Here is a 470,238-nt window from a genome sequence, read left to right on the forward strand (position 1 = left end):
TTCAAACTAGAGGACATGATTTGAGAGTTAGGGGGCAGAAGTTTAAGGGAAACACGAGGGGGTATTTCTTTACTCAGAGAGTGATAGCTGTGTGGAATGAGCTTCCTGTAGAAGTAGTAGAGGCCAGTTCAGTTGTGTCATTTAAGGTAAAATTGGATAGGTATATGGACAGGAAAGGAGTGGAGGGTTATGGGCTGAGTGCGGGTAGGCGGGACTAGGTGAGATTAAGAGTTCGGCACGGACTAGGAGGGCCGAGATGGCCTGTTTCCGTGCTGTGATTGTTATTTGGTTAACATGGACAATCTCGACCTGAAAAGCCAGACATGTCCTCACTCACATGCTCTCCACTTGGAGACCTACTCAACCCTAATGCCAGCCACACACTCGGTTACGTGCCTCCTTGTCCCCGGCAACAGAAGCGACACTCCGCCGCGCACGTTGCAGGGGTGGTTTCTGAGTACGCTGACACAGCTCAGGGCGCTATGCAACCGGAGGATGTACGGGTGTATCATCACCACACATTCTGGTGCCAATTTAGCATGCCCCCCTTGTCAGTGGAGCAACACAAGCAATTAAAAACAACAGCAACAGCATAACAAGCCCATGTCCTCCCTCCTTCCTATCCATCCACCCAGTCACACATATAGACAGTCCTCCAAGCTCAGGACAGGCTGCTTCAGGCCTCTGATTATCCCAGAAGACTCACAGACTGAAGACTTTGGCCATTGGGCTACAACTTCCAGAACTACCCGACTTTGGGTTTTAATCTTCGGCATCAACCCAGAGACACACGAGTGATGGGACGCTGAACTCCAGGCCTCATATTCCAGACTCACTAATTCACCACCCTAGGGGTTCGCCAGCCCTGATAGCTCCGATCCGTGAACCCGCCAACCTGGGGCGACTGGCCGATCTGACAGGCCACCAGTCTCCATCCTCTCAGGTCTTCGTCCGGCCCAACATCCATCCACTGATGTCCGATACTGCTGGCCTTCAAATGCAGAACACAGAACATGAAGCGGAGGCCTGGTCTCCAGCCAAGCCTCTAAATCCTCCATACCCCTGCCCCTAAATCTTAACCCTTAACTCCCCTCTCTGTCCATAAAACCACCCCTATGAACCTAAAGCACAACTAAGTCCGAGCCACAACCTCAACTTAGGAGACCATAGCTTGGTGCCATCTTGATTGGAGAACATCCCTAAAATTCCACATGCAGTAGCAAGCTTCGAACTGAATATTATACATATCCAGACAATAACAACTTGAGCAACACACACAAAGTGCTGGTGGAACACAGCAGGCCAGGCAGCATCCTGATGAAGGGTCTCAGCCCGAAAAGTTGGCAGTGCTTCTCTCGATAGATGTGGCCTGGCCTGCTGTGTTCCACCAGCATTTTGTGTGTGTTGCTTGAATTACCAGCATCTGCAGTTTTCCTCATGTTGGCTTTTTAAAATAACAACTTGAGTCTGACAGTAACTCTACTCTTGAGGTCCTTTAGCCACCTGGGCATAGTACAGGAGCTCTGGCTGATAAAAGGATTTAACTCTACTCAGAAATGCTAGACAAATCCTTAAGCTTTGAATCTATTGTTTTATGGACACTTGCACGTAAGGACGTGACTTGCAGAAGACTTAAGGGGTTAGAGTTTCCTAGCCAGAGACTTTCTGCCCTTCTCCTTTAGCCTCCTCAAGAAGTCAGCATTATCTTTGGTTGCCTGCTTGTTGTTCCTGGAAATATTGCTTGAAGCTTAATGGGGAGAACTTCCTTGTGAATTTGATACCATGGCAAACTCATTGGAAAGATGAATCACAGTCACAGAAAACAGCAGCAGATTGCTGGATGATGAGTGCCTATATCGATTCAGTACCTTGAAGAACAGAGTCTCCCCCGTAGTTGGAGCAGAAGCCGGAACCCCAGCTGCTTGCGAGGAGCCTGCAGACCCAGCGAGTATGTTGGGGTAGAGGTCATCCACCCTGTTGCACGATCTGATTTAAATATCAGATTGGGACCAGGATCCAGACGTGATCTGGTAACAGTACCAAAAGAAAAAGGACCTGTGTGGCAGAGGATGGGTCATTTCTGGGTTTTGCTCATGATGAGCACCTTCATGGGCTTTAAACGTGAATTGTTTGAAGATGAGCACCTTCATGGGCTTTAAACGGGAATTGTTTGAAGCACTCTCTATCCCAGTCAGAAAGGCTGAGCGCAATGTCAAGGAGCTTAAAGGCGTCCAACTCCAACTCTTGTCCCGGTGATTGGAGCCCATCTACTCAAACATGGTGGAGGTAACCAATACCACCCCAATGCCAACAGGCCCAGCCATTGTGCTCTTGTAACTCTCCACTCCCCACAATGGTAACTTGGTCCTGAAGGAAAGGTACAAGTAAGAGACCATTCTTTAGTGGTGGGGTAGTGAGAGGGTGTCTCACCCATGACTCAATAATAGGTTTTACCTATTTGCTTAATGGCATGGAGAATGGTATGACAGGACCTAATTTAACATTACGAGTGTTACACAAAGATCGGCAGGAATGTCACATGCCCATATATGCATGTGCTACCTAGCAATCTAGTTTGCTGCTCTCAGTAATTAGCCTGACCATTTAGCCCTCAAACTGAACCATTTGCTGCCACGACTGCCAAAAACAAAAATTAAGAGTTCAATTTCTAACCAGCTGCCCACCTCCAACCCCCACCCACAGTAAAAGAAAAATACAATGTATATCTGGGAGATTGGTAGTAAAATGAAATGTGTGATTATGCATTAAGAACATATTTGTTCATAAACCGGGGCATCACATTGCTCAGTGCTGAATCATTTCAAACTTACTTGTGAAACCGCAGTACGGTACTGAAATAGGTGAACGGCTCTGCACATAGCAACCACTAGATGGAGCCAATGTTCTATGTGAACTGAATATTTTTTTAAACTCGCTGAGGCTTTTAAAAATGACTATAATTTATAGTTTATGTTTAGAATATGTGCTTCTCTTTATGAACTCATGATTGTGCATTATTTCATATAGTATTACTTCATTATTTATTGTTTATAGGTATAATTTCTTTACAACTCCGTTACTACCGTTAAATCTGCAGATTATCACTACCGTGTTCTGGAGCAAAACAAAAGCCTTCCGGTATTCTCACGCAGAGAGAAATAAAATGGAAAGAAAATTAAATCTCTGCTGTTTGTTTATTAACAGGAGGATAAATAACATCATTCAATCACTGTAGGGCTTCATTATTTAATATCTTGGTTTACTATGCATTGATTGATAGTCTACTGACATAATTACGATCTCTGCAACTCTGCAGACACATTGCTGACCGTTTCCTAACTACAAAACAATACTGAATTCAACAATGCCCTGAAGTGGATTAACCCTTGAGAGTGCAATGGAATTAACATGATCTACTACAGACTTGTATACTACAAGACTACAGTGTGGTTTTGCCAGCTGCTCTGTTGTTTGAGCAATAATTACACTATTAACTCAATCACACAATCCTGGATACCAGTGGCAAGGGATAATGGAGTTTCAAAATCCTGTGTTAAAAGAGGAAAATAACTGATATTGGATGTAATTCACCTCAGGTTGGTTCTGTTCCATTTCATTGGCAGTCAAGAATTTGTCTTTATGGGGGAAAGGATTGAGACATGACAATACAGGTGCTTAATTGTCATGTGTGTGTCCTTTTAAACTGTGAATTTCTAAGACAGAGCATATTAAGCTGGTCTGGGCATCAACATCACTGAGGGTCTATCCTGGGCCCAACATATTGGTGTTGTTCCAAAGAAGGTACGAGAGTGCCTACATTTCATTAAGAGTTTGAGGAGATTTGGTAAGTCGCCAAAGGACTTGCGAGTTTCTACAGATGTACCGTGGAGAGCATTCCGACTGGCTGCATCACTGTCTGGATCAAAGTAAGCTGCAGAGGGCTGTGAACTCAGTCATCTCATCATGGGCACCAGCCTCCCCAGCATCCAAGACATCTTCAAGGAGAGGTGCCCCAAATAGGGGGCATCCATCATTAAGGACCCCATCGCCCATGACATGCCCTCTTCTCATTGCTATAATCAGGGAGGAGGTACAGGAGGAGGCACACACTCAACGACTCAGGAACAGCTTCTTCCCCTCTGCCCTCGGATTTCTGAATGGACATCGAACTATCTTGCGACTTTTTTTCTCTTTTTGCGCTACGTATTTAACTTTTTGTAATATATATACATAAACTGCCATTTACAATTTTTATCATTTTGTGTCTCAATGTGCTGCCACCTCATAACAACAAAATTTCACGACATATGCCAGTGATGTTAAATCTGTTTCTGGCATCGGTGTAATTGGAAGCTACAGATACAATCTAACATTGGAGAATATCCACCTTTACCATGCTGCTGTCTATGTGGAAATCTCACAAGTAAAATAATGAGTAATGAGTTAATCAATACCCACTTTACATCTGGTTATGAATCCAGATGAAGTTGATAAGACAGCATCATCCATGATCCTGCCAGCTTGTCATGGTATATTTGAGATTAAAAAGACATATTCAGCATGGAAAATAGACCTGCTTATCCTCAAACAACTGCCTTGGGATATAGATTTTCAGCAGAGAAACTGGGCTCTATGGCATCTATTCAGAAGTTGCTAATTTGCCTTCCCCCGCCAAAAAAGAACGGTTTAAAAAACACCTCATCTTAGTAAAGGAGAATGCATACTGGCGCTTAATGACTGCCAGCAGAATGCAGAGCAGGAAGATTGTGACATTAATCAATGCAACACATAGAAAATATTGGTAGAACTCAGCAGGTCAGGTAGCATCCATAGAAATGAATAAACAGTCAATGTTTCCGGCCAAAACCTTTCATCAGGATTGTGACGAAGAGTCTTGGCCAGAAACATCGACTCTTTCTGCATTTCCATAGGTGCTGCCTCACCTGCTGGACTTCCTCCAGCATTTTGTATGTCTCGCTCTGGATTTCTAGCATCTGCCGGATACCTCAATAAATGTGCGATATTGATTTGAGCCCAGTACTACAACCTTAAAATTACCACATAAATCAGAATAAAGAATTGCCCACCAGTACTACGTAGATAATTCACAAACTGATAACCCTATTTTTATCTTCATTTGAGGGATGTGGACTTTGCTGGCCGAGCCAGCATTTAGTTGCCTTAAAGAAGATGTCTTCTTCAACCGCCTTGGTCCTTGAGGTGTGTCTGTTCCCACAATATTCTCAGCTTATTTTTTTCCCGGCAGTTAGTAAAATTCCAAATGTTACTGTTTAACATTTCAATATTCTACAGGGATTCTGCTGCCTAACGCCAGAGTAAATTTTTTTTTTACACATCAATTAGAGTTCTTGCTGAAACAAATCGCTGTTAGACATGGTCACAAATATAAGAGATTCTACCAATGCCGTAAGTGTTTAGCATCACACATAAGACACTCAAGGAACTCAAGTTCAAAGTAAATTTTATTGTAAAAGTACATATATGTTCACCATATACAACCCTGAGATTCATTTTCCTGTGGGCATACTCAGCAAATCTGTAGAATTGTAATTATAACAGGATCAACAAAAGATCAGCCAGAGTGCGGAAGACAATGAACTGTGCAAATGCAAATATAAATAAATAGCAATAAATAACATGAAATAACAAGATAAAGAGTCCTTAAGGTGCGATCGTTGGTTGTGGGAAGATCTCAATGGATGGGCAAAGCAGGCAGCATGGGAGCTGGCTTTCTGAGTTCTTCCATTTTCTGTGTGTTGCTGTTAGTTGTGGTATGTCATTCTCTTTGCAAGGCACACACGGAGCAGAACAAGTTGTTTGTAGACACAGCATGCAGCAGGAGGTTGTATTGGCATAGGGAGCTATGTTTTCAGCTTAATTGTCAAACTTAAGCAGTAAGTAAGAACTGAAAGTGGATTCAGGGCATGTTTTCCATCCAAAAAAATGCTTGTATGCAAATTGGAAATTATCGGGAAATTAACCTGACTTCTGGGTTGAGGAGACGTTGGAGTCCATTATTAAGGATAAAGTTTTGGGTTACGTGAAGGCGCTTGATTAAATGGGCCAAAGTCAGCATGGTTTCCTTAAGGAGAAATCTTGCCTGAAAAATCTCGTGGAATTCTTTGAGGAAGTAACAAGCAGGATAGACAAGGGAGAATCAGTGGATGTCGTTTACTTGGATTTTCAGGCCTTTGACAAGGTGCCACATATACAGCTATTTAACAGGATAAGAGCCCATTGTATTACAGGAAAGATACTAGTATGGATAGAAAATTGGCTGACTGGCAGGAGGCAATGAGTAGAAATAAGGGGGGCCTTTTCTGATTGCCTCCCAGTGATGAGTGGTCTTCCAGAAAAGTTAGAGTTTGGATAGCTTCTTTTCATGTCAATGACTTGGATGATGGAATTGATAGCTTTGTGGCCAAGTTTGTAGATGATATGAAGATAAGTGGAGGGGCTGGAAGTGTCAGGGAAACAGGAAGGCTGCAGAAGGGAGGATGGGCAAAGAAGTGGCAGATGGAACGTAGGCTAGGGAAGTGTACGGTCACTTCGGTTGAAGGAATAAAGGCATAGACTTTTCTAAATGGGGAGAAAAACTCAAACGTCAGAGGTGAAGGATTCTTTTGTGCAGGATCCTTAAAGGTAAGCTTGCAGGTTGAGTTGGTGGTGAAGAAGGCAAATGCAATGCTAGCATTCATTTTGAGAGGACTAGAGCATAAAAGCAAGGATGTAATGCTGCTTTTGGCTCTGCCACTTCTTTCTCAGTTCATGTCGTCTGGCCTGCTGGAATCAAGAGGCTATCAACCTCCGCTTTATTCCACAAATCCACCACCCTTTGACTAAAGAAATCCCTCCACATCTCTGTTTTAGAGGAATGTCATTCTATTCTGAGGCTGAGCCCTTTGATGCTAAACTCCTCCACCACAGGAAACATCCTCTCCATCTACATCCACTCTCGGCCTTTCAATATCGCCAGCAGGTGGTAAGAGTGGGCTCCCTCACCTCTGGCCCTCCGACCCTCAACACAGCAGCCCCCCCAGGGTTGTGTCCTAAGCCCCCTCTTCACTCTCTGTACACCCGACTGTGTCACCACCCACAGCTTCAATCTGCTAATTAAATTTGCTGCTGATGCTACACTGATTGGCCTAATCTCAAATAATAATGAGGCAGCCTACAAAGGAGGAAATATTCCCAGAACTATCAAACATGCCTCATATGTTAACCCTTTTGTTCCCGGAATCGTTCTTGTGAATATTTGAGGCATGTATGCTTGATTGTGGTGAAAATCTGCAAACAGGTGTAGCCCCAGTTCCAGTCTCATAGCAGGGCAAGTTCTGTAATGCCAGTCTTTCAAAGTCATTGCGGTAGTCAACGTTTATATGCATGGCTTGTTCCAGGATGTTGCTGAAAATAAAAGGAACAGCTGATATTCAGTCATAGACTGGAGCAAAACGTACTGACTATGTATGTCTCTGAAACATGTTCCTTATCTTTCCCTCTTGTTGCTGATGTGGCAATAGCCAACACAAGAGTTTACACAGACTGAAGTTTCTGCACGGTGCTGAACACCACTGATTGTACTCCTAGTGGCATCACATGAACTGAAACTGCTTTCCCATTGTGTCCACCCAGAAGCACCGAAATAGAGAGAAGGGGCAAATTCACTGCCAGCCATCTATTTCTGCCCTGGCTCAACACCAACTTCCACGCGAAGCTATCAGGGCTCGCGGCATTGGAGTTCAGAGTTTAATTCCAGCATCGTCTCCACGTCCTCCCTGTGGAATGCGAAGGTTTTCACCAAGTGCTCCAATTTCTTCCCGCAGTCTAAAGACATACTGGTTACTAGATTAATTGGTCATTGTAAATTGACACTTGATTAGGCTAGGATTAATTCGGGGGTTGCTGGGCAGTCAGCTTGAAGGGACAGAAGAGCCTATTCTGTGCTGTATCCCAATAAATAAATAATCAGATTCTTTGTGAATGATGCAGAGATCTCAATCACAATCAGCAACGTTCCCACACCCTTTCCTGTTATGCAATCTCCAGCTACAGTTCCACAGTTCTTTCCTACCACACACACATTAAAAATCTGTAGATAGCACACATTAAAATCCAAATGTATAAAGTTCAATCCTGACAGTGCAGACAAAAATTATCACCACTGGTTAATCCCATTGTGACCGACTACCTTGTGATGTGCATCTCCCGCGTGGAAGGCAGGCACTGGGTTCTCCTTCAGCTCTTACTGGCTGTCTACCACTGTACACTTTGTTCTCCTTCAAAAGAAGTTGGAAGAGTACCAATTGGTATCACGTAATGCATTAAATAATATGCAGCTAAGGATGGGTTGCTGCCAGTGTGGACATGGGTGAGCTGGGTGTGTGAGCCTTTCAACATACTAAAGGAATAGAGATAGGTGAAGAACATGGATGGGGAATTTTGCCACCCCAGTGGGTAGAGATTATCAATAGAAGATGAATGGAGTTGTATTTGAGCAGTGGAAGGGCTCAGTGGTAGCCTGTGTAATTTGAGGATGAATTCACCCACCTTGTGTGAGAGTGAGAATGTATTTCTGCACTACATCCATGCTCAAGGAACAATAATCCTGACATCAGCATCCACTGTGATTTCTTCCTGCTGCCTCCTCCAAGCATGGGTCTAGAAGGGCCCCTGTCGTCCCACAGGCAGAGCACTTTCCTCTTTGTTCTGCTTCTTCCTCTGATCCTGAACTTGACAGAACTTCCCTCACAAGAAGAGCCATTTTCCTTCTTTCACATGACAGGAACCTTTCTGAAATTATTTCCAACACCTATCCCAACTACACAGAAGAGGTTGACTGCCAACATTTAACACCCTTCAGCTTCTTGTTGATGTGTTCAAACAAAGAATGGCTGCCTGCAACCTCAAATAAAATAGCACAACTCTGACCTGCGTTCCAGTGAGTAAACCCAGACTAGTCGTGGACTACAATATTTCTGCCTGCTTTCAAGGCTTAATTGTTGACACAACTCACCTTTCTGACAGTTGTGCCTGGTCAAAGTGAGGCCTTGTCTTTAAACAGAATCAAAGTCTGTTTTTTCATCTCCGGTATAAGTTGTGGTATATGGGGTTTTGTGGCAGTAGTATAGTGTAAGCCATAGAAGAAATCACTAGAAGTTACAATATTAAAAATAAATGCATAGCACTAAAGAGGAATAGAGGGGTGAAATTCATGGGTTTGTGCACTATTCAGAAACCTGACAGCAGAGGAGAAGGGGAATGCCAAGGTTCAAAGTAAATTTATTACAAATTACATATGCGTCACCATGTACAAACCTGAGATTCCTTTCCTTGCGGGCATACACAGTAAACAGAAGAAATACAATGGAATCGTTGAAAAACCTCACCCAGCAGGACAGACAACAATAAACCGTACAAGTAGCGTGATATTAATACGCAGCAGCCTCTCCGGACTCTGGATTGGGGATTGCCAAACGTTATGTGGATTTTCTGGTGTAGTCTGTTTTGTCATGTGCTTTTGTGATATCATTCTGGAGGAACATTGTCTCATTTTTTAACTGCATTGCATTTGTGGTTTCTAAATGACAATAAACTGAATCTGAATCTGAATCTGAAATACAAAAGAATGAATTAATCAATTAATAAATTTAAAAAGATAATAATAAACAAATAAATAATTAAAATAATAAATATACAAATAATTAGTGATAGTGATAATAAATTGTAATCAATATATAAATAAATCAATTGATAAATTAATAGGTAAATAAATAGATAGATAGATAGATAAACAAACAAACAAATAAGCAATAAATATTAAGAACAGGAGATGAAGAATCCTTGAAAGTGAGTCCATAGGTTTAGGAACAGTTCAGAGATGGGCTGAGTGAAGTTATAGTTAAACACAGTTCTAGAACCTGATGGCTGAGGAATGATAACTGTTCCTGAACCTGGTGGTGTGGGATCTGAGGCTCCTCTACCTTCTTCCTGCCAGCAGCAGTGAGCAGAGAGCACGGCCTGGACGGTGGGAACTCTCGATGATGGATGCTGCCTTCCTGTGCTGGCTCTCCATATAGATGTACTCAATAAGGACATTCTGTGTGCTTTATATTTTCATAAGTATTATATCTCAAGATACAAGAAATGAAACTGAGTTTCATCCTGGAGGAAGTTTATTTTATTTCAGGTTTGCTGACTGCATGTGTCTGTTAACACAGACCATACTGGCATCAATCGAAAGGGTGTGCACAAATGATCAAACATTTATACAAGATAAGCACCGTGAATCTTTGTCTTGAAGGGAACACGTTAAATATGTACATTCAACCATGTATGTTCAAAATAAATCATATTCTGTACCTTACCATAGTGAATTTTAATAGCAGCTCTTTCGAAGTTTTTAGGCTTTCTCTGCCTTGGTCTTTTTGAAAGTCAGTCATCAGAGTGAGTCAACCATGAGAAAGCAGAAGAAAAGATCATGTAAGATGGGAGAGAGTCAATGAGCTCAACAACTCAAAGGTCAATATTATGCAAAGTCGGGGTGAGGTTTTCATGGAGATTGGAGATAAAAGATTAGTCATGGAGCAATGCAGCATAGAACAGGCCCTTTGGCTCAACTGGTGCACGCCCGCCACATCTTCCCTGCTAGTCCCAGTTGCACATGTTTAGCTTATAAACCTCCAATGCCCTCTCGTCCCATCCAGGTATCTAACCAAATGGCTCTTAAATGTTTCATTTGTACCCACCTCTGCAAGCTCATTCTAGGTACTCGCTAGCCTCTGTGAAAAGAATTTACCTCTTGAGTCTCATTTAAATCTCTCCCCTCTTACATCTATGCCCTCTAGGTTTGGGCTCCTCAGCCCTGGGGAAATGTCTGTCACTATTCACCTTGTCCATAACCCCTATGACTTAATAAATTTCTGTGAGGACACCCCTCATTCTGCTATGCTTCAGGGAATATAGCTCCAGCGTAGCCAATCCCTCCCTATAGCTCAGGTCCTGGCAGCATCGTCAGAAATCTCTTTGGCCCCTCCCTGGCTTGACAATGTCTTTTTGTGACAGGGTGACCAAAACTGTACATAGTACTCCAAATGCAACATCACCAGCGACTTATATAACTGCAAAATAATGTCCCTACTCCTAAACTTGATGCCCTGACCGGTAAAGGCCAGCATGCCAAACACCGCCACCATTACCCTGTCTACTTGTGTGGCTGCTTTCATTGAACTGTGCACCTGTACCCCCAGATCCCTCTGTTCCACAACACTTGCCCATGCTTTTCCATTCACTATCTAAGTTCTTCTCTGGTTTGACTGTCCAAAGTTATTCAGTTATCCAATATTCAGTCCTAATGAAGGGTTCCAGTCTGAAACATTGACTATCAATTTCCCTCCGTGGATGCTGTCCGACTGCTCAATTCCTCCAGCTTTCTGTGCATTGCATTATGCAGCCTCCCGGACTTTCTTGTGGATAGGTGCCAATGAATCATAGGCTACAAAATTAAATTCGTGTAACATATATAGGGTGGCGAGGTGGAGATACATCTCTACCTAAGGAGGTGTAAGGCAGTTCTTGCCTCCACAAGCCTGCAGGTCACCCCTGGGCAAGGTGCAGCACCTACTTAGCCCCCCCACCCCAATCAGGGTCATGTGAAGTCATGGGAGCAGGTGGTAGATGGGCATTTGAGCAGCTGGTGCATATCACAAGTCCACTGACACCAGGCAGACAATCTCTGAAGAGTATCGATAATGGCTGGGGTCACCCGTCTTGTAAAGACACTGCCCAGAAGAAAGCAATGGCAAGCCTGTAGACAAATTTGCCAAGAACAATCATGGTCATGGAAAGACCTACGTCATACAACATGGAACAAAATGAGTCAACGTACTGTATATAAATCTGCATTGAGAACAGCACAGTAAAGTGTAGGCCCTTTGACCAAAGATGTTTGCACCAACCCGCCTGTTCATATACCTCTTAAAATCATCATACATCATTATTTCTATTTACCTTCCTCTTTACTATTTGAAAATATGCCTGGTTGAAAATCATCAACATCACTGTCTATTAAATTATTTGTTGAACTTGACGTAGATCATTAAAGACAAGGTTAACTATATCAGGAATTTATGAAATACTAAAGCAGCACAGTGACACTTGAGTTGTTAGAAATATGGAAATACCAAGCTGGTAAGGAGAATTGCTGTATCGTGTTGAATGTAATGAATCTTGAAGTTTTTTTTTACTGCAGCAGGTCATGGAAATTAATCTGAGAACTCCTCTGTTTTCATGAATGTATATTGCATACATCTCTCTGACATTAAATGTACCTATTGAACCTTCCAAAGTACAGAACCACACACTTACCCAGATTAAACTCCATCTGTCACTTCTCTGCCCATATCTGCAACTGATGTACATCCTACTCTATTCTTTGATAGTTCTTTTCATTGCTCTTGATCTCAGTGTTGTTGACAAACTTGCCGATCTACATTGTCAACTGAACTATTGATTTATTGAACATCACGAACAGTAGAGGTCCCAGCGCCGATCCTTGCAGAACGCCACAGACCAGACAAAATATCAGCCCTCCAACCCTACCCTCGATCTTCTAAGGGCAAGCCACCTCTGAATTCAAACTTGCAGTTTACCCTGGATCCTATGCATCATTATCTTCTCAATCAGCCTGTCATGAGGGACCTATGCTTTACTCTACCTTCATCTTGTCAAGCACTTTTGTCACCTCCTCAAAAAAAATCAACGAGGAGTGTTTACATTTCGGTCTCTGCAGGTTTTTATATAGATATATATTTCCCAGTGTTTGTGCCACTGATCACAATGACAACATCAGAGCACATTCAAGGACTCATCATCAAACTGTTGCCAGCACATTCTGGATTTCCACATTTGAGCTCACGTGTAGAGAATGCAAATTTCTTCACATTTATAACCATATAACCATATAACAATTACAGCATAGAAACAGGCCAACTCGGCCCTTCTAGTCCGTGCCGAACGCTTACTCTCACCTAGTCCCACTGACCTGCACTCGGCAGATAACCCTCCATTCCTTTCCTGTCCATATACCTATCCAATTTTACTTTTAATGACAATATCGAACCTGCCTCTACCACTTCTACTGGAAGCTCGTTCCATGCAGCTGTCACACTGAGTAAATAAGTTCCCCCTCGTGTTACCCCCTAAACGTTTGCCCCCTAACTCTCAATTCATGTCCTCTTGTTTGAATCTCCCCTATTCTCAATGGAAAAAGCCTATCCACATCAACTCTATCTATCCCCCTCATAATTTTAAATACCTCTATCAAGTCCCTCCTCAACCTTCTACGCTCCAAAGAATAAAGACCTAACTTGTTCAACCTTTGTCTGTAACTTAGGTGTTGAAACCCAGGTAACATTTTAGTAAATCTCCTCTGTACTCTCTCTATTTTGTTGACATCTTTCCTATAATTCAGTGACCAGAACTGTACACAATACTCCAAATTTGACCTTACCAATGCCTTGTACAATTTTAACATTACATCCTGTTACGTCCGTGGCCCCCTCCTTTTTGAGAATAGCAAGATCACTATTAAGTCAGTTCAGGAGACCCAGGAAATGAGAGAATGACATGCAGAATCCACAAAGTGTTTGGAATGTGTCCTGGCCTCTGAAAGGCGGAACCATTGATAACGGCTATTGTCTCTTGGAGACGGAATCGTGTATTGATTACTGTACGATGCATCGAAGCCCCCAGGCAATGAACCGGGGGGGGGGGGGGGGGGGGGTTGGTGGAGGGATTGCATCATCCCAACCTGATTGACATCTGAGACCCTGTGAGTCAGGATAAAAGAGGGTCTGGGGAACAGCCCCTCAGACGCACCAGAAGAAACGCTAGAACTCCTGTAACAGCGCAATAGCGAAAGCCGGTGGAAAAGCCCACGAGCTTCCTTTTCCATTTGCCTCAGAATCGGTGGGTCTTGGCACGGAAGCACGGCTTTAGCTAACAACAAAGGGGAAATCAGCCCCCAACGACTCTCGAAGGATTGACATCATAAAAGGAATGGGCAAGTTAAACCTCCGTCTTTCTCTCCAACCAGAAGCTGCAGCTTGAATGAACTTGAGTGACTTTTATATTTCCATCGGACAATACATTATCCCCTAGACAACGATAGAGCTAATTCTTATTGATTATTATTATACCCGCGCTTTTAGATTTAGTATTGATGACGTATATTATCTGTATGTTTGCATTGATATTATTTTTGTGTATTTTTATCAATAAATACTGTTAAAAATAGTACCATCAGACTTCAACGGTCCTCTCTATATTTGCTGGTAAGTGACCCAGTTACGGGGTACGTAACAGTCCCAACTCCTATACTCATTGCTCTGATTTATAAAGGCCAGCATGCCAAAAGCTTTCTTCACCACCCAATCCACATGAGATTCCACCTTCAGGATGTAGAGAAATTTATGAAGAGTAATTCAGGCATTTTTGCACAAATCTGCCAGCAAAGTCAGGACACTAGAAAAAGTTATCAGACCACACATGAAATGTGGCCATTGCAAATCTGTATCCTGTGCTTTAGTTTCTTCAAAGAAAAGGTACAGCTGAGAGTAAATAATGTTGCCTGCAGTGCAATCTACTGCAGTTGTCAATATGGCAAAAGAGAAACTGCCTTTATCGAGGATCAATTTCTGAAAATTTCTCCCACCTGAAAAGGCTTCATTATGTAATAAAAAGACTAAAAAAAAATCCAAGTAAAGCTATTTGGTATTTGGGAGGTTATTTCAGCGCTGAGTTGGATGTACTGAAATAAAGACGATAAAAATTTAAACATTGCATGAAACAATCTCAAAGTGCTGCAATACCACAGCATTTTTGTACTGTGGATTCCAAATTATAACATTGTTCAAAACAAAGTTAGTTTGACACTTAATAGAAAGAATGTCCAATGTCAAGTCTACTGACTTACTGCTCGTTACATCGTTGGAGTTTAGGGCAGCAATGAAGGTCCTCCATCTTTGGAGGCATTCAGGACCTTCTTCACCATTTCAGCAGCTTCCTCTCAGTTTTCACTACTGTCAGCCAGGAATACCATTGCACTCAGCTGTAGAACGTTTCTTCATTGCTCTTTCCATAACGCTTTTGTTTTACCAGTTAAGGTTGTTAGCCCTAAGCTGGACCCCTGAACATGGAGGACACATGGACCACTCTTAGTCCGACCTCTACCCTTTGACCTGTGTAGCATGGGTGATGCAACCAAGAGCCAAAGCATAAAGCCCTGACTCCAGCCAACGTAGCTCTCTGGGTCTTTGAGGCATACAAGCCTCCAAACCCTACGACAAGTTTGGGATCCTCTTGGAGGAACGTCATGTTTAGCTGCAATGAAATAAGCAGGAATAAACCGATAATAATCATGGTTATCATCAACATTATCATTTTGTGCTGTGTCATAAAGTAATCGATGAATTTCACATTGCTGTTTTCAAGACTGTGATTGTATCTGCTCGACATCCACTCACATTAAATAAACTATCAAGGCATTGCCAAACATGTGAACAAAATATTAAAATATTACTTGCTATATTGTCTCAACTAATTGTATAAGAAAAAATTATAAAAAAACATGTATTATTTAATTATTATCCATGCCCAATTTAATTTTACATTTTCTTATCATCTTATGTTAATGACATGCTGCAAACCATTCTGAGAATGAGACTGTAACATACTTTCCTGCCTTTCTAAAGGCAAATTCATGGTGCACAGGACTGGCTTATTCCGGTGTGAATGCTCCTACTTGTCATTTCCTGTCAGGAGGGGTAATTACGCAGAAATTCAGTAATTACGAATATTTTGATTAGCACGTTGTTAGTTATTCAACAGTGCACCTTTAATTTTGATGTCTGTTTAAGAAATTTATGAAATTGTCCACCCAGTTTTTATTTTGATAATGGAGGTCAGATCATAGCAGGGATATCCTTCTGTCAAAGTTACTCAGTTAAAGATGTGTAGACTTTGTATCTGACACTGAAATCAGACACACTGGTACACTGTAAGAGATGGTGTAAATCGATCATTTTATTCCAGAATAACAGTATGATTAGTAAACACAGATTCAAAAAAAAGCAGCCAAAATTCGAAGGGCTAAGTAGGAGGGAAGGATTAGATTGATCTCAGAGTAGGTTAAATTGTCAGGACAACATAATGGGCCGAAGGGCCTGCACCATTCTGAGTTGTTCTATGTTCTGTGTTCTATTCAAAAACATGCTGGTCCTGACGAAGGGTCTCAGCCTGAAATGTCGACTGTACTATTTCCTATAGATGCTGCCTGGCCTGCTGTGATCCACCAGCATTTTGTGTGTGTTGCTTGAATTTCCATCATCTGCAGATTTCCTCGTGTTTGGTTAGCACTACGCTTCACAGTGCAGGTGACCCAGGATCAATTCCCGCCACTGTCTGTAAGGAGTCTGTGCGTTTCCCCGTAATTGCTTGGGTTTCCTCTGGCTGGTAGGCTAATTGGCCATTATAAATTGTCCCATGATTAGGCAAGGATTAGAGCTGGGGGATTACTGGGCTAGAAGGGCCTTTTCTGCACTGTAGGTCAATAAATAAACAAATTATGCCGAATCTTGGCAACACTTCAGACCTCATGGTTAAAGTGGCCACTACACCCAAATGCCACTCATATGCAATCTGTTGGGCAAGATTTTCTGTCAATTTCGATCTTAAGGACATGGTTATCCTCCCAATTAGAACTTAATTCAATATTATCATTCACAGTTTGCAAAAAGTACCTATGGTTAACTTCATGGCTGTCAACATTCAAATTTTAGTCCTCATTCTCAATACTGGGAGTATGAGGTCACTGAAGGCATTGCTTACGGCTAGTTTAGACTTAGGGATCCTGGAGACAAACTGGTCTCTGGTTAGCTAAAATGAAAACAGAAATTGCAGGAAATACTGAGCAGGTCAGGTCGTACCTGAGGTAACAAAACAGATTTAATGTTACAAGTCAGGTATTTTTTATCTTAAACATTAATTTTGTTTCTCTTCCCACAGATGCTGCCTGACCTTCTGAGTATTTACAGCATTTTCTGTTTTTATTTTAGATTTCCAGTATCTGTAGTTTTTTGTTTGGTCTTATTTCAATCGATGATGTTTGCTGAGGATTGGAGATAAACATCAGCGGAGATATCTAAAAGAAATGAGAAAGTACAGTTTTGGGTGGGCGCTGCTCTTGAAAAGAAAAGGCTAAATTGTAAATGATTAAGCAATATTTCAAAAAATAATACAAAAAAAGGAATAGAAACAAAAGATAAGGTTTTTTGCAGTTAGAGTGCAGCTTTCTAGGGAGTTTTCTGCATTAGTGCATTTGGGAGAACTAAATCGCTCCAATTAGTGTGATGGGACAAAGGCCAAATACTGACTACATACCATCTTATGGGATTCGCTCATTCCCATGGTCAATTATCTCATCAATTTGCATTAGAAATGAATCAACATATGGAGAATGACTTCTGGAAAATGAAGGAGGAAGAAAATTAGAGGGCAATATAATGATGAAGGCTACGTTTGAACTACTGCAAAGCAACTTATAAAATAAACTATGCAGCAGCAGTGAATGTGTTGCCAAAGATCATCTAAGTCAGAAATTTCTAACCTTTTTTATGCCATGGACCCCTACCATTAAATGAGACGCCCATGGACCCCAGGGCAGGAACCCCTAATCTAAGTGGTTGTCTTGAGTTTGCAGTTTGGTTCTGGCAAAATCATTGCAAAAAATCATTTATTTACACTGCAATACTTACAGTATACTGATAAATCAATGTTGGGGGTATATTTTCCCCACTGTAGCCTCAAAAGTTTAAAGCACCCTGAGGTGACTACAGAGGAGGTTGAATGACAGAAGGTTGTTCAGGAAAATGTAGATAGAAGCTGGGACATTGTGGCTATAAAACAGGAGATAAGTAACAGAAATAGGAGATTTTCAACTTCCCATGCTTGTTTCACCATTCAAATAAAATCTGATCTGATTTCTTAATAATGCTTTACTGCACTAGACATATATCATATATTATCCAGTCCATATGACCTCTGTATTCAATGAGGAATTCAGAAGTTCCAATTTCCTGTTGGTGAAAAAATTGTTTATATCTCAGTCCAGAAAGGCAAAGCTTTATTTTAACAGTGCGGCCTTGATTTTGACAGTGTGGCGCTGTTGTAGGAAAGCAGCATCCCCAACAGCCAGGCCATGCTCTCTTCTCAGTGCTGTCATCAGGTAGAAGGCACAAGAGCCTCAGGACTCACACTTCCAGGTTCAAGAACAGTTACTACCCCTTAACCATCAGGCTTTTGAACAAAAGGGGATAACTACACTCACTTGCCCTATCATTGAAATGTTCCTACAACCAATTATCTCACTTTAAGGACTTTTTATCTTACTATTTTGTGTTTTACCTATTTGTGACAAGCTATGGGCACAAGAGATTCTGCGGATGCTAGAAATTCAAAGTAACATGCACAAAATGCTGGAGGAACTCAGTAGGTCAAGTAGAGGAATAAAGAGTCAACGTTTCAGGTCAAGGCCCTTCGTCAGAAGGAAAGAACATGGTTTTGTTTTTAAGCCCTCTTAAATGAGTGTGACATACAAAGATATTGGAGCAACCAAGTGAAAAATTCATCTCGCATTCAATAGGAATAGCAGGGTCGGCCATCCACCTTTTTGCTTCTTTCCAGCCAGGTTTCAGCATGATCAGCTAGACCAAGGCAAAGCGATTTAAATTGCAAGCTATGGTAGAGTTTCATGGAACAAATCATGCTAAACGATTGCCAAAGCCACCAGGCGCAGTTGCACCCAGCCATCTACTCCTCCACTGGGCTACCATTGAGCTCAGTAATGGGGCAGTGATTTCCTCAAGAGGTGCTCCGTTTGCACTTCCCACCCAGAGCATAGCCTTGTGCCAGGGAAGGCCGTGGGGCAGATACAAGGAAGACTACTCATCAATAAAAAAAATCTATGATTGTGTTTCTAGGAAACAATCTATGATTTTGTTTTGAAGGACTGAAAGAAGCTACAGAAGGGCGTAAATCCAGTCAGCTCCATCTTGGGTACTAGCCTACAAAGTACCCAGGACATCTTCAGGGAGTGGTGTCCCAGAAAGACAGCGTCCATTCTTAAGGACTTCTGGCACCCTGGGCATGCCCTTTTTTCACTGTTACCATCAGGTAGGAGATACAGAAGCCTGAAGGCACAGCGATTCAGGAACAGCTTCTTCCCCTCTTCCATCCGATTCCTAAATGGACATTGAATCTTTGGACACTACCTCACTTTTTTTTAATATACAGTATTTCCATTTTTGAACATTTTTTAATCTATTCAACATATGTAATTGATTAACTCGTTTGTTTATTTTTATTATACTTTTTCACTCTCTGCTAGACTATGTATTGCATTGAACTGCTGCTGCTAAATTAACAAATTTCATGTCACACGCCGGTGATAATAGACCTGATTCTGATTATCTCCTCTATAAGTGACATGCAATATGCCTTCCAAAAGACACCGAAATAATCTAGTGAAAAATATCTGGCCATTCATTAGAAACAGCATGGAAGGCTGTCCACTTACTTGCTTTACATTATCTGAGCACTGTTAAGCAGTGTTTTATTGAGTTTTACAATTTTTTGAGTGGGTAAGAGCCAGAAGATGACTGCAACTCGTTTAGTGGTTACCTACCAGGCATGAGGTGTCAATACTTTCATGTTCGACTATTGAAGTGAATCTGTAGCAGGGTGTAGACTCCAGCAGCAATTTAATGGTCATTTTCTCCAGATCTGGCCCCATCCCAGGTTAAAATTCTACTGTAGAGAATTCCTCAGGTTCATCACTCACTGAGTTATTTTTCCATATCTCTGTCCTCACCATATATCTTCATAACCAGATATGATTACATAATTCAAAGATTCAGAGTACATTTATTATCAAAATATGGAAGCAGTATGGAAGATGAGATTCATCTTCCCCACAGACAGCCACAAAACAAAGAAACACCTTGGAACCTGTTCAAAGAAAAACATCAAACACCCAACACACAGAAAGAAGGAACGTATCAGGCAAGTGGCAAAAAGTGAGAATATAAAGCAGCAAACCATTGAAATGGTCTGGCAATGTTCATAAAGTTTGGCTCAGTTCAGGTTAGCGCCGTGTTGCTCATTGACTGCAGGTTGCAGAGCCGTCCGGCCCAAACAAAATCGCACAAAACAGCGAAATGAAAATGAGTCACCGCGTCATAACATGAACTACAGAGTCCAATCCACAAACCATGTCGATTATACCAAGTCTCTGGTTCCTTCCTCTGTGCAGTGAGTGAGAGAGAGACTGCTCAAAAGCAGGCAGATGGCGCTGAACATCCATTTGCCTTTTGCTCTTGCCCTCATTGATTTCAGTCTCGCTCTCCACTTTAATCCGCGAGATCAACGAGAAATGGAGTCGATCATGGGCTCGCACTCCATCTCCAGGCCACAGACTTCACTCCAAACCTTATCGACAGCAAAGCACCAGATCGCTCAATCGGCCCGAAAACACACCATCAAAATGCAAGTCATAGGTTCCACTAGCAGCAGAATTATACTTGAAAGAAGTTTTGTGAGCTGTCTGAAGGGCATTGGCTTTGGGTGTGTTGCTCGCTGGCATCATCTTCTTCTTAATGTAAATATCATATAATTCTTTATGTCAAAATCATATAATGTGATGTAGCCATAGCTCAGGAAAAGATTTTCTCTACATCCTTTCAGAATCATGTAGTGTGCGTTTCACTACTCTGGAACACAGGATGTGTTGACTCAATCTTTCCTCATATAACAGTTCCAGAATGGCAATGAATCAGTCTGCAGAACCTCTGTTATATCCCCTTGATGCTATGTATATCCATTCTCAGGAGGTGAACCCAAACTGCAGACAGTTCTCCAGGGATAGGCTCTCTAACACTCTGCATAGACTCAGTCCTTGATATCATAGAAGGATGGGGGCACAGAATTCTCACAGGTAACAAAAACCAGAGGCACCACTAAGGCCAATTCCAATATCCTCCTGTTTTATATCAGTTTTGGAAGATTTAAGCTTACTTTGTGGAAATGGTGTTCAGAGGGAAGTGGCTTGCTGAGTATCCCATTCATCTCCCTGGCAACCATCATCCTAACTCAGAGGCTTCCTGAATCCCACAGGCTCAAATAGTACCTGTGACAAATTCCCACTCTTTTTTGACTCTTGGAGCTGGTGTTTCTTAGTCTGAAGCCATGGGACCACATGGATTTCTAGGCAAGGCACCTGTCACTCAGAGCTGAACCCTGCTCCCACTCCGTACTTAGGTCTTCCCCTCATTAGGAAAAGGTTTTATTTTCCAGATGCCTAAGTTTTCATAACACACAGGGACCAAGTAACACTTAGAAATATCCTCAGTAATGGAAGTTCAAACTCACAAGTATGCAGATCACAAAAAAACGAGATTAGTTCTCTTTTGACATCCTTGCTATTGTTCTCAGAACTTCTCGCAATGAAGGCTAATGTGTCATTTGCCTCCTCATCTGCTAGTTACACTTGTACGTTTGCTTTCAGTGACTTGCTGTTCAAGGACACTGGCTCTTTCATATATATGAGCAATGATTTAAGCTGATGTTTCATTTGACAGTTAATGATGACACCCTGACTTGCCCTCTTTGTGAGTGACACACTCCAATAGTTCAAAATCATTCATAGGCGGGGGATGAGATTCACCCACAATGCATTTCTAAAGCTAAGCTCATTTTCAACTGCATTCATGAAACTGTAACCGGCTACCACTATTCTATGTAAAAGAAAATAAAAGCAAGTCTTTACATATATTTAAGGCAGAGGTTGATAGATTGTTGATTTGTCAGGGCATGAAGGAAAGGCAGGAGAATGAGGCTGAGAGGAAAAATGGATCAGCCATGAAGAAATGATGGAGCAGACTCGATGGGCCAAATGGCCTAATTCTGCTCCTATATCTTACGTCTTTTATCAACTTACATTATCTGATTGCACAGGAAAATTTGAACTGTGATTGGTTTATTAATGGCGTATGTTTCAAGGTACAGTGAAAAGTTTTGTCTTACATACCGTTTATACAGAATCAGATTTTATCTCACCAGCAAATGTCATGAAAGTTATTAACAGCGGCAATGCATGATAATAGAGAAAAAAATCATACACAGTGTTGAGCTAAAACAGTAACAGAATGCAGAAATGTAACACGTTACCGAGCTCTCTGTTTCCTTCCAGAATTCCAATTCGTCGTATTTGAGATATAGCCCACTTCTGTGGCAACTTGTGCAAAGTTGCAGATGGAGTTAAGAGCAAGATCTGACACAGAGTGTACTCGAAGTAGAGTAGTATAGGGAATGAATAATTACTAATTAGAGTTAGATATAACGATTGTGACCATGCAAAAGTACACATAATTTTTTTTTCGCCTGCATTCCTGCACCCATTGTGCTCCTGGGGCAGTGGCATCGAAAGTCTGTAGAGGGCGCGCGTGCGCCTCGGCGCGCTCCCCCGCTCCCCCCCTCCCAAGCCTGGGCGCGCCCCCGCACCTCCAAGCGCGCCCCCACGCCGGTCTTTCGCCTTACCCATAATGCGCCGCGAGAAGCGCTCAGTTATTTACAGCCCGGCCCAAGATGGCGGATCATGAGGAGCAGGTCTCGGAGGAGGAGAAGGTGAGGGGTAATTCGCGACATCCGGCTGCTCTAAGGCACTGGCTACGGGTGTAGGCACTGCGCTAGCTTTGTCGGCGTCTACCCTGCCGGTTGACGACAGGAACGCCGTGTGCGCCGGCTGTGCCCGGGGCGTCTCGGCCCTGCCCTGCCCGGTGCTAGTGCAGGGCCGCTTTATTTTTAGCTCGGTGCAAACCGCCCGCAGTCCTTGTAGGGTCGTTGAATGGCGGGTGCCTGGGGCAGCCCAAAAAAAGCCGACTGTGCCGCCCGCACCTTCGGGCGGGGGGTGGGTGCCAGAGCTCGGGCGGGGCCAGGGCTGAGACTGGGGCGGGGTCCCGGACTCCCCTCGCCTCTCGTTCCCCTTTGGCTCCGGCTGCTTTCGCCGTTTCAGCTTCGGCCGACGACCTGACACTACTGCTGGAGCCGGGGAGGGCAGAGCGCAGAACGGTACAGCTCCCAACCGATGGCCGGTGTCCTCCTTCCCGGTCGCCGCTGCCCTTTCCCAATGCCGCAGCACTCACTTTGTAGGAATTGTGTGTCCAAACACCTCCCCGAGGCTGCTATACCAGCTTCTATATGTTAGTTTAAGCGTTGGCGAGAGAGAGAATATCCAGGCTGTATTTCTCATTATCTTTCTCTTATATGTTTTAAAGCATTTCCTGTTGGTAAAGATGGCAAAGTTATGATCTGTAGGTTTCTGTAGGTATTGCGTCTTTTGTTCATTGTTGCTAGAAATAAACTGCTTAAAATCATCTCCTTCAGTAAACAGTCTACATTTGAATCATGTTAACTTTCCAAGGAGTGCCGTGCCAATCAGCCTGTAATCACACATTTCATTCTGTGAAAACAGAACTTTTGTAATTTTGTTTGAACTTGATATGAATTAGTGTTTTACTCAAAACACGTCCTTGAAAGTTTCAAAACAACTAGGCGCACAAATAATTTTCGAAGGTTCTTTCTATTGGGTCCAATGCATCAGTTATTTTGGTTTTAAATACTTTGTGATTTCTTTGAGTTTTAACATTACCGTATACTTCACTTGGCTTTCTATCGGAAGTCATGTCAGTTTCATCTTCACTTTTCAACATTGATCACTACAGTAATATTTTCTTGGAATTCGATGTAAATTATTTCAGGCCTACACAAGTATTGTCAGGGCAGCTAATACATTTTTTCCTTACGCTGTTCTCATAATTTAGAATTTTAATCAGTCTGTACCTGTATTCTTATTCCTGTTACATGATGTAAAAGGGATTGATGAATTTCACACAACGGCAGACCTGTGAGCCTCCATTTTGTTCAAAGTAGATTGAGTGTACGAAAGCTAATTTTTTTCCATCTGCTGAAGAAGGTACAGTTTCATGACTTCTGATCTGCAAATGTCTAATCTAATGGGCAGTTTCTCTTGATGGTTTGGGAGGGAACTAGACAACAGTAGATGGACCAAGGTGTTTAAAAGGACTACTTGATTAACAGGTTGGCAAAGATAAATATTTGGCTGCTTTCAGTATGTTTTTGTAAATCATGAATGTTCAGGTGTTAATTGATTTGCTACTTTGTTAGACAAATCGAGGCAGGTATAGTAATTGATTTGGATGTTTATTAATCAACGGTGTTGATTGAGTGTTGGAGTGCAAGAGTAAGGAGGCTGTGTTGCAATTCTACATGGCTTTGCTGAAAATGCGCCTGAAGTATCTATCTTAAGGAGGTTTGGAGATATTGTAACAAACATTCATTTAATTGGTTGCTGCAGTTGTGCAGTTTTATAGCAAAGTACAGATATTACACAGGATGGCGACGCACAGAATACTAGAGAAACTCAGCAGGTCAGACAGCATCTGTGGAAAGGAATAAACAGTCGACATTTGGGATTGAGACCCTTCATTCGGACTGGGGGAAAGATAAGTCAGAGTAAGAAGGTGGGGGGGGGGAGGGGAGGAAGTAGTACAAGGTAGAAGGTGATGGGTGAACTGAGGAGGTGGAGGGTGAAGTAAAGAGCTGGGAAATAGAATGGTGATGGCGATAAAGGGGTAGAAGAGAGGGAATCTGATAGAGGGTAGAACACTATGGAAGAAAGGGAAGGAGGAAGAGCACCAGAGGGGAGGTGATGAGCCTGTAAGGAAATGAGTGAGATGGGGAAATGGAAATAGTGAAGGGGGGACAATTACCAGTAGTTCAAGAAATTGATGCTCATGCCATCTTGGCCTGAAACGTCAACTGATTATTCATTTCTTTAGATGCTGCCTGACCTGAATTCTTCCAGCATTTTGTGTGTGTTGCCTTGGATTTCCAGCATCTGCAGATTTTCTCATGTTTGTGATTAAATTGCCTATTTCATGCAAATTGAGTCTTTGCGATCTCATTGAGATATACAGTTGAGGGCTTGAATGGCTGTTATCCCTGTCTGCAAAGAACCTGGAAACTGATACAGGGTCAGCTATTTAGAGCAGATGTTTTGAACTCTGATTTTCCCATGACTATATTCAAAGTTGAGGTGGATAGATTTCTAGATTTTCAAGGAATTCAGTGGGATATGGTGGAATTAAACTGAGTACTCTGAAAATACATCTTTGATTGAAGAAATGTTTGTGGTTTCAGATTAGTGTATTTGTTATCAGTCATGGCAGTTGCGCAGGATTGGGGATCTCACTAAATGGTTGAACAACCTTAAGAGACTGTGGCTTGTTATTTCTTTTATTCTTCTGAAATGCCACTATACAACTTCATTGAGGTTTGTTACTTGTACCTCTAAATTTGTGACTCAGTACAATGTCATCTACAGTGGAATTCTGGTTAACTAGGACACATTCAAACAGTACATTTTCGTCCAATTAGGCAGCTGTCCCAATTAGCCGAAGTTTCATGGAAATAGTTAACAAGGTATAAAAAAGCCAAACTGCCAAGTATCTAACAATTTGTGTATTTAAATGAATATAGAACATATCAGAACACTGATACCTCTACAGTACTATGTAACTCTATTAGTTCCTAATAGTTATTGACAGAAGAATTCATCTGTCAAGTTCTTTTGATTGTAAATGAACAAATCAGCGCAGGCACATAGTGCAGATAATAGATTAAATCCTCCAAATCTTTATTTTCATTGTAACATTCAAAATGGTTATTAATACCTTCAAATTCTTTGTAATTCCTAATTTGTTGAAGTAGTTCACTCCCAGCTGTTTCTGGAATCTCCAAACTGAATGCTGAAACTTTAGAGAGCAAAATGGTTCCAAATTGTCTTCCTGCTTATTTTTTCAACTACCAGTGACAATAATCATTGCTTTTTGAACACAAGCCACGTACAACTGATTCTATTTAAAACTGATCGCTCTAGGCATGGTGTCTTGTCTACTGGCCATGCATGTGCATGCAACTGTTCAACAATGGTCTCTTGCCTTAATTAAGTGGCATAGTATCCCAAATGAACGAAGGGAATCCCAGTTATTTTTTCGATTTTTAGTTTTCCTTGAGTTGTGCAAATAAATGGCTGCCCTGGTTAAACAATTAACTGAAATCCACTGCATATGCCAAAAAGCTGTAAAGGATATTTGTTTTAATTAACAAGTACATACGTATTCACAGGTTTGTTTTGTGATAGGAATGTAGTTATTTAGAAATTTTCAAATTAAATTAGTCTATAGGTATTAACATTTGTGTGAATATTTAGAATAGGTTTTGGATGGAGGACGTTGTCCTGGGAATTTGGTAAACTGTGTGCATACACTGTTTATCAATTTAGAATGTTTTATAGGTGCCACTCATCCTCTTCAGTCTGAAATACACTTCTGTGCAAATGAAGTGAGTTTACTTACATTCTCTAGCTATACTACATTTTAATCGTTACTTACCAGTTTGTTTGAATGACATTGTAATTTCTGCCTCAGCCAACTGTCACTACAGCTAGAAAGATGCATTAATCTACAATGGTTATTTTTAAGTCTGTCTGAGCATTTGTACTTTGTACCAAAGTTGAGTTTAATGCACAGATTAATCTGTGTAATAATGAAGAATTCAGTAAGGTGATAAAATGTTTAGCTGAATTGAAAGTTTATGGATACTTCGCTTGTGTTTCAAGATCCAGATATTGTGGGTTTAAATGTAATCTGAATGAAAATGCTGGTATAGACGTTGGAACGGAATGCTACAAGATTATTTATAGACTTTATGAATTGTTTTAGTTTCTTGAGGATAAAATAGCTTTTAAGTTACATCTTTGTTTTCTTCGGCCCAGTTAGATCCTTCCATGTCATTTGTTACTCCAGTGAGCCTGGATTCCAATACACAGCCTCTCCTAATATCCTTTGCCCATATTTTCCTCAAGGAAGCAAAAAGTTTTTGTTCTTGGTGATAATTTTATGGGAAGGGGAGGGGTGTATGGAATCTCGCTCTGCCTGACACTGAGTTTTCCGTAGATTGATTTAGTGTTTCAAGAGATAACAAATTAAATAAATCTTGTCTGCACTGAAGTTGATTTCCTACACAGTGACCAAAATTAGGGTGGTTTGTGATTGCTCACAGGTAACTGTTTGGAATTCAATACATACATTCATTCATTATTTTAAAGATCATTTGTTTTTAAACTGAAATAGTAACAGAATAATTGTTTTTTTACCTCCATCCTACTATGTACTTTTCATAAAGACTGATTAAAAAATACTACTGTAATTAATTTGATAATTGCTATTGGGTTTGTAGTAGAAGTATTCTATGTCTAGTCTGGTATATATCATGTGACATTTAGTCCTTCTGAGCATAGTTGACCCAATTGCTGAAAAATATAGACATTCTTTGTGAATTTGAATTTCTAGATCTTTCTTCTATTATAGATATCAAAACTAACAATATAATAATTGAATGGGCAGTATTACTTTATAACATGTCCTTTTTCAGTTAACAGTTACACCAGTGAATGAGCATAAGGATTAAATATTAGCGATGCATCTAGAAATGCAGTAGTTAAGGAGGACTAGCTGTTTTTCAGGTACAGTCTGACCTGGATGCTTTGTTGTCTTTGTGCTCAGGAATAGACAAGTGTTGATGGGGGGGGGGGTGGAAATGTGTGGGTACAAGAGCATGTTGCTCATTATTACAGTAAAGTGTTCAGAAAAGCAAATGGTTCCTGTAAGATAAAAATTAAGATGCAACCAGAGGCAAAACGTAACTATTTGTTTTCAGCAAAGCAGGACAGTTTAGAAATTGATCTATGGCTGTGGGTAGTGGCACCTGTTTTTTTGACAGGAAATTGCGCATGTGCTTTAAGAAAGGAATTGACAGAGAATCTAAACTAAGTGGGATAGGGTTGCTAAACAAATACAACTATCCTATAGGTAACAGATTTAAGGATAATCATCCAGAATAATTTATCTGAGAGGAAAAGCTGTCATAAATAAAGGCAATGAGATTGCATATGGGGGAAAAGTCACTTGTAAAACACAGGGAAAGGAATACTTATAAATCAGGAGGCTAAGATTTAACTCCAATGGCTCGGCACATGGGCAGCTCTGGTCTTTAAGGGGACCTTCTCTTTCCCTAGTCACCCTCTTACATTCATATAACTGAAGAATCTCTTAGGATTATTTTTAATCAAGCTTGCCAAGTTCATTCTTGACCTCTTGTTTTCCCTCTTAAGCTTGGTCTTAAACTTTTTATATTCATCAAGGAATTAATTCATATCTAGTTTCCTACTTTTTGCCTGCCAAGGTCTCAATATCTCTAGTCATTCAGGAGTCCCTGAATTTGGTGTGTCTACTCAGTGACACTGTTAGTGGAGCTGTATCCTGAGGGCTTCAGCATTCTTCATTCAATGTACATTCCATGCAACATCCTCCTAAGGAGTTTACTTTGGATTCTCCAGTTTCCTCCCAAAGATATGGCCCTTGTGTTATTGGGAATGAGGGATGAATAGGATTAATTTTAAAGGGTGCTTTATGGTCAGCCTGGACTAGTTGACCATGTTTGTTTCTTTGCTGTATAAGTTGGCAGCTCTAAATCAGGTTAAGTACCCCTTATCTGAAATGTGAAAATCCAAACATCTCCATAACATCATGAAAGGGAAATTGTGCAAGGTGCTGGGATGATCAGAATTGGGTTTATATCACCGGAAGCAGTTCAGTGCTATATATTATATAGAAGAAGCTGACTAAATTTACAACTCTCTGCAGCATCTTTCGATCCTATGCAGTAGTCTGTCTTACCTTCCCCCCGCCCCCCCCACCCTCCTCGGTACCAGACAGTGATGCAGTCTGTTAGAATGCTCTCTGTGGTACACCAGTAGAAGTTTTTGAGTGTTTTTGTTGACATACCAAATCTCTTCAAACTCCTAAGTTCAAACTTCATTATAGACACTGTCTTGCCTACTTTGTAGCTGCATCAATGTTGGGACCAGGTTAAGTCCTCAGATCTTGAAACTGCTCACTCTCCACTTCTGATCCCTCTGTGTTCCTTCATCTTGCCCTTCCTGAAGTCCACAATCAGCTCTTTTTGTCTTACTGACATTGAGTGCAAGGTTGTTGCTGCAACGCTACTCCGCAAGTTGGCATATCTTGCTCCTGTACGCCCTTTCGTCTCCATCTGCAAATCTACCAACAGTGGTTGTATCATCAGCAGTTTTATAGATAGTATTTGAGCTATGCCTAGCCACACAGTCATTGGTACAGAGAGATTAGAGCAGTGGGCTAAGCACACACACTGAGGTGCACTAGTGTTGATCTACACTAGGTGTTACTAGTGTAGGAGGATATGTTATCACAAATCCGCACAGATTCCAGGCAATATGCAGATCCTTGCACATCACACTGTTCTGAGAAGTGACCTTGCATGTGTGTTGAATAGAAGTTAATGAACAATACAAAACTGCTGCATAAAGTGAAAAATGAAGATCTCGATTGTGTTTTGAAGGAATACATTTGTTTGTGTCAGAATGAACATATGCCACTTTATTGGTATGCTGATCATGAAACAAGGAAAGGTTTATCCTGACAAACTGCAAATTTAATGTAATTGTGAATATTCAGCAGGCTGGTTGCAGAAATTTAAGAAAAGGCACTGCATTGCTTTTTTTAAAAGATCTTAAATATTTTAAAGATAGTGTCTGTTGATCATGAAGTACTGATAAGTTTGCAAAACTCTTCACTGAACTCAAACACCAGAGCAAGTGTACAATGCTAATTGTTTTTACACCTTACATAAACCTTTTTTAAAGTAAAATACAAATGGTGCTCTGTAACCTTTTAATCATAACATGACATTGTAGATGATACTGAAATCTGGTTATTTTTTATTGCTGTTCAGCATATGATTCGGGTATTCTGATGCTGCTGTGTTGTTTTTGTAACTCTGCACACATATTTTCATTATATTAATGGCAAGTAATTTTTACTGTTAAGTGCATACATGTGATGAACAAGTGTAAGACTAATACTGCTTACTGGTATTAGAGTTGGGAATTATAGTGATCCCATGCTATCTCATTGCATATTCCAGAATCCAGTCCCAAGCATTTAGGATAAGGGGTACTCAACCTGTAGCAAGAAAATTGCAACTATGAAATGATAGAAGTAGACTTTGTGACTATACTTTTGTAATATTGGGTAAGGTAGGATTTGAAGCACAGGACCAGTTGAAAGTTGTTGTCTATACACATTTTTGTATGGTGAATCACCAAAACCCATTGATGTAATACCCACTTTATATATTTCTGGTAATTCGCTAGTCTTCCAGAGAATTAAATATTAATTCTTCACTATGGCTGTCAAATTGCATTATTCCCAGAATCATTATTGGTGTTCCTTAAGATTATTTGTGTTACTGATTCTGGATAGCACTTGCTATAGTAATCAAAATACAATGGCACATCTTCATTCAATTCCCTGCCTACCACCCTGTTTATTATTTTTGGTTACAGTCGAATTAGTAATTGAACTGCACGCTTGGATTACAGTTGAACTTTTAATACAAATTCTTTAAAAACCTGGGATGCATGGCAATAAAAATGAACTGATTTGATCATTGGAGCTCATGTCATGGGTAACTTCATGATTTGCCTCCTTGGACATTGTTTCCCTCTTCCTTAAAACTGTAGATTGTTTTCCCCATTTAATTTATTAAGCAGTATGAATCCTAGGGTGGATTTCATGTTGCGGTGAATATTTGGCAGAACTGTTACTGCACACACAACTTTTGGGAATGGTGCCCAAGAAATGATAAATGACTAATGTGAATGTACATGTCCAAGGACCAGCAGCAAAAGACATGGAATGCTGTCTCAGATCATTTTATGAGGAAGGTACTTCGAAGGCTCAAATTCCAAGAGGACAACCCAAACAACTTCATTAGTCTTTGATGGAGTAATAGAGAATAAATCAAGGTAATATAATGTTATATTTAGATTTTCTTCAAAAAATGTCCAATGAAGACTCCATAGTGTTGCAGTTGTAGCCAAAACCTGTGTAGTCAGAAGACCAATAGCAGAACGAATATCAAACTAATAGTTTGATATAACAGGTAAGATTAGCTGCAGATGACCCAGTGATGCTAAGTGTCAGTACTGCAACCATGCTTGTTCCCCACTTACACTTAACCTTTCACTCATTTATGTAAGATTTACCTCACATGCTGGATGTGGCCAATAAGACGAACTTATGGAATACAAATGTAATTGATAATCTTCAGTTTCTCATTTGAGGTGCATTTTGCTAAGAGGAAATCCATGCTATTCTTTACAGTAATATGGGCTAGAAAGCAAAGGGACCTTGAATATTGGTACTCAAGGTGAAGTGAAAACAGTTTAATAAAGCCATTCTTAAAAGAGCAACAAAGTAATGCTGAAGCTGAAATTATGCTTATTAAAGCTGGGATACAGGACTCTAAAATTACAAGAGAGTTAGATACTGTAAACATAAGGTTCTGTCAATAGGATATGGGATCTGTTGATAAATTTAATAGGGAATTGAGTAATTTCTTTATCCAAAGTAATTGGAATGTGGAACTCTGTGCCACAGGAAATAACTGAGGCAAATAAGATGTATACAAGGTTAACTTAGGAAGGCATATGGAGAAAGGTGGGTTGATAGTTAAATGAATAAGTGTAGGTGCATAAACACTCAGAACTGGTGTTTAGAATTTTATGTAACTTCAGATCAGTTGTTGACATCAGATTGTCTCAACAGAAATTTCACATAGCTGACTGATTAAATAGGAATTGCCTTCAAATATTAATCTTTTCTTTGGTTCATATGCTTGGTAAAGGTTTTAATATATTATAACAGACTGTGGGGGTGGGGAAGAGTATCATTAAGCAGATCATTTATTTCTGAAGATCTTGGCCAGAGTTAATGCTCCATGTCAACTTCTGTCTTTCATCAGCACAACAAACTGCGATCCAGCTTCTCAAATACTTCCATGTCATTCACCTCAACAAATACCTGTGACAGCAGTTTGGAATGGAAGGGTTTACTTATGCTTGTTTTTATATAGAAATTGTCTTTGTATGAAACATGGGAAGAGAGAAAATAATCTTGGAAGATCTCTTAGTAAAGGGTACTAAATAGAGGTTAATGGAATGCTACAAGACTGAGCCTCATGGGGATCTAATGGATTGATAAGTAGATAAGTGTTGTCCTTCAAGCTGAAGAGATGGATTTTGTTCATTATAGAGATGTGGACTTAAAAATTAATTATCTTTGCCTGAACAAAATAACAAATTAAGCAGGAGCAATTTCGTTATTTACCATCATTAATTAAAATGTTAATCCTAAATTGGTTGATTTGTTAGATATGTTGTATTGATTGAACAGGTATCGTAGAGTCAACTCCCAGTATACAGTAAGAATTCTCTATTTAATATTTGGGTATAGCAATTATTCACCTCGGTAATAAATAGAAAAAGTATTTTTGAGATCATGGTCAAGCTCAATATTGGAAGATTTCTTTGATTCAAGCTTTGGCTGAAGAGTTGGTGCAGTTTTGGCAAAAGTAGAATGTAGTTCATAAGTTAATTTTGATGAATTACAGATATAAAAATTAGAGGGCAAGAGCTCGAGTGACAAAGATTTTTGGGAGTTGGAACCAGTGAAAGGGGCAAGAATGTGTTGGGAAATATAAAGTGTTTTATAGTTCAATCAGTGGAAGTATTGGATAACCAGTAGATTAAAAGAATTTCCACTTGAGTGATCAGGACATCTTCAAATTTGTATGAGCAATATGGCCAGCAATGTTCCTGGACTATGCATTGTAGGTTGCTAATTAAATACTTTGCTTGATTAAATTGACATAGTTAAATGAACTGAAATTGGAAGTATCTGCGTTTGGATTTTGCATGAAATACCAAATAGATCCTTTGTGCAACATCTAATGGGAAAAGGCTCTCACACTATTTAGTGAAGAGTGGGGGGACACTTGCCCATGTTCAGAGCAATTATTGTGTCTCAGGCATACCATTAATCATTTTCTCATTGCTGATTAAGGTCTTGTTGGGTGCAACATTCCATTTCCCTACATCAAAATTGTGACTGTAATTCATAATGATGGAAACACTTGAGGATTTTGAACATATTCTATAATTTTAGATTCATTTTAACATTTGGCTATGAGATATTTTAGGATTGGGTATATTCAAGTAGTAAAAATACTGGGTTTAGAAATGTTAAGTTTAACCTGAAGTTATTTATAGCTGTTCCCTTTTTAAGTTCTTAACCCCTTCCAAATAAGCCACGAGTAGACACATCCTGCTACATGTTTGGTGAACTAGTTTCAGTTGTAATTTCTTCAGTATCCTCAATTTTTTTAATGGTAATAGCATAGGAGGTATTCTCCCAGGTTTTTCCTTCCTTGTTGACCTTTTGAATTCTTTGCACTTGCAAAGCAAACTGATCTGGATTGATATTGTTGGTTTTTTCTAAAATTAATTTTATTTTTATTTCTATACTTTTAAAGTGATAAGACAACAAATACAAATAATTTAAAGATGGTTGTAATGAAGGAGGTATAGGATTGTATACAAATTCCAAGTATTGAGTCTTAATTGAAAACAATCCCCTTTGACTAGCATTTATAGATTAATACAAAAATTACTCCAAAATGCTGTTTATCAGACATTCTTTGATCAAGAATTGTTGAATGAAATAAAATCAACTTTGGTATTTTGAGATACTAACAACCAGAAATAGACTGGGGTAATAAGTTTTGCCAAGACAGGAAAGGGAATTCTTGAATTAATGGAAAATTCCTTTGTATTCTTTTATCAAAGAGGCAATAATGGACAGAAAGATACAGAATTTGATTAGACACACAAAGGTGGCAGTGTTTTCACTGCTGGAAAAGGTCATAGTTACAATATAACTATTTTGAACAGGTAACTTGCTTAAAATGGGTGTGCCAGTGTTCCCGCTTTTTTTTACATCTGCACAGTCCAGCCATTACTCTTAAGCATGAAATTTTACACGGCCTGAAAACTGCCTCGCATTTTAAATGTTCATGTGATAATCACATAAACCACGACTCAACACATATGATGTCAGGCAGTCAAAACAACTGAAAGGCACAATGGGGAAAGTAAAATGTTTTGACTAGATGGCATTAGTGTTCCGCTGGTCAGTGGTTTATTACCGTTCTGTATTTATTCTGTATTACCATTCTGTATTTATTGTTACAATTTGTAACAGTGTTGTAACTTGAAACGCTAACACTGTAAATAGGTTGAAGCTCCAGGATCTTTCAAAGTAAAGACTATGGCATGTTTATTTAGAACATTTATGGATCATATTCATTTAACACAGTTGTAGGGAATTCCAGAACTAGATTTCAGAATTGACAGAATTCCAACTACACGACAGCAAATGCTATGTGCACGGGAACATCTCGGTTTCTGTGTAGCTATGCACTTACGCAGCTTAGAGGGATCAGTGGTGGGCATAGGAATTCTCTTTTTGGAGCAGCTGGTGAATCTCTGGAATTCTGTACTCTGGTGGGTTGTGGAGGTTAAGTTATCAGCTGTAATTAAGTGACTGCAGGTACATTTTTGAAAGATCAGAGAATTGAGGACTGTAAGCAACTTGCGCACAAGGAGTAGAGAGCAATAAGTCCTTGAAGCCTGCCTCTGTTCATTTTAATGATCATACTGAATGGCAAGGCACACATTAGAGGCTACATAGCCTACTTCTGTTCTTATTTTATGACCTCACACATCATGACCTCAGAGAGCCTGGTCCTGGAACTCAGTGGGCCAGGCAGCATCTATGGAAAAGAGTACTATCGACATTTTGAGCTGCCTGGCTGCTGAGTTCCTCCAGCATTTTGTATGTGTTGCTTGGGTTTCCAGCGTCTGCAGATTTTCTCTTATTTGAGGCTGGTCCTGGTTGGCCTCCGATCCCTGCTCCAATCAGCTCTTGATCCCCTCCCAGGAGCACATTGATCAGCTACCTGCTGAACAGAGCATGCTCCCACTTGGGTAAACAGGGCAGCACTGTGAGGATCATGTGTTTTTATTTTGAGTGCCTTCAGTACCATACCACCCTCATAGCTGTGTGGAAAAGCTCCGTTCATTGCAGCTTGGCCCTTCCATTGTATCCTGGATAATGAACTACCTGACTGGCAGACCACAGTTTGTGTGGCCTCAGAGCTGTGTGTCAGACATGGCTATAGGTGGCACTAGGGTCCCATGAGACTGTATTGGCTCCCTTCCTGTATACCTCAGACATTAGATACAAGACTGAGTCGTGTCATCTGCAGAAATTCTCTGACTCAGCAATATTTGAGTGTATAAAGGGAGGACAGGAGAAGAACACAGGGCCCTGGTGGAGGACCTGGTCGAATGGTGCAAACTATCATCTGCAGCTCAACATCAGTGAGACAAAGGAGATGGTGATGGACTTTAAGAAGACCAATCCTGTTACTATTGGTGGTGAGGACCTAAAAGTACCTGGATGACAGATTTAAGTGGCACACTAACACAAGCGTTATGTACAAGAATGGCCAGAGTCATCTTTGCTTTCTGATGAGTCTGGGGTCCTTTGAAGTATGCAGTCCTCTCCTTCACATGTTCTACCAGTGTGTTGTCTTCTATGTGGTGGTGTGCTGGAGCAATGACATCAATATGCCTAATGTCTCCAGGCTCAATAAACTGATTAGAAAGGTTGGCTCTGTTATAGGGGTCAAACTGAACAATCCAGAGGTCGTAGTAGAACAAAGGACCCTCCAGAAGATCCTGGCAATTCTGGACAATGTTTCTTGCCCTCTGCATGCTACCTTATCTGAACAGAGGAGCACTTTCAATAATAGACAAAGACAACTGTGCTGCTCCAAAGTATGCTATATGAGGTCCTTGCCCTCAGCCATTAGGCTCTATAATGAGTCAAACTACAGCTGAAGAAATGATGACTCCTCCTATTAGACTGTTATTAACCTCTGTTTACCAGAGCTTATTTACCATGCATTGCTATACAGCAAGTCCCCGGGTTAAGAACATCCGACTTACGGACATCTCGTACTTACGAACGGTCTGGCATAAAGCCTATTAAAAATTTGAGTTGAGAACATTGCGCAGCTTCAGCAATTCATTGGCTCAGGGAAGGAGAACAACGTCTGCCATTTTAAGTCGGATCACTTTGCCGTTAACACTGTGAGTGTGTAACTTTGTATTTGGCTTAAATTTTTGTCTTATTTACCCTTGTAACCATGCCTCCAAAGCGTAAATCCAATGCAAGTGCTGGTGATGCATCAAAGAAAAGGAAAACAATCATGATTGAAAATAAAGTGGAAATAATAAAGTGATCGGAAAGAGGTGAAACGTCATTGGTCATTGGAAAAGCGTTAAGCCACCCTCGGTCAACGATCGGAACTATTTTAAAGGATGAAGTGACAATAATGGAGCATGTGAAAACCCCTGCCCCGATGAAAGCTACAATAATTACTAAGCAATACAGTGGTTTAATTATTGAAACTGAAAGGCTATTGATAATTTGGTTAGACAATCAAAATCAGTGTAATATGCCTATTAGCCTTTAGTGCACAAAAAGGCTCAAAGCCTTTTCAATGATTTAAAAGCTGCATGTGCAGCAAGTGAAGGTGATTGTGATGAAGAATTTGTTGCGAGTAGGGCTTGGTTCAATTGTTCCAAAGTGAAGGCAAATTTACATAATATTAAAGTACAAGGTGAAGCAGTGAGTGCCGATGTAAGTGCTGCGAGTTATTTTTCTGAAATGTTGAAAAAAATTGAGGGAGGTTATTTGCCAGACCAAATACTTCATGTAGACAAGACTGGCTTATTTTGGAAAAAATTGCCTGAAAGGACCTACATTTCGAAAGAGGAGAAAAGTGCACCAGGGCATAAGGCATCGAAGGATAGGCTAATGTTATATGCCATCCTCTCCAACACCAGGCCCTTCATCTTCAACAGTAGCCATCTTCATCTTCTCCTGCATCATCCAATTATTATAATGTTACCTCATGAATGCCCTTCCGGTAAGCAAGATGTCGATGGAATGAAAGTAAGTGTTAACCTTTAATCAGATCTTTTTTCTTTTTCTCTATCTAAATTGTTTAAGAACTGTTTCTTTAATACTTTTTACAATGCTGTATATGTACACACATACACACAGATTCACACACTTCAGTACAGTACTGTATGTAGTAAATTTTATAACTATTATTATGTTTAAGATGTTTTAGTGTATTTGGAAGTGTTTCTTAAGTATTATATGCATAGAAAGGTAAAATATATACTATTTACTAAGACAAACATTTGACTGATGGTAATTTAGAGCCGTATGTACCTGTTCTGACTTGCCTACAAATTCAACTTAAAGACAAACTTAGGGACAGATCTCGTTTGTAACCCGGGGACTGCCTGTAGTGGGCACCCTGTACTATCAACTCTTGCCTGGACAGTGTGAATGTGCCAATTGTAATGCTACTGTGACACTAATTTCCTTGGGATCAATAATCTCTCTTTGTTTTATGTGAAGCTCCACTGATGTGCCTTTTCCCCATAACCCTTAATTCCCCTACTACGCAAATTTCCTTGCAATTGAAGATTGATTTCATTAAACTTTGCAAATAATTCTGACAAATAAGCAATGCCATGACTAATATTTGAGAAGAGTTTGTCATTTCTCTATATAGATGTATACCACCAAATGAGTGTTTCCCTAGACCGGCGTGTAAAGCAGATAGTATACATAATACACAATAACTTGGAAAATTAAGAATTAAGTCTACAAATGAATTGAGTGTAGATAATTTTTGCATTTTACTTTAAGTATTGTAGGATACGTACAAATTATTGGTGATGTTTCAAATGCAATGTGGCAGGGAGTTTGGAAGCTTAATGGCCTTGTTTGTGGGGGGGGGAACTGTTGCCCATATTGACCATTCTTGTATTTGAGTTTCCTGTCTGATGGAATGTCAGAGGATACAGGATGGATGGATGGGTGGTATTCATTAATAATACTACGGCCCCTATGTACACAGTGCTCCTGGTCAAAGTCCCCAGTGGATGATAGGGAGACCCCTATGATCCTTTGGACATTCTCAGTCCTCTGTAGGGACTTCTGCTCCAATGCTCTGCTTCCAAACCCAATGGAGATGCAGCTTGGAAGGTTGCTCGCAAGGTGCTTCTGTCAAATTAGGTTAAGTTTGGGGGGGGTGGTTATGTGGTGGAGACAACTGCTGTGCCACCTTATTCAGGGAAGTGACATTGAGAACTAAATGAGGACATCTGTGATGTGAACTCCCAGGAATTTGGTGCACTTAACTCCTTACAGAGGAGCCATATATGTGCTGCAGAGGGGGATGGTTCATTTACACCTTCCTAAAGTCTACAATTGTTTCCATGATCTTCACCATGTTCGGACTTGAGTTGTTTTTCTCACACCAGTCTACCATCAGCTCTGTTTCCTCTCTGTACTCCGACTCCTTATCGTTGTTGATGAAGCCAACCACAGTTGTGTCATCTGTAGACGTGATATGTTTTGAGCTGAATCCTGAGACACGATCATGTGTGACCAATGTGAACAGTAGCGAGCTGTGCACAGCCCTGGGGAGCACCCGTGCTCAGCGTAATGGGACTGGAAACATTGCTACCCACGTGGCCTGACTGAGGCCTTAAGTCCAGGATCCAGTTACAGAGGGGGGAGTTGAGACTCAGCGAGGACAGCTTCAGTTGATTACTGAATGAAGCATTCAACTCTTCAAAGAATTTTATCACAGTTTCAAAATGCACGTAAAAGCTCCTCGGTTAGTTTCTGTTTGAGAGCCCTATAGCCGCAAATGTTCATCACTGTTAATCATTTTCAATACAAAGCTCTTGAAAAAATTAAGACTTAAGAGCATGGGTCTTGTTTTTTTTTTACTGCTGTGATAACAGTATTTAATTATTTGTGTCAGCAATCATTTTTTGCAACAAGATGTCTCTGAATTACACAATGAAGGGTAAATATGTTAGGTACAGCCTTGTTCAAGAATGGTGGCATCCTAGCATTGACGGTGCCCTATTAGTGAGCAAAATGTATTTCTCTTTGAAAAGTTGCTTGACAATCTGAAATATTGGCACCCATTCATATCTGTTTCTAGTCCCTGTGGGAAATAACAACTCTTGAATCATGTTTTCATCTTTTATTAAGTAAACATAACCAAAAAAAAAAGCAAGATTTGTTATCTGGCAAAGTTGACTCATCCAGCTGCATTGCAAGTTATGTCCTAGGTACAATGGTCTTCAACATTCTCATACCATTCATCTATTCACTGAACAGAGTTATTGCTGAACAGAATCACTTTAGTTATTTGGTCTGATGCAACTTGTTCTCAAAACCTCCCTTTCTGCAGACAGAATCGGTACTTCAATTGTATGGGGCTTTCCAGATTTAGTGGTGAGCAATAAAATGTTGCATGAAGTACACAAACCATCACTGTTTCGGCAAGTGCTGGCAAACATGTTTGTGTTTTGTTTCTAAGTTTTCATGTAGTGACTGTAAGTATGGTTCCTGTTTGCTTTATCAGTGTATTCTCTTCAAATGTTCAAGGAGTCTGGATGGTTTCATTGCCTCATTTTTCACACACATGGTTGCTTGGTGCTGGTATAGATCTATATTTCAGATGCTCCACACTGTACTGATTACATTTTTTGGTCTGCTTCTGCCATTTTCATTATGGATTAATGACCACAGTCAATCGCCTATTCTTTATGTCCAACCTTGAGCACTCTGATCAGTAAAGAGGAATGTTATGACTGTCATGGCTCAGGCAAAACCGTACTTTGCCTGAAGGTACATAAAGTGGGGCAGCAATATTTCAGTTGGGCTGGGGATTAGAGAGATGTGGTCAAGACCATCAGAAAGGGCATAACTTTACCCCATTGAACACCATATCCTAATTCACAGGAATTGTATCCCATTGTGGTTAGAGTATGGGAATCGTACTAGCTGACACTACTACAGTATTGAATGGCAAAATGAGGGCTAGGTCCGGAAATTAGTTTTTTTCAGTCCAGATTTCCCATGAAGTGCCAAATACAGAAGTGTTACATTGCTTTTCAGCAGCTATAACATGCTTCAGTGCTAATAATTGATTACAAAGGTGATTATGTGATCTTTGTAATCAATTATTAGCATTTGATCCTCAATGCCTCGTAATTAGTAATTCATTTCTTAATTTAAGGCTATAATCCCTCAGCTGCCCCCCTTGCTGCTGAGCGTTTTCCTCAGAGATTCACACTGCCTCGGGGACAGTGTCACCCACTTTGGGAACCATTAAGCTAGATGGTATGCTTATTACATAGTTTCCATCAATGTCAGCACAATACATCCAAGATTTTTGTGGGTATATGCCATGAACCACCAAAGGGAACTGTAGAAGCAGATGCATTTACAGTATTTAAGACACTTAAGCATGTACTTGCATAAGCAAGCATTTAAAGGGATATGGCCTCCATGGGCATCTTGGTTGGCATAGTTGAGTTGGGCCAAAGTGTCTGTTCTGTGCTGTGCTCTATGCCAAAGCAACATCAGAGACATTGTCAAAACTTTAAAGCTTTTGGAGTGTTTTTGAATCCTCCTGATATTTGGAAGCAATCAAAAACAAATAAAGTTGGTCACATGTAGTGTAGCATAGTAATGGATGAATCACTTGGAAACCTGTCAGAATAGTTAAGATTCCAACACTTGGCGCATGTATCAGTCCTGAGCAACAAGATTAAGCCCAAGATGAATATTAGCAACATCTGTTCTGTTCAAGTTACACTGTAATTGTAAATCAAACATCTGGAATTCTTTTGAAGATTTAACTGAACAAATCACTTTTGATCTGAGAATTGCTTAAATATACTTCTACTAATCTGTGCAATTGGAACCTGTCATATTCTGATGTGTCATTGGATTGACCGATCTGGTGCTTTTGCTATCTCTGAGGGAATTCTGCATGTTTGAGAACGGAATTGTAGCCTAATGGAGTGTGAATCCATGATCGATGATCGGCTCCATTTCTTGCGGATCTTTAACTGCTATTTGGTGCGATTCTGATAGGCAGACTGGCTATGTGGCTTGTAGACAACAGAAGACGGAGCTAAATTGAACTGAAGATTCCTTGACTGTTTCAATGACACTGCAGTTTGATGTTTAATATTCTGTGTTTGCTCGTTTTATCATTTGCACAATTTTTTTTGAGTTGGATATTTGATGTTTTCTTGGGTTCTATGTTTCTTTGCTCAGTGCCTGTGTGGGAAAATGAATGTCAGGGTTGTATACTGCATACATACTTTAATACATACATAATGTACTTTGAATCATTGAATTCTTCACAAATGATGTGTGTACTATGTATGTTTCAAATAAGAAATCAGAAATTTGATTTACTTGGATACTTATGGAGCATTGAGTTTTGGACATAGTTTGTTGAATTTTAAGAAAATTAGTATAAGTCCTACACCAAGGACGTGAGCGCCAGTGTAGGTAATCTGGAGCATTTATAAGCACATGCAATGTTTACAGCATGAGATATTGAACAAAATTTCACTCTTATCTCCAATGGAGGCAAGCAATTTGAACTAGAACGGAGACTTTGTTTTGGCCAGTAGTTATCTCTCTTAACTAACATCTTTAGCAGATTTCCACTTTGTAGAAATTAGTTGTTGAATTTCCAGGAAAACTGTGTAATTTATTAGCTGCAAGATGCTGCAGGTTTTCTTATTTGTGTAAGCAATGTTGCCACCATCTAACCAGGAGTAGCACTGTAGTAGTGCTTTTCTATGAACTGGAAATGCCAAATAGTTGCTTTATTCCTCTCTGCTAAATATCTAACTGGCAATTTCTCTTACTAATTTTAACTCCAACTCTGATTTCAAAAATGGAATAGAACAACACATAGAAATGCATTGCTTAGAATTAAACACTACTGCAAAACTTTGAACTTCGGTCAAAGGCAAATTTTGTGGATAATTTGCAATGTTAACTCCATACCAAAGCAATTAACTATTGTCTTCAGCCTGCTTTGGACACTTGAGAAAGTACATGTCCTTTTGGGGTGTTGTAATGCCTTGTACTTTTTATCCTGCATGAAGATGAACAATATTTTCAGCATTGAAATCTCTAATTTACACCTCTAAATTAAACCTGATTCATTTACCTCTTTATTTTGGTAAGCTGCATATAATTTGCTGAAGTTTGTGAAATGATAAATAGCCACTTATTCAAAGTAGTTGTTTTAATGGAATTTTCTTTTCCAATTAAAGCAAAATTCCACATTTAAATTTGTCGAAGGCTAAAGAGCTATTTTTGACCTTACTGCAAGTTGAGAATGAAAATTAATTAGAAACGCTCTTTTAATTACAGGTGCGCATAGCAGCAAACTTCATTATTCATGCTCCACCAGGAGAATTCAATGAAGTTTTTAATGGTAAGTTCTGTTAAATTGTTAATAACGTAACTTTTTTTCTCTAAGTCCTAATTTAAAAATTTGATCATTGTCGTTTAATTATGATCAAGTGGTAAGGAATTACAGCCTGGTTATTCAACATTTACAGCAAGGAAAGCTTGTAGGATGGGGAGAAGAGGACATAATGTTTAGTTTGCAGACAGAAGACACTGCAGATGCTGGAGCAAAAATAAGTTGAAAGAACTCTGCATGATTGGTAGCATTGATAGAGAGAAATAGACAACATTTTTGCATCAAGGCTTTTGATCTCGATTTAGTTTTTGGACTGCAGTGTGTAATTACACATTTGAGGGCAAAATCCAGTACTCCCTGAAAGAGAACAAGGATTGTGTTCTCATCAGAATAGAAATATTGCACATTTTAAGATGGGTGTTCTTTTACTTTGATCGGACTGTGTTCTTTCCTTCAATCTTTAGTTTGAATTTGGCTGCCCAAGCAAATTGGAAAAATTGATATATTAGTTTCTGCAAAGTTGAAAGAGTTGATTACTAGTATCTGGCTTTTGTTTTGGTCTTTTGCATGGGAAAGTAAATATTTGTTCATGTATGTCAACAACTCTGACTGTCAAGCTTATCAAGATCACCATAAATGTCATTCACTTTAGTTTCTTGTATGTTATTAATTTCCCTTAAGAGTATCCATTTTATCTTCATATAACCCTTTTAATATAGAGGCACTCACTGCAAAAATCTGATGGGGATGTTTATTTTAAGATACTTTGAAAGTGCAGTTCTACCAGGCCCAGGGCAGGTTCAAATGCAAACTTGTCAGGAAGAGGTGAGAGCAGCTGTCAAGTAAGTGCGTGTCGTCAGGATGGTAGGAATGGGTCGGCAAGGAGTTTGAACAAAGTGGGAGTGTGCACTGAAGCAGATCTCCTGGTCCAGCAACTAGCAGGTAGAACCCAAATGTATCAAGTTCATGATCCAGGCTGTATATGACATTCTACCCAGTCCAGTGAACCATTTTGCTTGGGGGAGAAAGTGAAGTACCATCATGTCCTCTGCCCTGGAAGAGAGACTCTGGAACACAACTACCCAGAAGTCTTGGGGATGCTACTGCTGGTTGCATGACCAGGCGCTGAAGGCAGTGGCCGAAAGTATTCCCTCAGCCATTAACAAAGATAGGCACCTCTGCCAATCCAAAAAGCCCATAGCCTTTATCAAAGCTGGAGACCAACCACAGCTTCAGCCCAGATCAGTAGCAGGCCTCATCGACAAGGCATCTGACTGGCAACTAAAAGTCTACCTTGGCAAGCAATTAGTTTCCTGACTTTCATTACATCATTACCAGTTCCTGAGGCTTGACATGGTCATTCTGTGAGAAACCTCAAAGCAGGTAGTAATGGTAGAATTGACAGTTCCTTGGGAAGACCGCATTGAGATGGTGTTTGAGCATAAGGAAGCCAAATACCAGGGGTTGGTGCCCGAGACAGGTGGAGAGTACAATGCGAGCCTATAGAGGTGGGATGTAGAGGTTTTGCTGGCTGTGCAGAACCTGCTCTCTCCTTGGCATTATGGAGACTGCCAAGAAAAGAGCCATGAAGACCATCACAGAGGCTGTTGAGTGAGCCTCCTGATAACTATGGATCAGAGGTGTGATCTGTGGACCAACGTTACAAGCCATGCCCTGATCAACCCTGGCTGGGTCGCCGAGGCGAGAGTGCCTGATGTTGAAAGACCCAAACACCTGATGACCTTGGGTTACTTCACTAATGATGTGACCCATTGCATCCTTGGATGCATCTCAGCAAAATGAAAGTGCAGCTCTAGGCAATACATGAAATAGTGAAAACAAAAATTAGTCTGTTTAATTGCACAGTACAAATTTGAAAGCTTATTACAGTCAGTTAGCTTAACTTGCGTGTTATATTTGAATGTCTTTTTCTGCTCACTAATGAACGTATCACATCCATAAAATTTTCCTGCAGATGTGCGGTTGCTGCTCAATGAGGACAATCTTCTTAGGGAGGGTACAGCACAGTAAGTACAATTATGGTTTAGTCATTTAAATAAGTCTACATTAATTACAGCAATTTTGTTTTTTGGCAAAGTGTAATCATCTACACTAAAGACCCACAATTTGCATTAAATGACCTTCAATTTTGCTTTATATATTTCCTGGTAACACTGAAATCAGTGCATGTAGTGTTGTGGTTGTAAACATTTGTTTTTTTTTTGGTTATTTGTTTAGAGACATGTAAACATCAACAAGTTTAGTTCAACAAGTTCTTTGCAGCAAGTCAGAATAATGCAAAGTTTTTAGTAATTTTAATGCATTTGATAGAAATTGCCTGTGGATTAAAGTTTTTTTCCTACTTCATTATCCTAATGACCATTGTAATCTTATGGAAATTTAGTTTTTTAATTAGATTCTTTCCCATCAACAGAATTTATAAACGTATGGGATCTTAGCTGTACTTGGGAATTTTGGACTTTCTGTAATCTTCGTTTTCTTCTGATTTCAGTGCCTTTGCACAGTATAATGTGGACCAGTTTACTCCAGCAAAAATTGATGGTTATGATGATCAGGTATGAAATAACTTCTGGTCTTGCAATTGCTATTAAGTTGACATGAGCATGATAGAATATATGAACTATTATGTAAATACAACACTATTATGTAAAAAGCAGGCTCTTTAGACCACAATGTCCATACTGAATAACTACCATGCATCTCAGCTGATACCAACTAATCTCACTTGTTCTAAAGCTATCTACACCTTAGCAATTTAAATGCTGACCTAAAAAATATTATGAAACTACCAACTAAGTAATATTTCCAATCCCAGCCACCCTCTGAATGAAAGAGTTGTTCCTCAGAGCCCTGCCCTAACCTTTGCCCTCCAGTTCAGTCTCTGCTGCGATAGAAGGTTTTTCCAATATGTGCCCTATGAACCTCATAATTTTGTATATATCTTTATCAAGGGACTCCTTAAACCTCTTTTGTTTCAAGGAAAACCAACTCCCCATATTCAATTTTGATGTATGCATGTGCTGTAATTTCCTAAATACACTCTAATAGCAATTAACTTGGTTAGAGTCATTGTGACTCATTTTTAGGTTGTATTTGGGCAAGGGTTAGGTACTTGGATAATGTTTACAGTTCTTTTAATTAAAAAAAAAATTCCCTAACAATATTCATGCTTGGTAATTTAGACGCTGCATTATTTTGTAAATGTGAACCATATGTTATATTAAAAATTTACTTACTATTTTTGTTTTTAAAAGATGTAAGTCAACAATTTGCTGTTAAGAGTAAATAACATGAAATTGTTTGTTTCAGATTCTCCACTTAATTTTTGTTTAATAATATATTGAATTATAAATCTAATTTTTGAATTTAGAATATTGATAATTACTCCATGTAGTTGCTTATGTAGTTTAAAATAAATTAGAAAATTGGGACCTTTTATTACCTGTAAAAGTGCTAAAACTTTGGAAGAAAGTGACATCATCAGTAGTAAATTTATGTACTAGGTTTGATATTTTTAATCACTTTTGAAAAGGTGTTGTTGATAAGGCTGCAATTAACATGCTTCCATTAGGTACCAGAAAGCTACCATCGCAAACTGTTGCAGGCTCAGTGGTACAAATGCTCAGATGCAGCAACTATCTAGGGAGCTTCCAATTCAATGGAAGGATAATATTCCAAGTCAGAACAATGTATGAGTGCAAGTGCAATTTTCAAAGATCTGTAGCCCTTTTACAACTCATCACGATCGCAGGCTTTGTTTGACAATGACCTAACAAATTTCTGCAGTGTATCCTAATGATGATACATAGCTACCGTATACTTGTGGAGGAGAAGGGAATGTACTGGGCACTCAATGCAGTGATTGGCAAAGCATTTTGCATTTACAGTGGCATGCAATAGTTTGGGCACCCCGGTCAAAATTTCTGTTACTGTGAATAGTTGTGAGTAGAAGATGAACTGATCTCCAAATGTCATAAAGTTAAAGATGAAACATTCTTTTCAACGTTTTAAGCTAAATTGGTGTTACTTTTATTTTGTACAATTTCAGAGTGGGGGAAAAAGGAAAGCAGCACCATGCAAAAGTTTAGGCACCCCAAGAGACTTGAGCTCTCATAACTTTTACCAAGGTCTCAGGCCTTAATTAGCTTGTTAGGGCTATGGCTTGTTCACTGTCATAAGGCCAGGTGATGCAAATTTCAAAGCTTTATAAATACCCTGACTGCTCAAACCTTGTCCCAACAATCAGCAGCCATGGGCTCCTCTAAGTAGCTGTCTAGCACTCTGAAAATTAAAATAAATGATGCCCACAAAGCAGGAGAAGGCTATAAGAAGATAGCAAGATGTTTTCAGATGGCCATTTCCTCAGTTCGTAATGTAATAAGGAAATGGCAGTTAACAGGAATGGTGGAGGTCAAGTTGGGGTCTGGCAGACCAAGAAAACTTTCTGAGAGAACTGCTCGTAGGATTGCTAGAAAGGCAAATCAAAATCCCTGTTTGACTGCAAAAGACTTTTAGGAAGATTTAGCAGACTCTGGAGTGGGGTGCACTGTTCAACTGTGCAATGACACCTGCACAAATATGATCTTCATGGAAGAGTCATCAGAAGAAAACCTTTCCTGCGTCCTCACCACAAAATTCAGCATCAGAAGTTTGCAAAAGAAAATCTAAACAAGCTTAATGCATTTTGGAAACAAATCCTGTGGACTGATGAAGTTAAAATAGAGCTTTTTGGCTGCAATGAGCAAAGGTATGTTTGGAGAAAAAAGGGTGCAGACTTTCATGAAAAGAACACCTCTCCAACTGTTAAGCACGGGGGTGGATTGATCATGTGTTGCAGCCAGTGGCATGGGGAACATTTCACTAGTAGAGAAAAGAATTCAATTAAATACAAGCAAATTCTGGAAGCAAACATCAGTCTTTTTTTTAAAAAAGATGAAAAGAAGACAGCTTCTACAACAGGATAATAATTCTAAACACCTCGAAATCCACAGTGGACTACCTCAAGAAGTGCAAGCTGAAGGTTTTGCATGGCCCTCACAGTCCCCTGACTTAAACATCATCAAAAATCTGTGGATACACGTCAAAAGAGCAGTGCATGCAAGTCAGCCCAAGAATCTCACAGAACTAGAAGCCTTTTGCAAGGAAGAATGTGCGAAAATCCCCCAAACAAGAATTGAAAGACTCTTAGCTGGCTACAGGAAGTGTTTTCAAGCTGTGATACTTGCCAAAGGGGGTGTTACTAAGTACTGACTATGCAGGGTGCCCAAACTTTTGCTTCCGAATCTTTTCCTTTTTTTGTTATTTTGAAACTCTAAAAGATGGAAATAAAAAAAGTAATCTTGCTTAAAATATTAAAGAAATATGTCATCTTTAACTTTATGCCTTTTGGAAATCAGATCATCTTTTACTCACTTAGCTATTCACAGTAACAAATTTTGACCAGGGGTGCCCAAACTTTTGCATGCCTCTGTACATGAATGTTTTCAATTTTCTTTGATGTTGTGAACTTGGGTATTTCTGCTTTATGTTATACATTGATGTGTTTCATCTGGATAACCTGCAAAATGCCTTGTTATAGGTCAACATTGAGATGTATGCTCAATTGGGGCATGATATTATTTAAAAGGTCTAAATCTTAATAAGTGGAATGAAATTTTAACAAAGTAGCCAATTTATTTTATAGCAAGAATCTCCTTCATTTTTAAAAACTCAATTCTTTTAAGTTTCCTAAATGCATTGATGAAATCTGACATCAATCCAGTGCTGATACTCCAAATATTCAATATACTTTGTTAATGCAAGATCAATAATTTCATGATGAAAATGCATTCATGCATAATTAAAGAAAGGAATTACTAGTTTCCTCAGATGGTCTTAACATGCCAATAATATCACACTACAGGTCTTAATAACAGAACATGGTGATCTTGGCAATGGTAGATTTTTGGATCCCAGGAACAAGATCTCATTTAAATTTGACCATTTACGAAAAGAAGCAAGTGATCCCAAGCCCCATGATGTTGAAAATGCATTGGAATCTTGGCGAAGTGCTGTGGATACTGCTATGAGAGCATATGTAAAAGAACATTATGCAAATGGTGTCTGCACTGTAAGTATTTCATTCAGTACTTGCTCTGAGTTAGTAGTAATGAATTTATATTACAGCCATTTCCCTCTGTCTTCAACTCACTTCTCAACTTGTCCATCTGTCACTTTGAGTCTTTTTTTTAAAGCTGAAGATATGAGATCTATTCAATGTAATCTTGTAATACATCTCAAAAAATGTGTCCTGGATCATTTCCTTTCAATATTTTATCCAAGAGCTGATTTCTTTCCAAGATTTTGTGTATCATGTAACAAAGACTTTCTTCCCTGGGCTGACCATTTTTCAATACCTCTTATCCTAGTTACTCCCTGTTTGTGCTGTTAACTTTTCAGAATTATTGTTTTTGTCCAACTTATATTATAGATGTTTTACACCACTTTAGCTCACCCCTAAACGTGTAGCATTCCATTCACAAAACACAATCCAACATTGCCAATGGGGACAGTGGTGGTGTATGGAGAAACTAACCTCTACCTTGAAATCTGAAAGTCCCCTTTCTTGACACCATATCTGTGTGAACTACTAAGCACAGATTTTTAAACAGTCACTGACCCTGACTCAACTTGAGATATTTCTGCCTTAGTATGTATACTAAGGAAGTTCTACTGCAGTTGTACAAGGCCTTGGTGAGACCGCACTTAGAATATTGTGTGTAGTTTTGGTCCCCTAATCTGACAAAAGACATTCTTGCAATAAAGGGAGTACAGAGAAGGTTCACCAGATTGATTCCTGGGATGGCAGGACTTTCATATGAAGAAAGACTGGATCGACTAGGCTTATACTCACTGGAATTTAGAAGATTGAGGGGGGGATAAAATTCTAAAGGGACTGGATAGGCTGGATATAGGAAGATTGTTTCCAATGTTGGGGAAGTCCAGAACAAGGGGTCATAGTTTAAGGATAAAGGGGAAGCCTTTTAGGACGGAGATGAGGAGAAACTTCTTCACACAGAGTGGTGAATCTGTGGAATTCTCTGTCACAGGAAACAGTTGAGGCCGGTTCATTGGCTATATTTAAGAGGAAGTTAGATATGGCCCTTGTGGCTAAAGGGATCGGGGGTATGGAGAGAAAGCAGGTACAGGGTTCTGAGTTGGATGATCAGCCATGATCATACTGAATGGCGGTGCAGGCTCGAAGGGCCGAATGGCCTACTGCATCTATTTTCTATGTTTCTAATGAATTTCCCAACTACAAGCAGCCTACTTTCTCCTTTTCTGCTGGATCAGCGAGTAATCCTGCAGCTATGTTAAGCAGGCACTCAAGATAGAAAATGCTGCCATTAGCAAGCAAGGAACAGCCTACCCTATAGTCTTTGAAATCATTGTTGGGGACTTCATTTGGGCTTGTTTGAAGAAATCTGCTCAGTTATCATCGTAACTTAAAGCACCAGAGGTCCTAACACATTCAACCACTGGTATATTACAATTAGGAATGCCTAGCATTCCATGCCTAGACCACCTTTTGGGAAATAGGTTCACTTGGCTTTCCTCCTACCTTCATACAAGCAGAGACTAAAAGTGCAAGGCTCCAGAGTTCAGGATAACAGAGGACGTCGTGGGAGGCAAGAAGTGGCTATAGGATTGCGTCAGTCACAAAATGCTGGAGAAACTCAGCGGGTGAGGCAGTATCTATGGAAGAGTACAATCAACATTTTGGCCCGAAACACCAACTGTACTCTTTTTCATAGATGCTGCCTGGCCTACTGAGTTCCTCCAGCATTTTGTGTGTTGCTTGGATTTCCAGTATCTGTAGGTTTTCTCGTTTGTGGTAGGATTGCTTCAAGACGGTCGACTGGGCCATGTTCAAGGACTCAGAGGATCTGTATGAATACACCACAGTTGTCATAGACTTCATAAAAATAGTCATAGATGAGTGTATCCCTACAAAATCATTCAGATTCTTTCCCAAACAGAATCGCCGAATAAACAATGAGAATCTTTATCTGCTGGGGGCCAGTTCTGGTGACCAAGTAAGAGATAAGAGGTCCACATACTTATCTACTGAAAACCAACTTGCATGGAAACTCTGGACCACCAAACCTTAAATCATCGAAGGATGCTCACCAGCTGTAGCAGGGATCAAATGCTGTTATCTCTTACAAAATGAAACTAAGTGACATTGGTGTGTTACGAATGTGCCACAACTCTGAGGGGCCAAAGGGTACAAAGTAGCCCCCTCCTTTTTGAGAATCGCAAGTTCGCTATTAATTCGGGTCTGGGACCCAGGAAATGAGAGAGAATCCTCAGGGTTTTGGAATGTGTCCTGGCCTCAGCGAGACAAAGCCACAGATAACAGCCATTGTCTCTTGGAGACGGAATTGTGTATTGAGTACTGTACTATTCATTGAAGCCCTCGGGATGACCAGAGTGGGCTGGTTGAGGGATTGCATCATCCCAACCTGATTGACATCTGAGACCCCGTGATTAAGGATAAAAGAGGGTCTGGGGAACAACGCCTTAAGATGCACCAGGAGAAACGCTAGAAATCCAGTGACAGCATTTAATAGCGACAGCCGGTGGGGGGCTCGCGTGCGTCCTTTCCCTTTGCCTGGGATTGGGGCCTTACCACGGAAGAACGGCTTAGCTAAAGGAGAGGCCACAAGTGATCGGCCACACCAACGGAACTCTGGAAGGATCAAAATCATAAAAAGGAAAAGCTGGCAGGTTTCTAAAAATCTCTCTCTTGACTCCAACCAAAGGCTGCAGCCTGAATGAACTGAGTGACTTTTATATTTCCATTGGACAATACATTATCCCCTAGACAATGATAGAGCTATTTCTTATTGATTATTATTATTCCCGCACTTTTAGATTTAGTATTGATGACGTATGTTATCTGTATGTTTGCATTGATACTATTTTTGTGTATTTTTACTAAGAAATACTGTTAAAAATAGTACCATCGGACTTCAACAGACCTCTCTATCTTTGCTGGTAAGTGACCCAGTTACGGGGTTCGTAACAACATGGGGCCTCGTCTCGAGATTTGATACCAAATTGGAGGGCCAGTGAATCAGGCTTGTAAGTCCAAACTTGGATCTAGTTGCGTGGGTAGCCAGACAGGAAACCAGCAAAGATGGATGTGGATGAATTTTTAGAAAACCCGACTCTGGAGGTGCTAGAAGCGGCCACAAAGTCGGAATTGAGAAATATTGTAAAAGGACCAAACCTTGCAGAGGTGAGGTTGTCAATGAAAAAGCAGGAGGTGCGGAGGGCCGTAACTCAGTATTATATTGTGAAGAATGTGTTTTCTGCTGAGGTATTGGAAAATATCCCTGAAAAGGCAACAGCCAGTGGGACGCTTCAGTTAGAGTTGGAGAAATTAAGGTTGGAACATGAAATTAAATTAAAGCAGCTGAAAAGGAAAACGAAAGAGCCGAAAGGGAGAAGGAAAGGGCTGAGAAAGAGAGGGAGGTGGAGAAACAGAGGCAGCATGACTTGGACATGGAGAAGTTAAGGCAAGAGCGAAGACCTCAAGGGTCAGACCGAGAGGAGCGGTTTAATGTTAGTCAGGAGTTTAGGTTAGTATCTCCGTTCGAGGAGACAGATGTTGATAGTTATTTCTTGCATTTTGAAAAGGTGGCAGTGAGTCAGAAGTGGCCCAAAGAGCAATGGGTGACGTTGTTACAAAGTGTGTTAAAAGGGAAGGCACAATGGGCATATGCGGCATTGTCCATGGAGGAGAAAGAGTCTGAGAATTATGAGAAAGTAAAGGAGGCCATTCTTCGGACCTGCGAATTGGTACCTGAAGCCTCTCGACAGAAGTTCAGAAATTTAAAGGGTGGAATCAGACGTATACCAAGTTTGCCTATGAGAAGGGTGTGCTCTTGGATCGTTGGTGTGCAGCAGAAATAGTGGAAGAAGATTTTTGGCGTCTCAGGGAGTTAATTCTGATTGAGGAATTTAAAGGTCGTGTTTTGGACGATATCCGGATGTATTTGAATGAGAACCTGAATAAGTCCATCTCCGAATTTGCTAGGTTCGCAGATGAATATGCCCTAACCCACAAGACAAAGTTTTCCTTGAATAAAAGTTTTATTCCTCGAATAAAAGTTACGTGGGAATGGTAGAGAAAGCCCGCCGGCTGAGGCAGAGATCCCGCCGGGAGCTAGTGGTAAAATTGAGGAGGAGAGGTCCTGGCTTGACCTGTTTTAATTGTGGAAAGGTGGGTCATATTGCATCCAATTGCCTTGCTCTGAGGAAGGAGACAGGAAAATGGAAAGCAGCAGTCCCTATAGGATGTGCTGTGGTGATCAGTAAATCGACGAGAGAGCCCCAGGTAGACAGAGTACAAGAAGGGTCTGAGAAATGTATTTCAAAAGGAACCGTGTCTGTGAGAGAGGGAGACACACCAGTTCCAGTGCGGATCTGGAGAGACACGAGAGCTGAACTATCATTGATTAGCAGTAAGGAACTGGATTTTGGTTGCAAGACAGGAATGGTAGCTTTGAGAGGAATAGGAAAAGGGACAGAAGCGGTGCCCTTACATAGGATCATTATAAATTGTGAGCTGGTTCTGTCCTAGCTTGGAGAAATTCTGGAAAGATGTCCTCACTACGTTATCGTATATTCTGAATCGGCACCTAAAACCAAACCCCTTAATTGCTTTGTTCAGTTTCTGGGGCGAGATAGATTTACGTCTGAGTCCGACCAAATGCTGAATATTATCCTTTGCCTCTCTCCTGGCTAGACACTTGATCCTTCTCAGATGGAGAGATGTTGCCCCGCCCACTCATGCTCAATGGCTTAACGACATTATGGCCTGCTTGGACCTCGAAAAAATCCATTATTCAGTTCTTAATTTGGACCTAAAGTTCCATAAGGTCTGGGGACCTTTTATCGAGTACTTTCATAACCTTCCTCTTGACTAGGGTTTTTTTTGCCTATGAGCTCCTTTTTTTTTCTCTGGTAGTAGGCATTACTATCCTCTGTTGCTAAGTGTATTCACAGTCTGAGAGTTTGATTGTCCTGATTTATATTCTCTATATTGTGTTGTGATTGGTCTGGAGTTTTTTTTTGTGTTGTGGGGCTTGGGGAGGACATTAAGTTGTCTTCAATTTAGGTGCTTTTTTTTAAATTCTCTTTCTCTATCATATTGTCATTGTATGCTTAATTTTGCACTGTATTAATGTTCCTCATTGTGATTTGGGGTTTTTTAATCTGTAAAATGTATATAAAAAATAATTAAAAAAAAAATAAATTGTGGGCTGGTATCTGGACCAGTTGAAATAGGGGTGCGATCAGAATTCCTGAGAACTGACGTGGATGTCCTTCTTGGTAACGATTTAGCCGGTGGTAAAGTTTGGTCAGCAATGAAGCTGACGAGCAAGCCTGTGAGTGTTGAGGGTCCCGCCCCTAGGTTCCAAGATCTATCCCGCATGCGCGACCACTCACAGCATGTCGAGAAAGGCAGCTGAGAACGAGACCAGTTTAAATCAGGCCAGTATCGATTTGGCCAAGACGTTTTTACCGACCTTGTACCAAGAGGGTTTAGAGGGTGGTAAAACGGAGAATAGGAAAGTGAAAAAGAGTAAGGGAGAGGAGGTAGACCTGCCCTTAGCCAGCAGGAAATTTATAGAAGCACGAAGTAAAGATGAGAAACAGATAAGGCTGTTAAAAGGTCCAGGGTTGGACATGGATGCTCTGTCTGGTTTGGCAGAACTGGTTGAAGAAGTTGAAAATTCTAAAGGTATTCCCGATAATGAAATGAGGGCAGTCCTAGATGAAAACGATGCCATTACCTTGAAGAAGTCTGCTGGGTTGGCAGATGAGGTTGTTTCAGCCCGCGGGGTTGAGTTTACTCCGGAAGGGAGTTGCCCAGAGAGTAGCTGGGAGGATCGGGGGAATTTAGAATTTGAAAAGGGTACGGGTATTGAAAGCCTGGAAGAGGCAAATGTCCCGTTTGAGTGTGTTCAAGATGTGGATGCACGTGGTACTGAACCTAGTAATGGAGCTCAGAAAAAGTCTGAGGTATTTGATTCAGTTGAAAAGGAATGCAGTCCTTGTGGGTCAGATGGACTTGGTTCAGTGGGAAAAGGGTTAACCTTGGTAATAGTGGGAAGTGAGAATTCCCAGTTGTTTGTGTTCGGCGGTGTGTTAAAAGTTAGTGAGGAGATAAATGGTGGTGAGGTGAATATTATTATTGAAGAAAAAGGGAAAAGTGTAGTTCCTAGATTGAATGAAGAAAATTTAAAGTCTGGATTGATGTCAGAAGCAGTAACCAGGCTACAGAGACAATGGCTTGGTAACGCGGTGCCTGTGAATCAATTACAGGTTGAGTTGGAATGTAGAGGTGCCCCACATGCTATTGTTATTCAAGAACGTGGTGTGAAAAAGCAGAATTCGAAATGCTGTTTGAACAAAGAGGGATCGCTTACAGTTCTTAAATTGAGAACTAATAGCATGAAGGGTCCTGAAGAGAAAACTAGCAACTTGCTTAAAATTAAAGAATTGTGTGGAAATTCGGAAAAAGGTCTAAGTTTGGAACACATTGTTGATGAAATAACTCCTATGAAAGGAGCAGGTAACAGCCTAGTCCACACTGGTGCACAAGCTCACCATGTGAGAGTTAACTGGAAAAGGGGCGAGGGTTGGCGGAATGCCATTTTAAATAACCGGATCCGGTTTTAAGGGATTTCGACAAAGCATGTGAATAATAAAGACAACCCCCATGGAAGATTGACTGTTAAGTTTGAAAGTAACAATAAAGATTAGTATTTGCATGAACTTTTGTAGTATACACATAAGCTAAGTCACAACTCTTTATTTTTTGTTTGCTGAAGAAAAGGAATAAAAATAGGTAGTTATTAAATTGGAGTCTGATGCTACAAAACTTTATTAAGGTACAAGATGTTAAGATATTAAAGGAAGTGACAATGTAATCGTTAACTGTTTAGATGCTGAATTGAATGTATAACTGCATTACTCTGTAGTGAAAGAAAAACTCTTGTATTGTGTTAGATTCTGAACTCCTGTAAGACTCTGTAGTAATTCATTTTTACTGATGGTAAAAAACCTTTGAAGGAAGGGGGTGTTACGAATGTGCCACAACTCTGAGGGGCCAAAGGGTACAAAGTAGCCCCGTCCTTTCTGAGAATCGCAAGATCGCTATTAATTCAGGTCTGGGACCCAAGAAAGGAGAGAGAATCCTCAAGGTTTTGGAATGTGTCCTCGCCTCAGCAAGACAAAGCCACGGATAACGGCCATTGTCTCTTGGAGACGGAATTGCGTATTGAGTACTGTACTATTCATTGAAGCCCTCGGGACGACCAGAGTGGGCTGGTTGAGAGATTGCATCATCCCAACCTGATCGACATCTGAGACCCCATGAGTAAGGATAAAAGAGGGTCTGGGGAACAACCCCTTAAGACACACCAGGAGAAACGCTAGAAATCCCGTGACAGCGCTTAATAGCGACAGCCGGTGGGGGGCTCACGTGCGTCCTTTCCCTTTGCCCGGGATTGGGGCCTCACCACGGAAGAACGGCTCAGCTAAAAGAGAGGCCACAAGTGACTGGCCACACCAACGGAACTCTCGAAGGATCGAAATCATAAAAAGGAAAAGCTGGCAAGTTTCTAAAAAATCTCTCTCTTGACTCCAACCAAAGGCTGCAGCCTGAATGAACTGAGTGACTTTTATATTTCCATTGGACAATACATTATCCCCTAGACCAGGGGTCAGCAACCTTTACCACTGAAAGAGCCACTTGGACCCGTTTCCCACAGAAAAGAAAACACTGGGAGCCGCAAAACCCGTTTGACATTTAAAATGAAATAACACTGCATACAACGTTTTTTTTGCCTTTATGCTATGTATAAACAAACTATAATGTGTTGCATTTATGAAATTGATGAACTCCTGCAGAGAAAACGAAATTACATTTCTGCATGCAACAAAAACATTTTGAACTCCGAAAAAAAGACGTTGGGTTGAAGGTTACTTTTAAGTAAAATACTCAACGTCTATTTGAGTCCTTCTTGTATTTATGAAAAACGCCAAACTTAAATTTGCCGCCAGCAGCAAACCAAAAATAACATCAGCCAGCTGTCAGCCTGAAAAATAAAAGGACTATTTCACTGAACAATGAAAAAATATGAATATACATAAAATAATAGGCAATTAAAATATTTATCATACTTGGTTAATGGGATTTCTGCTCCTGGACCTCAGCGCACAGCGTCTGCACATCAGGGCTGTATGACGTCACCTTCATCTTTACATAGGATCGCAAGCTGTCATCTGTGAGGCGTGCGCGATGTTTGTTTTTAATAAAGTTCATGTTGGAGAACACCTGCTCACATACATATGTGGATCCAAAGATCGACAGGACTCCAAGCGCATACTTTTTCATGTTTACATAAATGTCGGGCATAGCATTCCATGTTTCGAACACAAGTTTGTCCGGTTTTGGAAGGTTTTCAATATCACTCCATTTGTGATTCTGAGCAAGAACGGCCTTCTGACGGGCAACATCTTCAAGGTCTGCTGTCAAGCGTCTAAACTTGGACACCCATATGTCTTTGTCGGCTATGTCGGCCAGTTCCATCTCAAGATCAGGTTGACTCACACCTGCCAATGCAGTCGTATTCAGTAGGGAAGGATCGATGCTTAAGGGAGTGACCGGGAAGGATAATGTGTTTTTTTCCTCTCTGAACTCACAGAAGCGTTTCCCAAACGATGTTTGCATTGCGATGATTGCAGAATGTAAATACTCCGAAATTATCATGTCGTGACCTTGTTTGAACTCTCTCAAATTGGGGAAGTGAGACAAAGTGCCTTTCTGTAAATCTCTGGCAAGCACTGTCAACTTGCGCTCGAATGCCAAAACATCCTCCAACATGTGCAGGGCTGTGCGTCCTTTCCCCTGAAGAGCTGTGTTCAGCGTGTTCAGGTGCGCTGTCATGTCTACCATGAAGTGTAGCTTTTCCAGCCACTCTGGCTGTTCCAGCTCAGGAAAGGTGAGCCCTTTGCTGCCCAGGAAAGTTTTCACTTCTTCCAGACATGCGACAAAGCGTTTCAGCACCTCCCCTTTGGACAGCCACCGGACTTTGTTGTGCAGCAGGAGATCAGAATATGCGCTTTCCATCTCGTCCAGTAACAAACGGAATTGACGGTGATTTAAACTTTTTGCCATTATTTTATTGACAATCTGAATGACAACATCCATTACTTCTGTGCATTCCGGAGGAAATGTTTGAGCGCACAGTGCCTCTTGGTGCAAGATGCAGTGAAAAGTCAGCAGCTTTCTGTCCAGCGACTTCTGCAGTAAAGCCACAAATCCCTTGTGCGTTCCCGTCATATTCGGAGCCCCATCAGTAGCTACTGACACCAGATGGGTGGTCTTTATTCCTTTGGCTCTTAAACAATTCAAGACAGCCTCACAGATGTCCTCCCCCCGTGTTTGGTCTTTTAGAGGTATCAACTCAATCAGTTCTTCCTGTGGCCCGGCAGAGTTTACATACCGGCAGAACAACGCTATTTGTTCAATATCACCTTTGTCTTTAGACTCGTCACAGGCAATCGAGTAGGCCACAGCTGAATTGATGTCTTTAATTTGCTGTCTTGTGATGTCTTCTGCCATTTTTATGGTTCTGTCTTTGACAGTCTTTGCAGAGAGGGGCATATCCCTGATTTTCTGCACAATTTCACTCTTGTTTTTAAAGTCCGTGAATAGATGTTCTGAAATCTTAATGAAAGATTCTTTTATATATTCACCATCTGTAAACTGTTTCCCGTGCCTGACTATTTCCTGAGCGGCAATATAACTGGCGTATGTCGTTGATTTTCCAGACTTCATCCATTTCTGGAAATGATTTTTGCTCAGATCAACCTTCTGCATCAGTTCCGAAACGGCTTTTTTTCTCTCATCTCCATCCGGATATTTTTGAGCAAAGGCTGCGTGTTTACTCTGGAAATGCCTTGCGACATTTGACTTTTTGTTGTTTGCTAGTTTCTCATTGCATATTAAGCATACCGGTAAACCAGTCTCGTCAACAGTGAAAGCAAATGAATCTGTCCACGTATCATTAAACGTTCTGTTTTCTTCAGTCACTTTTCTTTTTTTAGAATTCTCCATAGTTGGCTTACCTTGGATCGAAAAATTAAAGAAATCGCGCACTGGCGGGTGTCAGGTATTGGCAGTGGTGACGTATATTAATAGCGATAAAAACACGTTGTAGCGGTGTGCTCACGCAGTCAGTAAACTGCAGTCGAATAACTTTATTCGAACTAAACAGCCTTGCTTTTAAGCCTCCCTCAACCCAGCCCCCATGGACGCAGATGCTGCAAAAGACGCGTACTCACAAACCCCCGTAGGCTATCTCCCTTAGCCGGAATGCTGGCTAATTGTGAGCCGTTTCGGATGTGCCAGGAAATGTGTCGCCACACTTAGATTGTACAAGATCACCATAATCTTCAAATTTAGAATTACATTTCAAAAGCTAACAAACTAACATAAAATACATTTTAATTAAATACTGACCAATTATTTCCCAAAGCCACAGGGAGCCGCAGCACAGAGGTGAAAGAGCCACAAATGGCTCGGGAGCCGCAGGTTGCCGACCCCCGCCCTAGACAACGATAGAGCTATTTCTTATTGATTATTATTGTACCCGCACTTTTAGATTTAGTATTGACGACATATCTGTATGTTTGCATTGATATTATTTTTGTGTAATTTTACTAATAAATACTGTTAAAAATAGTACCATCAGACTTCAACGGACCTCTCTATCTTTGCTGGTAAGTGACCCAGTTATGGGGTTCGTAACAGGTGACATCAAGGCTTCACTCTCAGATGAGCTCAATTTAACCATCAAAACATGGAGGACCCTTCACAATCTCCCATGGCCCCAATGACTCTGTGATTTCATCTCTGAGGCTGCAGTGAGAGCATCCTTCAGGAGGGTGAACCCAGAGAAAGCATCCAACCCAGATGGGTTACTTAGCTGAGAACTAAAGACTTGTGCTAATCAACTGGTTGGAATGTTCATTGATATCTTTAATCTCTCGTTTTGGCAGTCTGCTTCAGGCAGGCTTCAATTATACTGGTGCTTAAGAACATGGTAATGTACCTCAGTAACGATTGTCCAAGAGCACTTTCATCTACTGTGAAGTGCTTTGAGAGGTTGGTGATGAAACATAGTGACTTGGATCTGCTCCAATTTTCCGACTGTCATAGCAGATGCCATTTATTTGGCTCTTCATTCTGGAATATCTGTGTAGCAAAGATGAATACATCAGGATGCTTTTTTCAACTACAGTTCAGTATTAAGTACCATCATCCCCTCAAAATTAATCAATAAGCTTCAAGACTTTGGCCTTAATACCTCGGACAATTGGATCCTCAATTTCCTCACTTGCAGATGCCAGTCAGTTCAGATTGGCTAAAAATATCTCCTTCACAATCTCAGTCAGCACAAGTGTACCACAAAGCTGTGTGATTGTAGCACCCTGCTCTACTTGCTTTATACTTATGACTGAGGCTCCAATGCTATGTTTGCTGATGACATCACTATCATTGGCCAAATCAAAGGTAGTGAAAAATCACCATATAGGAGAGAGATTGAAAATCTGACTAAGTGGTACCACGACAGTGACCTCTCACTCAACGTCAGCAAGACAAAGGATCTGAAAGTTGACTTCAGGAGGAGAAAACCAGGGGTCCATGAGCCAGTCCTCATCAGTGGATCAGAGGTGGAGGGGTCAGTAACTTTAAATTCCTTGGTGTTATCTTTTCAGAGGATCTGTCCTGGGTGCAGAACGTAATTGTCATTAAGAATAAAGCATGGCAGTCCCTGTACTTATGAGTTGACAAACTTCTATAAATGTGATGGAGAGTATATTGTCTGATTACATGCAGCCCAGTCCGTCACAAGTAAAGCCCTCCCCACCATTGAGCACGTCTGTATGGACCCTTGTTGGAGGAAAGCATTTCTATCATCAAGGAACCACACCATCCAGAACATGCTCCCTCCTCACTGCTGCCATCATGAAGGAAGTACAGGTGCCTCAGGACCCACACCACCAGGTTCAGGAGCAGTTATTAACCCTCAACCATCACGCTCTTGCACCAGAAGATATAACTTCATTTAACCCTTCACTGATTTCTTCCCACAAACTATGAACCCACTTTCAAGAACTCCTTCATCTCATATCCTCTATTGCTTATTATTATAACTTTTTTATAACTTTCGTACAGTGGTCTTTGTACATTGGTGGTTTGTCCTGTTGGATGTGGGCTTTCATTGATTTTTTTTGATTCTTGGATTGACTGTATGCCCACAAGAAAATGAATCTTAGGTTTGTATATGGTGACATATGTACTTTGATAATAAATTTACTTTGAAGCCTGCTTTCATAGTCCCAACACTGTCCTTTTACCCCATTTCCTATCTTGATACTCTTTACTGCTCTTACCCAGTTGGTTCCCACTCATATCTGATACCTTTTGCCTTTGATTTTCTTCTGCAAGTCTTATTTTGACTACATGTGGCCAGTCACTGTAGATATTTACCTTCCCTTCACAAGCTTCCAGGAGGACTTTTATGTCTTGGTCAAAGGCCCATTATATTTTCCCTATGCCCCTATTGTTACCCTTCTGAACTTGTTCTTGCACTGCATAAATTCTTTCTTGAAAAGTCATTTCCTCTGATTTGTGAGTAATGATTTCCTACTGTAACTGCTAGACATTTGATCAACTTGAGACCCAGCCCTTTTTGGTGCATTGATGTTTTTCCCTTATCTAAATATTTGTTGCCGATCTCCATCCTGTACCTTTGCGTGGGTCATGTCCAGCTATTTCTTCCTTATTACTTTACCTCCATTTTTGGAGTAAATGAGTGATTGTGCCCTGCTGAAGGGTTTCAGGCTGAAACATCAACTGTACTCTTTTCCTAGATACTGCCTGGCCTGCAGATCCTCCAGCATTTTGTGTGTTGATTGGTCCAATGCTAGTTGATTTTCCTCTCTTTCCCCCCCCCCCCCCCCCCCACCAACACCTTGACTGCACTTTTATAATGATTCCTTCCATTCTCCTATTTTCTGTCTCTGATCATTCCATTTCGTACCTGTGCTTCTGGCCTTATCTTCAGCTGACATCAGGTCTTCACTGTTGACATGGCTCACAACCATCTGTTATTGCAATTCTCTTATTCATCTGAGAACCAGGATAAAATTGTGTTTCATCTCACTAGATAGTAAATGCAATATTGCTTCCTCTCTATGAAGCTTACAAATTGCCATCCCCTAAGATGATATCCTCTTCCCTCTTTTCCCAAGTAACTGCTTATTCTGAATACTGCTTCCTTCTGCTTTAATGCTATGTCTGTTATCCACTTGGCTCTCTGTTCAGCTCCAAATGTACTGTGCTATTGTACCTTTGTCCTTCCCACTGTCTGAGACCTCAACACTTTCTCGTTGAAATAGTGATTTATTTTGATGATTCAGCTTTCATTTCTAACTTCTAGCCTCTACTTATTCATGTATTTCAAATAAAGATACTGCTTCTCCCACTTTCACATCAGAAGTTCTTTTCTTTTCTCCTTTTGCTGCAGTTCCTTTGTCACTTAATCTCCTTGCCCTGGTCTAGAAATTTTAACCTGTATCTGCAATACTGATGGCAGTCATTGACCCCAAATATTAACTTTTTCTCCATGGGGAGACCCAAACTTCAAAGTATTGTCACCATTTTCTGGCATATATCTGGTGTAATTTGTATTTAAAATCAACAGCATTCATGATGTTTGGTTTAAGTCTCTAGGTTATCGCTCGGTTCATTCAAAAAGTAGAGATTACTTGTACTGAAATTCATGCCTCCAAGGCAAAAAAGTTTATCCAATTTGAAGTCCTTGAATTAAAATTATCAAACACTTTGTGAAGGAAATCTCATTTCTGAATTTGGATGTGTTGCCACTCGTTTTCCTGATCACCAAAGGATATTTTTCCTGGAATGTATCAAAATGTATCTGTCAGCAGAACATTTATTTCAGGCATCCCAGCAGCTTTGGATTTAATACTTGATCATCATGCTCACTTAACCATCATGAAAGCCTAGGATTTCAGTAAAACACTTAGTTTGTGTAATATTCACATTTTATTCAAGCCATTCCAAATGCCATTTTGCTCTTTTTCCAGGTATATGGGAAAACGATTGGTGGGCATCAAACTATCATAGTATGCATTGAGAGCCATCAGTTTCAACCCAAAAATTTCTGGTATGTTGAACTTAATCCCAGAATGTTTTGTCTAATTCTGACAGAATAGATAGAGGCTATTTTTTGGCAGTCTTACCATAAATGACATCTTGGAAAGCATTGACATTACAGTGATTTAAAGCATATTCAAGCAGCCCTGCTTGATTCTTGTGTGATCTAGAAATTCTGTGGGGCAAAATGTTCATGTTGTCAATTACCATAACATAACAATGCCAAAGTAAAAATGACTAGAAAAAAATATTTGTATAAATCCTTTCAGTATCTCGGGGTGTCCAGATTTTGAGGGGATGCGGAGTGGAACTGCTTTATTTAGTTTTAGTGTTACTACTTTTTACATAAGGTAATATCACATAGTGACCACTATTAGGTGCACCTGTGCAAATATCTAATCAGCATCTCAGTGCATAAAATCATGCAGTCATAGTCAGGAAGTTCCATTGTTCAGACTAAACATCAGAATGGGGAAGAAATGTGATCTAAGTAACCTTGACTATGGAATGATTTGTTAGTGAGTATCTCAAGTCTGATGCCCTAGGATTTTCACACAACAGTGTCTAGAGTTTACAGAGAATGGTGTGGTTGGGGGGGGGGGGGGGGGGGGGTGTAGAAACATCCAGTGAGCAGCAGTTCTGAGGGGGAAATGCCTTATTAATGAGAGGTTAGAGGAGTATGTCCAAGCAGCAGTAACTCACATAATGATGTGCAGAAGAGCATCTTCGAACATGCAACATATTGAACCATGAAGTGGATGGGCTACAGCAGCAGAAGACCACAAATATGCACTCAGAGCTCACTTTACAGGAGGTATCTAATAAATTAACCACTGAGTGCAAGCCTTCTTGAGGAAGAATGATGGGGAGATTCTTCTCGATAAAATGCCTTGCTGTTTAAGACAAAATCTGGAGGAATGGTAGAGCATATACTGGGAACTACATGGGGGAATTTATCTGATCATACAACCACCTGTGAATGCTGTTTTGATTATGCTATATATTGCATTTTATTTTTTGTTTATTAATTGTGCATAAAGCATTTGTAGGCTTTCTAGGGAAAAAACAATTATTAAGAGCCTTATGGTATGTTTATGCAGAATACTATTTTCATCCCTCTTCAGGTGAGTAAGTAGGTCATGCAATGAAGGACATTATTCTCATGCAAGATTGCAAATGAAGCATAATTCTTACAACTGTACAAATAGTGCTCATTTTATATATTGTCATTTTTATTGCCTTATTAATTTTTATTAATATTTGAATACTATCCAAGTAGTCAATTTTTTTTTGCAGTAAGTCTGACTTCCAGAATCTCCAAATTGTATATTGATTTCATAACAGATTGCATGTTTGTGACACTGATGGCATGTTATCTTCATTTCCGTTAATGAAGGAACGGACGTTGGAGATCAGAGTGGAAGTTTACTATCACTTCCTCATCAACTCAGGTGGAAGGCATTTTGAAGATTCAGGTTAGTGATAGCTTTTAAAAGGGTCTGGGGCATACTTAATCCAACTAAACTTGAGGTATGTTACTTTAAAGTAAATGTGTTTGTTGCAGTAAAGAGGGAAAAAGAAATTGCATGTATTCCTGCCATTTCCCCAGATCAAGGGATCTATCCCAAAACAATATTTTTTAAAGCTGAAGATGTAAAAATCAGTGTTAAATACCTCCTCATGTTTGTTAGAGCTGTTTTCCCATGTTATGTAATAGATTAAACATCTCTGACCACTTTGTCTTTTGTAATACTTTCATGACCCTGAAGATCCAGTTCCGCCATGAGGGTATTCTTTACTTCACATTTAATATTTATTATGTTACAAGTAGGCACTTTCATTTGTTTGAAAATGTGTATTGTTGCAGCATTGATGGTTTTAGTTATGGTGTTTTCAATACTTCCACAATTTTTGTTCATTCTCTATAAGATTCTACTGCCCTTGCAGTGGAGACTTGCCTTATTTTGATGTTTTAGCTTTTATTTATGTTTCAGTATTGTATAAAGTTCCAGGATGGTTGAAGTGAAGAGATGGGGGAATCAAGTTACTTATTTTCCAATCTCAGTTTTCCCCTTTAAAAGACCAGGTCATCATTGGTGAGATAGGAATAGATTGAGAGGGCTGGAGTCACTCAGGTCATGATACTGGGCAATATGACTCGTGTTCTAATAACTCAAACACTGAAATATTTTTTGCTGAAGACTTCTAAAGGAACTATTTTAATGCTTTTGAGTTAATCTGATTGATACACCAATTGCATTAGGGCTCTATATATATGACTTTCAAAAATTAATAAAACTGCATATTTTGAATGTCCTTACTCCCATGTTCCAAATTGATTTGCTACATGGATATGCAGCATTGTAATTTTGCTTTCTGATCTGTATTTCTCGGGTTGTCTTTATATCAAAGTTTATTTTTTATACTTGGTCTTCTCAAAATTCTGTATTGATATTTTGTCACTGGGATTACCAAAAATGGAAAAATGATAGGAATAGATTCTAGCTTTTAGATGAGATATCAGAGTTGAATCAGAATAAGCACTTGTGCTTGCTCTGTTTATGATTTCTTGTGGTAATAACTGACCAAGAGGGTTATTGATACTGTTTGAAATTTTGGTTTCTTAATTTGTGCTTTCATCTATAAGACAGACTCACTAGTGTTGCCTATTTCACTTTTTAAAATCAAAGCTTTAATCACAATATACAGCTTTTAAAGTCCAATGAAGGATCCATTTATTCAATTTAGTTTTAAGGCCAAATTGTACTGTGGTCAGGATGTAATTGCAGATAAATCTATACTGAGATTATTTGGCAATGCAAATTAGTGCTTGAGGTTATTTGAAAGGCAATTTAATTCTTCATAGAAAACAGCAATACAAAAGCAAAATACAGTAAGCAGCAGAAATCTGAAAGTACATGATTCAAACAGTGTTTGTGGATTACAGCCCTTCAAGTTGATGCCCTTTCAACATGACTTAGATTAGAATAGACTCAACTTTATTGTAATTGTGCTGAGTACAGATACAAAGCCAAATGAAATGCAGTTAGCATCTAACCAAAAATGCAAAGAATAATGTTATTTACAAAATAACTGCGAATTTAAAAAGTGCTACAGCACACAAATATAAAAGTACTGAGACTGTCCGATATGGGTGCAATACTGCTTAGCGCTGTGGTGTGAGATTCAGCGGGGTCAAAGCCTCAGGGAGGAAGCTCTTCCTGTGCCTGTCGGTGGGGGAGCAGAGGCTCCTGTAGTGCCTACCAGGTGGGAGGAGAGTCAAAAGTCCATGGTTAGCGTGAGATGCATCCTTGATAATGCTTTTCGCCCTGCCCAGGCAGCGTTTATGGTAGACGCTCTCAATGGTGGGCAATTAGGTGCCAATAATCCGCTGGGCAGTTTTCACCACCTGCTGGAGTGCTTTGCGGTCCGATACGGGACAATTGCCATACCACACTGAGATGCAGATGGTGAGTATGGTACAGCGGTAAAAGTCTGTCAGTATCCTGGGACATAGGTGAGCTTTTTTGATGCTCTGCAGGAAATAAAGGCGCTGTTGCACCTTTTTGATCAGGATGGACGAGTGCAGGGACCAGGTGAGATGTGGACACCAAGCAGTTTGAAGCTTGATTCATGCTCCACTACAGCTCCGTTGATGTAGATGGGGACATGAGTGTGGCTCGTAACATGCCTGAAGTCCGCAATGATCTCCTTGGTCTTCTGGGTGTTAAGGGCCAGGTTGTTGTTGGCATACCACACGGTCAGGTGCTGGACCTTGTCCCTGTAGGCCGTCTTGTCATCCCCTCTGATCAGGCCAACCACCACGATGCCGTCTGCAAACTTGATTATGGAGTTAAAACCATGTACAGGAATGCAGTTATAGGTGAGAAGGGAGTACAGAAGAGGGCTCAGCATACAGCCTTGAGACATGCCGGTGTTCAGGGTGAGAGTGGAGGAGGAGAGGTTGTCTAACTTAACATATTGGGGTCTCTGAGTCAAAGTCCCAAGTTCCAATTGCAGAGGGATGAGCTGATACCAAGCTGGTGAAGTTTGGCAATCAGCTTGGAGGGAGTCACAGTATTGAATGCTGAACTAAAGTCAATGAACAGCATTCTGACTTAAGAGTTGGGGCTGTCCAGGTGGATCGGGGCAGAGTGAAGTACAGTGGAGATGACGTCCTCTGTTGACCTGTTGGTGTGATAGGCAGATTGGTGGGGGTCCAGGGTAGTGGGCAGACAGGATTTCAGATGTGATAGAACCAGTCTCTCAAAGCACTTTGCAATGATGGGCGTGAGTGCAACTGGGTGGAAGTCATTCAGGCCCGCAGCAGTGGAATGCTTCGGCACTGGCACGATGGTGGCGATCTTGAAGCTTGTGGGCACAACTGCACTGCACAGACTCTGAGCACATGACCAGATATTCCATCCGGACAAGCTGCCTTCTGTACATTCACCCTGCTCAGGGTGGCGTGAACATCAGAGGTGGAAAGTAAGAGAGGCAGTTCACCAAGTGAGAGATCCACTTTGAGGGTGACCTCCTTGTTCTCTCTGTCAAAGTGAGCGTAGAAGTAATTGAGTTCATCAGGGAGGGAAGCAGAGATGGAAGGGGGCACAGTACTAGGTGGTTTGAAGTCTGTAATGACCTGTATGCCGTGCCACATGCACCAGGGTCTGAGGAGTCAAAATGCTTCTTGATTCTCTGTGTTTAGCCTGAGAGGTTCCCCTCCTCAGGTTGGTCCTTGCTGAGCTGTAAGCCTCCACCCAGTCTCCAGACCTGAAGCCTGAATCTCAGGCTTTGAGCAGGAGACAAACCTTTCTGTTCATCCATGGTTTCTGGTATTGGCTTGAATTTTTTTTCCCTACAGAAAGTGACTTGACTTGAATGTTTGCTTTATCTTGTTACTTGGTTTTAACTTCAGGTCCTAGGTTATCCTGCTGCTAAGTTTATTTATTGAAAAGTTGTATATCTTTATATGGATTAAAATAGTGGTGTGGGCAGGGTGGGAGAAAGTTGATTTTCAATGTTAAATTTTGATAGAATTGAAAATGCAGACTTTTCATAACTTTTAGGTTCATTATTATGAAGATGGCAATGTTCAACTGGTCAGCCATAAAGATGTACAGGAAACTTTGTCTGTCACTGTAAGTAAGACCTTCGTTTAGCATTCTGATGGGGGAAAATAAGTTGCTTTTTTATCTTGGTTTGTCGGTCTGCTCTTGAGTGTATGTACTGCATGTATTGATTATACATAACGATGCATCCTGGCAATTTACCCACCACCAAACCACACATTTCCTTGCTGCTTTATCCCTATCACCATGCTGTTTTACTGAATGCATAATCTTACAATCAGCCATTAAGAGATGCTAACAGATCTCAGAAATCCTGCCCAATAGACTTAATGATATGTAAACCTATACACTGTATTGGCTGAAAATTTCTACAGGGAAAAAAATTGAGGCTCACCCATTTCTATCATCATGTGAACATTCCAGTAAGGATTCTTGAATAGCAGATGGAAATTGAAGCTGTAGCCATATATTTTCACTACTTTGTTAGATCAAGAGTAGAGCCCGTGTTTAGACCAGTTAACTCAGTACATCTTACCAAATGGTCTCTATAAAACTTGGGTTATCAGGAATACCTTTTAATCTTATCAAACCTTATTGGTTTACCAGATCCACGTACACTGTATTAAAGATAAAGTTAATTCTCCAAAGGGTATGTTTTTTTTTAACAGTGGGGTAGAAATAGATGTTTGTCTATGGAGCCCACTAACATTTAGTGAGATCATGAACAGTCCATGCCCCATTTTGTTAATGTTTTTCCATTTTACTTAATATATTTGGTTGTCATGAATAAATTAGTCTGCTTTAAAATTTTAAAAAACTAATATTTACTCCTTTGTTCCAGATTTCATCCAGCATGTAGAAACATTTTATCTTTGTACTTAACTGGTAACTTGAAACACTGGAACTTCAGTTACTTTCCACTAGTTTAAGTGAGACCTCACGAAGGAGTCTGTGAAATACTTGGTTAAATAAATGCAGTTCTAGTCAGACTACTTCACCCCTTGCACCTTTCTTCCATTACCAGCAGCACACTGAGGATACATTGTGTACCATCTGCAGGATATGCCATTATTTAACAAGAACATCTCTTGAACTTGTATCCTCTTGTCTAGAAGGAAAAAGAAAGGTGTGCATTATAATGACTATTTCCCTCCCTCCCCCCCCCCCCCCCCCCCCCACATTGCAGCTTGGCATTACCCAACAACATTATGAATACTTCATTACCTCAGGAGTAATTAAGAATGAGTAATTATGGTATGTCAGTTGTATCAGCATTGCACAAGTGATTTTTTTTTTGGTAAATCACACTCCAAGCAATGTGTCCCAGTTTCTATAATCTTTATTTGTAATTTAAACCTTATTTAATTATGGTAAATTTGTTACTGCATTCATTGTAAGAACAACATCTACTTAAAACATGGTGCGAAGCACCTTGCAAAATCCATGGTATAATCTAACTTGGCCTTTGTTTCTGACAAGCCATGAGTACAAGGGATAGAACTTGTAATAAAGGCTAGCATTCTGTTGACTTTTGTTATTTAATATGATGCTGCAATTCATACAGATATGTAAAGAGTGGAGGTCCACAGAAATTTGAGCATTTCTTTGTGATTCAAAGGAAATTACATTATTTTGAGCAATAGCTGAAGTCCATTAGTTACTGTTTTGCCCATTTTGATTTGCTTACATTTCCTTGAAATATAATTCCATCAGTGCTGTTTGCAGGGCCTCTTGGTTTTGTCTTGCTTGGATATGACTTTTTCATATCATTTAAATTATTTATAAAATGTTGACAAGTTTGAGTTCAATATATTCTTGCAGGACCCTGCTAGTGATGTGTTATAAATTTGAGAGCTACTTATTCCAGTTGTTACTTAGTTGATTTCTTAACTGGGTCATTCATTTGTCTTCATTTCCCTGACGTTCAATTTTAGCTAAGTCTTGCCTCCTTTTCTTTTCCCACACTTCTATTCCAATAATTCTTACAAGTTAGAACCATAGACATTGTTCTGGCTCCTATTTCAAATAATTCAAAATAAAAGTTAAATAAGCTTTGCCATTTGATGGAAGAAATGCTGAAATGTCATTAACTGAAAACATTCAATGTATTCAATAATTGAATTTACTGTATTAGACGTATAATATCCTGATAACAGATATTAAGTTTATTAGTATACAATTCCTTGTTTTTCCCCTCATCTTCAATAGAAAACGTAAGCTAGCTGCCTTATTCCAGTCTATGTATAATTTCTTCTCTCCAGAGTATCCTCTTCTCCACTCCCAAAGAAATAAAAATGCCTTGACTCAACCTTTTTTACAAGTTTGGATTCTGCCTCCTCATAATTGCTACTACATGACTTGTACATGCTTCTCTTTTTCCCTCCCAAGATTCCCATCTGTTTTGTTTTAATCATTCCGTTCCTCTTGTCTTTCTATCAAATCCCTTCAAAGTTGTAATTTTATCCACTGGCTTATTGAAAACATCTAGATTGTTCTGCTGTCTTTTACAGAATGAAGCTCAGATGGCTAAAGAATTTACAAAACTTGTAGAGGTAGTAGAAAATGAATATCAGGTATGAACTCTTTATTGAATACTTGTTTTTTTTTTCTCCCCCCCACCCCCAAGTAGATTTTTGAACTAAATACTTGTATTCCCAGATCTGTATTTGTATTGTCCTTTGGAAATCTGTTTGACACCAAAATGTAAATATCAGCAGGAAAATAATATTCTGTCAATTCAATCAATCAAACCAGAATAGACACTACAGCTGTCAGGCGCACACGTTTGGTATCTCTCTCTGGATTTTTAAAACCAGAACTTTGATAAGTATGTCCTAAATAATCTCATTTGTGACTCTAACTGGTTTTCAATTTTTTTCTGGTAAAAGAAGCAATTTACCAGATAACTAAGTAGTCAGTTATTTTGACTGACCGGTTTCTCACCAGTCAGGTCACAACTTCAAATTTGAGCCTGCATTATCTTCATAAACCTGATATCAATTAGCCAATTATTGTAAATCTATGGAATAGTACACAAGACAGGCTGTTCACTGTATTTGGTACATGTGAAGGGAATAAATCAATTCTAATTGTTTTCAATATTACTATATAGCTTCTAATTAACTTCAGGATTCAGATTTAAAGTATGGACAGCTTTTAAATTTGACCTCAACTGGTGATTTGGTAAATTGCTTGATTTGTTGATAATTGGATCTTGTCCCAAGAAATTCTGAATTTTCAAAAGTTTACAATTTAATGTGAACAAGTCATAAAATCTAGTGTATTAAAATATATATTTAAATATCACCCATGCCAACCTCCTGTATTGCTGTACTTTATATTTGCATTGAAATCAAACTGGGTAGCATGTTAAAGCTCTAATTGCAGCTCAGAGCTGTTTAAGACTGAAACCAAAAGGAGAATTCTGGAAAAGTCCAGCAGATTAGTTAATGTCTCTTGGTGACCTAAAAGCACCACTATTCAGTCTGCAGACAATCCTGAGCTTCCGTTTGCCTGTCACATTAATTCTGCATGACACACCCTTACTTAAATTCTTTAGCTGCAGCACCCTAGACTATTCCAGTGAATAGCAATTCATGTTCCATTTGGGCACGTTGCAGCCTTGGAATTGGATATTGAATTCAGCAATTTCATACAACTTGTTTTATTCTATTTGCATTAGAATTAGGCAGTTCTGCTGTAAAGTTATCCATCAAGAATACAGTGGACTCCAGTTAATTGGGACACATGGGAACCAGTACCCTTTAGCTCATTAGGCAGTTGTCCCAATTAGCTGAAGTTTCATTGAAATGGTTAAAAAGGGTATAACAAGTTGTGTATTTATGTGAAATACAGAACAAATTAGAACACTGCCAGTAATAGTTATCTGACGTTAACAGGAAACCTGTGCGGGAGAGTTTGTTCTGTTCTTCATTTAAATACATAAATGGTTGTTGAGTTAAATAGTTTGCCTTTTTTTGTAACTTTTAACTATTTCCATGAAATTTCAGCTAATTGGGCCAGAATGTTCTGGTGCTGGTGTGTCCCAGCTAACTATGTCACACGACTTTCAGATGAATAAGTTGAGCATTGTGTCAGCCATCCTTCAGATCATTGTTTTTGTGAGTCACATTTGGATTCAGTGCTGAGTTGAGTGAGCAAAGTTCAGATATATCAATATCTGACCTTTAGCTCATTCCTGATTTCTACACCTGTATGTTGCAATAAAGAAGGCAGACTTGCATAACTTGCAAACTGGTTAACTGGTAGTACTGATCAGAATTTCAGGTTTTGATGCATTCTGATGTTCATTTGTACTTAATTTGTAAATGCCCTGGCCTAATATTTTTATTCAGAGAACCTTAAATCTGTTTATTTTTTATAGACTGCTATCAATGAAAACTATCAGACCATGTCAGATACTACATTTAAAGCCTTGCGTCGACAACTGCCAGTCACCCGCACCAAAATCGACTGGAATAAAATACTGAGCTACAAGATTGGCAAAGAAATGCAAAATCTTTAAGAGGAAGTTTCGCATGACTGGATAATTTTCGTGTCTGTTTTAAAAAGGTCTGGTCTCACAAGTGTGAAATTGTTGAACTGCATTTATAAATAATTTGGGAAATTGCCTCATAATCTTTTTCTTTAATACACTTTCAGTTGAACACCATTAGCACTCATGATAGTTTTACTGTGCACAAAGCACATGGCTTTCAATGCAGCATTTCCCTTTCTAACATTCATGTGACTGTTTTCATTTTTAATGTATGTTCCCTTTCTAAAACATCCAGTACAGCCATCATGTTTAGTTGCCATATTTGTTTACAGTACCAGGGTGAGACCATGCCTTTTTTAGATTTTTTTTTTGATTTCTGCTTCATATTATGTTGTTGAGGATTGAAGCAAATTTTAACAGATTGGGCCTATTCCTTCCCATTACCTTTATTTAGGTGAACGGTTATTGATCATTTATATCTACGATGTATCCCTTCATAGATTGCAGTTATTTCCACATTAATTTCCAATCTTGCCTTTATTCTCCATAGAGATATACTGTTCAAGGGGTAAATGACATGGGACAGAAAATACTGAATTAATGGGTAAATAATTCAATATGGTTAGTAATGTTTATGCTTTACTGACATGCACTGTCTCAGATGTAGTTAATATTTCTTGCAAAAATATACATAAAATGCAGATACTGCTTTGTGCCCACATAAACTCCTCCTTCAATGAGCTGTGTAATAAAAGTTACCCATGAGTTATTTTTTATGAAGCAGACACAACTGTACCAGAACAAGACACATTGTAATATAAACCTGTATTCATTAATTTGTGTGCCAGCCTGTTTTATTTCCTCCTTCCAATGACATAACATTTAATTCTTAAATGTACTTTGTATATAATTCATTTGTAAATGACAATTAACTTGTCATTTGATAAATCTAGGATACATTTCTGAAAGAAATGCATGGACATGGTAGCAATTGCAGTGTGAAGTACCCTTTCCTAAGTTTGCTATAGTTTGATGTAAATATATCTCTGTTTAGAGAAGAGTTTAGGGTGCACCTTTACATCTTTTAATAAAATGGGCAAGTTGTCCCAATATTACTTGAGTAATTTTCAGCTAAGTGGCAAAAGAAAACTTCCTACAGAAATTTGCAACAGAGCTTGGTTTGCACACTACCAGTTTATTCTAGAATGAAGTGTTAGATCTAAAGAGCTAGTCTCAAGTCTGTCAAAAGATTCAAGTGGTGTTGAAGTTGTAAATAAGTTTATGCCTGTTACTTGCCAACATATGAAAATGCTCTAGCATTGTAACCTTACATGTAATACCCATGTACAGAATGCATTCATGGCAGGGATAAATGGTTCATGGTTAAGGGTATAAATGTGGCTTTCTGTCTAGCGGTCCAAACCAATGGTACAAAAGCAGCTTGGGTATTGCATTAACACAGCAGTAAACTGCACAGTAGCAAAATAAGAGAGTAACAAAAATTAAATGCTATTTTGGGTAAGTATTAGGTCACTCTTTAATCTTTCACTTTGCATTTTTACCAGATTTTCGGTTTTAATGTAATGGACACAAGGGACAGCACGGATCTCATTCTATACTTTACTATTTTAATTCTACAGAACTTGTTCAAAAGAAATTTACAAAACAAATTTGAGAATCTGGGTAAAGAATATTGGAAACAAAAAACAATTCAAATTACAAACCGATTTTTAATTAATCAAACCCATTAACTACTTAAAGTGATGCAATACAATTAAATGTGTAATATTTTTGGGTGAAAGAAATGGCTGTGTGGAACTGACCTATTTATCTTATCTCTATCCAAGGTTTAGTATTACCTCCATTCTACAAACAGTAGAGTAATGTGTATGTAACCTTGTGCAATAGCTTCTCAGAATTGGGTTTCACACTAAAGAGCTGTCTCCTGCAGGGTTGGATAAAATAAGTTTCCCACAATAATATGGCCACAAAGGGAGGAGGAATATTGCAATTTAAGTAGAGAAATGATGCTGAGGTAGAGAAGAGGTCTTCGGGGGTAGGGGGGTTGAAAGGGGAGGAGAACAAAATACTGCATCAGGACATATTCATCAAACTCAGTATTCAAAAATATATCTTGAGTTCTACGTGTTTTAGAAAGTAATGACATTAAAATTACAAGTTTAAAATTTTGAAAAATGCTTTTCCAAACCAATACTTGATCTATTTGATAATGGTAGAATTGACACAATCGATTTGACCCTGTTACAGAATTCGCTTTCTGGTGAATAGACCTGAGATTGAATGGGGGTGGGAAAATCCTTTGTATAATAGTCATTTTCAAAAGCTGGGATTTGACATGGTTATAAAGGTCTCTGTTTTTTTTTATTTTTTAAAAAACTGACATGCTTATTTAAATCGCAAACAAGAAAAAATCTGCAGGTGCTGAAAATCCAATCAACGCACACAAAATGCTGGAGGAACTCGGCAACCCTTCAGCAGGAGTCTTCAGCCCAAAATGTAGACTGTATTTTTTTTCTATAGATGTTGCCTGGATGGCTGAGTTCCTCCATTTTGTGTGATGCTTATTAAAGTGGCCACCCATTGTTGAAAAAATGTCATTTTGTCCTCCTTTCCCTTCAAATGCACAATTCATTAAAGTCATTATAAATCAAAAGGTCTTATAAAACGTGACCAGCCAAATTATGGTTTCTTTAGTCTATGAAGATCCTATTTTCACATAACCTTGTTAGTTTTCAAAATAGCAATATTTTCCTTTTTGTGTGCCTTCACTTGTCAATTCTAATGTAGAGTTCAGTCATCTCTAAGAATTGAAGTTTTGAATTTATTGGATTTGAGAAGTACAATTCCCTGCCATTTATTTCTTAGCTTGGTAAAATTGTGTTTATTGTAGAGTGAGCAACTTGCTACTAGTAAGGATATCTTCCAGAAATGGGCAGATGCTGGCAAAAGCTTTTTTGCAAAAGAAAAAAGCTTTGACATGATGTACAATGTTCCAGAGTGCAAAGGTGGTGTTGTTGTCCCATGGAACTAACTTTGCTGTACAAGATTGTTTACTTGGCAAAGATTTCTTTCAATAAATGTGGGTTGTTTTTTTTTTGCTGCTGCCTCTTGTGTCTCCAACACGAATGGCAGTGGTTGAAAAATAAATATTTTGAATGTGTTTGTGACTATTTGCACATAACATTTGCAAACAACTCAGTAATTTAATGAGGAAACCCTCTGCCCATGGGAGATCGTAGATCCTTCATTCACATGGACAACAGCCTGGCTAATGCAGCATTCTGAGGACCTTTCTCATATTACTTGCCTTTTACAGATGTTAACCCCTCCCGCGGACCTGATAATCAAATGTCTAATTGTAATGAGTGCTATTTTCTTTTTATTTCTTGGAAGCTGTGATGCACTGAGAGACATTGGTATAGTATATTTAGAAACCTAGAAGCTGCTGAACTGAAAGGTATGAAGGCCCATCTGGTTTGTATTCTGCCATCTGGCATGATGCAATAAAGCTTGACTATTCATGACCATCAATCTCTAGTAATATAGGCAGAAGTCCAAAGTCACCTGATACCTCAGCATGCAAGATACAATTGCCATATGCTGTCTAAATTTACTGTATCCCAAAATTCTACATAAGTCTTAATTTACATATTGGTCACATTTGCCATATCTATATTTGGTTTCTGTTTACAAATATCACATTGAATTATTTTTGATATTTTCATCATGAAGTTTTAAAACTTGCTCTAAAAACTCAAGTATGTTTATTATATTTTGAAATCAATGTTAGTGTTTTATATATACTTGGAGATCTGAAAAGATATAAAACAATGCTGATTCTAGATCTGTGGCCTTTTCATTGGTATATCCCCATCAAGTCTTGGATCATCATTGGCAGTACAAAGTGGTTAAATAATTGCCCAGAAAGGACCACCCCAATTAAAAAAAAGTTTAAGTCCTAAGAGTTATAGAAACCTCTGCACAAATGACAACATTTTGGTTGGTTATGTATATTCAGTATTTTGATTTTATATGTGATAGGCTGTATATCCTGCTGCTCAGCTTCAAATTGGGCATGCTTATTTTAAACTTATAATTTTGGTAGAAATTGATTTAAATAAATATGCTTTATTCCTAACAGGTGTTGAGATGGAAAAAATTAACAGAAAAATGGGTATGTATTTGTAAGGGAACAATATTTTTTAAAAATGAGAAAATTGAATAAGAATAAATTAGTTCCAGGTTTAAAGTTATTTAGCCTGTGCTATTTTTTGGTGACTTTTTTTTTAATCTGAATAAATTACAATGGTCCCAATATTTAAAGCATCAAGCTTGTTCTAATAAGTTATGGATCTGCTTTCTCTCAGAATTGATCCAAAGCAGAACAGGTGTAGTTGGACTTCTCTCCCTTTTGCTAACTGTTCCAGTATTCTCAGGTTGAAGGTCAGGAATTGAATTCCAATGAGGCGTAAGGGAGGGGGGGGGGGGGGGGTGGAAGAAAAAGCAAGATTCTTAATATGAAAGCAAGGACGTATTATAAGGTTTATAAATTTGAGTTACATTTCTACTAAAAGCTTTGGCTGTTATATTAATGGAAAATTCAAGATAAGGGAAAATTATCAACATGGAATGGTAAAAATGGTACAATGCGACAAATGAGCTATGTATCGGCCAGCAAATGGTGTATTTGGCTAAAGTACTGAAGCTGTAGCTCCACCATGTGGTATAAATTGATAATTTTGTTCAAATTAAATGAACCTTTTTAAATCACCCTTCATGGGATCTGTCCTCATACCGGGGTATTTAGCCCCTACTGAATCTTAACAAAGCAATGTTTACATGATGAAATGTAACTACCAAATGATGGGAAAGTCCTGATGGACAGTTTCAATATAAATGTCCTTCTTCCACAGGTGCTGCTTGACTCACTGAATTCCTCCAACAGTGATGATTTTATTTTTCTGGAAAAAAATTGATTTTCTTTGCCTTTTTCTTGTCTCACATACCAGACTTGAAACAGAAGAGCTTTGCATTATCAAAACTTGTTAACATTTTGACGATGATTGTTATGAGAAACTGCTTGTGCAAGAATGTAATATTTAAATTAATGTCTAGAAAGAAGCAATTGCACAAATAGTATTATCAAATCCCTTTTGCTTTTTGATCCATCCTGCCTTTAATTGTGACCAAATCCTTGATTTTAGTTTTAATGACTGAAGACATTATAATCTCAGCAAAAGGTGTACTTCAGATCACAAATGGGCATTACTTGAGTTTTTAGTTGCTCTTGTGAGAAGGAATATCTTCCATATAAAGCCCATCTTCTTGTGAATTTAACCAATCTTGCATGGACGATTATTGTGGTAAGTAATATGCCTGATTGACTGCTAGATCGATATACTGGAAACTTTATCTCATTCTACCACAGAAAAAATACATCTCTGGTGGCAACAGTGGGGTTTAAATTTAATTATCATTCAACCGTATGCGAATGCAGCTGAGCAAAACTGCGATACAAAAAAAATAGTCCGAGTCCATGAATGTCGCAGCTGTCTTCAGTCAAACACAGTACAGCTTGTCTTCAGCCGAGCAAACACTGAAGAGCGGTCCTGTGGTACTGTGACATACACTGATTCCACTGCCTCTCTCCTGGACAACAGCTTCACCCTGCCATTCGCCAAAAAAACAATGATTGGATGTACAGCATTCCACAGTACCAATGTCCAACAGGGTCTTGTGATCACAAGAAAAGTCCATCACTCACTGCTAGACTGAATACCACGTTCACACACCAACTTCGACCCAGGTAGCTGCATGGTCCACACCAAGTCCAGGAATTGAATGAAGTCAAAGAATTCGATGTACTAACTTAAGAAAGAAATACCTGTTTATTGTTCGAATTAGATTTTCCTAATTTGCAAAATCTGTTACTGATAAAAAAAGGCAAATATTTAATATTTTTAATTCATTTGGTAAATGTGATTAAAAGCTTTATGTGGAAGTGATTTTCTCTGATTTCATTTTATGTATCTTATACAACAGATGCAGTTAAGTAGCCCTTGATAAAGTGAATAAATACATGTATAAATTATTGAAAGTTTCCTATTTAAATATGGCAATCTCAAAGTAAATTTAGTAAAATATGAATGAAAAGATTGAAAGCTGCTAACTTTGGAAAATTCACATGAGAATAGAAATCTCCAGAGCAATGAGTAAAAAGGTATATATGTGATCATTTGGATAAATGAAGGACATAGTACTTGTTTCTGACTGGAAGTTGAACTGAATCTGCCCCATCTCATAACTTTAAAATGGCTGCTGTGGCTTCTCACCAGAAATGCAGTAGCATTATTTTTCCTGAATTTACAACAAGGAGGAGCATCAATCCTACCTATTCCCCACCTATCTGTCAGAACCTTGATTGGCACGGTTCCTTCATTCTGAGTTTACTGATACTTCCGCCATTAGCAATTGCGGTGTGTGACATGTGGCTCTTGGTGGAAGGGAAAATGATGAGGATGTAGTGACTCTACAATGAAATATAGATAGATTGAATGAGGTGGTGAGAACTAGCAAATAGAGTTTAGTAGGTAAAAACTTGAGGTCATGTGGTAAACGGAATCAGAAGATAAATTAATTGAAAAAGTACTTCCAAGTGAGTGAAGTACAGACAGGTGTTCTTGTTCTAGTGCATAAGTGATAAAAAAAACATTGGCAGGCACATAGAGCAAGTTGTGACAGCAAACAATAGTTCAACCTTTTTACTACAAAGGGGTTGGAAGTTAGAAATCCGGTTAGTTTTGGTACAATTGTACTAGGTGCTGCTGAAGTCACACATGACTCCTGGGCAGAGATTGGGCCCTTTACCCAAAAATTGGCATAATAGCATTAGAGACAGACTAAAGGAGATCTGCCAGGCTAACTCCTAGTATGACCAGATTATATTATCAGTAGAGGCTAAACAGGTTGTACCTGTATCATTTGAAGGATAAGAAATCTCATTGAAACATGTAAGATTCTTAGGGGGCAATAGAGTTGTTTTCACTAGTAGGAGAATCTCAAATGAGTAGACAGCTTCAAGATAACAGGCCCCAAGCACAAGAAAAATTCTTTTCCATAGATGCTGCCTGGCCTGCTGAGTTCTTCCAACATTTTGTGTGTTTTGCAGGGTAAGGGGCCAGTTATTTAAAACGGAGGTGCAAAAGATCTTCATGGAGAGTGGTGAATCTGGAATTCCTTGCCCTCATGTTGTGGAGGTGAGGTCATTAGAAGTAGTTAATAGGGAGATTGATACATTTTTGAAAGATCTGAGAGGATTGAGAGCTATGGGGATCTTGCCCAGAGAAGGAGTTGAGGCTTGCAGTAGATAGTGAATGGTGAGGTATGTTTGAGGATCTAGAAGCCTATAGCTCTTTCTATTTTCCTGTGAAGCGAAAGGACCAATTTGACATTGTTCAACAGCTTTGCAAGTCACTTGTATTTTTGCCCAAATTTGATGATATAACAATTTCTAGGCTAAATACCACAGTCTGTGGTTTATGCTTTTTATCTGATTTCCTAAGTTTTCTTGCATCAAATCAAAGAACACCATTCAGAACAGCCTTGTAAATAAATAAACATTGTTCAAGAAACTTAACTGTGGTACTTATGATTGTATAAATAAATGGCTAGGAATGTATGGTAGTCATGAAGTCAAAACGACCTGTGCTGCCTATCTACAAATTTAACAGAAAATCCTGGTGTTAACATGCAAGGCTAAAGAGAAAAGCTGGATGTTGTGTGTTCCTCGCACCACCATGTTCAAGAATGGTGCTACCCCTCAACCATCAAGCTCTTGAACAAAAGGAGATAACTGCAATTATTCTATTTCTGGTATTCCCACAACCAATGGTCTCACTTAAAGGATTCTTTATCTTAATATTTCAAATTTGTTATTTATTGCTATTTATTTCTACTTGCATCTGCACAGTTTGTTGTTCCTTAATTCTTTTTTCAGTTACTGTTCTATAGATTTGCTAAGTATGCCAACAGGAAAATGAATCGCAGGGTTGTATGTGGTGACATGTATATACTCATAATAAAGTTTACTTTGATTTTGAAAATACACTATTGTAGTTTTCCCACATGCAATTCGGATGGAGTCAATCATTGGACACAAACATGAAATTTTATATATATGTTTCATATCAGGATGGTTTATGATTTTGAGGGTTGGTGTTCCTCTGTGCTTCGTTGTGCTTCTTGCAGAAGAGGTTACAGATTTGAGAGGTGCATGCAGACAGGCCTGGGTGGATAATGACAGTGCATTTTGTAGATGGTACACTGCAGGCTGGTGATAGAGGGAATTCATGTGTAGAGAGTTTGATGGGGTGCCAATCAACCAGGCTGGTTGGCCTAGATGGTACTGAAGCTGCACCTTTCTAGGCAAATAAATGATGCTGCTGACTTACTAAGGTATGACTACTGATAAACAACTTTTCTTGTCTCAAAGCTATGGATAGCCATTTCCTCAAGACAGCATTTAACAATCTGATCACTTCCATATTTTTTAGTTTTAACATGATATAAGAAATAGGAGCAGGAGTAGGCATCTGGTCAAGCCTGCTCCACCACTCAATAAGATCATGGCTGACCTGGCCGTGGACTCATCTCCACCTACCTGCCTTTTCCCCATAACCCTGAATTCCCCTACTATGCAAAAAGCTATCCAACCTTGTCTTAGTTATATTTACAGAGGTAGCCTCCACTGCTTCATTGGGCAGAGAATTCCATGATGTTTGATATTCCATGTGTTTGTTCACACTTTATTTCATTTCAGTAATATTATTTAAACAGCTAATCTGTGTTTTTTATTTCTTGGTTTGTTGTAAATGAGAATTCTTAGATCTGACCACTGTTGCTGGTGCCATATTCAAAGCCATGCTGAAGTAGGGAAAACTCAATTGATAAAGTACTAATTCTTGAGATCAATGCTGACAGCAAAATTGAGACTGGCATATCTTATGGATTCCCAGAACTAACACCTAAAGAGTTCAGCTATAATGTATGCTTGCATGATACAAATTGGTTATAATATGATTGATGGATTAGTGAACATATTGGTGTTCGATAAGTCATATTGGTCATAACACAATATGAGCTTACAAGGTAACTACAGCTTGTTCTGGTATAATGAGTCTTTCTAAAACCCACTGTTTCTGAAGAATGTAACTTATGCATTGTAGCAGAACTATCTGTTCTATAACATCAGAATCAGGTTTAATATCACCAGCATATGTTGTGAAATTTGTTTCTGCTGTTGCACCATAACAGATTTCATTCATTTCACTCGAGCAGACACAATCAGCAAGCAACATTTTATAGTCGATTTTCAAATTCTACTGCAAACCTTAATCTAGAAATATCTTTTCCACCTGCAACTGTGCAGAGACATCCTAGCCAGTTCCAAAGAATAGTCTCTCACTGTCCATTTTATCCATGCCCCTCATAATTTTGTATACCTCTGTCAGGTTTCCCACTCTTTCTTCTGCTCCAAGGAGAACAACCTTCCCTCCGCATAACATTCCATCCCAGACAGCGTCTGGCAATATCCAAAGCCACTCTCTCCATTGCATCATCCTTCGTGCGTTTAGTGACCGGAACTGCATACAGTGCTCCAGCTGTGGTTTAACAAAAGTTTTATAAAGTGCTGTGCCCTTGCTAATGAAGGTTGACATCCTGTCTTCCTCCTTAAGCAGCTTTTCCACCTGCACTGCCACCTTTAGAGATCAGTGCAAGTGATAATAAATCAACTCCAATTCCAGTCTATGGACTTCCCAAACCAGAAGCCCTGAATGAACTGTGAGATCTGCAATTTGCTAAGGGCCAGATCAGTGGCATTCAGGTCTGCTGACCAAGTAAACTACCTAAGATCTAGGTACAAATTCTGGAAAGCCACCTAATGTGCAAAGGGTCTCCGTCTGAAATGTTGACTGTACTTTTTTCCATAGGTGCTGCCTGGCCAGCTGAGTTCCCCCAGCATTTTGTGTGTGTTGCTTGGCAATTCCAGACCCAACTTGAATAATTGAAAGATGCTCAACAGCTGAAGCAGGGCTTGAATGCTATTATCTCTGTCAAAATAAAACCAAGCGACATAGACTTTGCTCCCAGATAAGCTCAATGCCTTCTATGCTCACTTTGACTGTCAAAACATGAAGAAAGCTTTCCAAACTCCCACAGCCCCCAGTGATCCTGTGATTTCAGTCTTTGAGGATGACGTATCCTTGAGGAGGGTGAATCCACAGGATGCATCTGGCCTAGATGGGGTACCTGAATGAGTACTAAGGACCTGTGCCGATCAACTGGCTGGATTATTCACCGATATCTTTAACCCCTCGATTCAGCAGTCTGAGCTACCTGGGATCTGCTCCAATTTACCTAATTCATCACAGGTCACAGAGATGCCATATCATTAGCTTTTCATTAAACACTGGAACAACTGGACAGTGAGAATGCATACATCAGGAAGCTCTTCATTGACTACAGCTCAACACTAACATCCCCTCAAAACTAATCAATAAGCTCCAAGACCTTGGCCTCAGTACCTCATGGAATTAGATCATCAATTTCTGCACTTGCATACCCCAATCTGTTCGGATTGGCAACAACATCTCCTCTAAAATCACCGTCAGCACAGGTGCACCTCAAGGCTGTGTGCTTAGTCCCCTGCCCTGTTCAATTTATGACTGTGAGGCTAAGCACAGCTCCAGTGCCATATTTAAATTTGCTGATGACTCCACTGTCATTGGCTGAATCAAAGGCAGTAACCAATCAGCATAAAGGAGGGAGAGTGAAAGTCTGGCTGGGTGGGGCCACAAGTGATTATGGACATCAGCAGGAGGATACCAGAGGCCCATGAGTCAGTCCTTATCAGGGGATCAGACGTGGAGTGGATCAGCAACTTTAGATTCCCTAATGTTATCATCTCACACCCTCAGCATCAAGGACACCCACCATCTCTTCTCACTGGTGCCATCAGGAAGGAGGTACAGAGGCCTGAGGACCCACATCAGCAAGTTCAGACACAGTTATTACCCCTCAACTATCAGGCTCTTGAACCAGAGAGGGTAACTTGACTCGCCCCACATCACTTAAATGTTCGCACAACTTATGACTCAGTTTCAAGGACTCTTCATCTTATGTTTGCAATAGTTGTTGCTTATTTATTATTATAATTTTCTTTCTGTATTTGCAGTTTGTTGTCTTTTGCACATTGGCTATTTGTTTTTCATTGATCCTATTGTGTTTCCTGTATTTACTGTCAAAGTCCATGAGAAAATTAGTCTCAGGGTTGTATAAGGTGATATATGTGTACTTTGATAATAAGTTTACTTTGAACGTGTATACCAAGATCCTTCTGTTCCTCAGTACATCCGAGGGCCCTACCATTCATGGTGTCATTGATGGCGATCACCATACTACCTGCAGTGAAAATTGGTTTAAGGCAGGGGTTCCCAAACTATTTCGTGCATAGACCAATGCCATTTAGCAAGTAGTCTGGGAGCCCTAGATTGGAACCCTTGGTTTAAAGCAATGGGACAATTACATTATCTCTTTTATTGGCCTCATCCAATATTCCATTCTATTGACTTTGATGACTAGAACTTCAGTAAAGACTCTTTATTACAGAGCAAGCAAGTTATATGATATACCACCCATTTTGTGATATTATTCAGGCTGATGTATTTTCCAGCATCTTTATTCAGTTTTTCAAATAAAAATATATATTACGATACATCAAAAGAATAATTGCAATGACACTTCCCAGTGAAATGAAAATTATTTCACACAGTCCCACAACTATGTTGTTGTTTTGTTCTGCTGTTTTATTCTCCCCAGATTTATTTTGAGCTCATGTTAGAAATTTTCTTTTGAATAGGTGGGAACAATTTGGTCATTTTATGGGCACTGGCCTGGTCAATGGGTTTGTAATGATTGTAGTGGAAAAGTTGCTGAAGCAAAACTGGTGGGCAGAGAATGTGAATATTAAAAACATTTTCCTCTGTTCTTGAAAGCAAAGTTTATGGCCCATCCTGCTGACACTCAAGTAATGCTGGTCGTTGTGCAAAAGGTCAAACACAATGGCAAACATTTGTTTGTATATTTCATATAAAAAATTATCCCATGATGTTTCAAGCAGAAAGAAACAGATGCAGAAAGAGTTTTGAAATACATGAAATACAGAAAAATAAGGAATTGGGAACTGGAGTAGTTAACTTGCTCCTTGATCCTGCTCTGAAATGTTATCAGATCATGGGTCAATTCCATATGCCTGCCTATCTCTGGTAACCTTTCACCACTTATCAAATATTTATCTATCTTCACTTTTAAAATATTCAAAATTTTTACTTCTACTGCCTGTTGAGGAAATAAATTCTAAAGACTCACCACCCTCTGTGGTTTAAAATCATCTCCATCTCCATCTTAATCTCCATCTCATTTCCATCTTAAATTGGACACTTCTGGAAAAAAAAACCTAGTTCTAGATTATCCAACAAGAAGAAACATTCTCTCCACAGAGAAGGTCTCTCCCAGCCGAGACTCTTCTGGATCTTACTGGTGTATGCTGAAGGGTGTAATGCAAAAGGAAGATATGATAGAAGGTTGGGAAACAGAGTGAGCTAAAAGCTTTCCATAGTAATAGAATAATGAATGATCAGTGATTAATATTGGATAAACGGGATCAATGAGGGCACTGAAGTATGGTAAATAAGTCTTTGAACATATTTTAAATGCTCATTTGGATATTTGAAGTCAATAGTTTGGGGGCAGAAAGTAAATCTGCAAGGATTAACAGGCAGGAAGTTGTGTGAGAGAAGTACAGTGGTAGAATTTTGGAGCTTGGAGTCTGAGGAGAAGATTTAAGTTAGGATGTGGCAAAGCATGAATCAGAGTTTTAGGTGTGGGGGAAGTGAAAAAGAAATCAAGGAGGTTGAACTTGCATAAGAGTGAAGTTCTCTTAAAGGTGCTTAGATTATGAAATTCTTTATTTTGTTCTTGGGTCGAATACCAGTGCCATGTTGCACATGGGGCCCAGTAAACAAAGGAGGAGGGATGGGAGAGAGATGAAATCAGGGTTAAAAGTTGGGTGTATTTATATCAATATATGCTCTCTTCATTTGAAAGAAATTCTGCTTTATCCATGACGTGATGTTGGAAGAGGTCAGCAATGACTTTGGACCTGGGGGAATAATGCTGAACGTCGGAGTCATGAAATCACAGTCGTACACAATAGAAAGGGACCCTTCAGCCCAACACATTCATGCCAACTGTTCTGCTTCTTTACACCAATCCCACTTACATGCAAATTAAATGTTCTCAGTGTGCAACTGGCCCTGTCCTTACAGCTATTCTCTCAACAAATGGTGCAGGAGAGCTAAGAAAGACAATTGAGTATTTAATATAATTAAAATTGCCATTGAATATGAGGAAGAGCAAAGCCAAGGGACATTAAATGCAGTGATCAACAAGAAGTGAAATGGGAGATTCATGAGAAACTACTTTACCAAGTGAGGGAGGAAAGTGTGCAATGTACAATCAAAGGAGTCAAACTGTTGCATTCAAGGGAATCACAAACGAGAAAATCTGCAGATGCTGGAAATACGAGCAACACACACGAAATGCTGGAGGAACTCAGCAGGCCAGGCAGCATCTATGGAAAATGGTGCAGTTGACGTTTCAGGTTGAGACCTTTCAACATGACTCATAGAGAGTTAGCTAAGATATGAGAGAAAGAAAAATTAACTGAGAGAGTCATATGAAAATAAACGGGTAGAGATTTGAATGAAGTATAAATACTCTTCAGAAACATCCAGGAAATGACCCTACAGTAAATGTGTTGTTCTTGTTTATGCAGGTTTAGACAAATTCATGAAAGAAATTGGCCAACTAGTTGTCAGGCAGTGATTTCTGACAAATTTACCTGTTAATGCCCAGGTATGCAAGAGTTTGATGAGGTCATTTGAGCATGTTGAAACAGTGAGACAGTTCATACAACAGAACAAAGAACAGTTTAATTATCTTCTAAAATGAAATTCCTTCTGTATTTATCATCCATATGTTCGCAATCTTTTGTAATAAATTAATTTAAGTTTTTAAATCACACTGTTCCAATCTCATTCATGATAGATGCAGAGTGCTTCTAATTTATCAAATTCTCAAATACTCCTATTACTGGCGAGAGCATACTCCATAAACTATGACAATAGATATAATAAATTTGTGAAGATCATTCCATGTGAGTCAGGTGAGGTCCTCCGCTGGTCAGGGTTGACCTGGATCTTGCATCATAGCTGTCCACGTGATATTTAAGCCTGGGCGGTATGATATGAGAGCAAGCTGCTGCCCATGCAGCAAGCTCCCCCTCTCACGCAGCTGATGAATCCAAAGGAACGGCAGAGGTCGATACAGTTTGGAACCAGTGGTGTCCCAGGAGCATAGAGCATTGAACTCAGCATTGCCTCAGGAACTCCAGCTCCAGTTTTTTCCTCGGGGTCCACTGCCGAAGTCTGCCCCATGAGCTGCAAGGCAGCAGAGGTTTGAGATCGAATCTCCTTCCCCTGGATGAGGCGCCAACCACAGATAACATCTGCCCGAGGTGACTGGTTTTAAGGCACCCAGTAACCTGCTTTAATGTTGACAGACTCCTATAGATGTGTAATGGATAGTATATTAACTGGTTGGCTCATTGAATGGAAAAGTCTACTTAGTGAACACGTCCCAGTAAGCTGTCAATAGAAATGGTTCCGCTGGGTTTAGTAACTGAGCTACATGTGAAGGCCAAGAGCTAGCGTTGGTTGTCAGAAGCTATTTGAAACACACAACTACTGGAAACATTTAATGGGTAGCAGGAACTTATCCCCACTCCCACCCCCAGCTATAACAACCTTAAGGAACCTTGAAGTTCAGGTAAAACTTTACATAAAGAAAGAGGAGTATTTTAAGCAAACATTAAACTACTGCAGCTTCACTATGAAGCCATTGAAAATGTTGATTAATTTAACATTACATAGTTTAAAAAGATGAACTTTACATCAACAACGTATTCTAGAAGCTAAATGAGACAAACAAGTTCAGGTTTACAGATGAATAATGAACATGGAGGTCTGGAGAGAACATCTGGGCAGTTGTTAAATGCGTATCTATCATCTCTGACATGCGACAATGCTGTACAATATAAAGAAGAAATGAAAATTGTAAAATATAGTTTCAAAAATTTTAAAACTGCTACTACAGTTCATCAAGATTCAATATTGGTTCCAGGATTTAGTGGGACCATCAATCTTCCTTGCAAGAGTTTTACTAACATGACAGATTGCAATCCGATGGAGCTATCAAACTGGCTAAATACTAGGAACAATTTGTTCTTTAAACTGATTGAAGTTTGTTACATTGGATGACAAAGGTAACTTTGTGTTGCATTTGATGCTACAATCAACCAATGTGTCAACTTTATCAAAAGTTGTTTTTGGAGTATTTGAGTAAAAAGGATAAAGGAATCACAGTTTGCCTTGTCCATGTTCAGTCTGTTGGAAATCCTGTCAAAATCCTTTCCTACACAGTCATAGTTCTCATGTGACTCTGACAGTGATCCTTTATCTTTTCAGTTTGTCATATTTCACCAGGACTGGGTATTGCATTACACAACAGTGCCATTGGATAAAAATTATTCACATTTTAATTACTTACTTGGCATTTCCAGAAAGCAATGAACTTGTTCCAATACCTCCAAAGCTATGGTATGTTCAAAAGTTCAAAGTAAATGTTATTATCAAAGTACATATACATCACCATGTACAACCCCGGGATTCAACTTCCTGTGGGCAAACTCAGCAAATCTATAGAATAGTAACTATATCAACATCAACGAAAGATCAGCCAGAGTGCAGAAGACAGTATTCACTACGGAAAAGGATCTTGACAATTGTAGGGATGAACTACAGTGGATTGAAAAACTTGAGCATATAGACATTAAGAAAGAGGATGTGATATAGGTTTTGGAAAGCATCAAGTTGGATAAGTCTTTGGGACTGGATGAGATGTACCCCAGGCTACTGTGGGAGGCAAGGGAGGAGAATGCTGAGCCTCTGGCAATGATCTTTGCATCATCATTGAGGATGGGAGAGGTTCTGGAGGATTAGAGAGTTGCAGATGTTGTTCCCTTATTCAAGAAAGGAAGTAGAGATAGCCCAGGAAATTATAGACCAGTGAGTCTTACCTCAGTGTTTGGTAAGTTGATGGAAAAGATCCTGAGAGGCAGGATTTACGAACATTTGGAGAGGCGTATTATGATTAGGGATAGTCAGCATGGCTTTGTCAAAGGCAGGTCGTGCCTTACGAGCCCGATTGAATTTTTTGAGGATGTGACTAAACACATTGATGAAGGAAGAACAGTAGATGTAGTGTATATGGATTTCAGCAAGGCATTTGACAAGGTATCCCATGCAAGGCTTATTGAGAAAGGAAGGAGGCATAGGATCTAAGGGGACTTTGCTTTGTTAATCCAGAATTGGCTTGTTCATAGAAGGCAACAAGTGATTGATGGGTCATATTCTGCATGGAGGTCAGTGACCAGAGGTGTGCCTCAGTGATCAGTTCTAGGACCCCTGCTCTTTGTGATTTTTATAAATGACCTGGATGAAGAAGTGGAGGGATAAATTTGCTGATGACACAAACATTGAGGGTGTTGTGGATATTGTGCAGGGCTGTCAGAGATTACAGCGGATATTGATAGGATGCAAAACTGGGCTGAGAAGTGGCAGATGGAGTTCAGCCCAGATAAGTGTGAGATGGTTCATTTTGGTATGTTAAATATGATGGTGTAGCGGTGTGCTACACGCAGCGCTAAAATTACGACACGGAGTCGGTAACTGCAGTCGAAGGAAAAAACTTTATTCGAAAACTTCAGCCTCACTTTTAAGCCTCTGTCAACCGGCCCCCCATGGCGCAGAGGCTCCAAAGCTCTGTGCTCGCAAACCCCTGTAGGCTATCTAATTGTGAGTCGGTTCGGATACGCCAGGAAATGGGTCACCACAATGGCAGAATATAGTATTAATGGCAAGACTCTTGGCAGTGTGGAGGATCAGAAGGATCTTGGGGTCTGAGTCCATTGGACACTCAAAGCTGCTATGCAGGTTGACTGTGTGGTTAAGAAGGCATTGGCGTTCATCAACTGTGGAATTGAGTTCAAGAGCTAAGAGGTAATGTTACAGCTATACAGGACCCTGATGAGACCCCACTTGGAGCACTGTGCTCAGTTCTGGTCACCTCACTACAGGAAGGATGTGGAAACTATAGAAAGGGTGCAGAGGAGATTTACAAAGATGTTACCTGTATTGTCTTAGGTTAGGTGAACTCGGCCTTTTCTCCTTGGAGCATCGGAGGATGAGAGATGACCTGATAGAGGTGTACAAGATGATGACAGGCATTGATCTTGTGAATAGTCAGAGGCTTTTTCCCAGGACTGAAATGGCTAACACAAGAGGGCACAGTTTTAAGGTGCTTGGAAGTAGGTACATAGAAGATGTCAGGGGTAAGTTTTTTATGCAGAGAGTGGTGAGTGCATGGAATGGGCTGCTGGCAATGGTGGTGGAGGCAGATAGAGATAGGGTCTTTTAAGAGATTCCTGGATAGGTACATGGAGCTTAGAAAAATAGAGGGCTATGGGTAGCCTTAGGTAATTTCTAAAGTAAGTACATCTTTGGCACAGCATTGTGGGCTGAAGGGCCTGTATTGTGCTGTAGATTTTCTATGTTACAACAAACTGTCCAAATGCAAATATAAATAAATAGCAATAAGTAATGAAAAGATGAGATAATGAGATAAAGAGTCCTTGGGAACATTTCAATGGATGGGCAAGTGAGTGTCGTTATCAAGTCAATGAGAAACATCATTGATTAAAGTACAATCATGGATTAGATGATGCATTGCGATAAGGCATGCATTATTTTGGCTTAATTTTCTTAGCTAGAAGTTTCAAATAAACCTAACAAAAGTTAAGAAACACAATTTTCACATGTTAAATGTTGGTGAAGCCTTATGAAGCATTAAAGACTGCACTCTCAAGGCTTTCATCTTTAACATTTAGTTTAGGTGCAGCCCAGCCATTGAAATAGAAGTCCAAAGTTCAGTGAGGAATCTTCTACGCATGCTTTTTCAAACAGACCGTGGTCAACTGGGCAAGCACTTGGCATACCTCCTTTAGAATCATACAGTCATAATGCTGAGAAGCTGTCTTTTCAGCCCTCTGAATCCCCACTGATTAACGACCGTTCGTTCGTTATGTGCCCTGTTGTATGACATGGGTGATCATGGTCTTTCCATGACCATGAATGTTCTTGGCAAATTTTTCTACAGAAATGGTTTGCCATGGCAGCCTTCTGGGCAGTGTCTTTACATGTCAGGTGACCCCAGCCATTATCAATACTCTTTAGAGATTGTCAGCGGTCACATAACCAGGACCTGCGATATGCTCGTACAAGCATCCACCACCTGCTCCCATGGTTTCATGTGACCCTGATCAGGGGGAGGTGGGCTAAGCAGGCGCTGCACCTTATCCAAGGGTGACCTGCAGGCTCATGGAGGGAAGGGGCAACTTACACCTCCTTGGTAGAGATGCATCTCCACCCCGCTTCCCAGATAAAACCACCAGTTTACACTAAACCTACTTTTTATTCTCATTATTCAAATTAATATTTTATTATGTCCTTACTTCACTTCACCTCCAGGTTCTGCCACTCACCTATATACAAGGGACAATTTACTGTGGCCAGTTACCATAGTAACCCACACATGCTTGGGATGGGGGAGGAAACCAGGACACCCAGGGGAAATGCTGGCCATTGTTTTGAAAACATGCAGACCTCACAGACTGGACCTGAGGTCAGGGTTGAACCTGGGTCTCTGGTGTGTGAGGCCACCACTTTTGTTTGCAGTCACTTGTGCCAAATCTTGTTGTACAGTTTAGCTGGCAGGCAGAGTCCAGTCTGGCCATCAGTTAAAAGGCCCAGGCTCACTGGACTACTCCTACATAGGTTCTTGTGTATTTAATGTTTCAATAATATTTCAGTAATCTTGTACATATATTAATTGACTGTGTGTTTAAATAATTAGTTATGGGTTATATGTAAAAATATGTTAAATGTATACAGCATCACAGAACCATCTGACAAGTGTGTGCCTCATTGAAAGTAAAGACAAAGTTATACCAGCCTTCCCAGACTCCTGATCTTCCTTTGAATTAATTTAATGTTTATAAGTTACAAAACATAACATTGGTGTCTTCTGAAACTTACCAAAGAGATCAGACTTGGGGCAGATCAGTCATGATCATATTGAATTGGTTGAATGACCCACACATTTTCTTGCTTTCTTATGTGCCATCTTTCCATTGTTAGGTTGTTCTGCCTGACCATAATCAGATCATCTGCTTGATGCCACACCTTCAAACGTCTCTCTGAACTCAATCCTGAACAAGCTAGCCAGCCACCGGTGATTCTCTCCTTCCTCAGATTTCTGCTGTGGTACTGAGCTCCCACAGAATCCCTGTATCTTGACATTGAACAGTTGTCGTCTGGAATTGGGATGAAGAGACGTCAATCAACTGCACACAACACCTTGGGCCTTTTGCATGGCAGAATATCCAAGCCTCAGTTCAGGAGCCCCGACGTTCAGCAGGGGAAGTCATGTGAGTCATCGTTTGGTCATTCCTTATTTGGACCTTTTATGCTTCAATTGTTTTTTGTTTACACACTCCTCCCAACTTTTAAGCACTGCTCCGCCCACATCTGTGCTACGTTTTTAGGGGAAATTGTAAACACTTTAGAGAATACCAAGTAAAGATTTTATAAAATGATTTTGGGGAAGAGGGACTTTTATGATGTGGATAGACTAGAGAAGTTGGAATAGTTCTACAAGGGAAGGTCTAAAGGGTGTCTAATGCAAGGTATTTAAAGTTATGGAGCTTTAGACAGGGAAGGTAGAGATAAGCTGTTCCCATTGGTGGAGTGATCAAGAATGGTGAGAGGGGAACATAAGATGTAGGTGATTGGCAAAAAAAAAACAGAATTTTAAATAGTGAAAAGTTACCCTCTAGAATGTACAGCCAAAGAATATCAGTAAAGGTGGATTTAATTGTGGCACTCTAAAAGGAACTAGATATATATCTAAAGACATGGAGAACAAAGAAAAGAACGAGCAGGGCAATGGGACTACTGCTTTTACATACAGCTGATATAGATTTCAGATTCCGATTCATTTATTTATCACATGTACATCAAAACTGACAGTGGCCTGCAACGTTTGCATTGACAACCAACACAACCTAAGGATATGCTAGGGGTGCTCAGTAAGTATCGCCATACATTCTGGTGCTCACATAGCACGCCTACCATTTTCACGGAACACACAAGCGACAGCAACAACAGTAACCAAATGTGACAGGGGCAAAACGGGGCCCAGGTCTTAGAGGACCTGCAAAGGACCTCATCACAGAAGTAACTGGCCAGGGTGGATGCATTCGCAGAAGAACTACAACGGCCACGTGTTTCAGACCAGGCCGAGCTACTGAGTTGACCCGATGTTTGGACGATTTAAACACTGGGCCAAGTGGATCAAAAAGGCAGGGTTAAGGGACCGGAGGCAAGGGTCGGGCCAGTTCTGTTCGCTGCTCTGTGACGTATGCTCTGCTCTTCGCTGCACAAAGGCTGAGGCCGTGGGCCTGCTCCAGCTGCTCCAGGCTTCGTGTCTGGGAGCTCGCGACATTTTGCTCCGCTGTGTATTGACCTGAGGCTGAGGCCGTGGGCCTGCTCTGGTTACTCTAGATTCAACTCTGTTCTGAGTGCTGCTGCTCGCTTTCATTGCTTGCACAAGTTGTCTTCCTCTTTCTCTGTGCATTGGCTGTTTGCTGGTCTTTTTTTTAATGGGGTCCTTTACATTTCTTATTTTGAGGTTGCCTGTAAGGAGCTGTATCTCAAAGTTGTATAATGTATACACATTTTGATAATAAATGTACTTTAAACTTTGAACAATAGCAAAGCAAGTCCCTCATCTCCCTCCCACCCATCCACTCCTACACACACATACACAGAGAGTGCCCTAACCCCAGGACAGGTTGCATGGGTGCCTCTAGTCTCTAGCGGACTTGTGGACTTGCAAATATTTGGCCTTCAACTTTCCCACTTGGCTCTGAAATTCACAGAGCTTTGGCCATCAGGTCTCAATTATCTGACTTCTGATTGGGCCCTGGGCTTCAATCTTCCGTGTCAACCACAGGACTCACCAATAGCATGAATGAGGACCCTGAACTCCAGGACTTGAGCTCCAGATTTGAGAGGCTTAGTGGCCTCTTACTGTGCTAAATCACTTAGTGGTTCTGAATAAATACAACTTAAGTGTCTTTCTTTTGCATTTTCTGAAGGCGTTTGCTTACAGTAAAATCCATCATGGAGAAAATTCTTTCAGGATAATCTGTCTGTTGATGGCCACTTGATCACGAATTACTTTAGGAAACATTGTTGTACACACTTCTTTGAAATGAGTTTAAATGAACATTAATATTTAGATTTTAATAAGTCAAAACATTAACACTTAGTACTTTTCAGATTTTTGTACCAATATTTCTTGCGGGCCTCAACCTCAGACCAGTCGTAATGTGATGCTGGACAATATTGCTGGCTTCCATTAATTTTCCATTTGAAATGTCATGACTGACTTGTCCTCAACCACAGTCCATATGAAATAGTGGAGAAAGCTCTGAGATGGAGCACATGATGAAGCAATCTCCAGAGGCATTCAGGTATCAGATCTGCCATGTGAACTTCAATAAAATGGTCTCGGTAGTCATTGTATGCAGTTCTGGTTACCACCCTATAGGAAGAATGTGGCTGAGCTGGGGAGAAGGCAGAGAAGATTCATCAGGAAACTGGACTTTACTTATGGGGTGAGATTGGATAGGTTGGACATATTCTCTGTAGAGAATGAGGCTGAGGGGTGATCTAATAAAAGTACACTGTATATAGAGAGACATGGATAAGGCCAACATCTTTTTTTTTCGCCATGTTAGAGGTTTTATAACAAGAGGGCATAGGTTGGAGGTGAGAAAAAGCAGTTTAAAAAGGATTTGAGAGAACCATTTTTTATACAGAGAGTGGTGATATTGGGAATTTGCTGCCAGAGGAGTTGTTGATACCAATGCAATCACCATTTAAGAGGCATTTAGAAAGGCACTCCAATAGGCAAAACATAGAAGGCTATAGCCCTACTGCAGGCAAATGTGATTTCTAAAGATGGACAAAAAGGGTTGACGTGAACATTGTGGGCCTAGGAGCCAGTTCTGTGCTATATATCTCTGTGACTCCAGGAATTTGCAATGCAAACAGTTTTCATTATAAATTATCAAATAAATTTGCTATCAAACCACTGAAAAGAAATGGTATCCATCATTTATTGTTATCTAGTATTGCTGGGAAAGAGCTGATAAAGTGGAAGAGAATTCTTTTTTCCAGAAATTTGAAATATTACCTTTAAACTGTGCCTAGTCTATCTGCTCTAGATATAATTTATGATCAGAAAATGTATATTGCAAGATAGGCTGTACAGCATACAATTTCTAGCTTGCTTTTAGCTGTAAGCAAGTAACAGTTATTTATGTGTGTTTTTGTTAATCTCAAAGGTTCTCGCTGTTGGGTGAATAATGAGGTGACTGGAAATCTACAGCATAAACAGAAAATGGTGGATTTATCCAGCACATCAGAGTGGAGATAGGAACAGACTTAACATTTCAGGCCGATGACCTTGTGTCACAACTGGATAATGTTACAGGGCCAAATTTAACAGTTCTTTAAGCAAGCACAGAGACACTAAGAGGAGGGTCAGAATGAAAAAAAAGGGCAGAAGTGTAGAGAACCTACTTTTAAAGTCGAATGAGCTGTGCAGGGACTGCTACTATCATGGTATACACTAGCAATGATGGAACCCAAGAGCAGACTCCCATGTAGAGAAGGCAATCAGAGTTTAATAATAAGAATCCCAACAGAACATTGGTGGTTTGACTGAATGACAGTGTGAACGACACCATTCTCCAAACTAGGACACCATGATAAGGGTGAAGGAGCTTCCACTTAAATAGCACCGATGATCCGGAATCCCTGAGCCTATCAAAATAACTTAACAAAGTTAAATAATTATCGGTACTAGTTAAACCACAATTAATCAATTAAGGTGCACTAGAAATGTTCTCCAGCTCACTGCAGTTACATTAGTCTTCCTGGTCCAAACTGACCAGGCAGGAAAAAATGGGGTGGAGGGAGCTCTGGATAGAGGTAGTACTTTTGCTGTCTGGGAGCTGCACTCTACCTTGTAGCATTAATGGATATCACTGGTCCTCATCCGTCTGTTAAATCTCTCATGTCTGCCACCAAGTGACATACCCAAGTACACTGCTTCAGCTGGTGAGAGGATGGTGTCAATACAGCAACACTGGGTAAAGGACCTCATCAACGAAGTAACTGGCCAGGGTGGATGCGTTCGCAGATGAACTACAACGGCCACGTGTTTCAGACCAGGCCGAGCCACTGGGTTGGAGGGCATCAGCTATGGTCGCCTGGAGAGGGATGGGCGCCGCCAGATCTCACTGGACCAAGACATGTAAAAGCGCCCCCATGACCCATAAAGGAGTTGTGGGATCTGAACCAATCCGAACACTTCAAGCACAAGTGACCAAACACAGATTACATCTTTAAATACTCCAGAGCTCTCAGAAAGCAGAGACAAATTGGTGGGGTAGCTCTGATAATGGAGATACCTTGAGGGGGTGAATAAATACCTCCGTCCAGTAAATCAGGGATCGAGCTTGAAATAAGAAAGGACTAAAAACAGAGGTGGAGGACGTTTGGGGTTGGGTGGTTGTAGTTTACTTGGCTGCTAATAGTATTAGAAAATTTTCAATCAGAAGATTACAACAAAATAATGCAAAGTATTGGGGATGTTTTATTCTTTATATTGGCCCTTGTCAGAGGGGAATGTTTGATGGCTTTGGGTTTGTGCTCTCTGGAATTCAGAAGGATGAGGGGGGATCTCACTGAAACTGTTTAAATGTTGAAAGACCTAGACAGAGTAGATGTGTGAAGGATGTTTCCCATTCTGGGAGAGTCTAGGACAAGAGGGCACAGCCTCAGGATGAAGGGGTGCACTTTCAAAACAGCGATGCAGAGAAGTTTCTTTAGCCAAAGGGTGGTGAATGTGTGGAATGTGTTGCCACAGGCAGCTGTGGAGGCCAGGTCGTTGGGTGTACTTAAGGCAGAGATTGATAGGTTCTTGATTGGACATGGTATCAAAGGTTATGGGGTGAAGGCTGGGAACTGGGGTTGAAGAGGAGATTAAAAAAAAGGCAGAGCAGACCCGATGGGCCAGATGGCCTAATTCTGCTCCTATGTCTTATGGTCTTTTATTGCAGAGGGGGTCTCCAGACGTTTGGCATAGCCAGAAGCTGTGGAGAAGGGGATGGAGGAGTGGGTGCATTGGAAGGAGATAATTACCAATTCACCCATTCACTACAGTGGCCATTTTACATTCCTTCTCTTGCTGATGATCTTATCTTCTGCTTGACAACAGGTACAGAACACAGGATTATATCAAATTAACATCCTAGTACAATATAAAATATTATCTTATTGCCTTTGTGTTGGCCTTCTGCCTGCTTTTGCCTGATATAATGTTCCTTTGCAATTTTCTTCAGAGGCTGTAAAGTGCCTTGTGAATTGCAGATGGACAGGTGGGTCAGCCTTGAGCCTATATTGTATTTCTTTGAACAACAGTCAATGAACTGTCTGATTGACAGTCAGGAGTAGGCGTGCAGGCAAAGCAACAGGACATAAATGTGGTTACCTTAAGAGTGGACAGCAAATTCATGTCCCACTTCCATTCTCCTTAAGCAATAACTCAGCAATTCCAGTAATTCTGTCTGAAAGCAGATTATTGGAGTCATTTGGTAATCTCAAAGCATTATTAACGTTGGCATCCAAAACCATAGCAGCAATAATCTGAGTCGCGTTGCTAAGCAAACCTTTGGTGTTGGTTGCCCTCTGTGACAGCTGAGACATTGGCCAATAAAGACTGCATGCCGGTTGGCTCTACAAGGGTTAAAATTGAGCAGAGCACTCTTCCAGGGGAATGGACTGAAGATCAAATAGTGCAAAGCTTTGAAAAAGTCTATTTCAAGCAGTCTGCCCCTCTGCAGGTTTCAAAATTATTTCCAGCCCACCAAATGGCCTACCAAAGAAATGTATTTAATTATATGGAACAAGTTATTTAAAAAATTCAAATTAATTAAAACCAAGTTTCATTAATCGGGAATTTAATGACAAGCATTTAAAAGTAGCAATCACAGAGGATGCTGATATTCAGAATCTCTCTCTCTCACTCTTTCTCTCCCCTCTCCACTTCCTATCTGTCTCTCCCTCCCCATCAGTTCCAAGAGTTGCGTAATTTTAGTGGGGCAAACAAATATTCTGGTTCAGCACGAACTCTCGACTTTGCGCAGTCTTGATTTTGATCTTGCCTTTATTGAAGCTAAGAGGCCAGCCCTGGCATGGGGAATGACATGTGAGGTTCAGATAGCCATTAAAGACTTCAGCACTGGAGCGGTGAATCCTGAAGTCGTCTTCAGGAAGACATGTTATGGATGGAAGTGGAGGGGGAGAGGGGAGGTTAAAGAAGAGTTTCGGAGGTGTGGAGGTGGAGGAAGAGGATGGGGGATGGGAGAGGAGGTTTAGAAAGACGGGCATGTGGAGGGGTGTGCAGAGGACACCTATTGAAATATATACAAGTTTGAAGCATAATTGCCCCATGATTGCAAACATTTCAGGTAGGCCTGTCTCTCTACCCTGCACTTATGTATCCATGTCCACCGGCATGCCCCATTGAGGACCTCTGCAGCACCATCTGGTGGATTTTGAATCAGGCCTAGTCTTTCCCTCTGCTTTTTTTGCTGGTCACAAGCCTTGTGATTCAGCATATGCAGATCCCATCTGATCATGCTGCCTCTCGATCAGAAATGTTACTTCCTTGTGCTGCAGATGGTGTTACTCTCTCCCTTCAGTATTTTCCCACTGATTGTGCAGCCCATGTGGTCGTGTGGAGGCAAGGTGAAGGAATTGATAGGTATATACCTACCCTAATTATCTTGACATTCTTGATCCTGTCTTTGGTTACCTCTCACCTCTATATGGCCTGACCCACTGGGGTTGTGCTTTTTCTCTTACTTGTGATGCTAGTTAAGGGTCATCGTCTCCTCCAGAGGGTCTTGTGAGGCATTTGAATATTAGATGACAGCTACAATTGTAACTGGTCATGATAGGTGTAATGTGGATCTACACTGCATGAAGCTGAGGCTGGTGGTGCTGTTGTTAGGAAGATGATTTATATTATTGACATTCTTATCCTCTTATTGTGACCATTTGTGTGCGGCCATTAAACTACTTGAACAATAGATATACAGTATGTCTTTGGATCTTGACTCCTTAGGTTTACATCACTGCTACTGCCCATAACCATGGCAAGACACATGAAGAGCTCTCTGGCCCCTTGGGGGTTGTAGTCTATCTCACTTGATCTATTAAAGCTAAGGTTGAACATAAGGCTGCTCAATCACACTCTGTCCCGTCATTGCTACCAGATTGGCTCACTGCACCATTCACAAAAATAAGAGCTATGCAATTACATGAATCTACTCCTTCAGTAGCATAGGGAGGACATGGCCACAATCATCGTGTGCAGGTGTTGGAGATGACTGGGCACGTGTTGAGAGGAGAGGCCAACTCCATCATCAAGACAGCATTTCACTGGACTCCTGAAGGGTGGAGAAAATGCTGGAGACAAAAGGCGCTGTACAGTAGGGGCAGAAATAAGGACCCTGGACCTCACCTGGGGTAAAATAGAGAAGATAGCCAAGGACAGACAAGAGACAGAGGATCTTTATCGCTGTCCTAACTGCCAGCTGTTAAACAGGCAGATGATTACATTAATGCAATACTTTTAAAATAAATGCATGCAAGTCCATCACTTATTACCCATCTCTAGTTGCCCTTTAAGAAAGAGTGGTCAGTCTGTTTTATAAATGGATGGTTATTTTCTGATGAAGGGAGCCCCACGATGTTATTGGTAGGTATTACCAGGCTTCAGACTGCACTGATGAAGGAACAATAATATATTTCCAGTCAGAATGGCTTGCGGCTTGGAGAGAAATTTGTTAAAGGTAGTGTTCCCATGTATTTGCATTTTTGATCTTCATGCTGGTGCTGTCAGACTAACAAAGGTCAGTAACTGCTGTGCATTTTGTAGATGCTGTACACTGTAGCCACAGCAGCAGAGAATAAACGTTTGAAGTGGTGGATCCCGTGTTGATCAAGCAGTGTGCTTTTACCTGGGTATTGTTGATTGGTGTTGACGCTGCACTCATTGAGGCAAATGGAGAGTGTTTCTCTTTGCTCCCAATGTGTCTTACAGATGGCGAAAAGATTTTGGGGCGTCCTGCAAAAATCATCTGGGTGCCACAGAGTTGCAGCTGGTAACGCTGCCGCCTTTCAGCACCAGAGATCCGACCTCGGATGCTGTCCGTGTGGAGTGTGCCCGTTCTCCCTCTGGCCACCCGTCTTCTCTCATCTCCACGTGAGGCTGGTAGGTTACTGGGCACTGTAAGTTGCCCCCCGAATGTGCAGGTGAGGGGTAGAATCTGCAGGGAACGGATGGAAATGTGGGGAGAGCAAAAACAATGCGTTAATGTAGGATTAGTGTAAATGGGCTAATGATGTTTAACGTGGATCAGATGAGCTAAAGAGTCTTTCTTTGCTCTATCTCTGTGATTCTATCATTTTTGGTTTGGTAATCCGCCGTCTCTCCTTGCATGCCCTGCATCCGTGTCCTGGATCTCCGCACAAGCCTTTTTGCCCCATCTATGTGCGTCCACCTATTCTCCCTCTTCCTCTCCGGTCAGGTCCTCTTGTTCTTTCACTTTTCCGCTGTATATTCCCTTCTGCCTCCTGCATTCTCTTTCCTTACGTGCTCTCCTGCTTTATATTTCACTGTACTGGTTTTCTTCCCCCCCCCCCCCCCTTCTCTGTGCACATTGCTTCTGCAGTCTCTCTCTCTCTCTCTTTCTCTCCAATAAATGCCCCCTCTGCTCCACGCCTGAACGCTTGTTGCCCTGCTGTCGAGCTCCGTGTCGCTCTGGGGCATTGGTCTGGAGGAAGCGCTGATCCCACAATACACTGGAGTCTCCGATGTGACAGCCCTTGAAACATGGCTGAAGTCGGCAGCAGCAGCCTGGCCGAGCAACTCAAATCGTGCATCGTCTGGTCCTGGACCTACCTGTGGACGTTGTGGTTTTTCCTGATGCTTTTCCTTGTTTACATCTTGCGGGTTCCCCTGAAGATCAGCGACAATCTGAGCACAGGTGAGGTGAGGTGGCGGCGAGGGGGGAACGGGCGCCAGCAGTGGAAAGTTCAACTTCTGCGGTTCGGGAGGGAGGAAAGTGAAGCCACGTCCCCGGGAGTGGAACCGGGTCTCGGACAGGCAACGGGATCCGGCCCGCCTTCGCTCCACCGCACCCCCTCCCTGGTCAGTCCCGCACCGCTTAACATTTTGTAAAACAAAACTGTAGTGGAAACCCCGGCTGTGCATAACAACGCCCTTCCAGCTCTTCGACAAGGTTCCGGAGCCCACCCAGGCCAACTCGCCCCCCTCTCCTGCAGTATGCCTTTTAGCCCTCTTCACGTTAGATGCCTTCCCTCACTAGTCCCGAGACCTTCCCCATCCCGCAGCCAGAAACTCAGACCCTCCCTTTGTACAAATAGGGATCGCAATCCACCTCCCTCCTCGGGTCCCTAATCCCACCCCACCTTCAGGCAGGGACCCCAGTGTATTCCCCACTCATCAAGCTCTGGGTCGATATAAACTGAAGGGTAGACCCCATATATATCCCATCCCAGCAAAGTCCCAACACAGTCCCGGGTAGGATACCCACTTACCCTACCCCCACAAGGTCCCATACCTGCCCATCACACCTAACCATTACCCACATCACTGCCCTAGTACCATGTCCACCTCTCCCTTCCCCCATACCACTGTCTGTCAGCTTCAAGGTGTCTCCCTCTTGAAAAATGTAACTCAATTCACTACCAAAGCAAGGTTCCCATGTTCCTGATACTCTCCCAAACAATCTGTAATCAGGGTGCACTTACTCTGTCAGGCTGAAAACGTTCAGTGGTTCCGAGATCCACTCCAGTATTCCCAATATCTCATCTTCCATCTTCTGATCCTGATCCATTGCTTCCACTGGCTCTTCACTCCCCTGTCCCATCATTCTTACCCCCCTGCATCCTCCCCATCCTCTTCACATTGCCACACATGCCCTCCTCCCCCATATCCTTTTCTACTTCATCTTCACACCTCTCTTCTTTAACCTCCTCTCTCCCCATGACAGTCCCACATGCCTTCCTGAAGACCGCTTCAGGATTCACTGGTACAGTGCTGGAGACTTTAATGACTTTCTGAACGTCCAACGTAATCCCCATGCCGGAGCTGGCCTTTCAAGATTAAAATCAAGACTGTGCAGAAAGTTCATGTGGAATCGGAATCTTTGCTCCACAAAAACTTACATTTTATTCACATCTAGAACTGGTGGGGAGTGAGAGAGAGAGAGACTCTGAATGTCAGTGTCCTTTGTGATTGCTAATTTTAAATGCCTTTAAGTTCAGGATTGATTGAAACTTGGCTTTAAATAACTTGAATTTTTAAAATAACTTGTTCCATATCATTAAATACGTATTTCTTTGGTAGCCTATGCGGTGAGCCGGAAATGATTTTTGAAACCTGTAGTGGGGGCAGCTGTTTGGAATAGAAAATTTTAAAGCTGTGCACTATTTGATCTTTGGCCTTATTTACCTGCATAAAGCAGTAACTTTTGTCATTTTTTTTTAACCAATTCTACAATTCTCCTCTTTGTTTTTGCAATTCCGTCATCTCCATGTTTAAGATTTTTACTCCCAAATGTCCTTCTCACTATATTTTCTTGCTTTGTCAGTCATATTATTTTTTGCATCTAATGGAGGTTATTGCCTTCTAGCGCCATCTCCTTTACTCACAGACACTGGGCTGGAGTTCGTGTGTGTCTGAGCAAACCTGGCTGTTACTGAGGTTGTGGGCAAGCCTGGTTAGCTGGTGGTGTGGGCTGCAGAGATTTCACATAGCTAGATTGCAAAATATCAGGGCCAAAATCCCCGTACTAAACAGCTCTGGGAATACAGGAAAATGTAAGTAACTGAAAGTTTTGATTGGCTTAAGTTCACTATTTACAAAAAAGCAAACAATTGGTAAATGGCAGGTTCCAATTGCATGTTAGCAGAGGGAAACGCAGCTGTAAGAAAAATGTTTAATTATACACATTAGTGGGTTTCTTGTGCAATTTATGTGGAATGAAAAAAATTCATGATTCTTTTTAGCAGAAGCATTTTAAGGTAATAGTTTATTACTCTGCCTCAACTGCTTGCTCAGATGAAATCTGGTCCAAAACCTCAACGTATTTATTGTTCAATCACAAAATAAGCTTCAAAAATTATATTCACTCCTGTTCTGTTCATAACTGCGGCACTGCCTGTGTCTGCTTTATTCCCAGAATCACTGCACATCTCGCCATTTTATTTGTAGATTTAATTACTCTCTGCTCTGAAGTTTGCCATGCACAGGAGCTAACTCATTTGAAACTTTGCTGCTTATCTGTTGGCTTCACTTCTTCTCATCACTTATTGCCTCCTGTTCTTTGTGTATTCCCTTCAGAATAAAAACTCATTTATGGATTCCTAGTGGTCCTACTTTCCTTATGACTCCCTTTTTATCTTGCGGTTTGGGGGTCTTCGATCCCTTTGAATTCATCATTCTGTACGTCTAAAATACCACTCCTTACTTAATGTTATCATGTGCTCCCACTCTGCTATTCATTGAAATAACTTCCATCATTTCAGCTTTGCCTTTTGCAGTTTACCCCCGATGTTTTTTTGCTTTTATAAAGCACGTGTTTTCAGACATGCTTTCAAGTATCTCTTCTTTTATCTTTTTCCATGTGCGTTCCTGGTCATTTGAGATGTTCAAGATTGAGCTTTACGGATTATTTTCACATTAGAATCCCAAGGAATGGAGTCATTGAGCCATATATCACCGACATGGGCCCTTTCGCCGAACCGGTCCATGACGTCCAAAATTTAAATAAATAAATAAACTTGGACGTTGTGGATCAGTTGGGCCAAAGGGCCCATTTCCATACTGTATGGCTCCATTTCTTGGTATTCTGACTTGAAAAAAATCCATTAAAATGCCCCATCCAATCTAGTTCCATTTGGCAGTGTTTGCCTACTACTACTACTACTACGTCGACTCAGGCCTAGGGGGCCGGCATCGGGCACGATGATGGACTCTCCACTCTTCCCTCTCCCTCATCAGTGTGTTTAGTTCATCAACATTAGCTGCGTCGCTATCTTCTAGGAGCATGTTGACCATAGTCTTGGGAGGGCGCCCAGGGTTCATCCTCCCATGCTTGGGCTCCCATGTGATGACTAGGCTGGCAGGTAGCTCAGGGTGGCATAGACAGTGCCCCGCTAGTTGCAGTCTTCTTGCCTCGATCTTAGTAGTGAGCATCGGTAGGTCATCATAGAGCCCAACGTTCATTGTGTGCTGTTGCCAACTCACGTCAAGAGCCATCCGGAGATTTTGTGTATAGCAACCATCTAGTTGCTTTCACATGGCCTTGGTGAGTGTCCACGTCTTGCATCTGTATGTGAGAATGGACTCTATGAAGATCCTCTTTTTGAACTCTCTGGTCAAGTTCAACCTCCAGATTTCCTTCATGTTGTTCATAGCCCTCCACACCAGCACCTTCCGTATCTTTATGTCCTTCTCCGAACCCATCATTCTTGACCCGAGGTACTTGAAGTCAAATACTTTCTTAATGGTATCATTCTTTACGGTCTTGATGCACCATCAATAACTCACACTGAGACGGAACCGGCGAGATATCGGCTTTTATTGACTGGAAGAAGGAACCAGGAGTGAGTGTCTATCATACTATGTCCTGGAGACTGAGGCCGAGCGTCAGGCCTCAGATCGCCTTTATACAGGGGCCTGTGGGAGGAGCCACAGGAGCAGTCAGCAGGGGGTGTGTCCAGACAGGCACATAGTTCACCACAGGTCTTGAGAGTACCTTCGTCGCAATTGAATGCCATGTATTCTGACTTTTTAGCGTTTAGGTGAAGTCCAACTTTGTTGCACTCAATTTCCACTTTTGTCAGTAGCTGCTGTGCTTCCTCCATCTGGTCAGAGAGCTGGACTATGTCATCTGTAAAATAGAGATCTGTGAGCGTAACTGGTCTGACCCTTTTGGTTCGTCCTGGTTTTACGGTAAAACCAAGCATGTCATGATCTTTGGTAGCTTGACGTAGAGCTTAATCAAGGACGATTATAAAGATTTAGAAGGTGTTTGCCCCTAGCATTCGAAACCTTTCCTATACATGTACATGTCCAACTGTCTTTTAAAAGTTGTTATTGTACCTGCCTTAACCACTTCCTCTGGCAGTTCATTCCACAAAAATATCACCCTTTGTGTTAAAAAGAAAGTTGCTGCTCAAGTTCCTATTAAATTTTTCACTTCTCACTTCAGACCTGTGCTGTCTAGCTCTTGATAATGCAACTTAGGGAAAAAGACTGAGTGCACTTACTCGATCTATGTCCTTCATGATTTCATATATCTCTATAATCTCACCAATTATTGTCCTACATTCTAAGGAATAAATTCTTAGTTGGTTCACCCTCTCCCTATAACACAGTCCCTCAAGTTCAGACTGTATCCTTTTAAACCTTGGACACTGTTTTCAGTAAATAACATCTATCCTACAGCAGAGTGACCAAAACTGAACACAATACTCAAAGTGAGGTCTCATCCCCATCCTGTACAACTGCACTATGAGCTCCCAACTTTTATACTCATTGCCCCGCCAGAAGCCTTCTGCCTGTGACTCCACTTTTCAGTGAATTATGTACTTGTACCCCAAGGCCCCGCTATTCTACAACGCTTCTTCGGCCTTGCTGTGAAAGCCCTACTTGGATTTAACTTCCCAAAATACAACCGCTTGAAGTTGTCTAAACTCACTTTGCCATTTCCTTGCCCGCTTTCTCAGCTGATCAAGATCACCCTCTACTTTTTGACAACCTTCTTCAATGCCCACTCTACCATCTATTTTGGTGCCATCTGCAAACTTACTAACCAACTTGCTGATGTAGATGACAAATAGCAATGTGCTCAGCACTAACCCCTGAGGCTACAGCACAGATATGCAGGAAATTAGACTGTTTCTGTTTCTCGGATCGTATGTACTTGTTTTCTGGAATCTGCCAGGTCCAGTAAGAAAAACAGAGAACAGGTCAAATTACAGCAAGTGATGTGGCAGAGACTTGGCACATGGTGATGATGATGATGAAAAAGTCAAAATAAAGTTTATTATCAGAGTACATCCACGTCACTGCATACAGCCCTGAGATTCTCTTTCCTGTGTGCATACTTAGCAAATCTATAGAACAGTAACTGTAAACAGGATCAATGGACTACAAACAAATCCAGATATAAATAATTAGCAATAAATACTGAGGATGAAACAACAAAAGAATCCTTAAAAAGTGTAGCTATCCCCTTTTATTAAAGAGCCTGATGGTTGAGGGATAGTAACTGTCCTTGAACCTGGTGGTGCAAGTCCTGAGGCACATACACCTTCTACCTGATGGCAACAGAGAGAAAAGAGCACAGCTTCAATCTAGAGCATAACTTCACTTTCCACAGATGAATATGATTTGCTAAGTATTTTCCAATATTTTCCATTTTTATGAAAAAAATCTCAAGGGTTTTGTTAAATTGAAGGTCTTCTGGAGTTTGAGAGACAAAAGATAGAGCTTGTTTACAGTTTGTAAACTGAACAGTGTTATTGGTAGTAAACAAAAAGCAAACTGCTGAAAATGCTAGGAATCTGAAGTAAAATGCAAAATGGTGGAAATACATGGCTGAATAAGCAGCATCTGTGGAGAAAAAATGATGTTAATGGTCTCGTCAGTGATGTTATCAGAACAATATATATTAGGGTGCTTTGGGGTGGGGAGATGGAAAGGACAGCAGGAAAGTCGCATTAGTCACAAACAAATGCAGATATAAATAAATAGCAATAAATAACAAGCATGAAATAACAAGAAAAAATAATCCTTAAAGAGTGTTGCTATCCCCTTTTGTTCAGGAGCCTGATGATTGAGGGATAGTAACTGTTCTTGAACCTGGTGGCATTGATCGACATTAGCAGCGAGAGTTTTATGAAGTCTTATTAATGGCAGCTGGTCTGTTTGTAGGTGTATATTTGGGGAAAATGGAGAATGCAGGAACAATGAGGTACCAAAAAGTGTAGTTGCTGAAGATCCAAAATAAAGGACAATGCTAGTAAAGTCTAGCAAATCAGGTAGCAACTGTGAGGGAATAAAACTGAGTTAACATTATTGGCTGTCTATCTGAAAATATCAAATTCAGTCCAAGCTCTGATGATGTACCAAAACAGTAGAGGAGGTGCTTACATTGAGAATTGTTAGGATGATGTAATGGTCAGAGAAAAGAGCTTGAAGTTGGATTAAAGTGATAGATTTAGGGCACCATATCAGATTGAAAGTTGCTCAGTGTTTTAGGCAAGCCCCAGCTTCTTAATCTGTGTTTTGCTTCTCTCTTGCCGAGAAGGCCCATTTATGGGTGCAGGGTAGAGAATCGGATTACATACCTGTTCCCCTTTTTTAAAAAAAGCTGCATACACACTTTGAAATAAAACCAGGAAATAACTTAAACATTGTTATGATTAAGCTTTATAAACTTATGTATAAACAGTAGCTACTAAACATTTTTGACATAATTTCTGTTTAAACGGTTCTCTTTATTAAGCTGCCTTTGAGCTAACTCACATATATGTAGGAAACATATTTCTTAATGTAAGGAGCAACATGTTATATTCTGATGGGGTAGTCTCCATCATAATAGCATGAATATCAATTTCTCCTTTTTGTAACAAATTACTCGCACCCCCCCATTCCCCATTCTGAAATTTTACTTCTTCTCACCTGCCTATTACTTCCCCCTGGGTCCCCTCCCCCCCCCCTTAGAGTCTATAAGACTGTATGACATAGGAGCAGAATTAGGCCATTCAGCCCATCAAGTCTGCTCTGCCATTCCATCATGGCTGATCCTGAACCCCATATACCTGCCTTCTCATCATATCTTTGACTGATCAGGAAACGATCAACCCGCACCTTAAATATACCCACAGACTTGGCCCCCATTGCAGTCTGTGGCAGAACGTTCCACAGATTCACTACTCTAGCTAAAAAAAAAAATCCTACTTACCTCTGTTCTAAAAGGTCACCCTCAATTTTGAGGTTGTGTCCTCTAGTTCTGGATACCCCCACCAGAGGGAACATCCTCTCTCCATCCACTCTATCTAGTCCTTTCAGCATTTGGTAGGTTTCAGTAAGATCCCCACACCTTCTTCTAAATTCCAGTGAGTACAGGCCCAAAGCTGCCAAACGCTCCTCATACATTCATTCCCAGAATCATCCTTGTGAATCTCCTCTGGACTCTCCCCAATGATGACACATCCTTTCTGAGATATGTAGCTCAGAACTGTTGACAATACTAGTGTCTTATAAAGCCTCAGCATTTTCTCCTTGCTTTTATATTCTATTCCTCTTGAAATAAATGCCAGCATCGCAGTTGCCTTCTTTACCAAAGACACAACCTGTAAATTAACTTTCTGGGAGTCTTGCAGGAGAACTCCCAAGTCCCTCAGCACCTCTGATGTTTGAAACTTCTCCCCATTTAGATAATATCTGGAATATTGTTCCTTTTACCAAAATGCATTACCATACATTTCCTAACACTGACAAAGGGTCTCGGCCCAAAACATCGACTGTACTTCTTCCTATAGATGCTGTCTGGCCTGCTGCGTTCCGCCAGCATTTTGTGTGTGTTGTCTGAACTTTTTTTTGCCCATTCTTCCAACTTGTCTAAGTCCTGCTGCAATTGCATTGCTTCCTACCCCTCCACCTATCTTCTTATCAGCTGCAAACTTTGCCACAAAGCCATCGATTCCATTATCCAAATCATTGACAATGTGAAAAGTAGCGGTCCCAATACTGAAGTACTGACCCCTGAGGAACATCACTAGACACTGGCAGCCAATCAGAAAAGGCCCCCATTATTCTCACTTGCTGCCTCATGCTTGTCAGCCATTCCTCTATCTATGCCAGTATCTTTCCTGTAATGCCATAGGGTTTTATCTTATTAAACATCCTCGTGTGTGGCACCTTATTAAATGCCTTCTGAAAATCCAATTAAATGAAATCCACTGCCTCTCTTTTGTTCACCCTGCTTGTTACTTCCTCGAAGAACTCTAATAGATTTGTCAGGTAAGATTTCCTTTTACAGGAACCATGATGACTTTGATTTATTTTATCATTAGTCTCCCAAGAACCCTGAAACCTCGTCCTTAATAATAGACTCTTAACACCTTTCCAGCCACTGAGGTTAGGCTAACTGGCCTATAATTTCCTTTCTTTTACTTTTCTCCCTTTTTAAAGAGTGGAGTAATATTTTTGCAATCTTCCAGTTGTCCAGGACCATGCCAGACTCAAGTGATTCTTGAAGGATCATAACCAATGCATCTGTTATCTCTTCAGCAACCTCTCTCTAGTACACTTGACCAGAAAAGTATTGGTCCACCCCCTCAGATTCAAGTGCAACCCCTCCCTTTTGTACAGGTCACACCTGCCCCATAAGAGGCCCCAATTATCCAGAAATCTGAATCCCTGCCCCCGCCTCAATTCTTCAGCTACGCGTTTATCTGCCACCTAATTCTATTCCTATCCTCACTGTTGAGTGGCACAGGCAGTAATCCCAAGATTACTACCCTTTAATTGCTGCTTCTCAGCTTCCTTCTATGGTCCACTCTCCTCTTCTATCAGAATCTCTCTTTTCAGTCCTTGACCTTTCCCACCAACCCGGCTTCACAAATCACCTCCCAGCTAGCCTTTTTCATCTTCCCCACCTTTTTTTATTCTGGCATCTTCCCCCTTCCTTCTCAGTCCTGAAGAAGGGTCTTGGCCAGAAATGTCAACTGTTTTTTCTTTTCCATGGATGCTGCCTGACCTGTTGAGTTGCTCCAGCATTTGGTGTGTGTCACCCAGTTAATAGTCAAGTTTTCCAGTGAACTAACCAAATGAATTCCTCCAGCACTTTCTGTGAGTCATTTTGGATTTCTAGCATCTGCAGACTCTCTGGTGTTAGTAATATTTCCCATTTGTCCCTTTTCTTGTCTCACCCAGAATCTTGTACTTTCAAATAGATGCAGGCATCCTTTTGAAACTTTACCCAGCCACTCTGTGGCTGTTGAGTTATAGTGCTTGAAAGTGAAATATTTTCTGCTGATCCTGTCTTTCTTCCCACTTTAATCAAACTGAGATAACAAATAAACCTCCATAATAGGCTGTTTATCAGTTGGTGTCTGCAGTGAATTAAAGGAAATCCTATCTAGATTGAAGGTGATGACCTTAACTTATCATTTGCAAGTCCTCTGGCAAGGCTTCAGGCATGAGGTGTTTCAGAGGATGATTCATCCATAATGCATTTTCATTATCATCAGTTTTTAACTTTCCCCCTTCATGATACAAATCATGCCCAAGAATGAAATTAAATTTGCATTATGAAGGAAGGAGAAAACAAAGTAGGAGAAGTTACAAATGTATATACCCTGTTTTAAGACCATGCTTTATTTTACTAATACAGTTATGCTGTTGGGTATTTTATTTTCTGCAGACTTTCTCAAAATGCCATAAATGTTCCTTTAATTACATTATACAATCGAGTATTTCATTTTTGCTGTTTAAAATGAAAATTCAGTTGATTGATAAGTTAGACTTGTTGAATTAGCCGATTGGATTTGTCTTGGGAACATACTAGAGAGCGCAGGGAAAAGAATGGGGGAGCCACTTTTCTATGGAGAGTGGGGGACTGATGAAGGAGAAAGGAAGTGGACAGCGAATGTAGCAGATGAACATGGTGAAGTGCCCATATGGAAGGACAGACACCGCTGTCGGAAAATCCTCATGCAGTCAGTGGTCTCACGAAGAATGTGCAGATAACCTTTAGTTAGCTAGTTAGCACACAACATTGGAGAAAGTTCAACATCTTGTTCCTTGACTGTGGCAAGGATATTTATTTATATTTCAATTGGACTGGCTTTTCAGGCAAAGCCGTTTCGGTACCATTACCATCGAGTAAATGAAGTGAAGTAAACTGGATTGATGGTGCACCAATGAACTCTAATGTTTATGTGTACATTGTAGACTATATATATATATAGTCTATAATGGTCCTTTTCTTTTGTATTATATACTATTATTGTGTTTGTTGTAGTTTAAAATATTTTGTCAATACAATTTTGAGCTGGTGTGAGTTAAATTATTGATTCCTGGTGAATGGTATATTTGCATGTGCGTGTAAGTGTTCATACAAGTAATTGCCTTCATTTTCCCTTGGAAGGTTAATTAAAACTTTTATGATTGATTTACCCAAATCATATATACCCTAGACATTTTTATTTAATGGAAATGACCTCTTTCATTGCTATTCCTGTGCATTATCGAGTTATGTTACTGTTAGCTCATATTCACAGTAACAGCTACTTCATTATAAGCCTACAGTGAGAAGGTTACACAAAGAACACCGACAGTATTTAAAAAATGAAGCAAGAGTCCTGATTGCATGCTGACTTTAGTGGGTCATTTCTTTCAATCTTTGAATCTTTATTTCCTTTAGGTATACTGAACTGTACTGATTTTATATATATTAGATAGTTAGAACTTCCAATTCTTACAGTTCTGGAAGAAAGAAGCCTTGACTCTAAAACAACCTGAGGTATTGGGTTAAAGTGAGAATCTCAACCAGACTGTTGAAAAAAGAATATAGATTCACTTGTCGGGAGATATTAAGATTCAAACACTCAAAGTATATTTATTATCAAAGTATGTATGCAGTATACCACCCTGAGATTCGTCTTTCTACAGTCAGCCGTGAAACAAAGAAACACCATGGAACAGGTTCAAAGAAAACATCAAACACCCATGTCCTTACCTTAGAAATTACCCAGGGTTACTCATAGCCCTCTATTTTTCTAAGCTCCATGTACCTATCCAGGAGTCTCTTAAAAGACCCTATCATATCTGCCTCTATCACCATCGTCGGCAGCCCATTTCATGCAGTCGCCACTCTCTGTTTAAAAAACTTACCCCTAACATCCCCTCTGTACCTACTTCCAAGCACCTTAAAACTGTGCCCTCTCATGCTAGCCATTTCAGCCCTGGGAAGAAGCCTCTGACTAGCCACACGATCAATGCCTCTCATCATCTTGTACACCTCTATCAGGTCACCTCTCATCCTCCGTTGCTCCAAGGAGAAAAGGCCAAGTTCACTCAACCTATTTTCATAAGGCATGCTCCTCAATCCAGGCAACATCCTTGTAAATCTCCTCTGCACCCTTTCTATGATTTCCACGCCCTTCCTGTAGTGAGGTGACCAGAACTGAGCACAGCACTCCAAGTGGGGTCTGACCAGGGTCCTATAGAGTTGCAACATTATCTATTGGCTATTAAACTCAAATCCACGATTGATGAAGGCCAATGCACTGCAGCTTTGCGTGTCCTATGGACTCGGACCCCCAGATCCCTCTGATCATCCACACTGCCAAGTCTTACCATCAATGCTATATTCTGCCATCATATTTGACCTACCCAAAATGAACCACCTCACACTTAACTGGGTTGAACTCCATCTGCCACTTCTCAGCCCAGTTTTGCATCCTATCAGTGTTCCACTGTAACCTCTGACAGCCCTCTACACTACCCACAACACCTCCAACCTTTGTGTCATGAAAGGAATGGAGGGATTATAGATCACCTGTAGGTAGATGGGCTTGGTTTAGTTTGGAATTGTTGCCAGCACGGGTACTGTGGGTCCCAGGACCAGTTCCTGTACTGTCACAAGAAATCTGGAGCAATAGACAAAATGCTGGAACTCAGAAGAACTCTGCTGAGTTCCTGTGTCATACTGTTCTACGTTCTAAATACTGTACAGGATTTGAACAAATGGAATAGGTGGTAGTACCTGAGATGGTAAAAAAGTACCTCAAAATATGTGTTGCTTTGGATTTCCAGCATCTGCATATGTTCTCATTCTCAGCATATTAATTTCCATTTTGGGAGAACCCTATCACTCAGAAATCCAGTAAGAAAATCAGGAGAAATGTTTTGTTAGCCATAAGGACTAATGGGACTGTGGAATGTCTGGTGCAGATAGCATTGCCGTACAGGCAGTCCCCAGGCTATGTAAAGGGTTCTGTTCCTGAGAGTTGTTTGTAAACTGAATTTGCAAAATGAACAAAAACAATTTGTGGCGGAGGTCCACAGAAACATCTGTGATGGGAGAGAGAGCAGTCTTGGGGAGAGCAGCTGCCAGTAGCCTCACTGACTCAGTGAGTGAGTCTGTTCAATGCTCCCTGCTCTGCTTTGCTTCACCCAGCCTCTGATGGTGTGGTCAGGCTGTCGGGGAAGTGAAGACCCCATTTCCACCTGACAGAAGATGCCTGCCAACTTGTAGCAGCTGGCAAATCCATCCCTATCCATCCTATTGGCCTCCCAAATGTCAGTTCTCACATATGAAGTGTCCCTAAGTCAGACTTTTTTTGGTAATAATTTGGAAGAAGTGTAGCTTGGGTGGTTGACGGTTGGATTGAGTTGTTCTGCAATCTTGCCAGTTTACTTGCAGATAATGTCACCATGTGAGGAGACATTGTCAGTGCACTGTTGATTGTGGTGTGTCCTCTGAATATTGGGCCTACATATGCTTTTCATTCCACTGATTGGCTGTGTGGCGAACTTTGTACGTTGTAACCTGGAATTTTGCCCACATCAGCTCATAAGTAGGATCGAGGTCTACATGCTTGTTTACAGAATTATTTGCGGAAAACCATGCTTCTAGGAATGCTCTGGCATGCCACGTGTTCACTTGTGCCACGACTTTTACGGATGGCCTGTCGAGTTTGTGCCCTTCTCGATCTTCATGGGTTGAGACTAGGGAGAGTTGGTCAAGCCACTTTACAGCCATTGATCCTTGTGTATAGTTTTGTCAACAGTGGGTCCTTGTGAATAGTTTTGTCAGTGGTGATCAACCCGATGTAATGAAACAAGTACCACAGTTGATTCTTTTCTACCTTTATTAGTAGCAAGCTACGAGAGAGAACCCTGCTTCTGTACTCTCACAGAGTCAGCCACGGAGGTCTCTCTGCCAAAGCACAGAGTTACAGTTTTTTTACCATCTTTGTCACATATGCAGAACACAATTCTTTAGCTACCCCCCACAGTCACATGCCCAGCAATGGTGATAGACAATAGACAATAGGTGCAGAAGTAGACCATTCGACCCCTCGAGTCTGCACCGCCATTCTGAGATCATGGCTGATCATTCACTATCAATAACCAGTCCCTGCCTTGTCCCCATATCCCTTGATTCCCCTATCCATCAGATATCTATCTAGCTCCTTCTTGAAAGCATCCAGAGAATTGGCCTCCACCGTCTTCCGAGGCAGTGCATTACAGACCCCCACAACTCAAACAAAGACCATTTGATCACCTCAAACAAAAATAAAGTTCAGACATCCAGAACAATGTGCGTGATTAGATGATTGAGAGCAAAATATAATTAGGTTACCACCTCCTGCAAGTGAGACAAGGAGACCAGCGGCGTAATTTAACGGATAATTTCTTACATGTCAGCAGGACAAAATTAACTCGTTACCATCTTAGTTTTCTCCCAGTTTGGCCAACATAATGTCTACTGCAGTCCCCACATTGGATTTTGAATTCCATATTAGTTGTGGTTAATACTTTGGTTTGTTCTTTTGGTCTGGAAATTACTCTTCTCAATGTTGCTGTTGACTTATGCATAATTGAAATTCTATGTTCTTGGAGCAGTCAGGACGTCATTTCCAAGATATCTTGAATATATGAGAACTTATATTTTAGAAGAAGCTAGTTAAATGCATGAGTAAGAGAGGAATAGAATGATTGTATGAGATAAAAGTATGATGGGAAGAGGTACATATGGAGTGTAAAAATAAAAGCACCAACCTGTTCAGCTGAAAAGCTGGCACTTGGACTTGGGCACAGGGAGTACTAAAGATTTGAAAATGTGATACTAAAATAGAGAGAGTGTCAAATATTGAGGACTTCATCCAGTAAGATAGGTTAGCAACAGTCATTTTAAGTGGCTAGACATGAGTAAGTGTTTTGGTTAATGGATATTGGTTGAAACTATGCATTTCGTGAAAATACACAACGAATGGGTGAACAGGGTTGTCTCTGAATTCAAGTTGTGGTTTTATTATAGTGCAAATTCAGATAAAACTCCAAATAGACAAACAGTATTTTTCCCCTAGTGTCTTGATGAAAGGTCTCAGCCCAGAACGTCGACTATACTCTTTTCCATAGATGCTGCCTGGCCTGCTGAGTTCCTCCAGCATTTTTTGCTTGTTGCAAACAGTATTTTGTTTTATTTGTTATGCTTTCGAAAGCTATTTGGTCATCCATATCTGTGTTAAAAGGATAGTAACCAAACATTATTTTTTTTAAATTGCATGAAGTTTAGAGCTTATTTTAAATGTCGATATGTCTAACATGCTTTGGTCAGGCTGTGATGAGACTACTGTGTGCATTATGAGAACTCAGTCTAAATCTTGTGGGACTGACAAAATAATATAACAAAAGAACAAAGTTCATTCAATCAGTAGGCACTTCTTGTGTGCAGTAATTGTAATTTACTAAAACAGTGGTCTGTATTTGAAGCCGATTTCTTTGCACACTGTACTATCATCATCCGTCCGTTTCTGTGTAGTTTGTTACTCTGCACAGCCTTAAATTATGTGGCAGAAGTTTCTCTTCTACTGGTTAGAGGAGTTTCCATGGTGGTGAGAAGTTGGCTTCAGGCCCTGTCATGTTATCAAATATGACTGAGAGTTGCTATAAAAATCTCAGTCAGCTTTCATTGCCTCAGCGTTGCACCAGGTAATTATTGATTGTGACTGGGTTGAGTGAAACAGGATTTTGATGACTTATTTATTTATATCAGCATTTTTACTTACTTCCTTGTTCTGGAGCTGCTAAAACAGGAATGGCTCTCCTCTGCTCTTCCCTCTTGTCCTATACCCTGCTACTTCTTCCATTTCCTCGCCGGCAATCTGTTGATTTGTTTATCTGTAACTATCAAAAGTGGTGCAGCATGCAGGGTGAGGTTATACCACAAAGAAATTGATTCTTTCTCAGCCATTTTCGAGGTAATAGTATTCCTGAGAGATGGTGCAGCACTTGGAGATCACAATAATTTATTGGTGGTGGTGGTCTGTTGTGACGTGGAGCTAGATGGAGAACTAGCATGAATGCAAAAATAAAGCCACGACTGGACCCTGAAACCCCAGGATCAGGGTCATCATCTGAGATAGCATGCCCTAATCTGTGGGTTTAGCCTAGATAAGTTCTGTCCCACTAAGGTGTGAATGAAAACGCAGTTTTTCCTTCAAGAGACATAGAATCCAACAGCTTTGAGGTAGGTCCTTCAGCCCAATTGGTCTGAGCAGACCAAGGTGCCTATCTGAGCCTGGCCCCTTTGCCCACATTTGGTCCATCTCCCTCTAAACCAGGGGTTCCCAACCTGGGCTCCATGGACCCCTCGGCAAATGGCAGGTGTCCATGGCATAAAGAAAGGTTGAGAGCCCCTGCTGTAAACCTTTCCTTTCCAGGTACCTGTCCAAATGTCTTTTTAAATGTTGTGATTGTATCCTACTCTACCACTTCCTCTGGCAGCTCATTTCATACTCCCACCATCATCTGTGTGAACGAGTTGCCCCTCAGGCCTGCTTTGAATTTTTGTCTGTCACCGTAAGTCTGTGCCCTACCTGACACTGGGAAAAAGACTGCAACTATCCATTCGACCCATAGCTTTCATAATTACATAAACCTCTATATGGTGTTCCTCAGTCTCCTTACTACAGAGAAAACAGTCCCAGGTCTTCATTCTTCTCTGCACTTTCCCTACATTAATCACTTCCTTCCTGTAGCATTGTGAGCAGGACTGCACACTGAGATTCAAGTGCAATCTTTCTAACGATTGGTGACATAACAATTCTTGTAGTTAGTGCCAACCAAGCATAACTATAAATTGTCTTCACCATCCAGTCTACCTACGTTACCACTTTCAGGGGAGTGCATCCTTACATCTGACATCTCCCTGTTAGACAAAACTGTCCATTCACTGTGTATGCCCTGCCCTGGTTCACCTACCATTCCTTTGCCCACTTTCAATTCCATCTATGGAATTCTCTGCCACAGGAAACAGTTGAGGCCAGTGCATTGGCTTTATTTAAGAGTAAGTTAGATAGGGCCCTTGTGGCTAAAGGGATCAGGGGTATGGAGAGAAAGCAGGTACAGGGTTCTGAGTTGGATGAACAGCCATGATAATACTGAATGGTGGTGCAGGTTCGAAGGGCCAAATGGCCTACCTATTTTCTATGTTTCCCAGTTCAGTATAGATCTTGTTGTAACCTTAGGCAATCTTCACCTTTCATCCACAGATTTACTAGTCTTGCTAACTACGTTTGGCAATGTAAGTATAGATACACTTAAAAATCTACTTCCATAGTTGGCAGAGCAAATTGGGATATCCTTGAAGGGAGATTTAATGGAAATCTTTATCTTGTTGCATAATATTTGGAAGCAACCGATTGGGACAACTGTTACCAGTGTTTCTGCAAATAGAAGACAGATGTGGATCTTTGTGATTTGGGATTTATCCACCAAATAATTCAAACATGGAGGTCGGGCTGTGAGTTGTTGCGTAACAAACAAATTGAAATATTCCGAGGACCTTATTTTGGAAATTCTGATGTTAAATTTTAATTAACTTCCTGTGAAAATTTGTAAGTTTAGATCTGAAAAAGTGTTCAAACAATTATCCAGGAAATTGTTATTTCTTCAAATCTGGTGTAGTGCTTACTCTGCAGGTATCAAAAGTGGCAGAATCTTTCTTGCTGAAGTAGTTTCAGAAGATAGCCTGCAATTCTTCCCCCAACCTCCAAACCACTGCCCATCCCACTATCCCCACCCAGGTAATGGTAGCATGAGGTCTATTGATAGTAGGTGGTAATTAGAGCAAGAATGATCGCAGAGTTAGAGGATTGGTAAGCTTTTTAAAAACAGCAGAAGCAACTAAAAAAATCATTAAGAAGATAAAGATGGAATATAAAAGTAAGCTAGCCAATAATATTAAAGAGGATACCAAAAGATACATGAAGTGTAAAAGAAAGGTGAGAGTGGATATCAGTCCACTGGAAAATGGTGCTGGAGAGGTAGTAATGGGAGACAATGAAATGGCAGATGAACTGAATAAGTATTTTGCAATCAGTCTTTACTATGGAAGACACCAGAGGTTCCAGGTATCTGGTCATGAAGTGTGTGAAGTTACCATAACTAGAGAGAAGTTTCTTAGGAAATTGAAATGTCTGAAGGTAGATAAGTCACCTCGACCAGATGATGTACACCCCAGGGTTCTGAAAGATGTCGCTGAAGAGATTGTGGAGTCATTAGCAATGATTGTTCAAGAATCACTAGATTCTGGAAAGGTTCTGGACAACTGGAAAATTGCAAATATTACCTCACACTTCAAGAAGAGAGAGAGAGGCAGAAGTAAGGAAACTACAGGCCAGTTAGTCTGACGTCAGTGGATGTTAAGACGTTGGAGTTAGTTATTAAGGATGAGGTCTCAGGGTACTTGGAGGCACATGATAAAATAGGCATGGTCAGCATGGTTTCCTCAGGGGAAAATCTTGCCTGACAAACCTGTTGGAATTCTTTAGAGAAATAACAATTAGGATAGGCAAAGTTGATGTTGTGTACTTGGATTTTCAAAAGACCTTTGACAAGGTGCCACGCATGAGGCTACTTAACAAGCTACAAACCCCTCGTTTTACAGGAAAGATTCTAGCTCGATAAAGCAGTGGTTGATTGGCAGGAGGCAAAGTGCTGGAATAAATGGAGCCTTTTCTGGCTGGCTGCCAATGGCTTGTGGTGTTCCACAGGGTCTGTGTTGGGACCAATTCTTTTTACGTTTTATGTCAAAGATTTGGATGATGGAGTTGATGGCTGTTTTGCAAAGTTTGCAGACAATATGAAGAAAGATGAAGGGGCAGGTAGTTTTGAGGAAGTAGAGAGACTACAAAAGGATTTAAACAGATAATGAGAATGAGCAAAAAAATGGAAGATGGAATACAGTGTCAGGAAGTGTATGGTCATGCACTTTGGTAGAAGAAATGAGAGGTTGATTATTTTCTAAACAGAGAGAAAATAAAATAAATGGAGGCGCAAAGGGATTTGGGAGTCCTTGTGCAGGATTCCCTGAAGGTTAATTTGCAGTTAAATCTGTGGTGAGGTGGCAAATGTAATGTTAGCATTCATTTCCAGAGGACTAGGATATAAAAGTAAGGATGTAATGTTGAGACTTCACTCTGAGCAGTTTTGGGCCCCATGTCTTAGAAAGGATATGCTGAAATGGGAGAGGGTTCAATGAAGGTTCACAAAGTTGATTCCAGGATTGAATGGCTTGTCGAGTGAAGAGTGTTTAATGGCTCTGGGCCTGTATTCACGAGAATTCAGAAGAATGAGGGGTGACCTTGTTGAAACCTATCGAATGGTGAAAGACCTTGATAGAGTGGATGTGGAGAGGAAGTTTCCAATGGTGGGAGAAGCTAAAACCAGAGGACACAGCCTCAGAATAGAGGGGTGTCCTTTTAGAATGGAGGTGAGGAGGAATTTCTTTAGTCAGAGAGTGGTGAATCTGTAGAATTCTTTGCCACAGGCAGCTGGGGAGGCCAAGTGTTTATGTATATTTAAGGCAGGGGTTGATAGATGCTTTATTGATCAGGGCATGAAGGGATACAGGGAGAAGGCAGGAGATTGGGGCTGAGAGAAAAATTGGATCAGTCGTGATGAAATGGTGGAGCAGACTCGATGGGCTGAGTGGCCAAATTCTGCTCCTATACCATATGGTATAATTAGTGTGGCTCAGAATTGACAACAGGTGAAATTGGGCTATAGGTCTGTTATCAGCAAAATGCAATACATTGCCAACTCCTCGGACATCTTGTGTATTTCTAATTTTTATAATGCACCCCTCATTGTCGTTGACTGGTGATTTCTGTGGCATACATGGACTCAGGGCGTGGACTATATTTTGTGGCTGTATTTTACTGATATCTTACATGTGCTTGTTACCTTGTATGTGCTAAGTGTGCTTTGAGCTATGTGTGACAGTTGGTACTGAGTTTTGCACCTTGCCCCCTGAGTAACGTCGTCTCATTTGGCTGTAGTCATGGGTATTCATTTATGGCTGAATGACAATTAAACTTGAATTGAATTAATTGGCAGCTATGCTGTCAGTTGTCCAGACTGTAAGCTCTGGAATTTCCTCACCAATATCCTTTCATCGCCCTACCTCTTCTCCTTTACCCTTAACTGAGAATCTGCCCCTTCAACCAAGTTTTTGCCCTGATGCCCTGCATTCGAGCAGCACAATGTCACAACTAGTAGAACTACTGGCCCACTGTGCCAGGGACTGCAGGTTCAATCCTGACCTGGGATGTTGTCACTGTGGAGTTTGGACCATGCGGGTTTCCAACAGGTGCTCTGGTTTGCTGCAACATCCCAAAGTCATGCCAGGTGGTGGGTTAACAGGCCACTGTATTGTGAATTGTGTAATGGAGTGGAAGAAGCTGGAGAGAGTTGACAAGAATGTAGTGCAAATTTTTTAAAAAAGGGATTAATGTATCATTAATATAAATGGTGTTTTGTGGTCAGTGTTGACCTGATGGACCGAATGGCCTGTTGCTAGACCATTATTTTCTCTGACTCTGATGACTGCTTTCATCAGGAACTGGCATGTGGAACTCTGCCCCAGCGTGAGAGAGAACTTTTAGGATTTGGATGGAAATCCGGGTTTGCTTTGTTTTGCGAGATGGTATGTTTTTTCTCGAAGTTGCGTTAATGTGGAATGTGCTTTGTTGAGATTCGAGCAGCAGCAGCATAAGGCCTTTTGTCTGAATTGCAGTGAAATATCACAAACACACTCTCTCTCCCCCTTTCTCATCGATGAGACATTAGGAGAAAGTTTTGCACAGCTGCCTTAACTGGCACTTCTCCTCACGGCAAGACAATCTTTATACAAGTGCTTGCTAGTCCATGTTGGTTGCTTCGCAATTAACACTGACTTAGCCCTCGGGAAATTTGCCATGACATTTGAAAATACCACTGCCTAAATAGCTGGGAAGTTTGTGGGTATTTTGGCTTGCATGTTCTTGTTTCTCTTTTTTGAAAAAAAAGCGTGCAGATCTGCATGTGGATCTTCAGGCTAATGGATATCTTGGCTGGGTTTGAACAAGATGGAACTATTAATGAACATCTGCCATATCAGCAACTGCAGAATGAGAAAAATTAAACTGTGGCATGATTAAGTCACATCCAGTCCTCTGTAAAATGCTTTATAAAAGCTCTGGGTACTACTATTCTAAAAACCCCAAACATAAAATATTATATGTTTATGTTCTCACTGTTTTCATTTTTTGTTTTATAATGGATCTGTCATATACATAATCATGTATTCTCAGTACTTATGGAATCGAGCCTGTTTTCTTAACCTAGTAGTAGCCCATTCAACATGTCACATCTAACACTGTTTTCCTTATCCCTTGATCCTTCCATTATTTATAAACATATTGATAGCAGTTTTGAATGATTAGTGAAGAATTTCAAACAGTCATCATCCTCTGAGTTCCAAATCATCCACCCCTTATTGTGAGCTTCACACTTGTTAGCTTAGAGGACCATTCTTCCCAGATCACTCTGTCAAGATGCCGACTGGCTACTTCTGGGTTATAAATGCCTGACTTATGGTCGTATCTACATATGAACCAGCTTCCATCATATTGTCAAGTTCAACAGTCTGATATATGTACATTCTGTCTTTCTCTCCCTCTCCCACTTCCCATTCTCCCTCTCTCTCTCTCCCCTTGCCCTCCCCTTTCCCTTCCCCCTCCCTATCCCCTTCACCATCTCTCCCCCCTTTCCACTCTCCCTCTTTCATCCCCCTCTCCCCCTGTCTCTCTCTACTCCTCCTCCTCCCCTGTCTCCCTCTTCCTCGCCCTCTTCCCCTCTCCGTTTTCCTCTCTCTCCACCCTCCCCCCTCTCACTCTCCACCCCACCTCTCTCTCAACCCTCCCTTTTCCATTTTAAATAACTGGAGAGTATTTCACAATACTGGAGAGGTATGATTGCTATATCGAGTGATTTTTGTCTATTTTCTGACTTGAGAACAAAATCAGTTTATCCTAGTAACTGATTTATAAATTAGGGATAGCATGTTTTCCTGTCGCAGTGAATGAAGATTAGCCTACTCACATGCTCTCAGGGATCCACTTGGAAGAACGTGTTGATCCAGCGGGTGATTGTAGTCTGGAACACATGCCAGAATGAGTTGGAGGCTGGTACTCTATCAGAACTTTTCAGAATCATTTGGACGAGTATTGAATTGCCAAGGCATACAAGGCTACTTACCGAGTGCTGGTAAATGGGGTTAGTATGGATTGAAAGGCAAGACGGGCTGAAGACCTGCTTCGGTTGTGTGACTATGACTCTCTTTCTGATGGACCCAGTTCTGTGAATAGTTGCTGCTTTCTCTGTGTTGTTTTTTTCCCTTCCTTGGCATGTGGTCTCACCAAGGCCCCTGTGTAATCATAATGCAATATCTTTTGTAGTCAAATCCTCTTGCAATAAAAGGCAACAGATCATTTGCCTTTCAGCACTTGCATTTTATTTATCTGTGACTCGTGCAGCATGACACACAGGCTTTTTGTTTTTTTTTCTCTATTTCTAGCCATTTAACCTTTTTTGAGAGGGTGCCTATCATTACAAAGCATCCGCCTGTTTTGTGGTATAAAACATTATGGCACAGTACAGGCCCTTTGGCCTATGGTGTTGTGTTGACTTTTTAAACTACTCTAAGAGCGATCTAACCCTTCCCTTCCACATTGCCCTATATTTTTCTATTATCCATATACCTATCTATGAGTCTCCTAAATGTCCCTGATGTATCTGTCTCCACCACTGTCCCTGGTAACGCATTGCACAAACTTAGGACTGGTAACCCCCCCATACTAGTGCCAACATTTCTGTACTGGGAAAGCTGTCTGACTTAGTGCCTAATTAACTATTCTTGGCGCCGAGGGTTACTTTGGTTGTTTTCTGTGACCTCAAATTGAGAAGTGGAAATAATGAAGGCCTGAAGTTCTGAAATCTCTTTAGCAGCTCCTCTAGCAATGACATGCACATGGACGTAAAAAAAAAATATATAACAACTTAGTGCTTGAGTAGTCTGTTCCTGTTTGCTATCCAGGCTGTATCCAGCTTTAGGGAGAAATGTAATCTTTTCCTTTATTTGACTGCATCATCTACATGGAAATAAAACCTTGTCCATGCTCTGTGTATCTTCCTCTCTAATTTCAGATTATGCCTTTAATGCTTATTTAAGTGAATAATTAATGTCAAAATCTGCCCTTGAAATCATTGAGAATATAAATTGCATATTTAAGTTGCTGATACTGTTGTAGTTGCAGACTCCAAGCAGCAGGTGGTGGTCTGGAGAGTTTCTGAAACCATGCATTTGTCATCTGTGTAGAGAATCTGTACTCTTCAAGTGACCATGGGAAATACTAATTGTGATAAAATCTGCAGTAGATTGCACCACTATTGTATATTAATACAGAAAATCCTACAAAAGATAGTGGATTCAGCTCAGTACATCACAAGTAAATCCCCCCCAACCATTGAGAACATCTACATGAAACTGTCATAGGAAAGCTGCATTCACCATCAGAGATCTTCACCACCCAGGCCATGCTTTTTTCTTGCTGCTGCCATCAGGTAGCAGGTACAAGAGCCTCAGGAGCCACACCACCAGGTTCAATAACAGTTACTACTGCTCAACCACCAGGCTCGTGAACAAAAGAGGATAAATACACTCATCTATTGAGACGTTCCCACAATCAATAATCTCACTTTAAAGACTCTTTATCTTGTTATTTCATGTTCTTGTCATTTATTGCTGTTTATTTGTATTTGCATTTGCACTGTTTTGTTGTCTTCTGTACTCCGGTTGATCTTTCACTGTTAGAGTTACTATTCTATAGATTTGCTGAGTATGCTCACAGGAAAATGAATCTCGGGGTTGTATGTGGTGAAATATATGTATTCTGATAATAAAACTTACTTCCAACTTTTGAACGTTTTTTATGTTGATGGGCATTTGAAAGTATTTTAGGATTCCTGTTAGCGAATTCTATAGTAGGAAATCATACTTCCTTTTAGATAGGGCAGCACGATACTATTACAGTTAGCACAACACTTCCTAGTGCCATTGGCGTGGGTTCAATTCTGCCACTGTCTGTAAGGAGCTTATACGTTCTCCCCGTTACCACATGCGTTTCCTTTGGATGCTCCCGTTTCTGCACACATTCCAAAGATGTGGGAGGAATACGAGTTATTTGGTCACATGTGCATAGCTGGGCAGCTTGGGAATCCTTGGGCTGAAAGGGCCTGTTTCCTTAATGTGTCTCTAAACTTAAACAGATATTATTCCTGCTAACACTTCTGAAATCTATCAGTGGGATGTTTTCTTGTTCACATGCGCAACCTTTCAAGTCAAGTCAAGTCACTTTTATTGTCATTTTGACCATAACTGCCGGTACAGTACATAGTAAAAACGAGACAATGTTTTTCAGGACCATGGTGTTACATGACACAGTACAAAAACTAGACTGAACTACATAAAAAGCAACACAGAGAAAAAAAATACAACAACTACACTAGACTACAAACCTACCCAGGACTGCATAAAGTGCACAAAACAATGCAAGCATTACAATAAATAATAAACAGGACAATAGGGCAATAAGGTGTCAGTCCAGGCTCTGGGTATTGAGGAGTCTGATAGCTTGGGGGAAGAAACTGTTACATAGTCTGGTCGTGAGAGCCCGAATGTTTCGGAGTCTTTTCCCAGACGGCAGGAGGGCGAAGAGTTTATATGAGGGGTGTGTGGGGTCCTTCATAATGCTGTTTACTTTGCGGATGCAGTGTGTAGTGTAAATGTCCATGGTGGTGGGAAGAGAGACCCCGACGATATTCTCAGCTGACCTCACTATCTGCTTTCACACTCATCCACTGGTGCAGCTGGTGGAACTGATCCCTCACAACTCCAGTGACCTGGGGTTGGTCCTGACCTTATGTGCTGCCTAGGGGCCTCCAGTGATTGAGTGGGTGTTGAAGTTCCCAAAAGACCTTCAGGTTGGTGAATTATTTGGCCACCCTAAATCTCCCCCTTTGTAGTTAAAACTGGTAGAAGCTGGAGAGAATTGATGGGAATGCAGGAGAGACTAGGTTATTGTGAAAAATAGTGGGAGATCTGGATTGCACTGTGAGCTGGCATAGAGTAGATGGGTTGAATGCCACCTTCTATGATGTACAGAAATCTCAATGGGAAAAGAATGATTTGAAAAGGGACTTCAAAGCACCAGTATTCTCAGTAGAAGAGTTAAAATTGGTGGTGGGTTATGTAACATTCATGGCAACACACGCAAAATGCTGGAGGAACTCAGCAGGCCAGGCAGTGTCAATGGAAAAGATGAATCATTCAACATTTTGGTCCAAGGACATTCATCAGGTCCTGAAGAAGGGTCTTGGCTTGAAGCGTTGACTGTACTGTTTGATGCTGCCTGGCCTGCTGAGCTCCTTCAGCATTTTGTATGTGTTGCTCTTTGATTTCCAGCATCTGCAGATTTTGTTTGTAAAATTCAACGTTTCAGAGACAGAACTCTGCAGGTGGTTTGGTGTTTGGATTAATATTATTGTGCAATAATGAAGTCATGAATGGTAACTGAATGTCACATTATACTTATATTGTTGGAAGATTACCTGGAATTCAATGGTTTAAAAGTTCATTTAATATCAGGGAATGTATACTGTATACAACCTGAAATTCTTGCTCTCCACAGACATGTACGAAACGGAAGAAAAACCCCAAAGAATGAATAATAGTAAAATGTTAGAACCCCAAAGCCACCCACCTCACACGCAAACAGCGGCAAAGCATCAACTGCCCCCCTCTCCCCCACCTACCTCAGCAAAAGCACTGACCCCTCACCGCCCACCATGCAAGCAATAGAACGGCCCCCGAAGAGACCATGATCTAAGACTGTAAAAAATCACTGTTCATCCCAGCAGTTCGACATGCCACAGGCTGTTTTCGATGCCACCGTCTGCGGTGCCACTTATTTCGATGGTAGCGTACACTGCTGTCGTGTTGTTCTGATCTCCCATGACACTTCAGTCGTTGACACCAGCGAGGAGTTTTACCTGTTATTTGGATTGAGTCATTTTGCAAATACTCAGTGTACTTAAGAAGAGGACTAAGTCCATTCAGTCTGGCTGTAATTTTAAACTTTGTGCTGTTTCTGTGCTTAGTGACATTGACACCAGCACATGTGGTTCCCCAGGTTCTTGGAGGCAGCTACACCGAGAGTGGAACTCTTCTGCTGTGAGGCTTAGAGTGCAAATAGGAAATTAGATCCTACACTACCCACTCAAGCTGAAGAACTTTCCTCTTGAAATTCACTAGTCATGTGAAAATGCTGCTGGTGAGGTGAAATGCAAACAACAGTTTCAAGCTTTATCAGTAGGAAAAGGAGTATAGTGTTATCAGCGTTATTACACAATCTGGAACACCCATGTTGTCAATTCACCAGCAGTGTTACAAGACATGAATAGCTTTATTCCTTTACTAAGCAGTAGCGAGAAGCAACATCATAGTCTCTGTATAATTAGCATGTAGCGCACACAGCGCTTCTCCAGTGCTTATTCCGCATATACCAGTGTAGGCTGATACAGGGTGACATAATACATGTGAGCCACGGTAGCACAGTGGCTAGCACGACACAATTACAGCTTGGGCCATCAGAGTTCAATTCTGGCGTTGTCTGTAAGGAGTTTGTACTCCACGTCACCGTGTGGGCTTCCTCCCACAGTCCAATGATGTACCGGTTAATAGATTCATTAATCATTGTAAACTGCCTTTTCATTAAGCTAATGTTAAGCAGGTAGGTTGCTGGGCAGTGTGGCTCTTTGGGCCAAAAAGGCCTGTTCCTCACCATATCACTAAATAAATAAATGCCCAGTGTTACCATTGCCAGTAGTGGAGCATTAATGTGGACTTCCAGCAGCAGGTGACATCAAAGAATGCCTTCATCAAAGTTCAAAGTAAATTTTATAATCATAGTACATGCGTGTCACCATATACAACATTGGTGTTTCCAATGTGATGCAGCCAGTCAATATACTCCCCACTACACATCTATAGACGTGTGTCAGAATTTTAGATGACAAGCCAGATCTCCACAAACTCTTCAGTAGGACTGGAGAAACAAAGTTGAGATGTAGATTTAAAAGGTGAGGTGAGCTCTTTTTTCTACAGTCCTGCTGAAGGGTTTCAGCCCAAAACATTGACTGTGTTTTTTTTTCCATAGGTGCTGCCTAGCCTGCTGAGTTCCTCATGCATTTTATGTGTGTGTGTTGCTTGGATTTCTAGTATCTGCAGATTTTCTCTTGTTTGTGATGGCATTGGAGCTGTGCTTAGCATGTAGTCATAAATGTAAAGTGAGCAGAGCAGGATACAGTGCTGATGATGATTACGAAGGAGGTGTTGTTGCCAATCCGCCCTGACTGGGGTCTGCAAGTGAGGAAATCGGGGATCTAATTGCACAAGGAGGTATTGAGGCCAAGATGGAACACCCTCAAAATAGGCTGCCCACAGAAATTTGTCTCCATCTTGTCCCTCAATGGCAAGCAAACCATTATGTTATTTAACAGGCCTATCACAGAACCATTCTTAGTGAAGACCAATGGCTGTGTTATTGACGCCGTATTTTACTCAATCCATTGTGCTGCAGTGCTCTGTGTCACCTTTAAAAGGCTTCCAGCAGGAGTAGAGCTGTTCCTTAGAACTAATGAGGAACTGTTCAGCCAAAGGCAAAATTGCTCCAAATTTGAAGACAACTGAACTTGAGGATGATGATAATCTTTGTACACGCTCGGAAGGTGAGCTCTAAGACTTTCAGCTTCACGGGACCACGATACTCTCCTAATGTGCTGCTGCAGCACTGACAGTCAACAATAAAGGTTCCTGGTTAATCCAAGCAGAACAGAGGTCAGGGGTGTATCTTTTATGTGTATGTCCGAATTAGCCCGTACTAATGGCGTATTATCAGTAGAATTAATTGGTTCTCTCTTGACTCTTTTCAAGCAGTCTGTGAAACAACACCACCTATCAATTCAGTGACGTTCCAGATGACTGGGTAGTAGCTCAGACAGTTGTGAAGCAACATATAGAGAATTCGGCCATCACTATGAAGTGAAGGTGACATACTCAAACTGTACCTACCCCTTTAACCCTGGGGTGTGTATGAAAGGTTACCCTGGTATAAGACACTGATCCATCTTGCAACAACCCAAGTAGTACTCCTTATGCACAACAGGAAGAAACAGAGGATATGCCAACTTGATAAAGAATGTAGTACAGTATTATATACTGTGCAGCTGTTTGGAGTATCTGGCTTTATAGAATTGAAACTGTGCTCTTCCAGCTCTCAGGTCAGAGAAGTGAGGACACTGAGTAACAACCAGAAGACATGAGGTGTGGGAACACAAACAAGAGGAAGTCTGCAGATGCTGGAAATCCAAACAACACACACAAAATGTTGGAGGAACTCAGCAGGCCAGGCAGCTTCTATGGAAAGGAGTAAACAGTTGACATTTCATGCCAAGGCCCATCATCAGGACTGAGAAAAAGGGATTAGAAGTCAGAGTAAGAAGGTAGGGTGAGGAGAGAAAGAAGAACAAGGTGGTAGGTGATAGGTGAAACCAGCAGAGGGGGAGGGTGAAGTGAAGAGCTGGGAAGTCAATTCGAGAAAGAGATATGGGGCTGGAGAAGGGGAATCTGATAGAAGAGGACAGAAAGCCAAGGAAGAAAGGGAAGGGGAGGAGCACCAGAGGGAGGTGATAGGTAGGTGAGGAGATAAAGGTGTGAGAATGGGGAATAGTGAAGGAGAAGGAGGACAGTTACTGGAAGTTCAAGAAACCAGTGTTCATGCTATCAGGTTGGAGGCTACCCAGACAGAATATAAGGTGTTCCTCCTCCAACCTGAGTGTGGTCTCATTGTGGCAGTAGAGGAGGGCATGGATTGGGAAGTGAAATTAAAATGGGTGGCCACTGGGCAATCCCGCTTTTCTGACAGACAGAGTGTAGGTGCTCGGCGAAGCGGTCTCCCAATCTACATCCGGTCTCACCGATATACAAGAGGCCACACCATGTGATACAAGAGGCCACACCATGTGCACCGGATGCAGTAGATGACCTCAATAAACTCATAGGTGAAGTGTCGCCTCACCTGGAAGGGTTTTTTGGGGTCCTGAATGGCAATGAGGGAGGAGGTGTAGGGACAAGTATGACACTTGTTCTGCTTGCAACTTGAGGAGTAGGAGCTGACTTCTTGTTATAGAGCCAAGAGTCAGTCAGTCTCTCTCTCTCTCTCTCTCTCTCTCTCTCTCTCTCTCTCTCTCTCTCCCCCCCCCTCTCCTCCCCCCCCCTATATATTTGAGACTTCCAGATACAAACTGATAAGCAGCTACTGCCCAATCATCCAGACATTGTAATACTGGACAAGGAACAGAAGAAAGCAATAGTCATAGATGTGGCAATCCTGATTGAAAGAATATGACAAGCTGGAGAAATACCAGGGCTTGAAAGACCTGCTAGAAAGGATGTGGAAGGATAAAGCCTGTGAAATCCCGTTGGTCATAGGAGCATTTGGAGCTGTGACACCTGGACTGGGAGAGTGCCTCCAATAAATCTTAGGAACAACATTTGAGATCTCGGTCCAGAAGAACGCACTACTAGGAACAGCAAGGAAACTGCGCTGAACCCTCAAGCTCCCAGGCCTCTGGTAGAGGACCCAAGATTGAGTGGAAACTACAAATACACACCATCCATAAGGGGTGTGAAAAATACATAAATTCACAGATAAATATACAGGAGAAGATGGAAAATTAGGCAATGTAAACGTAGCCTAAAAAGAAAAAAAACTGCATTAAACTAAGATCCTCTATCAGAAATAGAATTTTGGAAAGATTCACCTGTATTGTCCGTTATATGAACAGTTCTACCTAACAGCATTTCTATATTAATTTAATTAATTTAATTTTATTTGTTATCTCCTCTCCTCTTCTTTTTGGTCTGGAGGAGATTAGATGTTAAAGTCTCCATTTCTTAATCTATGTTTTCAGCTTATTTATAAGTGCCAAACAGTATTTATACTTCTGTTATTTATTCCGTGGCTGAGTTTGGTGGCAAATTAAAACTGTATCTTTGTCAGATATGCTTGAGGAAGTGGATGATTCTCATTTGATGAAGATGATGTCTGATTCCTATGTGACAGAAGTTTGTTCGGACTGTAAAATGCATGTAAATGAGGAAAGGAATTTCTATTTCCAGTTTTAAGTTACTTCATATAAAAATTGACATCATGGTTATTCAACATTGGCTACAGAAAGATAATCAAGTTCACAAATTAGTTTGAGAATTAAGTGCCATGGAATTAGTAACCCAAAACATTTATGGTGAGTTGTTTTGCACAAACTATATACATTCCCAGCTCTGACCATAGTAAAGAAGCTCTAAGCACACTTTGAAAACTTAGAAAGGAGTTTCTGGAAGTTACTTATCTGTGCAGCTAATTAGACTGCCCACAGATGCTGATACATGGATCCTGTGTTTCCAGTGTTTCTGTCTTTCTTTGATTTTCTGCTTTTTGTTTACATCCCCTCATTATTATGCGATAGAACATATGCGGCTGATTAGCATGGAGTGCTTTCAAAAGAAGATAAGGCGCAGGATCAAGAGCAAGTTGTAAGGCACTTCCAGACTCTTCTGCCTTTCAATACGATGGTGGCTGAACTTCCCCACCATGTTCACTTCTTGCTCTCTTGTCAGTGGTGCAGCATAGAAAGAGACCTGTTGGTCCAGCTCTTCCAGACAGACCATACTTACCATCAAGCTAGTCCCACTTGCTCATGTTTGCTCTCTAAATCCTTCTTATCCACTTACTTAACAAAATGTCTTTATTGTACCTGCCTCAGCCATTTACTCTGTCAGCTCATTCCATTTATGTGAAGAAGTTGCCCCCTCAGGTGTCTTTTAAATCTTTCACCTCTCACCTTTACCCTATGCCCTCTTAATATTTAATTTTCATTCTCTTGGGACATTGACTATGCATTCACGCTATCTATACCCTTACATTTTTAAATCCTCTGAAGGATGTTTTAACATCTCAGTCTCCTATGTTCCAAGTAACAAAGTCTAAGTTTGCCCAACCTTACCCTGTAACTCAGGCCCCCGAGTCCTGCCAGCATCCTGGGAATTCTTCTCTGTACTCTTTCCTGTAACAGGGAGACCAAAGTTGTACATGGTATGTAAAGCTGTGTGCTTAGCCCCCTGCTGTACTTGCTTTATACTTATGACTGTGAGGCTACGCACAGCTCCAATGCCGTATTTAAGCTTGCTGACAACACCACTGTCATTGGCTGAATCAAGGATGGTGATGGATCAGCATATGAGAGGGAGACTGAAGGCTGAGCGGAACCACAACAACTACCTCTCACTCAGTGTTAGCAAGACCAAAGGAGATGATTATTGACTTCAGAAGGAGGAAACCTGAGGTCCCTGAGCCAGTCCTCCACAGGGGATCAGAGGTAGAAACAGAAAACCTACAGCAACCTAGAGACCTACACTGAGTGCATAAAGTGCACAAAAACAGTGCAGGCGTTACAATAAATAATAAACAGGACTGTAGGACAAGGTGTCAGAACAGGCTTTGGGTATTGAGGAGTCTGATAGCTTGGGGGAAGAAACTGTTACATAGTCTGGTTGTGAGAGCCCGAATGCTTCAGAGCCTTTTCCCAGACGGCAGGAGGGAGGAGATTGTATGAGGGGTCCATGGGGTCCTTCATAATGCTGTTTCCTTTGCGGATGCAGCGTGTAGTGTAAATGTCCGTGATGGCAGGAAGAGAGACCCTGATGATCTTCTCAGCTGACCTCACTATCTGCTGCAGGGTCTCAAACCACGAGTCTCTTAAAAAACCCTATCGTATCCGGTATGGTCCATATGATAGGGTGGAGAAGATCAGCAAATTTAAATTCCTCGGTGTTATCACTTCAGAAGATCTGCCCTGGGTCCATCACATAAGTGCTATTATGAAGAAAGCCTCTAATTTCTTTAGAAGTTTGTGAAGATTCAGCATGTGGTCTAAGATTTTGACAGACTTATATAGATGTGTGGTAGAGAGTATATTGACTGGTTGGAGCACACCCTGGTATGGGAATGTCAATGCCCTTGTAGAGAAAAGCCTACAAAAAGTAGTGGATTCTCCTTCAGTTAAATTTGAAGAAACTTGGAGACCTTTTATTCAACATTTTCACATGAGTTGAATTATCTTTTCCTAAACCTTACTTATATTATCCTTAATTAATTGGATGGAGGTTCAGAGTTATTGGCACTACAGTATATGTACTTAATATTATTCAGTGGCCCATGTTGGTTAGTGTTTTTTTTTGCTTTTCTTTTTTCTTTCTTTTTTTTGGGTTTTTTTCTTTTTTTTTCTCTTTTTACTTCTTTGTTCATTAATGTTCTGAATTTGAGAGGTTATATATTTTTATTATTACGTATCTGAATGTCTATTTAAACTATTAATTATGTACTCTCAAACATTTTGTATTCATGTTTCATTTATGTTTGTTTAAAACTAATAAAAAGATTTAAAAAGAAAAGAAAAAGTAGTGGGTTCAGCCCAGTCCATCACAGATAAAGCCCTCACCTGCATTGAACACATCTACAAGGAGCACTGTCACAGGAAAGCAGCATCCATCATCAGGGTCCCCACTATCCAGGCCATGCTCTCTTCTCACTGCTACCTTCAGCAAGGAGATACAGGAGCCTCAGGATTCACACCACCAGTTTCAGGAGCAGTTATTACCCCTTCACCATCAGACTCGACTGAACTAGACTCAATATCAAGGGCTGTTATGTTCTCAGTGTGAATTGCTTATTTATTTATTATTATTATTTCTTCTTGTACTTTTATTTCTTTCTCAGCTCAGTCTGGTAAAACCTGAGGTAGTGGTGTGGCCAAGCATAATCATGTGTTTAGGAACTTTCAGACTATTCTAGTGGTGCTTAATATTGTGGCTGTATGCAGATTCACATAAATATTGGTGTATAGCCCTCATTGTTTAATACTATTGTGTCATGACTTGAGGATGATACCAGTTGCAGATATTACTATTGGGACAATGTATACCCTGTCCATGTTCCAAAGTCTTTCAATTTCCTCTTTTGGTTCAGAATATTTCTAATGTTTTTCACTTACTGATTTCTGTGTGTTGTGTGTGTTTGGAATGACTGTATCTATTAAGTTGTTTTTGCTTTCTTATCCTGTATTACTATATCTGGATGGTTATTATGTAATAACAGATCAGTAATAATATAATTTGTGGGACTCTGACTCTAAAACAGGATTAGGCTTATATTTACAGTAAGGCATGGTGTCTTTTATGAGATTTTATTTTAAAGCAAGATTTTGGTGAATAATGTTTACCACTTGATTGTGCTTGTGTAAGTGATCAGATTGTTTAATCTGCTGCTGGATCCTGAATGTGTTGGATTGTTTCTGGTGTTTCTTGGCATTTTCTACATTTATCGTCTTGAATTCGTTGGTCTTTTATTATGTATTTGTGATAATATTTCTGTGTTAACCACCGGGCCCTGTATTGCCATAAGGAACGCTTCTGTTTCTGGGAAGAGTTAGGTGTTTCTAACTCAGAGTTCCACCTCCGAGTTAGGCGTTTGATGCTTCCTTGTTGACATCTAGTCTGCTCAGATCATGAGAACGTCTTCCATGGAGGGTCATGGTCTTCAGTTGGTTGACTTTTTCTTTGGTGATTGCTTCTATAGTATGGTCATTCCAAACACACATAACACACAGAAATCAATGTGAAGAACACCAGAAATACACTGAATGAAAAGAGGAAATCGAAAGACTTTGGAACATGAACAGGGTATACATTGTCCCAGTAGTAATATCCGCAACTGGTATCATCCCAAAGTCACTACACAATAGCATCAAACTACACAGCAATATTGATGTGAAAGCCACGTTGCTAAACACCAAGAGAGTAGTCCAAAAGTTCTTAGCAATTGAGAAAAGCATAATCTTCATTTTTCTGGGTTGTGCTTTCATTTAACTTTAGCGGTGTGTACTTCTTATCAGAATTTTGTATGCTTGCTTGGAGTGCTGTATCCTGTTTTTGTCAATGAAAATATATCCTTAGAAGTTTTATGTGACTATTGTGAATTTTTTAATGTCTGTTATTCCCCTTCCTCCGTCTGTCCCGGGTCGTGTTAATCTAAGCGCATTTGAGAATACATAATGTTTTCTAAAATTTGTCATTTTAGTTCTTATTTTCTTTGTAATTTTTTCCAGGTCGGTTTCAGACCTTGATATGTGCCAAAAGAATAAGTTAATATGGGTATATCAGAAGTGTTTATTGCCTTTCTTAAATTTTTACTATTGAGTTCTGTTTGACAGATTTTTTAAAGTCCTGAAGAAAATTCTGATGAAAGTTTTCCCTTTATCACAGTATGATGTATTTTCTTTTCTTGTTGATATTCCAAATACTTATATGTTGCATATTCATCCATTGGTTGTTTTGTACCCAGCTGCTATGCTTTATATTCTACTACCTCTATTGCACCTTTCTTTACATTTAATGTTCTGCACTTATCTAATCCAAAGTTCATGTTTATATCTTAAGAAAATATTATTATTATTGTTTTTTTCTTCTCTTTGTTTTTGTTCTTGCACAGTTTGTTGCTTTGTTTTGCATATTGGTTGTTGTTTGTCCTGTTGGGTACGATCTTTCATTGATTCTATTGTGTTTCCTTTACTTATTGTGAGTTTACATCATTTTGCTGATATTTGATATGTACACAAGCAGGGAGACATCCAGGTGACCCTGTGGGTGGGCAAAATGAATTTAGTGGGTGCAGCCCGAAGTGGCCCACTCAGGGTAAAACAACTAGCCCTCCTACACTTAAAGAGTTTTTCTTTGGAAACTGCCAAGGCAATCCCTTAAATGGTTCCCCACTGTGAACCAGCAGCTGTGGTACTCATCATCATCCTGTAGGAATGGGTTTCCAATCATAACATGGGAGTCAGTGGGAAGTGGGGTATCTCTGTACTGAAAACTATACTATAGATGACTTTCCAGGAGTGAAACCCCACTGTGAAGTGGAGTTTGCCTGTACAATATTGTATCACTTAAGTAAGGATATCCAGTAAATGTATCAAAAGCTGTTTAGAGACTTGTTATTTGACTAATCTCTAGAATGGTTAGGTTGTTTTATGAGGAAAGAATAAACAAGCAAGGCTCGTATCTTTTGGGAGTTTGGAAGGGTTGGAGAGAAGTTGGTTGAAACATATAAGATCTGAGGGTTCTTAACAGGGTGGAGAGGATGTTTGTTCTTGTGGTGGACTCTAGAATTAGAGATCACTGTTAGACTATAAGTCCTTGATCATTTAAAGCAGAAGCATGATTTTTTTTCTGTCATGGACCTTTGGAATGCCCTTCATTGGAGGGGGGCTGAATCAGGTTCTTCAGACATTTTTAAGGCAGAAGTAGTGAGGTTCTTGATAAGTAAAGGTGGCTGTAGGTGGACTCTAATTTAGAGCTGAGTTGCAGTTAGTCCAGCCACGGTAATACAGAGATGTCACAGTCTCTGGTCTGAGCGGCCTCCCGATTCAATTACTCGTATGTAAGTGGTGAGTGCTTGGTTTCAAATCTTTGATCTCCAATTGTAAATATCCTTCAACATCTACCCTTAAGCATTTCATAGGATTCACTTTTGTGCTCCAGAGAAAATGACCTACTGTAATCAATTTCAGCTCTTTTATCCCCCCAAATTTTACAAATCCTTGTTACTTCCCACTGTAAAGCAAGTGTATCTTTCCCTGGATTAGGAGACTGTAACTGTGCACTGAACTCCAAGCCCTGTAGAGTTATAGACTGACCTTCTCACTCATACTGTAAAAGCCCTGCCTGCAGTAAAGGCTAACAGAATTTTCCTGTTATTCTTTTGCTCTACTAACACGTTCGCTTTAAAGCTTCCTAACAGGATGTGTCTTTTTAACAATGTGAATGAAGGAAATGTGACTGGCACTTATAAACATTCCAGTTTACCCATAAACAGATCCATGAACTTGTCGATATGCTGTGTTTCTGGGGTTAGTTGTACTGACAGGCATCTTTCTGGTTTCTTAATGTTGTTGACATAAATAATTCTAGAAGCTCTCATGTTAAAATTGTTTTATTAAATATTAATATTAATAAGAATTAGCCCGTAATCTTAGGCTGCAGGATCTTCAGTTTCAAAAATAGCTGAACATATCTTTAAGTGTGAGAATCGACTTACCTTCATTTTGTAAGTCCCATGGAAAACTGGACTATTGACTGGGTGACGCACACAAAAATGGTGAAGGAACTCAGCAGGTCAGGTGGCATCTATGGAAATGAATAAACAGTCGACGTTTTGGGCTGAGAACCTTCTTCAGGGCTAAGAAGGAAGGGGGAAGACCCCAGGATTAGAAAGGTGGGTGGAGGAGAAAGAGACTCGCTGGAAGGTGATGGGTGAAGCCAGGTGGGTGGGAAAGGTCAAGGGCTGGAGAAGAAAGAAATTGATAGGAGAGGAGAGAGGACAATAGGGGAAAGGGAAGAAGGAGGAGACCCAGGGGAAGTAATAGGCAGGTGAGAAGGTGGGGAATGGAGGGGGCCGTTCGATTGACACATTGGAATGGGGATTGGGGATTAAAATGTTTGACCGCTGGAAGGTTACACTTGTGGCAGATGGGTGAGTCAGCAGTTTAACAGCCATAGCATTGATGTTAAACCTCGGTCGAGGGACACAGCTCTATCCGAAGACAAGCAAATATGCCAGTATTTCTCATTCTCTTGGTTGCCCCATAATAAAATTCACAACCATCTGAGACTTGGATAAGGTAGAACAATGGCACAAGAAGTGTGAGTTTGATCCTGACCTGGAGGTGCAATCTGTGTAGAGTTCTTCTTATTATTCATTTGTCAATCTAGCTATCTATCTATTTATTAATTTATCTATCTATTTATTTATTCATTTATCTATCTATTTATTTATCCGTCCCTCTCTTTAGTTATTTAGAGATACGGCGCGGAATTCGGCCTTCCAGCCATGTGAACGGCACTGCTTAGTGACCCCCAGTAACCCTGGTTTAATATCATTTTGGTGATGCCCAGCGACCACTTATCAGTGACCAAATACAAAACAAAGAAAGCTACTGAGCACCTGATTAATAACACTATTATTAATGAACACTGCTAACAATAGAAGGGTGTGCAGAGGCGAGGCTAAGCGAGTGGAGGCAGGATGAGGGGTAACCCCGGTGTCTGTGCGATTTAAGTGCCAGACCCAACTGGAACGGTCGGCTACGGGCTGAATTGTGGTGGTGGGGTCCAGGTCCCAGAGCTGTCCGAGAGCGAGGAACGACCCAAGATTTGGATGATTTAAGCGCTGGACTAGATTGTTAAGGTCAAGGTGTCGGGACCTGAGGCTAAGGATGGGCCAGTTCTGCTCGCTGCTCTGTGACGTTTGCTCAGCTCTGCGCTGAACTGAGGCCGTGGCCTGCTCTGACTGCAGTGATGCCTGGCTTCGCATCTGTGGTCCCGCGACATTTAACAGGCTCTGCGATGAACTAAGGCTGTGACTACAGTGATGCCTGGCTTCCTGTACTTCATTCAGTTTGTGGACTTTTCTGAGAGTTATTTGCTTGCTTTTATTGTTTGCACAGCTTTTTTTCTCCCTGCACACTGGGTGTTTGACAGTCTTTTTTAATGGGTCCTTTTGGGGTTTCTTTGTTTTGTGGCTGCCTGTAAGGAGACTAATCTCAGGGCTGTGTAATGTATACATACTTTGATAATAAATGTACTTTGAACCCTGACCTAATTACGGAACAGTTTACAATGACCAATCAACTTACTCGGTATGTCCTTAGAAGATGAGAGTTAATGGGAGGATACAAAGAAAACCCATGCATTCCACGGGAAGGACCGTCACAACTACGGATTCGGCAGTGCAGTAGATACGGCAATTGCGCTTGTGAATATGCGCGTGTCAGCTAATTATTATTTCATTGTGATATTATTTAACTCCATGTTTGTTGTTGTAGTGCTTGTCGAGACTTGGACAGAGCACAGCATCACTTCGCTGCCTGTTTGCATTCAGCCTTGCCTGAGAAATTAGACCTTCAAGTAAACTGACTCTGAAGACTAGCGGTATTCATTTCATATTTAGTTGTTCTTTTCAGCCACACTGTAGGCTTCGGTTCCGATTTGAGAGTTCTAGTTAATGGCCCTGTGTGGGCTAGTATTTATTGTTTTCTTTTCCCTTTAACACTGTTCACGTTAAACTCTGTGAACTATTGAACTGCTTCAGTGTCTCTCGCTCCGCACTTGGGTCATATCTGAAGCTGGTGACAAGGACGTTCAGAGACGCCTTATAGAGGATGCTGGGATTGAACTCCGAACCCCGATGCTCTGAGCTATGTTAGCGTTGCGCTAATTGCTATGCTACCATGGCATTGCCCTATGACCTGGGTTTATCCCTGGATACTCTGGTTTCCTCACATATCTCAGAGGTGTACTGTTTGGTGGGTCAGTTAGTTCCTGTAAATGTCCCCAGTGTCGGTGGATGGCAGGGGAATCAGGGTAGAACTGAAGGGCATGAGAAGGAAAATCAGTTACAGGGAAATTACTGGGAAATTTAGATGGTGAGATTGGTCTGGGGCTAGTATAGAGTCAATGGGCCAAATGGCATCATCCCCCACCAATTAAAAAATACGAATTAATGATTGATATTTGGTATGTCACCAAAAGCACTCGCAAATCTCTACCATGTACCATTGAGAGCATTCTAACTGGCTACATCACCATCTGGTTTGGGATGTCTACTGCACAGGATCAAAGTAAACTGCAGAGAGTTGTAAACTTTGTCACCTCCATCACGGGCACTAGTCTTCATAGTATCCAGGACATCTTCAGGGAGCAATGGCTCTAAGAGGTGGCATCCATCAATAAGGATATCACCCAGATCATGCCTTGTTTTCATTGCCACCAGTATTTTTCCTATTATTATGCATTGCATTATAATGCTGCTGTAAAATCAACAAATTTCACAACATATGCCAGTGATATCGAGCCTGATTCTGATTAAGATATGGTCAGTAAGTCAACTTTTCTAATCCTAACTTGCCTTAGTTTCTCATTCTCCCCTTCCTCAGGCAAATCAGTATTTTACAACTGTTCTAACTTCCAACTAGTTTGCCAGAGGAAGTAAACCTGAAAAGTCATGAAGTGGGTGTGGAGGCCAATGTCGGTTTATTCTGTTTGCAAGAGTGAGCTTGGGAAATGGATAGGTGAAGACCAAGGGGTAACGATGCAGGCCTGTATGTGGAATATCTTTAAGCAGTTGGTGGTAAATCTGCAGAATTCATTACCTCAGACAGCTGTGGAGGCCAAGTCATTGGGTAAACTTGCAATCAACAGGATGAGTTACAACGTAAAGGGCGGACAAAATCAAAAAGGGTGAGTACAGGGCTGAGGGTGTTGTATTGGAATGTGCGCAGTATATGGAATAAGGTAGATGAACTTGCGGCAGCACAGTTGCAGATTGGCAGGTATGATGTTGTAGGCGGCGCACAATCGTGGCTGAAAGAAGATTATAGCTGGGAGCTGAATGCTCAGGACGCACATGGTATCACAAGGACAGGCAGGAAGGCAGAGGGTTAGCCTTGCTCTGTTGGTAAAAAAATGAAATCAAATCCACCGAAAGAAGAGACATAGGGTCAGAAAGTTTTGAAACATTGTGAGTAGAGCTTGGAACTGCAAGGGTAAAAAGACCCTGATGGGAGTTGTATATAAACCCCCAGACTGTAGTAAGGATGTGGTCTACAAATTACATTGGTAAGTAGAAAATGCATGCCAAAAGGGCAATGTTACAATAGTCACGGGGAGTTTCAATATGCAGGTAGATTGTGAAAATCAGGATTCCAAAAGGGAGAATTCTGGTCAAAAACAAGAGAAAATCTGCAGATACTGGAAATCCAAACAACACACACAAAATGCTGGAAGAACTCCGCAGGCCAGGCAGCATCTATGGAAAAGAGTACAGATGACTTTTCGGGCCGAAATCCTTCAGCAGGATGGCCTACAAAATGGCTTTTCAGAGTAGCTCATGGTTGAGTCCACTAGGCGATCAGCTATTCTAGTTTGGGTATTGTGCAATGAACCAGAACTGATTAGAGAATTTAAGGTAAAAGAACCCTTAGGATCAAGAGATCATATGATCGTATTTATCCTGAAATTTGAGCAGGAGAGCTAATGTCAGATGTAAAGTGTAGTAAAGGGAATTACGGAGGCATAAGTTGGCCAGGATTGATTGGAAAAGAATACTGGTAGGGATGATGGCAGAGAAGCAATGGCTGGAACTTCTGGAAGCAATTCGGATCACAGGATATATACATCCCAAAGAGGAAAATGCGTTCTAAAGGAAAGATGACCGTGGCTAACAGAAGAAGTCAAAGTCAACGTAAAATCCAAAGAGAGGGCATATAATAGAGCAAAAATTAGTACGAAGAGGATTGGTGTGGTAAACTATGTATACCTGTCTGGACACGCCCCTCTTCTGACCGTTCCTGTGGCTGCTCCCACAGACCCCTGTATAAAGGCGATTGGGGCACTGCTCCTCCCTCAGTCTTCGAGATGTCGTGCTCCCTTTTTGCTGTTAATAAAAGCCTGTCGTTTTCTTCCAGTCTCCGAGAGTTATTGATGGTGCATCAATTGGGAAGCGTTTAAAAACCAAAAGAAAGCAACTAACAAAGTAATTAAGAAGGTAAAGGAAGAATATAAAAGTAAACTAGCCAATATTGTTAAAGAGGGTACTAAAAGTTTCTTCAGATACATAAAGTGTAAAAGAGAGGTGAGTGTGGGTATCGAATTGCTGGAAAATAATGCTGGAGAGATAGTAAAAGGGAGCAATGAAATGGCAGAGAAACTGAATAAGTATTTTGCATCAGTCTTCACTGTGGAAGACACTAACAGTATGGTGGAAGTTCCAGGTGTCAGGGATCATGAAGTGTGTGAAGTTACCATAACTAGAAAGAAGGTTCTTGTGAAACTGGAAGGTCAGAAGGTAATTAAGTCACTTGGACTAGATGGTGTACATTCCAGAGTTCTGAAAGAAGCGGCTGAAGAGATTGTGGAGGCATTAGTAATGATCTTTCAAGATTCACTAGATTCTGGAATGGTTCTGGAAGACTGGAAAAATGCATATATCAGTCCACTTTTCAAGAAGGAGTGAGGCAGAAGAAAGGAAACTATAGGCCATTAATCTGACAGTGGGAAGATGTTGGAGTCAATAATTAAGGTTGAGGTCTCAGGATACCTGGAGGCAGATGATATGCAGCATCGTTGCGGGCAGTGGAGTGAGCCGGGAGTAGAGTGGAGACGTAAGGGCTCAACGGGCTTCGGCGGAACCGGGTGAGCCGGGGAAGACCGGAGCTGCAGAGCTCTCACAGCTAGTTGCTTGGTAAGTATTGGTAAGTAGTCCTGCTTCCTTTTACACTTATAACTTTAAAAGTATTGTTAAGTAGTGTGATAGTTAGCTGTATTGGGGCAAAGGGTTCTTGCATAACTAATACTAGTACATTAAATTAACTATGTAGCATGGAGCAGGTGATGTGTTACTGCTGCGAGATGTGGGAACCAGTAGACCCCATTGAGGGACACAGCGACTACATTTGCAGCAAGTGTTTGTTGCTCGAGAAACTCCAGCTTCATATTGATGAGCTGCAGTCCGAGCTGCTTCAGACACTGCGACACATCAGGGAGGGAGAGAGTTGCCTGGACTCTGTGTACCAGGAGATAGCCACACCTAATAGATTAACTAATGTAGATTGCAGTCAAGCACAGGATGGTGTGGCTATGAGTGAGGAAAGTAGGGGAATCCAGGAGGTAGGGCTGGAGGAGATGCAGGCCTTGCTCTTGTCCAACAGATTCGAGGCTTTAACTCCCTGTGAGTGCAGGAGCGGGGACTGTGGGGAGGATTAGCAACCTGCCCATAGCACCATGGAGTGGGGAGCCATTCCAGAGGGGGGAGTCAATGGAAATGTTGTAGTAATAGGGGCAGTATCGTCAGGGGGATAGATAGGGTTCTCTGCAACCGAGAGCGAGAGTCCCGAAGGCTATGTTGCCTGCCTGGTGCCAGGGTTAAGGACATCTCTTCTGGGCTGGAGAGAAACTTGCAGTGGGAGGGCGAGGATCCAGTTGTCTTAGTACATGTCAGTACTAATGACATAGATAGGACAAGGAAGAAGGTTCTGTTACAGGAATATGAGCAGCTAGGGGTCAAATTAAAAAACAGAACCTCAAGGGTAATAATCTCTGGATTATTACCTGAGCCACGAGCAAATTTGGCTAGGTTAAATAAAATTAGGGAGTTAAACGCGTGGCTCAAAGTCTGGTGTGGGAGAAGTGGGTTTTGCTTCTTGGGACACTGGCACCGGTACTGGGACAGGAGAGAACTGTTCCGGAGGGATGGGCTTCACCTGAACCGGGCTGGGGTTAGTGTCCTGGTGAATCATATAACTAGGGCTGCAGAGAGGTCTTTAAACTAACTACTGGGGGGGGGGAGGATTCTAGAGAGCAAATAATTAAAAAGACAATGGAGAAGGTAATGGATGTAGGTAAAAGTGGAGGAATAAAAAGACAGAGTGTGTCAGGAGGGGAAAGAATGTACGGAGATAAGTGTAAAGTTGTACAAAAGGAAAAGGTAGGAAATAAGTGTCAAACATATTTGAAAGTCCTTTATTTGAATGCACATAGTATTAGGAATAAAATTGATGAGTTGATGGTACAAATAATTACGTATGGTTATGATATTGTGGCAATTACGGAAACATGGCTGCAGGGTGACCAGGACTGGGAATTAAACATACAAGGGTATTCGACAATTAGGAGAGACAGGCAAGAAGGAAAAGGAGGTGGGGTGGCTATGTTAATAAAGCAAGAAATCACTGCAATAAAGCGAAATGATATTGGCTCAAAGGATCAGGATAACAAAACAATTTGGGTAGAAATAAGAAATAGTAAAGGGAAAAAAGCAGTGGTGGGAGTAGTCTATAGGCCTCCAAACAGCTGTAACTCAGTTGGTCGGAGCATAAATCAGGAAATAGTTGGGGCTTGTAATAAGGGAACAGCTATAATTATGGGGGATTTTAACTTTCATATTGACTGGACTAATCAAGTCGGACACGGCAGCCTTGAAGAAGAGTTTATTGAGTGTATTCGGGATGGGTTCCTTGAACAATACGTTACTGAGCCGACAAGGGGGCAAGCAGTCTTAGATCTGGTCCTGTGTAATGAGACAGGACTAATAAAAAATGTCCTAGTGAAGGATCCCCTTGGAATGAGTGACCATAATATGGTCGAATTCCATATTCAATTAGAGGATGAGAGGGTTGGATCTCAAACAAGTGTACTGAGCCTAAATAAAGGAGACTATGATGGTATGAGAGCGGAATTGCTTAAGATGGATTGGGAAAATAGATTAAAGGGTAGATCGGTACTTGATCAGTGGTGTATATTTAAGGAGTTATTTTACAACTATCAAGAAGAATATATTCCACTGAAGAAAAAAGGGTGTAAAAGAAAAAATAGTTATCCGTGGATAAGTAAAGAAATAAAGCAAAGTATATGACTAAAAAGAAAGTTATATAAGGTAGCTAAATCTAGTGGGAAGATTGAAGATCGAGAAGCTTTTAAAGATCAGCAAATAACAAAAAGATTGATTAAGAAGGGGAAGATAGATTATGAAAGTAAATTGGCGAAAAATATAAAAGCAGATAGTAAGAGTTTTTATAGTTACATAAAAAGAAAAAGGGTGGCTAAAGTAAATGTTGGTCCCCTAGAAGATGAGACTGGGAAATTAATGGTAGGGGACATGGAGATGGCGAAAACGCTGAACAATTATTTTGTATCAGTTTTTACAGTAGAGGACACTCAAAATATCCCAACACTGGATAAACAGGGGGCTCTAGGGGGAGAGAAGCTAACTACGATTCAAATCACCAAGGAAATGGTACTTGATAAATTAATGGGACTGAAGGTGGATAAATCCCCTGGACCGGATGGCTTGCATCCTAGGGTCTTAAGGGAAGTGGCGGTCGGGATTGTGGATGCATTAGTGATAATTTTTCAAAACTCGCTGGACTCGGCAATGGTCCCAGCAGATTGAAAAAATGCTAATGTAACTCCTTTATTTAAAAAGGGCAATAGACAGAAGGCTGGGAATTATAGGCCAGTTAGCCTAACATCTGTGGTTGGCAAAATGTTGGAATCGATAATTAAGGAAACAGTAACAGGGCATTTGGATAAACATAGCTTAATAGGACAAAGTCAGCATGGCTTTACAAAAGGGAAGTCATGTTTGACAAATTTGTTGGAGTTCTTTGAGGACATAACATATAGGGTAGATAAAGGGGAACCAGTGGATGTGGTGTATTTGGACTTCCAAAAGGCATTTGACAAGGTGCCACACCAAAGATTATTACTTAAAGTAAAAATCATGGGATTGGGGATAATATTCTGGCATGGGTGGAGGATTGGCTTTCTAACAGATAAATGGGATAAATGGTTTATTCTCAGACTGGCAGTTGGTGACTAGTGGTGTTCTGCAGGGGTCGGTGTTGGGACCCCAACTCTTTACAATCTATATTAATGATTTGGAGAAAGGGACTAAGTGCAACGTATTGAAGTTTGCTGATGACACAAAGATGGGAGGGAGTGTAATGAGTGCAGAGGACATTGAAACCCTGCAGGGGGACATAGATAGGCTGAGGGATTGGGCAGACATTTGGCCGATGAAATATAATACTGACAAGTGTGAGGTCTTGCACTTTGGCAGGAAAAATAATAGAGCAAGTTATTATCTAAATGGAGAGAAACTGGAAAGTGCTTCTGTGCAAAGGGATCTGGGGGTCCTGGTGCAGGAAACACAAAAAGTTAGTATGCAAGTGCAGCAGGTGGTCAAGATGGCCAATGGAATGCTGGCTTTTATTGCTAGGGGGATGGAGTATAAGAACAGGGAGGTCTTACTGCAGTTGTACCGGGGATTGGTGAGACCACACCTGGAGTATTGCGTGCAGTTCTGGTGTCCATATTTAAAAAAGGACATACTGTCTCTCGAGGCAGTGCAGAGACGGTTCACTAGGTTAATTCCGGGGATGGGTTGGTTGATGTATGATGAGAGGTTGAGTAGATTGGGACTCTGCTCATTGGAGTTCCGAAGAATGAGAGGCGATCTTATTGAAACATATAAGATTGTGAAGGGGCTTGATCGGGTGGATACGGGGAGAATGTTCCCAATGATGGGTGAAACTAGGACTAGGGGGCATAATCTTAAAATAAGGGGATGCCGTTCCGGGACTGAGATGAGGAGAAATTTCTTCACTCAGAGGGTAGTGGGGCTGTGGAATTTACTGCCCCAGAGAGCTGTGGAAGATACTACGCTCAATAAATTCAGAACGGAGATAGACATTTTCCTGGATAAAAATGGCATTAGGGGATACGGTGAGTGAGCAGGTAAGTGGACATGAGGCTAGGTTTAGATCAGCTATGTGATCTCCTGGGCCAGTTTTCAATAGCCTGGATGGGTCGGAGAGGAATTTTCCAGATTTTTTCTCCTCAATTGGTAAATCGTTTTTTTTTCTCCGGGTGATCACATGAGTTTGGGCGGGATGAATAATAAAATAATTTTGCGCCCTGTTGGTTGGCAATGTTGCCTTGTGGGATTTGGTGATAACTAGAGTTAAGATTGGATCAGCCATGATCTTGTTGAGGGGCCGATTGGCCTACTCCTGCTCCTATCTCTTATCTTATGTATCATATGTTATGATAAAATAGGCTGTATTCAGCAAGGTTTCCTAGAGTGAAAATCTAGCCTGACAAATCTGTTGGAATTCTTTGACTGAGGGCCTTTGACAGGGTGCCACAGATGAGGCTGCTTAACAAGCTATGAGCCCATGGTATTACAGGAAAGATTCTAGCATGGATAAAGCAGTGGCTTATTGGCAGGAGGCAAAGAGCTGGAATAAAGGGAGCCTTTTCTGGTTGGCTTGCTGCCAGTGATTAGTTGTGTTCAACAGGGATCCGTGTTGGAACCTATTCTTTTTACGTTATATATCAGTGATTTGGATGATAGAATTGATGGCTTTAATGCAAAGTTTGCAGACGATACAAAGATAGGTAGAGGGGCAGCTAGTTTTGAGGAAGTAGAGAGGGTACAGAAGATCTTAGGCAGATTAGCAGAATGGGCAAAAAATGGCAGATGGAATACAGTGTCAGGAACTGTTTGATCATGCACTTTGGTAGAAGAAATGAAAGGGTTGAATGATTTCTAAATGGAGTGAAAATCCAAAAAATGGAGGCACAAAAGGGCTTGTGCAGGATTCCCTGAAAGTTAATGAGTCTGTGGTGAGATGGCAAATGCAGTGCGACCATTCATTTCAAGGGGACTAGAATACTTATTTATTGAGATATAGTCCTTCAAGGCACACCGTCCAATAACCTCCAATTTAATCCTAGCGTAATCACATGACAATTTACAATGACCAATTAATGTACCAACTGTACATCTTTGGATTGTGGGAGGAATCCTGAGCACCTGGAGGAAACCCACGCAGGTGCGGAGAGAATGTACAAGCTCCTTACAGGAGGCTGTGGGAATAAAAGGAAGCATGTAATGTTGAGACTTTACAAATCATTGGTGAGGCTTTACAGAGTATTGTGAGCAGTTTTGGGCCCCCTATCTCAGAAAGGATGCGGTGAAACTGGAGAAGGTTCAAAGGAGTGTCACAAAATGACTCTAGGATTGAATGGCTTGTCATATGAAGAACGTTTGATGGCTCTGGGCCTGTATTCATTAGAATTTAGAAGAGTGAGAGGTGACCTAGCTGAAACCTACCGAATGGCGAAAGGCAAATGAGAAAATCTGCAGATGCTGGAAATCCAAGCAACACACATAAAATGCTCGAGGAACTCAGCAGGCCAGGCAGCATCTATGGAAAAGGGTGCTGTCGACTGTTTGGGCCGAAATCCTTCAGCAGGACTGGAGAAAAAAAGATGCAAAGCCTTCATAGAGTGGATATAGGGAGGATGTTTCTTATGGTGGGAGAATCTAAGAATGTGGGGACAACTTCAGAATAGAGGGACGTCCTTTTAGAATGGAGATGTAGAAGGAATTTCTTTAGCCAGAGAGTGGTGAACCTGTGGAATTCTTCACCACAGGCAGCTGTGGAGGCCAAGTGTTCATGTATATTTAAGGCAGAAGTTGATGGATGCTTGATTGGTCAGGGCATGAAGGGATAGCTGGAGAAAACAGGAGATTGGGGCTGAGAGGAAAACTGGATCAGCTATGATGAAGTAAAGGAACAGACTCAATGGGCCAAATGGCCTAATTCTGCTCCTATATCTTATGGCCTTCTGGGCTTGTATTGAAAGCAAAAATTGATAGGCTCTTGATTAGTAAGGGTGGCAGGATGTTGAGGCTTTTAGAGGGTCCAGAAGAGTTTTAGAACATAGAACATAGAATAGTACAGCACATTACAGGCCCTTCGGCCCACAATGTTGTGCTGACCCTCAAACCCTGCCTCACATATAACCCCCCCCACACCTTAAATTCCTCCATATACTTGTCTAGTTGTCTCTTAAACTTCACTAATGTGTCTGCCTCCACCACTGACAGGCAGTGCATTCCACGCACCAACCACTCTTTGAGTGAAAAACCTTCCTCTAATATCCCCCTTGAACTCTCTCCCCTTAACTTAAAGCCATGTCCTCTTGTACTGAGCAGTGGTGCCCTGGGGAAGAAGCGCTGGCTGTCCACTCTGTTTATTCCTCTTACCAGGATGCTGCCGGATAAACCTGAGTTTAAACCTGATAAACCGGATAAAGCTGAGGCGAGATCTGATAGAGGCTTACAAGATTATGAGAGGCATAGGTAGTGTGGACAGAGAGTATCTGTTTCCCAGGTTTGAAGTGTGTAATACCAGAGGGCATGCATTGAAGCTGAGAGGGGGTAGATTCAATAAGGATGTGAGGGGTAGTGTTTTACTCAGAGAGTCATGGATGCCTGGAATGCACTGCTGGCAAATACAATCATGGCTTTTAAGAGCCATTTAGATTGGCAGATGAATGTGAGGAAGATGAAGGGATAAGGACATAGTGTAGGTAGGAGTGTTGAGTGTTGGGGTGTTTTTGATTTTCTCTTTAGATAGTTTGACACAACATTGTGGGTCGAATGGCCTGTTCATGAGCTATTCTCTATGTTCTATGTCCTGTGTTCTAACTTAGCCATGATGAAATAACGGAGGAGACTCAGTGGGCTGATTAACCTAATACTGATCTTGTAGTCCGACTGAGTCAAATTACACAGTACTTGATTTGGTTTGTGACCTATGTGTATCTGGGTGAATTTTAGTTTAAGGGTTCTTTCTGGCCTCACAGCCCATTATCCAGCTGGCTCGTTTGGCGAGCCATGGAAGAATGTATATAGAAACCATTTGTTCCCAGACTTTTGCTGTGAAACAAGCTATGAGCTTAGAAATCAAAATGTGTCCATTGGTGAACATAGGTCCTATTCAGACATTTCATTTCAACTTATTACTTCTCACGTTCCTGCACCAGAAGTTTATTTTATGCAGTGCGTTTCCACTGAAGCAAGAAGTATTCTCATGTATGGCATGAAGAGATCCTTAAAGTGGCATGCAGCTGGAAATAATGTCAGTCTTAATAGGTCATCAGCTTTTAGTCTGAGCGCTTGAAGGGGTGTTATTGTTCTTCTACGCTGTTGCAGGATAGATCAATTTGAGCAACAGCTGCTTTGATAAACAAGGCTGCCATTGACCACGCCGGAAAAGTCTCCGTGAAAGCCAGCTTCTTAATCAATCTTTAAATCAATGGCAAATTTACTGATGCAATGGTCGTCTCTGAGCCAAGAATCACATCTGTTCTGAAGCGTTTAGTACATGTGTTGCTCGGAACACCCTGCTTTTAAGAGTGTACGGTGGCAGTTACTTAGTGTATGAATTGGCACTTACTGTGCTGGAAATTATCCCATTTCTGGCACTTTTTAAAATATATTCACAGAATCTGGCTCAGGTGGGAATTGAACACCCCTACTTTTAAAAGTCAGATGTGTTAAACTTACTTAATCCAGTTGCTGTCAAAGAAAATTGATTAGAAATATGCTAACCACTGCATTACATAATTTACAGATAATTTGCAGGGGGAAAAACACACTAAAAAAGTCTTAACTTGCAAAAATGTGGATAAGTAGCAATATTAGCGATGCTAACATTCTTCTTTTGTGTTCAATAAATATCTTCACAGCCATACTGCTGAAAGTGAACGAAGTCTTTTATCCAGGTAATATTTTGAAGCTGTTAGATCCTCTCTACTAGGACATCGATGTGGAGCATATTAACAAAGAACAACTAACTAACACTTGCAGGTGATCCTACCTTTATCTAAGGATGTGAGATCAGTTATGATTGAAAATGAATTGTTATAGAGTCACAAAGAAATACAGCACAAAAATGGGCCCTTTGGCCCATCTAGTCTGTACTGAGCCATCTAAAGTGCATACCCCCTTCAACCCACACCGGGACCATAGCACTCCATACCCCTACCATCCATGTACCTAACCAGACCTCTTAAACACTTAAATTGAGCTTGCATGTACCATTTGCACTGGCAACTTGTTCCACACTATCATGACCCTCACGAAGTCCGCAGTTGTATTCTGGGACAAAGACAGACAGATATACTTTATTGATCCCGAGGGAAACTGGGTTTCGTTACAGTTGCACCAACCAAGAATAATGTGTAGCAATATAAAACCATAAATAATTAAATAATAATAATTATTAAATTATTCCAAGTGGAAATAAGTCCAGGACCAGCCTATTGGCTCAGGGTGTCTGACACTCCGAGGGAGGAGTTGTAAAGTTTGATGGCCACAAGTCATTTGAATGACTTCCTATGAGGCTCTGTGTTACATCTCGGTGGAATGAGTCTCTGGCTGAACGTACTCCTGTGCTTAATCAGTACGTTATGGAGTGGATGGGAGACATTGTCCAAGATGGCACGCAGCTTGGACAGCATCTTTTCAGACACCACTGTCAGAGAGTCCAGTTCCACCCCCACAACATCACTGGCCTTACGAATGGTAAATGATAAATAGTAAATCGTAATGGAAAAGTATGGTGAAATTATCAATGGCCCGTTGGCTTTTTGCTTTACTTTCCTTGTCTTGGGTTGAGTACGGAAGATATTCCGCTGTATTGACCCACGATGGCAACGTGTCTTCCTTGTTTCTGGGAACAGTATTGTGGTTTCATATCCCTCAGTGCTTTTACACTGAAGCCACGTTTATTCAGTCTTTACAAGCCCGGACTGAGTATCTCCAGCATTTTCTGACCATCTTCATGCTGTCCATCCAGAGGATGTACGTTACTAGGCAGAGTTGCAAGGCTTCTACGGGCCCCAGTGATGGCTGTTTTTGGCTGATTTTTTTCTCTCCCGGAGGTGTGTGCTCCTTTGTCATATTAGAATCAGAGTCAGGTTTATTATCACCAGCATGTGTTGTGAAATTTGTTAACTTAGCAGTGGCAGTACAATGCAATACACGGTAATATGGTAATAAAAATCAATAAATTAATCCACCTTTATTATTTATTTATAAATCTATTATTTATATGTGTGTGTGTGTGTGTGTATATATACATGCAAAAATTCCAATTAATTCAGCAGCTGGGTAGATAAGTTAGAAGATAATTTCAAAGCTAAAAATCTTATTGATTTTTTCATAGGTGCAAGCTGTGGGCAAAATTTAAAATGTATGGGTTTTGGGCTATGGCCAGTATTGTGTGCTAGAAATTAAATTTTGTTTCTTTTATTAATGCTTTGGAGATTTTTGGAACAGTGGAGTCTAGGTGATTTTCTTTCAGAACCCACTATCACTTGGACATTTAAACTAACTTATGAAAACAAGCCTAGAAGCAAACATAGCTGAGCAGTTAATGTCAGAGTGTTAAAAAAAAAGTTAGAGGCCATAGGAACCACAGAAAATCTGCTGGAAGCCACAGAAACTCAGCTGTGCATTAGTAATTGTCGGGTATAATATGTCCCTTGTTTGCTCCATTACAGGGCCCAGTGCTCCAGTGCGAATTTGTATCATACTATCAGTGGCCATTTTATTAGGTGCCTCCTATGCCTGATAAGATGGCCGCTGAGTATATGCTTGTAGGCCATCCATTTCAAGGTTTGTTGTGTTGTAAATTCAGAGACGCTTTTCTGCACACCGCTGTTAGCTACCTGGACCATACCTCGTCCCACATTGCTATTTGTAAAAGCGCCATGCCCTTTTCTCAATCCTTCTGTCTCCACCGCATCTGCTTTCAGAATGAGGCTTTTCATTCTAGAACGGAGATGTTCTCCTTTTTCAAAGAAAGGGGCTTCCCTTCCTCCACCATCAATGCGGCCCTCAATTGTATATCTTCTATTTCACACAAGTCTGCTCTTACCTCATCCTCCTGACACCCTACCGGGGTAAGGTTCCTCTGGTCCTCACCTACCATCGCACCAGCCTCCACGTCCAGCAGATATATCTCTGAAACTACTGCTACCTCCAACTGGATCACATCACCAAAGACATCTTTCCCTTCCACCCCCCCCCCCGACTTTCTGCTTTCCGCAGGGATCGCTCCCTACGCGACTCCCTTGTCCATTTGTCCCTCCCCACTGATCTCCCTCCTGGCCCTTATCCTTGCAAGCAGAACAAATGATACACCTGTCTCTACACCACCTCCCCCACTACCATTCAGGGGCCCAAAACAATTCTTCCAGGTGAGGTGACACTTTTCCTGTGAGCCTGTTGGGATCACATACTGTGTTCAGTGCTCCTGGTGTGGCCTCCTGTGTATCGGTGAGACCTGACGTAGATTGGGAGACCGCTTTGCTGAGCATCTACGCTCCGTCCGCCAGAGAAAATGGGATTCCACTTCCCATTCCTATTCTGATATGTCCATCCATGGCCTCCTCCACTGTTGTGATAAGGCCACACTTATGTTGGTTGAATAACACCTTATATTCCGTTTGGGTAGCCTCCAACCTGATGGCATGAACATCGATTTCTCAAGCCTCACCACCTCCTTCTCCCTCTCTCATGTTATCTCCTTGCCTGCCCATTGCCTCCCTCTGGTGCTCCTCCCTCACCCCCTTTTTTCACTTTCTTTCATGGCCTTCTGTTTCTTTCAGCAATCAACTTCCCAGCTCTTTGCTCCATCCCTCCCGCTCCAAGTTTCACCTATCACCTGGTGTTTCTCTTTCCCCCCACCACCTTTCAAATCTACTCCTCAGCTTTTTTTTTTCTAGTCCTGCTGCAGGGTTTCGGCCCCAAACGTCGACTGTACTTTTTTTTCCATGGATGCTGCCTGGTCTGCTGAGTTCCTCCATCATGTCGTGTGTGTTGCTGGGATTTTCTCATTTGCCACCTTCCTGTCAGCTCGATCCAGTCTGGCAATTTTCCTCTGACCTCTCTCATTACAAAGGTTTTTTTGTCCACAGACCTGCTGCTCACTGGATAGTTTTTGTGTTTCTCACACCCTTCTCTGTAAACTCTAGAGACTGTTGTGCGTGAAAATCCCAGACCAGCAGTTTCTGAGATACTCAAGCCATCCTGTCTGGCACCAACATGGTCAAAGTCACTTAGATCACATTTTTTCCCCATCCTGGTATTTGGTCTGAACAAGCACTGAACGGCTTGACCATGCCTGCATTCTTTTATGCATTATGCTGCGGCCACATAATTGACTGTTCAGATACTTGCATTAGCAAGCCGATGTACAGGAATACCTAATAAAGTGGCCAGCGAGAGTAGGTTGTTGTGTTAGTTGTATTGGGAAGGAGGTTAGCGAATTGTCTACTGAAAGTATGCAAAGCACTTAGATGATAATGTCAGAACTATTGCAAGTTTGTTTTGATGTCACATGCCATATGAAATTCAGCAACACAGTTAAAACAATATGTTAACCTTATGTACCTAAATGCACTTCCAGCACTGGGAAGGGCCTCCACAGCTTGTTTAGACTGATTATTATGAAGTCTTAACAGCCTAACAAGTAAGAACATAAGTGTGTATTCACTGCCTCAGACATGCTCAGCTAATAGTCCTCACTCCACTTCCTCACCTTTCCCTTTTCTTCTGTCTTCTTTCCCCATAACCCTTCCAGATTAAGATGTTATCTCAGACTTCAATGCACTCAGTGACTCCAATCACTAAGTTCACTGTGGTAAGAAATTCCTTGGACTTCTACCACACTGAGAGAAAAAATTCTTTCCCAACTTGATCCTAACTGGAGCTCTTTTCTGATATCGTGCCTTCTGGTTCTGGATTCTCCCAGGAGAAGAAACATCCTCTCAGCATTGAGCCTGCCATATCCCTTAAGAATTTTATGTATTTCAAGATGATTTTAGCTCTGGTGAACAGAAAACTAATCAGTCAAGCATTTCCTGTAATACTGTCACTCTGCCCCCCCCCCCCCACTCATATCAAGGATAATTCCAGTGAACCTCTATTTTAGTGTAATATTCTAAACTGGGGGACCAAAGCAGTACACAGTAGTCTAGTTGTGGCTTGACAGAGCCTCCCATCACCCAGATCATGCTCTCTTCTTGCTGCTGCCATTAGGAAGAAGTTACCAAAGCCTCAGGATAACCACCACCAAGTTCAGGAACAGTTCTAGAACATAGAACAGTACAGCACAGGAACTGGCCTTTTGGCTCACGGTGTTGTGCTGAACGTTAAACCAAATTAAATTAGTAATCAAATGACTAACTGATCTCTTCTGCCTCCACAATGTCCTCATCCTTCCACTTTTCTCACATTCGTGTGCCTGTCTAAACATCTCTTAAAAGTCCCCAACACTTCTGTCTCTAACATCACCCCAGGCAGCTCATTCCAGGGACCCACCACTCTGTAAAAAAACGTGTGTCTCACATCTCCTTTGAAATTAACCCCCCCCCCCACCATACCTTAAATGCATGCCTTCTCTTCCTGAGGCCCACTTTGGCACATTACCCCTCAGCCATCAGGCTCGTGAATCAGAGGGGATAACTTCTCTCAATTTCACTTATCCCATCAATGAACTGAATATTTATTTATTGTTATTATTTTTTTTAAATTTCTCAGCTCAAGCTGGTTAAACCTGAGGATGGGCATAGCCAAGCACACTCATTTTTCAATTGCTAGGATCTTTTGGACTATCCTAGTGGTATTTAGTTTGTGACTTTTGGAGATTTGTATAAATATTGCTGTGTAGGCCTAGTTGTTTAATGCTATTGGGTAGTGATTTGGGACGACACTAGTTGTAGATAATACTATTGGAACAATGTATACCCTGTTCATGTTCCATAGTCTGTCAATTTCCTCTTTTAATTCAGCATATTTCTGGTGTTTTTCACTTACTGATTTCTGTATGTTGTGTGTCTTTGGAATGGCTGTATCACAAAAAGAAAAAAAAATGAATAAACAAACAAACAAACAAACAATAAATAAATAAATAAATGAAGAATCCTTGAAAGTTCATTGGTTGTAGGAACATCTCAATGATGGGGCAAGTGAAGTTATCCCCTTTGGTTCAAGAGTCTGATTGTTGATGTTCCTGAAACTGGTGGTGCGAGTCCTGAGACTCTTTGTAACTTCTTCCTGATGGCAGAAGTGAGAAGAAATCATGTCCTGGGTGGTGGGGGTCTCTGGTGATGGATGCTGCTTTCCTGCGACAACGCTCCATGTAGCTGAGCTCAATGGTTGGGGGAGGGGGGGGGGGCTTTACCAGCGATGGTCTGGGCTGTATTCACTACTTTTTGTAGCATTTTCCATTCAAGGTACTTCGAACAAATAAGGAAAAATGAGGACAATTCTTGCCTGGTGTGTTTGCCTTGTTTTGGTGAGCTGTCATTATGTCTTACAACACAACAGATGGGATATGTGACATGTACATCCCAAGAGATTGGTTCTTCTTTACATTAAAGAGGTTCTGGTATCACTTTCAATTTCTGATCTAAGGAAGATAGAGTGATATCTTGTCGTTCCGAGAGTTTGTTCAACACAATGTTAGTACGTGAGTTTTCACTGACAAAAGTATTTAAGAGCTAGTGAGGTATTTTGAAAATGTGGTGCAGTTGCTCAAAGTTTACTGCAATGCTGATGTTGCAGTTTGGACCTTTCCACAAAAATACTTTCTGGATGCTTGACTGATAAATATAAACAATGTGTAATACCAAATGATTTATAGTTCTGGCTCAATTTCAGGTTCAAGTTTAATTGTCATTGAACCATACACATGAATAGAGCCAAACAAAACAGTGTACCTCTGGGACCAAGGTGCAAAACACTTTGTCAACAGTAACACATAGCACAGGGCACAACTGGCACATTTAATTACGAGGGCTGTAAAACATGTCACAAAAAATTAGAGCCCAAGTCACTGAGTTGTCATGGCCTGTAGATAGATGGTATGTGGGATGTTGTCTTGAGCCATGTTTTGTTAAGAAAAAGGCCGCAGCAGCGCCTACCTCATGCTAGTGCAGCTGCAGATGAATGTAATCCAGCTTGTCCTCCACCGAGGGAATTCTGGTGGGCCGCACTGATGGGAGGGGCCAGCCCCAAACCCAGCACAGATGCCCACCACACCACACCACCTCTGGTGTCTCCTGTCCTGGGCACTGCAGCAGGCAACCCCACGGCATGAGGGGCCAGCCCAGGCAACAACCGAGCTCACGCAGCTCCTCTGCTGTCAGTTTTGCCAATAAACCAGTGAACTGGGCTTGCACTATTCTACTTTTTCAATGTCCAACAGGGTCTTGTGATCACAAGGAAAATGTCCAGGACAATCAGTTGCATATTTGTTGGACTGCTCACCATCTCCGCCTCTACGCCTTCCTCCTTTGGTGACTTTAGCAGACTATCATGTGGTGTGCAGCAAGTCCAGCTCCATCTCTATCCAGCAACTCACAAGGGGGAATAGACCTGTAGCACATAAAGTTCTTAATATCCAGCTGTGAATTGTGATTGTAAAATAGATGTAATGGTTGAACAATTACCTCTTTGCTTTGACCCAGAGGGGCAGCTGCAACCAAGTGCATTGCCATCTTACTAGAAGTTGCACCTGGAAGGATGTAGCTCCACAAACGCTATATGATTTTAAAACTAACTTGTAATTGAGTAATAAACCTCTTAAGAAATTTACTATGAGTTTTAATTCTTCAAACAGCCAATCCTAATGAGGTGTCTCAACCAAAGCATCAATTATCCATTTGGCTCCATGGATGTTGCCTGAACTACTGAGCAGCTGTACTTTATTAGGAGTTTGAAGAGATTTGGCATGTCAACAAATACACTCATAAACTTCTTTAGTTGTACCGTGGAGAGCATTCTGATAGGCTGCATTGCTGTCTGATTTGGAGGGGCTACTGCATAAGACCGAAAGAAGCTGCAGAATGTTGTAAATCTAGTCAGCTCCTTGGGCACTAGCCTACAAAGTACCCAGGACATCTTCAGGGAGCGGTGTCTCAGAAAGGCAGCGTCCATTATTAAGGACCCCCAGCACCCAGGGCATGCCCTTTTCTCATGGTTACCATAAGGTAGGAGGTACAGAAGCTTGAAGGCACACACTCAGCGATTCAGGAACAGCTCCTTCCCCTCTGCCGTCCGATTCTTAAATGGACATTGAAGTTTTGGACACTACCTCACTTTTTTAATATACAGTATTTCTGTTTTTGCACATTAAAAAAAATCTTTTTAATATATGTAATTGATTTACTTGTTTGTTTATTATAATGTCTATTTATTTATTTATTTATTTTCAACTCTCTGCTAGATTATGTATTGCATTGAACTGCTGCTGCTAAGTTAATAAATTTCATGTGACATGCCGGAGATAATAAACCTGATTCTGATTTTCTAGATCTTCTGTGTGTTGATTCAGATTTCCAGCATTTGCAGTCTCTTCTGTCTCTTCAATGTTCTCTTTTCAGAATTATGGTATTTAATACCCAACCTTTAGAGACAAAACAAGGCAATAAGTAGGTACAATAAGCAAACAATTTTTAATACATAAATCAAGGCCGTGCGTACAAAGAGTAAAGTTTACGCTTTGGTGTTTGGTTGATTCTTCGTTGAAGAACAACATCAACAGGCAGAAAAAGGTCTTCAGCAGCTAAATAATGAACACGGTAAGTAATATTTACAGCCCAAGGGTTACTGTGCCCCACCAATTCCTCACACAGCTGGGAGTGTGGGCTCTTCTCAGCTGCCCATAATGATGCCACCTCATCGGCCAAGTTGTACAGAGCATTTTAAACCACCAGCAACTGAATAGTGTGATGTATGCATGTGTGTCTGAGCAGACATATTATAGGTAGCAATATTCGGTAGCGTGGTTGGTAGTACAGTGCTATTACAGTGCCAGCAACCTTGGTTCAATTCCTGCTGCTGTATATAAGGAGTTTGTGCGTTTTCCCCATGACGGCATGGGTTTCCTCACACATTCCAAAAACGTACAGACGGATTAAAAAGTAAATTTGTCACACGGGAGTAATTGGGCAGCGTGACCTCCCTGGACCAGAGGGCCTATTACAGTGCTGTGGCTCTAAAACACTATTTTGGCTGTATTATAATTAATATACATGTTTGACACATGCATGTTGCACATTAAACAGTGATTATATTTATTGAAGGACTCTGCCTTATTTTTCCAAATCATATTCCTCCATACAAAACACTTTATGAAGCATTATAAACCCCATTTTGAGTGCATTGTGAAAAAGTGAAGGTTGAGACATTAATGATTATTGGGGTAGTAAAATGGGAATCCTTGGCCATGGTATTGTTCAGTAGCTAAGATGTTCTGTATAATGTTGGCTTACGAGATGGTAGCTTTATGGCCTTACATTTAAGAGTACAAAATTGTGGAAAATGCTTTTAAAGCAATTCCCTGACATGTCAAGCTGACCACCGATATGCAACGTAGCCCAAGCATTGCAGCTTTCAGGGTACATTGGAGGGGACAAGCCTGGCTCGTGGCCAGCGTCTGAAATGGTGCAATTAGAATAGCAATACTATGAACTTGTATACTGGCGTGAGTGTTGACTTCGACAGTTAGGACCCAATATCCTGACCATTGGAGGGCTATTATCATCATGATTCTTTTTACATTTTACAATTTTGATATTAATTTCTAAAGTACTATATTAAATAAGCACACTAATTTGTTCAATATATCTAGGAATATCTGATAAATAATTTTGATGTAAAACTGCAAACATTAATATTGTCAAATAAAACTGCCTTGGGTTTATTCTTTACTGTCAAGCTAATGATGATGCGAAATGTGAATATTGAGGTTTTACAAGCCATATTCAAATTGAAAGCATTGTAACTGTACCACAGCACTGCCATGTAACAAATGGAAGAGCTGAGGGATTTTCATTTGAAATTTTTGACCCCATTCCCTAGACAGCATGTGGAAGTGCACAAGATAAAGGCAATTGTTGACTCCAACTAACCCAGAGGGCTCAGAAATCGTCTGCACAGGGAACTGATGAATTACATATGATTGATTTTAAATATGCACTTGGAATGAGGGCAAATCAAATTTACAATTGTAATTTAAGAGGGATCTTTGTCAGTTTTATCATTTCACCTTCAGATGATGGCAAGCTTGCTGTTAATTTGCAATCCACTATCAAATAATGATGTTTAGAATTTAAGTTTGTATTCAAGTTAGTGAAATGGAAAATCTGAATTTAAATAATTATTATTGAAAATCAGAAGCAACTTCAGAGAATAAGAAAAAAATGATTATTTATTTGCAACCAAGAGAAAATCTGCAGATGCTGGAAATCCAAGCATCTCACACAAAATGCTGGAGGAACTCAGCAGGCCAGGTAGCATCTATGTGAAGAAGTATAGTCGATCTTTTGGGCCAAGACCCTATTTATTTGTAATAACATTTGTACTAAAATTACTAATACTATTAATAGGAGCGGCACGGTAGCGTTGTGGTTAGCACAACGCTTTACAGTATCAGCGACCTGCGTTCAATTCCCACTGCTGTAAGGAGCTTGTATGTTCTCCCTGTGAATGTGTGGGTTTCCTGCCACAGTCCAGTTGGTGGGTTAATTAGTCATTGTAAATTGTCTTGTGATTTAAAAAAAATCGGAGGATTGTTGGGCGGTGTGGCTAAAAGGGCAGGAAGACTATTCTGCATTGTAGCTCAATAAGTAAATAAAAATTCAAGACATTACATGCAAATCCAGATCGTTCACTGAGTTTATGTTGTGAAGTATAAAATGTAATCACTGTACATACAAGACAGTGGATAATTTTGTGTGCTTTTTGCATATTTTTATGCTTAATATAATATTCAGAACCTTACTTTGGCCATATCAAATTTTAGCTATTGAGCAAAATAAAATGATGCATCAAAATCTCTTCAGAGAGTATTTTGAAAAATTGTGGGCAAAGGATAACCCTGCACTTCCATAATGATTCCTTCAATCATTTTGGTACAGAAGAAATTAATTTGGTCCATCTACTCCACACCATTACCTTATAGAGCAATCTATTTGGTCTTCGGCTTCTACTCTTTCTGTGTAGCGATACATATATTTTCCCTAGGGCGTCTGTCCAATTTCTTTTGAGAGCTCTGGTTGACTCATTTTCCACCACTGGTATAACTATTGCTTTCTAGAGCATAACAAATCCCAGCTGCTAGAGTTCTTTTGCCATCACTTTGAATCTTTGAACCATGGTTTATTCACACCTTCAACTAATAGAAACAGCTCTCTGCTTACTCTTTATACGCTTCAACTCTGCCAAATAATTTGATAGGTGCAGTTAAGTGGTTGTGTTTGAATTCTTGTTGGAAAATTTGTACCAGTAGATTACAATAGAGGGAAGCCCCATATCCCTTCAGTAGATGTGATGTGTATTATATGTACCTTTTAGTTTGTATAGATAGTGATATGAGAATATTCTTAAAACATACTATTTTTTCCTGCCAATTGGATTTTTAAAGGGCAATTTTTGTCTTTATTTCACTTTTGATTTAGTTAATGATCTACTTAAGGTCTTGTTTGTTTATTCTGAACTGTTTGATTTGAACTATTTACTTATCCAGAAGGCTCATCATTCCTGACTGTTCTCAAAACCTCACACCAGCCTAATTTCACCTAGCGTTACAGTTGAGTTTTCTGATTTATAGCAACATGCACAAAATGGTGGAGGAATTCAGCAGACCGGGCAGCATCTGTAGAGAAGAGTATACAATCAACATTTTGGGCTGAGACCTTTCTTCAGGACAGAAGAAAGGTCTCGGCCTGAGATGTGGACCACTGACCCTTTTCCATAGATGCTGCCTGGCCTGCTGAGTTCCTCCAGCATTTTGTGTGTTGCTTCGGAATTCCAGCATCTGTTGGTTTTCATGTGTTTGTGTTTCAGATTTATACTTTGTTTTGCATTAAATACGAGAGGTGATTGATATGTTTGTGGCCTAAGGTAGAAGGAGTCAATTTTAGAAAACATAGCACATTTATTTTTCAACATAGTGACTATGTTATCAATCACCCTCGTAAAATTTTATTATTTGGACGTAATTATTCTTGCTGAAGTTACTACAGCATGCCTAAGAAATTATTATAGTGTGAATTTGTGTCCTTATTTTGCTCATCTGAAAAGAGGAGAGACTGTTGAAGTGTTGGGACAGACAGTTGATGGACTGGAGATTATTGTCTCTGGAAGCTTTGCTATTGCTTGCTTGGGGGGGGGGAGAGTTGATGTTTTTGCTGCTGTTTGTGCAAGGGGGAAGGGAAAGGCTTTAGGGTTCATTTATTCCTTGGGGTTTTTCTTCTGTTTTGTAGGTGTCTGTGAAGAGTAAGAGTTTCAGGTTGTATACTGTATATGTTTTCTGATACCACCATTGAACCTAATTATGACTCTTTTCAAGAAAGGCGAGAGGAGAGATTATGATATTTTTAGTGCTTTCCTTTCTGCACAGCACAAGCAAAGGAACAGGGATGGAAGAACAATGAAAGTGATTTGGCTATATCCACTGCTATCATAAATTTTTGGCAACTAAAGTTCCAATCAACTAAACTTATAATATGGGCTGGAGCCTCAGTGAAACATCAAGGAAGTGCTAAACTGCTACTTTTCCTTCTGCTGGATGAGGTAGTTTGATTCTGACATTTGCTTCTTTCAGACAGATGTAAAAGATCCCATGGCACTATTTGAAGAAGTTGTGGCGACCCATTTCCTGGCACATGCGAACCGACTCACAATTAGATAGCCTACGGGGGTTTGCGAGCACAGAGCTTTGGAGCCTCTGCGCCATGGGGGGCAGGTTGAGGGAGGCTTAAAAGTGAGGCTGAAGATTTCGAATAAAGTTTTTTCCTTCAACTGCAGTTACCGACTCCGTGTCGTAATTTTAGCGCTGCGTGTAGCACACCGCTACAAAGTGTAGGAGAGTTCTCCTGGTATCTGTCCAATATTTTCACTTCAGACAGCATCACTGACAGTTTTTGTGAGGATTTATCTATTGCTATTTCTGGGACCTTGTGCACATGTTACAACAATGGCAGTACATAATTTATTTCATCCCTGCTTTTTTTTGTCCTTTAATTAGTGGTGTCTTCATCTGGTTAGGAACTGGAGTGCAGGCATGGAGCCAGGTATTAAAAATGCTGCTGCCTTAGGGAAAGGAGTAGACAAATAGGCAGGTGTAACGAATATTGAAACTTTTTCTTTTCTTAATCGTAATTGAAGAGAAAGTGGGAGTCATTGATAGGTGGATAAATATTTCCATTGATGCTGTTTAGTCACATCTATCTTTAAATGCCAGAGGACAAAAGAGTGTTAACAGTCACATTCACAAGTTCATTCATATTTTAGCTAGAATCTTTAAAGCCTAGCACAGGCAAAAGACCAATGCTGGTAACTAGGATTAACATAGGAAGATGGTTGGCATTGACATGGTGAACTGAAAGGCTTGCTTTGGTGCAAAAATGCTACACTTTTACATGGTTGATTCATAAATTCATGAGCTGCTCAGCTATTTTTGATGCAACGCACACAAAGTGCTGGAGGAACTCAGCTGGCCAGGCAGCATCTATAGAAAAGAGTAAACAGTTGAAGTTTTGATGTTCAGGACTGAGAAGGAAGATAAAGATGCCTAAATAAAATAGTTGGGGAGGGGAAAGAGGTTAGCTGGAAAGTGATAGGTGACACCTGGTGGGTAGGAAAGGTCAAGGGCCTGAGAGAAAGAGTCTGATAGGAGAGGACAGTGGACCACAGGAGAAAGGGGAGGAGGAGCAGACCCGGGCGAAATAATAAGCAGGTGAGAAGAGAAAGGTAAGAGTGGGAAATTGTTTACTGGTAGGAGAAATCGATATTCGTGCCATTAGTTGGAGGGTACCCAGACAATATAAGATGGAATAATATATGGTGCAGTGTTCTGTGGTTACCAGACTGTAAGTGTATGCCAGGACCTTGGAGGTCCAGCAGAGAGGATTTACCAGAACCATGTTAGGCTTAGGGACCTAATGTGAAGGAATAGAAAAATGGGGACATGCTGCACAGACCAGAGAAAAAATAAGGAGAGATTTAATAGAATAGCTCTGAATTATGTAGGATTTTTCTAGAGTGGATAAGAACTGTTTTCACTGGCTACTGCTTCCAGAGAGATCAGAATCAGGGTGGTTGTCACTGGCATATGTTGTTAAATTTGTTGTTTTTGTGGCAGCTAAACAGAAATACTACGTTACAATAAATAGTGCAAAAGAGGAATGTAGTAGGTGTGTAGGCCTCTGTTAGTCTCGATAGACCATGGATTTGCGCCTTGGAAAGTGTCCAGGGCGCAAGCCTGGGCAAGGTGTTTTTTTTAATGGAAGACCGGCAGTTGCCCAAGCTGCAACTCTCCCTTCTTCATGCCACCCATGTTGTCCAAGGGAGGGGCATTAGAAAAAGAGGAATACTGAGGTAGTAAAAAATACACATGAGAAAATCTATAGAAGTTGGAAATCCAAAGCAACACATACAAAATGCTGGAGGAACTCAGCAGGTCAGGCGGCACCTATGGAAAAGAATAGACAGTCGACATTTTGGGCCGAGACCCTTCTTCAGGACTGAGAATGATGTGGGAAGATGTCAGAATAAAAATGTAGGGGAATGGGAAGGAAGTGAGCTGGAAGGCAATATGCGAAGCCGGGTGGGTGGGAAAGGTCAAGGGTTGGAGAAGAAGGAATAGTGAGGTTGTGTTCATGGGTCATGGACTGTTTGGAAATCTGATAGCAGAGGGTATGAAACTATTCTTCAGGTTCCTGTACCTCCTCACAAATGGTAGTAATGAGAAGAGGACATGTGATAGTGAGGGTCCTTAATAATGTGTGCTACCTTCTTGAGATTCAAGACAACTTGCAACAGAACCAGAGGGAAGGGAAGAATTCTTTGAGGAAAATAGTTTTGAAGGAAATGGAATATGTGCTCATACAGAAATAATGGAGCTATAGAGAATATGCAAAAAAGTGGAATTAATTGGATGGGCCACAATAAACCTAGCTGAGAGGCTTGGGATGAAATGTCTTTTTTTTAAAGGGAACAGATTCATGAACTCATTTTCATCAACAAAGTGCACTATTGACATTAATCTCAGTGCTCACTGTCAAATGATTGAAAATATACTGTATGCCTGAGGAATGGATTAGTAAGTTCAGGACTTTTACTTAAGAAAAAAATTCATTGTCTTCAGAAAATGTTCACTTGACAGTGAGATACATCTGCAGGTGCATGAATTCTGCTCAAGGACCTCAAAGCTGCATAGAATATGAATGTGATTGGGCACTTAATCACAGCTAGTTACAGTTAAATTCTATATCTTTCTGATTTGCAGAAGAACATGCTTCTGGTCTCTGGTTTAAGTAGCAGGGTAGAGAGTTAGTTTAAAAAAAGGCTTCCCCTTGTGAAACACAAAAGCTTCCGTAGATATTGGAAATCCAGAAAAATGTACGCAAAATGTTGGAGGAACTCAGCCGGTCAATGAGCATTAATGGAAATGAATAAACAGTTGTTTCGGGCCAAAACCCCTCACCTGCTGAGTTCTTCCATCATTTTGTGTGTACCTCACATTAAAGGTCATCTCTTACCCTCCAACATCTTATATTTTTACAAAACTTGTAACATTTCACACCAAGCATTTGAAGGAAATATTAAGACTGGTGAGCAAAGCCATGGTCAAGGGGGAGATTTTAAATCGACCGGCATGTACTGTAGTTGATTTGTCTGTAATCACTAATCTAGTGTTTGAAATGAAAAAAAGCAGCCATTTCCTCAAGAAAGTTCATGTTTTGTCAATTATATTGTTATCATAAAATTACCCAGACATTAGGGCTGATATTTGTGGTTAGTACAATGCTTAACAGTACCAGTGAGCCAGGTTCAATTCCTGCCCCTGTGACCGCGTGGGGTTCCTCTAAGTGCTCTGGTTTTCTCTCACAGTCCAGTGACATACTGGTTGGTAGATTAATTGGTCATTGTAAATTGTCGCATGATTAGGCTAGGATTAAATTGAGGGATTGCTGGGTGGCGTAGCTCGAAGGGCTGGAAGTGCCTATTCCACGCTGTATATCAAGAAAATAAAAAAACAAATAAATTAGAGCCTGTTGCTTGTGGTATTGTCTGTTCTTGATGGAAAGCCAGTGCACTTTGTTTATCTCCAGCTCTAAACTTCTTACTGTTTTGTGCTAAGTGTTGGAATTGCATTGTGTAATAGTGGTTATCTTTCCTTTATGTTTTGTTGTGTAAACAGTTTGATATTTAGCGATGATACTCAGATAGATATTCATATCTAACAGTCCAAATGTCAACACAATGGAATGTTACTCGAAGCAACAGTATTTTCTACCAAGCATTCTGCTGGGTCTAGAACAATTTGCCTATAGATAAGAACTATTCCAACTTTTTCAGTGTGACCACAGAGGGCAGATTCTTAACATAAGGTGAATGGTTGGATGTGGTCAATGATTTGCCTCTTCAAGGCTGCATGATTCCATTACCTAGCAACAAACAACTGAATGCTAAGTATAGCTGGAAGTACACATACATATATCTTTGAAGGTGCAAGGTAGGCTGAGAGAGAAGTTGAAATTTAACCAAAGCTAAAGGTCATTTGATCAGTATTGCGCTCCCATAAGATTTTACTGATCTAAAGGGCCACTTGAAGACAAAGGGACTGGCACTGAAAGTAATGCCTTATCATAAACTTCTAGAACATTCAGCAGGGAAGTGTTTCTCAACTACTTTTCCATGTATAGAGATGAAATGAAAAGATTCAGAATCAGGTTGAATATCATCAACATATGCTGTGAAAGTTACTAACTTTGCTGTAGCAGTACAATACATAATAGTAATACATAATAATTGCAAAAAAATCATGAAGTACAGTAAGCATATATATCAGTAATGCAAAACTGGAAATAAAAATAGTTATTTTTATAAAAACTATTTTATAAAAATAGTTATAAAAAAAGGTAGTGTTCATGGTTTCAATGACCAATCAGAAATCGGGCGGCAGAGGGAAAGAAGCTGATCCTGAATCGTTGAGCTTGAGCCTTCAGGCTCCTGTACTTTCTTTATGGTAGCAAAAAGAGCAATACATGATCTGGGTGATGAGGGTCCTTAATGATGGACATTGCCTTTCTGAGGCATCGTTCTTTGAAAATGCCCTGGATACTACGGAGGCTAGTGCCCATGATGGAGTTAAGTTGACTCTCTACACTTCGATCCTGTGTAGTTCCCCCCCACCCCCCACACCACATGGTGATGCAACCAGTTAGAATATTCTCCTCGGTACAACTATAGAAATTTAAGAGTGTTTTAGTTGCCTTAACAAATTTAAGTATAAAAAAAATTAAGGATAAAAAGCTGTCACAGATTTCTTAGATTTACGAGTGAGGCAGAATTTGACAAAACCCCAAATCCAAAAAAAGGATTGGATTATAATCCTTTGCAGCTCCATTTAAGGGTTTCCCTTTAATAACACCACTGAAGTTAATAAGAGAACAAGCCAGCAAGTTGAATTAGGTTTTTCATTTGCTCATACAGCGTGTTCTGTTGGATCATTTTTCTTTCAAATCAGCAAAAAAAAATTGAAGAAACATAAGAGAATTTAAGTAACAAGCTACCTGGTTGAAAAACTGATCAGGTCGAGCAGCATCTGTGGGGATAAAGGAATTGTTGAAGTTTTGGGTCAAAAGCCTGCATCAGTGGCCCTATGAGAAATGAAGTACCGTATGCAAAAAGCAATGCAGGAGAAGATAATACTACCATGATCCATTGCAATGACACCAAACACCTGAAGTTGAATAGAAAGCCAATGGAAACTCTGCAATGGAAACTGTGAAATGGCACTCTCCCCCCCCCCAAAAAATTAGCACATTCTGCAATAATGAAAACAGGAGGTATGTTACAAGAATCTTATCTTCTTGCCTATCACATCGCCAAACGCAGTGGATGAAGATTAGCAATGCCTTTTATAATAGATGCCTGTTGTTCAGTCTTGGGTGAAACAGCTGCCAAGAAAGTTAGCAGCATTCCTTTGTCAAATGGTAGAACATTACCAATATTGCAAAAGACATTTATTTCCAATTGACTGAGAGAGAGCAAACTAAAGGTTAGTTTGCAAAATATGCCTATGTTTATTAATATTGAATGGGTTAAAAATTCTGCAAAAACAGAAATTATATATATATTAAAAAAGTAAGATAGCATTTATGGGTTCAATGTCCATTTAGGAATTGGATGGCAGAGGGGAAGAAGCTGTTCCTGCATCGCTGAGTGTGTGTCTTCAGTCTTCTGTACCTCCTACCTGATGGTAACAATGAGAAAAGGGCATGACCTGGGGGATGGAGGTCCTTAATAATGGACATTGCCTTTCCGAGACACCACTCCTTGAAAATGTCCTGGGTACTTTGTAGGCTAGTGCACAAAATGGAGCTGACTAAATTTACGACCCTCTGCAGCTTCTTTTGGTTCTGTGCAATAGCAACCCCCACCCCCCCACCCGCCACCATACCAGACAGTGGTGCAGCCTGTCAGAATACTCTCCACGGTACATCTGTAGAAGTTTTTGAGTATTTTTGTTGACATACCAAATCCCTTCAAAGTCCTGATGAAGTGTAGTCGCTGTCTTGCATTCTTTACAGCTGCATCGATATGTTGGGACCAGGTTATGTCCTCAGAGATCTTGACACTTAGTAACTTAAAACTGCTCACTCTCTCCACTTCTGAACCCTCTATGAGGATTGGTATGTGTGCCTTCGTCTTACCCTCCCTGAAGTCCACAATCAGCACTTTCGTCTTACTGACGTTGAGTGCCAGGTTGTTGCTGCGACACCACTCCACTAGTTGGTATATCTCATTCCTGTACACTCAGAAGAACTGCCACAAAATGCAATTGGAGGTTAATTGTCTTTTACATGAATATATGACAGAACAGGGTGGTAAATCTGTGGAATCCATTGCCACAGATGGATGTGGAGGCCAAGTCATTGGGTGTATTTAAAGCAGAGGGTGATAGGTTCTTCATTAATAAGGGAGTCAAAGACTACTGGAGTTGAGAGGGATAATAAATCAGTCATGATGGAATGGAGGAGCAGACTTGATGGGCTGAATAGCCTAATTTTGCTCCTTTGTTTCATGGTCTCCAGTGGAAATGCTGCATTTGGATCTACTGATGGAATAGTCACAATGACCTTTCAGAGAGGGTTAGATGTAGCCAAGAAATTGTCTCCGGTGTTTAACGGTGTCTTCAATTCAGAACTTAAAATTATGAATTTTGTGAAAGCAAATGCCCTCAGTTCTCACGTCATAGCTGCTATGAGTTATGAAATGGAGGCTGATCACCATCATTTATCTTAATGTGCTCAGATGCAGTGACTGTTCCCTGCTGAAGTACTAAACTAAGTAAACCTGAAGCTTTACTATCTCAGAAGAATTCTCCTTTTGGAATTTGCCAAGCTTGCACTTCCAGCATATATATTTGATCACTTAAATCACCAAAATGCGTCTATGTAGAAACATGTTTTCAGTGTGTTTGGAATTTGCAAGGAAAAATCATAGTTTTTAAAAAGTACATTTAATGTCCTACAAGGAAGACTTTGACACAATTAGTTTGACATGTTCCTATTTTTAGTATCCTTGACATTAGTTGACGACAAAGACATCAGTCTCACACTTCAAAGTGAAATGTCATTATCCCATCTAAATCAAGTCTCAAAAATTTCATGAGTGTTTCTCTCTGACTGTAATTCACAGAATGAAAGACAATGGACACAGAAGACAAGTTGTTAAATGATCAGGGCCTGAAGTACAGTTTCCAAAACCATCTTAACGTACATAATATCCAGAACTCAATGAATTTATAGTCAGACCTTACTGCTGGTACATTCCAATTCCTTTGTGAAAGTGGATTTTCAGCAGCAACTAAACCTGATACCTGAACAGATTGAGCATTGGTAAGATGCTCTGACTATTACTAGTATGAAAATGTCTGCAGGTGCAACACACAAAATGCTGGAGGAACTCAGCAGGCCAGGCAGCATCTATAGAAATGAATAAACAGTCGACGTTTCGGGCCAAGACCCTTCTTCAGGGGGAAGATGCCAGAATAAAAAGGTGGTTGGGGGGAAGGGGAAGGGAACTAGCTGGAAGGTGATAGGTGGAGCCAGGTGGGTGAGAAAGGTCAAGAGCTGGAGAAGAAGGAATATGATAGAAGAGGAGAGTGGACCACAAGAAAGGGAAGGAGGAAGGGACACAGGGGAAAGTAATAGGCCAGTGAGAAGAGGTAAAAGGCCAAAGTGGGGAATCGAGGAAGAAGGGAGTTGCTTCTTGTGTTGCTTTGCCCATTCACCACACATCTGAAGGTTTAGGGTAATATGGAAGGGACAAAAATCTCATCAGGATGTGGTGGCTAAATTATTATTTTAAATTAAATTACATGCAAGTGTAGAATAATAGCATGAGAGCTGGATGGTGATATTGTGCCTTTAATTATCTATGTTAAAATGATGCTCTGATGCTTACAGATTGCTTTAGTAATGGAATATGTGTAAACAGAAAACACTCTCCCCAAATTATACCAGCGAGTGAAAACCTACATTTTAAAAATATGACAATGCTTTTTTTTTGTCAAATATTTCTTCTGAAGTGTTATATAACAACTGAAAATAACTTTCTATTAATCATGTTGCTTTTGAGGTGCTGTTAACTCATGACAACCCAAGGGATAGTGATTGTCCATAGGGTTTTCATGGCAAGCTATGGAAGCAAATTGCCAATCCTTTTCTTCTGTACAGATACTGCTGCAGCCCATGTTGGGACCCGGTTGGATTCGAACTCAGGACCATCTGCCTCAAAGTCCATTGCTAATGCCACTACACCACCAGCTGGCCTCAGTTAACCATAATCTCTACTAATTGGCATGGATTTCAAATATTTCAACTTAAAAAAACTCCATTGTGTACGTTTTCATTTAGTTCCAAACACATAAATCAGGTGGTAAAGGACAAACACAAATAGTCAGGACCTTATGAAATCCACTTCAGTTTGGGAAGAAAGCCAGTCTGAGGACCTGCTATTGCCATTCTCCACTGCCCCCCTTCCCCCCAGCCTTAGTTTCTTCATCCCTCTCAAGCAACTGATATTGGGAACTTGTGTGTGGAATCATTAGGAAATCTTCATTCCATTGTTCTGTAATGTCTGATCTTAATCAGCTGGCCGAGTTTATTTTTATTAATTGCTTTTAAGGCTGGCCTGTGAGATACGGAAACAGAGGAGCCTGGAATTTTGTTGTTAGCACGGTAAAATTATCATATGACATTGAAATATTCTGAAAAAATGAGTGCTCAGTATAAATCTAATCAATTCAAAGCTTTGTGACTTAGATTGTCAGGCTCCAGGTGGTGTTAGACTATGAATTTGGTGTCACTTCAAAGCAGAAACTTCTGCTGCAGCAAGCTCTTAAAGCAACCAATAAAAACTGTTGAATGGATCATGGAAAATGCGGAATATAAATCCACTGTTAAACCTATGGCTGTATGGGAGTGCTATTTGTATTCCTGGCCACAGTTAAATCTTGGAGACTAGAACTGAAAGCAGGGTCACGGGTGATGGTGAGATGATATGCAAAGGTTGATCTTGACACCAGTTGGAAAAATGAGAGTGTATGAAAAATATTCAATAGCTTAAAATAGTCTATCCACAATTAAAACTGAACAAGGATAGATTAGTGATGTGAATGATCATAAATGTAAACTATCAGAGCAAATTTTGATTATGAATTATGATTATCTTTTCCCCATGCTGAGAACTGGGTACCAGGCAGGATTGTACTGAGATAGATTTCAGAAGGATTCGGAAACTAGTGATATAATGGACTGGTATACAAAGAAGATGAATTCAGATTCAAAAGTCCTATCATTCCAGACTTCCTGTGGACACATTGCACATAATTAAATAATTTCCCATTCAGGATCAATAAAGTGCTTATTATAATAACCTGTTTTGGCATTAGTATTCTGTCGATTTCTCGGATCCTGAAGACATTTGACTATACTTCTGATGTTGGTTTCTCTATATCAAAATTGTAAAATAATTTCAGCATTCTTGAAACAACCATTTTCCATTAGCTGGGAAATTGCAAATGTTTGCAGGGATAATACTTTTTGAATATAAAATCCTTGATGGAACTGCTTCCACTAGTAGTAGAGACATCAGAGAATAGTTTTGATATCCTAGTTAAGGAGCAGTGGGGATGTGGTTAGATGGCAAACATGAGGGAAGTAGATCATTATCTTAAAATTGTTATTAAGAGTACGTACGAGAAGAGAATGGGAGATGTTTTTCTTATATGGACAGAGTATGAGACAGTGTAACAAATGGTGCTCCCTTATTGGGGACTCCCATTATTTCTCTGTCCTTATGAATGACTGAAGCCCCATAACTACTACATCCAATTCCAACCTGAACGTACCCTGACTTGGTCAATATTTGTTCTGAGGGTCTATATTGAAAGAAAAAAAGAAAATATTTTAGAATGCAGAAATGGGGGCCTACATTTCAAACGTTTATCCAAGTTTCATTAAAAGAAGCAATGTCCCCTACATTAACCACTTCCCGCTTCAAAGTGTTGGATACTCTAAGTACGTTATGGGCAAATCAATGCTGACTGCATTCAAATGGTTATAATGTCCTTTCTATATTGAAATTCCCAAAAATCTGCATATTGCCTTCTAAATAATGATTCATATAAATGATACACACGCTTCTTCATCATCATCATTCTTTAATTCCTGATAATAAAACCTTAAATATTATTGGACTTTTTAATGACTTTGACTATTTACATTTGTGCTTTCAGAGGATTATGCTTTGAACTCATATCCAAATCTAGTTTATCCAAGCCTTTTATATCTTTTTGTTGTATGTTTACTTGCAATTTTTGTTTAAATTTTCCAAGATGAATGAAAGCACCTATCCACAGTAAAAGAGCATCTTCTGACGGTGTACACTGTGATCTGCAAGATGCAGCGTTTTAAAGCTGAGCACCAACATAATATCTGTTCCCTCTGTTCATCAATCTCATGCTTTGATGCTTCAGTTTTCAAAACATTGTTCTTTTACCTGGAAGAAATGTAAACCTTGTATTGCCTCCTGGTGTATCCCTGTCATCAGGCAAAAGACTGGTTCTGGTTTTTGGCACCCAATGTCTTCTGCTGGACGTGATAATCATAAAAGTTGTGACAATGTGATTAATCGGAGGGTTGAGGCAAACCTATTGGGAAGAAACCTGTGAGCCCAGAGCCATCATGTGTGCCTCATATGTTCATCCTTTCATTCTCATGAACCTCCTCTGGACCCTCTCCAATGTCAGCATGAAGGAGCCCAAAACTGCTTACAATACTCCAACACACACAAAATGCTGGTGGAACACTGCAGGCCAAGCAACATCAATAGGGAGAAGCGCTGTCGATGTTTCGGGCCGAGACCCTTCGTCAGGACTGAAGGGTCTCGGCCCGAAACGTCGACAGCGCTTCTCCCTATAGATGCTGCCTGGCCTGCTGTGTTCCACCAGCATTTTGTGTGTGTTGTTGTTTGAATTTCCCACATCTGCAGATTTCCTCGTGTTTACAATACTCCAAATGTGGTCTGACCAATCGCTTATAAAGCCTCAGCATTGCATCCTTGCTTTTATATTCTAGTCATCTTGAAACAACACTAACATTGCATTTGCCTTTCCTTATTACCAGCTCAACTTACAGGTTAACTTTTAGGAAATTGTGTACTAGAACTACCAAATCCATTTGCCCCTCCAATTTCTGAATACACTCCCTATTTAGAAAATAACCTAGACCTTTATTTCTTTTACCAAACTGCATGACTATACACTTCCCTAAACTGAAGTTCATCTATCATGTCTTTATGGCATGCTGCTGGTCTCTTCCACACTGAAGACTGACACAAAATACTTATTGAGTTGGTCTGCCATTTCTTTGTTTCCCATTATGACCTCTCCAACATCATTTTCCACCAGTCCGATATCCATTCTTCCTTCTTTTTTACTCTTTCAGTATCTGATAAAAACTTCTGATATCCTCTTTTATATTATTGGCCATTTTACCTTCATATTTCATTATTTCTCTCATTTTTTTTTTGTTTCCTTCTGTTGGTTTTTTGCCAGCTTCCCAATCCTATTGCCTCCCAATAGTTGTTGCTATTCTGTATACCCTCTCTTACTGTCTCTGACTTCTCTTGTCACCTGCAGTTGCCGTATCCTCCCTTTAGAATGTTTCTTCTTCTTTGGATCAATTTCAACCTGTTTCTCACTCATGCCCCTGAGGTTACCTTTATTCAACTGAAATACTGATATACCTGATTTTAACTTCTTCCTCTCAAACTGCCGAGTGAATTCGATCATTATATGATCACTATCTCCTAAGGGTTCCTTTACCTTAAGTACCCTGGTCAAATCTGGTTTGTTACATAGCACCCACTCCAGAATCGGTCATTTATCTGGAATGCTTGACCACAAGCTGCTCTAAAAACCCATCTCGTGAACATTCTACAAGTTTTTCTTGTCATTCAGCACCGACCTGATCTTCCCAGTCTACCTGCACACTGAAATCTCCTATGGCCCATTCTGACACGCCAGTCCTCCACTGTTGTGATGAGGCCACACTCAGGTTGGACAAGTAACACCCTATATTCTGTCAGGGTAGTCTCCAGCCTGATGGCATGAACATTGATTTACTGAAATTCCAGTAATGCACCCTCTACCATTGCCAATTCCCTTTATTCTCTCTCACCGTGCCTCCTCACCTGCCCATCATCTCCCTCCAATGCCCCTTCCCCTTTTCTTTGTTCCACGACATTCTGTCCTCTCCTATCAGAATTCCCCTTCTCCAGACTGGTATCTCTTTCACCAATCGATTTCCCAGCTCATTGCTTCACCCCTCCCCCGGTTTCACCTATCAACTTGTGCTTCTTCTGCCCCCCCCCCCTCCACCTCCTCCTCACAGCTTCTAACTGACTCCTTAGCCTTTTCTCTCCAGTTTCAATACATGCAGGGTCTCAGCCTGAAGCGTCAACTGTACTCTTTTCCAAAGATGCTGTCTGGCCTGCAGAGTAACTCCAGCATTTTGTGTGTATTCTCCTGTGATCATTGTAACTTTACCCTTCTTACATGCATTTTCTATCTCCTGCTGTAATTTGTACTATTCAGAGTCCTGTATATAATTCCCATCAGGGTCCTTTTACCCTTGTAGTTTTTTATAACTCTACCCACAAAGATTCTACATCTTCTGATCCTAAGTCACCTCTTTCTAAGGATTTGACCTCACTTTTTTGTTATCAACACACCTGCCTGTCCTTTTGATACAATGTGTATCCTTGGAAGTTAAGCTCCCAGCTGTGACCTTCTTTCAGCCAGGACTCTGTGATGCCCACATTATAACAGCCAATTTCTAACTGCGCTACAAGATCATCTGCTTTATTTTGTATATTTTCAATCCTGTACTCACCACCCTCCTTTTCCATTTTGTCTTCATGTTGCCCGAAGTTACATTCTTATCCCTTTCTAAACTTTGTGCCTTATTCTTCATTCTGGAAGCTTCAGTAACCTTTCCTGCACTCTCCTCTTTTTCTTTATTCATATTTTTCCAAGCTGTTGAACCCAACCCTCTACCATTTAGTTGTAAGCCCTATCCATGGCCCTAGTTATATGATTCGCTAAGACACTGGTCCCAGCATGGCTCAGGTGGAACCTGTCCCATTGGAACAACTCCCTCCTTCGCCATTACTGGTGTCAACTTCCCATGAGTTCAAACCCACTTCCCCCACACCAATTAGAGTGCATCTAATTTTCTGATCTTGTTAACCCTGTGTCAATTTGCACCTGGCTCAAGTAACAAAACAGAGATTATTACCATTTTGTTTGTGCCTTCTATTTTAGTCCCAAGCTGCTCAAGTTCCCTCAGCAGAACTTCTTTCCTTGTTCTTCCTATGTCATTAGTACGTGCATGGACCAAAACAGCTGGATAAATCCCTCACCACTCTGCAGGTCAGATGAGATGTCCCAAACCTGGGCACCAGGGATACAGTACAGTCTTTGGGACTCCCAATCCTTACAACAGAGAATTATCTTTATTCCCTTGACTATACTATCCCCCTCTTTGAACCACATTTGTCCTTCCTACAGGTCCCACTCCCATCTTCACAAACAATAACAACCTTAAACCTGCTGGGCAAGCTCAAGAGTTGAGGCTCCTTCAGCCCTACCCCTTTAATCCCTCCGCTGTAGCCACACCTTCTTGTCCAAATTTGAAGCAGTTAATTGAATGGGTGACTGCCTCCAGAATCAGTGTCCAGGTAATGTTCCCCCTCCCTGATGCATTGCAGTGTTTGAAATTCAGATGCCAGGTCATCAACTTTGAGCTGAGTTCCTCAAGGAACCAACACTTATGGCAGATGTGGTCCACCATATCATGCAGCTACAACAGCTTAAGGTAGAAACAAATAGTTTTGCAAAGACAAGTGGACAGAATATAAAATAAGCCTGAATGAGTAAAATATTAATAAGAAAGTAAAAAATAGAAAATAAAAATGATGTGGCTTCTTCATAATTGCGTCAATGTGTTGGGCCCAGGAGAGACCCTGTGAGATGTTGATGCTCAGGAACTTGAAGCAGCTCATCCGTTCACTGCTAATCTCTCAATGAGGACAGGCGTGTGTACTCCCAAGTTCCCGTTCCTGAAGTCCACAATCCATTCCTTGATCTTGCTGGTGTTGTGTGTGAAGCAGTTGTTGCAACGCCTGCTCGACCAGCCGGTCTACCTCACTCCTCTTCGTCACCATCTGAGATTCTGCCTAAGACAGTGGTGTCGTCCGCAAATTTATACGTGGTGTTTGAGCTGTGCCCTGCCGCACAGAGACGGTTGGTAGATAACTCCACATATAAGATCATAAGACAAATGATCAAAATTAGGCCATTTGACCCATTGAGTCTGTTCCGCCATTCATGGCTGATTATTTTTATTTTTCCTCAACCTCACTCCCCGACCTACCCCCATAACCTTTGACCAATCAAGAACCTATCAATGTCCACCTTAAGTACACCCAATGACCTGACCTGTGGTAACAAATTCCACAAATTCACCAATGTCTGGCTAAAGAATTACTCCACATCTGTTTTAAATGGATGCCCCTCTATCCTGAGGCATTGTCCTAGACTCCCCCACCATAGGAAACATCCTTTCCTCATCTATTCTGTCTCAGCCTTTCAACATTAGAAAGGTTTCAAAGAGATCCCCCCTCACCCTTCTTAATTCCAGTGAGTACAAGCCCAGAGCCATCAAATGTTCCTCAAATGATAACCCTTTTCTTCCCAGAATCACCCTCTAAACCCTCTCCAATGCCAGTGCATCTTTTCTTAGATAAGAAGCCCAAAACTGTTCACAATACTCAAGGTGAGGCCTCACCAGTGTCTTATAAAACCTCTGCATCACATCCCTGCTCTTAATTTCTAAACCTTTTGAAATGAATGCTAACATTGCATTTGCCTTCCTCACCACTGACTCAACCTGCAAGTTAACCTTTAGCGTGTTATGCACGAGGACTCCTAGGTCCTTTTGCATCTCAGATTTTTGGATTTTCTTCTCATTTAGAAAACAGTCTGCACATTTATTTCTTCTACCAAAATACACAACCATGAATTTTCAAACATTGTATTTCATTTGCCACTTTCTTGCCTATTTTCTTAATCTGTCTAAGTCCTTCTGCAGCCCTCCTGTTTTCTCAACATTACCTGCCCCTTCACCAATCTTCATATCATCTGCAGACTTGGCAAAAAAAGCCATTTATTCCATCGTCTCAATCATTGATATACAGCATAAAAAGAAGCAGTCCCAACACCGACCCCTGCAGAATACCACAGTCACTGGCAGCTAACCAGAAAAGGATCCTTTTATTTCCACTTGCTTCCTCCTACCAATCAGCCAATGCTCTAAACATGCTAGTAACTTTCCTGTAATACCATGGGCTCTTAACTTAATAAGCAGACTCATGTGTGGTACCTTGTCAAAGTCCTTCTGAAAATCAAAATATACAATGTCTACTGCATCCCCTAAATCTATCCTACTTGGAATTCCTCAAAGGATTCCAACAGGCTCGTCAGGCAAGATTTTCCATGAAGGAAACCATGCTGACTGACTTTGTCTTATCTTGTCATGTGTCACCAAATATTCCATAACCTCATCCTTAACAATTGACTCCAACATCTTCCCAACCACTGAGGTCAGGCAAAGTGGTCTATCATTTCCTTTCTGCCGCCTCCCTCTTAAAGAGTGGAGTGACGTTTGCAATTTTCCAGTCCTCTGGAACCATGCCAGAGTGCAATGATTTTTGAAAGATTGTTACTAATGCCTCCACAATCTCTACTGCTACATCTTTCAGAACTCAACGGTACAGTTCATCTGGTCCAAGTGACTTATGTACCTTTGGGACTCTCTGCGTTTTGAGAACTGCACTTACTTCTCTTCCCTCACACCCAACATCTGGCACACTGCTAGTGCCTATCACAGTGAAGACTGATGCAAAATTCTCATTTAGCTCTTCTGCCATCTCCTCATCCCCTGTTATTATTTATCCGGCTTCATTTTCTTGTGGTCTTATATCCACTCTCATCTCTCTTTTTTATATACTTGAAAAAGCTTTTTCTATCCACCTTGATGTTGTTTGCTATCATGCTTTCATATTTCATCTTTTCCCTCTTAATGATTCTTTTAGCTGCTTTCTATAGGTTTTTAAAAGTTTCCCAATCCTTTATTTTCCCGCTAATTTTTGCTTTGTTGTATGCCATTTCTTTTGTTTTCATATTAGCTTTGATTTCCCTTGTCAGCCACGATTGTACTCTTTTGCAATTTGAGTATTTCTTTGTTTTTGGAATACGTCTACTGTGCACCTTCCTCATTTTTTCCAGAAACTCAAGCCATTGTTGCTTTGCTGTCATCTCTGCCAGCAGCTCCTTCCAATCTACTTTGGCCAACCCCTCTCTCATACCAGTGTAATTTCCCTCACTCCACTGAAATACTGCTACATCAGATTTGACTTTCTCCCTATCAAATTTCAAGTTGAACTCAATCATATTGTGATCATTGGCACCTGAGGTTTCCTTCACTGTAAGCTCCCTAATCACCTCCGGTTCATCACATTACACCCAATCCGGTATAGCTGACCCCAAATAGGTTCAACAACAAACTGCTCTAAAAAGCCATCTAGTAGGCATTCAATAAATACACTCTCTTGAGATCCATTACCAATATGATTTCCCCTTGATTCTGCTTGTTAAACTCTCCCATGACTATCATAACATTGACCTTTTGACACACCTTTTCTATTTCCCTTTGTAATCTGTAGCCCACATCCCAGCGACTGTTTGGAGGCCTGTAAATAACTGCTATCAGGGTCTTTTTACCCTTGCAGTTTCTTAACTCAACCCACAAGGATTCAACATCTTCCGATCCTGTCACATCTTTCCAATGATCTGATGTCATTCTTTAGCAGCAGAGCCACACCACTCCCTCTGCCTGCCTTCCTATCCCTCCAATACAATGTGTAACTTTGGACGTTCAGCTCCTAACTACAAACATCCTTCAGCCAGAATTCAGGATCTAAAAATTTTGTACAGATCCATTCAAATGCTCTATCAAATATGCTCTAAAATCTGTGTATGCTGAGTGCACTAAGTTTAAATTGGAGGTGTCTTTTAAAAAACATATGTTGGATTTGTCACAAGTGATATGCCCTTCACTGCTGTGTGCCAAATATCCACGACTGAACATTTAATTTGCCTGTCAATTTTGTCTATTTTTTTAATCTTTGGCCACAGTATGAAGAATTATTTTAGTGCCATCCTGCACAGAGGTAGTCTGGCTCACCTTACAGTATGAAATTTACAAATTTCACAAAACGAATAGGCAGGAAGGTCAATGACATAAGGGAGTTCTTGAGATGTGTCATTAGCTGCACAGCCCTCAAATGTTCTTGCAAGTTTCCCTCATATTATAAACTCAATTGCCTGCACCCACTTGCAGATCTATATTTTATAGTTTCAATACAAAACAGTCTTGGCTGCTGTATCCCAGAGGGGAAACTACGGTCTTTGCATTTTGCACCAAAAGGCTCCGTCCCAAATCTGTTACCATTCACTCTTTTTTCTGCTGCTGGCCATGGTTCGGAGGGAATCGGTCTTTGCAGTAAGTGCCTTTGACGTCACTCAATATATGCAGCCTGTGCTATTGTCTTACTGTGTCTGGTCTCAGCTCTTCATTCAGACTCACTGCAGCAGGACAGGGGAGCGAGTGCTCGCTTGCTCCTTCCTTTCTGTGGAATTTCCACCAGAAGCTTTTGGCACTCACTTGCAAGAGAAATATAAGCGGTATTTTGTTCAGGACTGCTGTGGGTTGTATCAGCTTTCACGCTTGAACAGGGCAGCTGCCAGCCGCAGCGCCGGGCTGCATTGTCTAGTTTCATGACCCCCGCTGTGTAGCTCCTCATCGCTTTGCAGCATCTGAACCAGCCATGTTCGGCACGGAGTCTTCATGTAAGTACAGTACAGGAAGAGTTCAGTAATAATTCGCTTATAAGCGTTGTGCCATGGCATTGTTTTATTGCATGGAGTCAGGGCCACTTCACACAATGAATTCGCAGCTCCCCTTAGAATAGACATCAGTGCGAAACGAATCTGAACGATTCATGTCACTGTAACTGTTCTGGAGGGTTTAAGGGAATGATTTTTTTCTGTTCCTGTGGTCATTCTGTACGGCGTGTGTCAACAACACATATGTGATCAAGCTGCCCGAGATAACAAACATTAATTCCGTTACGGCAGCGGCAATAAACCAGGCGGCAAGGAGCGGCGGGGCTGAATTTGTTACAGAGTGCACTACAGAGAATCTCTGCTCGTGGCTCATAAATTATTTCAGCGACTTTACCACAGTACATTTTGCTGAATATTTTAAGGCCTAGCCAGAGAATTGAGAGCGACAGTTTGTGGAAGTTCTAAGATTCTAGAAGCTCCTGGTATTTCAGTGGGATTTGTAACCAGCTCCCATAAATGAAGGCGATGTAAATATTATCGGCAGATAATAGACGACCAGCAAATAGTCTTTCCACTTTGTGCCCCACCCCTCCCCCTGTCCCTCCCCATCAGTTTTTACTGGAGACACAATTTATTGACAGGAGGTCCAGACATTGCATGGGGACCCTTTGGCTCTCTGGTCTGGTTGTCTGTTCTTTGAGATGCCACGGCAGCTGGGCAAATGGATGTGTGTGCTTGTTGTGAGCTAGCTGATCTTGGAGGAGCACCGTAATTTGCGTGAGGCGGGAGTGGGTCTGTTATCATGAAGTGAGCTGTTTATCAAACAGGGCTCCCTGGTTTGATAAAGCCGTCCACGCGTTCCCTGCAGTTCACTCTTGTGTTTGCTGATGTCTCTTGCTGCCGTGGTTACCAGATTGCGATGGCTGAAAATTGATATCTCTTGCAAGCTGGCGTAGTAAGTACGGGGTTTTCGATGGTGTCTGTAGGTGCTACACATTGCCCCCGTTATCCCTGCAAGAGGATGGAGTCGCTAATGTGGCTTTCTCATCCAAACCTAGGACGGATTTAACTGCTGCTCAAAGTAACATCTTGTTGAACACAAAATATATTCTGTTCTTACCTTAAGGTGTGATGTGATATGACAGTGAATCATTTCTCTTTTTTTTTATTGGAAGAACCAAAATTAACTTGGAGAGCCTGTGTTGCAGGGAATGTTTGTATTTTAACCTGTGGATTTAATGTTGATTCATATCCTGGGGGCTTTGTAGTTTTGGCGGTGCAAAGGAGTCTGGAAGCAAAATGACAAAATGGCAGTTATCAGTGGGTTACTTTCATTTTATTTTCATAAATAAGCTCCAATAAAATGTTTAGCTTGGCATAATACTTTTTGATGAATCTGCTCTCGAGAGTTCAGCATATTTATTTTCCCCCTGTTATTCTGAGAAGCAGAGAGCTGTCTTAAAATCCTGCAACAAAAAACACTGGGCTGAGAGGATTAAAAATGGGGTCTTTTTTCTGGACTGAAAATATATGCCTGGATTAATGTCGCTGTACTTATCTTTTGCCTGCTAAGGGGACTGTCGTATTTATTTTCAAACAGTGAAAAAGCCAGTTAAATATACAGTAACATCAGCAATTTCTGCCCTGTATCTTGCTGGCGAGGCACTTAAAGGATGGAAGAAAATAGTACGGGGTTTATTGACTGTTCATGGCGTTGTATTCAGTCTGGTCTTTAAAAGGATAGAATGCAAATCAAAATCAATCCATTATTTGCTTTAATTCATCATTAGTAACTTTTTTTCCCCAAGACAAAATTATTTATTTTCATGTTAAAAAAGGTTATGTTTACTTGTGCTTGAAATAATTCTGAAAGACTGTACAAGAAGCATAATGTAAGTTCAAAAATTTTTAAGAATAGCTTCAGCTCTCTGTTAGTAAGGGTGACTGCTTTCTGGTGGAGTTTGTAGTGTTTACCCATGAGGATTATTATCTACTGTAACTATGGCTAAAAGACCAGAGTGATTAGTAAAATATGTAGAAATTAATATGACTGCCAAACCCCTACAGAATGAGTGCTTTTAAACTTAGGATCTGAATGAATTGTTTCTCAACACGTTCCGTGGTACTGACCTCAGACTGACCAAGTGGGCCGAGATACACGAGGTACTGGTTCTGATGTTGCAGGCTTAATGGTCTCCAGCTTGTTTTCATTAAAATGTTCCCCCCCCCCATTAATACTGAGGACAAATGTGAAGGTCTACCTTGTGGCTGATATGAATGTGGACTAGCATAAAGGGACAATACTAGTAAATTTGGATAAATACCGGAATTTCCATAATACATGGTTTATAGGACAGATATACATGAATATTTAATGAAATAGCCAGTATATTGCCTGTCTTTAGGGATAACTTGGAGAAATGGATACAATAATGAGTTAAATGATCAAAGATGAGGAAACCTGCAGATGCTGGAAATTCAAGCAACACACACAAAATGCTGTTGGAACTTAGCTGGCCAGGCAGCATCTATAGGGAGAAGTACTGTCAACACTTCGGGCCGAGACCCTTCGTCAGGACTAACTGAAAGGAAAGATAGTAAGAAATTTGAAAGTAGGAAGGGGAGGGGAAAATGCGAAATGATAGGAGAAGACCGGAGGGAGTGGATTGGAGCTGAGAGCCGGAAAGGTGATTGGCAAAAGGGACACAGAGCTGGAGAAGGGAAAGGCCTCCTCTACTGTCAAGATGAAGCCACACTCACGTTGGAGGAACAACACCTTATATACCGGCTGGGTAGCCTCCAACCTGATGGCATGAACATTGACTTCTCTAACTTCCGTTAATTCCCCTCCTTACCCCATCCCTGACATATTTAGTTTTCCCCCCCTCCTTTTTTTTCCTCTCTCTCTGCCCATCACTCTGCCTGTTCTCCATCTCCCTCTGGTGCTCCCCTCCCCCTTTCTTTCTCCCTAGACCTCCCATCCCATGATCCTTTCTCTTCTCCAGCTCTGTATCCCTTTTGCCAATCACCTTTCCAGCTCTTAGCTTCATCCCACCCCCTCCGGACTTCTCCTATCATTTCGCATTTCCCCCTCCCCCCACTACTTTCAAATCTCTGACTATCTTTCCTTTCAGTTAGTCCTGACAAAGGGTCTCGGCCGGAAACATCGACAGTGCTTCTCCCTATAGATGCTGCCTGGCCTGCTGCATTCCACCAGCATTTTGTGTGTGTTGCTTGAGTTAAATTATGTTCATTAACTTAAAATATGGTTATGGTTATTAAAATCATTAAAGAGGCATTTCCTCTGGTGGTTTATAAACACAAGAGATTCTGCAGATGCGGGAAATCCAGAGCAACATATGTAACATACAGGAGGAATTGAGCAGATCAGGCAGCATTAATGGAGGGGAATAAACAATCGACATTTCATGCCAAGACGTTTCATCAGTACCTGTAAGGTTCTGATGAAGGGTCTCAGCCCCGAAAGGTTGACTTGATTGTGGTATTCCTTTCATCCAGTATCGTGCTGATAATCACTGGCAGGGCCCGAGGCCAGGATGCCGGAGAACAGAGGAGCCAATGGAACTGGACACTAGCAAAGAATCAGGAGATGAAACAAGTGGAGAAAGTTGCTTGGAAAATTGATCCCAGTGGCTGCAGGATGCAGCATCCAACAAATGTGTGTTAACTTCTTCCTACTTGATGAGATGCCTGTCTGGAGCTTTTGAAAATGCTGCTCTGGTGACTGTTGTGACTTGAAGAACAAACTCAGCGCGGTGGGGGGATTACATAATGGACTCTCCCAGACTGGTGATGTTTGTGAGCAGCTCAGTAAACAATGGCTGATGAATGTTAGGTCCATCCACTGATGGATGTCCTTAAAGAAACAAATCAATCCACCCCAGCCTTTGCCCCTCCGATCCCCCCTGTAGCCCAGTCCAAAGCTGATTGCGCACTTGGTGACGGATAGCAAACATCACCACCTACAAGACAGTAGTTAACCTGAGCAATGAGGTCCAACGAGGTCACACTTTGAACCACACCAAACCACTAGTTTAGGTGGTCAGGGAAGCTGTGGCCACCTGCTCCACAAGTTGAACATGGACTACAAGGTAAATTGCGACTGACGATCCAAGTCAGACCCATCACCTATGTAATAGACACCTGCCTAGTGCCTTGCGCGCTGCCGTACCTGAAGCCATTGAATGGATTGCTAAACCTGACATGGAATTATGACTGCGTACTGTGTATTGCAAAGTTAATCATGAGTACAGGACAGGTGACGTGAGTAAAAGAGTGTGGGGATTTGAAGGGAGTCACGTGGGAGCAGAGGGGGCATTGCAAAAACCAAGGTAAGGATAAGCATGAAATAACTGCGGATTATGGAATTGCACCGACCGGTCTTATTGTATAAAAGCACATATTGATGGGGAAATCTCAAGAAACTTCTTTGCAAAGCTATAAAGAGGTAATGTGGGCCTCTGGGGAAATTAACCAAGATGTTACTAAGGATATGGACCCACTTCTGTATTCCTCCCTGGTGAAATGTGAGGTTTGGTATATTACAGTCTTAACGTTTCAACAGTTAAATACAAATCTGCTGAACTGTCTGCTAGTCTCAGATCTGAATTCCCAGCCATGAAGTGGGCCTGCCAGAGAATTACGCGGATCACTTTTTTACTGCTGCTGAAGTGTTACTTACATTTGAAGTGTAGGTTTAGAAGCGCAACTGAGCATAAAGAAGGTATGTTTCTCTTAGTATTACAAGAATATCCTCCTAGGTTAAGAAACATGCTGGGATTTATGTCTGCTTGCTCTTCTGCTGTTGAGTTTGCTGTACTTAATGTGTGTACTGTTGCTATTCAGGGAGTCTGTGTTCACTCATGCTGTTAATTGTAATATTTCTGCACTGTCACCTGCTCAGAGCAAACTGGTAACAATATACAAAGGCGCAGAACTCTCTTCCACTGCAGCTTTATAACATCTTACCTTTTCTCCCCAAGAGCCAAAGTCCTGACATCTAACAGGATAAAATGATGACCATAAAGGCTTGAATGTTTATTTAAATCTAATGCTGTGCTTCTGTTGCTAGGCCACTGGTTTGATCAATAAATCCAAAAAGGACTTCAGGAGCAGCTTCTCCATCCAACATAGCTGTTTCCACAAGTATCTGTAAAGTATAGCGAACTGGATCTTAAAGTTCAAATTTCAAAGTAAATTTATTATCAATTTACATATATGTCACCATATTCAACCCTGAGATTCATTTTCTTGTGGGCATACTCAATAAATCCAGAATAGAATGATAACAGTAGTTTAATCAATGAAAGACTGTACCAGCATGGACGTTTGACTAGTGTGCAACAGACAAAAAACTGTGTATATGCAAAAAGAAAGAATAATAATAATAATAATAATAAATAAGCAATAAATATTGAGAACATGAGATGAAGAGTTCTTGAACGTGAGTCCATAGGTTGTGGGAACACTTTAATAATGGGGCAATTGACACTGAGTGAAGTTATCCCCTTTGGTTCAAGAGCCTGATGGTTGAGGGTTAACTGTTCTTGAACCTGGTGGTCCGAGTTCGATGGAGACAGATGCTGATAGGGTTGGATAAAATATGGTGGGGAAAGTTAATATGGACCATAATTATTTTCACTCTCATTGTGAACGGCCTATTGTTATATTGTATATAATTCTAGTTTACGTTAAATGCCAATTCTTGTGGAATGAGTTGGGTCATTGAGCATAACATAGCTGTGCACTCTCCTCTGCCGTATGCATATAAATGTGGTAATGACCGTCAGTGACATTCTTAAAGATTAGCACCTTACTGCCAATCCAGAAGTGAAGATAACAGTTACAGTTTTAGGTGTTGAAATAGAGGGTGCCACTTGGACTACATTTCAAGAGGCAGTGGGCCATCTTAGCTTTTGCATTTAAAAGAATATCTTTCTATAATTACCACTGAAATTATTTTAAAAAGCATTGGAAAGTATTTATTTGATAATGCATCACAATAATTGTATAAAAATGAGATTCTGCAGATGCTGGAAATCCAGATTAACACACACAAAATGCAGGAGGAATTCAGCAGATCAGGTAGCATTTATGGAAACGAACAAACAGTCAACGTTTCAGGCTGAGACCCTTCCTCAAAAACTAGAGAGGAAGGGGGAAGATGCCTGAATAAAAAGATGAGAGGTGAAGAAGGAGGACTAGCTAGAAAGTGATTGGTGAAGCCAGGTGGGTGGGAAAAGGGCTGGAGAAGAAAGAGTCTGATAGTGGCCTATGGGAGAAAGGAAAGGAGGAAGGCACCGGGGTAGGTGACAGGCAGGCAAGGAGAAGAAGTAAGAGGTTAGAGTAAGGAATAGAAGGAAAGGGAAGGTGGAGGGGAAAAAGAGTACCAGAAGGAGAAATGGATGTTCATACCATCAGGTTGGAGGCTACCCAGATGGAATATAAGGTGATGCTCCTCCAGCATGAGGATTACCTCATTGTAGCATAAGAGGAGCCCATGGACTGGCATGTCAGAATGGGAATTGGAATTAAAATGATTGGCCATCAGAAAATTCCCTTTTTAGTGGATGGAACAGTTCCCCAATTTACATTGGGTTTCATCAATGTAGAGCAGGTCACATCGAGAGCATTGGAGATGATATACAACAGATTTGCTTCACCTGGAAGGACTATTTGGGGCCCTAAATGGTGTAAAGGAGGAGGGGAATGGGCAGATGTAGCATTTCTGTTGCTTGCAGGGACATGCGCAGGAGGGAGATTAGTAGTGAGGGACGAACGGACAGGGCAGTCACAGAGGGTGTGATCCCTGCGGAAAGCGGGGAGTGGAGTGGGGTTAAGTAAAGATGTGCTTGAAGATGATGGAAGTTGGGGAGAATGATGTGTGTCCTGTGGCGTATGGAGTGGTAGGTGAAGACAAGAAGAACTCTATCCCTGTTAGGGTGGCAGGAAGATGGGGTGAGCACAGAGGTCCGAGTAATGGAGGAGATGCAGGTGAGGGTGGCATCAATAGTGGAAGAAGGGAACCCCTGTTCTTTGAAGGAGGAGGACATCACTGACGTCCTGGAAAGGAAAGCCTCATTTGGGGAACAGATGTAGTGGAGATGAAGGAACTGAGAAAAGGGAATAATATTTTCACATAGAGCGGGGTGAGAAGAGGAAGTCAAAGTAGTTGTGGGAATTGGTAGGTTTGTTCAAGATGTTGGTAGGCAGTTTGTATCTAGAGATGGAGATAGAGAAAGGGAGGGAGGTGTCAGAAATGGACCAAGTGAATTTAAGGGCAGGGTGGAAGCTGGAAGCAAAGTTGATGAAATTGATGAGCTCAGCGTGGATGTATGAAGCAGCACCAGTGCAATCATCTATATAGTGCAGCAAGAGTTCAGGAGCATTCCCAGCGATGGCTTGGAACATGGATTGTTCTACATGGACAACAAGGGGTCCTGTGGCTACCCTTTGAATTTGGTGAAATTGTTGAGGGTGAGGATCAGTTCTGTTAGATGGAGGAGGGTGGTGGTGGAGGGGAACTGGCTGGGTCTTCTGTTGAGAAAGGAACAAAGAGCTTTAAGGCTTTCTTGAGGGGGGATAGAAATGTATAGGGACTGGCCATCTATGATTAAAGTGATGTGATCAGGACCAGAGAATTGAAAGTTGTTGAGATTAATACATACAGTAAGTGTATGTAGTAGGTTAATGGGTTGTATAAATCAGGTGATTCCTCAAGTCAGATTCCTACTGTTTGGTGGCTTCCATCAGGTGTCACTGAATATTGGGATCAGAGAGGAATATAAGTGCCTCTCTTTTTTATTAACTAATTACCATGGCAACGGCAGTTTCATTGTTTGGTTAGCTTTGATGGAAAATCAAGTGTCCAAATATTGGATATTTCAAATCTTATTACTATGCAGATAAAGAAAGAAATAGGCAATTGTAGGATAAATTCCAGGTTAAGTAGTGGAAGTGTATTTGGGTTCTTGTACTGTACTGCGGTATATTGTACATGCTGTCTTAGATGAGGCAGATTGAGGAACACATTTATTGTGGCAGAGGACTCTCTACTAAATCTAAATATTGCAGAAGTCTGTGGACATACTTTCCTAAAGTGGTAACTTAAAGCATTATTTGCACTGCAAGTACAGGGGGAGTCACATCTAAAAATTAACATTAACCAGAAGTTCCCTAACATCATCAAGGGGAAATCCTTGGAAAAACCAAAGGTTAACAATCAAATTATGTTATCTGAAATATCCTACATATAATATCTCCAAAGTTGTGGAAATCTGATTGTATTGGAAAGGATATTAATAAGCATCTAAATCGACAAATATATTAAAAGCAGAATTTTTCCTTTATATCTATTTAAAATCTTTATCATCTTATGTTTTTAGAGTCTGACAAGCAATATTCCTTGGAAATGCGAGTAGATCTGTGCCAATGTACCCTGGCTTATTTATTTTTTATTTTGCTTTCTGCTGGAATTTGGTCAGCACTTACAGTCCTTTCTGTTCTTTTTACTTGTCTGATCTGTAAGTATTCATTTACCTCAGAAACTGTTATTGCAAATAGTAAAGTGGCTGCTTGGCCTACATATTTGTTTTGACTGTGTGAAAAATAAACCTGCAACCTTTTACAATAAATGCTACTTTTCCAATATCCATTTGGAAGTCAGGAAAACATTCTCACTGAATGCTCCTCGCCGGTGTCATCTGTTGACCTTTGCAGATGACTTTTAGGCTACAGTGATGTGTAACTGACAGGAACCCTGGGGCGAGGAGCAGAGGTCATCTGCAAATTAATATCCAGTGAAAAAATATCTTTATGGTAGATGGTCCCAGAAATGTCTTCTAATAAGTCAACTGTCTTAACTTGTTCCTTTGTTCTGGGAATAAGGGTAAGTGCAGTTAGCAATAGTGGCAATTTTGCATTTAAAACACAGCATAATCAATGTCTGGAAAACCTTTTAAAACCTTGCTTTCTGTTCATGGTTTAAAGAATTCAATGATAGTAACAAATGGTAACTACTGAAAATATGGAGATTTTTTTTCATCCTGCAGTCTTGCTGCAGAATTCAAAGTGCTTTGAAAAGTTAAGAAAATGCTTATAATATTCTATCATGAAGCTTGAGACAACCACATAGAAAAGAACTTGTACTTGGGAAGTGTCTTTCATGACCTTAGGTCATCCAGATGCACTTCAAAGCTAACAACACACTTTTGAAGTGTACATCTTGTGGTAACATAGGGAATGCACAGTAAGGTCCTTGAAAAAACTGATGTAATACAAGGCAAAATAATCTGGTTTTAGATATCAGCCATGTGTATTTGATGGTCTTTATCAAATAGCTCTGAGTGTTACATGCTTGTAGCCTAAGTCTTGGTTTAATATCTTGCCCAAAAGGCAGCAGCTCTGAAACTGAACCAGTTGCTTAATCCTGATGAAAGGTCTTGATCCAACATGTCAACCATCCATAGATACTGCCTGACCTGCTGAGTTCCTCCGGCAGTTTGCTTTGCATTCCCTCAGTGTTGTGCTGATAATCTCTCAGCCCCGAGAGAGTGTTGCATTGTGGCAATTATAGTCTTTTGAAGAAAAACTAGACTTTGTACCCAAGTATCAGAGATGGGATTGCATCCACAAGTTTCTGAAGCACTAGTGATTGAAATCCTTGAGTAGAGGTTGATTGTTACTTGGGTATAGTTGGACTGCTTCTCCCAGCCTCTATTTCTCACCTACATGGCTACTTACCTGAACAATAGAAGAAAAAGTTCTTAATAATATACATTTTGGTGAATTTCTTTACTTAGAAACTTTTTGCTTCCCAATTGATCATGCAGTTATAAATTTTTTTGTTGTCTTCATCGCTGTAACTGTTAACGACTTAAACCTGTGGCCTTTATGGTCCAGCTCATTACCCAATGTTTTCAGCCAATTAAGAGAACTCTTAAGCAAGGAGAGTGAATAGAAACAGAACAAAAACATGTGAGTAGATATCTTTGTGGTGAAATACATATACCTGTCTGGACACGCCCCCTGCTGACTGCTCCTGTGGCTTCTCCCACAGACCCCGGTATAAAGGCCAGCCTCTCAGTCTCCAGGATGTAGTATGGTGGTCACTCACTGCTTGTTCCTTCTTCCAGTCAATAAAAGCCGATATCTCGCCTTACGTCTCAGAGTGAGTTATTGATGGTGCATCAATCTTCCTTCTGAATAACCAACATCAATGCATGGCTGGGTTGTATGTCATTGGATGCAGTTATTTTAGATATGAAGCATTGATGAAGATTATCACATTGGTCCATAGTTACACTTACTCTTTCTTGTTTATTCAGCATTTTCTTCATTAGTACATGCTTGTGGTCTATAGTTAGGTGAACAACTGTCTCAAGACACCAGGGCTTTCCCTTTTAAAGAAGGGTTAATGATATTAGGTTTCTACAAGCAGTAACCATAATTTCCTTTTGAGTGGTCAAACAAAGACAGATGTTCTTCAGAACTGCATTTATTTTTTCCCTCTCGCTCACCATGGTCACCAGCATCTCATTTCATAATGGGAAGAATTCCTAAAGCTGCTCGGGTCAACCTTGAGGCCTGCTGCAGATTTCCAAGGTGGAAGTTCAAGGCTGATATTCATTACACCTCAGTGACTTGACAGATACAGTGCTGTGCTGTAGGGCATGGAGAAGAGTTGAGAACAATAAAGAGGTCTTGGAAGGGCAGGGCCTGTTGATGGATAGTGGAGAAATAGACTAATGGAAGACAGTCTTGTTTGGTTTTGAATAGTGAGTAGTTGTTTAACCAGTAATAGATTGGGTATATTTGATATTTTGATAAGCTGTAGCAATTAATTGTCAATTACTCAGTGCCACATGCTGAGCACATGTAATGGTGATATGCCTTTGTACCTTTATTTATCTTTGTTTGTCCATCTGGTACTGGAGTTATTAAAACTCAACAAAGATGATCCTAGTTCTTCAGGTAAAACCTGAGTGATTATAGTGGTAACTGGTTCAACATTTTAATTTATTATGAGTGCATAAGAATCTGTGCCATCTTTTTTTAAATGAATACAGGAGCCTCTGTCACTGTTTACTGTATAATGTTGAGGTTGTTCACTGATGAAAACTTGAGGTATAAAGAATATCTTGCAGTAGTTGATTTTGCACCCAGGGTCTGGGCATAAGCAGATATTTCGACTTCTTGTAAGGTTATCACTTCATAAATAGTGTTTTCAAATAATACAAACCAGATCCTTATGGGATACTTTGAATTGCGAATGAACAAGAGCCCCTTTTGTCTTTACTTAATACTTTTGAGCCTCATTTACTGCTTGTTCATATCTACAGGTTGTTTGAATAAGCTTTGCTTATCTCCCCAGAGTTTCATAAGCAAATGCTGAAAAAAGGCAACCGAAAGTACTGTTCACATTTAAAATGACTGTTTTCATTTATACTACCTTGTAGAAGCCCAGACTACCACCTCCCAGTGACCTGCATGTGTCCCATCCAGTTCTCAGGACTATGTACACATTAACATGCCTAATGTTTGGTGTTATGTATTAATTACTGTGCCAGAACAGCTTGTTTATTTGTTACCTAAAAGTACCCCACAGCCATTGAGTAGTTTTCTAGATTTTACATAACCCTGCAAATAGCCTCCATTTCATTCCCCACTACCCCTTTCACATATTAAATTTCACAAGCTTTTACCCCTAAACCAATTATTCTGTACCAACTCATTTGACCTTTTTTAGAAGGTCTTTGACAACTGATTGATGACATCGGCTACCTCGCTCCAGAGACTAAATACAGCTCAGACTGAGGTAGAAATCTTTACACCTTGCTGATCTTCCTCCTCTTGCAATATAGCCTGTTTGAAATCAAATCCGAGCACTTCATGAGTAAAGAACTACATTGAGAATGGACCAATTCCACTGTGCAGATAGAGGAATAACAATGCATTAAAGTGATAAATCACCAGATGAGAATTCTAAATACAGTCCATTGGGAATTTTCAACTCTCATTGTCATACATAATATATGTATATTATATACATGTGTACAAGTTTTGGTACTTTAACTATTCCCACTGAAAGTAGTTTCAGTGCGAAGTTGTATTTGATGTGGGGAAATTCAGGGTTCTGTTATTTCAGCCTTCCGGTGAATGTGTGATACTGTAGGAGATTAATATTTTTATCTGTATTCAAGACAACTTCGGTATTGTAGGTCACAACAAGTATTGCAGATGGTAGCATGGAATTATAAGTTGGTTCTCTTAGACTAAACGCACTACCCCAACAAAAAAAAACCAAAATGGTAATGATGTTATGGAGGCTATTTTTAAAAAAAAGTCTCAGTTGAGAGGTTGGGAAAACTGTTCCAGAAACAGCCTAGTTCGACATAAATTCACAGACGTCACGCATCAGTGCCAAAAACAATTTGACAGCTGTTCCAGACAGACATCCAGCCCAGCCAGTTTTGTGAGATTAACCCTTTCAATCTGGTGTAGTTGGTACATTTTTATTGCCCTAATATAAAATTACAAATAAATGTGTATACATAATTTTGTTAAATTGGAAACAGCAAAGAAATTAAATGGAGACCAATTGCTCTTTCTCCTTTGCACAAAATGCATTGCACACAAATTAGTAAAATTAATCACATTTCCTTTTAAAATTGTAATGATGAGTACATGCAAAAATATAAATGCTGAAACTTCAGCAATTCATTGGCCAATATTAACAACAGTTTTGTCACTTTTGTTCCTAAGTTTTTGCAATATCATGTTCTGTATGTAGGCAAATCTGCAGCTAAAAAATGCAAAAACAAAATGCTAAGAAGCTGAAACAGACTGCCCTCTGATGTGGCTGAATCCAGTGTGACTTGAAACCACCATTGATGTCAAAGCATCATTAGACTGGCTCAGCTGATGATTTTTCCTGGGTTGTGACTTTAAAATGACTAGATAATTGAATTATACGAATACTTCATTTTGCTCCTTCATAAAATCTCTTTCTTCTTAAAACTATTTGAAAGTTTTTCTTTTTTCCATTGGGATTTGTTGATGAAGGTGTATTTAATTGTATTTTATCTCTGAGCAAGTTTGCAAAAATATTGAAAATCAATAAATTGAAAAATTAAGGAAATCTGAAATAAATACAGAATATGTTAGAAACCCTCAAAAGGTTGAACATCTATGGAAAGAGAAACAGACTTAATATTTCAAATAAAGGACCAACCAACTACTGCATCTATAGATGCTGTCTGACATACAGAGAGTTCCAGTATCTTCTATTTGTATTTGAGAAATTTACCCCTTTTGTCTAAATAACTGATAAACTTACAGACCAAGTTTAGTTTTACTATAGAAGCAGAAATTTACCTCAGTTAGTAATTTCAATTGTTCTGTATACAATTGTTTTAGATAAGAGTACAAGTTGCCAGATATATATATATATATATATATATATTTAATTAGTAATAATCACCATTGAATCCAAATTAAAAAAAGAATCCCAAGCTCATATTCATTATTTTAAAATTTATTTTAGATGGGTCAGCCAAAAATCTTGTGGGCTGCTGAGGGAATCTTGAGGGAGTTGGAAATGCCTTGGATTTCTTAATGTAAACTAGAGCTGATTTAAATGGAGTAAATGAAGGGGTTAGACAAGATGAAAATCTTGCTGGCTTTCTTGTGTTCTCATTTATAATGGGAACAGTTAGTGCATATTACTTTATGTGTGTACAAATTGTTCACCAGATTGCACATTATTCTTTCTTAATGATTTTTTTATTTGTTCGGTCCAAACTTAAAAGAATAGGTGGAATTAAAAGGATGACAATTCTGCAACAACAATTACAGTTAACTTTGCATTGTGTTATGTATTCTTTATAGTGTCTTTATTTAAAGTTTTACTTCAAGACTACAACCTCTTCCCAAGAGACTGAGCTTGAAGTCATCATTGTTGCCTGGAGCTGAATTTGAAGTTTTGTCTAAAATTCAAGGATACAAGCCTATTATTCACTCCCCTGTATTTAAGAATTTTGCATTAACCACTTATGCTTATGACTATTGTTCTGGGCTGTCATAGCTCAAAATCTTCTAAGCAATTTAAAGAGAAACCGTTCGCAGATTTTATACAAAACAAAATTTTGGTTGAAATGTTCCTTTTTAAAAAAAAGCAAATGTGTGTTATGGGGGGGGGGATGAAGGAGAGAGAGTATCTGATTTGCATACATTTCTTTCATTGCACCAGCGATACAATATTGAACAGTTAATGGAAAGGGAAATTAACGAGACTTGCCTTCAGAAATTCTGGGGGCATTCGTGTCAGGTAGCATCTGTGACGATAGAAAAAGTGTTCCTTCCATCACGGCTCTATTTCACCTCTCTCCATAAGCCCTCACGGGTCACAGCAGGGCTCCGTTTCTGGGAATTGTTTGTAATCTGAACAGCTTGCAAGTTGGAAAAGTAGCTGCTGAGTTCCCACACAGCATAAGATGCCTGAAGAGGTGCGTTGTCCTGTAGGAATAGATAGTCTGGAGTAAATCAATCTTGTTTTACCATTCTTAATAATGAACTCATGTTAATGTACAATGCCTGAGCCTGTCTTGGGTTAACAATGATATTAAAAGATTATATTGCAGACAGGGTTTAAGAAGGTCAGTGCTGTTGGCCTGACTGGCATGTCTCAAGATAGGACTCGCAGAATGGGCATCAACTTGTTAACTAGAATGTATTCTTCTTGGATTTGATGTGTCACATTTCCAGCTAGTGACAAACACAGATACATGTAGCCCTGCAGCAGTTGGCAGATCCATCCCACTAGTATCCTGAATGCTGGTGGGATGGATCTGCCGTTTGTGTGTAAGTTCATAAACTGGGAAGGAACTGTATTTACATTCCTCCAAAAATAAAATCAACTGAGATAACAAGAATTGATGTCTTCCTTAGACAGCAGCAAAAACAATTGTGTTGCTTGGGATGTCCTCTCTCTCCGCTGGTTCACAGATACTCCTTCTGTTCTCCCTTCCCCCTCGCTACAACTTAAAACACGCTTGTCTATTAATCTGAAATGTTCCTCTATTTCCCTCTTTTGCTAAGATGGCAGCATATTCGGATGCAGCAGGTTCTCAGGGGCCAGCCAAAGGTGTTTTGTCTTTTTTAAATGTATTTTTTTACAATTGCAGGACAATGCTGGACAATAAGAACTTAAAGCTGCTCGTTGGTGGAGTAGCTAAACTTGGTTAGGACCATGTTACTGCCTGCTACAGAAAGGCATGAGAGTTAGGGCAGGGTGCGCAGTCTAACGGTGAGTGATCATATTTGACATTTCTCTTGAGATTGCAAGACCCTGCAAGATGCTGCAAGCCTGTTTTCCTTGTTTATTGGCGAGATAGATGGCGAGGGAGCTGCATGGCCTCGGTGTGGCAAGGACTAGGTCTCGAGCCGCGGGCTTGCCTGATGCAGCAGTACAGGCAAGGAGATGCTGGAGGAAGTGTAACTGGGTTGGCAGCTGCCACCCCATCCCAGTCAGTGCTGTCCTCCAGTGTTTGCTATGTGCAAGACAAGCTGAATTGTTTGTGTTTGCGGACTGCTGAGAACTGCTTGCTCTTGTGCATTTAAGGCAGAGATAGACAGGTTCTTGATTAGCCAGGACATCAAAGTGTATGGGGCAAAAGCAGGGGAGTGGCGATGACTGAAAGAATTGGATCAGCCCATGATTGAATGGTGGAGCAAACTCGATGGGCTGAATGGCCTACTTCTGCTCCTATGTCTTATGGTCTTCTTACCGATAGCAATCAGGCACTATCAATTTACAGGATATGTCATTCAGGGACTTGAGCTATTTTTTTTTGTGTATCACTATGTTTACTTCCTGTCTTGTACGTGCCTTGTGCTGTGTGTGACTGTTGGTTCTGCGTTTTGCACCTTGGCCCTGGAGGAACGCTCTTTCATTTGTCTCTACTCATGGGTATCCATGCATGGTTGAATGATAATTGAACTTGAACTTCAATGTGAACAGATGCTGTTTGACTTGTTGCATATGCACAGCATTTTCAATTTGTATTTTAATTTTCCAACATGTCCTGTTTCACATTTTACAAGATTTGGTTTCTCTTTCGTGGGATGACAAATACAAATGGGTCAATTTATATTTGTAAATGAGGTTGTTACTGTCACATGTACCAAGATATCAAGGACTTAGGTTTAAATATTCAAATCAAAAATCCACCAAAGTGAAAAACAGATAATTTCATTACTCATTTAGTATTGCAATATTCATTATGATTTCATTCCAACAGTGCAGTGAGGTGGTACAGGAGGAAACAAAGTACTTATAAAACAAGGTAAGAATAAAGCATTACAGAGAAAGTGCAGTACAGGCTTGAAAAATTAGGTGCAAGGCTAAAACAAGGTAGGTGTAGCAAGAGGGCAAGTCCACCTGGTCATACGAGGGGGTTGTTCAGTTTGTCCTTCTACATTGCCATTGGTGGTACGTGCTTTTAGGCTTTTGTATCTGCTGATGGAAGAGGGGAGAAGATAGAATGGCTGGGGTTGGTGAAGTCTTTGATTATGCTGGCTGATTTAACTGAGGCAGCAATGACTATAGACAGAGTCTGTGGAGGGGAGGCCGGTGCCCATGATGTGCTGAACCAAGCCCGCAAATCTCCGTAGCTTCTTGAGGTCATGGGTAGAGTAGCTGCCATACTCAGCCTTCGTGCATCCGGATTGGATTTCTGCTTTAGATGTTAACACTGGTGGTGTGCTCTGCAGGGAAAGGGCAGAACAAGTTGTTATCATGCTCTAGCATTTAATCTTGTATCTGAGATTTCTCATTTTGGATTCTTCAATTATAGCCATGTCAGGCTTTACACTATTACATTTGGCGACAGAGAAGATTGTAATATAAATTCAGAAATACAGAGTAAGCAAGTATTATTAAATCTCATCTACACATCCTGCTTCAATTATTTCCCCAACCCCAGTTTCCCAGACAGATACACATTAGAGAGAAATTGTTTTATTGTCAGTCAAGTAAAATTGCTACGGGGAAATCACCCATTTTCCAGTGTGTAAGCAGGCTACTGATTTGCACTCACTCAGTTTCTGTTACTGTCACAATCTGACGTTCCCTCTAACCTTGACTTCCTTCAAATTACTCCACATGAAATTGAAGACATTGTTAGACAGTTTGACCTTCTGAGTGGATGAGATGTGAACAACAGATACACGTACCATTATGCTAATTTGATTTTGACACCAAAGTCGAATCTCAAGTCAGTTGCCTATTTTTATATAATTTGATTCTGACATTACTTTGCAAATCCAATGATATATGTAAAATATTGTTGAGCTACCAAATCAAATACGGAATCAAATTTTACTTTATGAAAAATAAACTATCAACTATCACTGTGGGCATCTCCTGTATTTATCCTTACAGATGTGTAGTTATACCCATTTTAACAGATTTCATATATTATCTTTTTATTACATCAACTTAATGTTGAGAATCTAGCCTCCTGATCTATATTAAATTCAAAATTTGTGTAATTCTGAATTTAGAGTAGTTTTGCTGTATAAAAAACATAGTACAGAAGTTTTAATTATCCCATGATCTGGATCTGATGTTCTGCTCCCATGCCATGTTGTGACTTTCTTTTGATCTATATGATCCATTTCAGTTTGGAACTCAACTAGCCTTATGCCTATTTCATTGATATCCATCTCCTTCATTTGGCAGACGAATAATTGATAATCCCCAATTTATGAATTATTTTGTTGGAATGATAGTAGAATACTAAAACAGTATTTTGAACAATGAGCTGGATTTCAGGCCAATGAGAATGCCATCCACAAAGATCTAGTGATCAGTGTTTTAATGGACTCCATTCTACCAGTGCCTGTTCTGCTCAATTGTTGCTTCAAGAAGACCGAGGCATACAGCAAAAAAATGGTGTCACAGCTTGAACTTCGCAGCAGGTTTTACCGGCTACTTCTAGTAATATCCGAAACCGAAAAAGATTTTCAGATTAAAGTTGAAGCTGAAATATGTAAATTGAAAAAAATGTGATGTACTATTATTTCGGAAACAATTGTGATTTCTTCCCACAGTCCAAAGACGTACTAGTTGGTAAGTTAATTGGTCATTGTAAGTTGTACCGTGATTAGACTAGGGTTAAATTAGTGGGTTGCTGTGTATCAATAATAAATAAACAAATAAATGCTTCTTTAGTAAAACTGCAAGGCACACATAATTTTATTTAGAACCCGGGAGGTTGTTAAATAGTTATGTTGTGGTACTCTATTAAAGCTAATTTACCTCATGCAAAAACTCAAATGTTTTCAGCCTATTTTGCAGAGAGATTAGCTTATAAATGCCTGAAATTCTTGTATTTTTGCTCATTACATTTCACTGTGAGAAAGAGCAGGGAGTTGCTGATCATAAACACAGGAGATTCGCAGATGCTGGAAATCCAGAGCAACACACATAAAATGGAAATGTCGACAATTTTGGGCTGAGGCCCTTCATCAGGATTGGCAGGGGAGGGGGTAAAGATGCCAGAATAAGAAGGTGAGGGGAGAGGAGGGGGTACAACCTAGAAGGTGATAGGTAAAGCCAGGTTTGTGGGGTGGGGGGAGGGATGAAGTAAGAAGCTGGGAGGTGAAAAAAAGTAAAGGGCTTGGGAAGAAGGAAATAGTTGGCTACCGGGAAATCCTGCTTTTTGCAGATGGAATTAAAGGTGCTCGACAAAGTGGACCCCTAATCTGTGCCAGGTCTCACCAATGTTATTTTCCCACTCTCCCTTTTCTTCATTTCATCACTCTAGCCCTTCTTTTTACCTCTTCTTCTCTCCCGCCTATCTTGCCCCCTCTGGTGCTCCTTCTTCCTTTTTTTCCCATAGTCCACTCTCCTCTCCTATCAGATTATTTCTTCTCCAGCCCTTTACCTTTTCCACCTATCACCTCTCAGTTTCTTTCTTCATTCCCCCTCCCCCCCCCCACCCACCTGCCTTCACCTATCACCCTCTAGTTTGTACTCCTTTCCTTCCCTTTCTTATTCTGTCATCTTCTCTCTTCCTTTTCAGTTCTGGTGATGGTGAAGTGTCTTGGACCAAAACATCGACTTTTGCTCATTTCCATAGATGGTGCCTGGCATGCTGTTCTGTATCTTGCCCAGAGAGTAGCTGAGAGTATAAACTCATTTATGTTTACAGAATGGGTACATCCTCTGGAAGTTACTGTCAGGTCCATGCCACAATGAGTGTGAATGCTGGTAATTGTGCCGCCATTAGACAAAACAGTGGTGCGTTTGGTAGAGTTGCCGCCTCCGATCTTCAGTGACCTGGGTTTGGTCTTGACCTCTGGTGCTCCCTGCAGAATTCTTCCCCTGACCATGTGAGTTTCCTCCAGGTGTTCTGGTTTCTACCCACATCCCAAAGTAGGCCGATGAATTGGTCGATGAATTGCTTGCTGTAAGTTGCCCTTCAGGAGGAGTGGTAGAATCTGGGTTGAGTTCACTGGAATGTGAGCAGAGTAAATTGTGGTTGGTATAAACAGATGCACGATGCTTAGATTTGACTTAAGTTGCTGAAGGGACTGTATCAGTGCTGTATAACCTCATAACAATTCAGGCTTCAGTTCCACCTTATGGCTCACCACTGAGTTGTATCACTCCACCACTGGCAACCAGACCCTCAACCACCAAAGCACTAGGCCCTGGATTTCACTTCCTAAACTTCACCGCCTCTTAACCTTCGTATCTTCTTATATAAACGTGAGAAATGCCGGAAATCCAAAACCACACACACACAAAATGCTGGAGGTACTCAGCAGGTCAGGCTTCTTCAGCTGAAAAATCGATTTCAATGTTGACTGTGCTGAGAGTTTAGTCTCTGCAGGCACGTTTATGGACCACAAAACCAGCATTGGATCAGCTCCGCCTCCCACATCGGTTGCTTTTGTGATTTGACTGGTCTAACACCGAATGTCTGTGTTCGTGACCTGCTTCATATTTCTTCTGCCTTTTCTCCTCAATAGCTGGGATTGACTTCTTAACAATGCAGTGCCAGCTCCTTCTGTCCAGAGCATCTTTCTCCCGGGTGTTGACATTCATGTCAGCGTTCTTCATATGGCGCTTGAGCACATCTTTGTAGCGCAGCTTTTGACCACCGTGCTTCCTCTTTCCTTCATGTAGCTCACCATAGAAAATGGCTTTGGGTAAATGATCATCGCTCATTCTTGTGACATGACCAGTCCAATGCAGATGGAAAGCTGTGATGAGCGATTCTGCGCTGACTGTCCCAGCACATTTGAGCACCTCCACATCTGGTACCCTCTCTTGCTACTTCATGTGTAAATGCATGAGTTGTGTCTTGGTCAATTTCTTGATGTGTTTTCAATACAATGTCATTGTTTCAGTTGAATAAAGCAGAGATGTGTTATGTGTTATAACAGCTGTGTTATGCACTTTGACCTTGGTTGCCATTTTAATGTCGTGGCGAGACCAAAGTTGCTTCTGCAAAGCACCAAAGACTTTTGTAGCTGATTGAGTTCTCTCTCAGCTTCCAGATCTGATGAGTTGGTGTTGGTCACAGTGCTTCCTAAGTATGTGAGAGAGTCAGAACTTCTCAGCGCTACCCCATTGACCGATATGACTGGTGGTTGGGGCTCACTGAGACTACGCAGGGGAGGAGGCTGGTACAGAAGTTCGGTTTTGGAGACATTGATTCTTAGGCCAAAAAGAGTGGCAGCAAATGAGAAGCGATGTACAATTTCTTCAATCACATTAACATCAGTAGCAACCAGGGCTGAGTCGTTTGCATACAGAAGCTCTCTGATACATATCTCTCTTGATTTGGTTGGGGCTTTGAGTCTTGACAGGTTGAATGATTTTCCATCTGAGCGAGTCCTGATGTACACACCTTTGTCCAAATTATGGTCCATTATTTCCAAAACTGCAGCAAAATATAGTGTGAATCTTTGGAAATGGATAAGCAGTCAGAGTTTCGAGCTGAGACCCTTCTCCAGCATTTTGTGTGTTCTTTTATGATACAATTTAAAATGTAATTGTTTGCCCTAGTTTATCATCATATGTCCAGCCATTTTTGTATATGGCCCAGCATCAATGTTTTGTTCAATACACTTCTCTGAGGTACCACTGAATGTTTTGTCAGTGTGATATATTAATGGCCCTGGTTGTTGTATATTTTTACATTTTGATTTACAAGTGACAGAAAACATTAAGAATTATCGTGGTTCATTTTGGCTCCTCTCGGAGCAGAGTCCCTGCCAGACTCTGCCGACTTATCATTTTGTTACTGAGGAGAAAAATACACTTTATGCTGATTATTATTTTTAAAATAATAAGCAAATATGGCAACTTTAGATCTGTATTCTGGAAGTATAATTCCGGTTTGGATTAGTTTTACGTACATCTTATTGGCAAAACATAGGCTTTTTTGTCTATCGCTTACAGTATATAGTATGTAGGATTGTAAATGATAGATGTTAATATTTATCAACAAAGTAATTTAATGAAAACATGCCCTTGTTAATGTAGGACTCATAATGAAACCCCACCGATCTGTGGCTGCTTTACATTTGTGGAAGGTCATAGTTTTTCAGAACTTTGAATTGAAGCTCACAAGATTGCCAAGGTTTGCAGAGAATTTTGTAGTTCACAATGAGATTGTAATCCAGAGCATTTCCTGTGGGAAGCACCAGAATGCTGCTGTTTGGTATGCAATCCTAGGAATAGAACACTTATAGTTTCCTGTGGCAAAGGAACAGCAGAGGAGACATCCTCAAGATTTGTTTCTTTTCCCTTCAGCAGCGATCTTGAACTTGCCAAGTCTCTTATGCTGCATGAAGGAAAGTTTACTTACAATTGTCAAAATTAGGTTGAGATCACAACTGGTTACAGATCTTCCCAGATACATAAGCATTGCTGTATGAACTAATATACTGTCAGTTTTGCATTTGCGAATTATATAGTTGCAATCTGAATTTTTGTGGTCTAGAAATTGGATTGCATTCTTTTGTGTGGTATGTGACTTCATTACAGCAAAACCTAAAACGTAGTGGAAAATCAGGGACTTGTGAGCTGCACCAAGTATCTGGATGTCCTCTCAGGTCTTTTATGTGTCTGATGAGCAAACAAGTGCAGTGCCCAGACAAGCACAGTGATATCCTTCACTTTCAGGACCCTCGTGAATCATTTCTGCTGAACCAGGCTTCAAACACTCGTGAGGTCTACTTCAGCATGGTATAAGGATTATCCTCCTGACCAGAGCCCAGTCCACTGCTGGCCTGACTCTCCAGCAGATTCCTGCCCTCACTGTTAAACTCCTACTCCTGCCCTCCCCAAACTTGTGACATCGCGTGCCAATCTTACCCTCTCAGTCACCAACATCCTCCCGAGTACTCATCCCCTCGTTCTGCCTCCAATTGCAGTTGTGTGACAGCTCCTCAACAGTTAACTCTCACCTCGCCAATCCTTCTCTTTCCCCATGTCCATCCCCTTCCCAGTCCCATAACCCAAATCTATCAAACCTCCCAAATTGACTTATTTACTGGTCCTTCCCTCATCTCTCTGGTTATTAATATCCTCACCAGAGCCCTGTCAACACAACATCTAACAGTACAGGCAACCCGGCTCCGATTCCCACCGCTGCCTGTAAGGAGTTTGTATGTTCGCTCTGTTGCGAGGGTGCTCCAGCTTCCTCCCACGGTCCAAAGACGTACCAGTTGGTAGGTTAATTGGTCATTGTAAATTTTACTGCGATTAGGCTAGGATTATATTGGGGGGTTGCTGGGTGGCACAGCTTGAAGGGCTGGAAGACCCTGCTTTGCGCTGCCATCTCAATAAACAAACAAATTAACAAATCTCCTGGCCCTTACCTCAGATTCGCCTGATTTAATCTGAAGACATCCCTCAATATCCCCGTGGCATTCCCTCAAGCAAGACATTTTTTTGTCCTGTCACAGACAAATTATCTGTCACACACAAACACACACATTTTATTTCCAAGACATGTTTCATTATGGTATTAACACAGGCCGTATCCAGCTGTCAATCTCCAGTTGATAAATGACTTTGGTGTTACTTAGAATAAAATAAAACCTTACACTGCCTCGGCATTTATTATATTATTACGTTACATTTGGAGTTGGCACAGTTACAAGGCCATCTTGCTTTTGGAAAACATTTCTAGCTTTCCTTTCAAACGGAGATTAAAGGGACCAAAATCTCAAGTTTTTAAAAATATATATAGTTCCAGGCAATTGATGTTTATTTATTGATATGAATCGAAGGAATTGCTTTCATTTTCATAAATAAACTTGTTAATGGCGGGACATGTGAATGAGTGTTGGGGGGGGGGGGGGGTTGTCATGTATTAGATGCTACTTCCTGACTTCAGTCGCACCAATAATAAATCACATTGCAGATGACATCATTACAAGGTAAAGAACAAAGTATTACCAGCACAACAACAACAAAATGCTGGAGGAACTCAGCAGGCCGGGCAGCATCTATGGAAAAGAGAATAGTCGACCTTTTGGGCCGAGACCCTTCATCGGGACAAATGTCTCAATATTGCAGCTCCACTCCTCTTTCCCCATCTAACCCCATCCGCATTCTCTCCCAATCTTTCTCCACCTGCTTAATGGCTCACTAAGTGTCTGAACGCTCTTTGTCTCAGCTGCTCCTTAGGGAGCTGGTTCCACCTTCTAAATCCTCTGCAGCTAAAGGCCTTTTTCCTGAGTTCCTATTGAATTTATCAGTGACTGTTTGATAGGCATGGCCCTTCTGCCTGCGCCATAATTGGGAACATCCTTGCTGCATTCGCCTCTCAATCAGATCGATAATCCAAACATTTTCCTTTGCTTTTCCAGAGATTGGGACCACATCTCATTCAATATTTCTTGACAAGGATAACCTCTGTACTCTACGATCTTTTTTTCTGACATGTTTTTCAATGTCTCTTTTCTCATATATACATGGAAATCTGCTCACATTAAATTAAAAATGCTTATTTTCCTTACTTATCATCAATTTCAATCGTCTGAGATCTCCCTGTTCCTTTACCGCATTCAGGCACACCCTTTCCTAGGCAATTTTGGTCTGCATATTCTCCCTATCAAGATGTATCACCTGGCAATGACAGATATTATTCATGAACTGCTGAACTCTGACGTTATGTGGCTTTTAGTTGGGTGATTGATATTCTCTCCCAGTCTCTGTCCTTGGCAAAATCATTCTGCAAGGATGCGTCTGAAAGCAATTCTTGGAATATGGCTGAAGTCATGACTATTATAGGTGGAAGAGTGCAGAAATTGCTCTCTTCATCTCCAGGTTAGATTCCATGTTTTAATTTAATTTTGACATGGTTACTGGGATGTGGCTGGCTGACACACACATGAAACCTGCTCACTTCCTCTTACCCTCCCAGTGGTTCTTGCCCAACTTTGCTCCTTCCATTGACAAGATGTGCTGGAGACCAGTTTAGGAGTTTCAGCTGATTCACCACCACCAATCTGTGGTCAAACAGTCACAGCACAGGTTCAGTGGTAGGGTTGGTCAGTGCAGCTTGGCCCGTATTCTGAAGTAAATCTTGAGATTTAACACATTGCCAAGCCCATTTCTGATGTAGCTTAATATTTAAGGCCATGCTTACCATGAAAAGTCTTTGTATAATCTATTGAATTAGCTACTCCCTGTTGTGCTGCTGGCACTTAGAGCAACAATGAAGCCCCTCCACCTCTGGTGGTGTTCTTTGTGTCGGTAGCTTCCTCTCGGTTTTCTCTGCCTTCAGTCGTGCAAGTGCTGTGTGGAGGCTCAGCAATATCGTCACACTCAGATGTAGAAGAATTCTTCATTGCTGTTTCCCTAACAATATTGTTCTACCAGTCAGAGTTGTTAGCCCTGAGCTGAACCATTGACCCTGGAAGGCCCGTGGACCACTCATAGTCTGGCCTCTACACTTTGACCTATTTGGCATGGGTGACCCTCCTTTGAGCCAAAGCATAAAGCCCTGACTCGGTCAGCATAGCTATCTGGGTCACTGAGGCACGTAAGCCCTCCAAACCATGACGAGATTGTAGCTCTCTTTGAGGTATAATCTATTGACCATGAGTTTAATAATAATTAAAGTGGCCAGTGGTGCAGACAGTAAGGCTGCTGCCTCATAGCTCCAGGAACTCCAGATTCAGTCATGACCACGTTTGTATGCTCTCCCTGTGTCTGCATGAGTATGCTCTGGGTGCTGTAGTTTCCTCCAAAGTCCAAAGGATGTTGAGGTTGGTAAATTAATAAGAGTGCAGGTGAGTTAGAGAATATTGAGGAGTTGATTGGAGTGTTGGTAGAATTTCCTCTCTTGCTCTGAGAACTAGGGGAGGCAGTAAATGGCAAGAGAAAATCTGCAGGTAAGTATATAATATGGTGTTCGCACAATGTCCAAATCATGTAACGTCCAATATCACAGAACGTATCGTGGACGTTAAGCATTTGTAGATAAGCCTACAAGAGGAGAGGCTGTACTTTATCTGGTATTGGGAAATGAACCTGGTCAGGTGTCAGGTCTCTCAGTGGGAGGGCATTTTGGAGATAGTGATCATAATTCTATCTCCTTCACCATAGCATTGGAGAGGGATAGGAACAGACAATTTAAGAAAGTGTTTAATTGGATTAAGGGGAAATATGAAGCTATCAGGCAGGAACTTGGAAGAGTAAGCTGGGAGCAGATGTTCTCAGGGAAATGTACAGCAGAAATGTGGCAAATGTTCAGGGGACATTTGCGTGGGGTTCTGCATAGGTACATTCCAATGAGATAGGGAAAGGATGGTAGGGTACAGGAACCATGGTGTACAAAGTCTGTTGAAAATCTAGTCAAGAAGAAAAGAAAAGCTTACGAAAGGTTAAAAAAAACTAGGTAATGATAGCAATCTAGAAAATTATAAGGCTAGCAGGAAGGAGCTTAAGAATGAAATTAAGAGAGCTAGAAGGCATCATGAGAAGGACTTGGTGAGCAGGATTAACGAAAACAGACAGACAGACATACTTTATTGATCCCAAGGGAAATTGGGTTTCGTTACAGTCGCACCAACCAAGAATAGTGTAGAAATACAGCAATATAAAACCATAAATAATTAAATAATAATAAGTAAATTATCCCAAGTGGAAATAAATCCAGGACCAGCCTATTGGCTCAGGGTGTCTGACACTCCGAGGGAGTTGTTGTAAAGTTTGATGGCCACAGGCAGGAATGACTTCTATGACGCTCAGTGTTGTATCTCGGTGGAATGAGTCTCTGGCTGCGCGTAGTCCTGTGCCTAACCAGTACCAGTACATATACAGGAGGCCACACAGGGAACTTCCAGTAATGCCCCTCCACCCCTGTCCTTTACCATTCTCCATTCCCATTTCCCTTTCTCACCTTATCTCCATATCTGCCCATCCCCTCCCCCTGGTGCTTTCCAACATCAACATCAACATAACACAGGATTAGCACCAGTGGCAGTTTGATGGTCATTGCGGATTTTGGGTGAAGGGCTTGTTTCCATGCACGATTACTCTATGGGGCTGTAAGGAATAGGAGCAGGAGTAGGCCATACAGCAACTGGAAGTTTCTCCTGCCTTCAATAAAATGTTTGCTAATCTAATTGGCTACCTTTGTTCCACTTTTCAGTCGATGCCTGTAAGGTTTGTTTCCGCTGCAGTCCAAAAATCTTATTTTAGTCTTAAAATATCATAAATGAGCCTGCACGCAGAGCTTCCTAACGTAGAGAAGCCATTTATTCATACTCACTGAGAAGCAATTTCTGAGGTACTCTTTATCCAGAGAACAAATTATTCAAGATGACCCCATCAGCAAAACACCCTGTTTACCCTCCCAGCCTCCTTGCAATCTTATGAATTGTACAGATCACTCTCTAGAGTTTTAGAAGATCAAGGAGTTTAGGCTCAGTCCTTCTGCTTAATGCAATCTCTCTTTTTCCCCCCAGGAATTAATCAGTGAACCTTTCTGCACTGCCTCCAAATCAAGCATCCTTAAAAAGGAAAGTAAAATTGTACCCAGAGGAAAAATCCACCCTCACCCACTCATAGTAACACAAGCACTGTAATATGTTTCATTTTATTCTGGCTGAAATTAGTTCTAGGGCTATTTAGTACTAAGATTTAAGGAGAGTACAGACTGTTCATTAATACTAGTCAGTTTGAGATGCAGGCAGAACTTATTTAATAAATGGTGTCTTTGATCAAAGTTTGTTTTAATCAGTGGCACTCTGTTTACACGCTGTTATTAAATGATCTAATTCTTTGTAAATCTGCTAATATGCTTAAAGCAGCTAATACAATGATGTAATTGGCTTGATGTGGATCAGATTTCACATGATAACGTTGATTAGACTTGCTTTAGAGATCGGTTGTGCCTTGACACATAAAGTACAACTTTTGCCAAAAACTGTACCTTGCTGCACCTGTCATCAATGCTGTAAGTCTCTCCCTGAGACTTATTTTTCCTATTTAGGAACGCATTTGATGCTTGGGAATATGGTCACCTCTGTTGGAGGAACCAAATGAAGATTGGTTTTCAGAACACCTGCATTCAGTTTGCAAGGATAGTCCTGAGCTCCATTTGGTTTTCATTTTAATCCTCCATCCCAGTCCCTCCTCTGGTCTCATAGTGCTTGAAGCATGCCCAACTTAATCTTGAGGGAAACACCTCATTTTCCAGCATACTATGTTACAACCTTCAGGATTTAACATTGAATTTAACAATTTCAGATCACCAGCCCTGAACAGATTGTACCAAAACTAACCAGTCCTGATGAGATGTCATCAACTTGTAACATTAGATTTGCTTTTTCCTGCCCCCCCCCCCCCCAGATTCTGCCTTACCTACGGAGCATACTTGGTCTTGCATTCAAATTTGCTGCATCTGCCATGTTTCATATGTCACAACTTAGGCAAATTATTATCTTCCTCTTACCTCTGTTTTCATTCATTCCTTCTGTTTACACCTGCTGCAGAGAGTTCAGCAGCGATTTTACAGTGCTTATGGCCATCACTTGTGTCACTGAATCTCTTAGATTCAGTTACAAAAGTGGAGAGGAAATTTCTTATGGTGGGTGAGTCTAAGACCAGGGGACATAGCATCAGAATAGTGGGATGTCCATTTAGAAATGAGATGAGGTGGAATTTCTTTAGCCAGAGGGTGGTGAATCTGTGGAATTTGTTACCACAGGTGGCTGCGGGTGCCAAGCTATTGGGTATATTTAAGGCAAATGATGATCAATTCTTGATTAGTCAGGACATGAAGGGATACGCAGAGAGATAGGAGATTGGGGCTGAAAAGTAAAATAGATCAGCCATGATGAAATGATGGAGCAGACTCAATGAGTCGAATGGCTTAATTCGGCTCCTATATCTTATCGTCTTGGCCTCCACTCTGTCACGGACAGAACCTTTGTTCGTGCTATCTCTTCCCTTCATCGCAACTTAAAACGTTTGATTTCCAAGTCATCATCTCAAAACATTAACTCTCCTTTTCTCTTTGGGTATCTCCAGCACTTACTTTTTTTTATTTAGCTGCATGTACGCTCCACTTGTAATCCACTTCCATTTCTATTCCTATTATAATCCACTTCTACTTCTATTCCCATCTGTAATCCACTTCCACTTCTATTTCCATTTGTAAAACACCGTGTACAAAATCAAGAACCATTTGAAGAGCACCCCTAAAATGTGCGACCTTCACCATGTTATTAAAAATAAGTGATGTTTTGTTTGATTTTAGCTGGATGTTTCTGAGACTGCTGAGATGTTATGCCTCAGCCAGTTGATTTGAATTACACTTGCAAATTCAGTCTGTTTAATGTGCACTCCAAAATGGAAATGAATGCCACTACCCAGTGGTGTTCGGGGGATATATAGCATGGTGCTATATGTGAAGGTCCATACAGTTGATTCAGATATGAGAGTTTGAATCTCGTTATGTCACTAAGGAGGATGATTGTGACGATTAGAAGTGGATCATCCGAGTCTCAGGACACTTTGCAAGGAGTAGTGGTGTGGGCCTCCCATCTTCAGCTCTTTCATTAGTAACCATACTTCAGTTGTTTGGGAGGAGGGGGTGGTGGCATTGTCATGCACCTGCTAGAGCTGTTGCCTCTAATTTCAGAGTTCCAGGTTCAATCATGACCTTGGGTGCTTACCATGTGTGGTGTTCTTCCACTAACTGCACGGATTTCCTCTGGATGGTCAGGTATTTTCCCATATCCCATAGGCATGCAGGTTATAGGTTAATTGTGAATTGCCCCTAGTGTACAGGTGAATGGTAGAACCTAGAGCAACTTGATAAGAATATGGGTGGAAGAAAAAAATTAGGTTGATGTTTTATCAGTGTAAATAGGCTGTTAATGGTTGGCAAGGACTCAGTGGGGTGAGGGGGCTGTTTCTGTTCTGTATCTCCCTGTGACTCCATATATCTGCCAGATTAACACAATGGGCAGTTTAACATGGAATGCCCATGGTAAGAACTAGTGCTCCTTGTGGATTGTGGATATATGTTTAATTTGGTCTTTCCAAGAACAACAAGCCCATTAGGACTGTGTGTATTAACGGACATTTTCCCATGTCCTACAAATATCCATTGTAGAGCCCAGGCTAATCCACAGCAGATGGGAATGCACAAGTAGCTGTCCTCAAAACTGAGAGATTGCTTGGTCCCAGGGATTTGCATAAACTTCGCATATTCACAGATCTAGATCAAATTCTTCGCATCAGCAGGTGAGTTTGCATGGCAACACTTGCAAGACGATTTTAACCCAACAGGGCTGAGAAATGTTAAAGATGTGTCTTCCTGATCCGCCTTAATTTCACTTCACATCCAACTAAAAGTAGACTGATGTTAAGGACTGATGCAGCACGTAAATGTGAAATATGTTTAGAAAATGCTTTTGTTCTCCTGGGAGATGTCTATAAAATATGTTGACAGCCCATTTCCTGAGCATCAGGTTTGTTGTTGCAATTAGGTGCAGTAGTGACTTCCAGTAAATGGAATGGTCAAAGTTGAAGTACTAGATGGTTGCTGCAGAACTTAAGATTTTAATTTCTGGTCATTTTGATTTTTTTTCAAGTTTTATTTTCATTTCCTAACTCCTTTTAAGGTTTACTTTCTTCCTGCATTACAGTGTCTGATGTGGAGTGAGATCAGTTCAGTCATCAGGTGAACATTTAGTTCAAAGCTCCTTCCCCTCCCCTCACCTTCTTATTCCAGCTTCTTCCCCCGCCCTTTCCAGTCCCGACGAAGGCTCTCGGCTCAGGCATCGACTATATATTCCTCTCCATGGATGCTGCCTGACCTCCTGAATTTCTCCAGCACTTTGTGTTTGTTTGATTTCCAGCATCTGCAGTATGTCTTGTGTTCAACACTCTGATTTTTATCTTTCTGCAATGAAAACAGCTTCTTCGGAGCACTAGTTCTTACCATGGGAATTCCATGTTAAACTGCCCATTGTGTTAATCTGGCAGATATATGGAGTCACAGTGAGATACAGAACAGAAACAGCCCCCTCACCCCATTGAGTCCTTGCCAACCATTAACAGGCTTACCCTGAAGACTGTGGAAAACATCCTTACATTCTTGTCCCAAAGGTTAATGGAGAGGACCTGCTGAAAGTGGGATGGGGCTATGGTAACTTGGGTTGTGGTGTGTTTTTGGTTGTTTGTGTATGGCCTCTATTGTTGATGCTCAAGGTGCTCAGTGTCTTCTGGGATGTTCTTCCTTCTCATTGAATACTCACTTGCTAAGGATTCCCATGAGTTGGTGTGAATGTTCATCATATCACCATCATTATGTGCCGTGTTGTATGACATGGGCCATCATGGTCTATTGCCATGATTGTCCTTGATAAATTTTTCTACAGAAGCAGTTTGCCATTGCCTTCTTTTGGGCAGTGTCTTTACAAGATGGGTGACCCCAGCCATTATCAATTCTCTTCAGAGATTGTCCGCCTGGCTTCAGTGGTCGCGTAGCCAGGATTGTAATACATACCAGCCGCTGACACGACCATCCACCGCCTGCTCCCATGGCTTCATGTGCCCCTGATCGGGGCTAAGTACCTTGTCCAGGGGTGACCCGCGGGGTAGCGTAAGTAATGAGTGCCTTACACTTCCTTTAGTGGTGACGTACTTCCACCCTGCAGGTAGGAATGTTGCATATTTTTAAATAGTAATAATTTTAACCTCCTCAAAATCAACTGGAATTGTTTTAGTGTGAAAGGTGTAGGGAGATGGCCAGAACACCTTTTAGAATCCATACTGAGTCCTGTGAGAGAGGAGGGCGTACTGAACTTAGTTCTGGTGAGTGTAGTTGGATGGGTGATTGAAGTGTGAGTGAGGGAACAATTTGCAGAGAGTAACCATAAAGCTGCATGTTTCAATTTACACATAGAAGGGGATCAGGATGGTCTGGGAATTTAGGCACTGAATTGCGCAAAGGTTGATTTCAATTTCAGAAGGCAGGATCTGATTTTAAAAAGTAGACTGGGGTCTTGCAAGCAGGTTTATATCCAACCTGGAGTCATTCAGGTGTGAAATCGGGGACAAAGTGCTCAAATAAACTTAAAAGCAAAGGTAACTTGGATGTCAAGGGATAGTTAATGTGAAAAAAAAAAGCAGATGGCAGGTCAGAGAATTGAAACGGGAGGCCCCTGACAAACAGAGGGGGTGTAGGGAGCGGTGAAAAAATATATGGCAATGAGGGGACTTTATTGCTTGCAAGCAAGAGCTGTGGAAAATCCCAAAGTATTTTATAAGTGTATTAAAAGGAAGTTGGCTGGGGAGAGGAATCGGAATCAGATTTACTATCACCAGCATACGTCATGAAATCTATTGTTTTGCAGCAGCAATACATAGTAATTAAAGCTATAAATTAAAATTTTTAAAAAACTAAAAATAAATGAAATAAGTGCAAAAAGAGATGGGAAAAGTACTGAGAAAGAGTTCAGTGATTCATTGTTCATTCAGAAATCTGATAGCAATTTTTCTGAAACATTGTGTGCCTTTTGGCTCCTGTACCTCTTCCTTATGGTAAAAACGAGAAGAGGGTTATCATTGGTGATGGGGGTCCTTAATGATGGATACCGCCTTTTTAAAGATGTTCTGGATGCCGGGGAGGCAAGTACCCATAATGGAGCTGGCTGAATTTACAACTCTCTGCAGCTTTTTCCAATCCTTTGCAGTGGTTGCTCAATACCAGACAGTTAGAATGGTCTCCACAATACATCTGTAGAAATTAGCGTGTATCTTTTTTGACATAGCAATTCCCCCCAAACTCTTAATGAAATGTAACCACTGTTGTGCCTTCTTTGTAATTGCACAAATATGTTGGGTCGAGGATAGATCCCCAGAGATGTTGACACCCGGGAACTTGAAACTGTTCACCCTTTCCGCTTCTGATCTCTCGATGAGGACGTGTGTGTTCCCTCGACTTCCCTTCCCCCTTTCACAACTGATTCCTTGGTTTTACTCTTGTTGAGTGCGAGATTATTATTGCAACACCAGACAACCGGCTGCTCGATCTCACTTCTGTATGCCTCCTCGTCACCATCTGAAATTCTGCTAACGGTAGTTGTGCTGTCACCAAAATTATACATGCCATTTGAGCTGTGCCTAGCTACGCTGTGGGTGAAGAGAGAGTGGAGCAGTAGGCTAAGCAGGCCTCTTTGAGGTGTGCCAGTGTTGATTCTCAGCAAGGAGGAGATTTTTTTTTGTGTATAGCTGTATATATGCTATATGACTGTTGGTACTGTGTTTTGCACCTTGGCCCTGCAGTGACACTGTTTTGTTTGGCTGTATTCCGGTATGGTTGGATGGCAATTAAACTTGAACAGATAGATAATTTCTATCTGCACAGTTTGTGTTCTCCTGGTGAGGAAGTCAAGGATCCAGTTGCAGAAGGAGGTACAGAGGGCCAGGTTTTTGGAGCTTATCGATTAAAACTGAGAATATGATTCGGAGATTGGTTCCAATATCATTTCAATGTTGGAGGATTCTGTAAAGGCAGCTTTTGTGGCACATTTCTAGTGCCTTCATCTGCCTTTTGGAGAGTGTCTATACTCTGAAGCATGTGGATGGACAGAGATCAATGCTCCTGGGTAGACCATAAAGATGGTGCCAGCTATGTTGTATTTTGTTCATTGAGCAGTCTAATACAGTTATCCAAAGCAATGGTAAATGTAGTCATTGATGTCTGCCTGTGCAAGGACATGGCTCCTGAGATACAGAAAATTATATTCCTACAGATCTTGTTGTGAACTCCAGTTGCTAGGAGAGGAAGCTGTGCTGAGCATAGGGGAAAGTTAGTGGAAATCTTTTTCTCCTGAATGTTTTGTGCCATTCATGGAGCCATTTGAAAGTCATCTTACTGAATTGCTGCCCAGCCTGTAAGGACAAAGAAAGATAGACTATTTTTTCTTTTAAATTTACATTTGAGGGGATATTGATTGGAATTACCAAGTATCACTTTCATTGAAATCCATATGAAACAAATGATATTTTCACTATTAATGAGTTCATCATATGTGACTGAAAAGGACTTCCTACAATTTTCATAAAAATGCATTCTGAGTAGAAAACCATTGGTAAGAGCACTTGAAAACGTCTCCAGTTTCTCAGAGACTGCTATTTCTTTGTAGAAAGCAGCAAGCTGAGGCCTGTAGGGCAGAGGTATGCAAAATGAGGAAATTCTTTCTTGAATTGAGTTAAGAAAGCTTATGGAGTGTTAGCTTTCATAAGTCGAGGGATAGAGTTTAAGGGTCGTGGGGTAATGATGCAGCTCTATAAAACTCTGGTTAGGCCACAATTGGAGTACTGTGTCCAGTTGTGGTCACCTCACTATAGGAAGGATGTGGAAGCATTGGAAAGGGTACAGATGAGATTTACCAGGATGCTGCCTGGTTTAGAGAGTGTGGATTATGATCAGAGATTAAGAGGGTTAGGGCTTTATTCTCTGGAGAGAAGGAGGATGAGAGGAGACATGATAGAGGTATACGAGATATTAAGAGGAATAGAGTGGACAGCCAGCGCCTCTTCCCCAGGGCACCACTGCTCAATACAAGAGGACATGGCTTTAAGGTAAGGGGTGGGAAGTTCAAGAGGGATATTAGAGGAAGGTTTTTCACTCAGAGAGTAGTTGGTGCATGGAATGCACTGCCTAAGTCTGTGGTGGAAGCAGATACACTAGTGAAATTTGAGACTACTAGAGAGGTATATGAAGGAATTTAAGGTTGGGGGTTATATGGGGGGGCAGGGTTTAGGGGTCGGCACAACATTGTGGGCCAAATGGCCTGTACTGTGCCGTATTGTTCTTTGTTCTTTAATTGTTGGTCACAAAGAAGAAAATTCTCTGACGCTCAATAACTAAAGGTTACCTGTATGGAGTTATTGAGTCATCGTGGTGAGAAGGTTCTATATTCAGCCTCTCCTCTATAACACGAGTGAGCTCAACTGAGACAGCTTTTGGAGCATTGCAGAATCTTTAGTAAGAGTCCCCAGGCAGAGAAGAACCGTCAAAATTTCTGCTAGGTACTTACATGAAGTGACTCATGTGAATTCTTCTTTGTGGACGGGAACAGTCTTATCTGCTTTATAACCCTTTCCACTACCAACCAGTGATATATAATGGGCATGATTTTCCCTTGGCAAAGATGCAGAGAGCAGGATTAACCATGCACTTGGCTTTCTCAAAAAGCCTTTGACCCCATCATTCAGGAGAATGCTTCTCAAATTTGCCAGCCCTCAAGAATTCACTAACATTAAACATCTGTCACAGGGTGCCAGGCAAAATGTGATTTAAATGTAAAACATTGGCGCCATCACAGAGCAAATCCTGGTGCCGATTGGAGTCAAATTAGATTATGTCATTAGCACCAAAAGACTTCTTGACCTTTGTTACAATAGCATATACAGTCATAGAATTATATTAACACAAGTCCCTGAGTGACATGCCACTTTTTCTTACTGGAGTGGAATTTATCTGTAGCTTGAACAAGCAATTGATTTTTGTCAAATCCCCTCCAGAACCCAGACTCCCCTAACATCAGACACTGTTTTTACAATTTGCAGATGATAGCTGCATATCTGCATACTCAGAAAACCAGGCACGTACTGGACCTCAAGAGAGAGAATTGGTAGAATATCTAAGGGATGGCTTTTTAGAACAGCTCGTTGAGCCCGCTAGGGGATCCGCGGTGCTGGATGGGGTGTTGTGCAATGATCCGGAGGTGATAAGAAAGCTTGTTAAGGAACCCTTAGGGAACAGTGATCACAATATGATTGAGTTCACTTATAAATTTGAGAAGGTGGAACTTAAGTCCAATGTGTTGGTATTTCAGTGGAATAAAGGAAATTACCATGGCATGAGAGGGGAACTGGCCAAGGTTGACTGGAAAGGGACACCAGCAGGAAGGACAGCAGAGCTGCTGTGGCTGGAGTTTATGTGAGAAGTGAGGAAGGTGCAAGACAGATATATTCCAAAGAAGAAGATATTTTTGAATGGAAGAAGGACACTACTGTGGCTGACAAGTGAAATCAGAGCCAAAGTAAAATCAAGAGAGGGCATACAAGGCAGCCAAAGCTAGTGAGAAGATAGAGGATTGGGAAGTTTTTAAAAACTTGCAGAAGGAAACTAAGAAGGTCATTAGGAAGGAAAAGATGAATTATGAAAGGAAGCTGAGACTAATATCAAAGAAGATACTAAAAGTGTAGCGGTGTGCTACACACAGCACTGGAATAACGACACACAGACGGTAAGTTGCAGTTGCGTAAAAGATTTATTCAAACTTCGCGGCCTCGCTTTTAAGTCTTCCTGTTTCCGCCCTCCCCGGGCAGGAATGCTATAAGGGGCGCATATTCACAGTCCCATCCCGTGCGCGGGCTTTTCCCCTTGCTGCTGAAGAAGGCCTGGCGCCCTTTTTGGAGCCGGCCTCTCTGCCGGTGCGCGCCATTTTGTGAGCTGGTTCGAGTGTGCTGGAAAGTGGGTCACCACAAAAGCATTTTAAATATATAAAGGGTAAAAGAGAGTGAGGGTAGATATAGGACCAATAGAAAATGATGCTGGAGATACTGTAATGAAAGACGCAGAGATGGCAGAGGAACTGAATGCATATTTTGCATCAGTCTTCACAGTGAAAGACGTCTGCAGTATACCGGACATTCAGGAGTGTCAGGGAAACGAAGTATGTGCAGTGAACATTCCTACTGAGAAGGTTCTCAGGAAGCTTAATGGTCTGAGGGTGGATAAATCTCCTGGATCTGATGGAATGCACCCTCGGGTTCTGAAGGCAGTAGTTGGAGAAGTTGTGGGGGCATTAACAAGGATCTTTCAAGAGTTGATAGACTCTGACATTGTACTGGATGACTGGAAAATTACAAATGTTACTCCACTACTTAAGAATGGTGGCAGGCAGCAGAAAGGAAACTATAGACCTGTTATCCTGGAAGTTGTTGAAAACGATTGTTAGGGATGAGATTATGGAATACCTGGAGGCACATGACAAGATAGGCCAAAGCCAGCATGGTTTCCTGAAAGGAAAATCCTGCCTGACTAACCTACTGCAATTTTTTGAGGAAATTATAAGCAAGGTAGACAAAGGAGATGCAGGAGTGGAAACGGTCAAGGGCTGGAGTAGAAAGAATCTGATAGGATTCCACTGTTGACTCCTTCACTAAAATGTAAGAGAAAGACTTTAATTCCCTTGAAGTGCACTGATAGTTTAAAGCCAGTACGCCATTGATCTGAAATATTACCGTTTCTCTTTTCACAGATGCTGCTTGACCTGCTGAATTTATTTTTGGATTTTCAGCTTTGCAGTGTTTTGATATTGTTTATCGTACTTGTAAGCAATTTTTTTCTAAATGATGTTATTAATAGTTAGTGCACAAATTCTTTTAATAGGCATTTTGATTGAATGTTTTGGGGGGGGGGGGAAGAGAGTAAGATGTTTGGAACAAGAAGCCTGGCCGTGTCTTTTTATTTTCATCTTCATGACATTTAAAAAGATTACACACAGGTGGACACATTTTAGTGCCAAGTTTTAAAGACAGGGTAAAAGGAATGATATAAAACTGCAGATCTTAAGGCTTTCAAGATGGCAAAGGGCAAACAGTTGGCAACTGATTGCATCAAATAGCAAATTGATCCAAGATGGCGGCCCGACGTGGCTTGCAGTGGCCACTCCGGAACTGATTATCTGTTATTTGTGAAGTGAGGTGCCGTGCACAATCATAATCGATTGAAAACGGATGTGGAAGCATGGAGAAACATCAGGAAATTCCAGGAAGACCTTCTTCGTTGCTGCTGCTACTGTGAGGTCCGGAACTCCGCTGGGAAGAACAGGCCCCCAGTCCTCGGGGTCGCTTCTCCGATGGCCGTTGGCGGGGCCGTCTTAATACGCTCGGCATAGGATGGAGCTCGGAGAAGCTGTGCCGGAGGGGATGGTTGTCAGCTCGGAGGTTCGACAGACTCGGGTCACTTTCGGTGTGTGCTGCGTCTGCGAGGCTGAGTCGGGCGGCGCCTTGAAGTCCATAGCGGGGGTACTCCCTTCTACCACCGGCGTGGGATGGCAGGTCTGTTGGGACCCTGGGGACTTGTGGAAACTGTGGTGATTTCTTTTGAACTTACAGTCCTTTAACATCTTGGACTATTTTTACTGTGCCCATGGTCTGTTTTTTTTAAATCAATTATGCTATTGTTTGCACTGTTGTAACTATATGTTGTAATTATGTAGTTTTGTGCAGGTCTTGTAGCTTTAGTTTTTGGTCTGGTTTTTGACGGTAGCGCGATATTAATATGCAGCAGCCTCTCCGAACAATGGATTGGGGATTGCCAAACGTGACGTGGATTTTCTGGTGTAGTCTGTTTTGTCATTTGCTTTTGTGATATCATTCTGGGGGAACGTTGTCTCATTTTTTAACTGCATTGCATTTGTGGTTTCTAAATGACAATAATCTGAATCTGAATCTGAATTCTCTTATCAAGTATAGGTTTTGCTATACAGAGCTAGTTCAAGCAGCAAGTTAAGCCAAATCATCAACTTTCCCCGAGACTGAAAGCAAACCAAAATCCACTGAGCTGCAATAGAGTTGTACAATGTGGAAATGAAGCATATTGAAAGTGTTAAATTAGTATTGGAAAGTGGATTGTTCCTGTCAAACTACCTGAAGAATATACCAAAGGCAAATAATAGATGTTGTTATCAATTATCAGAAGTCTGTTATTTAATACATAAACCTGAGGTATTTTTGTTCAGAATGCATTTTATGAAACTCTCCCATTGTGCCAGATTTCCTGTAGTTTTATCCATCGGATTGTTATGCATTGTGCTTGTCTTCAAATGCTGGTTTAGCTTTATCAGTTTGCAGATAATTACAGGATGCTTTGCTGCAGCAGATGAGTTTGCTATTTGACTCATTTGTAATCATATTACTGGAGCAGCATTTAGCAGAAAGATGGTCTTGTTTGTGAAAAGTATTATTAGAGCAAAATACTTAAAACAACGCACTTCTGTGATAATTTTGTATTAATTAATGTTCTTTTCCTTTTGAGTCTTAGGCAACTCTGGAAACATTTCCAGTAATCCTGCTTCTCAAGGCAGGAGGTTTGTAGGCTGTTCTCTTGCAACATACTACAACAGTGGTCCCCAACCACCGGGCCGCAAAGCATGTGCGAGGAACCGATATGATTTGGTGATATGAAATGATATGAGTCAGCTGCACCTTTCCTCGTTCCCTGTCACGCCCACTGTTGAACTTGAACGCACGCGAGGTCATTACCAACGCGATGTCATCAGTTGCCTAAACGCAGTGATACCCTCGTGCCAGGGATCACTGATTGGCCTCCGGTAATCGGCCACCTCGTGCGGCCAGCGAGAAGTGCCGTTGCTGCTGGCCTGGAGCGCAGACAGATGGGCGCCGCCTCTAAACCTGTTTAGCACACCGAATGTTCGTGAGGAACCCGGTACTAAAATATTCACAAAGGACCTAATTCAGGCTCAGGGTTTCATAAGTAGCAGAGCAGCTGCCGTGCTGCGATCTACTCAAAGTCATCCCTCGAGCCAAACTTTTGCAGGCCGATGAATACTACCCACCTACAAGGGGGGTGGGCACATGCCGTCGCACTCCTTGTTCGGTTGGTCGCTCTCTCCGGACTGTGATCGCCACAGCCCCGGGACAGGGACCTCCAGCCCTTACCTTGTCCTTTCACTGGTGTGTTGCAATGATCTTATATGTTCAGACGAGGAAAATACGCACTGTGTGTTTAATATCCAAACGTTACTTAACATGTTACGATGCTATTAACTTATAAGTGAGTTATAATTGACTTATCACCATATTCATGTGAGGAAAATGTGCGCGGTGTGTTTAATATTAAATTCGTTACATAAACCCGTTTAGAAACAAAATTGAGTGTATTAGCCACTTATAAATGACTTATAGTTGATTTATCACCTATATTCCAGCCCTCCACCCCCCATCGGTCAGTCCACAAGAATATTGTCAATATTAAGCCGGTCCACGGTGCAAAAAAAGGTTCGTGATCCCTGTACTACAAGTTGAATGCTGAATTTGAACCAATAGATCAGAAGTTGCTGGACCAGGGCATCTCCAGACACCTGTTGTCACCTAGGTATACATGAGCTCTGCAGCTCAGAAGACTTTTTGTCATAGAAGTTGCTGGAAGTGACAGCTGAGAGAAGGGAGAAACATGCAGGACTTTTACCAGTAAGGTTCAGGAAGGAGAGATAAACAGACAAAACTGGAGACAGGGAGTGGAAAAAGTCATTGTTTAACTGGGAAGGAAAACTAAAGAGTGAACCATTAGATAGAGAGAAGGATGAGGCAGAAATAAATAATTAAATTTTAAATGACATTTCTTAAACTTGGCAAGGAAAAATAAAGGAATGAGACTCCTTACATAAGATAGTTAATTTACACTGCTGGAGAGGTTGATTGGGAGTAATTATGACTATTGGATAGCACAGCTTAGTGGTTAAATTACTGGACTAACATTTAGAGACAAGTTAACTAAATGTATCTGGAATAAAAAGCTGTTTGTTAGTATTGATAACCATAACACCCTGGATTTTCATAGTAATCACTTCCCTAGATAAATACCCCTCAAGAAAGGGAAGCTGGTGCCATTATCTGGTTTTACTTATTTTTGGTTCAGCCCACCTGTAACGGTTGATGCTTTATTGCCCCCCCCGTCCAATATTAACAACGTCCCCCGTTAACAGCTCATCTTTGGTATTGGGGGAGTGGAGATGGACAACAAATGCTACAGTAGCTCCATCCCTTCAGCCAGTAGCATAGTCCCATTTGTGCAAATTTTTTAATGCATGTTGTTATTAATCGTAAATACCCCCAGCAGTTAAAACCATATAAAAATAGCAACTTCCTATTGCTCGGTGCATGTCGATGAGAGAGGGTGGAATGCCAATTCCGTGAATCTAAATCAGAAAAAGCAACATTCTTATTAATGATTTAAAAATTAGATTAGATTGGGTTATCTGTACATCGAATCTTCGAAAAGAACGGTGTTTGCAGCAATGACCAACTCATTTGAAGATGGGCTCTGGGCAGTCTCTAGTGTCGCCATTCTTCCAGCGCCCATAGAGCATGCCCACGACTCACTTAACCTTAACCTACACGTCTTTAGGAGTGTGGGAGGGAACTGGAGCATCTGGTAGAAACTCACTCAGTCACGGGGGAAAAAAGGTCAAACATTTTCCAAACGGTGGTGGGAACTGAGCTCATATCTCACAGCTGTCACTGTACTGACTGCCACACTGCCCTGACTGGGTATAGCAGATCCAGCCTTTGAAGCCCAATCTGCTCTGTAGTGGGACATTTACTCTACCATGACACAGATCCATGTACCCATCTTAGCTCCGTATCCCTTAGTACTTTGGCCAACGAAAAGCTATCAGATTTAGATGTAAAATTAATTCTTACCCTAAGATCAGTTTTTCTTTCTGTGAAAGGACTTTGCAAACCTTTTCCACCATTTTATGCTTGACATCGGGGGTTGGGAAGTTGTTGGACTCGATTGTCAAGGATGAGGTTACGGAGTACCTGGAGGCATATGACAAGATAGGCAGAACTCAGCATGGTTTCCTTAAAGGAAAATCCTGCCTGACAAACCTAGTGCAATTTTTTGAGGAAATTACAAGTAGGCTAGACAAAGGAGATGCAGTGGATATTGTGTATTTGAATTTTCAGAAGGTCTTTGACAAGGTGCCACGCATGAGGGTGCTAAACAAGATAAGAGCCCATGGAATTATGGGAAAGTTACATACGTGGGTAGAGCGTTGGTTGATTGGCAGGAAACAGAGAGTGGGAATAAAGGGATCCCATGCTGGTTGGCTGCTGGTTATCAGTGGTGTTCCACAGGGGTCTGTGTTGGGGCTGGTTCTTTTTGCGTTGTATATCAACGATTTGGATTATGGAATAGATGGCTTTGTGGCTAAGTTTGCTGATGATACAAAGATAGGTGGAGGGGCTGGTAGTGCTGAGGAAACAAGAGTCTCCAGAGAGTTTTGGATAGATTGGGGGAATGGGCAAAGAAGTGGCAAATGAATTACAATGTCGGAAAGTGTATGGTCATGCACTTTGGTAGAAGAAATAAACGGGCAGACTATTATTTAAATGGGGAGAGAATTCAAAGTTCTGAGATGCAACGGGACTTGGGAGTCCTTGTGCAGGATACCCTTAAGGTTAACCTCCAGGTTGAGTTGGTGGTGAAGGCGGCGAATGCCATTTTGGCATTCATTTCTAGAGGAATAGAGTATAGGAGCAGTGATGCGATGTTGAGGCTCTATAAGGCACTGGAAGTCCTCACTTGGAATACTGTGTGCAGTTTTGGGCTCCTTATTTAATAAAGGATGTGCTGACATTGGAGAGGGTTCAGAGAAGATTCACTAGAATGATTCCGGGAATGAGAGGGTTAACGTATGACCACTCTTGGACTGTACTCCTTGGAGTTTAAAAGAATGAGGGGGGAACCTCATAGAAACATTTCGAATGTTGAAAAGCATGGACAGAATGGATGTGGCAAAGTTGTCCCCCGTGGTGGGGGAGTCTAGTACGAGAGGACATGACTTGAGGATTGCAGGATGCCCATTCAGAACAGAGATGCGAAAAAAAATATTTTAGCCAGAGAATGGTGAATCTATGGAATTTGTTGACAATGGGGGCAGTGGAGACCAAGTCATTGGGTGTATTTAAGGCAGAGATTGATAGGTATCAGAGTAGTCAGGGCATCAAAGGTTATGGTGAGAAGGCGGGGGAATGGGACTAAAGGGGAGATTGGATCAGCTCATGATGAAATGGCGGAGCAGACTCGATGGGCCGAATGGCTGACTTCTGCTCCTTTGTCTTATGGTCTTAGGTGTAGGAATGTGTTCATTTCTGAAAGGCCTTTAAAGTTTATACACTAATCCACAATTTCCCCAACCAGGGTAGTTTCTCCCAATCAGATTCCCCTATCCGTACTGAAAGTATAGATCCTCGCCTGATGATGCTACGATATTTAGGCATAAATAACAGAGAACTCCATTAATCTCATTGTTATTTTGACAGCAAATATGGGTTCATTGAAATTCTGCAATTGGAATGAATTGATTGCAGATGTCAACAATGATAGAATGCAACAAGTGCCTTGTTTGTGATTTGGCAGGTGATAGTTTAGCTCACACTCAAAGCTTTGAATTTGATTAACCTTCATTTTTAGTGATATATTTATCATTCATTCCTGACCTAAAGGACTGGAAGACAAAGCAGACAAAGACAAAACAAAAGTCAGGAGGTAGAGGACATATTTTGAGCACTGCAGCATGTACTATTTTATATCGTATTATTTATTCATGAGGAGTTGGCTTTAATTGGAAGGGCCAGCATTTCTTAACCCTTCAGTCATCTTCAGAAAATGGTGATGAGCCATCTGTTTGATTTCATACTGTGGTTAAGCTGAAGGAATGAAAATATACTTCTGTATTAAGGTACTGTGTTACTTAGAGGAATCTTGAAATTGATGACATTTGTTTTGTACTACTTGCCCTGGTATTTATGGATAACGTCATCATAAACTGGGGTCAGGCTGTCCAGAAAGCATGGTGAGTTGCTAATGTACGGGTGAGAGTTTATGGTGATAATTAGGCCATTTTGGCCCATTGAGTCTGCTCCACCATTTCATCATGGCTGATCCAATTTTCCTCTCCTGCTTTACCCCTTTTATGCCTTCATACCCTGACTAGTCAAAAATCTATCCACCTTTTCCTTAAATATATGTAAAGACTTGGCCTCCACAGCTGTCTGTGGCAAAGAATTCCACAGATTCACCACTCTGGCTAAAGAATTTCCTCTTCATCTCTGTTCTAAAAGGACACCCCTCTATTCAGAGGCTGTGTCCTCTGCTCTTAGACTCTCTCACCATAGGAAATATCTTCTCCACATCCACTCTATCAAGGCCTTTCACCATTTGAAAGCTTTTAATGAGGTCACCCCTCATACTTCTGAATTCTCGTGAATTCAGGCGCAGAGGCATTGAATGCTCTTTATATGATAAGCCAAACAATCCCAGAATAATCTTTGTGAACCTGCTTTGAACCCTCTCCAGTTTCAGCGCATCCTTTCTAAGACATGAGTCTCAAAACTGCTCACAATGCTCCAAGTGAGACCTCACCAGTGCTTTATAGAGTCTCAAGAGTACACCCTTGTTTTTATATTCTAGTCCTCTTGAAATGAATGCTAACATTGCATTTGCCTTCCTCACCACAGATTCAACCTGCAAATTAACCTTCAGGGAATCTTGCACAAGGACTCCCAAGTCTCTTGGTGCCTCTTTTTTTTCTTTTTTCTCTCCATTTAGAAAATAGTCAATCCTTTCATTTCTTTGACCGAAGTACATGACCATACACTTTGTGACGTTGTATTCCATCCGCTGTTTCTTTGCCCATTCTTCTAATCTGTCTAAGTCTTCCTGTGGCCTCTCCACTTCTTCAAAGCTACCTGCCTTCCACCTTTCTTCCTATCATCTGCAAACTTTGCAACAAAGCCATCAATTCCATCATCCAGATTACTGACATATAACATAAAAAGAATTGATCCCAACACAGACCTCTGTGGAACACCACTAGTCACCAGCAGCCAACCAGAAAAGGCTCCCTTTATTCCCACTCTTTGCCTCCTGCCCTTTAGCCACTGCTTTATCCATGCTAGGATCTTTCCTGTAATACCAAGAGCTCGTAGCTTGTTAAGCAGCCTCATGTGTGGCAGTGGACTGCTGCTGGTGGAAGAGATCATGAATAGTTATATTTAAGTTGGTGAATCAGTTCAACTAGGATACTTTGGGTTTTTTATGCATCCTGAATATTGGAATTGCATGCATCCCATAAGTGACCCTATTCCATTATACTCCTAAACTTGTGGAATGGTTTTCCTGAATTACTGAATTTGCAACATTCCTGAATGGTGGAATGTTCATGGAATTAGGAAATGAATTACTTCTGCAGATTGTCCAGCACCTGGCCTGCTTTGTTGGTAGTATTTACGTAGCTGGCTTTGCGGTGCTTGATTCCAGTCATAAATTGGACAGCATTGTAGCGTAGTTAGTGTAACACGTTACAGCACCAGTGACCTGGGTTCAGTTCTTGATGTTGTCTGTAAGGAGTTTGTACATTCTCATCGATTTCTCGAACTTCTGGTAAAGCCCTCCCTCTTCACTATTTCCCATCCCCTTTTCCCTCTCTCACCTTATCTTCTCGCCTGCCCCTCACCAACATCTGGTGCTCCTCTCTTCTTTCTTCCATGCCTCTCTGTTCTCTCCTATCAGATTTCACCTTCTCCAGCCTTTTATCTCTTTCAGCAATCAACTTTCCAGCTCTTTATTTCATCCCTTTACCTCCCAATTTCACCGATCACCTTGTGTTTCTCTCTCCCCTCTCCGCACCTTTTAAATCTACTTTTCATCTTTTTATTTCTCCTGTCCTTCAGAAGGATCTGGGCCTGAAACGTCGACTGTACTTTTTTTCCCCATAGATGCTGCCTGCCTGGCCTGCCGAGTTCCTCCAGCATTTTGTGTGTGTTGCTCCCCATGACCACGTGGGTTTCCTCCCACATTACAAAGATGTATGTATGGGTCAGTAAGTTAATTAGTCATATGGGTGTAATTGGGTGTCACAGGGCTGTTGGGCCGGAAGGACCTGTTACTATAATGTATCTCTAAAATTAAAAATAACTCTTCTGAGGAACTGAATACATAAACAGGGAATTTATGTTCATTAATATAAGGCATTGGTGAGAACACCTGGAATACTGTCTACAGCATTGGTCAGCTTATTTAACGAAGGACATTAACACATTGGAAGCAGTTCACGAAGGTTTCATGCAGTAATACCTATCATTGGCAGGAAAGATTCGACTTGATAAGGTTATACCCACTGGAGTTTTAAAAAATGAGAATGGGCTTCATTGAACATGTATGATCCAGTGGAATCTTGACAGGCGGTTTGTGGTGATCATCTTGCAGATATAAACTAGATGACAGTGTTTTTTTTAAAAAAAAAAGGGGTCACCCCTTTGGGACAGAAGTGAGGCAAAAGTGTCACGAATCTTTAGAAAATTCATTCTGAAAGGGTGGTGGAAGCAGAATTTCTCCGAGGTAGAGGTATAGCAGTATTTAATAAGTGCAAGGATTCTGCGGATAAATTGCATCTGTTACTGAACCCTGCCTTCTTATAAGGTGTTTGCTTTGCAGCTAAAACAAAGCAGATTTGAGTCAATAGGTCACAAGTAAAGTGCTTATTTCCAAAAAGGGAGTGTCTCATCGCTTTCCTTTCACATTCAATGACACTGCCATCAGTAAACTTCCCTTTAAGTTGTATGCCATTCTGACTTTTAAATGCACCATTGTCTGTTTATTGGATTAGAAGTCTGCAGCTAAGGGAACTATCACCACACAGGCTGTCATGTTCACGGAGAGGATGCTGTCAGGACATATTGCTTTTGATGTACCTGGTTCATTCACCTGTTTCTTAAATCGTGGAGTCAATCAAAGTGGCTAAAGATCGGCTTTGGTGATGGTAGGAACTCACTATGTTGAGCTGGATCACCTACTGGAAACTTCTTGCTGATGATAGTTTCAAGTCATCCAGCTTTCTTCAGATTTCTTTCTGATCCATTTGCTCCTCGCTGCTGTTGCCCTTCATAACACAGTATCTCCTGATTAGTTGTTTAGTTGCCTGCACCAACCATTCTTATGGGCTTTGTGAGAACATCTTGTACAATGTGACTGTTTCTCTGCCATAACTTACAGGATTTCAGCTATTTAAATAAGCAAATAAGTTTGAAGTGAATTTATTATCAAAATACATGTATGCCACCATGTACTGTACAACCCTGAGATCCGTTTTCTTGTGAATGTACTCAGCAAATCCAACAACCATAATAGAATCAATGAAAGATCTCACCCAGCTGGGTGGATGAACAACCAATGTGTAAAAGACAACAAACTGTGCAAATACAAAAGAGAAGATAATAATAATAATAATAATAATAAATAAGCAATAAATATCTCGGACATGAGATGCCGAGTCCTTGAAAATGAGTCCATACCAGTAGGTTGTGGGAACATTTCAGTGATGGAGCGAGTGAAGTTGAGTCAATTCAACCCCACTGGTACAAGAGCTTGATGGTTGACGGGTGCCTGAACTTGGTGTAGGAACAGTTATTAGCCCTCAACCATCAGGAATGGTACCAACTGGTTTAGAGCAGCATCACTTTCTTTGGCTTTGGGTTCAGAGTATAAATCTGTTTAATCATTTGCAATAACCTGGAGGATTATTTGAACTTCCATTGCTGCCTCTTGTGAAGGGTTCCAGCTTCAAACTGCTGGATCATAGGCCAGTACAGCACCTTCAGCCCACAATACTGCGCCAAACTAATCTTCTGTAATACTCTGGTTTCTGACCATGAGAGGGTTATACCTACATAATCTAACTATAATTAGTTCTCACGACCAGACTATATAACAGTTTCTTCCCCCAAGCTATCAGACTCCTCAATACCCGAAGCCTGGACTGACACCTTGCCCTACTGTCCTGTTTATTATTTATTGTAATGCCTGCACTGTTTTTGTGCACTTTATGCAGTCCTGGGTAGGTCTGTAGTCTAGTGTAGTTTTTTCTGTGTTGTCTTTATATAGTTCAGTGTAGTTCTTGTACTGTGTCATGTAACACCATGGTCCTGAAAAACATTTGTCTCATTTTTACTATGTACTGTACCAGCAGTTATGGTCGAAATGACAATAAAAGTGACTTGACTTAATTATCTTATCAATTTGTTGTGATAATTCAAAAATGGCACTAAGTACGATTCGTCCAGCTTTAGCATCGAAAATATATCACATGATTTTCATCTGAAATCTCTCCTTTTCTATTTTTTTTTCCAAAATCTCTTTCACTTACCTGAAATCTCAATAAATAACTCAGGTAGGCATCTTGGTCAGCATGGTTGAGTTGGGCCGAAGGCCTGTTTCCATGCTGTGTTTCTCTTTCTCTTTTTTCTCTCTCTCTTTCTTTGTCTGTTTTTCTCTCTTATACACACACACACACACACACACACACACACGCAGAATTTCTTCACCGAGCCTTTTTAAAGGATCATCAATAAATGATTTTGTTTACATTATGTCATGCTTGTCAGCTTGGCTTCATGGTAATGTTTCCCTTTAGATTACAGGTTGACTGGACAAACACTATTTGAACGATTTCACCATTTCATCTAGCCTGGTACTTTAGTACAGAGGCAGTGGAGCATTGCTGGGATGCATTAATGATATATTTAACCAAGATTCTATCTCCCTGTTCCGCTGGTTGCAAAAGACTCATTGCCCTACTTGAACAAACATTTCCCAATAAAACACACAATCAGTTTGCTTGCTGTCTTCTCACTGTTGCTTGTAGATATTTGCCGTTTGTTTCCATAAGTTTCTTATGTTTCTCTGGTGACAGAACTACGTTAATTCAGTCTTTTTGACAACACTGTATCTGCCCAAAAGTTGGATGTAAATCTGGGTTTATTCACATATGTTTTACTCAAAATACAAAGAGCTTAAGATAGAATGGCACTGAATGTATGACTGAAACTAGTCCCATTTTAAGCTGAATATTTTCCATAGAAGTGCAAGCAGTGGAAGATAATTCAGCATGAAATATGTGAATGAATTCAATCTCAGTTGTTTAGAGCAGGCTTAACGGTAGAATTGCCCAGATGTGTAAATTTCATCAATGAATTTGCATGGTTGACATCTGCAGCCTAATTAATTAGTGGTAAATACTTTGGGATTTCCGAGCATATGAAGAGCAGTATGTAAACTTAAGTTCTTGCTGGTCTGTTAGCAGAGAAGGAATAGAGGAGGAATGCAGGGTAAATGAAGCAGAAATGTGGGACCTTCTTCATTCTTCATCATAATGGCATACAGAGTTCCCTGACTTAATAGAAGAGCTGGATTTAATATTTGTATCCAAGTCAACAAATCCCTCATTTGACTTATCTCCGAGTTCCTGTAACTCCTCCGACATGTTCTTTACAAGTTGCTACAATACTGTGATTTAATTACACCCTTGGAAACCTTCTGGCATCAAAGAGGCCTTTTACATTTCCATTTCACTTGTCCTTGTGACATCTCGTGTGTTCTTGGACTCTCTTGTAATAGATTTCCTTCTGTATTTTGCTGGGGAAAACAAGCCTACCCTTCTCCAATTTAACTGAGCCTGACAAGAAGCCAGGGCTACAGATGTGTTACTTGAATAAGGAAGGGGATCTGAATAGGATTAACAGAGGATTTTACAGTGTGTTTTACAGAGCTCAGTGCACTTGGTGATAACAACAACTTGGAATGACGCAACACTTTACAGTGAGAAACAGATGTTTCAAGGCGCCATACTTTGGCAGTAGTTGAGAATGGACTTAGTTTTATGAGTGTAATGACGAGGGAAAGTCGCAAGGGCTTGGGCAGTAGTGTGGTTTGTGAGAACATTTTCAAATGTGAACACGTATAAAGTTCAAGGAGGAAATTTGAGGGAGATTCCCAGAAGGCTGAAGGTTGGATGGTTATTAAAGGTGAGGAGAAAGTGTAACCAGAATCTGAGGATTGGACTGTAGGAGGTAAATGGCTTTATACGGGGTCTCTGTGGTAATTGGTTGGCATGGATATGGAATTCAGATTTCTTTGGACAAGACCTCATAGTAAGGTCATTGTTTAGATGGTCTGGGAAGTCTTTGGGCAAGGGGAGATTCTAGGGAGGTGATCTCGGTGCCACGCTTTTTTTTACAAGCTTGATCATATGGCTGGAAAAGGGGTTGATAGTAGTGGGCCCAAAACTCGGAGCTATTAGTTATCAATTATTTGATGTTAAACATGCAGTCTGTTTCCTGTGAGGAGCGGGTTTAGAATAGACTGGCTTGCCAGTAAAGGGAAGCCAAAAGATACAGGTAAGTGTTAGTTTCTGCTCATCAAATTGACAAAAGTAATACAAAAAGAAGTGATGAGAACAGGGCTGGTCACAGGTGTGAACTGTCAGTGGTAGAAAAACATAGAACATAGAAAACCCACAGCACAATACAGGCCCTTCAGCTCACAAAGTTGTGCCGAACATGTCTCTACCTTAGAAATTACTAGGGTTACCCATAGCCCTCTATTTTTCTAAGCTCCATGTACCTATCCAAAGGTCTCTTAAAAGACCCTATCATATCCGTCTCCACCACCGTTGCTGGCAGCCCATTCCACGCACTCACTACTCTGCAGAAAAAAAAGCTTACCCCTGATACTCCCCAGCACCTTAAGCCTGTGTCCTCTTGTGGCAACCATTTCAGCCCTGGGAAAAAGCCTCTGACTATCCAAACGATCAGTACTTCTCATCATCTTATACGCCTCTATCAGGTCACCTCTCATCCTCCGTTGCTCCAAGGAGAAAAGGCTGAGTTCACTCAACCTATTCTCATAAGGCATGCTCCCCAGTCCAGGCAACATCCTTGTAGGTCTCCTCTGCACCCTTTCTGTGGCTTCCACATCCTTCTTGTGGTGATCATTTCTGATTGAATATCGCAAGAACACATCAGGACACAGTGTGAGAGTAGGACTATCCCCTCCCAGCTTCTTCTTTCACACCCTCGCCTACTCACTCACCTTCTGTCTCACCTGGTCTCATCTATTGCCTACCAGCTTGTATTCCTTCCCCCCCCCCCCCACCCACCTTCTTATTCTGGACTTTACCCCTTGCCTTTCCTGTCTTGATGAAGAGTCTCGGCCTAGAACATTGATTGTTCATTCCCCTCTATAGATGCCGCCTGACTTGCTGAATTCCTCTAGGATTTGGTGTGGGTTGCAGGAGAAGTAGATCACCAGGTCTCTCCAGCCTGCCCCACCATTCAAACATATCCATGGCTGACTTGTCTCGGTCCTCAACTCCTCTTCTGTGCCAGTTTCCCACAGCTTTTAGTACCCCAATCTTCCAAAAGATTATCTACTTCCTCAGTTTATCTACCTTCTCTTTAAGTAATGTGTGGAGCACTTCTGCTGAATTTAGTTACTATAGTCGTTAATAGAGAGTACAAAGATGGCTTGAGTGGGAGGAAGTTTAATTGTTTCTTTTGTCATAGTGATTTATTGTATCACAAGAGAAAATCTGCAAATGCTGGAGCTCCTGCCTGAAACATCAATTGTACTTTTTTCCATAGATGCTGCCTGGCCTGCTGAGTTCCTCCAGCATTTTGTGTTGAGTTGCTGGTTTTGTTGTGGTTATTTCCTCCACCAGGGGAACGTGGCGGGCAGTTCTATTGTGAGCCTTCATATCGAAACTCACGTCCTTCTGCCTTTTATGTTCAAGTTCTTGTGGCTGTAATCAAGGTCTTCGGAGATGCTCAGCATGGAAACGGGCCCCTTGGCCCACTGAGTTCACGTCAACCGTCAAGCACCTTTTAACACTGATCCTTCAATAATCCCGCTTGATTCTCTTCACATTGCCTCCAAATTACTCCAGATTCTCCTGGCCCCTTCTCATATCTGTATGATTGGTAATCTTTGCTCTGCACTTTCAGTCTTGAAGCAGGGTCATATACAAAGTATTGATCGCCTCTTTTCCCTCCACAGATCATGCTTGACCTCCCGGGTTCTTCCAGCTATTTTTTTTTTGCTCCTGATTCATGCATAGGTAGTCCCTGACATCTCAAACCTGTACGGGTTGCTGTTGCTCCTAAGCCCATGTCCTTCTTGGAGGCAGAAGTCACAGATTTGGTAGGTGCTGTTGGAACAGTTGTACATTTAGCAGACGCTGTACACGCTGTACTGACTTTGCATCGCTGGTATAGGGAATAAAGGCTTAAGGTGATAGATGAGTTACCCATTAAAAACTGTCAGTATGTTTAGATTCATAGAGCACTACAGCACATGCAAGTCCATCTAGTCCATGCCAAACTATTATTCTGCTTGGTTCCATTCACTTGCACCTGGACCATATCTATCCAAACTCAAATGATGAAATCAAACCCACATCCACCACTGCAGGCAGCTCATTCCACACTCTCACCTCTCTCCAAGTGAAAAGTTCCCCCTCATGTTCTCTTTGAATATTTCACTCTTAATCCATGACCTCTAGTTCTAGTTTCACCCAATCTCAGTAGAAAAAGCTTGCATTTGCCTTATCTATACCCCTCATAATTTTTTATACCTCCGTCAAATCTCTCATTCTCCTATACACCAGGGAATAAAGTCCTGATCTATTCAACTCTCCCCTTGTAACTCAGGTCCTTAAGTCCAGGCAAATGGAGGAAATTCTACCATGCTCCTGAAACTTCCACTATAGATGGTGGAAAGGCAGAGAAGCAGGCAGCCAGTTCAACCTACCACGCATAGGGTTTCAGTTGTATTTGTCAGCATAATCTCTTTTGCATTAATTTTTGGCCTCTCCATAAACATTTGTATAGTATTTGCTTCAATTGTTCCCTGTAGTAAGTTTCATCTTCTCACCAATGCTTAGGTCAAGAAATTTCTTCTGATTTTGCAGTTGGATTTCTTGGTGAACAACGTATGAGAGTGGTGAATCTGTGGAATTCTGTGCCACAGGAAACAGTTGAGGCCGGTTCATTGGCTATATTTAAGAGGAAGTTAGATATGGCCCTTATGGCTAAAGGGATCAGGGGGTACGGAGAGAAAGCAGGTACAGGGTTCTGAGTTGGATAATCAGCCATTATCATACAATGGTGGTGCAGGCTCGAAGGGCTGAATGGCCTACTCCTGCACCTATTTTCTGTGTTTCTATGTATAATTGTGGCTTCAGTCACACTCTTCCCACTACGTGAAGACATTTTCTCTGTAGCCACTTATCAAACCTGTGGTAATTTCTGATATTTCTGTGAGGTCATCCATGAGTTTCCATCAGTCAGGAGAAAGTATCCTTTATATAATATGTCGACCAAAACTGTCTGCAGTGCACCTGTGTGTGGCCTACCTGACTTTTGAAATCTGTTGAGCATAACTTCCCTGCTTTTCAATTCTGTTCTTCTAAAAATAGACCCCCGTACTTCATATGCTTGCTAAATGGTTTTGCTAAATTGTGGCCTGTGGTATGAGGTGTATTTGTACTTGATGACCCCTTTGTTTAGACTACTTAGACCCAGAACTCTAGGTAATGTGCTTTCCTCTGTCCTTCCTCTAAGATAAATTATCTTCCACTTAACTGAGTTGATATTTGTTTCCAAATTATTTTCCTATTCCGCATGACCCCGTAATTTGTTCCAGTCTTCCTATTATTGCTTGTTCTCAGGTTTTGTTATTAACTATTGATATAAATGACTACTGACTATAAATATATAAGCTATTTCACCATTAGCTATTTATAAATGCAGTTTAATAATCCTTTGTTCTATGATCATAGTTTTCTGTAAATTAGGAAAAGAAAAATTTAATCAGTGAATTTTCTACCTGCTATAAAAACACGAGGGAAAAGAGATCTGCTGCAACAGGGAAATTCTTTGGAAAATATTTAAATATTAGTGCCCCCATACCAGACTGTGATGCAACCAGTCAGAAAGCACTCCACCGTGTGAGTGCAGAAAAGCTCCTCAAAATCCCAATGAAGTAGAGCTACTGATGTGTCTTATTCATGATTGTATCAAGTCAAGTCACTTTTATTGTCATTTCAACCATAACTGATATGTACAGTACATAGTAAAAATGAGACAAATGTTTTTCAGGACCATGGTGTTACATGACACAGTACAAGAACTACACTGAACTATATAAAGACAACACAGAAAAAACTACACTAGACTACAGACCTACCCAGGACTGCGTAAAGTGCACAAAACAGTGCAGGCATTACAATAATTAATGAACAGGACAATAGGGCAAGGTGTCAGTCCAGGCTCTGGGTATTAAGGATTCTGATAGCTTGGGGGAAGAAACTGTTACATAGTCTGGTCGTGAGAGCCCGAATGCTTCAGTGCCTTTTCCCAGACGGCAGGAGGGAGAAGAGTTTGTATGAGGGGTGCGTGGGGTCCTTCATAATGCTGCTTGAGGTGTAAATGTCCATGATGGCAGGAAGAGAGGTCCCAATGATCTTCTCAGCTGACCTCACTATCCGCTGCAGGGTCTTGCGATCTGAGATGGTGCAATTTCCGAACCAGGCAGTGATGCAGTTGCTCAGGATGCTCTCAGTACAACCCCTGTAGAATGTGATGAGGATGGGGGGTGGGAGATGGACTTTCCTCAGCCTTCGCAGAAAGTAGAGATGTTGCTGGGCTTTCTTTGCTATGGAGCTGGTGTTGAGGGACCAGGTGAGATCCTCTGAATTGTTGACACCCGGAAACTTAAGCTTCTCACCCCTTCCACCGCTGAGGCCTCAATGAGGGCGGGTGTGTTGTCTCCCGACTTCTCCTTCCCTGAAATCCACAACCAATTCCTTGGTCTTGCTGATGATAAGTGAAAGGTTGTTGTTGCAACAGCACTCAACCATCCGATCTATCTCACACCTTTACGCCAACCCGTCACTGTCTGAGATTCTGCCAACACAGTGGTATCACCTCCAAATTTATAGATGGTGTTTAAGCAGACACCCTTGAGGTTAATTATCAGCGAGGAGGAGGTGTTATTACTGATCCACACAGACTGTGGTCTCCTGATGAGGCAGTTGATTAATCAGTTTCAGATGGAGATACAGAGGTCCAGGTTTAGAAACTTGGTGATTATTACTTAAGGGATGATAGTGTTGAGAACTGAGCTGTAATCGTTAAATAGCTAAACAGCATGTTGTGTATTTCCATAGTTTCATATAATATCACAGGATTTAAATGGAACTGTACAGCATTATGTTGTCTTTTGTCATGTTTTAGGAGGGAGAATGGTCTTTCATTTTAACACATTGAGTTAGAATATGGAACACCATAGCACAATACAGGCCCTTCAGCCCATGATGTTGTGCTGATCTTTTAACCTACTCAGAGGTCAATCTAAACCTTTCCTCTTGTATAGCCTTCTATTTTCTTTCATCCACATGCTTATGTATGAATCTCTGAAATCTCCCTAATGTATCTGGCTCTGCCCCCACTTCTGGCAGTGCCTACCGCCATCCACCACTGTCTGTGAATTGGCTTCATGAGTTCTTTTGTCCCGCACACTGAATCATTAGTGCCCCCTTGTGTTGGCACCAAGGCATGGATCATTTTAAAACCAACCAGATTTGATCCACACTGCATTTTACTCAGTGCAATGAAGTCTACAAACTGAACATTTAGAATTTGCTCCTTAGAAGTGATTTAGCATTATAGATACTTCAAATTGAATAATAACATTTTGCTTTAATAGTTCAGTTCTCAAATCTTGAATTTTTGAAAACATTAAATATTTATATATTTTTTTCTTTTTATGCTGCTTAAAGATAAAGCTACCTTTATTTGTCACATGTACATTGAAACATACAGTGAAATACATATTTTGCATAAAATCAAAGCAGTGAGGATTGTGGTGAGCAGCCCACAAGTGTTGCTGCCGTTCCAGTGCCAACGTAGCATGCCCACAGCTTGCTAACCCTAACCTGTATCTCTTTGGAGTGTGGGAGTTTACCAGAGCACCTGGAGGAAACCCACACAGTCATAGGGACAAGGAAAGAGTCACCTCCTTGTTCTCCATCAATTTGGTCTAAGGAGCAGAAAACATTGCTGTGTTTTTAACGGCTTAAGACTCTCTTTAGTGTACAGTATCCAGCTTTCAACACTTTACAAATTAAGTATATTCTTAGAATCAGAATCAAGTTTAATATCACCGACATATATTGGGAAATTTATTGTTTTTACAACAGAACATAATGCAATACACAATAAAATATGTAGATTATAGTAAATATAAATATAAATATATATTTAAATTAAATAAGTTAAAAATGCAAAAAAAGTAGTGAGGTAGTGTTCATGGGTTCAATGTCCATTGAGAAATCAGTTGGTAGATTGGAAGAAGCTGTTCCTGAATCATTGAGTGTATATCTTTGGGATCCTGCACCTTCTTCCTGACAGTAGCAATGGAAAAGGAGATGTTCTGGGTGATGTGAGTCCTTAATGATAGATGTTGCCTCTTTGAAGCATCACTCCTTGAAAGAGTCCTGGAGGCTATGGAGGCAAGTGGCCATAGTTGAACTGACTGAGTTCATAACCTTGTGCAGCATCTTTCAATCCTGTGCATGTGGAAGGAACAGGCAAGCCCATACAAAATGGTGTTCATAAGGAAATGTTGCCAATCTGGTTAAACAGCGTGATTAGGAGAAGAGAAGGGGTGGAGCAAGAGCTACGTGGGTCCTGATGAGCAGCGATTGTTGGCAGATGGAGGAGGAAAGAGACATAGGGGCTGGAAGGTGATAGGCAGAGGCAACAAGGGGCTGCGGATGATGAAATCTAATGTGAAAGGAAGTTGGGGTATCGAATCAAACAAGGGGGCTGGGGGGGATAGATGGGAACAGTCAAAAAGGGAACCCCGTGTGGGTGATGGGCAGATTGGAGTGTGTGCTGGATTGAAAATGAATGTGGAAGTAAGGGGTTTGGGGGTGTGCTGTGGGTGTGGGAGGAACCGGATAGATCAGAAGAAGAGAGAAGAGAGACGGGAAGCAGATTACTTGAAATTGGAGAATTGGGTTGGAGAGTATCCAGGTGTAATACGAGGGGATTTTCTTGTCTTTCATTTTTTCATCTTTCATGGGCTGTGGACGAGGCTGAGGACAGACAGGTTAGTGTGGGATTGGGGTGGATTAAAATGGCTAGCAAGTGGAAGCTCCAATATTTACGAAATGAACCTCAATACAAATAGCGTTATATATGTGTATAAGCTAAGAACTCAAGTAAGTCAACCTCCAGTGCTTAAATCTGTAAATTAAAATGATTTGTGCTGAATTCCTGGTCAGCAGTAAGCCGCACAGGCTCAGTTTTTGACTTGGAGAGAATTCTGTAATGCCAGTTGGCCATATTTATGAGGATAAAGCCTGCTCCCACCACTTATTAATCCCATGATGATGGTGATGTTAGTTTTATTATCAGGGTGGGGGTGGTGAGTGACACAAGACAGGCGAGCATCAAACCCATCCTCAAGAAGGCTGTGAACTCTGAAAGCAGTAAAGCCATATGTCATGTTTAGTTGGCTGTCGCAAGAAAATGTTGCAAAATTAATTTAAAAATTCAAACTGCTGAATTTTTTTTAACAAAAACAAGAAAATCTGCAGATGCCGGAAGTCCAAGCAACACACACAAAATGCTGGAGGAATTCAACGGGCCAGGCAGCATCTATGAAAAAGAGTAAGCAGTCAACACTTCAGGCCGAGACCCTTCTTCAGGACCATGAAGGTCCTGCTGAGTTCCTCCAGCGCTTTGTGTGGGTTGCTAATGATCTTTCAAAGTTAATGAAAACTGAAAAAAAAACAGTACATTTATATATACCATATATTTAAATGTTCAAAGATCCCAAAATATAAATTAACTAAAAATTTAAATGGAGCAACACATGGGCCGAATCGTCAACTGTACTTTTTCCATAGATGCTGCCTGGCCAGCTGAGCTCCTCCAGCATTTTGAGTGTGTTGCTCAAATTTCCAGCATCTGCAGATTTTCTCTTGTTAAATATTAAATTGGCCTGTCTCTGTTATTTCTGTTCACTGAGATGAACAGGGATGACCTGTAGCAGACCTAGCTCCAAAATAAGAGCTGAGATACTATGACTAGATTCTACATGAAGCAGATTCATGCTTTCCACATGCATGCATATGTATCAGAAATCCCACAAGATCCAGATATTTGCCCAAATCTCTATTGAGGGTTTTGCACTCTGTATATTAATAATTCATCTCAACAAAAGAACAAAAAGTCTTTGTGCCATTTGTAAGCTGCTCAAAGTGTAATCTGTATTGTCTATTCCATATATCTGAAGAGTAAAAAGGTCTTTAAAGGTCATAACTTTGAATTATTTTTGATGTACTTGAATTAGCTTTGCTGAAGCCACATTGCCATCGGAGCAGTCATTTATAGGGCATTGTCAGTACATCACAGTTACACTTGTTATAAAATTCATTCATCTTGAGAGAATTATACAGGAGTTTCCATTAATCGGTGATATTTGTTGTTCAACTATATATTTCCTTCTGACTTATATTCCGTCATTTCTGGTTTGCAAGCAAAAGGTCCTTGATATCAAATGGTTCTCATAAATTTGTGAACTCTTGACTTCAGTTAATACTTGAGGGTGTTTTAAATCAGCAGACTTTGTTTATCATGCATCTTTACTGAGATGTCGACATCATAGGTCATTAAGCACTGATATCTTTGGGGCTTGCTCCAGTATAAGGCAGGGGTTCCCAACCTTTTTAATGCCATGGACTGGTACCATTAAGCAAGGGGTCCGTGGACACCAGGTTTGGAACCCCTGGTAGAAGGTAAACACCCTGAGTCAGTGTCAGTCAGAATTTAATATGGTCGATGTTGCTCTTCAGGCAAAGATGAAGCACTATTTCATGAGCACTTAATGTCTGATAACAGGAATGTTTGGACTGTATCAGGTCCTATGAGGCTACTTCAGTAGATATGATCAAAGTCTGTTTTTGCAGCATGCTTCAAATGTTTAAAACTAGAATGCACTTGTTGATACAGTCTGTAAAACTATACATGCATGCTTGTACACTTCTACACATGCGTGAAGAACAGAAGGATGACGAGAGAGAGAGTAAGACCTTAATGATACTTTGCTTCGTTAAGGACCTCTCCTGTGAGAAGGGACCTTGATGAAAGTGAGAACCGTGTAAAACAGGCTGATATGCTGGAACATGTTGACATTAAAATAGGGCATGCTGGAACTTCTGAAAACCATTAGGGTAGATAAGTCCCTGAGGCCGGATGAGGTATACCCCAGGGGTAATGGTAGAGGCATATACATTAGGGGCATTTAAGAGACTTGGATGGATACATAGATGAATGAAAATGGAGAACTATGTTAGATTGATTTTAGAGTAGATTAAAGTTTGGCACAACTTAATGGGCTGAAGGTCCTGTTCTGGGCTATACTGTTCCATGTTCTACAAGACTCATGATAAGGATTTCTCACCAGCAACATGACTATTAATACCCAAAGGGCTCTTGTACTTTTATGCATCAATAATTTGGCTGGAAGCTTCTCCTGAACCTTTTTGTGCCTGTTCTTCTCTAAACATATTGATCCAATAAACATTGAAAATAATGAAAGTGGAATGCCATCCTCTACAATACACAGTTGCAACTAATTTTGTTGCCCTGTTCAGAGCAATAAAAAGCTGATTTTTTAAAAATGTTTTATTCATAGAAAATATGTATGAGAAATACAAAACAGCAAATAGCTTTCTTTATATTCAGTGTCAGTACATTTACAGTATTGTCTAGGTCTCGACATTCATAGTGTCATCAAGTTAATACAGTCTCTGTGCCAATCACCAATGCTACTCACATTTCCTCTTTGAACTATACACCCATCAAGCAATGTTCCTCTAATTTGTAATGACCAGTGTGTGCAAAAATCTTGTGCTGTGCAATTTTCTTCCCAGTGACAGCAATGCGTGTGCACTGAACTTTGTATGTAGAAGTATTCATTTTAACAGCTAACAAAATATTGTCAATAAGAACTTTTATCTCCTCTGGGTTTGATCATTTTCACTCGTTCATCTGCACTTTCACAAAACCTGTGGCAGGCCTGTCGCGGGTAATGAAGAATTTTCTCGCTGGAGCTTTTGCACACTGTCCATGTGTGATTTGCTTGCTAAATGATGCTTTGAAAAGTTTCCAACTATCACTCCACTTTTTCCCACCTGTAAATTCTTCGGCACCTTTTGTATCATGACAATTGCCTTAAGCTATTCTGCTTTAAATGAACTACCAGTTCTTTTACACTTCACACTCTTTGCCTCTTTGGATTTCAGCATAGTGAATCAATAATTTCTTCAATAAGAACAGTATAAATAAGCCAGATCTAAAATCTGCTGACAGATCATCGCAAACTCCTCATTGTTGACATTGTCTGCATCAGAACCAGAAAAGGAAATGTGATTGTGTACCATTGTGAGATATACTTAACATGTAGAGGGTGACAACCTTTTATGTGCAGTTTAAATTCCTCCGTGCACTACTAGCAAAAGATGTGTGCGTGCACACACACGCACACCCTAGGGGGAGCATTGCCTTAAGTGTGCATGCAGCTGTTATATAGGACCAAGTCCTCAGTGACGAATGGCAGCAGGACCTTAGATTGCAGTTCTTCCCGGCAAAACCTTTGTATTGCCTGCACCAAGCTTCATTTTGTCCTCTAGCGTGCACTCCTCAAATCTGGAATGTGCTACAGACATCTCAACAAGTTTTGGGAATACAAAAATGCATCGTTCACTAAGCTATGTTTCAGAGCGCTTGATGGCTGCCTTGGTATGTATGTGCTCCAGGGAATAGCCTGTAGATCAGAGGGTCCTTTGTTTCCTGGCTGCTTTAGAGCATAAAACCATAAAACAAAGGAGCGTAAGTCGGTCATTTAGCCCATCGAGTCTGCTCTGCCATTTCATCATGAGCTGATCCAATCTCCCCTTTAGTCCCATTCCCCCGCCTTGTAACCATAACCTTTGATACCCTGACTACTCAGACTCCTTTCAACTAGGAGTTGATAGACTTGGAGTTGAGGATGCCATCATCTACCTGCTGAACCGTGTCTACGCCCACCTGGACAAGCTGGCAAGCACTGTGAGGGTCATGTTTTTTGACTTCTCCAGTGCGTTCAATACCATCCGCCCTGCTCTGCTGGGTGAGAAGCTGACTGTGATGCAGAAGGGTCAACAAAAGAAGGGTCAGAGCCGTCTCTATTTCCTGAGAAGACTGAGGTTCTTTAACATCTGCCAGACGATGCTGAGAATGTTCTACGAGTCTGTGGTGGCCAGTACTATCATGTTTGCTGTTGTGTGCTGAGGCAGCAGGCTGAGGGTAGCAGACAACAAAGAGAATCAACAATCTCATTTGTAAGGCCAGTGATGTTGTTGGGGGTAGAACTGGACTCTCTGACGGTAGTGTCTGAAAAGAGGATGCTGTCCAAGTTGCATGCCATCTTGGACAATGACTCCCATCCACTCCATAACGTACTGGTTAGGCACAGGAGTACATTCAGCCAGAGACTCATTCCACTGAGATGTAACACTGAGCATCATAAGAAGTCGTTCCTGCCTGTGGCCGTCAAACTTTACAACTCCTCCCTCAGAGTGTCAGACACCCTGAGCCAATAGGCTAGTCCTGGACTTATTTCCACTTGGCATAATTAACTTAATATTATTTAATTATTTATGGTTTTGTATTGCTATATTTCTTCACTATTCTTGGTTGGTGCGACTGTAACGAAACCCAATTTCCCTCAGGATCAATAAAGTATGTCTGTCTGTCTGTCAATCTCTGCCTTAAATACACCCAATGACTTGGCCTCCACTACTGCCTGTGGCAACAAATTCCGTAGATACACCATTCTCTGGCTAAAAAATTTTTTTCACATCTCTGTTCTGAATGGGCGCCCTGCAATCCTCAAGTCATGTCCTCTCCCCCACCGTGAGAAGCAACTTTGCCACATCCACTCTGTCCATGCCTTTCAACATTCGAAATGTTTCTATGAAGTCCCCCCTCATTCTTCTAAACTCCAAGAAGTACAGTCCAAGAGCGGTCAAACGTTCCTCATATGTTAACCCTCTCATTCCTGGAATCATTCTAGTGAATCTTCTCTGAACCCTCTCCAATGTCAGCACATCCTTTCTTAATTAAGGAGCCCAAAACTGCACACAATATTCCAAGTGAGGTCTTACCAGTGCCTTATAGAGCCTCAACATCATATCCCTGCTCCTATACTCTATTCCTCTAGAAATGAATGCCAACATTGAATTTGCCTTCTTCACCACCAACTCAACCTGGAGGTTAACCTTAAGGGTATCCTGCACGAGTCCCGTTGCATCTCAGAACTTTGAATTATCTCCCTGTTTAAATAATAGGTGATTAAATAATTTAGGTGAGCCTCAGCACAGACCCTTGCAACCTTTTCCAGATCAGCTTTGCAAATACATTGCACAAAGAGGTGGGTGATTATCTCATCCCCATCATAGTCATCTTGAGGGCAGTAGGACACTGACCATGCAGGAAAGATCTGGCAGTGAGGGTCCTTCTCACTGCCAGGGAGGTGAGGTCTTGACACTTGCTGTTGATGAGGTATTGTGCCGAATGGTTTATGACAATCTGCTTGGGAAGTTATTCCACAGGGTTCAGCAGGCTTGCAGATCATTCTCTGCTGACCGCTGCCGGATGGACTTGTGGCCGGTTAAGAGCTGTTCACCTGTTAGCCAGGCTCCCATTCATGAAGGGAAAGGATAAGTGAACTTGTTGGGACCCTGCAGTAAGTGGCTCACCTTACAGCTGCTGAGGTTGCCTTTTTATTTCCAGCTCTTATACAAATATGGGAGTTCTCAAACCCATACGCTTATTCCATTGACCAGTTGTCATGCTCTAAAATCGGTACTGCATTCCAAAGTGTATTCACGATCACAATCTGTACAAAAGAACAGTTACATTTCTGATATGTGTACATAATCAATGCAATGTAGTTGTATGCTTTTTATGGTTGGATGAAATTGTAGCTCAAGACATTTTATTAAGTCCTGTAGGTCTGCCTCTGAAGATTTATGTTAATGCATGTTTCTCCTCTTCCTTTTGCAGTGAGTATGTTTTTGAATACATTAACCCCCAAATTCTACGTTGCTCTGACAGGCACATCATCCTTGATCTCAGGGCTTATTCTGGTAAGTAAATATTATTACATCATCATTATCATTATGAATAAAAATGTAAACACAGTTGCATCTGGGCCAGATATGCAGTTGTCCATGATCATCAGCCACATTTTATGTTTTTTCATCTGTTGTCATTACTTGAGTCCAGAGAATCTTTTAACACCACTGCTTATATGTATGGACCCTGTCAGTTAACCCTTGACATTTTATATCATTGGAAGCCATGAGGATCTGAGCTTGCAGATCTATAAATATCCATTTTGGCTGACATCTTAAAGGTCCCTGGATACCAGTCCCTGAGCTCTCCATTTCTGGTACTGAGAAACTTCCTGACTTTCATTTCCCAGGCTATTGTCTCTGAATCACAGCACTAAGGTCTTGCCCTTGTTTGGGAGACTTGGTTAGCCATCTTATTTGCCAGTTTACTTAAAACGCTCCTTTCAAAAATCCTAGCTTAGTTTCCCTGTCCATAGGGTACTGCGTGATCCGCTATCTCCCTAACTTTATGCAATTGTTTCTCATTTACGGCATCTGCAGTATTTTGCTCTGGTCATTGGCATTTCTTAATTCACTACAGTTTGTCCTGTCCCACCCTACTGCTTCACTAATGGGATTCTTACAGATGCAATTCATGCAATGAAGGAGAAAAACGGACCGTGTTGGGTTTGTGTTGGTGCAGTCTTTACCTGCTTCTCTCTTCTTTCATTAATCTTGTTTTACCGGCATGTAACAGTCCCACAGGTGTTTTCCTATTTGGATGGGTTTTAGGAAAAGTGAAGATGCATTATTATCATGCATGTTTTTTTTTCTATTAATTCCAAAATAATTAAAGATATCACGAACCAAGTGATGATTTGCATTTTTGGAATATAGAGCTTTGCCGTTGGAGAGTTACAACCAATTCTTCACCAAACATACATCTCATTGCATTAGGTATGGGACATACAAAGGTTCAAAGTCAATTTATTATCAAAGTACATACATATGTCGCCGCATACAACCCTGAGATTCATTTTCTTGCAGGCATACTCAATAAATCCAAGAAACACAATAGAATCAATGAAAGTCCACACCAAACAGGACAGACAACAACCAATGTGCAAAAGACAACAAACTGCAAATACAAAAGGAAGAAAAATAAATAATAATAATAAATATGCAATTAATAACGAGAACATGAGATGAAGAGTCCTTGAAAGTGAGTCCATAGGTTGTGGAAATGTTCAGCGATAGTGTGAGTGAAGTTGAGTGAAGTTATCCCCTCTGGTTAAGGAGCCTGATGGTTGAGGGGTAATAACTGTTCCTGAACCTGATGTTACAGGTCCTGAGGCTCCTGTATCTTCTTCCTGATGGCAGCAGCAAGAAGAGAGCATGGTCTGGGTGGTGGGAATCTTGATGACTAATGCTGCTTTCCTGCAACAGCACTCCACGTAGCACTGGGGAGGTCTTTAGCTGTGATGGACTGGATTGTATCTACCACTTTTTGTGGGATTTTCTGTTTAAGGGCTGTGGTGTAAGCTGTCAATATTATCTCCATCGATGAGGACTGGCTCACAGACATCCTTTTTTTCCCTCCTGAAGTCAATAATCAGCTCCTTGGTCTTGCTATCACTGAGTGAGAGATTGCTGTTGTGGCACCATTTGCCAGGTCTTGTGGTGCACTTATGTTAATGCAGACTGTGGAGGAGATAGTGTTACCAATTGGAAGTGAGGGAATTGACGATCCAATTGAACAAGGAGGTATTGAGGCATAGGACTTGGAGCTTATTGATTAGTTTTGAGGGGATGATGGTATTGAATGCTGAACTATATTCAATAAAGAGAATCCTATATATGCATTTTGCTGTCCAGATGTTCTAGGGTTGAGTAAAGAGCCAATGAGATGGCATCTGCTGTGGACCTTTTGCTCTGGTAGGCAAATTCGAGTGGATCCAAGTTGCATCTCAGATAGGAATTGATATGTTTCATCACCAGCCTCTCAAAACACTTCACCACGGTGGATATAAGAGCCACTGGGTGATAGTCATTGAGGCAGTTTACCTAATTCTTAGGCTCCAGTGAAATTGATACCTGCTTGAAGCAGGTGGGTCCCTCAGTCTGCTGAAGCGAGGGATTAAGGATACTGATGAACACTCCACCTAGATGTTCAGCACAGATCTTCACTACTGAATCCGAATCTTCAGCACCGAATCTGCTGCGCTGCCGAATCCGTGGTTGTGACACGGCCACGCTCTCTAGGCGCAGCCCCTGAGGCACCACAGACCTGTGTCCGCTGGAAGTCTGGACTGAAGGACTTGTCCAAGATGTCCTTCAGTAATGCTGGTAAATAAGTGCCATGGAGTGCACTGCCAAAATCGGAGCCCAGGACTTCCACGTAGAGACAGAAACAAGACTTTTACAGAGGTAGCTCGACAAAGTGACACCATGAAATAGATCTTTCTCAAAATGAGGACCCGCCGATCAGAACTAATCAGGCATCTGCTTCAATAATAAAACTTAACACAGAATCCCTGAGCCTATCAAACTAAACTTAAACAGAAAGCATCAGGAAACCGCATTACAAAGAGTGAGTCACTGGAGAAAAACTGAAGGAACTCTTAAACCATTAATAACTGCTCTTAAGCAACAATTAACCAATTCAGATGCTCTTTAAAAACCTCAGAGCCCAATATTCTGATGCCCTGCACAGACCTGAAGAAGTAACTACAGGAACCCCCCCACCCCACCCCCTATAACTGGCACCTGATGGCCCGGAAGACCTGAAAACTCAAGATCCAGGAATGACTCGAGAGACCCGGGGAACTCGAGAGGGAGGGAGACTCGGGGATCCAGAAAGACTGAGAAACCTGGGAACCCCAACAGACTGAGATCCATGGTTGTGACAATAAGGTGTTGTTCCTCTAACCGAAGTGTGGCCTCATCACCACAGTGGAGGAGGCCGTGGATAGACACATTGGAATGGGAATGGGAAGTGGAATTAAAATGGGTGGCCACTGGGAGATCCGGCTTGTTCTGGTAGATGGAGTGCAGATGCTCGGCGAAGTGGTCTCCCTATCTCCCTCGGGTCACACCGATATACAGGAGGCCACACCAGGAGCACCGAACACAGTAAATGACCTCCAACAGACTCACAGGTGAAGTGTCGCCTCACTTCGAAGGACTGTTTAGGGCCCTAAATGGTAGTGAGGGAAGAGGTCAAGGGGCAGGTGTAGCACTTGTTCTACTTGCAAGGGTAAGTGCCAGGAGGGAGGTCAGTGGGGAGGGACAAATGGACAAGGGAGTCGCATAGGAAGCAATCCCTTTGGAAAACAGAAAGTGGGCGCAGGGGTGGGGAGGGAAAGATGTACTTGGTGGTGGGATCCAGTTGGAGGTGGCGGAAGTTTGGAGAATTATGTGCTGGTGGGGTGGTAGGTAAGGACAAGAGGAACCCTATCCCTGATAAGGTGGCGGTAGGATGGGGTAAGAGTAGGTGTGTGTGAAATGGAAGGAATGTTGTTGAGAGCAGCGTTGATGGTAGAAGAAGGGAAGCCCCTTTCTTTGAAAAAGGAGGACATCTTTGTTCCAGAATGAAAAGCCTCGTTGTGAGAGCAGATGTGGCAGAGGCGGAGGAGTTGAGAGAAGGAGATGGCGTTTTTACAAGCAGCAGGGTGGGTCGAAGTGTTGTCCAGGTAGCTGTGAGAGTCCATGGGTTTGTAATAGATGTTAGAATGGTCTGTTTCTTGTTGATGATGGCAGCATTCAAAATCCCGAGTGCCTGGTTAATGTTGGTTTTTGGTGGTATGTAAACTGTGGGCAAGATCATGGGAGGAGAACTCTCTTGGTAAGTAGAATGGTCAGCACATAATCATTAGATGTTCCAGATCAGGGGAACAAGAGTACTACAAAGCTGCCACATCTGAGCAGCACAAAGCGTTTATCATGAAACACAGACACCCACCTTCTGCCTTCTCCAAACTGGCAGTTCAGTTCATCTTGTGTATTGAGAAGCCATCAGGTCTTACTGACACATCTGGCATGTTTGGAGTGAGCAATGTCTCCATGAAACACAGACCACAGCAATTTCTCATTTCCTTCTGATAAACAGCAATCTTGCCCAGCTTCTCCAGTGACTGTACATTTGGTTTTTTTTTAATATATTTATTTATTAAATTTTAGAAAATTTCAAAGAATAAATGTGATGATAAAACAGTGAGAAAAATAATATTGACCCTTCCCCTCCCCTTAACCCTCCCCCCCCCCCTTAACCCTTATCTAAAGAAAGAAAAAAAAGAGAGAAAGATTGCCTGGATATCGGAGGACCCCCACATGCTCCATGGAGTTCAAAATAATTTAAATGTTTATTTTTACTTTCCCCAATTACTTTATAATTTTATCTTCAAAGGACCTATGTATTTAATCCTATCTTTTGTAAGTATGGGAGCCAAATTTTCAAAAATATATTAATTTCTTAGATTGTATGTAATTTTTTCAAGTGGAATACAACTATGTATTTCATTAACAAAAGCAGACAATTAAATCAGAAATTCATAAATCAAGACAAAAATGGGAATCTGATTTGAATGTTAAAATTGATGGAAAAACACTGGTCAAGATTATGTTCTGATAGTATGAGAAATACAATAAATGTTCGACTTAGGTTAATACAATATAATTTTTTACATCAATTATATATAACACCACAGAAAATAAATAGGTAAAATTCAAATATGTCTGACCAATGTTTTCGATGTAATCAAGAAATTGGTACTTTTTTACATTCTACTTGGTCTTGTTTTAAAATTCAACCATTTTGGATAAATCTAAGACTTTTATTGGAACAAATTACTGGAGTACATCTCCCACATAGTCCAGTATTATTTTTATTAGGAGACATTGAAGGGACAATACTGAAACTTAAATTGAATAAGTATCAGAAAAAATTTATAAAAATTGCATTGGCAGTAGCCAAAAAAGTTATCGCAGTTACTTGGAAATCTGATTTATATTTAACTATGGATCGTTGGAATAATGACTGTACATTTGTAAACAAGATGCTGGATGGACGGAGTCTCATTACTCTGTGTCTCAGCCTGGCTTGGAGTCCTCACCTCCTCCGTCTCCTCTGGCCATCGTGATATATACTCTGCGAATAAACTCCGAGTTATGGAAAAATATTGAATTTCCCCTTGGGGATGAATAAAGTATCTATCTATCTATATATCTTCGTCCGCTTAACAGTGCCACACCTGCGTGCTTGAGAATTAAGTCCGCCAAGTCCTGCAGAAGATAATGAAGCTAGTTCATTAAGGCAGTTTAGAAGTATGTTGCTTAAAGGGAAACGAGAGGCTGCAAATTGCAGTGAGAGTAATTCAGAAGAGATATATTTAGTAGTTTTGTAAGCAGCCTGTGGCATGAACAGAGATGTGTAATTACCTGTTGAAGGCTCATCTTTCGGTTTGGTTTTCTACTTATTCTCCAAAGGTATTGTTGGGGCACATTACAGGTGAGTAGATAAACCCCCTTCACATTCCATTCCAAATCTGTATTTATGCTTCCAGGCAGTAACATCAGGGAGACAGTGAAGGATAAGCACAGTGCATATTATCAGTCTGGCTTGGTAAAATGGAGGAAAAGGGAAAAAGGCTCTAGTGCTTTCCTGGTGTATATGATGAATAAACTTCTCTTGGACTAACAGACGTTTTGATGACAGACTCTGCCATCTTTATCAGGCATGATGCCTGGGCACATCTAGTCCACTGGTATATATACCACTCACGTTCATCCCTCCTGATTGGTTAGTTCTCAACCAATCAGGTTTCCACTGACTCACCTTGTTTACAATTGAATTCTTACTTACCAGAAGAAGAGGAGTTTGCCACATCCATCAAAGGTCTCAATCTTGTATTCAATTGGTTAAAGAAAATGCAGTGTCGTCTGACAGATTTAGTAATTTGTGTTTTCCACAGGTTCGTTTGTCATATCGTTTGTATTGTGAGTAACTTTTACAAAATGCTGGAGAACCTCTGCAGCAGAGGCAGCATCAATGAAAAGGAATAAACAATTGATGTTTCATCCTTCATCAGAACTAATGAAGGGTCTCGGCCCAAAACATCGACTATTTATTCCTTGCCATAGATGCTGCCTGACCCGCTGAGTTCCAGAGTTTTGTGTGTTTGTGTTACTCTGGGTTTCCAACATCTGCGGAATCTCTTGAGTTTACGGCTTAAATCATAAGTGCTTTACAATATGTAATTCATCACTATCACGTTGCTAGGTCCTTTGATTAGAACATAGCATATGGAGCAGTACAACACAGTACAGGCCCTTCGGCCCATGATGTTATCCTGATTATTTAACCTACTCCAAAATCAAACTAAACCTCCCTCCTAAATATCCATCCATGTGCTTTTATTTATTTATTTATTATTGTGGCGTGATGGTGCTGAAGATGAGGTAGTTAGGTTACAAACAGAGGCAATGTGCGGTGAGACGCCTAGAAAGGAGAGGCTGATGATAGGGCAACATTCCTGTCAACAGGATGAGTCACAATGTAAAAGGCAGGCAAAATCAAAAAGGGTGAACGCAGGACTGAAGGCATTGTATTTGAATGTGAACAGTGCATGGAATAAACTCCATGAACTTGTAGCACAGTTGCAGATGACAGGTATAACGTTGTATGCTGAGAGAAAAAATAGATCAGCCATAATGAAATGGCAGAGCAGACTCAGTGGGCCAAATGGCCTAATTCTACTCCTATATCCTATGGTCTTATGAGATAGGCCATTTGAGCCATGCTGCCCAACGGTCCCCCAATTTAATTCTTGCCTAATCACTGGACTATTTACAATGACCAATTAACCTACCAACCAGTAGGTTTTGGACTGTGGGAGAAAACCAGAGCATCTGGAGGTAACGACACACAGTCACAAGGAGAACGTACAAGCTCCTTACAGGCAGTGGTGAGAAAGTGGGTTGCCTTTACTGTAAAGTGTTGCGCTAACCACTACCCTACCATACCACCTTAAGAGTCGCCTTTGTCTAGGAGTCTCATAAATTTTCCTATGTATTGGCCTCTGGCGCTCAGCGTAAAATAAAACTTGCCCTGACATCCCCCCCAATAGTTTCACCAGTTGCCTTAAAAGTATATCATCTCATATTAGCCATTATGATCTGGGAAATAAGTGCTGACTGTGTCCTTTTATCATCCAATAAACCTCTGTCGAGATGCCTCTTGTCATCCTCCAAGTAAAGAAGTGTCAGGAAAATGAACATGAGTATTTTTGCTGCAAATACTTTATATAAAAAAAAATTTGAAATCTCTATTTCATTGCAATGTAAGATCTAGTGATATGGATAACGATGGAAGTTTACCTCGATCCCTTAACGTAACTCGGGCAGTACTGTGGGTTACAACTTTGGGTCTAAGTATGGTATTTATTATTAGATTAATTACAAAAGCATTATTACCTCACACTCATGTGACAAAATAAAAGAGCTCATTCTGCACTTCGATGGTACAACATAGAGAGTGCTGTTTTCTTCAGTCCTTCCTCCGTGTGTCCTTAATTACGCATTTCAAATGAAGTGATAAATCCATTAGCATACATTTTTGATTTGTGGTGTTGAGTGCAGTGGGAAACATCTCCCAATCTCTCAATATTATATTGGTAATGGCCTTCTACGTTGTTTGACCAGTGGGTTTTCCTTTCAACTGGCTAAATAATCTAGTGTTTTCGCGATCCCCTGGGGAATTCAGCAAACTAGATTCCCAAGGGTGCAGGTATGACGGGGGCAGCCATCGTTGGTGTGGATGCCAAATTGAGGCCTGATGGTGGAAGTTGAACCTATAATTCCATCCCGATTACAGTATTGACAAGATTAAAATTGTCGGGGACGGGAGCGAAAAACGAACAGGTGTTCAGCACCATCTGCCTGTGTTTGACTCCTCTTTTCGCTATTACCATTGGACAGGAGGTGCAGAAATCTTGGGTTCCACACTGCCAGTGTTGGGAGCAGTTATTCCCCTGAAGCCATTGGACTCCTCGACGGGCTTCACTGACCTCAGTGCTGGACGGACCCCGCAGCTGTGGACACATTTTTGGTTTCTTTACAGTTCATGTTCCAAGTGTTTTTGTTTCCTTTTTTATTGTTTGCAAGATTTAGTTTCTTTGCACATTGGGTTCTTGATGGTCTTTGTTGTGTGGGTTCTTTTAATGGGTTTTTAAAGTGGAGTAGTCTTAATGGGCCAAATGGCCTAATACTGCAATCAATATCTTACATCTTATGGTCCTGACGAAGTGTCTCGGCCCAAAACATCGACAATGTTTCTCCCTATAGGTGCTGCCTAGCCTGCTGTGTTCTACCAGCATTTTGTGTGTCTTATGGTTATATTGTGTTTCTTTGTGTTGTGGCTGCCTGCAAAAAAGACAAATCTCAAGGCTGTATACAGTACACATACTTTGATAATAAATGTACTTTGGACTTTAAAATTTATTGTTATAAGTGTGGAACACGAGGAGAAGCCTCACCTAGGCCTCCTAACCTAACAGATACCTAACTTGTGAAGATGTAAGCGTGCTGATGGGTTTAATTATGGTGTCAAAATAAATTCTTGAAAGTAATGCTTCAGTTTGATGTTTTTGAATTCTAGTTTTTCCACCAATAAGAAGTAACAAACTTCATATAATGCCTTCCATACTCAGAATATCCCAAATTACTCTTCAGACTCTTGCAAACTTTCGAAGCAGAGTTACTTTATTAATTAGAAGAATTGAGCAAAGACATAGGATCTACAAAACTCAGTGGCTCAGAGCATTATATCCAACAAAGACTGGGGGGAGGTGGGGGTTGCGGACAACAATCTGGATGAGTACTGAAGACTTGTGATGAAGAACTAGTCATGGGTCTAGCCAAATTGTCTGGTACACTTGCAACACTGGCATCTAACCTAAAAAGTGGAAAACTGCCTAGCCTTTTCCTGTTCAAAACAGGCAGGGCAAATCTAATTGGTTTAATTACCACTCAATCTGCCTGTGTTTAATCATTAGTGAAGTGTTGAAAGGTATTGTTGACCATGGTATCATGGTTCTCCAATAACCTGGTGGCAATTAATAATCTAATCTCAGAGGTGTCAGCGAATGAGCACTTCCAAGAAGAGAGAGTCTGGCCAGCTGCTGTTTTAGTCTATGGAATTACGGTACTGTTGCCGAGTACCCCATGGTCAAAGTTCTAGGAAATGCCAATGATCACTAACTGAATGACCGCTCATAAAAATATTGTGGCTGCAACACCATGTAGGATGATAATCTGTGATAAATAATTCACTTCCTGACACCTCAAATCCTTTCCACCATCTGCAAGGCACGTCAGAAATTATAGAAAATATACTTGCATGGATGATAAAGCAGTGGCTGATCACCAGAAGGCAAAGTGTGGGAATGAAGGGAGCCTTTTCTGGTTGGCTGCCGATGACCAGTGGCGTGTCACAGGGGTCTGTGTTGGGACCGATACTTTGTAAGTTACGTGCAATAATTTGGATGATGGAATTGATAGCCTTGTGGCCATGTCTGTGAATGATATGAAGATAGGTGGAGAGGCAAGTAATTGTGAGTGAGTAGAAAGGCTACAGAAAGAGTATGGGCAAAGAAATGGCAGATGGAATGCAGTGTCAGGAAATGTACAGTCATGTACTTTGGTAGAAGAAATAAAAGCATAGTCTGTTCTAAATGTAGAGAGTATTCAAAAATCTGAGGTACAAAGGGACTTGGGTGTCCTTTACAGGATTCCCAAAAGGTTAATTTGCACATTGAGTCGGTTATGAGCAAGGCAAATGCAATGTAAGCATTTATTTCTAGAGGACTAGAATACAAAAGCAAGGATGTAATGCTGAGACTTTATAAAGCATTGGTGAGGCCTCACTTGGAGTATCATGAGCAGAAAGGATGTGCTGACATTGGAGAGGTTTCAAAGGAGGTTCATGAAAATGATTCTGGGGTTGAAAGGGTTGTCATATGAGGAGTATTTAACATATGAGAGCATTTGATGGCTCTGGGCCTCTACACATGGGAATTCAGAGGAATGGTGGGTGACCTCATTGAAACTTACCAAATGTTGAAAAGCCTTGATGGAGTGTTCCTGGAGAGGATGTTTCTTTTGATAGGGGAGTCTTAAGAACATAAGAAATAGGAACAGGAGTAGGCCATCTGGCCTGTCGACCCTGCTCCGCCATTCAATAAGATCATGGCTGATCTGTCCATGGACTCATCTCCACTTACCTACCTTTTCCCCATAATCCTTAATTCCCCTACTAAGCAAAAATCTATCCAACTTGTCTTAAATATATTTACTGAGGTAGCCTTCATTGCTTCATTGGGCAGAAAATTCCACAGATTCACCACTCTCTGGGAAGAGCAGTTCCTCCTCATCTCCGTTCTTAATCTACTCCCTGGAATCTTGAGGCTATGTCCCCTAGTTCTAGTCTCACATACTAATGGAAACATCTTTCCTGCCTCTATCTTATCTATCCCTTTCATAATTTTAAATGTTTCTATGAGATCTCTTCTCATTCTCCTGAATTCCAGCGAGTACAGTTCCAGGCAACTCAATCTCTGCTCATAGTCTAACCCCCTCATCTCTGGAATCAACCTGGTGAACCTCCTCTGCACCACCTCCAAAGCCAGTATATCCTTCCTCGAGTAAGGAGACCAGAACTGTACGCAGTATTCCAGGTGTGGCCTCACCAGTATCCTGTACAGTTGATCTTAAATTCAATCCTTTTAGCAATGAAGGCCAACATTATATTTACCTTCTTGATAGCCTGCTGCACCTGCAAACCAACCTTTTGTGATTCATGCACAAACACTCCCAATTTCCTCTGCATAGCAGCATGCTGCAATCTTTTACCATTTAAATAATAATCTGCTCTTTCATTTTTCCTTCCAAGGTGGATGACCTCACATTTACTAACGTTGGACTCTTGGCCAGACCCTTGCCCACATGCTTAACCTATCTATATCTCTTTGCGGGCTCTTTGATCTTCTGCACAGGTTGCTTTTCCGCTCAATTTAGTATCATCAGCAAATTTAGACACACTACACATGGTTCCCTCTTCCAGATAGTGATCAGTTGCGGGCCCAGCACTGACCCCTGCAGCACACCGCTCATCACTGATTGCCAACCAGAGTAACACCATCTATCCCAACTTCCTGCTTTCTATTATTTAACCAATCCTCTATCCACGCTAGTACATCACCGCAACTCTGTGCATCCTTATCTTATGGATAAGTCTCCTATGTGGCACCTTATCGAACGCCTTCTGGAAATCCAAGTAAAATGTCCATCTATCCCCTTATCCACTGCACTCATTATATCCTCAAAGAACTGCAGTAAGTTTATCAGACAGGACGTGCCTTTGCTGAATCCATGCTGCATCTACCTGATGGGTCTTTTTCTTTCCAGATGCCTTGCTATTTCTTCTTTAGTGATAGCTTCAAGCATTTTCCCAATTACAGATTTTAAACTAACTGGCCTATAGTTGCCTGCCTTTTGCCTACATACTTTTTTGAACCATGGCATGACATTCACTGTCTTCTAATTTGCTGGACCTGCCCAGAGTCCAGAGAATGTTGATAAATTATCCCCAAAGCCTTTACTAAAACTTCTGCTATTTCTTTCAGTACCCTGGGATGCATTCCATCAGGACCAGGGGACTTCTCTATTTTCAGGCCCACAAGTTTGCTCAGCATTACCTCTTTAGTGATAGCTATTGTATCAAGGTTCTCACTTCCCATCGCATCCATAACATCGCTCTTTGGCATGTTAGATGTGTCCTCCACTGTGAAGACCTACACACAATGGTCATTCAAAGCCTCGGCCATTTCCTCATTACCCAATAGCAATTCCCTCTTCTCGTCCTCCAAGAGACCTACATTCACTTTAGCTATCCTTTTCCATTTTATATAATTATAAAAACTTGTACTATCCATTTTTAAATTTTTTGTTAGTTTATTTTCATAATCTAGCTTCCCTTTCTTTATTGCTCGTTTAGTGGTACCTTTGTTGCTTTTTAAAGTTTTCCCAATCTTCCAGTTTCCCACTACTCTTGGTGACTTTGTATGCACGAGCTTTTAGTTTGATGCTTTCTTTTATTTCCTTAGTTATCCAAGGCTGGCTCTCCCCACCTTTACTTCCTTGCATTTAACTGGAATACGTATACTTTTGTTGAACACCATGAAGAATCTCTTTGAAAGTCTTCCACTGTTCCTCAACTGCCCCACCATATAGCCTGCATTCCCAATCTACACTGGCCAACTCCTCCCTCATCCCATTGTAGTTGCCATTGTTTAGGCATAATACACTGATTTTAGATCAAACTATTGCACCCTCCATTTGTATGAGAAATTCAATCATACTGTGATCACTCTTTCCAAGAGGATCCCTAACCACAAGATCACTAATTTTACCTGTCTCATTGCACAGGACCAGGTGTAAGATTGGATGTTCCCTTGTAGGTTCAGTAACATGCTGTTCAAGAAAGCCATCATGGATTCATTCTATGAAGTCCTCCTCAATACTGCTTAGACCAACTTGATTCATTCAATCTATGTGAAAGATAAAGTTCCCCCACGATAACTGCTGTTCCATTCTTACCCGCCTCAGATATTTCTCTGTTTATTACCTGTGTCACTGTAATGTTATTATTAAGTGGCTGATAGTCAATTCCCACCAGTGATATTCTTCCCTTTACTATTCCTAACCTCTACCCAGATAGATTCAACATTCTGCTCCTTAGATCTTATATTGTCTCTCATTATTGCCCTGATTTCATCCTGAATTAAGAGTTCTACCCACCTCCCTTACCTTCCTGCCTATCCTTCTGTATTACCTGGTATCCTTAATTCCCAATCCTCTCCACCCTGCAGCCACATCGCTGTAATGGCCACTAAATCATACCTCTTTGTGCCACAAGTTCACTGACCTTGTTTCAAGTGCTGTGGGCATTCAAATAAAGTTCCCTTACACTCATTGTGCTTTTAAAATCTTGTACTCTTTTGCACTTGACTTTTCTTCACTACACTCTTCCTTTTCTCTTTTTTATCTTTTGTCTTTTTTTTATCTTTATCTCTTTATCTCTTCTTTGCTTTATCCATACTTCTCCAATCCCACCCCTCTACTGTTTAGTTTAAAGCCCTATCCACAGTCCTAGTTATGCGATTTGCTAGGATCCAGGTCCCATCACAGCCCATTCCATTGGTACAGCTCCTTCCTTCCCCAATACTGTTGCCAGTTTCCCATGAATTCAACCCCACTTCTACCACGCCAATCCGTGAGCCATGCATTTAATTCTCCGACCTTCTTAACCCTATGCCAATTTGCACGTAGCGTAGGTAGTAGTCCAAAGATGACTACCTTTTTTGGTTCTGCTTTCTTAATTTAGGCCCTAGTTGCTCAAGTTCCATCAACAGAACCTCTTTCCTTGTTCTACCTATGTCGTTGGAACCCACATGGACCATGACAACCGGATCTTTCCCCTCCCACTGCAAACTCCTCTGCAGGAAGAGCCTCAGAACGGAGGGGCATCCTTTTCGAGCAGAGATGAAGAGGAATTTTTTTAGTGAGAGGGTGGTGAATCTGTGGAATTCATTGCGACAGACAGCTGTGGAGGCCATGTCATGGGGTACGTTTAAGGCAGAGATTGATAGATTCTTGATTGGTATGGACATGAAGGGATAAGGGAAGAAGACAGGACATTAGAGTTGAGAGAGAAAATGGATCAGCCATGATGAAATGATAAAGCAGACTCGAGGGGCCAAATGGCCTAATTCTGCTCCTATATCTTATGGTCTTACAGTCTATGATGAATTATCTCCACTGGCCTGGATGAGCGAAGCCTCAACAACTCTGGGAAAAAGTGTGACACCATCCAGGACAAAGCAGCCCAAGATTGGCATCCCATCTATCACTCAAAACATACATTCCCTACACAACTGATGTACCATCTGCAAAATGTACAAGATATCTGAGCTTAACTATTGCAGCAGCACCTCCCATACTGCTGATCCTTACCAGCAAACGAGGAAAGCTGGCAGACCCATGGAACTACCACCACCTACATGTTTACCACTGAGTTGCGTGCTGTCTTAAGCTGGAAATATAACCATTGTTTCTACATCTTTGTTGGGTCTAAATCCTGGAACTACAATCACTTAATAGGATTGTGGACGACCTGCAGCATACAAACTCCAGCAGCTGAAGAAGCACAATGCCTTCGTAATTGTCATTGCAGACGGGCAACATGTGTTGGTCCTGCCACTGACACTCACTTTCTAAACAATGAAGGTCTGGTCTGATAGAAGTCCTTTTGGTTATGAATGGCTTTGATAGAGGAGGTATAGAGACAGTACTTCAAAACAAGAACAGGCAGACATCAATACCTAAAATGTGTAACTTACCACTGCAAGGAGGCAAATCGCACAAGTACGTGTTGAGGCAGTCTGACTATAGAAATGTAGAACTGGACAGAGAGATGTGGTAATGGTGATCGATGAAGAAGTGTGGGAGGATACCTGTGGTGTTATTAGTAAAATGGGCGTATTGAACTGAAGAATGGTCTCGGCCCAAAGCATTGACTATCTATTCATTTCCATAGATGTTGCCTGACCTGCTGAGTTCCTCCAGAATTTTGTGTGTGTTGCTTTGGATTTCCAGCATCTGCGGACTTCTTCGTGATTTTGAATTGAATGCCTTTCTGTCTGGGTCGAAGCTATGTGCAATGGTCTTGAACTTTATAAAAATATTAAATCTATTCATCAAGTCAGAGGGTGAGATCCAGAAATGCGGAACTCCTTTCCTCTTAACCAATTATCCACAAGGTAGTCCTCATTCACAGCCAGCAGAAGGAAGGAACCCCTTTCATTTTAACTATTTTTAGCACAGTTGCTTTGAATTTAATATTTGTATGAATTTTAATATGAGGCATCAACTGTGATCACAACTTCAAAGCTATAACAGATTTTCAGGTGCAATCAATGCCTTCTTTTTTGTTTCATAGATATTTGAATGGTGGTATTTTCGAAAGTATGGCACATCATTTATCGAGCAAGTCTCAGTAAGCCACCTCCGGCCATTGCTTGGTGGAGTGGACAACACCACGCCCAGCAACTCCACCTCAAATAACGGAGATACTGATTCGAACAGACAGAGCGTGTCAGGTAACAGACAGCAGCCAAAATGAACGTTTAATAATCCTATGAGCCGTATGACTGTGAGCTTTCTCTCTGAGTCCCAGGAGTCAAGGCTTGCTGGCTGAGGGACAGTAATTGAGGACTCTGGCAAAGTTTAATTAGAGAGTAAATGTTTCATTGAGAGAATATCTTGCTTCATGAGATTGCCCCCACCCCATTGCCTTTCCTTGAGGTTGCCTTAAGCAGTCTGTTAGAGGATGTCCAATGTCCTGCACATTGCGTTTCAGATTGCTCATGTACTTTCAGAGATCCACGGTGACTTTAGATGCACAGACAAGCTTTTAGTTTCACTGGACTCTCTCAAGGCTTGCAGTGGTTAATAACAGTGATCAGTGTTGGCTTTATGCAACTGCTTGCATTGAGGTGGTGAATCCATTGTACCACGTAATCCGTGAACCCTGTTTTGGGGGCTGTCTTACCTCGTCCCTCAATCTGTTTAGCAAATTTGGAAACTGACTCTATATAAGTTTATGCTTTTCTCCATTCAAGGATTAAAGCAACAGAAAGGTTGAATAGGTTAGGACTTTATTCCCTGGAGTGTAGGAGAATGAAGGGTGATTTGATAGAGGTGTATAAAATTATGATGGGTATGGATAGAATGAATGCAAGCATGCTTTTTCCTGTAGTGAATGTGGGTTCACTTTTGACATTTAAGAAAAACTTGGACAGGTATATGGATGAGAGGGGTTTGAAGGGATATGGGCCAGGTGCAGGTCAGTGGGACTAGGCAGAAACATGGTTTGGCACAGCCAAGAAGGGCCAAAAGGCCTGTTTCTGTGCTGAAATGTTCTATGGTTCTAGCAAATTCACTAACAAACTACTTCAGAAAAAATTATAAGTTGCTTACTTTGTCACAGAGCAGCTGTGAAAGAGAAACGTAATGTGGATATCCTGTCAATGCTAGTGATGTGTCTGATAAGCTGTTTATTTGGCAGGCTGAACTTAATTTATTAATAAACATTGCTATCTTTCTCAGGCTAATGTAGTCTAGTGAACAGGTCAAATATCAATGGTTTGATTTAATATCAGAGTATGTGTACAGGATATAACCTAACAACCTTACTCTTTGCAGACAGTCACAAAGCAGAGAGGGAAAAAAAGCAAAGAATGAATGACAGCATATGTTAGGAACACAAAGCCCCCTCCCTCTCTCATGCACAAGCAGCAAAAACATCAACCCCAGCACCTGCCAAGCAACCAATAGCAAAGCGCCAGAGACCGTGATGTAGAGTCTATGAGAAACTACTGTCCACCCCAATACTTCAGTATCTCTGACAGACTCCCTCTCACTGGTGAAGGAGAGAGATATAACGCTCCTGTCACAGAAAGCTGTTTCGATGTTACAATCTGCACTGTTGCTTATTCGAGATCCCCCAACTCGGGAACTAGCAGACTTTCACTCAATGTCGAGAGAGAGTGTGTTAATGGATTTTATTTAGCCACAGCAAATTCGTGTTGCTAATACACTCTTATTAGACATACTGTATCTGATAAGCGACACACTAATGACTTGCTTCTGGGTCCTTTCTCATTGTAAGCTGCAATATAAAGCAACTCTTGCAATAGGAATGCCAGAAGTACGGTTACACTGCAAATTTGTTCAGCAGTGAATTGATCGTTACTGTACTCTGAATAGATTGTGGTTGCAATTGGTGCCTTTAGGAACTTTGCCTGAGGTGCCTTCCGCTAAAACTAGCAGCGATGGTTCAATCCACTTGAACCATTTAAGTCTTGATTTGCATGCGTCTGGAGTGCAGAAAAGAATCTGGGAACAATTTATAATGCTTAAGTGATTTAGGCAAAGATTATCCATGATTGTGTAATTGCCTTGAGTGTTGGTTTTAAATAGTAAATCAACTGGGAAGTTCCTGATAATGAAGAGACTAGTTGTAAATCTGCTTCTAATGTATCAACGATCCATGTACCCTGAAGCACTGTACATGTGCAGATACTTATTACAATGTCAGCTTCTCAGTCATGTTTTTAAGGATTTCCCCTTCCTTCACCACCTGAGGAGCTTCAGTTTGAGTTCATGATAAAACTGGTGATTATGAGATTGTAAAATGCCAATTTCCTTGGATAAATTAGGGCACTGGAGCACAGAAAGAGGCATAAATCCATCGAGATTTATAACGCCTGCTCCAAATTTCCAGGTGGGGTGATCTTTTCATCTTGTTACTGCTCCTCGTCGCACTCTTTTCCATGAGGCAGTCGGTGGAAGTGATTCCACTGATTCCCAAGACTGACTCCCGTCAATATTCTCCTATCCCCATTCATGACTGGCCACAGAGCTATTGTACAGAGTGAAATGCATATGATACTTACTGGAACTGCATTGATCAAACCAGCAACTAGGGCTTTGGTTAGTTAGTGTGATCACGAGAGAGTGCAGTGTGCTGCTTCCCTCTTCCAGCATGAATGTACCGTACTGTAAATAAGGCATACTAATCCATTCCTACAAATAATTGGACTCCCCTAAATCCATTGGGGTTCTAATGTGTATCGTAAATCTGTGCCTAAATCTCTCCAAACTTTTAGACCATAAGAATTAGGCCATCGAATCTGCTCCACCATTTCATCATGGCTGATCCATTTCCCCTTTGAGCCCCACTCTCCTGCTTTCTCCCCGTATCCCTTCATGCCCTGACAAATCAAGAATCTATCAACCTCTGCCTTAAATATACCCAATGACACTCTCCACAGCTGCCTGTGGCCACGAATTCCACAGATTCACTGAAGTTGTAGACAGTTGGAAGGTTTGCCAAGAAAGTTCACCTCCAAGATGCCCAGTGTAATATGATGTACTTCAAAATAAAAAGTTAGAGTAAAATAGTCTACAACTGTAGTTTTTACAGGCAGAACAAGGCCCTCTTGCAGAAAACCTGCAACATTATGGACATCTAGAATGAGATGCAATATATCAGAAGCCGCACATCTAGAGTGCTCCCCATTTATTCCAAAAGCAGGTACATTGCACAGCTAAAATTGGGAATCAGATTTATTTTGCGGAGTAATTGCACCAAGATATTAAAATATGGGAAGTTGTTGCTTATGTTGCAGTTCTTTAGAAGTAGGTGATAAAATCAGTTCACAAGTTTAGTCCCATCATTTTGGCTTGATTTCATACTGTCTGATAATGTGTGAGGCACTTGGAGAAATTAATTTAAACTTCAGGTTATATTGTAGATGAGAAGGCAGGAATCCGTTCAATGCAAGGAGTTCAGCCACAGAGAAAGATTCTGTTGGAACTAAACAAAGAATAGTGAGAAATACCTGAACTGCAATCAAATATTGGGGGGAGGGGGGAATAAAGCTATCAGTCATTGAAATTTGAAAAACTTGCTGCTTCTTTTGCACATATGGGCTTTGACCTATCCCGTACCTTGTCTAGCATTTACTGTATATATGATTGGTTTGTTAATCATTCTAACTGAAGTAACACCTAGGTGAGGATGGCGGGCTGGAGAAACACGTTGCTACCAAACAAGGTGTAAGGCAGTCCTTCCCTCTGCTAACCTGCTGGTCACCCTTGGACAAGGTGTGGTACATGCTTAGCCCCCCTCCACCCTCAGTTAGGGTCACATGAAGCCACAGGAGCAGGTGGTGGATGGTCGTATGAGCAGCTGGTACACATCACAAGTCCTGGTTATGCGACCACTGACTCCAGGAAGAGAATCTCTGAAGAGCATTGATAATGGCTGGGGTCACCCTCCTTGGAAAGACACTGCCCAGTAGAAGGCAAACCTCTTCTATATTTAAAAAAATACCAAGAACACTCATGATCAAAGACCACGATCACCTATGTCACACGACACCCATGTAATGAAGATAATGATAAACATTTAGGTGGAAACTTCTGAATAATGGCCCATCAATAGTTCAAATAATGGGTTCTATTCGTGAAAACAAATAAAACCTAAGCTATAAAAATAATTTTTATTGTACATCTTGTTGACACTTATTTAAAAGTATAACATTAATTGGAAATAAGTTGTAAATTTCTTTTTTAAAATATTTAAAAGCTCTACGGTTAACAGCCCTAAGCTAGCTGTGGTGCCCTGTACTTGAGTCTCAGAAACAGCATGCTTGGGTCAGTTGGTTAATATTAAGGATAACCTTAAATCTTATTTTCCCCCCTTAAATTTCTAACATATGGGTTCTTTGACCATGATGTTCTCAAACAGAATGAGATTAGCAGTTCAGTATACAAAGGATAAAAGTAACCTGTAAACACAAACCCATGCATCACTTTTTTCCCTGATATTTTCCAACCTTGGCAGCGTGGCGCTTCAATTGGCTCCAGTTACTTTGAAGTGACTAGCCAAGCTGCTGCTCCTTTGCCAGTCCACAGAAGCATATGTACGGTTGAGCTCAGTGTGTGATTAGGTATGGAGAGCCACACCTCATTTAATTGTGATTCTGCTAGTTTCATCTTTTGTTTTAAATTCAGCACTTCATAGTTGTTTTCCTCCAAAGAAAATCTCAAAATTAGGTGATTGGTTTGAAAGTCTACAATCTGTGCAAATAATTTTTAACAACTAATTATTCTTTCTTTCTGTGAAGCTTTGATATACCAGTGAAGGATAGTACGCATTCTTTTAAAAAAGATACAAAAAGCTTTGATCCACCAATCCTTCCCTAGAGTTAGTGGCAGAAGATGATGAGACATTATTAATAATAAAAACAAAACAAAGCGGGAACTTTCTTCCCCAAATTCCTGGTTAAAAGTAGCTGTCTGGTTCACGTTTCTCTATATTCAGTTTGGAAACAAGTAATGATGGTAGATCGCGATAGTCCTTTCAGTCCTCCAAAAACTGGCCCACTGCTTCACAAGTTATCAATCACCTTCAGTTTATTACATCCAAGTTCATCTGCTCATTGCTAATTCTATGATTCTAATAGATACTTTGTGATTATTTGTACATGGTAAAGTTTATATTTTTAACAAATCATTGTTGCGTATTATTTTGTTTTCCAAAGTAACCATTATGGACCATTCATAGGTCAAGAGCAATTTCAAAATGTAGTTTTTAAGTTCCAATAGATCATCTTGGACAGGCTTAAAAATCATAATCTGGAAGGAAAGAAATCATAAGGTACAAACTCTGAGGGAGAAGGTGTGCAAAAAATAGGATTAATGTCTTCTCTCCAGTCCTCAGAATTTTTCTTTTCTGATATATCTTCCCTCCACTTACTGTTAAGGAATTGTAAGTGAGTTTCCTGCCATTACATTAAATTTTATGCAGAACAATTATGTGTATTTATTACATGGGGGTGTATAATAAACTTGTTTGTCTTATGTTTTTTCTGACAGAATGCAAGGTGTGGCGGAATCCACTAAATTTATTTAGAGGAGCGGAATATAATCGGTGAGTAATTCTGTGCCCGGTCCAATAAAACACATGGAAACTTCTCATTTAACTGTATAATGATTGTCTTCATGTATGATATAAAATGCAGTGTTACAGGTGTGTTGGATCGTGGATTATGACCAAACCTGGATCCGCGTAACACTTCAGTGTGTCAAGAATCAAACTTACAAAAATACCAAAAAGAAAACTGCCAGTATTTACAAATATATATAAATACACCCCCACCCCCCAGAAAACACTGCTCCATACTATATTTGTCCAGTATGAACTCTTGGTAGCTCGACTTCTCTCTTCAGTGAGACTGATGAGTTCCTTTAAATCGTCACTAGGACATGCCATCTTTAAATACTAACAAAGTTTACATAAGACTATACACATGAATTAGAATATCAGACACCCTACAATATAGTTTCAATCATATTACAAAATAACAGAAGTATCTACCTTAAATACTGTATACAAACAACACACACACATGTACTTTTCCCTTTTACTCAAGAAATGGAATATTCCACCGTGTAATGCAGGAAAGGTCCCATAAAGCCAATCCTTTAGGACCCGGATTCGAATATACTGGGGAAAACACTGAAATGCATACTCTGAGCACAGTGACAGCAGAATGACAAAGCAATGTTTGTGTGTGTGTAAATGCGTGTGGGTCGGAAGTGTGTGTCACAAAGTGTCAGCTATATTCCTGTATTTCCCTCCTGTAGTGTCCTGACGAAGGGTCTCGGCCCAAAACGTCGACGGTACTTCTCCCTATAGATGCTGCCTGGCCTGCTGCGTTTTGTGTGTGTTGCTTGAATTTCCAGCATCTGCAGATTTCCTCATGTTTGCTGTATTTCCCTGGGCTCTTTTATTTCCATTTGCACCTGTAAAATCATTCTAGGAAAGGGGTACCAGCTACACGATGATATAAGAAGTATTCCTTTATCATTGTTAGTGCAGCATTAAACAATATTAGGCTTTTATTCTCCAAAAGAAGGGAGAGTCATTTTTAGGACAAGAGCTTTTATTTGAAGTTCTGTAGTGAAAATAGTTGGTATTCAACTATTCCTGCCACTTGTTGGTGTTAAGTTTTGTCATTGCTCCTTTGTGTTCTTTCAAAGGTATACGTGGGTAACAGGAAGAGAACCACTGACTTACTATGACATGAATCTTTCTGCACAAGATCATCAGACCTTCTTCACATGTGAGACTGATCACTTACGGCCTGCCGATGCTAGTAAGAAGGATTGTAAGATTGAAAACTCAGATATTTGTGAATATTGTATCCTTTAATTACTGTTAGCCTTTTAAATGTGTAATTCAAAAAACCAGGAGAAGGCACTGTGCGCCTATCTGATTGAGTGTGAAGTGGGCTGATGGGCACAGATTCCAGGATAGCTGATTGCTTTCTGGGAGAGTGGGTGGGTGGCTGGAGCAAACAAACCATCCCCACCTCCCGCTAGCACCGTTTTGGGTGTCACTGTTGGACGTGTCCTCCTCCCATCAGATAATGGGACAGTTTTGCTGGATAATCGTGACTCCTTTTCTCCTGGAGAAGACCAGTGTAGAGGGCAACCATTATTTCTTTCAGATGACGTGCATTATGGAATAATCATCGATTGAGGCTTGGTTAAGTCTTGACCACGTTTCTCAGAAAATCTGGTTGCTTTAAAAATCAGATGGACGGTCATTCAAAATTAAAGGCTGCAGTTCCTTTTCTAAGATGGCATTACATCCCTACACCAACCAGTCAAGCATATAAATATTTTCTCCTCCACCATCTACTCCCTAATATCTTCTAGGAAATAAATTTATACTGCAATATATGCACATAAATTATATTCTGCAAATCCTTTCTTTTAAAACCACAACAAGGAATTCACTGTGCTTTCCTATAATAGAAGGCAATCTTGCGTTGCTATGAGACTTGTCTGAACCAATATTTATTGAAGTGTTCCATTGTCCTGAATACAGCTGAAAACTTAATCATAAATTCATGAACATCAGATGATGCATTTCTGCCAGCTGCACAGATATTTTAAGTCTCACTGTGGTGTTAGTAACCTGGCAGATAACACTGTGAAATTAATGTATCTTTCAGCTTTAAAAAATACTCTTTCATACAGTGAAACAAACAAACAACTGTTTCAGATTCTACAAAAGCAAAAAATAAAAAGGCAAATTGCCATCAAATATGAAAAACTGGATTATACAATAATACACATTGTCCAAATAGAATGTAACTTCCTTCTAACCCAGATGTCTGGTTACGATATTTTTAATAGTACTTGTAATTAAATTAAACTGTTTGTGAAATATGAAAGAGGCTCAAAGTGGAAAGGTTGCCAAGTAGTGAGTGAGCACCAATTTGAAGCTTCAGAGAGGGATTGCTGATTTCTGTATTCCTTTGTAAACCTCCTGTTGTATTCTGCAGTTTGCAACATCACTCTGCATTATTAGATAAATAATTGCGAGTTCATTATAGGTTTCATGAAATTCTTGGTAAGGACACATCAGAATTCCAATGATGATTAGTTTATTTTCCATTGCTTCTTAGGAAGTGGGTGTCACTGTCAAGGCCAACATTGTTGACAATTCTTAATTGGTAGTGGCCTTTCTTCTTGAGCTTCCAAGGGCTCATGCTGTTATTCTCTATAGTAACTCTCCCCATCATCAAAGAAATCTGCAAGAGGTGGTGTGTCAAGAAGGTGTTATCTATCGCTAGGACATGCTTTCTTCTTGTTACTACTATCAGAGTGGAGATACAGGAGTCTGAAGGCCTGCACGTAATGATTCAGAAACTGCTTCTTCCTCTTCACCATCAAGTTTCTGAACAGTCCATGAACACTACCTCATTACTTCTATTTTTGCATTATTTATGTATTTTTGTAATTTATAATAATTTTATCTCTTCACACTGTACTGCTATCATATCACTGTGTCTGACATGAACTTTGTTGCACTCTACAACAAGTTTTGCATTATATAAGTTAGTGATAACAATTCTAATCCTGATGATAGCAGTATGGTGCAAGTCCAAATCAAGGTGCTATGTTACTTGGGAAACTATTGCTTTAATGCATTTCATTCCTTTGCACATCACTTGGCTGATGTGGTTTGTGGATTGGGGATGTAATGAACAAATACCAAGTCAAGTCAAATACCTGCAGAGATCAGAGATATCTAGATCAGAGATTCCCAACCTTTTATGCGCCATGGACCACTGCCGTTAACCGAGAGGTCCAGGTGGGGAACCCCTGCTCTATATAATGTAGTTACTACATGTTTCTGGCTGATGGTTTAACAAATGTTTCAGCTGATGTTTTAACTAGTGTTTCAGGTGTTAATCAAGTTGAATGAGGTTTAGACGTTTTGTTTAAACTGAACCCTTGAAGAAATGGACAATATTCCATCTTAATGGCTTTAGCTAGTGGATAGTCTTTGGGAAGTCAAGTCAAGTTTATTGCATTTAACTGTATACATGCATATAACATATATGACCATGTAATGTATACAGAAAGAAGATGTTTCTCCAAACCTGGGTGTAAAGCACATAACACATGATAACTTATAAAGGTAAGGATAAAATCTACAGATGACAGATGCCTGATGGTCTGGGGGAAAGAAACTGTTTCCCATCCTGACCATTCTTGTTTGTATGCATCGTAGTCTTCTGCCTGATGGTTGGAAGTCAAAAAGGATGCTGGATGGATGGGGTGGGGGTGGGATCGTTAATAATACCTAGGGCCTTGCATACGCAGTGTTCCTGATAAATGTCCCTGATGGATGGTAGGGAGACCCATATGATCCTCTCAGCTGTTCTCACCGTTCTCTGTCGGGACCTCTGGTCTGATGCTCGGCCGTTCCCGTACCAGATGGAGATGCATCTTATCAGGACCCTCTCAATGCTGCTCCTGTAAAATACAGTTAAGATGGGGTGGGGGTTTTGGAGGGGAGTCTTGCTTGCCTCAATTTCCTTAGGAAGTGGAGGTGCTGCTGTGCCTTCTTGTTCAGGTGGGTGATATTAAGGGACCAAGTGAGGTCATCCGTGATGTAAACTCCCGGGAACTTGGTGCTCTTAACTCTCTCGACAGAGGAGTCATGTATTTGCAGAGGATACAGAAGTCAGAAGATAAGCCATCAGCACTAAAATCACAGCTTCCACTGACTTGCAAAGTAATGACTATTCTGCGACTGACGTTATTGCAAAACATAACTGAATAGTAGGGAGGTCATGTCGGTGGTGGTAATTCCATTGAATGTATTGATAAGCTATCTGATTTGGGTTCTCTTTTGCTGGAGAAGACATTTCTTGTGGCCTTGATGTTGCTTGTCACTTTTCCACTCAAAACTGGGCGTGGTCCACAGGCATCTACTGGTTTTTAAGTGGGATATGGCTTTTATTGTCAAGGCCAGCGCTTACTACCTAATTTGAGGATGATAGTAAGCATCATCTTGAACCTCCGGAGTCTGTCATGAAAGTACGTGCGTTACTGACGGGTCAGGAGTTGTAGGATTTTGATCTAGGGAGCACGAAAAATTGCCTCTAAGTTTAGATGGTGCAAACTGCTTCAGTTTATATTTTGAGGAGTCACAAACGACATTGACTATAGTAGAATGAGGAATACAGATCTGAGCAATGGAATTGTGTTCATAAAGTCTTTGAAAGTGTTTTGACTGAGCTTCCAAATTGCTATCCTACAAGAGTGTTAATTTTACCATGAAGCAATCTGGTGAGAGCTACAAGGTTAACTCCGTGAAGTCAATTTTTTGATTTATGTATTTACTTTTTTGTGGGCAATTGTTATGAGTTTCAATACAGTCTCCATAATCACTCACATTTTTGATCAGAAGGATGCTGCCAAAGCAAAATCTAGTTGTCACAGAGTGAAGAAAGGTTATTGCAACACTGACTGCTCCTCGATTTGAAATTGTTTGTAGATTAATGTCTTAGAAAAGGTTAGGTGAACTTTCAGATTCTAGCGGCATGTTCCATCCTGTTTTAAATAATGGCTTTTATTTCATTTGAACAGTAATGCAAAAAGCTTGGAGAGAGAGGAACCCACAAGCAAGAATCTCTGCAGCACATGAAGCCTTAGAATTAAATGAGTGAGTGATGTTTTTGCCCCTTTTTATAACCAGAAGTTCTGATTAACTGTTCCACTGAAATTGATGGTTACACTAAACATTGCCTGGCTATTTGTAGGCAACCTTTTTTTGTAGCTATATATCTAACACTTGAAGTAAGGGGTCTAACCTTATTTTAATGCTGATGTACTCTGATCAACATTTTGTACATTTTTCTTTAAATTCCACTGAATTCTGACCAGACCACTGTCCACTTTCCACCCAGGATATTTTACCATTGGCGTCCACTGCTACAGCCGCTGCAAGCAAAAAGAAGGACCCAAAATGGAATAAAGTTCACAATGTATGTTCCTAAAGAGTTACCTGGGAGTGTATTTGAGGCTACTTCAAACATAGGATGACAGTTCTGAACTGCTCAAGCTGTGCTCATGTGATTTGTGACATTATCTGTACTACTCAAAGAAATCATTGCCTCATAATCACTCCAGGGAGCCCATTATTGTCCATTCCTTTGAATTTGCCTTGATATCACAGTAGCTGGGTCTGAGAACTGTACAACCTTGACACTCACATTTAATTCAGTCGCTGAACCCCATTATGCAAGAGGCTTCTCACATCATTGCGGTAACCAAAAAGTTTGTGTTTGGTTATTAGCTGCTCACCAACATTAAGAACTAACAGTAAGCTGCAGATTGTTTAGCATGGCACCTACATCTCCCTGTCTACACACTTAACAGAATTAATATTCTAATGTCCACCGTTTCATTAATTGTTTTCATAAAATCATTAAAATGTTAATTGGCAAAGACCGCTTGTTGACATTGTCCTGCTTTTGAATATAATTCCACTTTGACTTTTCATGGTGAGAATTATTAGAACTACTATCATCCTATGAATTCTTTCATTCCAGGTTAGATGTTCAAATTAATTCATTAGATCAGCTTCTTTCAAAGCAGCCAGTCTTTTTAAAGAGTCAGCCTGTACAGCAGGGGTTGCCAGCCTTTTTTATGCCATGGACCACTACCATTAAGCAAGGGGTCTATGGACCCGAGGTTGGGATCCCCAGCTGCATAGAATCTCTGTCTGATGATAAAGAAATAAAATAAGATTGTTGGAGTTTCTTACGCTATCTGACCTGGCGCTCATAATTTGTAGTCATATTGCTAACCAACAGGTGTTCAGAAAACTTAAACCTAATAAATATACATTCAGTGTAATGTAGTTGTTTCTGGTTGTGTAATTTTGCAAACTCAGGTAAATATTGAGAGCTTTACTTAATTTACAGAAAATAAAATTTGCATAGTGCTAAAAACCTTAACTGGCATTATCATTATCTTTAATTATGGTCCAGCAACATTTGCACACAATGTATTCATTTAATAAATATGTCATGAATATTCAAAGTACAATAAAATGCAGAAGAAATTGTAAAGAGTGGCTTTGGGTAATTAAATAGTATAGTGGAGAATGGGTGTCCTGTGGCCAAATGGATATAGGCTCGATTAATGACTCGGAATCATGAGTTCAAATCCCACAGTGGGATGTGCAAAGTGAATTCAGTATAGTCTGATGATTTTTTGTGGACTGGAACCAAGCCAGTGGCTGTGAAAATGTGTCAAAATCGTGTGAGTTCACTTATGTCCCACAAGGAAGAAAGAAGATTGTAATCTCTCTTCAACCTGTTTTGCATGTAAGGCCAACCGCATAACACTGTGCTTTTTGAAATGCCTACCACAGCCTTCTCAGAACATCCAGGATTGGGTTTACAAGTCTTGCATACATCCTAAAAAAAAATAAAGAAATGTTAGCATCATCCTTGAGGTTTAGTTTCCACTGAGAGAACTTTACTTAATCACTTGCTGCCGTTTCTCTTAAACATGTAGGATATTCCTTATGCTACAGTTCTTTGATATAAGCAGAACATGCCAAGGGCTCAACCTAAACCAGATTTGTTCAGTATACAATAATATTTTGTTAACATTTATCTAATACTGTGCAAGAAATCACAATTTTTTGTTGGTTGGGGTAGGTGATTGATCTGCAGAACACAGAAGGAGACCTGTAGAGGTCTCTGAGTCCACGTCAGAGTAAATTGTAAAACTATTTAGAAAGAATTGTCTCGTAACTGTTATGCTTGTTTTAAATCTAATTACAAATATCGATATATAAGCTCACATTGTTAGCATGCAGCTATGTGCAAAATGTCTAGAATGAAATGGTTCGGATATCAGTCTATGTTCAGCTTCTGAAACCTGTCTTTTATAATGTCTAACACAACTCCATTCGGTTTTTCTCAAGGTCCAAGTCACCATATTGAGGCAATTTTACATCAGATCAGTAATAAAGTGAAGACATTTGCAGACATTTGAAATCTCTGCAAAATAAGTGATTTGTTAATGTTATGGGTGTCTTCAAAGTTCAAAGTAAATGTTATTATCTAAGTATATATATGTCAGCATATACAACCCTGAGGTTCATTTACTTGTGAGTCTTAGTGTTTTCCTCCTCTTAACGCAGGTTCTTGCTTGGTACGCCGTTCCATGTATACTGGCGTTAGGGTTAGGTGTGCCAGTAATAACAGCTGTGCTAGTATACATGGAACTGCATACTTAATAGGTTAGGTAACCATTTCCATTCTCCTTTCCTCACAGAGATGGAAAGGATATCAAAAGGGTATGCTTATCAGTTGCTGCCTGATTATTATATGTTCCAGCCATGGGACAGATTAATCAATCATGCAGTGACGTAGCAAAGAAACAGGCTCTTTGACCACTGAGTCCACAAGCATTAGTTACCCATTTAAACCAATAGTATAATAATCCCATGTTCCTTAAATTATACTCCCATCAACTCTTAAACACAAGCAACAAAGAAGGCTCTCAGCCCAAAAGGTCGACTGTCTACTCTTTTCCATAGATACCTGCTGCGTTCTTCCAGCATTTTCGATGTGTTGCTTCCCATCAACTTCCATCAGATTTTAAAGCACACCTACATAGTAGAGCTGAGTTACAGTGTCCCGTTAACCTACCAACTTTGGGTAACTGGTGCAAGTCAACATTGTTATGGGAAAAAGATGAAAACTTCACACGGAATGTGTCGATTGAACCCTTATTGGAGCCATGAGGCAGTTGCTCTCGTTGCCCATTTGGAATGAGAGATATATCTTCCTCCTTCGACATCCTAGAGGCACATAGTAAATTTCTAGCTTTAGAACTTGGCATAGTCTGGAATCTAAAGCTGATTTATTTTGACCTTTATGTAGTTAAAAGGAAGTTCAGCTACTGAAAGCAGTAATGGCGCATATATGTCATTTGCATAATTTCTGCAGTTTGAAATATCTGGCAAATTATGTTATAATCTTTTTAGAATGAAGTTAGTCTTTCAAGCAGAACATCACTGATCCTGAATATTGTATCTGGTAATGGGGTTCAGTGCATGTGCATATTTGGATATGTATTTAAAGCGAGAAGGAAAAAATTCAAAGGAGATGTGTAGGGTAGGTTTTTTTTTACACAGAGGGTGCCTGATGCCTGGAATAGACTGCCAGGGGTAGTGGTGGAAGCAGTTGTGAAAGTGGCATTAAAGAGGATTTTAAATAATCACATGAATGTACAAGGAATGAAGGGATGTGTATGCAGAAGTGACTTAGTTTAATTTTGCACTGTGTTCAGCACAGGCACTGAGGGCCGAGGAGACAATTCCTTTGCTATACTGTTCTATGTCGGACCACTGCTAAATGTTCAGAATCAGCCTTACATTTGTTGACCAAAGCCAAAGTCCTTTAAGGAAAGACATCTGTTCTTATTTTCCTAGTATGATCTACGTCTGCCTCCATATCTCTAGCAAAGAGATTGACCCTCTGGAATGGCCTAGCCACCTCCAAGAGGACTGCAACCTTGTCGTAGGGTTTGGAGGGTTGGGTGCCTTGATGACCTGGAGAGCTATGTTGGCTGGAGTCAGGGCCCTGTGCTTTGACACTTGGTAGGTCAAACAGGTCAAAGGGTAGAGGCCAGACGAAGAGTGGTTCACCAGTAATCCAGGTTCGGGGGCTCAGCTTAGGGCTAACTGGTAAAAAAAAATGTTACGAAGACAGCAATGAAGAATCCTAAGGGCATTCATTGTTGCCTTAACTGCCAATGGTGTAACAGGCAGTAACTAATGACCTAGCCAACCACTCCATTGAAAGATATTTTTTTAATGCATTTTGCAGAATGTGAATGCTGCTCATTGGGTCTGCATTTATTGTCCATCCCTACTAACTCTGAGATTGCAGTGGCATTCCTCCACCTTGACTGATGCAGTCCTTCTGATGAAACTGCCCTCAAGGCTCTGCTGGGGAGGGAATTCCCAGATTTGGTCCCTGTGAAGATGATACTACATTTCCAGGTCAGGATTGTGGAGGGAAGTCTGCTGGTGGTTGTATCCTGCGTATCTGCTGCTGATGGTGGTGGGGGTTATAGGTTTAATGCCGGAGGTCTCAAACTTAAGAGGAGCTGTCCACGTAGCGTAGGTGAGTAACTGTGCAGCCAGTGCACTGTTGGTAGATTGAATGAAGATTTCAGTGATACGTGACCTATAAATCTTGACTTTTCCACTGATTGTCAAATCCTGGAAACAAATCAGTTTATAACAAGAAATGCTAATTTATAACGTTATCAGAAAGGTCCAAGAGTAATAAGGCATGAATCTTTTCACAGATGTGCAACTGCATACATTCTTTTGGCTGAAGAAGAAGCTACTACCATTGTGGAAGCAGAAAGACTCTTTAAGCAGGCACTGAAGGCAGGAGAGGTTTGTTACAGACGCAGTCAACAGCTGCAGCATCACGGAGCGCAGTATGAAGCACAGCACAGTAAGTACCATGCAAGCTAAATGATCATCAACAAATTTATTTCAATTTTGGTTCACTCAAGGTCTCTTCATTTCTTGGATCTTTTGGTTCGAGAGTGTAGAAGATCATAATGTAGATTAGACAAAATAGGAAATGTAAGAAATACAGGAGTGGGGACTATTGCTGGTGACTATGGAGCAGACCTTGTTTCCACGATATTTATGACAGAAATGTAAGTGCCAGAAGGATATAGCCAAGGTGCTAAGAACAATTGCACAATTGAACCTCGAAGCCAAGGGCTAGAAATTGGAGACCTTTCACTGAGAAGAAACTACTTATTTAAATACATTTATTGAGAACCTAGTGTCCCCGTCAAGTTCAGAAAATGTAGCGAGAGAGTGATAGATGACACAAATCTCTCTGGGAATAGTGTGAAAGATTTTTTCTGTCATTGAGTTAATTCCAAGGTGATGGGAGTATTAGTGAGGCACAGGCTGAGACATTAATGTTCAAGGTGTCCTGAACACCAACAAGGTTTAAATTAACCTCAGAGTTTTCACATTCATAGTATTTTATAACATCTTGAATCTCAAGGCTGACTGGTATAAGTATTAACATCCCGTCCTAAATTTGCTGCATTCATTTAATCTTTATTTAGGAAGCATGTTGGCATGTGGCCAAGTGGTTAAGGCATTCGTCTAGTGATCTGAAGGTCGCTAGTTCGAGCCTTGGCTGAAGTTGCGTGCTGTGTCTTTGAGCAAGACACTTACCACACATTGCTCTCTGACGACACCGGTGCCAAGCTGTATGGGTCCTGATGCCCTTCCCTTGGGCTGAGACCCTTCTTCAAGTCTGAAAAGGAAAATGGAGGACGTCAGAATAAAAAGGTGGATGGAGGGGAAGGAGGCTGGCTGGGAGATGATCGGTGAAGCCTGGAGGTAGAAAGGGTAAAGGGCTGAAGATGGAGGAATCTGATAGGAGAGGAGAGTGGAGCATAGGAGAAAAGGAAGGAGGAGGGAACCTAGAGGGAAGTAATAGGCAGGTGAGAAGGTAGTTAAACCAGCCTGAATCAGAGAAACGATGATGACGTTATAAAATGGAGAGTTGTGGTAATGGCAGATGTTTCTGATCACAATCCTGTTATTGCTACGTTAAAATGCATTCACTTTACTGATCTTCATCGTGAGAAAAAGCAGCCATGATTAACCTGAGTGGTGAAATTTATTCTGATCATGATGATATTTTTATTAATATTTCTACTTAGAGTTCTTTCTAATCCCGCTATTATTAAATAATTAAGTTACTGAGTAATTAGGTGTGAGCGATTGTTCTCTTCTCGAACAAAAATATGCATACACGATGCTTGTCTTTCAGGGCGAGACACAAACGTGTTAGTATATATCAAAAGAAGATTGGCGATGTGTTCGAGAAAACTGGGAAGGACAAGAGAAGCAGTAAAAATGATGCGAGATGTGAGTAGAAACTGAAGTTAACAGCATAATACCAGCAAAGCTCATTGCACTTGTGTATAGCACTAAAATGTTTAAAAATCTGAAAATTGGTGCAATGTGAAAACCTGATGACTGATTCTACCATCTATATACGGCTATTGTAGATTCTGGAATGCATGCAATTTAAATATCATGAAAGAAGAGAACTCAGTGCATACTGACACTTGATGTTCACCTTCATGATCGGTCTGAGCAATTGCAGACAACTTACTGGTTTCTAATTGCAAGAAGAATTGTGTTTTAGTGCACAGTGATTGTGTTTTTCTGGTCAATAGCTAAAGGTTTGTAACCGATAAACTTTAACATTTTTAGACCCTGACAACATACTGTGGACAGTTGGCAAGTGTTCCAAAGAAATAAGTATGTTTTTCACAGCCATTAAGTTTAAAGTCAGAGTTTTTGAAAAACTAGCTAACAAGATAACTTTCTCAATGCCTGTTACAGTACATTGATACACTGCCGAATCAGCACAGTATACAAACTCCGACCAAAGTTTACTCCAACCTTTAATACAAATGGAGAACATTCTGAACTGTCGAAAACCCTTTAACTCAAAATATGCCGACTTAGAACATAGAATAGTACAGCACATTACAGGCCCTTTGGCCCACAATGTTGTGCCAACTCTCAAACCCTGCCTCCCATATAACCCCCCACCTTTAATTCCTCCATATACCTGTCTAGAAGTCTTTTAAACTTCACTAGTGTATCTGCCGCCACCACTGACTCAGGCAGTGCATTCCACACACCAACCACTCTCTGAGTGGAAAACCTTCCTCTAATATCCCCCTTGAACTTCCCTCCCCTTACCTTAAAGCCATCTCCTCTTGTACTGAGCAGTGGTGCCCTGGGGAAGAGGCACTGGCTGTCCACTCTGTCTATTCCTCTTAATATCTTGTACACCTCTATCATGTCTCCTCTCATCCTCCTTCTCTCCAAAGAGTAAAGCCCTAGTTTCCTTAATCTCTGATCATAATCCATACTCTCTAAACCAGGCAGCATCCTGGTAAATCTCCTCTGTATCCTTTCCAATGCTTTCACATCCTTCCTATAGTGAGGTGACCAGAACTGGACACAGTACTCCAAGTGTGGCCTAACTAGAGTTTTATAGAGCTGTAAACTTAGTTTACAATTTCCTTTTTTAAACTGTATATTATTTCCTCTTCCACTGTGTAACTCTGAGTTTGGTTACTTTGCAGCTGATGAAGGAATTCCCTCTTCTCAGCATGTTTAATATTCATGAAAATTTACTGGAGGCACTTTTAGAATTACAAGCCTACGCTGATGTGCAAGCAGTATTAGCTAAATATGATGGTGAGTCCTTATACATCCTGGAATAAAGTTGAAAAGATGTTTTGTGGTTCTTCTTTCATAATAATTTTCTTTTGCATTGTGTCTTTAAAACAGCAAATCATTCTAAAGCACTTCACTATAATTTTACTGATTGATTGAGATATAGTATGGGATTGGTCCTTCCAGACCTTTGAGCCACACTGCCCAGTGATCACCTGATTTAACCCTAGCCTAATCACTGGACAATTTACAATGACCTATTAACCTACCAACTGGTACATCTTTGGACTGCGGGAGGAAACCGGAAGCACCTAGAGGAAACCCTTGCAGTCACAAGGATGACATGCAAACTCCTTATAGGCAGTGACGGGAATTGAACCCGGGTCACCTGTACTGTAAAGCGTTGTGCTAAACACTACACTACCGTGATCCAGTAAGTACAGAGTATGCCTCTCTTGTCCCAAATGGATTGAAGCTATTGTTTTGTGCACATATATTTGCAGATGACTTCTCTTTTCCACTATTTCCTCCCTTGCCCTCCTCAGTTGTAGAATCTTGCTAAAGGTATTGCCCTATAGAATCTGGCTGCTCTTCATTAGCATAACCAGATGCCCTCACTTTAAAAGAGTAACCAGGTTCTGATATTGCAAGCAATCTACTCATTGAAGGGACAGTGGTGGAAACATTCAAGACTTTATCCAACATTTCCAAGTGTAAGGTTTCCTGCAGCCTATTCTGGGGAGCAGACGATTCTATCTAGTCCTTCCTGGATAGCAGACATTTCATTAATCCATTCTATGTTTTTTCTCTCCCTAACCTAGGATTGTTGAGGCAAATGGTAGAGTGATAATCCCTACTGAGGTTAAAGGTATTGAATATAGAATCTTCTAGGCTGAATGCATTAGCACAAAATTGTGTGGTGATTTTTCCAGTTCAGCACAGCAGATGTGCTTAAAGTTATTTCTAATAATATTAACTGGTATTGACAATGAAAGGATCATCAGTGACCAGGTAGAAAGTATCACAAGCATTTTGCAGTTATTTTGTTGGACAGGTCATTAAAAGTCCTAAATTAGTAATCCTGACAGAAAAATTCAAATGTTGTAGTTTAGAAGTAAAATAGCTGTTAGCAGTGAATATGACAGTGAGCTCTTTGGAATGTTTTAAGAGCCCAAATGTTTTAGCAATGTTCTTTAAAGAAGAAAACTTGTCATCCTTATCCAATCCTGTTGTTCCTGTCCTACAATAATGTAAGTAACTCTATTTCTTGACTGTTGTATAAACTAATGTGTTTATCTGATTAGTATCAAACCAATATACTGGTTCTCCTCAGACCCACTAAAAATCATTAAGCAGTACATATGGGAGAGATGTGAAATTGGAAAGCAAAGAGACTTGAGTCATTGAGGGGCTGGAAGATAAATACAGTTAATCTTATTGTAACAACCTAGACTTCACAATCTGTGTTAGAATTGACTTGTTTTGAAGGAAACTGCTTCAAATTTTTGATTAAAACTGAAACTGCTAGAAACAAAGTCAGTAAGTATCTGTGGAGTGTATTTCAGTCTAATGACATTTTGTGAAATCATGGAAATACAATTAATTTGTAACTCTTGTTTCTGGTATAATTTGAGAAGTGATTTCATCTGCCCTTAAATGTTTTAGATATCAATTCTGTTTCAATGCAGGACCTACTTGAAGAATGCTGGTTTGAAACAATAAGCAAGATTTGATAGTTCTGGGCTCAAATATTCTGATGTTAAATTCCTTCCCAAAGATGATATTGTTGATATCTTTGTGGCTATGTGCATTGCTAAGCAACAAGCTTGATATTTGCTGTTGTTGTGTATTCATGGGAGCATGGCTTAATTAGTGACATCATGAATCCAATTTCTGAAGGTCAATCTACATCGGAATAGGATTTTCCAAATAGTTCTTTGTAGGAATAACCCATTGCATGGAAAAGGACAATTTTATTTCACTTGTATTTTGGAACCTCTGTATCTGCATTTATTTGTGTCACATTTCGGTATTATTCTTTGTAATGTTGCCAACTAGTGTCAGTTTGCTTGCAGACCAGTTAGTTTCTGTCATGTTAATATATGTTTGTTGTCAAGGTGACATTAATCTTATTAATGTCAAGGTGACATTAAGCTTATTTGGTTTTACGACAGGGCAGCTTCAGTTTTAATCAAGAGAGCTGTTTTTCTGAGTGTACATTTGCTATATGTTTTAATTACAAATTCTGATAATTCAGCAAACTGAAGTAGTAAACAACCATGACCATGGAAATCTTTGCTAGTCACGTCAGGGAAGATACTCAAGAGAAGTATTGCAAATGCTTCTAGTATCCTTGAATCAGGGAAAGGGAAAAAAAATTGCCAGGTTATTTGAAGGATGAATTTGAACTTGTCCCCAATGTACTCAGTGATTGAAATTCATTGCCTATAGCAGGGGCTCCCCAGCTGGGTTCACGGACCCCTGGTTAATGGTAAGGATCTATGCCATAAAAAAGGGCTAGGCACCCCTGGCCTATAGCAATGTCGATGGCTTGTCCTCAGAGGTACAGAGTAGAGGGGAGAAATGACAAAATAAAGGATTTAAAATACTTGTTTCTTTGCTTTTGTGTGTGAGCATTAGCACTACCACTTTTACTGTGTACCTCCCTCCCTATGTATCTGGATCCTTGAGTTCTTCACTGGGAGACCACAGTCTGTGTGGGTCCTCCTCACTGACAGTCAACACCGCTGCTCCTCAAGCTTGCGTGCTTTGCCTGTTGATCTACTCTCTGCACCTGTGAGTCTGCAGCTAGGTCATCCCAAACACCATCTATAAACTTGCCAATGACTCAGCTATTGTTGGCAGAATTTCAGACGGTGATGAGGAGGCGTACAAGAGCGAGATAGATCAGCTGGTTGAGTGGTTTCTCAACAACCACCTTGACATCAACTTCAGTAAGACCAAGGAATTCAGGAAGGGCAAGTCGAGGGAGCTCACACCAGTTCTCATTAAGAGATCAAAAGTGGAAAGGGTGAGCAGTTTCAAGTTCCTGGGTGTCAGCATCTCTGAGGATCTATCCTGGGCCCAACATATTGATGCAGTTACAAAGAAGGCACAACAGTGGTTATATTTCATTAGGAGTTTTTGGAGATCTGGCACGTCGCCAAAGTCACTCACAAATTTCTACAGATGTACTGTGGAGAGCATTCCAATTGCTTGCATCACTGTCTGATATGGAGCGGGAGGAGCCACGGCACAGAACCTGCGGAAAATTGTAAGCTCAGCCAGCTTCATTATGGGCACTAGGCTACCCGGTATCGAGGACATTTTCAAAAGGTGATGCCTCAAAAAGTCGGCATCTCTCATTAAAGACCCCCATCACCCAGGACATGCCCTCGTCTCATTGCTGCCATCAAAGAGGAGGTACAAGAGGCTAGACATATATCTAATGTTTTAGGAAAAACTTCTTCCTTTCCACCAGCAGATTTATGAACAGGCAAAGAATCCATGTACATGACCTCCCTGGTTTTTGCTCTTTTTGCACTATATATTTAATTTGATATATATATATATATAACAAATATAACAAAATTTTATAACATGAACCAATCCTCATAGAGGGATCAGAAGTGGAAAGAGTGAGCAATTCCAAGTTCCTGGGTGTCATGATTTCTGAGGATCTAACCTGGTCCCAACATATTGATGCAGCTATAAAGAAGGCAAGACAGAGGTTTTATTTCATTAACTGTTTGAGGAGATTTGGTTTGTCACCTAAAACACTTGAAACTTCTACAGATGTACCATGAAGAGCATTCTGACAGGCTGCATCACGGTCTGGTATGTGGGCTGGGGGGTGGTGAGTGGCTACTGCAAAGGATTGAAAGAACCCTACAGAATTTGTAATATCAGTCAGCTCCATCATGGGTATCCAAGACATCGAGGAGTGGCGCCTCAGAAAGACACAACGGTCCATTATTAAGGACCCCCATCACCCAAGGCGTGCCCTCTTCTCATTGTTACCATCAGGTATGAGGTACAGAAACCTTAAGGCACCCGTTCAGTGATTCAGGAACAGCTTCTCCCCCTCTGCCATCCGATTTCTAAATGGACATTGAACCCATGAACACGAACTCACCTTTTTTAATATTATTTCTGTTTTTGCTATTTTTTAATTTATTTAATTTATTTACTTACTGTAATTAATTTACTCATGTATTTTTTCTATATTATCATGTATTATACTGCTGCTGCTAAGTTAACAAATTTCACGACATTTGCCTGTGATATTAAACCTGATTCTGATTGTAATTTATAGTTCTTTATGTGTTGCACTTTTCTGCTGCCGCAAAGCAACAAATTTCATGACATGCCAGTGATTCCGATTCTGATTCCACACGTTATGTAGATTACCAGGTGAAGAATTCTAAGAAAATCAATTTTAAAAGAGAAATGAGTGATGAAAAAGAATGAAAAGAAGTAAATTTCAGACTTTCTATGCAGAGTGCTAAGCAGGCAATTTGCAAACTGTGACACAAGAGTACAGTAAAAGAAATCATTGCAAAAGCATGCACATTCTGCCAGGAGAGCGTTTGACATGTCTGACCGTTTAAGAAAAAATGTTCACATTTATAAAGAGCAATTCCAATTTGGGTGCATAAGATCAGCAGTATTTGAATTCCAGCCTTTGACTCTTGACCCCAATCTGAACTGATTTGGGGATATTAATCAGGAATTCCATAATAGGGATTTTATTACATATATTCCTCATTTCCCAGTGCTTATGTCAGTCATACTATGATAAAGCATATGAATGCTATGAAACTTGCCACCCAGAGCTGCATGCACTGCCAGGCTCCCAAATACACTTCTAAACTGGACATGCATTGCTGATACTTGAAAAGTGGGAAAATATCAAGTCCTGTGCTGCCTGATCAGTACAGAGCGACAGATTGCAATTTTGTTTTAATCTGCAGCTATTTAGCATTACAAATTCTCCAAACTTTTATGGAAATAATTAATACACCTGAACCCAAGTGAGTTAATAAAGGTATCACAAATATACAGCACGGTGTAGCCAAGATGATACATTATTTATTGGAATTTTTCTGCATAATGTTTTGTGTTTTGGGTCAATTAAGAGAATTAATATATATGCAAATCAACCCAATGAAGATCAAATATTTGTGGAAGCATTCATTGTATTGTTAAGTGGAAGATTGTTGTGTGTACTGCTGTCAAATATCATTGCTTTTATTTCCCTTTTGTAATAGATATAAGCCTTCCAAAGTCAGCAACAATATGTTATACAGCTGCGCTACTTAAAGCAAGAGCAGTCTCTGACAAGTAAGTGTCCTTAAAAATGTTAACATCAGAAAAAAGTCGAGAATTAAATTTCTAATTTCAAAAAGAACATCTGGGAGCAGATATGATATATTTCTTTGCCAAGGATCTCAAAGTATGTTTGTTCGTTCAGTATGTGCCATGTTGTGTGACGAAGGCAGTCTTGGTCTTTCCGTGACTATGATTGTTTTACAGAAGTGGTTTGCCATTGCCGCCTTCTAGGCAGTGTCTATACAAGACGGGTGACCTCGGCCATGATCAATGATCAATATGAGATTGCCTGCATGGCGTCAGTGGTTACATAACCAGGACTTGTGATATGCACCAGCTGCTCATATGACCATCCACCACCTGCTCCTATGGCTTCTTGGGACCCTTGATAGGGGACTAACCAGGTGACACACCTTGCCCAGGGGTGACCTGCAGGCTAGCAGAGGAAAGGAGCGTCTTACTCCTCCTTTGGTGGAGATGTACTATATCACTACCCCACCACCCTATTACGTTACGTGTACGTTAACTTAAAAATTGGAAGCCTCTTTCTAAATAAACGCAGGATGTTTGATAGTTGTGGCAGTGGTTATGAATCTTCAGCTCCTAATATGACTCCTAATATTTTGGGACAAGTCTTTGACATACATTAGACCTCTGTGGAGTCTGAGCATAGCCACTTTCTGCATTTGAACATTTGAGTCCCACTCTGGGAACTCTGGGTCATATTGTATTTTTGTCAGTGTTTTACAGGCTTTGTGGGTTCCTGGTATAAATTGTGACAAACGGTTTTGCTGCTGTTCCAGATTCTCACCAGAGGCTGCTTCCAGGCGAGGGCTGAGCACTGCAGAGATGAATGCAGTAGAAGCAATACACAGAGCAGTGGAGTTTAACCCACATGTTCCCAAAGTGAGTGGCTGCTATTTTCTCCTTTAGCTCTCGTTCTGATACCTTTGTTTGGGAATGCTTTTAGTAATGCTTCTGTGGAGTAGCATTGACCTGCAGCTTCTTAGAGTGAGCCACCAGAGAATTCATTGTAAATGAATCATTACTAACTATGGGGTTGGAAGGCAGTGAGGAAGGTTGCCATGACCGACAAGTCAGCTTAGAACCCGCAGTTAAATTAACTCTTAAGATTGTGTGTAAAGAATGATGTCTGAAAATGGAATTACTGATTTGGGCGCTTTAGTTCACTCTGAAAGGAATATGATCAAATGAATAACTTTTTCACAATGTGTGGTTTTCCGGTATAATTATATTAAAAAATGCTTTTTCTTTAGTATTTATTAGAAATGAAAAGTTTAATACTGCCACCAGAACACATTCTGAAGAGAGGGGACAGTGAAGCAATAGCATATGCATTCTTCCATCTTCAACATTGGAAACGGGTGGAAGGAGCCCTCAACTTATTACATTGTACTTGGGAAGGAAGTAAGTATCCTTTAGCTGTTCATCTGAGCTATTTAGTCCCAATCCAGTGTATTTTATTGGTAAAAAGTTCCTCCCTGCATGGCTTGTTAGCACATCAGGTGACAACCTTGCTGTTTCTTTAGCAGTTGTCTGTTTCTTATGAGGGCGAGATGCTAGCTTGACGTTCAACCTGGCATGAGTGTAAAGCATGCAAAGAGCCAGCAGAATTTGTCCTGAAGTCCGGGTGCAGATTCCACTACACCATCAGCACAGAGAGTGTGCTTTGTTAGCTCAGCGATGTTTTCTTTCCCTAAATAAATAACATACTCCTGCCACTGATCTGGTTAAGAGTGCATCTGCTGATAATTAATCTAATTATTACCTGTTAAGTAAAAGGTCTTCTGTTGTCTCCTTTTGAAATCGTTCTTTTTTTTTCCATTTGTAAGAAAGAAAGTTTTTGAACTGGCACACTTCTTGTATGTCCTTGGGATATCACAGAATGCTTTTGGTCACCGTGGTAATGCATGAAATTCAGCAGTGACTGTGCAGAGTGAGGTCCTACAAAAACCGCCATGGCCTGTGACTGTCCTCCTTATACAATAGCTGTGTGGTGTAGCAAGCAATATGCACTCATCCTTTGCCAGTGCACTCCAGAGCATGCTGGTCCATTGTTTAAACTTCGCATCATTCTCCATCCTAGAGTACTTTAAGCTTGGGGCATCCACACACAGGTACTTTGTTCAGAAGAAGAGCAGGTCTTTCCCCTGTTGTTACAGAAGTGCCCCACTCTGAGTTTTGCTCGTCATACAAAATCATATGGTAACACTTCATCTCTGCCCTCCGAGGGGACCACAACCTTCTCGGGGTTTGGAGGGTTATGTGCCTCAGTGACCCGGAGAGATGAGCGGGCCCCGTGCTTTGGCTCTTGGCAGGGTCACCCATGCCAAACAGGTTAAAAGGTAGAGGCCAGGCTAAGAGTGGTCCACAGGTCCTCCAGGTTCGGAGGTTCAGGTCAGGGCTTAAAAACCCTGACTGGTAAAACGGAATTGTTACAGAAACAGCAATGAAAATCCTTCTACATCATCGAGTGCGATGGTATTGCTTGCATGACTGACAGTAAGCTACTGACACAATGAAGGAAGCCATGAATGCCGCCAAAGATGGAGGGCCATCGGCAAAAGAAGAACTCCATCTCTGTACTGGAAGGATGTAGGTTCAAGTTCCACCCCAGTATGTATTTAGAGGGACCGCTCGCTGTGCTGTTGGGGTGCCATAGATTGGTTGAGACATTAAGACTCATGCCTGTTCTGTCCTATCAGATGGCTGTAAAGGACTTGGTGGGACTGTTTCGAAGAGCCATAGTCATAGACTAGTTATCCTGTCAATATCACTAGAACGGATCTTCTGTTCATTAAGACCAAAAGTTCAAAAGACTTAAAAGCAGAATTAGGCCATTCAGCTCATTCTAAATATACCGGTGTTTATACTGTATTTCAAAAAGTACTTTGAATTGCCAAAGTTGCAAATGACACTCTATGGGATGTGTTTTTGCTTCAACTGCTTGAGATGTAAGTTATTGCAACAGTGGCTCTTCTGGTGTTGGCCACTTGGTGGCGATATAGATTGTGTCTTCTTTCTTCAGGCCGACATTGATTAATTACCACAAACTTCAATGGCAACCTGACCCAGTGGACAATCCCTGGAGTACAAAGGGAATTGTTTAGTCTGCAGATGTTAAGAGAGGTCATTCTCCCTTCCACAAACTTTTTATTTTTTTAAATCAAAATTATTTCACTGGTTATGAGTAAGTGGTTATTATTTCCTTTTTGATTCTGGCCCAGAATCCAACTTGGGTCTGATATGAGTTGTTTGGTTGTTTGTGTGGTCCCCAAAGTGTTTCTTGCTTAAATTGAAAATGCTTCTGTCTTAATTTCCTGTTAACTTAATTGGAAAAGCAACTTATGCTTGCACTTCATTAGAAACAATCTCTGACTTAGAATCATAGAACAGAAATGTTTTGACACAGTTAGAGCAAATTTGTCCCGTCCCATCCATGCCTTCTCTTAGGAGAATAATCCTGTCAATGGCTTTCCTGCACGTTCCTGTAGCTCTGAAGATTATTCTCCAAATCCATTTCCCACTGGAGTGCCTGATTAACTCCGCTTCCACTGGTCATTGTGGCAGGGCATGATAGATAGTACAGGTTCTTCAGCCCACAATATTGTGCTGACCCTTTACCCTACTCTGAATCGAACTGTTCCCTCGTTCATAGCCCTCATCCTGGCAACGCATTCATCATTCTCTGTCTAAAGGACATACCTCTGACATCCCTGCCATGTTTTCCTCCAAACACTTTAAAGTGCTTAGATCAAAATCATTCTCTGTGTATTGAAGGTTTTTACTCACACCCTAAGGCTCTGAAGGTCACACCCTAACCTTTATCCTTCATCAAATGCAGGTTCTTGGGCTTGAATGTTGACCTGTCTCTCTGTCCTTAGATGCTGCCTGGCTTGCTGAGTGTTCTTAGCATTGTCTGCTTTTATTTCGGGTTTTCAGCAGCGGCAGTTCTTAAGCATGAACAGACCGAAGTGCCTCCAAAGCCAGCCCTTGATATCACCTCAGACCTGCTCTAACTTTCTATGCCATTAGCTTGTATCTACCATGCAAGTCCAGCTGTTCACACGTTCATTAGATTTCATTAGTGAGCTCACAGTAGAGATGCAGAGGAGTCCTTGGGCTCTCAGTTCTACAATTAACTTTAGTGTACCTAATACTAATTTCTTAAGTGTTCAATGATTAGAGTGGCAAATGAGGAATTACTTGCTGCTAAAGAATGACAAAGTGAATACACAAAAGCACTGAGCTATGGAACTGAATTTGTCAGTAGTAACTCATGATTAATAAACTTCACTTGATTGTTTCTATATAAATAGGCAACCAAAGCACTACTCAAGTGTCAGTGAATATTATTCACATGAATTTCCAACTGGCATTTCAGAAAGACACGGAACTAAAGTCCAAACTAATGAAACTGTGACATAGGATCAGAATATGTTGAATCTTTGTGGGTTGAGTTAAGAAACTGCAAGGGTGAAAGGACTCTGATAGCAGTTATATAAAAAAGCCTCCCAACAGTAGCAAGGATGTGGACCACAGATTATAACAGGAAATAGAAAAGACATGTCAAAAGAGTAATGTTATGATAGTCTTGGGAGATTTTAACATTCAGGTCGATTGGGAAAATCAGGTTGGTAATGGATCTCAAGAGAGTGAGTTTGTTGAATGCCTATGAGATGGCTTTTTAGAGCAGTTTGTTGTTGAGCCTGCTAGGGGATCAGCTATACCGGATTGGCTGTCATGTTAAGAACCGGAGGTGATTAGGGAGCTTAAGGTAAAAGAACGCTTCGGAGGTAGTGATCGCAACATGATTGTGTTCAACTTGAAATTTGATAGGGAGAAAGTAAAGTCTGATGTAGCAGTATTTCAGTGGAGTGAGGGAAATTACAGTGGTATGAGAGAGGAGTTGATCAAAGTAAATTGGAAGGAGCTGCTGCCAGGGATGTCAGTAGAGCAGCAATGGGGTGAGATTCTGGGAAAAATAAGAAAGGAGAAGGACAGGTCTAGTCCAAAAACAAAGAAATACTCAAATGGCAAAATAATACAATTGTGGCTGACAAGGGAAGTCAAAACTAATGTAAAAACAAAAGGGCATACAAAAAGCAAAAATTAGTGGGAAGATAGTGGGTTGTGAAGCTTTTAAAAACCTACAGAGAGCAACTAAAATAATCATTAGAAGGAAAGGTATCTGAAGGGATGGGTAGGTATCTGAGTAGTCAGGGCATCAAAGGTTATGGTGAGAAGGCGGGGGAATGGGACTAAAGGGGAGATTGGATCAGCTCATGATGAACTGGCGGAGCAGACTCGATGGGCTGAATGGCTGACTTCTGCTCCTTTGTCTTATGGTCTTATGGAAAAGATGAAATATGAAAGCAAGTAGCTAATAATATCAAAGTGGATAGTAAAAGCTTTTTCAAGTATGTAAAAAATAAAAGAGAGATGAGAGTGGATAGAGGATCGCTAGAAACTGGTGAAGAAATAATAATGGGGGATAAGGAGATGGCAGATGAACTAAATGAGTATTTTGCATCAGGCTTCACTGTGGAAGACACCAGGAGTGTGCTAGATATTGTACTGTGTAAAGGAAGAGAAGTGAGTGCAATTGCTATTACCAGGGAGAAGGTGCTGAAAAGATGAAAGACCTAAAGGTACATAAGTCACCCAGATCAGATGAACTGCACCCTCGGGCTCTGAGAGAGGTAGCATTAGAGATTGTGGAGGCATTAGCAATGATCTTTCAAAAATCATTGGACTCTAGCATGGTGCCAGAGGACTGGAACATTGTAGATGTTGCACCACTCTTTAAGAAAGGAGGGAGGCAGCCGAAAGGAAGTTATACACCAGTTAGCCTGACCTCGGTGGCTGGGAAGATGTTGGAGTCAGTTGTTAAGGAAGACTAATGGAATGCTGGCTTTGATAAGAGAATTGAACTTCAACGGGAAGAAGTTATGGTACAACAGGGCAAAGTGTTGATTGGACCAGAGCTGAAGCACTGTGAGCAATTCTGGCATACTCCTTCAGAAAGATACGTTGCTTCACTGTGTAAATTTCCAGAAAAAAAATCTGGACTCCAAATGTTAAATTGCAAGCAAAAATTTCTAAGGAACCAAGGACTCAGAGTACATTTATTATCAAGGTATGTATGCAGTATACAACCCTGAGCTTCATCTTCACCACAGACAGTCACAAAACATAGAACCATAGAACCCATTCAAAGAAAGTAAAACAACAACCCCCCCCCCACCCCCCATCGGACAAACATCAGATACACGGACTATTGTTTCCTGAATTCAGAGGAGATTTGACTGAAATTTCTAGATACTTAGGAGAACCGTTAGGGCAGAAATAGGGAAACTGTCTACACTAGTTGAGGAAAATAGCAGAATATAAGGGTTAGAGCGGGATCTCCCAGCAGTTATATTTGGAAACACAGGCTGAAAGAATTTTGTTTTTTGCCTGGTAAATAGCAAGTGATACTAAATTGTTGTTAATTTCAAGTCTGAATTTGGTAGAATTTATAAATCCGGACAGGAAAGAGATCAAACTTGAGCCTGTACAGCACAGAAACAGGCTCTCTGGCCCAACTGATCAATGCTGACTAAAGTTCCTATCTAAGCTATCCTACCATTTGTCCATTTTGAACTTCTCCTATCCATGTACCTGTTCGCGTGTCTTTTAAATGTTGTTAAATTCCTCAACCACTTCATCTGGCAGCTTATAGAGCACCTACTGTGTGAAAAGGCTTCCCCTCTGGTTCTTATGAAATCTCTCCCTAAACATTTGACTTCTAGTTCTTGACCCCCTGGCCTTGGGGAAAAGGACTGTGCACATCCCTCATGATTTTATTTTTATTTTTATTGAGGTGCAGCCTGGTACGGGCCCTTTCGACCCATCAAGCGGTTAACCCTAGATAATTCACAGTGACCAATTAACCTACTCACCGGTACACCTTTGGACTGTGGGATGGAACTGGAGCACCCAGAGGAAACCCACGCAGTCACGGGGAGAGCGTACAAACTCCTTACAGACAGTACTGTACTGTAAAGCGTTGTGCTAACCACTACACTACCATGCTGTCTGATTCACTTCTGTGATGTCACTCCTCATTCTCTTACACTCCAGTGAATGAAGCCCCAATATGTTATGAAATCCTCGAAGATGTCAAACCTGTATGTTCAAACCCGTAAGAAGAAATTGTCCCCAGAATTTAAATGTAAAAGCATGTTTGAATTTCTTAAAAGATTAAGACCATGTTTAGAGAGCAAGTTAAAATACTAGAGAATTAGAGTTCTCTATTAAACACCCTTTATACCTCACTTTTTTGTTAGCTTCATAAATAAGTGAATAGATAAAATGCTTGCACTGGAAGGGGAATAAATGTAAAATGATAGAACGTTTTATTTAGTTTATTTATACATTAATAATCTCTCCTCAGCATTCCGAATGATCCCCTATCCCCTGGAAAAAGGTCACCTTTTTTATCCATATCCAATCTGCACAGAAACTGCTGACAGAGAACTGCTACCATGTAAGTTAATAGAGTAATCTATCTTTCTGCTTACCTCAGAATTTTGCTAAAATACTGTTGGTTGTTGGTTCCACATTTCGATTTCTTGATTTTACGTAAATAAGTCACTTCCAAATTCCATACAAAATAACCCTGATATTCCAATAAACTTTATTGTTCGGGTTGTCCCCCTTTCCCTATCATTAATACTAATATACTTGCATTAGTATCTCTTCCCTCTTCAACTTATAAATGTTTTCCCTTTTTTTGTTTTCTTGTTTTATTACTGAAATGTATTACTTTACATTTATTGCTTTGTTCACACAAAATGCCTTTTACAATCTATAAGAGTCCTTCTCAACCTGTGCCTGAGTATTCTGTACCCAGACATTAATAACTACATATTCTGTACCAATGATCCGTCAATCTTGTTTCCACCAAATTACATGGACTCCCCATCCAGTAGTTAGTCAATTGAAATGGGGATAATGCAGCAAAGTTGGATGGGTTGAATGTTTCTTAAGACGTACAGTTTTGAAAGCCTAAATTAATTTTTCCTCTGCTTTGTAATTGCTTGAAGCATTTAACTCAAATTTGAATCCTCATCTTTAAATTCATTACATTCTTACTCTGTTGCCATGTGATCTTATTCAGCTCTGTGCTCCTCCTATTAGCCCACTGCTGAATATTCCAGCACTCTTATCTTGTAACGTGTTGAAACAGCCTTCATTTAATTATTGATGACTCAATTCAGCAATCTGCATTTTGTTGGAATTTGATCCTCAATCTGCTCTGCCTCCTTTTCTTTAGAACAATGTCAAAGCCATCACCCAGACCAAGTTTACATCGCCCCCTTGATCTCTTTTATCTTTATTTTCTTTTCATTCTCTTTTTCATAAATACAACCAAAGTTCTTTTGGAAGCACCTCAAGGTGCCACAAGATACAACCTGTTCCCATCACCACCACCACCCTCATTGTTCTTATCCCTGAGCTTTCTATAAAGAACGTTCACATCTTTGTGACTTTGTTCCCTGTATTAACATATGATAAACCAACTTTGAAGTATGCTTTAGATGATAGCTTTATCAGACAGATGGAACTTATAAAGAATTAAGAATATTCTTACATTTAACAAAATGGCACCTTATTGTGTTGCTGCTACTTCACCCCTTTATCATGCATTAGTAAATATTCCTTTTCAAAATGTGTTGAATCGAGCAGTACCTGTTTCCGTAAGGCCAGAAGACACAGGAGCAGAATTAGGCCATTCAGCCCATCAATCTGTCTTTAGATGTAAAAGATTTAAATCAGGATGAATTTCTCATATTACTTACAACACATACTTGAGTTGTGTGTTTATATATCTGCATTCATTCTGTAAAATGTCACATCTTATTCTTGGTTTCTATTTCTTTCTGTGTCGATCCACTGCTTCTGAGTACCTGTTTCTATTTTTATTTGCTTTTTTTGTGCATCTCTGGTCTTTATTTCTTTCCATCTATTTCTCTCTCTATACCTATCTGATACTGTCTGTTCATATCCAGCGTTTCATGAAGTTTCAGTGTACCCCAAGAAGGAGCTGCCGTTCTTCATCCTGTTCACAGCAGGCCTGTGCTCTTTCACTGCTATGTTGGCTCTCCTCACACATCAGTTTCCAGAGCTCATGGGAGTCTTTGCAAAAGCTGTAAGTACCCGTCTAGATCCATTTAACACTGCAAACTAGTTTTTGTTTTGTATTTACCAGTTCTACCACACTAAAGCATGCTGTTCACAAACGTCTGCAGTACATGTATAACCATTGTATGTTCTGTGATATTGATTGTATTCCGAGATCTTGAGAAATTTTCTTTGCGGATGGTGGTCAGAGATTCACACTTGGCTCAATTAACAAGAAAGCCTCTTGTGTGCCGGTTGGTCACAGCATCAGAATGATGTTGTTTTCTTACGTGATACATAATGGAGGTGCGTGTCAAAGGCTGGACGCCCATTAAAAGAGGAAGTTTAAATAGGTCAAAACTGTTGCACTTGAGGCATTGCAAAGAGCTTCTGGAGTTTCTTGTGATAGGTAATTTTTTTTTAACAAAAATGTACCTATCATACGAACCAAAGAGCCTTGAGCTGACAAATTTAATCCACGTAGTCTTCAATCTCAGGTAGCAGCTGTGCTCTGATGTCAAAGTTTTGAGAAAATTTGAACCCAGGTCACCACATGAAAGTCTTTGACCTTAACATATTAAACCACCTGAGCCCTTGGTGTATAGTTTTTGACTTTTGTGTCCGGAGCAATGTGTGTCCATTGTGTTACTCAATAAGTCTAATGATAGAAGTTCCCTTGACTGCAAAGTGATGATGTCTGTGCGTGGATGCCTAAAGAACCCTTGTGAATACTGTAGACATATCAAAATCACAATTCTTTGATCTTTCACTAACCTTTACCTCAGCTGATAGCACAAACTCCAATAAGGCTAAACTGGGTCAAACACAAATGCCTCTTTTGAGGTAGATACTTAAGAATTGATTTGGCATCAATGCAACTGAAGTAGCTGTTTACAATGACGTATTGAAAGATAGCTGAATCTCTGTCACTGCTACTAAGAAGGTGTTGTGCATTTGTGCATTATTCCAAGCAAGAAAATGATCGATCATCTGCTTAAAAACTGGAATATCTATGGCATATATTAATAGGAATCATTAACCTTTTTCTTCAGGTTTAATTAAAATCGATTTTGAATGAACTGTTTGCAAGTTGTCTTGATGGGATGCAGATGCAAGTACAGAGGCTTTGTAGTTAAGTGGCATAAAGAAATAGAATCAGCTTCAGAATTACCTTATGTCATTAAAGTCCTTTTTGATGTTACCCTTATGTTTCTAAACTGGACACCTTTTGTATAGCCACCCTTATGTGCAGAGGTGATTTGCATAAATGCCAGTTTTTACCAGCCCAGGACTACATAATTACCACCTGCTCGTTTTTGTTTTTATTCCTTTTCACATGAGGGCATTCTTATAAAAATTGCACACAAATATAATGGACATTTTGAGAGATCAAGGGAAGTCAGATCAAAGGTTTTCACCTTTATGACTTGGCTGTACTTAGTTCATTGCGTGAGCTGTGAATCTTGAGCAGAATATTGCTTAGAGTCTCAGTAAGAGTAGAATAAGCAGACTGCATGCCAAATGTCTGCCTGTCTCTAAAATCGTGGGGTAGGTACAGTAATATTGGACACATTCACTCATACGCACAGTGTTGTCCAGTGTTTTGAGAGTGAAGACTTTAGCGTGGTATTTAACTCTCCAGATTAGAGATGTAAGTTAGTTACAGCAAGATGCCAAGTTCAGGAAGCAAACAGTAATGGGCCGTGTGCTTAAGTGTTATGCTTTATTTGAAGCACAGTTATAAAAGAGCTGGGATGTGTTACTGTGCTGAAGGCACTATTCAATACAAGCTGTTTGTTATTGATTTATAGTGCAAGAAGAGAATGTACAGATGATGAGAAATGAGTCTTTACAGTGGAAATCAGTTTCTTAGCGACTCTATTTAATGCATTTTAACTTTTCTCACTACTTCCCATATTCAACATCATCATAATGTGCAGTGTAATATGACATCATCATTATGTACGATGTCATATGACATGGCGATCATGGTCTTTCCATGACCATGTTTGTTCTTGGCAAATTGTTGTACAGAAGTAGTTTGCCATTGCCTTCTTCTAGGCAGTGTCGTTACAAGACGGGTCACCCCAGCCTTTATCAATATTCTTCAGAGATTGTCTGCCTGGTGTCAGTGGTCACATAACCAGGAGTTGTGATGTGCACCTGCTGCTCATCAGACCATCCACCACCTGCTGACATGGATTCGCTTGACTCTGATCAGAGAACTAAGCAGGTGCTACACCTTGCCCGAGGAGGACCTGCAGGCTAGTGGAGGGAAAGAGTGCTTTACACCTCCTTTAATAGAGACGTATCCACAACCTGCCACTCAATATTACTTGCCTTAAGATCTAGTTCTGATACCTGTGGTGGAGTAATTGTTGGATTTTGCCTTCCATGCACATTTTTTTATAATTAAAAATAACACTAGAAAAATAGTACTAGAAATGGAACTCCTATGATTGCGCACTGAGTGCTCAGCACGAGGCCGTTAAGTACATGAAGGAATGTGCAGGCAATAATTAGCAGTCTGAGTCTTAAAGGGACAGTGGCAGCTGGCTGTACTGTGGGGAACTGTAACGCCAAAACTTGGATGCATGCCACTGTTCAGTCAGGACCATGACATTTTGCTATTTATGCAGTAACCTTTTCACCATTAAAGAAATATTTGCTTTTAGGGAGAGCAGGACCATATTTTCTGTAGACCTCTTGACAGACAGTGGTGCTTTTGGGAGCTGCCTGCCTGCAGGTTTTTTTATTTAGTTGTCTATACTTTGATCATTAGTAAGTTTACAATGTTAATGTGGAGCCAGTTCAGAAGAACAATGATTACAGTTGGATCCATAATGAATAAATGATAGTGTTTCAAGTGTTGACACTGAGCACAGGAGATGAATATACATTGAGTGTCACGGTTTGAGGAGAAGCATGGGAACAGTTTTTAATAGCTGCATTGATCTGTGTGGTGAGTTTAATTTCCCACCCACCAGTACCGATGAGCTCATGTAGCAGCTACAAAGTGGACAATGAGCTTCCTCACTCACTTCTCCATCAACACCATCCTAAGCTATTTTTTTCTGGCCATTCAAACAAACTCACAGACTCACTACCTAGGGGAAGAAGCCGTTAGTCTCCTAGTCCTGATGCTCCTGTACCTCCTTCTTGACGGTGGTGGGTTGAAGAGATTGTGGGATGGGTGGTAGGGATCACTGACAATGCTTAAGGATTTAACCATTCAGGTGTCTTCTCTACACCTTGTTCCCACTTTGGCGTCTCAACGGGCATTATATTTGCAAGAACTGATTCATAAATTAGATGGGTTTGCAGTCAGTATTCCTCCAATCAGCCCTTCACTTTACCGCTCTGGGAGAACCTGTCGATCATTTAATCTTGCGTTGAACACCCGAAATAAAAATGTACCCGGTGTGAAGCAGAGGCAAAGGGGCAAAGGTCGGTTAAATGCTGCACTTAATGCAGTTTTCCTGTCCTCTGCTATGAATGAAATGTTACCATCCTAAGCAAGTGGGAGCACTTAGACCAGGTGTCACATGAATATGAAGGGAATGGAGTCATATGGATAATACGCAGGAGGAAGGTAATTAGAATAAATTGGCATCAAGACTGGAACAACATCATGGGCCAAATGCCTTGTCCAAATTCATGCTGCTCTTTGGGCTGGATGGCCTGTCTATTGCTGTACTGTTCTTTGATCTATGTCAATTATGTGGAACTGATGTCACCTACACTCTAATAGTAGAAGCTCATAGGTGTCGGGCAGATGAAGGAAAAAAACAGACAAAATACTGGATGAACACGGCAGGTCAGGCCGCATCTGTGGTTGACATTTTGGGCTGACTTCCTTCACCTGTCCTGACAAAGGGTTTTGGCCTGAAGCATTGACTGATTATTCCCCTCTGTAGAGGCTGCACGATCTGCTAAATTCCTCTCGCGTTTTCTATGTGGTGCTGTGAGATCTCCACTATTTTATACACTTCTGAGTTGCATCCCTTGGGGAAATGTTCATTCATGGGGGCATTAAGGAGAGTGTCAACTTGGTTTTGGATAGCAACCTCAAGGAGGTAACAATCACCATAACAACAGATCACTCTGGCCCATGGGTGTGTTTGTGTTTACTTTCCCCAGGAGTAGATCCTGCTGCAAAATCTAGAAGCACAGGCGATTTCAGATCCATTCAGGTAAACAGAAGAAGAGATGTGTGGACTGCGAAGGAGATGCTTTAGTGCCTGTGGGGCTTTTAAATATTTAAACATTCAACTCCAGTTTACAAGTGCGCCCACCTTTTTCTCTCTCCTTGTTTGCACTTCAATTTTTTTCTGTCATTTTTCCCCCAGTAAGTTGTGTCTCAAACCATGGATTTGGAGACGACTGGAACAGCCTGGATTTTTGTTAAAATTGCAAAATTAATATATCATGTTCTCACTTGATAATTGGATTTAGCACCTTTAGCATTCAAATCCAATGTTAACAACAGGGTAATTAATGCAGTGCTAGTGATTAACTGTTTTCAAACTAATCTGTTGATTATGTTGTGGAATTAGGAACCTGATCATGAACAATTAGCAAAGTATTTCCTCAAATAATCACCAAATGATCTTACATGTTATCAGTGATGTCTAAAATGAAGGAGAATCTAATAAATAAGATCAAGAACATGAGAAAATCTGCAGATGCTGGAAATCCAAAGCAACACACAAAAAAATGCTGGAGGAACTCAGCAGGTCAGGCAGCATCTATGGAAATGAATAAACAGTCAACATGTCAGGGCCAGACTCTTCCTCATTCAGTCTTGATGAAGAGTCTCAGCCCAAAACGCTGACTGTTTACTCTTATCCATAAATGCTGCCTGACCTGAATTCCTCCAGCATTTTGTGTGTGAATTTATTAAGATAGCAAGTTATCACTTCCTTTTTATTACAGATCTCTTCTCAACCTGAATTCACTGATTTGCAGCCAAAAGTTGTTTCAGTTGACAAGAGCATTGGCATGTTAAAGAAAAATTAATGCTTAAGGAAAAACTTATGAACGATACCAGGAGCCTCCTCTTCCATTGTTGCCCCCTCATCCAAAGGGTGGTAGCAGTGACGGTGCTGAACAGTCACTACATCAGCAAAAAAAAAGTCACCATTATGTCAGGCAGCATCTATGGAGGGAAATGAACAGTCGGTGTTTCCAGCTGCGATCCTTCATTGGATAGATCCTGATGAGGACATTGGCCCAAAATGTTGACTGTTCCTTTCCCTCCACCGATGCTGACTGACCTGCTGAGATTCTCCAGCATTTTGTGTGCATTGTTCAAGATTTCCAGCGTCTGCATAATCTCTTGAGTTAGCAATAATTGTTTAGACTGGGTCCACTGCATCGCTTTCTGTAGAGTAAAACATTTCGTAGGTGCATCCATTGTAGAGTAAGGTTGCGGACTACATTGAGCTTTTTAATTTGTATGAATGCTAAAGTGATCTATAATTGTTTGAATGAAATTAATGGCTGAAATATTCTCTTGAATACACATCTCAAGTTTGCTTTGTGTTTCTTTAATGTTTATTTTCTGCACTTAACTCTCTGCTTAAACAAGATTTTCCATTATTTCTCCCTGCAGTTTCTCAGTACTCTGTTTGCTCCATTGAATTTTGTGATGGAGAAGGTTGAAAGCATCTTGCCTTCCAGCCTATGGCATCAATTGACACGAATCTAAGAAGAAAGGACTTATGATAGACTGGTTGCCATAACACCTGTGCCAAGCTCATATCTTGCAGAATGCAAGGCAGCATGATAAAGTGGATGAAAATCTGAATTAAAGACTCTATATGTTATGTTTTGTTCTCATGTGGACATGTTTTATGTTGTACCAAACAAAGTTGTCGTTGTTCTATTTTATTATTTTGCCATTAGCAAAATTCTACAAAAATAAAAAAAACACAAAAATAAAGTTTAACTTTTGTGTAATACAAGAGCAAGTTTCTTCAAGATTCTCTTGTGAAGAATCTGTGTCTTTCATATTTAACATATTGCCTTCAGTCCTATGGGAACACGAGCACTCCTGAAGTCTACCAACTTCAGTCAAATAATTTTACAGAGCTAGTTTTGTCTGTGTGGGAGTGATGGAGTAAATTGGGATAGATGAGAAAGGGTGGAAGCAGAGGGTGAGTATACATTTTGAACTTAACAAGTTTTCACTTTAAAGGCAAGATGAAAATCTCTGTGATTTGTTTCTTTAGTGATACAGTGTGGAGCAGGTTTTTCGGCCCTTCGACCCATGTTGCCCCAGCAACCCCGATTAACCCTAACTTAATCACACGGTAGTTTTCAATGACCAAATACTTGGTACATCTTTTAACTGTGAGAGGAAACTGGGAGACCCAGAGAAAACCCATGCATTCCACGAGGAGGATGTACAGAGACTCCTTACAGAACAGCACTGGAATTGAACTCTGAACTCCAGGACTGCCTTGAGCTGTAATAGCATCCGTGCTATGCTACCGTGGCACACTTGGACATAAATGTGAGAACTGTAACTACAATAGTGAAAACAGATATTTAATACAGATATTTAAATACCTATATATATGTTTAATGATATAGATATTTTAAAAAAGAAAGAGTTACACAAAAATGAGTTGGTGATTAAATTTAGAAATTAAGACGATAGGTGAATTAGATATTTTGCATCTTTCTTCACTGTAGGTAATATACTTAACATTCCCGAAATAGCTGGAAATCAGGAATTGTGAGGGAGGAAGGAACTTGAGAAAATTACTTTCACCAGAGCATGTTACTTAGCAAATTATTGGAGCTGTGAGTTGAGAAGATTCTGGGGCCAGGTGATATTAAGAGGAGGTCTAGTTAAGCAGGTGAACCCAGAACTTTAGTTAATATAGGGTTATTTGATACTGTTGCCATTACTGAGTCATGGTTGAGCAATGATAGTACTGTCAACCCTATACCCCAGGGTATAGAATTTTCAGGTGAGACAGAGTGGGGAGTAAAAAGGGAGGAGGTATTGCATTACTTAATTACTGAGAGAAGGTATCGGAATAAAGTCATAAGGGTAAAAATTAGAAACAAAAAGAGCATCATCATTTGCTCGCAATAAATTTATAGACCTCCCAGTAGTCAACAGAGAAAACCATTAGGTAGAAAGGTATCAGAAGGATGCAGTAACGATAGGGTTTCCATCCCATTGGATTTCAGTTCCCTAAATATTAACTTGGATCTCCATAGTTTTAAAGGCTCAGATAGGGTGGATTTTTTGAGATATGTTCAGGAGAGCTCTTGGATACACCATGTAGATAGAACAATGACAGAAGCAGCATCTCTGAACCTTACCTTGTGTAACGTAGCTGGTCAAGTGGAAGGAGTGTCAGCAGGTGAGGATCTTGGAGATTGTGACTGTAACTCCCTATATTGTAACAGATTATGGAAAAGAATAGGAATGGGCCAGAAATAATGTTCTTTAATTTGGTGAAGACCAATTTAATTAACATAAGGGAAGATCTGGCTGAGATAAATTCTATACAGTAGGAAGCATTCAAAGAAGAAATAACAAAAGTTAAAGGTCATCCTGTTTCTTCAAAGCTAAAATCCAGGGATTTTAAAATTTTAAATTCTAAAATCCAGCTTCCTCATGCAAGGCTCATTCAGAAAGTAATGAGGCATGGGATCCAAGGAGACCTTGCTTTGTGGATCCAGGATTGGCTTAACCACAGAGGCAAAGGGTGGTTGTGGATGGTTTGTATTCTGCACGGAGGATGGTGACCAGTGGTGTTCTGCAGGGATCTGTTCTGGGACCCTTTCTCTTAGTGATTTTTTATAAATGACCTGGATGAGGAAGTAGAAGGGTGGGCCAGTAAGTTTGCTGATGACACAAAGGTTGTGAGTGTTGTGAATAGTGTGGAGGGCTGTCAGAGGTTATAGTGGGACATCAATAGGATGTAGAACTGGGCTGAGAAGTGGCCCAGATAAGTGTGAAGAGATTCATTTTGGTAGGTTAAATTTGAAGACAGAATATCATATTCATGGTAAGACATTTGGCAGTGTGGAGGATCAGTGAGATCTTGGGGTCCTTGTTCATAGCACTCAAAGCAGCTGCACAGGTTGATTGTTGTTAAGAAGGCATATGGTGTGTTGGCTTTCATCAACCATAGGATTGAGCTCAAGAATTGTGAGATAATGTTACAGCTATATAAGACCTTGGACAGACCCCACTTGGAGTACTATGTTCAGTTCTAGTCATTACAGGAAGGATGTGGTTACTATTTTTATAAAGGGTGCAGAGGAGGTTTACAAGGATGTTGCCTGGTTTGGAAAGCATATCTGATGAGAATAGGTTGAGTTAACTTGGCCTTTTGGCAACGGAGGATGAGATGACCTGATAGAGGTGTATAAGATTATGAGAGGCAGTGACTGTGGTTGAAATGGCTAACACGGGGGTGGGGGGGGGCTTAGTTTTATGGTGTGTGGAAGTAAGCACAAAGGAGATAACAGAGGTAACTTTTTCACAGAGAGTGGTGAGTGCATGAAATGCACTACCAGCAACGGTGGTGGAGGCAGATGCAATAGGATCTTTTAAGAGACTCTTAGATGGGTACATGGAGCTTAGGAAAATAGAGGGCCATGTGGTAGCTTCTCCAGTAGGTTACATGGTCAGTACAAGATTGTGGGCCAAAGGGCTTGTAATGTGCTGTAGATTTTTATGTTTCTATGTAACAGGTAGTGGGAACCCTGGATATCGAGGGTTGGTGAGAGAAAAGGAAGCATGTGATAAGTTATGACAAGGGAGGCCCATCAAGAGTATAAAAAGTGGAGGTCCTTAAAAATAGAATTTAGAAAGCTGGGGAGTCATGAAAAATCATTAGCAGGCACGATTAAGATAAGCCCAAATGTGTTTTATCGTTACATTAAGCACAAAGGAGTAACCAGAAAAAATGTAGGACCCATTAGGGACTAAAGGGTAAATCTGCGCATGGAGCCAGAATTATAGGTGAGGTCCTTAAAGTTTTGATGTATATGCGACAAATCTAGCTAGCCTTTAAGAAAATTTTTAATTGGTATTCACAAATGAAACAGAGTTTCTGTTTGGTGAATGGGTAGGTGGGCTGTCATGCAAGATTCCCTAAAGGTTAATTTGCAGGTTGAATCGTCGGTGAGGCAGCTGAATGCAATGTTAGCATTCATTTCAAGAGGACTGGAATATAAAACCAAGGATGTAATGCAGGGGTCATAAAAAGCATGGGTGAGTAGTTATGAGTAGTTTCAGGCTGCTTATTTAGAAAAGCGTGTGCTGATATTGGAGAGAGTTCACAAGAGGGTCACAAGAATGATTCTGGGAATGAAAGTTATCATTTGAACAGCAATGAAAGGCTCTGGGCTTGTACTTGCTGGAACTTAGAAGAATGAGAGGGGGTCTTATTGAAACCTATCGAATGTGAAAGGTCTTGATAGAGTTGATGCAAAGAGGATTTTCCCTTTGGTCTGGGAGTCTAGGACCAACCAAAGGCACAACCTCACAATAAGATGTCCATTTAGAAGAGAGATGAGGAGGAATTTCTTTGGCCAGAGGGTGGTAGGTATGTGGAATTCATTGCCACAGGTGGCTTGGAGGCCAGATCATTGGGTGCATCGAAGACGGTGTTTGAAGGGTTCTTGATTAGTCATGGCTTGAAAGGCTACAGGGCGAAGTAAAATGGGATTATGAGGAAAATGGATCAGCCATGTTGACATGGCAGAGCAGACTCAATGAACCAAATCGCCTAATTCTGCTCCTGTGTCTATGGTCTTGTGGAAGTCGGGTGAGGATCTTAATAAATAAAAAGGTGTCCAATGCCTTGGCTGGTTTAAAGGTGGGCAGATCCCCAGGACAAGATGGGATTTATCTCAGGCAGTTCCGACTGAAAGAAATTGCTGGGGCTGTGGCTGGCATTTTAAAATTTTTGCTGGACTCAAGTGAGGTACCAGATGTCTGGAAAATAGCAATTGCAGTCCTCCCTTTCAACAAGGGCAGGAAACTACAGACATTCAAGCCCAACATCAGTGGTAGAGAAGATATTGGAAAAGGATCTTAGGGAGAACAGGAATGATCCCTTGGAATGGCAGGAACCAGAGACTACTAACATTGGTTTTGTCAAGGGCAGATCATGATTTGATTGAACTCTTTGAAGAGGTTATAAAGTGCATTGAGGACAGGGCAGTAGATGGGCTATTCATGGTTTTTAGTAAGACCTTTAACATGGTTCTTTGTGGGAAACTGGTTCAAAGCATTAGGTCTATGAGATCCAGGGCAAATCTATTGGAATTCTTTGAGGAAGTAACGGGCAGGATAGACAACAGAGTGTTAGTGGATGTAGTTTATGTGGATTTTCAGAAGGCCTTTTCTGGTAGGCTGCTGGTGACTGATGGTGTTCTGCAGGTGTTGGATCTGCAACTGTTCATGTTCTGTGTTAATGATCCAGGTGATGGAATTGGTGCTTTGTGACTACGTTGGTGGATGATCCAATGAAAGGTGAAGGGACAGGTAGTGTTGAAGCAGGGAGGTTGCAGAACAACAGATCAAAAGAATGGGCAAAGAAGTGGTAAATGGAGTACGTGATAGCGAGGTGTTCAGTCATACACTTTGGTAGAAGGAACAAAGGTGTACTCTATATTGTAAATGGATAGCAAAGTCAGAAATAGGAGGTGCAAGGGAACTTAGAAGTCCAAGTACAGGATTTCCTAAATGTTAACTTGCTGGTTGAGTAAGGAAAGTAATTGCAATGTTAGCATTAATTTTGAGATGACTATAAAAGCAGGAATTTAATGCTGAGGCTTCATAAAGCATTGATCAGACCATATTTGGATTGCTGTGAGTAGTTTTGGGTACTATGTATATCTAAAGGAGTGTGTGTTAGAATTAGAGAAGGTCCAGAGGAAGTTTTCAAGACTGACCCTGGAATTTAGAAGAATAAGGGGAATATCATTGAAAGCTACTCAATATTGAAAGGTCTGGAAAGAGTGGCCATGAAGAGGATGTTTTCAGTAGTGGGAGAGTCTAGGAACAGAGGGAAGGATGTCCCTTCAGAACAGAGATGATGAAAAACCAGAGGGTGGTGAACCTGTGAAAACCATTCGCACAGATGACTGTGGAGGCAAAGTTACTGGATATATTTAAAGCGGAGGTTGATAAGTTCTTGATTGGAAGAGAGTGAATGATGCTAAAGGGTTGTTTTGCAATTGGTCGGCTTTGCTTGTGGTTTTCCATAAGGGTTTGTCCACAGGGTAAATCTGTACATGGATCAGAATTATAGGAGAGGTCCAAAATGTTTTGATGTGTATGTGACAAATACTAACTTTTAAGAATACTTTTAATTGGTATTCACAAATGAAACGGACTTTCTATTTAGTAAATGGGTAGGTGGGTTGTCGTGCAGGATTACCTAGAGGTTAATTTGCAAATTGAATCATTGATGAGGAAGGTGAATGCAATGTTAGCATTCATTTTAAGAGGAGTAGAATATAAAAGTAAGGATGTAATGCAGCGGCCATAAAAAAAGCACTGGTGAGGCCTCATTTGAATTACAATATGTGATATTGGTCATTATTAAGGTAGGATGTAAATGTATGCGGAGCATCTCTAAAAAGATTTACCAGGCTAGTAGGATGGATGGACGGATTATCTTTTGAGGAAAGCTTGGGGAAGCCAGGTTTGTATCTGCCGGAATTGAGACAAGTGAAACATTTAAGGTCCCAAATGCTCTTGACAACAATGATATGGAGACATATTCCTTTTTAGTAGCTATCCAGGAGACTCTTAAAAGCCCCTATCATTTCCACCTCCACCACTGTAGTCAGCAGCCCATTCCACGCACTCACCACTCACTGCATAGAAGACATAACCCTGACATCTCCTCTGTACCTAACATCTGGGGAAGATAGAGGGAAAAAAATGGTGATGTTTCATCAAATCAGGTAATCATCTGGAATATTAACTTGGCCTGCTACATATTTTCACCATTTTCTGATTTTATTACGACATAAACTGTTACAAGGCTGCAATTCTCAGCATCGTTCTGAAGACAGACACCAAGTCTTTAGGATACAGAGATGATGTCCAGGATTACATCAAGAGATTGGGGATGTAGATTATGAGAAAAGTTTGAAAAATTAGGAGGAAAATCTAAAAAGGGAATCTAAGAAGTAATGTTAAGAGTTTATAAAGCACTGGTGAGGCCTCACTTGGACTGTTGTGAGCAGTTTGGGGCCACTTATCTTAGAAAGGATGTGCTGAAACTGGAGAGGATTCAAACAACATTCACAAAAATGATTCCAGAATTGAATGGCTTGTCATATGAAGAGTGTTTGATGGCTCTGGGCCTGTATTTACCAGAATTCAGAAGAATGAGGAGTGGCCTCATTGTAACCTATCAAATGGTGAAAGGCCTCGATAGAGTGGATGTGGAGAGAATGTTTCCTATGGTGGGAGAGTCTAAGACAGAGGACACAGCCTCAGAATATAGGGGTGTCTGCTTAGAATGGAGATGAGGAGAGATTTCTTTAGCCAGAGAGTGGTGAATGTGTGGAATTCTTTGCCACAGGCAGCTGTGGAGGCCGTTTTTATGCATATTTAAGGCAGAGGTTGACTGGTCAGGGCATGAATGGATATGGAGAGAAGGCAGGAGATTGGGGCTGAGAGGAAATTTGGATCAGCCATGATGAAATAGCGGAGCAGACTCAATGGGGCAAATGGCCTAATTTTGCCTAAATGGCCTAATATATCTTATGGTCTTTTCTCAGTTTTAAAAGTCTGAGTACGTATAGCCTTCTTTCTTTTTTTGTAATTTATTTTTTTATTGAAGTTCATCATCAAACAAACATTTCCATAAGATGTATTGCAGACATTGTACATATACATCATATAATCATATATATCACAAAATCTCCACAAAGTATTTATCTGAGGTATACACTATTCAAGACATTCCATTGAAGGGAAACATGAAACATTCTATTCTAAGTTTGCAAAGAGATAACCACTTATTTTTTTCCTCAAGGCAAGACAGTGTAGAACCAGTCGGCTTAATCTCTCGTCGTGATACAAACCTTTCAATCGCTGATTATCCATTACAACTGTATCCTCGCTTAGGGAGGTCATACTGCAGAAATACTTCCGTTGCAATCTTAAATGTGATCTCCACTGTGGAGAGTCATAGAGCCGTACAATACAGATACAGGCCAATATAGGCCCTTTGCGTAAATAGTCCATGCCAATCATAGTGCCCACCCAGTTAGCCCCAGATCCCTCCGCTCAGCCCAAATCTCTCCAAGGCCCACTCCTCCATAAGGTGACTTTTTTTTGTAGTCAAGTTCTCCTATAGTAATTTCATTGCATTCGGGCATTTGCAAAGTCCATTCAGAAAGGTCCAGTCTAAAAAATTCCCTCAGAGGTAACTACCATCCTACTGGGAACGTTTAATGGTGTGGCATGGTAGGGGGTTGGGAAGATTTAAACTGAAGTTGCAGGGGATGGGAACCAGAGTGCCAGAACAAATAATGGAAAGGTTGTGGAGACATGTTGTTAAGACCTCAAAGTCAGGAGTCAAAAGGATGAGCATGGTGTGACTTTTGATCTGAGCTGAATATAGCTCAATGCAAGATGTATTGTTGGAAAGGCAGATGAGCTTTGGACATGGAACAACACATGGATTTATGATATTGTAGCCATTAGTGAGACTTGGCTGCAGGAGGGGCAGGACTGGCAGCTCAATAGTCCAAGCTTCTGTTTCAGACGTGGCGGAGCGGGAGGGATTAAAGGAGGAGGGGTGGTGTTACTATTCAGGGGAAATGTCACGACAGGGCTCCATCAGGACAGACTGGAAACTCGACTAGTGAAGCATTATGGGTGGAACTGAGAAATAAGAAAGGTATAACCATGTTAATGTGGCAATATTATAGACCACCCAACAGTCTGCATGATTTAGAACAATATTTTAGATAGATCGCAAACTGTTACAAAAGAAAACAATGTTATTAAAGTAGGTGATTTTAACTTTTCACACATTGACTGGGGCTCCCATACTGTAAAAGGACTCGATGAGATAGAGTTTGTCAAATGTGTTCAGGAAAACTTCCTTCATTGGTACATAGTCCCAACAAGAGTGTGTGTGATACTGGATCTGCTATTAAGGAAAGAGACAGGGCAGGCGATAAAAGTTTTATGCAGGGGAATACTTTGCATCTAGTGATCATAATGCCACTAGTTTCAAAGTAAATATGCAACAGGATAGGTCTAGACCATGGGTTGAGACTCTAAATCAGAGAAAGGTCAATTTTGATGGTACCAGAAAGGATCTGGCAAGTGTGGAATGGGACAGGCTGTTTTCTGTCAAAGGTCTACTTGGTCAGTGGGGAGCCTTCAAAAGTGAAACTTTGAGAGTACAAAACTTGTCTGTGCCTTTCAGAATGAAAGGTAAAGATAGCAAGTTTAGGGGACCTTTGTTTTCAAAAGATAGCGAAGTCCTTGTTAAAGAAAAAAGGGCTGCATAGCAGATATAGACATGGAGGAACAAATGACGTGATTATGCAATCTAAGAAATGCAAGAGAACGCTTAAAGAAAGAAATCAGGAGGGCTAAAAGAAGGCGTGAGACTGCCCTAGCAGACAAGGTGAAGGAGAATCCTAAGGAATTCTTCAGATATGTTAAGAGTAAAAGGATAGCAAGGGTCAGAATTGGTCTTCTGGCAGGTCAGAATGGTGATCTATGTGTGGAGCCAAAAGAGAGGGGGGAGATATTAAATAGAATTTTTACCTATATATTTTCTGGGAGACAGACACGGAATCTATAGAACTGAGGAGAAGCAACAGCCAGGTCATAGACCTATACAGATTACAGAGGATGAGGTGTTTGCTGTCTTGAGGCAAAGTAGGGTGGGCAAATCCCCAGGGCCTGACAATGCCTTCCCTCAGATTCTGTGAGAGGCAAGTGCAGAAATTGCAGGGGCCCTAGCAGAGATATTTTATATCATCCTAAGCGACAGGTGAGGTACTGGAGGATAGTTAATGTTATTCTGCTATTTAAGAAAGGCTCTAAAAGTAAATCAGGAAATGATAGACCAGTGAGCCTGACTTCAGTAGTGGGAAAGTTATTGGAGGATATTCTAAGGGACAGGATATATAAGTGTTTGGATAGACAAGGACTGATATGGCATAGCATGGCTTTATGCGTCATGTCTAGGTCATGTCTAACCAATCTTATAGTTTTTCAAGGAAGTTATGAGGAAAATTGAAGGCAAGACAGTGGATATTGTTTATATGGACTTCAGCAATGTACTTGACAAGTTTCCACATTGGAGGTTGGTCAAGAAGGTTCTGTTGTTTGGAATTCAAGACGAGGTGCTAAATTGCATTAAACATTGGCTTTGTGGGAGAAGCCAGAGAATGGTAGTAGATGGCTGCATCTCTGACTGGAGGCCTGTGACTAATGGAGTGTCTACCACAAGGATCAGTGCTGGGTCCTTTGTTGTTTGTCATCTATATCAATTATCTGGATGATAGTGTGATTACCTGGACCAGGAAATTTGCAGATGACACCAAGATTGGGGGTGTAATGGGCAGCGAGAAAGAGAATCAGAGTTCGCAGAGGGATCTGGAGCAGCTGGAAAAATGGGCTGAGAAATGGCAGATGAAATTCAATGCAGACAAGTGTGAGGTGTTGCATTTCATTAGGACCAAGCAGTTTAGGTCTCAGATAGTGAATGAGAGTGTGACAGAACAAAGGGATGTGGGAATACAGGTCCATGATTCATTGAAAGTGGTGGCACAGACATCTAGGGACATTAAAGACAGCTCTTGTCACATTGGTCTTCATAATTCGAAGTATTGAGTACAGGAGATGGGATGTTACATTGAAATTGTTTTTAGGATGTTGATGAGGCCTAATCTGGTGTATTTTGCGGTGTTTTGGTCACCTACCTACAGGAAAGTAACGCTGAAGAAGCTTAGAGAAAATTTACAAGGATGTTGATGACTGAAGGACCTGAGTTATAGGGAAAGTTTGAATAGGCTAGGACTTTATTCCTTGCAACATAGAAGATTGAGAGGAGATTTATAGAGATATACAAAACTATGAGGGGTGTAGCTGGGGTAAATGCAAGCAGGCTTTTTTCACTGAGGTTGGGTGGGACTACAGTTAAAAGTCATGGATTAAGGATGAAGAGTGAAAAGTTTAAGGGAAACCTGAGGGAAAATTTTCTCACTTATGAGAGTGTGGAATGAGATGCCAGCACAAGTGCTGCCTGTGAGCTCAAATTCAACATTTAAGCGAAGTTTGGATCGGTCATAGATGGTAAGGATATGGAGGCCTGTGGTCTGGGTGCAGGAACATGGAGGTAGATAGGATGGAGGACCTGTTTCTGTGATGTACTTTTCTGTGACTACCAGATTGTGGAGGAGAAATCTAGGGTAATTATTTTGCAGGTGGACAAATTTAATTTAAAGGGTAGCAGAGATATTGGATCTTAACTTGCTTTCTGATTGGAATGTCTTTCAGAAAATGTGATGTTTAAAAATTAATGCAGAGCACCTTGAAAAGTTATTTACTGAAGAGTTTCTAGCATCTTAGACCATTATCAATAATTGTGAGCAGGGTATAGCTGACACAAAACCATCACTTCATTGTTTCTATAAATAATTTTGTTGAAGGTTCTTCTCATTTTAATGTAATGAATTCTACTGTTTTACAAACGCTATAACTTGATTCACAGCCAGAAATGTAATTCAGAGGAATGATTTTCCTGTCTCAGTTAGACAATCGTCTCAGTTAGAAGTTTAAACTCTATGGGCAGTTGATTAAAAAGAAAGGTTTGGTCTGGACACTGGGTGTTCCACACCTAGGAATGAATGAAAATTGGTGCTCATTATCCTCACTTGTATTATAGCTTCTGAGCTTGACAGATATCAAGCTGCATTCAGAGGATCCCAAGACAGCTTCATTTATTGCACAATGTTTTAGGTCTCTAGACCTAGATCAGCGATTTAAAGGCCAGGTGTCAGGACAGGTAGGGGCCAGAGTATGTAAGATCTGATAGACTAACCAGCATTTATTTAATGCAAAATGCTTGGCAGCTAAGTCAAATGAGGAGTGGAGAAAGATTGAAGGGGGATCTAAGGGACAACTTCACACTGTATCTCAACAAATTAAAACAACAGCAAAACTTTTTCACACATGGACCAAGCTGCCAGGGGAAGTGACAATTCCCTCTGGCAAAATTAACAGTCCTGTTTTAATACCTTTAGATAAATCTAATTTATAAAGTTTTAAAATAACTTTTGAATTTACATTATAATATTCAATATTAATAATATATTGGATATTGTTGGAAGCCGACTCAATGGGCCAAATGGCCTAATTCTGCTCTATATCTTTTGGAATGCAGGACTGAATATAATCATCAAAAGCCTATATTAAGTCACTAAGCATACAGTATGTGCACATGAAAAAGTGGACATCACAAAAAAAGGTTGACAAAGAAAATCCTAAAAAAAGAACTAGGTGTTTAGGAAATTGGCCTGTAGGATTTATGAATTAGGATTGCCAGTAAATACTGTTTTTCCTTATGTAGATCACATCCAGTGTGCAAATAAAGTTACGAATAAATTGCAATTCATTGCATTTTCCATGTTCAGATGAATAGTGATGTGAGTTGCAATCAATGAACTGACCATGTGGGAATTACCCAGAAAAACTGACTAATTAAAGGGATAAAAATATAATAATTTCCACCTTTATAGTTAGGCATGTTCTTGTCAAAATCTAATTCCTTTTTCATCTCTTCCCTCTTCTGCATCTTTTTCTGTCCTTCCAATCTGCCAAGGAATGTGCCCTTTTCAGCTCCCTGAATATGCCCCAAAGAATGGCAATGAGCTAATATACGAAATGATTGGTTTCCATGGTCTATCATTCCAATGTAAGTTAAGAGAAAAATCTCGTGAAGAAACGAGTTACCAATTCAATATTTCCTATGCCAAGAGCGGTTTCTTAGAATACTTACTGAACTCCAAAGTTCCAAGATCAAAGCAAATTTATTATCAAAGTATATGTATAAAGACCATATATTACCTTATAGGCATCTGTTAGTCTCGTGAGACCATGGATTTGCGCCTTGGAAGGTTTCCAGGGCACAGGCCTGGGCAGGGTTGTACGGGAGATTGGCAGTTGCCCAAGCTGCAAGCCTTCCCCTCTCCACGCCACCGATGTTGTCCAAGAGAAGGGCACGAGGACCCAAGCAGCCTGGCACCGGTGTCATTGCAGAGCAATGTGTTGTTAAGTACCTTGTTCAAGGACACAACACGCTGCCTCAGCTGAGGCTTGAACCAGTGACCTTCAGATCACTAGACCGATGCCTTATCCACTAGGCCTCGCGCCTGAAGATTCATTTTCTTGCAGATGTTTACAGAAGAACAGAAATACAGTAGAATTTTAGAAAAAAATATGCATAAGCAAAGACCAATGAACAACTAATGTGCAAAAGAAGACAAACTATGCAAATAACAATAATACTGCGAACACGAATTTTAAAGAGTCCTTGAATTTGAGTCTGTAGATTATACAGTCAGTTTGGAGTAGCGATGAATGAAGTTACTCTTGCCGATTCAGGAGTCAGAAGATTATAGATGAATAACTGCTTCTGAACCGGCTGGTGTGGGACCTAGGGCTTCTGTACCTCCTGCCCGAAGACAACAGCGTGAAGAGACCATAGCCTGGATGGTGGAGATGTTTGATGATGGGTGCTTCTTTCTTGTGGCAGCACTCCATGTGCTCCATACTTACCGGTGGGGAGGGCTTTGCCTGCGATGGACAGTTCACTCTTCAAGTTGAAATGTAAGTCAGCCTGGTGCACTTTTATAGCTATACGGTGTGCAAAAGAGAGATGATAAGTCAGCACCACTCATCAATATTCTGGTTTTATGGCAACATTTAAAAAGGTGTTTTAACAGCTTGACAATCGCACTTTCATATTTTTTCATCCAATCTATTATTTGTAATTTGCTATTTCTATCTATTATTGGTTGGGGCCTGCATGCAGTCATTTGATATCACAGTATTCCATGCCTTTCTGGGGAGTCCAGCATCCCAGATACTCGGCCATACGATATTTTATATTTAATGTGTGATTGTTAGCTGCAGCTAGATATGCTATAATATGATTGAGAGTACCACATACAAAATGCTGGTGGAACACAGCAGGCCAGGCAGCACCCACCAGCATTTTGTGTCAGTTGCTTAAATTTCCAGCATCTGCAGATTTACTCATGTTTGCATGATTGAGAGTACAATCCTTTTCAGCTTTGACTTCTCAGAGTGCTTATTTTTCTTTTAAAAACTGTTAGAAGAATGTAAAATTAAAGTAGTTAACAATGAATCTAATGACCTAGACTACTTTGTGAGGAAAATGTTATTTTAAAGCTTAACCAGAGACATAATGAGCACTAGAAGATTGTGGGAAAAGTCGGAAGTGCTATTTTGTTGGGCTTTGTAAAGTAATCAGGCATTCTGCACACTAATTATTTAGTTTGCTATGATTTCTTAAATATTGATATTTACCAACTAAATTTTATTGAGTACATTTGAAGACTAAATATTATAAGAAAAAAATGGAAAACAGATATTAAACTCAGATATCCTGTATATCCTACAGCGAAGGGTTAACTTTTGATTTTCCAGGACCACCAATATGGGACATGCTGAGCCTGACAAAAAGTGCAATTCCCAGTCTTTGAGGCCTGCCCTTCGCTGACCCTTGTCTTCCACGTGCTCTTAATTGTTTCTCTCTGTTAAGCCACCTACTTAGAATTAATACAACTCTATATTGACAGATAGGGCTCACCCCCACTAATATGCCAGGGCACTAGAACAAGTACAAATGGCCATCTGCAGCTGACAAAATCACACTGTCCACCAACAGACTCTGCAGAGCATTCCTTAACTGTGAAGTTTCATTATGGAGCAATTATTAATCAGGTTTATTCTATAATGAATCATTTTTTTAATCACCAAAATAATATGAAAGTTGTTAGGGCCATTTGTAAGAACTATAATAATGTTGTTCAGTTGGATAACATCCAAGAGGGCCACAACCCTGTTGAGATTTGGAGGACGATGTGCCTCAAGGACCTGGAGAGCTATGCTGGCTGGATTCAGGGCCTTATGTTTTGGCTCTTGGTGGGGTCACCCATTGCCAAACAGGTCAAAGGGTAGAGGCCAGACTAAGAGTGGTCCACTGGTCTTCTAGGTTCAGGGGTCCAGCTCAGAGCTAACAGTCCTAACTGGTTTAACAACACTGTTACGGGAACAGCAATGAAGATCCCTATATCTGTATGCAATGAGATATGGTGGAGCACATGTGGGAGACCAAAGAGCTTTGCGCCATACCGTAGACGCAGAAATGAGAACCCTGAACCCATTGGGAACGTTGCCAAAGACAGACAAAGATGGAAGACCTTCATGGCTTCCCTACATACCAGTGACCTTACCGACAGTAAGTAATTAACTCAATTAGATATAAGATTTAATTAAGACAAAGATAACAAATCAATTTTTCCATATTTGCAATCTTTCATTTTTCTCCAGACTCACATACCAAGTTATGAATATTTTATGTTGCCAGAAAAAGTTATTTTAATGGTAGATTTCCTTCAAAGTGGGAAGTCCACCTGAATAAAACATTCACAAAGCATTGTTTTAGACAATCCACCTATGAAACCAGAGTTGGCTTATGAATAAAGAATCAATATTCATTTATGACTGGTTGAGGGCAAATAGAATACAATTTAGTCAGAGGGCAAATGGACACAATTCTCCCAGAAAGTTAAGACTGTTCTATTGAAGTGCATGAATAAAACCCCAACTCCAATGCTTGTGATCAAAACTCTGAATTTTGTATTCTATTTATATAATTAGATTAATTGCTTCAGGATAATGCAACTAACAGTATTATCTGTTGGAGGGATTTTGCTATCTGCCTCAAAAGCAGTCCAAGGATGCCTGCATCTACTGTGGAAGATGATAGCATTTTTGCACTATATTCTACTTCTGAAATTTGAAGCCAATCAAAGACACTTTTCTATCCAAAGTGTTGAAACAATATTTGGGTTCAAATATACCAGTATATTCCTGATGTACTTTTAGCATTGTGACTTACTTCTGAGCATTGAAGAACATTCACAGCTGGAATGACCCAAACAAAAATTATTTTAAAATAAGAGCTTAGGCACAAGATGACACATCACACTGTATGAATTTAGGGCATTGTCCAAATCAGCTGATGGAGAATTCAGCCACTTTATTTTGACTATGTAGAAATCACATAGCCATCCCATCTTGAAATGAAAATCCATTTTACAGAGTTGAGGGAGAATAATTAACAAGAACTTGTCCTTTGCAAAGCATTCAATGAAAATATCTAAAATTATATTTTCACAAAATAAGAACAGGGTTATTGAGAAGCCCACAATTAAATTAATCGAAATATTTTTACCTCTTCCTGAAGACAAAGTGGGAAGTCATGTCATTTCATCTCCTAAATCTCACGAGGACAGCCAGCAGAGAATGTAGAGAATACAGTACCTCTAACAAAGTGACAAGCAGATGAAGTATCCACCACTGCAGGTGCACACTGTTTATTGTAGTAATAACCTGCATGGAAATCCAAAGCCACACACGCAAACTGCTGGGGGAACTCAGCAGGCCAGGCGGTATCTATGGAAACGAGTGAACAGTAGATGCTGCCTGGCCTGCTGATTTCCTCCAGCATTTTGTGTGCATGGCTTACTGTTGGCTTACGTCATTTTAGAACCATTTAGAAGTTTAGAACTGGTGACTAGTTTACAGCACCAATTTTGGTGGAAACTGAGAAATAGAAGAGGCATTAACTGGTGGAGATGAAAGATATTTTATAAAACTTAGTCAATCTAGCTTGAAGTATCAGACATCCTGATCCCTGATCAACTCTGTTCCACAGATTCCCCCTCCTGTTATTCTCATGCAAGGCTATCTCTATTTAATCATCACAGCCTCATTATACTGACCTGATAAAATTCAGTCAATTTTGTTTTCTGGCAATGTGAACAGATTTTACTGTTTCAGTTTTACTGTGCGGGTGGAATTCAAGTGTATAGGACATATAGTGCTGGGTTTCTTATTTCAGCCAAATATTCCTGGGGTATTAATATCAATAGAGATCTGATCTCTGCACAGGAAGACAGGAGCCATTCATCTTCTTTAACATCAAATTATCCAAAACATCGTTGCATGTGTCCTAACTCTCACCCGTCATCCCCGCACTAGGTGATTTACATTGGCTCCACATCAAGGTGAAGGTGCACTGCCTATTTTGGATCAAAAATGTAAGAAACAGAAGCAGGTGGCCTTCCGGCTCTTCAAACCAGCTCTGGCATTCATTAAGAACAAGGCTGATCTTTTACCAGCACTACCCCCACATCCCTTGATGTCCAAAAATCCATCAGCCTCTGATTTGAATGACTGAACCTGCACAAGCTTTGGGGATATTTTTAAGATCTACTATATTCATCCTATCACTTAATCATTCTTTTGTTTTTGTTCTATACCTGCTGAATCTCATTTGATGGCAATCGTCAATACAAAATAATAACAATGAGCGTCCTTAAATTTTCTTTGGTTGACTGTGTACTTGGTGCCAGGCAAAGACTTGTGGAGGAGATTGGCACGTTGGCTATGATAAAGGCTGAGTAAAGAAGAGTGAAGGGGAATGGTACACCATTACTAATAACCACTAAGGATGGTATTTGTGACCTTGGCAGGTCATTTAGTAGCACCAGATAGAGAAAAAAACTGGAGTTACAAGATACTGGAAATCATGAACAACACTCATAAAATGCTGGAAGAGCTGCCTGGAGTTCCTGCCTAGAGGGAAATAAGCAGCTGATACTTTGGCCTGAGACCCTTCATCAGGACCTAAAGGAAGAGAGCAGAAGCCAGAAGATGGTGGGAAGTCAGCAGAGTACATTATGGCAGGTGGTAGTTGAGACAAGGTGAGGGGAAAGTGGATGTGAGGAGCTGGGAGATGATAGGTGGGAGAGATAAAGAGCTGAAGAAGAAGAAATCTGGTAAGAGAGGGCAGTGGAATAAATGCAAGGAGGCAGGGAACCAGAGGGAGATGATGGGCAGATCATGAAAGTGTGGGAGGAGAAGTGTTGAGAGGGCTACCAAAGGAAAGGGACAAGATTTTTTCAAAAGGTTCATGATGACAAGGCCTTGAATATCTTTACTAGGTTGGCACACCCACAAGAAGTCATGGCAGATGCAACCTGCAGACCTTGATAGTTGTGCCAGTATGGGCAATAAGGTGAAGGATCAGCTTTCTGTGGAGCACAAGAGAAATGGATTACCTGGAGTGTCCATACTCATCTTCATACCCAAATCTGCCTTCATGTTGAAGTGGGACTGTAGCATTTGAGGTCTATGTGAGGGAAACTTTAACACATTAACACTACTCCAGATGGGCCATATGAAGTTCAGGTTCTTTCTGGAATCCATTTGCATGTTTTTCAGCTTTCCTATCAATATATGAACTAAGAAGAAGATAGTGAATTTGGAAAGCAGCTTCTTCATGAGGAGAATGAGTAATCTTAATGCTGACCATTGTGAGATGACAAATGGGTAGTGTGGAAATGTACCTTGGTCATTTTTTTATGTAATAAAATGAAGCCTCTATTTTACCAGTGCTTTGCTAATACTGTTTGTGCAATATTATGGTAATGAAACCTGAGTCTTTGACAGACTGCAGACCAGCAGGTTTGGTTACTGGAAGAATACCAAGTGCACTGATTAAACAGACAAACAGAATGCACCATGTCCTTGAACCGACATACAGTAGCTGTATATGTGTATAAAGGATTGACCATGGTGTCTTTTTTTCAAAGCTATCACTGGTTTTTGTGTGGTGCTGGTCTTCCCTTGCTGCAAGTATAATAAATAAAGTAAATAATCTGAGCCTCAGGACTCATGCCACCAGGTTCAGGAACAATAACGACCCTTCAACCATCAGGTTCTTGAACCAAACAGGATAACTTCATTCAACTTCACTTGCCCCATCAATGAAATGTTCCCACAACTTATGGACTCACTTTCAGGGAATCTTCATCTCATGTTCTTGATATTTATTGTTTTTTTTATTATTATGATTTATTTCTGTTTGTATTTGCACAGCTTGCTGTCTTTTGGACATAAGTTGAACGCCCAAATTGGTGTGGTCTTACATTGATTTTGTAATTGTTATTATTCTGTAGATTTATTGAGTATGCCTTAAAGAAAATGAATCTCAGGGTTCTATATGTTGACATACAGTATATGTACTATGATAATAAATTTACTTTGAACTTTAAACACGCTTATGATTGATTCACTTTGAGTTAATTATTGTTTTTTATAAGATGTAGTGAAAAGGTGCTCCACAGTAGTCAAGCCACCCTAATGTACGTGATGTGTTCACTGTTTAGTGAAATTAAGATGCTGATTTGTAGTGGAGCAAGGGTTAAACATTCCTGTCCCGGGGAGATGGATAGGGTGATAAGATAGTTGCAACCTTTGGCAAATTTCTTCTCCTCTGGCAAATTTGGGACTCTTTAGTTTATTGTCAGCTGAAAATTGAGAAGACCAGTTCATGAGCTCCATAGAAGTGGAGCTGGAATGGAAGAGAGTTGTTCCTGGAGATGGTTGCTAGTGGAGAAAATGGAGTTAATTTTACATTTCAGCATAATTTTGTAGTAGGTAGTTTTGATAGCAGAAAGCAATGCAGAATAGTATTAAGTATTGTTCTGCCAGATCTGACAGTGGCTGTGCATTTTGCATTTGGGTGCACACACTGTGGGCTTAAGGGAATAAAGAGTTTTGTTTATAATGGAGAGAAATATCAGTTGCAGCTATGCAAAAGTCATATATGGCCAAGGATATCAAAGCAGAAGATGAGAGAGTGATTAGAGTAGGTCCAAAGTTTGTGAACATGCAATCCTAAGCTAGATAGGTGGAAATTTGTTGATACTAATGCGAGTGATTTTAAACAATCTTTTTAGGGAAGCAGATGTAAAAACCAAGGAGGTTCGCTTGGGAAGGTGAATAGTAAAGGATAAAGGGAGTGTTGATTTATTGCTATTCTTGTGATTAATTCCTCCCACATTATATTGCTTTTCCAGGGTTAACCCAAATGATATGAATAAAAGCTACATGGAAATACATATCAATATTTTTCTGTTCTAATAAATCTAAAACCCTTTACTGAAGAGACCGCAAGCAGTTTTATAATGGAGCTGACTTGACACGGGAATCTTCATCAGTCTCTTGTCATTGTATTTAACTGGAAACTCTTTTCCTGTATTTATATTCAGGAAGGAGAAGAGACTGGTCTGCAAATAACAGGAGTATTTGAATAGTAAGTGTCTCTGTTTTTATTTCAATTTGAGGCCCATTTTACAAAAGTAATGTTGTGCTTATTTATACAACGTATTTGATTAACCGAAGATACATATAAAAGCCGCTCACAACTTTGTTCAACAGATTTGTACATAAACTTGTGAGTAAAAAATCGATCTTGCCAAGCTGTCGGGAATGATGGCAGTATTTTATAAATTAAAGTGAACCTGGAATAAAAATCAAGATTATAGATTTTCAGAATTGGATATACTGTATGACTATTAGAACATTAGCAACTACAATAATCTTTGAATGACTAAGTTCAACCCATTTATATCTTGAAGGTTAGTTTTTAAACTGAATACAGATATTTGGTGCAGTAAGGCAGGCACAGTGATATCATACCTTCAACAAATATTTGCATACTATTAATTGAAATCTAACATGTCATGGGTTCGGTCTTGAATATTAAAACACTGTGATTGGATTCCTTTTCCTCATACTCATTTTATAACTAAGCCTGTAAAGCACAAGTATAATCTTATTGCACCTTCTGCAGACACAGAGTCTATCACAGTCCCATCTCCATAAACAGATTTATTATGCCATAGTTCCTGCCTCTCTTTGTAATTATTAAATATTTACCTCAGGGAGTTTCAGAGTTCTAAGATAATATTATTTTTATAGCTGAAAAAGTCAAATGCCTATGTTGCCAGAAAAGAGAGAACAAATTGATGAACTAGTTTTAGATAATACAGTACTCTCATTTGTTACAGTATTTAGGAAGTTACCACATAATCATATCAATTTAATTATTTCAAAATTACAATGCATCTCTGTCCTTTAGTTTAATGGATATCTTCAATCTAAACTACATATTTCTGAGCTGGTATACACTTATTCAGCATTTGAGTGACATGGGAGGATAATTTCATGGATAATATCATGGAAACTCGACATGAACATGGCCATATGAAACATGGCATTTGATGGTGCTGGACCTGTACTCACTGGAGTTTAGAAGAATGGGGGGTGGGTGGTGGGGGAAACATCTCATTGAAACCCATCAAATATTGAAAGACTTAGATAGAGTGGTTGTGAAGACAATGTTTCCTATAGTGGGTGAGTCTAGGATCAGAGTGCACAGCCTCAGTTGTCTGCTTAGAACCAAGATGAGAAGGAATTTCTTTAGCCAAAGGCTTGTGAATCTGTGGAATTCATTGACACATATGGCTGTGGAGGCCAAGTCAATGAATATATTTAAAACAGAGATCAACAGGTTCTTGGTCTGTCAGGGTGTCAAAGGTTATGGGGAGAAGGCAAGAGAATGGGGTTGAGGGGTTAATAAATCAGCCATGATGGAGTTGCAAGAGCTGATTCAATGGGCTGAATGGCCTAATTCTGCTCTTGTGTCTTATGACAGAGCGAAAACTCTTTGTAAATTGATGAAAATGAAGCTACCTTTATCTCACCAAATATGTTATGTTTTACTCGGTCATAATGAGAATCACAAATGAAAAAATAACCAGTGCAGGGGTAATTTTCCACGTCCCACTAATGGCATCCAAGTTGTTATAGCCATAACATTGTTTTTTATTTGAGATTTTGCATTTTAAAAGGAAGTCGATGGGACATTGCATTTCACAAAGATAACTCTTTTTGTACTCAGGACTGCCAACTCCCTACATCAAATTTAAATACTATAAGGAATTTAGAGTTCTTGATTGTGCTTGTGTTTTATACAGTCTCAGATTTTCAATAGATGTTACTAACTGGAGTGGCCTTACAATATTTAAATAGTGGGCAAATTAATGTTATATAATTGTTCTTCATTGCTAGAGCTGCCATCTTATGAATTTGAATTTCTTCTTTTTCTTCATACTTCACAATTAGACCCATAGCATAATGGTTTGATTGTCAGGCATATTAATTACATAGTTTGTGGTGTAAATTTGTGCTGGGATCAAGATTTGGAATATTGAAGTATGTTCTTCCTCTCCCTCGGTCACTAAGTCAGGCTGAAATTTAGTTCCATTGGTATAACAAGTCCCCATGCCTGAGATAATGATGCTTTCTCAAATGTGTGTTGTAACAATGAATGATACTGTTGTATGAAGAAGAAGCACAAAAGGCTCACTAGTCCTTGACCTGATGTCATTGCATGCAAACTTCCATCCGGAGTCACTGGATAGTGATCTGGGCAGTAATTCTGCATGATTTTCCCTCTCCCAAGACCAGAAATATTGCAATTCATGAATGTGCTTCTACTCCTGGGCTCACTTTAATCTAAAGTTTGACCTGTGTGGCACAACGCCATTAGCATGTTTATCCAATGAGCTACTGGGAGACATCACAATTGGAACTTCAACATAAAAACCTGAAACAAATGCCAAGTGAACGGCTGAAAGAAACAGACCTGATTGAAATCCACATCAGTTCTGGCTCAAATGATGGAGATGAGCTGTAACTAATTCTTCCTATAAGAGAAATTCAGCAGGAATCTAGCTAAACATCTGGCAATTGACCATCTAAAATAAATTGAAATCCAGATGTCAGATTTCAAGGAAGCGACTACATTATATACATAGAAGGTGATTCTGACTCTTTGTTACTTCAGATCTTCATGAATTGACACAGAAAACTAAAGTACTTGGGAATCATGATAGTTTAGGCCAAGCTCATGGAAAGCAGATCATGGCAAAAACCAACGCATACTGATCTTCCAGAAGTTGGACTGTCATATCTCGTGGACTGTAACACTTCCTTGAATAGAGAGCAAAAGCAAAATAAAACAAAAATCTGAACTTTTGTTGAAGTTTTCAATCTTACTGCCAAACTGTGATTTTCAAATGTAAAGGACAGCATCATTGCAGTGATGCAGCATTTCAAAAGACACAGGAGCACAAGAAGGCCATTTCTGTCAGTGAGAAAGGTACATCCTGTTTAGTTATTGCTTCAGAAAAGTCTTATACCAATGACTTCCAAACAAGTACCCTACTATAATGAAACAAAGTCTTTGCATAAAATAACTTAGCTTGTTGAGGAAAACAGACCCATCTGCAGATTCAGATAGGTTGAAGATCGAAGGCTGGTTGGTTTAGTTAGGATATGTGAAACAATACAGATTTTCTGTCCCACGGTGAAAGTGAATGCTCTTGTCTTTCATATCTGATCCAGCCAATCAGCATTCTTAGGAGCTTTGCATGTGTGCACGTCTGTCATTTCGTGGCATTCCTTACAGCGGACTACACAGCACCAGTGAAATTTACATTCACACTTTGTCACTCGCATGACGCGGGATGTGTCATAGCCTCGTCCGCAGCACATCACTTCACAACCATCCATCCCTCGAGAGGTCCTGTTGCACACTCTGCCCGCGGTACCCAGTGAGCCTGCCAAATAAAGAAAAGAGGTTGCAGTTTTTTATGGCACTGAAAGCCGATACAAACAATTCCCTTTGATGTTTAAAAATAACTTCTCACACATGAATAACTTGTAGTGTGCTTCAGAACGATGAGGTATATGAACCATGTTAAATATTACATTTCTACAATTTCTGACTCCAATTCCAATATCTGATTATCATGCAGCTCTCTGATATATGATAACGCAAAAAGATATCAAACTGTGACAGGTCATTCTATTTGAATGTGTATGATTAATGAGGTAATTTATCTTGACTTTTCTTGCAAAGTTAAAGTTGGCAGGTAATCCATTATAAAAATTGAGCATTTGCTAAGGTTTTTACACTTTAAAATGTTATCTTCCCTTGGAAAGGGACCATGTGCAATTTGATCACAAAAATCTTTTTAAAAAATATCTGTAGGGAGGCACAGAGAACATTTTGACTAAAAATCCAATTGAATACTTTCTTACACAGGAAATTTTGCCTTGGGGTAGCTGTTTCTTGCCTCCCATGAAGTAGATGTCTTCATGGTGGGCAATATTTCTATACTTAGAGGAGTCCTACCCTATAAGTTTCTTTACAGACATAAGACAATGGCTCACAAAACCTGTCTGCCAATAAAGTATCAGGGAAAAGTTACATTTTTCTTTCCTCCCAATAATTACATCACTTCAGCATTCCAACAGGGATCAATGGATAGTAATAGAGGTTACCAATCCTCCCTGGCAATTTAGAATATTTCAATTAATTGTGGGCTGAAGACAGAGAACATGAGACCAACATAGTTAAATCTGCTTATTTTGCCATGACCACACTACCTTCAGAATTAGCTATATGATGTAGCTTAAAATTCTTGCCACATTCTGGTAGAGCTCAGATTAGTTAAAATTTAAATTTACTTATATGTGTAATATTTTCTATGATGCAAGTAAAACATGATGGAAATACTGAGCAGGTCACACCACATTTGTAGTGGCAGAAACCATTTTAGTATTTCAGGTTGATGATTTAACATTACATTCACCTTAAATACTGGCTATTTTTTCTCATAAATCAAGCAGAATTTTCATCAAATGAAAATTTTATATTTCATGGACAGTATTCAAAGATGTGTATGTGTGTGTAGGCCTCCGTTAGTCTCGAAAGACCATAGATTTGCACCTTGGAAGGTTTCCAGGCAAGCCTGGGCAAGATTTTTTTATGGAAGACCAGCAGTTGCCCAAGCTGGAAGTCTCCCCTCTCCGATGTTGTCCAAGGGAAGGGCATAGGATCCATGCAGCTTGGCACTAGTATCATCGCAGAGCAATGTGTGGTTAAGTGCCTTGCTCAAGGACACACGCAAGCCTCAGCCAAGGCTCGAACTAGCGACCTTCGGATAACCAGACGAGCACCTTAACCACTTGGCCACGTGCCAACACATTCAAAGATATATCATATCTCCAAATACACTACCTGACTTTCTGAGAATTTTCTGTTTATTTGGTGTATTTACACTAAGAATTAAATAGTCTGTTTATATTAATAACCATGTTCAATTTGACTAAACACTTCAGCTTGGTCTTAGTTTCAGCCAATGTTTGTGTTGAAACATTTCTCCAATCTTTTTAGCACCCATTTTGTATCTGTATTCCTTTTTTAATTTCTCAGCCAATGTGATCTACCAACTGGAATATTGTATTTGGCAGGCACTTTAACAATTTGTTCAGATTTTATTTGATTTAACTAGTATTGGGGAAACTAAGAATTTAAGGATAAATGAAAATCAAATATATCTGCAGATGCTGTAGACCTGAAATAAAAACAGAAAATACTAGCAAAGCAACACAGGTCAGGTAGCTCATGTGAAAGGAGAAACTGTTCATGTTTCAAGCCTGAGAAACTCCATCAAAACTGAGAAAGGGAGAAAGCAAGTTAGTCTAGCTGGCAGAGAAAGTGGGGGAGGGGAGGGCAATGGGTATAGCAAAGAGAGTTGTCTGATAGGGTGAGATTAAGGGACAACTATCCTCCTTTATCTATGTCATATGTTACTGATATTGTACAGTACGTGTTGTCTGGTCCACTGAGACAAATTCTGTTTGAACTTAATCTACGCTACAACGAAGGGCCAAACTTCCTCTCATCATTCAAGAATGATGAAACAATTAGTATCCTGGGAATTCTACTCCGCTGTGAGAAGCAAGGTTTAACTTTAGGTGTACTACTTCATGCAATACTCTTAGATGCTGTCATGGTATAACTTAATGTGTTATACCATTACTCAACAAGAATAATTTCCTAAAAAATAGAGATTTTCAAGTGCTTCTAAATCTTTCGTTAGTGCGTGAGTATTCTTAAAAACCTGTACAGAATGCATAATTGCACATCGATGGTGGGAGATTACGACAGAGCTGAGTAGCCCAATGTTATGTTGCGGTGTCGGCACTTGACTCCAGCCAATGATTTCAATGAGGATTGTGGTGTTTTAGAGACGAGAACAGAGGAAAAGGTAAATTAATTTATCCCTTAACTATTAGCTTCAGCTCAATTATGAGAAATTTTGTTTAAACCTAGACAATGTTTAGATTTGTTCTGTAGCTTTAATATTTTTACCTTCCTAAATTGAAGAAGTACTTTAACACTATTAAGAATTGCTCACAATATTGACTGCAAGCAAAGATGGGCATTCGCCAGCTGACAAAGGCTGTTGAAGGCATTTTGAGGGGGTGGGGTTTCAGTGAACCCACTGCTTGTCAATCTTGCTGCTGAACTCCAGAATGCTTTAGACTTAACAAAAGCAGCCCTAGACCAGGTAAGTACAGTTGTCAGTGAGTCCAAAAGGAAGATGCAATGAAGGGATTCATTGTAAAATCCAGCCCATTTTTATTTTACAATATGTGACTCAATATTATCAGATATTTCCAATGAGATTTATACAATTAAACACATATCACTGTTACCTTCATCAATCTTTCTCTATTATGTTTTATGAAATGATTGCTCCATTTTTAGAGGGAATTATTTTTGTAGAATGATTGTTCAACACATTAAGTTATATTCTGACAGCAGCTAAAAATACTAGTGAAGTAGTAAGCCTAAAGTTAAACCTTGCTTCTCACAGTGGAGTGAGAACTCCCCAGGATGCTAATTCCTGAACAATGAGAGTAAATTTTGGCCTTCATTGTGGCATAGATTAACACACACACAGACACATACACACACACACACACACACATACACACACACATACACACACACACACACACACACACACACACATACACACACACACACACACATACACACACACACACACACACACACACACACACGCATACAGTACCTATCAAACTATCAAAATATTCACCCCCCCCCCCATTAGCAAATCATCACTGGAGCAGCCAGTTGGTTGTAGAAGTCACATAGTTAAATAGAGATCTGTTTTTGGAGACCTGTGTGCTGTCAAGCTATCTCAACTGATTGTAGTAAAAATGCACCTCTATCTGGAATGTCCAACTGCTGGAGAGTTTGGTATCCTGGCAAACACTACACCACAAAGACAAAAGAAGTCCATGAAAAGCACAAGCCAGGAGATGATACAGGAAAATTTCCAAGTCACTGAATGTTCCTTGGAGTACAGTTAAGCCAATGGAAAGAATACGGCACAACTGTGAACCTGCCTAGAGCAGGCCATCCTCAAAAACTGAGTGACCGTGCAAGAAGGAGACTCATGATAACACTAGAGGAGTTTCAATCTTCAGTGGCTGAGGAGGGAGAGACTGCACTTACAACAACTGTTGCCCAGGTGCTTCATCAGTTGCAGTTTATGGGAGAGTGGCAAAGAAAAAGCCACTGTTGAAGAAAATTCCCAAGGAATCTCGGCTATGGGAGATCCCAGAAGGCACGTGGGAGACTCTGAAGTCAGTTGGACGGTGGTCTGATAAAACCAAAATTGAGCTTTTTCGACATCAGACTAAACATTATGCTTGGCAGAAGCCAAACACCAGACATAATGAAAAACGCACCATCCCTACCGTGAAGTATAGTGGTGGCTGCATCATGCTGTGGGCATATTTCACTGCAGCAGGCCCTGGAAGGCTTGTGAAGGTAGAAGGTAAAATGAAAGTAGCAAAATACAGGAAATCCCCGCAGGGAAACTTGATACAGTCTGAGAAGACTTGTTTTCCAGCAAGGCAATAACCCCAAGCATAAAACCAAAGCTACGCAGGAACGGCTTAAAGACAACAAAGTTAATGTTCTGGAGTGGTTGAGTCAGAGTCCAGACCTCAGTCCAATTGAGAATTTGTGGCTGAACTTGAAAAGGGCTGTTCACTCACAATCTCCATGCAATCTGACAGAGCTTGAGCAGTTTTGTAAAGAAGAATGGGGGAAAATTGCAGTGTCCGAATGTTGAAAGCTGATAGAGAACTATCCATACAGACTCAAGGCTGTAATTGCTGCTGAAGGTACATCTACTAGACACTGACTTGAAGGGGGTGAATACTTATCCAATCAATCATTTTGTGTTTTATATTTGTCATTTACTTAGATCACTTGGTAGAAATCTATTTTCACTTTGACATGTCAGAGTCTTTTTCTGTTGATTGGTGTCAAAAAAGCCAAATTAAATCCACTCTGATTCATAAAACAATCAAACAAGAAAACTTTCAAGCGGGTGAGTCCTTCGATAGGCACTGTACATATACAGTGGATTCCAGTTAAATGACCCATTGGTTAATCCGGGCAGCCAGTAATTTGGGGCAAACTTTCAAAGAGCAAAAACTTTAGATGGGTTTCCCTTCAGTTATTTGTGACATCATGCGGCCTAATTGGGGCAGAAAACTGTTGCTAAACAGATTCTAACTAGTGTCAATTATACACACTAGTGTGACTTTTAGATGCTACAGTGTGCTTAGATGGAATGGTTCTTAAGTAACATCAGATGCATGTGTTTGAGTTCAGAATTCACTGATTTTCATCTTTGATCATTGGTGAGAAATGGCAGCAAGACAATTCAGAACTATTTTTACCCACTGCAGTTTCAAGCATTCTGGAACTGCCAGGAGTGAAAATGAAGCAATTTCACTACTTCAACAAGTTAGGACCCTTGAAGAATATGAAGGTATCAACAATCATCTTGAACGTTACAATGAAAATAACGATTTAGGGGATGCAATTGTTAGTAACATTGTATGAAGACAGTCCATTACCTGTATTAGGTTTTGGCGCTAATTTTGTTCATTGCGCACACTGAAAGAATTCCTTCGTTGATAACTTTTATAGTTCTGGAGTGCTATTGGTAATGTTCTAATTTGTTCTGTGTTTAATTTAAATACATAATTTGTTATTTCATTTGGCATTTTTATGCCTTTTAAATTATTTCCATGAAACTTTAGCTAATTGGGGCATCAGCTTAATTGATACAAAATGTACTTGTCCCAATGTGTCCCAATTAACCAGAAGGCACTGTACATACAGTATATATCAAAATAACTGGACCTTTTGTTGAAATAATATGCTTCAGAATTAACAACTGTACTATCATTGGTTCATTAATAAACATTTGTAGCTTCAGATTCTGGAAATATCAGACTTCAATGTTAATGAATATTTGAGTGAATTTTGGACTTTTTTGGAATATTTGTTATATAAAAAGATTAATTTGAAATTGCAGACACAAAAGGTTTGAGTATTAATAGAAAGGCTTCTTTTCTTCTCCTGCAGCTTTTATTGAGAACTGTTAACAGAAAGCTCCAGGAATGTATAAAAGCCCTGATGAATGATGAAAATTTGTTAAATTAGAGTAATTAAAGATGACATAAAGATCAGAGGAAAGAGTGTAGTAACCCAATTAAACTGACCAGTTACCAATTTTGTGGTGACTTTAGACATGAACTGGAATACAGTGAATACGGAATCTGTTTAGTAATTTATTGTACCTTACATTAAGACAAAAGGCTCAGTGACCTGTCCATTCTACATCAGTCACGTTACCAACCAAGGCTGAACCTACAATCTTCTATAAACTACAAGGTTTATTTTTACACATTATTGCTTTTTTTTAAAGGAATGCTTCAATGCTGGTGATGGCTCAGAAGTCTCAGCACTTCTGCTGCAATAATAGAATATAAAAGCCAATCACAAGACTGCCAAACACAGTTCCACTGAACCTTGTTGTCTTTAGGCAAAGGACATGTAGACATCAGCAATAATAACGTTATTATATATGACTACCAATTAAAATTGGAATCTGAAATGCAGCTGGTTTCTAAATAGTCACACATTAGAGATAATATCAAAAGACCTTCATAATTGCAAAAGGCATTTGTAATCTCCTAGACTGGATAAAAATTTATATATGCACCTTCTTGTTAGAAGAAAGCAAGGTCATATATCATACCTGGCTGGAGTACTCAATGGATATAGGAGAGTTAGCCTCATTAAAAGTGATAATGAAATTGTTTATATCTGATGATGGCTGAAAAATAACATAAACTGAATTGAAAGGAATATATCACAAACCCTACATATACACGGCATTGTACTGTCAATTTATGTAGCTATCAATAGAAACTTGACAATAAAGTACCGCTGTACTATGAGGAATATTGATTTCCATTATCAGAGCAATCAATACGTGGTACAGAGAGGACACTCAATGCTGTGCTTGCCTCCGGGCCATGTGGATGAGGCCTGAGGTCAGTTTTAATCACCTGCATCCACATTAAGCACACTGCATCCTGGCTTCAGATTTGGTCTTGAGGAAGACCATCAATAAGGATACCCTGATGCTAATGGCTACGGCATTCAATTGGGCAACATATCTGAAGGACTGGCCCCCTGGCCTTGATTGATTTAGCATTGCTACCTTTCTGATTGACGATGGGCCTCAGTGTCGCTGGTGCCATCAGTGAATGTAATGCAGCGTGGGCACAAAGATCAATCGGAGAAGTGATCTCACCCAGATGTACCTGAGCTGAAGATTTGTTGCTGCTGTACTTCAGGACCAAACAGAACCCTTTTAAGTTCTGTAGTTTACATTGGTCTCCTTCAACTTTCTGCATTTTCTTTCTTGTTGCCGACTGGCGGGTTGAGCGTTTGATGCCATGGTGGGTGATATGTTAGCTTTTGTGTGAGGGAAGGGCTGGGGATTTGAGGTCTGATGTTGTTGTTGGTGTTTTTCCATGTGGGGAATCTGTTAGTTTTTCTGTGCACGAGAGAGTGGGTTGGGGGTTTGGATTTTGATATTTGGATATTGATATTCTAGCTGCTGTTCCTCGGGTGGGTGATCTGTTAGTTTTGAGCAAGGGAGTGGTTGGAGAGGGTTTGGGGTTTGTGAGTTTATGTTTCTTTTTCTTTTTTGTGCAGGGCATGGGGGTGGTTGGTGTCTTTTCTTTCAACAATTTCCATGGTTTTTCTGTATTCCATGGCTATCTGGAAAAGACGAATCTCAGAGTTGTACTCTGCATACATACTTTGATAATAAAATGAGCCTTTAAACCTTTGAAATTCATTAATTGAAAAAATTAACACTGGAATGCTATAACCATGGGTGTATTTTTACTAACTATTTATACTGTAATTTGCAGGCTTTTTAATTCCACAAAGTCACAGTTGCTTTAAAATGCATCTCAAAACAAATAATTTATTTTTTGTTATTTAGGATCTGTCACTTCATTGTTCTGCTTGACTTGTAGAATTCTAGATTACTCAATGTGTAAAATACTCAGTCAATATAGACTATTTATAGGGGGCCAATCTGTTCATGTGATACTCAGCCAAGGCATTGCAAGCCTGAGTTTCAAAAAGGATCGTTCAATGTTATTCATCATTATCATGAGAGAAATTAAATGATTTTTATTCTGGTTATTTTTGAAAGGAGAACTCCCAGGGACAATTCATACATAATGATATTGGGACAAAGAGGGATTTTGATGTTATGCTTCCTGACAATTGTAAAGGAACCATGATGGTCCATTACCTCCTACAACATTGAGAAAGAAATCAATATTTATACTGTATTATAAATGTCCAGTGATTAAAAATTCAGCAACTGAATTCTGCTACACTAACATTCCTCACTTTCAGCAGAAGTTTTGATCAGATTAAAAATATTTGATTATGTCCTTAATAGCGGATTTTGGCAGGCTGTAAGTTCACACAACAGTGTTTCATTGGGAAATGTCAGCCAAGTCATCACTAAAGAAGTCGGGTTATGGAGTCCTGCGATAGATTTTAAATTTTGACAGGAGGGCACAGAACAGAAAGAACCAGACTACTTCCAGCAACTGAGAGACCTTGAATGAGTATCTATAAATTTCAAGTGAAATTCAAGGGGTTTGCAGCAGTTTGCAGGGTAGTTTATCAATACATTGCTTCAGCAGGCTAGTAAAAATTGCATTGCAGTAATCTAGTCTATTGGATATAAAGACGTGAATTGGTTTTTCAGCATCATTATATGAGAGAAATGGATGTGCATACCTTTGTAACATTTCTCAAGTCACTTTGGTCATTTTCTTCATGAGAAATTGAAAGTTAAAATTTCAATCAAGGGTAACACCCAGGTTTGTTAATTCTGAGTTTACAAGGGGAGCAAAGTTCTCAAGTTTATCGAGAAGTTTATCTCTTTTGGCTTTGGAACCAACGAGAAGTACTTCAAATTTATCTTCAGTTAGTTTTAGCAAATTATGTATGGTTAATCTCTTTTTTTATTGTGCCTTACTGGAAGTTAAAGAAGCTAGGGCCGAGATCATCAGGCTCAACCGAGATAGCATCTGCAGAGCTGTGGTGGAAGCCAAGTTTAATCTCCTAAATCTGTAATTGTCATTTAGATTTCACAACACGAAGGATAGACCTGGGTGGGAGAGGGTTAAACCTATGATGTTTTATTTTAGAATTACAGTTTTCAAGATAAATCCTAATTGGGTGTTAAAAGCTTTCATTTTATATGTACAATATGCCAGTTCTTTGCATTTCTTACCCCAGAGTGCTGGTATCATACTGACCTGACTGTGAAATTTGTCTTTGACACATTGCAGTTTTGTCAGGTCAAATGAAAGGTATAAAGAAAGGAAAATCATCAGCAGATGTTGTGGTGTAAAGGTTCTACAGATGTTCTTCATTTTCAACATATTTACTGCTAATTGTATGTAATAGAACTAACAGATGTCACAAAAATACACTCAACACATATCCTTTAAAAGCCATAAATGCCAACTGTTTGTGACTGTCATAAATTTTTCTATAATCTTGTTGCTGTGAATTTTAGATTCATAAATATACATTATATATTTGAATCAAACCATTTGTTATTTAAACAAAGCTCTAATCTTTTATTTGAATCAATTATTATCTGGAATATTTAATGGTTACTGTTTCCATGGTACTGGCAAACATATCAAGTGTATGTTTTAGAGTCAATTGCCCTTGGCAACCAAGAACATTATAGAAAAACGGGGAAAAAAAGGTAAAGGAGTTTCTAATGAAGTAAGACTTTCCTGCCAATCATTAGCTTGTAGTTACATTCTTGCACACATGACAGGAGATTGTAATACTTTCTGATAGATTACCACATGGACTTTAAAGAAAGCAAGTGAGTGCCAGCGAGAAGTGAGAGCAAAACAAAAGCATGAATTTGCACAATGTTATGCAAACATTTCCAGGGAACACCAGTGTTTGCTTTAGGACTGTAAAATTTGTTGAGATGATTGAACACTGTATCTTTGCCAAGAATTATACAGACATAACCTTGTGTTGGTATACTGCTCCCACTGTCAGGAGATTATCACCCATGGTTATTCAAGGCAAAATTGTACTAAAGTACAAACTCATTTCCTTTTTCTTAGCAGCTAGTAAATGTAATATTCAAAAGATGGGTTCTTGCACGTTGGAATAACAGAACCTTGAAGTTAAATAATTTTGCTGGCTGTCTCCTTCCCACAGTTGCTGCCTGTGATCACACTAAATCCATATGATCCTGATCTAAATGCTGGTGGCCCAAACCATCCTGGATTGCTGTGGCACAATGTAGCAATAGCAGAACATCCAGCAACACTCCAAAGAGGCTGATGAAAGTACTGGCAGGCAACATGGTGTTGCAGCAGCTTTGCTGGTTATTAATACCTCTGAAGTTTTAAAAAGTCCCTAGGAAATACATTTAAATGATTAAAATGACAAGAATCTGCCGGAAGCTTTTTTTTTCTATGTGGAGGTCTCCCGATTCCAATGAGGTGATGAATCCCACATCAAATTAGAGTTCCACTTCTGAGCAGAGCAAAGTCATAGACCTGGTTCAGAACAGCTCAGTATGAAAATGCTGGCACAGAAGTCCCAGATTGTTACCTCTTAAATGGGTAAATGTTAACATTTCACTTTAGTAATGTTGTCATTTACAAAGATCCAGGCCACAGTGTATTTCATCAAGTAACTCGCTGTTGCAACACACACAAAATGCTCAGCAGGCCAGGCAGCATATAGGAAAAGAGTACAGTCAACATTTACTGCCAAAGGGTTCAGCCGGAAAAGTCAACTGTACTTCTTCCATAGGTGCTGCCTGACCTGCTGAGTTCCTCCAGCATTTTGTGTGTGTGTGTTGCTCGGATTTCCAGCATCTGCAGATTTTCTCCTGTTTGTGTTGCATCTCATCTTGTTCAGCCCTTGTGCAAGTCACTCAATAGATACAGTTAATGAATAGTGAGAAAATGTGCAGAAAACCCAGGCAGCACACACAAAATGCTGGAGGAGGCAGGCAGCATCTATGGAAAAGAGTAAACAGTTGACGTTTCGTCTGAGATCCAGAAATGTCAACTGTTTACTCCCTTCCATGGGTGCTGCCTGGCTTGTTGAGCTCCTCTAGCATTCTGTGTGCATTGCTTCGAGTTAATGAATTTATTTAACTTTAGCACACTGTGTGAATACTGAACCTAAACTATTACCATGGCAAACTATGGTGAACTATGTGCCTGTCTGGACACGCCCCCTGCTGAATGCTCCTGTGGCTCCTCCCACAGGCCCCTGTATAAAGGCGATCTGAGGCCTGACGCTCGGCCTCAGTCTCCAGGACATAGTATGATGGACACTCACTCCTGGTTCCTTCTTCCAGTCAATAAAAGCCGATATCTCACCTTACGTCTCAGTGTGAGTTATTGATGGTGCATCACAAACATAACATGAAATAGTATAGAGAATAGAAGGATTTCACAACTAGTTTTAATTTAACACTTCCCTCTCCAACCTAAATACTCTGAAAAGCAGATCAGACTCAATGGGCAAATGACCCAATTTTGCTCTAGGTCATATGTTTTATGGTCTAAAACTTTTATTAGGATGTAATATTTTGGAACTATATATTTTATGAAAACTGGCACAATGTCAATTAATCTGTTATGGGACACTGAGGAATTATATAATGGATCTAACCAGCAAAGCATATAGAGTCTTATCTTCTGCTTTAATTTAATTCTTTCCTTAAAGCTTCACATGCACTTGCTCCCTTCTTTTCCTTCTTTTAAGAATACTAGAACTGACATTTACTGGAGCAAAAACACTTCACGCTGTTCCATTTCTGTCTGCTCCATTATTGCCAAATAAGTCTGAAAATTGGTTCTATAGTGAATGCAGAGATACTTATTACTTTGTCAAATACTGTACTAGGCTGAAGACTAATGGTAGTAAATGACCTTGCTGTCTGTATTTATTCTTACACCATTTTGTCATGGATCCATCACCTCTGTGATTATTGATCCATTTCCCAACTCCTGGCTATGCTCTTCTCAAGCTTTAAGGTTATCATGCTATTTTCAAACACCTCACTGATTTTATCTGCCCTATTTCTCTTATCTCACCAATCGAAGAATCACTATTTGTTTAATTATGGATATGGTCATTTTACTAACCCAGAAATTTAGGAGCCTGGACCAATGATCTGGAGACAAGTCTTCATTCTATTATTAAAACTAAGGATTTTAAATAAAATTAAATATTTAAAAAGGGATCTGCAATGAGAAAACTAAGAAGAGTAATAATGATCTCTTGAACATCGCGTTTGTTAATCTACTTGATGGATGAAAATTGTGATCGCAGAACTCGTCGACTATTAACAACTGTCTGAAATGTTCTTTCAAGCCACTAGTTCAAGAACAATTAATGATGGCACAATTGTTGACCTTTTTACAATGCCTACATCCTGTGAATGAATAAAAAAAATGTTGGCCTTTTGTTTATCTTGATAATGATTCCAAACGCTGCCAGCTCCATCATGGGCACTAGCCTCCCTAGCATCAAGCACACCTTCAAAACGAGATGCCTCAAAAAGATGGCATCCATCATACCCATCACTAAAGACCCCCATCACCCCAACAAGCTCTCTTCTTATTACTACCATCAGAGAAGAGGCACAGGGCGTCTAAAAACACATACAATATTTTGTCTTTCCCCTCTGCCATCAGGTTCCCCTCACCATGAACACTACCTCACTCTTTTTGCTGCCTCTATGCACCATTTATTTAATTTAATTATGAAGGGATTTGGCCCAAAACATCAACTGTACTTTTTTTCCCATAGATGCTACTTGGCCTGCTGAGTTCCTCCAGCATTTTTTATGTGTTGCTTGGATGTCCAGCATTTGCAGATTTTCTCTTGCTTATAATTCTCTTTACCTGTTCTTCCTTTAAGACATTTTTAAAAATGTTATCCTTTCGAACTTGCTTTTGATCCCTTACCTAATATCTTGGATGTTATCAGGTGTAATCGCTTGTCTAATAATACTTCAGTGAACTTCCTTCGATGGTAGTTTAGATAGGCTATGTAAGTAGGAAGTGTTTTGCAAAGAATGGAGCAATTGCTTCTATTTTCTGCTAATTTCACTTCACCTTGGTTAGATTCAGTATGCTTTTAATGTAGTTTGCGGTTGAGTTAATCTTTCTCTCAGAACACTCTTAATGCACCAGGATTATTTTTCCATTTGGTGCTCTGAAATATAATTTGAATTACTGCTATATCAAGCTTATTAAAGTTTTTATCTCAACTTAATTGAAATTGTCATGATACTTTTATTTCAATGAACTCAAGAATAATAACTGCTAATTATTTCCACAACATGAACAGAAAAGGAATGGGCAACACACACAAAATGCTGGAGGAACTCAGCAGGTGAGGCAGTATCAACGGAAATGAATGAACAGTCGACATTTCAGACCGAAACATTTCATCAGGACTGGAAAGAAAGAGAAGTCAGAGTAAGGAGGTGGGAGGAGGGGAGGAAGAAGTACAAGGTGGAGGTGATAGGTGAAACTTGGGGGGAGTGAAGTAAAGAGCTGGGAAGTTGATTGGTGAAAGAGATAAAGGGGTGGAGAATGGGGACTCTCTTTGGAGAGAACAGAAGGCCCTGGAAGAAAGGGAAGGGGGAGGAGCACCAGAGGGAGGCAATGGGCAGGTAAGGAGAGAGGTGAGAGGGGAAACATGAATGGGGGATGGTGAAGGGGGTGGTGGAAGCAATTACTGGAAGTTCGAGAGGTCCATGTTCATGCCATTAGGTTGGAGGATACCTACGCAGAATATAAGGTACTGCTCCTTCAAACTGAGTACGGCCTCACTGTGGAAATAGATGAGGCCACAGTCTGACATTTTGGAATGGGAAGTAGAACTGAAATGGGTCGCTACCAGTAGATCCTGCTTTTTGTAAAGGACAGATCAAAGGTGCTCGGGCGAAAAGAACGATGAGCATCTAGAATTATGTTGTAGTAATAGGGACGTTCATGGAATGGTAATGATGTTAATGTCTGAATAGATTTATAATTTCAGTGCAAGTGCACTGGTTCAGTCATACTGAGGGTGTAACGTGAGTACTTGTAATCATAATGACTTTACATTCAATAAATAGTGAATGGACAAATTACCTGCTTCTCTGTCCATTACACAATAATCTGGAGAGCTTTCAAAATACACCAGGTCATTCTTTGTTGGTTTTTTAAAGTTCTTGTCTGCTACAGTAAATCCAGTCCCATCTTGGTTCATGATCACCTGAATAGCTCCATTGTACTTTCTCCGCAGGTAACTGCCAGTTTTTTGAAAGTCTGCCATGGCAAGCCAGCAGGTTCGCAAAGTGCAAGATCCACTAACTCCGTGGCATTTGCATTCAAGCTTCAGGAAACGTTTCACAGCCTAAAGGGAGAACAACACAGTACACACCATCAGCAACGACCGTCAGCATCATCGTCATTATGTGTCACGACACATGACGCGGGCAATCATGGTCTTTGACCATTATTGCTCTTGGCAAATTTTTCAACAGAATTTGTTTGCCAATCGCCTTCTTCTGGGCAGTGACTTTACAAGACAGGTGACTCCAGCCATTATTAAAACTCCTCAGAGATTGTCTGCCTGGTGTCAGCGATATGCACCAGCTGTTCCTATGACCATCCATTGCATGCTGCCACGGCTTCATGTGACCATGATTTGAGGGCTAAACAAGTGCTACCACCTTGCCCACGGGTGACTTGCAGGTTAGCAGAGGAACGAAGCACCTCACATCTCCTTTGGTAGAGATATATCTCCACCCTGCCACAAGCAACAATAATCACTAAGTAACTGCTCCTGGATGAACCAGGGTCAATGTTGATTAAGACTGTTGATCCTCAGATTTAGAGAAAGTTTTACAAGGTTGATTTCAAGTGACTGTTTCCTTTAGCTGGAGAGTTCAATGGACATTAATTCATTAGTGAGCAATTTAATGTTAATGTGGGGAAATTTTGTAATGGCCATTATAAAATCTTGGGAACTGTCTGCCTTTGTGATTGTTCAGTTATTCATGTTAAGGCTGAGGTCAATAGACTGTTGGAATTGGGACTTGGGGTTGAGGAGACAAAATAGACTTCAGCCTCTATCATCTATGATCTTAGTAGACGCTGATGCAGGCTTAAGTAACTGTATTGTGACCTCAGCCACAAATTACTCTGAATCTTAATTATTGCCAAATAGATATAACATGGTTGTAATTTTTTATGAATGTATGTGTGAAAATTTAAAAGATAGCATATATTTCTCCATGTTCATGAGGGAGTCCCTGAAATAATATCCATGAGAATCTGAATTGTTGCAGCCATGAATTACATCCACCGTACAATGCACATAGGGTTATCAGTGACACAACAGTGAAAGGTAATTTATTACAAGAAGTTGATCTCCCTAACCAGTAAGGTGAAGAACTAAATTAATTATTATACTTGGCGAGATTCCTGAAAATTTTTCTCAAACTTCACCCACCTCAGCAGCAGGGAACATGTTATTTATTCTCTGAACATCAGATTTATGGATATGAAAATGCAGTTAATATACTTAAAAGATTGAGTATTTTTGAAATATTTACCAAATTCATCAGCATAGAATATCACTGTGTTACTGTTTGGAATTAGACCCATTATCAAAGCAGATCAGGAGAGTCTATTAGTTAATAAAACTTTCTCTCACACTATTCTCTCAACACTTTGGACTTTTCTTTCAAATGTATAACATTTGTTGTTTTAATACTGTTAAACTACTTTTGGTTGCAACTAAAGCGGAGATTGAACTGAGGTCCAATTATTAATCATTTTTAGTGTGTGGGCACAAGCTTGTAAAAGTATTGATGTTTACTGTGGATGATTTTCCGTCAGTCCCTAGACATTGTACTGTCATTATTATTTAGTGAACATTAACACATGGCTGGATGGCTATGCGAACAATTGTTGGTAATTTCATCCCAAAGGTCCACAGGCGGTTGGGTGCAATAAAAGGAAGTGCAAGGACTTGAGTGGAATTGGCAGTGTTAGATGCAGACAGATTACTTCCTTCCAGTTGGAGAATCTAGAACCATCAGGAATTGTCTCAGAGTTTGAGACTGACCATTCTACAGAGGGAAAACTTCTTTTGTACAGTTGTAGGTCTTTAGGTAATCTCTATCTTGGTAGCTCTGGAAGCTCTGTTTTCACGCATACTTAAAGCTAAGGTTAATTTATATTTGTTAATTTGAAGCGAGGGTAAAGCAGTGGATGTTGTCCATATGGACTTCAGTAAGGCCTTTGACAAGGTTCCGCATGGAAGGTTAGTTAGGAAGGTTCAATCGTTAGGTATTAATATTGAAGTAGTAAAATGGATTCAACAGTGGCTGGATGGGAGATGCCAGAGAGTAGTGGTGGATAACTGTTTGTCAGGTTGGAGGCTGGTGACTAGTGGTATGCCTCAGGGATCTGTATTGGGTCCAATGTTGTTTGTCACATACATTAATGATCCGGATGATGGGGTGGTAAATTGGATTAGTAAGTATGCAGATGATACTAAGATAGGTGGCGTTGTGGATAATGAAGAAGGTTTTCAAAGCTTGCAGAGAGATTTAGGCCAGTTAGAAGAGTGGGCTGAAATATGGCAGATGGAATTTAATGCTGATAAGTGTGAGGTGCTACATTTTGGTAGGAATAATCAAAATAGGACATGCATGGTAAATGGTAGGGCATTGAGGAATGCAGTAGAACAGAGAGATCAAGGAATAATGCTGCATAGTTCCCTGAAGGTGGAATCTCATGTGGATAGGATGGTGAAGAAAGCTTTTGGCATGCTGGCCTTTATAAATCAGAGCATTGAGTATAGGAGTTGGGATGTAATGTTAAAATTGTACAAGGCATTGGTGAGGCCAAATTTGGAGTATTGTGTACAGTTCTGGTCATCAAATTATAGGAGAGATGTCAACAAAATAGAGAGAGTACAGAGGAGATTTACTAGAATGTTACCTGGGTTTCAGCACCTAAATTACAGAGAAAGGTTGAACAAGTTAGGTCTTTATTCTTTGGAGCGTAGATGGTTAAGGGGGGACTTGATAGAGGTATTTAAAATTATGAGGGGGATAGATAGAGTTGATGTAGATAGGCTTTTTCCATTGAGAGTAGGGGAGTTTCAAACAAGAGGACATGAGTTGAGAGTTAAGGGGCAAAAGTTTAGGGGAACTTCTTTACTCAGAGAGTGGTAGCTGTGTGGAATGAGCTTCCAGTAGAAGTGAAAGAGGCAGGTTCGGTATTGTAATTTTAAAAAAAATTGGATAGGTATATGGACAAGAAAGGAATATTATGGGCTGAGTGCAGGTCGGTGGGACTAGGAGAGAGTAAGCGTTTGGCATGGACTAGAAGGGCCGTGTTGGCCTGTCTCCATGCTGTAATTGTTATATGGTTATATTTAAGAACTTCCGATGAGGCAGGTAAGTGGACTTGAAATTAGGCACAACCACAACCTAACCGAACAGCAAATTAGGGATGCAGAGAGGGTGAACGACCTACTCCTGCATCTATTTTTTCTTATGTGCTTTTCCTGGATTAGACAAGGTACATTGCGTGGATGAAAATAGAAGTGTTTTACCCTTTAATCCAAACTTGTTGTAGTTAATTTGAAGAGCCTTGATCTTGGCTTTTAGCACCTGATCTAAGGAAAGGCTATGCACAATAATCCAGTATTTTAAAGGCTTTGCCTATTGCTTCCATGATTAATGCATATTTCTGAATTAATAGCAAAATTGTTTTATTTTCAGTTTGCAATTTAGAGGAGGCCACTCTCTGATCCCAAATCAAATATGACATATGCAAGTTCCACATTTACAAAAGAACCTTCAAACAAATGGACCTACCTTTCTACCAGCTCGGTTATTATGCAGGTTCATCAGTGCCCTGGCATCCTTTCCTTTCTTCTCCTTTGCATCCACAAATGCTTTAGCAAAACTAATTCCATAGTCAATATTATCACTGCATCCGCCCCAGTCAAAAGTTCCCTTGCTGTCCTTGGAGATACCTTTCTTTTGTGGATCACAAGAACAGGAGCTGAGCTCCCCCTGACTACAGGCTCTTGTAATGGCGAATACAACTCCGGCAGAAGAGATGGCATAAACAAAGGCAGCTTCTCTGCTACCTGTACAAGGCAACAAAGGGTAATTGATTAACAAGTCTATTGACACACACAACCCTTAGAACAACAATGAAGGATATGGCTTCCAGTGCATTTAGCACAATTTATATCCCTTTGAAATTACATCAGTGAAAGAATTTTCATTTCAATAGTGTTATCCCCAGAAGAGCAGTTCACTGAAAGTTACTCCAAATTATTAAGATAATTAACCATATTATGCTAATTGTCTGGAGAAATCTTATTCACATACCATTAATTTCAAACAATGAAAATTAAACATTTAAAAATATAAAATTACGTAAAATGTCAACAATAACAAAGCAAAGTAAAATAATTTATTTTCATCAAAATATGCTACCATATATTGCCGTGAATTTAAATTTCTTGCAGGCATTTACAGGAAAATGGAAAAACATTAGAATTTTAATGAAAAATTATGCATAAACAAAGACTGACAGAAAATTAGTGTGTAAAAGAAGATGATCTGTGTAAGTAAAAATAATACTGAGCATGAGTTGTAAAGAATCCTTGAGCGTTAGGTTGCAGATTGTAGAATGGGTAGCCTCTTGCATGCCAATTCGTCACCACCTTCAATTCGGCCAACAACGGCGGTGTCACCAGCAAACGTAAATTCAGCATTGAAGCTGTGCATAGACTCACTGCCATAGTACAAAGTAATAGAAGATGGAAAAGTACTTATGTGAATTAATGTTTAATACCCATCAGATTTCAAATTACTCTGCAACATTTACAGAGTATTAGGAAAGTCCTTACTGCTAGGGATTAATGGAAAAATTAGTGGTAAACTTCCTATTGCTTTGACCACCCAAACCACTGAAAAGCCTTACTCAATTACAGCTTGATGCATACTTATTTCATATATAATGCAGTTAGGGTGATGTTTGTCCTGAGGTCAGATAGCATCTACCATTGATGCTCAACCTGCTGTGTGTGTCCACCAATCTAGCCAATTATTCAAAAACTTTACCATTTCTGTGCAGCTACATCATTCGGTAATAACCAGAAGTATTAATTCTGAGCATTTGCTCCTCTTCAGGGGAAAGATGTTCTATTAATTTCTAGCTTCAATTGAGAAATTATTATAGTTAACTGTAATAGTTCCATAAATAAAGTTTTCACAGTACAGTTAAGAATCCATTGTGTCTAAAAGTTGAACATTTTTAATTAAATCAGGGATTGAGATAATTGCTCAGCAGATTAGGCAGTGTTTGAGGAGAAAGAAACAGATTTCACAGCAAAAAAAATCTTCAATGTGATTTTTTTATTAAAATGGAGTTAACTACAAAACCAAATTCATGTTTATGTTGAGAACAAAGATAACTTTCTTCACAAAAGAATCATATTTCAGCCCTTGGAAAGAACTGGACATACTAACGCCTTTTCTGGTGGTTTGAGATAATCCAGCATTTAATAGAGGTTTACAATCTTGATAAGCGCAATGTCATTCTGCTAATTTTTCAATGGCTATGACTGCCTATCTACTCTTTTCAGGTATTACAATTTAGCAGCACAGTGAGTTAGCACACTTGAGAACAAACTCCACCCTGGCTAACTTTGCTGTAACCGAGACAGACAGTACAGGTATCAGTGTAACTTGGCCAATCAGGGTGTCATTGTGTTTCTTGACTTTCTTTTTGAACTCCAGCTCTACAAAGACCACATTACAGAATTGATTTATCAGGGCAGTTATGGGGAAAGGAAAGTACATTTTAGATCATGTCCTCTGCGGATTCTGTAAGTTACTTACTTCTGAGCATGACCCTGCCAAATAGAGTGTGGTCTCGGTCCAGCGTATTACAGTTCCAGCGGTGATGGCGGAATTGATGTTGACATTCTGCGATCCACTCTTTAGCTCCATCTCCAATTGACTGCATTGTATCGGGGTGCTTATGACAAAGTTGTCGCTGTCTGCTCACCAAACCTGGGATATTGTCACAAATTACCCGAGTTCCAAGGGCACCCATGTACCTGCCAGGGTTGGTGAAGATAACCAGAGACTGCCATGTTCAAGGTATTCCACGTATTGTTCAATAATAATGAACATTTACTTACCTCTCCTTCACTCCTCTTCCACTCCACCCTCACACCCTCTTCTTCTCCCTCTTTTCCCTTCCTTTTCCCCACTCCATTCCATACCCCTGCTCCTTCTGATGAATGAAAAAATAATCAACTCTCAAAGCATCAATGCCTGTTTTCATACGTACGGTATATCTCATTGAACCAGCAAAGTGGTTGGTGGGTATGTACTTAGGGAGGGCTTCATGTCCATGATATAACATATATCCCTAATGTAGCCAATCTAGCTAATCATTCAAAAATTCTACCATATCTGTGCAGCTACATTAGTTAGTAATAACCAAAAGCATTAATTCTAAACATTTGCTCCGCATCAGGGGAAAGATGTTCTTCTAATTTCCAGTTTCAATTGAGAAATATAATTTATTCCCTATTTTCTCCAGATTGATCGATAAATCCAATAAATCTTTGGCCATTAAGCCTGATATTTAGATGGAACCTTGGCATTGACTGAGCAATCCCAACTGCTTGGCAGATCTCATGGATTGCCTCATCTAAGCTGGAGTGCAAGCTTTCTCCGCTTCTCCTGGAAGAATATGTAGACTAAACAGAGTTAATTCTGATGTGTTTGTGTAATGGTACGGAGGCACAAGGGCTCTAGAAAAACATTACATTAACAAAGCCAATGTACACGAGCGAAGCTGCAGATGCAACACATGCCAGAAGAGCTCCTAGCTGGTTCCCTCATTTGATCCTCTCTCCTTACCAAGTCAGACTTTTACCTAGTAGACCTCTAAAATGTCCAGCCGTAATCAAGTGCTGATTTTGAATATGTATCAATAAGCATTTGTTGATGATTTGTTCATAATTGAGTGAAAAGGGTACTATTAAAGATCTGACTTAGTTTAAAAGTCATCACATCAGCATCTTAGGATCTGATCATCTTTATTTTCATTTATTGATCAATAAGGATTACATAAAAGGAAAAACACACCAGATCAATGTAGCTTTAAATACCTAAAATCTGTTGCAGTTAAAGTTTATCTCAAACCTAGAGGCCAAAATAATTGAAATGTTTCTAGGAAAGATTTAGAAATAAACTAAAATCGAAAAATAGATATAAGGCTTCCTTTGCTTTCGAAATATGGAATAAGGGTAATGATACAAAATTGATGCCCTTAAAGAAAGAATTTTGATTGTCTTATTAAGGAAAAGTGGCAGAGTCTGTCCTCTGGCAAGATGAGGTGGGTGGACAAAGCACAATGTTGGGTAATCTGGAGACCGCCATTTCCATGTCTGGACTTCCAGTAACTCATGGAGAATTTAACGGAGAACTCTCACTAACACGGACATTCCCTATTCATTCAGGAGGGGAAAGCGAATTTTCAAATACAAAGTACGTTCGCATCGTCAAGGCTTTCTTTTATTCCGATGCTCAATGTGAGCAAGGCTAGTCTTTATTCCTCATCATTTGGTGCAGCCCGTCTTTCTGGAATTGCGAAGTGATGCCGAAGCCGTGTTTTTTAAACTCGGAAACTTCAGTATTTAATGCCAATGAACTAAAGACGGCCAGTGGTTTGGGGTATTATACAACTGCAAAATTCTCGAATCAAAGCATTTCGACAGGCCAGCAAATTAGACTTAGCCGCCAGTCATAGATCTGCTGTGCTCTCTCCCCCGGTAAAGCCAAAACGGTGCTAACATCTGAAAACTTCACAGTTTCCGGGTTACACGGCATGAAGCTTCATGCTTTTACGTAAGATAACCATTCATTCGATGAGAGGAATTGAATTAATATATGACAAAAGCTTAATTCGTTCCTCATTCACAAAGGTGGGGAATAGGTTAACAACGCTTCAAGTAGAGACATCATAGAACACACGCTGCCACAGGATCTAACTTCTCTCAAAGGCCCCCCACCCCCAGAAAGGTGATGTAGCCGCGAAGAAACTTGAGATATTTCCTAGTGTGAGACGTAAAATTATCAGGTGCTTATAGAACAGTTATTGGTCGTTAGACACACGTAGTATCGCCCAGCGCTTGGTATTTGTTGTTATTCTTGAAATTCTGGCCGATTGAATAACTTACCACCATGACGAGTAAACTCGGGGTGCGATCCACGAAACGATCAAAGGCAGGGACAGCCAGAATGCGGAGTTCATATTAAAACGCGTTAATCCGGATCCTGGTCAGATCGGTCATGGTCTGCAGAAAAATTCCCATTGAATGGTACTTTCAGCTTGTCAGATGCCGGTACCCATAACCGAGGAGGGGTTCTTCAAATCTCACCGGGTCTCAGTAATATTGGCACCGAATAGGGACTCTGCGATGTGGTCATCTCGTTGTAACTTTATCATCCGCAGCACGCGGTGAATATGGGAATGGTCCACTTTATAGATGCGGCATTTCCCTGCGCTCACTCTGATGATCTGGTGACTGATGCTGGCTGCCTCCAGCCCAATGTGTGGAGAAGGGGTGGGGCACGTTTGTCCTGATGGATGAAGTTTAGTGCTGAAATGATGTTCAGCGGCGAAATCCCAAACCCAGGACATCGGCACTTTATCAATCACACAAGACAGACAAGCACTGGACCACTCTCCATGCACCGACTCGATCGAACTGGTTGTGAGCGTTCCGACCCCTCACCAGCTCATCAAATCCGTGCCATTTTACGGAGAATCGTCGACAATAAGTTATTTGATCTTTATAAATGGTCGGATTGTACTTTCGATCATGCGGGTTAGCTAAAATAAATCAATGGCCTATATCCCAATGCGAAATAATGAGGCGGCGAACTCGCTAAATTAGCGCAACGTTTGCCGATTACTAAACATGAAAGATAACAAGGGAAACCTAAGTATGTGTTGGCTGTCTATTCAATTACTTCTGCACTATTATTTTTACTGTCTCAGAGATGAGAGGTTGTCAATATTTCTTGTAATAAGTTCAGGCAGTTCAAGTGGCTGCCAAATCCCCTGAACCTGCAGAAGAGCTGTCCAGCTTTCTGTCGCAGCCCATTAGGCTGCTCTTTGATCTCACTTTTGGAGAAGTGGACACACTTAGTTGCTACGAACTCGGCAGCGAAGGAAGTAAGAGATCTACAGGTCAGTTGCCAGTCAGTTCTGATGAACAGCCTGGTCAATTAGCGGCCACCTTTTCGCAATCAAACAAAACCTACATGGTAGATGTCTGAATGAGCGAGGTGACGGAAAAATCCATTACAAGCGTTTGACGGGAGGGTTTTACAAAGTCCCTCACAATTCTCCGATGTACAGCGACATCGGAAATAGATTTGTCTAAAATCAAGTGCTGTTTTACTCGGAATACTCTTCTTCCAAACAACCGTCATTTTTAAAGCTCTTGTCTAAAATCCGCAGTTCAACGTTACTTCAAAGTTCAAAGAGCATTTCTGATCAAAGGGCGTATACCGTGTACAACTTTGAGATTCATCTTCTTGCAGGCACTCATAAAACAAAGAAACGCAATAGAATCCACACCAAACACACACACACACACACACACACACACACACACACACAAAGACCGACAAACATCCCAACGTGCGAAAAAGAATAAATCGTGCAAATAATAAAAAAGTAAACAAATGATACAAACTGGGGAGTCTCCGAAAGTGAGTCTACGGGCTGCGGAGTCAATTCGCTGAATTGCCATTGATAATATTAACCTTATTTTACCGTTAGCTTTATTACACCGCTGTTACTTTGGGCCATTTAACATAGATCTCGCCAGTAAATCTAATTGGTTTTTAATGCAACTTATTCCCACATTCAAGTCCATTAATATCACCCTGGAGAATCTGAAACTAACAAACAGACATTGAAATAATAGACATACTGCAATGCTTCATTGATTCATATGTTTTCATATTTATTTGAGTTAGTAGGTTTCCACCTGTAATAATGTAATAAACCACAATTTTAAAGGGGGAGAGTAAATGCCCAGATGCAACCCTTTTGATTCTATGCAATGTGACATGTTTGCTGTCCTACTTCTACACCGCGCAAACCCATTAAAATTAAGCAAGTTGAGGTGAATCTACCAATTTGGTGCACATAGTAACTTGGGTTTTATGCCCATAATTTAATATAGGAGTTAACTAACAACCAGTTGCGTGTTTCAAGGAATCTCTGCCCTATTTAAACATCAGTTGTTTACTTTGACGCCCTCGACTCTATTATCAGTAAAATTCAAACTTAAAGATTTGCATGCATTGGCTAAAAGTGCATCGGATAGTCTACAGAATCGACAGAAGTGCAGAATTTGTAACCACTCTAAATATCGTTTTGGAATTTATTTCTTGGAGAGTTAGAAAACCCAGTGTTTAGTGCAAAAAAAAATCGTAGGTGTCATGCATCCACCCCTCTGTGTGACACATGGCTGAAACTAGGGTTCTAGGATATAATCAGGTGAAAACGAACCGTGAAATTCTATGGTGCATTTAAATAAAATACTGCATTTTCATGAAGTCAAAACGAAAGCATCTTGACAAATATTCATCAGCAATAATTAACTGGCGATAAAACTAAACCGAGAAAAATACTGAATTGCTTAAATTTCGACTCATTTTAAGATGCCTTGGTCAAAAATCTTTAAGCCGTAAATACTGGAAACCATGCCACGAAATCAGTCTCTTTCTTCAGCCCTTCCAGGCCACAGTGTACCTGCGGCACAGGAGCGACTCCGAACTACCAAACATCATCATCCACCTTCCTTTCAATAATTCCGCCAGATTACTTTAACGAAGTTGCATTTTCAAAGAGTAGACAATTCCATTCATGTTATTTTTCACAGATTTCTAAATGGTTTAAAGTGAACTGGGACTAAATATAGTTTCCCGTGAAATCCTACAGTATCGCAACGATGGAAACAACGGCTGAATAACACAAGGTACAAATTCCTCGAGGTCTCGATCCTTCTGCTCAGACTGGTTACAGTTACTGTCTTGCTCAGGGAGTTCATTAAATGAAATTCCACAGAAACTTAAAGCAAGTTCATTCTTGAAATACTGGCGGGCCCTGTTCCTCGGAAAAAGACACCCGAACCATCTCTGCAAATGTTGAACACCACTCTTTATTATTTTATCTTTTCCGTGCGCCCATGGGAAGAGACTGGAGATGGATCTCTGAACACGTCAGATCCAGCAACAACCGTTCGATATTAATAGTGCAAATATTTTCTTTAACAGAACGTAGTGATTAATATCGGCATTTGGTCGAGTATAATTTAATACATTCCCGCTCTTCAGCTCTACACATACACCCCTATCAAAATGTAGTTATAGATTAACACACGTTATACAGTGGCATGCAAAAGTTTGGGCACCCCGGTCAAAATTTCTGTTACCATGAATAGCTAAGTGAATAGAAGATGACCTGATTTCCAAAAAGGCATGAAGGCGAAACATTTCTTTTAATATTTTAAGCAAAATTACTTTTTTATTTCCATCTTTTATAGTTTCAAAATAACAAAAAAAAACAAAAGGGCCCGAAGCAAAAGTTTGGTCGCCCTGCATGGTCAGTACTTAGCAAGTACTTTGGCAAGTATCACAGCTTGTAAACGCTTTCTGTAGCCAGCTAAGAGACTTTCAATTCTTGTTTGGGGGATTTTTGCCCATTCTTCCTTGCAAAAGGCTTCAAGTTCTGTGAGATTCTTGGGCCGTCTTGCATGCACTGCTCTTTTGAGGTGGATCCACAGATTTTCCATCATGTTTAGGTCGGGGGACTGTGAGGGCCTTGGCAAAGCCTTCAGTTTGCGCCTCTTGAGGTAGTCCATTGTGGATTCTGAGGTGTGTTTAGGATCATTATCCTGTTGTAGAAGCCATCCTCTTTTCATCTTCAGCTGTTTTATAGATGGTGTGATGTTTGTTTCCAGAATTTGCTGGTATTTAATTGAATTCATTCTTCCCTCTACCAGTTAAATGTTCCCTGTGCCACTGGCTGCACCACAAGCCCAAACCATGATCAATCCACCCCCATGCTTAACAGTCGGAGAGGTGTTCTTTTCATGAAATTCTGCACCTTTTTTTCTCCAAACATACCTTTCCTCATTGCAGCCAAGAAGTTCTATTTTAACTTCAGCAGTCCACAGGACTTGTTTCCAAAATGCATCAGACTTCTTTCGATGTTCCTTTGCAAACTGCTGACACTGAATTTTGTAGTTAGGACACAGGAAAGGATTTCTTCTGATGACCCGTCCATGAAGGTCATATTTGTGCAGGCGATGCTGAGCAGCAGAACAGTGCACCACCACTCCAGGGTCTGCTAAATCTTCCTGAAGGTCTTTTGCAGTCAAACGGGGGTTTTGATTTGCCTTTCTAGCAATTTTACAAACAGTTCTCTCAGAAAGTTTTCTTGGTCTTCCAGACCTCAACTTGACCTCCACAGTTCCTGTTAATTGCTATTTCTTAATTACATTACGGACTGAGGAAACGGCTACCTGAAAACACTTTGCTATCTTCTTATAGCCTTCTCCCGCTTTGTGGGCATCATTTATTTTAATTTTCGGAGTGCTAGGCAGCTGCTCAGAGGAGCCCATGGCTGCTGATTGTTGGGACAAGGTTTGAGGAGTCAGGGTATTTATAAAGCTTTGAAATTTGCATCACTTGGCCTTTCCTAACGATGACTGTGAACAAGCCATAGCCCTAACAAGCTAATTAAGGTCTGAGACCTTGGTTAATGTTATCTGACAGCTCAGATCTCTTGGGGTGCCCGAACTTGTGCGTGAAGCTCGTTTCCTTTTTTTCATTCTAAAATTGTACAAAACAAAAAGTGATCTTGCTTAAAATGTTGAAAAGTATGTTTCGTCTTTAACTTTATGACGTTTGGAGATCAGTTCATCTTTTACTCGCTCAGCCATTCACAGTAACGGAAATTTTGACCAGGGGTGCCCACACTTTTGCATGCCACGGTATATTGACACACGTTTTCGTACAAGAGCCGACACCGATGGTGTGGAAGCCCTTGACTTTCGTACGAGGTTTATATAATTTGAAACCTACTGTATATTTCTATCAGATATGTTACCTTAATAAAGTCAACGTCTTAATAATTATGTATGGTTCTGGTTCACTTCCTATTTAACAGCGAAAGTGTAAACACATCAAATGTTCACTGTTACAGTATACAACTGGAATTATTTTGTTCGTGGCTTTCGATATCCCATTTTAACGAATATTTACAAATTTCACTTTCATTGACTTAGATTAGTCTTTGTTAAGATGGAAACTGTTTGAATTTAATGCTTAATACCGGACAAATATTATGCGCTTCTTACAAGAGAAATGGACATCAAGGATAGCGTTCTACTTGATACAGAGTAGTTAAAGTCCAGATATATTCTGTTATTGAGCAGAATTTTATCAAAGTTTGACCACGAAATAACCTTGTCGCCCCGGTTAATATGTCAGATATTATTTTACAATAACAGATTGAACGTTACGGTAGCCAAGTTTGAAGGTTTCATATTCAGAAAACTTTCGAACGCCATACGATGGTTGGAAATGTTATCGGGTTTGATCAAATAAAGTCGCAAAGTAGACGACGGGATTCCGAATACATCTCCGCACTGTTCGGGATGGAACGCTAATTTTATAGTTTAGATTTTTATTTTACCTGCCGTTAACCAAATGAAAGGCACGTGACCACCGAACCTCTTGTCCATTTCCACAGAAACATTTCGCACTGAGTTGTTAATGCCGTACGCGCGTTATTAGTTACATTTTCGATGGAATTACGAAAGAATAAACTGATGTACAAAAAGATGTGCTTAAGAAACGAATTAAATCAACCCTACTCTAATCCGGAAATTTAAAAAAAATGATCAGATAAAAGCCATCGCGGACTTTGTTTGCAGTTGCTTTAAGATTATTTACTATACATTTTCATGGGGTGGACTACAAACACATAATAAAGGGTATTTACTTCATGCAGGTATGCCACTGTTTTGGTCTGCGATTTAAACATGGTAGAAAATGGAGTGAAATAAAGGAGCATTATTTAAAATATGCTTTTATTTGAAACAGAGTTGTGGATTCAGATTCTAATAATTGTACTACATTTGTTCTCGAGAGCTGCACTTGCGCAACATTAACGCTGTTTTAATCTTTACTGGCGAACACGGGGGTTGTGTCAGTAATTTTGGCGGATTTTGTCAGATTGAATACCAGGAGAAAGTACTTGTCAGGAACTCCTTTTGGTGAAGGATTAAAAGCGTTAATTCTCATTAAGCATTTGGTCTGACAAGAACAAACGAGGAATATGCCAACACTGGGACCAATTAAGCACGTTTAAATCCGATGTCTACTCCGGCCCGAAACAACAGATTTTAGGGACATCTTCACTGTGGGCTATTTGCCCGCCCCCTTCCCGTAGTAATAAGCCAAAACCCGTATAAAATACATCAAATATAAAACACTAAATTAAGTACGTTTCCAGGAAATGTTTTCCATAAGGAAGTGAGATCAACTGTCCCAAACGTCGCAGATAATACTTCTTAAGTTAAGATTGAGGGGGAAGATCAGGTTTAACCATGGCTGAGAAAAGGCGTAGAAAATTTCCGTTTTAAAACAAAGTGGATGGATGCCTGAAATGGATTTAGGAACAAGTTTCAAAATCAAATTGAAATGACGACTTCAAGCAAACCATAGTTCAGCAGAGATCCAGTTCAAATAATTCGGACCACCAGGCTCAAGCTTCAAGTAATATTGCCAGGGCATGTCTGCTAAATGCGGATACCATCCTACTACATCAGAAAATAGTAAAACTGAGAAAAATGAAACAGAGTTTTTGATATATTAAATAGCAGTTTTAATTTATTTCAAACAAGGTTCCAGAATTCTGTCGAATTATCCCATAGACCCCTTTTACAGCTGCAGGACCACCATAAATTGTCGACAAATCGGGCCAATGGCAGCAACATTCATCCTTTGTAACTTTCCACGGATGCAGGTTAAACACAGACAATGAAGTAAGGTGCAGTTAGAAAGGCTGCACTGCACAATTAAAATTTGCCTATAGGGTTAATAATGTCACTGCCTACCGCTAGAATTTTGTTTCATCAAAGGATAACTCAGGCAAGAAATTCTGGACATCAAGGGGATATGTCTTAAGTTTTATTGTATGGAACAATGATCCATTGCTAGCAATTTGTTATAATTTACGGCATTCGGTCATCACTGCCTATTCCAGAGACCTGACCCACCATATTACAATTGAATTCGTGAAGAAGAAGGGCGCTTGGGCCATGTACGAAGCAATGGGTTTAATAAAAATTAATGGTTAAAAACAAGATAGGGAATTGCCTCTCTGAAATCAAACTTGTCTCAGTGCTTCACAGAGACCAAAGCGTTAATCCTGTGTAAACATTCACAGGATGGAAAGGTCAGCATTTATTGACCCTCCCAAGTTACCCATGAGGTGATGGTAAACCATCTTTTTGAAGAGGAGTATTTTTGGTAATATGGCTGTCATGCTGACAGTATTCCAGATGCTAATCCAGTAATAGTGAAGAGATGGTGATATGCTTACAACGGTGTTTACAGCGCATAGTATACTTATTTTCTTTATAAGGGTGTTTATAGTGGACAGCGTTCTCACTATCTTTATCATATTGCTACAACTGCACGCAACAGACAGTGCACACTGCCATCAGTGTGTCGGTGGAGAAGGGAATGTTTAGGATGTTTTAGGCACATCGTTCGGTTGGGTTGCTTAGTCCTGGAAGGTTCTGAATTTGTATTATCGATGTTGCACACATTTATATTACTCCTTACACTCCCAAGAGTAACTAGTAGATGGAAGAATGTCTTTGTACACTTTGGTGAGGAGTCACCACTGAATAAATACCCAGTGTTTGAAATGCTCTTGTGGCTGGTGAAGTTAATTTCATGATTAAAGGGGACTTACTTAATGTTGATGATCTGTGATTCGGCAATGGTAACAACAAGGGGTGCAGGCTAGATGCTTTCCCATTGGACATCAATGCCAGGCACTTGAATTACAAAACTATCGCAACCTCTGACCTTATTGTGAAGCTTGGATCATAATGAAGCTGTGGAATTCATTGCCGCAGGACCGTGGAGTATTGAGCGTATTTATGGCAGAGCTTGATAGGTTCTTGATTAGTCAGGGTGTGAAAGGTTACGGGGAGAAGGCAGGAGAATAGGCTTGAGAGGGAAATGGATCAGCCATGATGAAATGGTGGGGCAGATCCGATGGGCCAAATGGTCTAAATCTGCTCCAATACCTTATGCTCTTATACTGCCCTTGGAAATCTAGAGCTGTGATTTCATGTTGTGATTCTCACATGAAATTTCAATTCTGATTTTGACCAGCTTGTGGTGATCGAGTTGAGGCACTCGCAACAATGTGAAACAGGGCAATTAAGGCATGCACAATCGAATTATATGTTACATTGCTCACAGTGAGGGTTAATTTTATAAGTTCCCAATAGGACTTTTCAGCAAGAAAAAACATGACTCAGTATTACACTGTTCTACCATTTTGAGAAAATCATGCATCAAAACTCACAACTGCTTGCGATTTTATTAAGAAGCTTTCCAATTAGAATTCAAATGACGGTCTTGCTTGATCTATAAAAGTAACTTAACATTTATATAGCTAATACCATAGTAAAACATTCGATAAAACCTTCAAATGTTATTAAGCACTTTCCAACATAAAATTTTCTGTGTATTTTGATGTGTTGTAGGCAGTTTGGTAGATTCGGTAACTTGATGACAATTATAGTTCATTGATTGTGATTGATCCTTTTTATGGAAAAGCACCATTCAGAAGTCACTTTTGAAAGGCAATCTGAATTCTGTTTCGGAAGTTATAAATTGTCCTTTTTCAAAATTCACAAAATACACAGGTTGATTTTATGAGAGGCAATGTTCAGTCATTGAACCCACACGTTAACAAATACAATACTCAACTATACTATTTGAATGTGGCCATTAGTGAAGCAGAAATTCTGAACATCTGGGTAATTGTTTTTTTTTTGCCTATTGCCATCTACTTAATTCGTAACAACACTAATAAAAAGTTGACACACTCAGTGCCAGTGTTACTGAGGGGTTGTTGCAATATACTCCCAGTCTCTCTTTTTCCATCCACCATTTTGATTACCTCTCACCCCTTAACCTCACCTGTCCATCATCTTCCTGATTCCCCTTCTCTTTCCGTTTTTTTCCGTACTCCATTGTTCTCTCCTATTAGGTTCCTTCTTCTTCAGCCCTTTACCTCTTCCACCTATCACCTCCTAGCTTACTTCATCCCCCCCCCCCTCCTCTACCCACCCACCTTCTCCCTCTCCTGGACTTATCAATAACCTGGCAAGCTTGTACTCTTTCCCATCCACCACCTCCTTATCCTGGCTTCTGCCCCCTTTATTTCCAGCTCTGATGCAGGGTTTTGGCCTAGAATATCAATGGTTTTATCAATGGATCAATGTGTGTATTGCAAAATACTGTTTGGATTTATGCTTATATGATATAAAATTTTGGTGTATCTACAATGTAAATCATGAGATAGATCGACAAGTTGTCCGCCAAATTTCTCTGCAAATGTTCATGAGTTTCACTGAAGAGTATTAAATGTAGGCTGAGGTGCATAAACTCTCAAGCACAATAAATCATAAAGTAGTGATTTATGTATATATCAATGTTAGTGATAAATTTTTGCTATCTATCCTAAAGCCGATATTTGAAGTGAAAGATATGTCTGTACAACCAAAGCATCTTTCTTAGCCAAAACTAAAATAATTCCAATTGTAGCAATAATTTATACTTACTTATACTTTCAATGCAATCTCTTAAAATTATTTTCTGCATTATTTAATATCAAACAGCAGAAAAAAAACAAAAACAGTATTGTCTACCCTATTAGATTTGGAGTGAAATTTTATATTAACTAAATGATCTTCAAGGAGCATCTTATTCCCCCCATGCCCCCCCCCCCAGAGGATGTGGGTGTTCACATAGGAAAAAAATTGAAAAATTCCTAAGAAATGAAATCAATTATGCAAATTCAGCAAATGTTTTATTCAAAATTGAATTTGTAAGCATACTGTTGGTGACATTTTCAGTAGTAATTACTAAGATGCTTTTTTAAACTTGTAATTGTGCTTAACATACACAGACCATACAGTTGAACATTACAAGTAGTGCACTTCTTTGTCAACAAGAATCAAGTATTCAAAAAAGAACACCATCTAATTTCTAACTAATTTCTCATATTATGTACTTTCGCAAGGAGAAAAACAAATCCGGTTCCAAACAGGATGACCGCTGCCTTCTTTAAGAATCCATTGTGATGAAAGCTATTTTGCACTGGTGGCATCCGATTGGGAGCCCTCTCCTGTTTATTCTGCAACTAAAACAGAAAAGTGTGTTATGTGCTATTTTTGAAAAGATCTTAGATGGAATTCTTAAAACCTCAGCTGTTTAGATTTCTCATTAAGACATTACAGGGTACTTTGAGTTCATGAATGTAACTGAAAATAAATATTTCATGTGGTTACTTGTGGGGTGATGTAATCACAATGAATAAAATGTTATTTTTAATATTTTATGTTGCAAAATATCATACCATATCAACAGATTAGAGCATCATAACAATTTCCCACATAGGTGGCTATTTGTCCTACAGGGTTCATGATTTCTCACACTATATCCTTGCTGGCAAATTAATTTTTCTATGCACAAAGTACTCTTAGAATAGGATGATTGTTTATTACCATTTTTGTTCCTGCCGTATTTGAATCAGGACATTTGTCTCGAAGTTTGGTTCACTGCTGGCCGGATATTATAACCATTACACAAAGTTAAATGCTAAACCACAGTAGTGTGATGAACTTCACAAATAATATTCAACCTCAGATCATTTCCAAAATATTGCAGTCATCTCTAATTAGATGGAGATCCAGAATGATATTTTTTTTACTTATTTACTATATAGTATTTACTGACTGAGCTAAATTCTATAGTTGAAAAATTGGCTTGCAAGTTTATACAAACATAAGGGTAGTTCGTGTACTTCATTTTGACTACAGAGATTTTAGATTATGTTTATTTGGACTGTAGTCACCACAGGTTAAATATTTTTCCATTAGTTTTGCAGATTTAGTCTTTTTTTATGGGAGGATCACTGAAGCGAGGAGAAATATTGTACTAAATATTACGAGCCAGGGCAATGATGAAGCCATGTTTGAAACTGGGTTTCATTGAGACTGGTCGCTTTGTAGGCCCACTAGTCAGAATCCTAGCTCCCTTGTCATCATGAAACAAATATAAAATGGAGTTAAATGAATTTGAGGAGGATGTTTCAGTCCCTCCTAGAGGCTAGAATCATTTAACTGAGGGTAAGGAAGCTCACCAATAGTTGGTGGCGTTCTCAGTTCGAGAAGATCACCAACTACCCAAGTATATGCCGTCGCATTTCTTAAAAATGACTGTGGTTACCCTCGCTGGCCTCATCCATTAGATCAGAACCCACAGAACTGAAGTGGAAGTAGATGATCCTTGATCCCAAAGGATTCCCCAACTGTTCAAAATTGTGTGTGTACAGAATTATACAGTCAGTGGCCACCTTATTACGTACAACTGTTCATTAATGCAAATATCTGAACAGCATGAAGCAGACATGCAGGCATGGTCACGAGGCTCAGTTGTTGCTCAGACCAAATTTCAGAATGGGGAAGAAATGAGATTGAAGTGTGTAAGTTTGACTATGGAATGATTATTGATGCCAGATGGGGTGGTTTGAATATATCAGAAACTTCTGATCTTCTTGGATTTTCACACACAACAGTCTCTAGAGTTTACAGAGAATGGTGTGAAAAACAAAAATACATACAGTAATTCAACAAGCCACAGTTCTGTGGGCGAAAACATTGTTAATGAGAGAGGTCAGAAGAGAAAAGGCTGGTCTGATTCAAGATGACAGGAAGGCAACAATAATACAAGAGTGGTGTGCAGAAGAGTATCTCTGAACACACAACACATTGAACCCTGAAAGTGGATGGGCTACTGCAGCAGAAAACCACACTGGGTTCCACTCCTGTGCCTAATAAAGTGGATACTGAGTGTAGTTAAAGTTGTTCACAGTTCATTGCCCTGCCCCATTCAATACAATTGGTTTATTAATCTTACGCTGTAGTGTTGACATAATGAACCAGTGGCATGCATTCTCCATCTCTTCTGTAGTTGCTGTTACGTTTTCAATTAACACTTGTGGGTTGAAGCCCCACTAGAGACATGAATACAAAAAATTTAGGTTGATTTTTTAGTTGGTAGTAAAGTAGCAGGACCCTACAGACACATTGCATTTCAAATTCGTTAAAAGAGGGTTCTCTCAGTTAGACACAAAAAATTCCTCAATAGTCTTTTGAAGAGAAGTTACATCCTTGAAATCTTGGCCAATCTTTATTAACTCATAGCATTCAAACTCATCAGTGTTACATTACAGTTTGAAGAAGCTAGTCTTACCCATCTTACAATGGTAACTAAACTTCAAAAGTACATCATCACTGCAAAGAGCTATATCAAAGTCCTTAAGTTGTGAAAGATAATACATACTATTAAGAGGCTTAACAAGGTAGAAACAGAGTTGATGCCTCCCCTAGCTGGGGTGTTGAGAACCGAGGGTCACAGTCTCAAAATATGAGGTCGCAGATGAGAAGAACTTTCTTTAGTCAAAGGGTAGTGAATCTTTGGAATTCTCTTTTCATGAGGGCTGTGGAGGCCCAGTTGCTGAGTACATTAAAGGCAGAGATCGTCAGATACTTAGATATGAAGGGAACCAGAGATAATAGGGCTAGCACAGCAGAGTGGTTCTGAAGTAAAAGATCTGCTGCGATCTCATTATTTTCTGGTGTAGGTACGAGGGGCTAAATGATCTAATCTCGTTTACTAAACACAAGCTTTTTATTTGGCATGGCAAACATTTCTTCTAATTACCTCAATAAAAGCTAAAAATGACAGCATGCACTGCTAAATCAATTAAAATTTCACACATATCAATTAACTTCTAGATTAGGGGAGACATGGTTAATAAACTATTTCACAGACACTCTCAAAAAGCAGGAAAACCTCACTGATTTCAGAGAACACTTTGTTTTTATCAGGTATTGCTCCATTAAGTGACTTGTTGTTTCTCACGTCCAAGATTTAATGTTAAGTAGTAAGGCTTTACTGGGCTCCTTTCAAATATTAATTACTAGATTTCCACATGGCTTCATTCAGTAACAGATTCTTTGCTGTCACGAATACTCCATTTACAAAACCACTAAATTTATTTCCACTCTTGCAGTCAATTACTTTCAAGTGACACTTTCTGACAAGTGCCTGTCATTATGTTGTTAGTTTCCAAATGACAGATGTGGTGTTAACACACAGCCTTGACCTCTCCCACCCTCACTATCTCTTTGTTACCACACCAGCGTTATCCAGACTACATCTGATTCATCTAGTTTTATACAGGGCCAAAGAGGAGTTGCTGCTTAAGTAAAATATGTTTGTAACTGAACAAAAATACAAGCACCTAAAGCAGTAGAATAGTATCTGTTCACCCTCACTTACCTTTTGTAGAAGATTCCTCAAACTTTCCACTTCTTTATTCAGATGTTGAATACACTTAACCAAGTCTTCACAGATCAAAGCTGATTTTTTGTCAGGGTCCAAATCCAGTACTCTCTGAAAACAGGTGAATTGAAGACATCATTAAAAAGATAACCATTAGAGGGGGAAAAATTCAAATCTTTATCTTGATCCTTTAGGGTTGAATGTCAAGCAATTTGGTGTCCTCTAATGCAATGGAAGTTTTCCTCAGAACTTTGCTGTAACAACAGCTTGATGAGTATTCTGTTTTCTTGGGCTGATCTTTTTGCAAGCTGCCTGGTGTTGGTTATTTGATGATGAGTAGGAACACTAAAGAGCTGTTCATCAGCATCAACATTATTAGTTTTCAATTAGGCTTATAGAACTGCCACAGAAACACAGAAAAATAACTAAGTTATATCACTGTTTATTTTATATCCACTTGCTGCACCTTCACTGTGGCTATAGGTGTGTTGTTAAGCAACCTATGCAAGAGACAGTAGCGTAGTGTTCAGCACAACACGTTACAGACCAGTGACCTGGGTTCAATTCCATCTGCTGTATATACAGAGTTTGTACATTCTCCCCATGACCGTGTTGTTTTCCTCCAGGTGTTCCGGTTTGTCCCCCACGGTGGTTGGTACCAACTGGTAGGTTAATTGACCCATAATTAGGCTAGGGTTAAACTGGGGGTTGCTGGGCTGTGCAGCTCGAAGGGCAGGAATGGCCTATTCCATGCTGCATCTCAATTAGAAAAGACAGAGGTGGGGGGGGGGGGGTGTGCATGAAGAAGTAGAAAGTTCACCAAATAAAACAACAAATCACACATTTTGTTGCTAAAATCTCTAATTTGTAAAATGCTTATTAACTTCATTAAGGTAAGATGAGGACTGGGATAAGGTAAAAGGGGAAAATCACCAGCAATTCTTTTCAGTAAACTTTGATGGACATTTTCTGAAAATGGTGGACTCAGATCTAATGGTTCCTATGGAGGACTTTCCTGCTGATGTTGAATATTTAAATTCATTCATGAAACATAATAACTTTGGGTGAAATATCAAGGCTGTTAGAGGCAATCTGGAGTTATAATGGAGTGACATACTTAAAGCTTTGAGGGGTATTGGGAGGAAATTTAATGAAACCAAATCCTAATACAAGAAAAGAACATTTGCTTTTTAAGTACTAAACTTATAGCCTGTAGATGTTTTCTTTAAAAAATTAAACATTTATGCATTTAAAAACACTGTCAAGTTAAAAACGAATGTGTCTATTTGAAGAAGGGAGAGCAGTTCGTATTTCTGAATTATCAAAGCAGGGCTTTGCAGGTTGAACAGAGGAAGGCTACACAGAATATTCACTCCGAAGCATACCAATTCTGAGTTGCTTCCTAGTTGTTTCGTCACATTCTGAATTGTTGCCATCAGGTGATTGCAGTGCTTCTTCAGCTTTATTAAAAAAACTGCAAGTTCTTCAGCGCTTGTAAATAAAATAATAAATTAATGACAATAAAGCTCCTAAAATATAACTCAAGCAAACATCTATTTGAGGCAATAACGAATAATTGTCTTTGTAGTCACAATGGTATTGCTCTGGCCTCAAAGTTCTCTTTATAACAAAATAGCATTAACCAGCAAACAAAATAATTCAGTTAAGTATCAACTTGTAGAGATTTTGAAGTTAGTGAGTGATTCACCCATACTTACCTAAAGCTGTATCATTCTGCTTTCTATTTTGGCATTCCTCAGAATAAGCATGGGTTCATTTCTAATTCTACACTTCATTTCTAATTCTATACTTCACCTATCATTGATAACGCGATCACTGGTAACAAGGACAGTCACGTGGCATTTTCATCAATATCCAACCAACCTGCCATCCAGATTTGTCTAAAGCCACCGTTACTTGGCAATCACAATTTTCAGTGATAAACCTGGTCAGCACTGGTGGCTCAGTAGTCAATGCCACTGCCTCACATTCAATACTGACCCTGGCTGCAGTCTGCCTAGTTTGCTGTGTTTCTCTATGGCCTTATGGGCTTCCCTCAGTGCTCTGATTTCTTCCCATACCTCAAAGGCTTTTGTAGGACATGTGAGAAGTACAGGTTACATAAAAAACGATGTAGGGGAATGACTGGAAGGATATGCCAAAGGGCCAAATAGCCTATTTCTCCACCATAAGAAAACATGCACATTTACACAGACATTGGCCTTTTTCTTGCTTTTGGTCTGATGGATATACATTCAGAAAATAAAGGCACAATAAAGTACAAAAGGAAACCTCCCAAATTCAGTTTCTTTTTGCTGCACTGGACCAGTGCATCATTTGTGTTCTGAAATTTGCCAGTGGAGAAATCAGTTCAATTCCCAATCACCGTTCTATTTCAATGTACTGTTCATATATTAGAAACAGAATTATGTCAAAATTGAAGTGTCTCAGAAGTAGCATTTAATTCACAAATCATGCTTTTATTCTGTGTGTGCAGATACAAAGCACTCCAATACTGCAGTATTAGTAGGATGTAGCTTTTGGTCAGCAACATTAAAAATAATCTTCATTATCTACATAGGATCGATCTGAAGGGCAAAGCTTCTTGATTTTCTGAATTACATCCATTGCATAAGAAAATTAATCAAGTAACTTTCAGTTGTCAAATGGGGGTATCAGAGCACATATTAGGCAAAACCAATTTGTCTGTTGGAGCTCTAGTATCATCACTTAGATTTCGTTTGGCTCTTCTAACGAAAAGAAGTTTTGACAAAGTTGAAGGTGGTAGATATAGGTGTATAAAAGCATGACTAAATTTGATTTATTTGGACAGTGGCTATTGTTAACCCTTCATGTGATGTTGCATTCTCATATACAGGCAAGATCAGGTTTCATGACCACCCATAAGAACATGTCTATTAGCAGCCATCTTGGTTGAGTCTATTGTTCACATGTTAAATGTTTTTATGGGGCAGGGTCAATATAATGGCTTTAACACTACTTCATCCAAGTATTATTTCAATGCGTATTGTTTCAGTATATCAATAGAAAAGCAGATGGCACAATGTGAAGCCAAATGACTCTGTGAAAATACAATTTCTTTTTGAATATGTTGGCAATTTAAAGCAGTACATTACTATTTAAGGTTCACAGATACTTCTCTAAACAAGGACAAAAAGCCAAACTGCAGTTCTGAGAGGTTTTGACATCATGTCTCACCCCATGATTTTCTCTGGTATTCTAAAATGTTTTGTAAAGCAAATAAAGCCATCATATGTACAAGATGTTTAAAAATAATTGCTTTGAAATCAAAATTATCAGATATTTCTACAATTTTTTCAAGAACTTAAAGAAACTGTTATCTCTCTGTCTCCCCTTTCTACCAGTAGTCTGTTCCCCTCTAAAATCCAACTTTATTATCACAAGACCAAGTCTTCTTAATCATTTAATCTCGTCTCCTCTCATTCTTGTTGAGGAGACTCTTTATCAGAGGCTTATTTTTCTCTTAATTTTATAAATTTTGAAAAAAAAAATATATATGTAAAATAAACTGTGGAGAAAGATTTGATATTGCAGTGTAAAATGCAATTAGTTCACTTAAATGAGCTTTATTTAAAATGCAACATTACAATGTGACACATAACTACACTGAACATTACTAAGTGGTAATATTTAACATAAGTAGTGAAAATATTCCTTATATGTCTGGACCGCACCAATTTATTTCTGTACGGGAATTGCAGCCTTTTGAGGATACATGCAGTCAATCTTACATCAGTTTCCTGACCTGAAACTGACTGCATACTCCATCAAAATGGTTGTGATCTGGAGACTGATTGTTTACCGTAATTTGAACTACCACGTTTTCAGCACATTGTCCAATTCATAATGCTCAATCAGTCAGTTCCAAGATAGGGAAACTTCTAATTTACCAACATTTGTAGAAGGTGGTAAGTTGATTAACATTTCATTTTATCCACCAGTGTGGTATTTCTGAGTCACTAGGTCGTGCTCACAAATGGCAATTTCAGAGATGTGTTAGACCTTCTATTCTGAGTGCTATTCCAAAGTAAATAACTAACAACAAAATTTAATATGCAGGTTCTGAAATGTCCAAAGTTTCAACAAGTTTTGATGGTTAACTGTATCAGTTATGAGCATAGCTATATTTAATATATAAGTATTCAGATCCCAACCTCTTTTTCATGTAAATGAGAATTACAACCACACATTTTGATCAATTTAACTGAGAATTTTTGTTTGTAAATCACATGCTACTTTTTCTCCCCCACATTAGAGCCCAAACAGGGAAAACTGAAAATTCAAAAATGGAGGAACCAGTTCAAAAGTATGCACCCACCTTGTTCAGTACCTAGTGGAACTACCTCTTGGAACTATTACAGCTAATAGCACTTATGGATAAGTCTCTATCAGCTTTGCACAGTGTAATGGAGCAAGATTTGCCCATTCCTCCTTGTAAAATTGCTCAATCTGTGCCAGGTTAATTAGGGAGCAGCAGTGGGCAGAAATTTTGATGTCTTGCCAGAGACGTTCAATCAGGTTAAGGTTAAGATTTTGACTAGGGCACTCGAGGACTTTCATCTGATGCCAGTCCATGGTTGTTATTGGCAATATGCTTTGAGCTGTTGTCCTGCAGAAAGCCAAACTTGCTCCCAAGTTTAACCTTTCCGCAAAGGCGAGCAGGTTTTTATCCAGGATCTCTCCATTTTAGCAACATTCATCTTCCCATCAACCCTGACCAGATTTCCAGCTCTGCTATTGAGAAGAATCCCCATAGCATGATTTTAGCTGCACTGTATTTTACAGTAGGGATGGTGTTACCTGGCTGATGTGCAGTTTTAGATTTATACCATATGTACTGCTTAGTGTTGAGACCTAAAAGTTCCACTTTAGTCTCATCTGACCACAAGACTTTTTTCCACGTCTTTACAAAAACTTCTAAGTGACTCTTTGCCAAATCTCCACAGGGAAGGGATATGCTTTTTTCTAAAGCCTGGGCTTCTTCCTTGCCATTCATTCATAAAGACGTTTGTACGAGGCCTTTGAGATTGTGCAACCATGCTTCATCTCCAGTTGCAGCCACTGACGTCTGCAGCTCACTCAGAGTGACTGCTGGCATCACAGTAGCTTCTCTTATAACTGCCATTCTTTTCCTGTGACTAATTTTCGAGGGGAAGCCTGACTTAGGCAGCGTGGCTGTGGTTTCGTATTTTTTCCCCACTTTTTCGCAAGAACTGTAGTGAGCTCCGAGGTATTTTCAGGGCCTTTGCTCATATCAAACTATGCATACATTATTCAACCCGGAGATTTGTCTAACAAGCATCCATGAAAGAAGAAACCCAAAAGTATCCATTATAAAAAAAAGATCATCGAACACCCAAAGTGTAGAAGAAAAACATATCAGGTGAACAATAAACATAAGCAAATAGCGTTTTGAACTGAAGTAGACAGAGTATCTGTCCCCAGACCCTTAGCTCGGCACAGGGCCGAGTAAATGTCACTGAACCTTCCTATCCCTCACCTCAGGCCCCGACACCCTGACCTTTTCAATTTGGCTGAGCACTTAGATCATCGTCCAAACATTGGGTTCAGTCGCTTCGATATGAGCTGGGGCCTGGAACCCACCACCATGATTTGGCTTGTATCGACCTTTCTGATTCTGTCCGGCAATTAAATCTTCATCCAAACATTGGGTTCAGTCGCTTCGAATCACTTTGGGGCCTGGAACCCGCCACTGCAATTGGGCTTGGCACTTAAATCGATCTTGTACCCTTCCCCAGATTTGCGCTTCTCTACTACCAGTTCCTTGACTGGTCTGGAATGCTCTTCATCTACATTTTGTTTTGGTCTGTTGAAAATCTACCATAATGTTGGACCTTACAGAGAGAGGGTGTATTTATTCTTATGAATTCATTAAAAACAGGTGATCTATCAGCAAATTGGTTGAGGTGGTAAGGTAATACTGTATATTGCACCTGAGGAATGATAGTCCAGTAATTACAAAAGGGATGAATACATTTTCAGCCTCTCAATTTTGGTTTTTAAATTTTAGATAATTATAGACAGGTTTTGGAACTTGTTCGATTTGACATGATCACAAATGTTTTATAGATTAGAACAAAAATCCTACTTCAATATATATAAAATTTAGAAAATGAGACTGTAAAATGTGAAAATAGTTGTGGGGGCTGAACACTACTTCAAGGCACTGTAGATTATTTACATAAAATAGAGCAACTATAGAGAGCAACAGTATGCCCTTTTCAACTTATTCTGCTGAAGTCTTTGGATGTACTGAACTTCAGATATCTTTATCTATAACATATCCCTGGAGAGAATTCTTGAGGATTGTGCTAAAAAGATATCTTTTTTATGTTTTGGATTTGAAAAATTAGATGCAAGTTGACAGAAGTAAATTTTTAAGTACTTGTGTTAAAATCCAGGCTATGTTGTCTTTCGTTTTTATTTAGATCACACCGCTGAAAAATTCTAATAGAAATACCTGGCCAAACTTGGACATGAATAGAATATAATTTAACACTGACAAAGCAAGAATATTTTCTTCTAAGTTATTAGTCCACCAGCATATGTATATGTCTTATCAAAACCACTACATAACTTTCACACTAAGGGATTAATGCCATTCAGAATTTTAACACTTGTTGGGGGAGATGGTTTGTAGAGTAATCATCCTAATGGTTTTAGGAAAAAGTATCTGTGACAGCAATCGGCAATCCATCACTCCTAAATGATTTAAATTGAACGAGCTTCAGTGTTCTTTACTCTAACTGAGAACACAATGTTTGCCCAGGGGATAAGGTGATGCTAATATTCACAAGGGGAATAACACAATAAGCAACAAATCGAACAACTTGTCTTTAACAAACTCATCTCTGAAATGAAAATTAGTTTTTTATTATTTATAAAAACCAGATAACTTCTGAAACTTCCAATTATTTAACTTCTAATTTATTAGTATATGGAAAATATTTATATAATTAAATATATAAATAGTGTGTTGCAGGGGTACGTAACCTGGGGTCCATGGACCCCTTGGGGGCCCGTGAACTTGGATGGGAAAAACTTTACGTTTTTATTTTCACTGGCCTCTAACATTCAGCATTTCCTTCAGTTATGAATGTAGACGACAAACCACAGTAGCTTTAGCAGTACCTGTGACCTTGTCACCAATAGAAATCACTGATATTTTCATATCGCATTACAGTTGTTACAAATATCTCAAAATATTGCTCATCACTACTCTGAAATTATGGTAATTATCAGACACATAATTACTATGTCACAATTTAAAAAAATATTTTGATCACTATTTCAATATAATTGGTTCCTTTTGTAATCCAATGTGTTTATTTTTTATATTTAAAAACATTATTCTGAGAAGGGGCCCATAGGCTTCACTGGACTGCCAAAGGGGTCCATGCATAAAAAAGGTTAAGAACCCCTAGTCTATGGTAATTAGAATCAAATAAATAACTACCAGTAATATAAATGGTAAGAATGTTTCCCAAATCAGTATTATAGCTTTGCTTTTTGTACAATTGTTCCTGTTAAACTCTCGATACTGGGCTGTGCGACAAGAAGGCATACAATCATCTATCCGACTATACTTTTCCATCTCTGAAGATTGGACATTCCAGTTCCATTTTGAAAAAATAAATAAATCCCACTCTTTTATTTGCAAGTTAAACTCATACATGAAATTATATCAAATGGATTTCCAATTCACATCCACAGAACATGGTGCTAGAAGTAAAACTGAAAACAAAAACACTTCTTCTTTTATAACTTATCATTTATTTTCTTCTGTACGATTTCTAGCTTTCAGTTAAATTCTGATCAGTGAATTGTGCTATGGTATGGGTACATGTTCTCGCAATACCCGAGTAAATATGCCCACCTAGTGGTGAAGATAAATTAGTACCACTGCCTTAAAAGCACAAAACTGCCAGACATCCTAGTTTATAGAATCATAAGTTCACACACAGGCCATTCAGCATGTTATACTTGTTCTAATACTACTTCTATGTTCTTTTGCTATTTGATACTTACCTATTATAATTTTTTTGTTCAAGTCCTTACTTCTTTCTCTGTTCTTTAATTATGGCAAGATCTTTCATATTCAAGGAACAATTGTGGAGAGGTTCCCTTTAATGTTCATATGAGTTTACTTGCCATGTTACTGATTCACTGACTAAGTGTCAGCTTGGCTCTGCCTTGCTTCTAAGTCAGAAGAATAAGCCACTAGTTCCGTTCTTGGATTTGTACATCATCGAGACCACCATCAGTTAGTTTTGAACTGCTGTTTAACTCGACCTCTCAACAAGTATATCAATACTTCTAAGTTTTGAGGAACACCTGGTTTAACCCACACCTTTTATCACTTGTGTTTGTATGGATCTTCACAAAAAGACCTCCAAATAGAGGCAACTTTAACGGACAAGAAATAAGCACCTAGCACTTCTTTCTTGTATTTTGCCAAAGATGTTTCATAGAAGTGAAATAAGCAGAATTTACTCTACTCTCTTACATTAAAATTCCACAGCAACCATGACTGGATACTTGCACCTTTTAAAAAGAAACAATTCTGTATTTTCGGGCTATGGAGGGCAGAGACGTTAATAACTTTAAAGTGTTAACATATATGACAGACATCAAAACCTATCAATTCTGGCTCCAAAAAAAGTTAATAATCACTGTAAAGCCTATGCGAACAATTTTCAGAGATCTTTTATTATTACTAACTGCTTCAAATACAAGTTAAAATCAACATCAGGATAATGGATGATTATGGCAAACACCTGCACCTATTTCCTTTAATATTTTTACTTCCTTTGGAGTAGACACTAACAGGTCCTGCAGCTTCCTCTACAAATTCCCAAGTCATTTTTCATTGCTTTTTTTTTTGTATTAATTCCAGATAGAAACAGTTTAAAAACTCAGCTGATTCCTAATTGTTTCACAATATCTTGTCTGTATTTATTTTTAAGGTGCCTTAATTTTCTACGTTGCATTTTTGTATTAAAATTATTGCTTTGCCAGAATGCTTATTGCCAATGACTAGTGTTAACGTGGGACATCACAACCTATCAAAGAAACAGAGACCCAAGTACTGCAGATGGTGGAAATCTAGAGCAATACACACAATGCGCTGGAGGCGTTGAGCAGGTCAGGTAGCATCTCTGGATAGGAATAAACAGTCAACGTTTCAGTCTGAGACCCTTCATCAGGACTGGCTGCCCAGTTCCAATGAAGGGTCTCATCCTGAAATGTCGACTGTTTATTTCTATCCATAGATGCTACCTGACCTGCTGAGCTACTCCAGCATATTGTGTGTATTGCTCCATCAGAGAAGTGTGGAGTGAAGAAAGTTTATGATCAGAATCTGCAGCACTGGGACTGAGAACATATTAGATGTTTGATTGTGACAGCTTGTTCCAAAATACATTCATGAAACTTAGAATGTTTTAATGCATTCATCAAATGGAATGTATTTTTATGATGCTATTTACTGACCTTTTGATATGATAGTGATGGGTGAAAACAGGCCATCAGAAGTGGGAGAAACATAGAAAACCAACAGCACAATACAGGCCTTTTGGCCCACAAAGCTGTGCCAAACATGTCTTTACCTTGGAAATTACCTGGGGTTACCCACAGCCCTCTATTTTCCTAAGCTCTATGTACCTGTCCAGGAGTCTCTTAAGAGATCCTATTGTATTCATCTCCACTACTGTCACCATCAGCCCATTCCACGCACTCACCACTCTCTGCGTAAAAAACTTACCTCTGACACCTCCCCTGTACCTACAGAGGGGTACTGGGGGATTTATGGATTTGGACCCTATCATCCTTTGTTCCTCCACACTGCCAAAAATTCCGCCATTAACTTTATAGTAGTGTTAGAATGTGAGGACATTCTTGTTCATCATTCTCTTTTCTCTGCTGAAGTTGGGAGGATCAGACTGGGTCAGATTGAGAGCGACTGGAACTTTCCAGAACTAAATTGGAAGATCACTGTAAACCAAGCAACACAGCAGACAATTCATCCAGCAGACCACCAAGAAATAGTGCCTTGCTGTGCAATCTTGATCTATTGATAATGAATACAAAATGGAAAATTTTGAAAAAACCCTGCTTTTTTGGAAAATTTCAATTTTAGCATAGCTGGATATTGGATGTCAAATCACCATTATCTAGCAACTGATACCCTGCTCAAAAAACTATGCACAGTCACCTCATATGACCTGTCTTTGACTTGAGTCTGATTAAATTCCATATGCAGGATTGCACTAAAACAGACATGATAGTGATACCACAAGATAACATCCATGATACCATAACACGATGTAACAAAAGCTGTCAAAAAGGGACAACTCCCAGGGTCAGAAACAGCTACTTTCCTTCAACCATCAGGTTCTTGAATCAGCCAGCATAACCACGCCTTCTGATCAAGGCACGCCTGAGCAGGTGCATGGACGTCAGCGAGTTAGACCGACGGGAAGAACTTAAAAAGAAGACAGCTTTATAGAGTGGGCATCAGAGTAGAGGGAGTCAGAGTAGGAGAGCTTTGGCTCAATGGGACTTCGGCGATAATGGGTTGAGACGAGGCAAGTTACTTGTGAAGAACAGGAAGAGGATGTATATCTGTTAGGCCGGTGTTCTGTACACGGTGTTGGATGTGGAATATCTGGGAGACTCCCAGCCTCCTGGACAGCCACATCTGTGCCAAGTATGTCAAGCTGCAGCTCTTTAGGGATCAGGTTAGGGAACTTGTCTGGTCAAGGAAATTGAGCACTAATGGTGGGGGGTGGGGTGGGCTAGCAACAGTGGCCGTGCCTCTGACACAGTCTGGCCCCGTGGCTCAGAAGAGTAGGGGAAGGAAGAGGATGGTGGCAGTGATTGGGGACTCTATAGTTAGGTGGTCAGGCAGGTGATTCTGTGGACGCAGGAAAGAAACACAGATGGTAGTTTGCCTCCCAGGTGCCAGGGTCCGGGATGATATCCTAAAGTGGGAAGGAGAACAACTTGAGGTCATGGTACATATTGGTACCAACAACATAGGTAAGAAAAGGGAGGAGGTCGGGAAAAAGAACACAAGGGAGTTAGGAAAGAAGCTGAAAAGCAGGACCACAAAGGTAGTAATCTTGGGATTACAGCCTGTGCCACGCTACAGCGAGTATAGGAATAAAGTGAGGTCGAGGATAAATGCATGGCTGAGAGATTGGGGCAGGGGGCAGGGTTTCAGATTTCTGGATCAATGGGACCTATTTTGAGGCAGGTGTGACCTGTACAATAAGAATGGGTTGCACTTGAATCTGAGGGGGACCAATATCCTGGCAGGGAGGCTTGCTAAGGCTATTGGGGAGAGTTTAAACTAGAATTGCTGGGGGGGGGGGGGAACCAAACTGAAGAGACGGAGGAAGGGGCAGTTGGCTCACATATCGAGAAAGCTGTAAGGCAGTGCGAGAGGGAGGATAGGCAGGTGATAGAGAAGGGATGCACCCAGACTGATGGTTTGAGATGTGTCTATTTTAATGCAAGAAGTATCATGAACAAGCAGATGAGCTTAGAGTGTGGATCAGTACTTGGAGCTATGATGTTGTGGCCATTACAGAGACTTGGATGGCTCAGGGGCAGGAATGGCCACTTAAGAATGCCAGGCTTTAGATGTTTCAGAAAGGACAGGGAGGGGGACAAAAGAGGTGGGGGAATGGCACTGCCGATCAGAGGTAGTGTCACAGCTGCAGAAAAGGAGGAAGTCATGGAGGGATTGTCTGCTGAGTCTCTGTGGGTGGAAGTTAGAAACAGGAAGGGGTCAATAACTCTTACTGGGTGTTTTTTTTATAGACCACCCAATAGTGACAGGGACATGGAGGAGCAGATAAGAAACACATTCTGGAATGGTGCAATAATAACAGGGTTGTCGTGATGGGAGATTTTAATTTCCCAATGTTGACTGGCATCTCTCTAGAGCAAGAGGTTTAGATGAGGTGGAGTTTTTAAGGTGTGTTCACAAAGGTTACCTGACACAATATGTAGATAAGCCTACAAGAGGAGAGGCTGTACTTGATCTGGTATTGGGAAATGAACCTGGTCAGGTGTCAGGTCTCTCAGTGGGAGAGCATTTTGGAGACAGTGATCACAATTCTATCTCCTTTACCATAGCATTGGAGAGGGATAGGAGCAGACAAATTAAACATTTAAATGTAGTAAGGGGAAATATGAAGCTATTCAGGCAGGAATTTGGAAGTATAAATTGGGAGCAGACGTTCTCAGGGAAATGTACAGCAGAAATGTGGCAAATGTTCAGGGGATATTTGCGCGGTGTTCTCCATAGGTTCGTCCCAGTTAGAAAGGGAAAGGATGGTAGGGTACAGGAACCATGGTGTACAAAGGCTGTTGAAAATCTAGTCAAGAAGAAAATAAAAGCTTACAAAATGTTCAATAAACTAGGTAATAATAGAGATCTAGGCTAGCAGGAACGAGCTTAAGAATGAAATTAGGAGAGCCAGAAGGGGCCATGAGAAGGCCTTGGCAAGCAGAATTAAGGAAAAGCCCAAGGCATTCTATATGTAAAGAGCAAGAGGATAAGACATGAGAGAATAGGACCAATCAAGTGTGACTGGGAAAGTGTGTACAGAAGCGGAGGAGGTAGCAGAGGTACTTAATAAATACTTTGCTTCAGTATTCACTACGGAAAAGGATCTTGACGATCTTGGTGATTGTAGGGATGACTTACAGCTGACTGAAAAGCTTGAGCGTATAGAAAGATCAAGTGGGATAAGTCTCCAGGACCGGATAAGATGCACCCCAGGCTACTGTGGGAGGCGAGGGAGGAGATTGTTGAGCCTCTGGCGATGATCTTTACATCATCAATATGGACGGGAGAAGTTCCGGAGGATTGGAGGGTTGCAGATGTTGTTCCCTTATTTAAGAAAGGGAGAAGAGATATCCCAGGAAATTGTAGAGCAGAGAGTCTTACATCTGTGGTTGGTAAACTGATGGAGAATATCCTAAGAGGCAGGATTTATGAACATTTGGAGAGGCATAATATGATCAGGAATAGCCAGCATAGCTTTGTCAAAGGCAGGTTGTGCCTTACGAGCCCGATTGAATTCTTTGAGGATGTGACTAAACACATTGATGAAGGTAGAGCAGTAGATGTAGTGTATATGGATTTCAGCAAGGCATTTGATAAGGTACCCCATGCAAGGCAAACTGAGAAAGTAAGGATGCATGGGATCCAAGGGGACCTTGCTTTGTGGATCCAGAATTGGCTTGCCCACAGAAGGTAAAGAGTGGTTGTAGACGGGTCATATTCTTCATGGAATTTGGTGACCAGCAGTTTGCCTCAACGATCTGTTCTGGGACCCTTTCACTTCATGATTTTTATAAATGACCTAGATGAGGAAGTGGGGGGATGGGTTAGTAAATTTGCTGATGACACAAAGGTTGGAGGTGTTGTGGATAGTGTGGAGGGCTGTCAGAAGTTACAGTGGGACATTGATATGATGCAAAACTGGGCTGAGAAGTGGCAGATGGAGTTCAACCCAGATAAGTATAAGGTGGTTCAGTTTGGTAGGTCAAATATGATGTCAGAATGTAGTATTAACGGTAAGACACTTGGCAGTGTGGAAGATCAGAGGGATCTTGGGGTCCGAGTCCATAGGACACTCAAAGTTGCTGCGGAGGTTGACTGAGTGGTTAAGAAGGCATATGGTATACTGGCCTTCATCAACCATGGGATTGAGTTCAAGAGCCAAGAGGTAACATTACAGCCAGGACCCTGATCAGACCCCACTTGGAGTACTGTGCTCAGTTCTGGTCGCCTCACTACAGGAAGGATGTGGAAACCAGAAAAAGGGTGCAGAGGAAATTTACAAGGATGTTGTCTGGATTGGAGAGCACGCCTTATGAGAATAGAACTTGGCCTTTTCTCCTTGAAGTGAAGCAGGATGAGAGGTGACCTGATAGAGGTGTATAAAATGATGAGAGGCACTGATTGTGTGGATAGACAGAGGCCTTTTCCCAGGGCTGAAATGGCTAACAGGAGAGAGCACAGTTTTAAGGTGCTTGGAAGTAAGTACATAGGAGATGTCGGGGTAAGTTTTTTTTATGCAGAGAGTGGTGAGTGTGTGAATGGGCTGCTGGCAACAGTGGTGGAGGTGGATAAAATAGGGTCTTTTTAGAGACTCTTGGATAGGTACAGGGAGCTTAGGAAAATAGAGGGCTGCGGGTAACCCTAGGTAATTTCTAAAGCAAGTACATGTTTGGCACAGGTTTTCCATGTTCTCTATGTTCTAATCCTAATCCTACCTCAGCAATAGAAAACTATGCACCACTTCTTGCACTACCATAGTCTAGTCTCTGAATGTGTATTTTTTTCCCTAATGTCTTGCTTTGTGCATTTTTTTGCTCTTCACTGTCATGTATAAAGTATGTATAAATTTATATTTTTTGTGATGTCTGAACCTGTGCTGCTGCTGCAAGCAAGCTTTTCTTTGTACTTGTATCTCACTGGACTTGATTTGAACTACATACAACTAAAACTTTTGACATGGTGAAACCCGCTATGGTGTCTGTCAATGCTGTGGCTCAGACTTAATTGTTACTTAGATTCACAGGGATGGTTTTGCGAACAGCGTATGGAGACAGGGGTCAGGTTCGGGTTCAGGGACAGGGATAAGGGTCAGAGGCGGTAAATGAAGAGTCAGTGGCAGGAGCCAGTATTCGGAGTCCAGGTTGGAGCACTCCATGGACAAAGGTCAACAATGCTGAGTGGTCAAACCAGCAGGTGCTTAAGGGAGCAGCGCTGCCATTTCAGAGGTCTGTATAGGCAGGAGGCATGAAGGTCTGCGACCCTAAACCAAGGTTGGCAAGTCTTTGGGTCAGAGGTCCATGTGAATCTGGATGTTGAGGTCTGAAGGTCAATCCCATAATCGGTAACTTCTGGGGTTGAGGCCCAAAGGTCAAACCCATGATCGTCAAGTCCCGAAGGCCAAAAGTTGGGTCTTCAGGTGCTGAAGATGAAGACCAGCGATCCTCAGCTCATTGAGTCCCTTGTCAGAGGTCTGTACAGGGATAAACCATCCCCAAATCACCGGCTCACAGAAGTCAAAAGGTCAAACTCGTGATTGGGGAGTTCTGGGGTTTAGACCCAGCAGTCAGCGAAAACCGAAGGTTGAAATCCTCAGTCAAATGAGTCCAGAGGTAGAAGCCTGTAGGTCAAAGATTGAGTTTACCGAGTCCAGAGATGGCAGGCTTAAGGTTGAACTCTTGGGTTGGCTTGTCTGGAGGTCAGAGGCACAACACAATTGGCGGGTTAGGGACTAGAAGTTGGAGTGTGAGAGTGAGAGAGAGTGACAGAGAGTAAGAGAAAGTGAGAGGGGGGTGGGGGGCTTGTCTGTTGTTGCCGCTGAACACTGTGGGTATGGTATGTTGACGCCAGATTGTGTGAATGTGGCGACATTTGTAGGCTGTCCCCAGCATACCAATCGTTGGTTGTTAACAGAAACAACACATTTTATAGTATGTTTCGATGTACGTGTGATAAATAAATCTGAATTAAAAATCTAATATTGGAGGAAAAAAAAAGATCTTGACAGGTGAGCAACACAATAAATTATTCAGTTTGCATTAACAATTGCAAAAGCTGCACAACTAAATATCAGATATACGAAATTCTATTTGCAGAAATATTCATTCAATAGAATGGATCTACTTAAGCATAAATATTTTGTCCAGATTAACTCTGCTTAATTTACTCGACTCGAAATTAACTCTCAAGTCTGAAATATCAAATGGAATTCTCAAATACCAACTGCAACTTGGAGAAGCACTCATTTTTAGATTAACAACAGGACTTGCTTTTATTATAAGTTTCTTTGGTGCCTTCATGCTGCATATTTCTCTTTCATTGTTCTGAGAATAAGATTGGCCCAGATTTCACAATCGGACACAGTGTGACAATGCTTGCCACTGACCTTGAAGAAAGACATCAACAGAACTTAATGATCTCCACTTTTTTGACCTTGGTTGCCAGTGTTCTTGTATTGATTGGGATCCTTGGCATCCTGAGAATGTCACCAAGTCAATGGAACACATGATTCTCAAAACCAGGAAGACGAGGCAGATACTTTAGTTACGATTGAGATATATGTAAAAAAATCTGAAATATGAGTATATTTAATTTAAAACAATTAAAACGCACTTGATTTTTTTTTATGGGAAGTGATCTATGTAAAATTATTATATCTACACAATTTAGTATTTTTAAAAGGATTTGCTAAGCATTAAATATGGCATTAAAACTCATTTCACAGTGAAACTGTTTTAAGTTATTTTACAATATAAATGTCACATTCTTTAATATTCAACCGGTTTTCTTTATTTTGGTAAACCATGCAAGACATTGAGTATGATTTAATCACTGACAATTAGGCAATTTTCCGTTAAACTACATATAGAAGAATGACAAGCTTTGATAATGTTGCTAACATAACAAATGTAAAATCAGAGTCAATATATTTTTCCTCAGATGTCTTTACCTTTAAACTTTAAAAATATAAAAGTTTGGATTGTTTAAAGAGCTTATTGGACTTGTTGAACTCAAAGATTTCAATCATGTAAAACTGCTAGAGTACACAAATGCCAAGGGCAACTATTTAATAAAATGTAATTCTGGCAATCCTGTTACAAAATTCTTTTGTATATAGATAAAAGTTCAAAACCATAAGAAGTAAAAATAATCTTAATAGAAATGCTTTCGTCATTAATGTTCATTACTAAAATTAGTTACAAATAGCGATAAATTTGAGGTTAAATTTGTTGTTCTAATTTATGTTTTCACTTTGTGAAAGTGACATCAGGCCACTGAACTGATGTGAAAATTAACATCTATTTTTGAAGTTATGTGACTGATGGATCAACCTGTCAGAATTAAATCCCACTGGAAGAACCTCTTATCCAGCAAATGAGGAAATTATGCTTCTTCCAATGAACCAATCACTTCAGATACATCTATTGATAGATGGAAATCCAGACCTTACTTGAAAATGTATCAAACACCTCCCAGAAAGTGACTTCAAGGTCAGCAATAAGTGTGTCTAACCATTTCCCCCTATAAAACATCAACATTCAGTCCCATGCTTTAGTGTGTTTGATGTACTTAGTAACTTGTACACCAACTCCAGCTGGATTTGTTTGGACTATTTTATTCTAACACCTAGTTTAACATTAGAAAGGTCAGAGTTTGTTAATACAGTCTGCATTTATAATTCATATAACATGGTTTCTACCTCCTTTCAAACATCAGGGTTAATTTTGCTACAATCTTTTTTGTAACTCTGTTATTGAATATAAAGGATAATTGAAAGTACAGAAATTAACGTCAATATCTCCACACGAAAACTTCCAGCAAACAAAATACTATATTTGAAATACAACATTACAGGCAAAAATGTAACAAACTGGGTTTTATGTCTACATTTTACTCTGCAAATAACTACAAAACATTTTAGCAAAATGTTTTCATTCAAAACATTACTTTCAGAAGCATTTGTCAAAGGTGAGGAGGCAGTTAAGACCTTCACATTGGATTAATTAAATCACAGCTTATTTTGGGAGACAGGATAATAGTTGATCTCATTCCCTCTGTCATCCATAACCTAAATCCAAACTTTCTGACAATCTCAGGGCCATTCTGTGAACCAAGGCATATTTGTAGAGAGGCAAAGGGAATTAAGGGTTTCAACGCCTGTCTACTTACTACAAGGTCTTCCATGGCACATAATTAATTGTGATATTTGCTTGAAGAGCATCAATAATGTGAACATTTTACAAACTACATCTATTCTCTGACAATAATCGGTGACTGATGAATGACTCTGAGCAGTACTGAGACCTCTTAAGCATACAGTGTAAATAGAGACAAAAGGTTTTATTCCAAAATAATTTGTATAGAGTGGCAATAAAAATCTTGCACTTAAGTACATACTTTAGTCTTTAATATCATAAACTGTATGTGTAATATTTAGGAAAGCACACACTTTCATCAGATCAAATTATTCAGTAACTTCTACCTTGAAGTATTTAAGGGTGCAATGGAGAGAAACCTTTAAAATGAAAGTTGTTTTAGCTCTGCATTCATGTGCCTTAAATTAATTCTCACTGTTGGGCTAAAATTTGCCTGTTACCTATATCCTCTCTGCAAACATTACTTAACTTTGTCTGATTTTGCCACTTTCTGTAATAGCTGTCTTGTCTTCCAAACCACATTGTAACAAGGTGCACTGCCTTTACCTATTATCAACTATCTAAAAACTTAAAATATCAGCTTTTTACTAATCAATGGGGTCACTTTAATAATATGTTGTGAATATTAATTCTGTTCTGCAAAATGAGGTATTTTGTGCAGAAAGTCCTTGCAGTTTTTGTACAAGGGAATATCACCGCTCCAACTTTAATCTTAAAAATGCTTTTCAATTAATGAAGAGTCACCTAATGCTCAGGTAAAGATCAAGGACAGAGAACAAAAAAAGAACACAGTGGTTTAGGATGTAGAGGGGTCAGTGGACTCCAGGTTAGGATCCCTGATCTAGGAGATGGTAGGTTACTATAATTTAGATCACTTTTAAATCAAACTGTGTTCTTGTCAAGCAGTATCAAGTACAAAAGGCAAGACAAGTAAAGATAAAGCTGAAGGAATGTCTTTTGCATCCTTCGATATTGCAATAATATTTTTTTAAGTGAATCTTACTTCCTAACTTTGTGGCAAAAAGCAAAAATATATTCTGAAGAAAAAATATTAATGAACGATGTTGTGCTGCTGCAAACAATACTCCCTCAATTAGTCCCTGCATTAAAAAGTGTATCCTTGGGCTATCTGAAAGTGTTTCTCAAATGACAATTTAATTTTACAATACTTATTGCAGTGCAATCATTGTTATGATCTACTTAGATATCAGGTTAAAACCAATCCTGATCAAAGCCAGTTCCAACTGGGCTCAAATCTAAGGACATATTACCCCCAAGATTTTCACAGATTAGGCCAAACACAGCATTGTTTAAAACCTTGTCTTAGGCACACAGCAGGTACCCATTTATTCTGATGTTACCAGTCATATGCATCTACATTATCCCCAAGCAAAACCCTTTGCAAGGTCCATTCCTTTCTTCTCATCTTCCAGTTAAACTCACTATGATGCATCCTGTAGACTTCCTGTGCCTTCCATGCCCACTTCAGCATGACCTTTGTACAGCAACTGTCTAGATACACACACCCCAAAAGCAATCCTTTGTCCCAACATGAGCCATTCCACTGTATTTGTGGGGTGACAGAACACCTTGCTCCAAACTATAAAGTGCTGCATCAGCCCAGTCTAACGATATGTGACCCAAATATATCATTGGGTTCAGATTAGTTAGCCATACTCCAAAGGAAATGGCCCATAAATAGAAATTATAATACCGTTCTTCTAGCTTACTGGAACAAATACTTCATTTTCTCTAAAGAAGTGCTACATCTATTCATCTATATAAAGTTCAACATCTTAGCTTTAACATTAGGATAAAAATTAACCTTGGTAGCTCTTGCTGAACACAGAATCAGATCAGAAGCAGCCAACAACAATGAACGGCTACATTATGGACATGCAGTCAGTGCAGAGGACAGAGGATAGATTTCTACCCAATTATCTCTAGAAGTATAGAATGCTCCGTTTACACCATGTTATTTTAAAGCATTTTCATGTTACTTGCCATGGTTGTGTTCACAAGGAATATTAAATTTCAAAGGATTTTGTGAAGTTGTGCATCGCACAAAATATCACACATTATTGAAATATTTTAGAGACTCATCTTGAAATTAATGAAAATTTCAAGTTGGCTTCATCATTTAACAAAACTTGTGTTTTCTTAGTCCATCAACATAACCTGAGCTGCTTAAGGGGAGCTAATTTGCTCAAAAGTTGCTGGCCAACTTTTATCAAGATGCGTTAGAGAACAGACGAACGTATGGGATGACAGTATGGTACTCTAACTGCAGCAAGACAGATTACAAATTATTCTGTGATTAACAAGGCTCAGCATGTCATTGGGACTCAACCACTGGACCTGGAGACTTCCTACAACTCTTGATGGCACACCTGAAATATCATTAAAGACCTATCCCATCCCAGACACTGTCTGTTCAATCTCCTGCCATCTGGTAGGAGATACAGAAACATCTTAACCAAGATAGAAAGACTGAAAAGCAGCACCTTCTCAAGGAATAATGATACACTCCAGCTTATCAGATGGCCTCTGAGTGTTATGGACTATCAAAGTCACTTGATGCATGTAAATATGGGATTTTTTTTTAAAGTTACGCCATACCACATGCATTAAAAATATCTTTTTTGTACAGACTGGAGAAGCACTGCAATTTCATTGCCTTGAGCAATGGCAATAAAGTTCTATTCTATTCTACTCTTGCACTTTTCCAACCCCACTTTGATGAGCATCTGATTTACCTGTTTAAAGTGAATGGTCATTTTATTTTCAATTACCTGCAATCAAAATTATTCAGCATTGGTATTTCAGCAACCTGTTGATCTTCTGGTTGCATTTCATAAACGGCATCCAAAATTTTCTGCTGGTCAATAGGATAAGTGATTCCAATCTGAATAAAAAATAAAAAAAACTACAAGTTATGCTCACACTATGTCAATGTTTTGATTGGAAGCAGAACAAAGCTTTAGTTTCCACTGTAAATTGTAACAATCCAAATATTTATACTAAACTCTCTATATCTCCTACATCATCTACCTAAGGAATCTATCAGATGATTTTCATCTCTATCTCAGATTTTAATCTTTATTCCTTCTTCTCAGGAATCACCACTGTACTTTATTTCTTGTCCAAGACACTTGCCTAGGATGGTCCCCAGACTTACTGCTTCATCTCAAGTTCAACAACATTCAAATATCTGCTGCACAATTTGTTTAACCGCCGAACTCAAGTTATGGTGACACCCAATCAAGTTTGTTTGGGACCTACTCTGTTTTACAAAATCATCCTCCCTTTCAAAGACAAAGAAAGCCTACAGATTCTCTACTGCTCAACCGACCTTTCACATTTACCAGTTACAAAGTGGTCCTGATGAAGGGTCTTGGCCCAAAACGTCACCTGTTCATTCATGCCTGACTTGCTGAGTTCCAGCACTTTGTGCGTGTTGCTCCAGATTTCCAGCATCTGCAGCATCTCGTGTTTATCAAATGGTCATGGTTTGTTATCTCAGTTACGACCACCTTTCCAGTTACTTTTCCCCCTTCCTTACATTTCAAGATAAACTAATCTATCCTCCGTCTGTCCAGGCTTAGAACTCAAAACTCTTTCAGGCTTTTCCTCTCAGATGTAGCCTTGTTCTTTCCAACCTAATCTCTCTGCAGTCCCATTCTCATTTTTAGCCAACTACTAAGATTCCCTTCCCAATCCTTGCGTTAACTCACTTTCTTACCCTTACTCCTTGCCACCGTTCTGATGGGTAATGAATGGTGAATTAAAGAAGAAACTAAACAGGTCTCAGTTTCAGGACAAAAGAAAACAAACCATTCCCATTTCTTACCAGGGGTGAGGCTAAAAAAAGAACTAAAGTAGTTTAAGGACAGAGTTAATGGAAAAGGCAAGAGGGTTAGTTAGCTGACTTGGATGATCTTTTAGTAATGGATAACCTAGCCAGGGTTGGAGATGGATAGCTAAACCATTCATCCCTATGTAAAGAAATTTGTCAGGACTGTATATGGAGGTAGGGGATAAATTCAAGTTATTTGCATCATAAACAGACACCTTATTCTCAGAGGAAGAAGGGAGTGGAAGGAATATCAAGAAATCTGTTAATGGTTAAAATGGTCATGCACAATTCATGACAGAGTCTGGTAAGGTATCTGTTCAGCCCATAAAAATGAATTTTTACTGTCGATGCCTCTTAAAATTCTGCTTGGTCAGAATGTTGAGATTATAAAGTGCAGTTGAAATGTGACAAGAAACATTCAAACATGGAATGAAATATACTAAATCAAAGTGTGCTGAAAGTTTTGCTTTTCCTCTGACAGTTAAAATGTATACTGAAATGAGTAATTTTGTCCATTAGTTGAATGAACATTATTTGTAGTATTAGAAACAGCATCAAGGTATTGTGTGAACTTAATGAGTCAATTCTGTGTCAAACTATGAACCTTGAAGCCCTGACTGGTTTATGGACTGTTTGCCATAATCAGACAGCTTAAGTGACTTTAGTACAGTGGAAGGCAGTGTTTTACATCCCAAGTATAGATACAAGCATAGATTCTAACACCATTTCTGTTAACAGTGTATATAATGACAGGAAATTACTTATGTTTATTTAAAATCTGATATGACATTTAAAGTTATTGAGTGATAAGCTAACATTCACAGATGAACATGCAGACATCATCAAAACATAAAATTCCCCTTTCTATCCCCCAAAATCAATTGCAGTGCACATTTAGAAAGCCTTTTGTAATGAGAATTTAGCAAGGTACAAGGTTCAAATCTTTGAAAGAAAAAGGAATAAACCTAACTTTTTGAGGTGCTGATTAAAAATAGTAAGGATTTCTTGCAGATATTCAACACCACTCTTTCTGAGTATTCCAAAACATTTTGTACAAAGAGGGTCATATGATATTTGGCCACCACTATAATGAGGAAAACATCAGCCAGTTTCTGCAAAGTTAGACAATAAGACCATAGGACACAAGAGCAGAATTAGGCCATTTGGCCCATCGAGTCTGCTCTGCCATTTCATTATAGCTGATCCAATTTTCCTCCTGGCCTCAATCTCCTGCTTTTTCTCTGTATCCCTTCACACCTTGACCAATCAAGAATCTATCAAGCTCTGCTTTAGATATACATAAAAAAACTTGGCTTCCATAGCTGCCTGTGGCAAACAATTCCATAGATTCACCATGCTCTGGCTAAAGAAATTCCTCTCATCTCCATTCTAAAAGAAGGGCTTTCTATGCAGAGGCTGTGTCCTCTAGTCTTAAGCTCTCCCACCAAAGGAAACATCCTGTCCACATCTATATTATCAAGGCCTTTCACCATTCAACAGGTTTCAATGAGATCGCCCCTCCTTCTTCTGAATTCTAGTGAATACAGGCCCAGAACCAGCAAATGTTCTTTATATGACAAGTCATTCAATCCTGAATCATTTTCATGAACCTCCTTTGAAACCTCTCCAGTTTCAGCACAATCTTTCTAAGATAAACAGCCCAAAACTGCTCATAATACTCCAAGTGAGCTTGTAGCTTGTTAAGCAGCTTCATGTTTGGCAACTTGTCAAAGGCCTTCTGAAAATCCAGTACACATCAACCAATTCTCCTTTGTCTATCCTGCTTGTTATTTCTTCAAAGAATTTCAACACATTTGTCTGGAGATCATGCTGATTACAGCCTATTTTATCATGTGCCTTCAAGTACTCTGAGATATCCTTAAAAATCTATTCCAACATCTTCCCAAGCACTTATGTCAGACTAACTGGCTTATAGTTTCCTTTCCTCTGCCTCTGGATGTTCCTCTGGAACATTTGCAATTTCCCAGTCTTCTGGAACCATCCCAGAATCAAGTGATTCTTGAAAGATCATTACTAATGCCTCCATAATCTACTCAGCCACCTCTTTCAGAACCCTGGGGAGTACACCGTTCAGTCCAGGTGATTTATCTAGCTTCAGACCTTCCAGTTTCCGAAGAGTCTTCTCTCTAGTAATGGTAACTTTACACACTTCATGACACGACACCTGGAACTTCCACCATACTGCTGGTGTCTTCCACAGTGAAGACTGATGCAAAATACATATTCAGTTCACCTGCCATTTCCTTGGCCCCCGTTACTACCTCCCCAGTATCGTTTTCCAGTGGTCCGCTATCCACTCTCACCTCTCTTTTATACTATGTATCTGAAGAAATTTTTGGTAGCTCACCTAGAAGGAAAACTCTGATCCTCAAACCTCTGGGGGAAGCTTCTGGAATATACCCTGGAGAAAAATCTGAAGCTGGTGCCCCTAAGGCAGTTCAACACCGACCCGCAACTCCTGGTGCCAAACTGTATCAGTCTCTGCCGTTCTTTTGGATTCATCAGCTGCATGGAGAGGGGGAACTTGCTGTATGGGCCACAGCTTGCTCTGTACTGACCTGGCATGCAGGTGATGTAGACAGATGCAGCATCCATGATATAAAACTCCAATTTATTAGCTTGGAAAACAAGCAAATGCAACTCAATTATTCAAATGTAGCTCATCTGATAGAGACAGAGGAAACCGTAGGCCGGTTAGCTGAATATCTGACACAGGAAGAAGCTATCACAAATGGCATTATAACAGAACACTAGACGGAGGCAAATAGTTTTGAGGAAGGAGAACCATATTTGATCAATTCGTGGAAATACTTTGAACAGGTGCTATGGTTAAGAGTTTTCTTTTTCACTTCAGAAATTTGGAAACATGCCCCTTTTGACTTTCATCTAAGCAACTGGTATATATTGTACAGTTCTAATCTCAGGACTACTTCACTAGTTACAACCTACCTGAATGAAAGTAGCCATTTGCTCCTACTTTCTGGTCTCAGTTTGCAAAGTCCGTGCTAATACATAACTCATTACTATGTCTCCTGAAAAATCCTGAGACTGGACAAACTGTGTCCATCCAATACTAACAGTGAAATGCATTACATTTCCCATTTTTGTTTGATGACCACATAAACAGTCCAGCATGTTTATCAGTTTCTTAGATGGCTTGAGATAAGCTAATTAGTGCCTGGTTTTAGGCCAGAAGGCAGACAGTAAATTATCTGCATGACATCTGTTTTTTATAAAAACAGCAACATTGAAATAATTATAGTTAGGTTGGTCTACTTTCGCTTGTCAAGAAGTGCACTTCTTGACAATCAAACAAATAAGGTCTGCATGGATCTATCAATACAAACATTTTATTTGTTTGAATATAAAATGGATCTTTAAGCTTAATTGATTTACTAGTTTTTTCATTAGATTTGATTTCTTCACCCCATCACATTTGCTTGGGTTCTGAGAGGCTCCAATTAGGTAGCCAAGATCTAAAAGAGGTACAAAGCCTCAGTGCATTTAACTATGAAGAGTTCACCCAGCCTGATCTCATCCAAATCTGAATACTGACAACATACACAAAATGCTGGACGAAGGGTCTCAGCCCGAAACGTCGACAGTACTTCTCCCTATAGATGTTGCCTGGCCTGCTGTGTTCCACCAGCATTTTGTGTGTGTTGTTTGAATTTCCAGCATCTGCAGATTTCCTCGTGTTTGCTGATTACTGACACTCTTTTTGACATCCTACTTCAACCTCATCCTTATCGGCTTGGGTCCGATAGCCAGGCTCTTGTAGAAATGAAAGCAGCAGCTGTTCGGTCTTCCTAAAGCAACTTTGATACAATTAACTAAAACAGCCATACAGGTGGAATGACTTGGACCACACTGGAAATTAAAATTAGTATCTTCTTTGTCTGCACATCTAGCCTTTCCTTTTAAATCTGTCACCGGAAAGTTTTATCAGTTGAGTAAATATTGAGCGAGCATCCAAGTAACACTGCTCAAAATAACTTTTCAAGAAAGGAAACAATTAAACGAATTTAATGTATTGAAATATTTGATCTGAGACTTAAAGGAAATGCTATTGTCTATCATTAGTATTTGTCAAACAATGTTGGAACAACCAGTAATTCTTTATGACAGGTGAATGTGTGGTAGCATTGTAGCAGGCTATACTCTGCCTCAGGCAAGACCCGAGAAGCCAGCCAAGCAACAGTGAGGGATTGGAAGACAATGAAGTAGGGTGCATCAAATGTGATGAGTCAAGCTGTGAGATGAATTGCAAAATTCAGCAACACAAACTAAGCCTAGTGAGTTTGTAAAGTTGGAGATGTACAGTTATATAAAGATCACTTATGTTTATATATTAATAACCTACTTCCATGTCCAAGCATACTGAAAAGGATGTAAGCAAAGGAAATTTTGCTACAAAGTCTGTCTTTTTGTTACAATGGCAAAAGACCATCATTGATACAGCAGAGCAAGTTTTCCAATCAGTGATTGTGAATAACCACCACAGTACCCACAGTCAGATAAGCATACATGCCTATACATATAAGTATATTAAATATGCACATATGTAATTTCTGAGCAATCAGTATGTGCTGGCACACAAATTATGCCAAGTAGTACCACAGAAGTGTCTGAACTTCTAAATTCTAGATTTGCCCCTAGCAACACAGACATCAATCACTCAAAAGTTAATGAGGAATATGTGTGCTTACCTTAGAGGTTATAGTATAGCCTGTGTGTTAGCAAGGTTGCTATTTTTGGAAGTACATTTAAAAAAATCACAGAGCTCAGTTGTGAGTGATTTATGTTCAAAGTAAAATAAATATAATTGCAATAGCTGTTAAAAAAGAGGTCAACCTTTTTCTTGTGTCTGTGCAATAAATATTTTTGACTAAATATCATAAATGAAAAATAATTTTTTTAAAAAATGCAAACCTTTTCAAGATCTTCTTTCCCCATTGTTATAAGATCTCTCAAAGATATATCATTCTCCTTAAATGCAACAACAGAAAACATGTTAAAATCAGAAGCAAGGAATTGAGGTACACTGATAAATAATTATGTTATAAAATAACAGTTCCAACAACTCTTTAGGAATATTTGTTGTTAACTTGTTCATAATTAATTAAACCAGAGGTTAACTTCTAATGATAACCCATGTAAAGTTGAAATATTTCCATATTATTAATTGCTAATCATTTACAAATCATCTTCCCATTGGTCTCAGATAGTTTTTTTTGGTGTAACAAGTAAAATACCTACCATGAAACTATAAAACTACAATTAACCACAAAGCACAGGAGCACCAATTTCCATGAGTAAAAAATTCTAAGGTACCATTACAGCATTCTTCTTTGTACCCAATAAACTATAATGACAAGTCTCCATTACCACAAAGTAGGGAACTTGAAACTGATTGCTACATTTATAAACAAACAACTTTTCGTTCCTTAACATGTATATTCAAAAAAAGTTTGAGAATGTGCCTGGGACCAGCTTATCTTGCAAGTACGCAGATTCATGGAGAGTTACTCAGTAGAAAACGAGGAGTATTTGCTCTTGTCCTGCAACAGAGCCTCTGTTTTAAGAGCTTACAAATAGTGCACATTCAGTTAAGGTCTTCGAAAACAGTAAAATCAAACAAGCATGCCACTGATAAAAGATATTTCAATAATTAACTTGAGGACTAATTACAATGCTAATAATATTTTCCATTATCAAGAAAATAAACACACCTTAAATAACTCCTTAAGATGTTCAAGATCAAGCCCAGACAGAAATAGTTCCATTTCACCAAAAGCTGAAACTGAACTATGAAAACTGATGAAAAAGAATGTAAATAAGATATTAAAATTTTCTTACAAAGGAATTAATTAATATTCCCATGAAATATACTTCTGAATTCATTTTCCAAAGATAATTTGGGTTCCATAAAAATATAAAAAGGAATTTGATTCTAATAGTAGATATTACAAATGAACATAGATCAACTCTGTATACTCCTGCATTATGGAGGAGTTGCATTCCTAGAGAATTGTAATGTCTTGATTTTCCATTATGCAGACCCTGCTTTCCATCTCCATTGAACAGGATTTGATAAGCGATCTTGAAGTAAAGGAGCCATTAGGAGGTAGTGACCATAAAATGAAAAGATTTTATCTGCAATTTGAGAAGGATAAGAGCAGATTGGAGGTGTCAGTGTTGCAGTTGAACAGAGGAAACTATGGAGCCATGAGGGTGAAGCTGCCCAAAGTTAAATGGACAGATATCCTAGCAGAAAAGACAGTGGAACAGCAATGGCAGGTATTCTTGGGAATAATGCACAAGGTGCAAAATCAGTTCATCCCCCAGAGAAGGAAGGATTCAAAGGGGGGAAAGGAGCCACAACGGTTGACAAAGGAAATCAGAGATTGCATAGCATTAAAAAAAAATAAGTATGACAGAGCTAAGGTGAGTGGGAAGACAGATGATTGGGAAATTTTTAAGGAACAACAGAACTTAACTAGAAAGGCAATATGGGGGGAGAAAAATGAGGTACGAATGCAAGCTAGTCAGGAATATAAAGGAGGAAAGCGAAAGCTTTTTTAGGTATGTGAAGAGAAAGAAGATAGTTAAGAACAATGTTGGGCCCTTGCAGAATGAATTAGTGAAATTGTTATGGGAAACAGAGAAATGGCAGAAAAATTTAATAAGTAGTTTAGATCTGTCTTCACTAGGGAAGACACAAGCAATCTCCCAGATGTACGGATGGGCCAAGGACAAAGGGTAACAGAGGAAATGAAACAGATTGAAATTAGGAAGGAAACAGTGATGAGTAGACTGATGGGACTGAAGGCTAACAAATCCCCAGGTCCAGATGGTCTGCATCCTAGGGTACTAAAGGAGGTGGCTCTGGAAATTGCAGATGCATTGGTAATCATTTTCCAATGTTCCTTAGATTCAGGATCAGTTCCTGAGGATTGGAGAATGGCTAATGTTATCCCACTTTTTAAGAAAGGAGGGAGGGAGAAAACAGAGAACTATTGTCCTGTCAGCCGAACATCAGTAGTGGGGAAGATGCTAGAGTCCATTATTAAAGATGAAATAGTGGCATACCTAGATAGCAGTGACAGGATTGGGCCGAGCCAGCATGGATTTACCAAGGGCACATCATGCTTGACTAATCTATTGGTGTTTTTCGAGGATGTAACCAGGAAGTTAGACAAGGGATATCCAGTGGATGTAGTGTACCTCGATTTTCAGAAGGCATTTGATAAGGTCCCACATAGGAGATTGGTGGGTAAAATTGGGGGGGGGGGGAGATATTGACATGGATAGAAAACTGGTTGGCAGATAGAAAGCAAAGGGTAGCGGTGAATGGGTGTTTCTCGGAATGGCAGGTGGTGACTAGTGGGGTGCCACAGGGCTCGGTATTGGGACCACAGCTGTTTATGATTTACATCAACGATTTAGATGAAGGCATTGAGAATAACTTCAGCAAGTTTGCTGATGATACTAAGCTGGGTGGCAGTGTGACATCTGATGAGGATGTTAGGAGAATTCAGGGTGACTTAGATAGGCTGGGTGAGTGGGCAGATACTTGGCAGATGACGTTTAATCTGAATAAGTGTGAGGTTATCCACTTTGGGAGTAAGAACAGGAAGGCAGATTATTATCTGAACGGTGTAGAGTTAGGTAAGGGAGATATACAAAGAGATCAAGGAGTCCTTGTTCATCAGTCACTGAAGGTGAATGAGCAAGTGCAGCAGGCAGTGAAGAAGGCTAATGGAATGCTGGCCTTTATTACAAAGGGAATTGAGTACAAGAGCAAGGAAATCCTTTTGCATTTGTACAGGGCCCTGGTGAGACCACACCTGGAGTATTGTGTATGGTTTTGGTCTCCAGGGTTAAGGAAGGACATCCTGGCTGTAGAGGAAGTGCAGTGTAGATTCACAAGGTTAATTCCTGGGATGTCTGGACTGTCTTACGCAGAGAGGTTAGAGAGACTGGGCTTGTACACGCTGGAATTAAGGAGATTGAGAGGGGATCTGATTGCAATATATAAAATTATTAAGGGATTGGACAAGATAGAGGCAGGAAATATGTTCCAGATGCTGGGCGAGTCCAGTAACAGAGGGCATGGTTTAAGAATAAGGGGTAGGTCATTTAGGACAGAGTTAAGAAAAAACTTCTTTTCCCAGAGAGTTGTGGGGGTGTGGAATGCACTGCCTCAGAAGGCAGTGGAGGCCAATTCTCTGGATGCTTTCAAGAAGGAGCTAGATAGGTATCTTATGGATAGGGGAATCAAGGGATATGGGGACAATGCAGGAACCGGGTATTGATAGTAGATGATCAGCCATGATCTTAGAATGGTGGTGCAGGCTCGAAGGGCCGAATGGTCTACTTCTGCACCTGTAGTCTATAATCTGATTTATTCCTCTGAATAGTCATGGTGTGAGGTCTAGAGGGAAATTTTTTTTGGCTCTATTATATGCATCAGAGAAAGGTGCATTATTTTAATTAACTATAAATGGATGTTACATTGTTCGATAAAATAGGTATCATAGAAGAGATTCCCTTGTCAATTGTGCAAAACAAATCCCTCAAGTGTCTCTCACTGTGAATCATCAGCCCGTGATCCTTGTGTTTGGTAAACCAGTGCAGTCCTCTATATACATCTTCTATTTATTTTTTCACTACATGAATTTTATAAGATGAATTAATTCATAACCAATGAATAAATATCCTCACATGTAATATCTCTTCAACATTCGTTATTTAATGAAAATGAAAGCAAGATATTACATATTCTTATATCAAGTAAATATTTAAATGGAATTCTATGCAACAATTTTCTTGTGCTTAATTTTAAATTTAAGAGTAGTTAATCAGGTATAATTGTTTAAAAATGACTAAGGACATAGAACATTGCAGCACGGTACTGTCCCTTCAGCCCACGAGCTCGTGCTGATCTTTTAGCCTACTCCAAGATCAATCTAACCTTTCCCTCCAGCATAGCCCTCTTTTTTCTTTTATCCATATGCCTATCCAAGAATCTTTTAGATTTCCCCAATGTACCTGCCTCTATCACCACTTTGTGTTGCGTTTCATACACTTACCATTCTTAGTGTTAAAAAATTTACCTCTGACATTCCTTCTATACCTTCCTTCAATCACCTTAAAAGTATGTCCTCTTGCATTGCTGCCCTGGGAAAAAGGCACTGGCTGTCCACTCTACCCATGCCCCTTATCATCTTATGTACTGTAGTTCTAACAAGCCACTTCTCATCCTCCTTCACTTCAAAGAGAAAAGCCTTCGCTTACTCAACTTTTCTTCTTAAGTTATGTTCTCTGATCCAGGCAGCACCCTCTCTAAAGCTTCTATATTCTCTCTGTAACATGGTGATCAGAACTGATCATAAAGAGTAGTTTAACCAGTTTTATAGAGCTACATTACCTTGTGGCTCTTGAATTCAATTCACTGACTTATGAAGACCAACATACCATACAGCTTCTTAACTTGCACAGCCACTTTGAGGGATCTATGGACTTGGACCCCAAGATCCCTGTGTTATTCCACACTGCTAAGAAGTTGTCATTAACCTCATACTCTGTCTTCAAGTTCAATCTTCCAAAGTATATCAGTTCACACTTCTCCATCTGCTTCTTCTTAGCCCAGCTCTGCATCCTATCAATGTCCTGCTGTAAACTACAACAACCTTCTACACTATTTTCAACACTACAAACCATCCTGTCATCTGCAAACTTGCTAACCGACTCTTCCACTTCCACATCCAAGTCATTTATAAAAAAGCAAACAGTAGTGATCCCAGAACAATACCCTTTGGAATACCATTTGTCACAGATCTCAAGGCAGAATACACTCCATTTACTACGACCCTCTGCCTTCTGTGGGCAAGACAATTCCAAATCCATGTAGCCAAGTTTTCCTGGATTTCATGACTTCCTGAATGAGCTTACCAAGCAGAACCTTGTCAAATGCCTTGCTAACATCAATATACAGCACATCCACCACTCTACCCTGATCAATTTGTTCTGTCACTTCCTCAGAGAAGTCAAGTCAGGTTTGTGAGACATGACCAGCATGTCACAAAGCCATGTAGATTATCCCTAATCAGATGACGCTCCTTAAAATACTTGTACATCCTGTCTCTAAGAAGCCTCTCCAACAATTTTTCCCACCTAATTCCTAGGATTATCCTATGAACTTTCTTGAAAAACATCTGTAACACTCCAATCTTCTGTTACTATTCCCAAGGCCAGTAAGGACACACAGTTCATCATCAAGACCCCAGCAATTTCTTTCCTCACTTTCTGTAGTAGCCTGATGTATATCCCACTCGACCAGGGGGATTTATCTATCCTATTGCTTTTCAAAAGATCCAGTACATCCTTTTTCTTAACCTTGACATTCCAGTACATTATCCATTCTACTATGAACTTACATCCCTTTCACTGGAAAATACTTAAGTAAAGATTTCACTGAAGATCTCCCTACCTCCTCCTACTCCAGGCATATATTCCCACTTTTAATCCTGATTGGTCCTACCCTCACTCTAGTCATCCTGTTCTTCACAGATGTGTAGAATGCCTTGAGGTTTTCCTAAATCCTTCTTGCCAAGGCCTTCTCATGCCCCCTTCCAGCTCTCCGAAGTCCCTTCTTAAGTTCTTTATTGGCTACCTTATCTCTCTCAAGAGCCCTATCTGATCTCTGCTTCCTAACAGTTAAGTATGCATCTTTCAACCACTTCACTAAATGTTTGTCAATCACGGTTACTTCAGCCTACCATCCTTTCTTTGCCTCAATGGGACAAACTCACCCGGAATCCCATGCAAGTGCTCCCTAAACAACCTCCACATTTCTGTTGTGCATTTCCCTGAGAACATCTGTACCCACTTTACACTCCCAGATTCCTGCCTAATAGCATCATAATTAGTCCTTCCCCAATTAAATACTTCCTCTACAATCCACCATCCCATCTTTGTCTGAGGCTATGCTTAAAATCATGGAGTTGCGCTTACTGTCTCCATAATCCTCTCCTACTGACAGAACTGTCACCTGATCAGATTCATTGCCTAATACTAGATCCACTATTGCCTCTCCTCATACTGTCCTGCCCACATGTCAGGATGCAACTTACAAATTCTGCCTCATCTAAGCCTCTTGCACTGAGGAGGTGCCCGTCAATATCAGGGAAGTCACAGGCACCCATGACAATAACCCTGTTATTTTTGCACTTTCCCAAAATTTTCCTATTAGGGAAGCCTTTAGAATACTCCCAACAGAGTGATTGTTTTGCAGTGAGGATGATTGGAAAATGTAAAATTTGATGAAAACCTATGAAACATCAAAATAGATCACAATACTTTACAAGAAAATGCACAGTGTTAATTACCTGACACTGTTGTTTTCCGTATTAGAATTATTTACAAAGTATTTGTAAATTGCCTCATCTTTAGACATGTTCTGGAGTTTTTTTGATAATGATGTAATTGAAGTTACTTTGAGTAACATTGCCAACTGGAGGAAGAGGAAAAAAAGATCCTTTTAACTGCCAAGAATCAGAAGAGTGATCCTTTTTGCATGATATTTTTAGTAAGTAGACCATATATGCAAGAGTATATATCAGAACACCAATTTTAAATTTGTAAAGGAATCATATTTAAAGTTATACATTAAACCTGTGCCCGCTGATTATGGAGAGATGCTGTCAGCTTCATTTTCCTACAGCTCTGCAATTTAGTTTTTGAGGACACAGTCAATATGCTTGGGTAGTTTATTGTTTTAGTTATTATTTCATCAATTTATCCACTTTGACACACAGGAATAATCAAGAACAAACAATTAAGGGTTCTAAATTTTGTCAATGAACATAGAGGACACAAACCACTCTCACAAATGGTCAAATGGCAAAAGAATTATGTTTAAGGACTGCATTCAGCTATGATACTTAGCAGTGCTAAGTGATTTGCAGGCATTGTAAAGATTTTTTGAAAACCCTCAAAGTCCAATTTAATGCTTTAACCCGAAGTGAAACATATCAGAAAAGTTAAAAGTACAAGCATCTTACTGGTAGTTAATACAATTTTTATCTTAATTTGGTCTATAAAACAATCTACCAAGTTCACTTAATGTTACCCTTTTGTTTTTGATGGTTACCTGCGAATGATGTTTTTTCTCAGCAATTTCAGCTGCCGTTTCTCCATATTTGGTCTTCAGTGTCTTATCAGCTCCGAAGTCAATTAATTTCAGTGCTGTACTTTTGTGGCCTTGACTTGACGCCCATATTAGTGCCTACGAAGGAAAGTCCATTTTCAGGCTTGCAAAAATTACAAAATGTAATAATCATCAGTAAAATAATGGCAGATATTTCTAAATAGCTTCAAAATTAATTAAAAATGCATACCAGGGAATAAACTAACATGAACAAAATTTTAATGACTCCCTCTGCAAAATCAAACTACTAACATTGTTAAATGTTAGTAATGCTCTAGTCATAACTTAGCCACATTCTCTCCTCCCTATGCAGAACTTATTTACAGAAAAGTAGTTTATGCTTCAACATAGTCATGTACTAAACAACTGAACTACTTTGAAACAAAAAATGATGTTCACATTTTACTCCAATTAATAAAACTTGACCAACGGTGCCTACTGTGTAGCCTCTGTCATCTTGGACATTTACTTCTGCTCCGTGAGACATTAATAGTATAACAGTTTGAGTATGTCCTTGTCTGGCCGCATACATCAATGGGGTCATCTGACTACTGAAAAGGGGGAAAGGTTAAAGTTATTATTGAAATACAAATCATAAATAAATACTCCTCATAAAAATAAGAATTTAATTAATGTAGAATTTCATGAGCATAAATAATCTTCTATATAGGTCAATATAAAACTCCATATTTATTCGACTAATTCAACTGTATTATTTCCTGGAGAAGTTGTGGATTAAAAATTTTATCTATAGTGAAAAACTGCAATAGTGTAGTTGGATACTACTTTAATATCCTTCCATTACACAGAGAGGGGATCTCCAGGTAACTTGGACTGAAATAGTTCTGAAGATTAAACATGTAAATTAAAGGTTTACAAGTTAACTGTGATCAAGTTAACTTCAGTGATAGGAATACTCATAAGTTTGATTTTGTTTATGCACAAACAGCACAAGCTCGTAGGCAAATAATACCATGGATACAGCAGATTCAAAGCAACAAAATTGTTTTCTTTGTAAGATATAAGAAATCATGGTCCAAAACTCTTTCTTTGACTTAAGTATTATGAATGCCAAAATGTATTAAACATTTCTACCACCAGAGGTCCATCAAGAGCTTTAGAAGTTCATAAAGACATAAACTAAATGGGATGTACTGTTCTTGAAGGACATTTAACACAACATTGCAAAAAGGAAGCTAGGTTAACAACAAGGCACTATAATACAGGTAGTCCCCGACTTACGAACCGAGGAAGGAGAATGCCGTCAGCCATTTTAAGTCGGATCGCGACACTGTCCGCCATTTTAAGTCGTTGCCGTTGACACTGTGTTGAGTGTTTAACTTTGTACTTGGCTTAAATTTTTCTTAGTAAGATTCACCCTGACCAACCCCCCCCCCCCCCCCCCGTACCAGTCGGCTGGTGGCGCAGAGAGATCAGCGTCGGGCTGGACAACGGAGTTCGATCCAGTGACAGGCCATCCCCGTGTCGGGTTGATGTCTATCCAGTGACTCCCGTACCATCTGTTGGGTTGATGTTGAGGTCGCAACTCGACCTCGTAAAAAAAAACAATGTAACCTCCAGTTTAAATTCCCACTCGGAATATTATGGATGATCAAATACTCAAACCCAGCACAGCTCCCACTTGTCCCATTTAGCCTGTCTCAATGCGGAGGTCCTTAGGACCCAGCGGACCTCGGCCCGCAGTGTTTCTGCTCCATTGACAGGAAGCGATCGTGATTGAAAATAAAGTGGAAATAATAAAGCATTTGGAAAGAGGTGAAACGCCATCGGCCATTGGAAAAGTGTTAGGCTACAGTCAGTCAAGGATTGGAACAATTTTAAAGGATAACGGATAAAGTGAGAATAACAGAGCATGTGAAAGGCACTGCCCCGATGAAAGCTACAATTGTTACTAAGCAACGAAGTGATTTAATTATTGGAATACATACATTTCTGAAGTGTTTTATATGCATAGAAAGGTAAAATATATACCATATACTAAGACAAGTGTTTGACTAACTGACGCTAAATAATACCGGATGTATTTGTTCCAACTTCCATACAAATCCGACATAAGACGGACTCAGGAACGGAACTCGTACGTAACCTGGGGACGTTGTAGGTAGGATTTAAGCCTACCTGGTCAATACCTGTGGAGGAGGGGGAACTGCGCAGGCGCGAGTGATGTCAACGTCGAGCACGCACTTTAAAAGGCAGGACTTCTTTTCAGAGCGGGCAGCGGAGTCCGTGGAAGCAGAGTCCTGGGCTTTGGCTAAGTGGGCTTCGGTGTAAGGGGACTTCGGTAAGCCTGTGTGATTGCTCGCTGAGGGGTAGAAGGTAAGGTCACTAGATGCTTTTTAGACTTATTCTATCAATCCAGTTCAGGTATGGGGGAGACAGTCAGAGCAGTGGTGTGCTCCGTATGCAGTATGTGGGAAGTCAGGGTCAACACAGTTGTCCCTGATGACCACACCTGCAAAAGGTGCGTCCAGCTGCAGCTCCTATCAGCCCGAGTTAGGGAGTTGGAGCAGGAGCTGGATGAACTACGGATCATTCGGGAGGCAGAGGCAGAGATAGATAGGAGTTATCAGGAGGTAGTCACACCAAAAATCCAAGAAGTAGACAGATGGGTGACAGTCCAGAGAGGCAGGGGGAGCAGGCAGAGAGAGCAGAGCACCCCTGCGGCCATTCCCATTAACAATAAGTATACCGTACTGGATACTGTTGATGGGGATGACCTACCAGGAATGATTTGTAGTGGTCCTGCCTCTGGCACAGAGGTTGAACCCTCAACTAGAAAGGGGAGGAGGGAAGAGAAGAGAGCGATAGTTTTAGGGGATTCTATAGTCAGGGGGGCAGATAGGAGATTTTGTGGGGCAGATTGGGAGTCTCGGATGGTATGTTGCCTCCCTGGTGCCAGGGTCCGGGACATCTCAGATTGAGTGCAGGCTATTCTTGAGAACGAGGGCATGAACCCAGATGTAGTGGTCCATGTAGGGACCAACGATGTAGGTAAGGTGAGTGAGGGGGTCCTGCTTAGAGAGTTCAGGGAGTTAGGAGTGAAGCTGAAAGGCAGGACCTCCAGGGTGACAATCTCGGGATTGCTACCTGTGCCACGTGTGAGTGAGGTGAAGAATAGAATGATTATGCACATTAATACGAGGCTGAGAGCATGGTGCAGGAAGGAAGGGATCAGGTTTTTGGCTAATTGGTTTTTGTTCCAGGGACACTGGGATCTGTTTCGAAGGGATGGTCTACATCTGAACTGGAGGGGTACTAACATTCTTGCAGGAATGTTTGCCAGTGCTGCTGGGTGGGGGGGGGGGTTTAAACTAGATGTGCAGGGGGCAGGGATCCAGATTACGAGAGAAGATGATATGATGAAGGATAAGGGACAGGTGGGGAATACACGTTTCCCAAATATTAATTGTGTAAAGGAGAAAGGTGAGACAGAACATGTGTTGGAAAAGTTACATGTACAGAGGGTTGGTCAGAAGGAGCATGGGGTTAAATGTGTAGAAGGCTTGGGTGATCTTGAGAAGGTAATCAAAATTCAAGGTGCAATTAGCCCGATGGAAGTTCAAGGAGCTGGGTTAGGTACAATAGACAGTGTTTTAAGCAAAGAGAGGAGGAATGGGCTAAGAATTCTATACTTGAATGTGCGTAGTGTCAGAAATAAGACAGATGAGCTTGAAGCTCAGATGAAAATGGGGAACTACGATATTGTTGGGATAACGGAGACATGGCTGCAAGGGGATCAGGCCTGGGAATTGAGTGTACCAGGGTATACGTGCTATCATAGAGACAGAAATATGGGAAGAGGGGGTGGGGAGGCCCTGCTGGTGAGGAATGAGATTCAGTCCTTAGCAAGAGGTGACTTGGGAACAGGGGAAGTAGAGTCTGTGTGGATTGAGCTGAGGAACAGTAAGGGTAAAAAGACCCTAATGGGTGTTGTGTACAGGCCCCCAAACAGTAGCGTGGATATTGGGTGCAAGTTGATTAGGGAGTTAACATTGGCATGTGCTAAAGGTAATGCAGTCGTTATGGGAGATTTCAACATGCAGGTGAACTGGGAGAATCAGGTAGGTGCTGGACCCCAGGATAGGGAGTTTGTGGAGTGTCTAAGGGATGTATTTTTGGAACAGCTTGTGCTTGAGCCAACCAGGAACGAGGCTATTTTGGACTTGGTGATGTGTAATGAACAGGGATTGATAAGTGATCTTGAAGTAAAGGAGCCATTAGGAAGTAGTGATCATAACATGATAAGTTTTTATCTACAATTTGAGAGGGATAAGGGCAGATCAGAGGTGTCAGTGTTGCAATTAAATAAAGGAGACTACGGAGCCATGAGGGAAGAGCTGGCCAAAGTTAAATGGGCGGATGCCCTGGCAGGAAAGACAGTGGATCAGCAGTGGCAGATATTCTTGGGGATAATACAAAAGATGCAAAAGCAGTTCATTCCAATGAGAAGGAAGGATTCAAAGAGGGGAAAGTGGCCACAGTGGTTGACAAAGGAAGTCAGAGATTGTATAGCATTAAAGAAAAATAAGTATGACAGGGCTAAGATGGGTGGGAATACAGATGATTGGGAAAGTTTTAAGGAACAGCAGATCTTAACTAAAAAAGCAATACGGAGAGAAAAAATCAGGTATGAGCTCAGTCTAGCCAGGAATATAAAAGGGGATAGCAAAAGCTTTTGTAGCTATGTGAAGAGAAAGAAGATAGTTAAGAACAATGTTGGCCCCTTGAAGAATGAATTGGCAGAAATTGTTATGGGAAACAGGGAAATGGCAACAGAATTTAATGCGTACTTTAGATCTGTATTCACCAGGGAGGACACAAGCAATCTCCCAGATGTATGGATGGGCCAGGGTCATAAGATATCAGAGGAATTGAGACAGATTGACATTAGGAAAGTAACTGTGATGAGTAGACTGGTAGGACTGAAGGCTAATAAATCCCCGGGTCCAGATGGTCTGCATCCAAGGGTTCTAAAAGAGGTGGCTCAGGAAATTGCAGATGCATTGGTAATCATTTTCCAATGTTCCTTAGATTCAGGATCAGTTCCTGAAGATTGGAGAGTGGCTAATGTTATCCCACTTTTCAAGAAGGGAGGAAAGGAGAAAACAGAGAGCTATCGCCCTGTTAGCCTAACGTCAGTCGTGGGGAAGATGCTTGAATCTATTATTAAGGAAGAAATAGTGGCACATCTTGATGGCAGTAATAGGATTAGGCCAAGCCAGCATGGATTTATCAAGGGCAAATCATGCTTGACTAATCTGTTGGAGTTTTTTGAGGGTGTAACAAGGATGTCAGACGAGGGTAAGCCAGTGGATGTTGTGTACCTAGATTTTCAGAAGGCATTCGATAAGGTGCCACATAGGAGATTGGAGAGTAAAATCAGAGCTCATGGCATTGGGGGCAGGGTTTCAACATGGATAGAAAACTGGTTGGCAGATAGAAAGCAAAGGGTAGCAGTGAATGGGTGTTTCTCGGACTGGCTGGAGGTGACTACTGGGGTACCACAGGGCTCTGTATTGGGACCATAGCTCTTTACGATTTATGTCAACAATTTAGATGAGGGCATTGAAAACTATATCAGCAAGTTTGCTGATGATACTAAACTGGGTGGCAGTGTGACATGCGAAGAGGACGTTAGGAGAATACAGGGAGACTTGGATAGGCTGGGTGAGTGGGCAGATACTTGGCAGATGTCATTCAATGTGAATAAATGTGAAGTTATCCACTTTGGAAGCGGGAACAAGGGGGCAGAGTATTGTCTGAATGGTGTAGAGTTAGGTAAGGGAGAAATGAAAGAGATCTAGGAGTCCTAGTTCATCAGTCAATGAAGGTGAATGAGCAAGTGCAACAGGCAGTGAAGAGGACAAATGGAATGTTGGCCTTTATTACAAGGGGAATTGAGTACAAGAGCAAGGATGTCCTTTTGCATTTGTACAGGGCCCTGGTGAGACCACACCTGGAATATTGTGTACAGTTTTGGTCTCCAGGTTTAAGGAAGGACATTCTGGCAATTGAGGAAGTGCAGCGTAGATTCACTAGGTTGATTCCTGGGATGGCAGGGCTGTCTTACGCAGAGAGATTGGAGATTGGGCTTGTACACACTGGAATTGAGGAGATTGAGAGGGGATCTGATTGAAACGTTTAAGATAATTAAAGGATTTGATAGGATTGAGGAAGGAAATATGTTCCAGATGTTGGGAGAGTCCAGTACCAGAGGGCATGGATTGAGAATAAGAGGTCAGTTATTTAAAACAGAATTGAGGAAGAACTTCTTCTCCCAGAGAGTTGTGGAGGTGTGGAATGCACTGCCTCGGAAGACGGTGGAGGCCAATTCTCTGGATGCTTTCAAGAAGAAGCTAGATAGATATCTGATGGATAGGGGAATCAAGGGATATGGGGACAAGGCAGGGACTGGGTATTGATAGTGAATGATCAGCCATGATCTCAGAATGGCGGTGCAGACTCGAGGGGCCGAATGGTCTACTTCTGCACCTATTGTCTATTGCCTGTAATAATAAAGTTGATTTCTGAAATTAAGTTTAAAGCATGCAGAACAGCTAAATGATAAAATAAATGATTCCTATAATCAACTAAATCCTATAATTCCCTTATGTTATTAAAAAGCTTTAAAATATCTAGAATAACACACACAAAATGCTACAGAAACTCAGCAGGTCAGGCATTTATGGAGAAAAATAAAGAGTCAATGTTTGAGGCTGAGACTCCTCATCAGGACTTAAAAATGGGTTTTCAAATGGCTACAGAGGAAAAAAAGTGAAGACAATAAATATCTATCACATTAATATTTAATTGTGTGAGCAGTATGAGAGCAGTTTCCCTTTATAGAAACATGAACTAACAAAATCAAATCCATTAGAATATAACGATTCTGGATAGATCACCAATAGAAAGAACTGGTTACAGGTGTGCACAAACAACATTTAATTGTAACATGGCAGGAGACTAGTTTTCGTTATTATGTAGCTCTAAAATACTTACCCACTTCCAAACAACAACTACATAGGTTAATTGGTCATTGCAAATTGTCCCGTGATGAGGTCGGGGTAAATCAGGTTTGTCAGAGATAGCTGGGGCAAAGTGTCTTGAAGGGCTGGAAAGGGCCACTCCACACTGTATTGCTAAAATAAATACCTAATATTTCTGATCAAATTTAATGATTTGATCATTACTTTCAAGAAGGAGCTAGATAGGTATCTTATGGATAGGGGAATCAAGGGATATGGGGACAAGGCAGGAACCGGGTATTGATAGTAGATGATCAGCCATGATCTCAGAATGGCAGTGCAGGCTCGAAGGGCCAAATGGTCTACTTCTGCACCTATTGTCTATTTTAAAATTTAAAAATGTATTGGTATGTTTCAGAAGTCCCTATGTGTAAGCTACTGTCCCAAACCTATAGTCAACTTCTCATTTCCCAGCAAAAAAAAGTTTTCCTGTACTTGCAATGTACCTTTGACCCGGTTTTCCTACACGGATAGGTGGGTGATAAGACTGAATGCTCTAGGTTTGCTGCAGAGAGGGAAGGGGTTGGAGAGGAGAGGGAGAGAGGCTTTGTGAAGTACAAAAACACCCAGGATTTTTAATCTTACAAACTGAATAAAGCTAAGCTGAAAGCATGTTGAAGCCTGAGTTTTGAAGATGTATATTCAAGAATGTTATTTGTTGCAATTACACAATATCACGAGGTGTTATGATAAATGATGCCTAAATGCATAATTGTACACAGCTTTACTCTGCATTCCCCATTTTTGTTGCCTTTACCTTTCTGTGCTGTAGCCATTTAAAAGCCTTTTTCTAGGTCTGAAGACACCACCATTTGGAGCATGTTGTAGTCTTTCGACCGAGAATTAAGCTTTTTTCGAGAAAGGAAATTAATTTTGTGAGCAGTTTTCTTTCTGCTGACATAGTATTTAATTATAGAGTAAGGGGTCCTACCTGCTGGCAGTGTTTGGATTTGCATTTCTGGACAACAGCAATTCTACACACTTCATCACTTTTTCTTCTGACTCAGTGCTAGCACAGGCAGCCATCAACACTGAATATTGATCTAGATTAAAAATAAACCATTTATGACAAGTAAGTATATTGATGAAATACAAACATCTATAGGAATATGTGAAACAATTAGATGCAAGCATGTGAATACATTTGTAGTCAACAACTGAGATAGCTCTAACAGTTACTTCCACCAATACAAGTAAATCATTGTTTTATTTCACTCAATTCATTAGCTAAAACTGCACTTTATTGAGTAAGTATGATTTTGAGGTGGTGCAAAAATAAAACTCCTTATTTGTGATAAAATAAATCCTTTTAGGCACCAAAAAATAATTTTTGTTGTGATTACAGGCAGTCCCTGGGTTATGAACAAGTTCGGTTCCTGAGTCCGTCTTTAAGTCAGATTTGTACTTAAGTCAGAACAAATACATCTGGTATTATTTAGTGTCAGTTAGTCAAATGTTTGTCTTAGTATATAGTATATATTTTACCTTTCTATGCATATAAAACACTTAAGAAACATATGTATTCCAATTAAACCACTGCGTTGCTTAGTAATAACTGAAGCTTTCATCGGGGCAGGGCCTTTCACATACTCCATTACTCTCACTTTATCCGTTATCCTTTAAAATTGTTCTGATCGTTGACCGACTGTAGCCGAACGCTTTTTCAATGATTGATGGCGTTTCACTTCTTCCCAAATGCTTTATTATTTCTACTTTATTTTCAATCGCGATCACTTCCCATCAACAGAACAGAAACACTGTGGGCGAAGGGTCCCGACCTCAGCCGGCTCCCGCGGTCCACTGGGTCCCAAGGACCACCGCACCAAATTCCCAGGGTCCTAAAGTCCACCGCACTGAGACAGATTAAATGGGACAAATGGAGGCTGTGCTGGATTTGGGTATTTGATCCTCCTCAATATTCCACATGGGAACTTAAACTGAAGGTGGCAGTGTTTTTTTTTACGAGGTTGAGTTACGAGTTCGACATCAACCCGGCACGGGAGCGGTCTGTCACTGGATCGAACTCTGGAACCTCCATTCCCGTGGCCGGCACTGATCTCACTGCGCCACCAACTGACCAGAAAAGGGGGTGGGGGGGGGGTCAGTGTGAATCTTGCTAAGAAAAACTTAAGCCAAATACAAAGTTACACACTCAAAACAGTGTCAATGGCAACGATTTAAAATGGTGGATGGCATCGCGATCCGACTTAAAAGTGGTGGACAGCGTCACGATCTGACTTAAAATGGTGGATGGCGTTCTCCTTCCTCGGTTCATAAGTACAAGTTGCCCATAAGTCAGACGTTCGTAACTTGAGGACTGCCTGTATTTAAATTACAGATTTGTACAATTGATAAATTGCTTTGCTGGATCAAAAATGGTTTACAAATACACACAATACTATTAATGATATGATTTACCAAATTCTCACAAAACTATTCAATAAATTTGAGATTTACCACAGAAAACATTAGTGATTCAGCTGAATGTAAAAAAAAAGAGGAATTATACAACAGATTGTCATTGAATGTTAAGTATGTTGTTTCACTATGCAAAACATCTACTTTCAGTTTTATACTAAACAAAATAAATGCTCCATTAACCTCAATAAATGCATGACATATTTTATAAAATATCTAAGTTAGAATTTTGATGCATGCATGTTAATTACTTCCTTTTGAAGCCTCAAGCACAAATTACTCTTAAACATCTGTTCTGTAAGTGGAAGCAATATGACTGAATAGCTCAGTCCACTGGTGCTCAAAGATGTGGCTAATTTAAAAAGTTAGGATTTACAAGTGAAAACATATACAATGGAACAAAGGAAGTCAGAGATTTTACGTCAACCTACATCATGCCCATTCAGAAAATTAAATAGGTAGAAGTTATGTGAACCTTTGGTCAAGGACTGTTTCTAATTTTGCTACTTTTCTACTTGCAGAAACATTGCCCAATTCTTCTAGTCAATATTATTATACTGTGGCGACCCATTTCCTGGCGCATCCGAACCGACTCACAATTAGATAGCCTACAGGGGTTTGCGAGCACAGAGCTTTGGAGCCTCTGCGCCATGGGGGGCCGGTTGAGGGAGGCTTAAAAGTGAGGCTGAAGTTTTCGAATAAAATTTTTTCCTTCGACTGCAGTTACCGACACCGTGTCGTAATTTTTAGCGCTGCGTGTAGCACACCACTACAATTGGTGACCCCGACGGTCTAAACGATTTTTGGACCAGAAATGACCGACGCCGCCTCTGTTCATGCGGTTTCGTTGAAACTGCCGGGTTTCTGGACACAGCGCCCGGACCTATGGTTCCAGCAAGCCAAAGCCCAATTCCACGTTCGCCAGATCACTTCGGAAGACACCCGCTACTACTACGTGGTGAGCTCCCTCGACCAGGACACAGCGGCCCAGGTCGCGGAGTTCGTACAGTCGCCACCGGCAGACGGCAAGTACACGGAATTCAAAGCCCTGCTCCTCAGGACTTTCAGGCTCTCACGGCGCGAGCGGGCTGCCCGTTTACTGCACCTGGATGGCTTGGGCGACAGACCTCCATCGGTTTAATGAATGAGATGTTGTCTCTGGCCGACGGACACACATGCCTCATGTTTGAGCAGGCATTCCTGGAGCAGCTGCCCGAGGACATATGCCTGCTGCTATCTGACGCGGATTTCAGTGACCCCCGGAAGGTGGCAGCCCGGGCGGACTTGCTGTGGAACGCCAAAAAGGTGAGCGGGGCGTCCATCGCACAGATCTCCCAGCCACGCTCCCAGCAGCAAACCAGTCCAGGCCCGGCCGCAGAGCCCGCCAACCCCCGGCCCAATGAACACTGGTGCTTCTACCACCAGCGGTGGGGCACAGAAGCCCGCCGTTGTCGCCCGCCCTGCAAGTTCCCAGGAAACGCCAGGGCCAGCCGCTGCTGATGGCTACGGCGGCTGGCCATTGGGATAGCCTCCTGTATGTGTGGGATAGAAGGTCGGGACGCCGGTTTTTGGTCGATACTGGGGCTGAGATCAGCGTTTTACCTCCGACGAGTTACGACACCCGCAGCAGGGCACCGGGTCCCCCCCTGAGGGGTGTGAATGGCAGCACAGTAAGGACCTATGGCACCCGTCAGGTGCAGCTACAGTTCGGCTCCAGCCAGTTCACGTGGGACTTCACACTGGCCGCCGTAGCCCAACCGCTTCTGGGTGCGGATTTTTTGCGGGCTCACAGCCTACTGGTCGACCTGCCCAGGAAGAGACTGGTACACGCCGAGACCTTTCAGACGTTCTCCCTGGGTGCAGCCCAGTTGCCAGCCCCTCACCTCGGCTCCATCACGCTGTCCGACAACGACTTCACCAGGGTCCTGGCGGAGTTCCCATCGGTTCTGGCACCGCAGTTCACAGCGGCCATGCCCAGGCACGGCGTACAGCACCACATCCCGATCCAGGGACCACCCCTCCACGCCCGCGCTCGGCGGCTTCCCCCGGACAAGCTCCGACTGGCGAAGGAGGAGTTCCAGAGGATGGAGGAATTGGGGATCATCCGGCGGTCCGACAGCCCATGGGCCTCCCCCCTGCACATGGTGCCCAAAGCGACGGGGGGCTGGAGACTGTGCGGCGACTACCGCAGGCTGAACGAGGCTACCACACTGGACCGCTACCCTGTGCCGCACATTCAGGACTTTGCAGCAAACCTGCACGGCGCACGGATCTTCTCCAAGGTAGACCTCGTCCGAGGGTACCATCAAATCCCGATGCATCCTGACGACGTCCCCAAAACGGCTCTCATCACCCCTTTCGGCCTTTTTGAGTTCCTCCACATGCCGTTCGGCCTGAAGAATGCTGCACAGACGTTCCAGCGGTTAATGGACGCGGTGGGACGGGACCTGGACTTCGCGTTCATCTATTTGGATGACATCCTCATAGCCAGCGGCAGTCGTCAGGAGCATCTGTCCCACCTCCGTCAACTCTGCGCCCGACTGAGTGAGTACGGTCTTACAATCAACCCCGCCAAATGCCAGTTCGGACTCGATACCATTGACTTCCTGGGCCACAGGATTACTAAAGACGGGGCAACCCCTCTGCCCGCTAAGGTAGATGCGGTCCGCCTCTTTCCCCGACCCACCACGATCAAAGGCCTTCAGGAATTCGTAGGTATGGTCAATTTCTACCGCCGCTTCCTCCCTTCAGCTGCCCGGATCATGCGCCCCCTGTTCGCCCTGATGTCGAGTCCGAGCAAGGACATTACCTGGGACGAGGAGTCCGCCGCCGCTTTCGTTCAAACGAAGGAAGCTTTGGCGGACGCCGCAATGCTAGTACATCCCAGAATGGACGCCCCTACCGCCCTCACAGTGGACACATCAAACACAGCAGTCGGTGGGGTGCTGGAGCAACTCATCGCAGGTCGCTGGCAACCCCTGGCATTTTTCAGCAAACACCTGCGACCACCCGAGCTTAAGTACAGTGCTTTCGACTGGGAACTCTACCTGGCAATCCGGCATTTCAGGTACTTCCTAGAAGGTCGGCCCTTCACCGCGTTCACGGACCACAAACCGCTTACCTTTGCGTTTACAAAAGCATCTGACCCCTGGTCGTCCCGCCAGCAACGCCACCTGTCCTACATCTCTGAATACACGACGGATGTCCGGCACGTCTCGGGTAAGGACAATGTCGTGGCAGATGCGCTCTCTCGCCCTACCGTTCATGCCCTTTCCCAAGGGGTAGACTTTGAGGCACTGGCAGAGGCGCAGCAGGCGGGTGAGGAGATTCCGAGTTACAGAACCGCAGTCTCTGGTTTGCAGCTCCAGGACCTCCCCGTAGGCCCAGGTGAGAGGACCCTACTCTGTGACGTCGCCACCGGCCAGCCCCATCCCTTCGTCCCTACAGCCTGGCGGCGCCGCGTTTTCGACTCCATTCATAACTTGGCGCATCCCTCCATCCGGACAACTGTCCGGATGGTTTCCAGCAGGTTCGTTTGGCACGGACTCTGCAAACAGGTCAGTGAATGGGCCAAAACGTGCATGCTCTGCCAGACGGCCAAGGTGCAGCGGCACACCAAAGCCCCACCACAGCAGTTCCATCCCGCCCACCGGCGTTTCGACCACATTCATGTGGATATCGTGGGCCCCCTGCCAGTGTCGCGCAGAGCGCGTTACCTCCTGACTATCGTGGACCGGTTCACAAGATGGCCAGAGGCGGTCCCGCTCACCGACACCACCTCCGAATCTTGCGCCCGAGCCCTGATCGCCACCTGGATATCTCGCTTTGGTGTACCAGCCCACATTACCTCCGACAGAGGCGCCCAGTTCACCTCCAGCCTGTGGTCAGCTATGGCCAGCCTTTTGGGGACTCAGCTGCACCACACAACTGCCTACCACCCACAGTCGAACGGGCTAGTGGAGCGTTTCCACCGTCACCTGAAGTCGGCCCTCATGGCCCGCCTGCGAGGAGCCAACTGGGCGGATGAGCTTCCCTGGGTCCTACTCGGCATCCGCACAGCGCCCAAGGACGACCTGCACGCCTCGTCGGCCGAGTTGGTATACGGCGCGCCCCTGGTCGTCCCCGGGGAGTTCCTACCAGCCCCAAGGGGGCAAGGGGAAGAACCCGCAGCAGTCCTGGGCAGACTACGCGAGAAGCTCGGTAACCTGGCCCCCATACCCACTTCACAGCACGGGCGGCACCTGACCTGCGTACCCAAAGACCTACAGAACTGTAAGTTTGTGTTTGTACGAAGGGGCGGGCATCAGCCGCCGCTGCAGCGGCCATACGAGGGGCCGTTTATGGTGCTCCGGAACAACGGGTCCACGTTCGTGCTGGACGTTGGGGGGAAAGAGCAGGTTTTCACGGTGGACCGCCTCAAACCAGCCCATGTGGACCTGGCGCAACCGGCCGAGTTTCCGGCGCCTCGGCGCAGAGGCCGACCTCCCAAGCAGGTTCTGGCCCAGACTGTGGACATTGGGGGGGTGTATCGCCGGTTCTGGGGGGGGTTATGTGGCGACCCATTTCCTGGCGCATCCGAACCGACTCACAATTAGATAGCCTACGGGGGTTTGCGAGCACAGAGCTTTGGAGCCTCTGCGCCATGGGGGGCCGGTTGAGGGAGGCTTAAAAGTGAGGCTGAAGTTTTCGAATAAAGTTTTTTCCTTCGACTGCAGTTACCGACTCCGTGTCGTAATTTTTAGCGCTGCGTGTAGCACACCGCTACAATACTACCAATGTTGTCTCTGCAAAATCTTCCAAACTCACTGGAAGAACAACCAATTCAATGAGTCCATAATTACACTCAGGCCTCATCATTTACATCTAACAACAGACCCCTGATACAGGTAATCAATTCTGACCTCCGTCACAGGAAGAGACTATCAAGCTGAAAAGATTCAAGGATGTGCTTAAAGATAGCTTGAAGAAATGTAAGTTCACTCCTGACATTTGAAAATCCCTCTTAAGACCATACAGAGGAGCAACATCTGAAATAATATTGAGCCCATATACGTCAGATGCTCTCCGAAGGCTTGTATAATGGAGCACACTACCCTTCAATTCACTCAATCACTCATCCTGCCAGGCAGTTTCTTCCCTATCAAAAAAATCTGTGGTTCCCAGACTGGCCTCATCAGTCAACTTTATGCTCAGTCCGGAGGCAATGCTCAAGCCATAGAGGAAGGAGGAAGGTTAACAAAGAAACACCTGAAGTTAATATAGCCTGGATTAACAGCCCCCGTCGTTGCAGAAACAGTGTTCTCAAAATTACACAGGATTCCATTATACATTGACTTGACTGGAATATTTGTAGAGCTCCTAAGTAGCCTTTTTCACTTGTTTTGTTTGCTTATCAGGTTTCTTTTTGTAAGTACCTCAGGTCCTTTTTAAATGCTGAAACGCTGTATATGAAACACAATGTGCTCAACTTCAAGGTTTGTACGTGTAGAAAATATGTCACGGGACTAAGACGTGCAGTGATCAAAGCTGACCATGATACAGCAGCGTCTTGACAGCTGAAGGAAACTAGTGAACTAGCAAGATTACTTAATCGGTTTCCCTCAAGGAATCAACTAGGATGGCAAATTAAATATGTGTGGGGCAATGGAAGCATCCTAGTCCAGGGGAACGTACTGAGAATGAAAAATAAGGCCAAACACTGAAATGTTGGAAATAATGAGGTCTAGAGTAGGCAGAAGCAGCAGCAGCAGCAATATCGTAAATGCAAGCCACAGAAGACAACATTGAAAACTAAGCATTCTTAATGGTGATCAGTAGGTATAAATTGGAAATTGTGTCTTAGAACAAGCAGGTTACACCTGAAATCAGCTGTGTAAACTTGGCGGACGTAAAATTGAAGTTTGTGTGAAGGATCAGAGATGTTGACCAGTGAAACCCAGGAACTACAGACCCACAAGTCTAATATCTGCAGTAGGTAAGTCAGAGAGGATTCTGAGGGATAAGATATACACCCACCTGAAAAGACAGGAATCGATTTGGTGTGGTGAGTATGGATTTGTGCTTAGGAGACATCTTAAGTGTTTTGATGTGACCACGAAGGTTGGTGAGGGCAGGACAGAAGATATGGCTTATATGGACTACAGCAAGGCGTTTAATAAAGTTGCACATGAAGATACACGAAGATCCTAACTCTGGAAAGTTAGATCATAGAATCCAGTGTGAGCTAGCTAAATGGCTTAATGGAAGGCAGCAGAAGGTAATGGTGGAAGGTTGTTTCTCAGACTGAAGGTCCATAATATTGGTGTGCCTCAGGAGAAGGTGCTAGGCCCTTTGTCATCTATCACCTATATTAACAATTTAGATGAGAATATACAAGGCACGATTAGTAGGTTTTCAAATGACCCCAGAACAGGTGATACAGTGGATAGTGACGAAGTTTATGAAAAATCATAGGGGGATCTTCATTAGCTGACTAAGTTGTGCCAGGTATCATAGAAAAGAGGGACCTTGGAGTTCAATTTTAAGTTCACGGTTCCCTAAAAGGGGAGTCACAGCTAGATAGGGTGGTGAAGGAGGCTTTTGGCATTCTGGCCTTCATTAGTCAGAGCATTTAAGTATAGAGGTTTGGAGGTCATAACATGGTTGTACCAGATTAGTGTCTGCAGTTTTATTCACCCTCCTATAGAAAAGATGTGGATAAGCTTTGTAAAGGCATTGCCAGGACTCAAGAGACTGAGTAAAAGAGAGGGGTTGGAAAGGCTGTGATTTTTTTTTTGGAGTGTAGGACACTGAGAGATGATCTTGCAGAGGTGTTAATATCATGAGGGGCATACTGTAGCTAAGATGAATCCAGTCAGGTCATATCCGCCCATGGATGGGGCATCAAGAACTAGAGGTCATAGATTCAAGGTGAGAGGGGAAAGATATAATAGGAACTTGAGCAGCAACATTTTATTTTAAACAGATGATGGTAAACATGTGGAATGATCTGCTACAGGAAGTGATTGACGCAGGAACAATAATAACTTTTAAAGTGCTTGGATAGGGAAAATTTAGGTTAGGGGCCCAAACGTTGGTAAATGGGACTAGCTTGGATGAACACCTTGGTCAATGTAGACCAGTTTGGACAAAGGGCTGTTTTCATGCTCCATAATTCCCTGACTCTAACAGGGTTGAAAAAGTTCATGATATCGGTTGGATATGAAATCGGAAAATTAGGTAACATCATATTCAAAAAATCTCTGATCTGTAAATATCTAAAAAAAATGGGATCTGGGCAAATTATATTCATTAGACAATTGTTCAAAAGACAGGAAACAGTTATCCAAAAATAAATCACGAAAACATATTATACCCTTCATTTTCCATACCAAAAAGGCTTGATCCATGACAAAGGGTTGAAAGAAAAACTTTAGGCTTAAACCCTTATCAAAAGGGTTTAATAGCAATCATTTATTATATGATTATGAAAATTAGTCAGATATATCCGATAAAATTAAAAATTAATGGGAGAAGGAACTTCAACTTTCTCTACCTATAGAAAAATGGGAGAAAATTTTTCAATTAGTTAACTCTTCTATTTGTGCTAAACATAATTTGATTCAATTTAAAGTGGTACATAGGTCTCATAAGTCTAAAGATAAATTAGCTCATTTTTACTCTCATATAAATCCGATCTGTGATAGATGTCATTTTGAGGTAGCTTCTTTGACTCATATGTTTTGGTCTTGCCCTCTTTTGGAAAAATATTGGAAAGATATTTTTGATACAATCTCTACAGTTTTGCACAATGATTTACAACCTCACCCTATCACTGCAATTTTTGGTTTACCAATGATAGATCTGCCCTCTTCAGCTCGGCGGATAATTGCATTTACTACTTTAATGGCTAGAAGATCTATTTTATTGAATTGTAAAGAGATGAATCCTCCAGCTACATCTCAATGGTTTTCCCAAAACATATCCTGTTTAAACTTAGAAAAAATTAGAAGTGGTACCTTTGATCCCTCGTTAAATTTGAAGAAACTTGGAGGCCTATTATCCAATATTTTCATAGAATGTAATCTGACCTTTTCCAATTCCTTTATATTATTTATTAATTTGAGTAGAGGAGCGGAGTTGATGACATTAACAATTTTATCCGATATAATAGAATAGCCCAGTTTTGTTTAGTTTAGCTTTAGCTCTGCTTAGTTTAGTTTATTTTGTTTTTGATTTTTCAATTTGGGTTTTCCATCTTTTTATTTCTTTGTATCTTGTCTATATCAAGAATTTGGGAGGTCAATTATACTGGTGTTACTTATAGTTTCTACTTACATGTGTTAATTGCCAACAATGTAATCCTACTCTCTTTGTACTATTATGACTGTTATGTATTTGTCTTTGAAAAATTCAAAAAAAAGATTGATAAAGAAAAAGTTCATTACAGAGAAAGGATACTTTAGCAGTCATTAAATTGTCAAGCCAAAACTGCAAAGTGAGATAGCTGTGGACAGATACACGAAGTTGTTAAGTGGTATACCAGGAATATGAGACGTTGATTAATTTTGCATATCGGCCAAAAGAAGGACAGCTATAAAGATAGGTGAAAATCTAGTACAGAGAACTCTAGCTTTTAAATCAGAGAAGGAATAGAGAAAAAAATGCATGATGGAATATCTACTGTAGGGCAATGGGACATCACTAGAAAGAGGTTCAATAGCTAAAACTTGGCAAAGCAACTTAAATGTGAGATATGAACACAAGATTTGTATCCTCCTGCATGAAAATCAAGTTGCAGCACCAAACAATGCATGCCTAATGGCCAATTGTTGTCGGGGGAAGACACCTTTCTTCTGTGGTGATCAGTACTGAAATCCAAACTTTATTCTGAACAAAACTTGAAGGAAGTGAACAGACGTTGAAAGGAGAATTGGCAATTGCGCTGAGAAGAACAAGTAAAACATTGGGCTGTTCTAAGTGCCCTGCAATACAGTACATGGTGGTAGCTGGCAATTTGAACTCCTGGCTTCTGTACAGTGGTGATGCTCCGGACATTCTGTTTGTATGGCCAATTAATATGCAAAAATAAACAAGTCCATGAATTACTTCCTTCAACGTTTCTTCTCAGATGTCATTTGCTTGCTTAATTTACAGAGCTGTTTCTAATATAGTTGAATGACGTCTTTTCCAATGCCTATAACATCATTTCAAGCCACACACAAAAAAATAAATGAACCATGCAGACTATTGGAATGACTATCCCCAAATTTTCTGTCATCTGCATTCACTTTTTATCATTTTGAAATGAATAGTCATTCTGGGGGCAATTAAATGCATGGCTTGCCAATAAACTAATGCTTTGTAGATTTGTTAACAATTTCATTACCTTGAAAGAGGTTGGCCTGGGTCACGCTGACTTGGCCCTTTGCCTGTGACTGCTGTCACTGATTCCTGCACACAAGCATTTACTCATGCTGGACTGGGAGGACATTTCCAATGGCCTTCCAAGTCTGTGAGGAAGGCTACAAGGTCCAGACTGTATCTTGATTTTACTGAACCACAAATTTTTTCAAATGTCTTGCTTCCTCAATTTTTTTTGTACTTGAAGCTGAACACAAATACAATTTCAGACTAAGTGTATTACATAGGAATTCGGAGAAACAACAAACTTTTATTGAATATAATATATTTAATTGCATTACAGTGCTGACACTTTGCAATAGTTCAACTAAGCTAAAAATGTTTTGTTGCTGATTTTCATTTGTATTCAGCGTTTGAAGCTTTTTGCTTAAATGTCCAATAATATTCAGCGAGCACTGGATTCCAATTGCCCTGACATTGTTTCTTCATGACCAAAATGTCTTGTTGAAACCTTCCACCATGCTCATCACTAACAGTGCCAAGACTTCTAGGGAAGAAGTATAAATGGGAATGCAGAAAATTAATCTTTAGTTACATGTTGCACTTCATGGCTTTGTACGTTTGAAGCATGTTGTCAACCTGCTACATGTAGTTTGGTGCTTTCTAGTTGCCAAGAAAATTTTCAACAGTATCCTTGAATGCCTTCCATGCAATCTTCTCTGGACCTACTAGAAGTTCTTCGGATTGCCTGTCATTGACGACCCATTTGATTTGTGGACCAACACAAATGCTATCGGTTATTCCAGGAAACATTGGTTTAAATGCCTGGACAAGATAGAAAACTTCTCACCTTACATTGTGGGCAACACTTTAATGGACTTGAAATATGATTTGAAATAACAACTATAAGTGATCTCGAAAAAATGGTGCATGATAGGGAAATTTCATTGTGACTTTCGTGATCAGCAACCGAAAATCCGTAAGATATACCCAAAAATATTCAGGAAGGAAAATTTTTGTTGTCTATTGCTTTAGATCATTGCGATGAAGAGTCCTAACCAGAGTACACCTAATAGGTCTGATAGTTCTGTTCAAATCATGAACTATTTTGATAGGTTTTAAAAGGTATTTGGCATACAGACTTAACATTACAAGTTACACTTTAAAAGATAAACCATGAATTTAATTGAAAACTTATGAATTTCTTTTCATTGTGGGGTCTTGCAATAGTGACAAATATTGAGCTACTTGTTAGTGAGCAAGTCTTAGGTCTATGCATGTGACATAGCATGTGTTAGTGTGTTTTTGGGGTTAGGACATAAAGGGAATATTGACTTCAGTGACCAACCTTCAGATCTAAAATCTGAATAGGTAAATACTGATTTAAATTGGTTACTTGTGTGCACTTGGGTGTTGTATGGGTGCGAAGGAGGGAGCTGTGAAGGAGTGTATAGTTCAAAGGAAACACTGTAAATATGGACTTATTTGAATTGTCCTGAGTTTTTTTTTGATCTTTAGCACATAAAGTGTTGTGCAGAGCTGGGCAAAGCAGACCTTCACTGAAAGGGTCTCACTTTGTCGAATAGAGAGGCAGCTTCTTATCTATCAGTACTTTTTCCTGATGACTTCAATCACGCAGCAACAGCAGGGGCTGGATGTCTGCGAGTTACCAAAGTTTAAATATGTGAACACTGACAATTCCAAGTAGAAATCCAATCAGAAATATTTGTTCTAACGCCATCAAGCAATTCCTATTCTTGGAATTTGAAGTCTAATCGAGATTAAATGGATATACTGTCAGAACAGGAATAGGTCACCAGGTCCTTCAAACCAGAGCTTTCAAGTATTTTTATCCGTGCTTAAAAATGGGTCTAAAATGATGAACCATAGCTGTGTGAAATGAAAACTATTACTGTACATTGACCTCATGGCGCGGGAGCATTTTGAAATAAAAGAGCCCTGATGATCCCTTAGGCACTATTTCAGGAACTTTCTGAAAATGGTCTGTCTGAAATGCTGAACAGTGTGAGGACAGTATAACACATTCCCCTACATTAAATTAACCCAATATAATATCATCAAAATAATCAAAACTCAAATTCATTTCATAAACTTCTATGGGTCTAGATAAAAGATCGACCCCTTTCATTAGAAGAAATCTACCTAAAACATTCACCCAAATGAATGTTCCTACTATATTTGTACCTCGTTTAGACTGGTTCTATCAACCTTATTGCTCTACTCTAAAACTTTTTTGTCTGCTCACATTGATTTCAACTGCAGAAAAGATGTAAGTTTTAGGATCCAAGTGACCGAAGTCAATTTTAGTGGATCCGAGCTCTCAAAATTTAGGATTATCTGGATGTTAGCTCATCCATTGTAATTTTGTAACAAAGGCATCAAATTACTGACCACAACTCTCCATGCCACCTTCATAGTAACAATTATTGCTTTCCATTTATACTTTTTTAATAAACTTATTGAGTCATAAATATTATATCTTTGCCCATCAGATAGAACAGAATTAAGTCGCTTCCCATCAATTGTTATTTACTTAATGACCCAAGCTTTCTCTTTCTTCTTGTAAATTAAGTACCTGATAATAATAAAATACATTAGATGCAATTAAAACAAAGGATTCAGGTCTATAACCACTAATAATTCCTCTATTCAAAGAAGGCAAGTTTTATTACACAATAACTTAACACTGGCTTTTGTTAATCGCATGACCCCACAAAAACATTTTTTCTCAGTCAGCCTGTTTTCATTTTCCCATGTATCCTCTGACATAACAAGTTTTCATTTGTTTCAATATAAACAGTACAACCAAATGTTCATCAGCATACCTTCACTGGCAGTTACAGGAGCCTCAGGACTCAGACCACCAGGTTTAGGAACAGTTATTACTCCTCAACCATCAGGCTCTCGAACCAAAGGGGATAACTTCACTTGCCCACCACTAAATTGGTCCCACAACCTATGGACTAACTTTCAAGGACACCAAATCACATTTTCGATATTTATTGCTATTATTTCTTTTTGTATTTGTACAGCTTGTTGGCTTTTGCACATTGGGTGACCGGCCTGTTCATGTGCTCTTTCATTGATTCTATTATGGTTATTATCCTGTTTCTTTCATGGTTTGTTTGAAGACAGCATTACTTCACTGATCACTTATATTTGTACATCACCATTTTGGTAGAAAAACACAGTGATAACACAAGTATATGCTCAAAAATTCAGCTTTTTTGGATTTTGCTTGACTGCTTAATGAACAACTGTGTCATGATATTAGTAACCTTCTCCTCACACACAAATCAGTTGAGTTTCCTCTGAAAAATTAGTTCTACTTTCTGCATCTGGGCTTCTATTATTATACATTACACAAACTGCAAATAGTCATATCAGACAAATTAGCTGATTCGCTGTACAATCAATGCCCAAATCAAAATATATCACCTTTCACAAAATTTGCTGTAGCGCCTCTATCAAGAAGACAGCGACAAATTTCAAAGTTACCGATGCTTGCGGCATACATCAAGGGAGTCCATCCAAGACTAAAACGCATCTCCACATCGACACCTGCAGTAAAAGATGCTGGTTAGAGCATCATGTTTAAAATTGGTTATAATGAAAAACAAGCTCTTATATATATTTTGTTACTCTGAAAAACCAATGGACTTGATAGGAATTGCTAGCACCTAAATAGCAGCAGCTCTGGATGCCTGTGCAAGTTTACTCAAATAAACAGTCCCAAAGCACTAGTCATACTTGCTTTTGTTACAAACAGGATCTCACAGCTTCACCATACACTCCACTAAGATTTGTAACAGAGCTTCTTCTAACCAAGATTCCCTTGCACCAACACTTGAAAATCCCCTTTTGGATAGCATGGTAACTAAGAGTTGTTAAATTATTTGCAATCCCACTGACGTTGATGGGAGTTGTAGCAAAACAGGAGATCTATTTTAAACCTAGAAAGCAGCAACAGCTGGGTACTGGGATTTGCTAGCTCTCAAATCTGTAGAGGGAATTTTGGGTGGAGAAGTCCTCAATTACCTCAGTCAAAGCCTTGGCACTCAACATTATCCACCAGAGCTTCCAACTTTTTAATCTTGATTCTACTCTCTCCATCATCCATACCCAGCTATATTCATGACACCTCAGATGTTCTCTGTCAACACTGGAGTTTGCAAGCAGAACAAGTGCTATGCCTACCCCTACACCTCCTCTGTCACTACTATTCAGGGCCCCCAGCAGTCCTTCCAGGCGAGGCAACACTTCACCTGAGAGTCTGTTGGGGTCACCTACTGTATCCGGTGCTCCCCATGTGGCCTCCTGTACCACTGGTGAGATCTGACTTAGATTAGGAGACTGCTTTGCTGAGTGCCTATGCTCTGTCTGCCAGGGAAAGCAGGATCTCCCAGTGGCCACATATTTTAATTCTGCTTCCCTTTCCCCCAGGCCAGTCCATGGCATTCTCTTCTGTCACACTCGGGTTGGAGGAGCAACACCTCACATTCCGTTTGGGTAGCCTCCAACCTGATGGCACCAAAATCGATTTCTCGAACTTCTGGTAACAGCCTACCCCATTCACTATTCACCATTCCCATCTCCCTCTCTCGTCTTACTTCCTTTTCTACTCATCGCCTCCCTCTTCCCTTTCTTCCATGGCCTTCTGCTCTCTCTTTCGGATTAAAAAAACATTAATTATCCTCTATGACCACAAGACGTTGGGGCAGAATTAGCCAGTCTATTGAGATTGCTCTGACCATACCTTAATTTTCCCCTATAAACAATAAAGAGGTGATTGGGCATGAACATGTTGCTATTTTGGAAGCATGCTGCATTGATTGTCACATTTGCCACAATACAAAAAAGACCAAAATTTAAAATAACATAATTAGTAATATACTCAGGAGATGTAGAAGATGCTCTTTAAAAGCAATTCATATTAATAGCTCTAGAATAAATGTTTTATGTTCTTTATATGAATGAATACTGCGGTCAGTTGTACAAGAGTAAGCTAGAAATATTAATATCCAAGACTCAGTCAAAAAATCTTGCAAGCAGAGGAGAGAGAAATAATATAAAAAAACAAAATAAATGAATCAAAAATACCTGGCATTTTCTTACCAGAGTTCAGAATTTGCTCAACCAAACACACATTCTGTGATGATAAAGCTTCTTTAAATGCGCTTGCCGCTTCATTGCTTTTTGGTTCAAGCACTGATGACTGGTCCAGTGAGCTGTTTTTTATTTCATATGCCTTGACAGAATGAAAAAAAAATATTGAATGCACTGTAGAAGAATGTAGTATTAAAGAGTAAACAACATTGCTCATCACTTTGATTAAATACAAATTGCCCTCTGTATTCATCCATAAGTGAGAGCAAATGGAGTACTATAATGGGGAATGGGTGAGGGAAAGAGAGAGAATTTGACTCACTGGGGAAATTACCTTTCAACCCTGCAAAATCATTTGTGCAATATTGATAATAAAATTATACAAACAGTAGATATAGAAATTTACTGTCATCTGACCGTACAAAGATATAACCAAAAAAAACAATGTTCCTCCAGACCATGGTGCATCCACACAACATATATCACATACTGCACATAAACCAAAATATACTATAAATATGTAAATAAAATATAATTCAAAATTAATGTAGTAATACACAGCACAGATAAACAGTGAACAGTTCATTTTCCTAGTGACAGGATATCACAGAAGTCACCTACGGGAAGAAGCTGTTACCCAGTCCTTCCTGACATAGTGGGTTAAAGAGATTGTGGGTAGACAGGGGTAGGAATCCTCAACAATACTTTGGGCCCTTTGCAACATTCTGGGTAAATGTCACAAATAGGGGAAGAGAGACCCCAGTGATCTTCTCAGAGGTTTTTACTGTCCTCTGTCAGGTCTTGTAGTCTAATGCCTTGCAGCTTCTGTACCAATGACGCAGCTAGACTGGACACCATCAATGGTGCTCCTGTAGAAAGTTGTCAGAATGGGGGCGGGAAGCCTTGCATGCCTCAATCTCATCAGAAAGTGAAGATGCTGCTATCCTTTCTTGACTAGTGAGAAGATGCTAAAGTTAGATTGTCTGTAATGAGCATGCTGAAGAACTTTGAACTCTCCATTCTCTCTGTGACGGAGTCATTGATGTGCAATGCAGAGTGGCCAACCGGTGCCTTCCTGGTCCACAATCATCTCCTCTGTCTTGTCCATGTTGAGACTCAGATTGTTGTTCTCACACCATTTGACATCTTCTCTACCTTCTCTTGGTATGTCGACTCATCATTGTTTCTGATGAGGCCAACCACTGTAGTATCATCAAACCTCTGTGGTCAGTCACGGTTTCTGGTTTGCCCTGGCAGTGTAGAGTTTAATCATAATAATGTCCTCAATGCCCTTTCCTATGTAGCCAGTCACTGAACTTTTACAGTCATCAAAGTTGACATGACGATCGTAGGCAGCCACCTCCTTGAATATGCTCCAGTCCATGCTTTCGGAGCAGTCCTGTAGCATTCAGGTGGCATCCTCTGGCCGGGTCCCATTCTCCCTGTGAAGTGGTTTGACTCGTCGTTTCAGTGCTCTGTTTGCAGGGGTTAGCAAAATGGATATGTGGTCTGAGTATTTGAGATGAGGGCGGGGGATCGCCTTGATGGCTCTACGAATGATGGTATAAACCAGGTCCAAAATATTATAGAACATAGAACAATACAGTACAGTACAGGCCCTTCAGCCCACAATGTTGTATCTGCCCTGATTGTGAAGTTCACATGCTGGTAGAACATTGGCAGGACTGCTTTTAGGTTTTTAAGTTTGAAGTCACTGGCAACAATGAAGAAACCGTCAGGGTGAGTGGCATCGAGGTTGCAGATTGCACCATAGAGCACCTGCAGCACTTTCCCAGCACAAGCACGGCGGGGCGGGAGGGGGGTAGTCTAAACAGCAATAATCTCATTGGTAGTGCACTCCCTCCACAAGTAGAAAGGCCTATGCTTCACCATTAAAAACTATCTTATGTGGCTAGCAATGGGCCATTACTACTGAGAGTTCACATACTAGTTCTTATTGATGTAGAAACACAGACCTCCTCCATGGGTCTTGCTGGAGGTTGCAGCATTTCTGTCTGCCCAAAAGGAGAATAGGTCTTCTAACTGGATGGCCAAGCTCAGAATAGTGTCTTGAAGCCTTGTGTCTGTCAGGAAGAGTGTGCAACAGTCCCTCATCGCTCGCTGGTTCAGACATAGGTGCAGGTAATCCAGCTTTTTCCATCGATGGACATGCTTACTGCATTTCTGATGGCTGCTTCACTGAGTAGCTGAAGTAGACAGGTGGGGAGCCGAGCTCGTTCCCTGTGTCAGTCCGGAACTGTGCAGCACCTTTGTCGATCTGCTCGCTAGCAAGGTAGACCTGCAGATTTTAGTGTTCTTAATATTCAGCAGTGTATTTCAGTCATAGAAAAAATGACCTGGACAAGAATTTTTGCCACTGGTTGGAGCCAGAATGGCCACTGTGTCCATGCATGCCACCATCTTCTATCATGTTGTAGACATCCCTTGATTTAACCCCAGTCTAATCACAGGCCACTTTACAGTGACCAATTAACCTACCAACCGGTATGTCTTTGGACTGTGGGAGGAAACCAAGGTACCTGGAGAAAACTCTTTCATTCGATGGGGAGGAGATACAGACCCCTTACAGAGGATGCTAGGACTGAACCCCAAACACCGATGCCCTGAACTGTAATGGCATCATACATACAGCTGCTATGGTCTGCCAGCTGCTATAACAATCACAGAAAAGAACGAACAATCCTGGTAACAAATACCTACTTTTTCCATGATATTTATCATTATCAAAGAAAGTATCAGATTACCGATCAGAAATACAGTTTTACAAATTAACTTAAGAGAAAGCTTTTCATCAAAATCAAGGAACTTCATCTTGGATGATCATGATGACCTGAGATTCCTTGTAATACCTTCAGATTTAATTTTACAGATTTGACCTAATCCACATAAAGCTGGAGACAGGCCAGCCCTACCAGTGTTATGAAATACACTGACACTGCTCCAAGAAATGCTCCTCTGCAATGCCAAAGACTAGTTAAAGTACAGCTTGCAAAAAAAATTGGCAGTGTACCTTTCAACACTACTTGAATGTCAGTGCTTTTGCGAATTTGAGGAGGAGTGAGCTTATCACTGTTTAATTGCAAAGTTAGGCAAACCTTTATGTAAAATGGTTACTATGCAACTTACTGTCAAACTTACTGTTTAATGGAGTAGCACAGGTTGAACACTTCTTATCCAAAATTCCAAAATCCTTTGAAATTTAAGTTTTTTGAGCACCACATGATGTCACAAATGGAAAATTCCAGAAGCAGCTAGGAAGGTTCCCAGGCAGGTATCTGAACACCACAGACAGTTCTGAGACAGACCTCACATATGTAACGAACAGAACTTAATGAAAAATGCATAACACTGCATAAAGTCAAAAATGAAGATCTCAATTGTGTATTGAAAGAGTTGATACATCAGCGTTGGAGTGAAGGCGGCCGCTTAATAGTATGCTGATCATGATATAAGCAAAGATCTATCATGATGAACTGAAAATTGAAGGTAATTGTGTATATTCAGTAAACTGGTTGCAGAAATTTTAAGAAAAGGCATGGCATTATATTTTTAAAGCATCTGCAAATTAATCACGAAGCAGTAGAGAAATTCATTGATAAATTATTATATTCCAATATTACAATTTAATTTAATACAGGGTTTGTGATTGTAACTGTATTTTTAATAATGCATTTGGTACTATTTTTTTTCTTTTGACTTATATATCTTCTTGTACTCTGTATTCCTCTATGCAGAAACTAATAAAAATATTGAAAGAGATCATTTTGCCAAGATTGCTGATGAAAATCTAACACCAGAACAAGTCTACATTGCTTATTGTTTTTATATCTGATGTAAACCTAAAAAAATGCAAAAATACACAGTATGCTGTAACCTGGTAATCAAAACACAACATCTTAGGTTGAGATTGAAAACCCGCCATTGTTTGCTGCTGTTCAACAGCTGATTCAGGTATTCTCTCGATGCTGCTGTCTTTACCCGGCATACATTATATTTTCATTATATTAATGGTATGTAATAATTCTTACTATTAAGTGAGTATGTGTAATGAATAAATGTAAGACAAAGACTGCTTAATGGTAGCACATAAATTCAGTCAGAAGTGATGGTGATCCCAAGCTATCCCATCCTATATTCCAAAATTTTTTTAAAAATCCAAAATCCGAGATACTTTTGGTACCAGGCATTTTCAATAAGAGGTACTCAACCTGTATTTTGTTTTATAACACATGGCCAAATACCAAAATCTTACTGGGGTACATCACTGACAATTTCATTCAATGCAGTACGTCTTGCTACATTAGACAATTAGCTGAATAATCTCAAGATTATTGCAACCTTTTAGAAAAATAATTGCATTAACAGGTAAAATTTCTATTTTTCCTTTTGTATAATTTGGCATGAGTACACATATGAAACATATAAACCAGAAGTGAAAATAAAAACTAGAACAAGTAAAATGGAAGTTTGGATTTTATCAACTCAACTATATATGAGTAAATATAATAATACAGAAACAAAATGTACGATTCTTTATTCACAAGTTTTGCTGGTACTTGCCATTTTATACGCTTATAAGAACACTGTATTCACATGTGAGTAACCAAGTGATAAAAAGTACAGCATTTTATAAAATTGCTAATGGAATTGTCAATAACACCAGTAATTGTAAAGACAGCATTAGATGTTTGCTTCAATCTTGTGTATTGTGTGCAAGAATAAGAACATAAAGCAAATAAAAGACAGAACTAATGGAAGTAAAATTTACCAGTTCATTGAATAGAAGTAAGTATTTCCTTTAAAGCTCGAGAGGCTGAAACAGGAGTCTATGCCTAAAAAGTGAAGGTTAGGAATACAATTTATAAACCTCTTTCCCAACTGGAACTTCCTTGCTTCAATAATTTCTAGCACTGATGTATCACTACCAACAAAATAAAAATAAACCAGGGGATGAACAAGTAGCAGCATTTGATTTCACCATAGGGCAGTGTCTTAAATAAATATAAAATTAATGCATTTTACGATTATATTTAAAATACTTGGCTCTTTTATTCTGGCAGGGGAAAATCGAAAAGTATTAGTTTTCTTGGGAATACAAGCTTGGAAAGTTAAACTTGACACAAGAATCTCTACTGGGGTCGTCAACAGAGTTTCTGTGGTGCTGGATGGCTCGAGGTTGCACTCTTGTATTGCATGGCTGTATCTTTCTATCTTAAATGGCTATGTGTACTTTGTGCTGTGTGTGACTACTGGAACTGCAGTTTGTACCTTGGACCCAGAGTAACACTGTCTCATTTGGCAGTATTCATGTATGGTGGTGTGACAATTAAACTTGAAATTCATTGAAATTAACCTGGCTCCTGGTTCGGGAGTTATTCAAAATAAAAGGCATGACTTGGTGGACAAAATCAATTCATGGACCAGAGCTTAAATATTAACATTATACACATTTAAGCAAATAGTAAATTTCTGAAAAATAGGAGAGGAAGACGTGATTTTCACTAGTTCACAACCTATAAAACCTATCATTTTTTTGCACTTGACTATTAAAGCAGCTTACTCACAAACAGCAAGCAGCACATTCCAGAGCGGTAATTTATTATCTCAGATAATAAAACAAATACAAGGTTGGTCACAAATAACTGGCCTCCTCTAGAACCCCAACTGAAACACTGAAATGACAAATTTTTCATCCCTTCAGTATTCTCTTAAAGCCTTAAAGCTAGAGTTACTGCTGATGCATGGTTACAGTGTCAGACACCTACAAGTTTCTTATGTAAAGAGAGCTTCGGGTATACATTAAGTAGTATGTGTCAAGACACTAACAGAGAGTGGGCCAAACCAGATCTATGTTTTCAATGATCTCTACATGTGCATTTATCAGCAAGAAATCAGCCATGGATAGTATACATTGTAAGTACAATATTCCTTTAAATAATCTGATTTATTAAAATCATGTGAATTATTCCATGTCAATATAATAAAATATCTAAACATGGAACATATCCCTTTAGTAACACATTTATTTGGCCTACCCTATATTCAGTAGCACATGGCACAGGAAAGGATCCAAAAATTATAACTTCATATGTCTCACTCTTTAAGCTTCTGACCAACTACCAACATAAACATTTCAGGACCTTATCCACTCATTGGGTATATTTGAAGCAGAGGTTGATGGGTTCTTGGTTAGCAGGGACGTTAAATGTTACAGGGAGAATATTGGGGTTGAAAGGGATAATGAATCAGTCATGATGGAATGGCAGAGCAGACTCGATGGGCTGAATAGCCTGATTCTGCTCCAGTGTTTTATGCCCTCGTTCCACTATTGTCATTAGTATCAACATAAACAATGATCTCTAGCTGCTCACCCTCCCCTTTCACGATGCCTAGCAGCTGCCCCAAGACGATCCAAGTTGCCACTCACAATCGAGATAACTGGAACCAGAGGGTGTAGTTTTAAGCTAAGTACTAAGAGGTTTAGTGAAGATTTCTGGAAGCCCTGTCTTCACCCATAAGATCTGATAAGTTTGGAATGAAGTCACTGGGGAGTGGTAAAGTGAAAAATAACTTCACAACATTTAACAATCTGGATTACCAAGGTAGAGAACACAATGATACGTGTAACTGGAATTATTACAGATGGGCATTTGATGGTCAGTATTGATGGGATGGGCCACAAGGAGTGTACTCTTTGACAGTCTTGGGTGGCAGTTTGGGCTCTAGTGGTGGCATAGGGCTGAGGGGGCGGGTGACCTCCTCGAGTACCAACTGCGTTGTGTTCCAGTGTAACGAGGTGGAGCTATGAAAGCAAGTCATTCTGGAGCAGTTGGCCCTGGTACACAGTTGGAGGATCCTTGTTAGGGCATGTACATTCAGGATAAGGGAGGCAGTGGTGGGTCAGCCCAATACTTACAATGTGAGTAAAGTCAGAGGAGTGCACTTCCTCTCCCGATCCCAGCTCTCTCTTTCATCCCAGCCTTGTTTCCATCCATTGCTCAGTGATCCCCTGTGGATATTCACCAGACCTGTCCCTGACTCTGATGTGAAGATTCCATTGTCTTAGTCTTTAAGCTCCCTATAACTGACATCATCTGAGGTACAACTGGGCAGTGGGTTCTGACTATTAATGCAACTTTAATGAACAGCAGGTGTTTGGAGAACATCCATGGGATATACCACATACCTGAACAGTAACAGATTAGTCCTGGCAATGGAGTGCGTCTAATGGAACTTAATAAGCAAGGGATTTATAATTCTGTAAATGGGGCCTTTCAGGACTTTTCAACAGGCTTCAGATCGCTTGCTTTGAAGTTAGCGAATTCAAAAGAGAGGGGGCCTTTCAGGATGTTTTGGTGGGCTTTAAGTATTGTTTGATATGAGATAAGCAAACTCAAGATTTCAAAAGTGGGGGCTTTCTGACTTGATGGTGGGCTTCAGATATCGCAGGTTATTAGGCAAGCAGCAAGGGGTGATAAAACAAAGTTCAGTTAAGCAAAGCAGTCATTGTGGGACTGGCCAGTGTTGAGGCAGGGTGTTTGAGGTTTTGTCTTAAGTCTTCGGCGAGCAGAGAAGGAGACCATTTTGGTTCAGCCACTGTTGGAGTGGGCCAGTGGAGAGCCCAAGTTCTGAGGCTTTGGCTCAATAGGGTTCAGCAAAGGGGGGCACAGGTGAGTAGCGGGTAAAGACAGGAAAGGGTTTTTGAAATTAGAAACATACATTAGTTTTCTATAACCAAAAAGATACCGAATGACAATGAATTAAATAAAATAATGATGCACGCTCAGGTGACATTTTGTGACTACATGATGCAAGAACTGGTGGATTCCATTGTGGATGCTGGTGACCACACCTACAGCAAGTGTCGGCTGCTCGAGGAACACAGGCTCAAAGTAGAAGACATGGAATCTGAGCTAGTGGTGTCCTGCTGGGGCTGACACTGGGTTGTTTCTTTTCACACTTTATTTCAATGATTTGGAAGACAGGATTAATGGGCTTTGTGCCCAAGTTTGTGGATTGAGCAAAAACAGTGATGAAGATACAGATTGTGCAGAAGCACTCAGACAGATTAGGACAGGGGTCGGCAACCCGCGGCTCTTTCATCTCTGTGCTGCAGCTCCCCGTTTGTTAGTTTTTGAAATGTAATTTGAAATTTGAAGATTATGGTGATCTTGTACAATCTAAATAAAACGTTGTGGCGACCCCATTTCCTGGCACATCCGAACCGGCTCACAATTAGCCACCATTCCGGCTAAGGGAGATAGCCTACGGGGGTTTGTGAGTACGTGTCTTTTGGAGCATCCGTGCCCACGGGGGGCGGGTTGAGGGAGGCTTTAAAGCAAGGCTGTTTAGTTCGAATAAAGTTACCTTTGACTGCAGTGTCGTTATTTTAGCGCTGCGTGTAGCACACCGCTACAACATGTTTTTATCGCTATTAATATACGTCACCACTGACAATGCCTGACACCCGCCAGTGCGCGTTTTCTTTTAATTTTTCGATCCAAGGTAGGCTAACTATGGAGTAACCTTCAACCTTCTTTTTTTCGGAGTTCAAAATGTTTTTGTTGTATGCAGAAATGTAATTTCGTTTTCTCTGCAGGAGTTCATCAACTTCATAAATGCAACACATTATAGTTTGTTTATACATAGCATAAAGGCAAAAAAAAACGTTGTATGCAGTGTTATTTCATTTTAAATGTCAAACGGGTTTTGTGGCTCCCAGTGTTTTCTTTTCTGTGGGAAATGGGTCCATATGGCTCTTTCAGTGATAAAGGTTGCCGACCCCTGGATTAGGAGAATGGGCAAAGAAATGGCAGACAGAATACAGTGTAGGAAGTGTACGGTCATGCACTTTGTAGAAGAAATTATTTTCTAAACAGGAAGCAAATTCATAAATCAAAGTTGCAGAGGGACTTGGGAATCCACGTGCAGGATTACTTAAAGGTTATCTTGCAGACTGAGTCCGTGGTAAAAAAAGGCAAATGCAATTTTAGCATTCGTTTCAAGAGGACTATAATATAAAAGCAAGGATGTAATGCTGAGGCTCATAAGATATTGGTCAGATTGTACTTGGAATATTGTGAGCAGTTTTAACCCATCTTATAAGAAAGGAAGTGCTAACATTGGAGACAGTCCAGAAGAGTTTCATGGGAATGATTCAGTGAATGAAAGGGTCAACATATAAGATGCATTTGATGGTTCTGGGCATGTACACACAGGAGTTTAGAAGAATGATGGGGGTTCTCTTGAAACCTATCAAATATTGAAAGTCTGAAAGAGTGGAGATGGAGAAGATGTTTCCAATAGTGGGTAGTCTAGGATCAGGGGCACAGGCTCAGAGTATAAGGATGTCCCATTAAAACAAGGATGAAGAGGAATTTCTTAGCCAGAGGTTGGCGAATCATTGCCACAAATGACAGTGAATGCCAAGTCATTTGGTATATTTAAATTGGAGGTTGATAGGTTCTTGAATAGAAGGGGTTTCAAAGGTTATTGGTAGAAGGCAGAAGAATAAGGTTGAGAAGGATAATTAATCAGTCAATGTTGAATGACAGAGTAAACTCGATGGACTGAATGGGCTAATTCTGCTCTTATGTGTAAATGTGTTGTGGATAGATGAAAACTAGTGGATGAATTGTACTTAGGTGTTCAGAAGAAATTCACTAAGATGTCAAGTAAAAAGTTATTGTGGGAAATGAGTTTACATATTACCATTACAGACTGGTTGGTCAAGATGAAATGGACAACAGACATAAATATGTCTTTTTTGATTGTCAAAATGAAATGAGGGATGCATTATTGGGATTGGAGCTAGAAAGTTAAATTTTTACAATTTGTATAAAATGCTTAAAGGCACTAAGGTATGGAATGTAAAAATAGGAAGATTACATTTCAAAAATACAGGGCTTCAATGAGACCACATCTGGAATATCGTGTACATGTTGGTCTGTTTATTTAAGGAAGAATGTAAATGTTTTGGAAACTGTTCAGAGAAGGTTTCCCAGACTGATATAAAAACAGAAAAGGCTGGAAACACTCTACATCCATGTAAACAGATCTATGTACTGAATATTTCCAGCATTCTCTCCTTTTATTTTAGATTTCCAACCCCCCACGGCTTCTTTTTGATTTTCATAACTATACCTGGAATAAATGGATCATGTGAGATAAAAGATAAGTTTGGAAGAGGAAGAGCAAAATACCCAGAAGGAACTTGACAGCATCAATGTGCTGAGGATGGAAAACACAGAACTGGGTGAAGTTAATAGCTAGGAACTTACATTTAAGAATAAATTGAGGGAATCTTTATTCTTTCAGAGGATTGAGTGTTTTTGGAATATCCTTCTTAAAATGATGTTAGAGGCAAAGTCTTTCAATATTTGAAGGCAAAGATTAAAAAGATTCTTGATAAGCAAGAGGTGAAAAGTTACTAGGGGTCTGTGAAAATGTGGCGTTGAGATTACAGTCAGTTCAGGTATGATCTTATCAATTGCCAGCACACTAAATTTTAAAAAATTAAAAAAATATAAAATTACAAACACACATGGAAAATCCATGAGGAACAAGTGGCCAACCTCTGCTCCTTAATTCATATGTATGCTTGTATGCAATTCAATTTTAAATTTTACAAAATTAAGAATCCTTTCGATGATTTGCTGCAGTGGGAAAGATGCCTACACAGAGAATTCAATGTCATGTGCAGCACTCAGGAAAAATTAGAAGACTGAGGCAAGTTATATAGGGCCCTCAAATGTAATGCATTTCAAAATTTTATCCTTCACATTCTAAAGTTAATATTATCACAGGTCCACAGCAATATATAAGCGTTCAGCTATTGGGAAAGAACAGACCATTTTCCTTATAGTTAGCAATATAAATGTCAGAGAATCTCAATAGTCCGAATCATTAAATAACAATCCCATATATTTAAAAACTAATTAAAAGAACTAAACAGCTCTGGCGTAACTTTGGATGAAAAATTCATGCCATTGCAATTTTAACTTCCCTTGAGAACTTTCCAGATAAGGAAATTGGGTAAATTGAATATGAACATTGTATATTTAAAATCCACCCACCCAACATTAACTTTACCTTCGCATTGATAGTGCAATTGTCTTGTTTTACATGCAATACTGAGCAAAAGTCTTAGGCATATAGCTAGAGTGCCTAAGACTTTTGCACAGTACTGTAGTAATTTTTTGTATTGCTCTGTACTGCTGCCCCACACAAAAAAATAACATATTTTATGACATATGTGAGTAAAAAAGAAAACTGATTCTGATCTGCATCTTTTTTGCAGACAGAGTGGGATGGGGGCAGGGAGAGGGAAATTACGGTTGCAAAAGGGGGAAGGAAGAAGGGAGGGAGTGGGAAGCACCAGATACATTCTGTAATGATCACTAAAACAATTGCTCTCTGCTCCACATTGATAAACACACTACTGTGCAAAAGTCTTAGGCACCCTGACTAATATGGATGCGATTTTGATAACAACACACACAAAATGCTGGTGGAACACAGCAGGCCAGGCAGCATCTATAAGGAGAAGCATTGTCGACGAAGGGTCTCAGCCCGAAACATCGACAGTACTTCTCCTTATACATGCTGTCTGGCCTGCTGTGTTCCACCAGCATTTTGTGTGTGTTGTTTGAATTTCCAGCATCTACAAATTTCCTCCTGTTTGTGATTTTGATACCAATGTTTTAGAGAGGTTTGGATAGATACATGGATGTGTGGGGTTAGGAGAGCTATGGTCTGGGTCCTAGTTGACGGGACTAGGTAGTCAAAATAGTTCAGTGTGGACTAGACGGACCAAAGGGCCTGTTTCTGTGATGTAGCTTTCTGTGGCTCTATGTGATGGGCAATAAATGGCTGCCACATCTCTAAATTGTTAGTAAAAAGGCTGCCCTCAGCAATCACTTGTGCAGAGTCATGTATGATACACAGTCATCTTTTTGACAAGTTACCATTGTATGACTTGGACGATTTTCAAGGCAGTTATGATACAACCATATTGGTGTGAAGCCTTAAGTAAGTCAGACTTAATGAGCACAGCACATTTCCATACATAAAATGAAGTCAATGTGTTTGGCAATTTCTTGTTCATTTTTACTGCATCTTTTTAATATCTCGACTTAAATTCCTAGATATTATGAAGAATTTAAACTCATGACATAGATTGCTAATCAAAAGTTCTGGATTGCTAATTCAGTTAAATAGCTAATTTCTCAGTTACCAACTAGTTGCTTATATATTTAAGAAGACAGTTATACATCAGAATAATAAGCAACATTTATTCAATCACAACACCTAGCAGTGTTTACTGCTAGCAACCAGTCACACGGATGCATTAACAGTGTGCTAATCAATAGTGAATTATTGCAATTTAAAGAGCAGCATGAATCAGGGAGAACTTTACACTTTGAGTACAGTACTGCATTACATATACTGTATAGCTTCTAAACTAAGCTAGACTGTGAAATTACTGCACAACAAAATATTCAGCTGTAAAATGTAGCTTCCTTACATCATGTTCTGCAGCAAATTGTTTACATTGTAGTTAAACTTACAGAAACTAATCATAGAACCATACAGGCCCTTCAGCCCATGATGTTGTGCTAGCCTTTTAACCTACTCTAACATCAATCTAACCATTTCCTCCCACATAGCCCTCCATTTTTCTTTCATCCATGTGGATAGCTAAGTACCTCTCCGGCAGCATGCTCCACACAGATACCACTTTCTACGTACAAAACCTACCTCTGACACCCCTTCCCCATCGTTATTGTTCCACTCTGTGTCTTGTGGCACATCAGGTGGCAACCTCATCGCTTCTTAAGCATTTGTCTGTTTTTTTTTTTACGAGGCTGAGTTGCCAACACGACCTCAATCCAGCACAGATAGAAATCGTGCAAAGAGCTGGCTGGATTCGAACCTGGGACCACTTACCTCAAAGTCCAGTGTGGATGCCACTACACCCCTCTCCCCCTCCTGAAAACTTTCCTCAAAATACATTAAAATTATGCTCTCGTATATTAGTCATTTCTGCCCTGATAGAAAGTCTCTGGCTGTCCACACAATCTATTTCCTCATTATCACTTTGTACAGCTCTATCAAGCCACCTCTCATCCTCCCTTCACTCCAAAAAGAAAAGCTCATTCAACCTTTCCTCATGAGAATTTCTCTTCAGTCAGGGCAACATGCTGGGAAATCTTTGCAGCACACTTTCTAAAGCTTCCACATCCTTCCCATAATGAGGTGCCAGAACTGAACACAATACTCCAAATGTGATCCAACCAGAGTTTTACATCCCGGCTCCTGAACTCAGTTTCCTGATTAATAAAGGCCAATACGGCACATGCCATCTTAACAACCCTATCAACTTGCTCAGTAACTTTGAATATTCTCAAATTAAAAATATTCTCAATCACCTGAATGGATGAACTAGAGCTGCAACAACTTTCACAGAATCACTGAGATGTCCATTTCTAGATCTGATAAATATTTGACACACCACTCCTCGAATTCTTAACCAATGGCTGCAATAGTTTTTGCTAAATTGAATTTAACGATTATTTTATCCAAAAAACAAAAGTATTAAAGCAGCAAAGTTTGGCGAAACAGTAATAAACTCAATATATATCACAAAATGCCAAGTAAATTTTATTATCAAAGTACTTATATGTCACCATATGCAACTGAAATTCATATTTTTGTGGGCACACTCAGCAATTCTATAACAGGATCAATCCTGTGCAAATGCAAATATAAATAAATAGCAATAAATTACATGAGATAATGAGAGAGTCCTTAAAGTGAGATCGTTGGTTGTGGGTAGGCAAGTGAGTGTAGTTATCCCCTTTTGTTCAAGAGCCTGATGGCATTATCTACAAAGCTAATTAAAATTATACTTAAATACACATAAAATAAATAAGCATGTATGTTAAGAATGTAAATCCTGCACATTAATTCAAACATAAATATTCTTGGGTTGTAAAGAGATCTCCAATATCTATATAATGTCATTAGAATTTTACTAGTCAAGTAAATTTCAGCACATAAATATTATTTAATTACTTGAAAATTGACAGCTACATACACAGTAAGCACATGCCATCACTGTCAATTCAAATGATGATCCCTTGCAACTATATGGTTTTGTGTTTTATCTGACAGGAGCTTCCTCAAAACAAGAAAAAAAAATTAACTTGTCAGTAAATGCATTTCAGCTAAGTAGTTTACAGTGCCCAAAATTAATGGCAAGAGGACCTAATCTGCATTTAACAGGGATGACAGAAAGAATTACGGTTACAGGGAGACTGGATAAAAGGTGCACACAATCATGGTTGTTTAAGGCTAGAGGGAGCTGTCCCCGTCATTAGGTAGAAAACTTTAATCAAAGGAACATACAGCACAGGAATGGATTCTTTCATCTCACCTTGTCAATGCCAACCATGCTAACCTCAGCTGCAGCTTTATGTATGTATTCCTTTATACCTGTCTTCATCAAGTACCTGTTTAACAGTATAAATGTATCTGTCTCCATCACCAATCTGGTAACTCATTCCAAAGTTTCCACCATATCTCGGCAGACAAACATATCTCTCAGATCGCTTTTAAATTCCCCCCCTCTCCCTACCTTAAACCTAAACCCACTTGTTCTCGACTCCCTGCCTTGGAAAAAGATTTTGGCTATCCATCCTGTCTATAAACCTCTATAAGGTCAACCCTAACCTTCCTACATTCCAATGAAAATAAACTCAGCCAATCTACAGTCCTGCATTCCAGAAAACATCCCGGTGAACTTCTCTGCTTTCTCTCTGTTGCCACCATATCATTCCAAAACTAACGCAGTCTAACTAATGTTTCGTGCAACTGCAACATGACATCCCATCTCAATGTCTCCACCTACGAAGGCAAGCATACTAAATGCCCTTTTCATTATCTAATCCACCAATGTTGCCACTTTCAGGGATCGGCGGACGTACTCCAAGGACTTCCTGCACATTAATGCTCCTAAGGTCCCTGTGATCCACTCTATAGGTTGTAACAGAACCTGACCTTCCAAAATTCAAGCAGTACACTGTGTTGCTTGGATTTCTAGCATCTTTGGATTTTCTCTTATTTGTGTCTTCCAAAATTCATTAGCTTGTACTCATCCCACTTAAATTCTATCTGCCACTACTCTGTTTTGCTTTCCAGCTGAACCATGTCCTGTAGTATTAACAACATTCTTTACTAAATGCAACTCCCCAATTTTTGTGTTACTTGCAAACGTGATCACCTATATTATCATTCAAATCATTAATATAAATTACAAAAGATCTCAGCACCAATCCTCATCATCTATTTGAAGAAACGCTCATCTAGCACTAACCTCTGCCTTCTATCACCAAACTAATTTTGGATCCAGTTTGCCAATATGCATCAGGTAGCTTTTGGCTTACCATGAACTTACCATGTGGGACCTTGTCAAAAACTTTATTAAAACCAAAACCACACCTTCTAATCTGCCTTCACTTTTCTTAGTTAACTCCTTAAAAAAACTCAAGATTTGACTGACATGATTTGCCCTGCACAAAGTCAACTGATTCTCCCTAATCCATCCCTACCTTTCGAAATATACATCTTGACGCAAGTATCACTGGCTTGTAGTTTTCAGGCTTATCCACACTGCAAGGGACATGAGAGTCCGTTATTCCAAGCATGCAAGGAGGATGCAAGGAAAATGGAGACAGCAGTTATGATTTGAAATTCAATGACTAAGCTTTCAAACAGAAGAACCTACATTTAATCGTGTCAAACTCATGAAATAAGGATTCAGCAGAGACAATGTCAGCTGTGGATTTTATGTTGAGACTATATGAAGGATGGCCCAGATCTCTGACATTCACTTTAAGGCTGCTTTGACTCAATTAAGGATTTCAAAGTGGTAACAGAAAGAAATAATTTTCAGGTTTAGGCTAAATCCCAGAACATGGACTTGATGGGTTGATTGGGCCTTGCTTGCCTGCTCCATACAATTCTGTGCCATCCCTTTCTCTTTTTGCATCATTCTTAATAACTACAGAAACAATTCATATTTAATTTATGAGAATAACTTCAATATTTGTGGGATATAGGTAAACTATATTCTGTAAAACTTGAATATAACAAAATCAACAACTTCACGATCCCACTGACCCATTAGTGATCTTTCCTGTACTTCACTGCCACCTGCTGAAACAGTCTACCAGAACGGACTTCTACTTCCAGACGTGTTTCATATTACTTACACAGATGCATTACACAATTTTAACCCTAAAATTAGAATAGAGGTCAACAAAGAAACACAGAAGAAATTAAGTTAGGTGTCAAAATCATGACCAAATGTTTCTGCAACTAGAAACATCCAGAAATATGCTGGGAAAGATGTAAAGCAGTCAAGAATAGATTCTTCATTGAGACTGTACTATTGCCTCGTTCTCTGACATTTAGTCAGAGAACACTTGACCAAAATATAGGATTACAACGTCAGGGTACTGATCACAAGTTCAAGATACAAGATAAAGCTTGCTGTCAAGTGCTTGCAAGTGTACGGAACATAAAACGGAAAACACACATTATAGATGAAGATCGAGAAACTCTTCAGATATGCTAGTTGAATCCAAATGGGAACATTCTTCATAGCTCAACTGTAAAAAGCAGGGCGTTCAATCATGTGAAATGCAGCAGAATAAGAATAAATATAACACACTATGACCACATATATGTGCTTTTTGCATGTGACTGTGGATGTACTCGCTATTATGAACGTGCTGTGTTTGTTTTGCACCTTGGCCCCAGAGGAATGCGGTTTTGTTCAGCTGTATTCATGTGTCATTGAATGATAATTAAATCAGAATTTGAATTTGATTTGAGGGTGTGATTTAGGCAAAAGTTTTGAAAAAATTATCTAAAATTAGATGTTCATGTAAACATACCTTTACATTCTCTGGCACAATTCATCTTAAAGTAATTTTATATTCTTAACAAATTATTTGTAGACATTGCTATAGGATCAAATCTTTCAAGCCCAAAGCTGTATTCTTCTCCCCTGTCAGGCTTTCCTTTTCAACTTGACACTATCTGAACCTGGTTTGTTGTAGAAACACAGAGTTTTAGACAAAAGGTAATCTCTAAGATTATGGGGACCACGCAGGAAGTGAAATTAAGACCAAGATGCTATCAAATGGCTGAGAAGGCTCAAGGGGCTTTATGCCCCATTCTTTCTGTTTCTTCTGTGGTTTTCTAATGTAATAATATTGTTTATATATCACAACTTGCTAAATGGAAATTGTCTATATAACAAGAAAGTAACATAAATTCAAGATGTCTGATTTCCACAAGATTTTATGCCAAAAGAATGCTGACACTAATGTGAAGCAGCTTTCAAAAATATGTACAATAGAGAAATAATCAGAATCAGAATCAATATCACTGGCATATGTTGTGAAATCTGTTGTCTTTGAGGCAGCAGTACAATGGAATACATAATAAAGAAAAAAAGACAGTGAGTTGCAGTAAGCATACAGTATATATTAAAACATTGAAATCAGTGCAAAAATTTTAAAAAAGTAGTGAGGTAGTGTTCATGGGTTCAACATCCATTCAGAAATTAGATGGCAGAGGGGAAGAAGCTGTTTCAGAATTGTTGAGTGTGTGCCTTCAGGCTCCTGTACCTCCTTCCTGATGGTAGCAATCAGAACAGGGCATGTCCTGGGTGATGGGGGTCCTTAATGATGGATGTTGCCTTTTTGAGGCATCATTGCTTGAAGATGCTTTGTAATTAAAAAGATCATACTAATATTGCACCCTTCCACAAAGAAAGATATTGCATTTCACACAATCAAATAGATAGAAATTATTTCATGGAATGAGACCTGAACTATTTTAACTTGAGATTATTATTAAACTGCTTAGTATTTCCATCATATCAGAAGCATAGCATTCATTTAGCAATGTTTTCCCAAAATTACTTAGCTAAACAGAGCTTTGCTGCACATGGGCAAGGTCCTGAAAACAATAGATAAGTGAGCATCCTCTTTCTCTTAGTAGTAGTTGAGAAAAGAATGTCAGTTAAGGCATGAGATTATATCAATTCTGTGACCTCATTAAAACTCCAATAACCCGGTAACCACATTTTTGTAAATTCTGACTGCTCTGCACCTGGTTCATACTTCAGTACATTATTTTAATATATCAAGTCCTCATTATCTACAAACTTTGAAGTTGACGTCATTTTACTTGGTGTGCAGCCAGAGCTAGGAATGGAGATAGATTTGAAGCTTGAGGAGGGCTACAGAATGGAGGCCAGTTACATGCTTGAAGCCAGGGCATGGGCCAAGGTCAGAAATGGTTGTGTGCTTCATTTTGTCTCCGAAGTTGAAGAATGCAAACTGGGAATTACATATGGAAGCTCAACACATTCTATATCCTGCAATAGCAGTTAAACTCCAGGGATTTTTTCCATTTCTTTAAATTTACTGGGAACTCTGGAAAAAGTTATACCACTGTGCAACGTGTTAAAACATATATGAAGTAAAAGCATTTTGCAATAAATCCATTTGTTTAGAAAGTCTGTTAAGAACTACTGGAGTTCCAGAAGTACCAGATTGTTGGTGTTTTACTGTATTTATTTCACATGCAACTTTAATCACATTATGAGAAATTCATGAGACGTCAACCAAATCACTGGAGTACACAGAAAATTTACAAAGGACGTTGCCAGGACTTGATGACCTGAGTTATAGGGAAAAGTTGAATAGGCTGGCAGTCAAGATTTCTTGAGGATCTAACCTGGTCCCAACATATTGATGCGCTTATAAAGAAGGCAAGACAACGGCTATACTTTGTGAAAAGTTTGAAGAGATTTTGTATGTCAACAAATACTCTCAAAAACTCTACAAATAATCTACATGGAGAGCATTCTGACAGGCTGCATCACAATCTGGTATTGGTGGGGGGGACTACTACACAGGACTGAAAGAAGCTTCAGAGGGTTGTAAATATAGTCAGCTCTATTTTGAGCACTAGCCTACAAAGTACCCAGGACATCTTCAAGGAGCGCTGTCTCAGAAAGGCAGTGTCCATTATTAAAGACCACCAGAACCTTTTCTCTCCTTGGACACTATCTCACTTAAAAAAAATATAGTATTTCTGTTATATGCACAATTTTAATCTATTCAATATAAGACCATAAGATATAGGAGCAGGAGTAGGCCATTCGGCCCATTGAGTCTACTCTACCATTCAATCATGGGCTGATCCAATTCTTCCAGTCATCCCCACTCCCCTGCTTTCACCTCATACCCTTTGATGCCTTGGCTAATCAAGAACCTATCTCTGACTTAAATACACCCAATGACTTGGCCTCCACAGCCGCTCGTGACAACAAATTCCACAGATTTACCACCGTCTGCCTATAGTAGTTTCTCATCTCAGTTCTAAAAGGATATCCTTTAGTCGTGCCTTCTTGTCCTTGAATCCCCCACCATGGGAAATAACCTTGCCATATCTAATTTGTTCAGGCCAGGCTTATAACATTCCAAATGTTTCTATGAGATCCCTCCTCATTCTCCTTAACTCCAGGGAATACAGCCTAAGAGCTGCCAGACATTCCTTAAACAGTAACCCTTTCATTCCTGGAATCATTGTTGTGAATCTTCTCTGAACCCTCTCCAATGTCAGTATATCCTTTCTAAAATAAGGAGCCCAAAATTGCCCACAATACTCCCAAGTGTGGTCTCATGAGTGCTTTACAGAGTCTCAACATCATATCCCTGCTCTTATATTCTATACCTCTAGAAATGAAGGCCAACATTGCATTTGCCTTCTTCACAACTGACCCGACCTAGTGGTTAACTTTTAGGGTATCTTGCACAAGGACTCCCAATTCCCTTTGCATCTCTGCATTTTGAATTCTCTCCCCATCTAAATAATAGTCTCCCAGTTTATTTCTTCTACCAAACACTTTCCAACATTGTATTTCATTTGCCACTTCTTTGCCCATTCCCCTAAACTATCAAAGTCTCTCTGCAGGTTCTCTGTTTCCTCAACACTACCCACTCCTCCACCTGTCTTTTTATCATCAGCAAATGTAGCCACAAAATCCATTAATACCATAGTCCAAATCATTGACATACATCGTAAAAAGCAGCAGTCCCAACACCAACCACTGCGGAAGTCCACTGGTAACCAGCAGCCAGACTGAATAGGATCCCTTTACTCCCACTCTCTGTTTTCTGCAGATCAGCCAATGCTCCACCCATGCTAGTAACTCCCCTGTAATTCCATGGGCTCTTATCTTGCTAAGCAGCCTCATGTGCGGCACCTTGTCAAAAAGTCTTCTGAAAATCCAAGTACACACACACGTATACTATATAAGACATATCGAGTAAGATTTATTATTTTCACTATTATTATTTAATTATTTTTTCTTCTAGATTAAGTATTGCATTGAACTGCTGCTACTAAGTTAACAAATTTCACATCACATGCTGATGATAATAAACCTGATTCTGAGTTTTTCCTTCCAGTGTAGGAAAATGATGGGAGATTTGATAGTTGTACAAAACTATGAGGGGGATTGTTCATTCATTATGTGTCATGTCATATGACGTAGGCAATCATGGTTTTTCCATGACCATGATAGTTGTTGGCAATTTTTTCTACAGACGTGGCTTGCCATTGCCTTTTTCTGGCCGGGGTCTTTACAAGTAACCCCAGCCATTATCAACACTCTTCAGAGATTGTCTGCCTGGCATCAGTGGCTGCATAACCAGGACTTGTGACATCTAGCTGTTGCTCCCACAGTTTTGCATGACCCTGATTGGGAAGGGGAGGGGTGTGATGTAGCAAGCGGGAGCTATACTTTGCCCAAGGGGTGATCCGCAGGCTATTAGAGGCAGGAGTGCCTTACACCTAGTTCGGTCAAGATTAATCTTCACCCAATGAGGGGGCATAGACACTGACTGCTCCTGTGGCTTCTCCCACAGACCCCGGTATAAAGGCCGGCCTCTCAGTCTCCAGCATGTAGTATGGTGGTCACTCACTGCTTGTCCCTTCTTCCAGTCAATAAAAGCCGATATCTCGCCTTCACGTCTCAGAGTGTGTTATTGATGGTGCATCACATAGGTTAAGGGTGAAAGGTGAAAAACTTGAAGGGAAACTTCTTCACTCAAGAGGGTGGTGAGTGTGTGGTTCGGCTGGCCAGTAGTGGTGGATGTGGGTCTGATTGCCACATTTGAGCAAAGCTTGGATAAGCACATAGATTAGAGGGCAATGGTTCAGGTGTGCTCAACAGGAAGAAGGCAGAATAACAATCCAGCATAGACTAGGTGGGCCAAAGAGCCAGGTTCTGTACCACAGTGCATAAGACTCATCTTCAAATGTTGTTATTCTTATTGTACATTGTCTGTTACAAATCTGATACTTTGCTTGTTTCTACATATTTTGCATGGAGGAAGGTGTTGAAAATTTTTCATTCCTTTTATTATTTTTTAGTTGAGCAAGGACAAGTTTGATCAGAGCATTTTCAAATGTTTCTCCCATCTCAAATTCCTGACACTATCGAGAAATAACCTTGACTAAGCTATTAATACTCTGCAGTATCCCAAGTAAGTTTATGAACCCTTCGCTCCATTTGGATTATTATATACTTAGATTTGTAGTCTTATTTCTCACATCCCACTGGGGTTTTCTCTTCTTTCCGGGGGAATGCTGATAAATTAGGGGAGGGGTGCGCATGTTCTTCCCCCCCACCCCCACCAAGAGTGGGGGGGGGGGGTCTCACCTTTCTCTCCCAAGGGTGATGTTGTGTCTCCCCTCTCCCCGGGGAGTTGAGGGCTCCCTCATCACTGAGGGTGGCCTCAATATCTCCCAACGATAGTGTTAGGGGTCCGCTCACTCTCTGACCCCGTGGTCTCCCTCTTCCCCGCGTGTTCGAGAACCTTCCCTGCCGTCACCTCACCGTTATGATCTTGTCCTCGAGGCCGTCACAGTCCATGTACCCGTCCTCGTCCGAATCCAACAACTCGGCGCCGGCAGGCACACATCGGACACACGCCATTATGGCTCCAACTCCGACAACGACAACGCCCCTCGGAACTTGCGGCTCCTCCTCCAACCGGACCCGCCCTCAAACTCCTCCTCCTCCTCCAGAAGGAGACCCTTCCCCTTCTCCTTCCCACAACTCCTACCTCTCCCTTGCCCACTCCCCCCTCTTCTCCCCTCTCCCCCCTCCCCTCCCCTTCCCCCTCCTCCCCTCCCCCTCTTCTCCCCTCTCCCCCCTCCCCTCCCCTTCCCCCTCCTCCCCTCCCCCTCTTCTCCCCTCTCCCCTCTCCTCTCCCCTCTCCTCCCCCCTCTCCTCCCCCCTCTCCTCCCCCTCTCCTTCCCCCTCTCCTTCCCCCTCTCCTTCCCCCTCTCCTTCCCCCTCTCCTCCCCTCTCCTTCCCCCTCTCCTCCCCTCTCCTTCCCCCTCTCATCCCCTTCCTCCCCTCTCCTTCCCCCTCTCATCCCCTTCCTCCCCCCTCTCATCCCCTTCCTCCCTTCCCCTCTGCTGCCCTCCCCTCTTCTCCCCTCCCCTTCTCATCCCCTTCCTCCCTTCCTCCCTCCCCTCTTCCATCTTCCTCCCTCCCCTCTTCCATCTTCCTCCCTCCCCTCCTCCATCTTCCTCCCTCCCCTCCTCCATCTTCCTCCCCCCCTCCATCTTCCTCCCCCCACCTAGATGGCGTGACTCCCTGATGGTGAATGCTGCTTTCCTGTGGCAACACTCCGTTTAGAAATACTCCATGGTGGGGAGGGCTTTACCTGTATCCATTACTTTTTGTAGGATTTTCCATTGAAGGACATTGGTGTTTCAATACCAGGATGATACGCATCCTCAATCAATATACTCCCCACCACACATCTTTAGAAGTTTGTCATAGTTTTAGATATCATGCTGAGTCTTTGCAAACTCATAAGGAAGTAGAGGTGCTGCCATGTTTCTTCGTAATTGCACTTGTGTGCTGGGCCCAGGACAGGTCTTCTGAAATAACACCAAGGAATTTAAAGTTCTTGACCCTCTCCACCTCTGATCCTCCGATGAGGACTGGCTCATGACTTCTGGATTCCTCTTCTTGAAGTCAATAATCAGCTGTTTGGTGTTGCTGACATTGAGTAAGAGGGCATTAGAAGCAAGGTGCAATTAAAACAGAAAGCAACAAATACTGGACTGAAAGTGTTGTATTTGAATGCACACAGCATAAGAAATTAAATGGACGATCTTGAAGCTCAGCAAATCCCCTTACTGCCTTGTTTGATATTATTGCAGATGAAGATATAACTTTAAATACTTAGAACCTACAGGTTTTAGTTTTTACCTCTCTTTTAGCAAGGAGAGCAATCTTGCTTGAATGGAAGGAGTCTACCCCTCCTACACATCTTCAATGGCTACGTGATATTATGTCTTATTTAAATTCAGAAAAGAGCCGCTGCTCAGTCTTAAATTTGAAACAATCTTTTTATGATATCTGGGGACCTTTCCTAAATTACTTTTCCAATTTATAAAGTTTAACAGTACACAGACTTTTATGTATATTTTTATCTTCTTGTGGCGACCCACTTCCTAGTACACTCGAACCGGCTCACAAATAGCCAGCGTGCCGGCACAAAGGCCAGTCCCAAAAGGGCACCAGGTCTGCTTCACCAACAAAGGGAAAAGCCTGTGGGGGATTGTGAGTACGTGCCCCCTACAGCATCTGCGCCCGGGGAGGGCGGGATCAGGGAGGCTTTAAAGCAAGGCTGTGAAGTTCGAATAAAATCTTCTTTAACTGCAGTTTACCGACTCCGTGTTGTTATTTTAGCGCTGTGTGTAGCACACCGCTACATTCTCTTCTTAAGCGAATATGTTTTCTTTTCTAATTTATCCATTATCATCAATCAGCTTTTTTCTTTGGTAGTTGGTAGGGGGTTGACTTCTTTATATAAATTTTTTTATGATGTATGACTTATTTTTAAATTTTTGATTACAGAGTGGTATACCTTTATGTGTTATGCTATAATATTTTGATCAATTTTATCACAAAATATGAATATATGAACACAAGTTATGTTGAGATGTATCTATGTGTTGCACTCTAAATCTTGTTTTTTTTTCTTCTGAATAAAAAATATTGTAAAAAGAAAGATCTTGAAACTCAGTTACAGATCAGCAAGTATGAAGTTGTGGCCATCTTTGAAACTTGGCTGAAGGATGGCTGCCATTGGGAGTTGAATGTCCAAGGATATATGGTGTGTTGGAAAGGTAGATTAGTTAGTAGAGGGGGTGGTGTGGCCCTGTATATAAGAAATAATGTTAAATCACTGGAGAGGGTTCAGAGAAGATTCACGAGAATGATTCCAAGAAAGAAGGGGGTTACCATATGAGGAACGTCTCACAGCTCTTTCTGCATGTTAAAAGGCCTGAACAGATTAGATACGGCAAAGTTAGGACAAGAGGGTACGACTTCAGGATTGAAGGATGTCCATTTAGAACAAAGATGCAGAGAGGTTACTTTCGTTCGAGGGTGGTAAATCTGTGGAATTTGTTGCCATGAGTGGCTGTGAAGGCTCAAGTCTTTGGGTGAATTTAACACAGAGATAGATAGATTCTTGATTAGCCAGGGCATCAAAGGGTATGGGAAGAACGCAGAGGAGTGGGAGTTACTGGAAGAATTGGATCAGCCCATGATTGAATGGTGAAGCAGACTCGATGGGCCGAATGGCTTATATCAGATTTTCAATCAATCTCAGACTGCCGAAATGAGAGATTATAGATCTCAGTGATGACTCCAGCCAGTTGATCAGCATAGGTCTTTAGTACTCAGCCAAGTACCTGATCTGGGCCAGATGCTTTCTAGAGGTCCACCCTGCTGAAGGAAGCCTTCACATCTGTCTCAGAGACTGAAATTGTAGGGGACTGTCAGAGTTTGTGATGGTTCCTGTATGTTTTTATGGTCAAAGCAAGCATAAAAGGTTTTCATTGAAGCAAGACTATGGATGCACATCTGAAGCCCCGGTCTAGTTCCTGCTGGCATTGTGTGTGCAAGAGATATATAATTGTGCCATCAAGTTCAAGTTGTTGAGTATGCTTGCGGAGTTTGTGTCCTTACTGACCACCCCATCAGTCTCTGCAAATTCTGCCATCTCCAAGGGACCCTATTACTAAACGTATCTTTACCTCAATCCCCTCCACTTTCCACAGGGATCAGTCCCTCTGTGATGACCTTATCCGTTCATCCCTACCCACTAATCTCCCTCCAGGCACTAATCCGTGCAAGTGGCCTAAGTGCTATGACTGCCCATACACCTGTTCCCTCATCTCCATTCAGGGCTCAAACTGTCCTTCCAGACGAGGCGACACTTTGGAGACATACCTAATCTTCTCAAATTCCTAACGAAATATAATGGCTGTTGTGGCTTCTTTGTAGCTGCATTGATATGTTGGGTCCAGGTTAGAGACAGGACCATAAGATAAAGGGAAGGAGGAGGGGACCCAGGGGGAAGTAATAGTCAGGTGAGAAGTAAAAATTCAAGAGTGGGGAATAGATTGGGGCAGGCAATTTTTGTTCACTGGAATCAATATTCAGGCTACCTGGTTGGAGGGTATCCAGACAGAAGTTGTTGGTTCTCCACCCTGAGGGTGGCCTCATCTTGGCACAAGAGGAGGCCATGGACCAACACGTCAGAATGGGAGGGAATGGGAATTAAAGTGTTTGGCCACTGGAAAGTCCAACTTATGGCAGCTGGTGCACTAATGCTCAGTGAAGTGGTTCCCCAATTTATGATGGGTCATACTGATGTAGAGGAGGCTGCATTTGGAGCACCAGACACAATAGACAACCCTAGCAGATTCTCAGGTGAAGTGTTGCCTCACCTGGAAGGACTATTTGGGGCCATGAATGGAGGTGAGGGAGCAGGCGTGGCACTCAGGCCACTAACATGGATAAATGCCTGGAGGCAGATTGGTGGCAAGAGACAAATGAACTAGGGAGTCATGGAGGGACTGATCCCTACAGAACGCTGAGAGACGAAGGGTACAGAATCACTTGCTTAGAACTTTTTTTTATATAATAGTTTAAATTGTACTGTAAGTAAAGTGGGTGTTGGTCATTCTTTATATTCAATCCACGCAGTAAGGTGTGCTGTGCATGTTTTTGTTTTCTCTTCAAAGGAACAGCTGACTCGTGATATATGCTTGATCAGAGCCTCTAGCAGTTATTCAGTGAAAATAGGTCAGTTGTCCCAAAGTTCTGTTATATTTTAACTGAACACCTAAGTCAACATACATTTTGTTACCAATGTGGAGCAATAAAAGATTGATAAAGGGAATGGTGTTTAATTTCATTTAAAATTTGCTTGGAATCTGTCAACATCTATTTATATAAAGCAACACGTTATCAAAGACTTAAATCAATTTCTTTCTTTCATTTATTATTTCAACTTTTCATGTGATTTAGAAATTAGGAAAAGCATTACTGAAGTAATGAGTGACATCTTGGAAATAACATAGCCATTTATTTTGATACTGGATCTGCCACAAACTCTGTCTTTGCCAATACATCCTTTCTTCCCCCTTGGCTACTGTCCCACTCTGATCTAGTTTGTTCACATCTGAACATTTTACACAGTGGATTCCAGTTAATTGCACCATCAGTTAATCAGGGAGCCTGCTTATTTGGGAGAACTCTCAAGTATCAAAAACTAATTGAGAAAATAGCTGGGATTCCCTTTGTTTATTTGGGACACCATGCTGATTAATTGAGACAGGGGACAGATGCTGGAAAGTTTTCAACTAGTGTCAGTCATGTGCACTTGCTTGGCCATTAGACCATGCTTAGAGCGAGCAGTTTTTAAACAGTGTCAGTTGTATGTGTTTGTGTTCAAAAAGTAGTGATTGGTGGCACTGAAAGTTGGTGAGAAATAAGTGGTAAGACAACTCAGAACTGTTTTTCTCACTGCAGTTTCAAGCATTCAAGCTTGGAAAAGACAGAAATGGCTGGGAGTTAAAATGATTTAATTACTTCAGCAAGGTAGGAACAATGATGAATTTGAAGGTGTGGACAACCATCCTGATTGTAACAATGAAAGTGAAGATTTGGAAAATACAATTTTTGAAAACATTGTATGAAGACAGTCCATCATCTGCACTAGGTGCCTGCACTGATTTTGCTCATTTGCAGTCAACGAAAAGAACAAGACAGCATATGCTGGATGAATTCCTCCATTGATAACTATTAGGAACTCGGTGTGTGTATATTTATATAAAATTGAGGTTGATTGTCATGACAAGAAGGAAAGGAGCAGTGTTTCATTATTGCTTAGATTTTGGTCCGAATTTAAAAAAAGCATTGATGAGTTAAAAATATTCTAACCTCTCGCCTTTAGGATTATTAATGGAATATTAAAATAACCTTTGTATCTCACCCATGAAAATATTGTAAAAGTCTGGTTAACAAATATAAAATTTTGAGCTTATACATTGTTATATACATTCTAAGCATAATTTCCTGGACTTGGAAGAAAATATATTTTCATTCATTCATGGATTCAAGTCAAGTTTATTGTCCTTTAACTATATACATGTGTATAATGTATATAACCATATAATGTATATAGAAATGAGACAACACTTTTCTGAACCAGGGTATAAAGCACAGTAGTACAGTACACATAACACATTACACAAAATACATGATAACTTATGAAGTTAAGAATAAAATCTACAGAGGAATCACGCATAAATTACAAACTAAAGTGCATAAATTAAATATTGTAAGGTACGGAGCAGATTAACCGGTGACACTTCAAATACAATGCAGCAGGGACTTCAGGAGCCTAGTGGGCTGTGGGAAGAAACTGTTTTCCATCCTGACTGTTGTTGTTTTTATGCCTCGGAGTCTCCTGCCTGATGGTAGAAAGTCAAAAAGGATGCTGGATGGATTGGGGGTGGGGGGATTCTTTATGATACAAAGGGCCCTGCCGATGGAGCACTCCTGATAAATGCCCCCGATGGATGGTAGGGAGACCCTGATGATCCTCAGAGTCATTTGTAGAGGCTTCCAGCCTGATGCTCGGCTTCTCCCATACTAGATGGAGATGCAACTTGTCAGGACATTTTCAATGGTGCTCTTGTAAAACACAGTTAATATGGGGGAGGAGGGGAGCTTTGTTTGTCTCAACCAGAATGGAATTGGTTTATTGTCAGAGAAAAGAAATACTGTAACACTTAGTAAAAAACTTAGTGACAAAAACACTTTTTGGAGATTCTATCATCTTATAGCACTATGTTGTTGAGAAAAGCATACCCCAAGGGGAGTGATTTTTTGATTACTGTGTAAGTACATGATTCTTATCAACAGCTTTGAAAACAATTCTGGTGCCTGGACTACTGGCAGCTAGAATTGACATCAAACTATTAAATCATGTCCCTACTTGCACACAATTAATTATTAAGCCCAACCAAAGATCATTGAGATCAAGGCCCTGCAAGCCATAGGCACAGAACAGGAACTTTATGTTAAGGCTCCAGGAAAAATCTTACAAGTAAACATAATTAGAAATTTATCAGACCATTTTAAGATTATAGCTCATACAGTATCAAGCTTGACAATCCATTCATATAACCATATAACAATTACAGCACGGAAACAGGCCATCTCGGCCTTTCTAGTCCATGCCATACGCTTTCTCTCACCTAGTCCCACTGAACCACATTCAGTCCATAACCCTCCATTCCTTTCCTGTCCATATACCTACCCAATTTTGCTTTAAATGACAATACCGAACCTGCCTCTAGCACTTCTACTGGAAGCTCGTCCCACACAGCAACCACTCTCTGAGTAAAGAAATTCCCCCTCACGCTACCCTTAAACTTTTGCCCCCTAACTCTCAACTCATGGCCTCTTGTTTGAATCTCCCCTACTCTGAATGGAAAAAGCCTATCCACGTCAACTCTATCTATCCCCCTCATAATTTTAAATACCTCTAACAAGTCCCTCCTCAACCTTCCATGCTTGAAAGAATAAAGACCTAACTTGCTCAACCTTTCTCTGTAACTTAGGTGCTGAAACCCAGGTAACATTCTAGTAAATCTCCTCTGTACTCTCTCTATTTTGTTGACATCTCTCCTATAATTCGGTGACCAGAACTGTACACAATACTCCAAATTTGGCCTCACCAATGCCTTGTACAATTTTAACATTACATCCCAACTCCTACACTCAATGCTCTGATTTATAAAGGCCAGCATGCCAAAAGCTTTCTTCACCACCCTATCCACATGAGATTCCACCTTCAGGGAACTATGCACCATTGTTCCTAGATCACACTGTTCTACTGCATTCTTCAATGCCCTACCATTTACCATGTATGTCCTATTTGGATTATTCCTACCAAAATGTAGCACCTCACACTTATCAGCATTAAACTCCACCTGCCATTGTTCAGCCCACTCGTCTAACTGGCCTGAAACTCTGTGCAAGATTTGTAAACCTACTTCATTATACACAACGCCACCTACCTTAGTATCATCTGCATACTTACTAATCCAATTTACCACCCCAACATCCAGATCATTAATGTATATGACAAACAACATTGGACCCAGTACAGATCCCTGAGGCACACCACTAGTCACCGGCCTCCAACCTGACAAACAGTTATCCACCACTACTCTCTGGCATCTCCCATCCAGCCACTGTTGAAGCCATTTTACTACATCAATATTAATACCTAACGATTGAACCTTCCTTTTAGAAGTGAAGAAAGTTGAGACGGTCCACTAGGCTCATTGACACTGTTTTATATTAGCAGATGCATTTGGTTGGGGGTTATTCTAATCAATACGTTTTAATAGGTGAATAAGTTTCCATACATCAAAATTATTATTACCCTACGACCATTAGGCTCCTGAACCAATATGGATAACTTCATTCACAAACACTCTGAGCTGATTCTACAACTTAAAGACTCACTTTCAATGACTCTTTACAACTCAGTGTTCTCAGTACTATTTCTTATTTGAACAGTTTGTCTTCTTTTGCACATTGGTTGCTTGTCAGGGTTTGTCTGTTTTTCTATAGTTTTTTTTTTGTAAATTCTATGTTTTATTGCTGTGGCATGGATTGCACTGCGGGATCAGCCAGTCAGCTTCAATACAGCATTCAACATACTTTTGAAGGAATGTTGAACAACACATATTGCAGCTACAAAGTGAGGAAGGAGCAGGCGGTTGAATAGTCAAGTTCAATACTCCTGATGAACTTGAACCGATTGCCAATGGCTTAGCTATTTTACTTTACAATTTGTCTTGCCACCATTTCAAGTTTTGAATTTGTATATTCTTAAATCTTTCTGTTTCTGCGTCACTGTTAGCATCATGTCAGTTAACTTGTGCCTCCTTTCTTTACGTTTCCTACCAAAATTTATCACTGCATTCATTTGTACTTCAAATTTCAACAACTATCTGCCAGATCATGTTATCAGGATAGGTATTCTCATGACTGTTCCCAACACTTTTGCATGACTACAAAGTTTGAAATTACTCTATTCAAGTTTAATTGTCATTCAACCATACATGAAAACATCCAAACAACGCAGTGTTACTCCAGGGTGAAAGTGCAAAATACAGTACCAAAAGTCACATGCAGCACAATGCACATGCTAGATAGCAAGCACATGTAAGATGTCAGTACAATACCGGCATGCAAGAAAAAGATCCAAATCCTGATTCCATGAATGCTGCAGAACTCTGCAGTCGGCCACAATACAGCTTGTCTTCTGCTGAGCGAACACTAGGGGCGCCCTAGCCTGGATGCTGCACCACACCTTTGCATCCAAGTTTGAGTCATTACTGTATATACAGTATAAATATAATGTAGCTTAAAATGATATCAATAATGTTCCAATTATATTGATGTTTCTCTGTGATAGGCATTATCAGGTAGTTGAAAAGATTTTAATGATCAACAGTAGAAGGGTACTTTTTCTCCACAATTAATTACTTGAAAGTGCCAGAAGGAACTCATGTAACCTGTTCTCCTTTGTGCTGACGTCATTGTTTCACAGGTGAATAATTTAGGAATTCCATTGTGCCATGTCAAATGACCTTGATTGTTCTTGGCTATTTTTTCTACAGAAGTGGTTTGCCATTGCCTTCTTTTGGGCAGAAACTTTACAAGACAGGTTGCCCCCAGTGTTATTAGTTCTCTTCAGAGATTGTCCACTAGGCATCAGTGGTTGCATATTCAGGACTTGCGATATTCACCAGCTGTTCATATTCCCCTCCACCACCTGCTCCCATGGCTTCACCTGACCCTGATCGGGGTCTAAGCAGACCTTGCCCAAGGGCGACCTGCAGGCTAGCGGAGAGAAGGAGCACCTTACACCTCTTTTGGTAGAGATGTATCTCCAGCCCACCACCCAGGGGCATGAATATGGCTGGTCCCAAAACACCATGAAAATGTTGGCAGCTGGTGAAGCCCTGATAGCAAAGCAAAGAAGAACTTAAATCTCTTCAATGTCTAGTAACATCCAAAAGGTTTATAATTGAAACAAATAATTTAAAATGCTGAACATTAAAAATATATAAAAAGCAAAAACTCAAAATAATTTAAAATATTAATATGAAACAAATTAGAATAATTACCTTCCCCTTAGCTTAATTATTTATTGACTGTTCTACAATTCCCATTGAAACCAATGGAGTCAGTTTCCAGCTGAATCCAGTATTATTTAATTCTACTGTTAGCCTCCTGAATAAGCTCCACTTTAAAGTAGCTCGAAAACTTTGACTGGCCACTTAACCATGCTAGCCAACTTAGCTAGTTAATAAAGAAATCAAAACTATCAAATCTTCCTGACATCCAAAAATAATTGAGATCAATTAACTAGATAGGAACTTTAAAAACTTCTTAAATATTTTAAAAAGTTATGACAGATAATATTTTGTAACACTTAAAGACATGAAAAAAAATTTAAACACCTATAAACATCTTTTCTTATCCCATTCAAGCATCCTGTGCCAAATCTGGTGCTGAGTAATTGAACAAATTTTGCATTGTGGCTCTGGTGATTTTACAGTTTTAGATTTACATGTTGGAATCCCAAGTTGAAGAGTAGATAGAAGAAATGCAAAAGGTAAATGTGGGTTCCTTCTCCCACATAATAATTACCATCTCAGCACCTAGTGATGGTCCTGAAGAAGGGTCTTTGTTCAAAAAGTTGGCTCCTTATTCATTTCCTTAGATGCTGCCTGACCTGCTGAGATTACCCAGCATTTTGTGTGTGCTGCTTTCGATCTCCAGCATCTGCAGCCTTCTCATGTTTATGATTTACTGCATCCAGCGGTTTGGCATGGACTTGATGGGCTGATTAGCCTCCTTCTGTGTTGTGATAAGTACGCCTACCTTGAGATCTCTTTTCCCATGAATCACCTAGGGATCACCTTTAACCTGCCAGATAAATACTGCAGTTACCAAACATGTGTTACTGGGAATGCTGGAGCCATTGACTTACCTCCTGACTCATCATGTCCTTTCCACTGCCTACAATGCCAAAGTCAGGAGTGCGGTGGATATTTTCCACTAAGCCAAGGACTCTCAAGGGACAAAGCAGTCTGGTTGGCTGGCACCTGATCTCCCACATTAGTACTCATTTCTTCTACTATGGTACACAGTGGCCACAGTGTATACCATCTACAAACTATACTTACATTGCCAGTCTACTCCAGCAATATCTCCCAAACTCATGAACACTACCACTAAGAAGGAAAAGGGCAGCAGCTGCAAGGGAATGCCACCACCAGAATATAATCTGATAACACAGTAAATTTACTAAGAACTAGAAAGCATAATTTTCTGGTGAGAGGATAGAATTTTTAAAAGGATTTCGGGGGAAGTCTTATACACAGAGACTGGTCAGAATCTGGAACTCACTGCCAGAGAAGGTGAAGGGATCTTTATAATCATTATTTTTAAGAGTCTTTTTGATAGGCATTTGAATAGGTGAGGCATAGTAGGATACAGACCTAACACAGGCAAATGAGTTTAGTGTAGACGGGGAAGAAATTGGCATGAATGTGGTGGGATCTTTGTGGCTAGGATGCATTCTTCTCCTATTTCTCACTTCCCCTCAGCTGCTGATCTTTAACCAGTGTGAACTGTTTCACAATTTAAAAGAGGGTGATGATTAAATTATGAGGCTCATACGTTCTTTGGGATAATGGCCTACAACACAAAACAGGTTACTTCAACCTCAACCCACCCTCTATTCATCTGTCAGTCATCCACTTCATTTAAGTTAGAGTAACTTAGGAGCCACGTTTCCCAATGTTAAGAATATAACTCACAAGAATAGCTGCACCAGTAATATGAGGTGCAAGTTCTAAACCAAGAGTAATAGGTGTCACATCACTAATGCTATGTAGAAACTCATCACAGAAAGGGTTGGCTACATCCAGAGCCACCTCTTGCCCCTCAGTTGCAGTATGGATGATACTTCAAGTTCCATAACAAATAATAATATTTACGTTCAAATTTAAAATAGATCATACAAATTAATTTTAAAGGAAACAGACTGGGAGAAGATTAAAAAAACAGAATAATAGATAGTTGTTTTGCATGGATGAATAGGATCTAAATGTCATAAGTACTTGTACCACATCATTTGTTAATGCACTATACTTTGTATGCAAAATACATATTCTACCCCTCAACTGCACATAACTCAATCACATTAACTAAAATTCAAAAGATATTGAGTTTAAAGTGTAATTAAGAAATGGAGTCCGGGGAACAACAGTTTCACCTGTCTTTTCTTTTCAATAAATATGTGGAATGTGACAGAAAAAGCTAACTTGAAAGAAAATTACATTTTCAGTAAATTTCCAAATACTCAGTAACATGACATTACTTCTAGATGATTACTCCTTTAGAACAATGTTGAAAAACAATTTTTAAAAAGTGATAGACGCAAGTCCTACCAGACCATTCAAATTTTACTTAAGGCAAAATTTATAGTGACATAACATTTTCTATAGGTAAAAATAAATTTTCACTTTGTTCACTTCAATGTAACATATGAGACATTATGTTGATGGTTCGCAGTGAAATATAGTCAGCATTCAAATTTAACAGTTACCCAATGTCAACATTACCAAGTGCAATTACTTCTATTCTTCTGTTATAACATGCCATTTAAAGCATTTATTTATCATGTAATGGCAGGTTGCCTGTGACCTTGCTTGTTCATAGTCCACAGCCAGGAATGGAATTAACATAGAACACAGAATGTCACAATATAGTGTAGGCCCGTTGGCCGTGATATTGTGCCGATCTTTTAACATATTCCAAGATCAATCTAGCCCTTCCCTCCTACATAGTTCCCCAGTTTTTTCATCCATGTTCCTGTCTGAGAGTCTCTTAATCTCCCCAATGTATCTGCCTCTGCCATCACCCCCAGCAGTGCATTCCAACTGCATACTGTTCTCTGTGTGGAAACCTAGCTCTGACGTCTCCTCTATACTTTCTGCCAATCACCTAGGAATTATGCTTTCTTGTATTGGCCATTGCTGCCCTGGCTGTGCACTCACTTTATGCCTATCTTATACAGCTCTATACAGTATAAGCTGTATCTTATACAGCTCTATCTCTTTTCTCCTTGCTCCAAAGAGAAAAGATCTGGCTCTCTCAATCTTTTCTCATTAGACTTGTTCCCTAATTTGGGCAGCACCCTGATAAATCTCCTCTGCATCCTCTCTAAAGCTTCATATCATTCCTATAATAAGGCTACCAAAGCTGAACACATCACTCCAAGAATGGCCCAAAAAAGTTTTATAGAGCTGTGATATTACCTCTCAGCTCTGGATCTCAATCTCCTGACTAATGAAAGCCAGAACCCTATTCGCCTTTTATCCACCTTATCAACTTGTGTGGCAACTTTGAGAGATCTATGGACGTGGACCCCAAGACCCACCTGTTCCTCCACACTAAGAATCCTTCAATTAACCTTGTACTCTACCTTTAGGTTTGGCTTCTCAAAGTGTATCACTTCATTTCTCGACACTGAACTCCATCTGTCACTTCTCGTCCCAGTTCTGCATTCCGTCTACGTTGCAACCTACAACAATCTTCTACATATCCACAACACCACCAACCTTCGAACCACCTGCACACTTACTAACCCACTCTTCTACTTCCTCATCCAGAGCTGCTGAAAGGTCTTGGCCTGAAACGTCAACTGTACTCTTTTCCATAGATGCTGCCTGGCCTGCTAAGTTCTTCCAGCATCTTGTGTGTATTGCTTGGATTTCCAGCATCTGCAGATTTTCTCTTGTTTGTCAAATGGCTGCTCCTATTTCTATTTCTAAATTTCTAAATAAAAGTTACTTTATTGATTGTATAATTCAATGGGTGTAATAGTGAAAGGTTCTAAATTAATATGTTGAGGCAACTTTCAGCTGATATATAGTGGATTTACTTTTTAGATGGTCATGAAGTCAGGATACTTGGCTCACAACAGTTACTTATTAATGAGTATTAGTTCTGAAGAAAAATTCTGGAAATTGATGAGCGGGACTCAACACCTCTCCCCATGAAGCTGCAACTCCCTCTCACAGATCTCAGTTCCAAAGAAAACAACTCCAGAGTCTTCAGACCAACACCCGACAAGAGAATTTCTCGTACATCTTTTCTTCTGGAGTCTCATGCTGGCCCGACCGTGCAAAGGTGGCAGATTCCTGGTATGATATTAATGAACCAATTAATTTTTATGACAATGCAGCAAGTTCATTGCCTCCATCGTCAATATTTTTTTTTAAATCATCTAAGCTTAAAAACCCTTAGCTGCCATAATTTTATCAGTGGTCCAGATTCTGGATGCCAGTCAGGTAACATAACCATCATACTACCATAATCCTTTGGATTCTGGTCTCCCAATGTCCTCTTGCTACCTTATTACTACGCTGATCAACGATCAACTTAAGACCAGGTTTATACCATCGGATCCAGAGTAACAATTATTTTGTTCTCCTTCACACTTGCATACGGGAAGTTACATTATATAATTTTGAATCTTGAATATAAGACTATAAGACCAAAAGATATAGAAGCAGAATTAGGCCATTTGGCCCATTGAGTCTGCTCCGCTATTTCATCATGGCTGATCCAATTTTCCTCTTAGCCCCAATCTCCTGCCTTTTCCCTGTATCCCTTCATGCACTGACAAATCAAGAATCTATCAACCGCTGCCTTAAATAATCATAAAGCCTTGGCCTCCATAGCTGCCTGTGGCAAATAATTCCACACATTCACCACTCTCAGGCTAAAGAAATTCCTCCTCATCCCCATTCTAAAAGGATGCCCCTCTATTCTGAGGCTGCATCCTCTGGTCATAAACTCTCCCACCACAGGATACATCCTTTCCACATCCACTCTATCAAAGCATTTCACCATTTGATAGGTTTCAAAGAGGTCACTCCTCTTTCTTCTGAATACTAGTGAATACAGGCCCAGGGACATCAAACATTCTTCATACAACAAGCCATTCAAACCTGGATTTATTTTGTGAACCACCTTTGAACCCTCTCCAGTTTTAGCACATATTTTTTAAGACAAGGGGCCCAAAACTGCTCACAATACTCTAAGTGAGACCTCACCAGTGTTTTATAAAGTCTCAACATTATGTCTTTGCTTTTATAATCTAGTCCTTTTGAAATGAATGCTAACATTACATTTGCCACCTCACCACAGATGCAACCGACAGATCAACTTTTATGGAATCCTTTGCGCCTCAGTTTTTTTGTATTTTCTCTCCACTTAGAAAATAGTCAGTCCTTTCATTTCTTCTACCAAAGTTCATAACCATACACTTCCCGACACTGTATTCTATCTGTCATTTCTTTGCCCATTGTCCTAATCTGTTGAAGTTCTTCTGTAGCCTCTCTACTTCCTCAAAACTACCTTCATATTGTCTGCAAACTTTGCAACAAAGCCATCAATTCCATCATCTAAATCACTGATATATCATGTAAAAAGGATCAGTCCCAACAAAGAACACTATTAGTCACTGGCAGCCAACCAGAAAAGGCTCCCTTTATTCCCACTCTTTGTTTCCTGCCAATCAGCCTTTGCTTTATCCATGCTATAACCTTTCCTGTAATACCATGGGCTCGTAGCTTGTAAAACAGCTTCACATATGGCACCTTGTCAAAGACCTTCTGAAAATCTAAATGCACAACATCAACCGAATCTTCTTTGTCTATCCTGCTTGCTATTTCTTCAAAGAATTCCAACAGATTTGTCAGGCCAGATTTTCCCTTGAGGAAACCATGCTGACTGAAGTCTATTTTATCATGTGCGTCCAAGTACCCTGAGACCTCATCCTCAAAAATCTTCTCCAACATCTTTCCAACCACTGAGGTCAGACTAACTGGTCTATAGTTTTCTTTCTTCTGCCTCTCTCTCTTCTTGATGACTGGAATGGCATTTGCAATTTTCCAGTCTTCCAGAACCATTCCAGAACCTAGTGATTCTTGAAAGCTCATTACTAATGCCTCCATGACCTCTTCAGCCACCTCTTTCAGAACCCTAGTGTGTAGCTCATCTAGTCCAAATGACTTATCTATCTTCAGATCTTTCAGCTGCCCAATATATTTCATTGGAACAAGCAAAATGAGAGAAAGCTTTGTTTCAGATAATTGTTATTGTAAGGAAGTACAATAGTTCTGAAGACTGAAGATTGACTCAGTTTTATTTAGCAGGTTGCTGGTTTCAGTTGATTGTAGATACAGATACTGATTTGCCAGTCTTGTGTGAGGTACCAAGGGTTGTAGACAAGGTTCATTTTTGAATTTGATATCCGACAGTAAAGTCTAAAAACGTACAAAGATCTGATTGAAGTTAATGTGCATTTCATGTTATGTAATGTAAAAGTTTCAGAGTTTTCATTTGTAGCTACTTGATTGGATTCAATGACTCTATACATTTTCTACCTTCAGTTCCTCCCCTACTCTCTCTGAGCTCCTACTTTCCGAGAGATACAGTTCTTGCTTTATTGAACCAATTCCTCCAAGTACCCAAACTCCCAGAAAGCAGGTTTTCTTTCTTTAACTACTTTTTACTAATATAATGTTGACAAATGCTTTTTACAAAAAAAAGCTACCCAAGTTCTCTTTACTCATACACTAGGCTTCTTCCCATCTTCCTCTCTAAATCTGTTAAGTATGTCATTGCTTTCTGAATCTCTTAACTCTTCACATGAATTACTCTGATTGGGTTACTTCTCTGATACAGTCCAAATCTAAGTACTAAACTAATCACTGCAATTATGCCAAAATGAATTCATTTTCTCAATGCTATTAAGGCCTTTGATGTAATGAAGCATGCCATTCCACCCCCAATGTTGTTCCTCAATGTAAATACTCTTAATTGATTCCTCTCTTCTGTATCCAGTTGTGGCTGTAACGACTACTGTAAGTCAATGCCACTTTTGTTCTGCAAGCAATCCAGTGAGATCAGTGAAACCATGGGATCAGATTTGAAATGTGTGCCTATGAGTTAGTTACTGCCCGTTATGTCGCTGGCATTTAGGGCAGCAATGAAGGTTTCCCATCTCAGTCTGTCCTTGGTCATATACTGTCACACACAGATACAGAAGGATTCTTCATTGCTTATTCCGTAACAGTTCCAGTCAGGATTGTCAGCCCTGGGCTGAACCTCTGAAACTGGAGGACCAGGTGATCCCTCTTAGTCCGGCCTCTACCCTTTCACCTGTTTGCCATTGTTGACCCTACCAAGAGCCAAAGTATAATGCCCTGACTCTCGCCAGCACAGCTCACCGGGTCATTGAGGCATGTAAGCCTCCCAATCCTGCGTTTGCGGTCCTCTTCAAAAATGCATGCTTATAGGTTCTATATTACCATCCACAAGTCACTTTCCATTTGAGAAGATTGCCTATTCATCGTCCACTCTTGTATAATCCACAATTCTCTCTTGCTTAGATTTCCTTGCAAAAAAAAAGAACAATGTGCAAAATTTAGAGGAGTGAAATGCATGTGTCACAAATTAAGAAGACATAGCTCCCCCCTCACCCTAATACACTTTTCATTGGCTGATGATGAACTGCAGGTGAGTTTTCTTTCATAAATAAGTGATTTCACTGTGCTTTGCCTCTGTTCAGTATTTGATTTATAACCTGAACCAAGTATGTTGTTCCATTAGCAATCTCAGCAGGGGTCTAGTTCAAGGCCAACTCATGGACTATAACCTATTGATCAAAGGCCTGCGACATCTCACTGCAGCTGTTCTCCACTACATCACTGATTCTATCTTACAACGCGATACCCTTTAGCTTTGTTAAGTACACTATACAGGTGAATACTTAAAATTATTAATGCTTAAATAATGTATACCACAAAAGTTAAAATTAAACTTTCAAACCAGATTTATTACATTTATAAAATATGAAGCATTGTTGAAATTATTTTATGTCTCATTTGTAGATAAATAGATTGAAGTTTAATAGCATGTAACGTCTAAAGTAATGTGGGGCAAAATTAATATTTTTTTAAATATCCCCGGAGAATTTGTCGGATGCCAAAAGATATAATTGAATGGGTTTCGATATCTAGAGCAAGAAATTATTCAACGTAGTTTTATTTTAGCTTTGTTTCTTTATTTCAACTATTAATGCTAGACTTCCTCCAAGAGGGCCACAACCTTGTCATGGTTTGGAGGCTTGCGTGCCTCAATGACCTGGTCAAAGGGTAGAGGCCAAACTCAGAGTGGTCCACCAGTCCTCCAGATTTGGACGTTCAGCTCAAGGCTAGCAACCTTGACTGGTCAAACAGAGCTGTTATGGAAACAGCAATGAAGAATCCTTCCACATCTGAGTCTCCACCTGGAACTTGCATGACTGACAGTTGTGAAAACAGAGTGGAAACTACTGACACGATGAAGGAAGGCCTGAACATCGCCAGAGATGGACGACCTTCATTGCTGCCCTAAACACCAGCAGTGTAAGAGGCAAACTTCTTCTTGTGCTGGTTTTCGTATAAAATAATTATATATTTAATTAATTGAACTATAATGATATTAATCTTTGTTTTCATATAATTTCAAAGGCTAATTCCATTTGAAAGCAGCATCAACCAACTTTTCAGTGAGGTTGTAAATAAAATCATCTCCACTCTTTTCTAAAACTATTTATTCCCAATACCACTGGTCAGAGTTAAAAAAAACTTTACCACTCATTTCTTCGACTTTCTTTCTGAAACTTCAATTTAGTGGCTTATCTAACAGTTTCTGGAAAATGTATCACTCTCCATAATGCTGTCTTTGTACTGGGAATTGAAATATAACTTCATAAGCTTACTAATAACTAGCATGACCTTAAATCAATGATTCACCACTTGAAAATACTATATCAATCTACTTAATAAGCAAAATGTATTATCTGTTGGTTTGTATCCTTGTCTGTAAGTTTAAAGTGGTTTCCCCATTCTTTAGTTAAATGCAAGGAGGAAGTAGTCATCTAAAATTGACATATTAATTGATGGAGTGCATGTAGTCTTATGCATAAGTAGATTAATTGAAACATGTCTTCTTCAGCGCTGCTCAAAGTCCAACCCGATGTCTCATTATGAGAGGTGGAAATGGATAAGGCCAGCCAATCGGACTCAGGTGAAGCTGCATAGGACAATCCCCTGTACAGTGGATACAATGCATTATAGGAACATTGATGAACTTCAACCATACCATTGACTTTGGACGATAGAGATGAGATGTCATCGATGGCCTATGCTCCACTGATGAGCTAAGGTCCCAAGAAGAAGAAGAAGAAGAAGAAAAAGAAGACGTCTTCTTTAATAGTCTTTACATGATTCTATTGTTTTATCAAGATATGATGATCCATGATAAATCCAGCCTCGGTCATACTACCGACATCAAAAGAATAATAAAAGAAGATACGTGTTTACTGATACTCTTTTAAATGCAATCTTCAGTGACTGACGCCCTGAAAGAATGCTTGTCTTCCCTGATGTATAAAGAATAGAATATGAGAGATGATGCAATCAAGATTGGCAATGTACAAATATAAAAGATTTGGAATTTAATACCAATTTAATATTGTTATTTAATTCCTATGAATTCTGGTATTTTTCTGACCTGCACTGCTTGCTCTGGTTGTTCTGCCTAGGTTACAATTACTTAACCAAATGGTTTAGTAGTGTTCACAAATACATATATTATTCCTTTAACAATTGTAAGTAAGAAAGCATGACTTCAAATTTAATTTAAAAAAGATTAAATGATTAATTTAAAAAAGATGAAACCTGTAATATAGGATAGATTAAGAAAAAAAGTGGCATGACGGAGATTACAGTCTAAACAGTACACTGTACATGGTAATAGACACAATAACAAGGAGAATGGTGCAGTCTGAAAGAGAACTGATAAAGTGACAATAAGAGAGAGGGAGTGATAAGAGTACAAGAAGGCTATTGCTCATTTCTCACAGGGACTCTTTTGAACATTTTTTATCATGTGTACACCTGAATGGAATGTACTTCCAGTAAGACGGTGGTGTGTTTGTATGCAGCGGCCTCGCAGGGGCCAACCAAAGATATTTTTTCTTTGTTAAATTTTTTTGCTATTACAAGACAATGCTGGGCTCCAAGAACTTCAGGTACTATAGGTCTACCCCATCGGTGAGCTGCTCGTTGGCAGAGGCGCTGGACTGGGTGCAGATAGTGTTCGTGCCTGCTGCCTGAAAGCATTGAAGGCATTGGAGCTGGTGAGCGAAGGCGAAATTCGTTGTAACCATGGGCGATTGTTTGGATGTTTCTCTTGCAATCGCAAGATCCTGTTGGACATTGATAATGTAAGGTGTTGCAGGCCTGTTTTCCTTGTTTGGTGGTATGACAGACAGTAGGGGATCTGTGTGGCACTGGTTCTAGTGAGGACTAGGCCTCAAGCAGCGGGCTTGCCTGCTACGGCAGTCCAGCCGAGGAGATGCTAGAAGCAGTGTAGCCTGGCGTCTGTGCTCATTTGGGGGCTGGCTGCTCCCATTGGTGCTGCCCTCCAGTGTTCGATCGAAGGAATGGCAAGTTGGATTGTGTGCAAATGTTTGATTGCACACTGCTAGGAACGGCACCATTAAATTGCAGGACATGTTGCTCAAGGACTTGGGCTATGTATAAATACTGTGTTTTACCACTTGCTCTTTTGAATGTGCTGTGTATGCCTTGCAACTTGGCCCCGGAGGAACACTGTTTTGATCGGCTGTATTCGTGTATGGTTGAATGATAAACTTGAACTTGACTTTGATTTGACTTTTTTTTTGGTTTTATGTATTCAGCTCATTCTGCTTGCACAAGGTTCAAGTTTTGGGTTGAGAAAATGCTGGAAGCACTCAGATTGTTAGGCAGCACTGTTGGGAAAGACTAAATTAGTGCTTTAGGTTGAAGACCAATGATCAGAACTGCCTTTGAAGATGTTTGATTTTTAATTCAAGTCCTGCAGGCTGAAGAGCAGACGTGTAAGCATCAGGGTGCAGAGCTAGTGCCTGGGCATTTCAAATGCCATGTTACAGGTGGCAAACTGAGATCAAAATCAGGAGCCATATCTTCATTGATTATGATGATAATATTGCAGGAGTGCAGCATTTGTAACCACATGCAGGATAAAAGGGGTCAGCAGCCTATTGTTTGAAAATCACAAAACCCTTTGTACTTCTGAAATGATAGCAGGGAAAATTATACCAGCTGTCATACTGCTGAGGGAAGCAGTGCATCTGAGTGATGGGCAGATTTACACAGATTAGGCATATCCCCGTGTCAGTCAGAATATTATTTGCTGGTACTGGTACTTCAGAGTTTAATGCCACAGGTAAATCCCTATGTTAATTTTACACAATTGAAAAACATCTAGCAACAGATAGAACCCCACTAAATGTTCAAAGATCAAAGTAAACGTATTAGCTAAGTGCTTGTATGTTACCATATACTAAATTCAGATTCATTTTCTTGCAGATGTTTACAGGGAATAACATAAATATCATACATTTATGAACATTTATACATAAACAAAGACTGACAAACAATCAATGTGCAAAAGAAGATGAACTGTGCATTAAAAAATAATGCTGACAACACGAATTGTTTAGAGTCATTGAAAGTGAGTCTGTAGGTTAAAGATTCAGTTCAGAGAAGTGGTAATTGAAGTTATCCACTATGGTTCAGAAGCCTGATGATTGTAGGAACCTGGTGATGTGGGACCTAAGGTTTCAATACCTCCTGCCCGATGGCAGTAGTGAGAAGAGAGCATGGGTTGGATGGTACAGTCTTTGATGATGGATGCTGTTTTTTTTGTGGCAGCACTCCAGGAAAATGCATTCAACGGAGGGGTGGAGGTGGGGGGAGGGAGGTCTTTGTCTGTGATTAACTATGCTGTAGTTGTCACTTACTGTAGTCTTTTCTGTTCCTGGGCATTGGTGCTCCCATACCAGGTTGTGATGCAACCAATAAGAATACTTTCAACTGCGCATCCATCAAAGTTTGCCAAAGTTTTTGGTGACATGCCGAAATACACAAACTTATAAGAAAATAGAGGTACTGTTGTGCCTTCCTGGGATGACACCCACTGTACATGTTGGTCCCAGGACGGATCCTCTGATATGTTAACGCCGAGGAATTTAAAGCTACTGACCCTCTCCACTTCTGTCCCCCAATGAGGATTAGCTCGTGGACCTTCGGCTGCTTCCTCCTGTAGATGATTATTAGCTCTTTCATTTTGCTGATATTGAATGGGAGACCATCATTCTGGCAGCACTCAACCAGATGTCAGTCTTCCTCCTGTATGCCAATTCATCTCCACCTTTGATTCAGCCAGCAACAACGATGCTGTCAGCAGACTCAAGTGTGGTATTGGACTGTACCTTGGATCGATAAGTGACACAACCTTAAACATAAAGTGAGCAGAGCAGGGTGGAGAGGTGGGGTGGGTAAGCATGCAGCCCTGTGGTGTACCTGTGCAGGAGATGTTATTGCCAACTAATATTGACTGGGGTCTGCCAGTGAGGCAATCAAGAACCCAGATGCAGAGGGAAGTACTGAATCTCAGTTCTTGAAGTTTAGTGACGAGTTTTGTGTGGTTGTCGTGTTGAATGCTGAGCTGTAGTCAATGAAGAACATTCTAATGTATGCTTCTTTATTGTCCAGGTGCTCCAGAGCTGAGTGAAGAACCAATGAAATGCCATCTGCTGCCTGTAGTGACAGTGGGAAAATTGGAGTGGAATCTGGGCACTCCTCAGGCAGGAGTTGATATGCTTCATGACTAACTTCTTGAAGCACAATGCCTTATTGAGTCTCAGCCCCATTGGGGTAGCTGAGGCAGCTGGAGGCTGCATTCTCATATGAATCAAACGAACACAAGACAAGCCTACAGCAAAGCTGGCATCAGACGCTTTCAGCTGTTATTCTGCATCATTCTGACAGAGATCCTTGATTCCATGTCAGAATTATTACTTTGCCACCAAAAACATCGAAAATGTTCATTGGCATGTTTGTCCTGATGGTTAATAATTGGGTATTTGTCAACTCAGAGAGTCAGCCCCCGGTACTAATTGTGAGTCTCTGGGTTTCTGTCCACAGCTTTGTCCTAGAAGTTTGAGTATTCAGAAGAATATACTTGAATGTTGAGAGATGCTTCCATTGTCCTGACAGTTTCATCTCCATCTGGTATGGCAGCAGCCAAGCACCGGACTGGAAATCCTTGCAAAGGTCTATGAGAATGGCTGAAAGGATGATAGGGGTCTCCCTACCATCCCAAGGGGATGATTATCAGGAGCACTGCGTAAGCAGGGCCCTTAGTTTTGTAAAGGATCCCACCCATCCATCCAGCATCCTCTTTGACTTTCTACCATGAGGCAGGAGACTATGATATGTAAAAACAAGCAGGGTCAGGATGGGAAACAGTTTCTTTCCTCAGGCCATTAGGCTTCTGAACTCCCTGCTGCATCACATTCGACGTGCCTCTGGATAACCAGTTCTGTACCTTACAATATTTAATTTATGAATTTAGTTTGTTTACTTATGCTTAATTCATATCTGGATTTTATCCTTACTTTCATAAGTTATTGTGTGTTATGTGGGTTATGTGAATTGACGTGTTTTACACCCTGGTTTGGAGAGATATTGTCTCATTTGACAGTATACATGTACATAGTTAAATGGGCAGAGGACATTCAGAGCAGGCTATTGTTGGAAGGGACTGCCTCTCCTACCTCTCCCCATAATTCAAGGAGTATCAGAATCAGAATTGATCTGAATTTACTTTATTGCTTACCTCCTCCCTACACATGAGGAGTAAAAATCTTTGATACATCTCTGTCTAAATATGCAAAGTGCAGTTTATAGTAATTTATAATAAATATTATGTACAACAGGATAGTCAATATAACATAGAAATACAGTTGTGTCCGCATGAATTAAGCAGTCTGATGGCCTGGTGGAAGAAGCTGTCCTGGAGCCTGTTGGTCCTGGCTTTTATGCTGCAGTACTATTTCCCATTGTTGGCACGTGGCCAAGTGGCGCTCGTCTAGTGATGTGAAGGTAGCTAGTTCAAGCCTTGGCTGAGGTTGTGCGTATGTCCTTGAACAAGGCACTAAACCACACATTGCTCTGTGATGACACCGGTGCCAAGCTGTATGGGTTCTAATGCCCTTCCTTTGGGCAACATCGGTGGCGTGGAGAGGGGAGACTTGCAGCTTGGGCACCTGCCGGTCTTCCATAAAAAAACCTTGGCCAGGCTTGCGCCCTGGAAACTTTCCAAGGCGCAAATCCATGGTCTCTCCAGACTAACGGAGGCCTACTACTTCTACCATTTCCCAGATGACTGCAGCTGGAACAGTTTGCGGTCGGGGTGTCTCGGGTCCCCAGTAAGCCTTTTTACACACCTGTCTTTGTAAATGTCCTGAATAGTGGGAAGTTCACATCTACAGATATGCTAGGCTGTCCACACCACTCTCTGCCGAGTCCTGTGATTGAGGGTAGTACAGTTCCCATACCAGGCAGTGATGCAGCCAGTCAGGATGCTCTCAATTGTGCCCCTATAGAAAGTTCTTAGGATTTGGAGGCCCATACCAAACTTCTTCAATGGTCTTCAACTGTTGTACCTTTTTCACCACAGTCGGTATGTACAGCCACGTGAGATCCTCAGTGATGTGTATGCCAGGGAACTTAAAGCTGTTCACCCTCTCAACCCCAGATTCATTGATGTCAACAGGGGCTAGCCTGTCTCCATTTCTCTTGTAATCCACAACCAGCTCCTTGGTTTTTCGACATAGAGGGAGAGGTTGTTTTCTTGACACCACTGTGTCAGGGTGATGACTTCTTCTCTGTAGGCTGCCTCGTTATTATTTAAGATTAGGCCAATTTGAGATTAGTGTCGTCACCAAATTTAGTTAGCAGTTTGGAGCTGTGGGTGGCGAATCAGAATCAGGTGTCATTTCACCGGCATATGCCTTGAAATTTTTTAACTTTACCACAGTAGTACAATGCAATACAGAAGATTAGAGAGAATAAAACTGGATTTCAGTATGTGTAATATGCTGTGTTACTGTATATACTGTCTGGTGTCAGCTGCTCCCATTCCAGATGGAGATACGACTTGTCAGGACAATGGAATTATAATTAGATATTTGATGGTTAAATAAGCATTTCAAAAAAAAATAGAAACAAAAAAGTATTGAGGTAATGTTCATGGGTTCAATGTCCATTCAGAAATTGATGGCAGAGGGGAAGCAGCTGTTTCTGAATCAATGAGCGTGTGCATTCAGGCTTCTCTCCCTCCTCCCTGGTGGTAGCTATGAGAAGAGGGCATGTTCTGGGTGATGGGGTGATGGTTCTTATCCTTAAATTTGAGTGCAAGATTCTGTCTTCACATCGGTACAAATTTCCCAGCATAGCTCCTGATAGTATGGTTTACTGGTTCCTGGAGAGGTGATTGCCGCAGTACATCGTCAGAAGATTACATAACAAAATCGACATGTGACACATAACAGGTAAAATTACATAGCTGACAAGCAACAGGGCAGTTGAAGTCATCTTCTTCTGGTGATCTAGAGCTGGTCAAGGTGTGGAGGCAAGCCAAAAATGTGCATTTGAACTTGAAAATTTCAGTTGATTGGCCTTCCTTTTCTCCTGGATTCTGCTCTGAGCTGTCTGCTTTTGTGGGCTTTAGCTTTGTACAAACCCGTGTCAGGTTGGCGCCGGCCTCTTTCCTTGATGTACAATGCAAGATATTTGCCGGGATTTCCACGGTACCCAGCATTGTATTGTGTATACTGTTACGTATTCAGGCAACAATAAATATATGAGTTAGGCAAGGGTTTTTATAACAAACAACACGTTTATTAAACACTGAAAATAAACCCCCCAAAAGTAAACAAACACTAACGTAACTGGAAACAGCTGCTATGCGGCAGCTGAAACAGTTCTTAAAGTGATGCAGCTCAAACAGTTCTTAAAGCGATGTTGCAAAAACAGTTCTTTAAAGTAGTATTGCCAAAAGTTCAAAATGCTCACAGTCCATTTAAAAGGAGAGACTTTTTAAGACGATTTAAATTCTCTTTCACGTCGTTTTGCTTCGATCCCCGATGTCGAACTTTCCACAAAGAATTTACGAAACGTAACAAAACGGCTTAAAGGCACTGACCTTTCCTTTATCACACTGTCCTCAATCTTCTGCTATCCCGCAGAGATTAACACGAGAACAGTCAACGAATTCCTTCCGAATAAGGATTAAACACAGGTCGAACCCGTTTCACCGTTGAAAATGGATTCTCCTCGATCTTTTACTCCCGAACTCCGATCTTCACTCTGCACTGATTTCTCAACTAGCAGTATTGTAAAGAAACTGCTGGCAATGACCTTTTAAACTTTAGGCATTAGATAAAACTTCATCTTTCAACTAAACTGCGTCATCACATTAAATCACGCAGCGGCATGAAGTCAACATGGCAAATCCAGCTACGAACTGCCCCCCCTCTCAGGGTGGGGTCTTCCTTTCATAACCTGTAAAAAAAACCTGTCACATGATCTCTACTGGCGGGAAAATGACATCACTCCACCATCACAAGACCATTACCTCAAGTCCAGTATAGCTTCAACCCCAGTCACGTGACAAGGGTACCACTGTCATGTCACGAGTACGTAACAATATCCAGTTGCTTCCTCCCATAGTCTGGCTCATGGAGGTCACCAAATGACTTCTCTATAGCAGGACATATGCATTACTTTGCCCTCTAGTGAGCTGGTACTATCACTATCTTTGCCCCATACCCTGAGACAATAAACTTGGACTTGAACTCCAGAATCTTGAGATATCCTGTTGCAGTATGCAGACAACACATGGTCTTGTGGTTGGGAGCAGAGAGGTTCTGCTCCCTACCATCAAAGCCTTCACTGGATGGGTCTTACACCCAACGTCTGCAAGGTGAAGGTTTTCCACTACCTTATCTCTGCTGCACACCACCGTCCTCGGAAAACAAAGCTTCAAGGTTGGATCTGTAAAAGGTGAGCAACGTTCCCGCATGGAATAAGACAGACATCAACAGTGAAATTCACCATCACCTTCAGTACCCAGTTTAACCTTCCACTCAATGAATAAACGAGCATTTGAAGATCAAGAGAGAAAGAGAGAGGGAGAGAGATAAAGAATTCTGTAAATTTACTGGATTGATTTTAAGTGACTGTCCTTGGGAGAGCATTCTTTAACAGTCTAAAAAGTATCCAATCATTGGGTTGAAGCTTGTGGAAACATATTTTGGAAAAAGAATCAGATTCTGAAATGGTGCTGGGCTAAAAAAAAAAGCGGAATGATGCCAGTTTGATTGGACAGATTTAAGAATGACGTCAGTTATTCTTATCATTCTGTTGTGTCATCAGATACTAGAACCAACAAATGTACCAGTCCACAGACTGATGTTTAACACATTTTCCTCTAAATTTGTGACTTGAAATGATATCATAGTTTGTCATTTTGAAGTGAGGATTGAATCCACCAAAAAAGCAAAAATTTAGTCTTTGGAACTTTTCCTTTGATTGCTGTTTTTCCTTCAAAATACTGTGTAAAAGTACAAACTGGATGCAGTATGCCAGTCCAGACATACTGTACCTAGTCTAAGGAAAGAGCTTTTAATAATGGCAAACATTTACTTCTGCAGAAGATATTAACAAAGTGTTCAGGAAAAAAATAAGAGAAGGAAACTTAAGTCTTTCCATGCAACCTTCCACAGTATTTGTGGAGAAATAGGGTAGCTGGCTGACCCTGACAATCTCTGATCGTAGCGGGGAGGCAGACCAGTTACCTCATTTATATCCAACATATTGGGTATACGGCATCATATTTTCTCTTAAAGCACTGTGGAATAGTGTGACCATAAATGGTGGCAAGAGAAGTTCTTTGATTGTGACTTTAATCAGAAATGCTTCACTACTTGACGGTGATTTTTTTGATACTGAAGGATGGTGAGCTGGTTTTTTGCAATTGTCTGGTATCTGTGGGTATGCTAGGCTCCAAGTGCACTTTGGAAATGTTCAGTCATTCTGCTAAACAGTGATACAATTAGACCTATTTATTGTCTTTTGATGAATTCTTCATACGTATACATTTTGTTTTGCAACAGAGCAGTAAACCAATGGATAACACATGTGTTCACACATGAAATACCTTGTAAGCATGATTTAGAAACTTAGAAACATAGAAAACATACAGCACAATACAGGTCCTTCGGCCCACAAAGCTGTGCTGAACATCTCCCAACCTTAGAACTACCTAGGCTTTACCCATAACCCTCTATTTTTCTAAGCCCCATGTATTCATCCAGAAGTCTCTTAAAAGACCCTATCGTATATGCCTCCACTACTGCTGCCAGCAGCCCATTCCACATGCTCACCACTATCTGTATAAAAGACTTACCCCTGACATCTCCTATGTACCTACTTCCAAACACCTTAAAACTATGCCCTCTCGTGCTAACCATTTCAACCCTGGGGAAAAGCCACTGAATATCCACATAATCAATGCCTCTCATTAAGTCACCTCTCATCCTCCGTCGCTCCAAGGAGAAAAGGCTGAGTTCACTCAACCTATTCTCATAAGGCATGCTCCCCAATCCAGGCAACATCCTTGTAAATCTCCTCTGCACCCATTCTATGGTTTCCATGTCCTTCCTATAGCAAGGTGACCAGAATTCAGCACGGTACTCCAAGTGGGGACTGACCAGGGTCCTATATAGCTGCAACATTACCTCTCGGCTCTTAAACTCAATCCCACGATTGATGAAGGCCAATGCACCATATGCCTTCTTAAACACAGAGTCAACCTGTGTAGCAGCTTTGAATATCCTATGGACTTGGACCTCAAGATCCCTCTGATCCTCCACACTGCCAAGAGTCTTGCCAACAATACCATATTCTGCCATCGCATTTGACCTACCAAAATGAATCACCTCACATTTAGCTGGGTTGAACTCCATCTACCATTTTTCAGCCCAGTTTTGTTTCCTATGAATGTCCCGTTGTAATCTCTGACAGCCCTCCACACTATCCACAACACACCCAACCTTTGTGTCATCAGCACATTTACTAACCCATCCCTCCACTTCCTCATCCAGGTCATTTATAAGAATCACAAAGAATATGGGTCCCAGAACAGATCCCTGAGGCACTCCACTGGTCACTGGCCTCCATGCAGAATATGACCCATCTACAAACACTCTTTGCCTTAGAAAAGCCAGTTCTGCATCCACAAAGCAATGTCCCCTAGGATCTCATGCCTTCTTACTTTCTCAATAAACCTTGCATGGGGTACCTTATAAAATGCCTTGCTAAAATCCATATACACTACATCTATGGCACTATCTTTGTCGATGTGTTTAGTCAAATCCTCAAAAATTTCAGTCAGGCTTGTAAGGCATGAGCTGCCTTTGAGAAAGCCATGCAGACTAATCATATTATGCCTCTCCAAATGTTCATAAATCCTGCCTCTCAGGATTTTCTCCATCATCTTACTAACCACTGAAGTAAGATTTACTGATGTATAATTTTCTGGGCTATCTCTACTCCCTTTCTTGAGTAAAGGAACAATATCTGCAACCCTCCAGAACTTCTCCCCTCCCCACTGATGATGCAAAGGTCATTGCCAGAGGCTCAGCAATCTCCTCCCTTGCTTCCCACAGTAGCCTGGGTACATCCCATCCTTTCCTGGTGACTTACCCAACTTGATGCTTTCCAAAAGCTCCAGCACATCCTCTTTCTTAATATCTACATGCTCAAGCTTTTCAGTCCACTGTAAGTCATCACTACAATCACCAAGATCTTTTTCCATCATGAATACTGAAGCAAAGTACTCATTAAGTACCTCTGCTATTTCCTCCGGTTGCATACACACTTTTCCATTGTCACACTTGATTAGTCCTATTCTCTCACAGCTTATCCTCTTGCTTTTCAGATGCTTGTCAAATGCCTTGAGGTTTTCCTTTATCCTGTCTGCCAAAGTCCTCTCATGGCCCCTTCTGGCTCTCCTAATTTCATTCTTAACCTTCTTCCTGTTAGCCTAAAAATCTTCTAGATTCAAATCACTACCTAGTTTTTTGAACCTTTCGTACGCTCCTCTTCTTGACTAGATTTACAACAGCCTTTGTGCACCATGGATCTTGCACCCTACCATTCTTTCCATGTCTCATCGGAATGTACCTACTCAGAACCCCAGGCAACTATCCCCTGAACATTTGCCACATTTCTTCTGTATGCTTCCTTGAGAATATCTGTTTCCAATTTATGCTTCCAAGTTCCTGCCTGATATCCTCATAGTTCCCCATACTCCAATTAAATGTTTCCCTAACTTGTCTGTTCCTATCCCTCTCCAAGGCTATGGTAAAGGAGATAGAATTGTGATCACTATCTCCCACTGAGAGACCTGACACCTGACCAGGTTCATTTTCCAATACCAGATCAAGTACAGCCTCTCCTCTTGTAGGCTTATTTACATATTGTGTCAGGAAGCCTTCCCGAACACACCTAACAAACTCCACCACATCTAAACCTCTCACTCTAGGGAGATGCCAATCAATTTGGGAAATTAAAATCTCCCACCACAACACCCTGTTATTATTACTTCTTTCCACAATCTGTCTCCCTATCTGCTCCTCCATGTCCCTGTTACTATTGGGTGGTCTGTAAAAAACACCCAGTAGAGTTATTGACCCCTTCCTGTTTCTAACTTCCACCCACAGAGACTCCGTAGACAATCCCTCCATGACTTCCTCCTTTTCTGCAGCTGTGACACTATCTCTGATCAACAGTGCTATGCCCCCACCTCTTTTGCCTCCCTCGATACCCTTTCTGAAACATCTAAAGCCTAGCACTCTAAGTAGCCATTCCTGCCCCTGCACTGTCCCTGCACTGTCCAAGTCTCTGTAATGGCCACAACATCATAGCTCCAATTGCTGATCCACGCTCTAAGTTCATCCGCTTTATTCATGATACTCCTCACATTAAAATAGACACATCTCAAATCATCGGACTGAGTGTGTCCCTTCTCTATCACCTGCCTGTCCTTCCTTTTGCACTGTCTCCAAAATTCCTCTATTAGTGAGTCAACCTCCCTTTCCTCCATCACTTCAGTTCGGTTCCCACCTCCCAACAATTCTAGTTTAAACTCTCCCCAATAGCCTTAGTAAACCTTTCCAGCAGGATATTGGTCCCCCTCGGATTCAAGTGCAACCCATCCTTTTTGTACAGGTCACACCTGCCCCAGAAGAGGCCCCAGTGATCCAGAAATCTGAATCCCTGCCCCCTGCTCCAATCCCTCGGCCATGCATTTATCCTCCACCTCATTCTATTCCTATACTCACTGTCATCCCGAGATTACTACCTCTCAGGTCCTGCTTCTTAACTTCTTTCCTACCTCCCTGTAGTCTTTTTTCAGAACCTCCTCCCTTTTCCTACCTATGTCATTGGTACCAATATGTACCACAACCTCTGGCTGCTCTCCTTCCCACTTCAAGATATCTTGGACGCGATCAGAACCATTCCAGACCCTGGCACCTGGGAAGCAAACTACCATCCGTGTTTCTTTCCTGTGTCCACAGAATCGTCCATCTGACCCCTTATCTATAGAGTGAGCTTGATGGTGCTAATGTGAGACATTTTCAAGATTTAAGATTGTTTAATGTCATTTCCTGTACACAATTGTAGGGAGAGCAACATATTTGCTACTCTAGATCTGAGGCAGCCCAAAAAACCCCACAAAGTTGAAGAACAAATAATAATAATAAAAATAAATATAAACAATAAACGTAATAAAATAAGACGGCTTACATACTGTACGTAGATAGATTGTATGTCCACAAAGTGACACGAAGCTGTACATAAGGTGATAGACAGGAAATAATAATGTTGTGGTGGAGTTAGTGGGTGGAGATGCTGATCAGTCTTCTGCTTGAGGAAAGTTACTGCTCTGGGTCTTATGGTCTTGGCATGAATGCTACTTTCCCTTGTCTGTGATGGGAATGGGACAAATAGTCAATGAATAGGGTGTGTGGGATCCTTCACAATATTACTGTCTCTTTTCTAGCACCTTTCTGTATGTACGTCCTTGATGGTGGGTAGGCTGATGCCAGTGATGCATTGGGCAGTTTCGACTTTACCTGTTGCAGAGTTTCCCTGTCCTCTGCAGTACAGTTTCCTTACCAAGCAGTGATGCAATTTGTTAGGATGTTCTCCCTACTACATATCTGTAGAATGACATGAGTATGGATGTGCAAAGTCCAGCTCTCCTCAGAAAGCAGATGCATTGGTGAGCTTTCTTGATTGTGTAGGATGTGTTTTGGGACCATGAGAGGTTGTCTGAGGAGTTTGAAACTGATTGCAGTTCCCACTGCTGTGCTGCTGATGTAAAGGGCAGTGGAAGTTGATACCCATCTCCTTTGTTGTGTTGACATTAAGGAAGAGGTTCTTTGCCAGGCTTCAAGCTTTCCATCCTCCTCTCTGTAGACCCACTCGTCGTTGCTGGTGAAGAGCCCCACCACTACCGTGTCATTAGCGAACACGATGGATTTTGCATCCTGACTATCTGAGTTCTGTTCATTGGGAAGTCCAACACCCAGTTGCATAGCTTTTGGACTGAGGAGTAGGAGTTTGTTCACTATGGGACAATAGTGTTGATTGCAGAACTGAAATCCAGAAGGAGCATTCTGACATAAGTCTCCTTGTTTTCTAGGTGACAGATGCTATGGCAGGTGAACTAAAACGGTACACTATGTCTTGATAAAAAACTCAGAAACTACTTTCAAACCATTAGAAAAAGAAGCGAGGTGTAAGCGAAGCAGCCATTGGTTGGAGCGGCCATTATGTGAGTGGGCCAGACTTAGAGTGGGCAAGCTTTGGCTCCACCAGCTTGGGCGAGAACAGGCACAGGCTAGAACTTAGGCTTGAGAAGTTAGAGGTATAACAGTGTAGGCAGGGTGGTAGTTCAGCAGTTATTTGCTCCACCTGTGACATGTGGTATTTCAGGTCCCTGATGAGTACATCTGCAGAAAGTGCACCAAACTTTAGCTACGGACTGACAAGGTCAAAGAACTCGAGCTGAAGCTGGATGTACTCATGAACATCTGGGACAATGTTCTTCCTTTTTTTCTCCCTAGGCCTCCCGTCCCATGATCCTCTCCCTTCTCCAGCTCTGTATTCCTTTTGTCAATCAACTTTCCAGCTCTTAGCTTCATCCCTCCCCCTTATGTCTTCTCTTATCATTTTGGATCTCCCCCTCCCGCTCCCCCTTTCAAATCTCTTACTATCTCTTCTTTCAGTTAGTCCTGACGAAGGGTCTCGGCCCGAAAAATCAACTGTATTTCTTCCTATAGATGCTGCCTGGCCTGTTGTGTTCCACCAGCATTTTGTGTGTGTTGCTTGAATATCCTTGTGGGCAGGTTTGCTGGAGTTGTTGGGATGAGTTTAAAATAATTTGACAGGGGTATAGGAACTGAAGAGATAGGGCTGAGGATGTGGCAATTGGAATATAAGTCAATGAATTGTGTAGTGAGTGTAAGGAAGGACAGGCAAATGATAGGGCAGAATTATAGTCAGTGGGTTTAGAAGTATGTATACTATATACAATTTTGAGATTCATTTCCTTACAGGCAGCCACAAACCAAAGCTCAATAGAACCCATTTAAAAAGACTATCAAGCAAAACGTGCAAAAAAAAACGAACAAATTGTGCAAACAGTAAAAAGTAAGCAAATGACATTTAGAATGTAAGTTCATGAAGGTGAGTTCATGGCCACAAAGCCAGTCACAGACAATCCAGAAGCCCAGTAGTTGCAAGCGATAGCCTCAGTTCAGTGCAGAGATGCCAAACTTGGGGGCAAAATTGAAAATGGTGATGAATATAGGATGAAGGTGTTTTGTTTGAATGCACATAGTATTCAGAATAAAGTAGTCTTGGGTGTTGTTTTTGATACGGGTGAAAGAAGCATTCAAAATCATTAAGGGTATAAGTAAAGTGGATGCCAGCTGCTACTTCAAAATTAATCCATCATTAAGGACACGGGACCACAGGTGGAGACTGGTTAAGGGGAGATTTCAGGCTCGCATCAGGAAGTATTTCTTTACACAGCGAGTTGTGGCCACATGGAGCAAACTATAGAGCTGTGTAGTAAAGAGTACCTTAGAGACTTTCAAATCAAAACACGATAGTTATTTCAACACACTATGTGAATAGGAATTTCGCAAGTATTGTTGGGCTGAATGGCCTGTTCTTGTCAAAAACTTTCTGATGTTCTAATGTAGCGTCTGTGCCCCCAATTTACTCCCGTTCGCCTACGGTGAACTGCCGTTGCCCCGCCAACAGTGTAATACCTCGGTGTAAGTATGATGTAATGCCCCCCCCAGTACACGCTCGCAACACAAATATCAGACAATACACCAAAGGCGAGTAAGTAATTCCAACTTTATAGTTATTTCTTAGTGATGGGTTAGTAGAAACAGATAACCTAAAGGTGCCAAATCAGTAAGCTTATCAGTTTGTGCACATAATATTTTAATATGTTGGAGCTCACGCCTCCGGTTCCATCCACAATGACCTTCTGAACCTTCAGCCACCCTCCGAACCACTGATTTCCACTATCCGCCACCCTGGAACCGCTGTCCACTCCTCACACGTCCGTCCTCCTCGCTCGCCTCCTGAAAAGACTGCGAAGTCCAGCTCAGCTCACACATACAAAATAGCAGAACAATTTTCCATTGGTTAGTTCCCCCCCCCCCCCTTATCTGCAGTTATAACCAAAACATTCCAGCTACAGAAACCCATTACAGCATGAAGTAACATTACAGAGAAACCATTTCGTTATAACAATGCAGAGGCTATTTTGTCAGCCTGAGCAGTTAGCATCACAGTTAATGGTACTGAGAGCCCTACACTAATATGATTGCTACGGGGGACTTTCAATATGCAGTTAGATTGGGAAAATCAAGCTGATGTGGGAAAAAGAGGGAATTTGTCAAATGCCTACGAGATTGCTTTATAGAGCAGCTTGTGGTTGAGCCCATGAGGGGAAAGATAATTCTGGATTGGTTTGGTAATGAACTAGATTTGATTACAGAGCTTAAGGTAAAGGAGCCCTTAGGGAGACAGAGATCATAATATGATAGAATTCACCCCAGAGTTTGAGAAGGAGAAGATAAAATCAGATGTATTAGTGGAGTAAATGGAACTATAGCGGCCTGAGAGAGGAGCTGGCCAAAGCTGATTGGAAGTGAATACTAACAGAGATGACAGCAGTGGAGTAATTGATGGAGTTTCTGGGAGCAATTTTGACAAGGTGATATACATGAGGCTCCTCAACAAGATAACACCATATGGTACTATAGGAAAGATAATAACATGGATAGAAGACAAAGTAGACAAAGAGTGAAACAAAGGGGGCCAATTCTGATTGACTGCTAGTGACTAGTGGTGTTCTGCAGGGTTCAGAGCTGGGGCTGCTTCTTTTTATGCTGTATGTCAATGATTTGGATTACAGAATTGATGGCCTTGTGGCCAAGTTTGCATAGATAGCTGGAGGGGTAGTTAGTGTTGAGGAAGCTGGGAGTCTGCCTAAGAACTGAGACAGATTGGGAGAATAGGCAAAGAAGTGGCACATGGAATATAGTGTAGGGAAGTGCATGGTCTTGCACTTTGGTAAAAGAAATAAAGGTGTTAAATATTTTCTAAATGGGGAGAAAATTCAAAAATCAGAGGTGTGAAGGGTTTTGGGTGTTCTTGTGCAGGATTTCCTAAAGGTTAACTTGCAGGTTGAGTTGGTGGTAAGGAAGACAAATGTAATGTTACCATTCCTTTCAAGACAACTAGAATATGAGCAAGGATGTGATGATGAGGCTTTATAAGGCATTGACCAGGCCACACATGGAGTATTGTGAGCAGTTTTGGGCCCCTTATCTAAGAAAAGATATGCTGGCAAGGGAGGGGTCCAGAGGAGGTTCACGAGAATGAAAGGGTTAATGTATGAAGAACACTTGGTGGTTCTGAGTATGTTTTTGCTGGAGTTTAGAAGAATGAGGGGAATTGCATTGAAACCTATCAAATTTTGAAAGTCATAGATAGAGTGGATGTTTCTTATCATGGGGAATCTAAGACCAGAGTGACATCCATTTAGAACAGCAATGACTAGCAATTTCTTTAGCCAGAGGATGATGAATCTGTAGAATTCATTGCCACAGATGGCTATAGAGGCCAAGTCATTGAGTATATTTGAAGTGGAGGATGATAGGTTCTTGATTAGTCAGGGCATCAAAGTTTACGGGGAGAAGACAGGAGATTGGGGTTGAGAGAGATTATAAATCAGTCATGATGGAATAGCAGAACAGGCTAGATGGGCTGACTGGCCAAACTCTGCTCCTACAGTATGTCTTATGGTCATAGATTCATAGTCATAGAAAAGAATAACACAGAAACAGGCCACTCAGCCCACCTAGTCTGTATAGAAACATTATGGCAATTTGCCACAAACTTGTTAAGTAGCGGGTCTGTTGCAAACATGTAGAGTGAAATGAAGATTAAGATTTCACAAGTTTTCGCTTTCGTGTCCCCGTCTCGCATCAGGATAACAAGCTAAAGGGTGCAAGACTGGCATCTCCCGGTATTCACACACACCAACTGAAAGGAAAAGACAAAGCCCAAACTACTTTTCAGTTAAAAAACCATTTATTGTTATCCATAATTTTTAGAATGCATGTATTAACACAATCTAGTTGCCTGGCC

At 40.5% G+C, this 470,238-nt stretch overlaps 5 protein-coding genes across 23 annotated transcripts; 2 read left to right on the plus strand and 3 right to left on the minus strand.

Moving 5' to 3' along the window:
- Positions 1-22,648: 22,648 nt before the first annotated feature.
- LOC132398622 (F-actin-capping protein subunit alpha-2) lies at positions 22,649-73,362 on the plus strand. The gene is made up of 10 exons (XM_059978305.1): positions 22,649-22,755; positions 42,573-42,636; positions 44,603-44,654; positions 45,140-45,203; positions 48,551-48,757; positions 62,887-62,966; positions 64,353-64,431; positions 68,026-68,097; positions 70,539-70,601; positions 72,413-73,362. Exons 1-10 carry the CDS (start codon positions 22,717-22,719, stop codon positions 72,551-72,553), a joined length of 861 nt encoding a protein of 286 aa, XP_059834288.1. The 5' UTR covers positions 22,649-22,716; the 3' UTR covers positions 72,554-73,362.
- Positions 56,825-126,549, minus strand: LOC132398620 (general transcription factor II-I repeat domain-containing protein 2-like). The gene is made up of 2 exons (XM_059978287.1): positions 126,298-126,549; positions 56,825-59,321 (listed from the first exon to the last, which is right to left on the minus strand). Exon 2 carries the CDS (start codon positions 58,826-58,828, stop codon positions 56,894-56,896), a length of 1,935 nt encoding a protein of 644 aa, XP_059834270.1. The 5' UTR covers positions 58,829-59,321; positions 126,298-126,549; the 3' UTR covers positions 56,825-56,893.
- Positions 100,739-295,620, plus strand: LOC132398621 (suppressor of tumorigenicity 7 protein homolog). 15 transcript variants are annotated; one of them, XM_059978298.1, is made up of 17 exons: positions 100,739-101,033; positions 241,773-241,855; positions 256,875-257,034; positions 262,382-262,436; positions 263,549-263,676; positions 267,461-267,536; positions 267,781-267,858; positions 272,213-272,367; positions 273,721-273,818; positions 275,057-275,171; positions 280,421-280,493; positions 281,285-281,387; positions 281,759-281,909; positions 287,941-288,033; positions 289,559-289,698; positions 293,811-293,863; positions 295,285-295,620. In XM_059978298.1, the coding sequence occupies exons 1-16, from the start codon at positions 100,880-100,882 to the stop codon at positions 293,814-293,816; spliced, it is 1,668 nt and encodes a 555-aa protein (XP_059834281.1). In that variant the 5' UTR covers positions 100,739-100,879; the 3' UTR covers positions 293,817-293,863; positions 295,285-295,620. The 15 variants fall into 15 exon arrangements, with proteins under 15 accessions (XP_059834281.1, XP_059834280.1, XP_059834276.1 ...); XM_059978297.1 differs by having other exon boundaries at positions 293,811-295,620; XM_059978293.1 differs by lacking the exon at positions 293,811-293,863 and having other exon boundaries at positions 100,744-101,033; positions 241,824-241,855.
- Positions 295,621-318,261: 22,641 nt separating this feature from the next.
- wnt2 (wingless-type MMTV integration site family member 2) lies at positions 318,262-340,599 on the minus strand. Its single transcript, XM_059976455.1, has 5 exons — positions 340,526-340,599; positions 338,169-338,389; positions 336,126-336,403; positions 332,377-332,641; positions 318,262-318,491 (listed from the first exon to the last, which is right to left on the minus strand). Exons 1-5 carry the CDS (start codon positions 340,597-340,599, stop codon positions 318,262-318,264), a joined length of 1,068 nt encoding a protein of 355 aa, XP_059832438.1.
- Positions 340,600-350,419: 9,820 nt separating this feature from the next.
- On the minus strand, positions 350,420-434,003 carry asz1 (ankyrin repeat, SAM and basic leucine zipper domain containing 1). 5 transcript variants are annotated; one of them, XM_059978281.1, is made up of 14 exons: positions 433,868-434,003; positions 411,868-412,000; positions 410,251-410,313; positions 395,903-396,014; positions 389,335-389,445; positions 388,365-388,476; positions 387,869-388,003; positions 387,105-387,229; positions 381,444-381,528; positions 380,644-380,700; positions 374,627-374,739; positions 355,424-355,529; positions 354,036-354,149; positions 350,420-350,829 (listed from the first exon to the last, which is right to left on the minus strand). In XM_059978281.1, the coding sequence occupies exons 1-14, from the start codon at positions 433,964-433,966 to the stop codon at positions 350,680-350,682; spliced, it is 1,515 nt and encodes a 504-aa protein (XP_059834264.1). In that variant the 5' UTR covers positions 433,967-434,003; the 3' UTR covers positions 350,420-350,679. The 5 variants fall into 5 exon arrangements, with proteins under 5 accessions (XP_059834264.1, XP_059834262.1, XP_059834266.1 ...); XM_059978279.1 differs by having other exon boundaries at positions 350,422-350,829; positions 410,191-410,313; XM_059978283.1 differs by lacking the exon at positions 389,335-389,445 and having other exon boundaries at positions 350,424-350,829; positions 388,365-388,473; positions 410,191-410,313.
- Between the last annotated feature and the right edge of the window lie 36,235 nt (positions 434,004-470,238).

This window comes from Hypanus sabinus, chromosome 8 (genome assembly GCF_030144855.1).
Source record: "Hypanus sabinus isolate sHypSab1 chromosome 8, sHypSab1.hap1, whole genome shotgun sequence".
In the NCBI taxonomy this organism is placed as follows: domain Eukaryota; kingdom Metazoa; phylum Chordata; class Chondrichthyes; order Myliobatiformes; family Dasyatidae; genus Hypanus; species Hypanus sabinus.

What these genes read in the sequence shown, in the direction of transcription:
- LOC132398622 (XM_059978305.1), top strand. Translation starts at nt 22,717, where the DNA reads ATGGCGGATCATGAGGAGCAGGTCTCGGAGGAGGAGAAG. An exon ending in CTTAGGGAGGGTACAGCACA is followed by an intron (nt 44,655 to 45,139) that starts GTAAGTACAATT and finishes TTCTGATTTCAG; the next exon opens with TGCCTTTGCACAGTATAATG. An exon ending in ATGCAAATGGTGTCTGCACT is followed by an intron (nt 48,758 to 62,886) that starts GTAAGTATTTCA and finishes CTCTTTTTCCAG; the next exon opens with GTATATGGGAAAACGATTGG.
- LOC132398620 (XM_059978287.1), bottom strand. Translation starts at nt 58,828, where the DNA reads ATGGAGAATTCTAAAAAAAGAAAAGTGACTGAAGAAAACAGAACGTTT.
- LOC132398621 (XM_059978288.1), top strand. Translation starts at nt 100,880, where the DNA reads ATGGCTGAAGTCGGCAGCAGCAGCCTGGCCGAGCAACTCAAATCGTGC. An exon ending in GAACAGACAGAGCGTGTCAG is followed by an intron (nt 257,035 to 262,381) that starts GTAACAGACAGC and finishes TTTTTCTGACAG; the next exon opens with AATGCAAGGTGTGGCGGAAT. An exon ending in AATGGAATAAAGTTCACAAT is followed by an intron (nt 267,859 to 272,212) that starts GTATGTTCCTAA and finishes ATCTTTTCACAG; the next exon opens with ATGTGCAACTGCATACATTC.
- wnt2 (XM_059976455.1), bottom strand. Translation starts at nt 340,599, where the DNA reads ATGAACTCCGCATTCTGGCTGTCCCTGCCTTTGATCGTTTCGTGGATC. An exon ending in CGAGTTTACTCGTCATGGTG is followed by an intron (nt 338,390 to 340,525) that starts GTAAGTTATTCA and finishes CAACCCTGGCAG; the next exon opens with GTACATGGGTGCCCTTGGAA. An exon ending in ATAACCGAGCTGGTAGAAAG is followed by an intron (nt 332,642 to 336,125) that starts GTAGGTCCATTT and finishes TTCTCCCTTTAG; the next exon opens with GCTGTGAAACGTTTCCTGAA.
- asz1 (XM_059978279.1), bottom strand. Translation starts at nt 433,966, where the DNA reads ATGGCGTGTGTCCGATGTGTGCCTGCCGGCGCCGAGTTGTTGGATTCG. An exon ending in GGAAAGAAGATCTTGAAAAG is followed by an intron (nt 374,740 to 380,643) that starts GTTTGCATTTTT and finishes TTTTTTATTCAG; the next exon opens with ATTGGAATCACTTATCCTAT. An exon ending in TAGGAAGCAACTCAGAATTG is followed by an intron (nt 354,150 to 355,423) that starts GTATGCTTCGGA and finishes ACCTGTTTTCAG; the next exon opens with AGAGTACTGGATTTGGACCC.